General features: G+C 36.0%; 2 protein-coding genes and 1 pseudogene across 3 annotated transcripts; 1 reads left to right on the plus strand and 2 right to left on the minus strand.

Moving 5' to 3' along the window:
- Positions 1–23,991: 23,991 nt before the first annotated feature.
- On the minus strand, positions 23,992–37,639 carry FPGT (fucose-1-phosphate guanylyltransferase). Of its 2 annotated transcripts, none has more exons than XM_037826913.1 (4): positions 37,503–37,639; positions 36,124–36,291; positions 35,245–35,337; positions 23,992–26,054 (listed from the first exon to the last, which is right to left on the minus strand). In XM_037826913.1, exons 1-4 carry the CDS (start codon positions 37,582–37,584, stop codon positions 24,598–24,600), a joined length of 1,800 nt encoding a protein of 599 aa, XP_037682841.1. In that variant the 5' UTR covers positions 37,585–37,639; the 3' UTR covers positions 23,992–24,597. The 2 variants fall into 2 exon arrangements, with proteins under 2 accessions (XP_037682841.1, XP_037682842.1); XM_037826914.1 differs by having other exon boundaries at positions 24,931–25,237.
- A 103-nt stretch (positions 37,640–37,742) lies between these two features.
- On the plus strand, positions 37,743–272,890 carry LRRIQ3 (leucine rich repeats and IQ motif containing 3). The gene is made up of 11 exons (XM_037826915.1): positions 37,743–37,902; positions 49,702–49,797; positions 50,612–50,682; positions 92,203–92,311; positions 102,149–102,397; positions 102,986–103,309; positions 131,412–131,545; positions 170,766–170,922; positions 195,209–195,338; positions 257,948–258,674; positions 272,699–272,890. Exons 5-11 carry the CDS (start codon positions 102,149–102,151, stop codon positions 272,853–272,855), a joined length of 1,878 nt encoding a protein of 625 aa, XP_037682843.1. The 5' UTR covers positions 37,743–37,902; positions 49,702–49,797; positions 50,612–50,682; positions 92,203–92,311; the 3' UTR covers positions 272,856–272,890.
- LOC119527167 lies at positions 92,171–93,856 on the minus strand (annotated as a pseudogene).
- Positions 272,891–576,716: the final 303,826 nt, after the last annotated feature.

A 576,716-nucleotide genomic window follows, 5' to 3' on the forward strand; every position in this document is an offset into this window, starting at 1 on the left:
GGAATAATAGCTGGAGAAGGAAGTAGAGTCAAGAAAGAGTTTCTTTTTCTTTTTTTAAATTGGAAAAATAACAGCAGTTTTGTATACTGATGAAAATAATCCAGTAGAGATGGAAAAGCTGTTGATACAGGAAAGAAAGATGATTTGCTGGAGTGTTGACCTTGTTCATAAGAATGTAAGATTGCAGGGATTAGGAGAGGCAAAGTGTTCTGGTTTGCTAATGCTGCCATGCAAAATACAAGAAATGGATTGGCTCTTATAAAAGGGGTTTATTTGGTTACAAAGTTACAGACCTAAGGCCATGAAAGTATCCAAACACAGGCATCAACAATAGGGTACCTTCACTGAAGAATGGTGAATGACATTTGGAACACCTCTGTCAGTTGTCAGAGCATGTGGCTGGTGTCTTCTTCCTTTGCTCTCAGGTTGTGTTTCAAAATGCCATTCTCCAAAATGTTGCTCTTGGGGCATTTTGTCCTTTCTTGGCTTCTCTGGAGCAAACTCTGGGCTGGCAACTCCAAAGTGTCAGCAAAAGTCTGCTTTCAATGGTCATCTCCAAAATGTCTCTCTCAGTTATAGCAGTTTGAACCTGTGATGCTCTTTTTAAAGGACTCCAGTAAACTAATCAAGATGCATGCTTCATGGATAGGGTGACACCTCCATGGAAATAATCTAATCAAAGGTATTGCCCACACTTGGGTGAGTCACATCTCCATGGAAACACTCAAAATATTCTACCCAACAAGATTGGATTAAAAGATCATGGCTTTGTGGAGGACATAATATATTAAAACCAGCACACAGAGCAAACTTCTTTGCCATGAAAAAAACTAGGTAACAGGCAGAAGGTATCCCAGAACAGCAGTTCTAGGGTGTCACTGACTGGACAGGGACTTCTACAACACATAGAGGGGAATTGGATGAAAAAGTGGAGAATTGTGTCTGAAAGGATGAGGTGAATGTACTTGGCCAGGACTACTGCTGGTGGCTGGAGCTGGCTGCCAAGCAGGGAGAGGGACTGGCTGTCCATTCCCCATGCACTCATCTCAGCAGTTGGCTGGGGAGATAACCCTTAACAGGCCTGAGGCCAGGAGCTCCCATGAGGGAACTTGGGATTCAGCAGACTTGTGGTGACTGCATTAATTCTTCCTCCATGGAAGCCCATATTATGCAGAGGTGAGAGGCATGGAGAGGAAAGGGTGCTGCACAGAACCACCAGGAACCCTCCCCAACTCCAGAAGCTTATGAGCATATGGAGAACAGACTGTGTAGCATTTGAGCTAGAGAGTGACACATAGAGTCCCACAGGCCCAGAGTGGTCCACTCAGATCTCTGAAAGCTGGAGTACCTATAGTGCCCTTGAGTGGACTACCTGACAAACTGCACAGTGCCTGATCCCCAACCACAGGGCTGGCAGTCCCCAGTGCACATAGAGAACTGGTGTGCTGATTAGATTTCTACCTGGTATGGGCCCTGCACAACACAAAGGCAAAGTTGGGGGAAAGCTGACTTGAGGACAAGAGGTGGCAAGAGTGCCATTTTCTGGGAAGACAGAGAAAGTGCACTCTAGCAAGCTATAGCTTGGCCAAATTAAACATAAATGTTCAAATAATCTTGAATATTCCCAAATAACCTTATTAAGATAAGCAATAGCCCTGAAGCCAACTGAAAGGCATAAATCACATGAAGATCCAAGTAGATATGGACAAGACAAGTGACCAAATAAAAAAGCTGGGAAACACAATCTGGAGAAATTATCAAAGAAGAATATACACATCTTCAAAACAACTTCAGTGGGTTGGCTAAAGACATAAAAGACATCAAGAAGAATTTGAAGAGCATAAAGAAGAAATTGAAAGAGTTCATAAAAAATAGCAGATCTTATGGAAATAAAAGGTACTGTAAATCAAATTAAAAATATACTGAAGACACACAACAGCCAATTTTGAAGAGGCAAGAGAAAGAATAAGTGAATGAGAGGACATACAATTGAATGTGAAAGTAGAAAAGAACAAATGGGAAAAAAAACTGAAAAACTTGAAATGGAATTCAGGGAAGTGAAGGACAACATAAAGCACACAAATATAAGAATCACTGGCATCCCAGAAGGAGAGGAGAAGAGTAAAGGGCTAGGAAAAGTATTTGAGGACTTAGTTGGGGAAAACTTCCAATCCTTATAGACAATATGAATATGCAAATCAAAGAAGCCCAATGAACACCAAATAGAATAAATCCAAAAAGACACACTCTGAGACATATACTAATCAGATTGTCAAATGCTGAAGAGAAGGAGAAAGTCCTGAAAGCAGCAAGAGAGAAGCAATTCACCACATACAAGGGAAAACACATAAGACTAAGTACTGATCACACATCAGGCACCATGGAGGTAAGAAGGCAGTGGTATGACATATTTAACATTCTGAAAGAGAAAAATTGCCAGCCAAGAATTCTTTATCCAGAAAAACTCTCTTCCAAAATTGAGGGAGAGTGTTAAATTTTCACAGAGAAACAAATGCTGAGAGAATTTGTTAACAAGACACATGCCCTGTAAGAAATACTAAAGGGAGCAGTACCAGCTGCAAAAGTTAAAAAAGAAATACTAAAGGGAGCAGTACCAGCTGCAAAAGTTAAAAAAAAAAAAAAAAAAAGAAAGGAGAGAGAATTCTGGAGAAGAGCACAGAACTGAAGAGTCTTAGCAAGGGTAACTTAAAGGGAAAAAAAGAGGTGGGAGAAAATATATCTGACAACTAAAAACCAAAGGATAAGATGGCTGGTTTAAGAACTGCCTTCACAGTAATAACTTTGAATGTGAATGGATTAAACTTCCCAATTAAAAGATACAGACTGGCAAAATGAATTAAAGAGTACAACCCAATGAATTGCTGTTTACAAAAGTCTCATCTTAGATCCAAGGACACAAAGAGATTCAAAGCAAAAGGATGGAAAAAAAAAAACATTCCACACAAGCAGCAACCAAAAGAAAGCAGAGGTAGCTATATTAATATCAGAAAAAAATAGACTTTAAAAGCAAAGATGTCACAAGAGACAAAGAAGGACACTGTTTATTAACAGAAGGGACAATTCACCAAGAAGAAATAACAATTATAATTGTTTATGCACCCAAAGAGCTCCAAAGTATATGAGAAAAACCTTGACTAAACTGAAGGGAGCAAAAGACATTTCTACACTAAAAGTGGGAGACTTCAATACAACACCCCCATCTATAGATAGAACAACTAGACAGGGGACCAATAAGAAAATTGAGAACCTAAACAATGTGGTAAGTGAATTGGACTTAACAAACATACATAGATTGTTACATCCCAAATTACCAAGATATGCATTCTTCAGTGCTCATCAGAAATTCTCCAGGATAGATCATATGCTGGTGCACAAAGAAGCCTCAATAAATTTAAATAGATTGAAATTATTTACAGCAAATTCTCTGACCATAATGGAATGCAACTAGAAATCAATAACTACCAAAGAACCAGAACATTCACAAATTTGTGAAAGATATTTTCACAAATATATGGATGCTAAACAACACATTCCTAAACAACCAGTAAGTCAAAGAAATTGCAAGGGAAATTGGTAAGTATATAGAGACAAATGAAATGAGAACTTATCAAAACCTATGGGATGCAGCAAAGGTGGTGCTAGAGGGAAATTTATAGCTCTAAATGCATACATCAAAAGGAAGAAAGGGCTAAAACTAAAGACCTATTTGAACAACTGAAGAGGCCAGAGAATGACCAGCAAACTAACCCTAAGGCAAGTAGAAGAAAAGAAATAACAAAGATTAAAACATAAATAAATGAGTTGAAAAACAAAAAAGCAATAGAGAGAATAAATAAAACTAAATGTTGGTTCTTTGAGAAGATCAACAACATTGAAAAACCCTTAGCAAGACTGAAAAAGTCAAAAAGAGAGAAAATTCAAATAAACAGAATCAGAATTAAGAGTGGGGCCATTACTATAGATCCAGAATAAATTTAAAAAACCATAAGAGGATACTTTGAATAACTCTATGCTAACAAACTAGACAATTTAGAGGAAATGGACAATTTCCTGGAAACACATGAATAAACTAGACTGACCCAAGAAGAAACAAATGACCTCAACAAACCAATCACTAGTAAAGAGATCCAATCAATCATCAAAAAGCTTCTTACAAATAAAAGCCTAGGGCTAGATGGCTTCACAGGGGAATTTTACCAAACTTTCCAAAAATAACTGGCACCATTCCTGCTCAAACTCTTTCAAAAAATGAAGAAAAAGGAGAACTGCCTAATTCATTTTATGAAGATAATATCACTCTAATACCAAAACCAGATAAAGACACTACAAGAAAAGAAAACTACAGGCCAATATCCCCAATGACAATGGATGCAAAAATTCTCAACAAAATACTTGCAGATCAAATCCAAAAGAACATTAAGAGAATTATACACTATGACCAAGTGGGGTTCATTCCTGGTATGCAAGGGTGGTTCAACATAGAAAAATCAATCAATGTAATACAACACATTAACAAATTTAAAGGAGAAAATCAAATGATCATCTCAATAAATGCTGAAAAAACATTCAACAAATTTCAGCATCATTTTTGATAAAAACACTTCAAATGGCAGGAACTGAAGTAAACTTCCTCAATATGATAAAGGGCATATGTGAAAAACCCACAATCAGCATAGTACTCAATGCTGAAAGACTGAAAGCCTTCCACCTAAGATCAGGAATGAAACAAGGATGCATGCTGTCACCACTATATTCAAAATTGTGCTAGAACATCTAGCCAGAGCAAACTAGCAAGACAAAGAAATAAAAGGCATCCAAATTGGAAAGAAAGAAGTAAAATAGTCATTATTTGCTGATGATATGATCAGCAAATTGGAAACTCCTGAGAAATCAATGACAAAGCTACTTGAGCTAACAAATTCAGCGAAGTGGCAAGATACAAGATTAATGTGCAAAAGTCAGTAATGTTCCTATTACACTAGAAATGACCTAAGAGACACTCAAGAAAAAAAAATCCATTCACAATAGCACTAAAAATATCAAGTACTTAGGAATAAACTAAACCAAGGATGTAAAAGACCGCTATGCATAAAGTTACAAAACTTTACTGAGATAAATCAAATACCTAAATGGGTGGAAAGATATTCCATGTTCATTGATAGGAAGGCTAAAAGTCATTAAGATGTAAATTCTACCTAAAAATGATCTACAGATTCAAGGCAATCCAATCAAAATTCCAACAACCTAATTTGCAGACTTGGAAAAGCCAGTTATCAAATTTATTTGGAAGGGAAAGGGGCCTCAAATTGCCAAAAACATTCTGAAAAGAAAAATGAAGTGAGAGAGCTTATACTACCTGACTTTGAAGTCTACTATAAAGTCACAGTGGTCAAAACAGCATGGTACTGGCACAAAGATAGAGATATTGATCAACAGAATTGAATGAACAGTTCAGAAACTGACCCCCAGATCTATGGTTGACTGATTTTTATAAGACCCCCTAAATCCAATGAACTGGGACAGAATAGTCTCTTTAACAAATGGGGCTGAGAGAACCGGATATCCATATCCAAAAGAATGAAAGAGGATCTCTACTTCATACTGTAGACAAAAATTAACTCAAAGTAGATCAAAGACCTCAATAGAAGAGAGAGTAAATAAAACTCCCAGAAAACAATATAGGGAAATATCTTCAAGATCTAATAATAGGAGGTAGCTTCTTAGACCTTACACCCAAAGCAGAGGCAACAAAAGAAAAAATAGACAAATGGGAACTCCTCAAAATTGTAACCTTCTATGCCTCAAAGGACTTTGACAAAAAGGTGAAGGCACAGCCAATTCAATGGGAGAAAATATTTGAAAACTGTATATTGGATAAGAGACTGATATCCAGCATATAAAAAGAAATCCTATAACTCAATGACAATAGAATAAACAGCCCAATTATCAAATGGGCAATAGATACGATAAGGCATTTTTTCCGAAGAGGAAATACAAATGGCTAAAAAATACATGAAAATATATTCCCTTTCACTACCTACTAGGGAAATTCAAATCCAAACCACAAAGAAATATCATCTCACACCAAAAGAATGGCTGCCATTAAGAGGAAACTACAAATGCTGGATAGGATGTGGAGAAATTGGAACTCCTATTCATTGCTGGTGGGAATGTATAATAGTGCAGCCACTGTGGAAGACAACTTGGTGGTTCCTCAGAAAACTAGATATCGAGTTACCCTAGGATCTGGCAATTCCACTTCTCGGTATATACCCAGAAGATTTGAAAGCAGTGACATGAACAGACATTTGCACACTGATGTTCATAGCAGCATTGTTCACAGTTGCCAAGAGATGGAAACAATCCAAAAGTCCTTCAATAGATAAGTGGATAAACAAAATGTGGTATATACAAACGATGGAATACTATGTGGCAGTAGGATGGAATGAGGTCGTGAAACATATGACAACATGGATGAACCCTGAAGACATAATGCTGAGTGAAGTAAGACAGACACAAAAGTAGAGATATTATATGTTACCACTAATGTGAACTCTGTGAAAAATGTAAAATAAGTGTCTTATAATGTAGAATATAGGGGACCTAGAGATTGTCAGAACCTAGTGAAGGGGGAACAATAATCTAATACGTACAGACATGTTAAGGAGGGTGAACTTAAACATATGGGAATGGACAGGGGTGATTGCTAATTAATGGGATAATAAATAACAGTGTCACATTGAAGGCAAACATCATTGAAACTGGTTATTTCAAGGCATGTGTCCCACAGATTAGCACTACAAATACAAATAAGTGTTTGCATGATAAATACGTCTAAGGTATGACACTGGTACCAAGAGTTAACAACAGAGTGGTATATGGGAAAAACTACCCATTGCATATTATAGACTAAATCTAATAAGAATACCTTACCAGTACTACACTAATACTAGGGATAAATAATTAGGGGCTGATAAGAGCTTTGGGATATTTTTTGTTATGATAACTATTTAAAATTGAGATTGATGATGATTGTACAACTAAATGAAGATAATGTGAGATACTGATTGTTTATCTTGGACAGAATATATGTTGTGTGAAATTAGAAACCCCCTACTTAACAAGTCAATCCCTCAATCTTTAGGCTTGCTCTTGCAAAATTTATGCCTGTAAAAGGGAAGCTAAGCCTACCTATAATTATGCCTAACTGGCACCTCCAGAGATCTTCTTTTGTTGCTCAGATGTGGCCTCTCTCTCTTTAAGCCCAACTCTACAAATAAATTCATTAACTTCCTCCTAATTGGGACATGACTCTCAGGGGAGTGAATATTCCTGGCTATGTGGGACATAAATCCCAAAAGTGAGCCTGGCTCTGGCATTGATAGATTGGCCAAAGGGATAAAAGAAAGGTAACAAAATAAATTTATGATAGCTAAGAGATTTCAAATAGAAGTTACTCTTATGCAAACTCCAGCTAGATATCCCAAATGATCACAGTATGCCAAGCGCTAACCAACAGTATTTGCAAAGTACCTAGATCCCTATCTGAGACTCTATAAATTCACTCACTAAGTTTATTTTTCAAAAACTTAAATCCTCCAGAGTGTTCCTATGCCAGATAAGTCCCAAAATCCAGAGGCAACAGCCTCTTTAAGAACATCAGCCAGATGTAATCCCTTCCCCATAATGTCGACACCAATTTTCAATATAAAGAAGTTAGTGTGATCACTGCCTAGACATCCCTGAAGATTGAGAAAATGATTGGAGAGAAAGGAGTAGCAACAGACAAGATAGTATTTAACTAAGGATTATGAATACTGAACCTTTACAGAATATTTGTTCTAGATGTTAAGGTATTAGATAGTTAGAAGGAAATAACTGAAGTGGTGGAACTGTAACCCATAACATTCTTTGAAATTTGCTCTATAGCTGCTCATTAAATTGTATTTTGAAAGTTATCACTTTTCTGTATATGTCATATTTCACAATAAGGAAATACCTGAAACTTTGGAACTGCTACCCATAACATTCTTTGAAATTACCTATATAACTTCTTGTTAAATCATACTTTGAGAGTTATCACTGTTCTGTATATATGTTATCTTTCACAATAAAAACTGCCAAAAAAAAAAAAAAAAAAAGAATGTAAGACTGCAAAGAAATCAACATACTTCAATGACCTTTGTTACCAAATGATGTTGTTTTGGAAAACTCAAAATATATACTCATTTCAAGGTAAGCAACTCCAGGAATCATCTAGTTTACTCCTAGAACCCTTCTCAAAAGTTTTAGCCTCTCTGGTGTCACTAGGCTACTGCAGCAATGTCAGAGACAACACTAGAGTCTTTTGGCATATTCTGACATCATGTAGGTAGGCAATAAAATGCTTAAGCTCAGTTGATAAGAATAAGCCCCCATAGTTTTTATAGACTAAAAAGCTCATCATGATACGTTTGGTTTCTTCCCATCGCCACAGGAATCCTCATCCAATAATAAGTAACAAGGGCTAATTAATTTATAGGGTTTAATAATGAGGTGTGGCCAGTCAGCCACCAATAACAGGGACACTATTCAGTCAAAGTCTCCCTTATGTACAATTTTCAAAGTTAAAGAAAGTATCTGTATATCAGGGGAAATGTCTATTTAAAGTTGCTAAAGTCTTCTGACAAAAGTGGATCATGACAAATGAAAGGCCCTTGTGTTCTGTTGAGTAGCCTAATGTGTCTGGTTATACAAAGATCAGCATAGCATTTGGAATGGGGTCTAGGGAGCAGAACTGGGTGTCCTATTATAGTAAAATGGATTCATTCTGGTTCCCAGAGAATGTGTGTGTGTGTGTGTGTGTGTGTGTGTGTGTGTGTGTGTGTGGTGAGGATGGGGGACTTGGTCAGGCAAAGAGTAAGAGAGTTGTTAAAGAGATAACATTGGATTACAGGAAAATAGCCAGTTAAGAGATTATTGGTGATAAAGATTTCTGAGGACAAGACTAATTATTATTCAATTAGGTGTTTTCATTGCTCTGAAAAATATCCTTCCCCTTCCTCCCACCACCTTCCTTCCTAGCTCCAATTACTCAGAGAAATTTGCTACACATGCAACTTGTGTAAGAGCAGCTCCCCCTACCCCACCCCAAGGGTGGTGGTAGTGAGGCATTAGGTGTGGGAAAAAGGAAAAGTTTGAGACTCACAAGGAGTCACATAGTGAAAAATACATACTTAACACATAGAATTGTGAGAAAATCTCTTATAAGCCCAAACAGAGCATCACCAGAAATAGAAACTTAGAGCTAATGGTTATCAGGAAAATATATGTCCTCAGGAATTTAGATGTTTGGGAGATGTTTTGGACATCTAAGGAGTTTAGTATGGGGGTTGAGCTAACTTTGCCTATATCTAAAGGGAAAGGAAAATCCTCACTGAGACCTGGATTACACAGAATAAATATGGAAAAGGTAAAGAACAACAATGTGGTAAACAGATTACAGTCTATCAACAGACAAAACTCCACAGCTAAAGAAGTGAAGAATGTTGGAAAGTAATGACTCATCATCCTAAAAGTCAGTCTTTGGGAGAGCAAAATGGAATATAAATGCATATCAAATCAGTGAAGCAAGATTGAGATGACCACAGCATTCCTTTTCCTCCCAACACCCAATGCAGCTCAATGCAAATCTTGTAAAATATCTTTCTGATGCATGCCATGTGTTTGTCTGTGTGTCTGTTCTTGCAAGATAGTGAATAAGTTCTTTTCTCCTCCACAACCGGGTGAGCATTTTTAAGGTATAATGCTTGTTTCTAACAACTTTGGGGCTTGTCTGGGATCCAAAACATCAAGGGGGACCCCTGGCATGGAGGAAGGGAAGGCGCACCCTGCTGTTTGAGCAGTCTCAGACTCCATTGCTGGAGGCCCGCCTCTGACTGCTGGTGAGACCCACTATCAGATGCTTAGGTCTGCTGGCTATGGACAAGAAAAGGGGAAGGAAAAATGCACCTCAACAGCAACCAGGTAACTTTATGCATAGACCAAGGAGGACTGGACAGCTCCCCTCCCTAGACATGAAGGATCTTTTCCTTAAGAATTATATACTGGCTTTGTCTTCTACTTTATCATCTCTCAGGCACTGTGGATTGCTGGCTCAGACCCCACCTCTTGAAATTGCTGCCCAACGACATCAGCCCAGCAGCTGGGTTCTGATCCAGTCATGGAGAGAATCCAAACTTCAATCGATCTCGGAGGGACCCTATCAAGTCTTGCTGATGAGTGAGATGGCAGTCCAAATAGCAGAAAGAGGCTGGACTCATAACACACAAGTAAAGGGACCAGTGCCTAAACCAGACAATAAGTATCCAGCAACTCAACCCAAATCCTGGAAAGTGACTCCCACCTCAGATCCCCTAAGGATCACTCTAAAGAGACAACTGTTGAAAAAACATACTAGGAAGGGAGGAAGGGCTGAATTAAACCCTGTGTTTGCATTGTGTTCTGTGTATAGCTTAATGATGAACTTGCTTGTACTGATCACAATGTTCCATACTCAAGGAGTAACAGGTTCTGCTAAACTGGTTATAAGTGTAGTCAAAGGCATAGAGTCCCAAACTGTACAATTTGATGTTTGTCAAGTAATTAGCTGTGGAAATTTAGAACATCAGCAACAACTGAAGGAGGAATATAAGTATTTATGTGAGCAGACTGTTCAAATAGCAAGATTTTTGGGGGGGAACATTTGGGAGTATAACTTATGAGTCACCTAACCCCTGTTATTCTTGGAACACTGGTGAACAATACAGTATAAGGGATGGGTCTCACCCAGGTTGGAGGGAAGACCATTAAGGGAAACTTAGCTGGAGTCTAACTCTCCAGTTCAAATTGACCCCAAGGTCATTAGAATACTTGAAGCCAGAGACTTAAAGCAGACCATAGAAATAGAGACAGGCTATGGAAATACAAATGCCTGGGTAGAATGGGTCAAATATACTATCCAGAGTCTAAACAGAAGCAACTATTAAGCTTGTGCAACTGGCCAACCCACTGCTTAGATTGTGCCCTTCCCCTTGGGGATGGAAAAGCATGAAAAGGAGTTTAAATGTATAACACTCCTCTTTCAAAATGCTACTCCTGGTGAAAGCTGTAGTACATTGTCCTCCCTTTTCCCTCCACTCCAGAAGGGAAGTGTCAAGTTCATACCAGCTTCTCGCCTTGGTCCCGGAAACCACTCTGCCTCTGTCTCCAGATGAGAAGAAGGGCTCCAGGATCTTGGTACCATGGCTTTGTGTACACAAATGTGGAATGTGAGCAAGGATAGTACTGGCAACTTCTCCAGCCTAACTATACCCAGAGCAGACCTCTGGTGGTATTGCAGGAAGGCTGTCCTCTGGCCAACACTACCCGAAAAGTGGAGAAGAACTTGCGCTCTGGTTCAACTGGCTATCTTATTCACACTGGCATTTGAAAGTAAAGAAAAAGTACCAACCCAAGGCAAAGAAAAAAAAAAAAATAGAATTGTACAAAATGTACCTGGTTCCTTCAATGAAAGAATTTATGTAGATAGCATAAGAGTTCCCTGGGAAGTTCCAAATGAGTTTAAAGCTAGAAATCAAGTGGCTGCAGGATTTGAATCATTCTTATTTTGGTGGGTCACCATAAATAAAAATGTGGATAATCAGCAAAGATTTATCAACTATACCAGCAATGTCATAAAGGGAATGGCATAAAAGTTAGATGCCACTAGCTGAATGGCATGGGAAAATAGAATGGTCCTAGACATAATGCTAGCTGAAAAGGGTAGTGTCTGTATTATGGTTGGGGGAAGTTGTTGCACATTCATCCCCAATAATACAGCACCTGATGGAACTATCACCAAAACTCTACAAGGCTTAACAGCCTTATCTCAGGAACTAGCAAAAAATTCTGGCATTAACAACTGACCCACAGGGTGGTTGGAAAATTGGTTCAGGAAATGGAAAGGAATTGCAACATCTATTTTAACTTTCCTTATCATTTCAGCTGGAATGTTTACAGCAGCTGGGGGCTACATCATCTCATGTGCCCAGGGGCTAGCTCAGAGACTCATCAAAACCACCCTAATCAAAAATACCAGCAGAACAATCTATACCTCCCCTTAAGAAGAAAAGTCCCTATGATGAGGAATGTGAAAAAGCTCCTAGCAAATTTGAGAAACTAAAATGTGAAGACTAAAAAGGTTTAAAAAAAAGAAAAAAGAGGGAATCTGTAAGAAAAGGTTAAGTTTAGCTTTCACATAAAGGCAGCATGGAATAGGGAAAATGGTGGCAGAACTGGCTTAAACAGACTCTATGGTAAAGGGAAGACAGGGAGCCATGATATACGCCTAGAATCAGTGCCAGCTCCTTATATGGGAAAAGTAACCAGGGTTACTGGAATGTATGGAATATAATCAGAGGCGGGAACCCCCAGCAGGAAATTTAAACTGAATGAGCTCTCTCAGATAGGCTGTACAATTTAAAATCCAAAAGGCAGGCTAGTTAGCTCTCTTGGATAGACCGTACCCTCTGGAGCATCCAGCCAATGGGAGAAACAGGGGAGAGACTTGTGTTAGGCCTGGAATATAAATTTTTGCTGTGTTCTATTGTACGTCATGCCTGCCATGTGTCTGGCTGTGCGTCTGTTCTTGCAACATCGTGAATAAATTCTTTTCTTCTCCAAAAATAAATAAATAAATAAATAAAAAAATAAATAAAAAAATAAAATATCTTTCCTTTGCAGTTTCCCACAATTTTACCTTCGTGCACATAAATCACATGATAGTTTTCATTACTGCATATGAAAAGGACTGTTAACAAAAAATAAAATGGCTATGATATTCTAAGTAATGGTAGATGGTAATAGTAGATAAGAGTTGGGAGAAGTGGGTGGATATTTATTACATTCTAAATGTATAGACTGGACTTGGTGAAGAATTGGATAAAAGGGATGAGGTAAAGCATGTGAAGAGTCAGAAGGACTTCTTGATTTTTGCCTGGGAGAATTTGATGGATAATTGCATCATTTATCAGTATGGAAAAGTTCAGGATGATAGGAGAAAGATGAGAGCTCTCTAATTGGAGATGCCCATTGAATCTTTTGTGTTGAGGAAGAGATATGAAGCAGGCAAGTGTTAGAGTCCAGGACTGCATATATTATGATGGCAAGTATAGACAACTTCAAAAACATTGTAAATGAACGTTTTAGTTTGCTAACGCTGACAAAAAGCAATCTACAGGAAATGTGTTGACTTTTACAATTGGGATATTTTAGCTTACAAGTTTTCAGTTCTGAGGCCATGAAATTGTCCAAATCAAGGCATCAACAGGATTATGCCTTCTGTATGAATACTGGTTACTGCTAATCCTCAACTCCTCTGTCACATAGCCAAGTACCTGGCAATGTCTGCTAGTCTCTCCCTTCTCTCCTGGGTTTCACTGCTTCCAGCTTCTGGCTTCAGTGGCTTTCTCTCTGAGCTTCTGTCATGTATACTTGTCTCTTAGCATCTCTGACTTTTCTCTGTTTTAGCTTCTCTGTGTGTTTCTCTGAATTTCATCTCTTATTTTCTCTGGGGCTTTTTTGTGTGCGTCTTCTGTCTTTTACCCTCTTATTAAGGACTCCAGTAAGAGGATTAAGACCCACCTTGAATGACGTGGGTTACATCTCAACTTCAGATCCTAGTCACCAAAAGATCCTGATTACAATGGGTACACACACACAGGAATGGATTAGATATAAGAATATGATCTTTTCTGGGGTACATTCAGCCTAAAACCATCACAATGAAACATTAAAATAAACAGACTGTATCATGACAAAAAAGTATGGCTAAGAGAAGTTTTGTTTTTTCATTTTTGTTATGGAAAACTACAACATATTTTTAGCCTGGAGATATGGAGGGGAATAGATTGCAGATACAGGAAACATGAATATTTTCTCAAATTGCTCCTTCTCCCACTGAACTCATGGCAACTATTCTATTCCTTTTGTAATTAAAAATCAGCAATAGTTACTTGTAAATTTTTTTTTGCTTAAAACACTATCCTTTCTCCCTCCATCTCAATATGTTAGTTTCCATATCCAACTCTTGATTTGACTTCATAATAGTTAATTAGAAGCTCTATCAACTTTAACCAATTATAATGAGTGATGATATTTTTTATTAAACTTCATAAATTTTTTTTCCAGAGATATATAAGCCATGAATTTTTAAAGTTAACTGTCAGTGACCTGCACATTTAAAATCTGTACTTGGGACCACTTATTATCATATTATTTCTTTGTCCAGTTCTTGATTTTACTAAAAATGTTTGAAACTTCTCTGAAGAACAGCTTAATGGTGGATATAATTTACTTTTTCAAACCCTGAGGCTAAAAATAATAGGAAAGAAACCAATCATGTAAAACTTCATTGAGCAGTGCAACATTTCTCAACCTGCAAATGAAACAAACACTTGATTTCAAAAGAGTTGTGCTTTAAAAGATTTTTGCCTCAAGATGTAATGCTTTAATTCTTTTCTGGGCAATGCAACACTCCTACAAGGAAGTGGTAAATGAAAACCAACTTGAACCATCTGAATGATCTGCAAAGAGAAAAGACTGTTTACTAGCAAAGAATAGAAAGTTTAAAAAAATCATTCACATTCATAGATTACTTAGCCATAAAGTGTTGACTGTAGAAAAGATTTTAAGAACCTTTAAGGAGGCTGGAGATTCAACAAGCTGATCCTTAACACATCATAAAACAGTGCCCAAAGAACTTAGACATTAGAGTCTAGATTGTTTCAGCAATGCATTGAAGCACAATTGAAAGAATATAATTCTATCACAGATAGCTAGGAAATGACAGTAGCAGATGAATTGCACCAGTCTGCAGCAATCAGAAATGAATTGCTGTTTGAATGGCTGAATTTTACACTTAGGAAGGCTAAGACAGCCCCTACAGCCAGAGGATTCATATAGACTATTTGTCCTACAAGCCCAGAAGGAAACATTAGCTCTGTTAGTTTGAATCACTTACTTGCATGAGTAATAATGTCCTTGGGAAGAAAATCTTATACACAATGTCAACAATCAACTTGCTTTGCAGGTGGATGATAATAATGACTAATTCACAAACAAATTCCCCCTCTTACTTCTGATCCCTGCAAAGATCAATGAAGTAAAAAATCAGCAGATTTCATTATCCCTTTACTACTATTTCTAATCCTGGTCTACTAGACAACAGCCAAATTGGCAAGTTTGAATGATGTGGAAAGTTTGGTTTGCTGTTGGTCATGTGTACAGTTCTGCAAGGGACATGAACTGGTACCCTCCCACCAGAGACTGGTATAATTCATCTCTCCTTATATATGAAAGTATAATAAAAAATTTCTGTGTGCATAGATAAATGGAAGCATGAAGAACACTTGTATGTTATACAAGAGTTTAGCACATCGATAAAGGAGGGAAGGAGAATGTAAAATTATCCCTGACAATGTTCATTGCAAGGAATATTAAGAGTGAGATTTCACTAAATATAAACAATAGAAGTCATGTTACAGCAAGCTCAACTGAAATAGGCTTTCTCTAAAGAAAGTTTTTGAGGCAGAAAAAATTTAGGTTAAATTAAGAAGATAATGGCTGCTTCAATTAATTCTCTTGAGTTAAGTGAATTTAAAAGTTGCCTGCCAAATGAATTTAAAAGGTCTTCCTACTTTCTCTAATAATTTCATTCTTAACATAGGTGAAGACTTGTGTTTTATCCAGCTGAACAACAATAAAGTGCATTTTAAAGTCCTATAGACAGTTTTGGGCAAATTAATAGCAAGGTTTTGTTGTGCATGTTTGTTTTTCTTGCATTTTCTTTTTCTCTCCATGCTCTCCTAATTATTCTCAGCTAGATGAGATTGAGGTGCCTAGATTCTGGTTCTCCAAGTTGCCTAAGTCCAGGGGATACTATTCACATCATGGTGTACATGAATTGCCCACTCTTATGTGGTGCCCAAACTGCCAGCAGTGTGTGACAGCCATACCCAGATTTTATGGCAGGCAAACTTCTGAGTTTGTTTCTATTGCTGAATTTGGTAATCTTTATGTGACATTGGGAGTATTGTTAAGCCACAGAAGATGAATGGATCACCAAAGGATGTGAAAGTTTATCCTAGATCCATGCCATCAAATTTTTGACTTTCAGCATATTTCTTTGAAGCTTTATTTCATGTTAATAGTTAATATACTCTGATACATTATTTCTGCCTTGTGCAGTTTAGAGAATAAATGCCTAAAGTAGAAGCTAGATTATTACTAAATCTTGGATTTTATTTCTATGCCCTTCTTGATCATCGTTAACTATTAACTCATCAATAAATTTATGGAGTATAATTGGTTACAAACAATAGCAGTCTTAAAAAACTTTGAAAGTGTTTGATTTGTGTAGTGATTTTATAAAACAAAAATGATACAATAAGAAGAAAATTTTAATTTCACATTTAAATATGCACATATAAATGTTTTAATGCTGGTAAGATTCAGAAAAGAAAATACAAAACTATGCTTTTTAATTGGGAGGCTAAATAAAATGGCTTATAATTGTAAAAAAAACTGTCATGTCTTATCAGAAATACTGTTTGTTTCTATCATCATGTATACTACACTCTAGGGTGGAATTTGAGTGATTTATTTAGTTTATTGAAGACCTTTTTAAATAAAAAAAATCTAGTAATATCTAAGAAATGCAACTCAAAGAAAGACAATGTCAAATCCTTTGCAACAGATAATATTCCAAAGCAACTAAAATTCATGCATTGTGCAGTATTATTAAAATGCTGAGAAACTTCCTGCTAATTTTGAATAAAAACCGCTTGTGATGGTTAAATTCAGGTGTCAACTTGGCCAGGTTATAGTGTCCAGCTATCTGGTCAACTAAACACTGGTCTGATTGTAACTGTAAGGATATTTCATGAATTTCAATCATCAGTAAGTTGATCACAGCTATGACTGATTACATCTACAACCAACTGAGGAGAATGCCTTCAACAATGAGAGAAGTCCCATTTAACCAGTCGAAGGCCTTAAAAGGAGAAATGATTATTTCAGCAGTCAAAAGACAGAATTTTCATTTCTACTTCAGCCAGCCAGCTTCTGGGGAATCCATCGAAACCTTCATCAGAGTTCCCAGTTTGCCGTGTTCCCTATGGAATTTGGATTTGCCCATCACCACAGTCGCATGAGACAATTCTTATTGAAAAAATCTCATAATATTTACAGATCTCTTCCATTAATTCTTTTTCCCTGAAGAACACTGACTTTGGTACCAGGAGTGGTTCTTGAGAAAAAAATCTTAAGAATGAGATTTCTGAATTGGCTCTGGGGTTTTTGGAATTGGTTCTCTGATCTGATTAGATTCAAAGGCATTGATTCTGTTTCAAACAATCAGTACGGAATGAGTTGGCAAAACAGGTAACACATAATATCACCACTGGATATGACCTCTCAAATGCTTAAAAGAGGCAGGACTCCGCAAGCTTTTTTTTTTCTTAAAAAATTTTTATTGAGATTGTTCACATACCAAACAACTATCCAAAGATCCAAAGTGCACAATCAATTGCCCACAGTACCATCATACAGCTGTGCATCCATCACCACAATTAATTTTTTTTCAGTTTTTAGAACATTTTCATTACTCCAGAAAAGAAATAAAGACAAAAAAGAAAACTCAGTTCCTCCCCTACCCCTAACTGCCCCCCCATTATTGACTCAGTGTATTGGTATAGTACATTTGTTACTGTTGAAAGAATTTTAAAAACTTTTAATTTTAATACATAGTTTGCAATAGGTATATTTGTTCCCTATATACCCCTCTATTATGAGCTTCTAGTTACAGTGTCATACATTTGTTCTAGTTCATGAAAGAGATTTCTAATATTTTATCCTATGAGTTTACATATTATAATTAGTTCATATCAGTGAGACCATGCAGTATTTGTCCTTATGTGTCTGACTTATTTCACACAATGTAGTGCCCTCAAGGTTTCTTCATCAACCCGTTTTTTTTTAAGACAGTTTTGTTCACCCATCATACTTTCCGTCCTAAGTAAGCAATCGATGGTTCCCTGTATAGTTACATATTTATGCATTCACCAGCATCACCACTACCTATATAAGGACATCTCCATTTCTTCCACAAAGAAGGAAGAGGATTCAAAGAAGGTAGAGAGACAAAAGAAAAAGAAAAAAAAATGACAACTAAAAAACAATGAAAGGAAAGGTAGAATTAAACTAAAGTAGAATAAAAGAGTCAAACAACATGACCAATGCCAAGAGTCACATACCCCTCCCTTACGTCCCCCTCTTATAGGCATTTAGCTTTAGTATAGTGCCTTTGTTACATTAAAGGGAGCATAATACAAAGTTTCTGTTAACTATAGTCTCTAGTTTGCATTGATTGTATTTTTCCCCAATATCACCCTATTTTTAACACCTTGCAAGGCTGACATTCATTTGTTCTCCTTCATGTAAAAACACATTTGTACATTTTATCACAATTGTTGAGCACTCTAGGTTTCACTGAATTATAGTCACAGTCTTTATCTTTCCTCTTTCCTTCTGGTGTCCCACATGCTCCTAACCTTCCCCTTCAACCATACACACAGTCATCTTTGTTCAGTTTACTTACTGAGTGAGAGTTTTTGACACCTTAACAGAGTTTTGTGGAGGTAAAATGTATAATGATGTTGGCTAGTTATTCCTAAATACACTGGATACAATTGTAAAAGAAAGGGATGAGCTCAAACTTCAAATTCCCAACTTAAGCACCATATGAAAGACATCAAAGTTTCTAATGTGCCCTGAAAGAAAATCTTATTTCATGTAGCCACAGAATGGAGATTTCTGAAAACCAGACCCAGAGTCTCATTGTGTGAGTGGCTGAATTACAATGTAAATTAAGTTCCCAACCTTGCAGCATGCCTACTGTTAAAGTGAGGGCATTGTTTAGAAACGAATGGGATCTCAAAAATTGGAATGGGGGCATATGGTTTGATAATGATGGCAGTGGGGACACTGAGACCCTAGATTCTGTTGAGTCTGTGCAGATAAACCTGTAATGGTCTGCCCTGAGGAAACATCTAAGGCCTCCAGTCTGCCCTGAGGAATGTACCAGGTGGGTTAACCTACACCTGAAGAGATTAACCAAGCTGTGGCTGATTAATCTGTAACCACCTCCAGTGGTGAAATAGCCCTCACTCCTCTGAATAGATTAATAGTTTAACATATGAAACTGAAATGGAATGCCCTGACAGAGTTCACCTGCAGGACACATTCTTCTCATGATCCAACCACACAACCTCTATTTTCTTCAACATATAACTAGACAGAAGTCCCAACAGGCCCCAAAAGGAAAGTACAAAGAATGATCCATGAGGAGGTGCACTACATTCCAAAAGAACTGCATGATTTCTCCAATTTATATAAACAGAAACCAGGAGAATATGTGTGGGGACAGATATTAAGGGTATGGGATAATGGTGGAAGAATCACAAAGTTGGATCAGGATGAATTATGGGCCCATTAAGCAAAAAATCTAGATTCAATGTTGTAGCTCAAGGGGTTAGAAAGCGTTCTAACAGTTTGTTAGGGTGGTTGGCTGAAGCATTGACTAAAAGGTGACCTACATTGCCTGAGGTTGAAATGCCGGAACTGCCCAGGTATAATGTAGATGAGGGGATCCAAAGGCTTTGAGGGGTTGGAATATTAGAGTGGATTTATCACACTAAGAGCTGCCCACACACCACAGGATTGTCCAGAGGATACACCTTTCATCAGGACCATGAGGAATAAATTTGTAAAACTAACTCCATCTGTTCTGGTTTGTTAATGCTGCCATTATACAAAATAATCAGAAATGGATTGGCTTTTATAAAAGGGGTTTATTTGGTTACAAATAAATACAGTCTAAAGGCCATGCAAATGTCCAAATTAAGGCATCAACACGGGTATACCTTCACTGAAGGAAGGCCAACAGCATCCAGAAAACCTCTGTTAGTTGAGAAGTCATATGGCTGGTGTCTGCTGTTATAGGTTGTGTTCCAGGTCCTCTCTCAGCTCTTGTGCATTTTTCAAAATGTTGCTTTTGGGGGCATTTGTCCTCTCTTAGCTTCTCCAGAGCAAAGTGTCAGCAAAAGTCTGCTTTCAAAGGCCATCTCCAAAATGTCTCTCAGCTGTAGCAGTGAGTGCCTTCTGTCTGAGATTGTATAGGACTCCAGTGATTAAATCAAGACCCAGCCTGTATGGGTGGGGTCCATATCTCCATGGAAATAATTCAAATGTTTCACCAATAGCTGATTAAATCACATCTCCATGGAAACACCTAATCAAAGGATTCCAACCCAATCAACACTAATATGTCTGCATCAAAAGAACATGGCATTTTGGGGGACATAATACATCCAAACCAGCACACCATCATCCCTGAAGAGCTCTGTAGTTGCTCTTCTCAGTAGGCCAGTTATTACTGTGGGAACTTCTGTCATTGAACTTGAATCCTTAAAAAAATGGGGATGACTGGATGCTGGATTCACAGAAACTCAGTGGCAGCACTTAATTTCCAAAGACAACATGGGCATGGCTACTGTAACAGAAGCTGAGTCAAAGCAGTATTCAAAATAGTCTGACTCACAAGAGACCTATGCTGTTGGCTGGTAGATCATAGGGTACCTAGAAGTAAAATAGATGAGCAGTCTACTAAATTCTTACTTTATCTGTATAAGCAGAAGAGTTCTAGGTTAAGTGAACTTGAGTCTAACTTGAATTAAAGAGAGAGAGTCATGGCCCCTTAATCAACCTCAGACTTGAGACAGTTTACAGACCCAGAGCCCCCTTGGGGAAGGACTCTGCAGGTTGATTACATTGGACCACTTCCATCATGGAAGTGGCAGCATTTTGTTCTGGACATACTCCAGAAACGGGCTTGTCTTTTCTGCATGCAGTGCTTCCATCAAAACTACCATTCAGACTTACAGAATGCCTTATTCCACACAGCATTGCTTCTGATCAAGGAGCCCATTTCAATGCAAATGAAGGGCAGGAATGGGCATATGCTCATGGAATTCACTGGTTTACCATGTTCCCCATCATCCTGGAGCACCTGGATTAATAGAATGGTGGAATGGCCTATTAAAGACTCAATTATGGTGCAAACTAGGTGGCAATTCTTTGCAGGGCTGAGGCAATGCTCTTCAGGTGGTTGTATATGCTGTAAATCAGCACCCACTCTATGGTGCTGCTTCTCCCACAGCTAGGATAATGGGTCCAGGAATCAAGGGGTAGAAATGGGAGTGGTACTGTCCCTCACTATTATCCCTAGTGATCCACTAGAAGTTTTTGCTTCCTGTTCTTACAACCTTAAGCTCTTCTGGTCTACAGGTCTTAGTTCCAAAAGGAGGAGAGCTTCCACCAGGAACACAACAATTCCATTGAACTAGAAGTTAAGACTGCCACCTGGCCGCTCTGGGTTCCTCATGCCTCTGAATCAATGAAGGTAATTATTGGACTGGCGACTGGTCCTGAATATCAAAGGGAAATAAGACCACAACTACACAATGGAGGTAAGAGTTTGCCTGGAATATAGATCCCCCTAGGGTGTCTCTTAAGTACCATGCCCTGTACTTAAAGTCAATGGAAAACTACAACAATCCAATATAGGCAGTACTACCAATGGCCCAGAAACCAGGAATAAAGATTTGGGTCACTTCCACACTCCAGAAAAATGGCCAGCTGAGGTGCTGGGTGAGGGTAAAGGGAATATGGAATGGGTAGTGGAAGAAAGTAGTTATAAATATGAGCTGCAACCACATGACCAATTACAGAAATGAGGACTATAATAGTTATGAATATTTCTCCTTTGCTGTTATGAGGATGTTTGTATATATATCAAGAAAGTATCTTTGTTTTCTTCCCTATCTTATCCCCTTATCATATGACATAAGTTGTATTAACTTCACATGATAGTATTTAAGTTATAGGATATGAAGTTTAAGAGTGAATATTACCCAAGGACTTGCACCATATTCTGTGTTAAGTTAGTATGTTTCTGGCTGTATGCAGAACTGTTGAGTATAGTTAGGTGAAAACCTGGATGTTATTGTTTTTATTTAGAGATTAGCTATGGTTTAAGGAGATGTGTATTGGTGCCAAGTTGACAATGGGTGGACTGTGTTGATGGTTAAGTTCATATGTCAACTTGACCAGGTATGGTGTCCAGTTGTCTGGTCAAGCAAGCACTGGCCTGATGGTTACTGTGAGGATATTTCATGGATTTAAACCATTAGTAAGTTTATTGCATCTATGGCTGATTACATCTACAACCAAGTCTCATCCAATTAGTTGAACGCCTTAAAAGAGAAGTGATGATGTCAGCAGATAAAAGAGAGAGTTTCCATTTCCACTTCAGTCAGCTAGCTTCTCCCAGGGAATTCATCGAAAACCTTCATCAGGGTTTCCAGCTTGTGGCTTGCCCTATGGAATTTGGACTTGCCCATCCCCACAGTTGCATAGTGACAATTCTAATAAAAATCTCATAACATTTTAATTATATGTACTATATAAAATGTTTATATACATTCATATCCTGTTGGTTCTGGTTTCCTAGAAAACCCTGACTAATACATCACCTAATCTCTAGGCAAATGTGACTAAATTAAGTCAAAACTGAAACTGAGGTTTAATCAAACAGTAAAGCAGCAGCATCAAAATTTGAAAACAGTTATCTGCAGCTTCAAGGAAAATCCAGACAGTAGCATGGTAGGGCACTCTTTTGATAGCACAGAAAATGGTACTGGGTAGAAACACAGGGATATCAACAACTTGGTTGAAAATTTATTCAGAAGAGTTTGATACTGAATGTGAAGTTTTAAAAATGTCTTGACTATTTCAATATTTAGCTTTTTTGTTCCTCTGTATGTATACGCAAGAGTAAAAAAATGCTAAAACCTCTATGTAAATACATCTAAGAGAGATCTTTAGTAAATATATGAACATTCCAACTAACAAAGAAAGCAGTTTGTCATATTTTATTAGTAGAGTTTTTTCTTTCTTAATGGAACATAAAAGACTGGTGAATCTTATATTTGATGGCACTTTAGGTGAAATAAAGTATCATACATTTAATGAATGACAAACACATGACATCCTCTGAAAGCTCTTCAAATAAGTTATCCATAAATGTTAAACAATAACTACCATACTTTTTAATTTTCTTTGGGAAGAACCCAGAAAATGGGGAAAAAAAAAATATATATATATATATATATATACACACACATATATATATATATAAATACCATAACTGAAGGTTGCAAACAAGTCACTTCTGGCTTACCACTTTTCATACTGACATGTCAATCTACAATTAAAGCAGCACAGACCAGTTCTTATTTCAAGTTATTACTGTTAATATACAACACAAAATGACAAATCCTGTCTCTAATTATTGGACTTTCATAGGACGCCATTTCTCAAATGTGCTTATACCAAAATAGGAGCACAGAACTTGGGATTCCAGCCAATTTCTGTTTTCCTGAAGCTGTCTGTCATCTGTGTATTAATTAAGTCTTTCTATTCTTTTGCTCCCTCCTGCTATCTACTATTGGCCAATTATTGGTTTTCAACATCATCACCAGGACTTCAGCAGAGAATATGAAATGGAAAGTAAAATCAGTCCATCTGGCAATTTAACAGTTCTGTTAAAGGGATTAATAAGAGAGGATAAAAGAAATGGCCAAAATGAAATTATAAGATGATCAATGAATCTCAACTATTCCTACCATCTTCCCCACGAAGATTGTTAAGTTCTGTGTGTGTATATACATGTGTTTTCTAATGGAATGGAAATTTAGGGGACATTTATAAGATATACAAACACATTTTCAAGTTTATAAGCACAAAATAACACACCCATCCTTTTCATTTCATTCTGATAAGATCAATAGATAATTGAGAGACAAAGACTTTTATTCAGAACTGGCTGTATCCAGTTACTTATGCATTTAAATAATCAGATTATTAAGCATTGGTTTAATCTGAAACTGTCAGCTATATATGTTTTCAAAAAATTATTTCTACTGTATTCCTACAACACACTGAAGACCCTATAATATGTCAATTTTATTAGTTCATCTCTAAATATAGCTACATTTGATGAAAGGTGTAAAGAAATACTTAGAACTTTATTGGAACCAAAGTCCAAAAGAAGATGAAAAAATTCTAAGGGTATTTTTAGAAAATTAGATTTAAAAAATTTCTATGGTATTATGGGAACAAAACAATGCTCTACAAATCTATCCTTATTAAAAGGAAAATTAAAATAGTAGTGAACATGGAAAAAAGAAGTATGCCTTTTCTAACTTATAGCCTTGCAATATTGATTCTTTCATTGAAAAATAGTTTATCTGTATTTTGTGGTTAATGTTATGCTACGATAACAATGTTAATACAATTTTCATTAGTTCATTTCAGTGAAACAAGCCAAAAAAAAAAAGTCTACAGAAAACTCCTGTATTTGCAATCTTGTTCAATCAATGAAGGCAAAGGACACAATATTTAAGAGGTCTCTAAATCAGATTGCTTTTTATTTAAACTAATTTCTAGAAAAATTTGCTCTCTGTAAGTGATCATGTCTTCTACATCTTTGTAGATAAGCATTTCTTCAATGGACAATAACTGATAGTTATTCAGGCTGAATGACGACTTGTTCTTTACAGCATGTAACATTTTTAGGGATGTTGTAACTGAATCACTCAAAGAACAACAAACTGGGAAAATGCGAGCAGTCCACAAACTCAGATATGTCTTCTTCCCAGAGAACAGTTCCTCTGTAACTTTAAGATTCCAAATATCTAAACATGACAGGAAACAGACTCCAAAGAATTGAAGTAATTTTATATCTGAAAATGTTCTAACATTCTTTTTCAAGTTGTCATGTACTCCAAATGCCACAGTTGAATACTTTAAATGTCCATTCATCTTTAAGCTTAAGGAACACACACAAGAATATGGGGGCAGGATGGCTTTTGTTATGATATAAGAACCACTGATAATGCAGTTTTCCCCAACTGAAACATTAGACCCCAATCTGGAATATTCAATAACTGAGCCAGGTGCCACAGAACATCTTGAATCCAATATACTTTGAATGACACAGGATGTTTTACCAGAGCATTCTGGTATTGCTGGAGAGATGCTAAAAGCTATGGACTGTAAGCCAAGCTCTGATTTCAAATTGCTATCTGAAGACAAATGAAACAAATACTCTTCAGTTGTTCCAATGTGATAAAATTTGGAGTTATTAAGAACAACAACATTTAGTGGTGTTCCTTTAAGAAGATGAAATATTCTCTGCCTCATGTTTACCAACTCTGACTCTTCCTTAATGACATTTGATGTGTTTCTGGTATACTCCATGGTTGCTCCAGGTCCCAAAGCCTGCAGAAAGTCTCCATATGCATCTATTTCACAGTTCAGTGTGCCTATTTTTTCATAAAAAGCAAGTAACTTTTTTGCTGATTTATAATCTATGTAAAACAGGCTGTCCGTATAGACATACTCAGTACCTAAATTAAGAGAGGGAGTGTCACCTCTAGCAAAGTCCTGTTGAAAAAAATTTCCTTCTTTATACACAGCATCAAATTGATGCATATTTTCTATACTGGGCTTATGAAGGAAACGACGGCAACACCTATATTCGAGATCTCTAAATTCTGGATAATTAAAAGGTTCTAAGACAAATACTCCATGTGTGGTGCCTACAGTCAAACTAGAAGGATGAGCTAAAGCAGTAAAGCCAGGTTTGTCAAATCTGATAAACTCAGATTCTCCAACACTATAAAGTTCAATATCATCTGCACAGGTAATCAGAATCCCAGGATTCATATGTGGGGGGAAATCAATATACATGGCTAATTTTAGTTCCAACATCTGAAAAATGGGGTTACCAAGAGGTAAAGCAGTGAAAATTTTCCCCAGAGCACTTGCATTTGGAAGGCGTTGACTGTAGCCACCTATAAAATTAAACAAACAAAATAAACATTTAAAAATGTATTATAGTTTATTAGATTTTAAAAACCAAGGGGGCATCAACTACAATTCAACACATCTCTAAAGATATTTAATACATACAATGTATCACTGCAACTGAGGATAGAATAATGAATTACAGATTACAAATACAAAAAGCAATTTTCCTGCAGCCATTTGATATAACGCAGTTTAAAGATTCTAGATTAGGACAGAATTCCAATATACTATAAGCCTATGAATTGTTTCAAATCAAATGTTTAGTAAAAAGGATCATGGGCTAAAACATGACCTAGTATCTACATTTTAAGCAATGGTTCAAATAGATGTGGTGTCACATCTGATACCAGGAATATCTGTCATAGGAAAAAAAATTGTTGCAAAAAACTGATTTACCAATTCCAAATTACGATTATCTATTAAACAGTAATTTCAAGATGCAGTATATTTCCTTGAATTACTGCATACACTTAAAGGAAGTAAAAGTACATTTATTTAACAGAGTTTTAAAATTTATACTGATTTATAATTCAAAAAGGCTTTCTTCCTCTAAGATGAACCTTGTAACTTCTTAATTTCTTAAAAAGTGTGTTTTCCTAAGTACATTAGTTATATTACATTATTTTAAATAATTAATTACAGTGAGAGACAGCATTACATAGTAGAAGGAGTCAGACAAAAATGGGTTCAATGACATCATCAACACAGCAGCATAAGACATCCACTGGAAAAGTCTCCCCTCAGAAACAACTAATAAAAGGACAAATTCCACTTGTTTGGAAGCCTGGATGATGATAGAGACTAGAGAAGGACTCCACAAATGTTGAACCACAGAAAAATTAAAAAAAAAAAAACACACCAAAAACGGTAGGAGATCCATGACCTGGACCTGCCAGTCTGGACTCTTCCCGCTTATTCAGTCCTGCGCACTGTACTTTAAGAGTCGCACAGAGGCAGTACAGCCCAGGAACCTCCCGCTGTGGATTCAGACCATATGGCCACTCTGCAGAGACCCAGAGTGGAACACAAGCAGCTGGTAAGTGCTTGCATACAAAAGGGGCCTCAGAAAATAAAAAGAGACTGCAGCAGAACTGTTGGCAAGAGGTGCACACATTCAACTCAATCTGCTGAATCATCAAAACAAAGGGCACCTTTTTAAAACACTGAACTCATCTGGTTCCCTGTGGTGGGATAAACCAATGGGGAAATAATCAGAGGCAGGAAAACCTCAGGGAAATTAAAAGGGAAAAATTGAAGTGCTGTAAGACAGGATGGGTCCCAGACCTGAAAAGTGTAATAAAAATGGGGCATTGAATGAAAGGGAGAAGTAAAACAAATCACAGGAGCTGGGGAGAAAATTCTGCACAAAAATAACCAGAACAGACCAGGATTCCCAGAGAATGAAGAGATGAAAGAAAGCTTTCTCATAGAGGTGAAATAATTGCACATAAAAGGGTAATCTTGAAAGCTGTACCACACGTCAAGGGAAAGAATCAGGTGTAGAAGACCTGAGAAAGTCTGAACAGTTAAACAGAGGCTACTCTAGGTCCAGTATAAGTTGGACCAAGTGTCAAAGAAAAGCCTTATCACATAACCAATCTACAATAGAACCCTGAGCAATGGGGAGAAACTGACCTTTAGAGTTATCACACCAAAATAATCAGATGCCCAGACATCAGCAAAAAATCAAACCACACTAAGACACAGGAAGATATGGCTCAGTCAAGGAAACATACAAACTTCAGAGGAGACAAAGAATTTGGAAAAACTTTTCAAAGAAGATCAAGCAAATCTATTCAATCCAAGGAAAAGAAGGAAAATATGGGTAGAAGTAAACTAATGATAGATATAGAGCTAAAAGATATTAAGAAGAGAATGTGTGAGCAAAAAGAAGAATTTAGGAAGTTTAAAAAGAAGCATAACAAATTATGGGATGAAAGGAATAATAATGGAGATTAAAAATATATTAAGGCATACCATAGCAGTTATAAACAAGTAGAATAAGGAATCAGTGAACTAGAAGACACGACAATCAAAATCATACAGTCAGAAGAACAGATAGAGAAAAGAGTAAAAAAAAATTGAGCGGTGTCTAAGGGACTTGTGTGATAGCACAAAGCATAACAACATATGCATCATGGGAGTCCCAGAAGGAGAAGAGAAGAGAAAAGGAAAAGAATATTTGAGGAAAAGTAATGGTCCTAAATTTCCCACTATTATCAAAGACATAAATATACATGTCAAAGAAGTGCAACATACTCCAAACAGGATAAAGACCCTAACAAACCTATTCTGAGGCACATTAATCAGAATGTCAAATGCCAAAGATAAAGAGAGAATTCTGAAAGCAGCAAGAGAAAAATGATTCATCACATATAAGGGATCCTCAATTAGACTAAGTTCTGATTTCTCAAAAGAAACCATGGAGGTGAGAAGGCAGTGGCATGATATATTTAAAGTACTAAAGAGAAAAACTGCAAGCCCCAAATTCTTTATCAGGCAAAACTGTTCTTCAAAAATGAGGGAGCCTTTAAAACATTCACAGATAAATAAAAATGGAGAATGTATCACCAAAAGATCTGCCCTACAAGAATTGCTAAAGGGAGTTCTTTAGGTTGAAAGGAAAAAAAACAGGAGAGAGTGGCTTGGAGCACTGTGAAGAAGTGAAGTAATTCAGTAAAGGTAAACAAATGTGGAAATGCAAAATCCAATAGTACTGTATCCTCAATATATAACTACTCTTTTATTCCTGTAAGAATTAGAGGACAATTGAATAAGATATAGTCATATTTCCTGATAATGGTCATGCAAAATATAAAAAGGTAATATGGGAAAAAAGCAACATAAAGAACGAAAACAGAGGGAAATAAGAGCAGAGAATGTGTATGCTACGGAAGTTAAGTCGGTATCTTTTCAAATTATTGGTTATAGACTTAGGTTGTATAATACAAACCCCAGGGTAACTACAAAGAAAGTATGTAAAATATATACCAAAATGGAAATGAGAAAAGTATCAGTCAGATACATCACAAAAGATCAACTATACAAAAAGGAGGGTGACATAAAGGAAAAGAGAGACAAAAAAGATAAAAGTTGTAAAAAACCAAAGGCCAAAATGGCTGAACTATTGCTTTAACAGTAATGACACTGAATGTAAATGGATTAAACTTCCCAATCAAAAGACGCAGATTGACAGAATGGATTTTAAAAAAAAAAAAGCAAGATCCAACTATATTTGTTTACAAGAGACTCACCTTGGAACTAAAGACACAAATAGATTGAAAGTGAAAGACAGTCCATGCAAACTGGAACCAAAAGAGAGCTGGGGTAGCTATACCAACATCAGACAAAACAGACTTAAGTCAAAAGCTGTTACAAGAGACAAAGGATACTATATATTAAAAAAAGGGGCAATCTACCAAGAAGAAATAACAATCTTAAATACTTATGTACCTAAACATTGTACCCCCAAATTTATGAGATGAACACTGGCAAAACTGGAGAAATAGCTACCTCTATAATAATGGTTGGAGACTTCCATATACCACTTTTCATCAATAGAAAGACTATGAAGACAGAAGACCAGTAAGGAAACAGAGAACTTGAACAATATGATAAATAAACTAGATCTAACAAACGTAAGATAGAACATTGCAACCTAAAACAACAGATACACATTCTTCTCAAGTGCACATGGATCGTTCTCCAGAATAAGACCATATGTTGGGTCACCAAACGTATATCTCAATAAATTTAAAAAGATTTGAATTATACAAACCATCTTCTCTGAACACAATGGAATGAGGCTGGAAATCAAGAACAAGTAGGGAAATGGAAAATCCACTAATACATGGAAGTTAAATAACACTCTTAATCAATGGGTCAAAAGAAAAAACAAAAGTCACAAGGGAAATCAGTAAATATGAGACAAATGAAAACTAGAATATAACATATCAAAACTGCTGGGATGACATGACTCCCGGGGATGAAACGGACCTGACATCATGGGATTGAGAACATCCTCCTGACAAAAAGGGGGATGCGAAATGAAACGAAATAAACTTTCAGTCGGTGAGAGATTCCAAATGGAGTTGAGAGGACACTCTGGTGGGCATTCTTATGCACTACACAGATAACCCTTTTTAGGTTTTAATGCATTGGAATAGCTAGAAGTAAATATTTGAACTATCAAACTGCAACCCAGTAGCCTTGACTCTTGATGATGATTGTATAGCAACATAGCTTACAATGGGTGACAGTGTGATTGTGAAACCTTGTGGATCACACTCCCTTTACACAGTGTATGGATGGATGAGTAGAAAAATGAGGACAAAAAACCAAATGGAAAAATAGGGTTGGGGGGGATGATTTGGGTGTTCTTTTTTACTTCTATCTTTTTATTCTTATTTTCTCTTTTTCTGGTACTAGGAAAATGTTCAAAAATACATTGGGGTGATGAATGCACAATTATATGATGGTACTGTGAACAACTGATTGTACACCTAGAATGACTGTATGGTATGTGAATACATCTCAATAAAATTGAATTGGAAAAAAAAAAAACTGCTGGGATGCAGCAAAGGTAGTGCTCAGGCGGAAATTTACAGCCCTACATGCCTACATTAAAAAAAGAAGAAAGAACTAAAATCACAGACCTAACTGCTCACCTGGAGGACTCAGAAAAATAACAGCGAACTGAACCTGAAGCAAAAAGAAAGAAGCAAATAATAAATATTAGAGCAGAAATAAATGAAACAGAGAATAAAAAACAAAGAACATTAGCAAAACCAAAAGTTGGTTATTTGAAAAGATCCATAAAATTGACAAATCTTAAACTAGACTGACAAAGAAAAAGAGAGGATACAAATAAAATCAGAAATGAGAGGGAGGATATAACTATTGACCCCATAGAAATAAATAGGATCGTAAGAGGATATTATGGACTTCCAGGGAAGACAGTGAAATAGGGAGCTCCATGACCCAGTCCTTCCATGAAAACAGCTATTAAACAGACAGACACTGTCTAAAGAACTATTTTGAAAACCCAGAGGCCAGAAGAACTCTGTACAGCATCCAGGGAAGAGTGGGAGGAAAAGACTGATAAAGTATGGTACAGAGCTGCAAACTGCTCTGAGTAGCGGCTACTGGCACCCATCCCCCACCCTCATGGCAGGCTGCTGCAGGGTCCAGTTTTGCCTAGCTTGCTAGTGACAGAAAGGGACATAAAATCCTCTTCTACCAAAAGGGGATGGGCACAGTTCATCACCAATCACCGCTTTTGATAAGCAAATTTGGATGGCTGGGTCCTGGCTTTAAGGGCAGCTATTGTTTCAACTTGCCCTGGACAAAGGCAGTGGCAGCCATTGTTTCAATCCTGTCCCAACAAAGGCAGCAGGAGCCACTGTTTCAATCGCCCTCGGACAGGGGTAGAGGTGGTAGTGATTTAAAGACAAAGTGCTTCTTCAGGGTTGTGAGGGACACTTAGCTGCATTTGCTGGGCAGGTCAGGAAAGCTCAGCTTTTCGGAGCCATTAGAGAAGATGTTGCCGCCCTTCCTGACTCCCACCCCTGAGCACTCTGAAGTCAGTCTATAACCTGTGTATGGGTCTCTGACCCAGTATTGGCCGGGAAAGACCAACTGGTAAAAGTCCTCTCTGGGGTGACACTCCTCCCAGAATTTGCCCTCCAGGCAAAAATGTGAGAGGAAAGAAAAGGAATGTAAAATCCAATAGAGACAGACAGCCAGGGACAAAATGGATATGAGAAATGTAAATGTGCATGCTATTGAAGTTAAGGTGGTATCAAATCAAAGATGGCTGTGATATATTAAGGACAATAAATTTCAACCCCATGGTAACCACAAGGAAAACAGATGAAAAATATATCTAGATAGAAATGAGAAGGCACTCAACATGGTACAACACAAAAAAGCAAATAAATATAAAATATATTTTAATGGAAGTGATTGACAAAAACAGTCTAAGACTTTCAAAGGCTAAACAGCAAAATGGTAGAAGCAAGTTCTGTGTTACCAGTAGTGAGTTAAAATGTAAATGGATTAAACTCCCAAGCCAAAATGCAGAAACAACAGAATGGAATAAGAAAAGCATGAACCAAGTATATGCTGCCTGCAAAAACCTCACTTTAAAGTCAAAGATACAAGTAGGCTGAGTGTGAAAGAATGGGAAAAAATATATCATACAATTAGTAACCAAAAGAGAGCTGGGGTGGCTATGCTAATATCAGATAATATAGACTTTAAGTCAAAAAAAGTTACCATTATTATGGTCGGTATATACAGATTAAGGGGATAATTCAGAAGGAAGATGTAACAACTATAAATTTTTATGCAGTTATCTGCAGAGCCCCAATATATATGAAGCAAATACTGACAGATTTTAAGGGAGAAACTGACAGTTCTCTATTAATAATAGGAGACTTTAATACACCACTCTCAATAACGGAGTGAGTATCTAGTCAGAAGATCAGTGAGGAAGTACAGGATGTGAACGACACACTAAACCAAGTAAACCTAATGGACATATATAGAACACTGGACCCAAAGAAAACAGGATACATACTCTTCTCAAGTGCACATGGACATTATCCAGGATAAACCGTTTTTTTTTTTTTTTGGTCACAAAATAAGTCTCAATACATTAGAAAGTATTGAAATCATAAAATGTATATTCTCTGACCACAAGAGAATGAAGCTAGAAATCAATAGCAGAGAGAGAAATGGAAAATTCACAAACATGTGGAAATACTCTTAAACAACCAATGGGTTAAAGAGGAAATCAGAAGTAAAATTAGGAAATATCTTGAGGCAAATGAAAATGAAAATACAACATACCAAAATTTATGGGATGCAGTGAAGGCAGTGCTGAGAGGGCAATTTATAGCTTTAAATCCTTACATTAAAAAAGATGAAGACTTCAAATCAGAGACCTAACCTCAAAACTGGAAGAACTAGAAAAAGAAGAACAAACAAAATTCAAACTAAGCAGAAGGAAAGAAATAACAAAGATCAGAGTGGAGACAAATGAAATAGAAAATAAAAAAACAAACAAACAATAGAATCAACAAAACTAAATGTTGGTTTTTTGAAAAGATCGTAAAATTGACAAACCTTTAGCTAAACTGACCAAGAAAAAAAGAGAATACAAATAAAGAAAATCAGAAATGAAAAGGGGGACATTATTATTAACCCCACTGAAATAAAAAGGACAGTTAAGAGGATACTATGAAGAACGGCATGCCAATAAATTAGATAACCTAGATGATACAGACAAATTCTTAGAAACACACAGAAACTATGTATATTGAGAAAAAGAAGATGTCAACAAACCAGTTGCTAGTAAAGAGATTAACTCAGTAAACAAAACCTCCCAACAAAGAAAGCCCAGGACCAGATGGCCTTAAAGCGGATTTCTAGCAAACATTCTAAGTCTTAACCTCAATTCTTCTCAAACTCTTCCAAAAAATGAAGAGGAGGTAACACTCCCTTACTCATTCTACAAGGCTAACATCACTGTCATACCAAAGTCAGATAAAGATACCACAAGAAAAGCAAACTACAGATCAATAACTTATGAATATATATGCAGAAATCCTCAACAAAATACTAGCAAACTGAATCCAACAGCAAATTAAATTAATTATACACCATCATCAAGTGGGTTTTATTCTGGCATGCAAGGTTGGTTAAACATAAGAAAATCAATTAATGTAATACACCATATTAATAGAATGAAGGACTAAAATCACATGATCATCTCAATTATGAAGAAAAGGCATTTGACAAAACACAGCACCTTTTCTTGATAAAAACACTTAGAACACTGTGAATAGAAAGAAACTTCTTCAACACGATAAAGGGCATATATGATAAAGGACCCACAGCTAACATCCCGCTTAATGGTGAAAGACTGGAAGCTTTCCTTCTAAAATCAGGAAGAAAAGATGTCCATTGTCATCCCTGGGCACAGAAGACAAATAAATGGAAGGACATTCTATGTTCATGGATTACAAGAGTATACATTGTTAAGATGTCAGTACTACCCAAAGCAATTTATACATTCAATGCAATCCCAATCAAAATTACAACAACCTACTTTGCAGAAATGGAAAAGCCAATCATCACATTTATGTGGAGGCACAAGGGGCCCTGATCAGATAAAGCCACCTTGATAAAGAAGAATGAAGTTGGAGGACTCATACTTCCCTACCTTAAACTTATTACAAAGCCACAGTAATCAAAACAGCATGGTACTGGCATAAAGACAGACATATAGACCAATGGAATAGAATTGAGAGCTCAGAATTCAACTCTCATATTTATGGTCAACTAATTTTTGACAAGGGGGCAAAGACCATTCAAACTGGGAAAGAAATGTCTCATCAACAAATGGTTCTGGGAAAACTGGATCTCCATTTGCAAAAAAAAGAAAAAGAAGGACCCCTCCCTCACACCTTATATAAAAATCACCTCATAATGGATCAAAGATCTTAATAAAAGAGCTAGAACTAACAAACTCCTAAAAGAAAACTTAAGGACACATCTTCAGGACCTTGTGTTAGGCAATGGTTTCTTAGACTTTACACTCAAATCACCAGCAACAAAAGAAAAAACAGATAAATGGGACATCATCAAAATCAGAAACTTTTGTGCATGAAAGAACTTTATCACGAAAGTGAAAGGACAACCTTTTTTATTTTTAAATATTTTAAAGATTGTACTTTTGGTCAATCATAATTAGACAAAAAATGTAAAACAGGTTTAGCAACAGTCTTGTAATCCCAGAGCTAAATCAGCCTCTCAGTGATGACAAGAATCCTTTCTAAATAAAGCCTAACAGAGCCATAGTCATATTTTGATGAGTTCTGCCTTAGGAAAATAATTTTCTACATACATATCAAAAGTAATTTCCATGAAAAGTTGATGGTGGATATCATCTAGAATTTTAAGGACATTTAAATTGTGTGAACAATATACTACGCTGCCTACAATACAAAAAATATCAAAGCAAGAGAAGTATGAAATATTTGTGTTCAAAGCAAAATAACTTCAAAGAATAAAGAAAAAAAAAAAAGTATATGCTAAGGAGAAAAAAGTCCCTAGAGTATCAGATGAAATAATCAAAAGGAAATGCAAATTAGCAAAGTATCACTTTACCAGAGTGAATTAATAGGATGGTAAAAGAACTCCATTTATCTCCATACAACTTTTCCAAACATTGCAGGACACAAAGTGTTGATCCTCCATTTCCTTAAAAATAAAGTTAAAAATCACAATTTACTTCATAGAAACCTACTAAAACTTCATAATTATGGTAAATTTATGTTTTATAACATTTACAGATGTTGACTTTTGGCTACTGTTAACTACACAGAAAGATAGCAAAGGTATTGGTAAAATAATCAAATTAAATATACATCTAATAGCAAATGAAAAACCAAGCATTTAGTATAAAACCCAGAGATCACCCCTTAGTAATAAATGATGAGCTACTAATGTTCTCCTGAAAATAGTGATAATAATGATAAATGATAAATCAGACAATCTCAGCACTAGAAGACTGCAAATATAATCATTCACATGGAGTTACAAATCACAAAACCCATTTAAAAAATTCTCCCATATGACATAATTAAACAAGCAAGTTAGACATCTTCTCTAAAAATTTTTTTAGAATTTGATTGCCTAAAATACATCATAATTATAACTACCATTTACTAGTTACCTTGGGCACGTTATTTAATTTTCTGTGCCTCAGTTCACATTTATACAATTCATCATGAGTAAATGTCATTAAAATGAATAAAATTCTTTTTTAAATAACATTATGGAAGATTTCACAGTAAAGTCAGTAAGTAAGAACAGTTGCTATTCCTTTTATCTTTTAAAAAAAATCAATTTACATTAAAATGTAAGAGTACTCAGATGTTATGGGTAGATAATACAACTTATTAACTGTTAAGTCACAGAAAGGCTTTTCTTTAACGATTATTCTGCGAAGAACATATGTTATAAACCTGACTAAAAACTGCATACCAATTTTGGCTCCAACAGGATCAACAAAAACATGATATTGAACTCCAAGGGGCAACGCCTTTCTTTTCAGCTTTTCTGACAGCTGTTGCTTATAGGCAAGTTCCTGTTTTTCATCAGCAGCTGTTATTGCAACAATGTCCCAGAATTCTCCAGCTGCCACAGCTTTGCCTATTTGGAAAGAAGAAAATAAAAAGATAACATTTATTATAATCTTTAAAGATATACCTTCTACTTTTGAGAATGAGGGAATAATTAGTGCTAGTAGGTATGGGTCAAAATAGTTCTCGTGAGGATTGTCCACACGTCCTTTTTTTTTTTTCTTTCAGATTTCTTGCTCCTTTCATGGTCTAAAAAACCCATTCATTTACAAACTCCGAAAGATAGGATGTTTGTTTATTAAGAGGGGTACTCTTGAACTGCCAATTCTCTTACCTCAATTTTTAAATAAGAAGGGGAGATAAAGAAATAAATATATCAATCTCCAGCTTTGAAAATCAATTTCCATATTATCAGGCCCACTTAGTGTTTGTTGGCTAAGAAAGACTCAACCTAAGGATACATTCCGTCAATGCTTCTGAGTACTATTTAATTACCTTGCTTTGAGCCATGCAACGTAACAAAAACTATTAAAGTGTGACATTAAATTCTGAGTGAAAGAAAAATTCCAATTCCCTAATGAATTCATTATAATATACCGCACTTGGTGTACAGTGGAAGGCTTTTGTTTATTGATAAACCAGATAAGGGTTTTTATTATTTAACAAACAAGACTTGGAAGCTAGAATCTAATAGTGTTGAACATTTTTCCTGGTATCCAAGTTATTATTCCCTCTTATTTTTTTAAAGCAGTCATTGCATTAGAGATACAACCAAATTTTATTAGTTAGTTGTACAGGGAATGGCAAGTGGCGTGGCATTTTTATTGACACCAAACTTCCCCTTTTTATTTTTTAATACATAATTCCTGTCTCCTCCCACTCCTTCTTCCCCACCTCACCCCCCATCTCCAACCTAACAGCGTTTACATTACAGAACAAATTGGTAAAGCAGCTGGGGTACTGAGGCTAAAATCAGATCTTTTTGTAGAGGTCAAAATACTGTGCTTCAAGACTTTTACATTTATTTAAAATAACTTTCGTAATGAGCGAATTAATCTGGACTTATAGTTTCACTACTCAGGTTAATGTGTTGTTTTTCCCCTCCTTTCTCTTTCCTCAGTTTATTATGAAGGAATAAAGTTAAAGACAGGAAGCAACGAACATAAGAGGAAGGGACAGCCCTCAGGTGAGAAACAGGAAGTGTCAGTCCAGCAAATCTCCTGGCACATAGGCACCCTCCCTCTCCATAATTCCGCAGAGCTCTGGTTCCTCCTTTGGTACCTCTTAGCTCTGAAAACTTTCGCAATTTTCGGTGCGTGGCTTCTCGCAGAGCTACATCTGGCGGGACCTTGGCAGCTGCCATAACCAACCTTCCCGGAGATCAGTGGAACACTTTCCCTGTAGCCGCCTCCCGGCACACAACGCATGCGCCCTGGAGTGTAAGCCGTCCCTTGATCCGGTTTCGCCTCTGCCCCGCCCCTTCCTTGCGTCACTCACGTAGGCACGCCCCCGAGCCCTTAGGCCTGCCCTGGGGAAGCCATGGGGTGAGCTCAGCGCCTCTCCCCGTTTCCCTAGCAACGGTCTCAAAAGCAGATAGCCAGCTACCTAGTGATTTGTCGAACTGCGCCGGCTCCGGGTCGCTTGTTCCCAAATCGGAAGGCATTGCAGCCCGGGTGACCCGGTGAGTGGTTCAGGCTGTATGACAAGATTGTTAGAACCAACCTGAAGACAGAAACGACAACCTAACTTTTAACTTTCTATCAAAAGGCGACTCGTCTCTAATTGGCGGCTTGTTCAGCTATAGCAGTTTCCAAGGGCTCCTGACAGTTGATTCCTCCCCCTCGTCATGGGAGCCACCCTGTCGAGATACAAGTCTGAATATTTGAAATCTGTATTCTCTTCATGATCCTTAGGCTTGTGGGTTTTTTGCCCTTGCATCTCCGAGAATTAACCTCACCACCTGCTCGGTTTTTAGTTCGCTTCGTAGAGTACACTATATCTGCCTTCAAGATGTTGCCTTTGGAGGATCCGCCAACAGTTGTTCTGTTTGGTTGCCTCTTTGTCATCCTTTTGTATTTGCAGAGTACACTAGAACTTTTTATAACGTTCTTGAGAATGTCAGCCTTATTAGGTGTGTCTTTGGTAGATGTATCTGTATTTTTCTTGTGTAGAGCATGAAGTTTACAATGAGCTTTACAGATTAATCTCTTCTTCTTTACACATAAGGTAGCTATGAATCAGAGAGAATAGTGACCTAAGGCCTCACTATTAGTATATTGTAGAGAGGATTTAAGAAGCCTGTCTTCATTAAAGGCTTCATCGAAACACAGGAATTTAATGCCTGTCTTCATTAAAGGCTTCATCGGAAACACAGGAATTTAATGCCTTATGAGTTCTTATCATAAACTTACCTAGTTTTTTCTTGTAAAGACTTAATCCTGGTCTGTATGTATAGAGAATTCTGTATGTACAGAGAAAACATTTGTGTAAAAAATGCATCTTAAAAGCATACTCTCATGTTCTTATTTAAAACTTTACTTTTTTTGTTAATTAAATGACACATTATTATTGAAGAGAAAATGCAGAAGATTTGAGTGAGGTCCAGAGTGAGCAAAAGGGAAAGTAGCAAGAGAGAAGGTCAGAGAGGTAACAGGGCCATAGTGAAGATTTGGTTTTTACTTGGAGTGTAACAAAGCCATTGCAGGATTTTGATGTGACTTGTCTTATGTTTAAAAGGACCACTTAGAACTGTGAAAACACAGTATAATGGGAGGTGGGGCAAGGATAGAAGCAGGGACTTGTTTGGAGGATACTGCATGTATACAGGTGAGGATTGGTTAAGGCTTGGCCAAGTATGGTAATTGTGGAGATAGTGAGAAGTTGGTCAGATTCTGGATATATTTTGAAGGTACAACCAATAAAATTTGTGGGTGGGAAGTATGTGGAGTGCGAGAGACAGGAGTCAAGGATGACTGCCTGAAGGATGAAGTGGCCATCCTTTGAGATGGGGAGCAATGCAGATGGGCAGGTTGGTGGGTAGTGGGGAAAGTCCAGAATTCAGTTGTCAGTCCAGAATAAACAAATGTATATGTATGCAATGTATATTATAATGAAAGTTTGTTTGTATGTATTCATCTATATATGCATCTGGAATTCAGGAGAGAGGTGTGGCTAGAAATATAATTTTGGGAATTGTCAGCCTATAGATGGAATTAATTTTAAACTATGGAATTAGATAAGGTCCCAAGGGAGTGAACATCAGTAGAGACTATATACTCATAAATTTTACATTCTAATAAAGTGGAGTGGATAATAAAAAGGTAACCAAATAATATTCCAGATAGTGATAAGAACTGTTAAGGAGATAATACAGGGTGACATAATAATTTGATAATATGGAGTATTAAATAGAGCATTTTTTGGATATGAGAAGGATGGTCATGGAAGGTTTCTTTGAAGAGGTGATGTTTGAGCTGAGAGTCAAATGATGAGAAATAGCCAGCCTCATAAATAGATGTGGATAATGGCCAGTAGAGAGCAAAGATGAAAGTAGGAGAAGAAGGAAGTCACTAGAGTACTCTTGGTGAGGAATCTGATGGCTTGGGCATTGTAATCAATTTGTTTAATGTGTTTTCCCAGTTTTTACGTTTGTAAATTCTACTTAAAACTTTTTGCTCTAAGAGACTTTATGCAGTCTGATTTATAATTTTTAAATCCAGGATTATTGCTCTCTACAGGTTTTCCATTTTATTTTAGTTAATGTTGATATTTTTATTTTTTTCTATAAAATTTAAGTTTAAAAATGGATTTTTATGCACAGTTAAAATAGGGCATATATTGTCCTATAATTAAAATTCCAATAAGTGTAAAGAACATCATAATATTTTCTTAAGATTTAAAAAACATTCTCTGAGTTTAACATTAGGCCCTGCTATTACTGATTTTAATTTTTTTCTTGATTAGATTCTCTAGAAGTTTCTCTATTTTATTATTTTTATTCAAAAATAAGCCTTTGAACTTATTTAGCTATTCTACTTTCTTTTCTTTAATTTTTAGTTTAAAGTTGTCCTCTTTCAAGCAATTAGAAAAGCACAGAGAATAGCCTAATAAAGCAGCATTTATCTGCCACCCATAATGAACAAATAGTCACATTTTGTCACATTTATCTCGGATCTCTGCTCTCCATATATATAAATCATTTTTCTTATTCCTTCTCCCTAGAGCTAAGGACTATCCTAAGATATATGCATAAAGCTGTAAGCAATATATAGTATCGATTGTGTGTGTTTTAAAAATGTATAAAAGTGGTATTATATAGGGTATACATGTTTTTGAAACCTTTTTTAATGCACATTATGAATTCAATATTTAGTTATGTTTCAAGATACATAGTATATGCAGTTCATGGATTTTAGGTGCAGTATGGCATAATCTATGAATATATCAAATTTATTTTTTTGTTGGATATTTGAGTTTCCAATTTGAGAATAATCTTTTTTTTCTTCATTTTATTGAGATATATTCACATACCATGCAATCATACAAAATAAATCGTACATTCGATTGTTCACAGTACCATTACATAGTTATACATTCATCACCTAAACCAATCCCTGACACCTTCGTTAGAACACACACAAAAATAACAAGAATAATAATTAAAGTGAAAAAGAGCAATTAAAGTGAAAAAGAACACTGGGTGCCTTTGTCTGTTTGTTTGTTTTGTTCCCCTATTTTTCTACTCATCCATCCATAAACTAGACAAAGGGGAGTGTGGTCCTTATGGCTTTCCCAATCACATTGTCACCCCTCATAAGCTACATTTTTATACAATTGTCTTCGAGATTCATGGGTTCTGGGTTGTAGTTTGATAGTTTCAGGTATCTACCACCAGCTACCCCAATTCATTAGAACCTAAAAAGGGTTGTCTAAATTGTGCGTAAGAGTGCCCACCAGAGTGACCTCTCAGCTCCTTTTGGAATCTCTCTGCCGCTGAAGCTTATTTCATTTCCTTTCACAGAGAATAATCTTTTATGTGAAAATTTCCCCAGATACTAACCCTAGAAGTAGAATTTGGGGGACTTGGTATGTGCATTTTCAGCTTTTTTTAGAAGATTGAAATTGTTCTCCAAAGTTGTTGAACTGATTGTATTATTTTATTCTCTCATTATCAGTGTCTGAGCATTTCCATATCTTCACAGCCTTGGTATTCAAATATTTACCAATCCAAGGCATTTGAAATATCTTATTTTGATTTGCAAAAGATTTTGAGCGTCTTTTCCAAAAAATTTTTTTTGGTCCCTTGGGATTCTTCTGGAACTTCTCTTTGTATCTTTTGTCTACTTTTTTTTTTTTTTATGAATTAAGTTATAGATATTCTACTTAAAAATATTTACAAAGCAAGGTACATTAATATACTTTTCTTGTAAAAATATTCAAAACAATATGGATGTATTTTAGACTAAAAAAATGAACGGTCCCTGTCAACCATTTTGTACCACTCTCCTGTCTTCATCTCCTTTTCACATAGTAACCATGCATATTGGTGTGTTCAATTTGGAGTCCTTTTTCTGTGTATTTTAAATGCATAGGTATATTTAAAATACATATACATAGGTATATTTTTAAATATGACTCAAAATATGTTCATTTATAATTTATCTTTAATAGCACTATATTAATATATATCTTGGAGATTTTTCTATATTGATACATATACATGTACTTCATTTGTTTTGACAACTTACTAATATTTTATTGTATCTTGGCATGTACCATTTTTACTTTGCCAGACATATAAGTATTACCATTTTTAACATTCCAAGCAGTGCTTTAGAGAGTATCTTTGTGCACATGTGAAAATATATATCTATAAGATCAATTCCTAGAGGTATAATTGTTGGTACAAAGAATATGCCTATTTTTAATTTTGATAGGTACTGAAAACTTAACCTTTTTAAAAGATTATTACCATTTTCATTTTTAGCAGCAGTGTATGAGAGGGCTCATCACTCCCTTGCTAACACTGCATATTAGTAATTTAGTATTTTTGCCAATCTGCTGTTTGAAGCATTTTAATTTACATTTCCCTGGTTATTTGTAGTTCGGGCATTTTCTTTTAGGTATTTTGTCTTTGTTATGGATTGGTAGAACTTCTTCCTATATTCTGATCCTTTGTTAATATTTTTAATTGTACAGATTTAAACATATATATTTAAATATAAATATACACATACACACATTTATTGTTCTTTTATAATTTGTGGCTTTTATGTCTTGGTTTAAGAAATTCTTCTTTACCCTGAAGTCATAAATATATTTTTTGATATTCTCTTATGCGAGTTAAAAAATTTTGCTTTTTCAGTAGAATTCTTTAATCCTGCCAGCATTTATCATATTTTTATGTGTGGGAAATGGATATTATCTTTTTCCAACATGATTACATAATTGTCTCAAATACTCCATTTTTTCTCCTATTGATTATATACCTAGTGCAAGTGAATGAACGGTTTATTTTGGTGCTTGCTCCATTCGCTCCATTTGACTATTTCATTCACCCTGTACTAACTTCATATTGTTTCAACTATAGCTTTTTAATAAGTGTTAAATATGGTTTCATGAGTTCTCTCTCCTAACTATTTAAAATTGCCTTTGCTAGTCCAGCTCTTCATTTTTTAAAATTAGCTTGTCAAGTTCACAAAAGTCTCAGTTGGAATTTTGATTGTTTTGTACTTCAGTTGTATTTTATTTAATTAGCTTCCTATGGATGGACATTAGGTTGTTTTCAATCATTTGCTATCACAAATAGTACTGCAATGAACAGGATGGTGCATGCTTCTTTGTATACATACGTTGCAGCCCAAGAGGGCCATGCCAGTCCAGAGGCCAAAGAAGACCACCAGCATTTTCTGATACATGAACTTTTATTCAGGGCTTACTTACTGGGTGAGAAGTTGTGGAGCGATAGTGACGGCTCTCTCAGGCCAGGCAGGCGTCGTGTTTACAGGGAAGGCGACGGAGCCATGCAAAAAAGGCAGAAAGCCTTTTATAAGGGTTTAAGACAAAGGCCTTCCTAAGGGTGGGGGGAACATAGATGGAGGAACATGTTACTTTGACCTGGGGGGTAGTGCAGGAAGGACTAGAATAGCACTTGAATAATTACATTTTGCTCTTTTTATGAGACTAAGAGCCTCTCACTTCCTGCCTGCTTGCATAAAGTTACATTTTAAGGTCAATTAACCCTTTTTCTCTTTACTGGCTTAGAAAGACAATAGGTTAAACATTTAGCTGCCTAGATCATGCAGACTGCTGTGCACCAAAGATCTGCAGGCCTGTTTTGCTCAGGCCACGGGTTGCCACAATCCATCCCTGCACAACAGTTTGCATTGACCATAGGACAGACTTTACATCTATAATTTACAACCATACAATAAACAACATAGTCATAATACATTGGTACACAGAGATAATAAACCTATTAGCAAGTGGTGCTATGGCCAGGTTAATGAGTTTTACCATTTAGCACAAGTACTGCCTGGGATAAAATAGCTAAAGGATAACACTACCAGGCATTTTGCTTTATTTTATATTTAGTTTCTACCATTTTTTCAACCTTGATGACAGAAATAAATTTCCATTTCCACCAACTTTCTGCAACTTTCTATATTCATTCAGGTTTTGTTCCATATCCCCTATTTTTTATTCTGATACAACCGGTCATTTAGGAAAAATGACTTCCTTTTCCTTCAATTAAAAAAAAAAAGACATCCCTCATACCCTCTACATTCAAGTCATCAGAATAATTCTGGAAATTGTTCTTCATTTTACAGCATATTATTACCAATAACATTACACTCGTTAGAAGGCTAAATACTAAAACATTTCGGTCAATGTATTATTGAAATAGTAACACATTTTTTTTAACTAGAATTAACAACACATGTAAGCATTAAATTGGACAGCTGAGTGGTTTAACAATATATATAAACTGAGTCTTCATAGTAGATAAAAGGGTTCCAGGTGAGGGGGTTTTAAATACCATGTTTCCTTCCTCTGCAGGGAGCCCTTCAGTGTCAGAACTACAGTTAGTTTCCTATGTAATTCTACTATCCATGGGCTTAGGATTCTCAACCAGCGTGGTAGCATGGGCCAGAACCAGAGCCAACTGAACTTATTTTCCCCAATTTCTAGTGTTTGTGGCATAGGCAAGAGAAAGTTATTATCATTGCCCCATTGTGGCTTGAAGGCAGCCAGCCCCTTTATCTGGAGTTAATGCTGATACAGTCCTAGAGTCCATTGTTTCTATCATCCTTTAAGTGTTCAGCTATATCCATGGCAGTGAAAGCATATTTTTTTGTTTCTTTGGACAGAGGAAGGGGCAAATATAGTTTACTTGCCACCAGGTGACAGGAATCTGGTGTCCTTGGTGCCCAGTCTTCCGGCACAGCCATTCCGTCACTTCATGCGTTGCTGGTGTTAGGCTGTGGAATTTTGCTAAGGCATCCGCTTCTATGTTACCTGGTAATGAACTGGTGTTATGGGCAGAGACATGAAAAACGGTTACCTTACATTTGTGGCAAGCAGTCCAGATGTTTTCCCACCAGATGGTGTCAATACTGGGCTGGACAGTCACAGCTGTCCAGGTAGTGGATTACCCATGTGCCAGTCCATGCAGAGTCAGGTGTATTTCCTTGTCCGTCAACAGTGGGCATGGGAGGAGCCACCTCGGGGGTATCCACAGGAATCAGGGCATGCTGCTCTTTCACAGAGGAGGCTAGTCCTAAAATTTCCTGCATCTCTGTTTTTAAAGAGCCATTGTCAAAGATGCCATGTCATAGGAGGTAGACTTTCCATTTTGTCAGTGTGCCCACCTGAGCACTCCCCAAATGGGGCTTATTTATAGTGTCCCATATATGCGTATCTATGTGGATATGGTCTTCTGTAAGGTTGCTGGGCACCTGAGTTAGACCTCAACACTTGCAACAGAGGATTACAAACTATGCATAATTGCTCTCTTAAAGGGCTATATCTGAGTTCTATGCCCTTCCATAGTTGGGACCAGAATCTAACAAGTACACATTTAGCTTGTTGCCTTTGCCACAAACCCCACCCAAAGCCAACATTGGCACTGGCCACATCCAAATCACAGGGTTTATTGGGGTCCACTCCCCTTAAAGTCTGTGCTTGCATAATAGTTAGCTTAGTCTTTTTAAACACAACATGCTATGGAAAATCCTATTCCCACATTTTTCCTTTTCTAATTAGGGTATACAAAGGTTTTAAAATTCGTGCTAGAGTATAAACACTTCTCAATAACTTAACAAACCAAGAAAAGCCATCAACTGTTCAGAAGTTGGCAATGTGGGATAACTGCATTTTAACAACAACAGCTGAAGGAATAGCCTTAGTTTTACCCAACCAGACAAAACCCAAGAACTTGATAGAGTAGTCAGGCTCTTCTGGAGGTTTCCACATTTGAAGGTATCCTTGTGGAAGCACAGCAGATGTCCATTGTTGTTTTCCCCACATGAAGCCTAACACAGGTTGACTGGAAAAAATCTAAAAATATTCGAAATAACATATTAGCAAGGTTTAACACAAAGTTAAACAGGAGCAACCAGTTCGCTAATGGTTCCCTAGGTTTTTGTCACTATTAGTTACTAACATCTCCTAATTCCCTTGGGAAAAACTCCCAGGATGAAATGAACACCCTCTGATCAGAAGCTGCTGCCACTGCCCCATCTTCCTCCCACCATGGGGGATCAGGGTTCTGAACTTCCTCTGCTTTAACCCTTTGTTGGAACAGAGGTCGGGTACGCCTACTTTCCTTAGTATCAATTTCCCAGTCAGACAGGGGCTTATCATCTTTTGATGAGGAATCAGCAGGGCCCTACACTTTATGGTTTCAGTCAGGGGAAGCCAGGATACACCTAACTTGCCCTTTGGGCAGCTTATGCCCTCTTTCTCTAGTGGGCTGGTATGCCAATATTTCTAAACATTTATCCAGAGCATCTTTCAATCCCCCTTGTGCTAGCCTCATATCTTTTTTAGCTTTAATTTACCTCCCAGGTGGCTTATGGCCATCTTAGCTGCTAAAGCTTCCTCAGTAGTGGCGAATGTAGCCTCTCACAATGGCCAGCCCACCGCAGCCGCAATCTGGTGGCCCTTTTTTCCTTTCTGAATCTCCAGTGGTCCTGTGGCCAGGGCTTACTTACAGGGTGAGAAGTCGTGGAGAGATCATGATAGCTCTCTCAGGCTGGGCAGGCATCGCGTTCACAGGGAAGACAACCGAGCCATGCAAAAAGGGCAGACAGCCTTTTATAAGGCTTTAAGACAAACGCCTTCCTAAGGGTGGGGGGAGCATAGATGCAGGAACAGGTCACTCTGACCTGGGGGGTGGTGCAGGAAGGAATAGAATAGCACTTGAACAATTACATTTTGCTCTTTTTGTGAGACTAAGAGCCTCTCACTTCCTGCCTGCTTGCATAAAGTTACATTTTAAGGTCAATTTACCCTTATTCTCTTTACTGGCTTAGGAAGACAATAGGTTAAACATTTACCTGCCTAGGTCATGCAGACTGCTGTGCACCAAAGATCTGCAGGCCTGTTTTGCTCAGGCCATGGGTTGCCACAACATACTACTGATATCTTCAGGATAATTCCTAAAAGTGGAATTTGTTGATTGAATTGTTCTTCCTTTGAATTTCTCATAGATGCTGTTCAATTTGTATTCCCACCTTTAATGTGAGTTTTCACATACTCTTGAAAATACAGAGTATTCTGAGCCTTTTTTTGATCATTCCATTCTGACAAGTAAAATATGGTGTTTGTAGCTTTAATTTGTGTTTCTCTTATTATGTGTGTTGAGCACAGAATCAAATATTTAAAAGAATTTGTATTTCCTATATGTTGTACATTTTCATTAGATTGTTGATTTTCCTCTTAATTTGTATTTATATTAAGGAAATTATTCTTTATTCCATAAGACTATGCTTTTTAGTCCATGTCCATAGATAACAGCTTTCTCTATAGATTAAACGTTGTAGATCATTTTGTTGTTTGATGAATCTTCATAGAAATTTTAGTGGAAACTTGAGAGACTATATGTGAGCCAGTTAAAATTCACTTCTATGCCAATCCAGAAGTTTTGCTAATACTAACCTGGAAATATCCTAGTCTTTTCTTGTATTTTACGGGAACTGTGAATTTCCTTCTCTACTAAATGTTTAGCATTAATGTTCTCATATTAAGTGACAACTTCCTTTTCTTCCTTACACCCATTAGACCTAACTAAAAGATCATATGAGCATTTGTTCTTCCTTTTATATACACACTCATCAGGCTGCATATTTCATACTTTGTAACTTATTTTCCTTAGTGTCTTTCCTTAATAATTGAACTTACATTAAAATGTTGGGGGGGGTCTATATTTTACACACACATACATACTAATAGAAGTATACACACATACATGTATACATATATATATTTCTCTCCACTGGGTCCAGTGACAAGTTAATATTGGCCCCCTAAAGCCAATTGTTTGCAACCGCACTTGCAGTGATACCATGTTGATAACTTGCAGTCAGCCATGGAGGGAGTATTTACACCAGGGTCTGCAAATGCTGCAAATCAGGTCTGCCCCCACCCCCATAGAAAACCAGTTAAACTTTACGAGCACACTACTGCCCAACTGCCTTGGTCCCACAACTCCCTTCACATGGTGTATATGTGGAGGTCATTTCAAGAAGGACTCTAAGATTTTAAATGGATATAGAGGTTGAGAATTAAAATAAAAATGAAACAAAAACAGTTTTGAGATTTGGTGTTAGTATAACTTGGGGAATGTTGGTGCTGTTGATAGTATAGGAAAGGGAGAAAGAGATCTAGTTAGGGAAGATTATGGGTTCAGTTTGGATTTGTTAAGTTTGAGTTGTGTCCTGGATGTCAATGTTGATAGATCCTGAAATCAATGAACTGTATGGGGCTAATGTTTTTAAGAGATGTTGGGGTTCATAGTGGATTTGGGAATCATCATGTATCAGAATCAAGTTATCAAGGGTCAAAGTATAGAAAGATGAAGAAGGTGGTAAGGTTTAGGACTTGAGAAATAACTGCAGGTATGAGACAAAGGGGAAAGAGTACCCTAGGAAAGAGTCAGAAGTAGTGTGGTATTCGAGAGAGGTAGATGAAAAATACAAATGTTTGCATTGTGGCGTCTCTACAAGCTCTAGGGGAGGAAAGAGTTTCAATGATAAAGGGAAACACTGGGCCTGAAGAAAGGCTATTGAATATGGTATATAAGAAATCACTGAAGCTATTCAAGAATACTAAAGCTCTATGAGGAGGGTAGAGACACCAACTAGATTTTAGGAAGTTATGTATTTTTTATATGATACTTCCAAAAAGGATTTAGGGATAACTTTCAATATTAGATCACATAGGGTATAATATATTTAAAATAAAAGAGATTGAAGACCAAGTAGAAAAAGCAAAGATAGGTATATTTGAGCTGAATAAGATATTGCAGTTGAATACTAAATTTATATCTGAACTTTTGGAGACCTAGGGTAAAAATAGAAATATACTGAGAAATATCATTGATCAATAAATTCAGGCTCATATAAAGAAGCAGACTTCTTTTCCTGGCACTAATTTTGAATGCTAACTGGAATTTGTCATTTATGAAGAATAATAGATAACAAAATGGATGTTTTCTTCTATGGTTTTGAAAAAAAGCCAACATCATTTTTAGATGTAGACATTGTTTATAATACCCCTCTAAAAAGGCAGGAAATATGTGTTTCTTGTAGTTATGGGTGATAAGTTTACTAAAGCAGGATTCTAACCAGTAAGGAGAAGGGACAGATGTTTAGTGTCAGCCAAGTAGCCTCGAGTTTTATGTAGCATTTCAGTCCCAGTAGGTAACTGGAATGATAAGTAGAATACAGAGGTAGAATCACAATTGTACAGCTGGGTCCAATTCTGACGTTTAGGTGATTGATAATGGGAGGACATCCAGTAGCTCAGGGCTCACCTTGTACCAATAAAATACTAATTCTAAGGTAGCAACATTAATTTCAGTTTCTGTAACTACATGAGAGGAAGGTGGGAATCTAAACATAGGCTTTTAGTTAGGGTTGGTTCAGGAATTGAGATGAATAGCTTTAGATCTTGTATTTGAGTGGAGTTAGAGAAAGCAAGTGCTAATGAAAAATGCTATTTTCAAGGCTGATTTCAATGAATGATGTATTGGTTTTAATTTTTTTAATGCACTGTCAAAATATGTAAGCTCTTAGCTCTCAAAGATTGACTATTCCAGCTCAAACACTTATTCCATTCAAATTGTTTATTTTCTAAAGAAGTCTGATTATTCTAGCCTGTGTGGTTAGATTTGGGTACAAGAGTTATGAATAGGGTCAGGGTAAGTTTAAAGAAAATTGGTCATTTCCATTCATTCTTCAAATATTCATCTTTTTAGGAAGGAGATAAGCAAAGAAGAAATGAATTAACTATTTGAAAAGCAACAGCAGCAGCAACAAAAAAATAAAAACCACCTTTAATCTTGGTTAAAGAGGTAAGTATAAGTCCTGTAAATTTACTTCATAGAATGTTATTTATCACTATTCTACTGTGATTAAAACCAATTGAGTAGGAATATCCTTATTTGATTTGGTTCAGGTAGTTATTTCTTGGGTGATAATGGTAGTAAACATTCACAGTCTGGCTTTTCTGTAGATGAAGTTTTGTCACAACCAATTCTATTTCAGGAAGTCAAATCTTTTAAAATTTTCAGCTAATGGATGCTTAGAGCATATATGCTTTACAACAGTTTTTTAGGAGATTTTATTATAGCATGGTGAATGTTTAGGTTAACTTGGCCAGTGAAAAATGCAGTATAGTAAACTATATAGCATGTTTAGAAAAAAGAAACAAATTTTTCACATAAAATGTGCTGGAAATAAACACACTATATTATCAGATGGTTTTTGTTCTTATTCTTTCCCTTTTCCTTTTTTTTCCAACTTTTCATTAATATTAATTTTTTAAGTATGAAGTAAAAAAAACAGTATGCTACCTGAGTAGGGTTAATTTCCTTGGCAGTTGTTTGTGGGGTGTAAATAAATCTAGAGATTTTATTCAAGTTTATATTCAATATAATCAAACAATGTGATGTGATTATTTAAATTGTCTTAAGGTATTATAACCAGAGTAAAATATACTAATCCAGGTGAGTAGTAAGCACATTAATTCTATACAAGTCAAATCATTTTGGAAATGATGTTTAATTCTGCATGCTACATTTTAAAAGGGACATCAGACAAACTGGACTATTGTGAATTGAAAAATCATTTTCTGTGGAGGCATTTGAGATTTTTCTTCTTTTGAAGGAGAGTGGAGAGTACCTGAAGAGCTGCCACAAAGAAGAGTGGGATCAATTTTTTAAAACAACTTTATTGAGGTATACTTTATATATCTTAAAATTTAAAATAAATTTAATGTACAATTTAATGATTTCTAGTAAAATTACCATGTTGTGCAAATCATTGCTATAACCCAGGTTTAGAACATTTCCATCACCCAATGAGATACCTTGTGCTCATTTACAATTAATGCTAGTTAAGATTATTTTTTATTACTATAAGCAAAACTATCACTGTTTTGTGGAAGTTGTAGTAAAGAAGTGCATTTTAATTCATTTTTCCTTCTTCATAAGAAACAATTGAAGCCAAATGAAGAGGGTCCTGGATTGTGGCTGTGGGAGAAACCAGCACCCTCCTACCCTGACTATGTTGGTCATGGAGCTCATGGTGCATAGGGTGGTCTGGTCATGCTAGGACTCTGCTCCCTTTCATTACATGTGTTGCATCTCTCTGTTAAGCTACTGCTTTCTCCTCTTACTCTTCCTGATCTGCTGCTTAAAGCAAAATCCTCTTTTACTATTCCCTTTATTTGAATACATTTACTCAGCTTGCCTACTCTTAACTTACTTCAAGATTTTTTTTTCCACTGTGCCCTACTGAAGATACCTTTACTCCTCTTACCTCTCTGGAGTGCGGGGCAAAATTCTCATCTGCACCCCGCCCCCCAACTTCTGTTTTCCTTTCTTCCTGTTGTTTTTGTAGATTATTTTAAATGGAATGTCCAGGTAGTAAAATCGTAATCTACTTTGGGTAGATATTTGGAGGAGGTGGCAGGTTGTTGGGGATTATAAACTAGTAGCATCGAGAACTAAAATTTAATTATTGTATTACATGTTTATTACTTTTAATAAAAGTATATTAATGGCCCAACTTAAGCAGATCCAAAATTTGTTTTATGACTGTCAACCAAGGATTGTTTGGGCTGGAAGAAACAAATATTTGCTATGTAAAATTTTCCTTATTAAGAGCTTGTGATTTCTGTATAGATGTTTTTCTGTGGATGTTTTCATTACCTTTGATTTTTCTTCTTATATTCATCTTCTGGCTCATCACCTTTTAATTGTTTTTTGTTTGTTTGTTTTTGATGTTTATAGTCTATAATGTGGAATAAAAATAAAAATTGAAATAATTGTGCTATCACAAAATCCTTTTTTTCTGAACAGAAATGTACCAGCTTCTAAATTAAAAAAAAAAAAAAAAAATCATTAAAAGGGAAAACAAATAAGATGTCTTGATTACAAATGAATCTTGATTCCTTGCTCCAAATGACTTTTATGGCATTTGTCTAAAAACATGTAGGATATGCCATTAAAGTGCAATGTTTCAAACACTTGGGACTATTTATATTAATTTATTAAACCTATTATATCCCATTTTCATTTGCCAGGAGATATTATGTACTTTTATGACTGTCCTATTAAAAAGCTCTCTTTCTGATTTCTACATGTCATCTGTGATATAAAATCATGGCAAGTCTACATCAAAATAGGGTTGACCTCAATAAATCTGTTGATCAAATAAAAAGTATTTTAAAAATATAAATGCTTTATTTTGTTAATAGAGATGTGCTTACATGTATTGGAGACATTTTAAACAAAAAACAAAATATGTATAAAATATTACTAATTATAATGTTTACAGTTATATTTTCTAGAAAATATAACTTTTTCCCCTTATTTCATGATTTTATTTTATGTGCAGAATCTTAACAGTTGCTGTGATAATTCTGGAGTCCAGTATCCAGAATTCCATTTCTTTAATAATATCATAGTTAATTCTTAGAGGGAAAGTTACATGCATGTAGACCCCCAAACCTAATATTATATTTTAATATAATTTTAATTTACATATTAATATATCTGTGTTCCTAGTGTATAAATTTTCCAATGAATGAGTGTGAAGTCTATAGGTAATTGTTAACAGTCAGGAAAGTATTTCTTTAAAATTAAAAAACATATATGGCTTATTGTATTTGAAAAGGAAATAACTATATAGAATAGAGAATTTTTACTTCTCAATATTTAATTTAGATATTCTTTAATTGTAACCTTATATAGGTCCCCTTCATGTATTTGCCAAAACATTTTTTAAATGGAGAAAGTTGGGAGCAGAAGTGAGACTTTTATAATTGATATACATTGTATTTTATAAAGACAATGGTTTTCACAATGAGTTTAAAAAATATTTTCTGAAGAAGACTAGTTTTTAAAACATTTAAAAAATAGTAATCTGTAATTTTTCTTGTAACTTACTGATTGCAGTCAATCTTTACTTTAAACAGCAGTAACTTTGTATTATCTTATGTTTGGGAATATGGGTTTTAATATTAAGTTTTATATAAACTGGCAAATAAATACTGTTGGTGGAGATGAATATTAGTGCAATAAAAACATGATTATAAATCACTGTAATATATGGGAAAGATTACTTGTAAGCTTTTAAAATTTATTTTAGAATTTATATCAACTAGAATAAACAAATTAAAAAATAGAATGGTTTGAAAATTCAAATACACGTAAAACAAAAGTCCTTTAAGAGGAGCCAAGAAATTTGTTTCCTGGCACCTGGGAAAAAACAAATTGGGTATTTGAGAATTAATTTAACTCTGAATGTCCTGACAGATAGGGAAAGGGTATACTTTGGAGTAATATTTCTCATTGTATGCTGAAAGAACGACAGAGAGTATTTTAGAGAGACTTTTATTTTCCTAGCCCTGAAGATCTGAAAGGTTTACAATTGCTGCTTTTTAGTATAAAAGAAACTTTGTATGATCTGGGAAAAGTATTTAATTTTTATAGATCTTTGGATCTTTATAGGGCTCTCTTGGATAATATAACTATAAAATATTCCCCACAGATATCTGAGGCTATAATCTTTTGAAAGTTCATTTATTATTATTTTTTGAAGAATACATTCTATCTTGAATTGTTAGTTGAGCTATATATTTGTATTACTAGCATTTATTCTGTAACACTTGCTATGTGCCAGACACTCTTTGTTCCAACCTAGCTTAGCCCCAAAACCGAAGAACATGCCAGGCATGGAGTTAGATGTGAGTTTAATGGGACTTTCTTACAGGAGATGATTGTTCCACGGTGGTGGCTGGCCTGGAAGGATGGAAGTTAGTGCTCCACAGAAGTGGGGAAAGCCAGTGGGTGGTTTATAAGGGTTAGGACAAGGACATTCCATAGGGTGTGAGAACTGAGTTTTGGCAGGGTCTTGTGACACAGCAGTGTGGAGATTTGTTATCACCAGTGCTCAGGGGAGAGGAGTTTCAATGCTTTGTCTACAATACATTTTTTTTCTTCCCCTGGGAAGGTCTGATGACTTTTAATGTCCACCCTGGTCAAGTAGGTGGCTATGTGACATAACTCATTTTCACTATGGAGGGGAGGGGGCCTGGGCCCTCTGTCTCCACAGTTCACCCCCATGCAGCAGACTTTGTTGCCCATAGAACAAACATTGCATCCATATTCCACAACAACAGTATAAGAGATAACAGAACACTAGAAGTTCCCCACACAGAGATAATAATCCTACAAAGAGATGCCACCATGGCCAAGAAAGGGAGTTAAACCATTTAGATAAGGGGTCTACTGATAATTACTAAATTCTGCCAGCTAGCAGGGTATTCCATGCAGTTCAGTTTGCAAGGTTTATAGACCAAGGAAGGCTGGTAGACCTGAAGATGGGCAAGTCTGTGCAAACCCAACATTGGGTTCAGTTGTGGGCATGAGTTACCACTGAAGCCCACTGTAGGAAGATGTTTGCTATGGCACTGTGGGCGAAAAGAAAGATGTTTATGGGGAACATTAAGGGGTGATTCCTGCTGATCTAACGTATGCTGGAGTTCCATTAGTTGATAGCAAGGTACCAGGCAGAGGAACATTATGGGGAGGTTTTAAATACCAGATATTCTCCCCCTGAAGATTTTGAGAGTCTTCTACCATTACATCAATTGTTAATCTGGGGGTAAAGAGGGTGCTTAAGATTACCATGAGAATAGGCGGTCCTGGATTGGTGATAAAGATTTTAACAGGCATTTAGGTCTTTTTTCAATATTTTGAGTAACTCCTATTACCCAGGGACTAAAGATTTCTAACCAACACAGCTGCATAGGTCAGCCCAAAGGCCAATTTACCTTGTTTTCCCCAATTTTACAGTCTGAGGCACTGGCAACAACAAATTATTACTATTTACCCACTTAGACTGTAAGGTGGCTGGTCATTTAGCTTGGATTCTCGATGCTTGCATTGGTCTCACCATTAGCATTTCAATAGGAGCTAGGGCTGAAGCTCTAGGTATGGAGTTCAGGTGGTTAGGACCTGATAAAGCCTTTTCCTCGAAGAGGCCATTCATATATAAGGTTTGTATCTGTGGGGTTATGTTACATTATAGTCCATAGCCCATGCTTTGGGTCATTTGTTCAGTGAAAGAGGTTTCCTAATCACTGTCTATCAGTGTAGATATGCCATACAGAACACTCATTCTTTCCAAACAGCATATGGTGGTCAGCTGTTTGCCTTTCCAATGGGAAAGCCAACAAAAGTACTGTAGCCATGTCCATGGCAGTAAAAGCATACATAACCCTCTCTGAGAGTGGGAAGGGACTGTGCCAGTTTGAAACTGGCTTTTGTATTGGCAATACAGGATTATTTGAAAAGGCCATGGATGGATATTATTAGCCTCACCTGCTCCACCTCTGATACTGGCTGAGATTTTTGGTGCCCTCCTGGAAGTTTATATTGAACCTTCCAAGGTGAGGGTTCATTTACAGGGGACCATTTTGCCCGCCCCTTTAAGACTGCTTTAATCACTCTACACTGAAGTTGGAATTTCCCTATAGTGGTCTGCAATGTGGCATTCTGTAGAAGATCAATTCCTAAAATGTATTCTGGTATAGGGGAAAAATATGCCATATTAAAAAAAAGGTAATTTCAACAAACATGACCTATTCCACAGCATTTTTTTCTATGCCTATCATTTTTAATTTCCAGGTTTAGTAAAGAATTCTAAACTACACCCCCCCCCCCCCCATCTTTCTGCATCCAGCCCTTTCTTCATAGCTATTTTAGGTGCTTAGGCCCTCAGGGCAGGGATAGGTGAGATAGAAAGAATGTTGCCTATCCTGTTGAACTTGGACTTAAAAGTTTTAAATCAGGGTGATGGGATTTGGGAGTTTTTCTTTTAATTATTTCCAATTATTAAATCTGTTTCACTAAAAGCTGTGACCTAGACAATTGGAAAAGGTCTTTGCCTTGCCTTCTGCTGCCTTAGGGAAACTCCAGGGGGCAATTTCTTTTTAATGTCCAGGTTTGTTTACAGTAGTTATAAAACTAAGGCTTTGAACCCTGTTACCCAGAGTGTTTTTTTTCTTTCTGGGATTCTTGGAGAACACACACACACACACACACACACACACACACACACACACACACACACTTATTTTTTTTTAAGCAATTCAAATAGAGCTCTTTAGTTTTTTTATTACCATCCAGAGGTATGAGAATATACATTGAACAGGCAGGCAAGGCACAAATAGAAATTTAGCCATGAGAAACAGAAACACAGAAATACTTTTGAGAGGGGCAAATACTGAATTGAATATATATATATCTCATCCCATTTCTACCCCTTTATAGAACCATTCTAATTATAATACTGTGTTCTTTCCATAGAACCGTTTCTTTCCTGATTTTAAATCATATTGAGACCAGATTGTGTTACAGAAATGAACTTTTTTTTCTCACAGGCTTGTAACTAAAATCTTTCCAATATTTTAAAACAGTCAAGAAGTTCCCATTCTTCCTCCCCTTTCTTTTCCAAGGAGGAATCTATGTGGGTCCCACACTTTGGGGTCCTATCCTGGTGTAGCTAAAATCCTCCAAACTCAAGCCCAAGGCAACTTATGGTCTTTGATTCATGCATACCTGTATGCCAGAGTCTCTAGCTGATCATCCACTCAGAACAGGTCAGAGTCCTTCATTTCTGCATGGGCAAGATGCATATCTTTTTCTAGTTTCGTTTTCTTTTCTAAATGGCATCCAGTAGCTGTCACTGCTTGTTATGCCTCAGCAGCCACCTGCAAGGCTTCTAACAGGGGCTATGCCATGGCTGCCTCTACTTGGTGGTTCCTTTCCTTCTCACTTAAATCTAGTTGTCCTGTTATCTGTTGCAAAACAGCAACCCTGCTGGAGTTTTCAGCATGTCCTCATACTCTTGCAGCAGTCCCCATTTTTCCAGGAGGGTAGCCACCCCTCCCCACATGGACAATATGGGCCAATTTGGGATTCCCCAAATGGATTCTCCCCTTCCAGAACTCATGACCACTATGGCTGGTAGCTCTTCGGTCACCTGGCTGGCTTGCCAATCGTTACAACCCAGCTTAGGCCCAAGACCAAACAACACACCAGGCATGGAGTTAGACATGAGTCTAATGGACTTTATTTACAAGAGATGATTGTTCCATGGTGGTGGACTTCCAGGAAAGATGGAAGTTAGTGCTCCACAAAAGTAGAGGGTGCCAGGGGGTGGTTTATAAGGGTTAGGGCAAGGACATTCCATAGGGTGTGAGAATAAAGTTTTGGCAGGGTCTTGTGGCACAGAAGTGTGGAGATTTGTTATTAGTGATTGGGGAGGGGAGTTTCAATGCTTTGTTTATGATGCATTTTTTTCCTCCCTTGGGGAGGTCTGATGACTTTTAACGTCCATCCTGGTCAAGTAGGTAGTTATGTGACCTAATTCATTTTCACTATGGAGCGAAAGGGGCCCAGGCCCTGGGTCCCCACACTCTTCTAAAGGCTTTATGTCAATTAACTTCTGTAGCCCTTACAACAGTTCTATGGCTTAAGCACTATTACTATCCCCATTTACAGATGAGGAAATGGAGGCAAAGAGAGGATACATAATTGGCTTATGGTCACTCAGCTCAGAAGAACAACTTATATTTCTGTTCTTTTTCTCTCTTTCTTGCTTATAAGCTGTTTCAAAAATGAAAATATCTTCAAAACACAAAAGGTTATTTCTTTTAAATATAATAGCTTGTTTGCTCTTTGTGATCATGGTTTTGACTTTTTTCACAGCAAATATCCAAATATCTTGTATTTTGTGGCATTAAATATTTGTTGATTTCAAAGGCAAAATGACAAAAAAAAAAAAAAAAGAGAGAGAGAGAGACAATATGAGTGAGTCTTTTCTAGAGGATGAGAACCTAAAAGAAAATACAAGAAAAATCTGAGAAAGTTGAGACATTCTTCTATCTGATTGGAAACAAAGAATTATGATAAAAATAAGCTGGGGGTATACAGCTAAAAGGCTTGGAAGCCATCACTTATGTCCTCATAGCAAGAAAAAAGCTAAACAAATCAAAAGTCAACAACTCTTCTTACATCCATCAGACACTTGAGTTCACAAGACAAACTGTCACGCCTAAAGCTGGAGGGATAGACAAATACAGAGAACCATAGCTTACTGGAAGGAGAAGCTGGATAGTTAAAGCCAACTACTGGAGTGGGCCAGTAGGAAAACTTAAACTGCAGATATCAAATTCCTGGAGGCTCAGTGTGGATTAGCTTGAGATTGAAAATCTCTGGGGAACCTAATGTTGAGGGGGCTCTCACACTTTCATACTCACACAGTCATCTCCAGGAGCCCCACCAGGTTCTCAGGTTGAAGATCAGGGAAAAATCCCCCCATGTCTTCAGCAAGGGGAGGGAAAAATAACCATTTTGAAATATACCCATAGCATTCCATTATCCTTAACAGAAACCTGCCCTCAAGGGCAACTGTTTTACCAGAGTCTAATCAACTTGGGTCTTACCCCTTGGGGGAAGGTAAATACCTAACTCCACCCCCTTCTAGCCTTCTTACCTCAATTAAAGAGGTGGGAGGAAGTTAAGAAGCACTTGGGAAGATCATAGCCCAGGGGCACAGGCTCACTAAAAGACTGATACATAATAAGATTTTAGAATGCTTCCATTCTACTCATATCTTACAACTACATCAATTGGGCTCTTGTATAATAACAGGGATTACAGGTGAAAGAAATGCAAGGCTCAGCCTTATTTAAGAAGGAGTCTTTAAGGAAACCCAAACACAACAGGGGAGACAAAAACAAGGAAGAAATTTTAGTCTCAGACACCTACAGCTGCAGCAAACAGTAAATACAGCTTAATCCCTAGCCAGATAAATGTAAAATCTCATGCCAAAGGCCTGTTTGCCCCAGTTCATTTTACCAATTAATCATGTGCAGCTATCAACAACAAATTCCAAGGCATGCTAAAGGACAAAAAACACAGTCTGAAGAGACAAAGTAAGCATCAGAACCAGACTTAGATGTGATAGAGATGTTGGAATTATTAGAGCAGAAATTTAATGTAACTATGATTAATGTGCTTATGTGCTGTAATGGAAAAGAGTACAACATGCAAAAACAGAAGGATAATGTAAGCAGAGAGATAGAAACTCTAAAAAAAATTTAAAAAAATGCAAAAAATAAAATCCCTGTAACAGAAATGAAGAATATTTTTGATGGGATCAGCAATGTACCTGACATGACCAAGGAAAGAATCAATGAACTTGAAGCTATGTCAATAAAGTCTTCTCAAACTGGAAAGCAAAGAAGAAAAGACTGGAAAAAAAGGAACATAATATCCAAGAACTGTGGGACAACTACATGCATGCAATGGAAATATTAGAAGGTGAAGAATTATAGAAAGGAATAGAAAAAATATTTGAAGTAATATTGACTGAGAATTTTGATAAAGACTTTCTCAAACACATTTTCACAGAATTTGTTGTGAGAAGATCTGCTTTGCGAGAAATGTGAAAAGCAGTTCTTCAGAGAGAAGGAAAATGATATCGGCCAGAAACTCAGATCTACATGAAGAAAGGAAGGGCATTGAAAAGCAATAAATGAAGGTACAATAAAATATTTTATTTTTCTTATTCTTAATTGATCATCTGATAACAGTTTTTTTTTCACTATCATAATGGAAACAGGGTATTTGGTGATTATAGCTTATGGATAAGTGAAGTGAATGGCAGCAATGATATAAGGAATAAGAAGGAGGAATTGAGAATATTCTATTATAAGGTATTTAAAATACCTGTCAAGCAGTATCATGTTATTTGAAAGTGGACTTGGATTTGTTGTAAATGTATGTAGCAAATTCTAGGGCAAACACTAAAACTATTTAAAAATAAGTATACTTGATATGCTTAGGGAGAAGAGGAAATGGAATCATATAAAATGGTCATTTTAAACCAAAGAAGGAAGAAAAAGAGTGAGAAACAAAAGAAGAAACAAAGAACAATAGCAGCCAGTAGAAAACAGCTACAAATACAGTAGTCCAACCATATCAATAATCACTGTCTGAATGGATAAAAAACAAGATTCAGTTACGTGTTGTCTACAAGAAACCCACTGTAGATATAAAGCCACAGATAGATTAAAAGTAAAGGATGGAGAAAGATATGCCATGCTAACACTAATCAAAAGAAAAGTGGGTAGTTACATTAATGTCAGACAAAACAGACTTCAGAGCAAGGAAAATTATCAGGAAAAAAGGACATAATAATAAGTCAGTTCTCCCAAAAGACACAACAATCCTTAATTTGTATGTAACTGATAAAACAGTGACAAAATAAGGCAAAAACTGACACAACTGCAAGGAGAAATAGATGAATTCACTATTAAAGTTAGAGATGTCAGCACCCCTCTGTCAGTAATTGATAGGCAGCAAATCAGTATGGATGTAGTTAAACTGAACAGCATTATCAAAAACTAGATCTAATTGAAATTTGTAGAATACCTCATCCAGTAACAGCCAAATATATGTTCCTCTCAAGCTCACCTGGGACATCCACCAAGATAGACCACATTCTGGGCCAAAAAACATAGCTTAACAAATTTAAAAGTATAGAAATCATACAAATTATCTTTTCAGGTTACAATGGGATTAAATTAGAAACAACTGAAAGATGGCTGTAAAAATCCTAAAATATTTGGTGATTAAACAGTGCATTTCTAAATAACATAGGTTAAAGAAGTCTCAAGAGAAATTAAAATATATTTTGAACTAAATGAAAAGGAAAATACAACATATCAAAATTTGTGGAATATAGCAAATAGAGTGTTTTGGTGGAAATTTATAGCATTGAATTTATATATTAGAAATGAAGAAAGATCTAACACTGGCAGTCTAAGATTCCCCTTAGGTAACTAGAGAAAGAAGAGCAAATTAAATGCAAAAGAAGTAGAAGGAAAAAAAATAGATTAAAAGTGAATGAAATTGACAACAGGAATTCATTAGAGAAAATCAGCAAAACTAAAAGCAGGCATTGTGAAAAGATAAATAAAATTGACAAATTTCTAAACAGGCTTACCAAGAATAAAAGAGGACACAAATTTCTAATATCAGAAATTAAAGAGGGGCTATCACTGCTGATCCCATGAATATTAAATGGATAATAAATATTACGAACAGCTCTATGTCCACAAATTTGATAAAGTGGATGAAATTTCTTTAAGACACAGTGTATCAAGACTCATACAAGGAGAAACAGGTAATCTGAATAACCCCATATCCATTAAAAAAAATTGTATTCGTCATTCAAAGTCTTCCAAAACAGAAAGCACCAGGCCCAAGTTGTTTCACTGGTGAGTTCTACCGAACATTTAAAGAAGAAGTGATACCAAATTTCTACAAATCTCTTTCAAAAAATTCTTCCTAACATATTTTATGAGGCAAGCATTACCCTAATACCAAATCAGACAAAGATATTACAAGAAAGGGAAACTTTAGACCCATATATCTCTTGAACATAGATGCAAAACTGCAACAAAATGTTAGCAGATTGAATCCAACAAGGTATAAAAATAATTATGCACCATGACAAAGTAGTATTTATCCCAGGTATGCAAGTCTGGTTCAATGTTCAAAAATCAATTAATGTAAATTACAATATCAATAGGCTAAAGAATAAAAATCATATGATCATGTCAGTACATGCAGAAAATGCATTTGACAAAATCCAACACCCATTCGTAATAAAAACTCCTACAAACTAGGAATAAAGGGGGACTTCCATCACTTTATAAAGAACATATACCAAAAAATCTCACTGCTAACATACTTAATGGTGAAAAATAGATTCATTCTTCCTAAGATCAGTAACAAGGCAAGGAAATCCCCTCTCACCATTCTTAGCCAACATTGTACTGGAAGTCCTAGCTACTGAATAAGACAAGAAAATAAATTCAAAGGTGTACAGATTGGAAAGTAAGAAATAAAGTTGTCTTTGTTCACAGATTATATGAATGTCTAGGAAAAAAATCACAAGAATTGACAAAAAAATTAAACTTTGGTAACTAATAAGCAGTCATAGTAAGTTTGCAGGATACTAGGTTATTGTCCAGAAGTCAATTGCTTTCATATATGCTAGCAATGAAGAATGGAATTTGAAATAAAAACAGTAACAACACCATTTACAATAGCACCAAAAAAAATTACATACTTAGGTATAAATCCAAGAAATAAGTTCTCTGTGAGAGAAACTGCAAAACCCAGATGAAAGAAATCAAAGAAGATCTAAGTAGAGAGATATTACATGTTCATGGATAAGAAGACTCAATTTTGTAAAGAGGTCAGTTCTTCCCAACTTTACCTATAAATACAATACACTTTCAATAAGAATTCCAGGAAGTTATTTTGTAGATATCAACATACTGAGTTTAAAGTTTATGTGGAAAGAAACAAGACCCAGAATAATAAACACAAAGGTACTTTAGCAGAACCTTTGAGGAAAAACAAAGTCCAAGGTGATGTTGCCTGACTTCAAGAATTACTATATAGCTACAATAATCAAGACAATGTGATATCACCAAAAGAATGGCAAATAGATCAGTGAACCAGAATAAAGAGCCCAGAAATAGACCCACACAAATATAGAGAACAGATCTTGAGAAAAAAACAAATGCCATTCATTATAGAAAGAATAGTCTCTTCAAAAAATGTTAGAACAACTGAATAGCCACATGCAAAAAGTAAATCTACATCAAGACCTCACATCCTTCACAAAAGTTAACTCAAAATGAATCATAATTCTAAAGGTAAAACACAAAACTATAAAACTTCTGAAGATCACATAAAAGAAAATTTAGGTGACTTTGGGATTGGCAATGACTTTTTAGATACAACACCCAAATCACAAGTCATAAAAAAAAAAATGGAATTCATTTAATCTAAATTTGGGAAAACTTCTGGGAAGATGGTAGCATAGGAGAGGCAGAAGTTACTCCTCCACCAAAAGCACCTAGAGAACAAGTAGAAACTGTCCAAAGCAGTGGTTCTGGGGCTCAGGAGACCAGGGAAGGATCATTGCAACATACAAAGAAGAGCTGGATGAAGAAAGGGAGAAACTACAGAAACTGTGGTGAGTGTACTTTACTGAGGCTTCTGGTACCCATCCTCCACCCCAAGACAGGCAACTATGGGTAGGCCTGGCTGCCACCAGGCTGGCAAGATGCAGCACAGTCCTGATCCAACTGTTGACTGGTGAAGTTAAACCTCTGGGTCCTGTAGCCTTGAGCCTTTCTACATAGGAGGTTGGGGTACCCATGGCACCATTATTTCCAGAAAGACTGTGGTGAATAACTGATCTGCACTGCAGCTCCTGGCACCCAGAATAGCAAACACAAAGCTCCAAGGCAGGGAGCTTTGGGTCAGCCTGGACCCTGCCCATCTGGCTGCTGTAGTCTAGGAGAGGCAGAGAAGCCTTCCCCTTGGGAAAAGAGGGGGGTACAGAGCAGTTCTGATCAACTGTTGGCTGACAAATGTGACCCTCTGGGTCCTGCAGCCTTGAACCTTTCCATGCGAGTGCCCAGGATGCTAACAGCTCTACTATTTCTAGAAATGGAGAAGCTGTGGCAAGTGACTAAACTCCACTGTGGCTCCTGGTGCCCATTCCCCACACCCAACACCAGCAGCTTCAGGTCAGTCCAGACCCTGCACAGCTGGCTGCTGCAGTGGGGAAAGTGGGGTAAAGCTTCCCACCCAGGAACAGAGGGGGATGTGGCACAGTTCTGATCTAACTCTTGACAGATGAAATTGGACTATGGGGTCCCACAGTCATGGTCCATTCTGGGCAGTTGCCTGCAGAAGCACAAGGCCATTATTCCCACCCACCTCAGAAACAAAAGGGTCTAAGGGCCAAAAAAGTAACTTTCCTTTGCAGGTCTGAGGGGAATAGGGTGCTGAAGAGTGTCTTCTGCTGGGAAGTCTGGAAAAGTGCAATCTGGGAAGCTGCTTTCCTGACCCTCTCTAGGACCCTTGGGAACAGGTTTGCACCCCTCATGAGACCCTGGCCCTGGTTTGGCTGGGAAATACTGATGAACCAAGTGCCAAAGAAGACCTTTAACATGAACCTAATCAATGACAAAATATTAGAGGGAAACCAACTTTCAAAATAAATGAGATAGTCAGATGCCCAGATATCAGCAAGAAATTTCAAGGCACATTTAGAAACAAGAAGATATTGCCAAGCCAAATGATCAAATTAAAAAGGCAAAGGAGATACAGAATTTGGAACACCTAATTAAAGATATTCAAACAAATCTAAATAATTTCAGTGAGATGGCTAAAGTGATAAAGGAGTATTAAGAAGACATGAGGAGGAGAGGCGGGGCAAGATGGCAGACTGGTGAGCTGTAAGTTTTAGTTACTCCTCCAGGAAAGTAGGTAAAAAGCCAGGAACTGCGTGGACTGGACACCACAGAGCAATCTGTCTTTGGGCATACTTCATACAACACTCATGAAAACGTGGAACTGCTGAGATCAGCGAAATCTGTAAGTTTTTGCGGCCAGGGGACCAGCGCCCCTCCCTGCCAGGCTCAGTCCCGGGGGAGGAGGGGCTGTCAGCTCCGGGAAGGAGCAGGGAGAACTGCAGTGGCTGCTCTTATCGAAAACTCATTCTACTGATTCAAACTCCAACCATAGATAGACTGAGACCAGACACCAGAGACTCTGAGAGCAGCCAGCCCAGCAGAGAGGAGACAGGCATAGAAAAAAAACAACACGAAAAACTCCAAAATAACAGCAGAGGATTTTTGGAGTTCTGGTGAACACAGAAAGGGGAAGGGCGGAGCTCAGGCCTTGAGGCGCATACGCAAATCCCGAAGCAAAGCTGATCTCTCTGCCCTGTGCACCTTTCCTTAATGGCCCTGGTTGCTTTGTCTATTAGCATTTCAATAACCCATTAGATCTCTGAGGAGGGCCGTTTTTTTTTTTTTTTTTTTTTTTAAATCCTTTTTGCTTTTTCTAAAACAATTACTCTAAGAAGCTCAATACAGAAAGCTTCAAAGAATTGCAATTTGGGCACGTCAAGTCAAGAGCAGAACTAAGAGAGCTCTGAGACAAAAGGCAATAATCCAGTGGCTGAGAAAATTCACTAAACAACACAACTTCCCAAGAAAAGGGGGGTGTCCGCTCACAGCCACCATCCTGGTGGACAGGAAACACTCCTGCCCATCGCCAGCCCCATAGCCCAGAGCTGCCCCAGACAACCCAGTGTGACAGAAGTGCTTCAAATAACAGGCACACACCACAAAACTGGGCGTGGACATTAGCCTTCCCTGCAACCTCAGCTGAATGTCCCAGAGCTGGGAAGGTGGAGCAGTGTGAATTAACAAAGCCCCATTCAGCCATCATTTGAGAAGACTGGGAGCCTCCCTACACAGCCCAGCAGCCCAGAACTGCCCTGGGGGGACGGCACTCACCTGTGACATAGCACAGTCATCCCTCAACAGAGGACCCGGGGTGCACGGCCTGGAAGAGGGGCCCACTTGCAAGTCTCAGGAGCCATACGCCAATACCAAGGACTTGTGGGTCAGTGGCAGAGACAAACTGTGGCAGGACTGAACTGAAGGATTAGACTATTGCAGCAGCTTTAAAACTCTAGGATCACCAGGGAGAGTTGATTGTTAGAGCTACCCCCCCCCAACTGACTGCCCAGAAACACGCCCTATATACAGGGCAGGCAACACCAACTACACACGCAAGCTTGGTACACCAATTGGGCCCCACAAGACTCACTCCCCCACTCACCAAAAAGGCTAAGCAGGGGAGAACTGGCTTGTGGAGAACAGGTGGCTCGTGGCCGCCACCTGCTGGTTAGTTAGAGAAAGTGTACTCCACGAAGCTGTAAATCTGATAAATTAGAGATAAGGACTTCAATAGGTCTACAAACCCTAAAAGAACCCTATCAAGTTCAGCAAATGCCACGAGGCCAAAAACAACAGAAAATTATAAAGCATATGAAAAAAACAGACGATATGGATAACCCAAGCCCAAGCACCCAAATCAAAAGACCAGAAGAGACACAGCACCTAGAGCAGCTACTCAAAGAACTAAAGATGAACAATGAGACCATAGTACGGGATATGAAGGAAATCAAGAAGACCCTAGAAGAGCATAAAGAAGACATTGCAAGACTAAATAAAAAAATGGATGATCTTATGGAAATTAAAGAAACTGTTGATCAAATTAAAAAGATTCTGGACACTCATAGTACAAGACTAGAAGAAGTTGAACAACGAATCAGTGACCTGGAAGATGACAGAATGGAAAATGAAAGCATAAAAGAAAGAATGGGGAAAAAAATTGAAAAACTCGAAATGCACCTCAGGGATATGATAGATAATATGAAACGTCCAAATATAAGACTCATTGGTGTCCCAGAAGGGGAAGAAAAGGGTAAAGGTCTAGGAAGAGTATTCAAAGAAATTGTTGGGGAAAACTTCCCAAATCTTCTAAACAACATAAATACACAAATCATAAATGCTCAGCGAACTCCAAATAGAATAAAACCAAAAAAACCCACTCCGAGACATATACTGATCACACTGTCAAACATAGAAGAGAAGGAGCAAGTTCTGAAAGCAGCAAGAGAAAAGCAATTCACCACATACAAAGGAAACAGCATAAGACTAAGTAGTGACTACTCAGCAGCCACCATGGAGGCAAGAAGGCAGTGGCACGATATATTTAAAATTCTGAGTGAGAGGAATTTCCAGACAAGAATACTTTATCCAGCAAAGCTCTCCTTCCAGTTTGAGGGAGAGTTTAAATTTTTCACAGACAAACAAATGCTGAGAGAATTTGCTAACAAGAGACCTGCCCTACTGGAGATACTAAAGGGAGCCCTACAGACAGAGAAACAAAGAGGACAGAGAGACTTGGAGAAAGGTTCAGTACTAAAGAGATTCGGTATGGGTACAATAAAGGATATTAATAGAGAGAGGGAAAAATATGGCAAACATAATCCAAAGGATAAGATGGCCGATTCAAGAAATGCCTTCACGGTTTTAACGTTGAATGTAAATGGATTAAACTCCCCAATTAAAAGATATAGATTCGCAGAATGGATCAAAAAAAATGAACCATCAATATGTTGCATACAAGAGACTCATCTTAGACACAGGGACACAAAGAAACTGAAAGTGAAAGGATGGAAAAAAATATTTCATGCAAGCTACAGCCAAAAGAAAGCAGGTGTAGCAATATTAATCTCAGATAAAATAGACTTCAAATGCAGGGATGTTTTGAGAGACAAAGAAGGCCACTACATACTAATAAAAGGGGCAATTCAGCAAGAAGAAATAACAATCGTAAATGTCTATGCACCCAATCAAGGTGCCACAAAATACATGAGAGAAACACTGGCAAAACTAAAGGAAGCAATTGATGTTTCCACAATAATTGTGGGAGATTTCAACACATCACTCTCTCCTATAGATAGATCAACCAGACAGAAGACCAATAAGGAAATTGAAAACCTAAACAATCTGATAAATGAATTAGATTTAACAGACATATACAGGACATTACATCCCAAATCACCAGGATACACATACTTTTCTAGTGCTCATGGAACTTTCTCCAGAACAGATCATATGCTGGGACATAAAACAAGCCTCAATAAATTTAAAAAGATTGAAATTATTCAAAGCACATTCTCTGACCACAATGGAATACAATTAGAAGTCAATAACCATCAGAGACTTAGAAAATTCACAAATACCTGGAGGTTAAACAACACACTCCTAAACAATCAGTGGGTTAAAGAAGAAATAGCAAGAGAAATTGCTAAATATATAGAGATGAATGAAAATGAGAACACAACATACCAAAACCTATGGGATGCAGCAAAAGCAGTGCTAAGGGGGAAATTTATAGCACTAAACACATATATTAAAAAGGAAGAAAGAGCCAAAATCAAAGAACTAATGGATCAACTGAAGAAGCTAGAAAATGAACAGCAAACCAATCCTAAACCAAGTAGAAGAAAAGAAATAACAAGGATTAAAGCAGAAATAAATTACATAGAGAACAAAAAAACAATAGAGAGGATAAATATCACCAAAAGTTGGTTGAGAAGATCAACAAGATTGACAAGCCCCTAGCTAGACTGACAAAATCAAAAAGAGAGAAGACCCATATAAACAAAATAATGAATGAAAAAGGTGACATAACTGCAGATCCTGAAGAAATTAAAAAAATTATAAGAGGATATTATGAACAACTGTATGGCAACAAACTGGATAATGTAGAAGAAATGGACAATTTCCTGGAAACATATGAACAACCTAGACTGACCAGAGAAGAAATAGAAGACCTCAACCAACCCATCACAAGCAAAGAGATCCAATCAGTCATCAAAAATCTTCCCACAAATAAATGCCCAGGGCCAGATGGCTTCACAGGGGAATTCTACCAAACTTTCCAGAAAGAACTGACACCAATCTTACTCAAACTCTTTCAAAACATTGAAAAAAATGGAACACTACCTAACTCATTTTATGAAGCTAACATCAATCTAATACCAAAACCAGGCAAAGATGCTACAAAAAAGGAAAACTACCGGCCAATCTCCCTAATGAATATAGATGCAAAAATCCTCAACAAAATACTTGCAAATCGAATCCAAAGACACATTAAAAAAATCATACACCATGACCAAGTGGGGTTCATTCCAGGCATGCAAGGATGGTTCAACATAAGAAAAACAATCAATGTATTACAACACATTAAAAACTCGAAAGGGAAAAATCAATTGATCATCTCAATAGATGCTGAAAAAGCATTTGACAAAATCCAACATCCCTTTTTGATAAAAACACTTCAAAAGGTAGGAATTGAAGGAAACTTCCTCAACATGATAAAGAGCATATATGAAAAACCCACAGCCAGCATAGTACTCAATGGTGAGAGACTGAAAGCCTTCCCTCTAAGATCAGGAACAAGACAAGGATGCCCGCTGTCACCACTGTTATTCAACATTGTGCTGGAAGTGCTAGCCAGGGCAATCCGGCAAGACAAAGAAATAAAAGGCATCCAAATTGGAAAAGAAGAAGTAAAACTGTCATTGTTTGCAGATGATATGATCTTATATCTAGAAAACCCTGAGAAATCAACGATACACCTACTAGAGCTAATAAACAAATTTAGCAAAGTAGCGGGATACAAGGTTAATGCACATAAGTCAGTAATGTTTCTATATGCTAGAAATGAACAAACTGAAGAGACACTCAAGAAAAAGATACCATTTTCAATAGCAACTAAAAAAATCAAGTACCTAGGCATAAACTTAACCAAAGATATAAAAGACCTATACAAAGAGAACTACATAACTCTACTAAAAGAAATAGAAGGGGACCTTAAAAGATGGAAAAATATTCCATGTTCATGGATAGGAAGGCTAAATGTCATTAAGATGTCAATTCTACCCAAACTCATCTACAGATTCAATGCAATCCCAATCAAAATTCCAACAACCTACTTTGCAGACTTGGAGAAGCTAGTTATCAAATTTATTTGGAAAGGGAAGATGCCTCGAATTGCTAAAGACACTCTAAAAAAGAAAAACGAAGTGGGAGGACTTACACTCCCTGACTTTGAAGCTTATTATAAAGCCACAGTTGCCAAAACAGCATGGTACTGGCACAAAGATAGACATATAGATCAATGGAATCGAATTGAGAATTCAGAGATAGACCCTCAGATCTATGGCCGACTGATCTTTGATAAGGCCCCCAAAGTCACCGAACTGAGCCATAATGGTCTTTTCAACAAATGGGGCTGGGAGAGTTGGATATCCATATCCAAAAGAATGAAAGAGGACCCCTACCTCACCCCCTACACAAAAATTAACTCAAAATGGACCAAAGATCTCAATATAAAAGAAAGTACCATAAAACTCCTAGAAGATAATGTAGGAAAACATCTTCAAGACCTTGTATTAGGAGGCCACTTCCTAGACTTTACACCCAAAGCACAAGCAACAAAAGAGAAAATAGATAAATGGGAACTCCTCAAGCTTAGAAGTTTCTGCACCTCAAAGGAATTTCTCAAAAAGGTAAAGAGGCAGCCAACTCAATGGGAAAAAATTTTTGGAAACCATGTATCTGACAAAAGACTGATATCTTGCATATACAAAGAAATCCTACAACTCAGTGACAATAGTACAGACAGCCCAATTATAAAATGGGCAAAAGATATGAAAAGACAGTTCTCTGAAGAGGAAATACAAATGGCCAAGAAACACATGAAAAAATGTTCAGCTTCACTAGCTATTAGAGAGATGCAAATTAAGACCACAATGAGATACCATCTAACACCGGTTAGAATGGCTGCCATTAAAGAAACAGGAAACTACAAATGCTGGAGGGGATGTGGAGAAATTGGAATTCTTATTCATTGTTGGTGGGACTGTATAATGTTTCAGCCACTCTGGAAGTCAGTCTGGCAGTTCCGTAGAAAACTAGATATAGAGCTACCATTCGATCCAGCGATTGCACTTCTCGGTATATACCCGGAAGATCGGAAAGCAGTGACACGAACAGATATCTGCACGCCAATGTTCATAGCAGCATTATTCATAATTACCAAGAGATGGAAACAACCGAAATGTCCTTCAACAGATGAGTGGATAAATAAAATGTGGTATATACACACAATGGAATACTACGCGGCAGTAAGAAGGAACGATCTGGTGAAACATATGACAACATGGATGAACCTTGAAGACATAATGCTGAGCGAAATAAGCCAGGCACAAAAAGAGAAATATTATATGCTACCACTAATGTGAACTTTGAAAAATGTAAAACAAATGGTTTATAATGTAGAATGTAGGGGAACTAGCAGTAGAGAGCAATTAAGGAAGGGGGAACAATAATCCAAGAAGAACAGATAAGCTATTTAACGTTCTGGGGATGCCCAGAAATGACTATGGTCTGTTAATTTCTGATGGATGTAGTAGGAACAAGTTCACTGAAATGTTGCTATATTATGTAACTTTCTTGGGGTAAAGTAGGAACATGTTGGAAGTTAAGCAGTTATCTTAGGTTAGTTGTCTTTTTCTTACTCCCTTGTTATGGTCTCTTTGAAATGTTCTTTTATTGTATGTTTGTTTTCTTTTTAACTTTTTTTTTAATACAGTTGATTTAAAAAAGAAGGGAAAGTTAAAAAAAAAAGAAAAGAAAAAAGGCAAACAAGGAAAAAAAAAAAAAAAAGATGTAGTGCCCCCTTGAGGAGCCTGTGGAGAACGCAGGGGTATTCGCCTACCCCACCTCCATGGTTGCTAACATGACCACAGACATAGGGGACTGGTGGTTTGATGGGTTGAGCCCTCTACCGATAAGTTTTACCCTTGGGAAGACGGTTGCTGCAAAGGAGAGGCTAGGCCTCCCTGTATTTGTGCCTAAGAGTCTCCTCCTGAATGCCTCTTTGTTGCTCAGATGTGGCCCTCTCTCTCTGGCTAAGCCAACTTGAAAGGTGAAATCACTGCCCTCCCCCCTACGTGGGATCAGACACCCAGGGAAGTGAATCTCCCTGGCAACGTGGAATATGACTCCCGGGGAGGAATTTAGACCCGGCATCGTGGGATGGAGAACATCTTCTTGACCAAAAGGGGGATGTGAAAGGAAATGAAATAAGCTTCAGTGGCAGAGAGATTCCAAAACGAGCCGAGAGATCACTCTGGTGGGCACTCTTACGCACACTTTAGACAACCTTTTTTAGGTTCTAAAGAATTGGGGTAGCTGGTGGTGGATACCTGAAACTATTAAACTACAACCCGGAACCCATGAATCTCGAAGACAGTTGTATAAAAATGTAGCTTATGAGGGGTGACAGTGGGATTGGGAATGCCATAAGGACCAAACTCCACTTTGTCTAGTTTATGGATGGATGTGTAGAAATGTAGGGGAAGGAAACAAACAGACAAAGGTACCCAGTGTTCTTTTTTACTTCAATTGCTCTTTTTCACTGTAATTATTATTCTTGTTATTTTTGTGTGTGTGCTAATGAAGGTGTCAGGGATTGATTTAGGTGATGAATGTACAACTATGTAATGGTACTATAAACAATCGAAAGTACAATTTGTTTTGTATGACTGCGTGGTATGTGAATATATCTCAATAAAATGATGATTAAAAAAAAAAAAAACTAAAGGACAAATGGGATGGGATGGGGGGGATGGTTTGGGTGTTCTTTTTTCACTTTTATTTTTTATTCTTGTTCTGGTTCTTTCTGATGTAAGGAAAATGTTCAGAGATAGATTGTAGTGATGAACGTATAACTATGTGATCATACTGTGGACAGTTGATTGTATACCATGGATGATTGTATGGTGTGTGACTGTATTTCAATAAAACTGAATTAAAAAAAAAAAAAAAAAGAAGACATGAGGAGAGCCTAAAGAAGAATTTGAAAGAATATGTGGAAAAGTAGCAGATCATACGTAAATGAAAGATACTGTAAATGAAATTAGAAATATATTAGAGACACACAACAGCAGATTTGAAGAGGCAGAAGGATCAATGGACTAAAAGACAGAGTACCAGAATATGAACGCACAGAAGAATGAATGGGGGAAAAACGGAAAAATTTGAGTGGGTATCAAGGAGATCATTGACAACATGAAGTGCATAAATATATTCATCATAATTGTCCCAGAAGGAGAAGAGAAGGGAAAAGGGCCAGGAAGAATATTTGAGGACATAAATAACCCTTATAAAACACATACACACATCAAAGAAGCCAAACATACTCCAAATAGAATAAATTCAAATAGACCCACTCTAAGATATGTAGATACCAGATTACCAAATGCCAAAGTGTAGAGAATTCTAAAAGCAGCTAGCAAAAAGCTATTTACTACATTCAAGGGAAGCCACATAAGGCAAGGTGCTGACTGCCCATCAGACACTGTGGAAGAAAGAAGGCAGTTGTATGATACATTCAAAATACTGAAAGAGAAAAATTGCCGGCCAAGAATTCTTTATCCAGCAAAACCACCCTTCAAAAATGAGGGAGAGAGGCGGGCCAAGATGGCAGACTGGTGAGCTGTATGTTTTAGTTACTCCTACAGGAAAGTAGGTAGAAAGCCAGGAATTGCGTGGACTGCACACCACAGAGCAATCTGACTTTGGGCATACTTCATACAACACTCATGAAAATGTGGAACTGCTGAGATCAGCAAAATCTGTAAGTTTTTGCGGCCAGGGGACCCACGCCCCTCCCTGCCAGGCTCAGTCCCGGGGGAGGAGGGGCTGTCAGCTCCGGGAAGGAGAAGGGAGAACTGCAGTGGCAGCCCTTATCGGAAACTCATTCTACTGATCCAAACTCCAACCATAGATAGGCTGAGACCAGATACCAGAGAATCTGAGAGCAGCCAGCCCAGCAGAGAGGAGACAGGCATAGAAAAAAAACAACACGAAAAACTCCAAAATAAAAGCGGAGGATTTTTGGATTTCTGGTGAACATACAAAGGGGAAGGGCCCTGAGGCGCATATGCAAATCCCGAAGAAAAGCTGATCTCTCTGCCCTGTGGACCTTTCCTTAATGGCCCTGGTTGCTTTGTCTCTTAGCATTTCAATAACCCATTAGATCTCTGAGGAGGGCCCGTTTTTTTTGTTTTTTTTTTTTTTTAATCCTTTTTTCTTTTTCTAAAACAATTACTCTAAGAAGCCCAATACAGAAAGCTTCAAAGACTTGCTATTTGGGCAGGTCAAGTCAAGAGCAGAACTAGGAGAGCTCTGAGACAAAACACAATAATCCAGTGGCTGAGAAAATTCGCTAAACACCACAAATTTCCAAGAAAAGGGGGGTGTCCGCTCACAGCCATCATCCTGGTGGACAGGAAACACTCCTGCCCATCGCCAGCCCCATAGCCCAGAACTGCCCCAGACAACCCAGTGTGACGGAAGTGCTTCAAATAACAGGCACACACCACAAAACTGGGCGTGGACATTAGCCTTCCCAGCAACCTCAGCTGATTGTCCCAGAGTTGGGAAGGTAGAGCAGTGTGAATTAACAAAGCCCCATTCAGCCATCATTTGAGCAGACTGGGAGCCTCCCTACACAGCCCAGCAGCCCAGAACTGCCCTGGGGGGACGGCACTCACCTGTGACATAGCACAGTCATCCCTCAACAGAGGACCCGGGGTGCACGGCCTGGAAGAGGGGCCCACTTGCAAGTCTCAGGAGCCATACGCCAATACCAAGGACTTGTGGGTCAGTGGCAGAGACAAACTGTGGCAGGACTGAACTGAAGGATTAGACTATTGCAGCAGCTTTAAAACTCTAGGATCACCAGGGAGAGTTGATTGTTAGAGCTACCCCCCCCAACTGACTGCCCAGAAACACGCCCCATATACAGGGCAGGCAACACCAACTACACACGCAAGCTTGGTACACCAATTGGACCCCGCAAGACTCACTCCCCCACTCACCAAAAAGGCTAAGCAGGGGAGAACTGGCTTGTGGAGAACAGGTGGCTCGTGGATGCCACCTGCTGGTTAGTTAGAGAAAGTGTACTCCACGAAGCTGTAGATCTGATAAATTAGAGATAAGGACTTCAATTGGTCTACAAATCCTAAAAGAACCCTATCAAGTTCAGCAAATGCCACGAGGCCAAAAACAACAGAAAATTATAAAGCATATGAAAAAACCAGACGATATGGATAACCCAAGCCCAAGCACCCAAATCAAAAGACCAGAAGAGACACAGCACCTAGAGCAGCTACTCAAAGAACTAAAGATGAACAATGAGACCATAGTACGGGAGATAAAGGAAATCAAGAAGACCCTAGAAGAGCATAAAGAAGACATTGCAAGACTAAATAAAAAAATGGATGATCTTATGGAAATTAAAGAAACTGTTGACCAAATTAAAAAGATTCTGGACACTCATAGTACAAGACTAGAGGAAGTTGAACAACGAATCAGTGACCTCGAAGATGACAGAATGGAAAATGAAAGCATAAAAGAAAGAATGGGGAAAAAAATTGAAAAAATCGAAATAGACCTCAGGGATATGATAGATAATATGAAACGTCCAAATATAAGACTCATTGGTGTCCCAGAAGGGGAAGAAAAGGGTAAAGGTCTAGGAAGAGTATTCAAAGAAATTGTTGGGGAAAACTTCCCAAATCTTCTAAACAACATAAATACACAAATCATAAATGCTCAGCGAACTCCAAATAGAATAAATCCAAATAAACCCACTCCGAGACATATACTGATCACACTGTCAAACACAGAAGAGAAGGAGCAAGTTCTGAAAGCAGCAAGAGAAAAGCAATTCACCACATACAAAGGAAACAGCATAAGACTAAGTAGTGACTACTCAGCAGCCACCATGGAGGCAAGAAGGCAGTGGCACGATATATTTAAAATTCTGAGTGAGAAAAATTTCCAGCCAAGAATACTTTATCCAGCAAAGCTCTCCTTCAAATTCGAGGGAGAGCTTCAATTTTTCACAGACAAACAAATGCTGAGAGAATTTGCTAACAAGAGACCTGCCCTACTGGAGATACTAAAGGGAGCCCTACAGACAGAGAAACAAAGACAGGACAGAGAGACTTGGAGAAAGGTTCAGTACTAAAGAGATTCGGTATGGGTACAATAAAGGATATTAATAGACAGAGGGGAAAAATATGACAAACATAAACCAAAGGATAAGATGGCTGATTCAAGAAATGCCTTCACGGTTATAACGTTGAATGTAAATGGATTAAACTCCCCAATTAAAAGATATAGATTCGCAGAATGGATCAAAAAAAATGAACCATCAATATGTTGCATACAAGAGACTCATCTTAGACACAGGGACACAAAGAAACAAAGTGAAAGGATGGAAAAAAATATTTCATGCAAGCTACAGCCAAAAGAAAGCAGGTGTAGCAATATTAATCTCAGATAAAATAGACTTCAAATGCAGGGATGTTTTGAGAGACAAAGAAGGCCACTACGTACTAATAAAAGGGGCAATTCAGCAAGAAGAAATAACAATCGTAAATGTCTATGCACCCAATCAAGGTGCCACAAAATACATGAGAGAAACACTGGCAAAACTAAAGGAAGCAATTGATGTTTCCACAATAATTGTGGGAGATTTCAACACATCACTCTCTCCTATAGATAGATCAACCAGACAGAAGACCAATAAGGAAATTGAAAACCTAAACAATCTGATAAATGAATTAGATTTAACAGACATCTACAGGACATTACATCCCAAATCACCAGGATACACATACTTTTCTAGTGCTCATGGAACTTTCTCCAGAATAGATCATATGCTGGGACATAAAACAAGCCTCAATAAATTTAAAAAGATTGAAATTATTCAAAGCACATTCTCTGACCACAATGGAATACAATTAGAAGTCAATAACCATCAGAGACTTAGAAAATTCACAAATACTTGGAAGTTAAACAACACACTCCTAAACAATCAGTGGGTTAAAGAAGAAATAGCAAGAGAAATTGCTAAATATATAGAGACGAATGAAAATGAGAACACAACATACCAAAACCTATGGGATGCAGCAAAAGCAGTGCTAAGGGGTAAATTTATAGCACTAAACGCATATATTAAAAAGAAAGAAAGAGCCAAAATCAAATAACTAATGGATCAACTGAAGAAGCTAGAAAATGAACAGCAAAGCAATCCTAAACCAAGTAGAGGAAAAGAAATAACAAGGATTAAAGAAGAAATAAATGACATAGAGAACAAAAAAACAATAGAGAGGATAAATATCACCAAAAGTTGGTTCTTTGAGAAGATCAACAAGATTGACAAGCCCCTAGCTAGACTGACAAAATCAAAAAGAGAGAAGACCCATATAAACAAAATAATGAATGAAAAAGGTGACATAACTGCAGATCCTGAAGAAATTAAAAAAAATTATAAGAGGACACTATGAACAACTGTATGGCAACAAACTGGATAATGTAGAGGAAATGGACAATTTCCTGGAAACATATGAACAACCTAGACTGACCAGAGAAGAAATAGAAGATCTCAACCAACCCATCACAAGCAAAGAGATCCAATCAGTCATCGAAAATCTTCCCACAAATAAATGCCCAGGGCCAGATGGCTTCACAGGGGAATTCTACCAAACTTTCCAGAAAGAACTGACACCAATCTTACTCAAACTCTGTCATAACATTGAAGAAAATGGAACACTACCTAACTCATTTTATGTAGCTAACATCAATCTAATACCAAAACCAGGCAAAGATGCTACAAAAAAGGAAAACTACCGGCCAATATCCCTAATGAATATAAATGTAAAAATCATCAACAAAATACTTGCAAATCGAATCCAAAGACACATTAAAAAAATCATACACCATGACCAAGTGGGGTTTATTCCAGGCATGCAAGGATGGTTCAACATAAGAAAATCAATCAATGTATTACAACACATTAACAAGTCAAAAGGGAAAAATCAATTGATCATCTCAATAGATGCTGAAAAAGCATTTGACAAAATCCAACATCCCTTTTTGATAAAACTCTTCAAAAGGTAGGAATTGAAGGAAACTTCCTCAACATGATAAAGAGCATATATGAAAAACCCACTGCCAGCATAGTACTCAATGGTGAGAGACTGAAAGCCTTCCCTCTAAGATCAGGAACAAGACAAGGATGCCCGCTATCACCACTGTTATTCAACATTGTGCTGGAAGTGCTAGCCAGGGCAATCCGGCAAGACAAAGAAATAAAAGGCATCCAAATTGGAAAAGAAGAAGTAAAACTGTCATTGTTTGCAGATGATATGATCTTATATCTAGAAAACCCTGAGTAATCGACGATACAGCTACTAGAGCTAATAAACAAATTTAGCAAAGTAGCGGGATACAAGGTTAATGCACATAATTCAGTAATGTTTCTATATGCTAGAAATGAACAAACTGAAGAGACACTCAAGAAAAAGATACCATTTTCAATAGCAACTAAAAAAATCAAGTACCTAGGAATAAACTTAACCAAAGATGTAAAAGACCTATACAAAGAAAACTACATAACTCTACTAAAAGAAATAGAAGGGGACCTTAAAAGATGGAAAAATATTCCATGTTCATGGATAGGAAGGCTAAATGTCATTAAGATGTCAATTCTACCCATACTCATCTACAGATTCAATGCAATCCCAATCAAAATTCCAACAACCTACTTTGCAGACTTGGAAAAGCTAGTTATCAAATTTATTTGGAAAGGGACGATGCCTCGAATTGCTAAAGACACTCTAAAAAAGAAAAACGAAGTGGGAGTACTTACACTCCGTGACTTTGAAGCTTATTATAAAGCCACAGTTGCCAAAACAGCATGGTACTGGCACAAAAATAGACATATAGATCACTGGAATCGAATTGAGAATTCGGAGATAGACCCTCAGATCTATGGCCGACTGATCTTTGATAAGGCCCCCAAAGTCACTGAATTGAGTCATAATGGTGTTTTCAACAAATGGGGCTGGGAGAGTTGGATATCCATATCCAAAAGAATGAAAGAGGACCCCTACCTCAACCCCTACACAAAAATTAACTCAAAATGGACCAAAGATCTCAATATAAAAGAAAGTACCTTAAAATTCCTAGAAGATAATGTAGGAAAACATCTTCAAGACCTTGTATTAGGCGGCCACTTCCTAGACTTTACACCCAAAGCACAAGCAACAAAAGAGAAAATAGATAAATGGGAACTCCTCAAGCTTAGAAGTTTCTGCACCTCAAAGGAATTTCTCAAAAAGGTAAAGAGGCAGCCAACTCAATGGGAAAAAATTTTTGGAAACCATGTATCTGACAAAAGACTGACATCTTGCATATATAAAGAAATCCTACAACTCAATGACAATAGTACAGTCGGCCAAATTATAAAATGGGCAAAAGATATGAAAAGACAGTTCTCTGAAGAGGAAATACAAATGGCCAAGAAACACATGAAAAAATGTTCAGCTTCACTAGCTATTAGAGAGATGCAAATTAAGACCACAATGAGATACCATCTAACACCAGTTAGAATGGCTGCCATTAAACAAACAGGAAACTACAAATGCTGGAGGGGATGTGGAGAAATTGGAACTCTTATTCACTGTTGGTGGGACTGTATAATGGTTCAGCCACTCTGGAAATCAGTCTGGCAGTTTCTTAGAAAACTAGATATAGAGTTACCATTCGACCCAGCGATTGCACTTCTCGGTATATACCCGGAAGATCGGAAAGCAGTGACACGAACAGATATCTGCACGCCAATGTTCATAGCAGCATTATTCACAATTGCCAAAAGATGGAAACAACCCAAATGTCCGTCAAGAGATGAGTGGATAAATAAAATGTGGTATATACACACAATGGAATACTACGCGGCAGTAAGAAGGAACGATCTTGTGAAACATATGACAACATGGATGAACCTTGAAGACATAATGCTAAGCGAAATAAGCCAGGCACAAAAAGAGAAATATTATATGCTACCACTAATGTGAACTTTGAAAAATGTAAAACAAATGGCTTATAATGTAGAATGTAGGGGAACTAGCAATAGAGAGCAATTAAGGAAGGGGGATCAATAATCCAAGAAGAACAGATAAGCTATTTAACGTTCTGGGGATGCCCAGGAATGACTACGGTCTGTTTATTTCTGATGGATATAGTAGGAGCAAGTTCACAGAAATGTTGCTATATTAGGTAACTTTCTTGGGGTAAAGTAGGAACATGTTGGAAGTTAAGCAGTTATCTTAGGTTAGTTGTCTTTTTCTTACTCCTTTGTTATGGTCTCTTTGAAATGTTCTTTTATTGTATGTCTGTTTTCTTTTTAACTTTTTTTTCATACAGTTGATTTAAAAAAGAAGGGAAAGTTAAAAAAAAAAAAAAAAAACAAGGAAAAAAAAAAAGATGCAGTGCCCCCTTGAGGAGCCTGTGGAGAATGCAGGGGTATTCGCCTACCCCACCTCCATGGTTGCTAACATGACCACAGACATAGGGGACTGGTGGTTTGATGGGTTGAGCCCTCTAACACAGGTTTTACCCTTGGGTAGACGGTTGCTGCAAAGGAGAGGCTAGGCCTCCCTATGGTTGTGCCTAAGAGCCTCCTCCCGAATGCCTCTTTGTTTCTCAGATGTGGCCCTGTCTCTCTAGCTAAGCCAACTTGAAAGGTGAAATCCCTGCCCTCCCCCCTACGCGGGATCAGACACCCAGGGGAGTGAATCTCCCTGGCAACGTGGAATATGACTCCCGGGGAGAAATGTAGACCTGGCATCGTGGGACGGAGAACATCTTCTTGACCAAAAGGGGGATGTGAAAGGAAATGAAATAAGCTTCAGTGGCAGAGAGAATCCAAAAGGAGCCGAGAGGTCACTCTGGTGGGCACTCTTACGCACACTTTAGACAACCCTTTTTAGGTTCTAAAGAATTGGGGTAGCTGGTGGTGGATACCTGAAACTATCAAACTACAACCCAGAACCCATGAATCTCGAAGACAGTTGTATAAAAATGTAGCTTATGAGGGGTGACAATGGGATTGGGAAAGCCATAAGGACCACACTCCACTTTGTCTAGTTTATGGATGGATGAGTGTAAAAATAGGGGAAGGAAACAAACAGACAAAGGTACCCAGTGTTCTTTTTTACTTCAATTGCTCTTTTTCACTCTAATTATTATTCTTGTTATTCTTGTGTGTGTGCTAATGAAGGTTTCAGGGATTGATTGGGTGATGAATGTACAACTATGTAATGGTACTGTGAACAATCGAAAGTACGATTTGTTTTGTATGACTGCGTGGTATATGAATATATCTCAATAAAATGAAGATAAAAAAAAAAAAAAAAAAAAAGACATAATGCTGAGCAAAATAAGCCAGGCACAAAAAGAGAGATATTGTATGTTACCACTAATGTGAATTCTGTGAAAAATGTACAACATTTTATACTGTAGAATGTAGGGGACCTAGAGATTCCAATTAGTGGAGGGGGAATGATAATCTAATAAGAACAGATAAACTATGGAGGGTAATCTCAATGTTATGGGAATGCTCAGGAATGATTATGGTTTGTAAACTTTCTTGGATATAGTAAGATCATGTTGGAAGCAATAGAGTTATTTTAGGTTTTTTTTTTGTCTTATTCCTTTGTTTTCTTAGGGGTTGTTAATTTTCTTGGGGTATGGTAGGAACATTTCGGAAGCAATGTAATTATTTTAGATTATTTGTTTTTCTTACTCCTCTGTTTGGACATGGTTTATTAATTTTCTTTGGGTATGGTAGGAACATATTGGAAGCAAAGTAGTTATTTTAGGTTATTTGTTTTCCTTAATCCATTGCTTTGTTTGAAATGTTGTGGGGTTTTTTTTGGTTGTTGTTTGCCTGTTTGTTTTTAATTTTTTGATAAACAAAGTTAAAAGATTGAAAAAAAATCAGTAGAAAAATGGGAGTAAAAACTAAATGACAAATAGGGTGGGATGGGGGGATGGTTTGGGTATTCTCTTTTCACTTTTATTTTTTATTCTTATTCTGATTCTTTCTGGTGTAAGGAAAATGTTCAGAAATAGATTGTGGTGGTGAACGCATAACTATATGATCATACTGTGAACAGTTGATTGTATACCATGGATGACTGTATGGTTTGTGAATATATTTCAATAAAACTGAATTAAAAAAAATAAAATAAAATAAAATAAAAAAAAATCATTATCTAAAAAAAAAAAAAAAAAAATGAGGGAGAGTTTAAAATATCCATAGATAAATAAAACTGAGAGAGTTTGTTAGCAAGTGACTGGCCCTTCAAGAAATAATACAGGAAGTTTTTCCAGCTGAAAAAAAAAAAAAAATAAGCCAGGAAAGAGAGGCTTGAGGAGAGTATAGAAAGGAAGAAGATTATCAGTAAGGGTAACTAAAAGGATAAAAAGAGAGAAAAAAATACATCTGACAAATAAATGCCAAAGGATAAAAGAGGTGAAGAACCACTTTTATAGTAATAATGTTGAATGTTTAAAGGATTATAATCCCCAATCAAAAGACACAAATTGGCAGAATGGATTAAAAATATTATCCATCTATATGCTGTTTACGACAAACTCATTTTTGACTCAAAGATGCAAATAGGTTGACAGTGAAAGGACAGAAAAAGAGACCTGGAATAGCTATGCTAATAACAGACAAAACAGACCTTAAATGCAAAAATGTTATGAGACAAAAAAGGACACTATGTATTATTGAGGGGCAATTCATCAAGAAAAAATAACAGATATTTAAGCTAATCAAGGTGCTCCAAAGTACAGGAGGCCAACACTGGAAAAATTGAAGGGAGTAATAGATGTCTTTAAAACAATATTGGGAGACTTCAACACACCACTCTCTTCAATAGTTAGGACATCTAAAAAGAGGATCAATAAGGAAACAGAGAACCTAAATAATATAAATGAACTAGACCTAACAGACATATGTAGAACAATGTACCCTAAAACAGCAGGATATACATTCTTCTCAAGGACTCATGGAACTTTCTCCAGGACAGACCACAAGCTGGTGTACAAAGCAGGCCTTAATAAATTTTAAAATACTGAAATTATATAAAACACTTTCTCTGTTCACAATGAAAGGAAGCTGGAAATCAATAGCAGACAGAACTGGAAAATTCACAAATGTATGGGGATTAACATACTCTTAAAAAAATCAGTGGGACAAAGAAGAGTTGCAAGAGCAATCAGTAAATATCTCAAGATGAATCAAAAGTTATGGGATGCATCAAAGCAGTGCTGAGAGAGAAATTTATAGCCCTAAACACCTACATTGAAAAGGCACGAAGAGCTAAAATCAAAGACCTAACTGAACACCTGGAGGAACTAGAGAAAGAACAGCAAACTAATCACAAAGCAGGCAGAAGGAAAGAAATAAGAAAGACTAGAGGGGAAATAAATGAAATTGAGAGCAAAAAAAAAAAAAACAAAAAACAAAAAACAAACAAAAAAGCTAAAGCTAAAACAAAACAAACAAACAAAAAACAAGAGAATCAATAAATCCAAACTTGGTTTTTTGAGAAGATTGATAACATTCACAAACCCTTAGTTAGACTGACAAAGGAAAAAAAAGAGAGGAGATACTAATAAATAAAATCAGAAATGAGAGGGTGGTCATTAACACTGACTGTATAGAAATAAAAGAGATCATAAGAGGGTGGTATGAACAGCTGTATGCCACCATATTAGACAACTTAGATGAAATTGACAAATTCTTAGAAAAACATGAACAACCCATACTGTTTCAAGAATAGAAGACCTCAACAAACCAATCACAAGAGATTGAATCAGTCATCAAAAAACCTCCCGAAAGAGAAAAGCCCATCAACAGATGACTTCACAGGTGAATTCTACCAATTTTTCAAGAAGAGTTAATAACTATCCTGCTAAAATTCTTCCAAAAAATTGAAGAAAGGGGATGTGCCGGTTTGAATGTATTATGTCCCCCAGAAAAAGCCATATTCTTTGATGCAATCTTGTGGGGCAGACATAATAGTGGGGATTAAGTTGGAACGTTTGAATTAGGTTGTTTGCTTCGAGATGTGCCCCACCCAACTGTAGATGATAACTGATGGGATATTTCCATGGAGGCGTGGCCCCACCCATTCGGGGTGGGCCTTGATCAGTGGAGCCATATAAAACATGCTGACTCAAAGAGACTGAACGGAGTACAGCTGTGAGTGACGTTTTGAAGAAGAGCAAGCTCGCTAGAGAGGAATGTCCTGGGAGAAAGCCATTTTGAAACCAGAACTTTGGAGCAGACGCCAGCCACATGCCTTCCCAGCTAACAGAGGTTTTCCGGACACCATTGGCCATCCTCCAGTGAAGGTACCTGATTACTGATGTGTTACCTTGGACACTTTATGGCCTTAAGACTGTAACTGTATAGCCAAATAAACCTCCTTTTTATAAAAGCCAGTCCATCTCTGGTGTTTTGCATTCCGGCAGCATTAGCAAACTAGGACAGGGGAATACTCCCTAACTTCTTCTTTGAAGCCAACATCAGCCTAATATCAAAGCCTGATAAAGACATTATAAGAAAACTACACACTAATCTCTCTGATGAATATAGATGCAAAAATCCTCAACAAAATACTTGCAAATCACATCAAAAATACTTGCAAAAAGCACATAAAATTAACTATATCCATGATCAAGTGGGTTTTGTTCCATAAATGCAAGAGTGGTTCAACACAGAAAATCAATTAATATAATACACCACTTTAACAAAATGAAGGGGAACAATCACTTGATTATCTCAATTGATGCAGAAAAGGCATTTGACAAAATTCAGCACCCTTTCTTGAAAAAAAAATGCATTTTGAATAATAGGGATAGAGGGAATTTTCGTGAACATTGTAAAGGTCATATATGAAAAAACCACAGCTAATATACTCAATGGTGAGAGATTGAAAGCTTTCCCTCTAAAATCTGGAACAAGACAAGTATGCCTACTGTCGCCACTGTTATTCAACATTGTGCTAGAAGTTTTGGCTAGAGCAATTAGATGATGGTGATGATGATGGTGATGATGGTGATAATAAAGCACACAAATAGGAAAGGAAGAAAAAACTTTCACTATTTGCATGTGACATGATCCTAATTTTGAAAGCCCTGAGAAAACTAATGGAACTAATAAATGAGTTCAGCAATGTGGCGGGATACAAGATCAACATGCAAAAATCAATAGTGTTTCTGTACACTAGTAGTGAGCAATCGGAGGAGGTAGGTAATCAAGAAAATATTCCATTCACAATAGCAGCTAAAAGATTCAAGTATTTAGAAATAAACTTAACCAAGGATATAAAGGACCTATACACAGAAATCTACAAAACATTGCTAAAATAATCAAAGAAGACCTAAACAATTGGAAAGACATGTTGAGGTCTTGGGTTGGAAGGGTAAATGTTAAGATGTCGATTCTGCCCAAATTGATATACAGATTCAATGTAATACCAATTAAAACTCAAAGAGCCTACTTTACTGAAATGTAAAAATAATTATCAAATTTATTTGGAAGGGAAAAGGGCTTCAAATAGCCAAAAACTTCTTGAAAAAGAAGAATGAAGTAGGAGGACTCATGCTGCCTTAATTTAAAGCATATTGTAAAGCTACAGCACTCAGAACAGCATTGTACTGCCATAAAGGTAGACATATTGATCAAGGGAATCAAATTGAGAGTTCAGAAATAGACCCTTAGGTCTATGGTCAATTGATTTTTTTCCAGTTTATTTTCTTGAGATATATTCACATACCCTACAATCATCCACAGAGTATAACCAGTTGTTCACAGTACCATCATATAGTTGTGCATTCATCACCAAAATCAATTTATGAACATTTTCATTATTCCAAAAAATATATAAATAAGAATAAAAATACAAGTAAAGAAGAACACCCAAAACAACCCATCCCTCACAACCCCCTAGTATTCATTTAATTTTTGTTCCCATTTTTCTACTCATCTGTCCATATACTGGTTAAAAGGAATGTGAGCCACAAGGTTTTCACAATCAATCACACCATCTAAGCTACATAGTTATACAATTGTCTTCAGGAATCAAAGCTACTAAGTTGCAGTTCAACAGTTTCAGATATTTCCTTCTGGCCATTCCAATACACTAAAATCTAAAAAGTAATATTTATATAATGCATAAGAATAACCTCCAGAATGACCTCTCCACTCCATTTGAAATCTCTCAGCCACTGAAACTTTGCTTTGTTTCATTTCTCTTCCTCCTTTTTGTCAAGAAGACTTTCTCAATCCCAAAATATCAGGTCCAGGCTCATCCCTGGGAGTCATGTCCCACATTGCCAAGGAGATTTATACCCCTGGGAGTCATATCCCATGTAGAGGGGACAGCAGTGAGTTTTCCTGCTGAATGGGCTTAGAAAGGCCACATTGAGCAACAAAAGAGTTTCTCTGGGGGAGACTCTTACGCACAATTGTAAGTAGGCTTAGCCTTTCCTTTTCAGTAACAAGCTTCATAAGGGCAAGTCCCAAGTTTGAGGGCTCAGCCTTCTAAATCTATAGTCCCCAATGCTTGTGAGAATATCACTAACTCTCCAGGTGGGGAAATTTAATATTTCTGTATCTTTCCCAGTCCCTTCTGGGCTTTGCAAAAACATTTTTATTCTCTGCCCAAATTACTTTGGGATGTATCGGGGTTACACACTATCTTGTACAAACCAACCAGATCTCATTCCCTATTCAAAGTTCCATGTAATTATGGTGTTTAAATAAACTGTACAAGTTAAATTATTTAGTGTGTTACAGAAAATATAAATTTTGCACCAAATAAACATCTCTTCCTTTTGTCTAACACAGCCATTGAAGTTTTAAAGCACAATTTTCTCCTTTACTCTTTAGTCTGATTTGCCTTAGTCCTGAACAGATCCACTTCATTCATATCACTAATTGAAGTCTTAAATATTTTTCAGCTTTTTAAACAGTTGCTACATGGGGTAATACTAACTTTCATAGCTGCCAAACTCTGTCTCTGAGTCTCAGGTATCACACAGATACTCAAAGTTCCAGGGATTCATCAGGTTGTACACAAAGAGCTCAGTATCTCAGAATTTAGAGGTAACCATTTCAACTCAGGAATAGATGTGATTGCTGTGAGAGCTTACAACCTAGGGACCTTTACAATAAACCTTATCCTGATAACCTGTGCTCTAAGATTCAATTCTCAGAATTTGCACATTATGGTTAGTCCATATTAGTGAGGTATTATAATGTTTGTCTTTTCATTTCTGGCTTATTTCACTTGATATTCTCTCCTCAGGTTCCATTCACCTAGTTGCATGCCTCACAACCTTATTCCTTCTTGCATCTGCTCAATATTCTATTGTATGCATACACCACAGTTCACCATTCTGTTCATTAGCTGATGCACATTTGGCCACCTCCATCCTTTGCAAATTGTGAATCCTGCCACCATAAACACCTTTGTGCAAATGTCAGTTCATATCCCTGCTCTCAGCTCTTCCAAGTATATACCCAATAATGAAGTTGCAGGACCTTATGGCAACCAGATACTTAGCTTCTTTTGGAACCACCACACTGCCCTTCAGATAGGCTGCACCATTCTGCTACCCCATCAATAGTGAATAGGTGCATCCCCCTCTCCACATTTTCTCCAGCACTTGTAGAGGTATTTCATATACCATATAATCACCCATGGTGTTTGTTGTGCATTCATCACCACAATCAGCCCTTGAACATATTTATTATTCCAAACATATTAAAATAAGAATAAAAGAAAAAATAAAAATACAATAGAGGACAATATAATAAAAATGTCAGTCAACAACACCGCCATGAAGAATCTCGTACCCCTCCTTTACATGCCCCTCTTATAGACATTTAGCTTTGGTATATTGCCTTTGTTATGATTAATGGTAGCATATTTATTACAATATTACTGTTAACTGTAGACCCTAGTTTGCATTGATTATATTTTTCCCCAATACCGTCCTATTCGACACCTTGCAAAGTTGACGTTCATTTGTTCTTCCACATGTAAAAACATTTTTATATTTGTATGTTTAATCACCATCATTGACCACTCTAGGTTTCACTAAGTTATGCAGTCTCAGTCTTTATCTTCTGTCTTTCCTTCTGGTATTATACATGCCCCTAGCCTTCCTCTTTCTACTTTACTCACAGTTCTCTTTGTTCAGTGAACTTACAGTATTGTATTATCATAGCACAGTATTGTGCTATCCATTTTCTGGTTCTAAACAATCAACCCATTGAACATTCTATCTTCCTTTGGCATCAAAAGCCTTCTCTACCCTCTTCCTATCTCCTGATAATCTGTGTTCTCAGATTCAACTCTCAAAGTTTGCTTATTAATGTTAGTTCATATTAGTGAGACCATATAGTATTTGTCTTTTTTGTTTCTGGCTAATGTCACTCAACATAGCATCCTCAACATTCATCCACATTGTTATGTACTCTGTTACTTTATTCTGTCTTACAGCTTCTTAATATTCCATCATATGTATATACCACAGTTTGTTTATCCACTCTTCCATTGATGGACAATTGGGCTATTTCCTTCTCTTGGCAATTGTGAGTAATGTTGCTATAAACTTCTTGTAGTTTTCTGTGTATAGGTCTTTTGTGGCCTTGGTTAACCAGAAGGAAAGACAGAAGATAAAGGCTGAGTTTACAGATGTCCATTAGTGTCTTAGCTTTCAATTCCTCTGAGTAATGGAATTGCTGGATCATATGGCAATTCTGTATGTAACTTCCTGAGGAAACACCACACTGCCTTCCAGAGTGGCTGCTCCAGTTCTCCACATCCAGCATTTGTAATTTTCTTTTTTTATGTTAATGGGCATTCTAGTAGGTGTGAGACATCTCATTGTGGTTTTGATTTGCGCTTCCCTAATAGCCAGTGAAGTTGAGCATCTTTTCATATGTCTTTGAGCCATTTGTATTTCTTCTTTAGAAAAGTGTCTGTCCATGTCTTTTGCCCATTTTTAATTGGGTTGTTTGTCTTTTTGTTGTTGGGTTGTAGGATCTCTTTATATATTCTGGATATTAAACCCTTATCTGATGTGTGGTTCCTAAATATTGTATCCCATTGCATGGGCTGCCTTTTTACTTTTGTGACAAAGTCCTTTTATGTACAAATGTGTTTAATTTTGAGGAGATTCCATTTATCTGTTTCTTCGTTCATCGCACATGCTTTGGGTATAAGGTCTAGGAAACAACCTCCTATCACAAGATCTTTAAGAATTTCCCTACATTTTATTCCAAAAGTTTTGTGTTCTTAGCTCTAATGTTTTGTCTTTAATCCATTTTGAGTTAATTTTTGTATAAAGCGTGATAGGACCTCTTCATTCTTTTGGATATAGATACTCAGTTCTCCAAGCACCATTTATTGAAGAGGCTGCTCTGACCCAGTTCCATTTGCTTGACCACCTTATCAAAGATCAATTGTCTGTAGATGAGTGAGTCTATTTCTGAACACTCAATTTGATTCCATTGGTCAGTATATCAATCTTTATGCCAGTACTGTACTGTTTTGTCCACTGTAAATTTGTAATGTGCTTTAAAGTCAGGTAGTGTGAGAGTTCCCACTTCATTTTTCTTTCACAAGAGATATTTTTGGCTATTTGGGGACCCTACCCTTCCAAATAAATTTGCTTATTGGTTTTTCTATTTCTGCAAAGTAAGTTTTTGGGATTTTAATTGGTATTGCATTGAATCAATAAATCAATTTAGGTAGAATTGACATCTTAACTATATTTAGTCTTCCAACCCATGAGCATGGTATGTTCTTCCTATTTTTTAGGTCCTGTGGTTTCTTTTAACCATTTCTTGTAGTTTTCTGTGTATAGGTCTTTTGTGGCCTTGGTTAAGTTTATTCCTAAAAACTTGATTCTTTTGTTTGCTATTATAAATGGGATTATTTTTATTGATTTCCTCCTCATGTTGTTCATTACTGGTGTATAGGAACACTACTGATTTTTGCATGTTGATCTTGTACCTACTACTTTGCTACATTTATTTATTTATTAGGTCTGTTAGCTTTGCTGTAGATTTTTCTGGATTTTCTACATATAGGATCATGTCATCTGCAAACCGAGCAATTCTTTCTCCTTTCTTTCCAATTTGGATGACTTTTGTTTCTTCTCTTGCCTAATTGCTCTAGCTAGAACTTCCAATACAATGGTGAATAGCAATGTTGACAGTGGGTATCCTTGTCTTATTCTTGATCTTAGATGGAAAACTTTCAGTCTTTCTCCATTGAGTATGATATTGCTGTGGGTTTTTCATATATTGCCATTATCATATTGAGAAAGGCTCCTTCTATTTCTAACCTTTTGAGTGTTTTCTTCAAGAAAGGATGTTAAATTTTGTCAAATGCCTTTTCTGCATTGCTCATCATGATCATGTGGTTTTTCCATTTTGATTTATTGATGTGGTGTTTTACACTAATTGATTTTCTTGCATACTCAGAATAAATGACACTTTGTCATCTCTACATTCATTAAAGAGATTGGTCTATGATTTTCTATTTTGTAGTATCTTTGTCTGACTTGGTATTAGGATGCTGTTGACTTCATAGAATGAGTTAGGTATCATTCCCTCCTCTTCAATTTTTTTTTGAAGAGTTTGAGCAGGATTGGTAGTAATTCTTTCTTGAATGCTTGGTAGAATTCACATGTGAAGCCATATATCTTGTCCTAGATTTCTCTTTTTTGGGAGATTTTTGATGACTGAATCAATATCTTTAATTGTGATTGGTTTATTGAGGTTGTCTGTTTCTTCTTGGGTCAGTGTTTGTTGTTCATTCTTTTCTAGGAACTTAGACATTTTGTCTGAGTTGTCCAGTTTATTAGCATAAAGTTGCTCATAGCATCCTCTTTATTAGCATAAAGTTGCTCATAGCATCCTCTCCTTATCTTCTTTATTTCTATGGGGTCAGTAGTTATGTATGTCCCCTTTCCCATTTCTGATTTTATTTATTTGCATCCATTCTCTCTCTCTCTCTCTCTCTCTCTCTCTCTCTCTCTCTCTTTTTTAATGTTATTCTAGCTAAGGGTCTTCCATTTTTATTGATTTTCTCAAAGAACCAAACTTCTAGTTTTGTTGATTCTCTCTATTGTTTTTATGTTCTCAATTTCATTTATTTCTGCTCTAATCTCTGTTACTTCTTTCCTTCTTTTTGCTTTGTTGTTCTTCCTCTAGTTCCTCCAGGTGAACAGTTAATTCCTTGATTTTTGCTCTTTCTTCTCTTTTAATATAGGCATTTGGGGCAATAAATTTCCCTCTCATTACCACCTTTGCTCCATCACATAAGTTTTATATCTTACATTTTTATTTTCATTTGCCTCAAGATATTTACTAATTTCTCTTGTAATTTCTTCCTTTACCCAGTTTTTTTTTTTGAAACTAAATACATTTTAATAGAAAACAAAAATACAAAATAACTCTTTTCAGAAAACAGAAATATTTAATCCTTTTTTCCACAAATTAGAACTTGCTTTATTCTCAAAGCACAGTTTTATATGTGCACATATGTACTTAGGATTTTTTTCACAAAGTGTTCATTTAAACTGGTATTGCAGTGCAGGAGGTGGGAGCAGATAATCTCAGGAGAAAAAAGAAGTTTGAAGAAGCTATACCTCTGAATAAATGGTCATTTGGAAACTCAAGATTTTCTAAGTCTACCTTGTGACTTATAATTTCAAATTATTTTCATTTCTTTACCACAATCTTTCTTTTCAGGGGAGAGAATTATTGACAGAAGTGCAGCCATAAAAAGAATCTTTCTTTCCCACCATCACTGTAAGAGCCCAAAATTTCCTCAAGCAAATTCACCCACCCACTTCTAGAATCATGTCAGCCAGAGTGATCAGTCTGTTACCCAGAAATTTTCCCTCTCTCCCAATACACTGTGCTACCAAATTCTCTAAATTCCCTGAACCTCAAAATTCCAGGTATCCCAGCCAGTGCCAGGAATCAAACCTGAAAGTTAAAAGCAGAGAAAGTACCCTCTGCCAGTGCTAGATTTCTTCCTCAATAATAATAATTATTATAATTATAATAAAAATTATATAAAAAAATTCTGGTTCTTTGTAATTACAGAAAAGGGAAGACTTTTTTTTTTCTTTGGCCAGGATTATTCCCCTCCCCTTTCCTAGTTCCCACCCCAGCATTCCTAAACAAGTAAGGATTTCCTTTCAACCAAAGTGATTGATAATACTTAGCACTTATAGCACTGCTTATCTTCAAAGTGCTTTGCAATCATCCTCTAATCAAAACCAGCACCCCTGTGAGGTAAGTATTATTATCTCAGCTTTACCAATGGGAGAAATGAGACAGAGACATTAAGGTACTTGCACAAGGTGACAGTGGGATCTTTGTAAGAACTTGCAATCTGACCTCTGAAGCATCTTAATTCTTGATCTCATGTGACTCATCACCACCTTTCTCCCCCCACTTCAGTCCTTGGATATTTGAGGGGGGCTGAAGGAAGGTGTGGGATACTAAGGATGTCTGCCAACAGGAGAAAGGAAGAAAAAGTGGGGAAGTGTTTTTCAGTGAGTTAGTGATTTATTCTCAGTTTGTTCTAAGACTTGCAATCCTGAGGCCTTCTGCCACTGCCCCAATCCTTTAAAACCAAAATAAAAAATTAATGCTCCTGATTTTCTTGTGTAATTCCAGTGACTAGAAGAAGGTTACAGGCCATAAACTGAACACTCAGTACATTACTCGTTTGCCTGGTGTACACACCCACAAGTTCGCTGGAGAAGCCATCGGCCGGAGCACTGCAGTAAGTATTCCTAATATCCCAAAGGAATGAAGTTATCGATGGAGACAGAGGCAATCAAGCTACTGTCCAGATTGAAAGTAAGCCTGGTGATATTGTCTGTGTGAATTCTTAATTCTTTTTAAAGGGTGCCGGATGCCAAGTCCCACAGCTTCAACCTCTGGTCCTCGCCAGCAGATGCCAAGTACTTACCGTTGGGAGAAAATGCAAAAGAAATCACAGGGCCTCAGTGGCCTGTGAAGAGCCTCATGGAATTTCCCTGCTGGGTGTTCCACAGCTGGACAGTCTTGTCTGTAGAGCCTGTAGCTAAGTAGTTTGAATTAGGGTGGAATTTGACACAGTCCACATCTGCCAGGTGTTCTGCATATATTCTCTGTGGGTAAGTCCGGTCAAATAACCAAAGCCTTGCAGTGCGGTCATGGGAACCACTGGCAAAGTATAGGCTATACGGGCTGATGTCCAGGTCCCACACAGGACAGGCATGTCCTTGGTACAACACAGTGTTGGTGAAACTTCCCAGGTCCCAATACTGGATGGACATGTCTTCAGAATAAGACAGCAATCCTGAGCTATCTGATAGGAACCTTGTGCTGTACACAGGCCTGCAATGTCCTTGCAGTATCTTCATCTCTGTGCCTGCGTTATCCTCCTCATCATCCTCTTTCTCCAGAATATCACAAGCCAAGTAGATACAGGACACATCTACTTGATGGGGTTCTGATTTTAACTTCTTGGATCGTAAACTCCAAAGTTTCATACAGGAGTTGTCAAACCCAGCAGCAAGCAGCTTACTATCTGGGGAAATTTCTGCAGTGTTCAACAGCTGCTCTGTGTTATAGAAGGCATAGAAACAGATGGTAGTAAGTGAAGGAGGCCCATCCTTGACTTGCCTAATGCTCTCCTGAAAGACCTCCAGTACAGCCTCATTCTGCAGAATAGGGGTGGGCATGTCAGTGGGCTCTAAGCCGCTGCATTCACTATGTGAGGAACTGCCACTGGCATAAACTTGGTAGTCTGTTCTCTAGGCAGACTGCACATCCAGATGAATATGTAAGATGAGGACTTTGCACAGGGCAGTATTGTTACTTTGGAGGTAGCAGATAAGGTAGCTGTTATCTGTCTTCCTGGAGAAGGACCACATAACTGTTATCTAAGAATGCTCGAAGCTTAAAGTTAGACAGAATGTCCTGGGTGGTTTGAGTAGTCTGTAGCTGCTCAATGACATCCTTCTGGCTAGCGTTCTGCAAAAACATTCTATGGAAGAGGCTATAAAAACTTTCTACTGTGCTCTTCGGACTGCTCACTGAGAAAATTCTGCAGGCATCCAAACTGTACTTCATATTGCTGGGACTCAGCTTGGCAAGGAGCTGCAGACACTATGTTGGCACAACCAGATTCTGATTGGACTGTGAGATTAGCTGCCATCTCTTCAGCAGTCTATGACAGTCGCAATCCTTGTTTTAGGGGACCTTCTGAATCTACATATTGATGGCGTTTGAGGTAGCAGGACACTGCCATCTGAATCTGCTCTGTGCATACTCGTTTCATGACTGAACATCTCAGGCAGCTCCGGCTCCTCCCGCTGCCACCACCTCCAGGATCTGGTTGCTTCTGCCTCTGTCATCTCTGCCACTGGCTCTTCTTCCAACTGCCAGCTCAGCTAGGGCCCCTAGTCCCCCACTGCCTGTTGCTACCACGGTAGCTCTGGGCAACCGCTCTATGACTGACTGACACAAAGCTGGCCAGTGGGGCTGGGCTGCTCAGGCCCTTCAATGTGCAACCCTATCCACTGATTTTTAAAGAAAGTGTTTAGCGTCCATATATTTGTGAATTTTCCAACCTTCTGTATTGGTTTTAAACTTCATTCCATTAAGATCTGAGAAAGTGCTTTGGATAATATCAATATTTTACAATTCGTTGAGACTTGCTTTGTGACCCAACATGTGCTCTCTCCTAGAGAATGATCCATGAGCACTTGAGAAAAATATGTATCCTGGTATTGTGGGGTATAGTATTCTATAAATGTCTGTCAAGTCTTATTCATTTATTGTTCTATTTAGCATCTCTATTTACTTCTTGATCCTCTCTCTAGATGGTGTTTCCATTGATGAAAGTGGTGTATTGAAGTCTCCAACTATTAATGTAGAGATATCTACTTCTCCTTTTAGTGTTGTCAGTTTTTGCCTCATTGTTTTGGAGCTCTCTTGTTTGTTGCATAAATATTTATGATTATTATGTTTTCTTGATGAATTGTCCCTTTTATTAATATATAGTGCCCTTCTTTGTCTCTTTTAATTGTTTTACATTTGAAGTCTAATTTGGCTGATATTAATATAGCTACCCCTGCTGTTTTTTTTTGTATGCAATATCTTTTTCCAACCCGTTTCATGTTTGCATGAAATATCTTTTTCCAACCTTTCACTTTCAATCTATTTTTGTCCTTGTGTCTAAAGTGAGTTTCTTATAGACAGCATATAGATGGGTCCTGTTTTGTAATCCATTATGCCAGTCTATGTCTTTTTATTGGGGAAGTTTAATCCATTAACATTTAGTGTTATTACTGTAAGGGCAGCACTTTCTTCTGCCATTTTGTCTTTTGGATTTTATGTGTCATATCCTATTTTTTTCTCTCTCTCCTTTTACCCTTCCTGATAGTCTTCATTTCTGCACTCTTCTTCAAACATCTCTGTATCTTTTCCAATCAGCCTGTAGCACTCCTTTTAATATTTCTTGTAGAGCAGGTCTCTTATTCACAAACTCCCTCAGAGAGTCTGTCTAAAAATATTTTAAACTTTCCTTCATTTCAAAAGACAGTTTTGCTAGATACAGAACTTTTTGTTGGCACTATTTCTCTTTCAGTATCTTCAATATGTCATACCACTGCCTTCTCATTTGGATGGTTTCTGTGGAGAAATCTGTACATAGTCTTACTGAGCTTCCTTTGTATATGATGGATTGCTTCTCTCTTGCTGTTTTAAGAATTCTCTCTTTGTCTTTGACATTGGACAATCTGATCAGTAAGTGTCTTGGCGTATGTTTATTCAGATCTATTCTCTTTGGGGTACACTGTGTTTCTTGAATCTGTAATTTTATGTCTTTCATATGAGTTGGGAAATTTTCAGTGATTATTTCTTCTATTATTCTTTCTGCCCCTTTTCCTTTGTCTCCTCCTTCTGGTACACTCATAACACATATATTTATGCACGTCATCTTTCATTCAGTTCCTTAAGACCCTGCTTGTATTTTTCCATTCTTTTCCCTATTTGCTCTTTTGTGTGTATAATTTCAGATGTCCTGTCTTCAGGTTCACTGATCCTCTCTCCTGCCTCTTTAAATCTACTCTGTATGTCTCCATTGTGTTTTTCATCTCATCTTTTATGTCTTTCTTCCTATAAGTTCTGCCATTTGATTTTTCAAGCTTATGAATTCTTCCTTATGGTCATCCAGCGTCTTCTTTATATCGTTCGTCACTTTTGCTGCATTTTCCTTCAGCTCATTGATTTGATTTAGATTTGTTTCAACATCTTTAATTAGTTGTTTCAACTCCTATATCTCAGTGGAAGTGTTAGTTTGCTCCTGTGGCTTGTCCATATTTTCATGTTCCCTGGTGTGGCTCATTATATTTAGCTGTATACACATCTGATTTTCTTGATTAGTTATTCTGGAGCTCATTTTCACTCTTTTACCTAGGGTTTTCTTGTTGTTGGCTTTGTTGTCTATCTTTTCTTTGGTGTTCAGTTAAAATTATTCTAGACCTCTAACATAGCTTCCTTTTAGTTGATCAGAATTTTTCAGCTCTTGTTTTTTCTGTTCCTCTATGTAACCTTTCTGTGAGGGTGTCTCCCCAGATATGATTGACCCCAATCATATTTTCTTAGTAAAGACAAGCCCATGTCTCAGGAGGAGGGTGCGATCTGTGTCAAGTTTCCCTGAGAATGAGACTCCAAAGTAGTCAGACCCTCCTGTGAAACCTCTAGACTCTGTGCTTTTCTTATCCTGTCCAGCAGGTGGTGCTTGTCAGCCCACAGCTCTCCACTGGTGCCTAGAGATGTAGTGCCTGTCCCTGCCAGGGGCATGGCTGACTCCAGCTGTTTTCTGTTTTCCAGCCCCACCCTCCCTTTTCTTAGGGAAGTTATGTCCTTTAGGGAATTATCTCCCCCACTAGACTCATTGCTTTGTCTTTCAAACCTATCTTAGCTCCATCCTTGCCTGGGTCCAGCTGCCACTTGAAAATATCTGAGGCATCCTCTACTGAGCTACTTAGAAGTTTTTTAAAAAAGAAAAAAAAATAAGAAATCCCTTTTCAGAGCCTTTCCCCAGCCCCCATGTTTTGCCAGTCAAGAGCCGGAACTAGTAGCTGGCTATTTGCATCCCACTTCATGGGGTTCAGCCTCTTTCCAGCACTCTGAGCACTGCTGACTCCAAAAGCCTCCTTCTTTATTCTTTTTTATTTTATTTCATTTTATTTTTTCCTCTTCCTGTCTGCCAGAATTAAAGCCACGGTTTTAGCTTTGCCTAACTAGTTTCCCTTGCTCCCAGTATAGACTATTTAAAGATATGACCTTTAGTGAATTATCTCTTTCCCCTGACTAGTTGCTCTCAGATAACTTTAATTCCACCCTTGCCCAGTGCAGTGCTGAAACCTGAGGTTCTGGTAACTGTAATGAGATACTGAAAAGATAAAAAAAAAATAAAGAATTGGAGAGAAAGAAATGAAAAGAAAAAAAAGAAAAACCCTTTTCAGAGCTGGACCCCAGCTCCCTGGGTTTGCCAGTCAAGAGCCAGAGTTGGTGCCTGTTTCTGTGTGCCCCTTTTCCTTAGGGCCTAGTTGTTTTTCAGTATGCTGAGCTCCTCCAACTCCAAAAGTCTCTTTTTTTTTTTTGTTGTGTTATCCCTACCTCCTCTCTGCTGGACTGGAACCTCCTGTTTCCTTTCATGTTTGCTTTTGATTTATCTGTGCTTGGAGCTTATATTCAGCAGTTCAAATTTGTTCATTAATTCTGCAGTTGGAGCCTGGTTGACACCCCCTCCTTGCTCCCAGCAGACACTGTTTCTTTTTCCCTTGGGTAACTAACTCCAAGACAGTCTGCCATGCCTATGGTTGATGGTGCACCAGCCCTCTAGCCAGGGAAACTTACAAGTTATTTGCTGCAGTCTCAGCCATTTCACCCATTCCAGACTGGTGTACAGTGTGTGTCCAGACACAGAAGTCCCCCAAACAGTTGTTCCAGATAGTTCCTGGCTATTTTCCAGCTGCCCTAAAGGAGTAACTAAATTCCATACCTTACTACTAATATCTTGCCCTGCCTCTTGGTCAGTTGATTTTTGGCAGGGCTCCCAAGTCCACACAACTGGGACAGAACAGTCTCTTCAATAAATGGTGTTGGGAGAACTGGATATCCATATCCAAAAGAATGAAAGAAGATCCCTATCTCACTCTCTGTATGAAAAGTAACTCAAAATGGATCAAATATCTAAATACGAGACAGAACCATAAGACTCTGAGAAGAAAATTTAGGGAAACATTTTCAAGATCCAGTGATACATGGTAGTTTCTTAGACCTTACACCCAAAGCACGAGTAATGAAAGAAAAGATAGATTCATGGGCCCTCCTTAAAATTGGAATACTTTTGTGCTTTAAAGGATTTTGTCAAAAAGGTGAAAAAAGCAGTCAGATCAATGGGTGAAAATATTTGGAAACTACATATCTGATTAGTGTGTGCTATCCAGAGTAACTAAAGAATTCCTGAAACTCTACAATAAAAAGACAACCTAATTGAAAAATGAGCAGAATGTATGAATAGACAGTTTTCCAAGGGAAATACAAATGGCTAAGAAGCACATGAAAAGATGTTTATCTACACTTGCTTTTAGGGCAATGCAAACCAAAACCACAGTGAGCTATCATTTCATACCTATTAGAATGACCACTGGTAAACAAACAGGAAACAACAGGTGTTGAAGAGGATGTGGAGAAATAGGCTAGGAATACTTATTCACTGCTGCTTGGAATGTAAAATGGTATAGCTGCTGTGGAAGACGGTTTGGCATATCCTCAGAAAGCTAAGTATAGAGTTGCCCTATGATCTGGCAATCTGACTTCTCAGTGTATACCCAGAGGAATTGAAAGCAGGACCACTAACAGACATTTGCATGCAGACGTTCATAGCGGCATTATTCACAATTGCCAAAAGAGCAAAACAATTCAAGTGTTCATCAGCTGATGAATGGATAAACAAAATGTGGTATATACATATGGTGGAATTTTATTTAGCAGTAAAAAGGAATGAAATCCTGAAGTATGCGACAGCATGGATGAATCTTGAGGACATTATACTGAGTGAAATAAGCCAGGTACAAAAGGAAAAATATCACATGATCTCACTAAAATGAACTAATGATACTTTGTAAATGCATGGACATGGAATCCAGAATATAGATTATCAGGAGATAGAATGAGGCTAGTGAATGGGGAGTGGTTGCTTATGATATACAGAATTTTTAACTAGGTTGCAATTAAATGAGTGGAAATGTGTAGAAGTAATGGTAGCATATTTTTGTGAGTGTAATTAACAGTACTGAACTGTGTGTGTGAGTGTGGTTGACAGAGGAAGTTTAGAGTCATATATGTCAACAGAAGGAAAGCCTGAGGTTAAAATTTGGGAATGTATAACTCAGTAAATGTTGTGGTGGATGATGACTGTAATTAACAGTACAAGTATAAAAAATTTCCTCCATGAACTAGAACTAATGTGTGTAACTATTACAAATAATAGAGTGGTATATGGGGAAAAATGCCCCTATTGCAAACTATGGACTATAATTGACATTAATATCTTAATATTCTTTCATCAACAGTAACAAATATCCCACACCAATGCTAGAGGTCAGTAATAGTGAGAGAAAAAGGATATAGATGTTTGGGGTGTTTTTTTTTTTTTTTTTTTTTTTGTTTTTTTTTTGCTTCCTGAGTAGTGAAAGTGTTCTAAAATTGATTCTGGTAATAAATGCACAACTATGTGATAATGCTATGAGTCATTAATTGTATACTTTGTATGGTATGTGACATATCTCAATAAAATTGCATTAAAAAACTGAATATGTCTGCTCTGTGAAAGATATTGTTAATAGAATGAAAAGACAAGCCAGAGTCCAAATACATACATGCAAACATGTACCTGATAAAGGATTTTTATCAAAAATATGCAAAGAACTCTTAAAACTCAATAAGAAAACAATCAAATTAAAAACTGTGTAAAAGATCTGATGAGACACCTCACGAAAGAAGATATACAGATGGCGAATAAGCATATGAAAACATGCTCAATTATATGTCATTAGTGAATTGCAAGTTAAGGCAACAATTATATGGTGGATTGAATTGTGCACCCCAGTTTGAACAAGTTCTTGGTCTTGGTGTGAATTCTGGTGAGTGTGGAGAAATTATAAATAAGATCACTTTGCAATGTTACTTTAGTTAATGTGTGGCCCAAATGAATCAGGTGGGGCTTAAATCTGGATTAAAGTGGAGTTCTTTATAACCAGAGTGAAAGTAGATGGAGAAAGAAGCCATGGGGTGCAGCCATAAGCAGCAAGTCAGTGTGACTGGAAGAGAAAGTAGCTGCTATGTGCATTGCCATGTGACAGAAAAGCCAAGGACCAAGATTCACCAGCAGCTGGCCTTAGAATGCCACAGTCTTCAGGGAAAAAACATCATCTTGCTATTGTTTCAATTTTGGATTTCTCCTAGCTTCAAAACTGTGAGCTAATAAATTCCCATTGTTTAAGCCAACCCGTTATATGGTATTTGTTTTAGCCGCTGGGAAACTAAAACAAATGACACTACACTCCTATTAGAATGGCTAAACTCCAAAACACACCAATTGCTAACAAGGATATGGAGCAACAGAAACTTCTTCACTGATGGTGAAGATTCAGAATGGTACAGCAACTTTGGAAGAAAACTTCTGATGAATTTTCTGATGAGTTTGAGGATTACTGTTTTAGGTCCTGACCAGGATATGAAAATTAGCCAATTTCTTCAAAAAGTAGCAAGGATTTATCTGGATTTTCACATTTTTTCTCTCTGGTATCATGATGTCCTAGTTTCCTGCATATGGCAGAAGCAGATCCTTCCAAATGGAGGAAGTGTTTAATTTTTCCGTAAGTCCAGATAAGCCACTTGAGCTCATATATTCTTCTCTTCCAAATTATTACTAGAATGACTACCTTTTATTAAAGCTGAAGTTGCCTACAGTAAGGGGAACACTTAGAAGACCACTGAGACAGCATGTCGAGACACTCCTATGAACTTTCTTTCTGCAGCAAATATCCTTCTCTAGCTATAAGCATCCTTAGCATATGAATTTCTTGTTTTTAGAACTTACTGCGTTTGTAATTGTTCATTTAACATGTCTTCATTGCTAGACTGGAAGCTCTGGGAAGGCAAGGAGTATTTGTCTAATTTGCTATCCATATGGCATAGACTATACCTCGTACATTGTAGACAGCCTGCAAATATCCTCTTTCCAGAGAACTTGTAGTGTTACAGTTTTGCCTCTGATGGCACAAGGTAAGACAATGTGAAATAAGTGTAGATGAGAGAAAAGATGAAAGTAGATTTGTGATATACTTAAATCAATAAAGGGGAAAATGATATTCATCTGACTTTCATTTCAGTTTGAAGATGAGAATATACATGTTATTCCTTAAAATAGGTGTTCGGTCTTAGATTTTAGAAAAAAGCTGTATCTCTTTATCAGTGTACTTTGTTTTTTGTACAATGGTAACTTTAAAGCTGAAATTTTATCTTGCATTGAATTTTTTTTAAGATGGCAAGGTATCTTCATTTTAAAACTGATTAAAAGTATGATAACTTTTCTGAATCTGGAATGAAATGGATAATGGACTTCTCTTGTGAGAGAATAGGCAGTATGACTTCTCTCTGTGTTTTCCTGCAGTTTTATTTTCAGGCATTTAGGTCATGAATTAACCACAAGGCATTTCAGAAAATTGTTTTGATACTGGTGTGAGAAAGTATTCTTTGTGAATTTATATAGAAGTAATCCAGTGTAATCTGATATTGATAGACATGAAAACAAAGCAAAAGCCTTTTACATAATCTTAAGAAATATATTTCTTGTACTTAAGAAATACCATATGAAATATGTGAAACAGTTTTGCTTTATAAGTTTTATGTACATTTAACTAGTCATACTTTAAATCTATTAGAATTTGGAATCCTAATTGCCTAAGTGCATTGAACATAAAAATAAATAATGAGGTGACCAATTTTCTCTTTAAGAAATAAATACTTACTGATTCATTTGAAGCCCTGTATTGCACCTTAATTGTACCTAGCTGTATTTTTCAGTCCCACAGAGGTGACTACTATCTTGATTTTGGGGTTTATCATTTCTATGTATTTCTTTATTTAACAGTACCCTATAATCAAAATTTTTATAGCAGTTACGCTACGGTGGTATAGTTTTGTTTGTGTGTTTTTGTTTGTCTCACCTAAATATGACATTTTTATCTCAGCTATGGCAATGAATTTGATGTTCTATAAGTAGTCTAAAAAAAAGAATTTATTTTTCCTTTTATTGACTAGCTTCATTGGTGAGTGCAGTGATACTTTTTTGAGTAGTAGTTATATAAATATTAGACACTTAAGATGCTTCAGGATAAAAGGTGCTATGGGAATTAGATATTCTTTTTCCTTATTTTAATGTTTCTGCCCATTTTTATTGTCATCATATATTAGCAAATTTTTTATTATTCAGATTAAATTATTTTCCAAAGTAAACAGCTTTTTAAAGGAATTTTCCTTTTTTTTCTAGATGTTTCATGGAACAATCATAAGAGAGCTAACCAGCCATGAAGAATGGAGTCACTATAATGAGAACATTGTTGAAGATCAAAAAGACTTTGTTTTTATAAAGTTCAATGGTCTTCATTTAAAATCTATGGAAAATTTGCAATCATGTATTTCTCTTAAAGTATGCATCTTCTCAAACAATTTTATTACAGATATTCGTCCACTTCAGAGTTGTTTAAAATTAGTCAAACTAGATCTCCATGGAAATCAGGTGAGCAATAGCCATTCTAGATATCTATGTATAAATCAGAGTTATATATAATAAGCACTTCTGTTGTCTATCTACAGTATTTCTCCCAGAAGTTTTTATACAAATGTAAACAAAATTTAAAAAAATAAATAAAAATTTAAAATGTATATAAACAAAATTTAAAATGTAAACAATAATTGAAAATTAAGAAATATAAACAAGCAGTGCTTTATTTGATATAATTTACTCCTTCAAGTCCTTAGTATGGATTAAGTATACTTTTTGACTCCTTAAGTTCTCCTTAAGAAAACTATTTAAGAATCATTTAGAGTCAGACTATCACAAAGAAGGTTTTACTGAATGGAAGTATATATATTTATTCATTTAATTACTCAAATATTTATAACTTATTCCAAATGCCCAGTGTATCATGCTTTTCCCCAGTCATCATTTGGACAATTACAAATTCTCTTTTTGTCTATTAATTAGAAATTTGTCATTTGAGAAAAATATGAATTTTAGAAGATGTATGATAGATGTTTGTCCCTTTCCCATGCACTTCATAGAATAATATTTGAATTTAAAGTATTATTATTTTTACTATTTCAGATAAAGAGTCTGCCAGACACAAAATTTTGGAGTGGATTGAAGAACCTAAAACTCCTCTATCTTCATGACAATGGTTTTGTGAAGTTAAAGAATGTATGTGCATTATCTGCTTGTCCTAACCTCATTGCCCTCACTATGTTTGATTGTCCAGTGAGCCTTAAAAAAGGATATAGACATGTTCTTGTTAACAGTATATGGTCTCTCAAAGCTCTGGATCATCATGTTATTTCTGATGAAGAAATAATTCAGAACTGGCATCTTCCTGAAAGATTCAGAACATATAACCATCGACTTTTTTTTAATATCTGCCCTGCTTTGAGAAAGGTAATTGGCTTCATTAGGATTTCTTTATAAATAAATTTATGGAAGTAAAGCTTTAGCTTCTAAGTTTTATACTAAATTGTATAAACTTCTTAATTTTTTTTCATTATTTATATAAAATATAAACCAGTGAATATATTATAATGACTTTATATATGGAAATTTTAAAAAGCTTCTATGCCTACTGCATATAAACAGTTGGGCCTAAATATATCACATGGTAGAGAAGCAAGATTTTTAAGAAAAATAAAATGAGATCCATAACTTTTTAAGGTTTTTGGTATTTGGATGATTCCTTTGGGAAATATATTTTTTTTTTTTTTTAATTTCTTAAAGGACAGTTTGGATTATTTATTAAAAGAGGATAAAAATATTCAATTCCTAAACAGTTAATTTGGTGACATGGACACAATCAAACCATAAGTATATGTTGATTTTTAAAATCTTGCAAGAGTTGATTGGTAAAAGTCGATACACAGTTAGAGATTATAGAATACAGAAATCAATAGATAAAAATTAAGAAAGTATGCTTCATGCCATAATGAATGATAGATCAAGTAAATCATGTAAGTGTTCAGACGTGGGGGTTAACTCTGAAGTTGTTAAGTAATCAGCTACAAGATAAAGTAAGTTAGAATACAAGTATGCTGCAGAACAATGTTTATAATATGTTAATATATAAATTCACATGTATATGCATGGAAAATTTGAGGCAAAAGAGCAAATCATTTTGAACAGTGATCATATCTGAAAGGGTAAATAAACACTAAACAGTGATTATGTGTGGAAAGGCTGGAGATTAGAAAGTTGGAAGATTTTTATAACTGCATATTTAAGAGCAAAATAATGATTTTGTAAAAATATATAAAAAAACTTAGGAAAATAAAAAAGGAGACAGTATTTAAGTCTGGATGTTTAAACCTGGGCCCTTTTAAGGACAATAAAAATGACTTGGTTTTATTTAAAGAAGTAATGGCAAGTAGGGTGGGAGGAGTGTTGAGAAGAACCTTGGATGACATACTAAGGAGTTTTGATTTCTTCCTGAATGCATTGAAGATCTGTTGACGTTATTTGAGTAGGAAATTAAAGTGCTTTTCTAATAATAGGTATACTATGAATAAATGGTATTGATGAAGTTTTTAAAAGGTGTGGTTATTCCAGTGTTTTATTAGCAGATTAATGGAGGGTGGGTGGGAGACAAATGACGGCAGGGAAACCAATGACTTTAGGCCAAAGATAATGTGATTGGGTTGATTAAGCAGAAAGCAGTGGCAAAGAAGGAAGAAGACAGTGTAAAGTAGTGGATGACAAATATTCTGTAAAAAAAAATCCTATGGTAGGCATTTAAAATTTTTTTTCATTCATTTTTTTCCATTCATTCATTTACCAAGTATTGAGTATTTAGTATGTGACTGATTATTTTAAGCTTAGGGATTCAGTGATACATAATACTGACAAAGTTTCTGCCCTCAAAAAGTCCAGTAAGAAGAGACAGGAAATAAACACAGAACCTAAAAAACAAAATAACCATAAAATTCAGATAATGTTAATTGCTAAAGAAAACAAAAGAAGGCAATAACATAGGATGAGAGGGGTGGAGATGTAGGCTAATTTAGCTAGGGTGGAATGGGAATGCCTTTCTGAAAAATATCTTATTTTTACTTATTTATTCTTCATCATCTCTCTCTCCTGTTTGCCAGAGCTGCTATAATAGATCCTCTATAGTGGGTTAGTTTAAACAACAGGCATTAATTAAACACACAATTTTGGAGGCTAGATGTCCAAAATGAAGGTGTCAGCAAGACCATGCTTTCTCCCTGAAGTCTGTAGTGTTCTGGTGCTGGCTAGTCTCAATCCTTGAAGATCCTTGGCTTGCATCTCTGCCTCCATCATACATGTAGTAAGCCTTGGAGATATATAGATAACCTAAATTATTTAGGCTATAAGGAATAATGTTTTATTATTTGATTTTTATTTAATCCATAGCAATATAAACAAACTTTTGATAAATATTAAATCAGTATCCATGGGGAGAGATATTTAGTAATGTTGAGATGTATCTGCTGAACATTTAATAGCACTTATTATTAATGAGTTATAAGTATATTATGAAAATAGTAATAAACCTTATAATAGTTCACACAGTTATTTCAATGTGTTCCCATTCATTTATCAGGAAGGCATAACTTTAAAAATTAAAGCAATATACATTCATTCTAGAAGAAACAAATTTAATAGTTAACTAAAATTTATGCCCTATAACACATCAAAAATATCTAGAAGGGTCATTTTCATCCTTAATTATGACATAAAATGATTTCTAGACCTTTGTTTTATTGAGTCTAATTGGACAGCATTTATATTTTGTAGAAAGAGGAAAATGCTTCTTCTTGTTTATGAAATCAAAGTAACTTCAGAAAATTTAAGTGCTTAGCATATATTAGAGGGATATATATCTATATTTTTATCATTATATATATGTAAATGTTTAAAGATGGGTGTGATCTGAGAAAGGAACCAATTTATGTCAATTGGGATTGCATTTTGTTTTCATGTAATAGAAAATCAACTAAAAGGATTTTATGTTTTCATGTAACAAAAAGTTCAGAGATAGGCCTTCCTTCTGTGTAGCTTCTCAAGGAAATCATCAAGGACCAAGATTCTTCCATCCTAGGAAGTGGATAGACAATGAGCTGCTTCATATCCAGGCATGCACTCTAGGCAAGAAGAAAGGGTGTTTGTGAGGGCAGACAGCTCATGCCAGCTAAGTTTGTCATTTTGTGTTAGGAAAACAATGACTCCTCTAGGTGTAAGTAGGTAAGATAGGTCTTTGGAAAGCAGCTAACATTGTCTGTCACACAGTGAAAAAGAAATTGAAAATGCAGTACATGATTGATATTTCAAGGTCAGTATTTTTAGCTTAAGCATTTAGAATCCATTTGTTCTTAACACCACTGTAAATGTCCAAATAAGTATGAAATGTGTATGAATGATATATGATCATCAAAGGAATATTAAAAAATGACTTTAAGATTGACCCAGTAACTAGGATAATATAGATTACAGACTGTGTTTGTAAAATTAAATATGTTTTTGTTTCCTAAAAAACAGAAGAGGATGAAAAAGAAAGTGTAGCCTTTCTGAAACACACACAAAAGTAAGGCAGAGTGCCATAAGAAAGACTATATTTATCAAGGTTAATATTATTTACATTAATGAATGTGATATGAATTATAAATAAATACAAAAACTAAAATAAAGATATTTATTATGAGAAATATTGAGTCCAAAAACCAAAGTAATACAGAAAAAAAAAAGCTAAGAAAATATATAATGAGGAGAATAAAGCAGAGGACTTCACACTAATCTCAACCAATATACAGCACACAAAGATTTAATGTCCATAAATAGGATCTCTTCCAATTGATATAAAAACTAACAACCATGATAAAGATGTTTTAGTTCCAAGTGTTAATGAACAAAATGGTATTTTGCAAAGACATAAAAATAAATACTTTTTGGAAATAAGAGAATAAATTGGTAGAAAATATTACAGTAGAGAGAGAACTTAACATATATACCTCAATAAATTATGTCACTAAAAAGAAAGCACAGAGAATTCTGCTTCTGAGATGAGGTGGATTTACTTTTCCATATTCCTCTTGCAAAATTCAACTAAAGTCCCTGGAGATTATATATAAAACAAATTTAAGAAAGCTCTCAAAGGTAAAGAAAAGAAAGTATGCAGGCTAGGGAACTCAGAACCCAAGGAATGAAACAATGGTGAGTTCCTTTGTTGTTGTTTTATTTACTTCATATTTCTCAAACTTTGAACTTAATAACATAGCAACCTAGAAAGGCTAATCATGCAGATAAAAAAATCCTCAACAGAGGACTCCTCTCTCTATCAAAAGGGCAAGGAAAGGGGCAACCTAACAAGACATAAAACTTTTAGATAATAACTGTGGTACTCCAGTCAAAAAACTGTGGTGTAACCTCCACCTGTGGCAGCAAAGGCTGAGTGGGAGCCTAGGCTTCTACCTTAATGAGGCTGTGATGAGTTGACCTAACACCTGCTGGGGAAATGTCAGAAAGGTCAACTAGGGAGCCAGGGATTTCATCCCTGCTGACCAAGGACAAATCCTGCTGATTCCAGCAGTAATGAGGCATTCATTCCACTCCTTCTCCACTGGGGTGATGTCAGAGGAAAACTTTCACCATTTCTGAGTAATAATGACACCATACCCATTCATTGTCAGTGAAGACCATGTGCAGAGCTGAAACTCCTACCCCCACCCAGAAGTAACAATAAGCACCTCCCCCCACTCCACCCTCACAATAGGGATCAACTTGAAAAGGTGTGGAACCTGGACTTCTACCTCTTTCTGGAAGTAATGAGATGGTGACACCCTAGCTTCCTGATGGAACAGTGTCAGATAAAACCAGCTAAAACAGAAGGTTTAAATAAGATCCGGAGTCTTATAAGATAATATGAAAATTTCTAGATTTTTCAAAATAAACTCATCATACCAAGAACTAGGACTATCTAAAACTGAGTGTTAAAAATTAATCAGAGAGATGGAAGAAGATGGCAGCATAGAGAGGAGTGGGAGCTAGTTTGTCCCCCTGGAACAACTAATAAACAACCAGGAACAACTAGTAAATAATCTGGAATAACTGTGGTGGTGGTGGGGCAAGTGTGGCTGTCCACTCATCATACAACAACCTGAATTGGGAAGAATGCCTGAGATTGCAGCATAAGTTCTGTAAGTAAAAACTGTGGATCCAAGCCAGGAGCTTCCTCCCCCCATGGCCCAAACTACAAAGCCTCATGGTGCAAGAGAGCAGCACTCTCTGAGCAAGCGAATATAGCTCAGCTGAGCTCCAACTGGGGTTTTAATTAGCAAACATGGACTGCTCAATAAAAGATATGAATCCCCAACAAGCAGATGGAGGCTTTTGGTGATGATTGACTTTGGAGAACTAGAGGGTGGATGCGGACAGGCCCTGAAAGGGGCTTTCTGTCCCTTTTTCAGCTCGGTGGAGAAAGCCTCAGCCATTTTCAGTTCCCAGTGCTCTGACCCAGACAAGGGTGAAGATAACACAGGCAGAGAGTCTATTCAAATGTAAATGACCTCTCCCTAGGGTGTTTATTTTCCCTAAGAGGAAGAAGGTGGTGCCAATCTCTACTACCTGTCTTACATTCAGAACCAGACCCCAGAGCCTGGGGGAGAACAGCCATGGGCCACACCTCCTTACACCATTCTGGAGCTACAGTCTGACAGGTGCCACATGCTGGGCAGAAAAGCACAGTGACTTGAGGCCTCACAGAGTGTACCAATCTTCTAAGACAAAACCTCAGGGAGACATGATACTGTTACCTCCCTCTGAGACCTGAGCCTGCTGTGGTCTGGGAAAACCTGATTGTGGTAACCAAGGAAACCAGATGCCTAGACAACAGAAAACTACAACCTACACTAAGAAAAAAGTTATAGCCTAGTCAAAGGAACAAACTTACACTTCAACTGAGATACAGGAATTTAAACAACTAATACTAAATCAGTTCAAAAAGTTTAGGGGAGATATGGCAAAAGAGATGAAGTGTTTAATGAAAACACTAGGTGTCTATAGGGTAGAAATCGAAAATTTGAAAAACAACTGGCAGAATCTATGGAAATGAAAGGCACAACACAAGAGATGAAAGACACAATGGAAACATACAACAGCAGATCTCAAGAGACAGAAGAAAACACTCAGGTACTGGAGAGCAATGCACCTGAAAACCTACACACAAAAGAACAGATAGAGAAAAGAATGGGGAAATATGAGCAACATCTCCAGGAACTTAAGGTCAAAATGAAATGCAGGAATGTATGTGTCATTGGTGTCCGAGAAGGAGAAGAGAAGGGAAAGGGGGCAGAAGCAATAATAGAGGAAATAATCAATGAAAATTTCCCATCTCTTATGAAAGACATGAAATTACAGATCCAAGAAGTGCAGCAAACCCCAAACAGAATAGATCTGAATAGGCCTATGCCCAGACACTTAATAATCGGATTATCATACATCAAAGATAAAGAGAGAATCCTGAAAACAGAAAAAGAAAAGCGATCCATCACATACAAAGGAAGCTTGATAAGACTATGTGCAGATTTCTCAATAGAAACCATGGAGGCAAGAAGGAAGTGGGGTGATATATTTAGGATACTGACAGAGAAAAAACCACCAACCAAGAATCCTATATTTGGCAAAACTGTCCTTCAAATATGAAGAAGAACTTAAAATATTCTCTGACAAACAGACAATGACAGTGTTTGTGAACAAGATACCTACTCTACAGGAAACAATAAAGAAAGCACTGCAGACAGAAAGGAAAAACAGGAGTGAGAGATTTGGAACACAATTTTGGGAGATAGCACAGCAATCTAAGTACACTGAACAAAGATGACTGTGAGTATGGTTGAAAGAGGAAGGTTAGGAGCATGTGGGACACCACAAGGAAAGAGGAAGGATAAATACCGGGACTGCTCAATGATTGTAATAAAAGGCATGAATATGTTTTTACATGAGGTAGAACAAATGAATGTCAACATTGCAAGGTTTTAAAAATAGGGTTGAATTTGGGGCGGAATACAATCAATGCAAACTAGAGACTATAATTAACAGAAACATTGTATTATGCTTCCTTTAATATAACAAAAGCAATATACCAAAGTTAAGTGCATATGGGGGGGGGGAACATAGAGGAAGGGTATGGGACTCCTGGCATTGGTGATGTTGTCCGACTTTTTGTTCTACTTTAGTTTAATGCTATCTTTCCTTTTGTTGCTTTCTAGCTGTCATGTAGTTTTTTCTTTCTCTTTTTTTTTTTCTTTTTCTTTTGTCTCTCTACCTTCTTTGCCTCTTTCTCCTTTGTGGAAGAAATGGAGATGTCCTTATATAATAAGATAGTGGTGATGGTGCTGAATACATAAATACATGACTATATAGGGAATCAATGATTGTTTACTTAGGATGGAATGGATTGTGTGTGAACAAAGCCATCTTATAAAAAATAGGTTGATGAAGAGACCTTGAGGGCACTATATGGAGTGAAATAAGACAGACGCATAAGGACTAATATTGCTGGGTCTCACTGATATGAACTAATTATAATATGTAGACTCATAGACATGAAATATAAATTAACAGGATGTAGAACGAGGCTAAAGAATGGGGAGTGGTTGCTTATTATGAGCAGAATGTTCAACTAGGGTGAACTTAAATGTTTGGAAATGAACAGAGGTTATGATGGTAGCACATTGTGAGAGTAATTAACAGCGCTGAATGGTGCGTGAAGGTGGTGGAAAGAGTAAACTCACAGTCACGTATGTCACCAGAAGAAAAGTTGGAGGTTAAAAGATGGGAATGTATAAAACAGTGAATCTTGTGGTGGACAATGTCTGTGATCAACTGTACAAATATTAGAAATCCCTCTCATGAATAGAACAAATGTATGACACTATAACTAGAAGTTAATCGTAGAGGGGCATATAGGAAAAAATATGTGCCTAGTTCAAGCTATATACTGCAGTTAGTAGGACTTTAACATTTGTTTTTCAACAGTAACAAATGTAGTATACCAAAACTATGATTCAGTAATGGAGGGGGGGTGGTTAGGGGTATGGGAGGATTGGAGTTTCCTTTTTCCATCTTTATTTCTTTTCTGAAGTAATGAAAATGTTCTAAAACTTGAAAAAAATAATTGTGGTGTTGGATGCACAGCTGTCCTCATATGATGGTACGATGGGCAGTTGATTGTACACTTTGGATCTTGGATAGTTGTATGGTATGTGAACAATCTCAATAAAAATTTAAAAAAAATAAAAAAAGAGTCAGTCAAACTGAGATGACTGGATGTTAAATGATCTGATAAAGTTTTAAAGCAGCCATGATAAAAATGTTCAATGAGTAATTGTAAACACTCTTGAAACTTGAAAAAATAGAAAACTTCAGCAAGTAATAGAAAATATAAAGAAGAACCAAATGGTAATTTTTGAATAAAAAAGCATACAATAATCAAATACTCAATATATGAGCTTAAAAGTAGAATGGAATGCTGGAATTTTACTAAAAAACAAACCCCAAATTAATTGATGCTCCATATTATTTCTTTAGAAACAAAATTTTTTATTTTTGTCTTCAAAAACTATATGAAAAGTGAACAACAAAAGTGGGGGCTTCTGATCTCTTTTAAAAGATGTTTCTCTTTTTCATCCCATGTTTACAGTAGAGAAAAAAAATGTGATAGGGAAGGTAAGAGAAAGAGCATATTACCACCATACTGACTTTTACCTTTCTAAATGGTTTAAGGGTAGAAACACCCATAAGTCAGTTACTTCTGATTATACCCACATGAGTGAAAAGCGGGGTATTCAATATGGAATTCCAATCCATGAAACAGCTTCTTTTTTGTCTATATTACTTGGAGCCTTCATGCCCTTATGTACATTCTTATGTATCCCTCATAGTAAGTGATACTGAAAAGTGACACTATGATATTTGGGCCAAATAGTTCTTTGTTATGGGGGGCTGTCCTGTGCATTGCAGAATGTTTACTAGCATCCCTGGTCTCTACCCACTAGATGCCAGTAGTGACAACCAAAAATGTCTCCAAATATTGCCAAGTATATCTTGGGAAACAAAATTGCCTGAGTTAGAACCAGTGATCTAGACTATGGGTCTTGACTCTAGGATCCTTACCCAGGCGGAGAGGTACTGTCTTCTCCATCTTCCTTACTTATGAGAATAGATTGCTGTAAGTAAAAATTATTAAATAGGAAGTTATTTGTATTAGGCAGAATGTGCATGCATGTGTAAGAGAGAAATAGAGAGTAATATCCTTCCCATATTAGTTGTGCTCTGGGCCTCAGGCCTTGATGGTTTTTTTGTTTCATTTTTCCTTAATACTATAGTTTATTTATTTATTTATTTATTTTTAAATTTTCTCCACAGCACCCACGTTTTGCCTTTTTCTGCTATTCTGTTAGGTGAATTGCAGAGGTAAATTAGTTCTCTTTCTCTCTATTTCTCTCTTACACATGCATGCACATTCTGCCTAATACAAATAACTTCCTATTTAATAATTTTTACTTACAGCAATCTATTCTCATAAGCAATATTTCCATAGTACTGCCAAGTTGGATACAGAGTCTGTATAACATATGGGTCAAAACCAGAGGTCTCTTTCCTATGGGTGGAGGATTGGACCCAATCCCTCTCTTCCTTGGATGTGAAAATGTTAATGATAATAGTTAATCTGAGTGGTGGAAGACTGAGTAGGGGCTTTATTATTCTATTTGTGTTCCTCCTTTCCTAAAATTTTATACCATTGTATTATTATGATTCTAAAATGTAGTTTTAAAATTTTAGTAATACTTGATTCAGGTGAATTTTTTAAATAACTTTTGAAATTGACTATAGAGTCTTCCCAACATCTTTACCAAGTGACCCTTAAAAATTCTGATTTAAAATGATACAAAATCTTCCTTCCTGGTATGGGAAGTCTCATACAGGTTCTCATCATTTTCTATGACTATTAAAGTGAACATAATATTAAACATATAATATTCTTTCAGAAGAAATGAAGAGGTAAAACTTGTATGTATTTACATTATTTGAAATAAACACAATCATGGAATGGTTTGTTTTAAACTTTTTGAAGATGATGAGAAAATGTGTGGCAAATCAATATTCTGATGGAAAATTTCACAAATGTAATAGTAAAGCTAGGCCTTAAGGATCAGATACACATAGAAAAACTGAAAACATGGGAATAGGAAGGAAAGAAAAATTAAAATAAGTAGTAAAGTTATTTAGAGTATCAAATTAATGAGGAAGTTCTTTGTGTAATGATATACAGTCTGAATAGAATGTAGTTTCAGAAATTGCTTTTTAAATTACTCTTACTGTTGGAATGCCAAGTACTCTCTTTCATATGTGTCATATTACAGAAATCATTATTCTTTTGCTTCATTATTCTTTATACTTGGATTATCAATAGCCCCAGTTTCATTCTATGCAACTAGTAAGTATAGATATTTAAAATTTTACCATCTATTTTATTGATTTTTGATAGATTTCTGTCTCAGTTTATTTTATTTGCCAAGATTTTAACTATTATTTTTATTGGATTGAAAATATTAATATGAATTTGATTGATTTCATAATTTTGCATTATGTTAATTTGGATGAATTACCTACTATATTCCTCTCTTTTATATTTAGTCTCATTTTTGTGAATATCAAATAAGACAAGGTTTTTGGAAGTCCTTTGTAAACTCTGAAACATTTTATCATTTTAAATATGACCATAAAACTGAGAGATAACATTGCTTGGATGATTAAAATGTTCCAAACACTGTTCTAGGTGCTTTGCAAATATTACCTCAACAAATCAATGAGGTAGTACCATTATCTCCATTTTATAGATGATGAAAACAAGGGACAGATGATGAACAACTAGGGTTATTTCCCTTAGATGACACAGCTGATGGTTTGCCTCCAGAGCCATTACTCCTCTAGTGGAGGCAATGCATTACTTTCCCTTATAAAAAGAATACCTCCATTTTCCCTCATGTATCCAAATGGTTTATCCAATCTAATAGTTTGAATTAATATCTTTATTAGTATTGTTACAAGATAATTGTTTTAGGATATCAGAAGGCTTTTGTTTATTGTCTGGAGTTTGCTTATTCTCTGGCAAGAACACTAACCCTTTTCATAGCTGATGATTATTCTGCTCATCTCCTTAAAGAGAAGGAATTATTCATGCCTCCATAGAAAGCAGCGCTATGCTACATGCAATGCGAGCTTAATGGTTCTCTGCTAGTGGGAACTGAATTATCTGACCAAGACTACTTGTCCCCAGTAATCTAAATTCCCTCCTGTATTCTTTTCTCTCATCCTTCCCTTTTTCATAGTTGCATGCCTCACACTTCACCCCACCCCACTCAGAACACGCACAAACAATGAGCCCAAATGCAATGAAATAAGGGACATATGGATTACAGGAAATCACATTTATTGGAAACCAGAGAAGACTAGCATTTAAATATGTGATTAATACCTAGAGGTCCTTCTAGACATAGTGAAGTTTTTTCCACATTAAATGAAGATGGGAATGAATTGAAGGAACAACACTAGGGCAGCCTGACTTTAAGCCTTTCTTCCTGGTAATTATGACAAAATGCCAGGAATTAGAAGAGATTCTCAAATTCCTTTAATTCTCAAGCAGTAATAGTAGACTAAGTGACAGGGATCCATTGCTACAGATCACAGAGTAAGTTTCATGGAGAGGCCCAAATACAGATAGTTATAGTAAGTAGCAAGCTGGTGTGTGGCGGGATTCTCCCATGACAGGGCAATCCCAGAAAGAGCTGATTCAGCCACATAGTTGGAGTAGGTGACAAGCCAAAGACAGAACTCAATATGAAAAGCTGGCCTTTGACAGAGTGGTTTCCCCAAATGGAGAAGAAAATTCTTGGATGTGAAATTTCTCTGTTAGAATTGCCCCTATCCCCAGTTGATTCACATTCCTTACTGGCACCTCGTTAATATAAACTTATATCAACCTGTTTTCTAGCTTTAGATTTGGACAAAGAAGTCTAGATTTAAACATCGAAAGAATAGAAAAAGAATGTACCCACCTGGCTTTTAGGCAAATACTAGGCTTGTTTAGAATTGCACTTACTCAAAAATGATTCGACATTGCAAACAAACAAGTAAGGACCTTATGGAAAAATCTTGCAGCTCGAAATAAGAAGGTACCCTTTAAATGGAAGATAATTTTTTTTTAAATCCTTGCTTTTTCTTTAATTCAATTTTATTGACATATATTCACATACTATACAATCATCCAAAGTATACAGTTGTTCACAGAATCCTCATATAGTTGTGCATTCATCACCCCAAATCTATTTATTGAATATTTTCCTTGTTCCAGAAAGATTGAAAATAAGAATAAAAAATAGAAGTAAAGAGGAACACCCAAAACACCCACCCTCCCTAGTTTTCATTTAGTTTTTGTCCCCACGTTTCTACTCATCCATGCATACACTGGATAAAGGGAATGTGATCCATAAGACTTTCAAAATCACACTGCCACCTCTTGTAAGCTACGTCGCTATACAATCATCCTCAAGAGTCAAGGCTACTGGGTTGGAGTTTGACAGTTTGAAGTATTTACTTCTAGCTATTCCAATAAATTAAAACTGAAAAGGGTTATCTATATAGTGCATAAGAATACCCAGCAGAGTGACCTCTCAACTCCATTTGAAATCTCTCAGCCAATGAAACTTTATTTTGTTACATTTTGCACCCCCCTTTTGGTCAAGAAGATGTTCTCAATCCCATGATGCCAGGTCCAGATTCATCCCCAGGAGTCATATACTGTGTTGCCAGGGAGATTTCCACCCCTGGGAGTCAGATCCCATGTATGGGGGTGGGCAGTGAGTTTACCCACCAAGTTGGCTTAGCTAGAGAGAGAGAGGGCCACATCTGAACAACAAAGAGGTACTCAGGGGGAGACTCTTAGGCATAAATATAAGCAGGTTTAGTCTCTCCTTTGCAGTAACAAGCTTCATAAGGGCAAGTCCCATGATAGAGGGCTCAGCATATCAAACTGCCAGTCCTGTGTTTGTGAGAATATCAGCAACATCCAGGTGAGGAAGCCCAAAACCTCTGCATTTTCCCCCAGCTCCTCGGGGAGGGGGGGGGGAGGGCTGCATATATATTTTTATTCTTTGACCAAATTACTTTGGGATGTGTCACTATTTCACAGTAAACTATGCAAACCTACCAGGTCTTACTTCCTATTAAAAGTTCCATGTAATTATGGTATTTGAATGAACTGTGGGAGTTCAATTGTTTAGGAAATATAGTTCTTGCACCAACTAAACATCTCTTCCCTTGGTCTCACATGGAATTTGAAGTTTGAAAACATAGTCACTATTGTCCTTTACCCTTTGGCACAATTTTCCCTAGCCCTAACCACCTCTGCTTCATTCATATCTCTAGTTGAAGTCTGGATTCTTTTTCAGCTTTTTTTTTCTGAATTCTACCAAGCATAAATATCTGTCAAGTCTAGTTCTTTTATCATGTGACTCAATATCTCCATTTCCTTATTGATCCTCTGTGTAGTTGTCCTATCCATTGATGAGAGTGCTGTATTGAAGCCTCCAAGTATTATTGTAGAGTTACCTACTTGTTCTTTCAGTGTCCTCAGTGTTTGCCTCATGAATTTTGGGGCACTCTGACTTGATGCATAAATATTTATGATTGTTATATTTTCCTGATGAATTGACCCTTTTATTAATATATGATGGCCTTCTCTGTCTCTTTTAATTGTTTTACTTTTGAAGTCTAATTTGTCTGATATTAATACAGCTACTCCTGCTTTTTTCTGGTTGTTGCTCACATGCAATATCTTTTTCCAACCTTTCACTTTGAGCCTATTTTTGTCCTTGTGTCTAAAATGAGTTTCTTGTAGACAACTTATAGATGGGTCCTGTTTTTTAATCCATTCTTCCAGTCTGTGTCTTTTTATTGGGGAATATAATCCATTAACATTTAGTGTTATTACTGTAAGGGCAGTACTTCTTCTACCATTTTGGCTTTTGGATTTTATATGTCATGTCTCATTTTTTCCCTCTCTCTCCTTTTACACTTCCTGATAATCTTCATTTCTACACTCTTCTCCAAACCTCTCTCTCCTGTCGTATCTTATCAGCATGTAGTACTCCCTTTAGTATTTCTTGTAGTGCCAGTCTCTTATTCATAAACTCTCTTTGTGTCTTTTTGTCTCAAAATATTTTAATCTCTCCCTCATTTTTGAAGGATAGTTATCCTGGATATAGAATTCCTGGTTGGCAGTTCTTCTCTTTCAGTATCTTCAGTATGTCATACTACTGTCTTCTTGTCTCCATGGTTTCTGCGGAGAAATCTGTACATAGTCTTATTGAGCTTCCCGTGTATGTGATGGATTGCTTTTCTCTTGTTGCTTTCAGAATTCTCTTTGTCTTCGAAATTGGGCAATCTGATCAGTAAGTGTCTTGGAGTAGGTCTATTGGGATCTATTCTGTTTGGGGTATGTGGTACTTCTTGAATCTGTAATTTTCTGTCTTTTTTCATAAGAGTTGGGAAATTTGCAGTGAATATTTCATATGTTATTCTTTTTGCCCATTTCCCCTCTCTTCTACCTCTTGGGCACCCATAACATATATATCCATGCACTTCATGTTGTCACTCATGTCCCTAAGACCCTGCTCGTATTTTTCCATTCTTTTTACCATCTGTTCTTTTGTGTGTATGAATTCAAATGTCTGGTCTTCCAGTTCACTGATCCTTTCATTTGCCTGTTCAAGTTTACTGTTGTATCCCTCCATTGTCTCTTTCATCTCCTCCATTATGCCCTTCATTCCCATAAGTTCTGCCATTGGTTTTTTCAAGTTTATGAATTCTTCCCTATGGTCATCCAGTGTCTTCCTTATATCCTTCATCTCCTTTGCTATACCTTTTCTCAGTTCATTGACTTCATTTTTGAATTGACTTAGGAGATTTGTTTGAACATCTGTAAGTAATTCTTCCTTCAGTTCATTGAGTTGATTTAGCATTAGTTCCTTCAACCCCTGTATCTCAGTTGAACTATTAGTTTGTTCCTTTGGCTGTTCCATATTTTCATGTTTCTTGATTAGTTTTTTCTGGAGCTCATTTTCATTCTTTTACTTAGGGTTTTCTTGTTGGTTGGCTTTGTTCTCTAACCATTGATGTTCAGCTCAGCTTATTCTAGGCCTCTAACTTAGGTTCTGTTTAGTTGATTGGAGTTTTTCACCTCTTGTTTTTCTGTTTCTTGCCATGCCTCTATGTAGCCTTTTTGTGTGAGGGTCTCCTCAGGTATGGTCAACCCCAGTCAGGTTTTCCCAGTCCCAAGAGGCCCAGGTCTCAAGAGGAGGGTATGGAGTTTCCTTGAAAATGAGACCCTCCTGTGAGGCCTTTAGACTCTGTGCTTTTCCTATGCTGTCCAGTAGGTGGCACTTGCCAGCCCACAGCTCCCCAATGTGAGGAGATATGGAGTCTTTAGTTCTCCTGGTGACCCTGACCCTGTCAGGGGCTTGGCTGACTGAAGCTGGTTTCTGAATTCCAGCCCCTGGGGTCTGAGTTCCCCAATGGAGTACTGCCCCTGGAGCTGGGCCTTGCCCCCTTTTCTTGGGGAAGTTATGGTCGTTAGTGAATTTTCTCCCCCACTAGACATATTGCTTTTTCTCTTGGAGCTCTCTTAGCTTTGCTGTTGCCTGGGCCCAAATTGCAAGTCTTTGAGGCTTTCTGTAATGGGCTACTTAGATTAGTTATTTAAAAAAATAGAAAGAGAAAAGATGGAAAGAAAAAGAAAGAAAAAGAAGGGCCCATTATAAACTATTTAAGGAAAATCCTTTTAATTCAGTCTTTGCAGTTCTGATGGGCTAGTGAAATGCGTAAAGGCAAGGTGTTGGAGAGCAACTGAGGAATAATCAAGAAACCAGAAAAACCGGCTTTTCAGAGAAGGGCCCTGGACCCTTGGGTTTGCATATGTTCTTGATTCTGTTTGAGCTCAGCCCTTCACCCCCAGCTCTAAAAGTCTCTGTTTTTATTTTTGTTTTTTTTTTTTGTTTTTTTTTTTTGTTTTGTTTTTTTTTGCTGTTTTTGCTAGCCCTGTGTCCTCTCCGCCAGCCTGACTGCTCCCAGATTCTCCAGTGGCTGGTCTCAGTTTATCTATGGTTGGAGTTTTGTTCAGCAATCTGAGTTTGTTAGTTCTGCAATTGCAATTCTCCCTCCTGGTTCCCAGCACTGATGGCCCCTTGTCCCTCGGTATTGTGCCTGGCAGGGAGGGGCATGGGCCCCTGGCTGTGAGAACTTACAGATTTCACTGATCTCAGCTGCTCCATACACTCTTGAGTGTTGTGTGTCTGTGGTGTCTGCTCCACACAGTTCCTGGTTATCTACCAGCTGCTCCAGAGGAGTAACTAAAACCCACATCTCACCACTCTGCCATCTTGCCCCACCCCTCAGATGATCATTTTTGAGAAAGATTTTCTAGAATAAAAATCAGTGAATTTTAGACAATATTTGCTTTATGTATCAAATACAATTCAGCAGAATGTAGACTCTGTAAGACTAAAGCAGATGAAATTTGAGCTAATTGCACTGAATAAAAAATAAGGAAACCAAAATAGACATGATAGAATTAAGAATATATTTATGTATTCAAAAAATAAAATTACTGTATTTGACATAATATCTGCTTAAGAAGCTCTCTCGGAATACAGAGGAAATGACAAATACATGAAAATTATGAGGCAAAAATAAGAGACATGGAGGACTGATCTAGGATATATAATATACATGGAAAGGAATTACAATAGAGAGAAGTAAAGCAAAGAAAGGAGAAGCAATAATCACAGAAATAATGGAAAAATATCATGGATTTGGTAAAAATCCATTAAAGAACATATATTTTCCTAAAAATCTTTGAAGTTTAACTCTTTAGTCAGGAGAAAACAAAAGTGTTAGTATTTATTTCAGATGCATCTTTTGAACATAAAATCACTAGGCAAATATAGGTGTTAGCATGAGTATAGGGCATATGAGGCAGAGTGGAAAGAATTTACAAAGTCACAGAGGTTGGTGCATTGAAGTGACAAGTAGTTTAGTGTTTTTGGTGTTTAGAGGACATGTTTGAGCATGTCAAATGATGCTGAAGACAAAAACAGGATTAAAATAGCAAAGGGTGTTATGTGTAATGTCAAGGAGATAGGACTTTGTTTTGTAAGATCATGGAGAAATATGTAAGGATTTTACGTGACCAGATTTTCATTGCAGAAAAATCATGCTGTATTCTGTAATTTTAGAGTAAAAGGAAATTGAAATTTGTGAAATTGGTGAGAAGTCTTTTGGAATAATTTGGGTGGTAGCTTATAGGAGTTGATTTAATAAATTGGTAGAGGACATAGAGAATACGGAATAGATTGAAGAGACATTTATTTGGCAAAATTTAGTGATTGTTGGGTATAATGGGATGAGAGAGAAAAAGGAATATAAATTTATTATTTGGTTGACAAGATGGAGAATAGTTTTAATGACTGTAGATAACACAACATGAGGTATAGATTGTGTTTTCAAATGGAAGATAATGATTTCAATTTTTGACATATAAGGTGAGAAATGGAATTAGAAGTTCACTTTAAGATCAGTAATTTAAGGTATACTTCTTGACAGAAGATACAGTTATGTGGATAATCTGCATATGTGAGATAGTAAACTGTAGCAAGGAAGGCATTCATTCAAGGAGAATTAGCAAAGAGAGGTGAAAAAGGAAAAAGGAAGGAAACCTAAATTATCCCTATATTTACAATGTTTGTAGAAGAGGAGCCAGCAAAACAGACTGACAAGTAGAAATAAAATAAGGTAGAATAATTTGGAATATGATGTCCTTGCAACCAAATTAGGGTTATAAGAATGGATTGATTTCAAATCAAGCTTAAAAGTCAAATATAATGTGTAAATTACCCTTACTTAGTGATTAGTCAACTGACAATTATTGTATGCCAGCTATAGACCAGATAGCTTAATTAGTCCTAGAGATATAGAATGAAGAAAGAATCGTTGAACTTGATGAGTTTATGTTGAAGTGGGGAAGACAGACAGTAAACCAATAATTTCATTACAGTGTGTGACAAATGAGTTATTGCACAAGAAAATATTACAAAGGGATATTGAACTCAGATCAGTGTTAAGAAAGACTTCTCTTGGAGGACGGAACTGAATCTCCAAAAGACAAAGATAGTGAGAAAAAGAAATGGGAAGGGCAGTCCACAAAACTGGATTAGCATCTGTAAAAAGCATTGAGGTTTGATTATCAGGCAATATTTCAAGAGTTCAGATATTGTTTATATATGTGTTTAGGTAGTGCCAGAATGAGAAGCATTATATTAAGGTTAAGAAAATGAGATTGAGGAGGTAGAAATTGACTAGATCAAGGACTTTGTGTGCCAGGTCAAGAAATGTGTAGTCTCTTTCAACAATGTGCTGGTGAAATCTATTAAGCAAGAATGCTGTACAATCAGATTTGTGTTTTGGAATGCTCACCATAATGACAGTGCACATTATGGTTTGGAGAGAGTGAGGGAATGCAAATGAATTCAGATAACAGTTAGTAGTTTTTTTTCTGTTTTTTGTTTTTTTTTTTTACAACATAGATAGAAGTGATAATGATGTGGTAAAGGAAGGGAAGTGAATAGAAGAGAAAGGAAAGGTCAGACAGACATTTAGTATTTAATATACTGGGTCTACTGATATTTGGAATATGAGGAAGTATAAGAGGAAAGACAATCTGGGATGGTTTCAGGGTTTCTGACTTAGGTAACTGTGGAGGGTAATACCATTCATGAAGATACAGGAGTAAACTGGTTGGGAGGAAGATAATAAATTCATGTTTCATTTGTGTTTAAACAAGTCAAGTTTAAATGAGTTTCAATTTGACCATATTTTTGTGTCACTCAAGAGAGAGGGCAAGCAAGCCTAAAGATAGAAATTGGGGAGTCATAAGAATATAAGTGAAATTATGGATTTAGATAGTCATCTGGAGAGTGCCTACAGGTGGAAGAGACAAATGGAGAGAATTCTTTCAGTGTAATATTTAAGTGGTGATCAGGGTAAAAGTAGATCTTTAAAACTCCAGAAGGAAAGAAGAGTAAGAAGAAAACTAGGACGAGTGGTGTACAGAAGCCAAGAGAAGTGTTTCAAGGAGGGAATGTCCAGTGATAAATCCATAAGAAAAACATCAGCATCACTGGGGGAGAAGCCCAGTGCATTGAGATATAGGAAAAGAGAAGTTGAGGGCAGCAAATATGGAATTCTGTTTCAGGAATTTGGACTCTTAATGAAAATTAGATAAAGATGGTAAAATAAAAAATAAAAAATAAAATAAAAAAAGATGGTTTGTTCTTATTTTTGTATGTGTACACTTTAAAGTTGGGGTAAGATATATCACATTTATTGGTGAAGGAATATGGTGAGTAGAGGGGGAGTAATTGAAAACAGAGGGAGATGAGTCTCATAACAACAATGGATGGCCAATCTTTGACAGGGAAAGAGATACTTCGTGTTTTAAGGTTAAGTAGAAAGCACTGAAAATAGACAGTCATATAGATAAGGCTATAGGGAATGGAGGGGAATTGATGGAGTTCAGAATCGATGACCCTATTTTCTCTGTGAAAAGAGGAGATAAAATGTTTAGGGAGCTCTAGGAAAAGGGCTTCAAGGGCATTGAATAGTATTGAAGGTTTGGAGTAGCTACTGTTGGGAATGGAAGCAGAGACAAGTAAAGAAATTGCTAATCAGCAACGAGTGTTTGAATGCATAAATTTGAAATGGCACTAATCTTCAGGGTTTTGTGATTTTTTTCCTTTACTACGTAGTTGACTGAGTGTTTAGGAGGGAAATGTGTGTGTTTTGAATGTTACGGGGATGGTAATTTAAAGGTAGGTGCCTTACAAACGATATAAATGTCACCTTTTGAATGCATGATTCCCACATTCAAAACATAAATATAAGTGACCTCATTTCTTTTTTTTTTTTTTAGTTTTTCTTTTTTTTTTTTATCTTCATTTTATTGAGATATATTCACATACCACGCAGTCATACAAAACAAATCGTACTTTCGATTGTTTACAGTACCATTACATAGTGGTACATTCATCACCCAAATCAATCTCTGACACCTTCATTAGCACACACACACAAATAACAAGAATAATAATTAGAGTGAAAAAGAGCAATTGAAGTAAAAAAGAACACTGGGTACCTTTGTCTGTTTGTTTCCTTCCCCTATTTTTCTACTCATTCATCCATAAACTAGACAAAGTGGAGTGTGGTCCTTATGGCTTTCCCAATCCCACTGTCACCCCTCATAAGCTACGTTTTTATACAACTGTCTTCGAGATTCATGGGTTCTGGGTTGTAGTTTGATAGTTTCAGGTATCCACCACCAGCTACCCCAAATCTTTAGAACCTAAAAAGGGTTGTCTAAAGTGTGCATAAGAGTATCCACCAGAGTGACCTCTCGGCTCCTTTTGGAATCTCTCTGCCACTGAAGCTTATTTCATTTCCTTTCACATCCCCCTTTTGGTCAAGAAGATGTTCTCTGTCCCACGATGCCAGGTCTACATTCCTCCCCGGGAGTCATATTCCACGTTGCCAGGGAGATTCACTCCCCTGGGTGTCTGATCCCACGTAAGGGGAGGGCAGTGATTTCACCTTTCAAGTTGGCTTAGCCAGAGAGAGAGGCCACATCTGAGCAACAAAGAGGCTTTCAGGAGGAGGCTCTTAGGCACAACCATAGGGAGGCCTAGCCTCTCCTTTGCAGCAACCGTCTTCCCAAGGGTAAAACCTATGGTAGAGGGCTCAACCCATCAAACCACCAGTCCCCTATGTCTGTGGTCATGTTAGCAACCATGGAGGTGGGGTAGGTGAATACCCCTGCATTCTCCACAGGCTCCTCAAGGGGGCACTACATCTTTTTTTTTTTTCCTTGCTTTTCTTTTTTTTTTTTTTAACTTTCCCTTCTTTTTTAAATCAACTGTATGAAAAAAAAGTTAAAAAGAAAACAAACATACAATAAAAGAACATTTCAAAGAGACCATAACAAGGGAGTAAGAAAAAGACAACTAACCTAAGATAACTGCTTAACTTCCAACATGTTCCTACTTTACCCCAAGAAAGTTACATAATATAGCAACATTTCTGTGAACTTGTTCCTACTACATCCATCAGAAATCAACAGACCACAGTCACTCCTGGGCATCCCCAGAACGTTAAATACCTTATCTGTTCTTCCTGGATTATTGTTCCCCCTTCCTTAATTGCTCTCTATTGCTAGTTCCCCTACATTCTACATTATAAGCCATTTGTTTTACATTTTTCAAAGTTCACAAGAGTGGTAGCATATAATATTTCTCTTTTTGTGCCTGGCTTATTTTGCTCAGCATTATGTCTTCAAGGTTCATCCATGTTGTCATATGTTTCACAAGATCGTTCCTTCTTACTGCCGTGTAGTATTCCATCGTGTGTATATACCACATTTTATTTATCCACTCATCTGTTGAAGGATATTTGGGTTGTTTCCATCTCTTGGCAATTGTGAATAATGCTGCTATGAACATTGGCATGCAGATATCTGTTCGTGTCACTGCTTTCCGATCTTCCGGGTATATACCGAGAAGTGCAATCGCTGGATCGAATGGTAACTCTATATCTAGTTTTCTAAGGAACTGCCAGACTGACTTTCAGAGTGGCTGAACCATTATACAGTCCCACCAACAATGAATAAGAGTTCCAATTTCTCCACATCCCCTCCAGCATTTGTAGTTTCCTGTTTGTTTAATGGCAGCCATTCTAATCGGTGTTACATGGTATCTCATTGTGGTCTTAATTTGCATCTCTCTAATAGCTAGTGAAGCTGAACATTTTTTCATGTGTTTCTTGGCCATTTGTATTTCCTCTTCAGAGAACTGTCTTTTCATATCTTTTGCCCATTTTATAATTGGGCTGTCTGTACTATTGTCATTGAGTTGTAGGATTTCTTTATATATGCAAAATATCAGTCTTTTGTCAGATACATGGTTTCCAAAAATTTTTTCCCATTAAGTTGGCTGCCTCTTTACCTTTTTGAGAAATTCCTTTGAGGTGCAGAAACTTCTAAGCTTGAGGAGTTCCCATTTATGTATTTTCTCTTTTGTTGCTTGTGCTTTGGGTGTAAAGTCTAGGAAGTGGCCGCCTAATACAAGGTCTTGAAGATGTTTTCCTACATTATCTTCTAGGAGTTTTATGGTACTTTCTTTTCTATTGAGATCTTTGGTCCATTTTGAGTTAATTTTTGTGTAGGGGTTGAGGTAGGGGTCCTCTTTCATTCTTTTGGCTATGGATATCCAACTCTCCCAGCCCCATTTGTTGAAAAGACCATTATGACTCAGTTCAGTGACTTTGGGGGCCTTATCAAAGATCAGTCGGCCATAGATCTGAGGGTCTATCTCCGAATTCTCAATTCGATTCCATTGATCTATATGTCTATCTTTGTGCCAGTACCATGCTGTTTTGGCAACTGTGGCTTTATAATAAGCTTCAAAGTCAGGGAGTGTAAGTCCTCCCACTTCGTTTTTCTTTTTTAGAGTGTCTTTAGCAATTCGAGGCATCTTCCCTTTCCAAATAAATTTGATAACTAGTTTCTCCAAGTCTGCAAAATAGGTTGTTGGAATTTTGATTGGGATTGCATTGAATCTGTAGATGAGTTTGGGTAGAATTGACATCTTAATGACATTTAGTCTTCCTATCCATGAACATGGAATATTTTTCCATCTTTTAAGGTCCCTTCTATTTCTTTTAGTGGAGTTATGTAGTTTTCTTTGTATAGGTCTTTTACATCTTTGGTTAAGTTGATTCCTAGGTACTTAATTTTTTTAGTTGCTATTGAAAATGGTATCTTTTTCTTGAGTGTCTCTTCAGTTTGTTCATTTCTAGCATATAGAAACATTACTGACTTATGTGCATTAACCTTGTATCCCGCTACTTTGCTAAATTTGTTCATTAGCTCTAGTAGGTGTATCGTTGATTTCTCAGGGTTTTCTAGATATAAGATCATATCATCTGCAAACAATGACAGTTTTACTTCTTCTTTTCCAATTTGAATGCCTTTTATTTCTTTGTCTTGCCGGATTGCCCTGGCTAGCACTTCCAGCACAATGTTGAATAACAGTGGTGACAGCGGGCATCCTTGTCTTGTTCCTGATCTTAGAGGGAAGGCTTTCAGTCTCTCACCATTGAGTACTATGCTGGCTGTGGGTTTTTCATATATGCTCTTTATCATGTTGAGGAAGTTTCCTTCAATTCCTACCTTTTGAAGTGTTTTTATCAAAAAGGGATGTTGGATTTTGTCAAATGCTTTTTCAGCATCTATTGAGATGACCAATTGATTTTTCCCTTTTGACTTGTTAATGTGTTGTAATACATTGATTGATTTTCTTATGTTGAACCATCCTTGCATGCCTGGAATAAACCCCACTTGGTCATGGTGTATGATTTTTTTCATGTGTCTTTGGATTCGATTTGCAAGTATTTTATTGAGGATTTTTGCATCTATATTCATTAGGGAGATTGGCTGGTAGTTTTCCTTTTTTGTAACATCTTTGCCTGGTTTTGGTATTAGATTGATGTTAGCTTCATAAAATGAGTTAGGTAGTGTTCCATTTTCTTCAATGTTTTGAAAGAGTTTGAGTAAGATTGGTGTCAGTTCTTTCTGGAAAGTTTGGTAGAATTCCCCTGTGAAGCCATCTGGCCCTGGGCATTTATTTGTGGGAAGATTTTTGATGACTGATTGGATCTCTTTGCTTGTGATGGGTTGGTTGAGGTCTTCTATTTATTCTCTGGTCAGTCTAGGTTGTTCATATGTTTCCAGGAAAGTGTCCATTTCCTCTACATTATCCAGTTTGTTGCCATACAGTTGTTCATAGTATCCTCTTATAATTTTTTTAATTTCTTCAGGATCTGCAGTTATGTCACCTTTTTCATTCATTATTTTGTTTATATGGGTCTTCTCTCTTTTTGATTTTGTCACTCTAGCTAGGGGCTTGTCAATCTTGTTGATCTTCTCAAAGAAACAACTTTTGGTGATATTTATCCTCTCTATTGTTTTATTGTTCTCTATGTCATTTATTTCTGCTTTAATCCTTGTTATTTCTTTTCTTGTACTTGGTTTAGGATTGGTTTGCTGTTCATTTTCTAGCTTCTTCAATTGATCCATTAGTTCTTTGATTTTGGCTCTTTCTTCCTTTTTAATATATGCGTTTAGTGCTATAAATTTCCCCCTTAGCACTGCTTTTGCTGCATCCCATAGGTTTTGGTATGTTGTGTTCTCATTTTCATTCGTCTCTATATATTTAGCAATTTCTCTTGCTATTTCTTCTTTAACCTACTGATTGTTTAGGAGTGTGTTGTTTAACCTCCAGGTATTTGTGAATTTTCTAAGTCTCTGATGGTTATTGACTTCTAATTGTATTCCATTGTGGTCAGAGAATGTGCTTTGAATAATTTCAATCTTTTTAAATTTATTGAGGCTTGTTTTATGTCCCAGCATATGATCTATTCTGGAGAAAGTTCCATGAGCACTAGAAAAGTATGTGTATCCTGGTGATTTGGAATGTAATGTCCTGTATATGTCTGTTAAATCTAATTCATTTATCAGATTGTTTAGGTTTTCAGTTTCCTTATTGGTCTTCTGTCTGGTTGATCTATCTATAGGAGAGAGTGATGTGTTGAAGTCTCCCACAATTATTGTGGAAACATCAATTGCTTCCTTTAGTTTTGCCAGTGTTTCTCTCATGTATTTTGTGGCACCTTGATTGGGTGCATAGACATTTACAATTGTCATTTCTTCTTGCTGAATTGCCCCTTTTATTAGTATGTAGTGGCCTTCTTTGTCTCTCAAAACATTCCTGCATTTAAAGTCTGTTTTATCTGAGATTAATATTGCTACACCTGCTTTCTTTTGGCTGTAGCTTGCATGAAATATTTTTTTCCATCCTTTCACTTTCAGTTTCTTTGTGTCCCTGTGTCTAAGATGAGTCTCTTGTATGCAACATATTGATGGTTCATTTTTTTTGATCCATTCTGCGAATCTATATCTTTTAATTGGGGAGTTTAATCCATTTACATTCAACGTTATAACCGTGAAGGCATTTCTTGAATCAGCCATCTTATCCTTTGGTTTATGTTTGTCATGTTTTTCCCCTCTGTCTATTAATATCCTTTATTGTACCCATACCGAATCTCTTTAGTACTGAACCTTTCTCCAAATTTCTCTGTCCTTTCTTTGTTTCACTGTCTGTAGGGCTCGCTTTAGTATCTCCAGTAGGGCAGGTCTCTTGTTAGCAAATTCTCTCAGCATTTGTTTGTCTGTGAAAAATTGAAGCTCTCCCTCAAATTTGAAGGAGAGCTTTGCTGGATAAAGTATTCTTGGCTGGAAATTTTTCTCACTCAGAATTTTAAATATGTCGTGTCACTGCCTTCTTGCCTCCATGGTGGCTGCTGAGTAGTCACTACTTAGTCTTATGCTGTTTCCTTTGTATGTGGTGAATTGCTATTCTCTTGCTGGTTTCAGAACTTGCTCCTTCTCTTCTGTGTTTGACAGTGTGATCAGTATATGTCTCGGAGTGGGTTTATTTGGATTTATTCTATTTGGGGTTCGCTGAGCATTTATGATTTGTGTATTTATGTTGTTTAGAAGCTTTGGGAAGTTTTCCCCAACAATTTCTTTGAATACTCTTCCTAGACCTTTACCCTTTTCTTCCCCTTCTGGGACACCAATGAGTCTTATATTTGGACGTTTCATATCATCTATCATATCCCTGACGTCCATTTCAATTTTTTTTAATTTTTTTCCCCATTCTTTCTTTTATGCTTTCATTTTCCATTCTGTCATCTTCGAGGTCACTGATTCGTTGTTCAACTTCCTCTAGTCTTGTACTATGAGTGTCCAGAATCTTTTTAATTTGGTCAACAGTTTCTTTAATTTCCATAAGATCATCCATTTTTTTATTTAGTCGTGCAATGTCTTCTTTATGCTCTTCTAGGGTCTTCTTGATTTCCTTTGTCTCCCGTACTATGGTCTCATTGTTCATCTTTAGTTCTTTGAGTAGCTGCTCTAGGTGCTGTGTCTCTTCTGATCTTTTGATTTGGGTGCTTGGGCTTGGGTTATCCATATCGTCTGGTTTTTTCATATGCTTTAGAATTTTCTGTTGTTTTTGGCCTTGTGGCATTTGCTGAACTTGATAGAGTTCTTTTAGGATTTGTAGACCAACTGAAGTCCTTATCTCTAATTTATCAGATCTACAGCTTCGTGGAGTACACTTTCTCTAACTAACCAGCAGGTGGTGTCCACGAGCCACCTGTTCTCCACAAGCCAGTTCTCCCCTGCTTAGCCTTTTTGGTGAGTGGGGGAGTGAGTCTTGTGGGGTCCAATTGGTGTACCAAGCTTGCATGTGTAGTTGGTGTTGCCTGCCCTGTGTATGGGGCGTGTTTCTGGGCAGTCAGGGAGGGGGGGGGGTGGCTCTAACAATCAAATCTCCCTGGTGATCCTAGAGTTTTAAAGCTGCTGCAATAGTCTAATCCTTCAGTTCAGTCCTGCCACAGTTTGTCTCTGCCACTGACCCACAAGTCCTTGGTATTGGCGTATGGCTCCTGAGACTTGCAAGTGGGCCCCTCTTCCAGGCCGTGCACCCCGGGTCCTCTGTTGAGGGATGACTGTGCTATGTCACAGGTGAGTGCCGTCCCCCCAGGGCAGTTCTGGGCTGCTGGGCTGTGTAGGGAGGCTCCCAGTCTGCTCAAATGATGGCTGAATGGGGCTTTGTTAATTCACACTGCTCTACCTTCCCAACTCTGGGACAATCAGCTGAGGTTGCAGGGAAGGCTAATGTCCATGCCCAGTTTTGTGGTTTGTGCCTGTTATTTGAAGCACTTCCGTCACACTGGGTTGTCTGGGGCAGTTCTGGGCTATGGGGCTGGTGATGGGCAGGAGTGTTTCCTGTCCACCAGGATGATGGCTGTGAGTGGACACCCCCCTTTTCTTGGGAAGTTGTGGCGTTTAGTGAATTTTCTCAGCCACTGGATTATTGTGTTTTGTCTCAGAGCTCTCCTAGTTCTGCTCTTGACTTGACCTGCCCAAATTGCAAGTCTTTGAAGCTTTCTGTATTGGGCTTCTTAGAGTAATTGTTTTAGAAAAAGAAAAAAGGATTAAAAAAAAAAAAAAAAAAAAAAAGGGCCCTCCTCAGAGATCTAATGGGTTATTGAAATGCTAAAAGACAAAGCAACCAGGGCCATTAAGGAAAGGTCCACAGGGCAGAGAGATCAGCTTTTCTTCGGGATTTGCATATGCGCCTCAGGGCCTGAGCTCCGGCCTGAGCTCTGCCCTTCCCCCTTCTATGTTCACCAGAACTCCAAAAATCCTCCGCTTTTATTTTGGAGTTTTTCGTGTTGTTTTTTTTCTATTCCTGTCTCCTCTCTGCTGGGCTGGCTGCTCTCAGATTCTCTGGTGTCTGGTCTCAGTCTATCTGTGGTTGGAATTTGGATCAGCAGAATGAGTTTCCGATAAGGGCTGCCACTGCAGTTCTCCCTTCTCCTTCCCGGAGCTGACAGCCCCTCCTCCCACGGGACTGAGCCTGGCAGGGAGGGGCGCAGGTCCCCTGGCCGCAAAAACTTACAGATTTCGCTGATCTCAGCAGTTCCATGTTTTCATGAGTTTTGTATGAAGTATGCCCAAAGTCAGATTGCTCTGTGGTGTGCAGTCCACGCAGTTCCTGGCTTTCTATCTACTTTCCTGGAGGAGTAACTAAAACATACAGCTTACCAGTCTGCCATCTTGCCGCGCCTCCCTCATTTCTAATCAGACAAATAATATGTGGGGTGCAAGGATCCTAGGATCTCAAACCTAAAATTTGTAAGAAAGGAGATCAGATCTTAAAGACAATTTTTTAAAGGCAATGTAGGATATCTTCCTAGGGGAATGTGCTGTGTACTGATAAAAGTGTCCAATATTCTACTTAAACTGCAATAAAATTTTGAACTACTGTAAATTATTTTATGAATCCATTGTAGGTAAGTTTTATTTAAAAGGATCCATAGAGTTCTTTTAGGGTTTCATTGGACTCCTGCTCATGCTATTGTCTTACAGAGATCAGGATGATTATGGTCAAAATTTTATACATATGTTGTCAGATTGGGAGAATAATTTAGAATGTAGAAAGTTATCATCATGGATCTTTTATTTTGCAGAGCGAATTGAAATTATTTGGTGCTACTAATTCTTGATCTTCTGATCTAATAAAATTGATCTGAAAGTGTATTAGTGTATTATTTAACTGTTATGATTTTAAGATATGTGTGAATGTTTTATTAGCTTATTCATACCATTAGATTACCAAGTTTAAAATGTCTATTGGAAATATTTTCATGAAAAATAAAGATTGAATATATATTCTTCATACAGGGATCAACCTATGAGGATGAACTCGATAATGTTAAATATATTATTTCAAACATTAATGAAATTCTGGCTCATAATTCACCAGTGTTGATTGTTCAAAGATGGATACGTGGCTTCTTAGTTAGGAAGAAATTGAGGTATGTTTTATTTTCTTTATGAATATTTTAATATAAGAAAATCAGTAATAAAAAGTCAATTCTCCAATAATTTGTATTTTTGTATTCTCTAACATTATTTGATTATTTGACCTGGTTTTAAAGAAAATATCACAGAATGTGTAGTAATTTGCGTCATAATATTTCACTCCACCACAATTTGATTCCTTTATTTTTTCTTTTAAATTGACCAGCTAAGTAAAAAATTCAATAAAGGTTGTATTAATCCTTGTTTCAATAATTCTGGCAGTTTTTTATGAACCTTGAAAATGTCAGTCAAAAGCATATGTTGAATTGTATGTATATGAAAAGCATATGTGAATGTAATGGGGATTAATAGAAATATTAGCCATGGACTATATAGTGGGATACAATGAAATATAATTAATATCTATATGAATATTTTATATTCTGTTTGGATATGAAGACAATTTTGCTGAAATATCTGCCATCATGTTATTTTGTTAGCAGTCTTTTCCTCTCTCATTGTTCCCTACATTCCTTTCCAGTGTCTGACTTTTAGAGGAAAACTATTCTTGCTAGAACCTTTCAACATTGTACTGGTGGAGATAAGCTAGGACACTCTGTCTCAATTTATATGTATTAGAATACCAAACATCAAACATATGAGAGAATAAATGAACATTTTCATATTGCATATTTTCAGGGGCTAAGTGATAAAGTTGAGAAGATAGAAATTAAGTTGACCCTGGAATATATGTAAGATTAAAATAGATTTAGAGTAGGACAAAGGACATTCCCTGAGAAAGCAAGATTAGAAAATGTCACTGAAATAAGATTCATTCTATGGTAAGCCAGAGAGAATATCTACTTGCATTGGCCGGCATGTGCAAATCATAGTGGTGATAGCCCTAATAAAGAGAGACAAGTATGAGGCACAAGTAGCAAAAATGGCATTGTATAATGCCTACCATTTCTGAAGAAGGAATTCCATATACTTTTTAAACCAAGGTCAAAGTTTGAGAGAGTGTGAGCTCATAAGTGGGGACAAGTCAAATCATCTAGAGTAAAAGATGTGGCCAAGTATCAGACCATTGCTGACAGATGCATAATTATTTAAAATATTTCTATCTTATATGTTCCATTCAAATTTAGTCTGTGTTTTATATGAAATGAACATTCGATTAAGAGGACATATCTTCAATTTATGCCCCAGGGATTGAGTTTTTCTCTCTTAGAATCAAGGTATCCTCTGATACTTACATAACAGGAGATAAAACCCACATTCATGGGAATGATCTCCAAAGGCTCAGCATGCATGAACAGAATTTGAATGAACTTTATGGGGAGAGATATCAGTCATAATAATATACCACAGTGGTTCAAGGCAACCTGATTTGAATTCTTTCTGTCATTAAAGCTATTTTCCATTAGGCATATTATTTAACTCTCTGAACCTGAGTTTCCTCATCTGTAAAATGGGGATAAACAGAGTAATAGTAGTACTTCTTTCACTGCTTGCTTGTGGTAATCAAGTGAGATTATGAATATGAAGTACATAGCACCTGGAAAAAGTAGATATTACATTCTTATTAGCTGCTGTTTTTTGATGTCATTATTGTTGTTGTTATTTTATCTTGTGCTCTCTGCTTTGTTTGACCCCGTGGGAAACTTATTTTTCCCATGAATTTCTTATAGTTCTTGAAGCTTCATTTCCACAGCATTCACAGAGTGATATTTCAAAAATATCAATCTAATAGTTTTATTTATCAGTTTAAAATCCTCCAATGGCTCCTAATTTCCTTAGGCAAAAGTCTGAGCTATTTGCTGCTACAATACACATCACTTTCTTTCTTTAATGTATGCACTTACCATACTTGATTGTAGCTGTCTATATAATTATCTATCTCTTCAGCTGTACAGTAAACTCTGTGAGGTACAGTATTACAACTTTCTTTGTTCTCCACTGTATCTCAAGCATATGACAGAGTGTCTGACACGTGTTAGGTGCTCAAAATGTATTTGCTGAGTGATGAATACACAATAAATGGAGAAACTATAGAATCTGTAATCAGAAAAGTATTTCTGTATTCATCTAAAAACAAAGGCAGGAAGATTTGGGAAGCAGAAAGCCACATGGAGTGACACCTGTAGATTTTCATAACGTAGGGGCCCAAGTGATTAGTTCTCTCATATATCTACTTCTAGGAATGAGGGATATCTCCTCATCCCCAAATATTTGACACCTTGCTTGAAAATTTTCACTTCACCTGCTTGAAATATTACATACAGCCTAAATTTAGGAAATTATTAAGATTAATGCTACTATCTCTTACAGTAGTAGTATTTCTAATATAGGTGATAGGGTGCAAACAAGCTACAATTTTATTCTTATAATGAAATATTATAATCAGATTGGCAGCCTACTAAGCTTATGTAAAGGCAGCAATCCTGAGGCCATAGGGAGGATTATTGGGTGGAATGATGGGTTGTAAAAATGGAAAAGAATGGGAAAGAAGAAAGGAAACAATTACTTTTTGAATGTGCAGTATGTATAAAGCACCATATTGGGAACTTTAAACCACTTTACATCATTTAATGTAACAGAATGGGTGACTTTGTCCAGTCATTCCTGTTTTACAGATGAAGCCACTAAGAATTGAAACTTAATGGAGAAGTTAGGATATGTGTCCAGTGTCAGACAGCTATTATGTATTGGACAGTTATGGTCAATTGTGAGGAGAGAAAACTACATGCTATCTCTCCAAGTATCAGGTTTCTGCTGTTTAATGTATTCTAAATTCTGTGCTTTTTTTTTTTCAACCTTTCTTTCCACATCCAGGAATCAGCTATTTGCCAAGGAAGGAGCTCTAGTCCTTTTAGTGGAGAAAGGGATTTAGCAGCAAGCATCTGGGTACTAGTTGTGCTCATTGCTACTGGGGTGTTATGGTTTCTAGGCCGTTGCAGCAGACAGAATAGGAAATGGATTGTATTTTCAATCATCAGTTTATAGTGATACCTTTATTCTAAGCCAACAGAGGATTCTTCCCTGCCTTCCCTCATTCCACATTGTACTTCACTACTTCCACTATGAGAATCCTGCTTACCAAGATTATCAATAATTTTACTCATTATCTTAATCCTATACTACATAGAAGAATAGTTTCATAATCACTATACCAAAACTACTACTATAATCAAGAAACATGTTAAATAAAGTTCATGATTTGTTGGAATTCTTTTTATCTTTATCATGGAGATATATAGTTAAAATATTGCATTCAATAGTACTTAGATTTCTTTTTTTACAGTGGCCTTAGTTCTTTTTCTAATGATTTTGTTTCTTTTTAGTTTTGAAAATTTTTAATTTTCATATTTTATTCCTCTTAGAGCATTTCCTATTGTGTTTATTGGTAATTATGCTCCTCTAGTTTAGTCTTTGGTTCTAAAATGATTTTTTTTTTTAAATTCTAATTCATACCTGAGTCCTATCACTATATTTCTGAATATGTCTAATTCTAGTTTATGTTATTCTTGTTTTTCTTTTATCGTTTTCTTGGTATCTTTTAGTTCACTTTGAAATAGTAGATTATAGCTTTCATCTTTTTTTGTGGGCTTCATAGTTTTCATCTTTTTTGTGGCCTTCATTTTATGCTTGCTCTCCTTATCTATAGATATGCCATTCTGCTCCTTATTCCCTTTTTGCTTATGATAACTTGGTATATGAATAGATGGTTATCCTTTTGTATTGCTCTTTTTATAAGAAATTAGTTTTTTTGAACTTTAAGAAGAAGCTTCTCTTAGTTAAGGTCCTGAAGCATCTTCTGTTATTTTTTGTTTAGTGTCCAAAAATACCAGGCTTACTTTCTGAGGTCTCTGACTTTGGTACTTCATCCCCTACCCCTTTTGATCTGGACCCTCTCTTTACTTTTCCCCTCTTGTCCCTTTGCTGCTCAATTTGGACTCTGTCCTCAGAAATTTCTCTTTAGTTTGGGACTTTGATCTAGAGGGGAACATTGGCTTGTTAGTTTTGGGGGTTCACACTGCCCCAAATACTCCAGTACGAGAGAAAGACAAAGAGAAAGGTAGCAATGAAATCTTAGAAACTGGAAAGCAGATGGAGGTGTATAATTGACTTTACAGACCTTAGAAACCTATAGCCCTTGGGTCAGCAAAGGACAGTCTGCAGGATGGCTGTCTGTTTTGGTAAATACAGTTTTATTGGAACACAGCCACACCCATTCTTTTACATATTAGTATGGCTGATTTCAAGCTATAGTGGCAGAATTGAGTAGTTGGAACAGAAACTGTATTTCCAATGAATCTAAAATATGTACTATTTTTACTATTTGATCCTTTAAAAAAAGTCTGTCAACACTTCTATAGCCTACAATGGTCTTATCAGAAGCCCAAGAGTAAAGCTAATTGATATTGCAGAACCCAGAAATGATTAGGAATAGAAGGAGCTAGGAAACTCTGTAAGTAGAGGTGTAAATGGTACTGCAAATAAGATTTATTGAATCTCTGTAAAAGAATTAAATTCACTTACCATACCCTGAACTGCTGGGCCACTGTCTCTTCTTCATTTATTCCCTCTTGCATCCCAACTCTACTCTGTAGAGAAGTTAAACCCCAAAGAAGCCCTTATATTTAGGGACACAACAGATAGCTTGTGGTGAGGGTATACTCCCGTGAAATTAAGGTGCTCAAATCTATTTAATGGGCTTAATCTATTTAAAACATACAGCAAAGGGGGGATTTACTAAAATTCCATGAGATTCCCAGTGACCTTCTCTGCCAAGTAACTAATATTTTTACTGTCCAGTTAGGAGATTAGATAATTCCTTTCTGGAAAAACTGCCGTCTCAAGGGAAAAACCTGAGTTTGGACTCTTCCAATGAAGCAGCAGCCAGATGACCTGCAATGATTAATTTCGCATGTCAAATTGGCTAGGTTATGGTGTTCAATTGTTTGGTCAAACACCGGTCTAGTTGTTGCTGTGGAGGTATATCATAGATGGAATTAGCACCTACAAGCAATTGACTTTAATAAAGGGAATTACCCTCAACCATGTGGTTGGGCCTCATCCACTCAGCTGGAGGTCTTAAAAGCAGGAATTGAAGGTTTCAAGAATCAGAAGGGATTCTGCCTTGAGCCTACACACTCCACTCCTCCCTGGCCTCCCTTGCAGACTTGGACTAAAGCTTGGACTCACTGCTTGGCCTATAGCTTGGACTCACTGCTCTTGGAATCTCCAGCCTCTGACCTGCCATGTAATATTTAGACTTACCAACTCTCAAAATTGTATGAGCAAATTCCTTATAATAAATCTTTGCAATTATGACCTCTATGTATATTATTAGGCAGGCTATCCTAGAGGTCCTATACTAGTGAAGCTTACAAACTAATAGTAGCACCTTTGGCTTGAGGTTTCTTTATTTTGATCCCAAGACCTCATTGGGGAGGATGACAAGGGCACTATTGAGTTTGGGTCTGGATTTATTTTCTAATCTCTTGCTTAGTTTTTTCTATTCTGTATCACCAATAAATTTTTAATAGTCCTCTGAATTGGGGTGATCTTAAATATTGCTTTAATTTTAAAGAACATTGTTAAAGCATGATCTTGTTTCTATTATAATTTACTAGCAATGATTTTTAATTGCATCCCATCCTTATCATCGGCTGTTGCAGAAGGAAATTATTCGGATGCTGTAATAGCCTCCAAGTATGCTACTAAAGAGGCTATTTCAGAGGTCACAGAGCAGATTCACACAAAATTTAAGGTGCTCAAATCTATTTAATGTGCTTAATCTATTTAAAACATACAGCAAAGGAAATAAATGGGGTAGATGAGGGTACAAATAGGGTGAAAGGACCACACGATATGAATCCTGAATTATGCAATATTCATATGTCCTGTCTCTCACTCTGTTGAATGAGGTCTCTCTATTAATGGCAGGTCGCAAGGAGTTCTAAACAGAGTTTAGTGTGAGCAAGGGGTTTGACAGCCAGAAAGTGACTGGAGCCTGTACACTCTTGATTTATTGGAGAGATGATGGAGCAACTATGCCTCACAGAGCTTTAACCTAGCTGATAACCTGTTAAGCAGTTATGAATTTCACTTGTATGAATTGAGCAAAGCATATGTAGAGTCAGAATAGGTCACCAATGAAAGGTCAGTTTGGGGGAGACACAGTTGTCCACATGCAGGTGATGTGATCAATGTTTTATGAATTTTTGGGATTTCATTTGGTCCTCCCACCCCTTTCTATCTATAAGGAATATTATCATTTATTCCTTTTATCATTGTTCAACATATACCTATTGCATTTATTCTATGTAATAAATGTCTTTTAGGTTACTAGTTACTATCTATGCTTGATTTATCCTATGATTTTTGCCTGTACTTCACACTTGTTTACTCAGTATCTGTATTTGGCATTTTATGAGTTTTGCCTTTTGTTTTACTGGTTTTTGTTTTTCTTTGGAGCAGAATTGAATATTCTCAAATACAGCAAATGCAAATTATAATGTCTCTTAATTCTTTCATAATTATTTCTATTCTACATCCTATAAGACATTTCTTCAAATTGATTTTCCAGGTGAATAATTTTCTCTTCGGTGATACCTAATCTGTTCTTTAATTCAGTCACTGAATTTTGAAATTTATCTTTTTTTAATCTGTAGAAGTACTATTTGGTTCTTTATAAAATTTGACTGTTTTCTTAATTTTATTTTTTATTGTGCTAAAATATACACAATCTAAAATTTACCATTTTAATCATTTTTAAATTTATAATTCAGTGGCAATAAATATATTCACAATTTGGTATAACTATCACTACCATTTCTAGAACAATGTCATCATCCCAAACAATTAAGCAATAACTTCCCAATCTCCCCAGCCCCTGGTAACCTCCATTAAACTTTTGTCCCTCGGAATTTATCTATTCTAGATAGCTCATATGAGGAGAATGATGTAATATTTGTCCTTTATGTGTGACTTATTTGATTTAGCATAATGGTTTTTTTGTGTGTGTGCTACCATAACGTTTATCCATTTCCAAACGTTTACAGTCAGTCTAATTTAAAAATTCTGCACAAATTAAGCATCAGGGCCCCATTTTCTATCCTCATTATTATCTTCCAGTAGCCTATATTGTAGATATTAACTCCATGAGTTTTCTTATTATATTTTATTCATATTAATAAGTTCATACCATGTTTGTCCTTTGTGTCTGACTTATTTCACTCAACATAATGTCCTCAAGTTTCATCCATGTTGTGGCATGCATCATGACTTTATTCCTTCTTACAGCTGAATAATATTCCATTGTATGTATATACCACATTTTGTTTATCCATTCATCGGATGACAGACATTTGCGTTGCTTCCATCTTTTGGCAATTGTGAATAAAGCCACTATGAATATTTGTGTGGCCATGTCTGTTTGTGTCCCTGCTTTCAGTTATTCTGAGTATATACCTAGTAGTGGGATAGCTGGATCATATGGCATTCAGTACTTAGTTTCCTGAAGAACCTCCAAACCATCTTCCACAGCGGCTGTACCATTTTACATTCCTACCATCAGAGAATAAGTGTCCCTATTTCTCCACATCCTCTCCAATGCTTCTAGTTTTCTGTTCCATACAGGTCATTCCAGTAGGTGTACAATGATATCTCATGGTTCCATGTAATTATGGTGTTTAAATAAACCATCCAAGTTAAATTAGATAGTGTGCTACAGAAAATATAAATTTTGCCCCAGATAAACATGTCTCCTTTGGTCCCACACAGAAGTTGAAGTTTTAAGACACTGTTAATGTTGTCCTTTACTCTGTAGACTGATTTGCCTTAGTCCTAGCCGGATCAGCTTCACGGATATCTTTAATTGAAGACTTATCTCTTTTTCAGCTTTTTTTTTAACAGTTGCTGCATGGGGTAATACTGACTTTCATAGCTACAGAACTGTAGCTCTGAGTCTCAGGTGTCACACAGATACCTGAAGTTCCAGGGAAAGATCAGATTATACACAAAAAGCACAGCATCTCAGAATTTAGAAATAATCATAACTCAGGAATAGATGTGATGGCTACAAGAGCTTACAATCTAGGAACCTTTAAAATAAGTCTTCCCCTAATAACCTATGCTCTCGAATTCAATTCTCAGTGTTTGCACATTATATTTAGTACATATTAGTGAGGCATTGTGATATTTGTCTTTTCATTTCTGGCTTATTTCACTCAACATACTATGTCCTCAAGGTTCATTCATCCAGTTGCATGCTACACAACTTCATTCCTTCTTGTAGCCACTCTATGCTCCACTGTATGCATGCACCACAATTTGCCCTTCCCTTCCTCAGTCAATGTACCCTTAGGCCACCTCTCCGTCCATTGCAAATCATAAGTACTGCCACTGTAAATACCAGTGTGCAAATTTCTGTTCATGTCCCTGTTTTCAGTTCTTCCAAATATATTCCTAATAATGGGGTTGCAGAATCATATGGCAATCATAAACTTGGCCTCCTATGGAACCACCACACTGTCCTCCAGATGGGCTGCATGATTCTACTTCCCTACCAAGTGAATAGATACACCCCTCTATCCACATTTTCTCCAACACTTGTAACTTTCTGTTTATTTTTCAAACAGAAAACAGAACAGTTTTGTTCATGCAACATACAATCCATCCTAAGTAAACAGATGTGATTATACTAGGTATAATCACATAGTTATGTATTTACCACCACAATCTATATGGGGACATTTTCATTTCTCCTACAATGAAAGAAGAGGAAAAAAATAAAGAATGAAAAATAAAAAAATAAAAAAATTTAAATTAAATTAGTACCAAGAATCCCATACTGCTCCCTTACATCCCACTCTTATTGACATTTTTCTTTTGTATATTGTCTTTTTTACATTTCATGGAAGTATATTATAATGTTACTGTTAACTATGAGCTCTAATTTGCATTAATTGTATTTTTCCACTTACTGTCACATTTTTAACACCTTGCAATGTTGACATTCATTTGTTCTTCATGTAAAAGCATTCTTATATTTGTACATTTAATCACCATCATTGTCCACTCTAGGATTTGCTAAATTATACAGTACCAGTTCTTATGTTCTATCTTTCCTTCTGGTGTTACACATGTCCCTAGCCTTCCTCTTCCAACCCTACTCACACTCAGCTCTGTTCAGTGTACTTACAATATTATCTACTGTTTTGTCTTTTGAATTTTATGTATTCTATCTTATTTTTCTCTCTCTTTATACACTTACTGATTGTTCTCATTTCTATACTCTTCTCCAAACCTCTCTCTCCTGTCTTTTCCTATCTGCTTGTAGTGCTCCCTTTAGTATTTCTTGTAGTGCAGGTATTTTGTTCACAATCTCTCTCAGTGTCTTTTTGTCTGAAAATATTTTAAACTCTCCCCCATTTTTGAAGAACAGTTGTTTTGAAGGATGGAATTCTTGACAGGCAGTTTTTCTCTTTCAGTATCTTAAATATATCATATCACTGCCTTCTCATCTCCATGGTTTCTGCTGAGAAATCTGCACACAGTCTTATTGAGCTTCCCTTGTATGTGATGGATCTCTTTTCTCTTGTTGCTTTCTGAATTCTCTCTTTGTCTTATAACACTTGACAATCTGATTATTAGGTGTCTTGGAGTAGGTCTATTCAGATCTATTCTGTATGGGGTATGCTGCACTTCTTAGATCTGTAACTTTTTGTCTTTCATAAGAGATGGGAAATTTTCAGTAATTATTTCCTCCATTATTCTTTCTTCCCCCTTTCCCTTCTCTTCTCCTTCTGGGACACCCATGGCATATATTCATGCACTTCATGTTGTCATTCAATTACCTGAGACACTGCTAATATTTTTCCATTCCTTTTCTTATGTGTTTTTTTTTTTTTTTGTATAGAATTTCTGATGTCATGTCTTCTCTTTCACTAATCCTTTCTTTTGCTTCTTCAATCTGCTGTTGTATGTCTCCATTTTTTATTCATTTCTTCTATTGTGACTTTCATTCCCATAAGTTCTGCCAATTATTTTTTCAAGATTTTGGTTTCTTCCTTATGTTCGCCCAATGTCTTCTTTATATAATTCATCACTTTTGCCATATCTTCCCTTAACTTGTTGAGTTTTTAAAAATTTATTTGGCATGTTTGGACATTTTAATTAGTTGTTTCAACTACTGTATCTTGTTGAAGTTTTAGTTTGTCCTTTGACTGGGCCATATTTTCATTTTTCCCCATCTGACTTGTGAATTTTTTGTTGGTCATCTGATAACCTTGAGTAATTTATTCTGGAGGTTGTTTTCACTCTTTTACTTAGGGTTTTCTTGTTGGTTGGTTTTGTTCTCTATCTGTTCTTTGTGTTGAATTCAACTTATTCTAGACTTCTAGCACAGCTTCTGTTTAACTGATCATGATATTTCCACACTTTTTATTCTGGTTCTTGCCCTGTCTATATGGAACTTCTTTTTACTTTTTTTTTTTTTTGAGGAGGGTCTACCCAGATATGATTGACCCCAAACAGATTTTCCCAAACCAAACAAGCTCAGATCTCAGGAGGAGGATGTAATCAGTATCAACTTTCCCTGAGGATGAGACCCAGAAGATTGTCAGACTTTCCTGTGAGGCCTCTGTGCTTTTCCTCTCCTACTCAGCCAGTGGTGCTTGTCACCCCACAGCTACCCAATGGGGTAAAGATGTGCAGTGCCTTTAATTCTCAGCAGATACTGTCCTTATCAGTGTTCTGGTTTAGACCAAGGGTGAGTCAATAGCAAGCTTAAGCTGCTTCTGTTTTTTTTTTTTTCCCAGCCCCCTGCGTGTGAACTCTCTGAAGGAGGGCTGCTACTTGACCTAGGCCCCAGCGCCCCTTTCCTTGGGGAAGATAAACCCTTTTGGGAATTATCTCCTTCACTTGACTCCTTACATTGTCTCTCAGACCTACCTTAATTCCACCCTTGCCTGGGTCAGCCCTGACAACTGAAAATGCCTGAGGCTTTCTCTAGTGAGCTACTTAGAATAGTTTTAAAAAAGAGTAAAATGGAAATCCCCTTTTCATAGCCAGTCCCTAACCCCCAGTTTTGCCAGTCAAGAGATGGAGTTGATACCCCTCTCTATGTACCCCTTTACTTGTGGCACAGCCCTTTCCCAGTATTCTGAGCTCAGCCAACTCCAAAAGCCTCTGTTTAAATTAAATTTAATTAAATTTAGTTTAATTTTATTTTTTTTCCCATTAGCCCTGCCTCCACTCTGCTAGGAGAGACCTCAGGGTTCCTTTCCTGCTTGCTATGGGTTTATCTGTGCTCATAGCTTATATCCAGTATTCCAAATTTATTAATTAAAACCATGATTGGAGCTTGGGTGAGCTACCTTCCCTTTCTCCTAGTAGAAACTGCTTCTTTTTCTCCAGGGAAATGTTCCAACTCAGCCTGCTGTGCCAGTGGGGAAGAGGCACCAGCCTCTGCTTATTGGGGGTGGCTTTGGCTTTAGTTACAGTTCTATGCTGTTCTCTTGGCCCTTTCACCCTTTCCAGACTGGTGTCATGTCTGTCTAATCATGGATGTCCCCCAAACAATTGTTCCAGACTATTTACTAGTTGTTCCTGGCTGTTTACTAGCCACTCTAGAGGACTAACTAAGTTCCACACCTCTCTATGCTTCCATCTTGCCTTGGCTCCCTCTTGTAGTATTTTTATCTGGCTTTGGTATTAAGGTGATGCTGGCTTCAAAGAATGAGTTAGGGAGTATTTCCTCTACTTCAATTTTTTTTGGAAGAGTTTGAGCAGGATTGGTATTAATCATTCTTGAAAAAATGGTAGAATTTACCTGTGAAGCCATTTTTTCCTGGGCCTTTCTTTGTTGGAAGGTTTTTGATGATCAGTTCAATCTCTTTACTTGTGATTGATTTGTCAAGGTCTTCTATTTCTTCTTCAGTCATTGTAGGTTGTTCATGTGTTTCTAGAAATTTGTCCATTTCATCTAAGTTGTCTAATATGTTTGCATACAGTTGTTCACAGTATCCTCTTATGATCTTTTTTATTTCTATGCAGTCAGTGGTAATGACCACCCTCTCATTTCTAATTTTATTTGTTTGCATCATCTCTGTTTTTTTCTTTGTCAGACTAGCTAAGGGGGTTTGTCAATTTTATTGATCTTCTTGAAGAACCAATTCTGGTTTTATTAATTCAATTTTGTTTTGGTTCTCCATTTCATTTATTTCTGCCCTAATCTCTGTTATTTCTTTCCTTCTTCTTGCTTTGGGACTGGTTTGCTGTTCTTTCTCTAATTCCTCCAGGTATTCAGTTAAGTCTTTGATTTTAGCTATTTGTTCCTTTTAAATGTAGGCATTTAGGGCCATAAATTTCCCTCTCAGCATTGCCTTCACTGCATCCCATAAGTTTTGTTATTTTGCTTTCTTGGATTTATTCATCTAGAGATATTTACTGATGCAATTTCTTTTTTGACCAACTGATTGTTTAAGAGTGTGTTAACCTCTATACATTTGAATTTTCCAGTTCTCCAATTGTTATGGATTGCCAGCTTCTTTCCATTATGGTCAAAGAAAGTGCTTTGTATAATTTCCATCTTTTTAAGTTTAATACCTCTTTTGTGCACCAGCATTTAGTTATCCTGCAGAATAATCCATGAGCACTTGAGGAGGATGTATATCCTGGTGTTTAGGGATGCAATGCTCTATATATGTCTGTTAGGTCTAGTTCATTTATCATTATTTATGTTCTTTGTTTCCTTATTGATCTCTGTTTAGATGTTTTATCTATTGATGAGAGTGGTGTATTGAAGTCTCCAACTGTTATTGTAGGGATGCCTGTTTCTCCATTCATTGTTGCTAGTGTTTGCCTCATGTACTTTTGGGTACTTTGGTTAGGTGCATAGATATTTATGATTCTTATCTCTTTTTGGCAAATTGCCCTTTTTATTAACATTTAATGTCCTTCTTTGCCTCTTATAACATTTTTGCATTTAAAGTCTATTTTGTCAAATATTAGTATGACTACCCCAGGTCTTTTTTGTTTACTATTTACATGGAATATGTTTTTCCAGACTTTTCTTTCAACCTATTTGTATCTTTGGGTCTAAGATGATTCTCTTGTAGAAGAAAGCATGTATATATGTATGTAATCCATTCTGCCAATCTGTTTTTTTTTTGATTGGGGAGTTTAATCTATTAACATTCAACGTTATTAAAGTCAGTACTTCAATCATTTTATTCTTTCTTTTTATCCTTTTAGTTACCATTACTGATAATCTTCATTTTTACACTTACCTACAATCTTCTCTCTCCTGAGTTTACTTTGCAGCCTGCAAGACTCCCTTTATATTTCTGTACAGCAGATCTCTTGTTATCAGACTCACTCAGCCTCTGTTTTTGAATATTTAAAACTCTCCCTCATTTTTGATGGATGATTTTACCAGATAAAGAATTAAAATTTGGAATTTTTTTTCATAACACTGCTTTCTTGCTTCCATGGTTTCTAATGAGAAGTTGGAAGTTAGTCTTATTGGGTGCCCCTTGTATATGGTGAATCACTTTTCTCTTGTTGCTTTTAGAATTCTTTCTTTAACATTTGGTTCTCCAATTAGTATGTGTCTTGGAGTGGTTCTATTCAGATGCATTATGTTTTTAGTATGCTATGCTTCTTTGATATAGGTATTTAGGACTTTAATATGAGTTGGGAAATTTTTTAGCCCTTACTTACTCAAATATTTTTTCTGCTCCTTTTCCCTTATTTTCTCTATCTAGAACACCCACGATGCATATGTTTGTGCACTTTGTTCTGTCATTCAATTCCTTGTAACTCTGCTCAATTTTTTCCATTTTTCTCTATATATTCTTTTCTTTTGATATCGTACGTTCTGTTTTCTAGCTCATTGATCCTTTCTTCTGCCTGTTCAAATCTTCTATTGTATGCCTGTAGTGTATTTTTAATCTCATCTACTCTGCCTTTCATTCCCATAAGATCTGTCATTTTTCTTTGCATGCTTTCAAATGTTCTTAATATTTTTTATCTCTTTAGCCATATTTTCCTTCATCTCCTTGAATTGACTTTGGAGATTTGTTTGAACATCTTTCATTAGTTGTTCCAAATTCTCCTGTGGCTTTTTAATTTTTTTTCCTTTTGACTGGGCCATATCTTCCTGTTTTCTTAGTATGGCTTGTAAGTTTTTGCTGTTATCTGGGCATCAGATTATCTTGACAGGTTTATTCCAAAGGTCTGTTTCACTCTCTTGTCTAGGATTTTGTTGTTAATTGAGTTTGTATTAAGGTTTTTCTTTGACAGTTGTTTCTTCAGTATTTCCCAACAAAAACAGGGCCAGGTACCTGCTCAGGGGGCACAGAACAGATCCAAAGGGCCCTGGAGAGAGGACTATGAAAGACTCCAAAAAGCCTTTTTTCCCCCTTCTGTATCCCAAGGCTGAACTTTCCTAGCCTTTTAAGCAAATGGCACTCTGTGCCAAAACTCCTTTTTGATGATTTGCTCAGTGTGTGCTTTCCTGATCTGTGCAGCAGATGGCACTCTTCTGCAACCTATTCCTTTCAGCCCTATGAAAGGCTATTTTAGCCTTTTGCTGGCTTTGGCTCTGAAGCAGTGGAAACAGTGGTGCAGTGGCATTTGACTGGGTTAGGCTGGAATAGTGGGATCCAGTGGTCTAAATTCACTGGCCAATAACTGGACCAACTCTTGGCCATGCCCTCCTATGTACTTGAGACAGAGGACTCCCATGGCCATCCCAGTTTGCAGTAGCCTGCCAGGCATGGATTGTACCACCCAATGCTATTTAACTTGAGGGTAGGGGGATGGGCTCTAGGAGCCACAGCCAGAATTACTCAGTTTTCCACCATGATTTCTCAGTCTTTTTGTCCTGCATTTCCCTGGGTGCTGCTGCACAGAATTCCCATAGTCTCTGCAGTCCCAGATCAGCTGATCCAGACAGTTTCTGCCTCTGCACTTGCTGTTTTGGGGAGAGACATGTGTCCTTGTGTCCTGCAGCTCCATCCCTATACTTTCCCAGAAGGCACCTGTTTTTTTTTTTTTAATAGTTTTTTGTTCTTTCCTCATTTTTAATAACCCATTTTATTTTTTTTAAATATATGATGCATTCTTATTTTATTCTGTAACTCATAATTCCCATAGTGACTGCCTTTACAGGTCTGATTCTGCTGTCTGCTTTTACTATTGATTCCATTTACTGTGCCTCATTGTGTTTTTCTGTGGTTTTGATTGTGAACTCATATTCCTTGGTAATTTATCTAACCTCAGTGTTACTTGTCTGAAGGTTGGTTTCCTCATAGAGAATTTTTTGACTAATTTCAAGTGCCCATTGAAGCTACCAACCCAGCAGCACTTAAAATTATCATCTCTAGGTTTTTCACACCACTCAGGTGGTCTGGATTTGGTATGAAAACCCATGTGAAGTCCTGCTAAAATTCTAAGGGAAGATTTTTTTCCCTTTCCCCAAGCAGGGCCAAGGTAGGGCCAAGATGATAATTTTCTTTGCTGTTTTCTAGTATTTTGTGGTGTAACTGAATAGTGATATTGGTGGTGTTGGTGAAATTGGTGATTTACAGTTCACCTTCATATTGAAGGTACATTCCATTGGATTCCAGATTTATGTGAGGGGTTCCATTAGAATCTCCATCCTGACCAGACCCTAGGCTGCTCTCTACTAGTGTACTTAAGGCTATAAATACCACTACCTGAGTGAAGTACATGTCCTCAAAGTTGAAAACTGGCTTCAGGTGTGTGTGGTGTATATATATATATATATATATATATATATATATATATATACTTATGTATACATCTATTTTCCCCACCTATCAATGCATTTGAAGTGATGTTATGAAAATATTTTATAAATAATTTTTCCATGTTTTAGCAGGAAGTCAAAGTATCTAGTCAGCCATACTTTTGGAAATTAAATTTTACCTTGGTTTTTAATAAAGTGAGAAATAATTAGAGTTGATTAAAGAAACTAATGCTGGTTATTGCACTAAAGTATATCATTATAAGAAAGGTAGTTATCACATTTTAACCTCTCTACACTCTAGTTAAAAGAAAAAGGTTCTTACCAAACACCTGCCCTCTTATGTTTCTATTCTTAAATTCTGCTTTAATGTCTCTTAATGGTATTAAAATAAATTTATACAAATAATGAGCAATTGTTAATAATTCCAGCAATGTTAACCACCTATTGTGAAATATTTTACAGTTTACTTAAGGTTAGTGCTGAAAATATACAAACAAAACCAATGGTTCTATATATAATGGACATTTTGCTTGACTCTTCTATATTTAACTGTGATACAGTCTGGGCTGACCACACACCCGTACCCAGATGAGTGCTTTCTGACAGAAAACAGCATGTTTTTAGTATGATTTTGATTATCTTGGTAAAAGAAATAAGAAGATCCAAGACAAACTGTATAAACAACAAAGGGGATATCTTGGTTTACATGACTGAAAATTCCTAAAGAAATTGATTTGAGACCTGAATTAATAATGCCTGAATCCCACCATATCCCTGGCTTTTCCCTTTAATATTTAAACTAGTTTGAACTTTTTGTTGTTTTTATGTTTACAAAGTGAGGTACTCTAAGGAACAGACTTTAAAACCTTTAAAATTGTCTAAATTGACATGGGGAAGAGAATGATGCAGTAGATTCTTTCATCCTGGGCTGGGAAGTCATTCATCATTTTTATTAAAGAAATATTTGGTTAATTTTTTTGTAATAGACAGAGACATTAGCCTGCCAAATGTATGAGGTTAAGGGGGTTAATAGGAAAAGTTCCGGATATTGGAGTAGTTTACTTCTTATGTTCTACAGTAATTTTTTACATAAAAGAGACATACTTAGGTTGAAACTGGTACAACTGAAAACAGTAAGGGAAGAAAATATGACTTTGCTAGGAAGAGTTTATTTTGGCCGTGATCTATAATTCAGTTTGATGAAAAGTTTGTTAATTTGGGAGTCTGTTAAATAGAAAAGCTTATTTATCTATCCCAAGTTAAAGTTAGGACATGGAAAGACAGAAAGGTAAGACACTAGAAGGAAATAGTACCTTCTATTAAGCATATTCTGCTAGACATAGGAAATATTAAACTTCACTGTGAATTCAGAGCCTTTGATTCAGTGATTGGACTATAAAGAAATATTTTTAGAACCCCAAGCAGAGCCCAGATGAAGTTACAAATCATTAAATTGAGTACTAAAGGGAAGGGCAGAGTATAATGGCTTCATGCTTGGAGAAAGACTTCAACATTCAAAAGATTTTGTTTGTTTTAGGGATTGGGCAGAAAAAATACAAATTGTTTACTAAGTATCTAAGGGAGTTGAGTGGCCAAATAAATCTATAGTGTCTCTTAAAATGATGATTTTTAAGGCTTTGGGCACATTCCAGTATTTCAAATTCTCACTAACAAGACACAATCTTTTGCCACAATAACATCCCACAGGCAAGCATCCTTGCAGTTGTTCATCTCAGGGAGAGGACACTATGCATGGGAACCCCTCCAAGAAAATGAGATGGATGATCTCAGGTTTGCTGGCCAGTGTACTCATTCTACTGCCCAGGAGGAAAGTCCTTCCTATTCTTATTTGGCAGGATATTATATGTATATTGTCCAGTGACCACTCTGTGATGCTTTAAATTCATTTTGCTTTTTATCTACAATTATATATTGGGTAGGTAGGTTTGGGAATGAATGGATCCTGAACTTGGATCTGGGTTCAGTGTGAAGTGTTTTTTTGGATTCTCTCCTTTTGTAGGCAGTTGAGTACATTTCACCTAGGCTTTATTAGTTCTGCAGGTATACTATGGAAAGGAAAGTGATATGGATGTTGGTAACCAAAGAGGTGGATTCTAATGGACATTTTTGTTTTACCCCCAATATCTTTTTCACTCCTCCCCAGTGTGAGAGGTTGAATAAGTCAAACACTCAGTTACAAAGGTGAGGCCTGATTGTTCTGAACCACAGCAATCTTATCCTCCTCACTATAGGGTTTGGCAAGCCTGTGTCATCCAGCCCATACTGATTCTCTCACCACAGAAATTAATTTGTGTTTGGTTCAAAGAGCATAAAGTACAGGACTTTTGATAATCCTGTATCATCAATTCTCTTTTCCTGGATGGTTGCTATGCCCATTTTTCCAACATGAGAAACACCTGCCTGGAAAAAGAAATGACACCTGGAAGAAGGGTGAGCCAAGAGAATTTCATAGAAATGGGGCTGGGGCCCCAGTCAAATGAAGCCTACAGCTCTACCCTTGGGTTTTTCAGTTTTGTCAACCAATAAATTCTCATGTATTTTTAAGCTAACTTAAGTTGGGGATTCTCTGTTTTTTGCACCGAAAAGCTACTAATTGATAAGTATGTTTATCAGAAAATGTTTGTTGAATTAATTGCATGGGGCTTAATTTAATAACAGGAAGTGTAAAATCAGCAAAATATATAAAGTACAGCTCTTTTATAGATAATTCCATTCTTTTTTAGTTTATTATGAATGATTTTAAGGGGAAATGAATTGTTGCTCTTTGTACAAATCTTTAGTGATTGGCAGGATATATCACAGATTTTCATTGCTGAAATTACCAAAAGATTAAAAATAAAATGAAGTTAATTGCTGTTGCACAATTTTGAGTAAGTTTTTCATGGGAAAGGCATTTTTATAACTTCAAATTATTTTGAAAATTAAATGTTTTTAAAATTAAAACTGTACTATATGTATTTCATTTGGTCTCTGTCAATCATGCATTTATTTTTGATGAATTTTCTAAGCTTTCTGATACCATCACTTCATTTCACTTTTATTTCCAACATTGACTCTGTTGGATATTGGAAAGCTGTCCTGAAGTGATTAGCATTTTGACATAAAATCACTTATTATCTGCTATGATCGTCATTGTAGCAGTCTGTGTTATTATCAAATATCAAATAATTTGGGTTTAAATAATATCTTAATTTTTATTAATTATCAGTGATTTTAGAATACTTTCATGGTTGATCAAAGACAGTGAGTATATCATAGGAGAAAAACTTTCTTGTATAGAGAATTCTTAAAGAATTTTCTCCTTATTTATTCAGTGGGAAACATAGAAAGCCTTAAAAAGATTAAATGTGCTAAATCAAATTTGATTTTTAATTCTCATTAGCTATGGGCAAATTTATACAAGAGTGTCCCACCCCTTTTTCACTTACTAGAAAGTAATATAGAACCATTTGGATGTAGCCAAGTATCCTTAATTACTGTGGATTTTTTGGTGTTATCCCGTTTCCAGTGGATTAGAGTAGACATGGACTCAAGTTACAGTGTCTTACTTTGCCAGGGATTCTATGACAAATTACCACACACTGGTTGGCTTAAAGAACAGGATTTTATTGTCTCGTGGTTTTGGAGGCTAGATGTTCAAAACTAAGGCATCAGCAAAAGTCTGTATCATTCTGGTGCTGGCTTAGCAAACTTTGGGGTTCCTTAGTTTGTAGGTGCATCTCTGTCTCCATCCCATGGTGATTTTTTTCTCTCGTTCTTTTCTACTTCTGTGCCCAATTTTCTTTACTTATAAGGACTTCAGTCATATTAGGTTAAGGCTCACTCTTACTCTGTTTGTTCACATCTTAACTAATAAAACATACAAGAATCCTGTTTATGAATGGACTCACACCCACAGAACCAGGGATTAGGACTTGACCATGTCTTTTGTGGGAAACATGATTCAGTCCCCAACATATGGCTTGGCATTGCATGCCAGACATTCTATGTAAACTGCCTCATTTAATTCTATAAGCAATCCTATAAGTAACTTACCTGAGATTATAAGTTATATTTTATAGTTATAGGACTTAAATCCATATTTTATAGATCATAATCAAGTAAGATGGTTTTATTATTCTGCTACTGCTTGCTGGAACCTGCCTGGAAAATAATATTCCTTTATGACATTTTGATACCAAATTTATGAAATTATGTAAGTGTATCCTACCTGTATAATAGGCATGCTACAAAGTAGGATGTACAATTATTAAATTTTATTGATTCATTCTACATATATTTATTAGAGTGCCTACTATTGATTTGGCAGTCTGGGTCTCTAAGATACAAAAATAAGCAAAACATTCAAAGTCACTGTCTTCATGGAATTTACTTTCTAATGGAAAGTATATATGGTTCATAAAGGAACATGTTACTAGCTTTGTGTATTACTTTATATCTCCAAAGATAGCTTATTAAAATTACCTTATTCCTAAGAGATTATTTTTACTGAAGTATAATTTTTCATGTTTGAAGTTTTAAATGTACTTTTATATTTATTAGCTCAATCAATTCTCATAGTGGTTCTGTGAGATAGATAGTAAATTACTTCAGAGATATATTAGAGACAAATTAAGATTTGTAAAAATAAAAAAAGAAACTAGATAAAAGAAAAGAAAGCACTACTACTTAGATATTTAATACAGATAAAAGTTAAAAGAAAACTAAGTAATTTTACTGGAATTTCTTACAGAACTCGTCAAGTTTATGTAGAATGTCTAATGGGTAGCATCACTCTCAGATCGAAGTATTTTAAAAAGGGCTTGTGTTTTTGTTTTTTTTTTCTGATTGTGTGTTGATGAGTGGTGTAAGAAGTGTTACTTCTTTCATAAAATTACTAAAACAAGCACTTTTCTCACCCATCCCACAGAAGAGTTTGGAAGATTGGATTTATGTAGCAACTAGGATTCTTAGTTGCAAAACCACAGAAATTAACTCTGATTTAGGCGTTAATATAATTTATAGGATGTTTTTCCAGGAAGCTTACCAACTATTCAGGAAGCCATGATAACTGAGTTTGGGAAATGATCAGGAACCTAGAAAGGTAAGGTAGAGGCAAGACTTCACTAGTGTAAGCGTGCTCAGGGTACTTCAATTTGTCTGTTGCTACCGGTTACTCCCTACCTTTCATTCTTCTTCAGCTCCCATGCATGATCCTTTCATTGTCCTTGTGCTTTTCGATAGTTCCCTAAAAAGTAAAAATTCAGGGGAAAAAGCATCCATTTAACTGAAGCCAGGTCTTATGACTATGCCTTAGTTTTTAGGAAAATGTGGAAAGGAGTATCTGTTCCCTTAAGCCATCCATACATTAGAGATGGCAATGTATCACTACAGGTAGCTAAGATGAAATATGTTAAGAGCTGTGTAGCTCTACTAAATGTACACTAAATTCATTTTTATTTGCATAGACCATATTATCATTATTGGCAAGACTCATACAGGATCTTTAAATTACTTCCGTAGATAAAAATGTCTTACTTTAGTTAGCAATTGTTTGTATATGTATATATGTATCTGTATCTAAATATGTATATATGGGATTTGTTTTCCATTCTTACCACCACCACCACCCCCAAAGGCAGAATGGAGAGAAAACCATATATATATATGCACACACATGTGTATACATATATATATATATATATGTATTAGGATATATTATAGATCAGGGGTTGGCAAACTTATGGCCTGGGGAAAAAATCCAATCTGGCCCTTGAGCTAAGAATGTGTTTTTTTTTTTTTTCTTCTTATTTTTTCTCATTTTTAAAGGGTTTTACAAAGAAAAGAAAACAAAATAAAAGAAGAAGAATATACAACAGTTCACATGAGTACAACAAAGCTTAAATTATTTACTATGTGGCCCTTTGTAGAAAAAGTTTGCTGACCCCTGATATAGAAGATTACAATGAGGACAAGGATAAACTTCTAATTGAATTTATGTGGTGGATAAGTTTGTTTCTGCTTCCTTTTATAATTGTTACAAGTCTCTGAGTTGTTGACTTTGAAGCTTACTTGAAGCGGTATCCAGGAAAACAAAAACAAAAAAAAAATTTTCTAATTTTTCAGTTCATAAAAAAATGTTAATTTAGTTTTTCTGAACTATAAAATTTATAGAAAATATAGGGGTGCATCATGTTAAACAAGATTATGGAAATTTTTTCCAGGTTAGATTCTGATCTGAAAACTAACTTATAAATCTGCATTGTTGATTACTTTGGCAGTGTTTGATATATGGAGATCCTGAGATGGTGCCAAATATAATTGCAAGTAAGACTCCCTGATAAAAAAGGGAAACTGATTATAATCTAGAGGGTTCCTCAAACTTAAGGGCACCTTGTTAGGGGAAAAAGAGAACAACAAGATTTACTAACTGGAAGACCCCCAAATGGGGTAAAGAATGAATGGGTCATAGTTGATTCTGAGGCCAAAACTTTGAACACTAATATCCACTAATGCATCCCTTTTATGTGCATCATGAATGCTTCACTAATATTTAAAGGGATAGAAATTATCAGGGACTTCAACATAGTGATATCTCAATTTATTTGGTTCAGGAAATGATTAGTCTCATTTAAAATTATTCACAGAAAAGATTTAAATACTTTATAATGCACTTAACATGATTGATTCTTTAAGAGCATTATAGGCAACTTGTTAGTAATACATCTATTGTTCAGATGGTAGTTACCTCTGCTATTTGCAGAGTATGTTTTAAAATCTCATTTTGGAATCATGAGATGAAAGTATAATAGTCTGTTATTTTGTTATGTAGTGAATCATGTAATTCTGAATGTTGATTTTTTCATCAATGACTGATTATTTATGTATAATGAAGATCAAGTTAATTCCTACCTTAAAACTAGGTGTAGTGAAAATAGTAGTAGAATAAGTCTCTTAAAGTAAATCATATTTTAAATTATAAATTTAGGTCAACAGTCCAAAAAATAGAATTTGGTAAGGTGAATTTTCCAGGTATGGACAAAGAGTTAAAATGATGTCTAGCTTTATACATGGTGGACATCATCAATTATACTCTGTAAAGCAAGGTACAGATTCGAGTCAATGTTGCCTAAAATTTATAGCTTTAAAATTGACTTTAGTTTAATGCTATCTTAGAACACAGATGTGCTTTCTTCTACTATTTGCTAACAAAAAAATCTTTATTAAAATATTACTAAAAAATAAAGCATGTTTTACGGTTGGGTAATAATTTTAATAATTTAATATTATCAGTAACATAGGTTGTGCTTGGTCTTATGTTCATCTTATTGAGTTGAATAATGGCCCTACTTAAGTTGTCAGAATTAAGCTGAATTATTTCTCCCTTTTATATCAATTTTACAGAGGATAATTTTTATTGTAGTAATACTTTATAAGATGTATTAGAGTGTTTATTCCATTGAAACTCAGAATAAGAAAAATAGACTTTATTTAGTCCATTTAGGAAGTAGATTTTCAGTTCCAGGAGTGGTGCTAGAACAGAAAATTTTTCTTCTATTTTCTTTCAAAATGAGTGAGCTTCTACCTAGAAACACATAGTAGCAAGCTTCATTGCCATCTTCTTGTACACATTAGAGTCAGTGGACTGATGACAGAAAGTTGGGTGAACTCATTCCAACAGTCTGTGAGTTTTCCTGCACTTGGAACAAGAACAGCACATCCATCAGTAGGCTTCAACAGGTACAATGAGAGCAGCATGGTTGGGTGCATGCCCTGATGATTCAAGCTGCTACAGCAGTATGCCTTTTGACTGCTTCCTCTTATATGGAGCAGATGAGTACTCCTGACTCTTTAAGCAAGCATTTCTGCTCATTTGAAAAACCAAAAATTAATCACATACAAAGCATGGCACTTCAATTTAAGTGACTTTATCAGCCAACTTTATAGCTTTATAGTTTGCCAACTTTATAGTCTTTGGTTGCCTACTTTAGGGGACAGTCTGTTTCACAAAATGGGAACGTATCATTAAGAGTATGACATTTCCTTGGAGTGCACCGGGTATGGGCATGATTCACTCTGCTTGTGAAAGATCAGGGGACACCTTTTGTAGGAGATTATGCCTAAACTGAAGCTCTAAGTAATTTCTGAGGAATATGTGGATTTCATTACCTCAGTTGATAGGATAACTAAACAACTTGAGATGCAGTATTTTTAGTAAAATAGAATGAGAATTCTTTTTTTTTAATTTAATAAATTTTATTTTGAAATAAATTCAATCTTACAGAACAGTTGCAAAAGCAGTGCAAACCCCATGCACAGAACTCCATCATACCCCAATCCCCCTCCCCCGATACCCCATCAACCAACTTTAACATCCTGTCACACCAGTTTCTTTCTTTCCCTTCCTCTCTCCCTCCCTCCCTCTCTCACTCTCTATCATCCATCATATATTGCTCTGTCCTCTGAACATATGAAAGCAAGTTGCACATATCTTTGAACAAACAATATAATTCACATATACCTTTCCCATGGACAAGAACATTCTTTTATGGAATCTCACTAAGTGCAGCTAAGAAGTTCAAGAAATTCAACATTGATATAAAGCTTACATTCTGTATTTTTTTTTTTTTCCTTGTGTCCCATCTGTGTCCCTTTGAGCCTCCTCTCCTCAATCCTCAGATCCCATGCAGGATCATCCTTGGCATTTAACTGTCATCTATTTAGACTGTCTTTTTTTTTTTTTTTTTTTTTCAATTGTGGAAACATATATACAGCCTAAATCTTCCCATTCCACCCTGTCCCTAGCATTCCATTAGTGGGATTAATCACATTTAGAATGTTGCAATGCTATCACCTTCCCACCATCCATTTCTAGAAGTTTCCCTTCACCCCAAACAGAAACCCTACTCTCATTTCTTATCTCCCCATTGCCCCTTTCCCCACTTCTTGGAACCCCTACTCTACTTTTCATCTCTATGGTTATATTCAGAATGAAAATTCTTTAAGGGGAAGAAGTAATAATTCTCAGCTTACTCTTTCTGGGATTATGTGCTGAAATTTCTGGTGATTTTATATCCTGCTCATCTGTAATTGTGGAAAACAGTAGTTTACTAGGCAAAGTTCTCATAGAGCAACAAAACATGACCAACATTTTACTGGAATAATATAGTATTATTTGAGATTTATTTCTTAGTTTTTTTTTTTTTTATGTAGCTCATAACTTAGGGTGAAAGTGGCATAGACGTTTTGTAAAAATTGGAAATTGTTTTTTCAAACTAAACATATATAACTAATATATTTTTATAAATAAAAATATTAGGTTGAAATAACAGTACCTTAAAATTACCAAGTGCTCAATACATACTTCTTGAATGAATTAACATCTACTTTGGCACAAAGCATTATACTTAGATATTTAAAAATGTATGGAAAGATTCAGTGAATATCCCTGGCCATTCATATTTCAAGATACTTTTTCTATGGCATTGGGGGAAAACGAAATCTTTTCTTAGGAAGCCATAGGTATACTCTGAATAGAATATTGGCTTAAACTGGGCTTTATAGATGTTTTCAGTGTTGGCATCTATGCATGTTTATCTATAGATTCATTTGTTTGTATGTTCGTGTGTATTTTGAATTGGCAACCTGTTATGTACTATTAAGAAACTGAAGTATCTTACAATAATGTCTATACATACATATACATGTACATATATATATGACCAGAACAATATATTTTAAAACTTTACTATTGAAGATATAAATTAGAAGAGGCAGAAAAATTTGAGCTACATATTTGGTTCTGAACATGTTATCAGTCAAAGGGAGCATTGTTCCATGATGTTCATATAGTAATTTCTTGCTGTGACTTAGGTGCTTTAGGTAGCTTAGGTGCCTGATGTAGGTAAGTTGTGGCTCCTAATCTTAAGGCAGTTATAATGTAGTTGGGAAGACAAACACAATGTTTTATTTATTATGGCAAATGCCATAGTAGATACAAACACTCAGCTGAGTCTGGGGACACAGAATTAATTCTGGTTGGGTTAATGTGTCAAGGAAGACTTCACAGAGGAAGCATTATATGAACTAAATATTTAAAAATTATTAAAATTCCAGCAAACACAGGATGTATATGTGTTTACATGAGATGGTTACTGGTCCCAGGAGAGGTGGAGTCAGGGGTAAAGGGTTTAATTCTAGCCATTGTATAGCATGTTAAAGTTATTGAGGATGGGAACTACATTTAAAGTTTAATGCAATCTTGTGGGGAAAGATTTATTAATCTTTTTGATTAGGGTGTGACCTCTTGATTGAAAGTTTCCATGGAGATTTGACCCTGTCCATTCAGGATAGGTCTTGTTTAGTTTACTGGAGTCCTTTAAATTAAAGGGAGCTCACTCAGAGAGCAGAGAGATGAAAAACCAGGCCACCCAGATGCTTGGGAGCTGACAGAGATGCTTAGAGATGCATGGAGATGTGGACAGAAGGATGTTTGGAGATGCTAAGCTAGGAGATGAAGCCCAGAATTTGCCCCAGAGAAGCTAAGAGATGAACCCCAGATGCTTAGAGAGAAAAGGGGGTGGGGGGCGAGAAAGATGCAAGGACACACAGGAGTTGAGAGAGAGGAGCTGTAACAGAACCCAGCCATGTGCCTTTCCAGCTGATAGAGGTGTTCTGGATGCCATCAGTCATTCTTCAGCGCAGGTATCTTCTTGTTGGTGTCTTCGTTTGGACACTTCTATGGCCTTAGAACTGTGACTTTCTAACCTAATAAATCCCCTTTATAAAAGCCAGTACATTTCTGGTATTTTGCATAATGGCAGCTTTAGCAAACTGGAACATAAGACATATTTTTTACTTTCTATAAATATATTTGATCTTAAAAATTGTTAGAATTTATATTTTGTTTTTTAAAATTGAATATCCTGATTTATATTTTTAATTATTTGTATTAATATTCTGTTTTACATTATATATTTTAAATTGTCAAGATTGTTACCTTCTTCTTGCCTTTTTTATTTTCATTTATTTTGGCTCCTTTACTCTTTTAGATATTTTGGATTCATACCTGCCATTTTCCTGTTTGTTTTCTATGTCTGATATATTTTTTCCCACTCATCCTCCTTTACTACTTTTGTTGCATTTAGTGAATATTTTCTACTGTAACTTTTAAATGACAAACTATTTTTTTACTAGTTTTTAATTATTTTCTTGGTGGTATTTCTAGGGCTTACCATGTACATTTTAATGTATCAGAATCTACTTCATATTTATGCTAACTTAAATCCAGACAGGTAGAAATGTTACTCTTATATATAGCTATATTATTCTTCTTTTTTGCATTATTACTTTTATATGTGTATTACAGTTATGTGTTACAAAACCAGCAGTACATTATTATAATTTTCACTTCATAAAATTTTGTATATTTTTAAAAAGCTAAGAGAATAAAGGAGAGCAATTATATATTCACAGTTTGTTAAACTTCCTATTTACCATTTATAATTCTTTTCATTTATTCCTGTATACATGAGTTACCATCTGTTGTCATGTTATTACTCCAAAACAGCTTTGCTCCCTTCTGTCTCCTTTGTGCTGTTATTATTGGATACATTACATTTCTTTATGTGACAGACCCAACAATACAATTACGTATATATTGTATTTTGAAATTACTTTTAAAATTAGTTAAGAAAAGAGAAGACATGAATTTATACTGTTTTACAACTACATAATTACCTTTCTAGTGCCCCCCCCCCCTTTTTTTTATGTGGATTCAAATTACTGTTGGTGGACATTTGCTTTCAGTCTTAAAATCTTCCTTTAGTATTTCTTGTTAAACATGTCTACTGGCGATGGATTCTCTGTGTTTGTTTATTTGGGAAAGTTTTATTTTACTTTTAGTTTTGAAAGATAGCCTTACTGAAACTTTTTTCTTTCAGCACTTTGAAAATACCATTCCACTGTCTCCTGGCCTCCATTGTTTCAGATGAAAAGTCAGTTACTGGTCATTATTTTCTCTTGCTATTTTCAAGATTTTCTCTTTGTCTTTAGCTATAAACATTTTCACTATGATGTGTCTGGTTGTGGATCACTTTGTGTTTATCCTCTTTGTGCTTTGTTGAGCATCTTGATTGTAGATTAATGGATTTCAACAAATTAGGGGATTTTTTCCCCCTTTATCTTTCTCCACTTGTTTGATACTTTTATTACTCATATGTTGGTGCACTTAGTGTCAGCCCATATTTCTGGGGAATGCTCATTTCTCATTCTTTTTTTCTCTCTGTTTTATCATATTGCATAATATTTGTTAATTTATCTTCAAGTTTGCTGATTTTTCTTCATGTAACTCAAATCTACTGTTGAACCCCTCTAGTGAAATTTTCATTTGTTACTATATTTTTCATTTTCAGCTGAAGAATTTCCATTGGGTTCTTTTTTATAAATTCTATGTCTTTATTGATATATTCTATTTAAAAAGACATTGTCATCATAATCCTTTACATAGTTAAGCTTGATTATTTTAAAAATATTTATAATTACTGCTTTGAAACCTTTTTATGCTAAGTCTGTCATCTGGGGCCTTTCCAAGGACAGTTTCTACTGCCTATTCTTTTTATGTATATGGATTATGCTTCCATGTTTCTTTGACTATATCATACTTTTTGTTGAAAAATGGACATTATAGATAATATATTTTAACAACCCTGGGTAGTAGTATATCCCCACCACCAAATTGTTTTTTTTTTTTAAATTGTTTATTCATTTAGTGCCTTGACTAGACTACTTTAGTGGAGTCTATATCTCCTACAATGTGTAGCCTCTTGTTCCAGTTTGCTAAAGCTGCCATTATGCAAAATACCAGAAATGAATTGGCTTTTTTAAAGGTTATATATTAGGTTACAAATTTACAGTTCTAAGGCCATAAAAATATCCAAACTAAGGCAACAACAAGAGGGCATCTTCACTGAAGAAAGGCCAATGGCATCTGGAACACCTCTGTCAGCAGGGAAGTTATGTGACTGGCATCTGCTGGTCCTTTGCTCCTGGGTTTTTGGTTTCAAAATGGCTTTCTCCAAAATGTCTCTGGGCTTCTGTCTCTCTTTGCTCCTCTCTGTCAGCTCCTGTGCATCCTTTCTTGTCCTCTCAGGCCATTTCTCTCTAAGTCTCTGGGGGTCCTCACTTACCTTCTCCAGGGCAGTCTCTGGATTTCATCTCTTAGCTTCTCTCCCCATTCTGGTTTCAACAGCTGTCTCCAAAATGTCTCTGGGCATTTTCTCTCTAATCCTCTCTCTGAGCTCTCTTCAAAATGTCTGTGCCTTTTATCATCTTGTAGAGGATGCCAGTAAGCTAATTAAGACCTACCTTGAATGGGTGGAGTCACATCTCCATGGGAATAACTAGTCAAAAGCTCCTACTCTCAGTTGAGTGGGCCACATCTCCATGGAAACAACCTAATCAAAAGGTCTCATGCACAATAGGTCTGCCCCCACAAGATTGCATTAAAGAACATGTTTTTTAATGAGGTACATAATAGATTCAAACCAGCACACCTCTGATATTGCTTCTTAGAGTATGCAGATTTGGGCATATGCACAGTTACCAGGGGATAACAGTTATTTTTGCAGTGCTCATTTTTTATTTTATATTTTGTTGATAGCACTTTTTTATAATTGTACTGTTTTAACAGTAGTTACCTTTGTTAAAACTCATGAAAGATTATTAAAATAGTTCTATCTATCATCCATTATTTACATTAGGAGTATTTTTTTCCAATATACCACCCTATTATTACTACCTTGTATCAGTATCATATATTTGCTATAATTCATGAGAGAACATTCTTATGCTTGTACTAATCCATCATCTACAATAGGATTCACTGTGTTGTACAGTCCCATTTCTATCTCTTAAGTTTTATTCTTATAATATATTCATAATAAAGTTTCCTCTTTTAACTATCTTCACCTATGTAGTTCAGTGCTGTTGATTACACTCTCAATAATGTGCTACCATCACCACCATCCATTTACAAGCCTTTATCATCAGAGGTTCTAAATAGAGACATTTTACAAGTTCAGCACCAACTCCCATTCTCTAACCGAAATGCATCTCGTGGTAACCTATATTCTAGCTCTGTGATTTTGCTTATTATAAATAGTTCATTATAGTGAGATCATACAGTATTTGTGCTTTTGTTTCTGGCTTATTTCACTCAACATAATGTTCTCAAGGTTCATCCATGTTGTTGCATGCATCAGAACTTCATTCCTTATTATGGCTGAATAATATTCCATTGTATGTATATACTACATTTTGATTATCCATTCATCAGTCAATGGACAGTTGGGTTGCTTCCATTTTTGGCAACTGTGAATAATACTGCTATGGATATCAGTGTAAAAATATCTATGAGTCCCTGCTTTCAATTCTCCTTGATATATATCTAGTAGCAGGATTGTAAGAGCATATGGTAATTCTATACTTAGCTTCCTGAGGAACTCCCAAACTGTCTCCACAGAGGCTGCATAATTTTACATTCCCACCAGCAAGGAATGAGTGCTCCTATTTCTCCACATCCTTTGTAAAACTTGTAGTTTTCTGTCGTTTAAGAGTGGCGATTCTATTAGGTGTGAAATGATGTCTCATTGTGGTTTTGATTTGTATTTCTCTAACAACTAGTGATGATGAGCAACTTTTCATATGCTTTTTAGCCATTTGTATTTCCTCTTTGTAGAAACATTTATTCATGTCTTTTGGCCGTTTTAAAATTGGTTTGTTTCTTTTTATTGTTGAGTTGTAGGATTTATTTATATATTCTGGATATTCACTCCTTATTGGATATGTGGTTTCCAAATATTTTATCCCATTGAGTAGGTTGGCTTTTCACTTTCTCGACAAAGTCCTTTGATGCACAAAAGTTTTTCTTTTGAGGAGGTGCTGTTTATCTGTTTTTTTCTTTTGTTGCTTGTGTTTTGGGAGTAAAGTCTAAAAAAGGTTGCCTACCACAAGATTTTAAAGATGTTTCCTTACATTTTCTTCTAGGAACTTCATACTCCTAGCTTTTAAATTTATATATTTGATCAATTTTGTGTGTTTTTTTTTTTGTATATTATGTGAGATAGGGGGTTTCTTTCATTCTTTTGCCTATGGATATCCAGGTCTCCCAGCACCATTTGTTGACAGACTCTTCTTTCCTAATTGAGTGGAATTGGCAGCATTGTCAAAAATAAATTGGCCATAGATATGAGGTTCTATTTCTGAACTCTCTGTCGATTCCATTGGTCAATATATCCTTATGCCAGTACCATGCTGCTTTGATAACTGTAGCTTTGCAATATACTTTAAAGTTAGGAAATGTGAGGCCTTCAGCTTTCTTCTTTCTAAGGTGTTTTTGGCTATTTGGGGCCCCTTACCCTTACAGATATATTTGATAATTGTTTTTTTTCCATTTTTGCAAAGTAGGCTATTAGAATTTTTATTGGCACTGTATTGAATCTGAAAATTAATTTGGGTAGAATTGACATCTTAATTATGTTTAATCTTTCAATTCATGAACACAGAATGCCCCTTCCTTTATTTAGGCATTCTTTGATTTCTTTTAACAATGTTTTTTAGTTTCCTATGTACAAGTACTTTACATCTTGGTTAAATTTATTCCTAGATATTTCATTCTTTTAGTTGCTAATGTAAATTGAATTCTTTTCTTGATTTCTTCCTCAGATTGCTGATTACTAGTGTATAGAAAAGCTAATGATTTTTGTATGTTGTTCTTGTATCCCACTACTTTGTTGTTTATTATCTTTAGTAGCTTTGTTCTAGATTTTTCATGACTTTCTATATATAGGATGATGTCATCTGCAAATACTGAAAATTTTACTTCTTCCTTTCTAATTTGGATGCCTTTTATTTCTTTTTCTTACATGGCTGCTCTGGCTAGGACTTCTAGCACAATGTTGAATTGTGTCAGATCCTTGCATTGTTCTAGATCTTAGAGGGAAAGCTTTTAGTCTCTCACCATTTAGTACGATGTTAGGTGTGGGCTTTTCATATATTCCCTTTATCATGTTGAGGAAGCTTCTTTCTATTTCTATTTTTCAAAGTGTTTTTATCAAGAGAGGATGGTGAATTTTGTCAAATGCCTTTTCTGTATCAATTGAGATGATCAAGTGATTTTTCCATCATTTTGTTAATGTGGTTATCCATTACTTGATTTTCTTGTGTTGAACCACCCTTGCATATTTGGAATAAAACCCACATGATAATGGTGTATAATTCTTTTGATGCATTGATGGATTCAATTTGCAACTATTTTATTGAGGATTTTTGCATCCATGTTCATAAGAGAAATTGGTATGTAGATTTTTTTCTTATAGTATCTTTATCTGGGTATGATATTAGGGTGATGTTGGCCTCATAGAGTGAGTTGGGTAGTGCTCCCTTTTCTTTTACTTTTTGGGAGAGTTTGAGCAGGATTAGTATTAATTCTTTTGAATGATTGGTAGAATTCATGGGTGACGCCATCTGCTCCCGGGCTTTTCTTTGTTTGTATTTATTCTAGATTCAGTGTAGGTTGTACATGAGTTTCTGGGAATTTGTCCATTTCATCTAAGTTGTCTAATTTGTTAGTATACTGTCACTAATAGTATCCTCTTATGATCCTTTATATTTTTGAGTGGTCAGTAGTTATGCCCTCCTCTCACTTCTAATTTTTTTTGTTTGCATAATCTGTTTTTTTTTTTTTTCCCTCTGTCTAGGTTTTGTCAAGTTTACTGGTCTCAAAAAAACAACTTTTGTTTTTGTTAATTCTCTCTATTGTTTTTTCACTCTTAATTTCATTTATTTCTGCTCTAATATTTTTCATTTATTTCATTCTGCTTGTTTTGAGAATATTTTGCTGTTCTTTTTCTAGTTCCTCCAAGTGTTCATTTAGGTTTTTGATTTTAACTCTTTCTTCCTTCTTAATGTAGGTATTTAGGGCTATGAATATCCCTCTCAGCACTGCCTTCACTGCATCCCATAAGTTTTGATATATTGTGTTCTTATTTTCATTTGTCTGAAGATATTTCTGATTTCTCTTACAATTTCTTCTTTGACCCACTGAATATTTAAGAACACGTTGTTTATCTTCCATACACTGGGAATTTTCCAGTTCTTCTACCTTTCCATTATGGTCAGAGAAAGTGCTTGTGTAAATTCAGTCTTGTAAATTTATTGAGACTTGTTTTGAAGCCCAACATCTGATCTAACCTGGAGAATGATACATGCACACTTGAGAATAATGTATTTCCTGCTGTTTGGGGTGCAATATTCTGTATGCCTGTTAGTTCTAGTTCATTTATCATATTATTTAGGTTTTCTTTTACCTTATTGATCCTCTGTCTAGATGTTCTGTCTATCAGTGAGAGTGACGTATTGAAGTCTCCAACTATTATTGTGGAGACACCTATTTCTTCCTTCAGTTTCACCAGTGTTTGCCTCATCTATTTTGGTGCAGCATGGTTAGGTGCATAAATGTTTATGATTGTTATTTATTCTTGGTGGATTTTCCTTTTTAGTAATATATAATGTCCTTCTTTGTCTCTTATAAGGGTTTTGCATTTAAAATCTATTTTTTCCAATATTAGAATAGCTACCCCACCTTTTTTTTTGGTTACTGTTTGTGTGGAATATTTTTTCTATCCTTTCACTGCAAACTAATGTGTCTTTTGATCTAAGGTGAGTTTCTTTTAAACAGCATTTAGTTGTTTCATGCTTTCTTTTTTTTTTTTTTTATCAATTCTGCTAAGCTGTAGCTTTTGATTGGGACATTTAATCCATTAACATTCAAGCAGTGTAAAGGCATTAGTTAATTCAGTGACTTTGTCCTTTGTTTTTTTATGTCCTCTATTTCTATTTTTGTTTCTCCTTTACCCTTTCTTTACCCTTACTGATAATCTTCATTTCTTCACACTAATTCCAGCCACTCTCTCCTGTCTTTTCCTTTCAGCCTGCAGAACTCCTTTAATATTTCTTATGGGGCATATCTTTTGTTGACTAACTCTCTCAGTTTCTGTTAATCTGTGAATATTTTAAATGCTCCCTCATTTTTGAAGGACAATTTTGCCCAGATAATTTTTGGCTGGCAGTTTTTTTCTTTCAATACATTAAATATGTCATACCGCTGCCTTCTCACCTCCATAGTTTCTGAATGGAAATTGGCACTTGGTCTTACTGCAGATCCCTTTTAAGTGACCTATCACTTTTCTCTTTCTACTTTCAGAATTCTCTATCTTTGGCATTTTAGATTCTGACTAGTATGTGTCTCAGGGTAAGTCTATTAGGATTTGTTCTGATTGGAGTATGTTGTACTTCTTGTACGTGTAAATTTATGTCTTTCATAAAAGTTGGGAAAGTTTGGTCCATTATTCCCTCAAATATTCTTTCTGCCCCTTTTCCTTCCTCTTCTTCTGGGACCTTAATGATGCATATTTGCATGCTTCTTGCTGTCATTTAAATCTTGGAGACCCTGCTCAATTTTTTTTTCTATTCTTTCCTCTATCTGTTCTGTTTGTAAGATTTCAATTGTCCTGTCTTCTAGTTCCCTGATTGTCCTACCTGTTCAAGTCTGTTGGTATGCGCTTGTAGTGTATTTTAATTTCTTTTCTAATTGTTCCTTCATCCCCATAATTTCTATTATGTTTCTTTTCATACTTTCAAATATTTCTTTATGCTCACACATTGTCTTAATATCATTTGTCTCTTTATCCATATTTTCATTCATCTCCTTGAATTGATTTAGGAGATTTGTTTCAACATCTTTGATTAGTTGTTCCAAATTATGTGTCTCCTCAGAAGTTTTAATTTGTTCCCTGACTGTACCAAAGTCTTAGTGCTTCTTAGTACGGCTTGTAATTTTTTGCTGATGTCCAGGTCTTCTGACTATCTTGAAGAGTTTACTCTGAAGGTCAGTTTCTCTTTCTTGCCTATGGTTTTATTGTTCATTGGCTTTGTGCTAAGATTATTCTTTGAGCTTGGTTCAACTTCCTCTAGACCTTTAGAATTGCCCATGTTTAATTGATCAGATTTTTCAGCTCTTCCTCATCTGATTCTTTCCCTGTACCTGTATATGCAGTATAATTTTTAAAACCAGTTTTTATGCTATTGTTTCACCTCCAGGAGAAAGCTTCCTTTCCTCTTTTCCTTATCCAGGAATCTTGTTCTTTTCTGTTTGTTTTTGTTTTGTCTCTCTATATTTTTATTATCTTTTTGTTGTCTCTATCTGCTTTTGCCTGGAGTGCAAATTCTGGGAGGAGGAGGAGGTTCACCTTGCAGAGGATTTTATGTTAGTATTTCCCAGCCAAAACATAGCTAGGGACCCACAAAGAAGGTGCAGACTGTCTCCAAAATGCCCTGGGGAGGGAATCAGGGAGGACACCAAAAGGCTCTTTAACATCTCCCCAAGACTGTCTTTTCCTGGCCTGCTCAGCAAATGCTGCCCTTCAGCCAACTGTTCCCATTGCCCTGAGTAAGCACTGTCTTTAAATCTCCACTGCCTCTGCCCTTGTCCAGGGTAGGGTTGAAATAATGGATGCCACCACCTTTGTCCGTGGTGGGTTGAAATAGCCCAGAGTCAGGCCCCCTTAATCTGAGTTCACTAATCAAAAATTATGCTTAGTGCTTTGCTATGCCCACCACTGTTATTGGAGATCAGGATTTTTATGTTCCTTTCTGTTGGCAGTGAGCTAACCAGGGACTGGACCTTCAGGTGTCCCACCACAAGAGTGGGGGACGGGTGCTGGCAGCCAACGCTTGGAGAGAGCAACTCACTCTCCTGTGTCATAGTTTATCAGCCTCTTCCTCTTGCTCTTCTCTGGATGATTTACAGTGTTCTGGCCTCTGAAGCCCCAGAATGGTTATTTCAGACAGTTCCTGTCTGTTTAATAGTTGTTTTGTTAGAAGGACTGAGTCCTGGAGTTCACTACTCCACCATCTTCCCCGAAAGTCACCCACCAGGCTCTCCTTAACTGTCTCTTTCTCTAATCTCTTTGTGAGGTTTTCTGCCTGCTTTGGTATCCCACCAGATATTAGCCTCCATCAGTTGCCAGCTGCTTACTCTATTGTTTTCAAATGCTCTGGGACATAAATTGCTCCACATTCTGAACCATTTAAATTTGGGCCCCTTTACAGATTAATCTTAGAGACCAGGCTTTGATCCTTTTTATGATCCCAGAAGGGCTCTCTTCTTAGCTGTTCATTTCTCTGGTTCTCTCTGGTAATCTTGTCACTGGTCTATAGTTTAGCTTTTTGTTCTTATGGGGTGTCCAGCCTCCTCTTAATTGCTTGCCACCACAATCTTCCTTGTTTTCAAGATTGCCCATTTCAGATAAAGTCAGTTCACCTGGGAAGGACTTCAGCATTCTCAGTTCTTTCTGACCTGCTTCTATGTTCTGGACAAAATATCTGTAGAGCTGGAAGAGGGGAACAGTGGCCCACTTTTCTCAGAGTGACATCCTTTCTGCATAAGCAGAGAGCTGAACTGGGGTGGAAGTCTCTGCTGTTCTCAGTTTTTTTTTTTTTTTTCTTGTTATGGAATCTCTGCCTTACAAGTGAACTGGCCCAAGTGAGATCAGTGTTCCAGTATTCTTGACCTCTTACATGTGGGTAAGAACTTCTGACTGTTAGTGGAGGCTCAGTGAAGGAAGAGGGCCCCATACTTATCTGCCTCTGCAACATGGAGCTGGGCTGGGGGCTGAGAAATTCAGTGCCCTGCCCCTCTTGGGGAGAGTTTGTAACCCTCAACTGGAACCTGGAGGGAGAGGGACCCTATGTTCTTGATTTTACCTACTCAGAGTGGAGCTTCCATCATGCTGAACTGGAGTGGGGGGAGGTAGGGAGAGAAGGAAAAGTTGTGGCTTAAAAGTCATTTACTCTCCCTATTTTTACTGAGATTTGATAGATTGTTTTAGTTTCTTGGATGCTAATGAGAGTACTATGCAATGAGTTAGCTTAAATAATTGGAATTTATGGGCTCATGGTTTTGAAACTAGGAGAAGTCTAGAATAAAGTTGTCATTAAAGTGATGCTTTTTCCCAGAAGATTGCTGGTCTAGCTGCCAGTGATCCTTGGACCTTGGCTTTTCTGTCACATGACAGTGCACATAGCAGACTCTCCTGGCTTCTTGGTTCCATTGACTTCCAACTTCTGGCTGTTTCCCATGAGGCTTTCTCTCTGTGTGTCTGAATTTCATTTTGCCTAGAAAGGATACTTGCAATAGGATTAAGGCCCAGGACACACCTTAACTGAATTAACCTCATCAAAATGTTCACACTGACAGGAAAGGATTAAGTTTAAGACATGTTTTTCTCTGGGGTACATAGCTCCAAGCTATTATGTACATTTTCTAGAATAAATGTTTCTTCATTTACTCTATGCCCTTAGGACAATTTCCAAAAATTTTTAAATGGCTATTTTAAAATAATTTCCACCATTTATGGTTATTTCACAAGGGAGAGTGTCCACAGTTCTCCTCATTTCTCCAGTTTGAAAATGTCCCCCCAAAGGAATCCTTTTTAAAAGGCATTTCCAAAAATTCTGCAATGACTGTCCATCTCATGACCTTCCTATTTCTCAAAGGTGGACTTTTGCAGTTGCTGTTTGCTTTGGCTGGAATGCTCTTTTCTGAGACACTAACTATATCTTGTCTATTCTTTAGATGTACTACCCTAAACCATTCTATGTAAAAAGCAATTCACTTATACTTTTTTATTTTTCCATAATAACATAATTCTGCCTGACAGATTATATATTTAGTCTTTCATTTCTGTATTATCTGTCTCTACTTATAGAATGTATGCTCCATGGTATTAAGGACTGTGGTCTCTTCACAGAGGACATATTAGACATTTGCAGACTGCAAATCCATTATTTCATTACTTTTGGCAATTGGCTGACCGCCAGTGATTGTATTATTCAGATTCTCTTGCAGTTTGCATTCATCTGATTGTTTTGTTACATTTGATGTGAACAAAGTAATGGGTACAACTTCTATGTCATGTGCTTAAAAGGAAATTGTGCCCCTTTGATTCCCTGTCTTTCCCTTTATCATGGGTTGTGTGCATTCGTCATACAAGTTATTCACAGTGCCTTTGGGTATGGTGAAGCAAGATTGAATGACTACACAGTAGAGCTTCCCACCAGCCTAGACTGGTCAGCATGAGAAATAAACCTCTCTTAATAAACCATTATAAATAGTATTCTCATAGTATACTTTACACGAACTGATTCGTTGGTTATCAATAAAAATATGTTGAATGAGGGAAAAGAATAGATGGGACACACCAAATCTCTGATAAATGGGAAGACTGTATTCATTGGGGTAATATCAATTTCTTTTATTATTAAATAATAATGGCAGAGGTAAGCTTCCTACCTGGTTCATCATTTTAATTGAAATGTTTTTACTATTTCATCACATAGAATAATTAGTTGTTATTGACTTTTAGTCAAATGTCTCCATGATGTTGATCAAAGTGGTTTCCTTTGTCCTCTCTTACAAAGATTTTTAAATCAAGGTTGGTTGCTGAATTTTTTCTAATGCCCTTTCTTCATCTACTCATATAATTATACTTTTTCTCCATTAATTTGTTGATGTAATGAATTTTGCAGTACTTTATCTTAGCAATATAATTACCTTACGTTGCTGAATTCTTTTCACTAATATTTAGAATTTTTACATCTGTATTCAAAGGTGAGAGTATGTTTTTTTTGTTGTTGTTGTTTTTTGTTTGTTTGTTTTTTTATTGCCTTATTGGTCCAGATAGTATTTCCAGTGCAGTGTTGAATATGTTTGGTGAAAGAGTATATACTTGCCTTGTTTTTGATCTTAGAGAGGAAGCATGTAGTGTTCACCATTTAGTGTGATGTGAGTTTGTGAATGCCATTATTTATTAGATAATGTCTTAGCTATATCAATTTAAATATGACATAGTACTAAAATTAATCTCACCTGTTCTATTTGCTTTTTCTTAAGTCTGGCTAACAGAAAACAAAATACTTTTGTGACTTGCATTATAATTTATTGAATAGCACTTCTCTACAGTATCTTCCTAGGTTAAAATAAAATGTTACTTCTTTACTTGGAGGAAAAAATAATTCACACTAGTTACCTTATATTTCTGTGGATAATTTAGTCATGTTCTCCTTGCTATTATATTTTTAAATGCATAATCAGATATAAATACATAATTGTGGATTTGTAGGAAGAGAGATTTCTCAGCACTCATTCATCTCTTGATGGATATTGAGACCAAACCTTAGTCCCTAAATAGTATTTTATAGTAATTAGGTAAAAGCAAATAATACTACATTAAATCTAGCACCCTGTATTCTAAGATATGTGAATTCATGAATAGTTTCTAATTTTTTATGTCAGAAAACTAAATGACAGTTTCCCCCCTCATATACAGCTACTTGTTTTTGAATAAAAAACAGCAGGAAAAATTTAAGAGTTATTATGAAACAAAGTGGATTTACATACACAAAGGATATAAAGATAAACTCCTTAAAGATCTGTTTTTTAAGCCTGAAACTGGTATAAGAGAACAGCTTTCCCATTGGAAATATGTAAGTATAATCACTTTATTACTTTTCTTTGAAATATATTGTTACTAAAGTTAAAACTTATGTAGCATTAATAAGAATTTCTTCAATCTCTTTTAAATATCTTCTGTTATATTGTTAATATTCTGCTTTAGATTTTCCCGATGTGAGACAAGTCATACAGTAAGGAGTACTACAAATGCAATTTTTTAATTACTTTTACCAAAACCACTTTATAAGTTATGCTTAGTATGCATTGTTATATTTTCACATGTTTAGTTATAGAAAGCACTTATTAATATTAAAGTAAAACCTCTTATCAGTGGTTGAAAAAATATTTAGTGTCTATTAAAGGCTGATAATTCTATATGTAGCATAACATTCACTCAGTATTTTATGCCAAATCACTTATTGCTTGAGGACACAATGGAAATGGAAATTTACCTACATTTATTGAGTGCCTACTATGTGCCAGGCACTGTGCTAGATATTTTGCATGTGGTGTGTAAGTTATTCTTCAACACTCTAAAATAGATATTTTTGTCTCATTTTTAAAATTGGGAAATTAAATCTGAGGGGTTAAATAATTTACTAAAAGTCACACAGATAAGTGATATAACTAGGATTTGATTCCAGGTCTTATTGACTTCAGAATCTGTGCTTTTTCCTACCATTAAGAGATTTGTTTTGACTTGTACATTAGGTAAAAGTAGAAATGAAAACTTGGCATTGTGGTAGAACTAACAAGAGTAGCCTTTTTATAATTTGTAAAGCACTCTGTGATAAACTCCTTCCTATGTGGACCTGCTCCTGAGTAGCCTGAGCTACAAATGTTTTCATTTCGTTAGCATGATTAGAAGAGAGGAAAAGGTCCAGACTGTCATTAGTCTGATTTCAGTATAAATGTGGGCCTTTGTTCTAGACCTACCTCAGGAATGTCCTCAAGCCCTTAAATACCACAAATCTACACACTGAATAAACATATAAGTTTAAAAGGCAAATGTAAACTACTTAAAACATTTTCCTTATCAGCATTAGTTCCAACTGTATTCATTTGCTTCAGAAGATAGGATGCTCTATAAAAGTACAAATTTCATGTGAAGTGTGTTTTAACCTTTGAAATAGAATACAAACTGATTAATTTCAGATCATGCCACCCACTTTCTTTTCAACATCTTTATAACAGAAGACTTTCAGTGAATGCTTTATACTAATAACCAATTTGGACATGAATATACATACAGACATATTCATATTCATATCTATTCATACATAATCACACATATGTATACATTTTGTTATGATTACTGTATGTGCATGAATAGGAATAAAATATATACATATGGAGTTTAATATCTATGGATTTACATAGAATATATCATTGTCAGGGCTTTGGAATTATTGTGAATGTTATGAAATTTTTGGTAAAATATGTTCACTATATGGTGTTTTCTAAAACTCTTTCATATTAGAAATAATTCTGCTAACCACATCTCTATTAAAATCAGGTTTTAAGAACTATTCTTTCATATTCTATGAATAAGTACATTGTCCTATGCTTTTTCATTTTTTATAGCCACCATTTATAGAACATTATAGAAATGTCTTCTGCTCAATTTCTTAAAACAATTGAAAAAGTTTCAATGATTATAAAATTAATTTTTGATATATCTTTACTTCTTTTGTATGAAATCATCCTTCAATCTTCTGCTGGCTCCACTTGTAGTCTCCTTCTTCAGCTGACTTAGTTATATTCCTTTATTATTTTTACCACTTACCTACCTTTTCTGTTGTGATTTGGAGGTTGGTTTCTTAGAAAATATAGTGAAGACAATTAATGCCAGAGAGTATAAGACTCAGGGAGAAGTGAAAGAGTTGGGGGTGAGAAAACATTGTCTTTAATACAGGAAGTTCATTTTAAAAAAAAGATGCTGTGAGCAAGGCAGTGAAAAGGATTAACCAAAAAATGACATTGAAGTTTCAGTAACTTGATGAAATAACCAATATCTGAATTTGTTCCTGTGTTGAGATGAAATGTGTTTGGTCCAAAGGTCTGAAGTTTTCCTATTTCCATAAATAAACTAAAGTGAAAAGAGCCAGAGGGTGAATTCAAGCCATATTCATTTAGGAAATGTCATGCCACAAAGCCAGAAGTCCAAATAAACATTGAAAGTTTATGGAGTAAGAATAAACTGTAAATGAGATACAGAACCAAAAGTCAGGAGCTGTGAGGAAGGAAATCTGGTAAAAACTAGGACTGAATTGAAGAAATTGAGGAACAATTGCTTGGAACATTATTTGTCTTTGGCTTACAGATTTTGATCAGAGAGTGATTGCTAATTCTGTAGGTTAGGCTGACAAATACAGAATTATGGTGGTCAATTAGATCAAGTTTAAAGGAAACTTGGACACTATTATGATGGATTTCAGGGAAATCTGGATACCACTATGATAGATTTTGCTGGGACACGCAAGAATATTTGAAATCGGCTTTGGCATTTTCAATCCTTTTCCTCAGAGGTTACTGAGGAAAATATATGTACAGGGAGTATTAGCCAAGCAAAAGACTTCTTCACTGGACTTTGGCCTCAAATTCTACTGCAAAATTCTAGTAATCTAGGCTGCACTGTGAGATCAGTTCTCTCTCACTTATGCTTTGTTGACTTGAATGATCTTTCATTTAATTCTTATACTTCACACTTGAATCCTAGAAAGGATATCATGTGAGAAAAATTCACACCCATTGAAGCTATTAAAAGGAAAGAGATTCAGAGGGGGAGGAAACAATTTTCTATAATATTTATGTCAGAGGCAACTTATCTCCCTCTTCCCTTTTTCCCCTCTTCCCTCTCACCTCCACATCTGAGGCTTCCTCCAGCTGGATCAGGTGATTTGTTGTTAAGGAGAGGATGCATCTAAGAGTTAAGAAAGAGTTATGGCCATGAACTTTCACTGCTTTAACAACATAGAAGGAAAAGAAAGAAGAAAGAATGTGTAGGTGTTGTGGATCTCTATCTTCTTTGACATCCCCTTCACTTCTTTGACATCCCCTTCTCTTTGAATCATGCCTCAAGAAGGGAGCAATGCCCTCCCTCCTTGAGGCATGAGAAAATCCAATTGATCCAATGGGGTAATCCCCTGGAAGAGATCTCTCACTTGGAACACTCTAATACATTGAATTTTCACATCTTGTATTCCTTCATGGCGTTTTTAGACATAATCTAATGTGGCATTCAACTATACTAAAGTAAGATTTGCTTCAGAACTGCTGATTTTGCTGAATTCTAGAATATTTTCAATGATATTTACCTTGATATCAAAGATTATTTTTCCTATAAATAATATTGATGAAACTATATACATGCCATGTTGAATGCAACTTTTATAAAACAAAATAAAATAAATTTTTTCTCAAATAGAATCCTCCTGGTGAGTCCTTTCCATTAATTATCATTGAATGTATTTTCTTAAAGGTTTATATATGTGTTTTTTAAACCCAAGGAACTGTTTGAATTTTAATATATTATAATTTTTAATAAGGGTTCAAAATATAAATGAATCATCTTTTTAATTATATCACATACATATAAAAATGCATGAAAGCATAGTCATTAAAGTATTTGTGATTATTTAAGTTGGTAGAATTTTAGGTGTTTGTTGCTTTCTTTCTGACAGTTTTATCTATTTTTTTAACAAAAAAGGAGTGATTTATTTACATAATAAAAAGTTTAAAAAAAGACTTTTCATTGTGGATAAAAAGATTTTACGTATATTTTCCTATATGATAAATACAGAAATATTACCTTAAGGACCCTCTATTTTGTATTACACTCCACATTATTGGTTCTGTTTTTTAAAATGAGATGATTTCTCATATGGCCTATGTGCATAAGAGAGGAGTCACTTTACTCAGAGCTACTGAATTGCACAACACAGATGCATTCGCATCACAGTCTATGTGGACGGCTTTACTCAGAATTCTGCAGCGTGCATGGCAGGGCAGGGGGTGAGAGTGCCCTGACTGCAACAAATTGTATTGTATTGTTTTTGGTATTTTGTACCTATTATGAATTCTGACAGATATAGGGAAGGGAAATAATAATTAGTGGCATAATATTACAAGTTAATAAATATTGAATCCATTTCTTGCCCCTCAGTTTTGTTGAGTTTAACAGTAAGTAATACTAAGAAACTATTGAAAGGGATGATTCTACATTAGATTCAGGAAATGTGGAATGGGTCACTTCAGTTTATTATATGAGATATTAAAAAACATTATGTGTATTTTCTTTTTTGAGCAATTTATTTCAGTTTTTGTGAACTATGTGTGTTTCCTCATACTGAATGTTACCTTTATTATCTGTGCACTTCTGGGATGTTGTTCTAGCTTATACAATTCTAAGAAAGAGGCTTTGTAATGCTATTCTTATATCTTCTCAAAAATTTGTCCTTAGTTGTTGTCTAACAGTCATTTTGGGACCCTGCCAGCAATACAGTTCATTTCAAATTGGTATTTATTGTCCCTAACACTGTCACAAACAGTAGTGCCTTAAAAATGGGGAATGAGCAAGTTCTGTGATGGGATTTGAGGAGGGAAGAGCTAGGAAAAACTCACTGGGCAAGAAATGATTATGTAAAGTGTGACTGACAAATTCAAGTCACATTTAGTAAGTTGCCTGCATTTAATGAGTTGGATGTAAAGAATTGGGGTTGTTTTAAGTATTAAAATTTCTAGGAAGTAGTGGATTTTAGCAACAGATAGAGCTATGAATCATTGTGAGAAGAATCTATATAAGGGCAGGTATATGGCTACCAGAGACCAAAGGTAATTTAATTCAAGTTTGATTCAGTCTTCTTTTTGAGTGCAGGGAAATAATAAGGATGGCTTAGAAGGGAGATTACAGCTCAGTGATACCATCAGCATATCAGGGGCTAAATTCAGCAATTTAATAAAGTTTTGCAAATATTTGTTCCATGCTTTCTAGGTATCAGATACTGTGCTAGTCACCTGTGATAAAAAGAAAATAAGTAAGACATGCTCACTTCCTCAATAATTTTCTAAGCCTAAAGAGGAGAGACTTTGAGGATACCTGAATAAGGCTAGGATAGACAAAGAAGCTTTCACAAACTTCTGCTTACACATGGTTGGTCACAAATTATGTATATGGCTATACCTTGCTGCTAGGAGGCTAAGAAATATAGTCTTCATGCAGATCAGCCTTCATACCCATCTAAAATTTGGGGTTCTTCCACTTTATACGAAGGGTAGAATGGATACTGAAAGACAATTTCAAGCATTTGTGTACACCCTTTCCACACACAGGACTCAAACTCTATCAAAGGAGACAAACCTAAAATCTTATGCCACCACAGTATTCATCAAAAATCCAGCATATCTGGATGTGGCAGTGAATGATGATTGTTCCCTGTCTTAGGTTACCAGAACTGCTAAGACAATACCACACAACGGGTTGTCTTAAACAAGAAGCATATATTATTTCATGGTTTTGAAGGCTAGAAGCCCAAAATCAGGATGTCAGCAAGGCCATGCTTTCTCCCAGGGTGGGTCAGTAGCATTTTGGGAATGGCAGTCCTGTCACATGGTTATCCCTCTCTCTCCTTGGATCTGCCTTTCTGGTTTCCATCAACTTCTGAATTCTGGCTTCTTCCTGTCACTTTCTCTGATTGTGTCCAGTTTCCTCTTTTTGTAATGCCTTCAGTCATATGATTTAAGGCCCACCCTGATTCAGTTTGGCCATATCTAGATAGGATCTTTGAAGATCGTATTCACAAATGAATCTACACCTTAACTGATAATAACATCTTCAAAAGTCCTATTTACAAATGGATTTACATCCACAGGAATGCAGATTAAGACCCAAACATGTCTTTTGATTCAATCTCCAACCCTAATCGATGTCTGTTCTCTCTTTCTTCCTCAGAAATGGAACTCTGAAATTTTAACTGCCTAACATAATCATTTCCCAGCTTCTCTTGCAGCTGGTTATTGCCATATATATTAGTATCTTATTTCTGCAATAACAAATTACTACAAATGTGGTAAACACATGAATTTCTTCTTTTATTTTTTAAAATTCTATAATTCTGGAGACAAGAATTGCAACATTGGTTTTATCAGTTTCACTCATCTAAAGTTGAGGTGTTGGCAAAGCTGGTTCCTTCTGGGGGCTCTAGAGGATAATCTGTTTCTTTGCTTTTTCTAGCTTCTGGGGCTGCCTGCATTCCATGGCTCATGACCCATTCCTCACATAACACCAACCTCTTGCTTCCATCTCCTACTTTCTGTTTGATAGCCTGCCCTCCTATGTAATAAGGACCCCTGTGCTCACATTGGCCTACCCAGATAATTTTCTCATCTCAAGATCCTTAACTTAATCACATCTGCAAAGTCCCTTTTGCCATATAAGATAACATTCACAGGTTCCAGGGATTAGAATGTAGACATTTTTGTAGGTCAATATTTAGTTTACCACACTGTGTCATGAGTAGAAATATTGTGTGACTGATACTGGGAAATTTCCTTAAAAGATAGATGGTAATGTCTTTTATCTCTTCTTTCTACCTTCCTCCATCCTGTTGTTTGTCATATGTGTATCATGTATGGAAATCAATCTTAGACTAGGAAAATGAAAGCCACACATAAGGTTAGAGGAGTGAAAAGCTGGAAGAGTAGCCTAGATTACAGAAAACAGTGGAGCCATCATACTAGCCCTGGATTTCCTAAAATTGGATATTCACATGAGATAGAGATAAACTTCTATCTTGTATAAGTCATGATTCACAGCCAAACCTAATTCTAATTGATATACTCATGGACATCCAGTCTTCTTCATTTAGACCAGATCTGATACCTCATGGTCTAGTGACCTACAAGATAAAATATAAAGTAGAATCTGCCCTCTGCCCACCCAATATATAAGGTGGAATTGAAGCAGGGTAACCATAATAAAACACCCATTTGGGAAAGGATAGATTGGGAAATACAGCTGTCACTACGTGCGTAGCATTTACCAAATCCTTCTGATAGGAATAGTGAACTTTCCCTTTTCTAGCCATAGAGTAAGCACATCTGGAAAATCTCCTATATCTTCCCTATAAAAAGATTTTACCTGTCCTTATCATTTATGGCCACATCAGAATTGGACACTAGAGAGTTTTTCCTTTTTGGGTGTTACAGTTTTAATAGCTTTAGTAAGTTTCTGGCATGTGGGTTGTTTTAGAGATTTAAGAATCACCAGTATTTTCAGGTCAGGCTTTAATTTCTTCGGCAATACATTGTTTTACAAAAGCTTAGAAGCTTTCTGATTTATTTGTTTTCAGTGAGCTCTATGTTTCACATCTTGTCTAGATATAGTTCATATTCCTGAAGACTCTGGTTTTTCTTTTTGTTGTTGTTGTTGTTTACTTTCTGGGCCTTTGTTCTCTATTCATTTCCCTCTGTTTCAAATTAATAATAGCTACCATGGGACTCTTTTGTAACAATGGGCTTTGGAGGGAAGGCAACATACTTAATCTTGTCTTTGCCTACAGACATTTACAACTCAGTATATCAGTCTTATTCCACTTTGAAGTGCTCTATTTAATTGCTTCAGTTTGAGGAACTGTTGTCTTTTTCATCCATGCAAGGACAGTTTACTGGAATCTCAAACTTAAATAGCAGGTTGCAGACAAAAAGTGCCTGCCTTATCAAAGTTGTAGTATTTTTCCTTCTCTGATTTCAGGCTTGCTAGCTATAGCCCAGATTTATCTCTCTCATAAGACTTAAATAAAATCAACAAATATCATCTAATACAGACTAACATACAGAATTTATTCTACAAGTTTCCCTAATACCACAGCCTAAGTCAGCATATGGTCAGCCTTCCAAACTGAAAATGTTTTAAGGCCATATCAGGGGTCCACCAGCTCTTCAGCCAGCAATATCTTGAGTCCTCACCAACTGTCACACAATATTCTATACTAAGGCATACTACAAATTTTACTTTCTTTCATAGGTAGCAACCTCTTCCAGCTACCAAATGGTGTCAGTTTAGATCAGATACAAGTACAAGTCAGATATAAATTGACACTAACTTAAGATAAAAATTTGTTCATCCCTCATGTAAAATTCCATTGATACAAATGTCCAGAACTGATACGGTGGCTTTACATCATGAGGTCCTTAGTGATTCAGACTCCTTTTATTTTATGCTTCTCTTTGCACGGCATCTACTTAAAAGTAATACTATGATCCACAGTAGCTATTCTTGCTTCAGCCATCACATGTATCACATCACAAACAACAGGAAGGAATAAGGATGAAGAAGAAGGGGACAAGGGCACTGGTAGCTGTCTTGTAAGTGTGTTTCCCATATAGTGCCACAAATATATCTTTGGACAGAAATTAGTCATTTTGGCACATTCAACTTCAAGGGAGTCTAGGGTGTGTACTTTTTATTTGGGGCAGGAATGTACCCAGAAAAAAATCAGGGATTCTATTAGGAAAGAGAAGGAGAACATATTGGGGAACAAATAGCTATCTTTTCTAAAGAGCAGATATGAAAAGCAATTGGAAAAGAAGATAGAAAATAACCAAAAAGAAAAGATTTAATAGAAATATATTATTTTGATACAATATTATGAAATAAAACTCAATTTTCCACCTGAATTATAAAGATATTTACCTGATATTATAAAAATAATTTGTATTGAAGCCAAAATCTTGCCATAGGATGTTTATTATTTATCATTAATGAGCTTAGAATTTTTTGTTAAATTACTGTAAAGGCTTAGAATCTGTTTGTTCTAGTTTGCTAATGCTGCCGGAATGCAAAACACCAGAGATGGGTTGGCTTTTATAAAAGGGGTTTATTTGGTTACAAAATTACAGCCTTAAGGCCATAAAGTGTCCAAGGTAAGTAATCAACAACAGGGTACCTTCACTGGAGTTTGGCCAATAGTGTCTGGAGAACCTCTGTTAGCTGGGAAGTCATGTGGCTGGCGTCTGCTCCAGAGTTCTGGTTTCAAAATGGCTTTCTCCCAGGACGTTCCTCTCTAGGCTTCAGCTTCTCTCCAAAATGTCACTCTCAGTTGCCGTTGGGGCATTTGTCCTCTGTTGGCTTCTCTGGAGCAAAAGTCTGCTTTCAAAGGCCATCTCCAAAATGTCTCTGTAAACTGCAGTTCCTCTGTCAGCTCCTGTGGGTTCTTCAAAGTGTCCCTGTTGGCTGTAGCTTCTGGGATTCCACCCCTTGGAAGCCTGTAATTTTCTAAGCCATCAGCTTCTGGTTTCTTTGAACCCAAGAGTTCAGTTCTAAGTTTATCTCTCTCTGCTCACATTTTACTATAAGCTGCAAGGAGAAGCCAGGGTATATCCTCCACACATAGTCTGGAGATCTCCTCAGCTAAGTATTCCAGGTTGTTGCTTTCAAATTATTCCTTCCATCTGACACCAGGACTCAATTTTGCCAAATTCTCTGCCACTTTAAAACAAGGATAACCTTTCTTCCAGTTTGCAACATCACATTCATCATGTCTGCTCAAGGCCTCATCAGAAGTCTCTTTAGAGTCCATATTTCCATAAACAGTCTCTTCAAAGAAGTTTAGGCCTTTTCTATCAATCTCCCCACAATTCTTCCAGAATCTTCCCCTTATCCATTTAAAAAGCCATTCCAACATGTTTGGTATTTGCAAACTCAGCAGCACCCCACTTCTCTGGTCCCAAAATCTGTTCTAGTCTGCTAATGCTGCCGGAATGTAAAACACTAGAGATAGACTGGCTTTTATAAAAGGGGGTTTATTTGGTTACACAGTTACAGTCTTAAGGCCATAAAGTGTCCAAGGTAACACATCAGCAATCGGGTACCTTCACTGGAGGATGGCCAATGGTGTCCGGAAAACCTCTGTTAGCTGGGAAGGCATGTGGCTGGCGTCTGCTCCAAAGTTCTGGTTTCAAAATGGCTTTCTCCCAGGATGTTCCTCTCTAGGGTGCAATTCCTCAAAAATGTCACTCTTAATTGCACTTGGGATATTTGTCCTCTCTTAGCTTCTCTGGAGCAAGAGTCTGTTTTCAACGGCCGTCTTCAAACTGTCTCTCATCTGCAGCTCCTGTGCTTTCTTCTAAGTATCCCTTTTGGCTGTAGCTCCTCTTCAAAATGTAACTCACAGCTGCACTGAGTTCCTTCTGTTTGTCAGCTCATTTATATGGCTCCACTGATCAAGACCCACCCTCAATGGGTGGGGCCATACCTCCATGGAAATACCTCATCAGAGTTATAACCTACAGTTGGGTGGGGCTCATTGGGGGCCACATCTCCATGGAAATATCTCATCAGAGTTATCACCTAGACTTGGTTGGGGTGCATTTCCATGCAAACCACCTAATCCAAAGTTTCCAACTTAATCCCCACTAATATGTCTGCCCCACAAGATTGCATCAAAGAATATAGCTTTTTCTGGGGGACATAATGCATTCAAACCAGCACACTGTTGCTTCTGTCTTCCTGAGATATTTGCAGGAGCACATCTGATAATTGAAATGTGTTTATTATGTCCAGTTCATAGTGTAATAAATATGAAATAAATGTTTTCATATAAACTTATGCAAAACCTCTTGTAGCATGCTACTATTTATGTTTTATAGACAGTGGCATAAATCTAATTTCTATTTTTATTTTATATCTATCTTTATAATATAATATGCAATAATCAAATGTATTAATATCAAAAAGTAAGATAGCATATATATTAATGAGAATAATAGAAAATAAATGATCAACTTTTGATGTATGTTTGCTGGTATTTCCTTTTCTTTTTTCATTTTCAACTTTTTGTTTTATGTGTATTTTTGGAGATAACATATTTGGATTTTTTGGAATTAATTGTAAATCTCTACCTTTTAATTGGTGAGATGAACCCATTCATATTTTTATTTATTGAACTTTCATTTTGTTACCTTTTCCCTCCATTGTTACATTCCATTAGAAAGACACAGTTTTTGTTTCCTTATACGAAAGTTATATATACTAATTTTGCTTTTATTATGATTGACCTCCAGAACCATTCTAATTATCTTTATTCCCCACTTAATTTCTTAAACTTATCATTGTATATCTTTCTTTAATAAAATGAGTACATCATTGTTCCTTTAATCTCATTCCATACTCCATCATATGTCTAGATTAGGGTTTCTCATCCTTGGCACTATTGACATATATGTCCAGGTAATTCTTTGTTATGGGAAGACTGTCCTGTGCATTGTCTAATGTTTAGCAGCATCTTGGCCTCTGTGCATTAGATGCCAGAAGCACCCTTCCCCACAGTCTACCCTACCCCTACATATTTCTGACAACCAGAATTGTCTCCTAACATTGCTAACTGTCCCATGAGGGGCAAACTCACCCCCAGTTGCGAGCCACTGGTGTGGATATTTTTTTCATAGAATATTACTTATACATGTTTTTCTTTTCTTGTCTTTCTTTCTCACTTCTTTTAAAGACAATGTTTGATTACCCTTACTTCCCATATCTTTAGTACTGTCCTATCAGATTTGTTTCTTTTCTTATCTGATTAGTTCCTCCAAGAATTTTTGCACTGTGGGTCCTGGTGTGGCAAACTTCTAAGGTCATGTATGCCTCGACATTGGAATAATAATTAGGCAGGATATAAAATATTAGCTTCAAAGTGCTTTTCCTTCAAATATTATAAACAATGCTTATTTGTTTTGCTGCATCCAGTGTTGCTGTTGAGAATTATAATGTTAATCCTATTCTAGGTCCATGTTCTTTTTCTCTCAGAGCTTTTAGAATTTTCTAATGATGTTTTAAATATTATTATAAATTTTTAAATACTTAAATTAAAAGAAATCAAAGTGAATAGATGAGAGTTTTTCTTCTCTCCAGTTTGGCACTCAGTGAGCCCTTTTCATTTGAAGTCCTACATGTTTTTTAATATAGGAACATTATTTTCATGAAAATTATGTAATTTAATTAGGTATTCTGTAAACTAATGAAGTATCAGTGGAAAAAAAAGAGTTGTTAAATCTTTGAAATTTAATTTGATTTCTTTGGAAAGACTCATAATGATGCTGCCAAGTTTTGGGTGATAGCTTCCATTGGCTTTTAGTTCTCTACTCTCTGTCATACAAAATACCAGATTGTTGGATTATAATCTAGGAAATTTCCTCATCTTCATGATGTTCTTCCTTCCTAGGAGTTTAAATGTACAACTGTAAAAGAGAAATTGCCCAGTGGAAGGACCACATATAACAGTGGTTTTGTGATGAATGATTTACTCCATTCTAGGAACTATCCCTTCCTTTCTCCTTAAATTCACCTAGAAGAATGTCACTTCTAGCTTTTGACCATTCCCTAATACACATCACAAAACAGGCTAACTAATTCCTCAAGAGGCCATTAAACTCAGAAGCTAAAATAACCAGAAAACTGAGGAAAAAACTATTGCAAAAGAAGGGCGATAATCCTTCCCCAATCCTGCTTCCTTTCCTTTTTTTTTTTTCACAAGCATTCAAGCATTACCCATCACTCAATAAAACTCTTATATTCTTAACTCCATCTCAGCATGTGCCCTGCTGGGGACTTCAACTAATACACTGGGATTCTTGGTGAGTGCTGTAAATTAAAACAAAATTGTTTAGGCTAGAAAGGAATTTGGACTTGGTCACAGGGGCAGACCAGGAGAGAGAATGTTTGTAGTGTTAGTAGCTACTAGAAGAGGGTCAGTCTAGTAGGTAACATCAGCTCCAATGAGTACTGTATATTCTGCTCATCGGCCAGGTGGCTAGTAACAGAAAAGCAAGTTGACAAACTGGTATGAAAAATTAGCAACATTGAAACTGGATCAGGTTGAGATAGTTAACCAGCATTAATGAAGTCTATCATCAGGTATCAAAGCTAAGACACTATGCTAATGGACTGTCAATAAGACAGAAGAACTTTAATTTTAAAAAGAAAACTGGGACTAAAGACTGGAGTGCTAGAACTGAGGTGTTATGGATAGAATCGTGTCCCCCAGAAACATATGTTCAAGTCCTAAGCTCCAATTCTGTGGATGTGAACCCTTTGTAAGTAGGCTCTTTGAAGATGTTATTGGTTAAGATGAGACAAAACTGAATCAGGGAGGGCCTTAATCCAGTATGACTGGACTCCCTATGAGCAGAGGAAATTTGGACACAGGAGGAGACAGATCAGGGGAGAAATAGCCATGTGATAGAGGCAGAGATTGAATTGTTGCCTGCAAGCCACCCCCAGAATGCTACAGACTTCAAAAAAAGCATGGTCCTGCTGACATTTTGATTTTGGACTTCTAACTTCCAAAACTCTGAGAGAATAAATTCCTGTTGTGGTACTCTGCTACAGCAGTGTTGGCCAACTAAGACAGAAGGTTTTGGAAATGGTCCAAAATAGATATCAAGTTAAAAAAAAAAAAATCAGAAACATTGCAAAGGTAGAAAGGGCTCCAGAATGAGATGGAAACTTAATTCTTTGATAGACTATGAGTAAAGGTAAATTAATATGGAGAACTAACTATTGTTCTGGAGAGGCTTGTCTCCTGCCATAGGTTCGAGAATTGGAAGGAAAGTGAGGTCTGTATGTTGGATATTTAGTAGCTCCAAAAACGAAAAAGGGTTACAGAAATAGATCATCATTTCTACCAGCATCTTTTCCCTCAGAAGCTTTTCTTCTCTCTGTATAATTTAAGAGATTGTAAGAGACTTATGGTTGGTAGAATTAACTATATTTGAACTTAGTTAATATGAATCAGTCTGCCAATTATTGAGAATAAAGTCTCTTCTTTTTCATAGATAGACTAAAGTATATAAAAACATTGCTGCATGTCCTCTCCATGCCTCCATTCCAGCACAATAGCCTCCTATCTACAACTATGCTCACCAGTCTCCATTTCAATGTAGGCATTAAAATGCCTTTGTTCATTCACCTTAAATTAAACTCTTTGCTCCCAAGCCAAAGCCTCCTTCTTGGCACCTTGTCTTTATTTCCTTTGTTTAAGAATGAAAGTATTTACAGGATTTTACCTTTTTAGCTATTTCCCTCTTCTCTTCATCTTGCAGCATTAAATAAAATAATAAAGTTTCTAATGTAATCCATAACAATTTCTTTGCTTTTAATAAGATCATCTTTACTATAAGGGGAAATTAGTTCTTCAGATTTAATTGGAATTTTGTTATTCAGATTTTTCTTGTGTATGTCTCTTGCTCAAGTTATTTATAACTGATCTTCTTTCAAAGTGACTGTTTCACATGAATGTCTTTACTCTCCAATAAAAATATACACCACTTAATGGCAGGTTGTATTTTGTTTTTGCCACCTTTTACCTAGCACAGTGATACACACATAGGAGGCACTCAACAAATATTTTCTTTAAATATTATCTGTTGCATTTAAAAGAAATATAATCCAAACTCTACTTATATTATTTGTTGTTTCAACGTATTATTCATGGGGTCATTTTATTTTATTTTCTGAAAATATCAATCCACTATGCTACTATGAAGGAGTAGCTAACAGAATGCTCTTTGTAACTGAGAGCTTTGTATATGGGTGGGAGAAATGAAGGGTACCACTGAAAGAAAACGGATTAAACTTTTAATATGCAAGTCAAAAAATAAAACATAGAGTGCAGAAGAATTCTATAAAGTTAGGGGTTACTACAAACTGGCCATTGCAATAAAATTCATTTTTCAGATGTAAAAATTATTCTCCAATTTCAAAATACTGGAATAGGTATACATTCTCAACTACTATTTATCAAAGGAAATTCATGCACTCATTTCACAGGAAAAAATCTTAATGGAGGGTAGAGATAGAAGAAAATATTTTAAAAGCATGCTTTTCCTTTTGAGTTTTAACTACTGAGCTCATTGGGTTGTGAAAAACATTCACAATTTTAGGTTTCTTGCTATCATGTAGAGAGCCAAGATGATGAGAATTCATGAGCACTTAAAGCAAATCTGGTGCTCACTATCCTCAAGGCAAAATGTAATGCTTGCTATCATTAACTAATGGTGCACCTCAAGAGTTTAAATGTATTTTTTTTTTACCATCTTTAAACTTTATTACTGTATTTTTCTTCAGGGTAAAAAAAAAAATATTGGTCAATTTTCACTGAAGTGGGCTGGATTTATGTATTCACCTCTCATCAGTGTCAAAAGGAATTGTGCACATCATTCCCTGGACAACAGGATGAAAACTTTTCTCTGATTGGACAGTAGGGATATCAGCTGTACACACAAGATAAGTGTAAAGTTGAAAAGAGAAATATGCTTATTAATTCATCCAAGCTAGCATATTTTAACAATTTGAAATTTGCAAAAAACTGCTCATAAAATTATTTACTTCCTCATAGAAGAAATTTAATATTAGCATTTTAAAATAGAGTGAAAATACCATCATAAAAATTGCTTTGCAAAGATTGCTAATGCAAAACTTTTTAAGCTGTCCACTCTTTTCTAATAAAAATATAGCAAAATCAATAAAATGACCATTCTTTACCACTTACTTGGAATGAATTTTTGTTTGTCCAAGGTAAAAGAGAGTGGCTATTTCAGTGTACTTCAATATTGGTCAAATCCTTGAATGACAAATATTTGTGTCTTATGACTCATCTAGAAATCAACAGTATTGAATTTTCTCAAGAGAAATTTAGACACCATCACTTGGAGGGAGAATATTAACTAGAAATATTAACAAGAAAGTTGTGTGAAATACATGGTGGAGTTGGGCAGACTGAGATTTGCAGTGGGGCTTTGCAGTCTGGTCACCCAGGGTCAGTGATATTGCTTTGCTACACCTCAGGATATATGTATATGTGTATGTATATGTATATGTATATGTATATGTATATGTATATGTATATGTATATACAGATACACATATATTTTTATAAACAAAATGTGTACTGTGTGTGTGTGTGTGTATACACACATTTTGTTTGAAAGAGCCCCTGCAGTTCTTGGTATATGATATGGATCACTGGAGAAGGGGAAAATACAATTATTCTGCATTCAGAACTTTGAATTTAGGCACTTATATTGTAATAAAAGCTTATGTGAAGCAACATTGACTAATATCCTGAGCTCCCAAAGTAATTATATTACTCCCAATTGCAAGAGGCTAAAACCTCAATGTCAGAAAGTATTATTCAAGTATTTTTAATGAGTCATTTTAATAGTTTATTGATATGCATTTATAAAGCATATCTAAGTAGATTACACTATGTTTTACTTTAGAAACATAACTATCTTTATGGATGGCATTGTTAATTTATGAAGAAGTTTGCTTTACGGTCAATAGAAATCTCCTCCTCAGATTCTAAACCACAATTTAAAACATATAAACTCTCTAAAATGCTGTATTTGCTTAAAGTGCTTAGGGCAAAGAACAACTTAAGCATCAGTAAAATTTTGGCAGCCCCTATCTGTTGCTCTTTTATTTCTTTTCGTAAATATAGACATTGCTAAAATATATCTAGACATGTAGACTTTTGAGCTTTATATTTTACCAGTAAGAAAAAAGGCATTTCTTTTTTTACCCCCTGAAAATTCTGTTTTATTGCTCATCATTAAATTTTATACCACCATATTAAATAATTTCATTTGGGTATTATTTATGCAGTGTTAACTCATATTACTCATATATGTTATGTCTCTTTCATTTCAAAGGATTACATTTACTAATTGAAAAAGATTATTCTAACCAACTGAGCTAAAACATAAGTGTTCATAAAATGTAGATTTTTATTAGGAGACTTTTTAGCATTCAGCCTATGATTTCTACCATATTTTTCTCACTCTCAATGCCTCTATTTTGCTTCTCATATTTTCAATCTACCTAAAGGATTAATCATTAAATTATGAAATATTTTAAGAAGGGTAGAATTTAAATGTTCACAAAGAAATATCTTTGAATTTTTGCCTAGCACAGTACCGTGGATATAGCTGGCACTCAGTACATGTTTGTTGAATAAACTAATCAACAATCCTTTTTTGTTATTTATGACTTGACACTGCTACAAAGGTTGAAGAATCCAATCAAGTGGTACAGGGATATAAAGATAAGTAAACCAGACCCCAGTCCTCAAAATAATTCCTACTAGGGGTGATAAATGTAAATAAGTATGATACAAGGCAACATGCAATAAGTGCTTTGAAAGTTATATACAAACTGGGACTGAATAGGTATAGGAGGAAGAGTTATACTCTGTTTAAAATGTGATATTTAGGCAAACCATACACAAAATTATGTTCAGTTATTACTGTATAATACTTTCTATTAGACAATGTAATCAATGTGTTAGAAAAATTGGCTTGTGAATAGAATTGCATTGCCCTATAAATAAAAATTAAATACATTTCTGGGGATAATTTTTAAAGAAACAGAAACCTATGCACTCTGAAAATTCCCATGCCTTTTCCTTTACTTATGCTGCCTACTCTCAATTATTATTGTTCACATACTTGCTTTGTGTTCTCTCAACTTGAGATTATAACCTACTCTAAAATCTCTTAGAAGTTTTCAGCATCTTTCACTGGGTTCTACATCTGCTAATATTAAGTATCCACTGTAGTGCACCTGACAAAGAATGGGCCTCAGTAGTTTGCACATTGCTGCCACTACCTTGGTAATGATAGACCTTAGGCCTTAATCATTCTTGAACTGGGGGAACATAAACTTTCTATGATAATTTTTTTTCATCTATTCATAAACTGCACATTTGTGGCAAAATATAATATCCAGGCACCCTCATTTCCCTTGGCTACTTTTTGTCCTCTAATGTAACATTTTGTTTAGAAAGAAATATAGCATTTCTTTCTCTATCTACTATGTCTCTCTTGTATTTGTTTATCCAGGTCATCCTTTGTGAATTCTCTTTCCTGTGTATCAAGGGTATTATCACTCTGATTCCTCTTTGTTGAGATGAGGATCAAATGCAGGTAGTAACAGTTTTTCTAATAGTGGGTAAACCTGCCATTCACTTAAAGGAGACATTCTTAAAAGTAACTTTTTCTTGTAAAACAATACTTTAAATCATATAGAACAAGTAGAAACAATTTTTGTGTAGATATGTATGTTTTTGTTCCAAGCATATCTACATATTACCTTATGTTTTACATATAAATTGCAGTTAAAATCACAAAAGGGAATTTGTTCATTCAAGAATATTTATTAATGGCCTACTCTATGTCTAGTACTTTTATAGGCACTGATTTAAACAAAGAGACCTAAATCCCTACTCTCATGAAGTTTACATTCTAATGGGTCAGAAAGAGACAGCAAGTTAAGCAAAGAAAGAAAGAAAAAAAAATATATATATATGTATATTATGACCCTATGCTATTATAGGTTAGATGATGAGAAGTGCTATAGAGAAAATAATGCAAGGAAAGGGAATTGAAATATGTGTATGAGGCCATTTCAAATAGGATGGTCAATGAAGTCCTTACTAAGATTAGCTTGAGTCAAGTCCAAAAAAAGTTGAAGAAGAAAGTCCCTGTTCCTTCTAATCTGGTACAGGGGAGAGTATATATGAAGGACTTGGAGAGGAATATGACTTGCATGTTTGAAGAGCAGTTAGATTAGTGCAGATGAAGCAGGGTCAGTAGGGAAAAGTTTTAATACATGAGGTCAGAGAGGTAAACGCAAGACGGTGTGAGAGTGATCATAAAGGGCCATGTAGAGCTTTGGGATTTACCATGAGTGACATGGTAGTCCATTACATAGTTTTGAGAGAGAAACTCAATTTGGCTTATATTTGAACAGTATTTCTCTGACTCTCAAGAATTGGCTGGATGGTAAGAGATGCAGAATGTAGATGGGAAGACCAGTTAGAATACTATTTCAATAATCCAGTGAGAAATGCTTGTGGCTTGGACAAGGGTAGTAGTAGTGATGGAGATAAAAAGTGGTCAAATTCTGATTGTAGTTTGAATGTAGAGCAAAAATGATTTATTAATGGACTGGATGTAGGTAAAATAGAAAGTAAATGTCAGGGAAACTGGAAAAACAAATTAAATTAAAATTGGAAAGCCTGTGGGAAAAACAAGAGGGTAGATCAAAGTTCAAATTTTAGTTGCATTAAATTTGAGAAGTCTATTAGGCATCCATGTGGAGATGTTGAGTAGGTGGTACAATAAGAGCCTGGAACTCGGGGGTCTCAGATGCAGATATAACTTTGGGAGTTATCTGGGGTTAGATGGTATTCAATGCCATGAGACTAAAAGAGATTATTAAGGGAGTGACTCAAAATAGCAATAGTCCAAGTACTGGATCCCAGCACTTCCAACAATAAAACTTTGGGAAGATGAAAGGAATCAGCTTGGGTGTCAGATGGAAAAAGTCAGTGAAGTAGGAGAAAACCATTAAGTGTAGTAGAGTATGGCAATCCAGAAGCCAAATGAAGATGCTGTTTCGAGGAAAAGAATGATCAATACTGAATGCTGAAATGAGTTACTAAGGAAGAATAACAACAGAAGACTAGAAAATTAGCAAAGGGTCATAAAATTGTCAGAGGAAATGTTAAAAAGAATCTTAAAAAGAGAGGTAAAAGAAGACTATAGGATCAAAGTCGAAGGGGATTATAAAGTCAGTCTACTTTGATTCACTTCAAGAACCTGGAAAGTAGCTTCAAAACCTTATAGGCCCCTGACCACCATATCAGCCTTTGTAGAAGGCCTAGATAAATCCTGAAAAACCAGTATACATTAATCAAGAGAGATAATGCTAAACTCTGTCACCTCCCTCCTCAGACAGAAATCCCTGGATATAATTGTCCCACTTATGATTGCCAAGTATCAGAACCTATCATTCCAGCATGTCTCCCACCATTTTATGAACTTAATCAAAATTATTATAATCTACTCTAAGAATATGAGGTTTCAGGTACACTAGGCCTTCCAACACCAGGAGTCTAGACACTGATAAGAATTAAGCAAGAACTTCAGGACCACTGAATTTATTCAGAAGTGCTTAACTGGCAGTGATTTATATACGAGGAGGGTAGAACATATATCAGTAACATTTATGTTTTCTTGAAAGATTAGAGTACAAAGTCAAGCAGAAAACCACCATGTATCAGAAGATGCCTGTTACAATAGATGAGGCACACTCTGTGGTAGTTTTTGATTACTTGACCCAGCTGATATTCACTCTGCTCCATGGGCAGGAAAACCTTTATTAGATTAGGCCTTCTGATATCTCTCCCTTCTTCATGGTTTCAAAGATCAACCAATAAGTAGGCATATCCTTTCTTTTCCTCCTTTCATCATATGTAACAGAAAAGCCCATTTTTCTTTATCTTGGCAGCTTAAGCCTCAGTTCTTTTAGAACTTTAGATTTTCGATCATCTTCCTTAGATTTGTGCCACTGTCTCATATGCACCTGTTCTGGTTTGCTAATGCTGCTGAAATGCAAAATACCAGAGATGGATCAGCTTTTATAAAGGGGGTTTATTTGGTTACACAGTTACAGTCTTAAGGCCATAAAGTGTCCATCAAGAAAGGGTACTGTGCCGGTTTGAATGTATTGTGTCCCCCAAATGCCATTATCTTTGTAGTTTTGTGTGGCAGAAGTTTTGATGCTGGTTAGATTTGCTTGGAATGTGCCCCACCCAGCTGTGGGTGATAATTTTGATGAGATGTTCCCATGGAGGCATGGCCCCACCCATTCAGGATGGGCCTTGATCGGTGGAGCTATATAAATGAGCTGACTCGGGGGGAGGAAAGTGAGTGCAGCTGGGAGTGATGTTTTGAGGAGGAGCAAGCTTGCTAGAGAGGAACGTCCTGGGAGAAAGCCGTTTTGAGGCCGGAGCTTTGGAGCAGACGCCAGCTGCCTTCCCAGCTAACAGAGGTTTTCCGGATGTCATTGGCCATCCTCCCGTGAAGGTACCTGATTGCTGAGGTGTTACCTTGGATGCTTTGTGGCCTTAAGACTATAACTGTGTAGTGAAATAAACCTCCGTTTTATAAAAGCCTATCCATCTCTGGTGTTTTGCATTCTGCAGCATTAGCAAACTAGAACAGGTACCTTCACTGGAGAAAGGCCATTGGCAACTGGAAAACCTCTGTTAGCTGAGAAGGCATGTGGCTGGCGTCTGCTTGCTTCCAGGTTGCGTTTCAAAATGGCGTTCTCCAAAATGTCTGCATCAGCTTCCAATGGCCATCTTCAAAATGTCTGTCTCAGCTCCAGCTCGCTATATGCTCTTTCTATCTGAACCTATATAGTGCTCCAGTAAACTAAACAAGGTCCACACTGAATGGGCAGGATGAAGCCTCCATTGAAATCATCCAATCAGAGTTATCACCTACAGTTGGGTGGGTCACATCTCCATGGACACTGAGCCAATAGGTTCCAACCCAATCTACACTAATATGTCTGCCCCCACAAGAATGCATTAAAGAATATGGCTTTTTCTGGGGGACATAAATATACAAACTGACACAGCTCTTAGTCATGGATCCTTCTTTTATAAAAACCGAGGAAGGGAAAATAATTTTAAATTGTGACAATGACATGTGGATATATGAAAAACAGGATATGTAGACTAACTGAAGAAAAGGTAATTATGAAAAAAACTGACCAGCTATCTATTTAATTTCTGGCTTTATAAATTTTGTGAGTGTATACATTCACTTAGTGTGTGACAGAGATTAGATATTTCAGAATTGGCAAATAGATATATTTTTTGTCTCATTCTTTCAGGGAAAGATAAAGGAATACATATTGGTGGAAACAAAATTGTTGAACATACCCTTACATTCCACTTTCATTATTTTCTTGAGGGCAGGCTATGAGTGTGGTATCTAGAACAAAGAAAAAGTCTTTCTGTGGTTTAAATGAAATTTGAGGTGATTTTTAATCTGTGATGAACTACATTATTAAGAGGAAGAGAAGTTATCAAAATAAAGCAAAATTCATAGAAATAGGAAGATATAAGAATAGTGATGGAAGAAGATAGAAAAAGTTGACATTGAAAAAGCATTTGGAGTTGTTACAAATTTGATTGCAAAACAATGTTCTACATTAATTTTTGTCATAATTTGTTTAATAGAAATAATTGGACCTAAGTAAAAATAGAAGAAATGTTGCTTAATTAATTGCACCATTCGTTAAAATCATGTTATACTTTGATATGTTTCAATATCATGTTATTATATTACAATTATTTTTGGCAAACTTAAAAAATTCTAAATATAAAGAGACTATATGAGCTCAAAATTACTTACATTTTTGTCTTCCTGGAAAAATGTAGAGTGTTTTTGACATGTAGATACTGGACAGAAATTGTGCTGTATAAGAGTTGATGAGTGAAGGATTTTTTAATGACATTAAAAAAAAACCCTAATATTTATTCCAGGAACAGATAATACCTAATTAACTGTAAGGAGCATTAATAAATTCTTACAGAATGAGTCACTGAGTAAAGGCAAATTGTTTCCAATAGGAAAATTAGAGAACATCATATATAAAATTAAAACATAGAAAGAACTCCAGGCATACTTAATTAAATATATAGATTGTGTGGTATAGAAATTTGGGCAGAAAATTGTAAATATAGGGACCAGGACACATACATAAGTGCCTCTTTTAAACTGCAGAATAAAGGAGGCTTCAACAAGTGGATAGATCAAGGTAACAGGGAAATTTGAGATTGAATTCTCTATTTCAAAATTTTCTCAGCAAGACAAATTAAAGAGTTTATATGACTTCCTCTCCTTAAATGAAGGTTGTGCCATTCACCAAAACTAGGAATACAGCATGAGGAGGTTTGAGAGGAAAGATATGACTTCAGTTCTCTTGAGTATAAAATGTCTGTGAGATTTTCTAGGATGAGGAAAGTTATGACTTCAATTCTCTTGATTATAAAATGTCTGTGAGATTTGCCAGGATGAAGGAGCACAGCTCATGGTTATTGTAAGTGTTAAATGAGTTAATAGCTGTGAAGAGTGTAAAACAGTGGGGCATAGTTTGCACTATGTAAGTGTTCCATAAACAAAGCAAATGTCTCAGATCGGAGATCTCTCTGAAGATACGTATGTATGAGTCTTCAGAATTCAGATCAGTTCTTCTCACAAGGGAAAATAAAATCTCCTGGGAAAGTTTTTCAAAATAAAAATGTATGCTCCCTCGAAGGTTCTGATTTTCCCATGTGATAGTAACTGCTGGTGGCCTCCCAATATCTATCCTTTTCTTCTGTCTTGGTAACAGACCCCCTAAATTATTCCAGGCAGCAAAGTACCTAGTAAAAAGGCTGCAGTACTACTTTCCCCTTTTCTGCACTGGATGGCCAATGAGATGTAAACAAGTTATTTGAAGCACTGCTGGGAAAGCTCCTAAGACATGTGACAAATGTCCTTTTGTTATTTCCCTTTTCCTCTGTCTTCCTGATTGGAATGTAAACATGATGTTTGGAACCCTACGTGCTCTCTGACTCATGAGAAAATCCTAAGGATTGAAGCCAGGTAGATGCAATAAGATAGTGATAAAGAAAGTTGTAAGAAGCCTGAGTACCTGATGACCTAGAGAAATCTCCAAACAGTCCTGGATAGATTGCCTACCTCCAGATATTTTGCATATAATAAGAAAGATATAAATTGTATCCTTAAGCTTATTTATTTTGGATTTGAATTATATTCTGAGGAAACAATTCCTTAAACCAGCCCTGCTTATCCCCCCATTCAGAACCATTGATTAGAAGATAATTGAAGCCTTAGTGAGAGTGTTGAATGTAAGGATAGAACATTGGAGCACATCTATATTTAAGGAATAGGCAAAGTTAGAGGCAAATTAAATGTAAAGAACTAGAAACAAATGTTGAAATTGAAGTGAGTGAGTGGTATTAAGGAAGAAGAAAATTTCAAGGAAGCAAGGTGGAACAGTGGTAAAAATAATCCAGAAAGATCAAATAAGATATGGATCAAACAAAATCTATTGAATTGAACTAGTTGCATGTTATTGGCAGAACTATTTAGGGGGATGTTATGGGTATAGTGGGTTGAATATAGTGTGGAAAGTAAGAATAATAGGGATTGCTATCATTTTGGCTGAACTTTTTTATATTTAAGGTACTGTATTGCAACTGTCTAGAAAATTATACCCTATTTTCACAAGTAAGAAAACTGAGACATGGAAAGGTATAAGCATACAAAACTGAATAGTTTAGTCTTGATCCTAGAAATGGCATTTGCAAACATCTTCAATGCATAAGTCATATGGTAGCTCTTTGGGGACTCTTAAATATACGAGATATCATTGTCATTGCTTTTATTTTGTTTCCACAGAATATGGATTCTCCAGTTGATATTAAAAGTGCTAGTGAACAGAGAAAATATGTTTCCTCTATTTTATCTGAATTAGAAACAAAAGATATTGGCATAAAATCCAAAAAATCAAGGCAACTCATTCTAAAAGGTTAGTTGTATGAATTTTTTAATTGTATTTTGATGAAGAGTAAATAAAGGCATTAGAAATTAGGTATATTAATTTAGACCTCCAAATACTGGGATCCACGAAATACTTATTGAGAATTCCAGACAAATTATCCATATCTCATGTAATATCTTATAAGTATACATATTCAGAGAGTTATCTGATGGGTATCAAGGATGTGATTTTTGGTAGAACTTTGGAATTAGGAGAAATTAGTGTTAGGAAGAACCATACTGACCTGATAGCTTTGTTACTGTATGGCTATGTTAGCATAGTACCTTTTTCAAGAAATTTGCCAAAGGTGATAGAAAATCAATCTTATTAAATAATAATATTAAATTCCCTTCAGACTTTGAACATAATTATTTTATTATTTTGTAAAATAGAAATACATTCTATTTTATCTTATTGTTAATAAAATTTTGGTTATCAACTTGTGCACTTGTTTTATTTTTCTTTTTATGGAATTTTTTTGATAAAATTTTCTATGACCAGATGACATTCTTTTCTTTACCTCTGGCATTAACAGAAGAATCATGAAGTAATTTTTGTAAAATCATTTGAAAGTCTTATCAGTTATCTCAAGGCCTTCTCTTAATTCTCATATACTCAAATCCTTCTCTTTATAAAAACCTATGGTAGTGTCTTTATCCTTGGTGATTTTCCCTTCTTTGCATATGAATTGGTCGAACTCTGCCAGATCCTTATTTGTCAGTGACTTTGTTTGCTATTTTATCAGTTCTCCATCATTTTCACATACTTCATAAAGCCCTGCATCTTTTATTTAAATATAATTTAATTTTTACCCAATTATTTGACTCATGGGCTTATAAAACAAAATGAAATAAAGGAAAAATAGTAGTCCCATGTCCCATACCTCTCCACTCTTTTCCTGGTACCCAAAAGCAATTTCATTCAATAATTTTAACTAACTCTTCTGTTATTTACTTTTATATTTCCAAATTACATGCTTATTCCACTAAACTTCTTTTTAATTTTAGATATTATCTATAAATTTCCACTGTGAAAGATGAAGATTTCATTATAATTATAAAATATCCCCTACATACATACACACACACACACACACACACATACTTACACATCCTCTCTCTATTGTCCTAATAGAACTATATCATCACTATTTGGAGTTCAATTAATATTTAATATTTTAATTATGTAAATACTTCTCACAGCTGAGGCAACTAATGTATTAAGAATATGTTTCCTTATACTGCTTTTTCTTGAAAATTTGTATGAAAATCTCTCATACAATTCAAACCACCACTATACCCAAACACATCCACAAAGTTTTTTCTAAAGATACAAATGTACCTCAGAAATATTCTGGGTTCTGTTCCAGACCATCACAATAAAGCAAATATTGCAATGAAGCAAGTCGTGTGAATTTTTTGTTTTTCCAGTGCATATAAAAGTTATGTTTACACTATGCTATAGTCTATTTAGTGAGCAATAGCATTATACCTAAAAAGCAATATGCATACCTTAATTTAAAAATACTATTGCTATAAAGTGCTAACCATCATTTGAACCTTCAGAGAGTTGTAATCTTGGTGGAAAGTCTTGCCTCAATGTTCATGTCTGCTGACTGATCAGGATGGTGGTTGCTGAAGATTGACTATGGCAATTTCTTAAAATAAGAAAACAATGACATTTGCCACATTGATGGCCTCTTCCTTTTGTGAAAGATTTCCCTATAGCAAATGATACTGTGCAATAGCATTTTTTCCCATAGTAGAACTTTTTTCAAAATTGGAGTCAATCCTCTCAAAGCTTGCCACTGCTTTGTCAACTAAGTTTATGCAATATTCTAAATCCTTTGTTGTCATTTCGACAATGTTTACAGCATCTTCACCAGGAGTAGACTGCATCTCAAGAAACCACTTTCTTTGCTCATCCATAAGAAACAACTCCTCATCTGTTCAAGTTTTATCATGAGATTGTATAGTTCAGTCACATCTTCAGGCTCTATTTCTAACTCTACTTCTCTTGCTTTTTCTACTACATCTGCAGTTACTTCCTCCGGTGGAGTTTTGAACCTCTCAAAGTCATCCAGCAGAGTTGTCAATTTCTTCCAAACTCTTGTTAATGTTTGACCTCCTCCCACAAATCACCAGTGTTCTTAATGGCATCCAAAATGGTCAAGCCATTCCACAAGATTTTCATTTGACTTTGCCCAGATCCATCAGAGGAATTATTATCTATGACAGCTATAGCCTTGTGAAATGTGTTTCATTCCGTTTCATAGTAAGACTTGGAAGTTGAAATTACTCCTTGATACTTGGGCAGCAGAATGGATGTTGTGTTAGCAAGCATGAAAACAGCTTTATATCTCATTGTACATCTCCATCAGTGCTCTGGGATGACCAGGTGCATTGTCAATGAGCAGTAATATTTTGAAAGAAATCTCAATGGTGGGCTTAAAATGTTCATCAAACCATGTCATAAACAGATGTATTGTCATCCAGGCTTTGTTGTTCCATTTATAGTGCAAAGGCAGAGTAAATTCAGCAAAATTCTTAACAGTCCTAGGATTTTGGGAATGGTAAATGAGCATTGGCTTCAACTTAAATTCACAAGCTGCGTTAGCTCCAACAAGAGAGTCAGCCTGTCCTTTGAAGCTTTGAAGCCAGCATTGACTTCTCTTTAGCTTTGAAAATCCTAGATGCTATCTTCCAACATAAGCTGTTTCATCTACATTGTAGATCTATTGTTTAGTGTAGCAAACTTCATTAATTATCTTAGCTATATTTTCTGGTTAACTTGCTGTAGCTTCTACATCAACACTTCATCAATCTGCATCAATCACTTCATAGAATAGAAGAAAGTTAGGGCCTTGCTTTGGATTAGCCTTTGGCTTAAGGGAATGTTGTGACTGATTTGATTGTCCATCCAAACCATTAAAACTTTCTCCATACCATAAATAAGGCTGTTTTGTTGTCCTATCATTCATGTGTTCACTGGAGTGCACTTTTAATTTCCTTCAAGAACTTTTTTTTCTTTCACAACTGGACTAATTGATGTGGGAGGCCTAGCCTTTGGCCTATCTCAGCTTTCTACTTGCCTTCCTCACTAAGGTTAATTATTTCTAGCTTTTAATTTAAAATGGGAGATGTGACTCTTCCTTTCACTTAAACACTTAGAGGCCATTATAGGGCTATTAATTGGCCTCGTGTTTTTCCTCAGGGAACAGGGAGGTCTGAGTAGAGGGAGAGAGATAGGAGAATGGCCTATCAGTGGAGCAGTAAGCACACATACATTTATTAAGTTTGTTGGCAGAAGTTCATGGCACCTCAAAACAATTACAATATAACATCAATGTTCACTGATCACACATCATGATAACAGATACAATAATGAAAAAGTTTGGAATATTGTGAGAATTAACAAAATGTGATAAAGACACACAAAGTGAGCACATGCTGTTGGAAAAATGGTGCTGATAGAATTGCTTGACACAGGGTTGCCACAAGCCTTCAATTTGTCAAAAAACACAATATCTGCAAAAAACAATAACCCAATATACAATAAAATTAGGTATGCCTGTATTCCTCCTTGAGCCATTCATCCTGCTATTTTAATCTAGACTGGTTGCTCTCTAAACCTGCTTTTACAGCTGTAAATTTGATCTTGAAAATTCATCTATCTATTATGTTGGAACCCTGGTTTCCAGGATTCTATATCTTCTTTCTTGGTTTCTTTTCCAATTTTTTTCTTTATTTTCTCCATTAGTGTATATTCTCCATTAGTTTACTGAGAAATTATATAAGGCAGGCATTTTTTTTTTTTTTAGATCCTTGAATGCCTAAACATGTCTTTATGCTACACTCATATTTGTTTGACAGTTTGACTGTGTGTAGCCCTTCAGAATTCTATCAGAATTACTTCATTATGTTGTAGCTTTTAGTGTTAACTTTGAGCAGTCCATTGCCACTTAGTTCTCAGTCTAGTGTATATTAACTTTTTGTGTTGTTATTTTTTTCTAACCCTGGAAACTTAGCTTCTTCTCTTTATATCAGGTCTTCTGCAGTTTCAAAGCGATTTGTCTCATAGGTTTTTGTTTTTTGTTTGTCTTCCTATTAAATTTATTGGTCCTTTTCAATGTGTATTATAAATTCATGCACACATAGTTTATATCTCTCGGTTTAGGGTATTTTTTCTTGTATTATTCATTTTTATATTGTCATCCTTCAATTTTCTCTTTCTAGAACACCTGCTCCATAGATGAAACTTTTGGACTGATTCTCTTATTTTCCTGCTTTTTAACACTCATCTCTCCATCTCTTTTTATGTTTGTCTCTTTTCTGGGAGATTTATTAAATCCTATTTTCTAATTCTTCTATTTTTTATTTCTGTAATTATGTTTCTAAAATTCAATTTTTTTTTCTCATTGTCCCTTCCTTTTACATCCACACACACTCTATACTTTTTTTTTGGTTCATAGATGCAATATCTTCTTTATATCTGTGATAATATTAATACTATATGAATTTGTTTAGATTTTTGGATGTGGCTCTTCTGCATCCTGTATTCTCCTATTCTTCCAATTCTGCTAATCCTTGTTTATTCACTCATATTTAAGAATGAGTTTCTGAAATGCAAGCCATTTAATCCTTTTCAACCTTCTCTCTATGTTGATATTTGAAATTCAGCTAACTTGTGTCCACATTATATTAAATATGTGAGAGGAAGGAGAGAAGTGGGAAAGAGGGAGGAAAGAAGCAGGGGAGAGTCAGGAATATTTGGGATGCATGCCTATCCTGCTCCAAGCAAGAGATATCTAAACCCTTACAAAACATCACTCATAAATCAAACCCGGTACCTCTCAAGTGAGTGCTTAATGCATCCATAACCAATGGATCATGAAAATGGAAATGTCTGCCATCCCAGTGCTAGATAATGTCACAATGTAACATTTAATTTATTTTATTATTTCTGTTTTACAGATGAAGAAAGTGAGGTTAGAGAGCTAAGATAATTTGCTCAAGGTCAATAGTCCAAAAGTACTAGAGCTGGCACTATTCCAACCTGCATTTCCTGACTGAAAGTCTAGCCCTTTCTCTTTTACTGTGCTGCCTTCTGAGGACTATAACTGAAACATTATATAATAATTTCAGCATATGTATGGAGATATGACTGAATTAGATTAAGCTATTTGAATAAAAGATCCATGAAATCTAAAAAAAACTGTCATTCATTAACAGTCAAATATTGTAGAACCACTCCCTTTTATATAGAATTATAGCACATTCAAAGAAAAATATGATTCTCTGACTTATTTCCTAAATTTATTTCTTTAAATTTCTGATGTTTAAAAAACATGAGAACTGAAAAGAATCTTACTTATCTAAAACCATTATAATTAGAAGGTCTACAGTAAAAATAACATTTCATTTTCCATATTTCCTTAATAAAAATGGTTAATTTAAAAAGCAACCAGAAATTGTACTGGTGTTGTTTAAACATATAGTTTGTGGGTATTTATGCATGTGTTTTATCAATTCAGTATTGAAAGCTACTTTTATTTATTTATTTATTTATTTATTTATTTATTTATTAATTATTGAGCAATATCTCCTGTTTCTTTACAATTATCTCATTTTTCTATTTAAGACTATTTTAATTCCTTTTCCAATTTTTATGTAGCAGCATATGTTTCATCCAAAGTCATATAGAAGAAGAAATACCTTTTCCTCTTGGCAGTGTTTCTCCTTCTTTCAACAAAATGTTTCTTTTCAGAATGATAAGTATAATTTTTTTTTCTCTGACCACACTTAAACATGGACTTAACAAACCTTAGTTTGGGGAATGAGGATGTTTGGCAGTCTCCTTCTTCTCCCATTTAATTGTTATTACCAAATAATAGCATTGTGTTAGAGATACAAGACCTTTCTGGACTCCTTACTCATTTCCCTTAAATTCAAAGATGAACAATGCCAGGAGTCCTGAGTGGGAAGAGTGCTGTCACAGTCCCATATGCAGCAGCCTCTTTTAGCTTCCATAATTTTTTTAATTCATTTTATTGAGATATATTCACATACCATGCAGTCATACAAAAAAAATTGTACATTCGATTGCTCACAGTACCATTACATAGTTGTGCATTTGTCACCAAAATCAATCCCTGACACCTTCATTACCACACACACAAAAATAACAAGAATAATAATTAAAGTGAAAAAGAGCAATTAAAGTGAAAAAGAGCAATTAAAGTAAAAAAGAACACTGGGTGCCTTTGTTTGTTTGTTTTTTTCCTTCTCCCATTTTTCTACTCATCCATCCATAAACTAGACAAAGGGGAGTGTGGTCCATATGGCTTTCCCAATCCCATTGTCACCCCTCATAAGCTACATTTTTATACAATAATCTTCAAGATTCATGGATTCTGGGTTGTAGTTTGATAGTTTCAGGTATCTACCGCCAGCTGCCCCAATTCATTAGAACCTAAAAAGGGTTGTCTATATTGTGCGTAAGAGTGCCCACTGGAGTGACCTCTTGGCTCCTTTTAGCTTCCATAATTTTTATATGAGAAACCCTTTTCAGTTCTAGCTTTTACCTACTTTTTAGTGTTTATTAAAACATAGTCATGATAAATTTTCATAAATGTTCCATGTCTACTTGAAAATTGTGTGGATTCTTTAATTAATGAATGTACAAGTCCAATAAATCAAACTTTAAAATTGTTACTCAAATTTTGTTTCTTCACTATTTTTTTTTTAAATTTTAGTCTGCTTAACTGAGAAAATATGAATTTATCTGCTTCTCACTAATTCAAGCAAATTTTGGTTTTTACATTTTGAGGTGATTTTATTAATGGCTTACAAGATGAATATAAATGGTACATATTTTTGGTGAATTGAACCCTTTATCATTATGTATTTACCCTCTTTTTCTCTAGTAATGCTTTTTACCTTATACTCTGTTTTGCCTGATATTAGTACAACTACACCAGCTTTATTTTTTGATTTTCTTTTGTTATGGCTTTTTGACTTTAAGTGTGTTTCCTGTAAATAATATGTAACTGGGCTGGCTTGTTTACTCCATCTACAGTGTTACGTTTATTGAGAAAAGTGGGCTTATTTCTATTCCCTACTTTCTTTTTCAGTTGGTTCTGCTTTTTCTGTTTCTTTTTTCTTCTTTCTTGTTTTTTCGTAATTGATACCCACAGTATTACCCCTCCCTGTTTCCCACATTCCCAATTAAGTTGATAATGTTTAGAAACTGTCTTTTTATTTTGAAATAATTTCAAGTGACAAAGAAGGTACAATAATATCACAACATATCCCAGAATATCCTTCACCCATCTCTTCCAAATGTTAATATCTTATTTGATGTAATACAATTATTGAAACTAGGAACTTAGCATTGAAACAATACTACTAACCTAGCTATAGACCATATTCATGTTTTGCCAATTGTCCCACTAATGTCCTTTTTTCTAGTCCATGATCCTATCCAACCCTCATCTAGAAAAACCTAGATTGTGACATCAAAATATATTTTCTCTGTTGTGTTTATTTGGTCTTTTATTTCTTTTAAATTTTTTTTTTAAGCAAAACCAAACCTTACCAAATTGTCTGATCAACCTTACTTTGTATATCACTTGCAACACCTACTAGATTTATTTCTCATCTTACTTTCCTTCAAAAGTGTTTTCAATGTGAGGCTATATAGGGAAAATTCTCTTTCACCTGTTATTCCAGAGACAATTTTTATTTGCCTTCACATTTAAACAAGTTGGTTAGATAGTAAAGTATTGGTTCAAAATTATTTTAGTTCAGTACTCTAAAAGTAATACAGCAATGTCTTCTTTCATTCAGCATTGCTGCTGAGAAATTTGTTGTCATTTGATTTTTGTTCCTTTAGAAGCTTTAAAAATTTGTCCATTTGTCCTTAATATCCTTAAATTTTCTCTCTCTCTCTCTCTCTCTCTCTCTCTCTATCTCATTTGGCATATTTTCCATTGTTTCTTCACATATTTCCTCCTCTCTATTTTTATTTATCTCTCCTTTTGGAACTCCAGTTACCTAAGTACATTTACTTCTATCCCCATTTCTTGCCAACATTTCTTTTATAATTCCTGTCTCTTTATCCTTGCCTTATTTCTCTTAGAAGAATTCCTCAGTCTGGTCTTAAAACTCACTGATTTTTCTTCATCAGCATTCATCTTACTATTTATATCATCTATTTTAACTTTTATTTCAGCTTTTATATTTTTCCTACCTAATATTTCCACAGAGGTTTTTTTTCATTACTAATGTTTCTTGTTATTGTTTCATAATGCTTTTTTTGTTTCCTTTATTTTTTTTAGTACATTCAATATACCTATTTTATATTCATATTCTGTTTAATTTTGTTTCTAATAATCTATTTTTCAGGTTTCTTTCTTTATTGATGCAGTTTTATTTTCACTTTTGGGTCACATTGCCTAGGAATATTGCCTTCTCATTTGATAATGTATATTGGGGCATTGCCAAAAGCCAGACGACCCTAGTCTGTGTTCGTCTAGATAAGTTCAAGGAGAGAAGAAAGAATGAGCCATAGGACAGAGATCTCCAGGCTCCACAAATAACTTACTCCCATTTGGTGTTATCACACCAATCAATTTTTCAGGTCTCCTACTCTATTCTTCAAACCCTTAGATTGTAGTCCACCAGCCATAGGCCATATCCACACACTGATTGTTTTTTCTTGCCTGAATTATTCTGTTAAACTCCCCAATGATCTTCTGCTACTTATACATCCTTTCAAACATGTATATCAGATTTTATCACTTCTTTATTCCAAAACTTATTTTTTAAAAAACAGAAACAAAACAAAGCAAAACAAAAACCAAACCCCAGATCGTTGCCTATAAAATATACATTTTTTTGGTGTGTCCTTCAAGTACCTACATAATCTGACTTCTCAGTATTTCTCCTTCTTTTTTAAGGCTATATTCTAGTTATACAGTGCCACTTATTCCAAGAATACACCACTGTGCATGTGTTCATGCACCTGGAAGTGCATCCATTTTTGCCTGTTGTAAATACACATATTCTTCAATATCAGAATTACATTAATTTTCTGCATTTAGCTTTTCCTGTCCTCCATATGCAAAATTAATGCCTTGGTTTTATGCATCCCATAACACTCTATTTGTACTTTTTGTTATGGTTATTTTTTGGCAAGTTTCTCCTTGCCAAAATATGAATTCCTTGAGAATAATAACTGGGTTTTATTTCTCATCTATCTTCCATAACATCTGTTAGTGTATTTTGCCCACACAAAGTATTCTTAAATGGTCTTCAGTCAGTGTATAATGAACTCTCCTTTCATCTAAGAGGGATAAATGGCATAGCAACAAATAAACATCAGAACAGTAGTAATGCCTTCTTCTACCTTCTTAAATACAACTTTGATTGCTTGCTCAGAGTCAACAAGGATTCAATAAAATCTCCCTGTATCTTATAATATCTAATTATATGTTTATTCTTTTAGTTATTAATTTATGAAAGTATTTATTGAGCACTTACATGCACTGGAGATTTGTTAGTGAACAAGACCAAAAACTGTTCTTCATGCCTATAGAGCAGTATTTCTCAACCTGTCTCAAATCATGGCACTAGCTGACAATGATAAAATTAGTATGACACACTATATGAGATGGGGCAAAAAAGTCCATTATATTTCCTTTATATTATATAAATAGAAATAGAAAAATAAAATATAGTATAGGAGGGAATATATATATGAAATACAAATAAAATATTTGCAATATTTTAATAAGAAATTGAGATTTTTTTCTGTGAATGTGACTTTCTATTTCTGATAGATTTCTGATCAAGATTTTATAACGTTGGCCTCATTTTGTAGTCATTATTAGTGAGAAATTTTTTCATGTAAGTACATGGTAGCAAATGATAGAAGGATATTTGTCCTTTTTTCTTCATTTTATGTAAACACTTTTGTTGCCATTAGTCATAATCATGATAATTCCATGTCTTTAAATTGTACTTTTAATATGAGATAATTCCTTAAATTGAACAGCTCTTCCTTTTCTAAAAAATTGAAAATCATAATGTGAAATTTCTTATGTTAATACAAATTTCCAAAAAAGTTTACTATATCATGTTTCAAAATAATGATATAGATTTTTATTGTGTATACATAGATGCCCCTCTACTTGTCTTTGAATTTTTAGGATTCTCAATAGAGTAGAATTTTTTTTTACCTCACTGTCCCAGAGTAGAGTTGTGTTGAATACATTCGCTTTGTCAGTGCTCATTAAAATACCTTCATACAATCAATTAAGTTACTTTAGGTGCTCCAAAATATCAAATTTGGCTAGTTTTTGAATTCTAACTATCCTTCACCAAATCTGTATGGTGAGAATTGTTGACACATGCACAAACAAAAGTTCAATTCTTTTTTTAACTCATAAACACATTGAAATTTTTCCTTTGGACAACCAAAACATTGTAATAGCAGAGTGGTATTCTGATCCCTTTTCTTTACATAGAGATGAAAATACATCTGACAAAGTAGCTTGGAATTTGTTTGTTTCGCCATTTGGAAAATACTGTTTAAATTTAAATGAATGTGTTCAGGAGCACAGTGCTAGATTATGATGATGATGAAACAACAACAATCATATGATATATCTCTTTAGCAAATAGTATTTTCCAAAGATGTCCAACATAATGTCTCCCTTATCACATGCTTTTTTTGAAATGTGACCCTGCCACTTCCCAATCAAGAAGTATAATCTAATTCCCTTCACTTTGAATCTGGGTTGTCTTTAGTGACCCACTTGTAACTAGCAGAATTGTGAGAAGTGACTCTGTGACTTTTGAAGCTAGCCAGATGAAACCTTGCAGCTTCTGCCTTGGTGTCTTGGAATAGTCCTTCTGGATGCTTCCTTTTGGGATGCTCCACTTTGGAACCCAGCTTCTATGCTCTGAAAAAACCTGAGAAACATAGGCCACATGTTAAACACTCAAGTCAACAGTCCCAAATGAGTCCAGCATTTGATTAAATTCTAGTCCACTCAGTACATGTGAGTGAAGATGCCTCTAGGTGATTCTTGTGCCCAGTCTTCTGAATTATCCCCAGACATTTGAGTCTTCCCAGGATAGGTCTCAGATATCATGGAGCAAAACCATCCCATCCCAGCTGTGCTGTATATGAATTCCTGACCCACAGAAACTGTGAGCATGATGAAATGGTTGTTGTACCTTGCCATTCTGTTTTGGGTGGTTTGCTTTGCAGCAATAGGTAACTGGAAGATAATTCAGCTAATGTCCTAGATTCTTCTGAAATGAAGGTTTGGAGCTCCACCAGGTAAATAACTCTAACCAGCTGAAATAGTAACAAAAGACAAACTAATATGGAATAGTTAATGGAAGAATCAAGTCATAAACTCCAGGTACAACTATATGACCAGTTGCAGAAATAGGGACTGTAATATTTATGAGTATTTCTTCTAAATAGTATATGAAAGTATTTATTATTATATTAACCATTTTTTCTCCTCTCCTGTTTATACTAACACATACATGTTAATAATAGTTAACTTTATAGTTCAGTATTTAAAGTACAAAATATCAAAGGAAGAGTGTGACTCAGCTAGTAGAGGAATTATCACCCAGAAATGGATAAGAGACTTGTATACTCTTCTGTATAGAGAGGGTTAGTCTGTTTTTAATTATATAATAGACACTTGCATCGTATTAGATATAGTGTCTCTGGAAGTTAGGTGTGGTTAAAAGAGGTATATGTTGATGTCACGTTGACAAATGACCTGCGTTAGATTTTTTACTTAGCTAAGCAGTAACTGTGCTTCCTAGAATTCTGTTCCTTGTGGGATTCTGGGTTCAGGTTGATCATAAGAGTAATTTGCACAGTATTTGCAAGGTGAAATTATGTAGCCATTTACGCTTTGAAAATTGGCACAGGACACCAGTCACTGTGACAGCTGCTACATATTGTCATTAATCTGATGGATCACCTTGTTGACATGGAGCAGCGCCCAGGTCTTCAGCTTCTCCAGCTCCTATTGGATCTACTCTGAGAGCTTTGTTGAGTCCTGAGCTATGTGCATTTGTATAGCTCCACTGCAAATGGTGCTAGGTTCTTCTATAGGTCACCCACATCACTGAGGTTGGAGATGGTGAAAGATAGGCATGGGTCTCAGTTTTTCCTAATGGGTTCCATATTCTTTCTTTCTTTTGGCTCTCCTACATTTTGTGTTCAGATTTCATACCTGACTTCTGGTCCAGTTGCTCTATATAGTAACCCAACACCAGAAACAGAGGCATTAGCCTTCCTTAGATTTCTCTATCAGCTTCAATATTCATTATAGGTCTAAATCTATAATAAGTTCTTTAAATTTATATCACTCATAGTATTTATATTTCTCTGATCAAACCCTTGTTGATGGATTTTGTGTTAGAAAAAAGTTAAAAGTAAGAAAAGTAAGACTAATAAAGACTAAATATTAAATAAGACATGAACTAGATTAAAAATTATTGAACTGAAAAATTTTAGTAGGAAAATTTATGAAAAATAAAACCAAATTATATCAAAAGAAAATTATTTCACACACTTAGGCAAAATAAGAATGTCATTGAAGATAAACAAATTGTGATTAAAGTAGCACACAAATAAATGGGATCATTCAATAAGATCAGTAAGAGACTTTATGGGGAATAGCACTCTTTCATCACCTGTGAGACACATAAAATGTCACATGTCAAAATAATGAAGTCAATACATTTATGGAGGAAGCAATAAAAACATCATTCAAATATAATATCAACTGTCATAAATGTTTGTCAATGTAAAAAATAAAAGCTTAAAATTGTTAGCACTATAAAATATTTACAACCAACACTATCTTGTGACATATCATTAACCCATTAGGAGCACATCATATGGGAAACCCTAATATAAAGTAGCTTGTGTAGAATAGGATAGGAAGTATGGTAATTTGAACCCCAGAAAAGATCATATTCTTTTAATCCATTCCTGTGGGTGCAGACCTATTTCGGTGGTACCTATTGGTTAGGTTATTTCAATTGAGATGTGACCCAGGCCATTCAAGGTGGGTCTTAATCCTTTTACTGGGGTCCTTTGTGAGAGGATAAGAGTTCAGAAAAAGCCCCTGGAGGAGCTGAGAGAGAAAGCCACTGAGGCCAGAAGCTGAAAGCAACAAAACCCAGGAGAGAAGGACCAGCAGTCACTAGCCATTTACCTTCCAATGTGACTGAGGTGTCCCAGATGCTGGCAGCCTTTCTCCAAAGAGGGTATTGTCCTATAGATTCCTTAATTTGGACATTTTCATGACCTTAGAACTGTAAATTTGTAAGCTAATAAATCTCCATCGTAAAAGACAACCCATTTCTATTATATTGCATTCTGGCAGCTTTAGCAAACCACAAGAGGTCTGAGAGTATAGGAGTAGTATATCCAAGACAACATAAAATGGATACATTATCTCATATGTTTGAATGAATTTGGAGGAGCTTTTCATTTCTGCCTTAGTTTTTAGTGATGAATTAATGATACCTTCACTGAAAACTAAACAGATGGAAAACACAAAGTATTTTTTAACTCCAAGGAAAACAAAAGCTTTGTACAAGAAGGAAATGTGATCATAGTGTGCTATGTGGTTCCACTGTTAATAATATTTACATAGTCAAAATAATGAAACTAATATTGATTAAACCAAAATTGTGATGAAACTCTCTATATAGAGAAATGTATATTGGGGTATAAAAGTAATAAATAATAATTACTTGTGGAATAAATTTAATAAATAATATCTAAAATGTTGAAAAATTGAGAAATTGCAGTATAAACATGATATGAGACATATTAAAATAAAAGAAGAAATTAGAAAAAATTCAAAGCATTTAGCTCAATGGAGTGGTAACAGAGGTCAGGAGTGGTAGAGTGAGGATTCCTGTTTTTCATTTTATGCTTGATGATGCTGCTTGACTTAAAATTACGTACATGTTCTAATCTAATAAAATAATTTAATTTAAATAAGAAAAATAAATGGTTCAGCTGTATTACTACTGGCTGAAAGGTTTTGGAATATGGGAACAGAAGAGAGTATTTATTGAATTTGGAACATACAAGTGAATGGTGGCTTAACAAGAGCAAATTCAGCAAAATATTGTAGACAGGAGCCATGATGGATAGAATGAAGAATGAATGGAAGTTAAGAAGTAAAGACAATGCCAATAGTGAATTCTTTTGAGGAGTTTTACAGTCTATAATCTTCATGTTCACAGTAAACTTAAGGCACTGGAGGAAAAAAAAATCAATCTTCTGAATAACAGAGAAATCATAAATTATGATACAAAGACATTTTTAGAGTTAAAAATATTGTATTATATTTACAATTTGATATTTAGTAATTATATCTATTAAGTCTATATGAACACTATGATCAGAATATTTGAATAATCAAAATATATTCACAGTTAATTCTGGATATCAGAGAGTTTATAATATATAGGTTGGTAAATAGGGGAGGGAGAGTCTGGTAAAGGAAGGGAGTCCCTCCCTTCCTCTAAGGTAAAGGGAATTTGAGTGAATGGCTAAGGGTTAATATTTTTCAAAGTGGTAATATCACCTAGTTCTAAAGGCTAAAAACTCATCAATCAGAACATGGATGTAAGCAAGAATTGCCTCAAAAAATGGGTCATCTCTCAGAGGACCTATCGTCTAGATAATATTCTTCTTGAGCAATGGTTATTAAACTTTTTTTTTGTCCACAAACCCAAATCTGAGGGAATTTAAGAATTTGATAAAAAAACAAAACTAAACACTAATCTCTTCCCATTCTCAAAAAATGCATATATGAACAGACACTCATTTTGTTTCCAATTCCAAGGAGTACATGAGTCCTCTGAAGCCCCATCCATGGACCTTAAATTAGTTCATAAAAACACTAATCACACAATTTAGCTCACATAACAGGTTTCATGCTCCCACTAAAATCTTGAGATAAAGTCCTCACCAGTGTGAATGGTTCTGGTATCAATCAGTTCATATCTTTTATGCTTTTGTATCTTCACACCTTGAGGAAATCATAAAAATTATTCATTATATAAAATTCTCTTGAGACATGAGAATGCTTAGTGATTCTGACAAAATAAAAATCTGAATGATATTTATATCATCTGTTTACCATAATTCCAACTTTAAGATAAGCAAACTCTCCAGAAGAGTAATACGAAATTTCTTAATGTTTAATTCAAAATAACATAAAATCATGTTATATTGTACGTTTTATGTCCTATATTTGTAATATAAGTTCAGCCAGAATAATTCAGATATTGCTTGTATTGTACTTTCTTACTGAGAGATTCAAAATTGGAAAACTTTAAAAATATTTATTTGTCAAATAAACAGATACACTAAAGGCTGTAGGGCCCATGGCTATTTGTACCATGACCATATGCCCCAGTTTTGCCTTGGAAATTCACAGTAAGTGCTTACTGTACTGGTGTAATCATTAATAACAGTGTCTTTCACTCTCAAGTCTGTTCCAAATTGGATGAAATATATGGCTTTACAGTTATGTTCCATCCTCACTTTCTCTTATTCATAGGACAGTTCAACATGACTGGATTGTCAAATTAGGCTTACATAAATCAGAGATCTTACCCTGGTATCAAAGTTCACTAATAACTTCCAGGACACAGATAATGGAGTGACTCAGTTGAAGGGAGAAGAGATCTAGGATATCAAGGATGGCACTTCAGATCCTTCCTTCCCCCAAATAACTTGTATATCTGGCCCAGAAACATATGTGAAGTCTCTAGTAAGATTCATGGGTTTACCTCAAACAGAGGCAAGTTTTTGATTATTAAATATTTCCATTTTCTTTTCCAGAAAGTTGTATAGTTTATATGACACTCTCCAAGATGTGTACTTCATAGATTCTGGGTTTACTTAATATAAACAATACTTTAGTGAGGGACCATTTTGCAAAAGACATCTGATAGATAAAGTGTCTTCTTCCTAGCAAATATCATCTGTTTATTTTCCTAGATTTCCAGTTGACAAGGAGAATCGATTAGATCTTCTGCTTTCTTTCCTTTCCCTGAGAGGATCCACTCTATAGAAAGAATGAATGGATCACAGGCCAGCTGCTTTAACTCCTTTCCATTCCACCAAAGGATTTTTCCATTTAGATAGAATTTTATTATACTTTGATTTCTTTTTATTACATTTTAGTCAAAATCAAAAATTTAATCAGTTCTAGGCATTCAATACCCACCCAGAAACAAACCATATAAAACCCTACCCTCATGGAGATTTTGCATTACTAGCAGGAATGATACTACAGGTTTCTTTAGAACTTCTGTAAGAATATGAAGTTGAAAAGCCCCAATAACATGTGAATAAGGATAAGTATTATATCTTCTCATTTATCTTATCAAATATGTCAGTTAATTAAATATATATGACATGTTAGCTGCTCTTGGCTTTTGTTATAAATATTACCTAAAATTCATGTTTTACTAGTTAACTTGTAATAAATAGATGCTTTTATCATCTTTAACTTAAGGCTATTATATCTTTTAATTTTTATTTTATATTGCCTAACCAAATATTTTAAAATTTTTTTATAAAAATGATCTATCACTGCTGGTCAGATGTTTCAAAGGAACATAATATTTCATGTATGTCTACTGTCTCTTATGAAAAGCCTTTTTCAGTTTAGTTAATTAAGCATACAAATTCTTTGATTTCTACTGAAAGAATATGGCATACTGGACAGATATTGTAACCATAAATGTTTGTGTTACTTTAGTGATTTTTAGCCCTTGATAATGTATAATGGGAGAGTGGGCCAATCCTCCACAGTTATTTTAGAATAGCATTTATATTTGAGATATACTTAAGGAGAAACAAATTCAAAGTCTTTACAAAGAGTTTTAGCCATTATAGAAACGATTTTAATGAGAACAAAACTGCTACTTCCTATTCAGAATATAAGATCCAAGGGGTAATTATTTGAGGAACATTATATCAAAGTGCCTGTCATCAGATTTGTATAATCTTTAGTTATTTTACTTTCATTGCATACTTTGTCTTGCCCCAAATCCACTTATGGGTCTGAAATGAAGACCCTAAAGGAGATTTTATGGTTTCCATTGAAGCACATTAATTTTTCTGCCTCCAACATTTTCTTCCAAATTCATCCAATGTATCATATCTTGCGGGTTTCAATCCACTTGTGCTTTAGGAAATTTTAACAGTACCTTCTTGTTTTTCTTATTCTCCTAAAATGTTTGTGAAAATGACTAGATTTTAGTCCAGGATATAAAATAGTATCTACTAAATTTCTCCAGATGAGCAATTAAAGCCTACTTGTGCATATAAAACTAGAAATCTTTGTTGCCTGATTTAAAATTAAAAACAAGCAAACAAAAATATATTTTGTTTTTATATCTGTATAATAGTTCAAATTGTCTTTTGAAATATGTTTAATATCCTTACTACCAAGAATAGAGAGGGAGAAGGCTAAATTCAAACAAAAGTACATATAACTTGGTGCAAGGAAAAGGATTTTGAGTCTGATATATTTCTAAGCACCAATTCTAAGCATCAGTGCTACAAATTTCTTGTGTTCCCCTGCATTGCCAAAGTTCTGATATCATTAGTTAGAAATTATGTGATCAGTTCTACCCACTTGACTGTGAACAAGAGTGTAACCCTTCCCAGTGAAAGCAATTAAGAGCTTTATTCTCTTCCTGTTCCATGGAAATCTTGGAGGCCATTAGTTCCACTAACATAGCTACCAGAAGATGAAGATACTCCTGATAGAAGTTGGTTTTAGATGAGAATTAGATAAACCTTTATTGTGATAAACTATTGAAATTTCAGTGTTTATCTGTTATGGAATTTAGATTAATTATGCTGATAAATATGGAAATTGGTACTATAACAAAAACCTAAAATATGGTCTCAGCTCAGTGATCAGGTATACTGTATGAGGGGAGAAAACTGCTATCAGTGGCTGGAAAGATGGCAATCCAAGTTTTGTAATGGCAAAGCATTTTCCTGTGATAACTTGGAAGGCAAACTATATGCCTACTAACTTATGTCTCCAGGGGAAGAAGTTGAAAAACACAATATTTATACTTCATGTTGGTTGTACTCTGCTGTGTCTGGCATGGTAGAAAAAAAGCAGAGCTAAGGAAAGTACCAGGTTTGCAAAACTAAATAAAAGGGAATGGAGAATTTAGGGCCTTGTTGTACTGGAAAGTTATCTTCTTCTAAATCCTGAATAGCAAAACATGAAATTTAGCAAGGCTTTCAGACAAAGGCCCTAATCTAGTTGGAAAAAATGACTCAGGGCAAAGTTTGGTTTAGGTATATAGGCTTCCCACCTATTGTTCCAAATAACTTCATAGTAATTCCATAAATTGGTAGAGACAGAGAATTATGGGGGAAAAGTAAAGAGATAAGCTGACTTGAGAACTATTTATGACTCTAAAATAATTTTGGGTGTGATTACTGACATGGAAATCTCAGAAGAAAACAGATCAAAAGTCTACAATTTTAAGGGAAGGATATTACCAGAGAATTGTAGTCTAAAATACAATTTGACTATTCAAGACTTTTTTTTTGCAACCTTCTGCAAACAGTAAGTGCACTGAGAAGAATTTGTAGCGTTCAAGGTGAGTGATTCCCCAACTCACCCACCTGAGATATGCCAAGGAGGATAATGAAAAGGAAAGAATGTCCAGAAGTCAGAGAATCTCCTCTTAAGAGAGCAGAATCATGAACTAATCCATGAACCACCTGCACCTGAAGGTAGGAGAACTTCACAGATTGAACCAGTGACTACTGTGTGCCTCTTGTTTTTCCCATTTGGATGAGTGGAACAGGAGGCAGATGACTTGCCTTTTCAATTCACTAGTCTCTGGACTAAAAGGAACCTTATGCAGAGTTGAAAGTACTGTCCACAATGAGGATTCTTGACTTCAGGGGAATTTGAGTTGTCTCCCTTCAGGAAAATGTTCTGTGTTTGTTCTATGTTTAGGTTCAAAGGATTTTTGGTAATCTATGGCAGACAGTGTGCATTTATGAAATATTCCACTTGTTTCTCTACATTTCCCAGCTCCCCTCAAAGTTTGATTAGGGTCATGTAGCTTAGTTTTGGCCAGTGCATTGTCACTGGAAGTAAGTGTGTCAGTTCTGGGCTAAGATAGTTAAGTGCCCCATTTCCTCGTTTTGCATTGCTTCAGAGTTCTTGGAGATCTTATGTTTCAGATGGTCCAGCTACAATATGGAGGAAGACTACCCAATTCACTTTACAGGTTTATGTGAACAAGAAATCAACCTTTGTTATATTAAGCTATTGTGATTTTAGGTTTTGTCTATTGTGACAGCTAGTGTTAATTATCCTGACAAATATATAAGTCATGTTGACTGCAGTTTCTTATGGTTAAAAGGGTATAATAAAGGAATGTATTCTACAGGGTTGCTGTGAAAATTAAATGAGAAAATGCATTTACAGCACTTTGCATAAAGCCTAGCATATGGTATATACTCACTCACCCAGTAGATGTCTGGGAAACATAGTAGCTATTTAGTAAATGTTAGCTGGTGCTGTGGTTGCTAGTGTTGTATTGTTGCTTTTAAACCTCACATACCTGTAAACCTGAAATTTATCCATGAGAATTTGCTTTTGGTTGTAATGATAAATTTATTCGTTGCATATATTTTGTGACTTTAGAAAGGGAAGCTGTAAGTAATAGAATCCCATAGGGAATTATTAAGTACATATTATATCAAATAAATCTAACTTCTATTACTATTTGTGTTCAAATAATAATTTACTAACTGTATTTTAAAACTTCAAATTCCATGTGAGTCCAAGGGAAGAGATGTTTAGCTGGTGAAAGATCTATATTTCATAAACAATTTAACTTATACCATAACTGCATGGAACTTTTAAAAGGAAGTGAGACCTGGTAGGTTTGCATAGGTTAATGTGAAATAGTGACACATCTCAAAGTAATTTGGACAGAGAATAAAAATATATATGCAAAGCCCCTCCCCCCCCAGGAACTGGGGGAAAATGCAGAGGTGTTGGGTTTCCTCACCTGGATTGTTGTTGATGTTCTCACAGACATTGAGGACTGGCGATTTGATGTGCTGAGCCCTCTATCATGGGACTTGCCCTTATGAAGCTTGTTACTGCAAAGGAGAGGCTAAACCTGCTTGTAATTGTGCCTAAGAGTTTCTCACTGAGTACCTCTTTGTTGCTCAGATGTGGCACTCTCTCTCCAGCTAAGCCAACTCAGCAGGTGAACTCACTGTCCTCCCCTCTATGTGGGATCTGATTCCCAGGGGTGTAAATCTCCCTGACTACGCAGAATATGACTCCCAGGGATGAATCTGGACCTGAACATTATGAGATTGAGAGCATCTTCTTGACCAAAAGGGGGTTGCGAAATGAAATGAAATCAAGTTTCAGTGGCTGAGAGATTCCAAATGGAGTCAAGAGGTCACTTTGGTGGGCATTCTTATGCACTATGTAGATAACCCTTTTTAGGTTTTAATTTATTGGAATAGCTAGAAGTAAATACCTGAAACTATTGAACTGCAACTCAGTAGCCTAGACTCTTGAGGACGATTGTATAGCAATGTAGCTTACAAGGGGTGACAGTGTGATTGTGAAAGCCTTGTGGATCACACTCCCTTTATCCAGTGTATGGATGGATGAGTAGAAAAATGGGGACAAAAAACTAAATGAAAAATAGGGTGAGAGGAGGGTAATGATTTGGGTGTTCTTTTTTATGTTTATTTTTTATTCTTATTTTCACTTTTTCTGGTACAAGGAAAATGTTCAAAAAAATAGATTGGGGTGATGAATGCACAACTATATGATGGTACTGTGAACAATTTATTGTATACTTTGGATGATTGTATGGTATGTGAATATAACTCAATAAAATTGAATTAAAAATATAACAGCTTAGGAAGATACTGACTATACAGTCTCTTTTGACTTCAAGAATATCTTTGAATTTTTAAAATTCTTATACTTTTTAGGACAAAATGGAAAATATTTAGATATGGGTACAGTTAGTTTTCTAACTTGTTAAATGACCACACAACAATTATCAATGAATCACTGTCAACCTGGAGTTAGTTTTTAATGGAATATCTCGGGATCACCCTCTATATTTCAATATTTTAGCAAATACTTAGAATAAAGTACAAACATGATTATCTATTTCATGAAACTTGGACAGTTAGCAAATATTCAATGAAAAAATAGGATTACAGATATTTAAACTGAAACAATGAGTTAAATCCAAGGAGAAAACATTTTCTTTTTAGGAATGAGTGTAAGTCCAGCACTTAAAAATCTATTTAAACACAGACTAATGAATACATGACTTAAAAAAAAAATTAATCAGAAACCATGCAGGTGAGAAGTCAGTATTATGATATATTTAAGGTACTGATAGAGAAAAACTGCCTGCCAAAAATTATTTATCTGAAAAAACTGTCCTTCAAAAAAGAGAGAGCGTTTAAGACATTCACAGATAAACAAAAACAGAGCGCTCTTCACCAAAAGACCTGCCCTACAAGAAATGCTAATGAGAATTCTTAGGTTGAAAGGAAAATACAAGACATGAGCTTTAAAGAAGTGAAGCTCTCAGTAAAGGTAATTACAAGTTTAAGTGGAAAACCCAATAGAACTATATCCTCAATATATATCTCTACTGTTTATTTCCTATAAGATTTAGAATGCAATTGAATAAGACAAAACATCATATTTCCCTGTAATGGACATGCAAAATATAAAGACAAAACAAGAAAAGGGGAGCAACAGAGGGAAAATAGGAGCAGAGATTTGTGTATGCTAGTAAATTAACTCCATGTCTTTTCAATCTAATAGGTTAAATGCTTAGGATGTTTAATACAATCCCCAGGGTTATCACAAAGAAAGTATTTAAAATATATACAGAAGCAGAAGTGAGAAAGGAATCAATTACATCCCCAAATTTCAATTGTACAAAAGGAAGCTACAATAAAGGAAAAGATGGACAAAAAAGATTTGATTACAAAAACAAACAAACAAACAAAAACAACAACAAAAAAACCCTAAAGGACAGCATGGCTTAAATCTTGCCTTAATAGTAATAATGTTGAATGTACATGTTTAAACTCCTCAATCAAAAGACAGAGATTTGCAGAATGGATAAAAAAATCATGATCCAACTATATGTTGTTTACAAGAGACCCAAAGACACAAATAGGTTGGAAGTGAAAGGATAGAAAAAATATTCCATGCAAATAGTAGCCAAAAGAGATCTGGGGTAGCTATATTAATATTGTATAAAATTGATTTTAAGTAGAAACTACTAAAAGAGACAAAGAAGTTCAGCACTATACATTCATAATAGGGTCAATGCACCAAGAATAAATAATAGTCATAAACAGTTTTTTACCTAACCATAGCGCCCCAAAATTCATAAGGTGAGCATTGACAAAGTGAAGGGAGAAATACACATCTCTACAATAATAGTTGGAGACTTCAATACACTATGTTCATCAATGGTTAGAACATCTAGACAATAAGAAGATCAATAAGGAAATGGGGGACATTATCAATATGATATGTGAACTAGACTGAAGAGAAATGTACAGAGCACTGCACAATAAAACAGAGGAATACACATTCTTCTCAAGTGAATACGGATCATTCTCCAGGATAGACCACATGTTATATCACAAAAAAGTCTCCATAAATTTTAAAAGATTGAAATTATACAAGGCAATAACAGAGAACTAGAAGAGCCACAAATATATGGAAGTTATACAATAAACTTTTAAACAATCAATGGGTCAAAGGAGAAATCACAAAGGATATGAAGAAATATCTTTAGATGAATGAAGATGAGAACACAACATATCCTAACTTATGAGACACAGTAAAGGCAGTGCTCAGAGGGAAACATATAGCCCAAAATGCTTACATTTAAAAAGAAGAAACATTGGTTGGTATATCTATCCTTATGCCAGTACCATGCTGTTTTGACCACTGTAACTTTGTAATATGCTTTAAAATCAGACTTGTGAGACTTCCAACATCATTTTTTTTTTTCCTCAGGATGTTTTTAGCTATTTGGGGCACCACGCCCTTCCAATAAATTTGATTATTGGTTTTTCTATTTACACAAAGTAAGCTGTTAGGATTTTGATTGATATTACATTGAATCTGTAAATCACTTTTAGGTAGAATTGACATCTTAACTATATTTAATCTTCCAATCCATGGACATGGTATTAGGTATTCCTTGATTTGTTTCAGTAATGGTTTATAGTTTTCTGTGTAGGGATCCTTTACATCCTTGGTTAAGTTTATTCCTAGATGTTTGGTTCTTTTCGTTGCTATTGTAAATGGAATTTTTTCTTTGATTTCCTCCAAAGATTGCTTTTTACTAGTGTATAGAAATACTACTGAGTTTTGCAAGTTGGTATTGTATCCTGCTATTTTGCAGAACTTGTTTATTATCTTCAGTAACTTTGTTGTAGATTTTTCAGGAATTTCTATATATAGGATCATGTCATCTGCAAACAGTGAAAGTTTTAGTTCTTCCTTTCCAATTTGGATACCTTTTATTTCTTTTTCTTGCCAAATTGCTCTAGCTAGAACTTCCAGCACAATGCTGAATAACAGTGGTGGCAGTGGGCATCCTTGTCTTATTCCAGATCTTACAGGGAATGCTTTCATTCTTTCCCCATTGAATATGATGTTAGCTGTGGGTTTTTCATATATACCCTTTATCATGTTTAGGAAGTTTCCTTTTATTCTTATCTTTTGGAGTGTTTTTATCAAGAAAGTACTACAAATGCTGGTGAGAATGTGGAGAAATAGGTACATTCATTCACTGTTGGTGGGAATGTAGAGTGGTGTAGCCACCTTGGAAGGCAATTTGGTGGTTCCTCAGAAATATAAGTATAAAATTGCCACATGATCCTGTAATCCCATTATTAGGTATACACTCAGAAGAACTGAAAGCAAGGAAATGAATAGACATTTGTACACCAATGTTTGTGGTGGCATTATTCATGATTGCCAGTGGATGGAGGCAGCCCAAGCATCCATTGATGGTGAATGGATAGGCAATTGTGGTATACACATATGATGGAATATTGTGCAGCTATAGGAAGGCATGAAGTTGTGATGCATGCCCCAGTGTGGATGAGCCTTGAGGACATGATGTTGAGGAAGATAAGTCAGAAACAAAAGGAAAAACATTGTATGGTCTCACAAATATGAAATAACTATAATGAGCAAACTCTGGGAGTTAAATTTGAGAACACAGTTTATCAGGAGATAGAAAGAGGGTAGAGATTGGACAATTGATGCTTATGGAGTACAGAGTATTTAATAATGTTGATTGTAGAGGTTCAGAAATGGATATCAGAGTACTATGTTATGGTAGCACAATACTGTAAATGTAGGTAACAAAGCTGAGTGTGAATATGCTTGAAAGAGGAAGGCTGGGGTTGTGTGTGTCACCAGAAGGAAAGCTAAAAGATAAAAACTGGCACTATATAACACAGCAAAACCTAGAATGGATGATGGCAGTGGTTAATTGTACAAACATAAGCAAGTTCTTACATGAACTTGAACAAACATAAATCACTATTACAAGGTGTTAATAATTGGGTGATATATGGGAAAAACACAATTAAGGCAAACTAAAGTCTATGTTTAACAGTAACATTGTAATATTCTTTCATTAATTGTAACAAAAGCACTCTATCAAAGGTAAATGTCAATAATAAGGGGCTATAAGGGGAATTGGATTTTTTTTTCCAGAAGAAATGAGAATGCTCTCATATTGAGTGCAGTGGCAAATGCGTATCTATGTGATTGTACCAAGAGCCATTGATTGTACTCTTAGGATGGTGTGCCAGTTTGGATGTATTATGTTCCCCCAAAATGACATGTTCTTTGATACAATCTTATGGGGGTAGATGTATTAGTGTTGATTAGGTTGTTATCCTTTGTTTCCATGGAGATGTGACACAATGAATCTTGGGCAAGACCTTTGATTGGATAATTTCCATGGAGGTGTTACCCTACCCATTCTGGGTGGGTCTGAATTAAATCACTGGAGCCATATAAAACAGCTGACAAACAGAAGGAACTCAGAGCAGCTAAGAGTGACATTTTGGAGAGCAACTTAAAGTGACAATTTGAAGAGGAGCTACAGCTAAGAGAGGACAAAACGCCCCAAGAGCAACATTTTGGAGAACGCCATTTTGAAATGCAACCTGGGAACAAGTAGATGCCAACCATGTGCCTTCTGAACTAACAGAGGTTTTCTGGATGCCAATGACCATCCTTCAGTGAAGGTACCCTATTTTTGTGCCTTATCTATGGCCTTAAGACTGCAACTTTGTAACCAAATAAACCCCCTGTATAAAAGCCAATCCATTTCTGGTGTTTTGCAAAATAGCACATTAGCAGATTGGAACAGGTGGATTGCATGGTGTGGAAATAAAATTGTTTAAATAAATTTAAAAAATAAAAAAGGAAGAAGAAGCAGCTCAACTCAGAGACCTAATTGCACACCTGCAGGGACTAGAAAAATAACAGAAAATTAAACCTACAGCTAGCAGAAGGAAGAAAATCACAAATATAAGAGCAGTAATAAATGAAATAGAGAATAAAAAAGATAATAAAGAGAATTAACAAAAACAAAATTTGGTTCTTTGAAATGATCAGTAAAATTGACAAACCTTTAGCCAGATTGACAAAGAAAATAAGAGAGAAGATGCAAATAATTAAAATAAGAAATGAAAGGGGGGACATTACCACCAACCCTACAGAAATGAAAATGATCATAACAGGATACTATGGACAACTCTGTGTCAAAAATTAGACAACCTGTCTGAAATGGACAAATTCTAAAAACACATAGGCTGCCTATACTGTAGAAGAAATATAAAATCTCAAGAGACCAAGAGAACAAGTGAAGAAATTGAATCAGTAATCAAAATCCTCCCAACCAAGAAAAGTGTAGGACTAGATGGCTTCTCTGGCAAATTTTACAAAATATTCATAAAAGAATTAACACCAATAGTGTTTGATTTCCAAAAAATTGTAGAGGAGGGACCATTCCCATTTCAAGTTATGAGACCAGCATCACCCTAATACGAAAGCCAGATCAAGATACTGCAAGAAAAGAAAATTGAATCAATATTCCTCATGCGTTTACATACAAAAATTCTCAACAAAATATTAGCAAACTGAATCTAACACCACTTTAAAAGGATTATACAGCATGATCAAGTGAGATTTATCACAGTTATGCAAGGGTGGCTCAACAGAAGAAAATTAATTAATGTAATTCACTGCATTATTTGAAAGAAGGAAAAATACATAATCATTTCAATTGAGACAGAAAAAGCATTTGACAAAATTCACCACCCCATCCTGATAAAAACACTCAGATAACCAGGAATAGATGGAACATCCTTAACATGATAAAGGATCTATATGGAAAGATACATAGCTAACATCATACTCAGTGGTGAAAGAGTGAAACCTTTCCCCCTAAGATCAGGAACAAGACAAGAATGCCCACTGTCAGAGATCTTATTCAACATTGCACTGAAATTTCCAGCCAGAGTGTTTATGCAAGAAAAAGAAATAAAAGGCATTGAAATAGGAAAGGAAGAAGCAAACCTTTCCCTATTTGCAGATGACATTATCCTAGAGAATCTTGAGAAATCCACAAAAAAGCTGCTAGAGCTAGTAAATGAATTCAGCATAGTTACGGGGTACAATATCAACATGAAAAAAATCATTAATAATGAACAATCTGAAGAGGAAATCAAGAAAAATAATCCACTTACAGTAGCAACTAAAAGAATCAAATATCTAGGAATAAATTTAACCAAAGAAGTAAAGGGATTGTACATGGAAAACTACAAAATATTACTGAAAGAAGTTAAAGAGGACTTAAATAACTGGGAGAATATTCTGTGTTCATGGATTGGGAAAACAAATATGTTAAGATGACAGTTCTACCCAAAGCAATATACAGATTCAATACAATTCCAATCAAATTCCAAAAGATTTCATAGTAATGGAAAAAACAATCATCAAATTCATATGGAAGGATAAGCAGCTCCAAATAACCAAAACCATCATAAAAAAGAACAAAGTTGGGGAACTCACACTTCCTGATTTTAAAACTTATTACAAAGCTCTAATAGTCAAAACAGCATAGTACTGCCACAAAGACAGATACATAGAACAATGGAATCAAACTGAGAGTTCAGACATAAGCTCTCATACCTTTGTTCAACTTATCTTTGACAAAGGCACCAAGTGCAGTCAGTGAGGGAAGAATAGTCTCTTCAACAAATGATGCTTGGAGAAGTGGGTAGCCATATGCTGAAGTTTGAAGGTGGACCCCTACCTTACATCTATAAAAAATTAACTCAAAATAGATCAAAGATGGAAACATAAGAACTAAAATTATAAAACTCTTAGCAGAAAACATAGGGAAACATCTTAAGGACCTGTGTTAGGAAGTGGTTTCTTGGGCTTTGCACCAAAAGCCCAAGTAACAACAATAACAAAAATAGATAAATGGGACTACATTAAAATAAAAACCTTTGTGCATCAAGGGACTTCATCAAGAAAATAAAACGATAACATACAAAATGGGAGAAAAATTTTGGAAACCATATGTCTGACAAGGGTGTAATGTCCACAATTTATAAAGAATTTCTACAAATTTACAAGAAAAAGACATGGCACAATTAAATAATAGGAACAAGACTTGAATACACATTTTTCCAAAGAAGGTATACAAATGGCTAATAAGCCCATGAAAAGATGCTCAAAGTCATTATCCATCTGGGAAATGAAAAAAAAAAATCAAAATCACAGAGAGATACCATCTTACATGCACTAGAATGGCTAGTATTTAAAAAAAAAAATGGAAAATAACAAGTACTACAAAGGATATGGAGAAATAGGAACCTTTGTCTATTGTTGGTAGGTTGTAAAATGGTGCAGCCACAGTGGAAAACAGTATGGTGAGTCTTCAGAAAATTAAGTGTAGAATTACCATATGACCCAGCAATCCCGTTACTAGGTATATACCCAAAAGAATTGAAAGCAGGGACTCAAGCAGACATTTGTAGACTGTTGTTCACAGCAGCATTATTCACAACTACCAAAGGTGGAAGCAATCCAAGTGTCCATAGCAGATGAATGGATAAAAAATGTGGTATATTCTTACAATGGAATATTATTGACTATAAAAATGAAGTTCTGATACATACTAAAACATGGTTGGATCTTGAAAACATCAGATTGAGTGAAATAAGCCAGACACAAGGGACAAATACTGTATGAACTCACTTACATGAAATAAGTAGAATAAGTTATTCATCAAGTCAGAAACTAGAATACAGGTTATCAAGGTCCAAGGGGAATAGGGAAGGAAAGTTTATATTTACTTTGTGCCAGTAATAGCCACTGAAATGTATATTAAAAATTAAAAAAAGGGAAATTTTAGGTTGTATTTAAGTTACCGCACACACAGACACACACACAAACCCAAAGAACTGTACAACACAATGTAAGCAGTACACTAAAGTTAATAGCATAATTATGATAATATTGTTTCATGAATTTTAACAAATGTACCATACTAATGCAAAATCTTAATAGGGAAAACTGTGTGTGAGTGAGTGTGTATAGAAACTCTGTACTTCCTTCATGATGCTCTCTTAAAAACAATCAAGAACAAAAAACCCTGCAAACAAATATCCCTTATGAATATAGACACAGAAATCCTCAACAAAATACTAGTGAACCAGAAACTTCTGGGGAAGATGATGGAGTAGGGAGTTCCAGGTCTCAGTCCTTCCACCAAAACAACTGTTAAATAGGCAGAAACTGTCTGAAACAATTATTTTGAAACTTTGGAGGTCAGAGGTGCACTGTATAGCATACAGGGTAGAGTGGAGGAAGAGGCTGATAAACTATGTTAAAGAACAATAAATTGCTCTCTCTACTTGGCAGTTACTGGCGCCCATCCCCCACTCTCATGGCAGACCACCTTGGGATCCAGTCCCTGGCTAGCTCACTGATGACAGAAAGGGACATAAAAATCTTTTCCCCAAAAACAAGGATATGCAAGGCCAATCACTGATCACAGCTTTTGATTAGGATGGTTGGAGTCCTGGCTCTGAGGGCAGCTATTGTATCAACCCTCCCAAGGCAAAGCCAGCGGCAGCCATTGTTTCAACCCTCCCTGGATAGAGGTGGAGGCAAGGGAGATTTAGAGATGCAGTGCTCCCTCAGGGCTGTGGGGGACAGTGAGCTGAAGGGCTGCATTTGCAGGACAGACTGGGAAAGCTCGGTTTTGGGGAGCCATCAGAAAAGCTTTAGGAGCCAATACTGATCCCCTCCCAGGGCATTTTGGAACTGATCTGTGCCCCTTCCTAGATCCCTGGCCCTGTTTTTGCTGGGAAAGATTAACTTGGGAAAGTCCTGACCTACCTCCCAGAATTTGCCCTCCAGCAAAAACAGCTAGGAACAACAAAAGTAGTGTGAGAAGCATAGTATACCACAGTCTGGGACAAAGGCATGCTGGTTTGAAATACTCAGAAGAGGGAGGTCTGTCTCCTGAGAAACAAAGGGGACAACCAAACTCCTGTAAACAAGGGAACTCCAAAACAACTAACAAGCAAAAGCCCAGGACAAGACACAGGCCCAGAAAGGCAGGAAAAATCCTGCATACTGCATTCATCTTGGTAAGACCTTCCTGATAGGACTGAAACACACAAAAAAATCTCTGTTTCTCACCAATTTGTTGCAAAATCAAGAAACAGTTATCTCAGTGAATAAATCCCAGCATTAACATTTAAAAATATTAAAATATACAGTGCTCAACAAAGAGTAAAAGACAAAGAAACAGGAAATGATGGCCTATCCAAAGGAAGAGGATAAAAAATCCAGGGAACACCAGTAAAGACTAGACTGTGGGCATATGACATAAACAAAGCTATTAAAATGATCTTAAAAATTCTCAAGAAGATGAAGGTAATTACAGAGAAAGAACTAAAGGATAACAATGAATGAACAATATGATACTCTTAGTAAAGAGACAGAGATTTTAAAGAGAAACCAAATAGAATTACTGGAGTGAAGACCACAATAAATGAAATTTAAAAAAAAAAAAAAAATACCAGGAGGGTTTCAAGAGCAGATTGGAGATGGCAGAAGAAAATCATTGAACTCAAAGACAAGAGACTTGATATGAGTCAGGTTGAAGAGTAGAAAGAAAAAGAGAAATACTAAAAGCGAAAATAGCCTAAGACAGCTATGGGACATTATTAAGTACACCAATATATGCATTATGGGAGTCCCAGAAGGAGAAGAAAGAGAGAAATGGGCAGAAGGAATAGTCAAAGAAATCATGACAGAAAACTTTCCAAACTTAGCAAAAGCCATGAATATGCACATCCAAGAAGTTCAGAGAACATCAAACAGGATAAACATGAAGAAAAATACACACTGTCATGTATTGATTACACTATTGATTGCAAAGGACAAAGAGAGAGTTCTGAAAGCTACAAGAGAAAAGCAACATGTTACACACAAGGAAATCTTAATTAGATTGAGTACTGATTTCTTATCAGAAACCAAGGATGCAAGTAGGCACTTGGTTGAAATATTTAAAGTACTGAAGAAAAATAACTGCCAGACAAGAATTATATAACTGGCTGAGACTCTCTTTCAAAAATGAAGGCGAGTTTAAACATTCTCAAGTTAACAAATGCTGAGGGAGTTCATCATCACTAGACCTGCCCTACAGGCAGTGCTGAAAGGAGTTCTTCACACTCATAAGAAAGGACACTAGATAGTGGTTCAAAGCAGCATAAAGAAATAAAGACCTGTGGTTAAGGTAGCTATTTGAGTAATTATAAATACCAGCATCATGTTATTGTTTGTTTGGTATGTGACTCCACTTTTTACTTCCTAGATGTTCTAAAATGCAAATACATAGAAAGTAGTGATAAATCTAGGTTTTTGAATATACAATGTAGAAAGATATAAGTGGTAACAAGTACAAAAAAAAATGGTAGGGGAATGGAGGGGTATAGGAAAAACATATGTGCATGCTACTGAAGTTAAGTTGGTATTAAAGCAAACATGACTGTTACATGTTAAGGATGATAAATTTCAACCCCTTGGTAACCACAAGGAAAATAGATGTAAAAGATAGAATATAGAGACAGAAATATATTTATTTATATAGTCTATGAGAAGTCATTCAATGTAGTACAACATGCACACACAAAACAAATAAATATAAAAGTAGTCATCAACAGAAGTGAGGGACAAAAAGGTATAGCACTTAGAAAGGCTAAATAGCAAAATGGCTAAACCAAGTCCTGTGTTATCAGTAGTGACATTCAATGTAAATGGATTAAACTCTTCTGTCAAAAGGTAGAGATTGGCAGAATGGCTAAAGAAGCATGACATAACTATATGCTGTCTGTAAGTGAGAGACTCACCTTTAATTCAAAGACACAAGTAGGTTGAGGGTGAAAGGATGGAAAAAATATACTATGCAAGTAGTAACCAAAAGAGAGCTGGTATGGCTATGCTAATATCAGGTAAAATAGACTTTAAGTAAGAAACAGTTATGAAGGACAAAGATGATCATTATATACTGATAAAGGGGAAGGTGTAACAATTTTAAATATATATGCAACTAATAGCTGAGCCCCAATATGTATGAAGCAAACACTGGCAGATTTGAAGGGAAAAATTGACAGCTCTCTTAATAGTAGGAGATGTAACACACCACTTTCAATAATAGATAGAACATCTAGTCAGAAGATCAATAAGGAAATACAGGACTCAAATGATAAACTAAACCAACTAGACCTAACAGACATATATAATATAGAACATGGCACCCAACAGAAACAGAATATGCATTCTTCTCATGTGCACATGGATCATTTTCCAGGAGAGATCATACTTTAAGTCACAAAACAAGTCTCAATAAATTAAAGCATATAGAATTCATGCAATGTATGTACTCCAACCACAATGTTATGAATTTAGAAATCAATAACAGAGGGAGACAGGTAAAATTCGCAATATGTGGAAATTAAGCCAACATACACTTAAACAACCAATGGGTTAAAGAGGAAATCAGAATCAAAATTAGGAAATATCTTGAGGTGAGTTAAAATTAAAATATAACAAAGTTAGTGCTGAGACCTTGTGTTAGGCAATGGTTTTTTAGAATTTGCACCCAAAGCACAAGCAACAAAAGAAAAAAAATAGATAAATTAAAAATTTTGTTCCTCAAAGGACTTTATCATGAGAGTAAAATGATACCTATGCAATGGGAGAAAATATTTGGAAACCACATATCAAATAAAAGATCTATTTCTAGAATATATAAAGAAATCCTTCAATTTAACCACAAAAAGACAAACAACCCAATTTAAAAATGGGCAAAAGACTTGAACAGACATGTCTCCAAAGAAGATACTCAGATGGCCAGAAAGCACATGAAAAGATGCTCAACATCATTAGAGATCAGAGAAATGCAAATCAAAACTACAATGAGATATCATTTCATACCTGTTAGAATGGCTGCTATTAAAATGACAGAAAATAACAAGTGTTGGAGAGGATGCAGAGAAAAAGGAATACTCATTCATTGCTGGTGGCAATATAAAAGGTGCAGCTGCTATAAAAAACAGTTTGGTGGTTCCTTAACAAAGTATGGATCTATTATATGACTTAGAAATCCCACTACTCAGTATATTCTGAAAAGAATTGAAAGCAGGTACTCAAATAGATATTTGTACACCGATGTTCACAGCAGCATTACACACAGTTGTTGAAAGATGACATCAACCCAACTGTCCATCAACTGATGAATGGATAAATAAAATGTGGTAAATACACACAATGGCATATTATTCAGCCATAAAAAGGAACGAAGTTCTGATACTTTCAATGACATGGATGAACCTTGCAAATATCATGTTGAGTGAAATAAGCCAATCACAAAAGGACAAATGTTGTATGATTTCTCTGATTTGAAATAATTAGAATAAGCAAACTCATAGAATCTAGAATGCAGGTTACCAGGAGATGGAGTGGGGATAGGGAATGGGAAGTTATTCCTGTTTTAGTTTGCTAATGCTGTCAGAATGCAAAACAACAGAAATGGATTGGCTTTTATAAAAGGGGTTTATTTGGTTACAGAGTTACAGTCTTAAGGCCATAAAGTGTCCAAGGTAAGTCATCAACAATTGTGTACCTTCACTGGAGGATGGCCAGTGGTGTTCAGAAAACCTCTGTTAGCTGGGAAGGCATGTGGCTGGTGTCTGCTCCAATGTTCTGGTTTCAAAATGGCTTTCTCTTAGGACATTCCTCTCTAGGCTTCAGCACCTCAAAAATGTCACTCTTAGTTGCTCTTGGAGCATTTGTCTTCTCTTAGCTTCTCCAGAGCAAAAGTCATCACCCACAGCTGGGTGGGTCACATCTCCATGGAAATACTCAAAGAATTACAATCTAATCAACACTGATAAGTCTGCCCACACAAGATTACATCAAAGATAATGGTGTTTTGGGGGACATAACACATTCAAACCAGAACAGTTCCTATTTGGAATGTTGGAATGGTTTGGAAATGGATAATGGTTATGGTAGCAGCACATTATGAATGCAATTAGCAGCATCTGAATATGATTAAAAGGGGAAATGTTAAAATTGTATATATATGGTAACAGAATAAAAATGTTTTAAAAAACCATGAAAAGAAACCACACAAATAGTGAACCCTAAGTTAAACCATGGATTTTAACTAAGAGTACAATTAAAAAATGTGCTATCATCAATTGTAAGAAATGTTACACAACTGCTAGTTGTCATTGGTGGGGTGGTATATGGGAATCCTGCATTTCATGCATGATTGTTCTGTAAACATGAAACTTCTCTAATAAAAAAATACTAGTGAACCAAATCCAGCAATATATTAAAATATACATCATGACTTGTTTGGATTTATCATAGAAATTCAAGGTTACCTTAACATCAGTAAATTAATATAATACACCATATCCATATAATAAAGGACAACATGATCATCTCAGAAAACACAGAAAAAGTTGAAAAATTCTAGCACATTTTCATGATCAGCATCAGAACAGAAGAAACTGCCTTAATGTGTTAAAGGATATCTACAGATAAAACATCATATTTTCATCACAAGTAATGGTGAAAGACTGAGTGCTTTCTCCCTAAGATTCGGAGCAAGACAAAGGTGTCCAATTTTGCCACTTGTATTTAACATTGTACTGAAGTTTCTGTCAACACACTTAGGCAAATAAATGAAATAAAAGGAAACCTAACTGGTAAGGAAAAAGTAAAACTATCTCTATTCAAAGATGACATGATATTTGTGCTGGTTTGAATCTATTAAGTACCCCAGAAAAGCCTATGTTCTTTTAACCCAATCTTGTGGGGGCAGACCTATTGTTGGTGGGACGTTTTGATTAGATTTCTTCCATGGAGATGTGACCCTGCCCATTCAAGGTGGGTCTTATTCCCCTTGCTGGAGCCCTCTATGAGAAGCTAAAAGGCAGAGACATCTTAAAGATAGCTCAGAGGTGCTTAGAAAGAAAACATCCTGGGAGAAGCAAGAAGGTCCCACAGAGAAGCTGAGATGTAATCCCAGAGACATTTTGGAGAAAGCCACTGAAACCGGAAGCTAACCCAGGAGAGAAGGATCAGCAGAGCCAGCCATGTGCCTTCCCATATGACAGAGGATCCTCGGACACCACTGGCCTTTTTTCAAAGAAGGTATCATCCTGTTGATGCCTTAGTTGGGATATTTTTGTGACCTTAGAACTGTAAATTTGTGAACTAACAAACCTCCAATGTGAAAGCCAATCCATTTTTGGTATATTGCATTCCAGCAGCTTTAGTAAACTGAAACAATATTCTACACAGAAAATCCTATGGAAACCATTAAAAAAAACCTACTATTAGAACTCATAAATGCGTTCAGCAGTGTTCAGGATAGATCAATATTGAAAATTTCTTTACACTATCAATGAAAAATTCACATAAAATTAAGGAAACAATTCCACATTTATAATAGCATCAAAAATATTAAAATGCTGAGGAATAAATTGAATAAAAGAAGTGCAATACTTGTATGCTGAAACTAAAGATCATTATTTTAAAAATTAAAGATCTAAATAAATGGAACGATGTCCACATTTTTGGATTGTAAGACAACATTGTTAAGATGGCATGGCAATACTATGCAGAACAAGCTACAGATTTAATGCAACCTCTTTCAAAATTCTGATGACTTTTTTTTTTTTTTAACCTAATTGAGAAAGCTGATCCTTAATTTCATATTGAATTGCAAGGGACCCTGAATAGCCAAAAAAAATCTTGAAACAAACAGACAATAAAAATCACCCCCCAAAATGTTGGAAGATTCAAACTTCCCAATTTCAAACTTACTACAAAACTACAATAATTAAGACAATGTCATGAGCCTAGGGATGCCTATAGATCAATGTAAAAGAATTGATAACCCAGAAATAAACCCATTTGTGGGCAGTTGATTTTAACAAGAGCATCAAGATAATTAAATCGGGAAAGAATAGTCTTTTCAACAAATTTGATGGTAGAACAACTAGATATCTGCATTTGAAAGAAAGGCATTGGACCCCTATATCAAGCCATACAAAAAATCAACTAAAAATGGTTCACAGACCTAAATGTAAGAACTGATATTATAAATCTCTTTGAATAAACAGAAGTAAATCTTCATAACCTTGGCTTAGGCAATAGGTTCTTAGATATGACACCAAAAGCACAAGCCTACATGAAGGAATGAATGGAAGAATGAATGAATGAATGGAGAAATTGGACTATATCAAAATTAAAATCTTTTGTGTTTCAAAGGACATCATCAAGAAAGTGAAGCGATAACCTACAGAATGGGAGAAAATATTTTCAAATCACATATCTGATAAGGTACTTATATCCAGAATACATAAAGTTTCAATTCAATTCTTACAATTTAATAATAAAAAGACAAATATCCCAGTTATATAGTTGGGAAATATTTGAATAGAAATTCCTCCAATGAAGATACACAAACGGCCATTAAGTACACAAAAAGATGTTCAAAATTTCTAGACATTAGGGGAGTGCAAATCAAAACCTCAATGAGATTCCATTTCAAACCCACTAGGATGGTTATAATCAAAAGGACAGATAATAACATGTTAGGGGATGAGGAGATATTGGAACCCTTAAACACTGCTGATTCACATACATTCCTGGGTGTAAAATGACATGGCCACTTTTGAAAACAGTTTGCCAGTTCTTCAAAATGATAGCAGAGAGTTGCTTTATGACTTACCAACTCCTAAGTATAAAAATTTGTCCATGGAAGCAGCATTATTTATGTCCACATAAACTTGTACACAAAAGAAGCACTATTTATAATAGATAAAAATGGAAACAAGTCAAATGTCCTTTAACTGATGAATGTATAAATAAAATGCATGTCCGTTCAAAGGGATATTATTCTGCCATAAAAAAGAATGAGGTATTATACATGCCACAAACATTACTAAACCTTGCAAACATTATGCTAAGTGAAAGGAGCTGGGCACAATAGGTCACATGGTTTATTATTCAATTTATATGAAATGTCCAGAACAAGCAAATCCATAGAAACAGAAAATAGATTTGTGGGTGCCAGGGACTGGGAAGATGGTAATGGGAAGTGACTGCTAATCATATGGGCTTTGTTTTTGGAGTGATGGAAATGTTCTGGAATTAGATAGTCATGATCATTGCATAATTCTGTGACTCAAAAAAACCTATTTTGTAGTGATGATTCTACAACTCTGTGAATACATTAAAACCATTGAATTGTAAAATTTAAAAGGTTAATTTTATGGTATGTTAAGTATATATCAGTAGAGATGTTTTTAAAATCACATATAGACATTTTCAAAACATACTGTATATCAACAATGGGGATGTTTGAGATGTTGCTGTCATGAAGAGGAGTCATATCATATGTGAGACAACTATTTGTAAAAAACCTTATTAATTGATGATCAAGGAGCAATGTTTTCAGTATTTTATATGTTAAATATAATGGTTATAAATAGGCATTTTAGTGTATTTTTATTTTATTTTTTAATATTGGATAAGGTTTTGTGGTTAACATGTAATGTACTAAAATTTTTCCCCCTACAGAACATATAGAAATAGGTTCCTCAGTAGCATTTCACACAGGATACCTAATTTTCAGAAATGTAGTAATGGTGTTAAGAGGACAACTACCTTCTCTGCAACTCTGTAACTTTCTGTCCCTATTTCAGTCAATCCTCAGTATAGTTCAGTTGCATGTGAGATGTAGAATTGAGTGTTACAAACTTTGATTCTTACTAAGATGATACATGGGTAGTATCTTAGATAAGCCATTTATACCATAGTATACGTGTAATGGGGTGGAACCAGGGGAAGAAACCATACTCAGACCCTTCTATATTGTTACTATATTTATTAAAATAAATAACATATGTCCCAAAACCCAGAGGAAATAGCCTCTTCAAGTACATCAACTAGATGAGTCCCCTTTGCTCATAAAGTTGACACCCATGAACAGGTTAGGGTAGTCATTGCCTAGGCATCCCTGAAGTTTGGGAAAGTGATTAAACTAAAGGAAGGGGTAACAACAGACAAGATGGAATTTAACAAAGGATTATGAATAGTGAATCTTTATACAATTTTCTTTTTCTTTGTTGCTGGGGTATTAGAATAGCCAGAAGGAAAGAATTGAATTGGTCAAACTGTAAAACATAGCATGTTTTGAAATTTGTTCTATAGCTACTTGGAAAAAAAAAAAAAAAAAACAAGGAAGAAAATGGCAACTGTGTCACCATAATTTCGGTGTTTATGCTCCCTAACAAATTGGAAAATTCAGTACCTGACAGAGGTTGATGTTACTGCCCTTTTTTTTTCTTATATTTCCTTTCTTTTTCATTTCCCTCCCATTCTTTTTTGTTTTACCTGAACTTAAAGCTGCCTTAACTTCTATGTACCATATAAGGGCATCTACTTTTGCTAAGACGTTAGACTGGTTTGCTGAAGAGAGCTACTGCTTCAATCCCATTTGTACATTCAGAACATAGCAACACTGATTTTTAAATAGTTTTAGACCATTTGTTTCTTCACAGATGGTTCATGAATCTGTAATACATTTAGAACCAAACAAGCTCTGCTAACCACAAATGGTACTGGCTTCTATGTTCCTGTGAGTTTTAAAAGAACCATGTGACAATTAAAACTATTTTTTGAGACAACTTGAAATAAATTAACTTTAATGTGGTCCAGTTGTTTTGCTCTTATGTAGAGCAGTACATATTAAGTACAAACACAAGGATAATTGCTTTTTCGCAAACATTTCTTTTAAATAAGGAAATCCTAGCTGAAAAAAAAATTGTGTTGCCATTGTATCTAATAATTCAGTTTTTAGAAATTATGGCTGGAGAAATGACGACCTGTCTCTTCAAAAGTTATCTGACATTATTAATGAAAAGTATACAAATGTGACATTTTCCTCAACATTTACTTGAGAATTACTTGAAATAATGTAATAGTATTAGTATAAATGCTAAATAACTAAAATAGTATTAGTTTAAAATGATTATCTTATTTTAAGGATAAAATATTTTAAAATTGCATGATGTGAATGAAAATTTAAAATAATTTTAAATTATTTAAATATGACACTGTTTTAATGAACTATTAGCTTATGTATTTGAAAATTAAAATTATTAACTGCAAAATTAATAATACATTTAAGAATATTTAATCTAGTTTATCAAATCGGCTTCTTCTCCAGTTTTCCCATCTCAACAAATGGCATCACCAACATCTGGTCCCTTAACCCAAAATGCTAGCAGACATTCTTGGTAGTTCTTTTTTCACCCCTGTGATCAAGTTCATCAACAAGTCCTATTTTCTCTACCTGTAAACATATCCTGGATCTTTCTACTTATCTGAAGTTTCATGTCTTTTACCTTGGTTCTACCTATGATCACATCTTGCCTGGGTTGCTATACTAGCTATCTTAGTTTCCCAATGCTTTGACAAATAACACACACTGGGTTGGCTTAAACAACAGGAATTTATCATGTCACAGTTTCACAGACTAGAAAGCTTGCTTCCTCTTAGAGTTGTTAGTATTCTTGCTGGCCAGCAATCTTTGGGTTCCTTGGCTTTCTTGTCATATGGTAATGGCCTCTCCTTTCTCTTAAGATTTACATTGACTTGCAGCTTCCCCTTCACATGGCTTTCTCTTCATAAAGCCTCCAGTTATTGGAATAACCTCATTTGGTTGGGCCTTACTTTAACTAAAAATAACATTTTCAAAAGGCTTCTTTTCAATGAGTCCACACTAGCAGGAATGGGATTAAGATTAAGAACATTTTTCCCCCTCTGGGGCACATAATTCAACCTACCACACTAGCCTTTCATCATTCTCCCTCCCTATACTCCTTAGGCCCACATTCAAATTCATTTTCTTCAAGGGAAAACCGCATAACAGATCACTCCCACTGTTAAATGGCTCCACGTCTCAGTATAAAATCCAGACTTCTTTCTGTGACCTACAGTGTCCCACATAATCTGCCCCCACTTCTGCTTTAGAAATCCAACCATGTCTCACACCACTCTCCTCTTGGTCACTGGGTTCCAGCGAAATGGTTTTCTCTCTGTATCTCAGTAGGCCAAATATGTCCCCACCTTTTCACTAGCTTATCTCTCCTCCTGAATTTGTCTTTTGTTCTTATTTTTTGATCCAGCATTAAATAGAATTTCCTTTAAAATGTCTATCTTTCCTGTTACCCCAACCTAATTACTAAACTCTCTTGCTATAATCTTACCCAGATTTGTCTTCATCAGGGCACTTATCCCTATTTGATATTTTCTTGTTTATATGTTTGTTATATGTCATCCCTCACTAGAATATATTCCAAGGGAGCTGAGATTGTGCCTTTCCTAGTCAATGCCACATCTCCCTTCCCTAGAAAAGTGTCTTACACATAGCAAATGCTCAATGTTATGTGGACATTTTCTACATGTATTTTATTTGTTATCTGATCACTGTATTTAGCAAAGAAAACATTTTTTGATTAAAGAAGGGTTGTTTGTAACCATAGAAAACAAATAATTCTCAAACAACATGGAAAACAAAGTTTAGAAAACAAAAATTAAAAAGTTAAGGGGGTTTGAATAAGAAATTTCATATTGTGTGATTCATGAATTTCAACTGAATTTTCACACCACTAAAATATGAATGTATGGATAGAATGGTGGATAGATGGATGAATTAATAGATGAATGAATCAAAAGTTTATAGGAAGCCAGAAGCTATTTAATTCTTCATGAGACCATATATAATTTTAAGTAGCTGTCATCAGGAGAAATGGTGTCTGTTACATTAATAAAACACTGAAATTAAGATTTGCGACTCAAGAATTTTGGACATACTAGGTACATTATCTAAAAAGAAATTGAAATAGAAAAATCATCAAAATATCAGGATGAATTACAATTGAAATCAAATAGAATTGAATACTTTAGTAGTGAGAAAAAGAAAAATAAAGGACTATAATATGACCACAAGTAGTGATTAAAAATCTTAAGTATCTATTTTATAGTTGACTGTTTATAGTCCCTAAAAGTTCTGTGAGACTTCTGCTATTTCTATTTGTGGATTTCTACTTTGAAACTTTTATCATTGGGACCTGTCATAAAACGGGGCCATTTAAATGTTTATATTCTAAATATTATTTAAAGGGACTTATTTATACCACTTAGGGTTTAAAGGGACTTATTTATACCACTTAGGGTCTAGATGTTCAGGCTACTGCAATTGGTAAAACCGAATCTTCATAATAACTTTTGGCCTCTGCAATAGCTCAACTGAAGAAAAAAGTACAAAAGAAAGTGGGAGAGAAGGAATGTATTTCTCACTATGCTTTACATTTTAGACACTTGATAAATTCAGGCAAGGGATCCTTCCTGTGGCTAGGCCTGTCTTTGTACTTTTAAAATAAGTACTAATGAGTTAGAACTTTCAAGACACTAAGACAGAGACCCATCAAAAGTCATTTTACTGTCTGTTTATAACCTCTCCAAACAGTGTTAAACAATATTTCATCATTTTGTTTTTACCTACACTATTTTCAGTCCTCTGCTTAAGAAACAAAAGAAACAGAAACAAACAAACAGAGTGTATATGGACCCTGCACCATTTGATGGCAAGAGGCTGTGTTAGACACAAAGGCTCTCTTTGCAATAGAATTTCTGTTTCCAAGCAATGAGGTCTTCAGACAGTTTTATAACTTATTTTGGGACAGAAATCATCAGCAGGTATGATATCTAGTCAAAGCTCTTCTGTTTTACTCCAGCAGAGTTTAAAGGGCAGATCCCTTTCTATTTTGGGCTATCGACAATAAAAAACAAACTAGAATATATTTTTCATGGAATGGTTTCTGATTTTTCATGTTATTTGCTTAATGGTTATGTTTTATCAATTTTTTATAGTAAAAAATAGTCATTAATTTTATGGTGTTTGTGGGCTTACGGTCTATTAAGAATTCCACCAGGAGACTCTGAGAACACTTTTTTGTATCCCTAATTCTCCTTCATGTTTCTGGTACCCTACTCTGGTCTTTCAGCCTAAATGTGCAGCTAGGAGCTACTTTAATACCTTCTTTACATATAATGTCATGTCTATTCTTTAAATCAGTGGCCAAGTAATTGCTATTTCTAAGCCTACAATTTAAGTAGCCAAATCCAATTTTTTTCTGAAAATAATAATAATAAAAAGCCTGCACCAAAGAATAGTGTTTAAATAGAATTATATAAATCTTTTCCTCCTGTGACTTAACAATTTAGGTAAGGATTAATTCTATACCAGTGTCAAGTAATATCTGGAAAATATGCATCATTTTATTTCTAGACATTTTCTGGCGGTATACTTGGGTCAGAGATTCAGTAACAAAACTACCTCATGTCACTTTTTTCCTTTTCTATTTGAACTGTGACTTCACACTGCATTATTTTATGCCAGTGCCTTCCATATCCAAAGGTGATGCCGCTTAGAGTATTGCTTGACTTTTGTATATAGGCAAAGTGACCTTCATCCCTTTTCATGTGGATTATATATATATATATATATATATATATATATATATATATATATAGTCAATTCCCTAATTCTAAAATATGAATACCATTTTACAGCCTATTTTTATTGAAAAGTTTTTACTGGATATGGAGTTACTCCAGATCAGACAGATGCTGCTTATAAATCAGATCACTTATCTACCTCACAGATTTGAATTTATGTATGTGTGACTTTGCCACCACTCACCTCACCCTTGAGATTTTTATTCTTGACTTGTATGTAATATAAAAGAAGCAAGAATACTGTCACCAATATAGAGCTGCTACACATGTGGACTTTAAACTTGTTTGTATAGAAAGCTCATTTTGCAATCTCCTAGCTTAATAATACAGAGTCACAGTTTTAGCCCTAAGTGCTCCCAGTAGGACTCAGACATAGGCAAGGTCGCAAAATGACTTTGAGAAAAGGTAATATCTTTGAAAATACAACATTTATTTTTAAAATTAAAATTTTGGATAGAAGTATTAATATGCAATAAAAAGTTGAATATTTTTAATTGAATACTAGAAGTGCAGTATGCTATGTTAGCTGTAGTAGAGGATACAAATATATATATGACAAATTCCCTATCCTCTTCAAACTTAAATTTGCCTGAGGGGTTTAGACAGCTACAGTAAAAGGAAAGTTCTCTACAAATTATATGAGTATTATCCCACTGCTATAGGAAAGTGCTCCCAAACATTTCCAGTCATGGCACTAATAAATAATAATATTTGTAAATTATCTTGGGTTCAAATGGGAGGGAGTTTGTAATTAGTAAGGTATATATATATATTTTTAAATTTTACTTATATTACATAATTACAGTAATAAAAATAGACCATAAGTTATTAGAGAAGATATTAAATATCAAATTTATATACAACTTCTAAATAAAGTCTTTGCAACTGTCTCACTGATGAACATGAACTTGATTTCCATGAACATGAAATGTTTATATCAGTTACAGTGGTTTTAAAATGTGACCAAAAATCCTTTGACATTTCCTCCCTTCAAAAGGCAGAGTCTAATTTTCCTCCTCTTGAATGTGGGCTGGACTTACTGATTCATGTCTAAGCAATAGAATATGGCAGAAGAGATGGTATGTGACTTCCAGGACTAGAATATAAAAGGCAAATGTCTTGCTCTAGGTTCTCTCTGTTAGACCATGTCAAAATAACTACACTGGACAAGGTTAAACAGGCAAGGATGACTTTATTCTGGGACTGCCTTAGAGAGAGAGAGTAGAACTCAACTCCATCGAAACAAAAGGCAGCAAGCTTTTTAAGGGCTGGGAGTGGGTTAGAAGAAAAGTACTGAAGATGATGGGGGTGGGATTGATCACTAGCATGGGTGCATGATATACCGAGGTGGCGATAAGGACAGTTTGGTTCCACCAAGATGGGTAAGGAATTTACTGAGGTTGGGATTAAGGCTACTTGGTTCAGAATGTTTTCCTTTGCATTAATTAGGTCACATGGATTCTGTAAGGGCTGAGAGAGAGGAAAAAGAAGGTAAGGAGTTGCCTAATAAGGAGACCCACTGGTGCCTGGGTAGTATAAGGGCACGGGTGAAAGGAAAAGGAGAGTGGGTCTTGGGGTGAGATTGATATTTATAGAATAGCTATGGTCTGACGTTGTCTTTTTTCCTTTTATTTTTTTTCCCCTGCAGTCTGAATTATTTTCTGTGCAGTTCTGTAGCTGCAAGACTAGTTTCAAGGTAGTCAGGAAAGGGAAGGGAATAGAGAGGGGTGTGTAAGTAAAGTGATAGCAGCACATACTGTAACTCACTACTTCAGTACATTTTCAAGTGATAGAATGCCTCCCTAGTCCCCTTCTTTGCTATGACTGCAGACACTTTGTCAGATCCCACTTGCACATGAAACTTTCTAGATGAAGTTTCAGGAAAGGGGGAGCTATCAGCCTAGGAGCCATGGCAACCCCACTCCACCAAATTAATAGCATCGTCAAATGGTGCTGGATATGAATAATAGCTTTGCCCACTATGTGCTGTAAAAACTTGAGCCATTTACTTAACATCTTATATAAGCACTTAAGGCTATATTTTCTCCTCTAATCACTTCTTTCTTTGCGTCTCTCAAATTTTGTTAGGCCATATTTTCATTATTACTCAATTTCAAATATTTTTAAATTTCCCTTGTAATTTCTTCTTTGACTCATGGATTATTTTGAATTGTGTGAATTTCCAAGTATTTGGAAGATATCTTACTGTTATTGAGTTGTGACACAATTCTGATGTGGCCCAATAACCTACTCTGTATTATTTAATTTCTTTTACCTTTACTGAGATTTTTTTTATATCCTTGCATTTGGTATCTTAGTATACATAGCAGGTGTGCTTGAAAATAATGTGCATTATTCAGTTATAGGGTGTAGTGCTCTATAAACATCAATTAGGTGAATGTGGTTGATAGTGTTGGTGAGATAATCTATGCCATTACTGAAGTTTTTGAATAGTTCTATCTATTGCTGAAAAAGAAGATTTAATATATCCTACTATGATTTAGAGGATTTGTATATTTATCTATTTCTGTACTTTAAAAATTTCCGCTTTATTAGAGAAGTTTTGGATTTATAGAGCAATCATACATAAAGTACAGGATTCCTGTATACCACCCCACTAACAACAACTTCCATTGGTGTCAAATATTTGTTACAATTGATGTTAGCACATACAATTGTATTATTAACTAATGTGCATAGTTTAACTAAGGGTACACTGTTTGCAAAGTGTAGTTCCATGGATTTAAAAAAAAATTATTCTGTTACATGTTGTTGTGCTAAGCAAATTGTGAGAGGAAGGAAGAGACACAAACTGATATAGTATAACTTTACAGACGAAAATTTATTGAATTACAAGACTACAAGCATTTATCATTAATGAGGCGATAGTTGAAAGTAAAGCAGTCTGTCAAGCAGACAAAGGAAAAGAAAAGAAAGAAAAAGTCACCAAATGAGATAGCTGAAAGTAAAGTGTTCTCTCCAGCAAACAAAGGAAAGGAAAAGAAAAACTCACCAAATGCAATAATTGAAAGTAAAGCGGTCTGTCCAACAGACAAAAGAAAGGAAAAGAAAACCTCACCAAACCAGGGAAAGCCCCCACATCTGATACTACTGGTTGGGGAGGTCCTGGGTCTTTAGCTGATCAGAGTCCCGGTTCACACATGGTCCCAGGCAGAGTGTCCCCTCCTGGGTGGAATCTCCAACTTTTTCTGGAACTCAGGCCAGTATTTATGGCATTTTGTCCAGGAGTAGAAGTGCTTTGCTACATGTCTCAAGGAAGGGCTAATTCCTTTGAACAATTACAGACTTCCTTATCTTAGTTTCACCAGCACATCTGCAGAGGCGGAGCCTACCCCTCAGTGGAGGTATAGGTGATCTATTAACTGTTATCAAAACTCCTGGGGAAACTCCATTAGGCTTCAATGACTTCCTTTGTTATATGTATCTTGGTCCTCACTCCCTTGTAGACAGACCGGCACCTGCTAACATGCAGGGCAGCTATCTGCTTATGGTTCATGTTGGTTTGATCCACACATTACAGTTTTTTACAATTTTTAACACACATATATCCAATCTAACATTTTCCCTTTTAATTATGTTCACAATGTTGTGCCACCATCAACACCATCCATTACCCAAATATTTCCATCATTCTGAATGGGAAACTTGTACATTTTAAGCATTAACTTCCCATGCCCTATTCCCATCCCATCCCCCGATAACCTGTATTCTAGACTGTAGATTTTGATGCTGTTGGTTTGCTTATTCTAATTGTTTCAAAACAGTGAGAACACACAATATTTGTCCTTTTCTACCTGGCTTATTTCACTCCAAATGATGTCTTCAAGGTTCATCCATGTTGTCAAATGTATCAGAACTTCATTCCTTTTTACAGCTGAATAATATTCCATTGTGTGTGTGTGTGTGTGTGTGTGTGTGTGTGTGTGAGTGTACCACATTTTATTTAACCTTTCATCACTTGATGGGCACTTGGGTTGCTTCTATCTTATTGGCAATTGTGAATAGTGAATAGAGCTGTTAGAACAATGGTGTGCAGATAACTATTTGAGTCTCTGCTTTTGATTATTTTGTGTTTAGACTGAGTAGTAGGAGTTCCAGGTCTTATGGTGGTTCTATAGTTAGCTTTCTGAGGAACCACCAGACTGTCTTGCACAGCAGCTGCACCACTTTACATTGCCATTGCCACCAGCAATGAATGAGTGATCCTATTTCTCTGCATCCTTTTGAACACTTGTTACATTCTATTTTTTTAAATAGCAGCCATTCTAATGAGTGTGAAATGGTATCTCAGTGTGGTTTTGATTTTCATTTCCCTGATGGCTACTGATATTGTCCTTTTTGGCCATTTACATATTTTCTTTGGAGAGATGTCTTTTCAAGTCTTTTGCCAATTTTTAATTGGGTTGTTTGTCATTTGTTGTTAAATTGGATGATTTCTTTATATATTCTGAATATTAAACATTTATCAGATATGTGGTTTCCAAATACTTTCTCCCATTTTGTCGGTTGTCATTTTACTCTGAAGGTAAATCCATTGATGCACAAATTTTTAAAATTTTGGTGAGGTCCCATTTACCTATTTTTTTTCTTTTGTTGCTTATGCTTTGGGTGTAAAATCTAAAAAACCATTGGCCAACACAAGATCCTGAAGATGCTTCCCTAAGCTTTCTTTTATGTATTTTATAGTTCTAGCTCTTTTATCAAGGTCTTTGATCCATTTTGAGTTGATTTTTGCATACACTCTGAGGTAGGGATCCTCCTTTTTGTTGAAAATGGAGATCCAGTTTTCCCTATACAATTTGTTGAAGAGACTATTCTTTCCCAATTGAGTGAACTTTGCTCCTTTGTCAAAAATCAGTTGGCCTTAAATATGAGGGTTGTTTTCTGAGCTCTCAATTCAATTCTGTTGATCTATATGACTGCCCCTGTGCCAGTACCATGCTGTTTTGATTACTGTGGCTTTGTAGTAAGTTTTGAGTTTGGGATATGTGAGTCTTCCAACTTCAGTCTTTTTCAATATGACTTCAGCTATTCAGGGACCCTTAGACTTCCCCTAAATTTGATGATTTGATTTTCCTCTTCTGCAAAGAAAGTTTTAGGATTTTTATTGGGATTTCAATGAACGTATAATTTGCTTTGGATTAGATTGATATCTTAACAATATTCAGTCTTCCAATCCATGAACATGGACTGTCCTTCCATTTATTTAAGTCTTCTTTGATTCCATTTAGCAATGTTTTGTAGATTGCTGTGTACAAGTCCTTCACATCCTTGGTTAGAATTACTCCTGTATATTTGATTATTTTGGTTGCTATTGTGAATGGAACTTTTTCCTTGATTTCTTCTTCTGATTGTTCATTGCTTGTGCATAGGACAATACTGATTTTTGGATGTAGATCTTGCACTCAGCCAGTTTGCTGAATTCATTTATTAGCTCTGGAAGCTTTGATGAAGACTTTTCAGGATTTTCAATATATGGGATCATATTATCTGAAAATAGGGAAATAATTGATTCTTCCTTTCCAATTTGGATACTCTTTACTTCTATTACTTGTCTAATTGCTCTGGTAAGAACTTAGAGTACATTGTTGAATAACAATGGTGACAGTGGGCATCCTTTTCTTGTTCCTGAACTTAGATAGAAAACTTTCAGTATTTCACCATTAAGTAGAATGCTATGGGTGGGCTTTTCATATATATGACTTTTTAAATTTTTTTTTTTTTTAAATTTTATTAGAGAAGTTGTGGGTTCATAGAACAATCATAAGTAAAATACAGGATTCCCATACAAGACTCCACCACCAACAACCTTGTATTAATGTGGAACGTTTGTTACAATTGATGATAGCACTATTTTGGAATTGTATTATTATTTTTAATAGTAGTATCTTTGTTACAATTTATGAAAGATTATTAAAATAGTAGTATTAACTATTGTCCATAGTTTACAATAGCTGTATTTTCCCCATATACCACCCTATAATTAAAACTGTATATTAGTGTCATACCTTTGTTATAATCCATGAAAGAACATTCTTAGACTTGTAGTATTAACAATAGTTCATCATCTACAATAAGATTCACTGTGTTATACAGTCCTGTGTTTTATCATTTAACTTTTATTCTGGTAACATAGAAGATCCAAAGTTTCCCACTTTAACCACATTCACCTATATAATTCAGTGCTGTGAATTACATTCACAATAATGTGCTATCATCACCACTATCCATTTCTAACCCTTTACAATCAACCTAATTAGAAATTCTGTACACACTAAGCATAAACTTCCCATTCTCTTACCTCAATCTATCCACTGGTAACCTATATTCTAGATTGTAACTCTATGAGTTTGCTTATTCTGATTATTTCATGTCAGTGAGATCATACAATATTTGTCCTTTTGTGTCTGGCTTATTGCACTCATCACATATGACTTTTATCATGTTGAGGAAGTTTCCTTTTTTCCCTAATGTTGTAAGTGTTTTTTTTTTTTTTTTTTCTTAATCAGGAAGGTATGCTGGGTTTTGTCAAGTGCCTTTTCTGCATTGTAGGGATAAATTCCAGTTGACTGTGGTGTGTAATTCCTTCATTATGCAGTTGGATTTGGTTTGCTAATATTTTGTTGAGGAATTTTGCATCTAAGGGGTATCTTTATCTGTCTTTAGTGATGTTGGCTTCATAGAATGAATTAGGCTGTGTTCCCTCCTGTTCTAGTTTGCTAATGCTGTGGAATGCAAAACACCAGAGATGGATTGGCTTTTATAAAAAGGGGGTTTATCTGGCTATACAGTTATAGTCTTAAGGCCATAAAGTGTCCAAGGTAACACATCAGTAATCAGGTACCTTCACTGGAGGATGGCAAATGGCGTCCGGAAAACCTCTGTTAGCTGGGAAGGCATGTGGCTGGTGTCTGCTCCAAAGTTCTGGTTTCAAAATGGCTTTCTCCCAGGACGTTCCTCTCTAGCAAGCTTGCTCCTCTTCAAAACGTCACTCACAGCTGCACTGAGTTCCGTCTCTGAGTCAGCACGTTTATATGGCTCCACTAATCAAGGCCCACCCTGAATGGGTGGGGCCACACCTCCATGGGAGTATCCCACCAGAGTCACCACCCACAGCTGGGTGGGGCACATCTCCATGCAAACAACCTAATTCAAACGTTCCAACTTAATCCCCACTATTCTGTCTGCCCCACAAGATTGCATCAAAGAATATGGCTTTTTCTGGGGGACATAATACATTCAAACTGGCACACCTCCTCTTCAATTTTCTGGAAAGTTTGAGCAGATTGGAGTTAAGTCTTCTTGGAATGTTTGGTAGAATTCTCCTATGAAGCCATCTGGTCCTGGGTTATAATTTTTGGGGAGGTTTTTGATGACTGATTCAATCTCTACTAGTAATTGGTTTATTGAGATCTTCTCTCCCTTCTTGAGTCAATGTAGGTAATTTGTGTGTTTCTAAGAATTTGTTCATTTCATTTAAATTATAGTGCCAGTTTGGATATACTATGCCCCCCAGAAAAGCCATATTCTTTAAAGCAATCTTGTGGGGACAGACTGATTAGTCTGCTAATTAGGGTGGAGCCTCTGATTAACTTATTTCCATGGAGGTGTGGACCTCATTCTTTCAGAGTGGGGCTTCATTAGTTCACTGGAGTATTTAACAGAGCTATGAGCTGATACAGATGCTCCCTGACCCTTGGAGATGCTTGGAGATGCAGACAGAAAGACATTTGGAGATGCTAAGCTAAGAGATGAAGCCCAGAGTTTGCCCCAGAGAAGCTAAGAGAGGACCCCCCAATGTTTAGAGAGAAATGCTCTGGAAGAAAGAAGCAAGGATGCACAGGAGCTGAGAGAGAAGAGGTAAGACAGATGCCCAGAGACATTTTGCAGAAAGCCATTTGGAAATGCAACCCAGGAGCAAAGGGCCAACAGATGCCAGCCACATGCTTCCTAGCTGACAGAGGTGTTCCAGATGCTATTGACTGTTCTTCAGTGAAAGTATCCTCTTGGTGCCTTATTTTGGACACACCTGTGGCCATAGGACTGTAAATTTGTAAGCAAATAAACCCCCTTTAAAAAATCCAACCCATTTCTGGCATTTTGTATTCTGGCAGCATTAGCAAACTGGAACAGTTACCTAATTTATTGTGATATAGTTGTTCATAGTATCCTCATATTATTTTTTATTTCAGCAGAGTCAGTAAGAATGTCCCCCTATAATTTTCTCTCTTTTTTTCTTTGTCAGTCTAGTTAAAGGTTTGTCTATTTTATTGAGCTCTTCAATGAATCAAATTTGGCTTTGTTGATTCTATTGTTTTTTGTTTGTTTGTTTTCTATTTCACTTATCTCTACTCTAGTGCTTTTTAGTTCCTTTCTTCTGCTTGCTTCAGGTTTAGTTTGCTCTTCTGTTTCTAGTTCTTCCAGTTTTGAGGTTAGGTCTCTGATGTGAATTCTTTCTTCTTTTTAATTTAATTATTTAGTGCTATGAATTTCCCTCTCAAGACCGCCTTCACTGCATGCCATATGTTTTGGTATGTCATAATTTCATTTTCATTTGCCTCAAGATATTTCCTAATTTTGCTTGTGATTTCTTTTTAAGCCTTTGATTGTTTAAAAGTATACTGTTTAGTTTCCACATGTTTATGAATTTTCCCTTTCTCCCTCTGTTATTGATTTCTAGCTACATTCCATTGTGATTGGAGAATATACGTTGTATGATTTCAACATATTTGAATTCACTGGGACTTGTTTTCTGACCTAACATGTGTCTGTCCTGGAGAATTATCCATGTGCATTTGAGAAGAATATGTATTCTGTTTGTTAGATGAAGTGATATATCTATATCTATGTATCTATCTATATCTATGTATCTATCTATGTATCTATCTATCTATCTATCTATCTATCTATCTATCTATCTATATACATGTGTATGTGTATATATATATTGCCCTTTATCAGTATATAATGACCAGTGGCCACCAGAGTTTCAAAATAATTGTTTCAGACAATTCCTGCCTGTTTTATAGTTGTTTTGTGGAAGGACTAAGTCCTGGAGCTCCCTACCCTACCATCTTTCCTGGAACTCCCTATTTTCACTTTTCGTAATATTGTTTGTTTTTTCCTGCTCTGCAGCCTGTCTTATCTCAAGTGTCTTGTCTTAGACTTCACTGATTCTTTCTTTTACTGGCTTCAATCTGCCCTTGAAACCCTCCTGGGCATTTATCATTTCAGTTATTGTGGTCTTCAACTTCAGTAGCTCTGTTTGGTTCCTTTTTAAAAATCTCTATCAATGCGCTTAGACTCTCATATTGCGCATTCATTGTTTTCCCGTTATTCTTTAGTTCTTTGTCTGTATTTTCCTCCAACTCTAAGATTTTAAGGATCATTCTTGTAAAGACTTTTTTTGGATATGTTCACATTCTCCTCTTTTTCATTGCTGTTTTCTGTATTATCCTCTTCCTTTGGATGGAACATGATTGTCTGTTTCTTTGTTTTCTTGTACTCTTTTGTTCCACAATGTACATTTTAATATTTTAAAATGTTAACTCTGTGACTTATTCACTGGGATGTCTGTTTCTTGTTTTTGTAGCTAGCTGGTAAGAACAAGAAGAGCTTCAGCCCTCCTATCAGGATGTTCTGCTCAAAGTGAATGCAGTGTGCAGGGTTTTCTCTGTCTCTCTTGGCTTCGTTCTTGTCCTGGGCTTTTGCCTCTTAGTTGTTTTTTAGTTCCCCTGTTTGCAGGAGTTTGAGTATCCCTTCTGTTTCCCAGGAATAGACCTCCTTCTCTTGGGTGTTTGAAGCTGGCAGACATTTGTCCCAGACTGTCTGCCTCTATAGTTTCTTACACTTTTTTCTTTGTTTCAAGCTCCTTTTACCTGGAGGGCAAATTCTGGGAGGAAGGGCATGTTGGAGTTGACTTTCCCAAGTCAGTCTTTTCCAGCAAAAGTAGTGCCATGAAGAGAATGTTGACTGGCTCCAAAGTGCCCTTGGGGTGGGATCAGGAAGGATGCGATGAGGTTTTCTGATGGCTCCCCAAAGCTGAGCTTTCCTGACCTGTCCAGCAAATGCAGCCCTTCAGCATACTGTCCCCCTCAGCCCTGAGGAAGTGCAGCATCTTTAACTCTCCATTACAACTGCCCCTGTCCAGGCAGGGTTGAAACAATGCCTGCAGCTGCCCTTGTCTAGGGTGGGTTGTAACATTGGCTGTCACGGCTTTTGTCTTGGGCAGATTGAAACAATAGCTGCCTCAGAGCTGGGACCCAGTGATCTGAATTCAATAATGAAAAACCATGATTAGTGATTGCCTGTGCCCACCCCTGATATTGGGGAAGAGGGTTTTTGTGATCTTTACTGTTATCAGCTAGCTAGCCAGGGTCTGAGCTCCAGGATATCCTGCAATGAGAGTGGGGGATCAGTGTTGGTAGCTGCTGAATGGAGAGAGCAATTTACTTTAACATAGCTTTTCAGCCTCTTTTCCTGGATGCTGTACAGTGTTCTTCTGGCTTCTGGGGTTTCAAAAAGTTGCTTCAGACAGTTTCTTCCTATTTAATAGTTGTTTTGGTGGAAGGACTGAGTCTTGGAATTCCCTGCTCTGCCATCTTCCCACATACTTCCTCTGAATTCTTACTGTTTCTGTACATTTTTGTTTCATGTATTTTGAATTTCCATTATTAGGTACATACACTTTTATGATTGTTATTTCTTCTTGATGATTTGGCCCTTTATCATTATGAAATCTTCCTCTTTATCTCCACTGGTATTCTTTTTCATATTCTCTAAACTGATATGAATATAGCCTTCTTGTGCTTACTATTTTCATGGTATATATTTTACATCAATCAACTTTCTAGATATCTATCTTTACATTTGAAGTGCTTCTCTTTAGGCAGTTTTCAGTTGGATTTTGCTCTTTTATCCATTCTGAAAATTTCTTCCTATATATTGGAGTTTTAATCCATTTAAAATTTAATGTAATTGTTGATTAATGATATTAATTATCATAATTTAGATCCTACCATTTTACTTTTTATTTTCTGCCCTCTGCTTTGTCATCTGCTCTTTGTTTTTTTGTTCCTCTGTTTACTTGTTTCCTGTGGGTTTTTTTTTTTTATTATTTGAAGATATTTTTAAAATTCCATTATAATTTATCTATTTTATTTTTATTTTAAACTATTTGCATTACATTTTTAGTTGTTGCTCTAGGGATTACAATATGCATCATTATATTTTAACACTCTACTGAATGTTAATATTGTACCACTTCACATAAAATGATGAAATCATGCATCCATACTGGTCAATTTAGCCTGTTAACCTTGCCATCCTTAATGATATAATTGTCACTTGTATTACATGCATTGTATTGTATTGTAAGCATTACAGATATTTTGTTGTGTATATCCTGGACTCTAAAATATTGAAGCTTTGGTTTTAATAGACAAAATCTAACTGGTCTTGTTTTTCATTCTCCAGAGTCTTCAGGTATTTGAATTTTACATTTCATCTAGAGTCAGTCTGTTGGAATCTTACTCCAGCATACTGGTTACCTAACTTCTTTAAGCCTTAGTTTCTTGGCAGGCACAAAGTAGTGGAGTAAAACTTTTGCAAATAGCTGTCTCCAATAGAAAAATGAAAGAGCTGGAAAAAGAGATGGGAATTAGCTAGGTAGTACCCTGGAGCCAGAAAGGACATTTAGAACAACCATAGGAGTGCCAGGGGAAGCAAGATTTGCCTAAAGTTCAGCTTTTTAAAGTGAAAGTGTGAACCAGTGACCAGCCCCTGTTCCTCAGCCCTGCAGAAGCAGGTGTGGAAATGTCTCCAACTGTTGCAACTCTACCAAGGCACTGAGTTAAAGAAGTTAAAAGGGAAATTATAAAATATTTAGAAATGAATGAAAGCAAAGGTACAACACACCAAAACTTATGGACTGTGATGGAGGCAGTGCTCAGCAGCAAATTTATAGCTATGATTGTCTATATTTAAAAAAAAAGAAGAAAGATCTCAAATTAATAACCTAATTTTACATTTTGAGCAACTACAAAAGGAAGAGTAAAGTAAACAAAGTTAGCAGAAGAAAAGAAATAATTAGAGTGGAGATAAATGAAATAGAGAATAGAAAAGCAATTGAGAGAATAAATAAAACAAACCTTGGTTCTTTGAAAAATTTCCAAACGTTTAGCTAGACTGACAAAGAAAAAAGTGAAAAGATCAAATAACTAAAATCACAAAGGACAATAGTGTATCACTACTGACTTTACAGAAATAAAAGGAATCATAAGAGAATATGTGAACAATTGTACACTAACAACTAGATTAATCTAGAGAAAATGTTAAAATTCCTAGAAATGCATGAATTACCCAAATTGACTCAAGAAGAAATAAACAATAAACCTATAAGAAATACATAAATTCAATCAGTAATCAAAAACATTCCACCAAAGAAAAGTCTAGGATCAGATGGCTTCACTGATAAATCCTACCAAATATTTATTGAAGAATTAATACCAGTCTTTCTCAAACTCTTAAAGAATTAAAGTGCAAGGAACACCTCCTAATTCATTCTTTGAGGTCAGCATTACTCTGACAACAAGCCTGGTAAAGACATCACACACAAAAATATTGCAGACCAATTTCCCTCATGAATATAGATGAAAAAATCCTTAACAAAATACCAACAAGCTGAATCCAACAGCACATAAAAGAATTCTACATCATGACTAAGTGGGATTTATCCCAGGAATGCAAGGGTGGTTCAACATATGAAAATCAATCAACATGGTATACTACATAAAAAGAATGAAGGAAAGAAAACACCCTTATGATTACTCCAAAGATGCAAAAAAGGCATCCAACAAAACCCAGCAACCTTTCTTGATACTCAAAAGGTAAGAATAGATGGGAACTTTCTTAACATGATGAATGCCATCTATGAAAAACCTACAGCTAACAACATACTCAAGAGTGAAAGACTTTCCCAGAAGATCAGAAACAAGATAAGGATGTCTGCTTTCACATTGCTATTCAGTATTGTACCAGAAGTTTTAGGCAGAGCAATAAGGAAGAAAAAGAAATAAAATTATTTAGGTTTGAAAGGAAGAGGTAAAATAATCTCTGTTTGCATGATAAGATCTTATACATAGAAAGGCCATAGGAACCCACAAGAAAAATTGTAGGGCTTATAAGTGAGTTCAGCAAGGTGGTAGGGTACAAGATCAACCCACAAAAAACAATTGTGATGCTATATATTAGCAATGAACAATCTGAAGAGAAAATTAAAACAATTCAATTTACAATAGCATCTAAATAAAATATCTAGGAATGAATTTAACCAAGGATACAAAAAAATTGTATATGGAAAACTATAAGATACTGCTGAAAGAAATTATACAAGCCCCAAATAAATGACAAGACATCCAATGTTCATTGATTGAAAGAGTTAATTTTGTTAATATGTCAATATTACCCAAAGAAATATACAAAGTCAATGCACTCCCTATTAAAATTCCAGCAGCCATTTTTGCAGAAATGGAAAAACTGATCTCAGATTCATATGGCACTGTAAGTTGCCCTGAATAGCCAAAACAATCTTGAAAAGGAAGAACAAGGTTGGAGGACTTATACTTCCTGATTTCAAATTGTACTGCAAAGCAACAGTAATCAAAATTGTGTGGTTATGGCACAAAGATTGACAAATAGATCAGTGGAACAGAATTGAAATTCCAGAAATAGACCCACACATCTATCACCAATTGATTTTTGACAAGGGTGCCAAGTGCTTGCAATACGGAAATAATATTTTCTTTAACAAATGGTGTTGGGAAAACTGAGTATCTACATGTTGAAGAAAGAATTTAGATCCCTACCTCACACTATATACAAAAATCAACTCAAAATGGATCAAGAACTTCATATAAGAACTAAAATTATAAAACTCTAAGAAAATAACATAGGTGCAAATCTTTATGATCTGGAATTCAGCAGTGGCTTCTTAGATATGACATCAAAAGCATAAACACACAAAAAAAGAAACAATATATACATGTGAATTCATCAAAATTAAAAACTTTCATGCATCAAAGGAAATTGTCAGGAGAATGAAAAGATAACCTGGGGAGAAAATTGTGTCAAAACATATATTTGATAAGGGCTGGATATCCAGAATATATAAAGATCTTTTACAATGCAACATCAAAGAGACAAATAAAAACAAACAAACAAACAAACAAACAAACAAACAAACAACTGGGCAAAATACTTGAATAAACATTTCTCCAAAGAAGATATACAAATGACCAATAAACACATTAAAAGATGCTTAACATCATTAGCCATTACAGAAATGCAAATCAAAACCTAATGAGATACCATTTCACACCCACTAGCATGGCTACTATTAAAAAATGGAAAATTACAACTATTGGAGAGAATGTGGAGAAATAGGAACACTCATTCATCATTGGTGGGAATGTAAAATGATACAGCCACTGTGAAAAGCAATATGGCAGTTCCTCAAAGGTTAACTATAGAATTAGCATATGACCTGGGAATTCCATTTCTAGGTATATACTAAAAGAAAGAGCAAACGAGATTGCAAATAGATAGCTGTACAACAATGTTTATAGCAGTATTTTTCACAATAGCCAAAACCTGGTAACAACCCAAGTGTCATCAACAAATGAGTGGATAAACAAAATGTGATACATACATACAATGGAAAACTATTCAGTCATAAGGAAGAATGAAGTTCTGAGACATCCATCAACATGGGAGAATCTTGAAAACATTATGCTCAGTCAAGTAAGAAAGGCACATAAGGACAAAACTTGTATGGTATCATTTATAAGAGATGACTAGATACAGCAAATTTGCAGAGATAGAAAGCATATAAGAAGTTACCAGAAGAGGAAACAGGTGGGGGAAGAAGGAAAACGAGAGGAGTGTTTGTAAGAGCAACAGTAATTAAATAAAATAAAGAACCTGTTTATTTAACTGAAAAGGGGGCTAATAATAGTGCAATACTTATAAGACTGTAAAGGACTTAGCACAATTTGACATGTAGCAAACAGTAAATAGTAGCTGTGTTGTTACAATTAGTGATCAATATCTACCTAATAAGGTTGTTATTATTAAAATGAATGATAATATACATGAAAAAAAAATTAGCCCAGTGCCTGCAACATGGTAAGGACTCATTAAATGAGGACATGAGGACATTTATGTTATTAAAGATTAATAATCTTTTTTCAGTTGGTGATACAAATGGGGGCTTTCAAATAAGCAACAGCATGAGCCAAAAATATGAAGTACAGATGTGTAAGTACTGTTCACAAGTTATGACTATCATATTTTGAAGTATAGGATTTTTAAAGGGAATAATGGGAGATATGAGGAACACAGAAAGAAAAATGAGAGAACACAAGATGAATTCTTATACTCAAGTATAAGTTTATTATTAGCAGTCCAGCACCTACCCAAACTGAAGAGTATTCCTGAATTGGCCTAGATTTTTTTGGAAAAGATATTCATTAGACACGTATTTATTGAAAAACTACCATGCACCAGATATTCTTTAAAGTGCTTAGTACAGAGTGGTGAACAAAACAGACATAGCTTCACCTCTCATAGAGCTTTGGAGATCATTTTTAACAACAGAATTTATTATATGTCTATTAAGTCTCAGACATAACACTAGGATCTTTATTTAACTTAATGCAAGGGGCACATTGTATTAATTCTACTTTGAGGCTATTTATTGGACAGTGTCCTTATAGTTAAGGTGACTATATGATTTATTTTTGAAACTGCATCACTTCTGAGAGTTAAAGGAGTCACTGTAAATAAACTTTGCCAAGACAATAGGCATACACTGGACATTTCCATGGCAAACCAGTTCTTTTTACATATAAGAATTTCTTTAGTTTCATTCATGCCAAAGACTATAGCTGCAGATTTTTCTTTTCCTCCTTAATATTTGATTTACCTAATATGAATAAAATATATAATAAATATATCAAATATTGATTATCACCAATATCTATCCTTAGCTCTCTTGTCTTCTCTTAGCTATGTTTGTAGTTTTACCTAAAATCCTCTGTTTTATATACTCCCAAATTTATGTCTCAGATGTGTTCTCTCTTCTAACGTTTAGACTTGGCTCATTTATCTCTCTGCTTGCTGGGCATCTCTACCTGGATATCTCAAATTGATACTAACTTCATATTTTATAAAACTAAATTTCACATACTTCTCTTTTTCTTACATCTGTATCTTTGATTATGAAATTTCTTTAGCCTGGAATGGCCTTGTTTCCTCTTCTCTCTCTTATACCTTTTGCAAATTTACTTAATTTTCCCACATACACAAAACAGGAGACTTTTAGTAATGCAAAGTAAAACAAAGACCCTCCTGAAGAATCAACTCAGTTGTTACCGTCTTCAGAACATTTTTTTTCCCGGCAACTCCTACCCTGACATAAATGGGGTAAATGTCTTTCTTTTATGATTCCTTGGTTTCCCTGTGTATACTTCTATCTTAACTTTTGCTGTAGTATTTTAAAGTTACCTGTTTTAGACATTTGCCTTTCTTGCCAGACTATAAGATTTTGGAGGGGCAGGGTACTACTTATTTGTGAAGACTCTTGTTCATAGTAGGCATTCACATATTTGCTGGGGAAGTCAGGACACATGCTCAGAAGCCATCTTTCAGCCCTTGCCTTTCCCCACTTCCTCTTCTATTGCACAATGATGTTTCAGTCTATTTTCAACCTAAAACTTAGAGGATATGTTAGGTCTAATGAAAAGGCCCCACCAAATCTTAAACCTGGAAACTGGGAACAAATTGATCTTTTCACTCACAAAACTGTAATCAGAGGAACTGACCTTACTTTGTCATTTATATTCTTGGCATACAATAATAATGCCTAAGTATTACCCCACAGCTAACTCATTACTTGGCTAGAGCATGGTAAATTTGTTACAAGTTGCTCAATATTATATCGGGTAAGTAAACAAGGGTAAAATCATACACAACTTTGTAAGCCATGGCAAGAAATTTGGATTTTATCATAAAGGCATATATGAGCCATAGACCTTTAAGGACACATTTTTCTGAGATCACTCTAGCTTGATAACTGTGTGTCAATGAATTGTTTGTGTGTTGGAAAATACAGAGACTACTTAAAATGAAATTGCGATGTAATTATACCTAAGGTCACCCCCAGACTTTTTTTGCTCAGATGCAGCCTCTCTCTTTAAGCCAACCCTGCAAATAAACTCACTACACTCCAACCTATGTGGGGCATGACTCCCAGAGTGTTAAGTCTTCCTGGCAAATTGGGACATGACACCCACAGAGGAGGATGAGCCTGGCCCTGGCGTTGTGGGATTGAAAATGCCTTCTGGACCAAAAGGGGGAATAGAAATGGAACAAAGTAAAGTTTCAGTGGCTAAGAGATTTAAAAAGAGTTGAGAGGTCATTCTGGAGGTTACACTTACGCAAGCTTCAGCCAGATATTTCAAACTACCACAGTATGCTTACCAAAAATGTTCTGCATGTTCTATACTTCACTGTCTGGTGAAATTGAGGGACATGACCAAAGAGGTTTGTTATATTTCTCCTATTCAGTTCTAAATCATGTGGCTATTTTAACATTACACAATTGATGGAATTAAAGAGATAAGATAAGCCTTTATTATTTTTTCTACAGAAAATAATAACATATACAACTTACTCTTTACCAGGCACTGTTCTAATACTTTTATTATACAGCACACTTTGTCAGGTATTTTACATTGTATTAGTTCATTTATTCCTATTAATTGAGTATTATCTCCACATTATGGTAAAGAAACTGAGGTCAAGAAACTTAAAATACTTGCCCACACCACACAGTAAGTGGCAGAACTAGGATCTCAATCCATCCAAGGTGGCTCCAAATTTTAGACTTTCAATCACTATACAGGGGATATTGTTCTTGAGCAATTAGTTAATTAATTCACTAGTTAATTCACTCCTTGATTCATCTACTCAGTCATCTAAAAACTATACACTTATTGTGTATCTACTAGTTAGTTAATCCTATCTACCAACCTCTTCAGCACTACTCCATACCAAATTCTAGGTGAGGAACTAGTAATGCAGGATGATCCTTACTTTGAAGGAGCTTGTGTTTAAGGAATGATTCCTACTTTTAAAGAGCTTGTGTTTAAGGAATGATCCCTACTTTTAAGGAGCTTGTGTTTAAGGAATAAAGAGGTGACATTCAAAGAGGACTTGAATAATGGATAGATATGAATTGCTATATATAGGGAAAACAATATACTGGGAAAAATATATCCAAAATTGATATGATGTTTTACATGTATAGGGAATAAAATTAAGCTGTTTTCCTGTAACATAGGACCCTAGACTAAAAGTTGAACCTATCCTTGATCCTATAGTTGGAGAACCATGAATGTTTTGTTTTACTCTGTGTGGAACCATGAATGTTTTGTTTTACTCTGTGTGGAAGTCAATGACATGATTAGAATCCTAGTTTAGGAAGAGAAATCTTATAGCAGTGAGTGACATCTTGAAGCAGAGATTTTGAAAGGAAGGTAAGAAATTAGAAGACTTTTGTGAGTGTTAATAGGATTATATACATTCACTCAACCAAAGAGATACATCTCAGTCATCAGCTACAAGTAAGTGTAGTTATTATACATAATAAAGTACAGCCCCTGTCCTCAAAAAGTTTTATTTTACTAGGGAGGCAAGATCTACATACATTAAAATCTTCAGGAACAAATATATATATACTGGTAAATTATTGGTGTTGTGTTTTCTGTTCTTGTTCTTTTATCCTTGGCCAGATTTCCCAAACCAAGGTTTACATATAAAATAAATTTACCCAAAAATGTACTTTTCCTTCCTAGGTAGTTGCCCTCAGACTACTCTCTATCTACTGTAACCCTGAAACTCTGGCTTTTGTCCTTCTGGCTCTCCAATGCTTTGCTTTGGACTCAAACTCTTACAACTTACTTCTCACCATTTTATCTTTGGTATCCTGGTGGATTACCTTTTTTGTTTACTAGACTGTATTTCCTATTTAGCTCTAGATTCTGTTTACTTACCTAATGTTGATGTTCATGTGTCTTTAGTGAAAAACCCATCCATTCATTTCTTTCCTACTGCCTGCCTGAAACACAGACCCTGCCATTCTTCATAACCACCACATATTCCATAAAATCTCCACCATCGAATTTGGCATTTTGGTATATAAAGACATTAAGGGGATGTACTGTTAGAGGAGATAAAATCCTCGTAGACTAGAGTTATCAAGAATGTAATTTTCATAGTTAGGGAGGATCAGTCAAACATGGTATACTGAATTTATCAGTAGGTTTTTCAAGAAGTAAATATGTGAGCAACAATATAATTCAAGTCATTATATTATGGTAGCAGATTGACCCGGAAATATATATTGAGTCGAACATAATTGCCGTTTATTTCCAGTTTCCATAAGAAGCCAAGGTAGTTAAGCCTGGTCACTGAGTAAGCAGTGATCCTGGGAGACAGGTCCTTCTGGCCTTGTGGTTCTACCATCTTCTAGGGCATCTTCCTAATTTCTGTGCAGCCAAGCAAAGAAAGAAGAGAGCACATTTGTTTCCAAAGCCTTGCACCCAAAATAACATATCTCACTTCCATTCATACACCACTAGACAGAGCCTAGTCACATGCTATTGCAAAGGAAGATGAGAGATTTAGTTCTTTGTGTATTCGAAGAAGGGAGAGGCAATTTTGACAGCAGCTATTAGTTTACACTAGAGTTAAGAAATGTATGTTAAAAGTCATCCTTTATAAAGATGAGAACTTAACTATATGCAAAAGTAATGTATATGAAGTAAGTACCAAGTATGAGATAAGATACTGTTGAGTCAGAGCAAGTTAAATAATTGAGAGAAATAATGCAGGGAATCTAGGAATCAGATTCAGTGCATTTCTGTGTTTAAATGTTTTAATAGTGATTTTTTTTTCCTGCCAAATCACCATTAAACCACAAACTGAAAAGGAACATCAGTTGAGAAAAATTCTTCTTAAAGTAAATAACAGGTTCTTATCAACTTTATTAAGGCAGCTTTCAAAACATTTGGAGCAGAAATATAAACTGTTCTTATCTCTTGTATAATGCATATTTGTTTTATGTATAATCTAGGTCAGAGGAAATCTGAAGATAAAATTGAGGGTGAAGAAATGGATACCGGTTTCAAGATATCAGGATTCAGGCTACCTGTACGAACTTCAGGTCCATTGACGTATGCTGCAGTATTGAAAAAGCAAAAGCAAATTCCTTTTCCTATACATACCCAGATATTTTCTGCCATTCATCAAAAACCAATAATTAAAAGAGATACACTGTTGGAAAGGAATGTAAGAAAAGAGTTTTTTGCAACACACAGAACTGGTATAAAACTCCAAACACTTTGTGATATTGATATATATTACTCAGAACAAAAGAAGCAGGAAAGCCATAAAAAAAAAGTCACATCTGTAGCCAAGGCACAAGTTGCTGAAGGAAGAGTTAAACAAACTGTTCAAGAATCTTTAAATAATAAAAAATATGTGGCACAAAAACTAATTGAAAAAGATAAGGAAACAATTCAGAAGGGTTTACAACAACTTCATCAAGACAGATTAAACTACATTGAAAAAGTTAGAGAGAGAAGGGCTTTCTTTCTAGAAGAAAAAAAAAGAAAGGCTGCAGGTCGTTTATTAATTCAAGACTTGAGTAATGAGCGCAATTTTTTGGTACAAGGAATGATTAAAATCAACAGATGGAGGGGGAATATGGCTATTTTAAAAGAGAAAAAACGGATTGTTCAGCAAAAACGAGAAGCAGAAAACTATCAAAAGGAATTACTTAAACGAACAAAGGAAATTAGGTAGGTAGATCTGATGGAAGCTTTAAAATTAATTACATGTGATATTGCATACGAAATGTTAAGCTTGAATACACTGTATTTTGGTTACAATATGATATGTTCAAGTTTGGAAAATGGATACATAGGAGGGAAAAAAGGACAAATATGTACTAATATATTACCAATGCTTAGTAATAAAACAACTTCATCTTCCACCATCCCCCACTCTTATCCAACTAAACCTGCTTCTTCTTAATGTTGTTCTATTTTAGTAAATGGCATTTTCATCACCCTCTTGACTAGTATTAGAAACTTCAGTCTTTTACATCTCAATCTTCCTCATGGCTAACATCTAAAATATTTCCCTATTCTGTTCATTTTATTCTAAATGGAATCTTAACATGGATCTCTCCTTTTCAATCCCACCTATTCTGATTTTCATAATCTCTCACTCCAGTTTTCCAACTGAGATCTCCATCTCCATTCTCCATCCTTTCTGTAACCCATAGTCAGTTCTTTGGCCTATAAACCTCAACTGTTTTTTAAAATAAAGTCCTGATCATGTCATTTCCTACTTAAATATATTAATAGCAATGGCCCACTGAACAAAATAGACTTTCCTCTGAATGGCATTTCAGTTATTATGTTCTGTTCCAGTCAATATTTCTAGACTCATCTCACACTAAATTTTCTGCTATAACTGCATCCCTCTTTCCCTAACATCACTGTCTCTTTGCTCCAGCAGACAAAATTATTCACCACTCCCCACTGACTTTGCCCTTTGACTTTACTGACACCACCACTTTTTCCTCAAATTGTGCTCTGTGAGGGCACTGCAAGTCTATACTGTTGCTGTTATTATCCACATATTTTTATGCAATATAAGCCTCTCTGTTACTATGCAAATTTGAATGACTTTGGGTATTCAAAGTGGTGAGAGGTGGATGCTTTTATGTCAAGGAAAAGGTATTCCATTCTCCTGAGAGACACAGCTAGGTCCTGCTCCTTGACTGGGTGTGGTTGGGTTTCACCCCTCTTTGCCCCCATCATGCAGTGCACGAACTGTGCAACTACTGGCAAAATCTTATTATCCATCCTATAGTAACCAACTAAAATGTCACCTCCACTTTTAATCTCTTCCACCTGCTCTTCCAATCTGAATTATTCCTTTTCATTTGGAAAGGTTCCCATAGCATTTTAAACCTCAATTCTAGAAGTTATCACAAGAAGACCTTTGTCATGGTTAGCTTGTGAGATCCTTTATAATTCAATTTGGTTCTTCTTTCTAGTTCATATCCTAGTATAGTATGTAGTTAAAATACTTAATCATAAGTATTTATTGAAGAAAATAGGTAAAAATCTCAGTTTTTAAAATTAGTAATCATTCTATATAAGCCCATTTAAATCATATAACAGCTTTATCAGGGGGGTGAGTGCTTTTTATATATTTATAGTCAATACTTAAGCCATTGAAATGAGGAATAATGCATGTTTTTCTAGGTTTTTATAATGAAGTTATGTAATCAGAATTATTAAATACATAGAAAAATATAATCAATCAAGCTATGAAAGTAGCCTCATCAGTCATTAGAATAGATATCTATCTTAAACAAGTGCTTAATTCATACCAATTTGTCCTGCATATTTTTTTCCGCTGTCTCTCTGCAATCATTGGTACTTTTACTAAGTACTTACCTTCAGCTCAAATCATTCAGATAGTAATTCACTTCCAGCTATTAAAGATTCCTTTGCTAAAGGATGCATGGTATAAAGACCATTTGACTTCAAGAAACTGAAAAATCTACTAAAAAGATAAGGTATTGGGGCAATAAGACTACCAGAGTTAAATAAAAATACAAGCTATAATAAAGAACTATCAAAAGAAAGAATTGAAACTTCCAATTAAAAGATTAGATAATACATATGTGAGAGAAATTTAGGAAAGCTTCAAAAAGAAGGCTTAACTAAATACCAAAATGATAATTAATTGCGTTTATCTTCTGTCCCACATAAAAAGATGAATGAGATATTCTTGATCCTCTAAAAACCCACAGTCCAATGGTAAGGATAAACATGCATTTGAATTTTTACAAAAAGTAGCAGTAGAAACAGTGCAATTGTTGATTAAAATTTAGAGAAGTAGAGAGATGGGGTAATGGCATTGTAGGCAGGGAAAAGAGGATAAACAAAACTGCAAAGTTCAGAGTAGGCAAAAGTGGAGGGGGGAGGAGATAGTGAATATTATTTGAGCTATAGGAGGAGGTTTTTGAAGGAGAGTAGATGAAGATGTAATTACTTGAGAAGTATAAAATTGTACTGATGAGGACCTTTTAAGTCTCAGTGGACAATCATATGGTAAAGATGATTAGGAATTTTACCACTAAGAAATGTTGAAACTTTAACATGTGTTTTACCACAGAAACTCCTTTCCAAGAAAGATCTTAGAAAAAAAGCGATATTCCTCAGAACAAACTTTGATCAAAGCTGTCTCAAACAAGTGTGAAAATTATAAAATTGTTCCATGATGAAGATTTCTCAATTTTAAACTAAACTTAGTGAGGAGGTGGGAGCTCTGAAAATTAATATTGACTCTTAGAATATTTTTACCCACTGTTAGTAAATTTAAATTTCAATAGTTGTCAAAGGATCATTTAAAATTAAAACTATGACTCACACAAATATGAAATGAACATGTCAAGATTTTTATTTAGTTATTTTAATGAGGGAACCAGTAAAATGTTTCAGCAATTCAAATGAGAATTCAAAGAGAATGTATATATAGGCAATCAGGAATGCTGAAATAAATTTACAAATAGATGCAGAAGTAGTCAATATCCACAGGACAAAAATCAATTGTAACTCCACTGGACAAAATTCATTTAAATTTCTGTAGACAAGAATCATTGCATTTCTCATAGTTTTCCTCAACTTCAGAGTTGTGAAATACTCAAAGAAACTGGAAGACCCAGATAACTGAAGGATGCACTAGACAGGACTACTAGTAACTTTTTTTGTCCCTTTCATACTTTTTCATACTATCTTTCTCAGTATTAGATCAAAGCTTATCAACCAGTTTGAAAGATTATACAGAAATACTTAGAGATCCTTATAGCTGCTTGTTTCATTTAAATTCTTAAATATTTTCATTAAAAAATAGTTTGTACTAGAAAAGACTTTAAATTAATGAGAAGAAAACATCTTTCTTTTTATAATTACAAGCAATTTTTAAACTATTTACTAAGGTACTTTACATAATACCTTCTTAAGTTTGGAAAATATTTTATATTTTCTCTCCCCAAAATTTAAAAATATTTTCCTTAATGTATACTTCATGTGTATGTGTGTATCTGTGTAATTCTTTTTATTTTTTTTTATAGTTTATTTTAAATATAAAATATACTTTGGAAAAGGGAATGAAAGCTAGTCTAGTATATCAAAATACAAATCTAGTGCAAATCAAAGTTATAGAATTTTAGTTAGCTTAGGTTTTATCACAACAAATTGGAAATCTGGCTATCATTAATTTGTAGAGGAGACAAAGTCAAGTGAGCTTCCTATTGGATCTTACCTGAATTATTTTCTAAGCTGCTGCAAAGGTATTATCCTTGAAAGCACACATGAATAAGGCAATATTTTGGTTATGTTAGTAGCCTGTACTAAAAAGCATTATTTACTTTTACTAATTTTTTTTAAAAATACTGAGTAACTATCAACATGCAAAAAGGAGCTCAGACTTAAAAAAAGTCAAGTATCTAGAGACTTCAGAAGTTTCTTGATTCTGTAACTTGTTGAGTTGTTAGTTCTTCATTAATGTATTAATCACTTGACCTAAAAGTTTTAAAATGAATCTCAATAATTAGTCATTACTGAGAATACAGCTCCCCGATCCTGCTTATGTGGAATGATGAAGAATAAAAGAAGAAAGAAGAAGTATGAAGCCCCAGTTTAGGTATTTGATAACCAGAGGGATTTGTAATATCCTCTAAGCATGGATTAAAGAGTCTTTTAAATGAAAGAATCTCTATGTCGGACAAAAGCTGGTTTTCAGTTTCCCAAAATATTCTTGTTCATACTTTACTCTTAGAAACTGATGATACAGGTGCTGATACTGCTTAGGGTAGAACAGCAGAGTGTTCATTTTGAGGGTGAGTATCAGTTAGCATGGGAGTTCTGACACATAAGGTGGTTATCCAATTACATCACCCTCTCCTTGTCCTTAATTTGGTCAATGACTGACCTCCTGCACTACCCTCTTCATTTATTGTGGTCTTTGTAACCTGGTTTATAAAGCCTTTTTCCACACGACTTCTGCCATAATCACAGTTTAACATCCAAATTTATAAGAACAATCCTCCCAATTGCCTAAGGTGAATGTTTTGAACCTCAACAATATTATACCTAACTTTAATAAACACATTTCCAAAGACATAGAAAGTCCCCATCATCACTTGAAACTGCCCCAATTCTTGATTCTTAAACTCTTGTATATTTATTTATGGCTAAAACTTTCCATCTTTCCAAGTCTTCCTTTAGTTTCCACACTTATTCTTCAAACATATTGTGACAGCCATCCCTCAAATAACCTTCCTTATAAACTTATTTTATTTTATTTTTCTTGTGTAAAGTCCAGAGTCCTCTTTTGAAAATTCAGTTTTATTGAGATATATTCACATACCGTACAATCATCCACAATGTACAATCAACTGTTCACAGTTGTGCATTCATCACCCCAATCAATTTTTGAACATTTTCTTTACTCTAAAAAGAAAAAAAAAAAAAAAAGAATAAAAATGAAAGTAAAAAAGAACACCCAAATCATTCCATCCCCCCATCCCACCTTATTTTTCATTTAGTTTTTGTCCCCATTTTTCTACTCATCTGTCCATATACTGGATAAGGGGAATGTGAGCCACAAGGTTTTCACAATCAGACAGAAACACCATTTAAGCTACATGGTTATGCAATCATGTTCAAGAATCAAGACTACTGGGTTGCAGTTTGACAGTTTCAGGTATTTCCTTCTAGCTATTCCAATACACTAAAAACTAAAAACTAAAAAGGGATTGTGCTGGTTTGAATGTATTGTGTCCCCCAAATGCCATTATGTTTGTAGTCTTGTGTGGGGCAGAAGTTCCGGTGCTGGTTAGATTTGCTTGGAATGTGCCCCACCCAGCTGTGGGTGATAATTCTGATGAGATGTTCCCATGGAGGCATGGCCCCACCCATTCAGGGTGGGCCTTGATCAGTGGAGCTATATAAATGAGCTGACTCAGAGAGAGGGAAGGGAGTGCAGCTGGGAGTGATGTTTTGAAGAGGAGCAAGCTTGCTAGAGAGGAATGTCCTGGGAGAAAGCCGTTTTGAGGCCAGAGCTTTGGAGCAGATGCCACCTGCCTTCCTAGCTAGCAGAGGTTTTCCGGACGCCATTGGCCATTCTCCGGTGAAGGTACCCGATTGCTGAGGTGTTACCTTGGTCGTTTTGTGGCCTTAAGACTGTAAGTGTGTAGCGAAATAAACCCCCATTTTATAAAAGCCTATCCATCTCTGGTGTTTTGCATTCTGCAGCATTAGCAAACTAGAACAGATTTTGTTACTGAAAGTGGGTGCTTTGCTGCTGAGTTTGCAATACCAAACATGTTGGAACCGCTTTTTAAATGGATAAGGGGAAGATTCTGGAAGATTGTGAGGAGCTTGATAGAAAAGGCCTAAACTGCTTTGAAGAGACTGTTTGTAGAAATATGGACTCTAAAGATACTTCTGACGAGGCCTTGAACAGAAACGATGAATGTGTTGTTGTGAATTGGAAGAAAGGCGATCCTTGTTTTAAGGTGGCAGAGAATTTGGCAAAATTGAGGCCTGGTGTCGGATGGAAGGAAGAATTTGAAAGCGACAACCTGGAATACTTAGCTGAAGAGATCTCCAGACTACGTGTGGAGGATATACCCTGGCTTCTCCTTGCAGCTTATAGTAAAATGCGAGCGGAGAGAGATAAACTTAGAACTGAACTCTTGGGTTCAGAGAGACCAGAAGCTGATTGCTTGGAAAATTATGAGCTTCCAGGGGGTGGAATCCCAGAAGCTACAGCCCAGTGTGAGGATATAACCAAACACAGAACCCAGCCACCATTTCAGTACAAGCCAAGATTGGAGATGGAATTATCCAGAAAGGATTTGTGGAAAGTCCTATTGTCTAATGGCCTTGACCACTGTGTGCTTCATGCAAAGCCAACAGAATTTTTGCGAGATCTTTATAGACAGAGCCATTGCCGGTCTGGACTGGAGGAGACAGACAAGGAAAAAATTAAAGGAAAAATCTCTTCAAAGACAGAGCCATGGAGGTTGAGGTCTGGAGTCAGGAGGTCTCTGGCTGGGAGAGCAGAGCAGCCCACATGCATGGAAAGGGTGAGTTTGCCCTGGAGGTCGAGGGCGGGCTTTCCACCTCGATGCTCTGGAAGAGTTTTGCCACCCAAGGTCCCAAAGAGGGTGGAGCACATTTCCAGGGAATTGGGGAGAGCCTGGCTGCCACCACACTGTTCTGAAGGGGTTGAGCATGTGCCCCGGAGATGGAAGGGAATCCGGGAGCTGCCCCGATGTTTGAGGAGGGTGGGGCCAAGAAGGTGGTCTCCCCAATGTGTGGATATGTTGGAGCACTCACCCAAGCATTTGGAGAGGAAACAGCTGCCGAAAAGGCTCTTGGGAAGGGTTAGGCTCCTGCTCTCTCAAGCCCCAACGATGCAACATTGTTCTGTAAATGACTCTCGGACTTTGAAATCTAATGGAGTTTGTCCTTCGGGTTTTAGGAACTGTTTTGCTCCTGTTAACCCTGTTTTCCTTACTGTTTCTCCTTATGGCAATGGAAATGTTTATCCTATGAATGTCCGTCCTTTGTATATTGGAAGCACATAACTTGTTCTAAGTCCACAGATGCAAAGCTAAAGAGAATTATGCCTTAGGACCCACCATGCCTGTAATTGATTTTGATGGGATTTTGTACTTAACTTTTGTTACTGAAATGATTTGAGTTTTTGTGGTATTGTGATGGAATGAATGTATTTTGTATTGGAAAGATAATGTCATTTGGGGTCCAGGGGGGTGGAATGTGCCGGTTTGAATGTATTGTGTCCCCCAAATGCCATTATGTTTGTAGTCTTGTGTGGGGCAGAAGTTCCGGTGCTGGTTAGATTTGCTTGGAATGTGCCCCACCCAGCTGTGGGTGATAATTCTGATGAGATGTTCCCATGGAGGCATGGCCCCACCCATTCAGGGTGGGCCTTGATTAGTGGAGCCATATAAATGAGCTGACTCAGAGAGAGGGAAGGGAGTGCAGCTGGGAGTGATGTTTTGAAGAGGAGCAAGCTTGCTAGAGAGGAATGTCCTGGGAGAAAGCCGTTTTGAGGCCAGAGCTTTGGAGCAGATGCCACCTGCCTTCCTAGCTAGCAGAGGTTTTCCGGACGCCATTGGCCATTCTCTGGTGAAGGTGCCCGATTGCTGGGGTGTTACCTTGGACGCTTTGTGGCCTTAAGACTGTAACTGTGTAGTGAAATAAACCCCCGTTTTATAAAAGCCTATCCATCTCTGGTGTTTTGCATTCTGCAGCATTAGCAAACTAGAACAGGGATGTCTATACAGTGCGTAAGAATGCCCTCCAGAGTGACCTCTTAACTCCATTTGAAAACTCTCAGCCACTGAGACTTTATTTTGTTTCGTTTTGCTTCCCCCTTTTGGTCAAGAAGATTTTCTCAATCCCACAATGACTGGTCCAGGCTCATTCCCAGAAGTCATGTCCTGTGTTGCCAGGGAGATTTACACCCCTGGGAGTCATGATAGAGGGGAGGGCAGTGACTTCAACTGCCAGATGGGCTTAGAGAGAGAGAGGCTACATCTGAGCAACAAAGAGGTTCTCTGGGGGAGACTCTTAGGCACAATTATAAGTAGGCTTAGTGTCTCTTTTGCAGTAAGAAACTTCATAAGGGCAACCCCCAAGATTGAGTGCTTGGCCTACTAAATTGTTAGCCCTCAATGCTTGTGAGAATAGCAGTAATAACCCAGGTGGGGAGGTCCAACATTTCTGCATTTTTTCCCCAGTTCCTCAGGGGGGCCCTGAAAATATATTTTTGTTCTCTGCCCAAATTACTTTGGGATGTATCAGGATTTTGCACCAAACTGTACAAACCTATCAGATCTAACTTGCCATTCAAAGTTCTATGTAATTATTGTGTTTGAATAAACTGACCATACAAGTTAAATTATTTAGTGTGCTGCAGAAAATATAGATCCTGCACCAAATAAATATCTCTTTCCTTGGTCTCATATAGAAGTTGAAGTTTTAAAACACAATCAATATTGTCCTTTACCCTTTTGCCTGTTTTGACTTAGTCCTAACCAGAGCCGCTTCATTCATATCTCTAACTGAAGTCTGAACTCCTTTTCAGCTTTTTTAACAGCTGCGGTGTGAGGTAATACTGACATTCATAACTGCCGAGCTCTAGCTCTTGTGTTTCAGGTGTCACACAGACAGATACCCGAAGTTCCAGAGACTGACCAAGTAAAACACAAAGAGCTCCACATCTCAGAATTTGGAGATAACCATTACAACTCAGAAATAGATATGACTGCTGTAAGAGTTTACAATCTAGCATGCCCCTGATAAGCCAGTGCTCTAAGATTCAATTCTCAGAATTTATACATTACAGTTAGTCCATATTAGTAAGGCATTATAATGTTTGTATTTTTGTTTCTGGAGTACTTCACTCAAAATATTGTTCTCAAGATCCATTCACCTAGTTGCATGTCTCACAGCTTCATTCCTTCTTGCAGCTGCTCAAGATTCTATTGTATGCATACACCACTGTTCACCATTCTGTTCATCAGTCGATGTACCCATAGGTCACCTCCATCCATTGCAAATCATTGCTGCCATTAACACCAATGTGCAAATGTCCATTCATGTCCCTCCTCTTAGATCTTCCAAGTATATACCCCATGATAAGGTTGCAGGACCTTATGGAACCCACAAACTTAGCTTCTTGGGAACCACCACACTGTCTTCCAGAGAGGCTACACCATTCTACTTCCCCATCAACAGTAAATAGGTACATCCCTGTCTCCGTGTTTTCTCCAGCATTTGTATCCCTCTGCTTATATTTTTCTCTGCAATTTTATAGAGATATATTCACATACCATACAATAATCCACAGTGTACAATCAACTGTTCACAGTATCATCATATAGTTGTGCATTCATCACCACAATCAGCACTTGAACATATTCATTACTCCAAAATTTTTTTTAAAGGAATAATAGCAAGATAAAAAATTACAATACAATACAATACAATACAATACAATACAATACAATAATAAGGTCAGACAGTAACACCACTATCAAGAATCCCATATCCCTCCCTTATATACCCCTCTCACAGACATTTAGCTTTGGTATATTGCTTTTGTTACATATAATGGAAGGATATTACATTGTTACTGTTAACCGTAGACTCCAGTTTGCATTGATTATTTTTTTTCCACAATGCCATCCCTTTTTCAAAATCTTGCAAGGTTGATATTCATTTGTTCTCTCACATGTAAAAACATTTTTACACTTGTATGTTTAGTCACAATCATTGACCACTCTAAGATTTCACTAAGTTATACAGTCCCAGTCTTTATCGTCTATCTTTCCTTCTGGTGTCATATATGAACCTAGCCCCCCTCTTTCAGTTTGCTTACAGACATCTTTGTTCAGTGTACTTATAATATTGTGCCACCATCACACAGTATTATGCTATCCATTTCCAGATCTATATAATCAATCCTGTTGAACATTCTATACTCCTTCAGCATCAAATGCTTGATCTCTTCCCTCTTTCTATCTCCTGATAGCCTGTGTTTTAAGCTTTAACTCTAAAAGTTTGCTCATTAATGTTAGTTCCTATTAGTGAGACCATACAGTATTTGTCCTTTTATTTCTGGCTAACTTCACTCAACATAATGTCCTCATGTTTCATAGACATTGTTATATATTCTGTGACTTTGTTCTATCTTACAGCGGTGTAACATTCCATCATACATTTATACCACAGTTTGTTTATCCACTCATCCATTGATGGATATTTGGGCTGTTTCCATCTCTTGGCAATTGTGAATAATGCTGCTTATAGTGGTTTACAAATGTCCATTCGTGTCTTAGCTTCCAATTCCTCTGTGTCATGGAATTACTGGATCATATGGCAATTCTATACTTAGCTTCCTGGGGAACTGCCACACTGCCTTTCAGAGTGGCTGCACCATTCTACATTCCCAAGAACAGTGAATAAGTGTGACTCTTTCTCTACATCCTCTCTGGCACTGGTAATTTTCTGTTTTTTTGGATAATGGCCATTCTGGTAGGTGTGAGATGATATTTCATCATGGTTTTGATTTGCATTTCCCTAGTAGCCAGTAAAGTTGAGCATCTTTTCATATCTTTTTGAGTCATTTGTATTTCTTCTTCAGAAAAGTGTCTATCCATGTCTTTTGCCCATTTTAAAATTGGGTTGTTTGTCTTTCTGTTGTTGAGTTGTAGGATCTTTTTATATATTCTGGGTATTAGCCCTTATGTGATATATGGTTTCCGAATATTGTCTTCCATTGCGTAGGCTGCCTTTTTACTTTTCTGGCAAAGTCCTTTGATATACAAAAATGTTTAATTTTCAGGAGATCCCATTCATCTATTTCTTCTTTGATTGCTTGTACTTTGGGTTTAAGGTTTAGGGAACCAGCTCCTATCACAAGATCTTTAAGATATTTCCCTACATTTTCTTCTGAAAGTCTTATGATCTTAGCACTAATGTTTATGTCTTTGATCCATTTTGAGCTGATTTTTGTATAAGGTGTGAGGTGGGATTCCTCTTTAATTTTTTTGGATATACATATCCAGTTCTCCAAAGACCATTTATTGAAGGCTGCTCTGTTCCAGTTGCATTGGCTTGACTACCTTTTCAAAGATCAATTGTCCATGGATGAGAAGGTCTATTTCTGAACACTCAATTCAATTCCATTGGTCAGTGTATCTGTCTTTATGCTATTACCATGTTGGCACTGTCACTTTGTAGTGTGCTTTAAAGTCAGGTAATGTGAGACCTCCCACTTAGTTCCTCTTTCTCAAGATACTTTTGGCTGTTCAGGATACCCTGCCCTTCCAAGTAAACTTGGTTATTGAATTTTCTATTTCTGCAAAGTAAGTTGTTGGGATTTTAATTGGTATTGCATTGAATCTATAAATCAGCTTAGGTAGAATTGACATCTTAACTATATTTAGTCTTCCAACCCATGAACACAGTATGTTCTTCCATTTTTTTTAGGTTGTTTAATTTGTTTTAGCAGTTTCTTATAGTTTCTGTGTATAGGTCCTTTGTGGCTTTGGTTAAATTTGTTCCTAAATACTTCATTTTTTTGGTTGCTCTTGTAAATGGAATTTTTTTCTTGGTTTCCTCCTCCCATTGTTCATTACTTGTATATAGGAACATTACTGATTTTTGCATGTTGATCTTGTAGATTGCTTCTTTGCTGTATTCATTGATTAGCTCTAGTAGTTCTGCCATAGATTTTTCTGGATTTTCTACATATAGGATCATGTCATCTGCAAACAGTGAAAATTTTACTTTTTTCTCTCCAATTTGGATGCCTTTTATTTCTTTTTCTTGCCTAATTGCTTTAGCTAGAAATTCCAGCACAATGTTGAATAACAATGCTGATCCATGGTTCTTTAACACAACAATTCTTTTTTTCTGTCTGTTCAATGTCTCTGAAAATCTTTCTTTTCATTTTCTCCACCATGCTTACCACCCCATCCCTACATTAGTACAATCCGACTATCTTTCTTCACTTCTTTTATTCAGGTAAAAGTGGCAAAAAGAAATCATCAGTCTCTAGATTTATGCCAATATTAATTTAATTTTACATCTCAACCTTTAGCTATTCCCTCAGTTGCTCTTTCTCCCATTACCCACAAAAGTGATTTCAAACCTTCATCAACTGTAGAACTTTATATCAAAACATCACCACTGGCCTCCCCTTCTCAGCAAATGATCTTATCTAATTCTCATAGAAATTTTAGGCCTTCAAGCTTAATTATTTCAACTATGTGTATCCATGTCTGTAAACATGTACATACTTACAGTCACTCTCACTTCCTTTTCTATTGTCTCGGGATTATGTTTCCATTTTCCTGTTAAAAGCTAATAATTCCCCTAATTTATTCTTTTACTAATCTTTGAAATTAGGTAATGCAAGGCCTCTGTGTTAGGCAGAATTATGGCCCCCAATAAGGTCCTATGCCCTAATCCCTAGACTATGAATATGATGAGATACCACATCTATGAATAGGTTACCTTACATGGCAAAAGAGACTTTGAGGATGTAATTAAGGGTACCAATAAACAACCTTAAAAGAGATGATCCTGAATTACCCAGGTGGGTCCAATATAATCACATGAGCCTGTAAAAGCAGAGGCAGAAGAGGAAGTCAGAGAGAGTCAATACATGAGAAGGATTCTATATGACATTGCTGACTTGAGGATAGAGGTGGCCGCAGTGAAAGCTTGAGAAGGAAGTTAATTCTGTCAACAACCAGAGAGCTTGGAAAAGGACCCCTAAGCCTTAGATGCAGCCTTGTGCTAACCTAAGCAGAAAACCCAGTTGACTGACCCTGTGCTTGGATTTCTATGCCATGGAAATAGTAACATAAAAAATGTTTGTTGTTTTAAGTCGGTAAGTTTTTGGTAATAGTAATAGGAAGCCAGTACAGACTCCAATTTTATTCTTCTTTTCCAACATTGTTTTGTTTATTCTAGTCCTTTGCATTTCCATATAAATTTAAATTTTAATAAATTCAAAACAAATTTATTTAATACATTTAAAAATAAATCTAAATTTAAATTTAAGATATTTAAAATAAATTCAACTGTGAATTACTACCAAAAAGGCTCTAGGCTATTAATTGAGGTTGTATTGAATCTATAGATCAATTTGAAGAAAATGATATCTTAATAATATCATCTTCCAATACTTGAGCATGGTACAGCTCTCCATTTACTTAAGTCTTCCTTAATTTCTTTCAGCAATATTTTTCATTTTCAGATATAGGCCTTACATGACTTTTGTTAAATTTATGCCAAAGTATTTTATCTGGTCTAAGTCCATTTCTCTAGCTTTATCTGCTCCTCTATTCTCTTTCCCAGAACTGTATGACCCAAGCAATTAGAGTGTTGTCAGTTGTCACAGGATCTCTGCTTTTGTTTTGGCTGTTTATGCTATATCAAAAGCCCTCCACCCCTCACTTTCAGCCTAAGAAACACTCATCTTTCAAGACTCAGCTCAGTGGTTATTTCAACACAGAAGCCCTTCTTATTCTGTCTTTCCCTGTTCTCCAGGTCATATTTGCCATTTTTTTTCTGCATTCCTCATGCTGTGTTGTTACATAATGCTTTTATTATGGTACTGTAATACCTTAAATTATATAATTTGTGTATTCATATGACTTTCTCTTTACTTTCTATAAGCATCTCATAGTTACAGACCATGTCGTATTTATCTTTATGTTTCCAGCAACTAGGGATAGTGCTAAGATTACAATATATAATTTTTGAATGAATGTATGATGATGGATGAATGAATTCTTCTAAGGCTCATGGCATTTCTCAGTTTGGCAGAGCAACCTTGTGCATTTTTCTTCTCTGAGGAGGAGCTTGGACTTAGGGAGATTTAAGTAGAAATTGGGCAAATCATGACATAGATAAACAGTTTTAGATATTTCTTTGAGATTCTAAGCCAGAGTTTGTGAGAATTCTCAATTCTATCCAATAGAAATCTTAGAAATATTAGTCTACTATAAATATTATTGAATTACATAAGAAAATTATATGTAATAAATGAACTTATATCTTTTTCCCATCTGTATATGTCTATTTTGAAGACGTCTAAATATCATCATTAACAATCCGTTTGATTGCTGTGGTTTTAATCATATAAAAGTATCTCATTTCTTTACCCTTTCTTTTTTTCCTCTTAGGTGTCAAGAAATATATAAAAGGCACTGTGAAGAAAAATTTGTTAATGAGATGATTGCCTTTCAAAATGCTTATGAAAGATTTCAAGATGCTAAAACAAAGGTTGCAATCGTGAAAACAAATATTGCCTCTGATGTTCTCAGTGGAATGAGAAAATGAACCAAGGCCAGATCAAAACCTATGATCATCTTGCATTATGGCCATTCATTTTCTCTGAAGGACTTTGAAATAATATTCTAAAAGAAGAAATATTCTACACTATAAGAGGGATTTGTATGTAAATCTTCTAAAAATGTAAATAATAGTTAAAATATTTCTCTGTTGATCATAATGTAACTTAAACTAAGTTGGCTTGGTGCCCCAGAATGTTCCTGTATATCCAGCTGTCCAAAGGACAACTAAAACTGATTTATTTCAGGCAATAAATGAATAAAGGCATTGCTAATATTCTCTTTCAGATACTCTCTGAGTATAGCAATTCATATGCTATTTTCAGTTTCTCTGGCAACTGCAGTGTAATGATTTCTGCCCCAGCTGTCTACTTTTATTAAGATACTATGCACTTTGATTAGTTTCATTACTTGCTGCACTAGTCAGGGTTCTCCAGAGAAACAGAATGACAGAATGAACTGGATATCTATCTATCTTTCTGTCTGTTGGTCTATAATCTATCATTTCTAAATATATGATTTATTATAAGGACTTGGCTCGCGCAACCATGGGGGTTTGCATATCTGAACTCTGTAGGGAGGCTGCAAGCTGGAATCTCTAGTGAAGGTGATGCTGAACTCCTTAGTCCAAAATCCCCAGGGGAACATAGATGATTGGAATTTCCAGCAAGAGCCAATACTGAAGTTGAGGCAGAAATTCTTCTTACTTCAGAATACCTCAGTTCTGGCTTTTCAGACATCCAATTGATTAGATGAGGAGCTAATTACATTACTGAGGGCAAACTCTTTTGTTAGCTGTGGATGCAACCAAGTGATTGCATATGTGCTCAACTAATTATTTATACAAATGTCATCAACAAAATACCCTTACAGTAATAAGCAGGTCAGTGCTTGACCAAAGAACTGGACACCATAACCTAATCAAGTTGACACATGAAATTAACCATCACAGTCTACCCTCAGCCACTTTGCACACCTATACATCTCCTTAAACCATATTTATTTCCCAAATATAGTCATGCTACCTCCTAACTTCATTCAACTGTCCTGCATACAACCAAAAACACACTAACCCTTTCCCCAGAAAAGGATGCAAGTCTTTGGGTAATATTCATTCATCTTTGATATCCCATAGCTTAAATACTATAAATTAATAAAATTTGTGTTACATGACAAGGGGATTAGAGAGGGAAGAAAACAAAGATATGTATCAAATTAAATTACATACCCCAGAAAAACATGTTCTTCATCTGTGGTATGAAGCTATTAACATAGGCCCTTTTCAAGATGTTATTTTTAGTTGATGTGTGGCCAACAGAATCAGGATGTTTATTAATCCTATTTCTGGAGGTCTTAAAGAGAAGGATACAGGGAGAAGCCACGTGGAGGGAAGAAACCAGAATTCAGTGGAACCTGGAGGAGAAAGGAGATAACACCCAAAGTGGCTGGGTGGCAGTCTTAACTTCCAGTTCAATAGAATCATTGTTATTTTTTCCTGCTGAAAGAATTTGTCCCTTTGGAACTAAGACCTTTAGTTTAGCAGAGCATAAGATTACAGGGACAGGAAGCAAATATTTTACTAGTGGATTGCTAGGGATAATAAGGGACACTGATTTAGAGCATGTATAGCTTCCTGGAGATCATTGCCCCAGCCATTCAAGGAATTGCCGTCCAGTGTCACCATAGCTGAGTATTCAAAAGCCATCCTACCGTTAGATCAATCCACCTGCTTCAGGATGATAGGGAACATGGTAAGACCGGTGAATTCTAGGAGCATGGGTCCACTGCCATACCTCATTTGTTATGAAGTGAGTTCCAGATCAGGAGCATGCTCTGTAGCATACCATGATGGTGGATAAGGCATTCTATAAGTATACTGATGTTTGTTTTGGTAGAAACATTTCATGTAAGAAAGGAAGATCCATATCTGGAGTAAGTATCTAGTCCACAAAGAACAAAATGCTCCCGTTCCATGATGAAAGTGGTCCAATGTAGTCAACCTGCCTGCAGGTAGCTGGATGATCACCTCAGGGAATGGTGCCGTATCAGCGACTGAGTGTTGGTCTCTGCTTTTGATAGATTAGGGACTCAGCAGTGGCTGTAGCCAGATTGATCTTGATGAGTGGAAGTCCATGTTGTTGAGCCTATGCAAAACCTCCATCCCTACCCTATGACCACGTTGTTCATGAGCCCATTTGGCAAAATGACAGGAGTGGCTAGGGAAAGAGGATGGCTAGTATCCATAGAAAGGGTTATCTACCTGATTATTAAAGTTCTTTGCTGAGTTCTCCCTCTGGTGAGTATCCACATGGGACACAAATATCTTCGTTTTCACTCACTCAGAAAGGTCTATCCACAACTCTCTCCCCAGACCTCTTTGTTACCACTTTCCAATCATGTTCCTTCCTAGTTCTAGTCCCTGACCATCCAGTCAAAGCATTGATCACAGCCATGTACCTCTGCTCATTTCTCTTTCCAAAAACAATGAACAACCAGTTGCACTGCTTAAAGTTCTGCCCACTGGGAGGATTTCCATTCATCACTGTCCTTAAGGGATCTCCCAGAAAGGGGCTATAGTGCTACAGCTATCCACTTTTGGGTGGTACCTGCATATTCTGCAGAGCCATCTGTAAATCAAGCCTGAGTTTTCTCTTCTTCAGTCAACTGATCGTAGGGAACTCCTCAAGAGGACATAACGGTGAGCTGGGAGAGAGAAGGTAATGTAGCAGGCATAGAGGCCATGGGCGTTTGGTCCCTTATTCACGTAAATTATTTGTGCCTTCAGGGTGTTCTCAAACCTGATCTCACATATACTACTTCCATTTAGTGATGGAGTACTTCTGTGCACTCCATATATGGCTTGGCAGGTCAGACAATACACAGTTCATGATGGGCATCTCAGGTCTCATGGTAATTTAGTAGACCATGTTTAAGTACTTGGTCTCTACTATGATCCAGTAGCAGGGCAAAAACTGTTTCTCAAAAGGAGAGTAGTTATCTGCAGAAGATGGCAAGGTTTTGCTCCAAAATCCTAAGATTCTGCACTGTGATTCTCTTACAGGGGCCTGACAAAGGTTCTAAACAGTATCTCTATCTGTCACTGACACTTCCCGCACCATTGGATCTGCTAGATCATATGGCCTAAGAGGTAGCACAGCTTGCACAGCAACCTGGACCTGTTGCAGAGCTTTATTTTGTTCCTGTCTCCTCTCAAAAGTAGCAGCTTTTCAGGTCACTCAGAAAACAGGCAAGAGTAGCACACACAAATGAGTATTACGTTGCTTCCAAGATACAAAGAGGTCTATTTGACAATGTCCTTCTGTTTTGGTTGAAAGAGAGTCAGATATGACAACTTAGAAGGGATATCTTGAAATACCCCATACCACTGGATGTCTAGAAATTTCATTGAAGTTGAAGGTGTCTAAATTTTTTTTGGATTTATTTTCTAATCTCTGACATGCAAATGTCTTACCAATAAGTCTAGAGTATTTCTTGTTCACTAGATCTAATCAGCATAATATCATCAATATAATGGACCAGTCTTTTGTCTTATAGAAAGGAAAGACAGTCAAGGTTCCTACAGACTAAACCATGAGATAGAACTGGAGAGTTGATATATCCCTAAAGTAGGACAGTGAAAGTGTAATTGCTAGTCTTACCAACAGAAAGCAAACTATTTCTGGGGGCTTTTACTAACAAGTATTGAGAAAAAAAGCATTTGCGAGCTCAATAGTTGTATACCAGATACCGGAGTTGTGTTAATTAGTTCAAGTAATGATACCATACCTGGAACAGCAGCTGCAATTCGAATCAATGCCTGGTTAAGTTTACAATAATCCACTGTCATCCTCTAAAATCCATCACTTCTCTGCTCAGACCAAATAGAAGAGATGAATGGGAATGAGGTGGGAATCACCACCCATGCACCCTTTACCTCCCTGATAGTGGCAGTAGGCTCAGAAATTCTTCCAGGAATGTGCTATTGCTTTTGATTTACTATTTTGCTAGGTAAATGTAGTTCTAGTGGCTTCCACCTGGTCTTTCCTGCCATAATAGACTTCACCTCACAGGGAACTAATGTGGGGATTCTGCTATTTTCTGGGTATAACTATTTCAATTATGCATTCAGGAACTGGAGAAAATACCACAGGATGGCTAAGGGCACAGGACACATTATGAGATGGATCCAAGGTAAAAATACATTGATCACTTCACCTCCATAAGTCTTTCTCTGAGTAGTGGACCACATAGTGACATTTTGGATGTCCTTGAATTAGTGTCATTTCAGAGCCAGTGGCTAGGATCCCCCCAAATTTGAATTATTTCCTTTGTCCCAATGCACAATTACCTTTTTAAAAGGCCATGTATCCCTTTAAAGAGGGCTGGGAAGAAGACTAATGGTAAAAATTTTTGATTGTGGAGCAGAGTTCTTGCTCATGGGGATTTGGCCTTTCCTTCATTAAAAGGGTTCTGGGTCTATAAACAATCTCAAGTCTGGGAATTGATTGAAGGGCCATGACTTTCTGTTTTTTTTGTTTTGTTTTTGTTTTTGTTTTTGTGATTCAAGTTAGACTATTGTTTATTTGATTTAGAACTTCCCTGCTTCTACAGATCAAGTAAGAATTTAATAACCTGCCCATCTATTTCACTTTTAGGTTCCCCATGATCAACCACCCAATATCATAGGTCTCTGTGAGTCAGTCTATTCTGATTACCTTATGACTCTGTTGTCCATTATGTTAACAATGTCCACCTTGTCTTTGGCAGTTAAGTGCCACCACTTGGATCCTGCTAACTCCATATCTTATCGTCCTCATTACATTTAAAGATTCCAGTTCAGTGACAGCAGTTCCCACAGCAATATCTGACTTACAGAGAAGAGCTACCACAACACTCTTCAATTATGCTGGAACTGGAGCTCCCTTTGCAAATTTATTTCTCACAGTTGGGGTGAAAGTTGTATCCTCCTATCATCCCTGGGCTGAATGAGCAGCTCTTACATAATAAATGCACTCTAACTTCCCTATCACCCTAAGCCTTTGGATACCTTCTATACTATACCAAGGCAGTTCTGGTATATCAACTTCATGTACAGCTGGCTACCTTTTGTTTTTGTTTTTTTTTTCCCTTACCTCTGAAACCTTCAGATCCTGCTTTTAAGACATGTAACAGGTTGGATGAAGACAATGTGTTTTGTTGATTGTAAATGCAGTCAACTGAGTATAGATACAAATTGTCTACAAAAATGGCCTCACAGTAATGAGCAGGCCAGTGCTTGAGGAAATATGTGGACACAATATCCTTAACAAGTTGACACATGAATTAACCATTACACCTTCTTTCATATATTTAATTATATGGCCTATATATTTTGTTAAAAAATTGAGTTTCTTTTATTCAAAGTAAAGGTTTTCACCATTATATCAGTGATTCATGCTCATTATAAAAATTCAGAAAATATAAAATACAGGAAGGCATTTAAATGTTCCCATAATCCTTCCAATTGGAGATCGCAAGATTTTTTTATATTTTCTTTTGATCTTTTTGCCTTTATTGCATGTGTGTGTATGTGTGTGTTTGAGCACATATATAATTACATAATTGAGACCATAAAGTATGCAAAAATAGTATTTATTTTAAGTCTAACACATACTTATGGTAGAAAATTTAAAAATATAGAACAGTATTAAAAAGACAGTAAAATCCTTTATAAAATGAGTAAATTTTCAATAGTGCTCTCATTTATTGAGAAAGATCTGTTTCACTACAATTATGACATTGTTCACTTAATACAATGTTGCTAATGCCATTCAAAATTTCTCTTTAATGCATATCAGTTATATATACAAGTTTTAAAAAATGTGTTCTTTTTAAAAATTCTCTAATTTTATTAATCTATGGTAAATTTCCAAAAATTAATATTTTAACAACAGTGATAATACAGTTGTGTTTCTGTGCCTGACTGCCAACAAATGTTAGTAGTATTAATTTTCTGTAAAATAATAGCTGTCTCTTTAAATCCATGCCACCAGCTCTCACTTTGCTGTCAGTGTAGCCCAGGGGTCAGCAAACTTTTTCTGTAAGCATTAGATAGTAAATATTTTAAGCTTTGTGGAACATACAATCTTGGTTGCAACTGCTCAACTCTGCTGCTATAGCACAAAAGCAACCATACATAACACATAAACAAATGAATGTGGCTATGTTGCAATAAAAGTTTATATACAAAAACAGGTGGCAGGATAGATATGGCCTGAGGGCCATAGTTTGCTGATCCCTGGCATAAATAGTTGGACTTGCAATTTTTTTACAACTTATGCATGCAAAAATGTTAGGTTCTGTCTTCTAAACTAATATAAATCTTAAAACACAACAACACGTTCATTAAATAAATACTTTTAACCCTCCTTATGCTAATCAAACTAAAGTGTTATTCCAGATTAAAATACTTTTGTTTACACACTTGAATAATAATGAAGTATTTCAAAATAAATCACCATAAAATATTTATAAATATGAGAACAAGATGGGTTTAAAAGTGTCATCCAGAAGCCAAGGTTAATGGGAAACAATAACAGTAGGTTAGACTAAGAAAGAATGGAATCAAGAAAAGAATGAGAGCTTAGAGCCAAAGAGATGTCATACTGTGACCTCTTTCTTCTTTGAATAGTGAGATACTGATAAAAGAAAAGTTTCCTTTTACTTCTTTATACAGTGTCTTTGAAGAAGCCATAGCCACTTCAGTCCTGAAGTAGCATCCAGAGATTACAGCAGCAATATCATCTTGGAGGGAAACTAAAACAGGTTAATCATCACATCAACATTCTCTTCTTTTTAATTCCTTTGAACTAAAAGTAAATCTGTATTTTGTGTCTGATGATCAATGAACTAGTTTGAACTGTGTGATAGTAGAGTGCAATGGGTAAGAGTGCAGGTTTTGGAATTAGAAAGACCTGAGTTTGAATCCTTTGCCATTTTACTAACTGTATGACCTAGACAATATTATGTATAATAATGTATTTAAAGCATTTGGCACATTACTGTGTGGTACTGAAACTGTGTACAAAGGTAGTAGAGATTTCAAGATCTCTTGAGAAATCATCTCCTGGAAATTCAACTAGTAGATATTGGATAACTTTGGCCTCATATTGGACCTGGGAGAAAATGTTTCCTTAAATTAACAAAGTTATATGTGAACAGGAATGAGTCTGGGAATTGCTGAAGATAATAAGGTCCATAAGGATTCATTGGAGGGAGTGTGTGGACAACAGCAAGAGAAAGGAGGTCATTTTGCAAATATTGTCAATCAGACAATCATGCAAGGAAAAGCTTAGACAGTTGCCAGATAAAAGTTTTCTGACTATTATTTGACTATTTATTATTTACCATCAGATCTCACTGTTTATAATTTCTCCACAGAATGGATCACCCCACCCCAGACCCAAATCTCTTCCCCAGGTAAAATTTATTTTCTCTAAAAGATGTTTTTATCAGTCTTTAAAAATCTACTTTCCATGATCTTCAGAAACATCTGGGGTCAATTCCAATTTTGGTTAGAATGTAGAAGACATATTGTCTCCATAACAATTAGCCAAAAAATGGATAAAATCTATCCGTTTATCTGTCTCTATCTATCTATCTATCTATCTATCTATCTATCTATCTATCTATGTGACAACTAGAGAGCTATAGATGTAAACAAATCTAAGATAGCTAAATTCTTGAGAGGAAGAGCCCTTCCTATATGAGCAGAGATGCCAAATCTGAACATGGGTAGGCTAAGGCTTGGGCCTGTAAGACAGAGATTTTTCTGAGTTAATTTATAAATTTATACTTTTATAATTTATAAATATTACTTGGACTGATAGGATGAATTAGAATCTGTAAAAAACCCAGATTCAGTTTTCCTCACTGAATCTCTCCAGTAGAATTTTTGCTAAGTTTGCTGTGATGCAGAAAGCTGGGAAGCAGACAGGGAAAGATCTTTGTAATCTCTCAGAGCTTAGACTCCCAGGTCGTGCTAGAGGGAAGCACTGGAAATCTATACAGGACTGATATCACCTTCAAAGCACTTTAAACCTTAGGTAAACAGAAACCTACTGAAGCCACAATGGAGCCCCAATCCAGCTCAACCCCTGGTTGGATAGAAACGATCAGTACTTTAACAAGCAAGGGCTTGCCCTCTCCAAGGGAAAACAAGATTTACTCCACTCTCTGTTATGGAAGTCACAGCCATTCCAGACCGCATCTATCCACCTACCTTCCTTCTTTGGGGAAGTCACAGACACATGGAAGTCTAGGACAAACTAGAGCACACAAAGCAAAACAAAATAATAAAAGAAACAGTTTGGATTTTCTCACCAGAGGTAATTCAAGATGAAAGAATGTTGAGAAATGGAGGATTTATGACAAATATCTCTTTCACATTTGTCATACAATTTGTCATAAAAATAATTACTGTGTCATGTAAGATTTTAAATGTTACTGTTGTTATCCCCTCTAACTGTCTTGAACTTCAGTATTTTTAGAATGCTTATCTCTAAAATCAGCAAAAACTTATTTTCAATTAAATGGAAAAAGTAAAATGTATGCTGTTGATTAATTTATTTTCCCTACTTTTACCCTTTTGCCAGCTCATTTTCAAAGGATTCTTAGAATTCTGTTGCACTGTTTCATAGAATAACATTTGCTGTCAATGCAGATTCTAGATTCAAGTAGAACAGTTTTTTTTTTTATTTCACAACCCTTATAGATACAGTTCACACAAGCATGCATGCATACACACATTAAAACATGTCTAAAGAGCAATACCAGTTCTCCACTAGACTTCTCTCTTTAGAAGAGCTACCATCTTCCTTGATTTGTTTCCAGTATTTCTCTTTTACTAGTATTCCGCTACCTGTGACCCAATTAAAATGGATTATCAATGGTTTCTTGAAAGCACCATAATTTTCCTGCTTCCCTCCTTGACTCCAATATTTCTACCTCCTAGTTAGTACATTGCATATCACAAATTTCACCTGAGTAATTTTTCAAGATACCAAATACACCAACCATGTAGTCCATGAAAATTTGACTCATCTGTCCAACTAGATGTATTCTAGGCCTTCTTCTGAACCATTAAGGCACTTTAAAATAATGTGTTTCAATCATTACAGCAACATCTTTTTTGAAAAGTAGAAATTACATTAAAATTTATAAAATGAAATTAACAGCATATAGAACCCTATGACTCATAGATAACCACTGTTAACACTTTGGAGATTTTCTTTTCAGATTTAGGGGTGTATATGTATGTACGTTTGTCCTATTCACCAATATCCCTTCCCTACTTCCAACCCACTCCCTCAATCCCAGCCCTATCACTTTAAGGGTTCTCCTACCCTTACAGAATTGTTAGTTGAGCTTTTCCTGTTTGTGACTCTACCTAGACCCTATGGCAACTCTTAACATATAAAACAAAATGGGTTAATACCAGAATCAACCTGCACATCCAAACATATACCCTTCCTGACCGACTGTTTTATTGCAATGAATGTATCAAAATGGATGAACAAATACAGAATGATTCAGCAGAATTCTATCTAGCATAAATAGAGGCAGTCACATATATTGGGAAATAGATGTCACATACTGGGAAAGAAATAATATGGATTCTGGGTTTCAATCAGGAGGCAGCAGTGGAAGAGGAGTAATCAGCCATCCTAGTTTACATTAGCAAGTGAGGTTGTTCTGTTTCATGAAGCAAAGTACTGATAGACTAGAGAATGTTTTTCTTGATTTAGGGAGGTTTTGCCCCTTTTTATATCAATATCTCAATGTCTCTCCTATATTTGTAGAACCCCTACCCACTTTGTGACTTTGATGGAAGAAAGAGGCCCATCTTCCACAATGAGAGCTAAAGCTGTCAGATATCCCTTCTTCTTGCTCTATCAGCTACTGTGGGGGCACTTGACAATTTTTTGTTCCTACACAGGACTCTGGACCTTGAGGATAGGCTGCTAAAACAGAGATGGTTGATAAATTATTCACTGCCATTATAGCATCAAGGTTCCAGAAGATGCAGTGTCTTACTCTGCCAGGCTGCTATGACGAATACCACAAAATGGGTTGGTTCAAGCAGCAGGAATTTAATGGCTTAAGGTTTCAGAGGTCTGAAGTCCAAAATCAAGGTGTCAATAAGACCATGCTTTCTCCCCAAAGTCTGTAGCATTCTGGTGCTGGATTGCCACAACCCTTGGCGTTCCTTGACTTACATCTGCCTCTCTTTGAGTCTGTTCTGGTTTCTGCTGACTTCTGGCTCCTCTGGCTGCATCTGAAATTCCTTTCTTAATAAGGCCTCCAGTAATATAGATTAAAGCCCACTCTGATTCAGTTTGGCAATGTAAATAGAATCTTAGAATATCCTGTTTATGAATGAGTCCACTCCTTAAATGGTGATACATCTTCAAAGGGTCCTATTTAACAAATAGGTTCACATATACAGCAAGCTTAATTAAGATTAAGAACTTGTATTTGATAGGGGGGTACATATTTAATCTACCACATGCAGCTACTTGCTTCCTCTGACAACGCTCCCAGAAGTTCTTATGAGACTATTCCTGTGGTATGACCTCACACAGTTTCATGCCACCTAGATTCTTATGATTGCTATTTATATCCCAAATTGGGATTTTCTAGGCTTCCATTTTCCAATAAGCTTCTGAAATAAAGCAGTTGATATACAACAGAGGTGTGTGAATAGGGCTTTAGTTATCCTTTGGAACATCTCCATGTACTTCCATGTCCAGAGGTAAAGTTAATGGAAGACTGTTGGAACACTTTACAATCAAGAGCTTTATGCGTCTCAGGAGTTAATGTTAGGGTGAACCTAACTGGCAGTGCCTGCTGACCTAGTGAAGTGCTGGCTGAAGGCAACCTCTATTTATAGTGTCTTCATTGCTGTATCATGAATATATTTGTATAGTTTAATATATTTATTCCTTCATCAACATTTCCTGTAGTCATAATAGAACTAAAGAGTAATGGGCATTCCACAGTGATCTTGGACTCTTAAGCTGGGTGCAGTAACTGACAAGACATTGAGTTACTTCCCTTAGGGAAGTGGACATCTACTATTTGGGTTGTATAAAGAACATTTATAGTAGGATTGAGCCACTTGTTGTGGGGGGTGAACTTTGTCAGATTCTTTTGCTGTTGTTGTGTTTGTCTCGAAATCATCTGAATATCCTTGTTAGGGAAGTGCCTAGTCACTTTTGTGGCATAATTCAGCTTGGGCTCTGGCTGCCTAGACATTCTTGATGTCTTCCCATTTCCTTAACTTGGTCCTCAGATTTCTTTCTGTGAATTCTAAGAGTTATCCATTATCTTTCCAGTGAATACCTTTATTGTTCTCAATAGCAATTGGTATTAGTTGCTTTCAAGAAGAATGCTAATAAACTTAGTCATCTCAATAAATACTAACTTTTTGGTTGCAAATGATGATTCTGAAAGTCACACATTAGACTTTTTGTATTAAATCATCTGTCAAATGGGTATAATAATATCTTCATATCACGAAAAATTTAAATGTTAGTGAATGTAAGCCACAAAGAATAGTGCCAAAGCAAGTGCCAGATAAGTGTTTGCTATTATTGTTAGTCCATTTTCAGTGTGGTAAATTTTCAATTTGGGGTGAAATTGGAAGGGAATGCATCAGAGGCTGCTAATCAGAAGCCACATTAAATCGAGTCATGGTGCTTTGAGTGGCACTCACCTTACCCTACCTTGCATTCTGGCCATCTGTCTACTTGTTTAATTGTCCCAACTAAGTTATAAAATCCTTGAGGTCAGAAATGTGTTACCATCTTTCTGTCACCAGCAGTCTTTGACAGTGTCCTTTATACCACAGATGGTACTCAATGATCATTCCTTGTTTTCTTTTTCAGCTATGATTTAGTGATTGCTCCCTGGGGTAAATAAATTAAAAGATCGACCTTAGTGCCTACATCCAAAAAGAACATAAAAATGATTTCTGTTGGATCATTTTTTGCCATTTTTAGTATAAATGTGTGTTTCTAAATAACTGAATAATCATTGCCTATTTGCTCTAGTTTTCCATTTGTCCCTTGTGTCCCCTTTACTGATACTTTATCTGCTAAATATGAATCTTAAATCATCTCAGGCCATTCAATTTTCTTTAAATATGCAACGTTCTGTTTGTCTTATGCTTTACAAATCAGTCTTGTAAAATCAGACTTCCATTCCCTCCTAGGGCACTCTGATGAAAATACCTTCAACAAAATCACTGATAATTTCCTATTTAGCAAATAAAATCAATATCTTTCAGTGCTGATATTTCTGGACTTTGCTGAAGATTTGGATACTATTGATTTCTCTCTCTTTGACACATCTCTTCCCACCTTGGCTTCCATGACACCATACTACATATTCTTCCTTATCCTTCTGACTTTTTTTTTCTGATTTCTGTTCCTCTTCTCTTAAATATTGCTGTTATTTGTGCTTCCACCAACAGTCTTCTCAATCTGTATATGTTTCCTGGCTGGTACTATGCAGGACCATGGTTATTTACATCAACTATATTATAATGGGACTAAGCATCTCTCCTGGGCTCAAGATATATTTTTGACCATGCAAAGCATCCATTCACTTGGATGCCTCCCACAGTCCTCAAACTCAACATGTTGTAAACTAAAATCACTATCTTTCTTTCAGAACCTATCTTGTGGGTCATTCCTAACATTCTCTCTTTTTAACAGCTTACATAACCAAATCTTGTCCATCCTCTTAGTTCATTGTTCTCAAAAGTGTCTTCTGCTCTGACTCTCTGATGGCAATAGTAAATTTAGTTCTTGCTATTTATTTCCTCTATCCTGCATGTCTTTCTAAAATGCAACTGTACTCTTTGGTTGTGTCTGCACTGCTATATGATAAAGACAAACCCTACTCACTTAGTAGAAAAGAAATCCTTAATAATGTTGCCAGTGCCTACCTTTCCAGCTTGCTCTTACCATTAGAAATCTATAGCCCAATGTTCCAACAATTGGACTATTTACAATCATCAAATTCCTTTGCTTGTCTATTGGGAGAATTTCTGATTGACCTTCTAGAGGCAAGGTGCATTCTCTGTAAAAGTTTTCTGACTTCCTCTGTTCATTCTGCCAAAATAGTAATTGTTACATGGCATCACAACAAATCGATTAATCTGTTATGTCTGTTTCACTCATTTGACTGTGGGTTCCCTGTTTTTTTTGTATCCCCAGTGCTAAATATATCAAGAAAGAGTATTATTATCTTATTATTTGTACACCCTATTTAGCCCTGGAATAGTTTCAAGAACAAAGGATTATCCTTTAAAATATTTAATTGCTTTTATTAAAATCTTCTAACATGCATAGGGACCAACAGATTGTTGAATATATTTTAAGGACTGATAAAAGCAAGATACAGGCATTCAGTACCTCTATAATTTCAAGAAAAAAAAAACACTCCTTTGCCTTATTCTTTGAATTAACTATCAACTGTTCTGCTGAGAAATCAACTTTTTGGTTAAAAGCCCCATTTATAGTAATTTCAAAAACCTCCTACTCTCCCTGCTTTCTCACATTTAGAGGAAGAAAAAAAAAACAAACTTGAAAGCTATCTTTTTTTTTTTTTTTTAAAGAATTTTGCTTCTTCTAAAAATGTGGTTCTTTAGATAAAGAAGAAGAGTGATTATGAGAGTTAAATAAAGAATGAAGTACTTTATCATAGCTTTGGAAAGAGTTCCTAACACACTACCTGCATGCATAATTGTTAGCCATACTTTTCCTGGCTTCCTCTCTCCTCCCGCAGCAAACCGCTTGGCCAGAATACAGAGTACAGTCAGGCTTCCTGTGAAAATGTCAGTTACTCTTGTGGCACAATCCTCATGATTCCCAAAGTGAAGTGCTTTGGAGAAGAGGAAAGCTACCTAGTTTTTACAAACGTAAATTTTCTTCCATTTGAAGGTCCAGGGAGTGCTAACTCCAAAAAAATCCATCAGTATGGATTTTAAATTATCCCCTGAGCACAACATCTGAGTACATGTGGTCACTGAGATGACCTGGGTGGCAGAAATCTGGAGACACAGGCTTTGTTCACCTGACATTGACATGGTGTAGAGTTATCTATTACAAAGTCATCTTAATATTTGGGAAAAATTGAACCACTATCAAACAACTGCTATGTGTGCTTATAAGTCTGTGGGTACACACACGTTTCCATGTGTACACGAATACACAAGTGTCACTTTGTATGTGCAGATGAGAGGTATCAAAAATGCTGAAGCTAATGAAAGCAGTGGCTAAAGCACACAGCTAAAGAAAATATCTCTTGGATCTAATAGACTACAGGGGAAAATATACATGATCATTGCCCAGGCCAAGAGGAGATAAGGCTTTATTCAGTTTACTTTTGATGAGTGAGATAATTAACTTGTTAAAAACTGAAAAATAAGGCCTAGTACCAAAAGTGATAATAATATAAAAGGCCAGGTAGGGCTGGATCTAGGTTGTATTTTTGGGGGGAGGGGAAAGGGGGGTGGCTGGGTGCAGAAGCTTATACAATTTCCTGGGCAGAGGATCCTCCTTCTAAAAATTAAATGAAATTACAAACATGAAGTTAGGTCAAGGTCCAAGGTAGGGACCCATACAAATGTGGCTACTGAAACTAAGCCTCATTTTCTTCACTAGAAGTGTGCCTATCTGGAAAGAGAAATATCTAGAAGAAAAGGAAGGAAAGAATCCATGAGAAAATGTGGCTATCAGAGCAATAGAATCCTCTTTCATCTTTTTATGCATGGAGGTGCTCACAGGATTAGGCAAGAACTGAATGGTTATATTTGTACAGTATGTAATACTTCTGAATTGATATACATGGACTCTTGAAGTCAAGGAATGTTTGAATTGATATATTATAAAACCTACTCTCCATATCAAAACTTGTTCCACCATTTTAGGACAATTTCATCATTTTTAACAGTCCAAAATAGTCAGGCTGGAATAAAAAATAAAACCCCAAATCTCAGGGGCTTAGCCCAAAGTAAAGTTAATTTCTTGCATGTCTAATGTGACCAAGGAATGCTCCAGCATCTTACAGCTTCAGTGACTGTTACACATGGCCTCCAAAGTGGCTGTAGCAAGAGAAGATAGTATGTGGAGGTGCCCCAACTGCCTTTAAATATCTTGGCTCAAAAATGACATATGATATCTTGCTCATAGCCTATTACCAGAACTATTCACATGGTCTTGCCTAACAGCAAGGGCTATGAGAAATGCAGCAGAGCACATGAAATGCTATAGGCACAGGCAAAGCCAAACTCAACTCTAGTGTAGAGAAAATTTTGGAAATTCTCTTTAACAAGTGACCACGAGACTTCATTTGCAATCTTTATATATGGGAACTTAAGATGTGTCATCTATATTTAGTAATTAGCATAGTGAGAACCCACAAATGATTGTTAAATAAATGGGTGAATGAAGGAATAAATGAATGGAGACCATTCACAGTATTCTGATTCCTGGAGGGAGTAAAAAGGAAGTATGTGTTCCTAAAGTATCCAGCAAGAAAGACTTGATACTACAAACTGAGTCAACGCTTTTGTTTCTATATCTTTTTTCAGGTCTGATCCTGTGGTTATCACTAAACAAAATAATTTGCTTTTCACGGTACTTATGAGTCTGTCAAGTGAGCCAGGTTTAACAAAGAATTTGAACTCAGAATTCTTTCTAGGATTGATATTTTTTACTAAAAAATAAATTGACTTTCAGAAATAAAATGTAAACAATATGAAAATTAGGTCCAGGGAAAATTTGACTGTTAACTACAGCTCTATATGGCATTCCTTTGTTTTAGGTTCCTAGGCCACCCAGGAAAATACCATGGCTTAAACAATGGGAGTTTATGAGCTTACGGTGTTTAGGCTAAAAGAAAGTCCAAATCAAGCCTCATCAAGGCGATGCTTTCTCTCTGAAGACTGTGGCATTCTGGGGCTGGTCACCAGCAGTCTTTGGCTCCTCTGTCACATGACAAGGCACATGGCAGCATCTCCTAGCTTCTCCCTTCTCTTCCAGGTTCCACAGATATCTGGCTTCTTGCTTCCTGTGACTTTTTCCTCTCCCACTGTCTGAATTTCACTCTGCTTATAAAAGACTCCAAAAATAGAATTAAGATCCATCTTATTGAAGTGGGCTACACTTTCTTAACTGAAGTAACCAAATCAAAAGTTCCTACTTACAATGGGTTCATACCCGCAGGAATGGATTAAATTTAAGAACATGTTTTTATGGGGTACATACAACTGCAAACCACCATACTCTACCCTCTGGACCCCTAAAACACTCTTTCTATATACAAAATAATTTCTATATACAAAATAATTTCATTCCCTTACAATATCCAAAAGCCTTAAGTAATTTCAGAAAAAAATTCTTAGAAGAAAATCTCATCAAAATTGGTTATAGAGGTGGTCTGTCCTGGGCACAATTCTCTTCTGTCTGTGGACCTATGAAACCTAGAGAACAAGTTATCCGATTCCAACAGACAATGGAGGGACAGGCATAGGATAAACATTCCCATTGCCATAGGGAGAAATTGGAAGGAAAACAGGAGTCATGGGTCCCAAACAATTCCAAAATCCAGCAGGGCATACTCCTAGATTTCAAGGTCTGAGAGAACAATGTTTTGTCTTCTGGGGCTGAGAAGCAGCCCTACCCCTTCCAAGTGCTTGTGTGGTGGCCATGTTCTCTGCAAACACCAAGGCACAGGCTCCACACTCTCCAAGCACTGGGGTGGCAGCACACTTCCTGAACAATGGGGTAGAAGGTCCGCCTTCTCCAAGCAATGGAGCATTCTCACACTCTCCACACACATGGGTGAACCTGCTCTCTTGGCCTGAGAAGATGTCTTTGGTCCATATCTCAGTTTTCAAGTTTCTGCCCTTGAAGTGATTTTTCCCTCAGTTTGTTCCTTCTCTGTCCCTTTTAGCAAGGCTAGCAGTGATTCCATTCATATAAATCTCACCAAAAAATACTTGTCAGTTTTGCATGTGGTTCATAGGGATCTAAACCATCAGATGAAAGAATGTCTCACAGATTCTTTTTGGATAACTACCTTTCCAATCCCAACTTCCATGGAAATTGCTGATTGGTTCCATGTTCAGTTAAACCCTCACATGGATCACTTTTCTCTGGAGACTTGCTTTCCAGAAATTCAGAATTTTCCAAACCATCAATTTCTGGTTTCTTTGTACTCAGGAGCTCACTTCTCAGCTTATCCCTTTCCTCTCACATTTTGCTATCAGTTGTAAGGAGAAATCAGGCTACACTTTCCACATTTAGCTTGGAAATCAACTCAGCTAAATATATAAGTTCATCACTCTCAAGTTCTGCCTTCCACCAATATCAGAACTCAATTTCACTAAATTCTCTGCCACTTTAGTTTCTAATAACACATTCATCATTTTCATTAAGGCCTTATTGGAAGTACCTATAGCATCCATATTTCTACCAACAGCCTCTTCAAAGCAATCTAGGCTTTTTCTGTCAAGCACCTCACAATTCTTCCTGTGTTGGCACATTACCTGATTCCAAAACCATTTCCACAGTTCTGGTGTTTGCAATAGCAGCACCCCACTCTCCTGGTACCAACATCTCCCTTATTGTCTTAGCTGCTCAAGCAAATGCCATGAGGTGGGGTGGCTTAAAAACAGAAATTTATTAGGTTATAATTTGGAAGCGGAAAGAAAGTCCAAATCAAGGCATCGACAAAGTGACATTTTCTCCCCAAAGACTGTGAAATTCTGGGGCTGGCTGCTGGCAATCCTTGGCTCCTCTGACACTGAAGTAACCTCATCTAAAGGTCCTACTTACAGTGGGTTTACACACACAGGAAGAGGTCAAATTTAAGGACATGTTTTTCTGGGGTACACACAGCTTCATACCACCACACCCTGGGAAGAAGGTGATAAGAAGAGCTAAGCAAATAGGATCAAACAACCTAAACTTTTCCTTAGATAAGGGAATTATCTAATTCCAATGAGTAAATTTCCATGATTACTTTATTAATGACATTTGTTTTGGAAGATTATATGTTTATGCATTTCTTATGATTGCTTTAAAATAATGTTCTCATTTTTATTTATAATATTACCACTATCTTTTCTCTCTATGAGTTATCACCATTTAAAATGAATTTATTTCAATTAGAATGATGTTTTACTGGTGCATTGCAGAATATAGCTAATTGAATTACAGGAAAGTTTTGAGGAACTTTTATCTACCTCCCCTGGCTGAAATCCCGTACTGTGACTGAAATGCTGTGTTTGTGGTTTTTTTTCCCTTCCATTTTCATTACTGCTTTCCAAAGAACTGCAAGATCCACCAGAGTTCACCTGATTTTGCCTTTCTCCTTCTCCTGTAAATTTCAGGCAAGATGACTGCTTGGAAGTACTGGATTTTCTCTGAAAAGACTAGCTTGCACCCTTATTTCATGGTATCTGAGCCTATCACCAAATAAGAGCTTTGGGGAACCATTCCCACTAATGGACTCTGCATTCCCCAGTGCGATTAATTTCACCCTTGTGGTCAGAAAGAGTTAATGTCCTTTGTTACCAGGGTTTAACACAGACACTGGGGAGAAGATGATACCCTGTGTTTTTCCAAAATGGACGTCTTTACAGGTTATTAACAATTTTATCTCACCAAAGTTTTCTCTTAGTCCCCCCTTACCACTTCCCGAAACTTTAAACTTATGCAACATGCAACCATCACTCTTTGGCCTTTGAAAAGAGCATTTCAACAGATTTTATTTTCTTGTACATTTTTGCCTTTCAAATAACTTAATGAGTTTCTTCATTACTCTCTTAGTCTCTCTGCCTCTTCTCCATCTGGTATCACAAGCAGATGGAGGTGGAATTGTTCAAATATAAAGGAACAGAATCCAACTACAAATATTATCACAAAGATAGCAAATAACAATACTCTTTTATTATTGGACAGTAAAAAATTTGTAAACTCCATCTATTATTTCATGTAGCTATTATTAAATATGGGCTTTCATGGTTTGATTTGGTATGTAAATTATGATCTAGTGATTGTGGTTCATTGAGCAAATATTTGTAGAGCACTTACTATATGCTAGGCACTATGAAAGTATCTAGGAATAAAATAAAATGCATAGTCAGCTATAATCTTTGTTCTCAATAAATATATACATAATAGTTTCCAAGACACAGAGTATTTAGTGTACACCACCCTATATGGAAAAACAAAAGTATTTTTCATAAATGCACTATGCTGCTGACGTCCGAAACTTCACACAAAACCTTCATGGAGCTTTCTCAGGCAAACTTTATCCATCTTTATTCAGTATGCATTTAGTCAATCAATAATCAATCCATTTGTCAAGAAACAATTTGCTTACTGAAGTCCCACTATAATCAAGATAATGTGCTGGGCCTGTGATGGATGCACAGGTTTATAAGACAACTCCTCTCCCCTTCTTCTCTTAAAGAATTAAAATAACAAACAAACAAACAAAAAACAGTGGTCAGATTAAAAATACACATAAAGGAAAATGACAATAAAAGAGAATATATGAAACATACCAATTGACTCATACAAAAAAATCTGTGGGCATCTTGGTTTGAGTAGGCTCCTCATGCTATAACTTAGTGCACCCTCATCTTCTCCTCCACCCTACCAAGGTTGCTCTCTCCCAGGGTCCTCCCATCTAAGCAGACACCGAGCATCACCCTGGACTCCACTGCTCCACTCCTCCTCTTTTTTCCCATCATCTAAACAATCTGTATTCCCTATGTATTTCTTAAACCAAAATACTTTTTCCATCACTAGTTCAAACTCTCATCATCTTTCACCTAGATGGACTACAATGTGGCCTTTATCCCAGAGTTTTTGTCTCCATACCTTAGACAGAGTGAAATTCCTAAAATACAAATCTGGACCATCCAATTCTTTGCTAAAAAGTAACCGTTAATGCCTCTTCATTGCCTTCAAATTCCAAGCAACTTGGCCTGACACATAGTCTTCAAGATTTAGTTTCCCTTCCTGCCTCCAACCTCAGCTCTTGCTCCTTTCCGCCTGGCATTTGCTCCACTGTGTTCCAATTGCATGGAGCCACGCTGAACATAGTGCCCCTTTAGCTTGGAGTGTTCTTCCCCTAATTAAGAGACTGTCCCCAAATACCTTCTTCAGAAAAATCTTCTCTAATCCTCACTACACTCTTCCCATTTCCACTCTAGTTCTGGTGTCCCTCCCATATTTGCAAATGGCGCAATATACACCTGTCATTACTTTTATCACCAAGTGATATATTTACCCATTAACATTCTTCCCCATAGACTGTAAGGTTCTTGAAATTAGAGATCCTGCCTTTTTATCATTTTCTCATCACTAATCCACAGTGCCTGATATATAATGAGAACTTGATAAACATCTGTTGAATTGAGTGAGTAAATACCAGAAGAGCTTAGGAGAGTGACAGATGACCTTAAATATAAACTCGCTGGAAATACAACCAGTTAAGATGCAAAGAATCTAGCATACATTATCTGTCAGGTACAGAAGCTGCTCAGTAAATGCTAGCCTCCTTTCCTTTGAATTGTCTCTTAAAAATTGGTTTCCACTGGGAGAATAAAGATGAGAAAGCAGAGTTTTACAGATTGGGAAGTGTGTCAGTCTTAGCTTGGTAAGTTATTTTGGAAATAAAGGGAGTTCATTATAGGATTTAGGCTTTAAGGAATGTGTGAGGAGTTGGAGGAGGGAAGGCTGAAAGGCACAGGTGGAGGCTTGGGCAACCTGTCACTGACTACTTCAGCCAGAAGCACCTGCAGAGGTTTGCTCATGGAGGTGAAGGAAGGTGCCTTGTCTGAGCATCTGTGAATAAAAGGGAGTCTGGCTTTATTTCTGCCTTTTGGGAAATGCCTTTCTGAGTCCTCAGGGTTGGTGGTGTGCAAAGGCAAGGAGAGGGGATAATAGTCTGTGGAGGCCAGGGTGTAGATATAGGCACACATAGCAGGGAGAAGTCAGTTCAGAAGATAGGTCAGGTGGACCATTTTAGGAAACTGCCTGGGGAGATGGGAAAAGCCTGGACTTTGGAATCAGAATAATTTGTGTTTAAATCCCAAGTCTGCCCTTATCAGGTAAGTGTCATGACTAAATACTCATGCAGAAAATGAGGATAAAAACACCTTTCTGTAGACAGGGTTGTCATGAAGATTAAGTGAGAGAAAGTATGTAAAACTCCAGAATTTTACATTTATTAGGCACTGGATAACAATTTAACTACTATTTAACCATTATATATGTCTGGGTCTTCCACAGCGCTTTTGAAATCTATTGTTCCTAATAGTATTAGCAGTGAAATCCCATTGAACATTGTGTGAACAAAGAAATAGAATAGAAGTGTTTTCCTATGACACTTAATCTAGCACTCGTGATAATTGCCCTTTAAATATTTTGTAATGTATTTCTTTAGTGTATGGTATGTTTCCATGAATATACTCTATGACCTTCATAAGACTGCATGTTCATTGAGGGCAGGAGCAGTGTGTCTGTCTCCTTATATCTTTCCACAGTGCCAAACGCAATCCATACTGTGCATGCAGTTGGCAATTGATAAACATTTTTAACAGAAGCAACTGCATCAGTTACTGTCTCAGACCAGCTCTAATAAGTTTCCCAAGCTGGAAATGAGAAGGAAAAACAAACAAAGAGAGGAAAGCATTCTGTATTTGAAATGAATTGACCATCTATGAAAACTGGCTAAAACAAGTAAACAATATGAAGTAAATTTTATCAATTCAAGTGTGAAAAGGCAGCACTTGAATAAACATAAAAATAACTTGGTGCTGTTCACTTTTAACCTCAGTTAAATATCTAGGCTAGCAATTGTCTCCAGAACATTTTTTTCAGATGACCTTGTCCTACTTGAAATTGTAAACGTATCTATGGAAATGTTCGTTTTCAGAAGTTTACAGTAGCAAATTTTTCATACAGTTAAAAAAAAAAATACTCATTGTTAAAAGTAACTCTGTAAGATAATGATCTGTCTTCTGATCAGTTGTTTTCTCTCCATTGCTAGGTTTCTCATTCGTCTTGAGCTTTTGGCATAATTGCCCAAATCTCCACAGAGGCTTCATCCCAGAAATCCAAGTGATTTTCTTGAGCTTTTGGCATAATTGCCCAAATCTCCATGGAGGCTACATCCCAGAAATCCAAGTGATTTCTGAATGAAAATGTAAAGGCTTGTTTTAAGTAGAAAAACAGCAGTACAATGATACATATGTTCAAAATTTTTCTGTGAAAAAAAAAACCTTTTTCTATGAATAAAGAATTCCTTTGTTTGAAAACTGTAAAAATAGAGAAAGAAAAAGATAGAACTTTTGTAGCTATCAATCCCAGCTGTGATTAAAATAAGATTAGTCACTTTTATGATGTACTGCATCATAGAAATAATATCTATGCGTTTCTTCATTAAGTCAGTAAATATGGACATTTACCAATGATTCTGCTTTGTTCGTTTTTGGTATCTTGAACCATAGTGAGTTTACTTTAACCCTGCCATGCCATCCTTGAACCAGTAGAGTTGTAGCTCTTACAGATTTGATTGACCCATGTAGGGGATAAGACCATCTATATCAGAGGCAAGAAAATAAAGAAGGCATAGAATTACTTGCCAGGAGAACAAAGAAGAACCATAATATGAAAATATTAATAAATACCCATTGCATCAGATCAATGGGTTAAAAATATATATTTAAAAAGTGTTTTTTAATCTGACTTAATATTTAGTCACTTAAAAATCCTGTTTAAAATAAGATGAAACAACACATGCAGACCATAGCTTCCATGGGATCTGAGCTGCACAGCGGGTAATGGATAAAGGGGAACTAGTGAAGCAGATGAGGTTCTCTGTAGCTTTAAGGGATGTGATTTGGAAAAGAACATCTTTCTCCTTAACAGACCCCTCCTTTCTTCCTTTCCTCTCTGGCCTTTGAAATTCAGAGTTTAATAAAAAATGAAATGTTATTAAGTCTCTGAAGAATACCCCATTAATGGTAGGAGGATAATAGTATGGTAGATAAAATCATGGGTTCAAATGCTAGGTCCACCACTTGCTGAGTGCAGCCTCCAGCAATTTACAGAAGCCTTTCCTGTACATCAGGAGTATAGAAAATGTGCCTGACAAAAATATGCATATTTTTTGAAACAGATGAATGAACATCCTCATTTTAAGTTGACTACTGCATCCCCATAGATTTGTTGGGAGAACTAAATGGAATAATATATATCAAATGCTTTACTCAGGGTCTGCCACATAGTAAGCAGTTAATAAATGGTAGCTGTTATTGATTTCAGATGTCTTCTTAAAAGAAAAGAGTAGTAATAACCTGTTCATTTAGATTCACTTGATGAATTAAAAGTGCTGCTTTGCATGAATACCTATTTCCAGTTGACCCATTCATTGAAATTTTATATACATAATATCATTGGATTTATGGAGTTTGGGATTCCTACTGATATAAAGTTTAATAAAAACCTGACAGATTTCTACTGTTTTTCTGAAAGGAGTGCGTATGTCCAAAGATGCTATTAATTCAGCCTGTTGAATTAGGACACATAAAATGGAAACTTTTGGATCCAATAGAACTTGAGAACCAAATCCCCCATTAATAGCTCTATGTACATCCATGGTCCACTAGAAAGCCCAGCTCTAAAGTTTTGCTGTGGCCATTGTTTTCATTTCATTGTAGGCTCTGGTCCTAGATGTGCTGTGACTTTACCCCCTGACCTTTCTCTCTTTCTCTCTAGGAGGGGTATTATTGTATACAGGTTGTAAACTGTTCCCTCAGGCTTTGTTGCCCTTGATTAATCCTGGGAACCAGTTAGTGATATGCCTTATACCCTTGTTGTTCAGATGATCTGATAAGTGTCTACCTTCAATTTCAATTTTGTTTAACTATTCTTACCAAGAAAATGAAGCAGTAGTAATTTCACCTCTTCTGATATTCCTGTAATTTAGTAGTTAGGTGGCAGCACTTTCTACTTCTTACTAAAGTTATTTGTATATGACTATTGCTCCTTCATTGTATGAACATATCTTATTATCAAAAAGTGTAGCACTATACAAATGCCGAAGTATATACATGTGGTATAGTATCTTAAACACAGCATATACTCCATAAATGTTTAAATTGAATTTCCCCCTAGTGATCTTTAAATTTTACTTCCTCAGAGATTGCTTCCTCTTAGACTTAGTCAGGTCCTTGCTTTGTGTTCTCATAGCACTCTTTATTTTCTCACTGACTGTTCGCAATCTTAACTAATTACTTAATTTGTTGTAATTATATATTTGATATCCTTTTTTCCTAATAAATCCATGATGGCAGGGACTATATCTGTCTTATTCATCACTTTTTTAGCACCTAATATGGTGCCTAATAGGTACTCAGGAAATGGTTAAAAAATGCCTAAATGGTTGAATAAAATGCCTAACCAATTGCTGCCTCCTACCACAGTTACAAGAATTAATTGTTTATTCCACTAGCACACAAGGTGTATTCCTTTATTTTATATTTATATCTCAAACTATATTAGACCTCTGTGTATGTATTACTTACACTCAGCCATATAAACTGCGGCATTTTATTCAATGTAATAATCCTCTATTTCTCCCCCTCTACTTCATAAAGGGAGTATTTTTGAGAGTTAATCATGCAGTTAAAACATTTTCCAAGTTCCTTGTTTCTGTTTCTATTCTCTTTTGCTACTCACCTTTTGGTCATTTTCCTGCTCATTAACACTTCAACCTGAGGTGAAGTGACTTTGTGAAATTTGTTAGAAGAGGTTTGGGCAAGGGAGTAATTTCTGGATTTAGTTATCTTTGCTATTTCCTACAGTCTGCTATCTTAGTTAATCAAGAACTGAGTGTACATCTGGGAGAACCATTCCAAATGAATCTCATGAGTTTTCCTAATGGCATACTCAGATTAAATTAAAAAGCTGGTAAATGCAGCCATAAGAGATATTTGATACATTTAGTTAGATCAATATTTTTCTGACAGTAATCGTCGCATCTCTAAATTGGAAACCAAAATCTAACAAACATTTATTTTGAGGGGAAAAAAAACCCATTTAACTTTACTAGTGTATAAAGTGGAGATATTAGGAAACAAATTATTTGGAATACTACTGAAATGTACATATAGTTTATTCATAAAATGCAAATGCATTACATTAATTATAGGAATGAACTCTGTCCTCCTCCATCCCACCTGAAATGGAAGAACATGATATTTCTTTCTTCCTATTTACTGTGGACAGTCAAAAATAGGAATGCATCTCCTTATAAAGCTGAGTTTCTACAAAGAGAAATTTATTTATCTTTGTTATTTCTTTACTACTGATACAAACATTTGGCTTGTCCCTAAGCAGTCATGTTGCAATTAGTCAATAATGACAGAAAAACACAATAATGACAGCAAACAAGGGTCCCTCTCCCCCTCTAATTCTTCACTCCTCCAACAAAGTGATTTGCAGAGTTAGTTTAATGGAGTGCTGTCACCAGATTAATAGCCTTGCTTTGAAACTGTGTCAACCCCTGACTGGACATGTTTTTGATAGGTGTCTTGGCATATAGCTACCAGGAGGAACCCATTAGCTTATAATGATGTTGTATATCTCTGAAGCATTCAAATGTGCACTATGTTTGCAGTAATACACCAAGTTATCATATTCGTGCTTCTTTATTTTACAAAAATGTGCTAGCTTTTTTTTTTTTTTTCATTCTTGAAAGGTGACAAAGTGTTCTGGAGAGCTATGTAGTTTCGAGGTATAGAAATAAGATCCTTTAAAGTATAGTATTTACTCTGTCTCTTTTTTAATTTTTCACACTTTTCAAGTGGGTATAGAATATTCATGCGTGTGAACACAGCTTGATTTGCAAAATGACAGACCTCTTTTTATTAAAATCTCTCTTCTATAATTTTAAAAAATATTTCTCCAAATACCTGTTGTACTTCATAAATTATCCTTGCATGTCAAGATTTTCTATATTCTGAAGCAAAGCACAGAAGAGTTCTTGTGCCAGAAGGCTTACCCTCTGAGAGAGGCATCTGTTTCATTTGTGCTTCTTTGGCATCCAAGCCTTTTAAGTCTGGCCACCCTATAATGAAGTGCTTTGGGGATAGGGGAATCAGAAACTAAGCCTATCTGGATGGAGTCCAACACAAGCTTATCTTTCATATAATGTTAATTCTTTGTGTCTGATTACTTTATACCAATATTTCAGTAATTTAAGATGAAGCATTCTATATAAATGAGTTTGGAGACAGTCCCATTCACAGAAAAAAAAATTGTCATACACCAAACACATATTTTAAAATAATTTGGTTATTTTATTAATTCATGCATTCAGAAAAACTTTACTGAATAATACTAGGCATTAAGAATAGAACAGTGATCAAGTTAACATATAATGCTGATCCTAAGGAGATTTAGAGAGTAGTAAGGGAAAGAGAGGGGTCCTCAGTAATTGTAATTGGGTAATTAGTGCTATAATAGAGGTCAAATACTTAGTACTGTGGCAGCACTTGATGGCAGTGGTCACTGGCACCAAATCTGGTCTTTGGAGACTCAGGAAAGTTTAAGGGAGACTAAGGGCTCAGCTGAGTTAGCCACATGAAATGAGGTGATGGAAAAGGAACATTTGAGACAGAAACCACAGCAAGAGCAGTAACCTGATGAACAGAAAAAGCAGAGAGAACTCAAAGAATTGAAATCCATCTAAATGAGGGCCTGAAAAGCATGACTTCAACCTAGAACAGCTGCAAGCCAATATAGGGTTTTGAGGAGGAAAGGGATGCTTTGGAAAGTTCATTTTGGGTCCAAAGTGAAGAACAGATTTGAGGAGAGCCAGACTGGAGGCAGGAAAGGCATTTTAGGAGGTTGCTGAAATAATGTAGGCAGAAGATGGTGATGTTTGAATTTAGGTAACAAAGGGAAATTTATTTATCTTTGTTATTTCTCAGCTACTGATACAAACATTCGGCTTGTCCCTAAGCAATCATGTTGCAATTAGTCAATAATGACAGTAAACACAATAATGATGGTAAACAAGGTGAAGAATTCAGAAGATGGTACACATGCCAATTTTTATCTCTGTCTCCCATTGTGTAATTTGGATTAGCAAGAAGTTTTGCCTAGGTCTACACTATGATGGAATTCTTGGACTTCTTGATGTCCTATGACCCTTAAATACTGAGAAGTGACTCTTTGCTAGGAATTTCAGCAGTGATTGCTGAAACAATGGCCAGCTGCCTTAAGAGAAGAATGGACAGAAGACTTATTTTTGGATATGAAAGGTATAATTTCAGTCTTACCACAAAAGGGAGCACAAAGGAAATCCTAAGGGAGGAGAACTTGGTCTTGGACACTAAAGTAAGATAAAAGTTTGTGTACATTGCAGCATTAACATTGAGATAGAGGATTTTGGAGTCTAAAACATGGAAGACTCCAACTGTATACAGAAGGGAATTTTCTACATGTCAGAGTTCTGGAAATGAAGGTTACACTGGTCTTCCAGGCAGCTGTTTCCCAACTGGACCTTTCTACCCATGAGGGGAGTCCGGAGTTCTAGTACTAACTATGCCTGTCAATTTGCAGAGGATCTTTCCCACATCACTTCACTGATTTACAGATGCAGAACGTTGCTTTGATAGCTCTAGCTCTCTTTCCCACTACTCCTGCAGGCAGCATTACCTCTTCCTTTTATGCCTTATTCACCTCCCACCCCCTTTGTTTTATCCCTCTTTCTCCACCTAGGCACTGAGATGTCTTTGCTTGCCTATCAACTTGTGTTTGAAATGTCAGTGTCCCTCCTTTTTTTCTGTGCTCAATTTTTGTTCCCCATACATCTTGTCTAACAGTTCCACTTCTGTCAGTGAGTTGAAACTGGATGATGCAGGTTAATGAGTGAAACTGGAATGTGAGGTTGCCTTGGGAGCAAATAGTTTTCTACAGCCTTATGGTTTTATTATTATTTTATTAAGGCATAACTTACATATGGTAAGTGTGCAAGTCTTAATTGTACAGTTGGATGAATTTTTACACATGTAGTCATTTGTGCATTGTGCTGTGTAACCATATGTCCTGTGTAGCCACAAGCCAGATCAAGATGCAGAAGTTTTCTAATAACTTGAAAGATTTCCTCATGTCACTTCCCAATTGGTATTTCCCTCCATGGAGAACTATTATTTTGACTTCTGTCACCACAGATTAGTTTATTATTATTATTATTATTATTAAAGAAGCCATGGATTTACAGAAAAATCATGAATAAAATAAAGGATTCCCATATACCACACTACCACCGACATCTTGCATAGGTGTGGAATATTTGTTACAATTATGATAGCACCACTTATGTAATTAATTAAAGTCCACAGTTTAACTTAGGGTTTCCTGTATAGTGTAGTTCCATATATTTTTGTTAAATTTTTGTTCTGCTGCCCTATATACAGTCCAATCTTTTCAATCACATTCAGATATGTAGCTCTGTGCTGTTAACTGTGTTCACAATGTTGTGCTACAATCATCACCATCCACTACCAAACCATTTCCATCATTCCAAATAGGGACCCTATACATTTTAAGCCTTAACTTCCCATTTCCTATCCCCATTCCATCTCCTGGTAACCTACATTGTAGATTCTATGGCTTTGCTTATTCTAATTGTTTCAAATCAGTGAGATCACACAGTATTTGTCCTTTTGTGTCTGGCTTATTTCACTCAACATGATGTCTTCAAGGTTCATCCATGTTGTGGAATGTATCAGAACTTCTTTCCTTTTTATGGCTGAATAGTATTCCACTATATGTATATACCATATTTTATTTAACCAATCATCAGTTGATGGGCACTTGGGTTGCTTCCATCTTTTTGGCAATTATGAATAATGCTGCTATGAATATCAGTGTGCAAATATTGCTTAAAGTTCCTGCTGTCAGTTCTTTTGGGTATATAACCAATAGTGGGATCTCCAGGTCATATGGTAGGTTTATACTTAGCTTTCTGAGGAACAGCGAAACTGTCTTCCATAGCAGCTGCACCATTTTATATTGCCACCAGCAGTGAATGAGTGTTCCTATTTCTACATATCCTCTCCAAACTTGTTATTTTCCATTGTTTTCATAGCAGCCATTCTAATGGGTATGAAATGGTATCTTATTGTGGTTTTGATTTGCATTTTCCTGATGATTGATAATGTTGAGCACCTTTTCATGTGCTTTTGGCCATTTATATATCTTCTTTGGAGGCTGTCTTTTGCCCATTTTTTAATTGTGTTATTTGTCTTTTTGTGTTTAAGTTGAAGGGTTACTTTATATATCCTGGATAGTAATCAATTATTGGATGTGTGGTTTCCAAAAATTTTCTCCTATTATGTAGGTTGTCATTTTACTTTCATGATAAAGTCCTTTGAGGAATAAAAGTTTTTAATTTTGGTGAGTTTCCACTTATCTGTTTTTTCTTTCATTGCTTGTGCCTTAGGTGTAAAGTTCAAGAAATCATTTTGTAACACAAGGTCCTAAAAATGCTTTCCTGTGTTTATTCTAGGAGTTTTAAAGTTCTAGCTCTTATATTAAGGTTTTTGATTCATTTTGAGTTGATTAATGTAAATGTTGTGATGTAGGGGTCCTCTTTTTTTTGTTGTGCAAATAGAAATTCAGTTTTCCCAGCACCACTTGTTGAAGAGACTGTTCTTTCCCAATTGAGTGATCTTGCCACCTTGTCAAAAATTAGTTGCCCATAATTATGAGGGCTAATTTCTGAACTCTAAATTCTGGTCCATTGGTCTATATGTGTGTCCTTCTGCCAGTACCATGCTGTTTTGTTTACTGTAGCTTTGAAATAAGTTTTAAGATCAGGAAGTGTAAGTCTTCCAATTTCATTCTTCTTTTTTCAAGATACCTTTGGCTATTTGGGGCCCCTTACCCTTCCATATAAACTTAATGATTGGAACTTTGATTGGGATTCCATTGAATCTGTAAATTGCTTTACTTAGTATTGATATCTTAACACTATTTAGTCTTCCAAACCATGAACACAGAATATCCTTCCATTTATTCAGTTCTTCTTTATTTTTTTTTTACCAATGTTTTGTAGTTTTCTGTGTTTAAGTCCTTTACATCCTTGGTGAGATTTATTCCTAGATGTTTGATTCTTTTAGCTCCTATTTTGAATGGAAGTTTTGTCTTGATTTTTTCTTCTTGTTGTTCATTGCTACCATAGATTAGTTTTGCTTTTTATTGAGTTTTTATATTAAGAAGCATCATACAAGATTTGCTCTCTTATGTTTGACTTCTTTCCCTCAGAGTTATTTTATAATATTCATCCATTTTGTTGTATCATTAGCTTGTTCTTTTTCATTGCTGTGAAAGATATCTCATTTCAACTGTTGATGGATGTTGGGCTTTTCCTAGTTTCTTTGCAATTATGAATAAAGCTGCTGTGAACTTCCATGTATATATCTTTTGTTGCCCATGTATGTTGAGTATATACCCAGAAACAGAATTTTTTGGACCTGGGTATGCATATATGTAGTTTAAATACATATTGCCAGACATTTTCCAAAGCAACTGACCCAATTCTCACCAGTAATTTAAGAAAGTTCAAGTTGTGCCAGGTACTCATTACTCTTAGGTATTGTTAATCTTTTTAATTTTGCCCCTCTGGTGGTTGTTTAGTGGTATCTCATTGTGATTTTAATTTGTATTTATCTGATGATATATTCACATGTTTTATGTTTGTCTCTTTTAAATAGCATGTATTTGACTGATTTTATTCCAATGTGACAAATTTTGTTTGTTACTACTGAGTTTCATCTGTTTATATTTATTGCAATTATTGAAATATTTGGGCTTTTCTACCACCTTATTTTAAGATTTCTAGGCAAATCTTAACCAAAAGAAATTTAGGGTAGTCATATTAGTATGAAAGTTAGGGTAGTCATATTAGTATGATACATAATGAGAATTATTAAGTATGATGGTCACCAGATAATAGTAAAATAAGAAATTTACTAGTAAAATATAAATAGCCTGGTAAAATAGCCTTAAATATAATAAGCAGAAGCTGGTAGAACAAGACAAAATTATAAAATTTATCATCATAATGGAAGATATTAATGTACTTTCATTAATTGATAGGTCAAGTAAAGAAAAATATTGGCAAGGACATAGAAGATATGAACCACATAATCAACAAGTCTGATCTATCTATCTTCTATTTATCTCTCTCTATATATTTACTTAGCATCTAACAATTAGGAAATACACATTCTCAAGCCTACGTTAAATCTATTAAAAAATTGACCATATACTAAATCGTGAAGAAAGTCTCAAAAATTTCAAAATATACAACTTTTAAAAATTAGAGACTATGCCCTCTATTCTGCTGAATACAGATCTTCATCTGTGTTCCCTTTTCAAGTAAGAGGCACCTGATAGACTGAATGAAATTGCTCCTAATATAGATGATTTTGGGATCTCTGGAGGACCAGTGATCTATTATAGTTTAGCTCCTGTGCCCTGTCAATTTGATATTGGGTATCACCTTCTGTGTGTACGTGTGTGTGTTCCCATCTATGTATGATGTGTGTGCATGTGCATCTGATTTACCATGGTAAACTGACCTTACTCTCAGCTCTCACTCCTTAGTTTTTATCTTTCCCCTGACTCTCCCCTGACATTCTTGGGAGGCTGCTGTCATAACTGTCTCAGTAATTAATCTTATGGAATGTCTCATCAATGAGGCTGAACAGAGAAATGAATCTCAATATGCATAAATGTATAATATTAATGTATAGCCTGAGGGTATTGTTCTATAATTGTCTTTCTTTAACAGAAGTATAATTTGTTTCAAGATGGCTTCAATTGATCTTACAGTGATTCAAAAATGTTTAATTGTGGGAATAAAGTCCATTCTGAAGATTGCAAAAAGAAAAATGATTCTAGGCCCATGACAACAATCCTAAGATCTTCCCTTTCTTTGCTAGTTTGCTGCTATTGTTGTTGTCTCAGTTCACTGACAGGCATTTTTTTTTTTTTTTTTTTTTTTTGCTTGTACAATGTTATACAATACTTTGTACCAGTGCATCCCAAACTTTAATGTGCTTACATACCACGTCAGGATTTTGTTAAAATGCAGATTCTGTTTAAGTGTGTCTGGGGAGGTGCCTAAGTTTCTGTATTTATAACTAGCTTCTGGATGACACTGGTACTGCTTGTCTTCAAAGCACACTTTGTGCAGCAAAGCTGTATACTATACTGAATTGTGCTATCCTATTCAACAATTCTGGTGACTAGAATTGTCCAGGTTTTTAACCCTGGATTAGTTAAAAATATTTTAGCAACTAAAAAATGTTCTTGAGAAAATATGAGACAAAAAGATATTTAAACATGGTGGGTCAATAATTGAATTAAGAATATACAATATAAATGTTAGCTTTTAAATCGGTTATGTATTTGAAAAGACTATCTTTTCAACGAATATATTCACATACTTGTGTAGAAGGGTGAATTATTTTAGCTTGATTTTGCGCTACTTACCAGTAGATGGCAGTACATATTCAATCTTATGGGAAAGGAGTTTGCATAATAAAAACAGAGTTGGGGCTAACATTCAGGAAGGAAGTCTTTCTGTTAAGTGTTCCCCAAACCCCAAAACAAAGTCTAGAACTCTTATTTGTAAAACCTCCTTTATATGATATTAGTTCTAAACATTCGCCTTTATTCAACTAGAATGTTAATAGATATTTTCATTTCTGGGCATCAAAAAACCACACCCTAGGAGTGCAAGGGAAAATTAATGTTAGGATTACGATAGACAGAGATTTAGTTTGCATTTATACATTGATTTTTGGAGATTTAATTCTCTTTTACAGTAGATGTCAACTAAAAAACAAATCTGAACTTAGCTAAGAAAAGCGTGTATTTGGAAAGATTATTTATTGCAAGAGGGGAGAATCAACAATTGCAATGGGTTGGGGAGACTGTTGCATTAGGGAGGCCACTTAGACCATGAGATCAGCCAGGATTTCAAGGGTTAGGAAAAAAGGGTTTTTCTTTTATAGACCAGAGGAAAAAAGGCTAGAAAGAATCTCTGTGTAGGGAAGAAGGAGAACAGGGTGCTGTGATTGGATATTAGATCAGAGAACGTTTTACCGTGAGGTCAGCCTATTCTCAGGAGGAGCTCTTGAAGTTTAGGGCCTGGGAAGAAGGAAAGTTACCAAAATTGGTTAACAAGCATTTTGTTCCCATTGATCAATATTTGTCATTCCCATGGATCAGTGGAGACAAGTAGTTTAACTAATCATTTATGAGGCAATGAGTGGAAATTTGGAGGGTCTGTGTCCAGCCTTGTCATGAGAAACAAAGAGAGTGTTTCTTTGCAGTAAGCTGTTTCTCAGAACACAAAAGCCTGGCAGAATTTCTTTAACCATTTCTGCTTTCCAGGATCACAGGGCTCAGGCAAACTCAACGTTTTTATAAATAAAAAGCTTTGAAGGCCTGATAAAGGAATAAAAAAAAAAAAAACTGAAAGGGCATTTTTGTTGTTGTTGTCGTTGTGTTTACTGCAGTTATTTCTGTAAACATTTACTGGAAATTTGAACAATGGGTAGAGTTGGGTTCTTGTCCATAAAGAGCCCACGTCAGAGTTAAAAATTGCCCCCCAAGTATCTTGCTGCATATCCAGTGCAGGGGAAGCTACAATTTTTCAGGTAATTTAGGAAGATGGTTTGATTTTTCCCTGAATAATATAAGTGGATCACCTAAGTAGGTGGTTAATAAATGTTTGTTGGGTAAATGAATGAATGTGTGGTCTGAATTAAACAGATAATTACATATTTACATATTTGGTTGGGACCAAATAAAACTTGACCCAAGAGTTAATTTTCTCAAAATATTTTATTGTTCTTCATGGACAAAATTTTCTTAGGCATTTTCTATATAGTCTGACTGCTGCTTTTCAGGATGCATGTGTGTCTTTAAAAAAAATTACACAGTTGAGTTATATTCTGTGTTTCTAGAAGTATTGTGATAGCTTATACTTTTATGATTTAAAACTCCCAAGAATTATGAACATAAATTGAGGGAATGAAGGACTATATCAAGTTCTGTTCTTAAGATCAGGATTTCATAAAGATCCTTTCCCTCCATCTACTTATGAAGCAGCTGTGGTCTCAGGTAGAGAATGAGAGCCTGGGATTCACCATTTATATCTAGACATTTAACATATGTTTTCTAATGTAATGACCTCAACATCTTTGCAGGGTATATGCTATGACAAGGCTGTTACACATCAGGATATTTTCCTAAGTTTATATAACTAGAAAGCAAAAACACGGAAGTGGCAGAGAGGGTTTTGAGTAAAATTATTTAGTTTTTACACATTGAGTAAAATCAAAATTTTTGCTGAATAATTGCTTTGTCCCAGGTACTGGACCATTATTTGCTGGGAGGTAAACAGTTGAATAAAAAGTAGTCCCTGCCCATGAAGGTTTACACTTAAATGAACCAAGTAATGTGAGTGCTATAATAGCATTCTGAGTACATGGGGAGCAATAAAGAGGAGTGGTTGAATCTACAATGGAGAAACTTGGCTGTCAAGAAAGACTTAAGAAAGTGTGGGGAAAGGGCTAGATATTCACTTAAAATTTGAGTCTTCACTTCCGCAGTATGAGTTGAATCTCCAGCCAGGGACTACATTACCCAGACGCCCTTGCATTCAAATGGGTCAAGGGTTCTCACCAACGAAAAGTTCCTTCAAAAGAAGGTGAGCAAAAGTGACATCTGCCATTTCTGGGCTGGGCTTCTCCACTCTCCTTCCTTTTTCTGTCTGTGAGCAGGGGATTCTGAGGCCTAGAGTATGACAAAGCCATGAGATGGCAGAAGCTTAAGTCTGAATTACAACCTGGAAAAAAGCCATCTGCCAAATAGGAATATTGCAATGTGGGTGAAAAATAAAATTCTATAATTTCATGCCAATGAAAATTTGAAGTATACTTGCTACAGCAGTTACTGTTCCCATAATTAATATAAATTATAAGCTGGCCTAAGCTAAATTACGGTAAGTTCATTTAATGAAATCACATCATTTTGTTTCAAGGACCTTATACAGCTATACCATTTTTTTTTTTTTTTTTCCATTTTATATACCATGGGATATGCCTACAGAAAAAAAGGTTACTTACCCAGGGGAAAAATAGTGATGAGCTTAGGCCTAAATCCTGTGCTTTTCCACTCAATGTCCTTTTTTTTTTAATTTTTTTTATTTTTGGTTTGCCTTTCTGCTTTTATAGTGCTTACAAAAACCACCCAATATAATTTAACTTTTCATTGACCTTAAGCCTATTTTTCTATAGACAATGATCTGAAAACAACTAGTTAGGGGTTTCCCTAGGATCGTCTCTGTGGTAGAAGACAAATCTGTTGGTTTTAAGCTAAGATATATATTTCTTTGAACAGTTTCACTCTTATTTTATCTGAATTGTCTCCAAATATATCCCACATCTTTTGTATTTTTTTCTGAAATGTGGAGACCTCAGATTGGGTTAGAAATGAAAATTATATTCAACATAAACATTTGTGATATGTAAGCCCCTGTACTAGATTTGACCATTTGCATTTTTATAGTTGTTCAACAAATATTACCTAAAGTACCTCCCTATTCTAGGAACATGATAGGATTACATTTCCTGATCTCCTTGTTGTTGAATGGAGGCCATGTGACTACTTTTGACCAGTGAGTGGTGAGTAGAAAGCAACATGTCACTTCCAGATCACAGCTATTAATTGACGGGAGATATCCTCCAGAACACTGCTTTTCCTCTGGTACAGAGACTGATAATATGCAAGACTGTGGCTGCTTTATTGCTTTGTGTCTGAATGACAATTTCCTTACCCATGAATGACATATTTCCTAACCCATGGTGAACTTGTAACTGGAGCAATAAATGAATCTGTTATTTTGGGTCATTGAAATTTTGATATTATTACACAGCATAACCTAGCCTACCCTGACTGAAAAAGTGGCATTATCAGCATGACTTTGAAAAATTCATTAAATTTCTTGGTTTTGATTTCTGCAATTTGAAAATTAACTGTTACTTGGAGACTAAATTAGATAACGATTGTGGAAAATGTTAGCCTAGGAGTCAGAAAGTCTGAGTTATGCTATCTTCTCTGTGACTGATTAATAAAAACTTGGGGCAGTTTTTCCTTCTCCCATTTATTCACAAAATATTTTTGAGCACCTACTATGAGTAAGTACTAGGAGCCAAAGATGAAGAAAACATAGTTCTTATATGACATTGTGCAAAAGGCAAAACTATATAGACAGCAAAATGATCAGTGGTTGCCATGGGTTCATGGAGGGTTGGAGAGAGAGATGAATAGGTGGAACATAGGGCATTTTTATGGCAGGAAACCTATTTTCTATGATACTGGATTGGTGGATACATGGCAGTATGCATTTGTCAAAACCCATAGAACTGTACAGACCAAGAGTGAGCCCTAATGTAAATCATGGACTTTAATTACTAAAAAAGCATCAATATTGGTTCATTAATTGCAGCAAATGTACTACACCAATGCAAGATGTTAAGAAAAGGGAAACCACATGAATGTGTAAGATTATATGGGAATTCTGTACTTTTGCTGCAATTTTTCTGTAAACCTAAAATGATCTAAAATAAATTTTACTAGAACAAACATAGTTCTTACCCTCACAAGAGCTCACAGGCTACATGGAAAGTCAGATAGATGTGAATACATGAAATGAAAAGTATTAAGAGTTATATTAGAAGTAAGTGCAGGTTATTATGTAAAGATCAAAGGAAAGTATCAACCAACTCTACAGGGGAGTAAGAGAAGGCATCATAGAGAAGAAATTTCAACTTGACTCTTTGGAAGAGGCATTTTTAGCAGAAGAAAGAATATGTGAAAAAATATTTTAAATAAAAAGATAATTCTCTTTCTTTCTTTTCTAATGCCCATTTCTCTAACACCTGGAAGTTAGTTCTGGAAAGGAGCAAGCAATGGATGGTTCTGATGTTTGTCAAGGCATAACACCTTTTAAAAATCCCTTAACTCTTTCTACATTGTCTGGAATCTAGAAAGAGAAGGTAAATTTACGCTTTTTACTTTTTGTTAAAATATTCATACATTATAGCAGGAAAAATAGTGCAGGTTTTTTGTGTATGGAAAAAATGCATTTAGGTAGTTTTAAACTATTAATTTCAAATGTACTTATGAAAGGTTTCTGTGTATGTGTGTTGTGTGTGTTTCCATGTATGTGTTTATGTGTTTTATTATGGTTATCCAATCAAAAACTACAGGAAGAATTAGGAGGTATATTGGTCCTCACACTGTCATGGAGATCTTATAGAAGTATATGCATGAAGTTCAAACCGTTCCTTGGAGTTTTCTGATGCATGTCCTGGACTGCACTGCTGAAGCCTTGTGGTACTAAAGCTAGAAAAATATCAATGGTTAGGGATGAGTTGAAGTTTCCTGGGTGGGAGGAGGGGAAGAGGATTCTCACCTGGGAAGGGTTAAAGAGTGGAGCTTCTTTAGAGGGAGAGAGAAATTCTTCAGATTGGAAAAGCAAGGCTAGGAATTAATTGAACTTTGTCCCCCCTGCCCCAAATGACATGCTCAAGTCCTAACCCCCAGTTCTGTGAATTTGATCTTATTTGGAAATAGTGACTTTGGAGATGCTATTTTATTAAGGAGGCCAAACTGGACTAGAGTGGTCCCTTAATCCAATACAACTGGTATACTTGTAAGAAGAGGAAATTTGGATACAGATTGAAGTCCGAGGATTGCTAACAACTCACCAAAAACCAGGAGAATGGCTTGAAGCAGAGTATTCTCTAGAGATGTTAGAGAAACATGGCCCTGCTAACACCTTGATTTCAGGCATTTGTCCTCCATAACTGTGAGGCTATAAATTTCTGTTGTTTGAAGCCATCTGGTTTGTAGTGCTTAATTATGGCAGCCCGAGGAAACTAAGACAGGTATTAAGGATTCTTTTTTCTTGGACACTAGAAACATTCAGATATAGCATCTCGATTTGTTTTACTTCCATTGTAATTCTTCAGGTTATCAACCCTGCAAACAGTCTGTTGTATTCATAAGACCTGGCATTGATGGTTGTTGTGGAGGATTAAAGGATGAGTCCATAAAAGTAAGAATGGTCATCCCCATATCACCTTCCGTTGAGGCTAGCACTGCAGTGGCAGCACTATACAGGGAAGCAGAGCATCCCCAAGTAAAGGTGGTGCCCAGTGCTAGAGTGATGGTAGTCACTCTTGGAGCTGACAGCAGTAGGGAGGATCACAGCTCATGCAGCAGCAACAATCAAGGGGATGGCGTAAGATCAGATTGAGACATACCCACTGTCCCCAAAATGTGCTAGAGAAAGGGAGGCTAACATTCTATGCCATAATATGAAAGTACATGTCATATTTGGTCAAAGGTTAGTACTTGTGTGTGACTATAGCACAAGGTCTGTAAGTCAGTAGATCAAAAACATGTACACAAGCAAGAAAAGGGGCCAAAATATAGGGAGGGATCACACTGAGAGGAGCTAAGTGGTTTGATGGTAATTCCACATGGTGATGGAAACCAACTAAGGAATTTTAAGTAAGGGAAGTCATAATAAGATTTGTGTTTTATAAAATTGTCTTTGATAAATGTAATGAGGATGGATTAAAATAAGAAGTAACTGGTAAGTGGGAACCTAAAGCAGACACAAACAGTAATTTTCTGCTATCTTTGCAGCATCTGTGTAGTGCCTGACTGACAGAAGCTGCTCAGGAATGTCTGTGGAATGAGAGTGTAGGCAATCGTGAGAACACAAACTACTTCAGTGTCCATGGGTTAGTGAGATGTTTATGCCATAAAAATAATGGCACTGGGATTACTGATCGGTTACGGAATGAAAAGCAAAAGAATTTTAAGATGACTCAGATTTCTGGCTTGAATGAATTCTGATGCCTATAATTAAAGAAGGAAAATCACAGGGAAAATAATTTCATCTAATTAAAGCATAACTTTTTCATTTTTTGAATGAAGACAAACCAGGAAGTCTAAGTTTTTACCAGTTCCAACAATTTATGATTTGATGACCTAATGCATTTGGTAAAAGAAAATTAACGGCTGTGCTAGAAAAGTTATTATTATTGGTGTAAATACTGGCTTCCAACAATTCACTATTATAACAAGGCCCAGTTAGTGTTGAATAAAGAGAGATGATTACTTACAGGGCCTTGCCTGACCTTTCTTTTTAAACACAATCGAATGTCTTGCCCACTGTTTGTTTGTTTTCAGAGTATTATATAGTTTACACACTTGTTAGCTCATGAACTACTATAATCCTAGTCCATTTTGTCTTCTTTAGTCTTTTCTTATAAGGTCTTTCCTCAAACTCTCCTTTATTTTTAATCATTAAGTGCACACTGGTGTTTTGATCCTGATTTTATTTCTCTCTACTTTTTAACTCTGAATTCACCTATTCTTGAGATGTTAACAATTCTACATGGTTTAGCATAATCTGAAAATACAGTGTTTTTGCTCTTAATTTTATCCTTGAAATCATTTATAAAGATAAGAAATGCTTATCCCACTCAAAGTAAACATAAACAATCGGAAAAGAAAATAATAATAACAAAAATACCTTTCACAGTAGCAACCAAAGTAAACACTTAGGAATAGCTTTAATAAGAAATGCATGGGATAGTTTACTGAGGGGCATAAAATAAATTCTGATACCATACATAGCATACATATTTCTGAATGAGAATATGAATATTATTAAAATATCAATTTGTCTAAACTTATAATACAGGTTTAATGTAATTTAAATCAAATTCCCCAAATTTTAGAATTTTTTACTTTGACAAAACCATTTTTAAATTCTTGCAGAACAATGCTCAAAAATAAATAGCAAAGGCAGTTTAAAAAAAGAAAGAACTTATATTACAATGATTAAACAGTGTGTAACTAGACAAGAATATAAGGTGTCTTAGGTTGGGTTCTCTAGAGGCAAGGCCTGTGTGATGAGGATTCATGTGCAAGATATTTATTGAGTGCTCTCAAGAGAAACCTATAAGAGAGGAGAGAAGCAGGATAAGAAAGGGAAAAATTAAGCAAGGATGTAGCTTTAAATCATGCATTCTCAATGGGGTGATATTGCTCTCCCAGGGAGTGAAAATGAGTTCTCAGGCAGTGAAAAAAATCTTAGATATTACTATGGTTAGCACTCGAAGGACCACAGTACATAAACAAATATACAGTCTATCTGGAGTATCATTATTTCATGGGAGTGGGTGATTAGGGAAAAAAACTGTCTATAAAAGCTCCATGGGGGTGGGGGTGGGGTGATTATCTGATCCTGGGAGGAGTTCTGGAGTGCAAATTGCTCCCAAGTTTGTTCCTTCTTAAGGCAAGGAAACCTCACACATTCAGTCACCCTCAGAGTAAGGGAGCCAAGATCTCTGGCATCTTCTGGTGAGGCAGCTCCAACCACGGAAGAGCCATCCTATGGAGGAGGTCGTCTGTGTGAGCTACCAGCAGTGGCATCCATAGTACCTGAGGGGTAGGCACATTAAGCATCATCTACAACAGAAGGAAGATATGGAGCAAGTTTTTGCTAGAAGAAGGCATCTTGGGAACACAGATTCAGGTCCAAACAGAAACTTACAGCAAATGATCTCTTTATTACTTGTACAGCATAAAGAGTCCAGAAGGGCAAATAACCTCTGTTACTTACCTAGCACAAAGAGTCCAAAAGTGTAGGGGAAGTCCCATCATGGCAGGTCTCTGGGAAAGGCCAAAAACTGGGATTCATGAACAGAAGCTCTGCATACCCCCACTTTGCTTTAGAGAAGAGAGACAAATCTATACTGCTTGAGTATGGGTTTTAACCACCTCAGGGGTAGGGAGCCCTGCCACTGAGAATTACTGCCTTGATTAGCATCTGGGGCTGCCTGTTCCCAGTTTCTGATTTATGATCAGGCTGGCCTTCTCACAAGACTTAACGTCTCCCCCAGGTTGTAGAATGGAAGCAGATCGAGACATCATCACACAATAGAGGAGTAGGTGGGGGTAGCTGAGGTGGGGGTTGGTGAGGTCTGAGTGATGGCCACTTAACAGGTGTCTGTGACTTCCCTAACAGAAGACAGTAAAGAGTCATTATCTGCACATCATACAACATTTTACATAGAAACCCATGGAATTCAACAAACTATTAAAATCAAGAAGACTGTACCTCAGGGCTGCTGGATTTAAGATTAACATACAGAAATAATAATGTTCCTCCATACTAGCAAAAAAAACAACTAGAAAATCTAACAGAATATAAGAATCTATTTTTAAAAAGCAACAAAAATTCTAAAGTATGTAGAAATAAATTTAACAAAAAATGTACAGAGTATATATGGGGGAAAACTTAAAGCCTTATGAAAGGACATAAAAAGAAGACCTAGATAAAAGATATTCATGGGGGGTATGATTTAACATTGTTAATGTTTCAGTTCTCATGAAATAAGTCAATATGTTCAATGCAACTCCAGTCAAAATCCTGGTAGGGCATGTTTGTGAAAGAATTAACAACTTGATTTTGATAGAAATATTTGTCCAAATACTCAAAGAGTACATTTCCAAATGTCCATTTTAGCACTTTTTAAAGTAGTTGAAAATTGAGAAACACCTAAATGATAGAAAAAAGCTTGAAATAGAATGGAATTTGCCTGGTTGAATTTTGAAATTCCTTCAGATCAGAGGTGTGCTGGTTTGAATCTATTATGTTCCCCACAAAAGCCATGTTATTTAATGCAATCTTTTTGGGGTAGTCTTATTAGTCTTTTGATTACAGTGTGACCTTTTGAGTAGGTTGTTTCCATGGAGATGTGACCCACCCAACTGTGGGTGAGACCTTTTGATTAGATCATTTCCATGGAGGTGTGACCCTGCCCATTCCAGTAGGTCTTCATTAGATCACTGGAGTCCTTTAAGAGAGCTCAGGGAGAGCAAGAGCTCAGAGAAACTGAGAGAGACATTTTGGAGAGAAGCTGTTCCAGTTTGCTAATGCTGCTGTTATGCAAAATACCAGAAATACATTGGCTTTTATAAAGGGCGGTTATTTGGTTACAAAGTTACAGTCCAAAAGCCAAAAAAGTGTCCAAACTAAGGCATCAACAACAGGGTACCTTTGCTAAAGGATGGCGGATGGCATCTGGAAAACCTCTGTAAGCTGGTAAGGAACATGGCTGGTGTCTGCTCCAGGGTTCTGGTTTCAAAATGGTGTTCTCCCAGGACATTTCTCTCTAAGCATCTGGGGATGTTCTCTAAGTTTATCCTGGGGCAAACTCTGGGCTTCATCACTTAGCTAAACGTCCTTCTGTCTGCTCTCCAAGCACATCTAAGCACCAGTGTTTGCAAAAGTCTGCTTTCAATGGCTGTCTCCAAAATGTCACTTTCAGCTGCAGCACTGATCTCCTTCTGTCTCAGCTCTTATAGGGCTCTAGTAAACTAATCAAGACCCATGCTGAATGGGTGGGGCCAAATCTCCATAGAAATAATCTAATCAAAGATATTACCCAGTTGAGTGGGCCACATCTCCATTGAAACAACGTAATCCAGAGCTTCCAACCTAACCAACACTAATATGTCTGACCCCACAAGATTGCATTAAAAAACATGGCTTTTTCTGGGGGACATAATATATCCAAACTGGCATGGAAGCTAAGAGCCAATACAGACCCAGACACTTGGAGACATTTGGAATTGCAGATAGAAGGACATTTGGATATGCTAAGCTAAGAGATGGAGTTTAGAGTTTGCCCTGGAGAAACTAAGAGAGTACCCCAGATGATTGGAGAGAAACACACTGGGGGAACAAACAAGAATGCACAGAGGCTGAGAGAGAGAAGCTAAGAGAGCCAGAAGCCCAGAGACATTTTGGAGAAAGCCATTTTGAAACCAGAACCCAGGAGCAAAGGACCAGCATATGCCAACCACCCGTCTTTCCAGCTGACAGAGGTGTTCCGGATGCCATCAGCCTTTCTTTAGTGAAGGTATCCTCTTGTTGATGCATTAGTTGGGACAACTTTATGGCCTTAGAACTGTAAATTTGTAGCCTAATAAATCCTCTTTTTAAAAGCCAATCCATTTCTGGTATTTTTCATAATGGCAGCTTTAGCAAACCGGAACAAGTGATTTTTATTCCTTTCATTTTTCACCCCTTTTTGAATAGGAATGCCTATTATTGTTTTTCTAGGTCTGTCCTACCATTATATTTTGGGAGTATATAACATATTTTCTGGGAACTTGTAAGTGATAAACTTGGATATTTAGCTGAGAAGTTTTCCAAGCAAAGTGTTGAAAGTGCAACCTGGTTTCTTCTTGCTGCTTATTATAAAATGAGAGATGAGAAGGTGATGTGATGACAGAATAGAGAAATTTGAAGATGCTCTACTTTGGAAATAGAAGAAGCAGCCACAAGCCAAGGAATAAGGAGAGCCTCTAGAAGCTGAAAATAGAAACAAAATTGATTCTTTCCTCAGTAACTCCAGAAATAACCAGCCCTGTCAACACCTTGACTTCAGTCCAGTGAGACTGATTTTGGATTTCTGACCTCCAAAATTTATTCCAAGAGAATAAATTTGTGTGGTTTTGTGAGTATGTGTGTGTGTGAACTTGGTGTTTTAAGTCACTAAGTTTATGGTTATTTGTCATATTAGTAATAGGAAATATATACACACAGAGTAATATTGCTTAAGTGAAAATACATGTATATGCTGATATGCTATATACAAGCACTATACTAAACATTTTGTGTGAGTGTTATTATTTGATCCCAACCAAAACCTTATTTGATTTGTATTATTATACTCTACATTTCACAAACAGAGGTGTTCTGGATGCCATTAGCCTTCCTTTAGTGAAGGTATCAATACCTCTTGTTGATGAAATCTAAATTGAATAACTCGCTGATGGTTAAATAGACAGGATTTCACCTAGATGGTACTTCTAGGAAACTATATGCTTTTCACCTTAAGGTAAATATGTGATACAGATATTTTATAAAAATATAGAGAAAAGGCAGACTGGAAGTAAATAAACAAAATGTTAAACAGTGTTGTTTTAGATTTTGGAATCAACAGACACATACTTTCTTATTATTACCTCTGTATTTCTTTCTGTATCAAGCATATATTACTTTGATCATGAGAAAATAAACACAATACCAAATTTTACTTCCATGTATGAGTGTATTTTATAGACTTTAAAAAGCTGTAATTGTTCTTTATATGGTAGCTTAAATGAGCCCTTTGAAGTCATTTTCCACATGAATAAAAGGTGTGGTTAGTGATAATTTTCCAGAATAGCAAAGGATTAGGAACTGATGACTAAGATTCTTTGAATCAGATTGTAAAGGATGATGTACCTAGCGTGATATGGTAATACCTTGGTCCACAAAGAGATCTTGATGGATTAAAAATATCACTCCTTCCTGACTCTGAGAATAAGATTATTCTGCTTCAAAATGAGTTTAGAGATATGGTGGGCAGAATCTCTGAGATTACCTCCACAATTTCCATCTCCTGGTAGCCAAGTCTTATATAATCTCATCTCTTTAAATATGGGCAGAACCTGAAAATATGACGGAAATTGTTCTCTTGTATAAGCTATGTTACATAAAACTCTCCCTTAGCAATCTGGAAAGAGAGATTCTTATTTGCTTTGAAGAAGTGGCAACTTTGTAGCAGTTTAGCTATTACAACCTTTGCAGTTTCAGATACTGGAGACTGGTAATGAATTTTTACCCATGGAACATCCCCCTGTCTAAATATTTTCCTTTCCACTTTCTCCCCAACAAATTTTGAGTGTGGGGAGGGAGTAAGAGGAAACCATTATTGGGTGCTTACTATGATGTGTCAAGAACAATAATAATAGGCACTTTCTACCTTTGTTTCATTTCATCCTTGAAAACCTTGGAGAGGTCTGTACTTTCATCTCCATGCCTTAGATTAGGAAACAGGGTCAGAGATGTTAAGTAACTTTGCAAAAGGCAATTTTGGTAGCAAATGGCTCATCTCCCAGAGTGTCTATTTGTCCTGCTGTCTTTTATTGTCTTCTCTCTATTTGTTAACATTACTTCCACCTCTCCTAGGTACTCCCCTCTCTAGGACAAATAAATATTTATCTATGGCAGATAAAATTATCATCCAACTTATCTAAAATTACTATTATTTTTTTTTGAGAATCAAGTGAAAAAATAACACCTTTATTAACATATGGAAATAAATTATGTAATTACACAATTTAAAACACCTGATAGATTTTTAGTGGGGCAGGGGTTGGGTTGGTGTCACCCTATTAGTAGATTCACAAGTGCTTCTAAATGTCAAGGTAAAAACCTAACATGGAGCAACTCACAACACCATTTCCCAACCAGCATCTGCATTCCAAGTTGCTTTGGGATATTGTACTATTTAAGTTTTCTTAGATTGCACTCTATGAACTTTTGTGTTTCTTGAAGGTTAATATTTTAAAATTTAAATAATGCCTAAAAACCAGTACTTAACATTGCAGGGAGGCTTAGAGTCATGGAAGGAAAGAGGCTATCACTCTTGAAATCAAGATAGAAGTTATGAGCCAGAATGAAAAGGGAAAAGAGGCTACAGACCGGCTGCATTTTCTCCTTAGAAAGGGCTTCATCAGAACAATATCCACACTGCTGCCTAGATTAATGAAGTTGCTACATCTGGAACATGACAAAGACATTGAATGCAATTTGATGAAGAAGGTGGAGAAAAAGACAGCTATTGGATATAGGCAAATGCTATCTATTGCTTGATTGGGCATTGTCAGTAACTTTTTTATTTCATGACCACAGACTTTTATTCACTTTATTTTTCTATAAACTAGTTACTCTTCATATTAATATAGTAAGTAAAATGGACATGCCTGGCATTTTTAAAATCTAGAACATATCTTTTGCTTTTATTTTATTATGATGCATTTTATTTTGCTTTAGAATTATCCATCACTTTTTAGGAATTCATATAAATAATGAACACATTTTTACTTACTGATTTCTTATATAAAGGGACATAAGGTATTACATAAGCCAGTCTTACCCAACCACCACTCACTCATTATTACTAACACTGACAATGCCTTTGCAAACTCAGAAGGGGTCTGTCATCTCTCCCCAATCTCAGACCCTTATGGAAATTTTGGAGAATGTGAAAAATAATTTGTGTTTAAGAAAATGATCTGACATTGCACACATTAGTTCCCTATTTATATCCAATTGGTTAAAACCTAGTTATATCCTACTGTTCTCCCACTTGACAGCTGCCCAAGGGGTACCGTTTGCATTGCTTTTAGTATGGACAATGCTCCCTGGAGTATGCAAAGTGGCAGCTCTGGCATGGCTGTTTCTACTGCAAGTAAAATATGATAGAAAAATGTTGTCATTCCCCCACCCCCTACCCCCCGCCAAACCTTTGCTCCCGATGGTACTCCAGGGAATATATTTCATTACTCTGCAAAAGGGACTTTGCAGGTGTCATTAAGGTTACTAATCAGTTCAATTAAAAATAGGTAGATTATCCTGGATTATCTGGTTAGGCCTTGTATAACCACATGAACCTTTAAAAGCAGAGATCTTTCTCTGGATTGTAGCCGAAGGGAAAGCCAGAGAGTCAAATAATGGCAAAGATTCAACTTGCCATTGTTGGCTGAAAAATGAAGTGGCCATGTGTCAAGGTAACAGGGATCTCAGTTTTACAACCCAAGGAACTGAATTCTGCTGAAAATTTGGGTAAGTTTAGAAGCAGATACTTCCTAAGTGCCTACAGATATGAACCCAGCCCAGCTAACACTTTGATTTTGGCCTTGTGAGATCCTGCTCAGAGAATTTAGCTGAATCTGCCTGGGAATCTGATCTACAGAACTGTAAGATAATAAATGGATATTCCATTAAGCTGCTAAATTTGTGGTAATCTGTTATAGGAGCAATGGAAAACTAATACAGGAGATTTCGAAATGTAGTTTCCCAATTTCAGGGAATTCTATTAATAAAAAGGTGTAGAAAAGAATGTATCGTGGAATGGGTAATGAGTGGACTATTTGCATGATTGTGGCCTCATTTTACTCATCTGGTGGAGATTTGACTTAATCAGAGGATGACTACAAATACTTTTGCTGCATTATTGTTGCTGAGCAGTGGGTTCACTGTCTGACACACACAGAGGCCGATTCTAGGACATTGGGATTTTGAGAAAAGAGTTTTATTGCAAAGTCGACCAGCAATCCAAGTTCTCCTAATCTGAGAATTAAGGAAGACTTACTGAATGGAGATAAAGGGAAGAGGGGACAATGATGGGGATTCAGGTTGGCATTTTCTGATTGGTTATTTATAGGACTGTCAAAATATAGTTGAAACATGCCAATGGGCTGCATCTTACATCCTTTTCAAGGGGCCACTCACATTTTTATTTACTTCTGACAACTCCCCATTTCCATAATCTTGGTTCTGAGGAGGGTGATATTGTTCCTAGTGTCTCAGGGGTCATTCAAGGGGAGGGTACAATTGTCTGCTCTTGTTCCATCGTCGACTGAGTTTTGACTGCAGCTAAGTTTAAATGTGTGTAAGACAAACTCAGAAAGGAATTTTAATAACGGGAGGGGAAGGAATTCTCATAAGCAGCAGGTTTTGGCAAGAATCTGTTTTTCTTTAGTTAGGACTTCTTTTGTGCTGGTGGCCCCAATATAAAATTATGGTTATGCTAAGGATATACTAGAGTCCTTCCTTCTATTCAGATTGCCCAGCACGGAATATCTGAGCACTCATCTCACCTTTCATTTGCTCTGTGCTCCCCATCAACAAGCCTGCTCACTCTGAGCACCTTGATTGCTCAGTCTTTGCTTCACTGTTCCACAGATCTGCTTAAGTGAAAAGGCAAAAAAAAATGAACAGAATGATGATATCAATAATGATAACTAAAATCACAGGATGCTTTTCCTGAGCTGAGTGAGTTGGCATCATTTTTATGTACTTAAGGGTAATCCATCTGCACAGGTGAGGGAAGAATTCAGGGTGATATTTTAAATATGAAGTTGATTCCACATAAGCATAGTCTTTGTGACTATTGCCAGTTCCTGCAGCCCTATCACTAGATGCAGTAGTGGAAGAGGAAGGCAAAGCCAGAGGGGGAAGCAGGAAAGGAAGGAGAAAGAGAAGCCACTTTAATCTTTCAGAAAATTGTTCCTTCACAAATACATGGGGAAAACAAAAATATTTTGTATGCATAGAGAAGAGTAGAATTATAGTTGTCAAAAGGAAAAATGGTTTTGGTTCAGCCTCTTTCCTTCTTTCTACTCCTCCCTTCAAACACAGACTACAGTGTTCATCTCCACTGAAGGAACAAAAAAAAGGAGGCTAAACTAAGAGTGAAAGAATACAGTAAATTTCTCATTAGATCTAATGCAGATTAATATTTGACTGAAAGACATATGAGTCATTGTTTATTTTCAGACCTGAATGGATCTGCTGTCAATGGCTGCAATTGGAGAATAAGGAATCTCCAGCATATGGTAACAAATGAGTAAATTATTATCTCTCAAATTATGACCTTCACCATCAGTTGCTTTTGTTTTTGTTTTTGTTTTTGTTCCATTTAAAATCTTATAACATCTTAATTTTCACCAATAAAGGTTTACTTAAGAAATAAAACTCATTAAACTCTCAAAGGACTCATAAAAATTCAGGTCTTCTTCACCCTGAATTGATTACCAAATTTCAAATAATGCAATAAAGTAAAATTAAAATTTTTATTTTTTTTGTTTAAAAATTTTTTTTTTTATTTTCAAATATCTTGGTAGCTGACGGGTTTGGAGTTTTAGTTTGTTTGTTTAATTTCTTTCTCCCAAGAATCTGATGAGTCAGAAAGTTCTTTAAGAAAATGTGGTCCTCTATAGTTTTAAGTTGAACTCATCATTTAAGAATTGTGAAGAGCTTCGGGCTTAGGAATGTTTAATTTTCAATTATTTTTAATGTATCTCCTAAAAAATCACAGGGGATTTAGTTAATAGGTGGTAGAGTTAGAAAAGGAAAAAGAAATCACTCTCCATATTTTTATTACCTTTGGGACTGGGTGTTTGTGTAAGAACACTGCAGAGGCCCAAGGCAACGCAACTTCCTTACAGTGCAGTTGTCTGTCAGCCTTTGCACATTTAATTTTTGAATTGTGGAAGTGCCTTATTCTTTATGACCCAGTGTTTCTTTTTTGATCTGAGAACACCAGAAGGCACCCTCCCATAGCTTTTGAAGGTGATATGAGCTCCATTGTTGGTATTCAAATAGAGCCTATTGTGACAGTGACTGGCTCCCCTGGCCCTTCTTTCCTTACTCTCTCCTTCCTCTACTGCCTTCCCAGTTCTGCTCCACTTACATGCACAAAACATCAGCATGGGACCTGGATCAGGTTTCATCAGAAGAAGATGGTACTTTTACCTGTCTCCTCATGTGGTGTTGACAACTCAGCTGTGTTTTCTCTCTGTCTTTTATTCTGGGAAGAAATCTATGGTAAGTAGTAAGGGATCCACCTTACCTGAATGGATACTTTCCTTTGTTCAATTCTAAATAGTCCATAAAGGAAAGAACTAATACATCCTTGAAATAGGTATACTTGAAGTCAAAAAGACATTAATTATCCCCAAGTTAATTCTTAAATATGCCGCAGGTTTTAAATTTCTGGAATTATATAGAAATTGATTGTAAAAGTTCATATGAAAAAAAAAAAAATTAAGCAAGGAAGTAATATCCAGGGAAACTTTGAAAAAGAAAAGCAGTGAAGTAGCATTAGCTTTACTGGGTATTTTAACATAGTTCTATTAAAATTCATACAATTATATTTTAATTCATTAATTAAATTAAATATAATTTAAATTATTTTAAAATTCATGCTACTTGTGCATGAGTAGAGAGCATACCAATGGACCAGAATAGAAAGTCAAGAAACACACACATATACCTAGGAATTTAGCATTTGATAACGATGGCAACTCAAATCAGAGCATAAAAGTTGGGTATTTTAATAAATGGTGTTAGAATAACTGGGTAGAACCCATAAACTCCAAATAGATCAGGATCTAAATGTAATGAAATAAAATAATAAAAGTACTAAAGAAAACTTTGGACTGGGAGAGATTTTTGCAACTACAATTCAAAATCCAGAAGCCTAAAAGAAAAGATTAATAAATTTGATTTTCTAAAATTCAAATACTTCAGGCATGGCAAAGCACATCATAATCAAAGTCAAAATAAAAAGACAAGCTGGGAAAAATATTTGCAACTCTTACCAAAGATGGAGAGCTAATCTCCCTAATATACAAAAATGTTCCGGAAATCTCTATGAAAAAGACCAAAAACTAACTTGAAAGATGGACAAAGGGCATGAACAGATAGTTCATGGAAAAATAAATAAGAATGGCCCATAATGAGTGATAAACTAAAACTACAATGGCACACCATTTTAATCTATCATATGTAGACAGGTATCTCAGAGTTTGTAGGGCACTATGAGTCTATGGAGCAACAGGAATTCTCATACACTGTTAGTAGGATGCAAAGATATTACTGCCCGATGGAGGATAAATTGACAATTAAAGTATAATTTCATGTGCATTTACTATTTTTCCAAAATGCCACTTCTTGGAATTTATGCTACAGATATGTCTGCACAGTGAAAATGTATAAGCATGTATTCATTTTCTATGGTCGTGTGTTTTAGTTTGCCAAAGCTGATGAAATGCAATATACCAGAAATGGGTTGGATTTTACAATGGGAATTTATTAACGTACAAGTTTATAATTCTAAGGTTATGAAAATGTCCAAATCAAGGCATCAAAAGGCAATGTTTTCTCCCTGGAAACTGGCTACATGCAATCCTCAGCTCCTCTGTCACATGGCATCTGCTGGTCCTTCTCTCCTAGGTTTCATAGCCTTCAGTTTCCCTGGAGCTAATTTCTGTGTTTTCTCTCTGTCTTTTATCTTCTTATAAAGGACTCCAGTAAGAGGATTAAGGCCCACCTGGGGCATGCATCAACTTAAATAACCTGATCAAAATCTCCCACCCACAACCTGCATAGATGTGGATTTAATGAGTCCTCATAGGCAGGTGTCTTTCTAGAAAAGATTCTGTATCTTTTCCTTACACCTGCCAAAGGGGCCTTTACCAGCATCTTCCAAAGGCATAAAATCATAGATCTTGGGGATCAAGATGTCGTATCCTACCTAAAGTAAGGGCTCCTGCTTTTCTGGGACACTGAGGGCAGCAGGCCTGTGGAGCCAGTTTCCAGAATGGTACATCGTATCAACAAATCCTTGTGCATGTGACTGCTGGTGCCACAGCCACCTGGTTAGATGAGAGTTCTTGATGCCCCAGGGTCAGTTAGGACAAGTCCATGGCTAGACCCAAGTGGTTCATCAGCAGCTCCCAAGCATCACCACAGTGCTGTGTGCTAGAGGGCCTGAGAAGGGACAACAGTCAGTATAGCTTCTACATGTGTGAGAATGAGTCAGAAAAACTGGGCCCAAAGCAAAATATGAGCTAATGGGAAAGCAGGGCCCTGGACTGGGGTGAGGAAAAAGAGATCTTTAGTAGTGCCAGAGGGGTTTACCCAACCCATTAAGTCCCAGCAGACCCACCTGGGAGTGACTTTGCCTTAAACCAAACTCAGCTCATGCGAGGACACAGTAGTGCACACAGACTGAATTCACAGCTGGCTTCCTGGTTTGATGGGGGCTCCTTTTGCTCCTGGAATGGGTTAGCTGATCTTTTCTGAACGTGATCTTTTTTGGGGTACATACAGCTTCAAACCATCACACCATGTAATAAATTATCACAAATGTAATTGTTTAAAACAACACAAATTTTTTATCTCACAGTTTTTGTGGTTCAGAAGTCCATGCATGGCATAGCTGGGTTCTTTTCTAAGGGTCTCACAGGGTCTCATATGGAGTTTGGGGTCCTCTTGCAAACTCATTCAGCTTGTTGACCGAATTCAGCTTCCTGCAGTTGTAGGTATAAGGCTTTCATTTCCTTGGTGGTTGTGGGCCAGGGCTGCGCTTAGCATCTAGAGGTCTACCACATTCCTTGACATGTCACTCCCCTCCATCCTCAAAGACACTATTGAGAATCTTCTCCTGCTTTGAATTCCTTTCTTCAGGAAGATCCCAGTCTGTTTTGAGGGTTCACCTGATTAGGATAATTTCTCTTTCCTAAAGTCCACTATGCCATATAATGCAATTTAATTATGGGAGTCATATCTCATCATATTCACAGGTCCATCCCACATTCAAGAGGGACAGGGTTATATGAAAGTGTGGGCCATTGGTCATCTCAGAATTCTGTGTAATACAAACCACAGTACAGTTCAGGATGGCAGAAGTTACAGCCACACAATAGAATGCTATCCAGCTACAACAAAAAGGATAAAGAATTCTCTGTGTTTTGTTATGGAAATATACATTATGAAATTTAAAAAAAGTCAGAGTAATGTTTATCTTATTGTAAAAATTGTAGAAAACAAGGATTTAAAGTTATTTATTTATATTTACTTATATTTGCATACACATTGAATGTATGTCCAAGAAAGTGTTTAACTGCTGGGCATCAGATTGGAGGGGGTGTGAGCAGTGGGTGGGTGGAGACAGGAGTGGGAGTAAGAGTTCTCAGTGTATACTAGTTATATATCCAATATATCATCTGGTAAAAAGAGATTTTTATGAAAATTAAATTTATGTTACATCTAATATGTGTAGGTCCATACTGAGTGGGAAGTAAAAGAATGATTAAAGCTCAGCCCCTACTCTAAAGAAGCAGACAGTGTGGCAGTGGTCAAAAGTCAAATCCAGAATTGACTATAATTCTAATAAGCAAAATATCATAACATAACGATAAGCACAATATTTTGAGGATTTTAAAGGAGTAAGCAATTGCACTAAATACCTGTATAATCTAGTTCTTCAGTTGTATATACCTTCCTGCTGCCTGACAGAAAGGGCAGTTTGGATCATTGTCTATTGATCCATGTAATTCAAACTTTTGCATTTAGAGAACTAGAAGCATTACATCCCTCAAATCTCATTAGACATCACTGGATCATTGATTTCCATGTATTGATTGGAAGGAGATATATAGTTGACATGATTAAAAAAACTTCTTATAAACTATTAGTCTGTGTGCAAGAAAGAAAATTGTAAATGCATTTCCTTCATTTTTGTTCAAGATCACTATGCAAAGAAGGGTTGTTGGTAATGTAAACAAGACACACTTATCAGATAGATGATCCAAACTCTCCATTCCCACTTTAGACTATCCTTATTGTAACCTGAATTTCTTCTTTATTTTAAAGTCTCTGTATTCATTCCTATTTTGAGAATTAGAAAAACAGTTTCCTTGAATTTTCTTGTGGCATTCATTCATATTTTTTACTCAAATCTCTATTCAGTTATCAGCTCCACAGTGAGGCCTTTTCTAAAATTAACCCAACTCCCTACCTTGACTCTCTGTCCTATTATTCTGCTTTTTTTTTTTCTTTATGGCACTTACTGCTGAAGCTGTGATATATATTTATTTGTTGTATACTGTCTGTCTCCTCCATCAGAGTATAAAATCCATGAACAAAAGTTTTGGAATTCTCCATAGGCTTCTGCTTGAATAAGTTGGTCAGGCAGGATGGTTGTTTGGAGATGATAGTTGGATAAGTCCTAGAGTCATGTTTGTGGTGAATTTCTTTTGAGCAAGCTTTGAGGTTTTAGTTGCAATTCCAAGGCAACTCCATCCTGAAATGAATAAATGGCTATTTAAACTTCTCATTGTGTATATTTGTTTGATTTTAACTTTTGGGAGTCTGAAAGGACATTTACTCAGGATTTACTTAGAGTCAACAAATTTTTTCTTTTCCAAGAACATCTAGTTCTTTAATCCCTGATGAGAATTATGTATCCAAAAATTTCAAAATCTAACCTAGGACCAACTAGATTTCTGAATATATCTGAAATACCAGCTCTTAGATTCTATAATTACCATCATTGGAATTCTTAGAACTGACTGTAGATTAGAATTAACTCACAATGAAATTCAAATATACATTCTTAAAAAATAATTACAAAACTAAATCCATTCACAGGGTAGAGATATAACTTAACCTTGGGATTATATAGTTACTCTAATTGAATACTAAATTGAGCTCTTACATTTTGGAAGCAAATGGAAAAATGAATAAGCATAACATGTTACTTAAATAATTTTTGCTTAATAATAAAAAGCCTGCCTTGCTTCACCAGACTTGATAAATATGTTAATGGAACTTTCAGGCTAGTTCCTTTTAGAACACTAGAGATAATGATGAAAAGATTAATATATTCCTGGCATCATGCAGGGCACTTTACATATGTGATTAAATTTGATATCCATAGAAACCCTATGGGGTAGTGGTTATTAATCACATTATATGGATGAGATATCTCATTTTACAAAAGTTCACAAAACCTATGTATTTTTGCCCAAGATCACATGGTTGATATTTGACAGAGCCTGAATTCAGAGCCATGTCTCTTTGATTCCCTATGTTCATACCCTATACCAGTAACTGTCAAAAACACTGGTCAGTGGCACTGTGCTGGTCCATGGACAACTTTTCAATTCTTAATAATAGAATAAGGAAAAAAGGATGAAATTGTAAATTTTCCAGAAAGTTAAAACTATTTTAATGAAATTTATTTAAAAGACTCTCCTTCATTCTGAGGTTGTGTCCTTTCTACTCTTTGGTCTTTGTTTAGTGGCATGAAATGATGCCAATAATAAATGGAAGCTTATGTTGTGTGTTTGTTTTAATTTTTTTACTTGGAAAGAGAAAAGTCAGAACCTTCTGTGAGTTTCCAATTCTATAAAAAACTGTTAAATCCAAATATCTAGAAATTAAAGCTCTACATATTTTCTTGTCAATGAAAATTCTTACATATTATATTGACCCTCCAAAAAAGTTTGCTCCCTTGCAAACATCTTCAATGCTCCTATGTGACCCTCTCACACTTGTTTAGCAAAAGTCCAGCTCTGGTTAAGTCATCTGTCTGCTTGCTGAGTGATCCAGAGGAACTGAACTTTACTGAAAAACAAACATACAAGAAAACAAAACAAAAAACTATAAGCATTTTACCATAAATTCATGTTTGCAAAATTCAAATGTACTCTCATTATTGCTAGCTAGCTCTAAGGTATTTCCTTTTTCTCTTCCCAAAAGATTCTTTTACAGCTTCAACTCTTTCCTCAAACATCCCTCACCCTTCCTTCACGCTCAGTCTTAAGGTATGACTCTGCTTCACACTTCATGGAAAAAAACAAAACAAAACAAAAGTGATAAGGTGGAATCTCCCTCCTATTCTCAATACCAATTCAGTCAAACTTTCATGACTACTGCTCTAACAATTCATGGTTCTGGTCTTCAGTGAACATATTTTGCCAAAATCAGTGCCCCACCCCTCTGTCATCACTTCACTAGACATCAACAACATTTGGTATTGTAAATGACTCCCTCCTTCTTGAAACTTTTTCTTCTTTTGGCTTCTATGACACTGAATTCTGCTGGCTTTCCTTTTCCCTAATTAATTACTTCTGCTTCTTCCTTACTGTGCTGTCTTTAATGCCTTTGCTAAATTTTGATGAGCCGTATATCTTGATTCTGGAATACTTATTTTATTTTTGTTTTTCCAGCTCTACTCTTTTCTCAGGTAATTTCATCCATTCTTATGACTTTAGACTCAATTTCCCTGCTCATGAATCCAAACCTTATTATTTTCACCTAAATGTCTTCTCTGAGCTCCAGTCTCACGGACCCAAATCTACATGATTTATCGATTTGGTTATTTAATAAATAGCTCAATTATTAAGTATTCAAAACAGAGATCTTGATTCTCTCTCCTAACTTATTTGCTCTCCAGTCTTTCTCATCTGAATGAATACCATTATCATTTAATAGTTCAATCCAAAAAACATAGGAGTCCATCTTTATTCCTCTCTCCACCCCCCCTCCTAAATACATCATTAAATTCTATAGGCTTTTCCTTTACAATGTCCTAAAACTATCTACTCCTTTCTATCTTCAATGCTACCACCTGTTTTCATGTTGAAAACTAAAATAACTTCTTAACTGCTTCCCTCTTCCCATTCTGTGCCCTGCTAAACAATTCTCTATGTAGTATGTGTAGGGACTAATGAAAAAGATTTCTATTTCTCACTTCCTTAAAATTCTCTGATGACACACAATTATCCTCACAATAAAAACCAAACTCCTTAGTTCACAAAGAATACAGAATCAAATCCCTGCCAATCTCCCTGACATCATCTAATTAATGCTCCTCTGTTCTCACTACCTAGGGCCTTGGATTAGCTATTTTCTCTACCTAGACTGCTTTTCCTAGACATTTGAATGGCTGACTCCTCCTTAAAACTTAGTGGTTTAAATGTCTCCTCCTTGATAAGCCATTTTCTAGACATTCATTTCTGAAATAGCCTCATGGTCAACCCATATCATATCACACTCTTATTTTCATCATTACGCTTGTCACTTATTCATTTCATCCCGTGAATTTGCTTGATTTCTGTGTCTTCAGTGGAATGTAAGCTCCATGAGAAGAAGAGAAGAATCATGTCAGTTTGTCCTTGCCATATTCGCAATGCTAACAGGACTTAGAAAATTCTAGTTTCTTAATAAATGCTCATTAAATGAATGAATGAATGAATAGCTGAGTGATTCTAATTCAAGTGTGTTGGGGTAAAAGATTGAAACCTGCTTAAAATAGAAGGAATGATAGTTAGAATTAATTAAAAGTTAAAATTATACTTTTTAAAGAAAACAGAGGGCAATGAATTTCAATTTTACTATTGATTGCTTTATGTAGATAAATATTTCTAATGAACTTTAAGTAATTCTTTTAAATCAGGTAAATATTTCTCCTTTAATCCCTTTTCATACTATTCATTGACTTGGCTTTTTTTTCTTTGAAATTCACAAAATATATTTCACCCTAGCTGATGACCAAATAATTTACATTTTTAGTGGAGTTTGAAATAATGTGATTCATGTAATGAAGCTGAAATTTCAAAATTCTTGAAATGTTGATTTCCTGGCTGCTAATACAAATACTATAAAATGGGTTAGCTTAAATAATAGGAATTTATTGGCTCACAGTTTTGAGGCTAGGAGAAGTCCAAAATTGAAGCATCAGAAAAGTGATGATTTCTCCTGAAGACTAATGTTCTGGAGCTGGTTGCTAGTGATCCCTGGTCCTTGGATTTTTTTGTTACACGGCAATGCATGTGTGACGTCTTCTTTCTCTTCTGGGTTCTGTTGAATTCCAGTTTCTTTCTCTTTATAGCTGAATTTCAATTCTGCTTGTAAAGGATTCCAGTAATCTGGATTAAAGCCCAATCTGATTCATTTGGGCTACATTTTGGCTGAAGTAACATCTTTAAGAGATCCTATTTACCATTCGTCCACACTTACCAGAATGTGGCTCAAGACCAAGAACATTTGCAAACTAGGGTATACAGTTCAGTCCACAACACTTGGTGTATAAAAGTTCTCTGAGTATTTTAAAATCTCATTTTCTAGTATGTTTCTTTAAAAGTTTTAAATATATTAGCCATGGAATGATAAAAAAAGATTTTATGAAGGTAAATAGCTATTGAATTTGAAATATGGCAAGTCTATAGGATTCAGGTTATGGAATCTAGTACTGTATTTTGGTACTAATGTGGCATTCTTTAGTTTACAATCTGCTGGTGATACTATAATTCTCCTATACTTAGAAAAGATTAATTCAAATCCTCTCAGTGTCTTTCTTCATGTTTCCCTTCCATAAATATGTATTGATCACATATTATGTGCCAGGCACTGTTTGGTGCCATATGTACAATGATGATCTAGACAGACTTACTGAGCTTAACGATTAAAGAGCAGGTGCTCTGGTTGGGGCAGGAGTTAAGTAAGCAGGCAGTACCAATGAAAGCTATAAAAGGCCTAAATAAATGGGCTATAAAAAGGGCTTCAACTCTTAAGAGAGAGAGAATATAGACATCTTCTTAGATGAAATGACAACTATTTTGAGACTTGAAGGCTGTTGAATAAGTGTTTCCAGGTAATATGGAGAGGAGAGAATATTTTTGATAGTTCAAAGCTCAAAGGCTTAGACTTCAGAGAGAATGAGAGAATGTGCAACATTTGGGAAACAAGGAAGTTTACCATGATTACAGTTTAGAATATCAGTGGGTGTTAGCAATAGATGAGGCTGCAGATCTGAACAGAGGTCAAATCATCAAGACCTTAGATGTACCACGGGGCTGGATATATAGCATTAAAATAAGGGACTGTAGTTCCAACCCTGACTCTGTCATCTGCTGGCTGTAACATTTTGAAACTTATTTAATCAGCTGAGGCATTTTCATCCTCTGTATCATGTTAATAATATAGTAAATGTCTCTTAAAAAGTTAGCTGAAGTTGCAATTATAAAAAGTGATATATACGTATTTTAAGCATTTGATTATAACTTAAACACATACTTGTTTGCCAATATTTTGATGAAGGGTGAAGAATATTTCTTTGAATATATATCTGCTGAATAGACTTCCAGGTGGTCATACATAAACCATGCCCATTATGTTTCATCTATGATTTTCCACCTTAGTTACTTTAAAATGGATATGAATTTAGACAATCATGAAGCAATCTGCACAATCTTTCTAGATTTTTATTATTGTTCCCTACACTTTATAATTGCCCCACAAACATATAATGCAATAGCAATTCTTTTTATTGAGCCACCTTTATTAAGTTCCCCAAGTATTATACTTAATGCTTGTAAAAAAAACTTTCTTCCTTTATTGAACTTCCATTTTCTTGGTTTGCAAGTTTTAATCATTCAGAAATTTTTTTTTTTTTTTTAATGGGATTCACTCACACAATTTTCAGGGCTGACAAATCAGAAATCTGTAGGGCAGGCCAGAAGGCTGGAGACTCAGGCAGGATTTTATCTGCAGTCTTGAGGCAGAGTTTTTTCTTCTCTAGGATACCTTGGCCTTTTTTCTCAAAGCTTCCACTGATTGAATTAGGCCCACCCATATTTTCAAGGCAATTTCCTTTATTTAAAGTCAACTGATTACAGATATTAACCACAGCCAGAAAATACCATAAAACTGGGCCCCATAGTTTAGCCAATTTGAAGCAGAAAACTAACCATCACATGAGTTATTATAATAATTTACATAATTTCAAAACAATCATAACTGACTTTTAAAGATTTGGGACCCAACTCAACTGATTCTTGGCAACATAAAAGTCAACGTTTGGATGGAGAAATGAAGACTCAAACTTAAAAGTAGCCTAATGACCAAAAGTGTGCAGTGTTTGGTGAACATTGCTCAGTATGTTTCACTGAGGGGGTAGAGAAAGTCAATTGATAAAAGCAGTCCTTTCGGTGAAAGATGTTTAAGAGGACTCTTCGTAAGTGCATGTATCTGAGAAAGTTTTTGGAAGATTTTAATGAGATTGCATGAAAATGACTAATGGAATGCCTGGCACATAATAAATGTTTAAGACATTACATTGTTTTCAATTTATATTCAGTATCATTTTACACCTTAATAAAAAAGATTATCACTTTTCTATACTATTTGTTTCTATACCTACAGTAGCCCATACCATGTCTCTGTGGGAATGAGTAAAAACACCTCATAGGAGCAGGTATGGCCCTTCATGCCCATGGTTTATGAGAGAAGGATGCATTTTTTGTGAGTTGGAAATAGTGTTCCTTATTCCAGAAGCCTGTCCTGGCATCTGGCCTGTGGGCTGGATGTTAGCCCTCTTGTCCTCTTTGTTGGATGCCTTTTGTGTGGTGAATGACCAGCAAGACCATCCATTGCAGGTCTGATCACAGTCAGGTGTGCGGAAGTGAAAGTATTCATGTTCCAGGGCATCTCAGGGTTTGTGAACTGACCTGTTGAGGTCAGGGTGATCTGGCCCCTCCAAATTCCAGAGAGAGAAAATCTTCCTTCCTTCAGGTGATCTTTGCTGGAGAAGTCACAACACATGCTCAGCCCTAGCCTACTCCTTGCCTCTATTTCTGCTGTGCTAATGTTTCAGTCTCTCTCCGTTTCATAACCTGAGGGAGATGCCAGGTCTAATGAAAAGGCCTGACCTGACCTTCAACCCTGGGAACAAGCAGCCTAGCTGCTTATCAGGGCAGGAACTCTCAGGGGCAGAGCCCTCTCTCCCTGCTTCATCTAAATAACCCCATCCTTGGCGCCAAAGATTTTTCTCTCTCCTCAGACTTGGAGCGGGCTGTGAAGCTGCCTTCCACCTAACTCTGACCAAGGAGTTTGCCTCCCAGGAGACAGGTCAGGATAGGATCTCTCCTCCTTTGCTCTTTTGGACCTGTTGTGCCAGGTAGGTAATAAAGTGGCCATTTGCTGAAAGTTTCTGTTGTGCCTGACCTGTGTTCCCCCAACACTCCACAATCATATCTATTCTTCTCCTTTCATATCTGTGCATCAAGTGTGCAAATTTCCATCAGCACATCCACTGGAAGTGCACATTGATGAGGGAAGTTCTTAAATTTCTGCCTGGGATGGAAGGGGTAGAGATTAGGTGTATATGAAGGAAGACTCCAGTACACAAAAAAAATACACCCATAATGCATGATGTTTCTCCTTCAAACAGGGACACAGAAGAAAAGAAAAATGTGGAGTAAATATCAGTTTCCCATATTTCTCTTACTTGGGAAAAGAATCAAATAACTTAATCCAACAATGTCTGTTATAGGAGTTTACATAAAAACCAAGGTAGAATTTTCTTCAGCCTAGAGGGAGCTATCTACATTCTTGGTCACTTTCAAATGTTGAAATCTTCATGAGGTAAGAGATATTTAATTTCCCATTACTTAAACTTGGGAATTAAGCAATCCTGAACCTTGGATGTATTCAATACAAACCTGTGGCATATCAAGTTGGATATTTTTATGAGCTGGAAATAACATACACATGAAATGACAGGTTAGTTGAATTTTACTTAAATTCATTTTTTTGTGAAGTTAAATTTCATCTAAATGCTTAAATATTTTTTTCTAGTACTTGGGTTATAAATAAATGTTCTTCAAGGGAAGACATGCATTCCTTCCCTGAGTCATTTCTTTGCTTAATACATTTTAGTTCATAATGGTATTCTGTTCACTGGGACTTATTCATAACCCAGGAAAATTCAGAGTAGGCAGTTGTTACTTTGCAAAAGTTTTAAGGAGATGGAAGTCTTAGTAACATGTCCTACAAGTACCGGTAAAGGGATGACATATGTAGACTCTGAAGGGACTACATTGTCTTGTCACTGACTGCGGAAAGACTTTTAATTAGATTAAGGAAGGTATGGGCAAAGGTGAAAATATCACAGTATTTGCTGATAAATGCAGTATTACTGAAAGAACTGAAGCAATAAGTAATTAGCAATTAGCTGGAGTTAAAAGGAAATAGCTATTATTTCAATAAAAAGGTACCAAGAAAATAAATGCCCTGCATTGCAATTTTTACCTTCCATTTTCACTTTTTACCTTTATCTTGTTTAATGTGATTCCAATTTCATCCTTTCTCAAACATTTCCTAATCTGCTTCTCCAGAAGTTATAGTAGCTTGGTCTTCTGAATGCTGCTTCTTAAGGTTTTATAGCTTATAATAACTTACTTTGTGTTCATCTCTTAGCCCTCCTACTAAGTTTGTAAGATTATTGAAGGCAGAACCTGTGCCTCATAAAATATGGGGCTTTGGAGAATGGTCAGTAGAATTTGGAGTATAAATTAATGAATGTCTGTCTCTATTATGGAATACTGTCTCAGCATTTTCAATGCCAGCTCTTGCTTGAGTGCTGTGATGATAAAATGCTCCAGGGCAAGTATGTCATGTCTGACATAAAATTTTAGCAAACTTTTAAAAATATCACTAAAGAAAGCAATGATAAATAGAACCTAAGGTTTATACTATAGCAAAAACATGATGACAACTAAACTCATTAAGCTCAATGTCAATGTGCAATGACAGAACTTGGGATGAAACTGTTTAACCAATCCTTTGTTAAGGTTTTTTAGATAGTGTAGCTTCTGGCAGGAGGTAGAATAAAGTAGGTAGATTGCAGGAAGGAACATAGAAATATTTGCAGGCACATAGCAAGAAACTGTACTTGCAGTGTACAAAAATAAAGTACAGACACTGAGTTTATTAATGTTTTATAAGAAGTATACATTTTCAATGAAAATAGGTGGTAGTCAAAGAGCTTGTCAATTTGGTCATTTATGATGATAATAATCTGATTCTTCAGGTAATTAAGATAGTACAGTCCAGTCATCTATATATCACCATTGCTAGTCAGATAACTTCTATAAGATGTCAAAGAAATTGTTTCCTGCCAACCTCATGGTAGCAATTCAACTCTCTTTCTCAGGGAATTAACAATGGCAGAAGGACCAATTGAGTCTTTTTTCTTAGTGAAGGCTAGTTAGTTGCAAAAGCAGAAATAAATCAAGCTATCATTAAAGGGGTGTGCTTGTTACCTGGACACATGCGTGTCCCATGTAACCCAAGGGCAGAAAGTATTCTTGAGACTCTAGAACTACAGACATGAATCAGATGGCTACCTTGGAGTGCTTCTTTCTTTTGTGGAATTCATGGTCTGTCATCTCTGCTTCTCCTTTTAAGGCTACTTGACTTTTCACTTTCTGTCTCTCTAAGCATATGATGGAAGATGGTTTCCTTACAGGTCCCAAGTTTAGATATTCTCAAACTGATTAGCAAAAATCAGCTTCTTTCTCTTTCATGCGCTCAAAATTCCATGAGAGAGAACATGAGTTGCACTTGGTGCACACCTTGACCAATCAAATATGGTCAGGGGGTTAGTACCAGGCATTTCAAATTTGGTTGGTGTGGCTCATAGCTTTGGAGAGAAGGGAGGTCCTTAGTGAGGGGTGGGGGTGGGGGGGTTTGTTTGTTGGAGAAAGACCTTAGCAAATACTTTCCACTCCAATTCATCTTCAGATGAGGGTAAGTAGGGGAATCTTTCTCAAGTGCATCAGTGGAGCTGAAGGTTGGCTCTCTAGCCTAAAGGCACAGTAAACTATTCAGGAGTGTGTAAGAATTGAGTGTGTGTGGCATTTATAATGCCTCCTGACTGCCTATACACATAAATTTCAGAAATGTGTTGGAATATTGCCTAGTTTGTGAAGATCTACCAGTCTCATTGGCCTATCTTTACTCAGGTGAAAACCACTCCAAAAAAAGTTGTTAGTGATATTAAGACTCATGTATAAATGTGGTCCTGTCAGAGACAGCAAGAGGATAGATGACTTTTTAGGTAGGTAATGATTTTCCTTCTTCACCCACTAAACTGCTATCAACTTATCCAATCTTAACATAGTCTCTACTTTTTATTTTCTCAGTGTTTACTGAATCGGTCTCAATGAACCACTTCCTCACTACAGTGCCTCCAAAATAGAACCTTGTACACTTGCCATGGCCTCTCTTTGATAGAAGAATCAATGCTCAGTTATCACCAACAGCATGATCAATTAGTTCACATTTTAACTAGTTAATGAAGAGCTGAACTTCTTGATTCCGTTGAAACTTCTGAAAACAAATATAAAATATAATGTTATGTGTAGATGATGAAAGATAGGCAATCTTGAATTGTTAAAGAATGGCTTTCCTTTTATTCAACTCACATTTCAATTAAGTTATTATTTTCTTCATATTTTTAGGCAAATAATAGTAAAAATGCATCTGTACACATGCACATATACACACATATTCATGTTAAGTTATTAAAGAAAACAGTTATCACTTAGTAGACTCTAACTAGATACCAGGTACTGTACTAAGTAGATCAGTTTATTATCTCATTGGATCTTCAAAGACAATTTTGAAGATGAAGTGACTGTGATTTAGAAAGATTGAATAACTTGCCCAGGCTCACATAGCAGAGTTGTGATTACAAGTGTAATGGATGGAGAAAAAAATGCTATTTAAAACCATAGTCACATTACATGGATTGGGGGGAAGGTATAATTTGTACTCTTATTGCTGTCACCACTCTAGCTACTATAATCTACTAGAGGAAAGACCATAATCTGAGTCATTGATGGCTTTGTGTGATCATTTGTTAGATGCATATCTTGAAGGGTGGCTTTGGCATAGCACAAAGACAGGGATTTAGTACAGGGAGGGCAATCTGGGAGAAAGGAATGAGAAAAGAAGATGAGAGATTGAAGGGAGAGAAATGAACCAGCAAGATGCTAAAAGTTGAGGCAATTTGAGATGAGGGAGCAAAGCTGACAAGAGGGAGCTAGTGACAGTTTTGAGAAGAGAGTGTCTAATATGTGGTATAAATTTGTTTATTCTCTGGTGTGGTTGGTATAACCTCTAACCCATGATTCACAAACCTCCATTTAAAAAATTCGACTGCAGATAATAGGCTTTTATTTGTGGTTTATTTTGTGTGGAAGAGGAGAGTTGGCAATTTTGGCACATGTCAGAAGTAAGGTGAGGGAATATTTTCAAGAAAGAGGGCAGAGAATCAAAGGCAGCTGTGAAGCTGAGCTTGAAGCTCACCATGTAAGTCCTCAGGAGGTTACATATATTTTGCAGAGCATATGATCTTCTACAAAATGTTGAATGGGGATTTGTGATAATTGTTACAAGATGTTAAGTAGCTGGCATTTGGGTTACACAGTCCAGATCTGCCTTTCTCCTTATGTCTGGGCTTGTAACCACTATGGAACTGGCTCAAGTTTAGAGATGGATTAACTTTGGAAACTTAACCAGGGCATCAATTATGTTAAAGCCCTTTCTCTGTTTCGGCTCTTCTAACCTGGGTTGTAGATATCTCTCCACTATCATAGCATGCACTACATTGTATAGTAATTCTTGTGTATAGGTGTATTTTTTATTTAAGCCATGAGTAAATTAAGGGATGAACCATGACAATTTATATTAAGAACTCCACCACCTAACCTAGTGCTGAAGAGGAAGCAGGGTAAATAAATCCTTAGATTTTTCTTGGTTGCATCAAGTCCTTATTCAAATGATCTCTTAAAAAAGGATCATTTGTTGGGAATTTAATGAGTGTAGTGATTAAGAGCTCAAGTTCTGGAGTCAGGAAGATCTGGATTTGAGTCCTAGTTATACAACCTTGGACAAATTTCTTAAGCTCAGAATGTCCATTTCTTTGTAAAATGTGGATGACACTAGATCCTATCTTACAGTGTTATGAGTATTAAATCAAACTTGTACATGATGCCACTTGCATAGTGTCCAGCACATAGTATCATATTAATAAATAATGGCAATAGTAGAAATTACAGTATTTACACAAACTTGAAAGTATTAGTAAGGGCTGTGATGAATTATACCACCTGCAGAGTAGAGGATAGAATAGGATCTAGCATGATAGAACAGGCCTTATAAAGAACAGGAGTCCTTATATAACGTAAAACATCCTGGGGAGTCTTTCTCTAACTGCCTTCCATGACTGTTCCTTTTGTTTCCAGAAAGAGCCCCTTTGCCTTGATCCCCAAGAGCATATCATTTACCCACAGGCTGCCACGGAGCCTTCGATTCTACTGAGCACCCTGCCACCCACATATAAGGAGGGCAGCACAGTCCTATTAGAAGGTCCTGGCTAATGTAATAGTGCTGTTATCATAACATTTTCCCAAGGTGAGTGTGCTTTATGGACCCCAGAAAAAGTATATTCTTAAATTTAATCCATTTCTGTGGGGTGTGGACCTATTGTAAATCAGATCTTTTCGTGAGTAGGATCTTACGTTAAGATGTGATCCACCTTATTCAGGGTGGGTCCTAATCCTCTTACTGAGACATTTATAAGAGAATGAAATTCAGACAGAGAGAGAGCCACAGAAGCAAGAACCTGGAGCAATGAAACTCAGAAGAGAAGGGAGAGAACAGCAGATGCCATGTGCCTTCCCATGTGACAGAAGAGTCCAGGATCACTGGCAGCCAGGGAGAAAGCATTGCCTTGTGATGCCTTGATTTGGTCATTTTCATGGCCTTAAAACTGCAAGCTTGTAAACTAGTAAATTCCCATTGTTGAAAGCTAAACCATTTCTGGTATATTGCATTTTGGCAGCCTAGCAGACTAATGGTGAGCTTCAGTCTAAATGACATTTTTTCATTCATTCATTCATTCATTCACTCAAGAAACATCTTATAACTGCCTACTGTGTGTCAATCACAAAGTTCTAGGCACTGAAAATACATCAGTGAATAAACTGATAGGGATCCCATACTCATGGAGCTTACATTCCAATGAAATAGTCTGAAAATAAATACATTAACAAGATAAATAAGGTTAGAGTAATTGGTAGGGATGACTGTGGTGACCCTAGTAGGATACAGGGAAGTTCTCTCTTAGGAGATAAGTTTTGAACTAGGATCTGAAAGACAAGAAGAAGCACACATACTGTGTATAAAAGCAATCCAGACGGTGGGAGCACTGAGAGCAATGCCTTGGAGGGTAATCAGGTTGGAGTGTTTCAGGGACAGAATGAATTAGTGTTGCCAGAGTTTAGTGAATAAGGGGGAGAGTATAGGAGTTGAATTCAAAGAAATGGATGGAAAACAAATTATGGAGGACTTTCTAGGCTATGATAGTGTTTTATTTTACTTTAATCGCAATGGAAAACCACTGAAAGAAAGTGAAGAGATAGAACTTGATTTTAAAAACACTTTGGTTTAGTTTGTGGACTGTGGGGATAAGGGTGATGAGATAACATGGAATGAGCAAACCTTAGGGGAAGTTATTACAAAAATCCAGGAGACTGGAGATGATGACTTGGGTTAGCGTTATAGCAGTGAGGATGATATGCAGTTGGATACACAATATATTTTAAAGATAAAGCTAATAGACTTGCTGATGGAATGGATCAGGAATTGAGAGAAATTATGGGTAAAGGGTATGGACATGAAAAAGACATTTAATAGATGCTATCAGAGTGGGCGTGCAGGAAGCTAACAGCAAATGGTCTTGTGTCTGGGAAACCCCAAAGAGTCAGTCTAAGCAGCCTGAAATCAGGTCACGGATCCTGAATGAAAGGAGTACAATGTAAGTTACTACAGAAATCATTTTTCAGAGTATATGCAATATTATTTGACTCCAAATACATCCTTTTATCTGATTATCACATAGAACATGGGCTGAGAGTGTGGGTCAGAATTCTGTTTGGCTCTTAGCAATTTAAAATAGTTGTGTAATGTTTTGGTGTTATTCAGTTATATGTGGCTCATCTAACTGTTGATGGGCAACTTACAAGTCTGTATAGTGCTTGTTAGAATGGATGACTCTGACTAAAGTCCTTCTTCAGGTTATACTTGTTAGTCTTATCTCTCCTGTAAATTAAACTCCTTACGGGATAATTATCACTACGAGATAGAAATGTTTCCTTCAGCCTTTCTAGTGTTCCAAAAGCTTCAAGAGTGTTAATGAACTTTAGGACTGAGCCTTCCCAGGGTGAAGAGACCTATAACTCTCTCAAGCCTGGGGAATGAGAATTCTTTTTTTTTTTTTTTTTCCTTTTTAATGTTCCACATGCTTGATTACCAAAATATCTGTACTGAATTTTAAGTTCAAGCTGATAAAAATTTTCTGTCTTCTTGATTTATCTTTCCCTTTTCTTCTAAACTATTTCTTTGCCTTCTTTCCCCCTTCTCCTTTTCTTCCTTTTCTTCTTCTTCCTCATCTCCTCTTCTTCTACTTCCTCCTCTTTCTTCTTCTAAGCTATCCTCACTGCTGATGTGCTAGATGGCGTAGTTCTCACTGTGGGGCACAGTAGTTAAATTGATCACACATCCTACTGGTCTCTTTTACTTTCCCAGTGAGCAATTTATGCATTTCTGTCCTAAATAGAGCTGCTGATACCCTGCACATTCTACATCTCTCAGGCTCTGAGATATGCTGTTGAAACTTCTTAGCTTCACTTCTATGTACACCTGGTCAGTTGGGCTTTTGCTTGTATGAGTCATGATGTGCTAGCAGGCCTGGAGGGATAGGAAGGTTTACATGTGGAAACCTATTGTGGCAGCCCAGGGGTCATCATCCACCCCTCCTTTAGGGAAAAGGATGGAGCCTTGAGCAATCAGTGGGTGATGTGACCAGGACACAGACATTGAATGTCATTAAGCCTAATCATTGTTGGTTATCAGCTTCCAGGAGACTCAGCAGAGGCTCCTTTGTAGCCAAATCTAGTGAGGCTCTGCTGAGCTATATAAGTTGCTCCTCTCCCTCTTGTTTGCAGGGATCATTGACTTCTGTTTCCCAACTGGCTGCCGTTGGAAAAAATCCTCCTGTAAGTAAGACCCTAACTAAAATTCATGGGGAAATTTTTCCCTGGCATGTTCTTTTGTCTTGGAGTTGAGATGGGCTGGCACACCTACGTTCAAGGCCTTAGTCCTAAAAGGTACCTCACTGATTAGCAGACACTTAATGTCTTCAAGAGAGCACCACCTGTAGTCTCCAGCAGGCACTACTAATCCTTAATGGTGACATTTTCCAAAGTATGCAGCATGCTCATCAGGACTTAAATAAGAAAGAATTCCATGGTCAATGTATTTGTAAAAGGCTGGGCTAAATGAGTTTCTTTACTCTATGAATTGTGAAAACTTTCAACAGATTAAAGCACTAATTGTTTTTAGCATTCACATATCATAAGAAAGATGACCATGAAATCTCTCTAAGAAACATAGCATAGGCTAAGTATTCTATTCTCTGCTGTTCCACAACTATGAATCCTCCTTGCCTTGTGAGATAGCTAATTTTTTTAGGGTGCTCAAAGGAGTAGTAATGAGGCCAAAAGAGTAGTAATTAGGCCAATAGAAGCAACTTATCCAATTGATTACTGTCTTCACTGAGGGTAGGCATATTAGGTTCAAAACCAAAATTTTAGAGTTTTTTTTTTTTTTTAACTTAAGTCAGTTTTTGCAAGAGGCATAAGAAGGGGTTCTTTAAATGTAGATGTTTGACCTTGAATGAGAACAAGGTTTCTGGGCAGTTAGTGACTACCCAATCTTTGACTTCTGACTATGGTGCACTTTGGTTCTAGCCCTGCTATTTTCATATTGCAGGGGAAAATCATTTAATTTCTTTAGGGTCTTTGCATCCCTAAAAATCTGCTGTGAGGATAGTAAGAATAGTTGTCTCTTTAGGACATGTTGAGAATTAAATTGTGACATCACAAGTTATCCAGAAGAAAAAAAAAAAAACAACTGTTTCAGTTTTCTAATGCTGCCATTTTGCAAAACACCAGAAATGGATTGGCTTTTATAAAGGGGGTTTATTTGGTTACAAAGTTAAAGCCTGAAGGCCATGAAAATATTCAAATGAAGGCATCAGTACACGTATATCTTCACCGAAGGGAGGTCAATGGCATCCGAAAAACCTGTGTTAGCTGGGGAGGCATGTGGCTGGCGTCTGCTTGCTCCTGGGTTGTGTTTCAAAATGGCATTCTCCAAAATGGCATTTTTAATGGCCATCTTCAAAATGTCTCTCAGCTGCAGCTCCTCTTCAAAATGTCACTCTCAGTTGCTCTGAGCTCCTTCTGTCTGTGAACTCTTTTTATAGGACTCTAGTGATTTAACAAAGACCGAACCTGAATGGGTGGGGTATCAGCTCCATGGAAATTATCCAATCAAATGTCTCACCCAGTTGATTTCACATCTCCATGGAAACACTCAATCAAAGATTCCAACCTAATCAACACTAATATGTCTGCCCTCACAAAATTGAATCAAAGAACATGGTGTTTTGGGAGATATAATACATCCAAACTGGCACACCAACACTTTTTAAGTTTGTACTGGTTGTGCTGTATAGGCCCTGACTTTTTCTGGTCACTATTTATTAAGTGTTATTTTACAAAAGTTCTTTTTCCTGAGGGCTGACTGCTAATAAAGTACAGGAATGAAGTCAAATACATACTACAGCCATATAAAATAAGTGACTAGAACTAATACTCTCATTGGATTTTCAAAAAGAAGGCTTTCTATAATAAAGCCTTAAGCCAAGGAAATATAATAACAAGGGACAAAAACTGCCATGCAATTGACTTTATAATGATTGCTTGCTCTACAGAGCAATAACTTAGCCTTTGACTCATGGATTCTACTGATCTTAGAAGATACCCTGACTTCCCCTGATTTGATGCACTTTCTCATCCAGGAACACTTAGATCCCTAGACACTCATGAGATTTTTTGGTTTTGTGGCAGCCACTGTGAGGCTGTCTTGAGATGGTTGTATTCACTTCCTGTAATGTCAAGTAAGAAAGGTTGCTGTGTTCTAGAAATCTCTGGAAGTTATAATTACCAGAGAAAGCATTTCTTCATTTTAAAAATTTATCCAACAAATATTTATTAAGTGCCTTTTGTGCACGCACTCTTCTTGGTTCTTGGAATCTATAAAATCCAGGTATCCCTCAATGCCATTGTCTAACCTCCTAATGCAATCACACAGATAGTGTGAACTTATATCATAAACTTGCTTTATTCAGTGAGTCACTAAAGCAAACATGGAACTCAAAAGTGCAAGTGGAGAAGGGAAATCTTCCTGTTTAATTTCAGTTTTCTGGGAAGTGCTGTGCTTATACATAAACATTTCTTTTGCGTGGTTTTGAGGACAGATTTGGCATCTGCATGTCACAAAATGTTACTTTCATATCTGTATTCAATCACTGTTAGAAAATAAGAAGCCACCTCTTGGGTAACTTAGCCCACACTGATTCTCCCTCTACTGGATCACGTGACTCTGACCTTCTGGCCATAATTGATTGATACAGGGGTAACCACTTGACCCTGGGGCTATGTCAAGGTAATGTAGTTCCCTAGAATAAAGATCCATGAGTCCTTCCTACCATGGTCTCTGGACCTTCCTGCTGCCTCTTCACGCTGAATCTTGGCATTCAGTTCGTCCTTGGATTACATCAGTTACTCCAACATTCTTTTAATAAATTCTAACTTTTGCTTTATAATGATAGTCTTTGTTTGTTGAAACAAGAAAAATCTTAACCAGATCAATAAATGTTTCACAAAGTGGTCCAACCAAATTCTCTAACATTTAACCAGTTCAATACATTCTTTGATAACAAGCAAAGTGTTAACAACTTTTCAGTTCCATTCAAGATAGTCCAGAATTGTTCTTCTGTGGCTTCTAACGTCTTTTCTTTCTTATTACAAGTTGAAGCTTACTGTTATCTTAGTCTTGAGCCTGATCTTTGGACTTGTTGAGTGATCATGGTTTTCTGTCCTGGCCCTCATGCTCTGTGGGGACTTAGGTCAAACTTACTACTCTGACTTTCCTCACTCCTGTCCATCTCGCTTATGATCAGTTCTCCTGCTTTGACTACTGACAGTCTAATCTCTAGTTTTGGTCAGTGCAATGAATATACCCATCCTAGTTCCCTACAGGTAGTGTTTGCAGGGGATAGTCCAGGTAGTAATGAAGGAGCAATAGCTAATTATTATGATTTGTGATTTGGAATCTTGATATAGCTTTTCCAGTTTCTTTCAATATAGTCAAACCAGTTTAAAATATTAATAAGTTCAAATTTGCAAGTATTTTTTTTAATACAACAAAGTAACTGGACTTGGATGATGAGGCATTCTGCATTCCAAGAACTGAGATCTTTATGAAATCCTATTAATTATACAAGTCAAAATTAACTACTTTTATGAAACAGGACTATTAATAGTTAGTCCTATTTCCCCTAGAGTTTAAAATTTTTAAAGGATGAACATCAGTTCATCTTTTAAGACTATTCCTTTGTTACTTGTCTATGAAGCTCTGACTGCTCAGGTAGAATCGTCCATCCCATCTCTGGCCCCACTGTACCTGGAATATTTTTCTACCTCATCACCTCTGACACTCTACTGCACATGTTTGTTAACATGTCTGTCACTCATCCAGCACAAGGCATTATGGTCCTTGAGGCTGTGGCCATATCTGATGTGTTTCTTTATATATGAGCTTTATACAAGAAAAGAGACAGCCAATTTTGAAAAATAGATTTTTGAACATGTTAGAAGACAAGTTAGGAAAAAAATTTCAGATTAAATTTATCTTGAACTGTCCACCAATCACACCCTAATTAATCATTAACTTAGCTCCCTTTTATGAAATTTCTGAATCCACTATGGTTCTTCCATTCTTACCTATTATATAGCGATGCTCCTTTTGGTCTGATAAATTTGGCAATCTATATTAAATCTATTAATTAATTATGGAAATTAAATCTGTAGAGCAGGTTTAAGTCAGTTAATACGTATCATTTTTAGAAAATCTTGGCATTTTGAGACTAATCATGAAGAAGATGGTGCTAGAGTTAGAACTGAGGTTAAAAGTGGTTGAAGTTTTTGCTTTGAGGCTTGAAAGAACTTTGAATTGATTTGATTCAGAAGAATCATTTCCTTTCTAGCAAGTTTTAAGAAATGCACTCCTTATGTACAAATTAATACACTCAAAGATGGAAATATAATTCATATAATAGATAATATATTTGGTAGGTTAAAATTAGTGGTGCAAAAAGAACAAGAAAAGGAATAAGTATAGTCTTATTTTTATAATGAAGAAATGATTTCATATCTGTCTAAGAAATATGAAAGTTTTTGTTAATATAAAACAGTTTCAAAACTGATAGAATGTCAGACATGATCCTAGGCTGGACTTACATCACTCTGTTAATGGAATATATTTTCAATTTTGTACCAAGCATTTAATTGCCAAAGAGAGACCCTCCATATTTCTCTTTCTGTCTTCTGAAATGACCAGCCCTGTCCCAAATAGTGGTTGCTCTGTTAGTCTTATTCCCAAAGTGAGGATGATGTGGAGCCGAGTTGCTTCTGATCTTTTATGCTCATGTATTATGAGCACAAAATAAACTTTTACTGCTTAAGACACTGGAATATGTGGGTTGTTTGTTATTGCAGCATAGCTTATCATGACTGATACTGCAAGAGTGAGGCAGAGGCAAGTTCTGTGGGTGGAAACGAGGAGTTTTGTTTTGAAAAAGTAGTCTAAATTATTTATTTATGGACATCTGGCCAAGGCATATTTCTTTAGTAAAAGTGGTATTAATAGTAAATGTAATGGGTTTCATCCATTTTAGTTTTAGAGTCTTGGATTTACTAGGAAAGGTATGAAATTGCTTATCCATTTAAATGTAAAATGGAAGACTCTCAGATTTGGTATTGATAGTGAGCATTTCAATTTATATTCTAACTGCATAAATCCATTTTATAATTTAACTATGCACATGGACTCAATCGCATGTGTGAAGTCATATTCCCCTTTTAAGAAATTTCCAAGAAATCTTTCATTGGCTTTTAGGCAGTAGGTTTTTAGAAATTGTTTTCAAATTCAGGTCTTTTGTTTTCTCTTCAAGAGTAACTTTTTGGTTGATACTTATTTGCTTTGTTGGATGACAGGGCATGAGGGAACCTTTCATTGAGCTCCATGGTAGTTTGATCAAAGTAATATCTAATTTGGATGCACTGTCTCTGAAAATTTTGTAGAAAGTGGAAAAGTGCCAGACATTCCAGAGCTGTTCAGATGTAAAGTTTGATCAATAGGATTTAATGTGGAAAGACTGGACCCTAAAATTTGAATATCTGGACCAAAGTATTGGCCTTTTTCTGGGCTGACTAGCAAGTGCATACAGCCAAGTGTTTTGGAGTCACCAGTCTCACCTTTGTGTACTGAATTTGTCCCTGCATTTCCCCTTGCATCCAAGGTTTCATCATTTCTCCTACTTTGTCTCCCAGGATACTATACACTTACACCTTTATCCCCTCCTTTATGCTGTTACCTTATCTAGTTTGTTTTTTCTCTACTCCTCAAGTTTTTATTCATCCTTCAGACCCTGCTCAAAAATTCTTCTCAATCTTTTGCTAATGTATCAGAGAATCTGTGTACCATTCCAGGTGCACAGTGTTTCTTTCTGTCCTTTAGTTTTTAAGCTTCTTTGAATATAAAATGTCCACTAGTCATTTTTGTATTCTCTGTTCCCTGTACAAGCTATCATAATGCTCTGTACATACATATACAGGCTCTCAATAAATGTTTATTACATTTAAATGGAGCCATGAGAAATTTGAAATCTCTTCTGCCTCAAAAGTATCCCCTATCTAAGGAACCGGGACCACAGCTACCCTTATACATCCTTTGTCTGCAATGTCATTCATTAATTCATGTGACGGGATGGAAACCAAAAATTAAGTTTTTGACGTCTTATAGTATTTTACACTTTTCAACATGCCCTCATGTGCACGATCCCTTTGAAAGTTCAGAGCAGACCTTTGAAGTGGGAAAGGCAAGTGTTCAGGATCTTACTGCCAGTCAACTGCTAGTCTGCTGACTACTGGAGTACTCTTTGCTCTTTCCTTAATCACACTTCATCCCCCTACAAGAATCCCTTGTAGTTCCAACACATTTCCCAGGCTAGGGAAGGTTCTCACTAGCCCATATAGATGGACTAGGCAGAGTGATTGTTCTTTGGTGACTTTTCATTGCAGAAGTAGATTCTTACTCTTCTGCTTGGATAACATGTTCTTGCTTTTGAAAAGCATAGATTTGTTGTTTTGTTTTGCATGTTGATGCCAGGAGTTGCCAAGTACATAGTTTAGCTTGATTGACAGCTCACTTCAGTGAAATCACCAAAGCCATTTGAATCTTTTTCAGGAAAAGACCACTTCTTTGACTGATTCAGCTGCCTCAAATAGATGGAGGATATGTTGAAGAACCTGCTGAACTAGGAGTATCATAAAATAGTATCTGGGGAAGAGCAGTTCAGCTAACCTAACACTTAGCAAATTAAAATACAAATGTTGTAACTTCAAAAGAGATAATTAGTAGAAATAGTTTGAAATTAGAAATGTAGTTAATAGAATACAAAGCTGTTGGAGTATCCTGAAAATTAGCACACATTAGTAAAATCTACAATAATTTTACCCTTATAAAACTAAATAATAAGAAGAGATGAACTTTAATACAAAAAAGTTACAATTATCTCACATAATTTATAGACCAGTGCATTATATTACTCCAGTACCTATATTAAACAAATGCAGATTAGAGAGAATCATAAGAGCATCCCATTCACTATGTAAACATTTCATTTAATTAAGCATGCAGTGGCACTGCTGAATCTTTAATTAGCATTACATAGGCCAGGGTTGAACTCTTTTGAAATTTCTTTGATCAAGATTTACATTTTACTGCTGGAAAGCACAAGTTCTGAATTATCTAAATTTTGCTTGAGCTCTTGGAAGATGTTTTAACTGGACAATTACTCTGAATTGGTCTGAAATGGGTGGGGTAGAGGGAGTCATAAGTTTACTGTATAAATTAAACAATTGAATTTTTGTTCATATTAGGATACCAGTTTTGATGTGGTATAAATTATGTATGAATCAGTGTATTGATGTGTGGATTATCTTCAACAAATGCCTGAACTGTTGAACATTTAAAGAAGCTATGAAAATTGAGGAAAAGAATGGCACAGGATTCACCACAACTGAAGAAACGAACACTCAGCCAGATAAGTACAAAGTATTCCACTATAAAAAAAAGAAGCCTCTACCTTATATTCAAGAATCATTTAAAAATAACATCATTTACCTATGAGTTTCACTTTGATTTATAGTGCAATTACACATATTTTGTTTCATTAGATCCTCAGAAATGAGTAGCATAGTTAACATATTTTCCCACTTAAAAATATGGAAATTGAAGTTTATAAAGGTTGACTAACACTCAACTTACTCAATTATTGAGTCCAGTTTTTCCTGTTTCCCTCTCAATGCTTGTTGCACCATAATATATAGCCTTAAGTGAGTGCCCATTTTATGATGTAGACTGAAATACCGGGAATATCATTCTTCTATGACTAAAGAATTTATCTTTTAATTAGGTCGACAGGCAGAAGGCTTGGCAAATGCATATGTTTACAAAAGTCTTGGTTCATAGGAGGCACTCAATAAATGTGTGAGTGAAGGAAAGAGCTAAGTGTCTAATTAAAAAAAGCAATACATGCTAAAAGAATTCAGGAAAAAGAATAATCACCAAGGGAAAGGGCATCAGAAAATTTTTGAGGGAAAGGAAGGAGAAAGGAGGATATTAACAGTCTGTGTACGTACTGGGGTTGGCAAGAGGTTCTCTTAGACAAAGAGTCTAACATGAATTGAAGTGTGGGACATCTTTTTGATGTAGGAAATGACTACTTGAGTAGCTTGGCTGTAGCAGGAAGTTCATATAAAAGAGTAATGGGGGTGGAAATAAGGAGTAGAAATCAATGGAAGGATTAAAGTTAGACTGGAAAAGTAATATGGGACTGGATTGTGAAGAACTTTTAAGTTTACATTTAATACTGTAGAAAATATAGAAATATGAGTTTGTTTGTTTTTTAATTTTGTTTCATTTTGTTTTTGGTTAAACGCAAAGTAGAAGATAACAGATTTTAATCCAAGTAGTTTCAGATCAAGCACCAAAAAAAAAAAAGATCAATTTTTAAAAGTTAACTTCATTGAACTATAACTTATATCTGACAGAAAGCACCTATAAAAGTATACAATTAGATGAGTTTTGAAAGAAGTACACTCCTGTGAAGCCACTGCCAAGATTGAGATACAGAATTTTTCCACCACCCCTCTGTGCCACCTCTTTCTCACATTATGAGATGCACACAAATGAAAGGCGTTATTTTAAGTTATATACAATTATAAGAAGACTAATAGGACAGTAGACTGTAGAATGGGCTCAAAGATTGAATTGGAACCAGGAAGAATATCAGCAAAAGTACTGTATTATTACAGATGGGATGTGATTTAGACAGGTATTAATACTGGAGGCATAGCTTACATCATGTGAGGATGCAGAGTTGAGCCAGATCCCCTCATGGACTGCAGGCTTTCCAACTAGCTGCTTCTATTTGAGCCTGCCTTAGTTTACCAGGGTTGCTATAACAAATACCATAAACTGGTTGGCTTAGACAGCTAGGAGTCCCAAAACCAAGGTGTCAGCAGGCCATGGTCTCTCCAAAGGCTATAGTGTTCTGGTAGCAGCTTGCTGGCAATCAACTTCTGCCTCTGTTACATAGTGATCTGTCTCCTTCAGTCATCTGTGGTTTCCACTTCCATGTTCAAATTTCCCTTGCTGTAAGGACTCCAGTCATATTGGATCAAGGCCCACCCTAATTTGATTTGGCCTCATTTTAATAGGCTCTTAAAGCTCCTATTTATAAATGAGTTCATACCCCAGGACTGGGTATTAGAACCTGAGCGTGTCTTCTTGGGGAACATGATTCAATCTCCAACAATCTGCCCTCTGGACCTCAAAAAGACATGCTTTTCCCTATTCAAAATACATTCACCCCATCTCAACATCCCAAAAGATTTAAGCCATTCCAGTTAGAACTCTAAGTCCAAAATCTCATCAAAATCAGTTATGGGTGTGGTATATCCTGGAGAAAAATTCCTCTCCACCTGTGAAACTTAGAAAACAAGCTATCTGCTTCTAAGATACAATGCTGGGACCAGGCATAGAATAGACGTTCACATTCCAGAAGGAATAAATTGGAAGGTAAACAAAGGTCACAGGTCCTAAGCAAGTCCAAAACTCAGCAGGGCAAACTCCATCAGATTCCAATGTCTGAGATCCATCTGTGGTCCATGCGTTGTCCTCTGGGCCTGCTGGAGAAGCAGCCCCATCCTTTTAAAGCACCAGGACAGCACTCTCCCCAAATACCAGGGCACAAGCCCCACCCTCTCTGAGCACTGGCATGGTGTTGCCTCTCACATTGCAAATGCTGTGGAGACAGTTGTCTATTGGTCTGAGAAGATCTCTTCTGCCTAGACCTGTACTCCTATGATCCCACCTTTGAAGTCACTCTTCTTTTATTTCAACCCATTTCTGTCCCTTTTAGTCCAGGCTGACAGTATTTCTGCTCATTTAAAATTCCTAAGAACCCTGTCTGTTTTCCATGCAATTCAATGACACTCAAGCCATCAGACAAAAGGGTCTTCCACGGATCCTTCCTGAATAATTGCATCTCTAATCCAAAATTCCTGAGATGATTGATTGTATCCATGGATCATTGTTTCAGTTTGCTAAAGTTGCTAAAATGCAATATACCAGAAATAGGTTGGCTTTTAACAATGGGAATTTATTAAGTTACAACTCACAATTCAAAGTCCAAGAAAATGTCCAAATTAAGGCATCAACAAAAGGATACCTTCTCTAAAGAAAGGCTGCTGGCATCTGGTGTTCCTTTGTTAGATAGCAAGGCACATAGCCAGCATCTGCTGGTCCTTTGCTCCTGGGTTTCATTGCTTTCAGCTTCTGATTCCAGTGGCTTTCTCTCTGAGAGTCTGTGGGTTCTCTCTAAACATCTCTGAGGCATTTCTCTCTCTAAGCTCTCTCCAAATGTCTCTGCCATTTGTCCTTTCATAAATGACTCTAGTAAAGGATTAAGACCCACCTTGAATGGGCTGGGTCACATCTCAATTGAAACAACTGAATCAAAAGGTCCCACACACAATAAGTCTGCACCCACAAGAATGGATTAAAAGAACACCACCTTTTCTGGGGTACATAACAGCTCCAAATCAGCACAGTCATATACCTAATTGCTTTAGGAAAGGGCTATTCAATGACACCCTAGTGCAGAATCCTGTTCTCTGGGGACTCACCTCCCAGGAACTCAGGGAGAGACCTCTAAGAGCTACTTCTGGCCCTAGTCTCAGAGCATACAGTATGGAGAGACAGAATTTTCCAAATCAAGAGCTAATTCCTCAGGAAGCTCCTGGTTTGTCATTTGGTTTCCCTGTTGCTAAAGGTTAAGAAAAGGCTGGTGCTCATGCTATGATGCATGTAGGTAGCATGATAGTGTGGAAAGTCAAGTATCATACTGCTACAATTACAGGGCCTGCATCCTACCCCTTCTTCATGACAGAAAAGGAAGTGGTTTTTATCCAGTCATGCATCTTAAAATCCCCACAGCCCAATGACCAGAGTCCCTTGACCAGAGTCTGATGCCAGGCATGTTTGGATCCCTATCCTTTAAGAATACATCGTACATTCATCCAATTTAGATGCCCTTTTAATTGTATTTAACACAAGAAGATTGAGTTTGCATTGTCCATCTTCCCCTAGATCCCAATTTTCAAAGAACTATGTACTTTCCCGTTTATAACATCCGTTCTGAATCCTGAAATTTATGCTGTGTCCTCTGCCACTCACAGTAATTTTCAGAGAAATCCCTTCTGTTCTCACTCTTGTTTTATCTGAAATATACCTCTCACCTAAGGACATTGCTTCCCCTGAAGCCATTTCTAGTGGTAGCTGTTTTCTTTCTCGTTCTCCTTTTATCACTTGGCCTAGAGGAGAGCAAAGTGTGTGCTTGTCCTCCTTTTTGTCCTAGCTGCTTCCAGACTATTCTCCCTCCCTCTTACCTAAATCCTCCAGCTTTGAAACTTGTGTCATAGGACTATACCAACCACTACCCCTCCTTGTGGTAGTCATCTAACTCCCTTCCTTGAGGATGTTGGCTACTGGCTCAGTTACTCTTTTCAACAACACCACTGTCAAAATTTTCTGGGGGATATCATTATCTATGTAGTTTACCATTTTGTTACTTTGGACTTTAATTTCTTTGTATGTTCCTCCTCTAATTATCATAATCTCCACTTACCTCAGCTACTCACTCCCATGGCAGATCCTAGAGCTTGTTACAACGTGATCTCAATTTTAAGCATTCAACTCTCTTTTTGTCTTCTCCATCTTTTCAACTAATTCTTCTATTACCCCAATTCCAGCAATCATTTTATATCACCAGGACCTCCAATTCATTGCTTTTGTCAACTTTTCTTTTGCTAGCCACTCATGTCTTTCCATGTTTCAATTCTATGAACAATTATTTCTATCATTCTCTTGCTTATACTCCTAAATCCCTTGCCTCTTTCTTGCTTCACTGTATTCATATATCAAAATTATAGTCTTCCTTAATTGCAAATAACCACCCTATAAGTGAATATAGCTGGAGAAAAATATGCAACTGTGCTGAATAGCTTCACTTTAAGTTCAGGATCACTAACCTAAAGCTAACCCTTAATGCTGCCTAACAATTATACCAGATTTTTCTAGTTCATTCACCGTTGAGCTCTCTTGGATAATTATTTCATATCATTTCCTCTCTTTTCAAACTAACACACACTCCTTCCTCCTCAATCTCAGCTTAAGATCGTGCTTCCTATTTCATTGAGAAAATTGAAACAATCAGAAGATAACTTTAACAAGCTCCCAAGACCATATCTAACCATCCAGCTGTATCAATCATCTAGTACTATGGCTGAACTGTGTTCTGAGGAAACGCCAATCCCTTCTCTTATGGGGTGGATCTTATCTTATCCCCTTTGGTCTAATTAAGGTTGTTGCTCTAGCATTTCTCCCCTCTATCTTGATTATTACTCCTTCCTCCCCATTACTGGATCTTTCTCATCAGCACAACTAGTCTGTTATTTCTACAATCTTTAAAACTCTCTTTTAATCCTATTTTCATCCCCAACTATTTTCCCACTTTTCTTCTTCCCTTACTAGGAGGATTGTTCATAAGAGTTGTGTGTACTTACTCTCTCAGATTACTTTCCACCCATTATCCCTTGTACCCATTCCATAAGGCTTTTCTTCCTGTCCCTCCACTGAAACTATTCTTATCAAAGGTCGCGAATGTCCACATTGCTAAATCCGGTGGTCAGTACTCAGCATTTGGCACAACTGTTCACTCTCTCTTCCATTGAAATCACTTTCCTCCATTGAAATCACTTTCTTCATTTGGCTTCTGAGATCTCACACTTTTGCCTTCTACCTCATTGTGTTTCTTTTTAGCTTTCTTTGCTATATGCTTCTCATCTCCTTTTCCTTTTTTAACGTGGGAGTACCCCAGGGCTCAGCCTTTGAATCCTTTTTCAGTCTATACAGTGGTTGGTGATATGGCTTAAGTGCCAATTGTATGCTGATGAGTGCTATATTGGCATTGTAGGGCCTTATTAGGTCTTGTCCCAGTTCGCTGTATTTACAGCAGCCAGAGAAGTCCTACTGAACTCTAAGTGAGATCATGTTACCTCTCTATTCAACAAGCCAATTAATTGGCTTCCCATCTCACTCAGAGTAAATGCTAATGTCCTACAAGGTCAGACATTATTTTGCTCTCTCATTACTTATCTAATCTTTGCCTCCTATGTTTCTATCTCTCCTTAATTCCTCTCCAGTTTACTGCCTATTGGTTGTCCCTCAAACACTCCAGGGGGCTCGCCTCAGGGTATTTGCATTTGTTTTTCCCTCTGCCTGGAGCCATAGGGTTCCCCCTTTACCTCCTTCAGCTCTTTACCCAAATGTAGCCTCCATAATGAGGCAACTCCCTCAATATTTCTTACATCCATTTCTATTTAGTACAAAAACATTTAACTGATTTGTATTATTTTTTTTTCCTTCACTAGAATGTAGGGATAAAAAGGGCAGGAGTATTTGTTTTCTCACAGTTATATCCTCAGCACCTCTACAAATGTTTGATGAATGAATGAACAAATAGGCTAGATATAAACCAGATACTGGTGACTAAATAAGGATATCCTTGAAGTTCTCATTATGTTTATCTCTATCAGTTCAAGGTAAACTGGAGAATGATTTACATTTAATTTTTATTGAGATGAACTTGTTTTAGATTTAGAGAGCAACTTGTCCTGTTCCTCAGGTTGATGGAAATTGTAGAATTGTCAAGGCATTAACTTTACCAAAAATTGTTACTGGCATTACATGGAGAGCTCAGAGTAGAGGAATCTGAAAAGAAATTGGAAGTTTCTGTGGAAGCCAATGGGCAAAAAAGACTTAAAGATTCTGTAATTGGGTATATGAATGGATTTATAACAGTTTTGGGAGCAGTTCCCTGGGCCTGGTGTCATCACAATCATAGATGCTGTAACTTTTATGGGTCCCAATGACATCATTGTGCTAGGTTCAGGAGGGGAGGTAAGATCTTCCCTCCTCTTCTTGAAGGGAGAAGTATGCAAGGATAGCTGCTAATGCCCAGACTGTAGCTTACCAGGGGCTTATGAGCAATCAGGGATCCTTGAGGCACATTAGCTCACATAAGTCCCTGAGATGACCCAGGGTCTGGGGCCCCAACCCCTCCTCCATTACTGAGATACAGGCAGTAACCTACATGACCAAGCAACAGGCTCCTCTTCCCCAGAGGGGAAAGAATTAAAACTTCCCTCCCTTAATCACTGTTAGTAACCAAATCTCTGGAGACCTTGTTATAACCAAATCTCATGAGATCCTGTTGTAACCAAATCTCATGAGAAACTCTATTTTTACAAACCTTTATAAGCACCCCCCACACCTGGCACTCCCCTTTTCTCTCCCTGCGGAATGATGGAACACTGACTTCACTGTCCCTACATACTGCCATTGGGAAATTGTCTCCTGTTTTTTTAAGTCCCTAATTAAACTCATGTATATCTCTATGCCAGGTGTGTTCTTTGGTCTTGGGGCTAATCTGAGTTGGAATAGTCTTTTTCTCTCTTCTACTTTTAGCATCACTCTTTCCTCCAAAAGTCTGAACAAATTCTGCCCATATTTCAGGCACTTGCTTGGAAACTTTCTGTTAGCCTTCTCTTCTTTTGGCGTGAAGATTCCCCCTTGTCTGTGCTCCAGTAGCAACCTGTTTGTATTTCATTGATTTCACACTCTAATAGTATGTTTACTTGTCTGTATCTCCCCAGAAGCATGGACTTGTTCATCTTTGGGTACCTAGAGACAAACATAATACCTAGATCCCTGTAGAGAGAACACATATCCTCCTTTTACTGGGTGTCAGGCACTAGGCTAAGTGTTTTACATACAATACATTATTTTATTCTCTCAATAACCTTGTAAGGGAACTATTACTACCATGGCCTTTTTTTTTTTAACTAGAGAAGTTGTATGTTACAGAAAAATCATGGATAAAATACCTAGTTCCCATATACTGCCATATATTGGTGTTAAGGCATGGATTTTTTTTTTTATAAAAATTGTTCTAGTAACATATACAACCTAAAATTTCTCCTTTCAACCACATTCATAAATACTTAAGTGCTATAAATTACATTTGCAGTGTTGTGCTACTATCACCAAATCCATTAACAAAACTTTTCCATCATCTCAAATAAAAACTCTATACAATTTAAGCATTAACTCCCATGGTACCCTATATTCTAGTTTCTGACTATGAATTTGTTTTTAATTATTTCATATCAGTGAAGTCATACAATATTTGTCCCTTTGTGTCTGGCTTATTTCACTCAACATGTTGTCTTCAGGGTTCATCCATGTTACCTGTATCACAACTTCATTCTTTTTTATGGCTGAATAATATTCCTGTTTTTCCACATCCACTCCAATAGTAATAATTTTCATTTCTTTAACAGTAGCCATTTTATTGGATGTGAATGGTATCTCATTGTGGTTTTGATTTGTGTTTCCCTAATGACTAATGATGTTGGGATCTTTTCATGAGCTTTTTCACCATTTGTATATCCTCTTTGGAGAAACGTTTATTCAAGTCTCTTGCCCTTTCTTTAATTGGGCTGTTTGTCTTTTTGTTGTTCAGTTGCAGGACTTTTTACATAGAAGTCCCTTTTATCTATATTTTTCCTCATTTTTGCTGTCCTTTGGGTGTAAAGTATAAGAAATCATTGCCTGACATAAGGTCCTGAAGATGTGTCCCTATGTTTTCTTCTAGGAGTTTCATACTTCTGGTTCTTATATTTGGGTCTTTGATTCATTTTTGTGTATTGCGCGATGTATGGTTGAGCCTTCTTTTTTTTTTTTTTCCATATGGACATCCAGTTTTCCCAGCAGTATGTTGAAGAAACTTTTTTTTCCCCTAATTTAGTGGACTTAGCACCCTTGTCAATAATCAGTTGGCTGTAAATATAAGGGATAATTTCTCAACTCTAAATTTGATTCCATTGTTCTATATGTCTCTCCTTGTGCCAGTACCATGCTTATTTGATTACTGTGGGTTTGTAATAAGTTTTAAGATCAGGAAGTGTGAGTCTTCCATCTTTGTTCTTCCTTTTCAAGATAGCTTTGGCTATTTGGAGTCTCTGACCTTTCAAACTGAGTTTGATGGTTGGCCTTTCCAATTCTGCAAAGAAGGCCATTGGAATTTTGATTGGGATTATATTAAATCCATAAACTTCTTTGGGTAGAATTGATGTCTTAATCCATGAATACAGAATGTTCTATTTATTTAGGTTTTTGTGCTCGTTTGAAGCTGTTATATACTCCAGAAATGGCCCTGCTCTTTTAATTCATCCCGATGGGTGCAGACCTGTTGGGGGTGGGAACTTTTTGTTAGATTGTTTCAATTTAGATATGACCCACCCCATTCAAGGTGTGTCTTAATCCTTTCACTGGAATTCTTTATGAGAGAATAAAGGAGGGAAAAAGTGGAGAGAGCTTAGGGAGAAAAAGTCCTGGAGAAATTTAAAAATGACCAACAGAGGCTGAGAGAGAGAGCCACTGAAGCCAGAAGCTGAAAGCAACAAAAACCAGGAGAGAAGGACCAACAGACACTGAGCAAGTGCCTTCCCATGTAATGGAGGCCCCAGATACCAGCAGCCTTTCTTCAGAGAAGGTATCCTCCTGTTGATGCCTTAATGGGGATATTTTCATGGCCTTAGAACTGTAAATTTGCTTACTAATAAATCCCCATTGTAAAAGACAATCCATTTCTGGTATATTGCATTCTGCCAGCTTTAGCAAACTGAAACAATCTTTTAAATATTTCTTTCAGGAATGTTTTTTAGTTTTCTGTGTACAGGCCCTGTACAGCCTTGGCTAGATTTATTCCTAGATATTTGATTATTTTGGTTGCTATTGTAAATGGAATTTTTTTTCTTGATGTCTTCTTCCAATTGATCATTACTAGTGTATAGAAACTACTGATATTTGAATGTTGATCTTGTGCCCTGCCACATTTCTGAATTCATTTATTATCTCTAGGAGCTTTGATGTGGATTTTTCATGATTTTCTGTATATTGGATCATGTACAGCCTGCTGTTTTGGGGTGTGAGCTTCTGTATATGTCTGTTTAGTCTAGCTTATTTATCATAATGTACAAGTTCTCTATTTCCTTATTGATCATCTCTCTAGAAGTTCTATCTTTTGATGAGAGTGGTGTATTTAAGTATCCAGCTATTATTTTGTGGTGTCTATTTCTCCCTTCAGTTTTGACAGTTTTGCCTCATGTATTTTGGTGCACTATAGTTAGGTGCATAAATATATATGACTGTTATTTCTTGTTAGAGGATTGATCCTTTTATCAATATATAGTGTACTTCTTTGTCTTTTGTAACAGCTTTTGACTTAGAGTCTATTGTGTACAATATTAGTATAGCTACCCAAGTCATCTTTTGGTTACTATTTGCATGGATTATCTTTTTCCACCCTTTCATTTTCAACCTATTTGTGTCTTTGGGTTTAAGGTGAGTCTCTTGTAAATAACATAGTTAGACTGCGCTTTTTAAACCCAGTTTTCCAACCTTTGTCTTTTGATTGGGGAGTTTAATCCATTAACCTTCAGTGTTATTACTATAAAGACAGTACTTACTTCAGCCATTTTGTCCTTTGGTTTTTATATGTCATATCTTTTTTTGTCTCTCTTTTCCTTTACTGTAGTCTACTTTTCTGTATAGTTGATCTTTTGTGATCTATCTGAGTGATCCCTTTCTCATTTCTGTTTCTGTATATCTTTTTGAATATTTTCTTTCTGTTTAACCTGGCTTTGTATTACACAAACTATATCTATAAACTATTAATTTGAAAAGATATCAATTTAACATCAATGACATACATTGTCTTTGCTCCCATATCCCACTGTTTCCCTTCTTCATGTTGTTTTGCTCCCACATTGCCAGTTTATACTTTGCATGTCCATTATCAAGAGATTTGCCTTATTCTTGTCCAATTGTCTTCTGACTCTTATAGGAATTAAAAAGTAGAGTTATATATTGAGGACACAATATTATTACGATTTTCATTTGTGCTTTTAGTTACCTTTACTAGATCTTCACTACTTGACACTTCTTTACAGTACTCCAAACCACTTTCTCCTGTATTTTCTTTCCAACCTGAAGAACTTCTTTTAATAATTCTTGTAGAGCAGATCTTTTGTTGACAAACTCTGTGTTTCTGTTTAACTGTGGTTATTTTAAACTTTCCCTAATTTTTGAAGGACAATTTGCTGGATAAAGAATTGTTGGCTGACAGTTTTTCTCTTTCTGTAACTTAAATATATCATACTACTGCATTCTTCCCTACATGGTTTCTGATGAGAAATCAGCACTTAGGTTTTTTGAGGATCACTTGGATGTGATGAATTGCTTTTTTCTTGCTGCCTTCAGAATTCTTTTTATCTGTGACATTTGGCATTCTTATTAGTATAAGTCTTGAATTAGGTCTGTTAGCATTTATTTTGTTCAGAGTACATTGCACTTTTTGGGCATGTATGTTTACATCTTTCATAAGAGTTGGGAAAATTTTGGCCTTTAATTCCTGAAATATTCATTCTTCCCTTTTTCCCTTCCCTTCTTCTGGAACTCCCATGGTGCATATGTTTGTATGCTTCATGCTGTCACTTCAGTCCACCAGATACTGTTCATTTTTTTTTTCCTATTCTTTCTCTATCTGTACTTCTGACTGTATGATTTTCATTGTCCTGTGATCTACAGAACTGATTCTTTCTTCTGCCTGGTCAAATCTTCATTTTTGATCTCTATTATTGTGCCTTTCATCCCTTTAATATCTGTTATGTTTCTTTTTAAACTTTTGATTCTTCTTTATGCTCGCACATTGTCTTATTAATATCCTTTAGCTATACATCCACCATTGGTTTATTGGTTTATTTCTATCCATATTTTCCTTCATCTCTTTGACTTTAATAGGAGATTGTTTATAATTTTTTGATTAGTTGTTCCAAACTCTGTCTTCTCTGAAGTTTAATTTGTTCTCTTGACTGGGGCATATCTTTATGTTTCTTAGTATGGCTTTGCTTTTTGGTTGATGTATGATTATTTGTGTTAACTCTGAAGTTCACTTTCTCCCTATTATGTAGGGTTTTTTTTTTTTTTTTTTTTCTCATTGGCTTTTCTGTTAAGGCTCTTCTTTGATGCTTGATCCAACTCATTCTGGACCTTTAGGGTAGCCCATATTTAACAGCTCACATTTTCCTCCACTCTTCTGTGCCTCATTCTTGCTTGGATATGCAGTACAATTATTCAGATTGCTTTTTTGTGAGAATTTGTTTCACCTCCAGGAGATCACTTCCTTTTCTTTGTTCTTTCTCTGGGAATCTTGATCTGTTCTGTTTGATGTATGCAGAATTTCCTCCACAGCTCCTATGATTTGTTTTACTTCTCTCCCTCAATCAGTGCCTCCTTTTCATTACACTTTTCTTTTCTGGGACCTACCTGTCTTACAGCAGTTCAGTTTCCCACTTTTTTTCTGTAAAGATTTTCTGCCTCTGATTTCTTCCCTGTTATCCTGCCCTGAGGAGACAGATGGGGTCAACACACAATGGTCTGTTTTGTACTTAGGTGATCCAGCAAACAGAGACTGGATTGAGTGTGTGCACCTCTTGCCAAAAGTTCTACAGTTTTTTTTTTGTTTGTTTGTTTGTTTTATCCCTGGGAGCACTTTTGAATTTGACATTCCTCAGCTGCTTATGTTCCACCCTAGGTCTCTGCAGACTTGGTCCCTGTGCCTGGATATGCATGGGGCTCTAACTCAGTGCTGTGAGTGGCTCTATGTTCTGCATATGCAGCAGGAAAGAACTGAGCTGTGCTGCCTCTATGTGACATTTAAGCTTTGAAGGTTCAAGTGAGGGGAAACATTCAGCCTGGTGGGTCAGGGTCATAAATCTACCTTATTTTGGTGTTTTCTTTTTCTTCAAGTCAGCATTTGTGGAATCCTTCTCCATTCTCTTTCATGCTCCCAAGTTCTAAGCAAGTGGGATTTGTCCTTTAATTAGTCAATTCTTAGGGGACACTTTTCCAGGGGATGTCTTATATGCCATGTTGATGTCATCCTTGCCCAGTGATTCTTTTTTCTGTCAGTTCCAATTTTGCTGTTGAAACCCTCCTGGAAATTTTTATTTTCAGTTATTGTGGTCTTCAAGCCCAATAATTCTGTTTAGTTCCTTTTAAAAATTTATATCTTTATTTAGATTCTCATATTGTTCATTCATTGTTTTCCTGATACCGTTTTGTTCTTTCTCTGTATTTGCCTTTGTCTCCTTTAGCATACTGAAAATCATTATTTTAAAGTCTTTGTATGATATTTCTCCTATGTTGTCTTTTTCATTGTTGCTTACTGGATTTTTATCCTCTTTCTTTGCAGAAGCCATCTGTTCCAGTTTGCTAAAGCTGCCACTATGCAAAATACCAGATATGAATTGGCTTTTATAAAGGGGATTTATTAGGTTACAAATTTACAGTTCTTAGGCCATAAAAGTGTCCAAACTAAGTCACCAACAAGAGGATACCTTCACTCAAGAAAGGTCGATGGCATCTGGAACACCCGTCAGTTGTGAAGGCACATGGCTGGTGTTCGCTGGTCCTTTGCTCCTGGGTTCTGGTTACAAAATAGCTTTCTCCAAAATGTCTCTGGGCTTCTGTCTCCCTTAGCTTCTCTCTCTCAGCCTCTGTGCGTTCTTGCTTGTTCTCCCAGGGTGTTTTTGTCTAAGCATCTGGGTGTTCTCTCTTAACTTCTTCAGGGAAAACTTGGTATTACATATTTTAACTTCCCTCCAAAATGTCTCTCTCAGCTTCTCCAAACTCCTCCTCTCTGTCACCCCTCTTAAAGGACTCCAGTGATCTAATTAAGACCCATCTAGAATGGGTGGGGTCACATCTCCATGGAAATGATCTACTCAAAGGTCTCACCTACAGTTGGGTGGGTCACATCTCCATGGAACAACCAAATTGAAAGTCCTAATCAAGGAGACTAATCAAAAGACTAATAAGTCTGCCCCCATAAGATTGCGCTAAAGAACATGGCTTTTGTTAGGGTCATAATAGATTCCAACCAGCACACCATCATTTCCTGTTTGTCTTGTAATCTTTTGTTGCACAATGCACATTTTAATATTTTAAAATGTTTGTATTCAGCTAATTATATCATGGAGATTTTCTTGACTGCTAAGAGCTAACAAACCATAGAAAACAATGCAAGAAACACTTTTCAAAGTCTTTGCAAATTGGCTTTGCCTTGGCCAGTGCTCTCCTTTAGAGTTCAGTGCTCCTATCAAGAAAGTCTGCCCAAGTTGACTGCAAAGTGAAGGATCCTCCCTGTATTTCTGGGCCTGTGTCTTGTTCTGGGCTTGTGCTTGCTACTGACCTTAGGAGTCCCCTGTTTATAGGAATTTGAATGTTCCTTCTACTCCCTAAGTAAGAGACTCTCTCTTCTGGATGCTCTACCACATACTTATGGCAGGTAAGCCTTTGTCCCAGGCCACCTGACTCAATTGTTTCTTACACTGCTTTTTGCTGTCTTAAGTTGGTTTTGCCTTGAGGGCAAATTCTTGGAGGGGTAGGGAGCTGGAGAGGAGTTTGCCAGGTCAATCTTTCCCAGAGCGAAGGAGGCCAGGAACCCAGAAAGAGAGCATAGGATGGTTTTACTCTGTTCTTGGGAGGGTTTGAGAGAGGGGCCAAGTAGGGTGTCAGGATCTTCTGCTATGTATCTTTGAACCTGCATTTTCTTGAGTTTCACATGCCCAGTAAATGCAGCCCTTTAACTGTTTTCTGTAGTTTTGAGGAGGGTTACTGTATTTAAGTTTCCTCTGCCTCTCTTGCCTAGTTCAGGTTGAAACAATGGCTGCCTTCAGAGCTGGGACCCCAGCGATCTGCAGTAGTTAATAAAAACGGTGAACAGCCTTCATGCTGCACATCTCCAGAACATGGGGACCTAGGTCTTCATATCCCACCCTGGCACTGTCAAGCTGCGCCAGCAGCCAGGGTTGTGCACCTCATTGCTGCCTGCTGCAAGACTGTGGAATGGGCAATGGTAGCTGCCGCACAGAGAATGAAATTCACCAGTATTTATCACAACTTACCTGCCTCTTCCTCTGCATCTTCCTTGGATCCTACACAGTTTTCTACTGGACAGGATTTTAAAATAGTTGATTCAGACAGTCCCTGCCTATTTAATAGTTGTTCTGGTGGAGGAGATGATTCCTAAAACTTCCGACTCTGCCATCTTCCCACAATTCTCAGTTCATGTCCATTTTAAAGAGAAGGAAACTGAGGCTTAAAGAGATTGAGTGACTTGCCCACTGTCACAAACATAAAGAGCAACAAAATCAGCACTAGTTCTCAAGTCTTTCAGAAAGTCTTAGAATATTATCAACCACTTTGCTATACTCAAATGCCTGTTGAATGAATCAGTCACCTCTGAAGTTGGGAAAGAGTTGAGACCCATAGACTATAGAGATCATTTCCCTGTACCCCCAAACATAAAGTTTCCACTTCGCAAGATTATATTTAAAGTTGTGCATTTAATGGGGTACGGCGGGAGTGTTCTTAGTAACTAAAAAGTCATCAGTCAGGTTCCCTTCTAGCTCTAGATTCTGGGTCCAGAACAAAGAGAGAGGACTCTTAGTAAAGTTATCTAATCTGTAGCATTCTGAATAAAAATCTGTTTTCCCTTTTGAAATAAAGGAATTTGTTACAGAGCAAGAAGGAACACAGAATTATACCTATAAGGGTTTGCATTTCATCTTCCAAACTCTACTATTTTATATAAAGAAGAACAAAAGATAAAGCTGTATCTCATGTGCTCATGTCATGTTTAATAAAAGTCAAATGGAACTCTGATAAATGGCTGAGTGGAATCAGATGTATATGGAATTTTTCCATTTAGAGATCAAATGGCTGACATGAAATTGGTCTTCCCAAATATGATCTATTGCCTCATGGAAAGCTGTCAATTGTTTTTCACTATGGAATTTAAAGGAATATATATTTTTAAAGTAAATGCTCTAACTCATTTAACAATCTGACACAAATTTAGAGAAAGTGAGAAATGAATAAAGTATTGTAAATCATAGTTAGTGCAAGTTGTACCTCTGACTGTATGCAGATGTTTGGTTTCCTTTAGGTTTGATGCCAGATATGAGTGGTTCCTAAGGTTTTTCCTTTAAGACCTCTCCCAATAATGACTTATAATAAAAGGATGATGATAGTCATGTGACAAATGACATTTTATATGAAAACACAGGATATTTGAGTTTGCCCTTTCATGCATCTGAGGAAAAAAAGGTGTGTGTGTGTGGGGGGGGATCATCAGCCAGAGCAGATGAAAATCCAGCATTACCTTTAAATACCATACCATACAGACAGCTTATTCTGTTAGGAAAAGGTAAATAACATTTCAATTACAGGAAAAAAAACGTTTGCGCAAATACTCCTTTCTACTCTGAAGCCCAAAACAGATTCTATTTTATAAGATTATACCTATAGTAATGATTGTGATTAATTAGATTTCATTAAATAGCTATTCTCAAAATCAATGTACTAAAAATAAGTAAAGAATATTAAACGCCATACTTGTTTGTGGCATTTTCTATGCAGAACTTTTTAAAAAGGAGAAGACCTGCATGAATGCAGTGAACGGTTATTTCTTCTATCAAAGTGACAGGTTGCAATTGATCTTTTTCAGTGTGGTCAATGAACAAAAGCAGTTCCCTTGAGCATTATATGGGAGAAACAGTTCTTTTGTTTGAAATCATATTTGGATGATTGAAATTTTCTGTTTTTCTTCATATTTAACAAAGCACATAAGCACTACTTTATTCTGAAGATGCTTACTGATCTTTATTGTTCACTGTTTTCCTAAGTGAAATCTGACTGTAATCTTGTACTCTGGGTTAATATCCCCTGGCTCAGTAGGTGGTACTAATCCAAAGAAATGGTAAATGAATCCCCCTTTGCTAAAGGGTATTTTTAGGCTTGAGGATGAACTTAATTCTTGTCTTCCTAGAGTCATGAAGACTCTCTCCCCTCTTTTTCAAGGAATGGTGCTACCCTAGGGTACTAATGTAAGAAGAACTTGGCCTCCCTTTGAGTTTTCAACTGGGAAAGGGTTAGTTCTTCTGTTTCATGACTAATGCAGAATTACTGCACGCTGAGCACATTTGCTACAGTTCTCTCTCTTGAGGTCAATAGTGGTTGAAGAGATCTCAGGGCAGAACTTAAAACCCAATTTGAGCATGGAGGTCTTTGGTTGTCTTCAAATTGATGGGTTTTGTAAAAGGGGTAGGTCATTCCCTCCACTACGCAACAATTATTAGTGGTTTCATGGGGGCAGTTCACGTGGCTCTGCTCCCTGCATCTAGCCTCTGGATAAAGGAAAGATAACAAACTACAATTAAATGGAATGTGGGATTGGGAATTGATATATACCTCATTTTTGCCATTGACATGCTTAGCCCACCACTTTACTTAGACTGCAAACATTCAGAGTTTCTTATGCAAGGAAACATGCATGTTTAAAATTTTCTTTTTGGGATGATTATGACTTCATATTCATACCCTTCCTATTTCTTCAGTAATCTTAACATTCATGTGGAAGTAAGTGTAAGATTGTATTAAATTAAAAGCTATTATTGCACCCTTAGTCTTATGTAAAGGCCCAAGAATAATTTAAAGCTGTAGCTTATCTTTTGTAGTCAAAGGAGCATATATTTGGTTCATATTTAATGACCATAATCATCAAAATAATAACAATAGCAGCAATAATAAAAGCAACAGCAATGATCAGTTGGGAGTTCAATACAAGTATTAGCTACAAATGGACTATCCTACCCAGGCAATTTTGAAAATCCAAGATCCTTGGCACAATATTTGGAGTTGTGACACAGTTGCAAAAAAGTTAATTTCTTTTGACTTCTGCCAGTTAGTATTAAACTTATGAGGCATGAAATCATCTAATTCTCGATAATAGGTTTTCTATAGAGTTCCCAGTAGAAAACATTTATGCTTGAAACATATGTGCCTAGATCTCACAAACCACAGGCACATTTATTTACAAAAATGCAGACAGTCTTCTCCTTTTAGTGCTCAGAAAAGAAATAATTTTTTAGAAAGATGGGAGAAAATGGGCCATAAATTTGCCCATATCTTTTGCGAAGTCTCAACAAATCAACTGAGTTAAAGCCTTAAAGCCTGGGATATATTACATTTGCATATTTATATATCCAAAATTTTGGCAATTGCTGCTTTTTCCTCATCTACATTTTATTCTAGTTTTATTCATTTTTTTTTTTTCTATTGGAGTGGTGTGTTTTATTTTTGTCATCAAGCAAAAGGTACAGGATGCTGGATAAGATCAAACTGAGATGAAATATTATCCCATTTCATGGTATGAAAGGATCAATTTTAACATATCAAGTTTCATGAAAGGCAGGGGAGATAAATACGTATTGGACACTGAACTGTCACTAACCTATTCTCAATCTCGTTTTCACTCGATATTTCAGAATATAGTCAGACCCTTGGGATACTATTCTGGGTTAAAATCTTGAAATTGTTTAGATTCAAAGGAAGGTATATCATTACATTTTAGCCCACCTCATGATCTTTTAGAACATGCTGATCATTTATAGAAAATAGTTAGTTGGCTCTCAGTTTTCTCTCTTGCTTGAAGTTTCCAAAACACATCGTTTTCACCTTCATTTAGAAGACAATTCTCTATTTCTGTGACTCTCTAATATCTTGCAGTTTCTAGTCTGGCTATCTAATTTTCTCTGACATTTTTATTCAGTCATATTTACTTATTGTCTCTGATTTTAGAAGTGTATTTTGCTGCCAAGAATTTAGAAAATACAGAAAGATATGAAGAGTAAAACAAAAAGCATTTACAGTCCTATCAGCCAGAGATGACCATGGTGTTTGTGTCCATATCTCCTCCTTTTGATGGAGGTATTTATACATGCATATTACCACACACACATGAAGTTGGATTTCTACTGTAAACTGACACTGGCTATTCATATTTTTCTTTAATATCCCCTGAAAAGTCATTTTTGTGAAACCTTCCCTGTACATTAGAATCACCTGAAAAGCTTTAAAAAAAAAAAAAAATTTGAATTTCAGCCTCACCCCATCTGATCGGGGTGGGTTTCATGCATAGGTATTTTTAAATGCCACCCACAGATGTTTATATTTTTCTACAAAACAGAGTACTGAACCATTTCTCTAGGGAATTCTGATTTTCCCCAAATCTTTGTTCTTGGAAATTTGTCAATAGCTAGACATAAAGTAATCTCTTCTCAGTGTAACTCTTCTCCTACCTGACCTCTCTGACATTCACAGATTAGATTGGATTATAGTTATAAATTCCTCACTCTGTTTGTATTATGGAATTATAAGTCTATGCTCTTTTCCAGGTGACTTTGCAAAACCTCCATTATAGAACAGGTGCAATATATATATCTGATTCTTTTACATATGACTCTATTTGGCCAATAGAAGTCAGTGGACATTGAGGTGAGAAAGGGCTTGAAATATGTTTAGCTTCTCATACTTCTTTCATAAACTATGAGAAAAACATGCCCATGTAGTGTTGATAGAGGGGACACATGGAGGATACTGGAACTCAACCTGTAGCTGAAGCCAAGCCCAGCTTGCCCAGACCATGCAGCAGAGCTTCTTCTGCTTCTCTTGACCCACAGACCAGCAGAAAGGAAAAACAAATGCATTGTTGTACGCACTGATATTTTGTGGGTTTGCAGCAAGCATCAGTGCAGAAAAACCTGACTGGTTCACCTTTCTTTTGATTTTTTGGTTTCTATGACACCACATTCTGTTTGTCTTTATACTGACCATTCCTACTTAGGGTACTTTTGACCTCTCTCCTTCTTCTGGTCAGTTATATAGAAATGTTGCCACAGACCTCCATTCTCAACCCTTTGTATATTCTTATTCAATAAATCCCCTCTGGCTAGCTTTTTCTCTCCCATTATTTAAGCTATATTGATTGCACCTAGATCATTATTTCCAGAATTTGGACAGCAAGTTCTTGGATTTTAAACTTGAAAGTGCCATTAAGCCTCAAATTCAGTCATGTACAAATTGGACTCACTACTTTCTCTTCTCAACCTGCTACTTTATATGAATTACCAATACTGGTTAATGCTACTATCTATACTGTCACTTCAACTAAAATTAAAAAAAGGATATTTTATACCCTTCTTTTTTCTTGAACTCCCATAGACAATTGGTTACCTGGCAAACTACTTGAAACATATCTGTCATGATGCATTTTATGAAGACTTCCCAGGATACTCCTAATCTCCAGAAAATTTGGTTATTCTGAACTGAGTTTTACCACTTTATTTTTACAACTTACATTTATAGTTTTTTTTCTCACTGCCTTCTCTAAACCTATTTATGTCAGCGCTTATGTCATCTTCATGTTTGATTTTATTGGGACCAATACAGTGCTGATACATGATAGGTATCCAGTAAATATTTGTTGATTAATACATATCAGAGTCTTGATAAATAATAAGGCTTTTTTAGAAATTGGCAGTATGACCAAGGATAAATTACTTGGTGTTTATTTTCAGTTTTCATGTCTATAAATTGGGAATGTGTTATACTATTCATCTTCACCAAAGAGATGTTGAAGGATTAACAAATAGAGTCATTTAAAACAAAACTGAAGGGCTAGAAATGATAATGAGTTATATTAGATTATGGAGCTTGGCTCATTGTGTTATTAGTATTCTCTCTGTCTATTGAATTTGTATTGCCAAATGATGACCTAATTATATCCTATTTGCCAGATGGTTAATTGTGGCAAGCAAAAAAAGATTTGCAGTTATTGTAAATATTGTCTTTTGAAGTAAAACATTTTCCAGAATTACTAAATTACCTTTAAAAATGATAATTTTCACCTTGCAAATTTGGAAACCTATTTCTGACTTTAATGACATTTTTTGTAAAAATGAGGAGAGGGTGATGTTTCAAAAAGGCCTAAGCTCTAATAAAATGACAGTGCAATTAAATTTAAAACAGTTTGGTTTTCTTTACAATGTAGGGCAGATTTTGTTCCAAGGAGCAGGATGATATAATATGATACATCAGGCACATAATATGACCCATCAGACCCTCTAAATGTGCCTGCTATTTTTTTATTCCTAAGAAGGCCCCAGGCTCTAAGTTGGAAGCCGTGTATATCCAAGTAGCAAAAACATTTCTATCAAACTTGTGAAACAAAAAAAAAAGACTAATATTTCAGGTACCATGTCACCATTCCAATTTGTAGAGTTTTATTTTAGACTTCAGAATCCAAGGCAACTCTTTGTCCTTATCTAAAGGAAGGCAGGGCTTGTTAAGACTTTTAAAGCACCAAATAACTTATAATATCTACCAGCCCCTACCTACCTCGGTATAAATCAAAACAAAATCAATGCAAAATCATCAAATAACTTTGACAGTCCAACACAGTTTTGATATTTCTTGTAATAACTTCTATGCCTTTTATAAAATATGAAATCTTTCAAAATTTGATTTTGGTGCTCCCATACTTAGCTATTTTCCTTAAGAGGTAGCTTATCTGCCAACTGGGAAATCAAGGTGTGATCCAAAGTTTCTCTGATATGTCATTATCCATTTGCTTCATTCTTATATCTGCTATTGTTATTTTGTCTCTTCCAAGCCAAATGTAAAAATAAAAGCAGAGCTCAGACTTTACAAAACTGACAAAATGTATTTTAGAAAGCCTATTCATCTATCAAAGTATTTATTGCTACAAGAAAAACTTTTAAAAAGAACAGTAGAAAAACAAACAAAATTAACTTCGTAAAATTAGCGTACATTCACTGAATCCACACCATGTGCAATGCACTAGGCTTTATATATTTTTTTTTAATTGAGATTGTTCACATACCATACAATTATCCAAAGAGCCAAAGTGTACAATCAATTGCCCATGGTACCATCATACAGGTGTGCAACCATCACCACAATTAATTTTTTTTCAATTTTTAGAACATTTTCATTACTCCAGAAAAGAAATAAAGACAAAAAAAGGAAACTCAAATCCTCCCATACCCCTAACCACCCCCTCTCCATTATTGATTCATAGTTTTAGTATAGTATATTTGCTACTGTTGATGAAAGAATGTTAAAGTACTATTAACTATAGTATATAGTTTGCAATAGATATGTATTTTTTTCCTATATGCCCCTCTATTATTAACTTCTAGTTATAGTGTCATACATTTGTTCTAGTTCATGAGAGAGACTTCTAACATTTGTATAGTTAATCATGGACATTGTCGATCACAAGATTCCCTGTTTTATACATTCCTATATTTTAACTGGCCAACTTTCCTTCTAGTGACAGACATGACTCTGAACTTCCCCTTTCCATGAACTTCACACACCATTCAGCACTGTTAGTTATTCTTACAACATGCTATCATCGCCTCTGTCCATTTGCAAAGGTTTACGTTCACTCTAGTTGAACATTCTGCTCATAATAAGCAACCGCTCCTCATTCTTGAGCCTTGTTCTATTTCCTGGTAACTTATATTTCATATCTATGGGTTTACATATTATAATTAGTTCATATCAGTGAGACCCTGCATTATTAGTCCTTATGTGTCTGACTTATTTCACGCAATATAGTGCCCTCAAGGCCTCTCCATCAACCCATTTTTTAAAGATGGTTTTGTTCATACACCATACAATCCATCCTAAGTAAACAGTTGTTGGTTCCCTTTACAGTCATGTATTTATGTATTCAGCACCATCATCACTATCAATATAAGGACATCTCCATTTCTTCCACAAACAAAGAGGAAGAGTCAAAGAAGGTAGAGGCACAAAAGAAAGAGTAAAAAGAAAGAGAGAGAGAGAGGAAAAAAAAAAAACAACGTGACAGCTAGAAAGCAGCAAAAGGAAAGATAGCATTAAACTAAGATAGAATAAAGTGTCAGACAACATCCCCAATGCCAGGAGTCCCATACCCTTCCCCTACGCCCCTGCCCCATATGCATTTGGCTTTTGTATATTGCCTTTGTTATATTAAAGGAAGCATAATACAATGTTTCTGTTAATTATAGCCTCCAGTTTGCATTGATTGTATTTTCCCCCCAATCCCACCCTATTTTTAATAACTTGCAATGCTGACATTCATTTGTTCTACCTCATATAAAAACATATTTGTACTTTTTATTATGATCATTGAGTACCCTAGGTTTCCCTGAGTTATACAGTCCCAGTCTTTATCTTTCCTCTTTCGGTTGGTGTCCCACATGGTCCTAAACTTCCTCTTTCAACCATGCTCACAGTCATCTTTGCTCAGTGTGCTTACGTTGCTGTGCTACTATCTCCCAAAATTGTTTTCCAAACCTCTCACTCCTGTCTTTTCCTTTCAGTCTACAGTGCTTCCTTTAGTGTTTCCTGCACAGCAGTTATCTTGTTCACAAACTCTGTCATTGTCTGTTTGTCAGAGAATATTTTAAGTTCTCCCTCATACTTGAAGGACAGTTTTGCCAGATACAGGATTCTTGGTTGGTGGTTTTTCTCTTTCAGTAACTTAAATATATCACCACATTTCCTTCTTGCCTCCATGGTTTCTATTGAGAAATCTGCACATAGTCTTATGAAACTTCCTTTGTGTGTGATGGGTTGGTTTTCTCTTGCTGCTTTCAGGATTCTCTCTTCATCTTTGACATTTGATAATCTGGTTATTAAGTGTCTTGGTGTAGGGCTATTCAGATCTATTCTGTTTGGGGTATGCTGCACTTGTTGGATCCGTAATTTTATGTCTTTCCTAAAAGATGGGAAATTTTCATTGATTACTTCCTCCTTTATTACTTCTGCCCCTTTTCCCTTCTCTTCTCCTTCTGGGACACCAATGATGAGTACATTCATTTTGTCCTTAAGTTCCTGGAGATGTTGCTTGTATTTTTCCATTCTTTTCTCTATCTTTTCTTTTGTGTGTAGGATTTCAGGTGCCTTGTTCTCCAGTTCCTGAGTGTTTTCTTCTGCCTCTTGAGAGCTGCTGTTGTATGTTTCCATTGTCTTTCATCTGTTGTGTTCTGCCTTTCATTTCCATAGATATTGCCAGTTGTTTTTCTGAACTTTCAATTTCTACCATATGTACGCACATTATTTTCATTATATGCTTCATCTATTTTGTGATATCTTCCTTAAACTTTTTGAATTGATTTAGTAATAGGTGTTTCAATTCCTGTATTTCAGTTGAAGTGTAAGTTTCTTCCTTTGACTGGGCCATTACTTCATTTTTCTTAGTGTAGGTTGTAGTTTTCTGTTGTCTAGGCATCTGGTTTCCTTGGTTACCTCAATCAGATTTTCCCAGACCAGAATGGGCTCAGGTCTTGGAAGGAGGGAATAGTATCCTGTTTCCCTGAGAATGTCTTAGAAGATTGGTACACCCTGTGAGGCCTCAAGTCACTGTGCTTTTCTGCCCAGCAGGTGGCGCCTGTCAGCCTGTAGCTCCAGACTGGTGTAAGGAGGTGTGGCCTGTGGCTGTTTTCTCCCAGGCTCTGGGGTTTGGTTCTGAATGGAAGGTGGGTAGTAGAGCTGGGCACCACCTCTTTCCTCTTAGGGAAGATACCCTCACTAAACAGAGGTCATTAGCATTTGAATAGTCTCTGCCTGTGTTATCTCCACCCTTGTCTGGGTCAGAGAAATGGGAACTGAAAATGGCTGAGGCTTTCTCTACCAAGCTGAAAAAGGGAGAAAAGCCCCCTTCAGAGCCAGTCCATGGCCACCCTCTGGCTCTTCAAGGTCAGTCGTCACCAAAAGCCTCTGTCTGCTTTTTGGGGATTCGTATCTTATATTGAGCAGTCCATGTTTGTTAATTAAAATCCCAGTTGGAGCTCAGCTGAGCTATATTTGCTTGCTTGGAGACTTCTGCTCTCTAGCACCATGAGGCTTTGCAGTTTGGGCCATTGGGGGAGGGGTATCCTGGCTTGGATCCTCAGTTTTACTGACAGATTTTATGCTGCTATCTCAGGCATTCCTCCCAATTCATGTTGGTGTATAATTAGTGGACAGTCACATTTGTCCCCCTACAGTTATTCCAGATTATTTACTAGTTGTTCCTGGTTGTTTATAGTTGTTCCAGGGGGACAAACTAGCTTCCACTCCTCTCTATGCCACCATCTTCTTCCATCTCCTATAATTTTGTTTTCTGAAAAAGTTATCTGATACTTTATATTGTTATCTATTTGTCAGTCTTAAGCAAATGTAGTGGCAATCAAGTCACAGAACACAAATACTGATGTTACATGATATTGCTTATTCCATCACAGTTCAATAAGTGAAGAAAAATAAAAGTATTACTCTTTTTTAAAAATAGCATTCATTAGAGCCCAACATTGATCTCATCTGTACTGTAATCATAGTGTTTGCTACCAATCACCTTATTTGCAAAATGAATTGCTTAGACACATATTTAATATTGAATGGAACTGGCCTTCATAACTACTTCTTTATTGTTATCAATCAGCTATTTACATAGTCACAGGAGAAACCATATCATTATTCACTGGTAAACAGAGTAACAAAATTGAATTTAATCCCTACTAGGCTCTGAAGTCATAATCTTTGCACAACACTTAATGTTTTCACTACTTATTAATTCATTTATAATTGTGCTACACTCACAAAAGTTAAGCAGCTAGCAAACAGTAGATCTTTCACTGCTGTTTATGTGGAGATAAACAAATAGGTGCAAAATGTGTTGGAGTGAATCTGTTAACTCAAATGATTATATAGGGTGTTAGTGGTTCCGGTTAACTTTACTAATCCATTCCTTACACATTTTTAAAAGTAATTTCTAGGAACAAGTCACTGTGCTAGATTTTGGGAATCTAGAGATGATTAAGAGCAACAGTTCAAGATATGATAGTGCCTAAAGTCTTGCAGGTATGTACAAGAAAACTCTGGATTATATAGTTTATGCTTTCTGAAATATCCTGATTAAAGAGAGAATGGGGAACTGACAACCTAGCCTGAATGCTTGGTATTTTTTTTTTTTAATCATTTTTAATCATTTTAAAAATAGTAGAATATAACATATATACGTAAAAGTGATAGCTTTCCGAGTGCAATTTAACAAATAATTAGCAAATTTCAAAGAATATTATAGGTTACAATTCCACAGTTTGTTATGTCCTTATTAGGAAATACAACATATATACAAAAAGGTACTATCTTTCAAAGTATGTTTTAACAAGTAGATATATAGGAAATTTCTAAAGTTATTATGAGTTATAGTATCATAGTTTTAGTTATTTCCTTATAGTGAAATATAACATACATAGAAAAAGGTATTGCTTTCAAATTACAATTTAAGAAGTAGCTATAGAACAAATTTAAAAGGATGCTATGGGTTCAGTGCCACCATTTCAATTCTTTCCTTCTAAGTGTTCTAATACCCTTGCAACTAAGAAAAAGAAAATTATATAGAGAGTCAGTATTCATAGTCCTTTTTTAAATTCCATCTTGTCTGTTGCTGCCCCTTCCTGTAGTTAATCACTTTCCCAATCTTCAGGGGTGTCTAGGCAGTGACCACCCTAACCTGTTCATGTTGAAAAGGGGTGTTGACATTAAGGGAAAAGGGGACACATCTGGTTAATGTTCTTGAAAACACTATTGCCTCTAGGTTTTAGGACTTAGCTGGCATAGGAGCACTCTAAAGGATTTAAGTTTCTGAAGAATAAATTTAGTGAGTGAAACTTTTAGAGAGTCTCAGATAGGCATCCGGGTATTCTTTAACCTTTTCGGGACTACTGTTGACTTGGGCTCATTGTACTGTGGTCCTTTGGGATATCTAGCTGAAGCTTACATAGGAGTAACCTCCAGGACAACCTCCTGCCTCTATTTGAAATCTCTTAGCCACTAAAACCTTATTTTGTTGCCCTTCTTTTCCCCCTTTTGGTCAAAAAGGCATTCGCAATCCCTCGATGCCCAGGTCAGGCTCATTCCCAGAATCCATGTCCCATATCACAAGGAAGGCTTATTCATCTTGGGGGTCCTGTCCCACATAGGAGGGAGGGTGATGAATTTAGTTGCAGAGTTGGGCTTAGAGAAAGTCCATGTTTGAGCAACAAAACCAGGGAGCCATCTTGGCACCCCTGCCCGTGTGTGCTCCCCAGGCCCAGGCCCACCCCCTTGGCCCTTTGCTGATACCTTCTCCTCAGTCCCTGGGGCTGGTGTAAGGTCCAGCTACTCTGCCCATTCTGAGATGCGGATACTATGGGTCTGGGCCAGGGCCCAGCACCTCACTCTGGTTGGTGACCCCTCCTGTGCTCCTCATGATCCTGACACACTCTGGGTGCCACTGTGGAACGGGGTCCTCGGTGGGTTTGGCTGGCTTTCTGTGGCCTCTGAACCACCAGCAGTACCACAACCACCCCCCTTTTCCTTTTTTTTTTTTCAATCTTCATTTTATTGAGATATATTCATATACCACGCAGTCATACAAAACAAATCATACTTTCGATTGTTCACAGTACCATTACATAGCTGTACATTCATCACCCAAATCAATCCCTGACACCTTCATTAGCACACACACAAGAATAGCAAGAATAATAATTAGAGTGAAAAAGAGCAATTGAAGTAAAAAAGAACACTGGGTACCTTTGTCTGTTTGTTTCCTTCCCCTATTTTTCTACTCATCCATCCATAAACTAGACGAAGTGGAGTGTGGTCCTTATGGCTTTCCCAATCCCCTTGTCACCCCTCATAAGCTACATTTTTATACAACTGTCTTCGAGATTCATGGGTTCTGGGTTGTAGTTTGATAGTTTCAGGTATCCACCACCAGCTACCCCAATTCTTTAGAACCTAAAAAGGGTTGTCTAAAGTGTGCGTAAGAGTGCCCACCAGAGTGACCTCTCGGCTCCTTTTGGATTCTCTCTGCCACTGAAGCTTATTTCATTTCCTTTCACATCCCCCTTTTGGTCAAGAAGATGTTCTCCATCCCACGATGCCAGGTCTAAATTCCTCCCCGGGAGTCATATTCCACGTTGCCAGGGAGATTCACTCCCCTGGGTGTCTGATCCCACGTAGGGGGGAAGGCAGTGATTTCACCTTTCAAGTTGGTTTAGCCAGAGAGAGAGGGCCACATCTGAGCAACAAAGAGGCATTCGGGAGGAGGCTCTTAGGCACAACCATAGGGAGGCCTAGCCTCTTCTTTGCAGCAACCGTCTTCCCAAGGGTAAAATCTGTGGTAGAGGGCCCAACCCATCAAACCACCAGTCCCCTATGTCTGTGGTCATGTTAGCAACCATGGAGGTGGGGTAGGCGAATACCCCTGCATTCTCCACAGGCTCCTCAAGGGGGCACTACATCTTTTTTTTTTTCCTTGTTTTTTTTTTTTTTTTTTTAACTTTCCCTTCTTTTTTAAATCAACTGTATGAAAAAAAAGTTAAAAAGAAAACAAACATACAATAAAAGAACATTTCAAAGAGACCATAACAAGGGAGTAAGAAAAAGACAACTAACCTAAGATAACTGCTTAACTTCCAACATGTTCCTACTTTACCCCAAGAAAGTTACCTAATATAGCAACATTTCTGTGAACTTGCTCCTACTATATCCATCAGAAATTAACAGACCATAGTCATTCCTGGGCATCCCCAGAACGTTAAATAGCTTATCTGTTCTTCTTGGATTATTGTTCCCCCTTCCTTAATTGCTCTCTATTGCTAGTTCCCCTACATTCTACATTATAAGCCATTTGTTTTACATTTTTCAAAGTTCACATTAGTGGTAGCATATAATATTTCTCTTTTTGTGCCTGGCTTATTTCGCTTAGCATTATGTCCTCAAGGTTCATCCATGTTGTCATATGTTTCACGAGATCGTTCCTTCTTACTGCCGCGTAGTATTCCATCGTGTGTATATACCACATTTTATTTATCCACTCATCTGTTGAAGGACATTTGGGTTGTTTCCATCTCTTGGTAATTATGAATAATGCTGCTATGAACATTGGCGTGCAGATATCTGTTCGTGTCACTGCTTTCCGATCTTCCGGGTATATACCGAGAAGTGCAATCGCTGGATCGAATGGTAGCTCTATATCTAGTTTTCTAAGGAGCTGCCAGACTGACTTCCAGAGTGGCTGAACCATTATACAGTCCCACCAACAGTGAATAAGAGTTCCAATTTCTCCACATCCCCTCCAGCATTTGTAGTTTCCTGTTTGTTTAATGGCAGCCATTCTAACCGGTGTTAGATGGTATCTCATTGTGGTCTTAATTTGCATCTCTCTAATAGCTAGTGAAGCTGAACATTTTTTCATGTGTTTCTTGGCCATTTGTATTTCCTCTTCAGAGAACTGTCTTTTCATATCTTTTGCCCTTTTTATAATTGGGCCAACTGTACTGTTGTCATTGAGTTGTAGGATTTCTTTATATATGCAAGATATCAGTCTTTTGTCAGATACATGGTTTCCAAAAATTTTTTCCCATTGAGTTGGCTGCCTCTTTACCTTTTTGAGAAATTCCTTTGAGGTGCAGAAACTTCTAAGCTTGAGGAGTTCCCATTTATCTTTTTTCTCTTTTGTTGCTTGTGCTTTGGGTGTAAAGTCTAGGAAGTGGCCGCCTAATACAAGGTCTTGAAGATGTTTTCCTACATTATCTTCTAGGAGTTTTATGGTACTTTCTTTTATATTGAGATCTTTGGTCCATTTTGAGTTAATTTTTGTGTAGGGGGTGAGGTAGGGGTCTTCTTTCATTCTTTTGGATATGGATATCCAACTCTCCCAGCCCCATTTGTTGAAAAGACCATTATGACTCAGTTCAGTGACTTTGGGGGCCTTATCAAAGATCATTCGGCCATAGAGCTGAGGGTCTGTCTCCGAATTCTCAATTCGATTCTATTGATCTATATGTCTATCTTTGTGCCAGTACCATGCTGTTTTGGCAACTGTGGCTTTATAATAAGCTTCAAAGTCAGGGAGTGTAAGGCCTCCCACTTCGTTTTTCTTTTTTAGAGTGTCTTTAGCAATTCGAGGCATCTTCCCTTTCCAAATAAATTTGATAACTAGCTTTTCCAAGTCTGCAAAGTAGGTTGTTGGAATTTTGATTGGGATTGCATTGAATCTGTAGATGAGTTTGGGTAGAATTGACATCTTAATGACATTTAGTCTTCCTATCCATGAACATGGAATATTTTTCCATCTTTTAAGGTCCCCTTCTATTTCTTTTAGTAGAGTTATGTAGTTTTCTTTGTATAGGTCTTTTACATCTTTGCTTAAGTTTATTCCTAGGTACTTGATTTTTTTAGTTGCTATTGAAAATGGTATCTTTTTCTTGAGTGCCTCTTCAGTTTGTTCATTTCTAGCATATAGAAACATTACTGACTTATGTGCATTAACCTTGTATCCCGCTACTTTGCTAAATTTGTTTATTAGCTCTAGTAGCTGTATCGTCGATTTCTCAGGGTTTTCTAGATATAAGATCATATCATCTGCAAACAATGACAGTTTTACTTCTTCTTTTCCAATTTGGATGCCTTTTACTTCTTTGTCTTGCCAGATTGCCCTGGCTAGCACTTCCAGCACAATGTTGAATAACAGTGGTGATAGCGGGCATCCTTGTCTTGTTCCTGATCATAGAGGGAAAGCTTTCAGTCTCTCACTATTGAGTACTATGCTGGCTGTGGGTTTTTCATATATGCTCTTTATCATGTTGAGGAAGTTTCCTTCAATTCCTACCTTTTGAAGTGTTTTTATCAAAAAGGGATGTTGGATTTTGTCAAATGCTTTTTCAGCATCTATTGAGATGATCAATTGATTTTTCCCTTTTGACTTGTTAATGTGTTGTAATACATTGATTGATTTTCTTATGTTGAACCATCCTTGCATGCCTGGAATAAACCCCAGTTGGTCATGGTGTATGATTTTTTTAATGTGTCTTTGGATTCGATTTGCAAGTATTTTGATGAGGATTTTTGCATCTATATTCATTAGGGAGATTGGCCGGTAGTTTTCTTTTTTTGTAGCATCTTTGCCTGGTTTTGGTATTAGATTGATGTTAGCTTCATAAAATGAGTTAAGTAGTGTTCCATTTTCTTCAATGTTTTGAAAGAGTTTGAGTAAGATTGGTGTCAGTTCTTTCTGGAAAGTTTGGTAGAATTCCCCTGTGAAGCCATCTGGCCCTGGGCATTTATTTGTGGGAAGATTTTTGATGACTGATTGGATCTCTTTGCTTGTGATGGGTTGGTTGAGGTCTTCTATTTCTTCTCTGGTCAGTCTAGGTTGTTCATATGTTCCCAGGAAATTGTCCATTTCTTCGACATTGTCCAGTTTGTTGCCATACAGTTGTTCATAGTATCCTCTTATAATTTTTTTAATTTCTTCAGGATCTGCAGTTATGTCACCTTTTTCATTCATTATTTTGTTTATATGGGTCTTCTCTCTTTTTGATTTTGTCAGTCTAGCTAGGGGCTTGTCAATCTTGTTGATCTTCTCAAAGAACCAACTTTTGGTGATATTTATCCTCTCTATTGTTTTTTTGTTCTCTATGTCATTTATTTCTGCTTTAATCCTTGTTATTTCTTTTCTTCTACTTGGTTTAGGATTGGTTTGCTGTTCATTTTCTAGCTTCTTCAGTTGATCCATTAGTTCTTTGATTTTGGCTCTTTCTTCCTTTTTAATATATGTGTTTAGTGCTATAAATTTCCCCCTTAGCACTGCTTTTGCTGCATCCCATAGGTTTTGGTATGTTGTGTTCTCATTTTCATTCGTCTCTATATATTTAGCAATTTCTCTTGCTATTTCTTCTTTAACCCACTGATTGTTTAGGAGTGTGTTGTTTAAACTCCAGGTATTTGTGAATTTTCTAAGTCTCTGATGGTTATTGACTTCTAATTGTATTCCATTGTGGTCAGAGAATGTGCTTTGAATAATTTCAATCTTTTTAAATTTATTGAGGCTTGTTTTATGTCCCAGCATATGATCTATTCTGGAGAAAGTTCCATGAGCACTAGAAAAGTATGTGTAACCTGGTGATTTGGGATGTAATGTCCTGTATATGTCTGTTAAATCTAATTTATTTATCAGATTGTTTAGGTTTTCAATTTCCTTATTGGTCTTCTGTCTGGTTGATCTATCTATAGGAGAGAGTGATGTGTTGAAGTCTCCCACAATTATTGTGGAAACATCAATTGCTTCCTTTAGTTTTGCCAGTGTTTCTCTCTTGTATTTTGTGGCACCTTGGTAGGGTGCATAGACATTTACGATTGTTTTTTCTTCTTGCTGAATTGCCCCTTTTATTAGTACGTAGTGGCCATCTTTGTCTCTCAAACCATCCCTGCATTTGAAGTCTATTTTATCTGAGATTAATATTGCTACACCTGCTTTCTTTTGGCTGTAGCTTGCATGAAATATTTTTTTCCATCCTTTCACTTTCAGTTTCTTTGTGTCCCTGTGTCTAAGATGAGTCTCTTGTATGCAACTTATTGATGGTTCATTTTTTTTGATCCATTCTGCGAATCTATATCTTTTAATTGGGGAGTTTAATCCATTTACATTCAACGTTATAACCGTGAAGGCATTTCTTGAATCAGCCATCTTATCCTTTGGTTTATGTTTGTCATATTTTTCCCCTCTGTCTATTAATATCCTGTATTGTACCCATACCGAATCTCTTTAGTACTGAACCTTTCTCCAAGTCTCTCTGTCCTTTCTTTGTTTCTCTGTCTGTAGGGCTCCCTTGAGTATCTCCAGTAGGGCCGGTCTCTTGTTAGCAAATTCTCTCAGCATTTGTTTGTCTGTGAAAAATTTAAGCTCTCCCTCAAATTTGAAGGAGAGCTTTGCTGGATAAAGTATTCTTGGCTGGAAATTTTTCTCACTCAGAATTTTAAATATATCGTGCCACTGCCTTCTCGCCTCCATGGTGGCTGCTAGGTAGTCACTACTTAGTCTTATGCTGTTTCCTTTGTATGTGGTGAATTGCTTTTCTCTTGCTGCTTTCAGAACTTGCTCCTTCTTTCTGTGTTTGACATTGTGATCAGTATATGTCTTGGAGTGGGTTTATTTGGATTTATTCTATTTGGAGTTCGCTGAGCATTTATGATTTGTGTATTTATGTTGTTTAGAAAATTTGGGAAGTTTTCCCCAACAATTTCTTTGAATACTCTTCCTAGACCTTTACCCTTTTCTTCCCCTTCTGGGACACCAATGAGTCTTATATTTGGACGTTTCATATTATCTATCATATCCCTGAGGTCCATTTCGATTTTTTCAATTTTTTTCCCCATTCTTTCTTTTATGCTTTCATTTTCCATTCTGTCATCTTCGAGGTCACTGATTCGTTGTTCAACTTCCTCTAGTCTTGTACTATGAGTGTCCAGAATCTTTTTAATTTGGTCAACAGTTTCTTTAATTTCCATAAGATCATCCATTTTTTTATTTAGTCTTGCAATGTCTTCTTTATGTTCTTCTAGGGTCTTCTTGATTTCCTTTATCTCCCATACTATGGTCTCATTGTTCATCTTTAGTTCTTTGAGTAGCTGCTCTAGGTGCTGTGTCTCTTCTGGTCTTTTGATTTGGGTGCTTGGGCTTGGGTTATCCATATCGTCTGGTTTTTTCATATGCTTTATAATTTTCTGTTGTTTTTGGCCTCGTGGCATTTGCTGAACTTGATAGGGTTCTTTTAGGGTTTGTAGACCAATTGAAGTCCTTATCTCTAATTTATCAGATCTACAGCTTCGTGGAGTACACTTTCTCTAACTAACCAGCAGGTGGCGTCCACGAGCCACCTGTTCTCCACAAGCCAGTTCTCCCCTGCTTAGCCTTTTTGGTGAGTGGGGGAGTGAGTCATGTGGGGTCCAATTAGTGTACCAAGCTTGCGTGTGTAGTTGGTGTTGCCTGCCCTGTATATGGGGTGTGTTTCTGGGCAGTCAGGGAGGGGGGGGGGTGGCTCTAACAATCAAATCTCCCTGGTGATCCTAGAGTTTTAAAGCTGCTGCAATAGTCTAATCCTTCAGTTCATTCCTGCCACAGTTTGTCTCTGCCACTGACCCACAAGTCCTTGGTATTGGCGTATGGCTCCTGAGACTTGCAAGTGGGCCCCTCTTCCAGGCCGTGCACCCCGGGTCCTCTGTTGAGGGATGACTGTGCTATGTCACAGGTGAGTGCTGTCCCCCCAGGGCAGTTCTGGGCTGCTGGGCTGTGTATGGAGGCTCCCAGTCTGCTCAAATGATGGCTGAATGGGGCTTTGTTAATTCACACTGCTCTACCTTCCCAACTCTGGGACAATCAGCTGAGGTTGCAGGGAAGGCTAATGTCCACGCCCAGTTTTGTGGTGTGTGCCTGTTATTTGAAGCACTTCCGTCACACTGGGTTGTCTGGGGCAGTTCTGGGCTATGGGGCTGGCTATGGGCAGGAGTGTTTCCTGTCCACCAGGATGATGGCTGTGAGCGGACACCCCCCTTTTCTTGGGAAGTTGTGGTGTTTAGTGAATTTTCTCAGCCACTGGATTATTGCGTTTTGTCTCAGAGCTCTCCTAGTTCTGCTCTTGACTTGACCTGCCCAAATAGAAAGTCTTTGAAGCTTTCTGTATTGGGCTTCTTAGAGTAATTGTTTTAGAAAAAGAAAAAAGGATTAAAAAAAAAAAAAAAAAACAAAAAAACGGGCCCTCCTCAGAGATCTAATGGGTTATTGAAATGCTAAGAGACAAAGCAACCAGGGCCATTAAGGAAAGGTCCACAGGGCAGAGAGATCAGCTTTTCTTCAGGATTTGCATATGCGCCTCATGGCCCTTCCCCTTTCTATGTTCACCAGAACTCCAAAAATCCTCCGCTTTTATTTTGGAGTTTTTCGTGTTGTTTTTTTTCTATGCCTGTCTCCTCTCTGCTGGGCTGGCTGCTCTCAGATTCTCTGGTGTCTGGTCTCAGTCTATCTATGGTTGGAGTTTGGATCAGTAGAATGAGTTTCCGATAAGGGCTGCCACTGCAGTTCTCCCTTCTCCTTCCCGGCGTTGACAGCCCCTCCTCTCCCGGGACTGAGCCTGGCAGGGAGGGGCGCGGGTCCCCTGGCCGCAAAAACTTACAGATTTCGCTGATCTCAGCAGTTCCATGTTTTCATGAGTGTTGTATGAAGTATGCCCAAAGTCAGATTGCTCTGAGGTGTCCAGTCCATGCAGTTCCTGGCTTTCTACCTACTTTCCTGGAGGAGTAACTAAAACATACAGCTCACCAGTCTGCCATCTTGCCCTGCCTCCCTGAATGCTTGGTATTTGTTTCATATTTTAGTTTTAAAAGATGCAGATTTTACATTCTATTTTGGTAACTTTCAAATCCCTTTTACTCACTAAGCCCATTTTGCAAAAGAAAATGCAATGCCTAGTCAGCATGTAAAATTTATAAAAGGCATGGGAATATGTACCTCCACTCCCTGCTGTATTTCTTGAATACCATGACTTTACTCTTGTGTTTGTTAGGTATAAAAGTGTTACAAATTATATATCAGGTAAATTGTTTAACTTTGTTTTGTAGTTCTTTTCCTCAATGTTCCTAGAAGTTGGGCTACATTTAAATCATGGTGTTGTTTACCCATGCAGTAGAACCAAAAATGCCTGTAGGTCAGTGTCTTGATTTGAGAAGAATCTGGTTTTGGTGTATTAAGAACTATAAGGTATTTAAGTACAGAATACTGAGAAGTGTAGAAAGATGTTGAAATCATGGTGGGAAGAAATAAGGAAGAACATATAGCAAAGTCTTCCCAGAAAAATTGCTGATAAATTGTTAAATAAATATCAGACACCAGGCACTATTATGGGCGCTGGAATATAATGAGGATTTTTCTTGGTACAAAGCAGACATAGATCTTGCTATCATGAAGGTTATAATCTATAAGAGAAAACCAGAGAAAATGGCCAAGATTTTCTGAAATTGATGAAACACAACAAGTCACTGATTCAAGACGCTCTAAGAACTTCAAAAGGGTTAATGAAATTAAATCCTAACCTGGGTAAACCACAGTTAATTAGCTGAAAACAAAAAGCAAAGAGAAAAAATTAAAACAGAGATTTAAAAAAAATTTTATCTTGATAAAAGCAACAATTAGGCTAAGAGTTGATTTGACAACCAGAACAAAAGAAACTAGAAAACATGTATATCATTTATACAGTGCTGACAGATAATAGTTGCCAACCAAAAACTCTATACCTGCTGGAGATACCCTCAAAGAATAAGGATGAAGTAAAGATGTTTTGAAATGATCAAAAGCTGGGAGAATTTATTGCCATCAAACTCACACTAAAGGAAATAGTGGAGAATATGACTCAGATGGGAAAATTGTTCTAGATTGAAGGTCAGAAATGCAGAAAAGAATGTGTAATGCATAATATTGAAAAACTAATGTGTAAAAATAATATACTTAGCTAAAATATTTTAGAAAAATTTTTAATAAAATGTATCACTTGATTATGATTAGCAAGCTAGATCTAGAAGGAAACTTTCTTAACTGGATCAAAGGTATCTAAAAAATTCTGCAGCAAACATCATAGTTAATTTTGAAACAATAAAAGCTTCTTTTTTGAGATTGGGAATGAAATGCAGATGTCCAATATTTTCCTATCTAGCCACATTGTATTGATGTCCTAGCCATAGTAATAAAGCAGGGAAATAAAGATAGAAGTTAAAATATTGAAAGGAAGAAATAAAACTATGATTATCTTAACACAACATTATTGTGTATGTAGAACATTCAAAAAAATCTACCAAAACTATTACAATTAATAACTGAATTTATTAATGATACAAAGCAATACACAAAATTAGTTATATTTCTATTTTACAGTAGCATTACAAAACCCACCTGGAAATAAATCTAAAAAGAAATGTGCAAATCCTCTATATTGAAAACAGCAAAACCTTGTGATAAATTAAAGAAGAGCTAAACCATTGGAGGAATATATCAAATACACGGATTGGAAAAGTTAATATTGTCAAGATTTCAATTCTTCCCAAATTGATCACTAGATTCAATGAAATCTCAAAATTTTAGGGGGGGAAGGAATTGAAAACCTCATTCTAAAATTTATATGGAAATGCAAACAATCAAAAATTGTGAAGGAAATTTTGAGTAAAAATAGAAAGATGAAACACCTACACTGTTAATATCAAGACACAAAGAATTACTGTATGATTCCATTTCTATAATAAAAAAAAAAAACAGAAAAAATAGGCAATTTTATACCCTTGCCTTTAGGGATGCATTCTTAGCTTGCATTACTCTTTATAGTTTTCATTAGAGAAGTAATATCAGTGCTTCCCTCTGAAGAGGTGGTGGTAGTATAGTGATTGGAAAGGGGCTTGAATTGCAGCATGCAAAATTCTACCTCTTCTGGGGTGGGTAGATGAGTAGTCTGCTTGTCACATAACATTGAGCTGTACATTTTTATCTTATTCATTTTTCTATATTGTTTTATATTTCATGATAAAAGAATTTAAAAAGATATAAGCAGACAAAAGCATGCATAATTATACTCTGAAATTGGTGCTTTAGAACTGCTGTATGACAGAATTTAACAACTAGAGGAAGTGAAGTTTGAACTGAATTTTGTAGGACAAGTAATAAAAGATGGGAACAATGGGAAGAGCATTCCAGAATGAGCTATTCGGAGGCCCTGGAGTGAAAGAGAGCATGGAATATTCAAGGAATTGAACAAAGCCTAGTGTGTTTGGAGCATGGCAAGGTGCAAGACTAATACAAGTTAAGATTTGAATAGTAGACCAGACAATAGAGATGCTAATGGGTCAGGTTAATTTATGAGTAATGGGTAGCTGTTGAAAGGTTTTGAGTGGGGTTTATTGAGAGTGACACAATCAGATTTGCATTTGAAAAAAAAAGTTAATTATGGCTGCAGTGTGATGAATGGATCTAAAGGCCATAGAGCATGTTCCAAGAGCCTAGTTAGTAGGCTATTAAAACATGTAGGTGACCATTGATTGGCTATTAGTCTGAGATAGTGGCAGTGGAGATGGCCAGCAATGAATAGACACGTGGTAGTTCTATTAAGTATGGAAACAAATAAAAAGGTATTGAAACTTGGTTGTTTTCTTGGCAAAATGACTGGTATAATACCAATTGCTAAATCCATTTCCTTTCAGAGGATTGCAAGCTTCAGTGAAGGAAATAATAACAATCCTGCCAATAGCCAGATGCATTTCTATCACTAAGAAAAAACAGTATTGTATAGTACACATATATGTCTCCAGTCTAGTTCAAATTAGAACATAAGAGGATTTACTTCCTAGGCTCTATCAAGCAGCAGTTTCTTGTTGGGTAGATGCAGGGTGGTCATTCCCCCAATATGATTGTGTGTAAGCAGACATTTTTGTTGCATGTCTTAGAACATTTAAACATGCTTGAAGCCTTACACAGCGTGCTTGCACTGACTCCCACCTTCTTACTCACGTCCTTCCTAAGTCACAAACATCTAGCTTTCCACTGCTGAATACTTAAGGGTCTGCTTATTCAAGAGCTCCTTACACTGCACAATGAGTGAGACCACCTACTCCTTACATAGTGAAATTTCACTTGAAAAATCATTACCTTTGGGTGAGAGTTGGCTCAGCAGTTCTTTGGGAATAAAACTTGGTGTTCTACTCTCAGCAACACAGTTCTCCTATTCAGGAGAAACGGGGGGATTCATTTCACTCCACTTTGACTCAGTTTTTCTTATCATTTACATCATACAGTGATGAAGATCTCAGAAAGGAAATGTGCTATTGAGATTGTCACTAATCATAATATTTGACTACTATAAATCCCAGATATCTGGGACAGCATGCTTTTGCTGTGCAAGTGGAAAGAATGAGGCATAGAATTCTTGATCACTGGGCAGGGAATATCAAGTCAGTAAAGGTTTTCCTAGATTTTTAATTCCGAATTGCAGAGTTTTCATCACAGAATTATCCTAATCATTTGCATGAAAAGGCTTTTGCTTGTTGTGCATGGTAAAAGGAATCAGATTAAAGTGGTTAGATTAAGGTAATTTAGCACTGCAAACATACTCCTTAAGAGGGAATAAAATCCTGCTGGTATGATACCCACTCATCATTTTTTGAACTGAAACTAGCTATTTGTTTTTAAGATGTACACTAATGTGTGAAGCACTGAACAATTTATTGAACTCTGACTCTTCCTTTTAAGTTATTTCCTAATCATTTTTCACTATATGAACAAATAAGAAAATGTTAAATAATTCATAAATAATATTTAAAGAGGTGCATTGTTCAAAAAGATCAGAGTTAACTTTTTCATTTCATGTAAGGGATTTCTGAAGTATATTCCTTAAAGAAAATAAAATATTAACAAGAAATATAGCAAGTTACTGAATACTTTTATCTTGGATTCTCTGATATTTCTCTCTGGAACTATTTAAAGGTTATTTTTACCGCTGAAACCTTTGTTCTTCTAGTTTATTAACCATTCTTTCTGAGCAATAGCTTTTCTGGTCAAATTGAAAAATGTCCTCCTCACCTTATTTCTCCTAGTGCTGCTAATTCATATAGACTCTTGGCTTGTTTCCCCTTTTCTTTTCTACTCAAGATGTCATAAATGCATTTTCAGAAATATTTTGCTACTTTGGTTGACTGCATACAGCCTACCTGATCAAGGCAAAGATTCACTCCTGGTAAGAGGCATGGCATTTAGTTCAGTCTTTCCTTTCCAACACTATATGTTATCACAAAAATTCATGTCAATAAATTGTCCATTATTGGTTACACAGGGTTATGCAATCTGTTGTGATCTGGACATTTCTTCCCATAGGACACATTAAAATCCACATTGCATTGTTAAGGTGATCCAAATCTATCCTTTAGTTAAATACTTTTTTCTTTATATTTTTGTTGCATATTTACTGGTCTGTTGTCATTTTAGCAGTGTTGGGTGCCTACTAAACTTATAGCAAAAGTGCTCACCAAAGCTGAATCTCACATGCAAGTTTGTTTACTCTATTCATTTAGACTCCAATGTATTTATGTATTTTTAATACAAGTTCTAACATCAAATTGTCAGTACACTTATGATGCAATAAAACTATAACAAATTATCAACCTCGTTTACTCTATGGCAGTTTGTTTTGTAATTATAAAATCATGATAGAGGCTTGTTTGTGGGTAATCCATTTCCATCTGGGGAATTTTAAGTACCATTAAATTGAAATTTAAAATTCAGTCATTCAAAAAATATGAAACATGGTTTTATGTTTTGTTACAAACTCACAATTGGGCATAAAATTGCTGTTTTCTTTTTCTTCCTTTTCTTCCTTTGGCTACTGCTACTCAATTTTTAAAATATAAATTTATATCATGTGTAACTCTTCCATACCCATCTTTGTGCTCCTTGATTGAAAGGCTGAGTAATCAGTCTTATAAATGTATATGAAGATAACACAATTTGTAAACAACAATGCACAATGAGCTGGACTAAACTGCATCAGTGTTATAATGAAACTCCAGATTTTCCAAAAGATTTTTTTTTTTTAATTTCAGCCTTGAATTTAGACAGAATTTGGGGCTATTGAGTTCAAATTTTAGTTAAAAAGAGGAAATGTACAAAGGATGAAAATCATTATTACCCCCACTGTCAGTAACTGTGATTTTAAATAGTTCATTTTCAAATCACAGTAATCTGAGTATTTTGAGTTTCAAGAGTTAGAACCTTGAGCATCTCTTCCATGGAACAAATATATTCCTCAATAATGATTTTGTTCACTTATTTAAAATCTCTTCTCTTATTCAACTTAAAAAACAAAACAAACAAACAAAAAAAACTGCAAGAGCAATGACTCCTCTCCTTTTCCTGACCAGTCAGAGAGGCCAAAGAAATATTGGGCATGGGATGGAGTGGTTGCAGGCAAGCAGTGACACAACATGCACTTTCTTCACAGATGAATTTCATCAAAGTTAGGTTTGTGTCTACCTGCTCCAATATCAGTCCTCATCCTGAAGTCAGTGACTGCTTAATGCTCTCAGCACTTTTGATTTTTATCTTCCTTAAATGGAAGATGCATGGAAAAGGACACTATGTATGGATGATTTATTATGTCCCACAAAAGGTCACTTTGGGAATAAATTACTAAAAATTTTTATTCCTGAGCATGCACCATTTAAGCAGTTTCAACTAATGTTCAGATAACCATTCAAGAATCCGATTTTGGCAGCCATTTAAGAAGTCCTTTTTTCAAAAGAACATGCTTTAATTTGTGCCATTTGCATACAAATGTTTTGGTATTCAAGAATTCTGATTTTGTTTCCTAGTGTGAATACTACTTCTCTTCTTTTGGTTTGACAAAACTCCTTTTTTGTTTTTTTCTTGGACTTGAACTTTTCAGAAGCCAAGTACATGTGTCTGCTGCCTCTTCTGGCTTTCATTTTGCTCCTTCCCTAATTTGTTTTGCCATAAAGTTCTGGATTCAGCCATGTCCACTCCTAGAATTTCCCTGATCTGCCAGTTCCCATCCTCATTGGGGATTGATTGCTAATATAAATGGATGCATAGGGAATATCACATATGAAAAAAAACTGGCAAAGAGGTAAATTCCTACCTTACTTACAATTACCATTTCCACATCTTGTGCAATTGTACTTTTTTGCCCAAATTGACTTCAGTTGCCTCCAAGATTCTTAATTACAGTATTCTTTTGCCCTCCAATTGCCAATCATATAGTAACTATCACACAAATTGAATTTGGTGTGAAACTCCTTGTTTTAAGTATCATTTTGATGTACCAATGCATCAAAGCACAAACAGAAATAGTATAACTATTTTTAGGGAAAATGTGAGTGGCAAATAGGGGTATTATAAAGGATCTGCATGTGAAATCAAAAATCATCTTAAAATAGCATCTTCCAGAGTTGAGATAGCTTTTAGGGTTAAAAAAAGAAAGAAAGAAAGAAAGAAAAACAACAGGTAACATACACGCACATTTTAATTGTTAAAGTGCTTTTGAGCCCCACATATTAGGCAGTTGTTCAAGTAGTGTTCCTTACTCCCCAAATCTTGATCTGAGAACCAGAGATAGTTGAGGTCATCTGTCACTCATACTGGACTCACCCAGCTGGTACTTTTCTGATTTTTCTTCTGCTTTTTAAATCACAAATCATCATTCTTAGTACTACCAGTTCTGTGTTTATATACATCTGACCCAATAAGGGAGAAGACTTCCCATATGTCCTGGATAATATATCTTAATTTCATTACAGGTAACTGGAGAAGCATTGAACATATTTCCCTGCATCTCAAATAACAATTTGAGGCTACCGTGCTCTGACGTGACTGTGAAGAGAGCCCTTTATCCAGATATAAACCACAGACAAGATGGTCTTGGGCCCCTGCAGTCAAGTAAAAGCAGAATCTCTGTCAACGTGAATCAGACTCACTTCTCAGCAATATAGCAGCCTGTAGTCCTTACTGACGGGCTCATTCTAAACTGCGCAGGGGCACCCATGCAGAAAAGCAAAATTCCACCTTCAGCTAAGGAGTTTGTGAATGTAACACAGTCAATCTCTGTGCATTCATATGGATGAAATAAACCAGGAGACAGCGCTTGCTTTTAGGTGTCTTGCTTTTTCTGTGCTAATCTTCACAGAGCATGAAGCCAGGCTTCCTCTGGATGCAAATGATTTATGAAGGTTAATTTTTTGGAGGAGGGCTAATTCCACAGTGTGTTTTGTGCGAGGTCACCCAACATCCTTTGGATTCTATGTGTGTGTTAATTGCAGCAATTTGAATTATTTTATTTAAATTGCCAATGAAATTGTAGCAATTATAACAGCATGAACTATTTCTGTTTGCTTTTTTTCTCTGCTGCATATGCCATTTTGGACTCTACCAGGTTAACTTTATTAGTGCTATAATTTACTCAACTTTTATATCTGCAGGTTTTGCAGAGGATTAGTGTCAGCAACATGAGACTGACTTATTTTGCACATAACATACTCAGTGTTACATAAAGCCACAGCTGTCTCCAAATGGCACAGCTTCCTTTCAGTGATCATATGTTAAAATCCCTATGTTTTATATTTTAAATGTTATTGCCTTGCATGAGACTTAGGTGGTTTATCCACAGATTACATATCTGATTCTTCATCAAGGACAGCTTGATGCCCCTGCTCTAAGTGCTGTGTACAAAGTTAAATAGAAGGAGGTCTTTAGGAGAGCATAATTTTGATACAAAAAATCATAGATAATATAGCCTATAGGCTTTTTCCTAATAACATGTATCAGGAAACAGAAGTTAATACAACTATATCTCCCACCCTCCAACCCTTCCCATAGATATTAAACTCCCTACCCATAGATTTGCGTGTAAACCACATTTCTGCAGCTTTATGTAGCTATATGAGGAGAGAAGAGGTAAGAATGACCTCCTTCACACATTTCTCCCTTGCTATTTAAAGGACTCATTTCTCTTCTTCAAATATAAAAGTTTTCTTTTTGGCCTAAGGAATACCCAATACAATCTCATGCCTAATATCTTGTTCTTCATATTAGTAGAGAAAAATCCGAATACACTTCAAATAAGTAATAGGAGGGCTAGTCATACAAGGTCAAAAATACAAACTGGGAACATTTGTAAGAGATGCTTTGTATGATACTGGATGGGAAGTTAATTTGCTTAGAAAAAAAGGGGCATCACTAGGTTTGCTGTTATAACATCTCTTGCCTTGATTCACCCATGTATCTTTCATAATATCTTAAGTCTTCATACTTTTCATAACACTTTTTGGTGAAGAATATTCTTAGAAAAATGTGTTGCATTTAAGAACATTTTAAGAATATTCAGAATATTTGATAGTTAAACCTAACAGACCAAGGACCTTTCCTTACATTATGACCATTCAAAAACTACCTTAAAAGTGTAAGTGTGTTTAATTTACAAACATGTTGTGATGGTTAAAATCATGTGTCAACTTGACTAGATTATGGTGTTCAGTTTCGTTAAGCAAGTACTGGCCTGATTGTTACTGTGAGGGTAGTTTGTGGATTTAAATCATTAGACAGTTGATTGCATCTGCAGCTGATTACATCTACAACCAACAAAGGAAGATTGCCTTCAGCAATGAGAGAAATCTCATCCAACCCATTGAAGGCCTTAAAGGGAGAACTAATGATTTCTGCAGTCAGAAGAAGAATTTCCATCTACCTCTGTCAGCCAGCTTCTCCTGGGAAGTCTATTAAAACCTTCATCAGAGTTCAAAACTTACAGCCTGAATTTGGACTTGACAATCTCCACAGTCTTGTGAGCCAATTCCTGTAATAAATCTCATAATATTTATATATCTTTATTTATACACATATATTTACATCACATATATATTTACATATATCCTGTCAGTTTGGTTTCTCTAGAGAATTCTGACTACTTCATATACAAATATGTTAACCTGTTAGGCAGAAGAGGTTTCTCCTACCTCATGAACTTGTAGGTCCTATTACAATCTATTTAATTATATAGGTTATTTTCAAGCGTTCAGTTATTCTAGATGTGAAATATTGGTCAAATCTTGTTTTGTAAGAAGATACATATTTAATTTTTATGCCAGTTTTTGTAAAGTGAAGATTATTATCACCAAGATTTCTACCAAACTTTCTCTAGCAACAGGTTAGGCGCAGCTCCGAGGACACGATCTGTAAAATGTGTCACTGTCGCTAATCGCAGTCTGACACTCTAAAGATTAGTTTACTATGAAAATGAATCTCAGGAGACTAGCCCAGACAGAGAATGATTCATGGTTGTAAAATGAAATGCCACATTGTTTCAGGGATTGTAATTAACTTTTCCATGGTGCCGACTATCTACAGCATTTGAGGTCACGTGGAACGTGGCTGTATTCTTGATCTAATTGATTACAGTAAGAGGAGGAGGAAGTCTCTAAAGTTTCTCATAGCCCATGCATGTGATTAATCCAGAAGACTCTTGGGGGAACTTCTTGTGAACGTGAAAGTCTGGAACTGTCTTATCTGAATAAACAGACTTTCTGGATGCAATGTTGAATCCAATAAAACAAATCTTTGGGCCAAAGAAATGCCTACCTTTGTTTCTTGTTTAGAGCTACCTTTGTTTACAGCCGTGCTCATTTCTTTGCTATCTAAGGGAAAACTGGTTGCACACTTGATATTGAAGCAGAGAGGAAATGGACCCCTGTGAGATACTTTTGTTCCTGCAGATCTCCAAGTAATTAAGGTGGGTAATTAAGTATGCTGTGGCCATTTTTCATATGGTGTTCTTGCTAGATTTGATGCAGTGTGAGCACAGATTAGCAGAGCTATTGCTTTTTTTCTTTTTGTTTTTTAATTCTAATAAAGGCAACTGTTGTTTCTATATTTTAATTTGCAACTTACCACTTATTTTAACAGGCTCATCGCAATGATATGCTCTTTTTTTTCAAATTTTCTCACTGCTGAAAATTTTGCTGTCCTTAAAGTGAGAAATTCCAGTGCACCCTGGAAAATAATAAGTTTTCACAGTACACCTATTCAGATAACTACATCTGACAGAATACTCTGCCTCCTTACCTTTGTACTGGTAAAGCTTGGTCCTTAACCACTCCTCTAAATTCCTATATGTTTTATAATGCATACTATACTTTTCACTACTTGATTATAAATTGCATGTTTAATAACAGTTCACTGCTTGATTATAAATTGCATTTTTAATAGTTTAGGGGGTGATACTTTAAACAGGGATAGGCCAGGGGTTCCTTTCCAATACTCCATAGTACTTGGATTTCTGCATGGGCATCTGGTATACATTTAAGTAATTTTTGATGATTTGTAACCTAAATTCTTCTTTATTTTTCCAGTTGTGATATTAATCCAGAAAACAGTAACAGGACTTATTATTGTTGTTGTTGTAATTGTGGTTGTTACTGTTGTTATTAAAGTAACACTCAGAGATATAGTGAAAAGAAAGTTGCCTAGAAGTATTTTATTTTGTAGTAAGCATATAAATTATAATACATATAAGTATCTGATAATGATCTATCCTTAGACAAATTACGTAGCCTATTAAATGGGAAAGGGAAAGAATAATGCCATTTTTCATTTAGAAGATGCTTCTGACAGCAGAGTTTCCATTTCTGCCATATAGAAGTACTATTTTCAATACCTACTTGAAAAACCAGTCAACCAAAGGACTAATCCTTAAATAATAGGTTTTGAAGTTAGGCAGAAGTGTGTTTAAGTCACTGATCAGTTGCTTACTATCTTTGTGATTTTGAGAAAGTGGTTTGTTTATTCTTTGGTTGAGCCTCTCTTTTCGTGTAAGGAGAAGAAAATGTCCCTTCTTTGGGTTGCTAAGCAGGTTTAGTGAATACATTTATGTGAATATGTCTTGCACAGTACATAGTACATAACTTCCTTACTGGCTAGAGAAATCTCAGAGACATAAAGAGAGGATCTCATCTACTACATACATTTCATTGTTTTGTACACCTATTGGGAGACTTCACAATTTTGACATTGTCTGCTTTATTCGCACTGTGATATTCTTTTTATTTCTTAATTTCCTTGACACATGCATACAGAAAAAAGCTAGGACTGCATGTGAAATTTCACATAAAAGAGTTGTTAGGATAACTTTTAATTAAACAAAAGATAGTAATTTTGAACAGTGCACTTTCTGGAAAAAAAAAGAAAAATAAAAAAGATAAAAAAGAAAGATACACAAATTACCCTCTTATCACTCTACTTTTAGACTTACTCATATGAATTTAATATACTAAAGTTTCAGTGTTTAATTATTTTCAAAACTGTATAAATTACTGGCATATTAATGCATAAAAATATTTAATGGTTAGTTACAAGATTTCACAATTCATAATCTACTAAATTTCTGAACACAATAACTATTTTCTCATAAAATAAATTAGTAAATTATTTCTCACGAAAAGATCCTTGGCCTTATTTTTGTCTTATTGTCCATATTTGTTTTTCTGTCTGCTGAAAGACAGTGGAGGAATTTCATAACAGTGTCGATGGCCATATGTTTTAAAGGGAGATGTAGAAATTAAGTGATTTAACAACAATCCTCTTCTTTTATCCTGTAGACCCAGAAAATGTAGTGGATACATTATGATAGAGTTATGGTTGGGTACATAATTCCTCACATTAAAAAGATCTTAAATACTAACTTACTCTTCTCCTTCCTTTTCCGCAGGGTACCTCATTACTGTCATCTCTGAAATGATCTAGCCTCACATTCGACTAGAACTGCAAAGAAGTAGTATATTGACATAAAACAGTGGCCAAATAAAAGTATAATTTCTATATTTATATGGGAAGGTATAAACATAGGTTTAAATAAATGTATAATTATTTTATTTCTATATTTATCAATATATCTGTTGTTTTGTTCAACCAGTTTTTAACACCTGCTAAAATTGAAGTTATTCTGATTGTTCTGGTTGGGAGGAAGAGGTTCCGAAATGGTATGATAAAATATTCCATCATTTAAAAATGTGGTTGTGTTTTGGAAAGGAAAAAACAAACTAACTGCACACAAATAAACCCTGGTCATGAAATTTCAGTAAGTGGAGCTGAACCATTTGTTTCTCTAGTTTTAAATGTTTATATATGTAAATATTCTGCTTTGATTATACTCCCTAAGTAAATAGGCAATCTCTTATCAGAAGTTATTTTTAGTTAACCTGCATGTTTTCCCTATTAATTGATTTAGCACTGATTTTTATATAAGAAATGTATTATAAATTAAAAAACTTTTTCCATGCCCCCCAAAGCCTCTGCAGAAATAAGTAAATAAATATATAAGAGAAGAAGAAAGAAAAAGAGAAATTTAGATAACTTCATATTCCAGGCAACACTAATGGTATGTCTTGAATTCCATAAAAATACTCTGAAAATTTTCAGCTTCACAGTTTAAAGATTTTGAGGATTTTGAAAATAGTGTAAAATACATTGTTTCAGATACATAGTTCTTTCAAGAACTTCCAGTTGCTGGGTGTACATTCTTTTAGTCATTCATTTAAGAACATTTACTGAATACTAAACTGCAGATGAAATATAGAAAGCTTATTAAGACAGAATCCCTGACTTTGAAGTATTCACAGTTCAGAGGGAGGGAAAGACATGAAAACAAAGGCAATACAGAGGAATCTTTTGATTTCAAGTGACCTCAGCCCAACTCAAATAGGCTAAGCATCAAAGGAAATGAGTTGGCTCACATAATGAATAATAGTCCAGCTCCAGCTTCAAGGAGTTCTGATGCCTCAGTTATGTATTTAGGAATCTTTCTCCAAATCTTGTCTTCAGTTACCCTTGTGCTGGCTTGCTTATCTGATTTGGGCAATTCCAACTTCACAGAGGTGAGATGGCCACCAGACGTTTCAGATTTACCAGCAAAAAGAGGGCTCCCCTTTGCACAAAGCTCTAAGAAATATCCCAGAAATTATTGTTACTTTCCTGGCCTTGGGCCACATATGCATGCTGGGAAACCGAGGAGATTAACATCACTAAAACCTACAGGCAAAGAGAGGCAGAGGGTGATTGTTCAGAGGAAAATTGGGGTGATAGTCTGGCAGGAGGGGATTCTCAGTGCCAAGTAGGCAAAAATCACAGATTCAAATATTCCAGTAACAGCAATGCAGATAGCATGTTTACCCTGTCTCTGTGACTAGGGAAATAGTCCTGGTTCCTTGTCAAAAATCTTAGTGTGGTGTCTTAGCCATAATGTAAAGGACAGCTCTTTATTTTTCTAACAACTACCCTGCTCTGGCTCATGGCTCTGGACCCATCTGCAGTTTCAAGTAGCCAAACCAGGGATGTCCAGCTGTCTGAAGGCCATCCGATCTCCTGTTAGCGTTTGGTAGAACAATCACGGTACAAGTACGAATGTGTTTCTTGCGATTATTAAGAACCACAAAGTGCTAGCATTTCCCTTCCTGTCAACTTGACTATCTCATATTCATCATTATAATGAAGTCTCAAAGGATATCTGCAACAAGATTTAGTTCCTGACCCCTCACTCTGTGGGTATAACAGAACTTTCCTTTCCCTCTGAGTTTGTGGGGACATGGAGATTACTTTGCTTTGGAGGAATTGAAAAGGAATTATGGAGATGGAGATATTATAGAGAGGTAGAGAGAGAAGTGAATGGGGACAATATGAACAAAATTAAGGATGGAGTTTTGAAATATTGGGCTGTCATTTTATACCAGCAGCATTAATAATTCTCTCTATTTTTTCCTATTTTATAGTCTATGTTGTCATGAAGTGGGAGAATGTCACAAATATGTGGGTAGATAATATAAGATTTGACTGCTTGATACTGAACTGCTGGAGTTAAAGTCTCTATCATGTAAACTGAAGAAAATACACACTGATTATATACAGAGGTACAAAAACAAATCATAACAAACAAGCATCTTATGTGTATAGAGACCATCTGAATAATTAGGTTTCCCTGATAGCAGTAGTAGAGTTTTTTTTAAATCACTTTAAGCACCAACAGCATTTATTTTGACTTTTTAAAATGGAAACGTTACTAAATCAATGTTATAATACCTTTTACCTTCTTAAATAGAAATAAGGAATACCTTAAAAACTTTCATCCCCTGTCAAGGATCATCTACATCTTGTTGTGATGAACTGAGACTATGAAGTTACATACTGCTCATTGCTCACCCTCTCTACTTTCTGAATCTCAGTCACAGCTTGTTTCTGCCATTACTGTCAGCCTGTCAGCTGTCCCTCTGTCTTACTGCCCCTGTTCTTGTGTAAGGTAATTCTGTATTCAAAGCAAATAGTAAATAGAGAATAAATATAATTGATTGTGAATGTCACAGAAAATTAAACAACTCTTACTTATTCCAGTTTGCCGCTTTTACAATGCTAAAGACATAAAAATCAGATAAGCAGGTTTGTTACGGCTGTTTGTAAATTAAAATGAATAGTCTTTGTGTAAGGCTCACAGGATCCCGAGGACTCTCTCCGGTGCATAGGGCACTGGCTTTATATATGGGTTGTTTGTGTGCCGTGTGACATTTTACAAAGGATGTCTGTGTACATTGCATTATTTGGATTCTCAAAAAATCTGTAAGGTGGCCAGGATAAGAATAGTATCACCATTTTACAAGAGAGGAAACTGAGGCTTAGTTAAATGAATTGTCCAAAGTCAGTCAAATAGATGGTCATTGGCATAGCTGAAACTGAAATCCCTGTCTTCTTACTCCATGTCTGGTGTTACTGCCATTTCTAGCTTTTGTGGACAGTGGGGATCTGAAGTACCACATTTGGATTCTAGTTATACCATTGGTTTGCTATTCTAATATGGAAAGCCCAAAACCAAGGGCTATTCAATTTGAGGAGAATTTCACTCAATTTTTGCCTCTATTTCTATTGTGTTTTTATGGAAATCATAAAACATTTATGGAAATCTCTCCAAGGGCAAAAGTGTGCATTTGCTTCCTTTACTAACATCTATTTAGCTCACTATCTGAAAGAAAGTACTCAAAGGAGAAACTGAGACTATAGTTTCCCAGAAGAAATTATCGATATGTGACAAAAAGGCTTCAAACTCATCATAACCTCCTAGAGTAACCTGGGTCCTATTCCAACCCCTTTAGTCTTGGGTGGGACAGGACTTGGCTTTGGAAAATAGGGAATGAGAGGTCAGTCACAATCTCCAGTTGTCAGTAATCACATTAGAATTCTCTGTTATCCTATTGACAATTTTTAATGCTATGACCATTCCACTGGGATGATGGGGCTTCCAACCCCAAATTTGCTTTGGCTGTTGAGACTGGTGATGTCACCTGCATGATGGTATGGAAAGCTTTACATAATGAGGCTTTTTGGGGAAAGTACGGTACTCTTCTGGTTTGCTAATGCTGCTTTTATGCAAAATACCAGAAATGATTGGCTTTTATAAAGGTGGTTTATTTGTTACAAATTCAGAGTTCTGTGGCCATAAAAGTGTTCAAACTAAGGCATCAACAAAAGGATACTTTCACTGAAGAAAGGCCAATGGCGTCCAGAAAACTTCTGTTAGCTGGGAAGGCATGTGGCTGGCATCTGCTAATCCTTTGCTTCCGGGTTCTGGTTTCAAAATGGCTTTCTCCAAAATGTCTCTGGGCTTGTCTCTCTTAGCTTCTTCAGCTTCTATGCATCAAAGCATCTGGAGGTACTCTTTTAGCTCCTCTGGAGCAAACTCTGGGCTAGCATCTCCGAATGTCTCCAAGCAAGTCCAAGCATCAGTTCCCAAGTTTCTCTCCAAAAGTCTCTCAGCTGCTCTTGGGGTGTTTTGTCCTCTCTGCTCTCTGTGTAAGCTTTCTTTAAAGGACTCCAGTGATCTAATTAAGACCATTCTGAATGAGTGGGATCTACATCTCCATGGAAATAATTTAGACAATCGTTTCCAGCCTAGTCAACAGACTTATCAGTCTGCCCCCAAAAGACTGCATTAAAGAATATGGCTTTTTCTGGGGGACATAATAGATCCAAACTGGCAGAGGTAGTCCAAAATATCTTTAGAGAGCAAGAAATAACAAATAGCTTGGGGTTTTATGCAGGTTCAGAGGTAGTACTGGAGCGAAGATTCCTTCATATGGGCAAGAGCGTGCATGGTTTGAACTTGCCTTTGGGGTTTGAAATCCCTTTGGGATTTCTTATCAGCTTGCCCAGATGTGAGGCAGAAGATAGAGGTGGGGGAGGGGGTGGGTTTTGAAAGCTGTCAGTAATCAAACATCAAAAATGGAGTCCAATTTCTTTTACATTTGATAAATATTTAAGCAGTTCATTGAAAGAAACACTTGCTCTAGACATAAAGCTTTATTTGTAAGTCTTCTTTACAAGAGGCCCACTCCTCTACTGATGAGCAGTTCAGACTCCTGGGGTACTGGTGATCCTCAAATGGGAATAATTACTTTCCCCAGTTCTCCTTATGAGTAAAATAAAGATAACCAACAAACAAAACAAATGGTTGGACAAATATGATCATAATGCCCAGGAAGAGTTCCTCCCATCGTGCATCTCCTCACATATCCAGTTTTTCACAAAGGCCTTGTCTGCTCGGGGCCCTGAAAACTACACTGCATGCTATTGATGCACCATGAAAATTAAACAATAGTAGTAAATTGGTGATCAATGGGGAAGGCACACAGCAGAGCAGGCTGGCCGCTTCTGAATGACCATCAACAGGATTTGCTTCCTTTTATCTCATTCCGCTGTGTAACTGAGTGCTTGAAGTCCCCCCAGGAAGTTCTTTTATACTTGGCAGAAGGGGTTTGCGAATTTTGATTTCAATGTCCTTTTATGCTATACAGGGATGCTGTGCAGGAGTGAATCTGACAGAAATGACTGCCATGAGAGCCTCATGGAGCTAGCATCAAAAATATTAGTGCACAATTTAGTAGGCCATCAAGCATATGAATAGCCTGGGCTTTTTGCCATGTCCCATCCATCTAGGTGGGAAAATACTGCAGCAGAATAAGAAGGAGGAGGTAGGGTATGATGGCAAGCTTATTGAAGTTGGAGGAAACTTTCTGTTTAATCAAAAGGCTGATCATCCCTGGGCCTGACAGGAGGTCACTTTTCTCTAAAAACCTGCTAGGGGCCCCACAGGGAGCTCCAAGGGATTATTCATCTAAACCCTATTGCAGATTTTCCCACAAATTGTACCAAATTAGATGTATAATCTCAGCTCATTTTAATTCTGAACATCCGTTTATGTCCCTGTTTTTAATATTAGGCTTGTTTATTATAATGGGGTTTAGTCATGTTTTATATTATAAGAGTTCAGTTCTGATTTCTAGCTCCCACTTTTCTTTCAAAGATAGATAATTTTTTCTTGACAGATGCATATTCTTACCTTTGCTTGCCAGCTAGATGTTTGAAAGAGTGTGTATCGTATGCTCTATACTAGTGTTATCACTCTCTGCATGTTTCTGTGTGTATGTGAGTGTGTATGCTGTGTTATTTTATCCATCAATATTCTTTCAGTTCATCGATATTAACTAACTCTTGGATGATGAAAGAATTAGATTGTGTCAAGTACCTGGCTAGATCATAAACTCCCTGAGAGCAGAAACCCCTTCTGTTTTACTCACCAGCTTTGAGACTTAGCATAGAATTGATTTTAGCATAGTGCTCAGTAAATATTTATTGAATGAGTAAATAAAATAATGCTACCAAACTGTTCTTCTTTGACATCATCTTGCAAAGTTGTCTGGATTGTTGGTTGTTCTTTTGCTTTTTAGTTCTTTTAACTTCTTTATTTTTTGACTTTTTCTTTTATTTTAGTACTTAAAAATAGGCATCAAGCACAATGTAGATATGTTTGAGGAAGACATGATATGCCCTGATCATCCTGCAGGTGCTAAACTTATCTCCATTCTTGCTCATTTTGGGGGCATGCTTAGGCCACCAAACACTGATCAATATTTATATCTGGACCTATATATCATCAGTCAGTAAAAACTTTGTGCTTTCTACAGTTCTTTCTAGAAATGTCTCATATTGTGGTGTTTTTCCCCAACCATCCTAACTGATAATGTACCCTGGTACTAAGAGCTCCAAGTTATTTTGCAGAGGCTCTGCCTTTTAAGCTAGAAGTCTTGATTTCACTGAAAGATTATTTAGTCTATTGCTTATTTAGAGTCTAATTAACACCTAACTTAGCTATTCCATATAAATTGCTGTCTAATTTTTTTATAATTTTATTGTTTTTTGCTTTTTATTCTGATAGCATCTACATAACCTAGACTTAATCATTTAACCACTTCCAAGTATACAATTCAGTGGTGCTACTTACATTCAGAATGTTAAGCTACCTTCACCACCATACATTACCAAAACCTTTCCAACACCCCAAACAGAAACTCTGTTCCAATTATGCATTAACTCCCCTTTCCCCATCTCCAACCCTGCCCCTGGTAACCTGTATTCTAATTTGACTCTATGAATTTGCGTATTCTAATTGTTTCATGAAAGTGAAATCATATAATATTTGTCCTTTTGTGTCTGGCTTATTTCACTCGACATGATGTCTTCAAGGTTCATCCATGTTGTTGTGTGCATAAGAACTTCATTCCTTTTAACTGCTGAATAATACAGCATTGTGTATATACCACATATTGTTTATCCATTCATCTCTTGATGGACATGTGGGTTGCTTCCACCTTTTGGCAATTGTGAATAATGCCACTATGAACATTGACATGCAAATCACTGTTCAAATCCCTGCTTTCAATTCTTTTGGATATATACCTAGAAGTGGGATTTCTAGGTCATATAGTAATTTAATATATAGTTTTCTGAGGAACCACCGAACTGTTTTCAACAGTGGCTGCACCTTTTTATATTCCCACCAACAGAGTGCAAGCATTCCTATTTCTCTGCATTCTTGCAACACCTGTTGTTTTCCGTTTATTTTATTAGTAGTAGCCATTTTAGTGGGTGCGAAATAGTATCTCATTGTCATTTTAATTTGCATTTCACTAATGGCTAATGATACTGAGCATCTTTTCATATGCTTATTGGCCATTTGTACATCTTCTTTGGAGAAAAGTCTACTTAAGACCTTTGCCCATTTTTTATTTGGGTTGCTTGTCTTTCGTTGAGCTGTGGGAGTTCTTTACATATTCTGGGTATTAAATTCTTATTGGACATGTGGTTTCCTAATATTATCTCCCATTCTATAGCTTTTCTTTTCATTTTCTTGATAATGGCCTTCACTTTTTTTCCTTTTGAAGAAAGTCAAATTTATTTATTTATTTATTTGTTGTTGCTCATGCTTTGTTGTAAAGTCTAAGAAACCATTGCTTAACTATTGCGTAAAATTCTGAAGGTGTTTAACTATGGTTTCATACAGGAGTTTTATAGTTTTTCTTATAATATTTAGGTCTTTGATTCATTTTGAGTTAATTTCTATATATGGCATGAGATAGGGATCCAATTTCATTCTTTTGCATGTGGATATCCAATTTCCCAGCACTGTTTGCTGAAGAGAATATTCTTTCCCCAATGAGTAGACTTGAGGCACACATGTCAAAAATCAATTGCCATAGATGTAAGGGTTTATTTCTGAACTCCCAATTTGATTCCATAAGATTATACATCTGTCCTTGTACAATACCATGCTGATTTAAATACTGTAGCTTTGTCATAAGTTGTAAAATCATGAAGTGTGAATCCTTTAACATTGTTCTTCTTTTTTAAAGATAATTTTGGCTATTTGGTGCCCCTTACCTTTCAATATCAATTGAAGGGCTTTTCCATTTCTGCAAAAAAGTTGTAATGTTGATCAGGGATTGTGTTGAATCTATATATTGTTTTGTGTAGAATTGATGTCTTAAAAATATTTAGTCTTCCATTCCCTGAATATGGAATGTGTGCCAGTTTGAATGTATTATGTCCCCCAAAATGCTATTACCTTTGATGCAATCTTGTGTGGGCAGACATATTAGTGTTGATTAGATTATAATTCTTTGATTTAGTGTTTCCATGGAGATGGGACCCACCCAACTGTGGGTGATAACTCTGATTGGATAATTTTCATGGAGGTGTGGTCCTGCCCATCTGGCGTACTATATAAGTTCAGACAGAAGGAGTGAGCCTGCTACAGCCAAGAGGACACTTTGAAGAATGCACAGGAGCTGAGAAAGGAACTGCAGCTTACAGAGACATTTTGGAGCCAGCCTTGGAAAGCAGACTTTTGCTCTGGAGAAGCTAGGAGAGGAATGTCCCAGGAGAAAGCCATTTTGAAACCAGAACTCTGGAGCAGATGGCAGCCACATGCCTTCCCAGCTAACCGAGGTTTACCAGACACCACTGACCATCCTCCAGTGAAGGTAACTGATTATTGACACCTTCTCTTGGACATCTTATGGCCTTATAATTATAACTTTGTAACCAAATAAACTGCTTTATAAAAGCCAATCCATTTCTGGTGTTTTGTGAAAGGGCAGCATTAGCAAACCAGAACAGAATGTTCTTCCATTTATTTAGGTTTTCTTTAATTTCTTTCTACAATTTATTTTTCATTTTCTTTGTACAAGTACTTTACATCCTTGGTTAAATTTATTCCTAGATATATGGTTCCTTTAGCTGTCATTGTAAATGGAATTTTTTTTTCTTGGTTTCTTTTTCAGATTTTTCATTACTTTTATATGGGAACAGTAACTGATTTTTGACTGTTAGTCTTGTACCCTGCCACTTGCTGAATTTGTTTATTAGCTTTGGTAGCTTCGTTGTGGATTTTTCAGGATTTTCTGTATACAGGATCATGTTCCCTACAAATGGGAAAAGTTTTACTTCTTCCTTTTGATTGTGGATGCCTTTTATTTCTTTTTATTGCCTAAATTGTTCTGTCTAGAACTTCTAGAACAATGTTAAATAGCATTGGTGGAGGTGGGCATCCTTGTCTTTTTCCCTGATCTTAGGGGGAAAGCTTACAGTCTTTCACCAATGAGTATGATGTTAGCTGTGGATCTTTCATTTATGCCTTTTACCATTAGGAAGTGTCCTTCTATTCCTAGTTTTCTGAGTGTAACTGTTAATAAGAGATGCTTGATTTTGTCACATGCCTTTCCTGCATCAATTGAGATGACCCTTTTCTCCCCTGTGTTCTATTAATATGATATACTACTGATTTTCTTATGTTGACTATCCTTGCATTCCTGGAACAAATCCCACTTGATCATGTCATATATTTCTTTTAATGTGCTGATGGCATTGGTTCGCTAGTTGCTATGTAATTTGCCTAAACTTAGAGTGCTATTTGACCTTAGTTTCATTTTCTTCCTAACACATTTGGAAGTCACTGAGCATCCCACTGCTATGCTCAGGCTTTGCAGACCCTGGTCAATGATATTTGGAACTTCCTGCAGCATTGAGAATAATCACAAACAGAGAAAATTCCCCTTCCTTTTCCCTGAAAAAAAAAAAGTAATATGGAGCAGACATTGAACACTCAAAAATCTGTCAGTGGAGGCATGCAATATGCATGTGTGAATTAAGTCTGTTTTATGAAAATAGGGCATGTTGAGTGCTATGGTAAAAGAAAAAGTGCATGCCCTGACTAGAGGCTATCAAATTCTATTTTTGTAAAAACTACAAACAAAGCAAAATGCATTTCTGAGCCATATTCTGACCATAGGTCCTACTTTGGATCCACTGATCCTCACACTCCTTGAAGGCTTATTTACTCTTTTCATTCAAATTTGGAAATTGGTGTTTGAACTTGGCACAGACAAATATGGTTAGGCACTCTTAGCTTCTTCATTTTTTTACTTCAGTGTTAGAAGTTTGAATGCTCATCCCCTTCTTTACAAATGTCCAATTAAATCATCACTTACACATTTCTTTGAGGCCCATAAAATTTGGCTTTTCCACAATCTCCTTTTCAGCTTCACTGCCATATTCTAACTACTGATTACTCTGCATCCATGAAAGACTTTACACTCAGTACATAGGCTTTTTTTTTTTCCTGGCTCCAAAGTCCTGTGACTATCTCAGGTGACTTTAACAAATGTGTTGGGAAGCCCACTTTTGGACCCTCTAGTCTCTCAGTCTCCTGACTTCCCCATTTCTAGACATTCTTACTTCCACACCATTTCAGCCACTCATTCACAGGCTCACACTCTGGAGTTGCCATCATCTGAAAATGTTATTCTTTTGAAATCCTAAATTCAAGCATACCATTCTCCATCTCAATTTCCTTACCTTCATTCAGCCTAACTCTGTTATAGCTGATCTTTTTTCTCAAGTAGTTATTTTTATTAACTCTTTCTCTGTTAGCTTCCTCTCCCCTCATCGCAACATTATTTCATTTCTTATCTAGATTCGGCTTCCAGATCCCTTTCCTTTAATGACTCTCTTAGCAATGTCTTCAATTCTGCTACCCTGTCATTCTGCTGTTGAACTTGCATAGGGAAAATATTTTGATAAAGAATCTTGCCTTTACATCTGGGGTGCTTAACACGGATGAAGAATTCATAGAATTGTGCAGTTTTGTTCAATATAAATTCATGTCTTCAGCTTCAACTGTGGATTTAAAGCTGCATCCCAGTCTTCCCATGTTTTTGTAACTATTCTTTTTTCTCATTCTACACTACCCAAGACACTTGTTTTACAAATATTTTCCTCTCTTACATGCCTTCATCTCTGCCTTCCTGCTTGATCCTTTCCATAAACTGTTGAAAGTGCTCTTTTCACTGCATGATAAACTAGACAGGGCCCCTCCTAAAAAAACTTCTGCCTGCTCCTATCTCCTCTAGGTCCCACATTTTCTTAATTCTTTTATTCACAAATTTTTTGCTATAAACTACTGCATTTTTTCTACTTCCTTATCTTTCATTCCTCCCCCAAAATTTCACTGACTACTCTTGTCAAGTTTATCATTATTGATAAACATCAAACCATTTCAGCCCTTGTCTTCTTGTACCTTTTAGCCACATTTTTCACTGGCCACCTCCCTGTTTTTGAATCATATTTCTCTTGTTTTTTTGACATCAAGTCTCTTGAGTTTTCTCTTACAATTGTGGCTGCTGCTTCTCAGCAACTCTCTTTTCAATCTTTTTCCTATTCCTGTTCCTTAAATGCTTGCTTCAGTGTTATTCTGTAGGCCCTCTTTTCTTCTTTCTCTACAGAATTTCCTTTAGAGATCTCACTCACTCACGATTCATTTATCTTCTATCTGTATCCTAAACCTACATCCAAATCTATGTCCATTCTATGTCTTATATTTCAGCTCCACACCTTATATACTACTGCCACTAGACGTCTTCATTTAAAGGTCCCTGAGACACTTAGATCTACACATACCCCAAATGAAATTCATTCCCTTAATTCTGTTCTACTGCTGTTCCCTATCTCTGTTGATGACACCATCCTCCATCCAGTTACCCATTCATTTTACTACTAAACACCCATCCATTAACTCCATCTACAGTTTTGTAAAAAGTTTACAAAAGAGATGGTGCAATGAAAGAGTATTGTAAGGCAATCTAATTTTATAGTCTGGAATTCTTAGAACGGAATGGCATATGAGTTGATGCAATGGCTGAGAGTTATCCAGGTGAGGTGTATGAGAGTGGAAATGGGATTGAGAACTCTCCAGAAGGAAAAAACACCATGTACAAATAATTTGGAGTCTAGGAAGATGAAGGCACAGTTGAGGAATAGAGAGATGAGTAGAGCTAAAGCATGTTAAAGGAGAGAATGGGGGAAGATAAATTTGGGAGGGAAAGTCAAGGCTTATTCATGCAGAACTTTGTGTCTCCTACCAAGACTTTTAAACTTGAAAGAACAAGGGAAAGCTATTGATGGGTTCTAAACAGGAGGGTGGTATGACCTGATGCGTAATATAATATCTATGCAATGAGAAGTGATATGTATATATAACAAAATAATTCATAACTTGAATTTCTTCTCACTTCTCTTATATTCTTCCCTTTATATTCCACCATGTTACGTTAATATACTGCCTGCTCCACTGCAGAGCAGAACCTTGGTGAAAGGAATGTTCCTAGCAACGCCATCAGTTCTTTCTTAGAAAGATAATGTTGATTTATGCCATAACACACTTTATTCTGAAGGTTATTATTTATATCATAGATGTAGCAGAATTCTTTCCACAGGACCACTTTTTTTTTTTTTTTTTCACTCATCCTATGTAGTGCAAATAATGACTGTTTAAAATCTTTCATCTCCAATTAAAAGGTCATTAGAAAAATTCTTGTTAGTGGTTTAGGGACTTTATCCTGATTTTTCAAATAATGAATAGTTTTCTATGATAGCCCTTTTTAGATGCAGCTGGGTGAAACACCAACCACAAAGGGAGCTCAATTTTATTTATCATTAATTTTGACATATTTCCACAGATGTTTTCTGGGAACCATTGTACCTGCTTAATTTGTCTCTGTATAATGGCAAGCAGATAGCCTCAATTATTGTACTGATTAGTAAGTTCTTTAATGAGTTTCAGTAGTTTTACTTATTATTGCTGATACAGTACACTGAATCCTGGAAGCTGGGATTTGAGCATTATTAGAACATAAAAACCTGAACCATTGCAGAATTGCTTTTCTATGGCATATTTGTTGTTTACTGGTTACTTCTCTCTTGTGTGTATGTATAAGTAGGGAAGATGTTGAAACCACATGGAAGTGATGAAACTACATGGAAATGAATTTATAGACTTGGGGAGTTTGAAAAACTGTTGATGAGTGCTGGTAAGCCACATATAATGGGGAAGTGACAGTGGCAACCCCTTGGTGACTACAGAATTGCAATTCATTCTAAAGACTTGACTGATACCAAGAACTAAAGCAGGCTGCAATTTGATTACATAGTTTAGATAAATATACGGATATTTTGCAGTACCGTATAATTCAGTGGGGTTCTCATTCCTGCAAGTAGGAAATAAGATACCTCAACCTTGGGACCTGAATTAACTCTTTCAGGAGCCAGCTGAAACACTGAAAAAACAGTTTGTAGAAAGACTTTAGAAAGTTACCTTTGCTCTGAATGGGGCATAGTAATCATCCACTGTTTACGTATTACTAAGAAAATGGACGGACCCTCTTCTCTGGCTTGGTTTCTTAAGTCTTCTCAACAAGAGGATTTAAGACCTGTGAGATCTCCTAAATAGCACAGGGACTTGGATAGTAATGGCCTTTTTTGTTGGAACAGGCATATAGAAACTGTGGTCAAAGCATCAGACTATCTCCTATAAAAGTTAATGGCCGATTTTTCTTCTATTAGGGGCATTTATTGTTATAGCTGCAATGTGCCAATCCAAGTAAAGAACAGAGTATCCTGCAAATGCCTGTTAAAGAACTTCCCCTCCACAAAAAGGTTCTTCCTTGTTGCCGCATTTTATGGTAGTATAAAGTTTCATGACATTTATGGAAGTGTTTGTCACAAAGCAGATGGCTTGTTAGCCTGTTTTAGTAAGCTCATTCATATCCATACAATATTAAAACTTTTCCAAGTTCATGAATTATAAAAGAATGCTAGATGCTGTGTAGTCCAAAGAGTCCTTTAATTATTAAAATTAGATATGCCAAAAGATTCAAACCTGGGTGGAAATTGAAAATAGGGTTTGAATCAAGATGAGGATTTGATTTGTGCAAAATTACTTCTCTTCAGGAGGTACTGGATTTCTACTAGTATTAAAAATACTAATTCAGTTTTATCTCTTATTACTTCCTGACATGAAGCCTGTTAGAGCTAAACTTGTATTTACAAGAACTGTTCCCCTCCCTAGGAACAATAAACATGTTTCTCCTAACTCAGTCTTTTTGCACATGTTTCCTTATGTCTGAAAAATATTTCCTTAACTCTCAGGTTTTAAAAAGTCCAACTTTTAAATCCTACCTTGATACCAAGGGCCTTCACAAGCACAGCCTCCTTTAAGAGCACTTCTATAGTCCCAGTGACAGATGTGATTCCCTCTTCCTCTGAATCACATTATACTCCTCTATGTTAAATTACACCTTGCTTTGTTCATGTATCTTTTTGTTCTGTGCCATCCATTAGGTAATCTCTTTAAGGCTGGTGACTCTATTTTCTTTAACTCTGTGTTGATTTGGATATATTATGCCCCCCAGAAAAAGCCATGTTCTTTAATGCAGTCTTGAGGGGGCAGAAATATTAGTGTTGTTTCGGTTGGTATGTTTTGCTTGAGTGTTTCCATGGAGATGTGACTCAATCAACTATGGATAAAACATTTGATTAAATTATTTCCATGGAGGTGTGGCCCTGCCCATTCAGTATGGGTCTTGATTAGTTTACTGGAGTTCTTGAAAATGGGCTGACAGGCCCAGATGTTTACTGACACTGATGCTTAGAAGTGCTTGGAGATGCAGACAGAAGGACATTTAGCTAAGAGATGAAGCCCAGAGTTTGCCCTGGGATATGCTAAAACAGGACCCCCAGGTGCTTAGAAACATCCTGGGGGAAAGAACCAAGAATGCACTGCAGCTGAGAGAGACATTTTGGAGATGGCTGTTGAAAGCAGACTTTTGCTAGCCCAGAGTTTGCCTGAGAAAAACTAAGTGAACACCCCCAGATGCTTAGAAAGAAACATTCTGGGAGAAAGCCATTTTCAAACCAGAACCCTGGAGTAGACCCCAGCCACATGATTTCCCAGCTGACAAGAGATTTTCCATATGCCATTGGTGTTCTTCAGTGAAAGTATACTTATGTTGATGCCTTAATTTGGACACTTTTATGGCCTTCAGACCACAAATTTGTAACCAAGTAAACCCGCTTTATAAAAACCAATCCATTTCTGGTATTTTGCATAACGGCAGCATTAGCAAACTGAAACACTCTGCATAGCCCCACATTGCCTAATGGAGTGGATTATATGTAGTAGGTGCTTAATAAATTTTTATCAAATTTTATTTTTAAAAATATCTTATGAGAAGAATATCCTAAGATATTCTTTTTGTATTTATTATTTCCCTCCCTATTTAGGCATTGAGAACTTATGATGGATTGAGCTTCCCTTTTTACTTTGGCTTTCAGGAAGTACTCGGCTATTTCCCATCCATTTGCAATACCAACTCTTACTCCTTGCTTCTCTTCGAATTTTTCTCTTGCAGTTCTTTCAGCATCTGACCCCTATTTTTTACTCTTATTTCCACAGTTATGGATTTTCTTATAACTACTAGATACTCCAGATCCTCATTCATTCACATATCAGCTATTTATTGAGTGTCTCTTATATAGCAGACTACGCTACACATTAATAAGATAAAGATTAGTAAGATAAAACTAACACTCTCAAGAATCTCATAGTCTAATGAATGTGTATTTAGAGTGCTTAAATAATTACAAAAAGAAACTTAGAAACAAAACTGTAGCTCTCCATTCTTCATTTTTTCTTAGAGTTGGTAAGAGAGGATACCATTTCATATTCTGGGCAAGCTAGGGCTTTTTATGGCTTGTTCTTCTGAGTTCTATGAAAGATAAGGTATTTCCTTCTTTTCCTTTTTCTTACTCAGTTATCTCTTTTTGAAGCAAATGTTATTAATTACTGACTCTATGTCTTCATCCAGAGGGAATGCCAGGAAAAACCCCAGATAACTGAAAGCCTACTAACATTTCTGATGTTGCTAAAATTTTACTTCTCTTGGTAGATATGAATAATTTATTTTAACCCATTTCTAATGCAATCATGGGTCAGATTCCCAGAAAACATTGCTTTAGTTTCAAACTCAAAGGGCAGCCATTAGTTCTAACAGTGAGCATCCTAATTGTGAATTTTTCTTCCTTGACTCTTATCTGCAGTGTTTTATAGTTGAAGGGCGGAAGGCAGAATATGAAAATATTATTTTTCATTATATCTTACTACTCAGAGTTCTTAGCTCCACAAACTTGGTCATAGCACAAAATCTCTCTCAGCCTTAATTTTATCATTTACGAAAAGAAAACACTGAACTAGAATAGTGTCTAGGATCCCTGTCAACTTAACATTTTATATTTTTGCAGTTTTGATTCAAGAGGGACTGCAAAACACAACAAAAAAAAAAATAGAAAATAAATATAAATAATTTTATTTAATTAAATACTTTCCTATATGCTCATTCTTTCCCTCATCCAATTTAAAATGCAATCTTAACTTCATTAAAAAAAAAGAGAGATTCCAGGTATAAACATCCTGTTTCTACAAACCTTTGGATGATAAAAAAGAGAAAACTACTTTTGATCTCTGTATCATGACAGGCAGTAATTGGACAGATCACTTTGAAACTTCACTGCTGGTCAATTAGCTATAGCCATTTGATTTAAAACATGCAGATTTAGTGTCTAATTTTACATAAAATTACATACAAAAATCAGGTAATTATAATCAGATCCCCATTTGTTTGCAAAAGGATTTTTTCCCAATTAAAAGCAAACAGAGTGAAGCATAAGATTTTCCTCTCGAGCCATTTCTAAAACCATTATCTTGTTATAAATCAGCAAACGTAGGTAGTTTAAAAACAAAAAAAACACAAGAGTGAAATAATACATGGATGTATAGTATTTAGGGTCTCTCGTGAGTTCCTCTCATTTCCATCATTACTGAATCCCCATTTCTACCTGTCAAAGTGTATACAACTCCTAGGTGATCTCTCTTAATTAGCAATCATGAAGATTATCATGGCACATTTATGAATTTTTTTAAGTACCCTTCTGAATCTTGATGGGGGTTGACCACATTTTTCTTTACTATAAAATCAAAAGGTTCTGCAGTCCCCTTCACATCATGACCTCTCTGAGTCAAACCAATTACCAGCCAATTTTTGATAATGAGTAATCATATAAGTGTAAGATTGGAAGAGACCTTGAAAGAGCATCAGGTTCGCCCTCATATCCCTGTTTGGATGCCAATGAAATAATCTTGGAGGATAATTCTATATCCTTTTCATTGATGTTGTTAAAACAAAATATCTGTTGTCTCTAAGAAATGCAAGGCCGTCATTTCTTCAATACACTTTTATTAATTTTCTCCCTGGTACTAGGTTAGGCAATGGAGATATAATGGTGGGCAAAAATGGATGTGGTTTCTGTCCTTGTGGAACTTAGCATCTAACTCATCAGAATTATCTGGGTTAGTTCTTAAAAACAGAGATCTCAACCTTATCAACTGAATCAGAATATTTGAGGATGAAGTCCTAGAAATTGCATTTTAAACAAATTTCCTTGGTGTTACTTATACAAACAAAGTTTCAATTTCATTTACTGTTGTAACTTCTTATAACATCTTCTCACAGGTAATGCTCAGTGTGCATCCTATACCCGTGGTATGGTAGAAATTACATGAGATTTGGAGATCTGAGTTGAAATCTTGGCTCTTCTGCCTTAAGGCTGCATGATACTCAACAAGCTACTAACTCTTTTCATCCTTTTATTAACTAAGAAAAGAATGCTCATCTACTTGTGTTATTGGGAGATAATGAATGCTGTATTTTTTTTGCCAAAAGTAGAATGTCATAAGTGTTATATATCCATTAAGCTGTAAATTCCTCAAAGCAAGGGTCCATGCCTGATTTGTGTTTATAATCCTTGGCCACCTAACACTGGATTTGGTACGAAGTGTTGCTCAACAAATCATTATTAAAGAAAAAAACATCCCCCCATCAATTCCCAGCAAAAACTAGTTGCCCTCTACCACTGTCAATTTATTTTTCATGATATATTCTTTAATTCATATTTTATACATTTTATAACATAACAATGGAGCCAGAAATATCCAAAAATGGTTAAAGGAAAGAATATATTTAGTTCTCATTTATTAATTGAATGTCATGATAGCAGACCAAAACTTAGTGCTCATTAACTATTTGATGCTTTTTACCAAGATTACCAAATAAACTCCCTTCCACTTTCATTTTAAAAAACTTAAACTAACTTAAAGATAGGGTAACCTGACTTTATTGTGGTGAATGCATTGGTAATATTCAGTTAGTAATTCTCCTTGAGCTGTTTTGGGAAAAGGAAAAGTAGATAGGGAAGGACATACTGGAAGACTTTGTGTTCTTATCAAATATGGACTTAATTACCTGATAGTTGCAGTCTTCCTTGGAAATCTCAGCAATCAAAATGTTTTTTGACAAGATCAAATATTAAATTGCACCTATGTTAACTGATTCTTCCAAAGACAGATTAGTCACATAAATATATTTGCATGTGCTTGGAGTTTCAGACACTAATGAGGCTCTGTCCACATTCCCTCTGCACACCTCTCTACACAATGAAGGCTGCTTATGGCAAACATCTGAGACTGTCTGCCTAGGGATTTTTTCCTGGTGAAGTATGGGGCAATCTGGAAGGGCTAGAGAGTTGATGGCCCCAGTAATAGTCTTCAACAATGATGACAAAATTGGCGAGGAAATATTCTAGCTTCTTCACAAATCTGTTGGGATAATGCTAAGGTGTTTTCTAGACTGTTTTCCACAGCTCCCCAATGGGATTGAGCTCTATTTATCCACAGCAGTAACTTCTTTGATAATGCACCTGTTCCAGTTTGCTAATGCTGTCTTTTTGCAAAACACCAGAAATGGATCAGCTTTTATAAGGCCATAAAGTGTCCAAGGTAAGTCATCAACAATTGGGTGCCTTCACTGGAGGATGGCCAATGGCATCCGGAAAACCTCTGTTAGCTGGGAAGGCACATGGCTGGCGACTGCTCCAGAGTTCTGGTTTCAAAACAGCTTTCTCCCAGGGCATTCCTCTCTAGGCTGCAGCTCCTCAAAAATGTCACTTTTAGTTTCTCTTGGGGTATTTGTCCTCTCTTAGCTTCTCAGGAGCAAAAGACTGCTTTCAAAGACCATTTTCAAAATGTCTCTGTAGGCGTCAGCTCCTCTCTCAGCTCCTGTGCATTCTTCAAAGTGTCCCTCTTGGCTGTTGCAAGCTCGCTTCTTCTGTCTGAGCTTATATGGTGCCCTAGTAAACTAATCAAGGCCCATGCTGAATTGGCAGGGCCACATGTCCATGGAAACTATCCAGTCAGAGTTATCACCCACAGCTGGGTGGGTTGTATCTCCATGGAAACACTCTATCAAAGAATTACAGTCTAATCAACACCAGTATGTCTGCCCACACAAGATTACATCAAAGAATATGGCTTTTGGTGGGACATAATATATCCAAACTAGCACAGCACCCTGTACTGGCTTTCCTTTCTTCCCTGCCTCACTTCCCCATCCTCTTGCTGATGTTTCCTGGGATCAGCTCCCAAATAAATGACTTGTGCTCAAATCCTTGTCTAAGGGCCTGCTTCAGGAGAACTCAATTAAGACTCTCTGCTTATAGCTCTTAATGAGGTTAGAAGTCATCAATTAAACAAATAAAACATTATTTTTATTACCATAATGTTAACCCAAACAGAATCTCCTGATTTGTGTACTTGTACAAAAAATCAGGTGCCAATATATCCTTATAATAAAAATAGCTTTTTCTGTATTACTTACTATGTTTCTTTTAAATCCTGATCCAATTATTGTTTAGCTTTCATAATGACAATAGAGGTATATACAAATCAATGATTATGCAATTTAAATATCATCTACAATGCAGCTACTACATCCAGGATTAGGTGGAATCTAAAAGCTTTTAAGGGAACATTTTAATATATCTGTCAAAAAAGAGTTTGGAGTCTCATCCTACTCAGATTTTTCACAGATGTAGATAAATATGGGTTGGAAAAAATCATCCTGGCTAAATTTGTTAGAGCAGCAGCAGCATGAGCAAGTAAAGCATACAGAGGTCTAAAAGGTCAGTTTCATGGTTTAGTTGATCCAAATTAACTTAGATCTAGTGTTGGTAGTTCAAATGTCACTTAGAAATAGAAAAGCAAGGTTGAATAAACTTGTACGTGGCATAACTAGCGGGCCACACATACCAAGCCTACATCCCCACTATCCACTCCATATTCCAAGGTATTTATGGAGGCTATCCCATAGCTGTTAAAAGCTGAAGGAGTCATCATAAGTAGTTCTAAAGAGTCTAAAGAGTCACCATAAGTAATTCTCTGTCACCATCTTCTTAAGGAAAAGAGGATGAATATTTAGGGAAAGGCATATAAAAACAATTACATTCTATAATTTTCTCCTTTAATTTCATTTTCCTTTTCATGTTTGTATGGGAAGAGTGCATACATAATAAAATTGAAGTTCCCTTCCCTTATTTTTCTCTCCATTTTGAATTTTAAGGTCCACCTAGATGTACCACTGTCTTGGGAGGTCTCCCTTGGTTCTGACAGCTCAATTTTGGTTGGAGTAAGAAAAAAGCAAGTTCCTGAAGGGCACTCTCTCTGTTCCAGTTCTAGGTTGGACATCAGGAAGCTTCTCCGTATCAGAGTACTAGGTGTGGCATTAGCCTTGTTGTTAAACCTACTGGATAACACAGCCTTCCTTTCAAACCTTTGCTATGAATTAAAAATAGTCATTTGGACTTCGTGTACTGCTTATGTTCTTCTTCTCCAATGGGAAAGAAAACTTGTTCTGAATTCAGTCTGTTTGGCTGTGCTAGGTTAGCTGCTTTTCTTGGGGGTGGGGGTCAGTTAGATGTTGTCCCTATTATCCTTCTCACTGTTTCAGATCCTGTTTTAGTTTCCTGGCTGCTAAAACAAATACCAGGCAATGGGGTTGCTTAACCAAAGGAATTTATTGGCTACAGTTTTGAGGCTAGGAGAAGTCCAAAATCAAGGAGACATCAAGGTGATGCTTTCTCCCAGAAGGCTGTTGAGCTCTGGTCCTGGCTTTTGGTGATCCTTGGTCCCTGGCTTTTCTGTCACATGGCAATGCACATGGCAGCCCCTCCTAGATTCTCCTTTTCTCTTCCATGTTCTTGTTGACTTCCAGCTTCTGATTGTTTCCTGTGGCTTTCTCTTTCTCTGTAACCTTCCCTTTAAGGCCTTCAGTAATAGGATTAAGACACATTCTGATTCAGCTGGGCCGCATCTTCATTGAATGGGTTCATACTCACGGCAATGGAGGTAATGAATTAAGTTTAAGAACAGTAAACTTAATAGCTCCAAGCCTCTAAAGGTCCTCAATAGGATTATCCTCATTACCTGGAGAGCTTTCTCTTTGTTTCAACTACCCAGTCAGGTCTTTGGAGTATAATTACCAGTTAGGACTAACCTTGGGTTTACCATATTTCTTGTATCATCATGAACTCTGTGATTCTTTTTCAGGCAGGTTGAGCCTCAAAATGTAATTTTTTCCCAGCCTTATCCCTGAAAATTCCTGTCCTCCTGAGGCCTCACCATACATTATAACTGGTTTTGAAATCTTCTATGCCAGATAGATCAATGATCCCTAAGAATCATTTTAAAATCAGAGTCTCCATATCAGCCCTACCTCAATTTCTAAAGGCATTGAAAGTGATATGGTGAAAGATGCTGCTATTGATTTATTATTAAGTTTCAGACACTTTGCTGAGTTCTTTACACACTTGTTCTCAGTTAATCCTCACAACCACATTTTGGAGATGAGGAAAATGAGGCTCAGTGATCCTAGGCAATGTCCCTTGATCCAGCAGCTAAGTAATGGCAAAGTAGGCATTTAAATCAGAATCTATCTTGTTCCAAGAATTTCTATACCCATTATAAAACTCATAAAAGTTTAAGGGATGTGATTAATCATTTCAAAATTTCCAGATGAAGACTATATGTGAATAGGGATTTGGAAAAGTTTGACACTTATTCAGAAACCTCTAGCCTTGACCAAGACAAGTGCCCAGGGCTTTGCCCCTGAATGTCCTGTCAGCATTAGGCCTGTTTTGGCAGCTGTCATCTCATAGGATAACACCTATGGTGCAAGGCAGAGAGTAAGCATCCTGGGGAGACTGATTTTAGTGTGAGAAGGAGGCTGTTAATGTGAGAGTAACATCTTTGAGCAAGGAGGGCAGTGGAAATTAAAACGAAGCTACTGGAGTTGCAGATTACTGGGAACAATGCCATTGGCTGGAGAGTAGAAAGGATGTGCTTGTAATGGCAGTGAGATGTTTTAAGTCCTGTGGGAAATTACACCAATCATTTATAGAGTTAAGTGATAATATCTCCTCCTCCCTTACTTTTGTGGCTAATACAATTAAATAAATAGCAGTTTGATTCTCATAAGGGTTATAATTTGTATCTTGCCTTTCTTCTGCAAGTCAACTTCATGTGAAGAAAAAAGAAGGCAGACTGATTTTTCTGAAGGATTTATGACTTTGGCATCATGATCTGGGAGGAAACACGGTACCCTGTAGGCAATAGAGTAATGGAAATTTTCCATGCTCAGGGTTGATTTGAGTTTGCCTATCTGGTCAGTGCCAACTTGTTCTGTGGGCAGCATGTGTGAATCCCAAGATATTTTAGTTTTGTTAATCTGATCAGTGCCAGTCCATTTCTGGCTTTCCTGTCCACCTGCTGACTCCCTGGTGTTGGCTTCCTGCTGCTCTGTCCATCTGTTAAGAATTTATTTACAAAACGCACTAAAATGCAAACTGCACTAGAGTGGGACTTAGCTTCCCCATGCCCAGAAAGTGGTGTGATGCCAGAGCACAATTTCCAATTGTTACTAAGCTTGAGTACAAGAAATTAGAAGATTAAAGGGACTCTTACTTCCAGTTGAAATCCCTCAGGCAAAAACAACAATGACAATAATCTTTATCTCCATCCAAGGTGGGCAATGCTTATACTACATAGAGATGTAGAGTTTAATTTCAAAGCTGTTTGTAGAAAGACCATTAAATTGATAACCAGAAATCCGTCATTATAATAATAGTCTATTATATTATTATCAATAATAGTTCATATGACTTTAGTCAGACTCTAACTTTTGGAAAAAGATAAGGTAGTCACAGTAAAATGTTTGAAGTTCTCTCCAGCACAAAATTATTATTTTTCTCATTTGCATGTAGATATGCACATGTGTGCACATAAAACACATGGATATAACATATATCAGAATAGATACAAAACAGCTAGAGATTATTCTGATTTGGCTGCTGTCACCCATTGAGGGTAGGATACTGTCAGCGAGATACGGGTTACCTTGGAGGCAGGGGTGGGACAAGATCTTGATTTATGTGTCCTCCAATCCTCCAAAGGAACAAAAACTAAAAGTAAACAAACAAGTATTACTAATTCAAGAACTATGAATAGACAGAGCAAAATATTCATGGAGGTGAAAGGAAAGCAACAGAGGAGAAAGAATCTGTGCGTTTTCAATTTTTGTCTTAAGACTATGTGTGCTGTGAGTGGCAAAACAGGTATTAATCATAGCTGAAATGGAACTGATGATTGGATCAGTATTTTATGAAACAAAGACTTAAAGGAAATTTTCACAGGTATGGTCCTGGGGTGAGTGAGAAAAGCATGTTAGAAGTCAGAGCCCAGCTGCTGGACTAAGAATACTCTCCATCTCTTCAGCCATCAACCATAAGATGAATAAAATCAGAGCTTAGTAATTTATAAAACCTTCAGCTTCCATTAGCCATACACCGAAGTAATGATCACAACACTTCATTTGCTATCTTTACTGATTAGCTTGTGATAAGACTGTAAAAAAAGTTTGGCCAGATTATATCTTTCTGCACATTAGGTATTCCCAGGAAGACTTGATAATGGGAAGGGTAAACATCCCAGTGAAGGTAATATGATATTAACTGTTACTTGTGGTTTCACGGACAGGTTAAATGATACTGATATTACATTTTGGATTTTTATTTACCTATTTAGCAGTTTTTTATTGAGCAACTATTGAGTTATGATCCTTATGGAGCTTATGATCTGGAATGGAAGAGTTATTAAACAATTTAAAAATAAGTGAAAAGATAGAACATGCTGTGCACCTGGGATCTGAAATTAGCATAGTATAGAATCTCTCATACATTTTTAAATTGTGGTTTAATCATACCAGCTTGAAGCTAATAGAGATATTAGGCAGAGTGTGGTAGATTGAATTATTGGTCTCTTTTCTTCACTCTCCTGTAATAGCATTATCGTGCTTGTTGATTTCTTGATAGATGGTATTGAGAGTCAATTCTCCATGGATTTTTTGTGTTTTTGCACCGTCTGGGCCTTCTGCTCTGTTTGAATAGCAAGCAGCCTTAGAAGCTAGAGACCTCCCCAGAGATATTTCAGAGTAGTGAAAATAAGACTTATGAGCAGCAGATGTGAATAACTTAAAGTTAACCAGTTTTAGTAAATATGCATTTTAAGGGAAACATTTATATATTTCTTCAAACCTAATGAATTTCTAGTTAGTGGAATTTTAGGCAATATAGAAAAGGAAATGGAAAACATTCAGAAAACTCAGGGTCCAGAGCCTCTACTAGCACATAGAGCACCCTTGGACACACAAACACCCATTCCTCAAGACACTACTCCCATCTGTTGGAAAATTGCTGTGATATACTGATATTGTTGGAACAAGGCCCTACCATCTGCTAGGGAATTGTTCTCATATAAAAACAAATGGATGAGGTCTACAATATAAATGGCTCCCTTTAGGATATGGTATTGTCTACAGGGATCAAAGTGTACAACCATGTGGAGCAGCCTTGAGTGGAAGAAGACTTCTCTCAGAAAACTCACCCTGTAGAAAGGGATCCTAGACTGTGTCTGCACCAAGATTTAGCTTTCTTAGTTCTACTAGAGCTGTACAAAGCAGACTGCTAATACACCAATTTTCACATGAGGAAAACCAGGCACCTACTAGATACAGCACCCAACACTTTATAATGTTTCATTTAATCCTCAAGCTAAGGCTTTGAGTTACGCTAAATGATACATGTGATATGGATGAGGAAACTGAGTCTTGGCAGAATAAAAGATATCTCAAGCTAGTTGGTGGTAGACCTATATAAGCCCCAGGTTCTTGATTTCAAGACTGAAGCTTTTCAAAGACAATATTCTGTCTTCACACATGAGTTCTTATCATAGTGTTGGTACAAGAAGGTTGAGAAGAAGTAGTTCTATACAAGTTTGAATTCTATGCCTACACCTCACCATCTGGGAAGTACAAATTACCACATTTTTAATTATGTTAGAATCTCCTAGCACTGGTTAGTACCGATTCAGTTACATCAGAATCTCCTTTTCCTGGCTTTGCTCATCACCACTATCATCCACAGGACCTACGAAGTGGTAGGGTCTACAGGACATGCCAATTACATACCCGGCAACTCTAGGGATTTGGGAAACATTGAGAATTGTGGTAGAAACTACAACTTTAGCATCTTTCACTGTGTTGGATGTGTGGCATTATCATTGTGTTTCATGTTTTTGTTTGTTTAAAAACTTAGAAGTTTGCAGGCTGCATCTCAGAACTTAGGATACTTGATATTAAATCATTAAAATTTTCTGTCCATGGATTTTCTCAAGTGAAAAATATGTGTAATAAAAATGGCATGAATGAAGGATGATTAAGGAAACTAAAATTCCCTGGTCTTTGTTGTCTTCAGAGCAATGGCAGTGGAGACTACATCTTTAAGGTGACTGTCTAAAGCAGAACTAATTTATAGAACATTTTTCTGAATTTCAAATGATAACCACTAGTCAATCAGCTCCTTCCTTCTTCTAGTTATTCTCTGTTGGTGAGATTAATGCCTTCTACCTGTATATTGAGTGTAACTCAGTTTCTGATCACCCATGACCATGATAAGCTACCTCTTAGGATCATCTGCACCTCAATCTGTGGGATGTGAAACTATTTTTGCTGCCTTTGACCTAATTTTGTCCTAGGCACCCATGTACTCTTCAAATTGCAGCATGCTCTTTGTTTCTGTCTGCACTTGGGGAGAATCCACTTTGCCAAAATCATTTAACCTCACACCTGTTTGCCTACTGTTCAATTTGCATAATGAACAGTTTGCTTAAAATTTAACATTTTGCCATTCTCTCTTGCCCTTTTCTATCTGGTTTCTCTTCTTTATCTAGGTGACATCATTGAGCTTCTGGCTTGGTTTTGGACCATTGTAATTAAACTCACCACAGGTATTGAAGCCCCTTTTTTGACCTCATTTCACTTGGTGGGGTTGGAAGCCTCCAGAGCATTTTCTAGCCTGGAGCCTATCTCCTGTGTTCCCTCCTAGCTTTTGGCTGGTAGTCTCTGAATGTACTGGGAACTTGAAATCTGGCCAGTACTGCACATCTGATGTTAATGTCACCTATGACCCGGACTTAATCTGCTAAGAGTTACCTATGGCCATGAAATCAGAATTGGACTTTTCTGAATCAAGACTGCATTTGCCACATCTCTTATAACTGCACACAGTAGTTTAGACTGCCAGTTGCCCTCTGGAGCCAGCCTGGTAGGTAGGCAGATCCCTTTGCCAGCGTGTGCCCTTCTTGAGAGGTCTTATGATTCATGCTGGAGCCCACATGAAGTGTTCACACTAATGACTTAAGTCCCAGAATCCCTATTTCTCTATATTTTCTTGTATCTTATATTCGGTTCATCTCCATTTTTTGCTCTCTTATGATGAAATGAGGTGAGTAAGAGACTCTGTGAAATTAGGTTGAGTAGTTAGTCAAATGCCTACAACTGCCAGAGGCCAGCCTGCCTCTCCAGCACATACTGTTAAATAATGCCAAGCAGCTTTGCATTTCAGCCAGAGTTCAACAAAAATAATTTGTCAGAAATCTCCATCAGTAAAGGGGTGAGCAATCACACAAAGAGGGATGGACTTATGGAAAAGCAGAACAATTGTAAAGAGAAAGTGATAAACTTTACTGTCTTTTCAACTCCTTGACATATGCAGCTACAACTACAGACAAAAAAAAAAAGCCTCTAAGCATGTTGCTTTGAAGAATTAAACATTTTATTTGGAATCAGCTCTGACTGAATCACACTTTAAGGGTTTGTTCAATTTGATCTCTGGAGGCACAGCATTAAAGTGCTCTATTCCGGAATAAAAAGTCAGTCAGATCCTCATTAGCTGGGACAAAGAATGCTAGCATCCAAGCTCAAGAATGGAAGGAAAATCCCTATCTCTAAATGACAGATGTGGGTGTTAGTAGTATTGTTGCATAACCCTGTGGATTCATTAAAAGTGTAAGGCTGTGTCAGAGGGGCAAGCTGCATTGACAGCTCTAGTGGAAAAAAAACTGTGATAATTGCTTTCATTCCTCACTTACCTTTTACCTTAGCAAGGAAATATGATTATAAATAAATAACCTGATGCTGACACAAGCTTCTGTGCAGGAAGGTGCGCTGTGAAATGTGCATTTCAAGGACTGTGAGACAAGTTTCATAAGAGAGCTAATATATTTCATTCTGCTGGTTTTACTTATGTGAGCACTGAATTCCCTCATTCTTAATTTAAACCAGCTTTATTTAATAACTCTTGGCTACTTGAGACAAAATTAGAATGAATAATGGTGAATAGCAAAATATAGTAAAAATAAAGAAGAAAAGAAAGAAGGAAAGGAAAGAAGGAAGGAAGGAAGGAAGGAAGGAGGGATGGAAGGAAGGAAAACAATCATGTGGTTTGGAGACAGACCTGCATGGACTGAAAAATCTATACCAATACTCGCATTGGTGGAAGGGTGTTATGATGCTATTTACCATTAAACACTCTTATTAGCTGGCAAAGCACACACAAGGAATGCAAAAGCATGTACAGGGCAGTCCTTTCTCTGGTTTGGGATATATCTATCTGTTTGTAAGGAATCCTCTGGGAGCTCAGAATTCCAAGGTGGCTTTTCTATTCTATTCAATTTTTCAATCTTTCCAGCTCCTCACGAGTCCCTCAGTCTTGAAGTTCGGTATCATTCCCTTGGCAGCCTGATCCATTAGACCTTATCTTGCTCTTTCCTTTAATTAACCTGTACTCCTCCTCTGCTATTGGCCTCAACCTCTAGCTCCAGTTCATTTCCAGCTGCTGCCAGTCTCTTTGAGCCCTAAATTGGGGGTAGAGATGAGGTTATTTAGAATATCTTTTGTTTCTATAGGTAGCTCATTTGCAAGGTAATATGACCTTTAACCCTGCAAGATGCATCTTCTTTTAACCTATAACCTATGCATTAAGTATACACTATTATGTCTTTCAGTACTGAAAGTGAGTTAATCTCTTTTTTCTTCGGGCCTGAGTCTTGGTGCCAACTACTTCCTTTTAATTTTAGCATTGTTAGAAACTATATTTTAGTAAGAGGCAATGTGTTCATACCAGGTTTTGTAAAGGAGTGGGAAAAGAAAAAAAAAAAATCCTTAACTCTCTTAATTTTATAAAAAAATTCATATCATGCCTACTTTTTTGAAAAAAATGAAGACAAAGTAGAAAAATGCTCTAAAAATATTTGGATTTTAGTGAACATTTAATAAATGGTGACTACTACCATTAAGAACCAAACTGCTGCAGAAGCTCTGATTATTGTCAGGTGTAGCTTGGACAAATTACACTCCTTTGTCCTTATTATTATCAAACGTTTTTATTGAAGAAGACGTTTGCATCAATCGGATTATCTGGCAAGTGAGTTCTAGAACAAAAGCTATGACATATTTGTATCTGGTACCTAATGCAATTTCAGGATCATGAGAATAGCAGACAGAACTAAATTTTGGTCTTGGCCTCTTGACCACAGTCATACAAAATGAACTGGACAATTAAAGAGATGATTTTTATATGGGCTATTGCAAGAGGGGCAATCTTCATTAGTGAGAAACATGTTAAAGAAATGGAGTTGAGCTTGAGGTTTTATGGAGGTAAGTAAACAAAGAAATCTTGAAGAAAAATGGTAACAAGTCTTATTTGGGTCACTGAGGAACAGTGGCAATGGGTGTATCTTGGAATATTTGAGAATAAGGTGGTCCCTTACAGTTTGCTGGCTAGTCAGTATTTCCTGGAATAAAAAGATGGGGGAGATTTCTCAACAGTCCCTGGTTTTCAGAATACAGGGCTCAGAAGAAGTTCAAGGATGTCTGCCAGTCTCCCCTCTTATTGAGAAGGAATATCATTCATTGCTCAACATGTCAGAGGTGATCAGAAACCTCCAAGTGGGGTGAACAGGGTCTAAGAAATTGTCTCTGGAAGACTTGCTAAAGTTGTTCTCATAAAATCAGTTGAACCATTTGTTGAGAGGTGGTGACAAAGATCAGTTGTTTTAGAGTCCTGGAGTTCAGCTGTCTTTAAAAAGGATGTCTAAAATGAAAAACAGAAATGTTAATATAAAAAGTCATATTAAAGTAGAGAGCCAAGAGTTGAACCCTAGGGATAACCGGTTCAGATAATTCCATGAAATTGGTAAAGGAAAATTTTTCAGTTCCTCTGTACAAATTATTGAGTTTCTTCAAGCTTTTGAGCAAAGTTTCAACCAATGCTGTGGTTGAAGTTGACCACAGTCTTGGTTATCTCTTACATAAGGACATACATGACCTGAGCGTTTTGCCAGAATTCCTTAGTGGCTCAGACAGTGTCTTGTCCAGGGAGAAAACCATCTAATAGACAGTCTGAGGCAGTGGGGAGCCCTTTGAGGTTTGTAAGTCTGGTAAGGATTAATAATTTAGTCAAGATAACAGAGACAATTTGGAGGTAGGTACCAAAATTAATTTTACCATTGGGGGGTGAAGGGTTAGGGGTAGAATTCTATTAAATCTCCAACGGACAAGCCAAGACTGTGTAGTTTTTAACTAAAACACAATTTCTTCTACAGTTGGAGTGTTGTGATCTATCCAGTTAGGCTGGCCTGTCTTTCAGCAAATGGCCTTTGTAATGCCATATGTTAATATAGAATCTATATCTCAACAGCCTTTCCTGGACAATGAAATTTAGATATCTGGAAATATCTATTTCATATCTTTATATTTTTTGAAATTATTTACTATTATTATTTATATGAAACATGTTTAAAATAACTAAAGTACACTGTTTTGTTATTGTAATAGTTGTTGAGTGGCTGGATTAAATTTTTAGGGAATTTGGCACAACACTAAATGTACCTGGAAAGAGTCACATATTTGCCTAACACCGTCTTTGAAAGTTATAGAAATGAAGCCTAAAGAGGAGAGAAAATAACAGCATGTAGAGTTTAAACTTACTTTTGAAAAAAAATCTATAATTTTACAAATATATACTCATATACATATGGAGTACATTTATATATATATATACACACACATGCATATATCATAATATTAATAGTGGTTTCTCTTTAGGTGTATTATCAGTGATTTATTCATATTTTTCTATTTTTGTACTATCACATTTTCTATAAAAAAAGTATTAGTTATGTAAAAAGGAAATAAAAACTTCCATTAGAGAGGAAAATAATTGAATGCCTAGGACAAATAGGTCTCACTCATGATGGCAATTTGCTAAATACAAATAGACACATGAAGACCATAACCACAAAAAGAAATAGTCCAAATACTAAAATGTAAGATATGCTGGCATGTTAAATCCTCCCTACTGCTATTTAGTTAAAAATAGGTGAGGATGACATTTAGTTAATTTTCAAGGTAAGAAACAGCAGTGTAAGAATAGAAATTTCTTAAAATAAATATTAAAGGATATCATTTTCAATTCTTATTAAATAATGGATACAAATTAGTTTCTAGAATTCACTTTTTATTTTTAAAACTATCCTTATGCTAATCTACTGACAAATTGCCACGAATCAGAATACTGACTTTTGATTTTCTAAAAGCATTGCTGCTTTTTACTTTTTGGATTAAATGCCAGACTCTATATTCTTTTAAGGATGGACATGTCAAAACAAGTTATTTGAAATTGCCTTTATTGTATCTGTAAATTTCATGTTCTTATAAAGTCACTTTTATTAAAGGAGAATAAAGCCTCTTTTAATAATAATAAAAAGAAAGACTAATGGAAATTCTTTAGAATTGAGAATAAACTAATTCCAGAAAACAACATAGTAACTAATAGAATATATCTTATATATTGAAATGTCAAGGTGAAGCAAAATTGGATTAAATACGTAATGAGAATTAGCTTAAAAAATCATCAGAAACATCAAAATGTACTGTCAGGTCCTCATTGGCACAAAATATTTGGCTTCAAACTGGAAAGCTTATTCAAAGGAATCATTTGGCATCAAGGAAAGATTTTGTGTGAAGTCAAACAATAGAGTCCTGTATTTGGAATACAGTCTGAAAGGAAAATCCATTTCAGTATAAGGACTACTATATTATCTTAGAAAGCAAAATAGTAAGAATGTAGTATGTCCACAAGGGTGAGAATGGTGGCAAGTAGAATACCACTGGTCTGCCCCACCCAAGTCCCGAGGGCTTTATCTTTCCCCTTCTGTCTTGCCTGTGAAGCTCAATTCTTTCCACTACATTGTGGAGAACTTAGAACTGAAGACCATGCATTGCAGTATTTCGTTGGGGCTTTTTTCAGAGACACACAGCAAATCTTGGGGACAGTCAACTCCCCTGGATCTTCTCCAGGAGGAACAGGTAGCTGTTGACAGACGCCTTCTTGGACAAGAATAAGAAGGACAGCCCTCTGACTGAGAACAAGAATGGGATTAGAAATTTAGTTTGATTCCCTTTCCAATCTATCACTTTGTTATGGCATAAACTCCATCCTTGACTTCCATGGGCCATCCTTACTGATTTCCAATAACCTGTTTTGGAAATTAAAAAAAATGAATATTGACTTTTTTTGTAATTCTGTGTACAAAAATCATAATGGTTCTTGAGGTGACATGAATTGGTTTCTGATTAGAAGTCTGTTCACATTTAAAGGACAAAAACAAATCAAAGATTTATGTTTTAAGAGATTAGTTTGCCACATTGATGATAGTTTTGCCTTTTGTTGAATGCCTCCTACATGTTAGGTATTCAGATGCTTTATATGTATATCTTCATGGCAAAGCTGCAAGATTAGTATTTCATCGATGAGAAAATGTTGTTCATGAGAGTTAAGGAACTGGTCCCTGTGATAAATTCTAACAAGGATCTCTGGTCTTCAAAGAACACCCTCTTTGCCAAATTCAACAGCAGGAGGATGACAGAATGAATTCTCAGCAAAAGGAGGATGATAGAATGATGATGATCAAATATGAAGCCTCCAAAATGTATTTTTCTCTCAGTTCTACTATTAGATGCATTTTTACCCTCAGTCCAGTTCCATGAGCTCAAACCTTTTCTTCAAATTAGAAAAGATCCCACTCACTCATTTTATTTCTGTGTTTCTTTTCAGTGGAAGTCAATTTACCCAAATACTCTGAATTATAAATCTATTTAAGAGCCATATACATGCATGTGTCTCCACTCCTTTTTCCTACAAAAAAACATTGTGTCTTTGATAACCTCAATAAAAATAATAAGGTACTTTCAGGAACTCCTCCAATGATGAAAATCTACTCTGATACCCATGAAAAGGTCTCATATCTTATACAAATTGATTTAGACTTGTGACCTCACTGAATATATTTCACAACATTTCTACAACATCACTGGCATCTGGTCATCCTGATTTTACTTAACATTTTCCAGCACAAATCTTTTACCCTGGTCATATGGACTTGGGTTCAGACAAAATGGTTCAATTATCAGCACTGTTACTCACTGAGCATACATATTTGCGGCAAGTCATTTGAACCCCCTGAGCCTCAATTTGTTTATAAAAAAAGAGTCTAATAATATTTTCCTCATAGGACAATTATGAAGATTAAACAACTTAAAGGGGAAAGTAAATTTTAAGCATTTTAATTGTGTTCTAGCTTGTAGATGGCATGTGTAAAAGTATGCAGTATATAATCAGTACCGACAAAGGTTGAATTCCTTTAAAAACATGTTAGTGCAAGTACTTTGAGAGTCCAACCCAGGAAACAGTGGTAAGGGAGTGAAGAAGTAAAACAGGAAAGGGAAGAAGTTCAAAAATTATGCTATTGAGTAGGTCATTGCTTTGGGCAATTGATATTCAATCCTGCTAGGGAACTCTGGGAGACAGTACAGAATACTCCTTAGTGATGCTACATTCAGTCAGTGAAGAAGTTAACGTCTGTCTTCCATTGCCTAAGGACTGCTCCAGGACTTTAACTCCCTGGTATTTTCAGCCTGCCCTGTGCACGCATGAGAGCAGCAGTATCTGGTGATAAGATGTTGTTGGTGTGTACGTACAGCATCTACTACAGATGGTTAATAAAAATAAGTTGTATTCATACAAAGAAACAATGGTGGATTTTCAAAGCCAAAAAGACACAAACAATGATAAATAATTATACTTTAAATATCAAAGCTATGATGTTCATAGAATCTCATACAAAAGAAACAGTATGGCTTGCCCCCCCCCCCCATATACTTTTTGGAATGAGTATTGCTGTTGTCACGTGTGCATGCTGCCCCTGTGGGATTGAAATCTGCATACCTTCTCCTTTCAAAATGGAGTTGAGACTGGCCTCATTTATTTTGAGCATTGTGATAGTGATATAATAGGAGGTGCTTAAAAATAACTATTGATTGATTGGCAGATCATAGGCATTGTAATAGGATATTAAGATGAAAGTAGTATTGACTACTTTTTTGGCTAAGACCTTAAAAGTCTGAGGACAAAACAATGGTGTCAAGTGTTTCCATGTTCTTTAGTGAGGTGCTAGGCAACCTTTTCAGAACTTGCATAGGAGGTTGTGAAAACTCATAAGGTGCCACAGAATGTCTATAAATGGGGAGTAAGTGTTAGGAATACTCCTTTTTCTGGTGGCATCCTATGATTTTCACCCAGTCCACCTTATGTTAATGTATGATATCTCTCCAGTGTCATCGTCAAGTAGAAAGAAACATTTTGAGACATGGAGCCAACAAGCAATCCCAATCCCTAGGGTGCCAAGAGCTCTTTGAATCCATATTTGGTAGCTATTTAGGCCTTGCTGGCAAAACTCTTTTAAGTTTGTTAATACAGAAACAGCCATAGGAATATAAGAGAATATCTGTACATAGGCCAGACTCTATACCACCTCTCTGTTCCACTGTCTTTGAGTCATACTGTTCAGTCTTCCTACTTACCGAATTGTTAGAATAATCATAAAGAACAAATAAATTATAGGCACAATAGCTACATTTGTAGCCTCTTCCCAGACACTGAGCTCTGTGCTTTGTAAACATTGTTTGGAGCTCTGTGCTTTGTAAACATTTTTATCATTCTTGTTTCCTTGTGGAGGGAGATCACTAGAATATTCCCGGATTCTCCTTCTTCCGCTTTGGCCAGTAGGCCTGCTGGATGATGGGGCAAAGAGGACATCCTCTCACTTGCTCTTGGCCAGATGGTAAGCTGGCTGGGAAGACTACCCTGCTAACTTGATTTTCTGTCAAAAGCTGCCAGCAATCCAGTTGGTTTAGATGTGGGAGAAAGTGTGGCCACCAATGTAGCTTAATCAGAAACAAAGATACTATACATATACCTCTTCTCTGAATTTTAATTTGTTCTGAACTTAGGCTGAATAAAAGAGGGTTCTTTATAAACACCTTCAAACATCAACACACAATTTAATTTAATCCCTTAAGCATCCCTATTAGTCACATGTTATTGCCTTCATTTGACAGATATGGAGCTAATGATTTAAAGGTTAATAACTTGCAAATTTCCTAAATAGTAATCATAAATATTATAGCAGTAAGATTCCTCAGTGCATATCACTATTCAAAGAAGACTCATGCCATCATTCTAATCTGTACTACCTTTTCTCATTCTTATAATGTGTTTGTTAAAAAAGACAAATTTTCTAACAATGCTTAGTAACTGACTCATCATAATTTGTGAGTGATGCTACTGTAACCTAAGAACTAAGGCTAAATGGATTATTTTGTTGTATATCCATTGAACCGGAACGTAAGGGCCCCCAGACATAGATAAACAGAGGTTTATATTTCATATAGTAGATAACATACATAGAATACATGTACTGCTTATAATACATTTGTAGAATTTATCACAGGGACACCAAGTCTGTTAAGACCTACTAAATATAACTTTAAAGTAATGCTAATTTAGAAGGGAAAAAAAAGTATGCATCATCTGTGGACAATTTGATAACCTGTGATATGTGTAACCAATTCTTCTTATTTACATTAATTTGCATTGTGAAAAGCAATTTTACAGTTTCAGTCAGACTTAATAGGCAATTTGCAGCTGAGTGCCTAATGGCATAGTTACTTAAGCCTGCCCCAGGGGGGCTTTCTAGAACTGATATGAGACTAAACCTTTTAAATGTTCAATTGAACATCTTAAAAAGTCAAGAAGTCTTTAGTTATTAGACCCAGATTTTATTTGCTTTGTCACATTGATTGCTGCCGTTGAAGACTTACCTCGTATTCAAAGACTATTTCTGTAGGCTAGAGATTAGATTCTACAAAATATTGTTGCATCTATCAGATGAACTTTTCTTCAAGACAAAATTTAAAGCAACACAAACTCCCGGTAGGTCGTAAGTGTAGGTAACATACCTTTGGTTCATAAGACTGAAAACAATTTTTTTCCTGGAATAAATAATATATTAATATGCATGAAATTATTTTTCCTTTCAGGTTTAGGAAAAAAATATATAGTTTTACTACCTCTTTTGTTCTTACTAAGCCTAGTATATATCCTGATACATAGTAGCCAAGTATTTAATGAATTTTCCAATTGCTGAGAGTTAGAACATGTATTATACCAAGATGGTATGTAGAAGAATAGAAAATTCAGTTGAGTATTGACTGTTGTACAACATGACATTAAGACAATTTAATTGGTGTTTCATATGCAATGGGAAAGCTTGCCTTCATGTGAAGAGAAAATACGTTCCACTCCTTTGCAGCTGACCACACCAGGATAACTCAAACATTGAAGGGCACAGGGTTCACATGAAGACGGGTCTTTCTGTGCTCAGCTCTTTTGTAAAGAGCAAAAGGGAGGATTGGAGAGATAAAGCTTGCATTTTATTTTTGAAGGTTGTACAAATTATCTTTCAGAAATCTACATAATATTTTCTGAAAATTGTCATAAACTGACTAGCCAACTTGTATTGGTTTGCTGTGCTCTACACTGTTTAATACACAGCACTTATATGGGAGAGAGGAAAGAATCACAGATTTGAGTGGTGTTCAATAGCAAAGAGCTTGACGGTCTGCTTCAAAGAGTGGATACTACCTTCTCTGAAAAGTATTCCTGTATGTTTTATGGAGAATGGGGAGAACACAAACTCCCTGGACTTTTCTTTGGTTGCATAACTCAAAGAAAAAGCCGGCGGCTTCAACCTAGCACATGTCTTATTTTGCCAGGGCTGCTGTAACAAATCCACAGGCCTGTTGACTTAAACAATAGCAATTTGTTTTCTCACAGCTTTGGAGGATAGATGTCCAAAATCAATTTCAGCAGGATCATGCCTTCTCTGAAGTTTAAAATGTTCCAGTGGTGGCTTGTGGGCAATCTGTACCTCAATTTCTGCTTCTGTCACACAGCCATCTGTCGCCTTCTGTTTCATAATCCTATCTTTTTATACTACTGGGTCCAAATGCCCTTTGTTTATAAGAAATCCAGTTATATAGGATTAAGGTACACCCTGATTCAGTCTGGTCACATCTTAACTGATGGGATCTTCAAAGATCCTATATACAAAGGTTTGAGTTTAAGTCTTCAGGACTAGAGGTTAGGCCTTGAAATGTCTGTTGTAGACATGATTCAATCCATAAAAACATGTGTCTTGGAATTCTCAGACACTTTCCTGTGCACCTCTAGAGGTAACACAGAAAAACATGTTTGCCAAAAGTTGTCATAAATGCCATAATTCTCCCAAATCAGGGAATTGAATGCATGAAGTAGTAAGGATATGGGGTTTAAGGATAAAAATTGTCTGGTTTAGACAATTTGAGTAAGGATTTACACTCTGCCACAGTGGAATGGGGGATTTTTAGAAAGACACTTACCTTAATAAACCTGCATCTCATCTGCCAAATGAGGATATTAATATCCATAGCATAAATATATATGAGGATTAAATGAGATGCGTGCTAAACAATAAGTATGATGTGCGTTTTCTAGCACCTAGCACAGTGTTTGGTATATAAACAGTGCTTATATTTGTTAATTGATTGAATACATGAATGGACAGAAAAAGAAGGTGTTTTCTCCTTCTGTGCTTTACTTTATTTAACTACACACGGTTCACTGACTTCAGAAAGTTTGAGACATGTCAGTGTAAGGGATGAGGCTGATAACAATAAGGATAGAATGAGAATCTGAAGAGAATATAGGAGTTAGATTAGTAATACAAAGTAGTGCTGGAGTTATGAGATGGTAGTTGGAGTTTAACTACTAAAGAAGAAATGGCTGTGTTTGCTTAATAAAAGATCCATTATATGCTTTTATAGTTGCATCTCATATTCAGTTAGAAGATACTTAGGAATCCTTATGTATATATATATATTTATATATATACACATATATATATATTTATATAGAGAGAATTTTAAAGTGGGGTCTGTTAATTCATCAAGAGAACTACAACTAAAGAGCTCCATTTTTTTTTCCCCAAATAATATTTATGGAAATAAGATCTAGTGGGCACATGGAAAAAGCAGTTGTGTAGTTGTTAAAAGTGGTCAGAGCTAAACAGATAGGTGAGGCAGAGAGTGACTTGACCTTGTGTTTATAAGAATCTGGGGTGCAGTCTGGGTGGGCCTACATCTAGTTACCAGCATTACCAGTCTCCCAGAGAGGCTCTTTCTTCTAAGTCCTAAATGTCCATAGCCCACCAAGGCATTTCTGCTTCTATTTCTGAGTAAGATGGCTGCTCTAGTTCTTCAGAAAATAGCAACAGAACAATTGGTGTTTGCATGAAAGCAGCTTCACTGGTGTCCCCTTGTTCATTCTTTTAGGTAGAGGTCCTGAGAAGTATCACTATTAGAAGACTTGCATTTGAATCCAGTCTTCACTTGCTTGCTTTGATAGCAGTTTCATTATCTATAGAATAGAAGAGAGGTAAGCACATGGTGCATGATGTTCAATACACAGTACTTTTATTCTTTCTTAAAGGTAAAAGAGTTTTAGAAAGAGAGAGGAATAATTCAATACTAAGGTCAATTAAATATCCCAAAGAACACAGTGAAAAAGTGAATTTCTCTCAGTAGTAATATTGGAAAAATTTTCCTTTTTTTTATTTTCATAAGTCATTTTGAAATTAATTGGGTTTCATGAAATCAAAGAATTTTTGTGATTCTCTCCCAAACTATTCAGATGTGGTTCCCAGATCAGCAGGATCTGCATCACCCAGACACTTTTGAGAAATGCAGGATTTTGGGCCCTACCACAGATCTGTTCATTCAAAAACTGCATTTTGGGAGACAGAAGAAGATGGCAGCATAGAGGAGTGGAAGTTAGTTAGTCCCCCCAGAGCAAGTAATAAACAACCAGGAACAAATAGTGAGTGATCTGGTATAACTGCTGAGGGACAACCATGACTGTCCACACATTATGCACCAACCTGGATTGGGAGGAATGCCTGATATCACAGCATGGATTGCGTGAGTAGAAACTGCAGACCTAAGCCAAGAGCTCCCTCCCCCCATGGCAGCCCGAACTGCAAAGTCTTGCTAGATAGAGAGCAGCACTCCCTGAACAACCAGATATACCTCAATCCAGCTTCAATTGAGGTTTTAATTGGCAAACGTGGACTGCTCAATGGAAGCTACAAATCCCCAACAAGCAGACAGAGGCTTTTAGTGATGACTGACCTTGAAGAGCCAGGGGACTTCTCTTTCCCGGGAGGGGGAGCACAGAGGACCAGGTGCTATCTCTGGCTGATGGGTGAAACTGGGGGCTGTGAACTGGCCCTTAAAGGGGGTTTTCTGTTCCTTTTTCTATCTCTCAACCTGAGCAGCTCAGAGGAGAAAGCCTCGGTCATTTTCAATTTGCAACACTCTGCAGTGGAGCAAGAATCAGTCATTTTCAGTTCCCAGCTCTCTCAGACAAGGGCAAAGATAGCAGAGTCAGAGAGACAAAGACCCTCTTTGAATGCAAATGATAACACCCTAGGGGGTATATCTTCCCCAAGAGGAAGGAGGTGGTGCCCAGCTCTACTACCTGCCTTCCATTCAGAACCAGACCCTAGAGCCTGGGGAAAACAGCCAAAAGAGAAACTAAGGAGGCCACTCCTCTTTATACCATTCAGGAGCTACAGGCTGACAGGTGCCACCTGCTGGGCAGGTTAGGAAAAGTAAACTGGCTTGAGACCTCACAGGGTGTGTCAATCTTCTAAGACACACCCTCAGGGAAACCTGATACTGAATATTGCCCCCTTTTGGGACCTGAGCCCATTCTGGTCTGGGAAAATCTGATTGGGGTAACTAAGGAAACCAGATGCCTAGACAACACAAAACTAAAGCCTACACTGAGAAAAATGAAATTATGGCCCAGTCAAAGGAACAAACTTACACTTCAACTGAGATACAGGAATTGAAACAACTAATGCTAAATCAATTCAAAAGTTTAGGGAAGATCTGGCAAAAGAGATGAAGCATGTAATGAAAACACTGGGTGTACATAAGGTAGAAATAGGAAGTTGGAAAAAACAACTGGCAGAATCTATGGAAATGAAAGGCACAGCACAAGAGATGAAAGACACAATGGAAACATACAACAGTGGATCTCAAGAGGCAGAAGAAAACACTCAGGAACTGGAGAACAAGACACCTGAAATCCTACACACAAAAGAACAGATAGGGAAAAGAATGGAAAAATATGAGCAACATCTCAGGGAATTGAATGACAACATGAAGTGCACAAATGTACATGTCATGGGTGTCCCAGAAAGAAAAGAGAAGGGAAAAGGAGCAGAAGCAATAATAGAGGAAATAATCAATGAAAATTTCCCATCTCTTCTGAAAGACATAAAATTACAGACCTAAGAAGTGCAGCATACCCCAAACAGAATAGATCTGAATAGGCCTATGGCAAGACTATTAATAATCAGATTATCAAACATCAAGGACAAAGAGAGACTCCCGAATGCAGCAAGAGAAAAGCGATCCATCACATACAAAGGAAGCTTGATAATATTATATGCGGATTTCTCAGCAGAAACCATGGAGGCAAGAAGGCAGCGGTGTGATATATTTAAGATACTGAAAGAGAAAAACCATCAACCAAGAATCCTGTATCTGGCAAAACTGTCCTTTAAATATGAGGGAGAGTTTAAAATATTCTCTGCCAAACAGACAATGACAGAGTTTGTGAACAAGATAACTGCTCTACAGGAAACACTAAAGGAAGCACTGTAGACAGAAAGGAAAAGACAGGAGTGAGAGGTTTGGAAAACAATTTTGGGTGATGGTAGGCCATGTAAGTACACTGAACAAAGATGACTGTGCATATGGTTGAAAGAGTAAGGTTAGGAGCATGTAGGACACCAGAAGGAAAGAGGAAAGATAAAGAATGAGACTGTATAACTCAGTGAAACCCTGAGTGCTCAACAATTGTGACACAAAGTACCAATATGTTTTTTCATGAGGGGGAACAAATGAATGTCAACCTTGAAAGGTGGTAAAAATATGGAGGCACTGGGAGAAAAATGCAGTCAGGGCCAACTAGAGACTATAATTAGCAGAAACATTGTATTATGCTTCCTTGAATGTAACGAAGGCAATATACCAAAGCTAAATGCATGTAAGAAGGGGACATAAGGAAGGGGTATGGGACTCTTGGCATCAGTAATGTTGTCTGACTCTTTATTCTACTTTAGTTTAATGCTATCTTTCCTTTAATTGCTTCCTAGCTGTCATGTTTGTTTGTGGTTGTTCTTTTTTTCTCTTTCTTTTTTCTTCTTCTTTTGTCTCTCTACCTTCTTTGACCCTTCCTTCTGCTTTGTGGAAGAAATGGAGATGTTCTTATATAGATAGTGGTAGTGGTGAATACATAAATATGTGACTATACAGGGAACCATCGATTATTTACTTAGGATGGAATGTATGGTGGGTGAATAAAACCATCATTAAAAAAACAACAAAAAAGAACAGGTTGATGAAGAAACCTTGAGGGCACTATGTTGAGTGAAATAAGACAGACACATAAGGACAAATATTGCAGGGTCTCACTGATAGGAACTAATTATAATGTGTAAACTCATAGACATGAAATATAAGTTACCAGGATATAGAAAGAGGCTAAAGAATAGGGAGCGGCTGCTTATTATTAGCAGAATGTTCAACTAGGTTGAACTTAAGTGTTTGTAAATGGATAAGTTGATGGTAGCACATTGTGAGAATAACTAGCAGTGCTGAATGTTGTGTGAATGTGGTGAAGAGTAAGATCAGAGTCATGTATGTCACCAGAAGGAAAGTTGGAGGTTAAAAGATGGGAGTATATAAAACAGTGAACCTTGTGGTGGGCAATGTCCGTGATTAACTGTACAAATATTAGAAATCTCTTTCATGAACCAGAACAAATGTATGATTATAACTAGAAGGTAATAATAGAGGGTCATGAAGGGAAAAAAATATACCTATTGAAAACTATTTACTACAGTTAGTAGTATTTTAATGTTCTTTCATTAACAGTAACAAATGTACTATACCAATACTATGAGTCAATAATGGAAGGGGTGTGGTTAGGGGTATGGGAGGATTTGAGTTTTGTTTTTTTGTCTTTTTTTCTTTTCTGGGGTAAAGATAATGTTCTAAAAACTGAAAAAAATTAATTGTGATGATGGATGCACAGCTGTATGATGGTACTGGGGGCAATTGATGGTGCTCTTTGGATCCTTGGATAATTGTATGGAACGTGAACAATCTCAATAAAAAAAATTAATTAATTTAAAAAAAAGGACCAAAAAACCTCCCTGCATTTTAACAAGATTCCCAGGGAATTTTCAAGCAAGTTAAATTTGTAGACTTTTGCTCTGACCACTTTACAAGTGGGGAACCTGAGACCTAGAGAATGTAAGCCACAGGCTGAAGGTCATGTTCAGTTAGTGAAAGAGGTTGAATGCATAGGCCAATATATTATTTCCTCTATACTGGTTAACTATGCAGTGGGTGTGCCCTTTCTCTCTGTTGTGTCCCATAGGCCTATATTGGAAGTCATTTTACAGGACAATGACTAGGACAACTGAGATAAGTTAATTCTCAGAAACAGAAGAGAGGGTTTTGCTATTGCGATCAGCCAAGATGCATTGCTCTGGAGGGAACGAGTTGTGAGTGCAAACAATATGAAATGGGAAGATTTAAGGCAAGCATGGGTTGTTGTCAGATAAAACTGCCCTGTATATGGAGCTCAGTGCAGAGTTCCCTTAGTTCATGAAGAAATAGCAAATCTCTCAAAGAGGCTTGCAGTGGTTGGCAATGCTTGGCCTGCTGAATTTCTATTTGCAGTGCCATTCAGTAAGGGAGACAAGGGATTTCAGTCTGTGCCTGGCACAGTTAAATTCTCTTCTCTTCTGAGTGATTAGAGAGCAGTGTGGGACTGCTTACTTTAAATGCCTTAATAGAATGAAATCAGGGATGTCATTCCTCTTTTTAAAATGCTGATATCCACAGAGAGATGTAAATCTAATATTTTGACATATTGAAATTAACAGCTACAATAGTTATTCACTGGTTATTTGCATATGACTATTTCATGTCCTGGGACCTTTTTTAAAGCTCAGAACATTTCCTGCAGAAAATTGGAAATCTGAGGAAACTGAATTTAGGAGATAGACGAGTTTGCCTCTGTGCTTTAGTGTCTCTCATTATGGAATGAGAGAATTGATTTATAGAAATTGAGTTCTGCATTTAATATTAATGTGTTTTTTTCTATTTATTCAGTTATTTTTCATCTCACAGTTTTCCTCCAAAGAATTTTAAGTAATTGCATTGCAAGATAATAAATAAAATAAGGAATTGGGGTCACAAGGAAATTGAAGGCAGCAAAATAAAGGCAGGGATGAGGCAATCCACAAAATGATTAATATAAAAATACTGTACATTCAATAGTAGTGAGATGTAAATGTGTCTTTCAGCTCCAAATAGACATGAAAAAAGAATAGATGAATAGAGGAGTTATGGTGTCAGCATAAACAAGCTGCATTGAACTCGAAACAGCTTTTCCTGATCCTTTGGCAAGAGAAAATGTTCTGTGATTTTTTTCTTTACTTAAAAGTAGCACTTTGAGTTCAGGTGTTTTGTCCCATTTCATGAAGCTCTTTGAATAGGCAGGTTATATAATTAATTATCATTTTGAAATTCACTCAAAATGAAATTTAGATATGAAGTTGATGTATAAGATGACTTATGTTTAAGAGAGAACAATATAATTTTTTTCTGAGGTGCTAAGAATATTGATTGGTGTAGGTAGGACATTAACAACTGAATATAACAAATATGTTAATTCAAAAGTAAGCTTAGAGAAGCTACAGACACAATGGTTAGCCTTCTAAATACTATAAAAAGAGAAGATATGCTGAAGACACACATGATAAAGAGAAAAGCAAGTAAAAAACTAATGTGTCACACCTAACTACCTAAGAATTGTGAACATATATTCTTCAGGGCACTTAGGTGACATGCAGCTATTAATTGGCTAGTTGGCTTTCACATGCTGTCAATTAATCTTTAAAACCATTAAGGCCTGGCATGGCACTGGAGGAAAGCAATCACAGTAATCTTTCAAACTGGGAAACACAGATTATTCTACTAATTAGTACCTTTTTGCTGAAAGCAGTGGCATAAGCATAAACTTTTAGCAATTCTCCAAGGTTTTCTCTTTTTTACTTTATTGCATTTTCATTTTCTTTTACACTTTCCTATTCTTTGATCTTCACATAAACCCCAAATATGGTCCTTTGTTCTAATTCCTAGTGCAAAACATGGCATATTTTTCTGCTGAAAAGGAATTTACTGATCACCAGGAATTCTTATCAAAAGTATGCAGGTGCTGATAATGCTGTAAATCTCCTGAAATTGTATATAAAATTCTTTGGTTTATATATATGTGTTACTTCATTCAGTAAATATTTATTACACATCTATGATGTGTAAAGCATGAGGGTGAATGTAGACAGTTGTGGCTACTGCTCTCAGCTTAATTTATAGCTAAGGAGGTCAACAGGTATCAGGGGTTTGTTTAACTGCAACTATAAGGGTAATGCAGGTGAAGTTTAAGGTGCTATGAGGTCAGGGAAATCCTTCCTGAAAAAGTGGTTTTTGAGATGAGTTTTGAAGAAGATGAGGGACCAACTGTGGGAAGGGCTAGGTGAGGGAGTAGGGATAGAGAAGAGTTTGGGGAGAATGCTAGGGCAGGAGAAGCAGCATCTCCAAAGGCTCTGAGCAGGGAGGAGAATTTTATGTTGAAAGATCTGGTGGAAGGCTAATTAGGCTGACCCACACTGTCCATAGAGCAATTACTTAGGGGAGAGAATTTAGACTTATTTTGCTTAAAAAAAGAGAAAAGCCAAAGCTGTCAGCCCACTGAACCTGACCCAATTCATTACAGATTTTCAGTAAAGTGATAAGTACTTAGCTGGGACTCACATTGCTAGACGCTGCCTGACAAGGCCAGAGTCCAGGATTTGCAATGCCTACACTGTGTGTTTGCCCTCTTCTATACTGTCTACCCATTAGCTGCTCCTTGAATTTCCCAAAACCACTTTCTTCCCTCCCTTCTCACTATACACAGTACATCATTAGTAAGTGTAAAATTATAATTAGAGAAACGGTACCTGCCTCAAGGAACATGAAACATTCTTGGCTCAGTAAGAAGTATGTGAAGAGAGAAGTGTCCCACTTACTGCAGCATGTTCTATGAATATAGTAATTTGGGGGGAGGAAGAGGGACTAAATGCTTAGGGCTCCGTCCTGCTTTTACTGATGATAGCCAATGTGATAACCTGAAAAATTGCAATTAACACAACGAGGCAGATAGAAATGCTAATCAATTTCATTAAAGGGCCTAGTGGGACCTTGTTTTGTATCCAAGATGATCAAGATTCACTCTCCAGCTTTAAAGAGCTGGAATCCTGTGCAGTCAGTCCACTAAATCACACTGTCCACTGGCACATAAGGTATTCTGGAACTGGTCCTGAACTGGCAGAATGTTAGTACAGCTCTTCAGTGTCTGTCATTTCAGGAATAGCAACTCATAGCTGCATACTTATAAATACAGTGCCTACAAATTATCAGGCTTTCATAGACTGGGCTCCCATTAAAAAGAAAAAAAAAACTATCTGATTATTTAAACTTGAATGCACATTTCAGGAAGTAGAGATTGCTAATGTAACGTCTTCTTTTTCTAACAAAAGACAACCTAATAGTAAAATCACTGAACAGCTTAGAAATTGATTTATTTTGCCTCTTTTTTGTTGTTATTAATGAATCAGAGACATGAAGAACAACTTCTTTCCACCTGAGCTTTTATGGCGGTATGTTTGTGAAGAGAGAATAACAGTCAGTCTTTCCCACATCATCATTGAGGGGAACAGGTAGTATTTGGTTAAAAGAGCTTATCCCAGGATGTGTTTAACATTGAAATTCTGTAATTGCTAAGGATGATTTAAAGGTTATAATAATAATTTTAGGGGGAATGTGTCAAAAATATATACAAAAAGGAAGTCAAGTCTCACGTTGGAATATTATACAGTAGTTGAACTGAATGAATTACAGTGATTTGCAACCATACGGATGAATATTAGTGACATAGTAAATGAAAAAATTCTGAAAGAGGACATACCGCAAGACAATGCCTAAAAATAAAAAAAACAACCCCAAAGTAATTTTTAAAATATAAAAATAAAAGTTAGGGAATGATGAACATAGGATCCATGATGATGTTAACTTTGCTTTGGAGAGAAAGAGCTGTGGGAAGATGAGAACACAGTATTGTAAGACATAGGTTGTTGCCAAAATCTCAGTTTTCTTTCAGATGTTGGCTGTCAAGTGCATATCTCATTTTAAAAAATAATCAAATGAACTGTTTTAGATTGATTTAAAAAATGGTTTCTGTTCCAGTTTGCTAATGCTGCCATTATGCAAAATACCAGAAATAGATTAGCTTTTATAAAGGGGGTTTATTTGGGTACAAATTTACAGTCTGAAGGCCATGAAAATGTCCAAATTAAGTCGTCAATACGAGCATACCTTCACTGGAAGAATGACGTGTGGAACACTTCTGTTGTCTGGGAAGGCACGTGACTGGCATCTTCTTCTTTTGCTCCCTGGTTGTGTTTCTCAATGGCTTTCTCCCAGGACTTTTCTCTCTAGGCATCTGGGGGTATTCTCTTTATTTCTCCCAGGCAAATGCTGGAGTAGCAAAAGTCTACTTTCAATGGCCATCTTCAAAATGTCTCTCTTGGCTGCAGCAGTGAGCACATTCTTGTCTGAGCTCTTATAGGCTTCCAGTGATTTAATTAAGACCCATGCTGAATGGGCTTGGCCACACCTCCATGGAAATAATCTAATCAAAGGTATTACCCACAATTGAGTGGGTCACTCTGTAGAAACAACCTAATCCAAAGATTCCAACCTAATCAACTCTAATGCATCTGCCCCCACAAGATTACATTAAAGAACATGGCATTTTGGGGGCATAATACATCCAAACTGGCACAGCTTCCATTCCCCACCCCCCATATTCATGATCTTTGTACTCAAACTTCAACGTTTCTCCCATTGGAAGATGGAGTCTATTTACCAAACCATTGTGAATCTAGATTGGCTTTGAGACTTGTTTTGGACAATAAAATGCAGCAATAGTAATGGTATTCAAATTCTGACGTTAGGCCTTAATAAGGCTTGTGTGTGTCTAGTTGCTTATTTTTATGAGAATTTGTGGGTTTACAGAAAAATCATGCAAAAAATACAGGGTTCTCATATACCACCCTATTATTAACACCTTGCATTAATGTAGTATATTTGTTACAACTGATGAAAGCACATTTTTACAATTGTCCAATGAGCTATAGTCCATGGTTTACTTAAAGTTCACTTCTTGTCTTGTACAGTCCTATGGATTTTTAAAAATTTTATTCTAGTAACATGTATAACCTAAAATTTCCCCTTTAAATATGTTCAAATATATAATTCAGTGCTGTTAATTATGTTCACAATGTGCTACCATCATCACCATCCATTCCCAAAACTTTTCCATCATCCCAAATCGAAACTCTAGAATTTAAGCATTAAGTCACTATTCTTTATCCCTACTCTGTCCCCTGGTAACCTGTATTCCAGATTCTGATCTGTGAGTTTGTTTATTCTAATTATTTCATACCAGAGTGCTCATGAAATATTTGTCCTTTCGTGTCTGCCTTATTTTACTTGAAATGATGTCTTCAAGCTTCATCCATGTTGTTGTATGTATCAGAACTTCATTGATTTTTACAGCAGAATAATATTCTGTCATGTGTGTATACCACATTTTGTTTATCTCTTCCTCAGTTAACAGACACACGGTTCACTTCCATCTTTTGGCAATTGTAAATAACACCACTATGAACAATGATGTGTCAAAATCTGTTTGAGTCCCTGCTTACAATTCTTTTGGGTATATACATACAATTGGGATTGCTGAGTCATATAGTAATTCTATATATAACTTTTTGAGGAACTGCCAAACTATCTTCCATAGCAGCTACACCATTTTACATTCCACTAACAATGAATGAATACTTCTATTTCTCCACATATTCTACAACTCTTATAATTCCATTTTTTTTAAGTGTACACATACTGGTGTGTGTGTGAAACACTATCTCATTGTGATTTTGATTTCTATTTCCCTAACGGCTACTGATGTGGAGCATGTTTTCATGTACTTTTTGGCCACATGTATATCTTCCTTGGAGAAATGTCTATTCAAGTATTTTGCCCAATTTTTAATTGGGTTTCTTGTCTTTTCATTGATGAGCTGTAGGATTTCTTTGTATATCCTGGATATTAAATCCTCATCATCTATGTGGTTCCCAAATATTTTCTCTCATTTTGTAGGTTGTCATTTTATTTTCATGATAAGTTCCTTTAAGGCTCAAACATTTTTATTTTTGATGAGGTACCATTTATTTATTTTTCCATTTGTTGCCTGTGCTTTGGGTATAAAGTTTAAGAAACCATTGCCTAACACAAAGTCCTGAACATGCTTCTCTGTTTTCTTCCAGGAGATTTGCGGTTCTGGTTCTTATATTTAGGTGTTTGATCCATTTTGAGTTGTATATGGTTTGAGGTATGGATCCAGTTTTCCCAGCACCATTTGTTGAAGAAACTATTCTTTCACAGTTGAGTAGACCTGGAAACCTTGCCAAGAATCAGTTGACCATAAATGTGAAGGTTGATTTCTGAACTCTCAGTTTTATTCTATTGGTCTATATGTCTGTTCTTCTGCCAGTACCATGCTGATTTGATTTCTGTGGTGGTGTAAGAAGTTTTAAGATTGGAAAGTGTGAGTCCTCCAACTTTGTTCTTCCTTTTCAAGATGGCTTTGACTACTCAGGGCCTCTTACCTTTCCATATAAATTTGATGATTGACTTTTCCATTTCTGCAAAGAAGGTTTTTTGGAATTCTGATTGGGATTGCATTGAATCTGTAATTTGCTTTATGTAGATTTAACATCTTAACAATTCATGAACACAGAATATTCTTCCATTTATTTAGGTCTTTTAAAAATTTTTTAGCATTGTTTTGTAGTTCTTTGTGTAGAATCCTTTATATTCTTGGTTAGATTTATTCCAAGATATTTGATTCTATTAGTTGCAATTGTGAATGGAATTTTTTTCTTGATTTCTTTTTCCAGTTGTTCATTACTAGGGTACACACACACAACTCCTATTTTTGGGTGTTGATTTTGTACCCCACCACTTTGCTGAACTTATTTATTATCTCTAGGAGCTTTGTTGTGGACATTTTAGGATCTTCTGTATATAGGATCATATCTCTGGAAAATTCTTCCCTAAGAATTTGGATGCCTTTTGTTTACTTTTCTTGCTTGATTGCTCTGGGTGGAATTTCCAGTGCAATGTTGGATAACATTGATGATAGTGGGCATCCTTGTCTTGTTCATGATCTTAGAGGGAAAGCTGTCAGACTTTCATCATTGAGTATATTAGCTGTGGATTTTTCATAGATGCGTTTTATCATGTTGAGGAAATTTCCCTCTCTTTCTAGTTTTCTAAGAGTATTTATCAAGAATCTTTTCTGGATTTTGTCATATGCCTCTTCTGCATCAATTCTTCTTCTTTCATATTGTAATTTGATGTATTACATTAACTGATTTTCTTAAGTTGAACTACCCTTGCATACCTAGGATAAATCCCACTTGATCAAGATGTATAATTATTTTGATATACTGCTGGATGTGGTTTGCTAATATTTTGTTAATTTTTTTATCCATATTCATAACAGGTATCAGTCTGTAATTTTCTTTACTTGTGGTATCTTTAGCTGGCTTTGCTTTGAGGATGAATGTTGGCATTGTAGAATAAAATAGGAAATGTTCCCTCCAATTTGTATGGAAGAGTTTGAGCAGTATTGGTGTTAATTCTTCAAATGCTCACTAAAATTCTCCCATTAAAGCCATGTGTTTCTTGTCTTTTATTTCTTGGGAGATTTTGATTATGGATTTAATCTTTTTATTCATTATTGGTTTGCTGAGATCTTCTATTTCTTCTTGAGTCAATGTAGGTAGCTTGTGTGTTTATACGAATTTACCCATTTCATCTAGGTTATCTAATTTGTTGGCATACAATTGCTCATAGTATTCTTCTGTGGTCATTTTTATTTCTGTGGGGTTGGCAGTAATGTCTTCATTTACATTTCTGAATTTATCTACTTGCATCCTCTTTTTTTTCCTTTGTCAATCTAGCTAAGGTTTGTCAATTTTATTGATGTATTCAAAGAATCAACTTTTGATTTTGTTAATTCTGTTTTTTTAAAGTTCTCTTTCGTCTCTTTCATTTATCTCCACTTTAATCTAGTTATTTCCTTCATTTTATTCACTTTGTGTTTAGTTTGCTCTTTTTTTTCTGTTTCCTTGAGTTTTGATGTTGGGGCCCACATTTGAGAACTTTCTTTTTTTTAATGTGAGCATTTAGAGATATAACCTTTTCTCTCAGCACTGACTTTTCTGCATCCCATATGTTTTGCCATGTTGTGTTTTCATTTTCAGTCACCTCAAGAAATTCCCTAATTCCCCTCGTGATTTCCTCTTTAATCCATTGGTTGTTTTAGAGTATGTTGTTAATTTCACCACATATTTGTGAAGTTTGTATTTCTCCCTCTGCTATTCATTTCTAGCTTCATTCTAGTGTAGTCAGAGAATATACATTGCATGATCTCATTATTATTATTCTTTTTTAATTTATTGAGACTTGTTTTGTAGCCCAACATATGATCTACCCTGGAGAATGATCCATGTACACTTGGAAAGAATGTGCATTCTGCTTTCATTGGTTGAATGTTGTATGTATATGTTTGTGTGTATATATATATATATATATATATATATATATATATATATATGTTCTAATTGGTTTAGTTTATCATTCAAGTCTTATATTTCCTTATTGATCTTCTGACTAGATGTTCTATCCATTATTTTGAGGATCTGATGTTAGGTGCATAGATATACAATTGTTACATCTTTCTGTTGAATTGTTCCCTTTATCAGCATATATTAACCATCTTTGACCCTCATAAGTGTTTTTGACATAAAATGTATTTTACCTGATATTCATAAATAACTTGAGTTCCCTTTTTGTTACTACTTGCATAGTATGTATGTATGTATGTGTGTGTGTGTGTGTGTATATATATATATATATATATATATATATATATATATATATCGTCCATCTTTGACTTTAAGTTGAGTCTCTTGCAGACAGTATATGTTAGGTCATGCTTTTTTATCCATTCTGCCAACCTCTGCCTTTTGACTGGAGAGTTTAATCCGTTTACATTTAATGCCACTACTGATAATATGGAACTTTCTTCTGCCATTTTGCTATATAGTTTTTATAAATCATACATCTTTTTGCTCCTTAATTTTCTTTTAATCCCTATTATATTTATTTGATTATTTGTATTGCACCATATTGAGTCACTTTTCATTCCCTTCTGGATATATTTTTCACATATTTTCTTTGTGGTTACCATTGGGTTAAAATTTAACATCCTAAATATGTTACAATCATATTTGGCTTGATACCAACTTGATTTCAATAGCATACACATTCACTGTTCCTATACACCTCCATGCACCCACTTTTTTTGCACTTGTTAAAAATTATATCTTTGTACATTGCATGTCCAAAACCTTAGTTTATGATTACTTTTTATGCATTGGCATTTTAGCCCCTATAAATAAGAAAAAAAAATAGAGTTACATAACAAAAAAATTCAATACAAAAGTACTGGCATTTATAACAAACCATAAGGTTACCTTACTGGAGGTCATTATTTCTTTAAGCTGCTTTGAATATCTGTCTAGTGTTCTTTAATTTGAGTCTGAATAACTCCCTTTAGCATTGCTTGTGGGGCAGAGCTAGTGGTTATGAAAGCCCTCTGCTTAGTTTACCTGGAAATGTCTTAAACCATCCCTCATGCTTGTAAGAAAGTCTCGCTGGGTATAAAATTCCTGACTGGCAATTATTTTCTTTCACCATTGAGTATTTTAACCTACAGCCTTCTTGCCTCCATTCTTTCTGATGAGTAGTTGGTACTTACTCTAATTGGTATTCCCCTGTACTTAACATGTATCTTCTCTCTTTCAGCTTTCATTACTCTTTCCTTACCCTTTGCATTTGACAGTATGACCTATATGTATCAGGTCATATTCCTCTTAAAATTTATTCTGTTTGGTGTTATCTCAGCCTCTTAGATGTGCATATTTATGATTTTTGCTGTTGCGGAAGTTTTCTGTAATTATATCTTTAAATATTCCTCTGTCCCTTTCTCTCTTTCTTCTCCTTCTGGAACCCCTACAATGCATATACTGGTATGTTTGATGGTGTCCCATAGGTCTCTGTTCCAGTTTGCTAATGCCGCCCTTTTTCAAAGCACCAGAAATGGAATGTCTTTTATAAAGGGGGTTTATTTGGCTGCAAAGTTATAGTCTTAAGGTCATAAAGTGTCCAAGGTAAGGCATAACCAATAGGGTGCTTTCATTCAAGAAAGGACATTGGCATCTGGAAAACTTCTGTTACCTGGAAAGGCATGTGGCTGGCATCTGCTTGCTCCCAGATTGCATGTCAAAATGTCAGTGTCAGCTTCCAATGGCTGTCTTCAAAATGTGTCTCTCCGCTGAAGCTAGCTATGAGCTCTTTCCTTCTGAGTTCTTATAGGGTTTCAGTGAACTAATCAAGGCCCATGCCAAATGGGTGGAGCCACACCTCCTTGGAAATTCTCTAATCAGAGCCATCACCTACAGTTGGGTGGGTCACATCTCCATGGAAACAACATAACCCAAAGGTTCCAACTTAATCAACACTAATACATCTGCCCCCACATGATTGCATTAAAGAATATGGCTTTTTTGGTGGGACATTATATACACAACCTGGTACATTACACCCTCTGGACCCCAGAAAAACATGTTCTTTTCAAATACAAAACAGATTAATCCCATCACAATATCACAAAAACTTAAATCATTTCAGTAACAATAGATAAGTACAAGTTCCTATCAAAATCAGTTACAGGCATGGTCTGTCCTAAAGCAAAATTCCCCTCTGGCTTTGGACCTGTGAAACTCAGAACAAGCTATCTGCTTCCAATATACATAAAAGGTACAGTAATAGGATAAACATTCCCATTGCCATAAGGAGAAACAGTAGGAATACAGGGTTTAAGGGACCAAAACCATCTGTAAAACCTGAGGGCAAACTCCATTAGATTTCAAAGTCTGAGAGTCATTTATAGAACACCATTGTATCCTTGAGGCTTGAGAGAGTGTGAGTCCAAACCTTTTCAAGGGCCTTTATGGCAACCCTCTTATCTCCAAATGTTGGGGTGAGTGCGCCAACATATCCACACATTGGACAGACCACCTTTTTCTTGGCTTCACCCTCCTCAAACAGGCTGCCACCCAGCCTCTACCTCTCCAAGGCAAAGGCTTTCTCCTCTCTGAACAGTGGGGTGGTGGCCAGGCTTCCCCCAATTCCTGGGGAATGTGCTCCACCCTCTCTGGGGTCTAGGGTAGCAGCACTCTTCCTGAGCATCAAGAATGAAGGCCTATGCTCTGCCTCCAGGGCAAACTCACCCTTTGCATGTGCTTGGGCTGTTCCACTCTTCCAGCCCAAGACCTCTTGACTCCAGACCTCAACCTCCATGGTTCTGTCTTTGGAGAAGTTTTTCCTTCAATTTGTTCCTTCTTCATTTCCTCCAGTCCAAACCGGCAATGACTGTCTATACAGATATCACAAAAATCTTGTTAGCTTGGCATGAAGCACACAGGGATAGAAACCATCAGACAATAGGACTTTCCACAAATCCTTTCTGGATAACTCCATCTCCAATCCTGGCTTTTACTGAAATGGCAGTCAGGTTTCATGCCTGGTTAAGTACTCACATGAGCTGTAGCTTCTGGGGTCTCACTTTTTGGAAGCCCAGAATTTTCCAAACTATCAGTTTCTGTTTTCTTTGTACTCAAGAGTTCATTTCTCAGCTTATCTCCGTCTTGTCACATTTTACTATAAACTACAAGGAGAAGCCAGTCCACACTCTCGATAGTTAGCGTTGAAAACTCTTCAGCTAACTATCAGAGGTTGTTGTTTTCAAATTCTGCCTTCCATCTGATAAAACAGGACACAATTTTGCCAAATTCTCTGCCACTTTTAAACAAGGATCACCTTTCTTCCAGTTTGCAACAACACATTCATCATTTCTGCTGAAGCCCTCATCAGAAGAATCTTTAGAATCCATAGTTCTACCAACAGTCACTTCAAAGCAATCTAGGCCTTTTCTATCAAGCTTCTCACAATTATTCCACAATCTTCCCCTTATCCATTAAAAAGCCACTCCAACATGTTTGGCATTTGCAAACTCAGCAGCGCCCCACTTCTGGTACCAAAATCTGTTCCAGTTTGCTAATGCTGCCATCTTGCAAAACACTAGACATGGATTGGCTTTTATAAAGGGGGTTTATTTGGTTGCAAAGTTATAGTCTTAAGGCCATAAAGTGTCCAAGGTAAGGCATAAGCAATAGGGAACCTTCACTTTAGAAAGGCCATTGGCATCTGGAAAACCTCTGTTAGCTGTGAAGGCATGTGGCTGGCACCTCCTTGCTCCCAGTTTGCATTTCAAAATGGTGTTCTCCAAAAAGTCAGTGTCAGCTTTCAGCAGCCATTTTCAAAATGTGTCTCTCAATATACAAACTGGTACTGTCCCTTAGGCTATTTTCATTTTTTATAATTAATTTTTTCTTTCCACTTCTAAGTCTGACTTAATTGTCTTGTCTTCAAATTCACTGATTCTTTATTTTCCCAGCTCCAATCTGCTGTTGAAACTTGTCTGAATTGTTCACTTCAATTAGTCTGGTCCTCAAGTCCAATAGTTCTGTTTGGTTCCTTTGTAAAATTTCTAATTTCTATCTCATTATTGAGATTCTCATATTGTTCATACATTGTTTTCCTGATTTCCTTTAGTTCTTTCTTTATATTTTCCTTTATCCCCTTAAGCCTATTGAAGATCATTTTTAAAATGTCTTTGTCCAGCATGTCCACAGTCTGGTCTTCTTCCTTGATGTTTTCTGTATTTTTACCCTCTTTGTATGTATGGACCATCATTTCCTGTTTGTCTTATAAACTATTGTTTCACATGACACATTTTAATATTTCAAAATATTATCCCTGGGATTTATTCCTCAAGGTGTCTGTTTTTTTCAGTTTGTATCCAGCTAGAGATATGACAGAAATTTTCTTGAGTGTTAGGAGCTAACAAAACCACACAAGTCTAAACAAAAACAAAAGCAAAACACACCATCTTTCCTCATCTTTCGTCATCTTTGCAAATTGTCTTTGCCTTGGCTGGTGCTTTCCTTCAGGGTTCAGCCTAAGGTGAATGCTGCAAGGACCTTCCTGTTCTGGGTCTGTTCTTACCTGGGTTTGTGTTTTCTAGTGGGCTTTGGAGTTTTCCTTTTAGAGGAATTTGAATGCCCTTTCTACTCCCCAAGCAACAGATGTTGTCCTCCTGAGGGTTCCACAGAGTACTTAGGGCAGGAAAGCCTTTGCTAAAGCTGCATGACTCAATTATTTCTTACTCTGCTTTTGCTGTCTCAAGCTGCTTTTTCTTGGAGTTCAAATTCTGGCAGAGGGAGCAGACTGGAAAGGTGATGTCCAAGTCCCAAGCAGAAGATGGCCACAGACCTACAAATTATTAACAGGCTGGCTCGAAGTTGCCCTGGGCAGGGGATTTTGGAGGGGCCTTCTGCCAGGAGCTTCTCCCATGGCTCCTCAAAGCTGTGCCTTACTTGGATTAATATCTGCTCAGCAAATGCAGCCCTTCAACTGTCCTCTGTAGCTCTGAGGAAACAAACCACTTTAAGTCTCCTCTACAACTTTTGTCTGGGGTGGGTTGGAACAATGACTGCCCTCAGAACCAGGCCCCTAGGGATATGGAGTAGTCTATAAAAAACAGCGATTGGTGATTGGTCTGTACACTCCAAGTTCTTGAGGAACTAGGTCTTTATGCCTCACTCTCACAACAACACACTGCACCAGGGACTAGGTTTGAGTATCTCACTGCTACCAGCCATGAGATTTGGAGATGGATATCAGTTGCCACAATGTGGAGAGTACAGTTCACTGGTATTTATTGCAATTTAAAAGTCTCTCCCACCCATTCTTCCCTTGATGCTGCACAGTGTTCTCCTAGACTCTGGATATTCAAATGTTGGTTTAGACAGTTCCTTCCTGCTTAATAGCTGTTCTGGTAGAAGGACTGGTTCCTGAAGCTTCCTACTTCACCTTCTTCCAACCATCCTTCTTGCCTTTTTGATCCCTGCTACACACACAAAAACAAGCCTAGGATAGAACAATCATATAAGGAAGCCAGCTACCCACTATCAGCTGATTATGAGGAAGCCCAGCCAAGACCATATTCTTGAATAAAAATAAACCATTATTGCATTTAGTTACTGAGTGCAAGTTAGTTGATTATGCAGTGATAGGTTACTGATGTAATGAATAGCTAAATAATTCAAGAACATCATATATGGAACCTTCCAAACAACAACAGAAAAGGGAAAAAAGAAGGAAGGTAGGAAGGAAGGAAAGAAGAAAAAGAGGTTAAGAAGGAAGGATAGAATAACAATATCAGGAAATATCAATTTCTACATACATGAGATCTCTACAGCAATAATAGTATAAGTAGAAATGAGTAATTTTAAAGAGTCAGTGAAAATCTATGTTCAGAGGGTTGATTCTTCTAATGGCTAAACTGTCTCCTTAAAACCAATCACCAGTTCTTGATTCATTTCATTGCACTTCCTCTGGCTTCACTTTTTGAAAATATATTCTGAAATGATAGAACATGGGTATGAGATAGTTGGAGATTCAGTTGAATTTTGGAACAAAAAGATACTTGGAGTTAATAGAGATGTTTGAGGTTATTAAATTCATGGCCCTTACTGAGTTGTAAACTGATTTTAGAGAAATTAAGTAATTTGTTCAAAGTCAATCCAAATTCAAATTCAAGGATGCATACTTCTCAGGTTTCCATGGGCTCTTTAACAAGGACATATGAACTGGCAGCCTGGATATTTAAATGTTCCCTCTACTCTCTGCAACCCCCCAACCTCCTTGGGTATTTAAGGAAGTCTGGAGAAAAGAAGAAAGAGGAAGTTGAAGAGAAGAATTTGTGGTTAAGAAAGAATAGCCTGTAGTTCTCTTCCTCCTGGCTGGATAAGTCTCAAGTAAAGAGGAGAAAAACAGGATCCTCCTAGGAATTGGGGAGAAAGTCTTCATCTCAGTGGTGACACTGACATATCATCTGGAGCATGCCGAGCAGTAGAATGCTTAGACTTCTCTGACTCTGCAGGAACATAGGTCTCTGATTCTAGAGGAAAAAATACCCAAGAGGAACAGTAGAGTGTGATTGCTTAGTGGTCATTTTAATGGTGCCTTTGGAGGGAAAGAAAATGGTTAAGCATTATCTGTCTGCCATATTGAACTGTAAGGTCTGTGTGTAACATTTTGCTAGAGGTACAGGGTCTTAGTACTTACTGTTAGTTTCTAGTTAGACAAATGTCACTACAGTGTGGGTTTAAAGAAAGCATAGGCCTTCCCAAATTATGAATTTCATCAAATTATTTACTTTACCTTTCAAAGGTATGTGGCATTTTAAAAATTCGGGTTTATTGCATGGAAGTACTGTAATTTATGACTGTGTTAGAAAGAGTCAATCAGATCATCTGGCTTTAAGAGAGAACTTTCACCAAAGGCATGATTTTAAGTGGCTAGTATGCATATGATATTCTAGGTCTTCAATCAGTTTCTCCTGATCCCCCAGTTGATATTGTATTCTTTCTTGATGATCTCTAACCCTAACTTTACAATTGAATCAAATGGGGAGCTTTGGAGGGGAAAAAATATTTGTAGCCATATCACTGATCTATCAGAATAGAACAAAAGAGGGTGATGCTTGGTGATTTGTATCCTTGAAAAGCTCTCTGTTTCCCCAGTTATTTCATTCTAGCTAGTCTCAAGTCCTTTGAGCACTGTATCAGTCAGTGGTTTTTACCATTAGTTTTCTTCTTCAGCAGTGGTCATAACATTCTAAGGTTTGGGGATTCCTATTTTAAAATAATACTCTTCCCAAGGATATGTGTATTTTAATAAAAATAGCCCTGGAAAAATGACCCTAGTCAACTCCCTTTTTAACAATGAAAATGAAAGAGACATCTGGTAGATATGAAAGGATATGGTTGGAACTGGTATCTACCCAGTGTCCCTTAAATTATCCCACTTGTGGTTATATGCTCTATTAATGGCTGAAGTCAACATATAAACTGACTTGGGGTGTAACGTTCCAGTTGGGGTTCTTAAAAATCATACTACTGCTGTTAGTATTCATAAAGCATTATGAAGACGGACAAACACTTCATTCCCACAGGAACCATGGAGGAGGTACCCACAGCTCTGGTAGTACTCCAGATGTGTCCACCATTTGTGGCATCCTTCTCCAGTCTATACATTTCCCCAGAGTTCTGAACAAGTTACAGGATTGATGACATTATCAACTACATCAAATCAGAGTCCTCTATGAAAAGGGTCCTTTTTCTAGAGTGAGAAAGATGCTCTGAGCTCTGCTTTGTTCACCTAGTGCTTATCTGGTTGTAAGTGAAAACCCAGAGGAAGACAGTTGTTGCTGAGCTATTGACAATGCAGACACTGGAGTTAGTGAACTTGAAAGATGTAGTTATAGACTTCACCCAAGAAGAGTGGCTCCTGCTGGACACATCCCAGAGAAAGCTGTTCAGAGACATGATGCTAGAGAATATTAGTCATCTGGTCTTAGTAAGACTTCTGGTCTGCAAATCAAATGTAGGTTCCGCAGTTAGAGCAAGAAGTGGAACCATGGAGAGAAGGATTTAGATTTTGTCAATCCCAGAATTCAGGCAGAGAATGCAGTTTTAAAAATAAGAAATGCTATCTGTGCTGGTTTGAATGTATTGTGTCCCCCAAAATGCCATTATCTTTGATGTAATCTTGTGTGGACAGATGTTTCAGTGTTGATTGGTTGTAATTCTTTGAGTGTTTCCATGGAGATGCACCCCACACCACTGTGGGTGGTGACTCTGATTGAATAATTTCCATGGAAGTGTTACCCCACCCATTCAGAGTGGGTCTAAATTAAATCACTGGGAGCCATATAAATGAGCTGTCAAACAGAAGGAATGCAGTGCAGCTGAGAGTGACATTTTGAAGAGGAGCTACAGCCAAGAGGAACACTTTGAAGAATGCACAGGAGCTGAGAGAGTAGCTGCAGCTGAGAGACAGTTTGAAGATGGTTGTTGAAAGCAGACTTTTGCTGCAGAGAAGCCAAGAGAAGAAAAATGCCCTAAGAGCAACTAAGAGTGACATTTTGGAGGAACTGCAGCCTAGAGAGAAATGTCCTGGGAGAAAGCCATTTTGAAACCAGAACTTTGGAGCAGACAACAGCCATGTGCCTTCCCAGCTAACAGAGGTTTTCTGATACCATTGACCATCCTCCACTGAAGGTACCTGATTACTGATGTGTTACCTTGGACACTTTATGGCCTTAAGACTGTAACTGTGTAACCAAATAAACCCCCTTTTTTAAAAGCCAATCCATCTCTGGTGGTTTGCATTCTGGCATCATTAGCAAACTAGAACATTATCCATGCAGCAAATCTGCAGTAAATATCCATCTGACATCATGCTGTTGGCAAGCTTCATGGGTATGAATGCTGGCTTTCCAAAGATATAACTGGGAGTGGGATAAATTTGGAATTTAATACAATCACTCCACTATAAGTTGGTTGAAGTGCTAATCCAAAAAAAAGTCTATGATGTTTTGAATTCAGTGAAAAAATAATTTGAACACAAAAGTATCACCTGAATTTCTATAAAAAAGATAATTTGATAAGCATTACTGTAATATATCATGTTTGAATCTGTACCTAATCTTTGAAACATTATAGAGTCTTCAAAATTGATGTGAAGGATCTGCAGTTGGGTTGCTGCAAAAGAAAAGATGTCTGTGTATTCAGGAGAATAACAAGGTATGCAACTAACATGGCAAAGATTTTTAATTGGAGACTATCACTGAATGATTAGTCTAGAATTCATATGTATATGCTTGGATTTTTTAGAGACAAGTATTTTATGATCTCTTATCTATTTCCCAAAAGCAAAAATTAAATACTGAAGAGAATGGCATTACATGTAGTGAATTGCCAGAAGATTTCCTTAACAGTTCCAGAGTGACTAAACATGTGTTAACTCACAAGGAAAAGAAACCCTACTTCAGTAATCTATTTGGAAAAGCTCTCAGTGGCTAGGCATCTTTTAATCAACAAAAGCAAATTCATACTAGAAGAAAATCATATGACTGTCACCTAATTGGTAAATCCTTTATTCAAAGCTCTGGTCTTATGCATTACAATGGACCTCACATTGGAGAGAAATCTTATGAATACTATCTATGTAGGAACACTTTTACCCATTGTTATTCCCTGAGGAAACGTTAGAGAATTCATCCTGGAGAGAAATTTTATGAATGCCATACATGTGAGAAAGCTTTCACTTGATGTTCTGCCCTGAGAGAACATGAGGGAACTCACACTGGAGAGAAATCTTATGAATGTCATCTATGTGGGAAAGTCTTCACCCATTATTCTAGCCTTAGACAAAATGAGATAAGTATGTGGGAAAGTCTTCACCCATTATTCTAGCCTTAGACAAAATGAGATAAGTCACAGAAGAGAGAAACCTTTTGAATGCCATCTATGTGGGAAAACCTTCACCTCATGTTCTAATCTGAGAGAACATAAGGTAACTCACACTGGAGAGAGAACTTATGAATGTCAAACCTGTTGTAAAGCCTTCACTTGGTGTCCTACCATGAGAGAACATGAGGGGACTCACACTGGAGAGAAACCTTATGAATGCCATCTATGTGGGAATGTCTTCACCCATTATTCTGGCCTTAGACATCATGAGAGAACACACTGGAAAGATACTATAAGAATATCATCTATATGGAGAAACCTTAGTTTAATTTTGTAAACTTAGATAACATGAGAGAAGTCAAACTGCAGAGAAACCCCATAAATGCCATCTATGTGTGAAAGCCTTCAATAGAATTTCTAATCTTAGTCTATACGAGAGAATTCGCAATGGAGAGACACCATGTGAATGTCACTTATGTGGTTAAGCAATCACCCATTATTATAGCCTTAGACAACATGAGAGAACTCAATCTGGAGAGTACCCTGTGAATATCATCTATGTGAGAAAGCCTTCACTCAATGTTCTACCCTGAGACAACATGAGAGAACTCACAGTGGAAAGAAAACTTATGAGTGTCATTTATGTCAAAAAGTTTTCACTCCATTATTCTAGCCTTAGACAACATGAAAGGAGTCACACTGAAGAGGAAACTTATGAATGTCATCTATATGGTAAAGCCTTCACCCATTGTCTGGCTTTAGAAAACATGAGCAAACTCACACTGGAGAAGTACCATCAGAATACCGTCTACGTGGGGAAACTAGTTTAATTTTTGTATACTTAGAAAATATTAGGGAAGTCAAACTGGAGACAAACCCTGTGAATGACATATATTTGAAAGATTTCAATGTTCGGACATTAGACTACATGAGACAACTCATACTATAAGTATTTTTAATATGGAAGATATTTCACCCCTTGTGTTAACCTTTAAACATACTAGAGAACTCACACACCAAAGAAACACAGTTTGTAATCAGTCTGGTAGATCCTTTTAGTCATGCTTCATCAATCTAAGCCAGTTCCTACTGGAGAGAATCAATATCAATGTCTCCTATGTAGCAAATTTTTTAGTAAGATAGTCTGATGGTATATAACATAAGAGAACTCATGATATTCATGTAAGGAAAGTGGAAGAATTTTCATCCTCTGCTCCATCTGATAAACACACCTTTACCAGAGGATGAAGCCCCTTGAGGGAGTACAGATAATTCATGCTGGAGATATTATTTATGAAAAATGACACAAAACCATTTCTTCATACAGCAACATTTGTAGGGCAAGTGAGAATTCATGCTGTTTACAACTCATCTGTGTCATGAATGAAAGCATGTCTTCACTGAGCATTCATTTATTTAACATTAATATTCTTATGCTGATGCAACAATCCAAAACTCAATTTAGGATACTCTTCAGCTGGATTTCACATCAGAAAATTCATAGTGGAAAGTGAAATACTTTATATGGACACTTTAGTACATAACTCAGCAAACAGTCAAGATTTTGAACAAGATTTACTATTGAAATTACATAGTATGATGATGTGGATGTGTTAATATTGTTATACTGAATGATAAATTTTGTAAGAATATGAAGTGAGATTAATTGAGTAGATCAGTACTTGCATATATGTAAGCAACAGATATTGCTGAAAATCTAATATATTGGCCACAACTAGTTTTGTTTTTATGTAGTCCTAAACCCAAAGAGTTGATTCAATCAGAAAATAACTTTGAATGTTAATTCAAACATTTAGAACAGAAAATTATGGTTCTTAACTATTATCTTAGTATTGTAATATATGTGTTCATAGCAAGGATGAACACAAACATGCATAAACATACTTTAGAGGTAGGGTCTTATGAATCATAAATACTCCTTTTAAAACTCTGTTTAATATGGCCATAAAAATTTAGCAAGGAACTAAAAACAATACTATTTAAATAAAATAAAACATGTTGATGGCTATTTAAAAAAGCATTATGGGTGTCATGTCCAAAATAAAATAGGAAATTTTGAATTCATTATCCAAAATAGCCTCAGAGCTGCATTGTTCAATAGCATTACAGGGGAAGAGCTCATTGTTTTGGTAAGCATCCAGAGAGACCCTGAGCCACAACAACTAGCTATGCTGCTTATGTATGCCTGCCTGTAAGAAAGTGTGAGATTATAAATGTTTGTTGGTTTAAGTCATTGAATTTGGGGTAATTTGTTGTAGGTTAGGTCCTTATTGCTGGTTCAAACAAACTTGGTCCTTATTGCTGGTTCAAATAAACTAGAAGTCAGCCCAGTTATCTATGGTGATGGAGGGGAAAAGTGACTTAAATGACAGAAAACCAGGAAAAAAATGAATGGGTTGCCTTCATGATACTGAGCAAAACATTTTTAAAGAAAATTTTTAGAATTACCCTACTCAGCTTTTTCAGAATTAAACCATTTTCCTCCCTTTTTAACAATATTATCATGGCAAACTAGTTGGATAGGAAGCTAAGGGTCACTTTGTATAAGGCAAAATGTATAATATTAGTGTAAAGATATTACTAATAATTAGCAACTATTGAACATGTACTTTACATCAAATATATAGCCAGAAAGATTAAATTATTTCTACTTTATTTCTTAAAGTGTATGTGTGTATGGGTGTGAATTTCTCCTTCTCTCTTTCAAAATTTAAACATAATCATTTAGTGAAAAGCTTTTTTTAAAAAAATAAATGAATGTATCCATTTACAACTGCACTATGCAAATAGTATTTTTTTTAAATCAAATAACACTGAAATATTATAATAATAGGCTGTAAAGAAAGGATTAGAATAAGAAAATCAGTGCTGCTTCCCCTGTTTTCACAAATATAGAGCCTGCTCCATAGAGGAAACCATTTTATTACCTTTTAGATGTTTCCTTATCCATTTACACTAAATTTTTTTAAATAGAAAAAAATGAAGGTTACACTGCACTTTCTTTGATTTCTATTATGGAAGATGAGGATTTTGTACTTTTGCCTTTTATGTTAGTGATTACTCTACAACAAATTACCCCAAATTCAATGACTTAAACCAACAAACATTTATAATCTCACACTTTCTTATGGACAGGCATACAAAAGCAGCATAGCTAGTTGCTGTGGCTCAGGGTCTCTCAGGTTTGCTGGAGGCTGGGGTCTTCTGAAGCTTTGAGTGGGAGTGGAGGATATGCTCCAAGAAGACTCACTAATGTGGCTTTTGGTCAGAGGCCTCAGCTTCTTGCCACAGGGCTGATTGAATGCCCTTGAGGCATGGCAGCTGGAAACCTTTAGAGCAAACAAATGTGCTCACAGCAGACATGCTGATGGATTTCAGAGGGCAGTGAGGAAGCTTTGGTCAATTTCACCACATGCAGTAGAATATCTGAGAGGTGCATTTTTAAGGTCATCACGCTGCAACTCTTCCATTCTCTCTATCCTGTAGTTCATAGCTATTATTATCATTATTATTTTACTGTCCTTTTAATGAAATTTCAGGAGATAATGTAAATGTATACACATATTCTATCTACTGTGTTTAAAGACATCCTGTTCTAATTGCTTTTGCCCTATAGAATTTAATTTTTATAGGACAAATAAGGCAATTACTATTGTTATCCCCACTTTGGTGAGGAAATTGAGATGTGTAGAAATTTGTCAGATTTCTCCATCAGAGAGAGTTACTGGTGGAGATAGAATTTGAATCTAGTTTTATTTTCCCCATTTTTCTGGCATAGTTTTTGTTATATGGCAACTTTGTTCACCCAGATTGAAAGCTAGGGTTTGATTAATGAATTAGAGACATTCTGGAAGCATCTGAACACCTAATATTTCCATGATTAGAATGTATTTGTGGGAAATTATATTTATTCAGAAACTTAGTAACAAATAATTACTCATTATCTCTTACTGTTTCTGTAAGTCAGAAATTCAGACAGGACACAGGGGTAGGCTGTTACTCATCTATGATATCAGAGCCTCAGCTGGATGGATCAAAGGTTGGGATCCAGAATCATCTGAAGGCTTATTCTCTCACATGTCTAATGGTAGATGTTGGCTTTTGGCTGATGGCCTGGCTGGAAGTGTGGCTTAGACACAGGGGGCCTTTTATGTGGCCTGGGATATGTGCATTTCATATTTATATTTAGGAATAGTTCTAAGCATACTCTGTACTTGCTTTTCAGTGTTGATAAATTTTGCTATGATCAGTGTCTTATTACTCCCTCTTTGTTCCTTACTTTGGTAAAATTTCTTTTGGTTTGGGTTATACAAAAAAGAGTTAAGCACTACTCATGGGCTATTACTAGGTGAATCAACAACTGCGTTCTGCAAAATTACTTACTTTCCACATCCATATATTTACCATTCCTAAGTGTATTGTTGTCAAAGCAGAGACTTGAAAATGATAACTCCACTTTAATTTAAAAAAAAAAAAAACAGATTTAGTTTTGCACTAGTTTTTTTTTTTTTTTTTTTTTTGAAATGAAGGAATAATCAACAATTTTCATTAATTTTTGTCTTTTTAAATGGTATGTAAATGATTCGAAAATTTTCTGGATTGTGTTTTAGCTTAAATGCCCACATCAACAGTTCTGAAGTCAGTCTCTGTGAAGAAGAACAAGAAAGAGGAGGAGGAGGAGGAGAGGAGGAGAGGAGGAGGAGGAGGAGTAAGAAAAGGGGCAAGAAAGAGAACAACAAAACAGACAGGGTGTTATAGACCTAGTATCAGTGGCTGCTTTATCTAATTACTACCTAAGTGATATTAGGTGGGTTACTTAACCTTTCTTTTACCTTAGATTTCTAATCTGTAAAATCAAGGGTTGCTGTGAATAAAAAGAATAATATGCCTGGCATACAGTAGGTGGTCATACAAAGTTAGTTCACCATTTTTCCTTGCTTCTCATCACTTTGATTGTATCACACTGATAGAATTCAAACTGTCTGAATAGGCTAAAAGACGGTACATTAAACTAATTTTTTTTGCTACAAATAGTTTTCTTTAAGTAGACTGATAGATTTGATGTGTATGTTAAAACAGTTACTCCAAAGAGAACATTCAGGTTATTTGTTTAAAATATTTATTGAGTATTACAGCATGCAAGGCATCACGAAGGGTCTCCTGAAATTACAGAAATGAGTATATCACAGAGAAATAAAGGCAAGTAGAGTGTGACCACAGGGGAACAAATGGTCATAACATAAGTCAGGATAAATTAAGTAGTGTGAGAGAGATGCACACTGCCAAAGGGGGCTCAGAGAAAGGAAAGAATATGTTAAATTGGGAAGAGTTAAAGCTGAAGTTGCATTTTATTGAGGCATTAAAGACTTAAATTGGTGCAGATGGAGTGCTCTTCAAGGCAAAAAGGACAGCATGAATAATGGCCAGAAGCTAATAAATGTGGAGCAGTTTCACACAACAATAAATTGTTTTATATGTGAGATTTGTGAAATATAAGCTTGGAAATGTGTTCCATTCATTTTCTTAACTTACATTCAAACATCTCCCTGGCAACATGGGACACTATGCGCAGGAATGAGCTGGGCCCTGGCAGTGAGGGATTTAAAATGCCTACTTGAGCAAAAGGTGTGTGTGGGGTGGGGGGAGGGGAGTCACAAGCTGAGGTCACAGTGTCTGGGAGGTCCCAAATAGAGTTGAGAGTCTATTCTGGAGGTTTCTCTTATGTAAGCTCCAGTTAGACATTCCAAATGGCCACGGTATGTCATGCCTTTACCAAAAGTAGTCCCCAAATACCTAAGTCCCTACCTGAGATTCTATAAAAGATTCACTCACTAAGTTTTATTTCTCAGAAACTTAAATCCACCAAAGTGTTCCTAGGCCAGACAAGTCCTAAAACCCAGAGGCAACAGCCTCTTCAAGAACAACAATTAGATGAAGCCCCCTTCCCCATACTGTTGACACCCCCTTTCAATATGAACAAGTTACAGTGTTCACTGTCTAGATGCCCCTGAAGATGGAGAAAGAGATTAGGTGAGAGGAAGGGGTAGCAACAAACAAGATAAGATGTAACAAAGGTCTATGAATATTGAAACATATATAAATATATATATATAGATGTTGAGGTGTTGGAATAGCTGAAAGGAGATAAATGACCTGGTGGAACTGCAACCTATAACATCCTTTGAAATTTGCTCTATAGGTATTCATTGAATTGTGCTTTGAAAGTCTTTACCTTTCTGTATATACCCTAAATTGCATAATAAGAAAGAACTGAAACTGTGAAACAGTAACCCATAACAATTTTTGAAATTACCTATATAATTTCTTGTTGAGCTATACACTGAAATTTAACACCTTTCTGTATGCATGCTATATTTTACAATAATGGATATAGCTGAAGTTGTGAAAAAAAATTTAACATCCTAAATATATAACAATTGATAAAAGAATTGTTAAAATTTGCTGAATTTATATATAGAATAAGATTTTTATATTTGAATTAAAAATCATAGGGAAAGATTAGGCTTTTAAATTTTTAAATTTTATAAAATATTAATTCTATAAACCACAGTAGCCTCTGACTAATCTTTACTTTTTAAAACAGCTACAGTCAAAGACAACAAAACATCTTAATGAAAGTTTTCTCTGTGACTCAGGAAATTTAAACAATGAGGTACAGAGGAAAATTTTTCCCTGTTTTTATTAGTTGTTTTAAATATATATTACTTAATCTGAATATCTGATTTGTGTAATTCTCAAACACATATACTTAATAAAGAGGTTCTCATGTGCCTTTAAAAGTCAGTAAGCCAACTTTTGTATAGGTTACTTAATTCATTTTTCTGTGATTTCTCAATACGTTTCTGTCAATTTCACAAAAAGAACACTTTCCAATGGTCAGTTAAATAAATTACTTGAGTTTACACTCAGAAACTATACATATGAGTAAATAATTTCTCTTTAGTAGTTTATAAATTTTATTGTGATTCTGTTATTATTAATTTTAGGCATATCTTTTCCTCTCCAACCACTCTTTGATTAATTTTATGAATACATTTTAAGCTAAGACAATAAGACAATAAAGGGAAATTCAAACAACTACAAAGCATTGGATTAAGAAAGGACATCCGTGGAAAGTGTTGGAGATAATCTCCCAGATTTCTAGATAATACCTAGTAACGAAGGTATACTCAAAAGCAAAAGTACTGCACTCATAAGTCATTCTGTAATTCAAACATTTATCCTTAGACTTTTTGTCAAAATCAAACACTCCAAGTTGTCCAATCTGAAAGGTCCACTGCATTGATTCTGCACACACTGAAAGCAAAGTCAAATTCCAGATTCTGAGGCTCTTCCAGGAAGATTTCAGTTATCTCAATAGTTCTGTTAAGGAACAGGAAGCTAACCTTGCTAACGCATATGTGTCCATAAGGAAATAACAGTGATTAAAACAATACAACAATTTTATTGAAATATAATTCATGTGACATGCCACCATCACCACAATCAAATCCAGGACATTTTCAGCACCCCAAAAATGAACGCAGGTCCATTTAGCAGTCACTCATCATTTCCCCCAACCTCTCAGCCCCATTTGTAAGCAACCACTAATCTACTGTCTCTGTAGATTTGCCTATTCTGGATATTTCATACAAATGTAATTACACATTATGTGGTCTTTTGTGACTGTCTTCTTTCACTAAGCTTATCACTTTCAATGCTCATCCATGTTGTAGCATATATCAAAATTTCATTCTCTTTATTGCCAAATAATATTCCATGGTAATATTTATTTACCCATTCATCAATTGATGAACAGACATTTGCATTTGTTTCAGTTTGTTAAAGCTATCAGAATTCAATATACCAGTAATGGGTTGACTTTTCAATGGGGTTTTATTAGTTCACAAATTTCTTGGGTCCAAATTAAAGCATCAAAAGGAAGACAGGAAGATACTTTCTCTGAAGAAAGGCTGCTGGTATTTGGATTTTCTCTGTCACATGAAAAGGCAAATGGTGATGTTTGCTGGTCCTTCTCTCCTGGTTCTGGTTTCCATAGCTGTCCCCAAATGTCTCTGGGCATTTCTCTCTCTCTCTGCCTTCTCTCTGTGTGTTTCTGCCTTTTATCCTCTCATAAAGGGTTCCAGTAAAGGATTAAGACCAACCTTGAATTGGGGGGGGTCACATCCCAATTGAAACAACCTAACCAAAACCCAAATACATCTGCACCCACAAGAATGGATTTAAAAAACATGGAATTTTCTGGAGTACATAACAATTCCAAACCAGCACAGAGTTGGTTCCACTTTTTGGCTAATATGAATAATTCTGCTATGAATATTCATATGCACATTTTTGTGTGGATATACAATTTAAAGTCTCAGTTCCATATCTAGTAGTAGAATTACTAGGTCACATAGTAAATCTATGTGTAACTTTGAGGAACTTCAAGACTGTATTCCAAAGCAGCTGCACCAGTTTACATTCCCACAAGCAACATTTGAGGGTTCCAGGTGCTCCACATCCTCAAGGACACATTATTGTCTGTCTTTTTTATTATAGCCATTCTAGTGAGTGTGAAACGGTATTTCATTGTGGTTTGATTTGCATTTCTCTGATGTCTAATATTGCTGAAGATTTTTTCATCTACTTAGTCATTTTTATATCTTCTCTGGAGAAATGTCTATTCAGATCCTTTGCTAATTTTTGTAATTGGGTTGTCAGTTGTAAACATTCTTTATATGTTCTAGATACAAGTTTCTTATCAGATATGATTTGTAAACATTTTCCCTCATTCTGTGGATTGTCTTTTCACTTTCTTTATAGTATCCTTTGATGCAAAATTATTTTTAATTTTGATGAAGGACAATTTATCTATGTTTTCTTTACTTGCTTGTGCTATTGGTGTCATATCTAAGTGCTATTTCCCAATCTAAAGTCACAACGTTTTACACCTAAGTATTCTTCTAAGAGTTTGTTGTTGTTGTTGCTGTTTGTTTTAGCACTAACATTCAGATCTTGGATCCATTTTGAGTGAGGATCAAAGTGAGGATTTATTTCTGGATTCTTAATTCTCTTCCCTTAGCCTATATGTCCATCCTTATTCCAGTAACACACTTTCTCGATTACTGTAGCTTTGTAGCAAGTTCTGAAATCAGGAAGTATGTGTCTTCCAACTTTGTTCTTCTTTTTCAGTGTTCTTTTAGCTATTCCAAGTCCCTTGAATTTCTACAGGATTTTAGGGTTAGCTTGACAATTTCTTCAAAGTATCAGTTGGGATATTGCTAGGCATTGGATTGCATCTGAAGATCAATATGAGAATTTTTTTTTTCTTTTATTTCTTAAATTGGTGTTGTCTTACACTGTGTTGCACTTCACAACTTTAGGGAGTGCCGTTAACATCATACTCAACCTAGATTGCACAAATCATCTGTCAGAGGGTAATACAGTGTTTGAAGAAAGAAGCCTTTTCCTAAATTTTCCAAAAGTATCATATGGGCCAGCATATTCCCCATGACCATGGAATCCGACTGTGCTGATCCATTTGCCTGAGTGCTCTTACCTCGCTCCTTTTTGTCCAGTTCACGCACATGTTTTGCCTTCTTGCCATATTAAACCTTGTGATCTGTGAATATAGTATGTCTTTTGATTTATTTATGTCTTCTTTAATTTTTTCAACAAACTTGTAGTTTTCAAAGAATAAATTTTGCAGTTCTCTTTTTAAATTTATTCCTAATATTTTGTTATTTTTGATAGTATGGTAAATGGAATTGTTTTCCTAATTTAATTTTTGGATTGTTCATTGTTGTTATTGCATAGAAGTAAATTGAATTTTGTAAACTGATCTTACAATTTGCAAACTCACTAAACTTGATTATTAGTTCTAGTGGGTTTTTGTGTGTGGGGATTCCACAGGATTTTCTGCATGCACAACATGTCTTCTGCAAATAAAGAAGTTTTACTTCTTTTCCATTCTGGATACCTTTGATTCAATTTTCAGCCTAAACGTTGAATAGAAGTGTCAGGAGAGGACATTCTTACTTTTTTGTAATATTAGAGGAAACTTTCAGTCTTTCTTCATTAAGTGTGATATTATCTGTGGGTTTTCCATAGATGCCCTTTCTCAGGTGGAGGAAGTTTTCTTTTATTTCTAGTTTGTTGGGTGTTTTAAATTTTATTTTATCATGAATGGTTGTTGGAATTTATCAAAAGTTTTTTCAGTGACTACTGAGAAGATTATGTGGTTTTGTCTTTATTATATTAATATATATTATTGTGTTATTTGAATTTTAGATATTAAACTAATGTTGCATATGTGGAATAAATCCTACTTGGTTGTGATATATAATTATCTTGATATATTTCAGGATTTTGTTTGCTAGTTTCTTGTTGAGGATGTTTGTGCCTATATTCATAATAGATATTGGTCTGTAGTACTCTTGTCTTGCAATGTCTATGGCTGGTTTTTGTGTCAAAGCAATAATGGCCTCATAAAATGAGTTGAGAATTGTTCTTTCTTGTTCTATTTTTGTAAGAATTTGTGAAAAATTGCTATTAAATATTCTTTAAATATTTGGTAGAATTTACCAATGAAGGTTTATGAACCTAGGCTTTTCTTTGTGAGAAGTTTTTAAATTATTATTCAATCTCTAGGCCTATTTAGATTTTCTATTTCTTATTGTTTTCATGGTTTGCATTTTTCCAGGAAATTGTGCATTTCATCTAAATTATCTAATTCGTTGCCATACAATTTTTTTTATTAAATTTTAATTATTATATCAATATTATATTATATAATATGTATTTATAATCATTATTGCTCTGTTTATTTCCTTAAGGTTGATGTTAATATCCCCTCTTTCATTGTGATTTTAGTAATTTCAGACATCTTTCTCTTTTTTTTCTTGGCCAGGCTAAATAAAGCTTTTTTTTTTTTCCCATTCTCATTGCTATTTCTAAACTCAATTTTTTGATATGTTGATTTTTCTCTATTTCTTTAATTTCTACTATAATCTTTATTATTTCCATCCTTCTGCTTGTTGTAATTTCAGTTTGCTTCTCCCCGCCCCCTCCAGTGTCTTAAGGGGGAAAATGGAGTCATTGATTTGAAATATTTCTTCTTTTAAAATACAGATATTTTTGGTTATATTTTCCCCTTTTTACACTGCTGCTGCTGCACTCTATAATTTTTGGTATGCCATGACTTCATTTTGATTCTTTTAAAAGTATTTCATTATCTATCTTGTGATTTTTTTCTTTGACCTATTAGCTATTTAAGAGTGTATTGACTACTTACCACATATTTATGGATTTCCAGAATTTTCTTCTATCAATTTATAAATTCATTGCATTACAGTCAGAAAACATACTTTGTATGATTTCAATCCTTTTAAATTTGCTGAAACTTGGAGGCTTAGCAAATGGTCTATCACGGAGAATGTTCTCTGTGCATGTGAGAAGAATTTGTGTTCAGTTGTTTTGTATGGAGTATTCTATAGATGTTGATTAGGTCTAGTTGGTTTATATTTTTAAAATATTTTCTTTTTTTTTTTGTCTTCTGCCTAGTTATTCAATCCATTCTTAAAACTGGGTATGGAAATCTTCAATTATATTGTTAAATTATCTGTTTTTCCCTTTAATTCTGTCCATTTTTTTCTTCATGTTTTGGGTCTCTGTTGTTAAGTGTTTATAATTGCTATATCTTCATGATGGATTGAACTTTATAATTATAAAATTATAAAAATGTCCCTCTTTATCTCTAGTAACACTTTTTAAAAACTTTTTTGTCTGATATTAGCAAAGCCACACAAACTTTCTTATGGTTGCATTGACATATCTTTTTCTACCACTTTTCTTTCAACCTAACTGTACCTTTGAGTCTAAGGTATGTCTCCTGCGGGCAGCATTTAAGTGTGTTTTGTTTGTTTTCCAGTCTTACAATCACTTAGATTGTATTTTAATCCATTCATGTTTAATGTTATTATTGATATAGTTGGATTTATGTCTTCCATTTTCCTGTTTTTTGTATATTTCATATCTTTTTGTTTCCATATTTCTTGTTATTGCTTTCATTTGCATTAAGTCCATCTTCTCTAGTGTTATATTTCGTTTACTTTAATATTTTTTCTCTATGTTTTTGAATTATTTTCTTAGTGGTTGCTCAATTACATCTTAATGCATTAAAATCTACATCCAATTTACCCTAACTAATTCCAATGAGAAAAGAAAATTTTTCCTATATAACTCTGTTCTGTCTTCCCAATTTTTGTGTTATTATTGTTATACATTTTATCTCTATATATGTTACAAAGCCAACAACACATTGATATAACTGTTACTTTATATAATTTAATTTTTTAAAAGAAGTTGAGAAAAAAATGAAAAAGAACTATATGTTTTTAGAGTTTGCTGTATTAAATTTTTTAAATTTATCATTTCTGGTTTTCTTCACTTGTTCCTGTGGATACAGCTACTGTCATTTCCTTACTCCAATACAACTTTGCTCTCTCCCAAATGCTTTCTGCTTTTAGTACCAAATTTATTACATTTCTATATATTATAAATCCTACAATACAGTTACAAACAAATTGTTTTATAAAATTTCTTTTCACATAAATTAAGAGAAGACAAGTGAAGAAATACGCATTTATATTGTCTTTAAATTTCATACTTACCTTTACCCATGCCTCTCTGTGTGTGTATGTGTTAAAAACTGTCTTGGTCACTTCCACCTTTATAATCTTCCTTTAGTATTTCTTTTACTATTCAGTGTTTTTTTTTTTTTTTTAATCTATTTTACTTTTATTTTTGAAAGATAACTATTAGATATGAGTCTTAGTCAACTTTTTCCCCTTTTGCTTTCAGTTCTCTGAATATGCCATTACGCTGCCATCTGGTTTCCACTATTCCTGTGACAAATTAGCCATTAACTTTGTTGTATTTACCTTATACATACCAAGTTCTTCTCTTTCTGCTTTTAAGATTTTCTTCTTGTTTTTGACTTTCTATGTATTTACTATGATGTGTTTGGACATGAATCTCTCTCTGTTTATTTTCCTTGGAGTTCATTTAGCTTCCTGAATGTGTAAACCTTTTCACTAAATTTGAGAAGTATCCAGCCATTATTTATTTGAATGTTTTCCTGCCCTTTTCTATTTCTTTTTATGTTGGGCATGTTGGTGCACTTAATAGTGTACCATATTTCTCTGAGAGTCTATTCATTTTTCCTCATTCTTTTTTCTTTCTGGTCTTCAATTGCACAATTTATATCAATCTGTATTCAAATTTACTGATTTCTTTTTCTTCTGCAAGGTCACATATAATGTTGGGTCCCCCTAATGAATTTTTTTATTTCAGTTATTGTACTGTTTAAGGTCACAATTTCTATTTGGCTCTTTTTAAACAATTTCTGTCTTTCATTGAAATTATCTATTAATTAAGAGACATTGTTGTCATGCCTTCTGTATTAAGTGTGGTTTCCTTTAGTTCTTTGGCTATATTTTAAATGGCTACTTTGAAGTTTTTGTCTGTTACATCGAATATCTGGGAGCCCTCTCATAGGCAGTTTCCATTGCCTGCTTTTTTCCCTGTATATGTGTCACCCTTTTTCTTTGCATGTTTCATAAGTTTTTATTGAATACTGGACACTTTAGATACTATATTATAATAATTCTGAGTACTAATTCTCCTCTCCATTCCAGGACCTGTTATTGTTTGCTTGTTTATTTATTTAGAAACTGGCTGGATTGTTTTAGTGATGTCTATGTCTCCACAATATTAGGCTTCTGATGTTGCTTACCAGAGGTTGAATCCTTCATACTGTGATAATGGGCTTTTTTAGCAGGGTTCTCTTTGCCTTTTTCCTTATTCAATCTCTTAAACTACCTCCCTCTTTGGGTATTTGTTCTAATTTGCTAATGCTGCCGGGATGCAGAACACCAGAAATGGATTGGTTTTTATAAAAGGGGGTTTATTTGGTTACACCATTACAATATTAAGGCCATAAAGTGTCCAAGGTAATGCATCAACAATCAGGTACCTTCATTGGAGGATGGCCAGTGGCATCTGGAGAACCTCTGTTAGCTGGGAAGGCATGTGGCTGGCATCTGCTCCATAGTTCTGGTTTCAAAATGGCTTTCTCCGAGGACATTCCTCTCTAGGTTGTAGTTTCTCAAAAATATCACTCCTGGTTGCTCTTGGGGTGTTTGTCCTCTCTTAGCTTCTCCAGAGCAAAAGTTCGCTTTCAAAGTCTGTCTCAAAATGTCTCTGTAAGCTGCAGCTTCTCTCTCAGTTCCTGTGTGTTCTTCCAAGTGTCCCTCTCGGCTGTAGCAAGCTCGATTCTTCTGTCTGAGATTTTATAGGGCTCCAGTGAACTGGGCTGAATGGGCAGGGCCGTGTCTCCATGGAAATTATCTAATCAGAGTTATCACCTACAGTTGGGTGAGTCACATCTCCATGGAAACATCCAATCAAAAGGTCACACCCTAATCAAAAAGATTAATCAATCTGTCCCACAAGATTGCATCAAAGATAATGGCATTTTGGGGGACATAATACATTCAAACTGGCACAGTATTACACCCAGATTTTAGGCTCCACTAATTAGCATCTCATTGTTGCATTGTTTGTGACAATGCCCTGAAGCATAAATTTCTTCACAGTCTAATTCAGTTAAATTCAGACACCTTTGAGGTTATAGTTTTTGAGCCCTGTCTCAGATTTGTTCTGACTGCAGAAAGATTCTTCCTATCTGCCTATTTACCTGGTTCTCTTGTAAACTAACTGGTCTATAGTTTAACTTTTTGCTCTCAAGAAACTACCAGAATCCTGATTACCACCAAAATCTCCATTTTTTTTTTTTGAAAGCACATTTAGGCTTTATCTTTCTCAATCTCTGTTTCCAATAAGGTCAGTCCTTTTGAGGAGACCCTCAGAGCTCAGGAGACAATATTATGGCCTTTGTATCCCCCAGGAAAAATCTCTGAGCCACTATTCCAGATCTGAGAGGGATATCCTGCCTCATTTCTCTCAGAATTATACCCCTGTTTTACAAAGAGTACATTGGGCACAGTTTGTACACCCTGGTCTTAGCTTGCTTTTCCTGTCATTGAACCCTGTCCTACTTTCTAGATGGAGTAAGCATGATTGGGGTCCTAGTATTCTCTGCTACTCTGGAGAGAGACTCTCAGTCCCATGAGTGATGACTATACAGAAAGGAACTCTTAATCTCTCTTGATTGCATTTGCCTAGAATTTACTCTCAGCAACAAGGAGCTGGGTGGTATAAGAAAAACTCGTGGCTTGCCCATTTTGGAGAGATACTATAGCCTCTCAGTAGGGGGAGAAGGAGTACCATCTTCTTGGTCACACAGTGGTGTTCAAACATGCTGAGTGAACAGGAGGAAGGGAAAGAGCAGGTGATGACTCAAGTGCCATCATTTATTGCTGTTCTTACTAAGATTTAGTATATTTTTCTTGAATAAATATTTCTTCATTTGCTCTATGCTCTGAAGACCATTTTTACAGATTTAAATGATTGGCTTATAAACAGTTTTCACCAATTATGATTGTTTCACTGTGGAGCATGACTACTGACCTGCTAATACCATCATTCCAGAAGTGACCTATAATAGTGATTTTACATTTCTCTGAAGAATTTATGCTCAATCACAAAGTCATTGACAATAGGGTGGTCAGAAAGCTCTTCCTTTAGAATGTGTACTTATATAATTTCAGCACATGACAAGTTGTCTGTCTATTCTGGATTTTTTAATGACCATTCCATGGTGGTTTCTTCTAGCCAACACTTGACAAATTTACTGCAACTTTAAATCTTGCAAGCAAAGATCATTTAAATGAACCAAATTGTCTAAGAAAGCAAAATCTTGATAGATCCCTTGAAACAAAAATTTTTCTTTTGAATGGGGGTGGGGGGGCTTTATTCATTTATTCATTATATGACCTAAGCTGATTATTGGAGATTGTGTATGGATTCTTTAGAGGAAATCTGGGGTTTTGTGTGGGTGAGAGGAAGAGAAGTAAAGAAGGGAAGGGGAGCATGACTAACCATAGGAAAAGCAAAGGTAAGGGTATATATAAGAGAGCACGTGTGTTTGAGGATTTGCGAGACACTTAGTGTGGCTTAAGCATAAGATGGTAGGTGAAATGTGGCAAGATATTTTGTTATAGGTTTAAGAAGGACTAGAACATGTAGCCCATTTGTGTCAGGTTAAGTAATTTGGATTAAACAGAAAAGTGATATTGTGCTCAGGTACTAGAAGAGTTGGAATGAAGCACATTTTTAAAAACCTTTCCTCTGTTGGCTACCCTTTGGTTTTATGTGAGTAAAGCTTCCTCTGTTCTTCAAGACACATTCTTAGTCAGGACTTGGGTGAAATGGAATACGGTATTTCTGAGAGTGATAAAGAGCATCTAAAACAGAGCTGGAGGGTATGATTGGCTCTCAAAAGCATTTTATTCCCTTGACATCATAAAAACAGAGTGAATTATTACTAAACCATGGAGAACTCCACATCCAGATAATAGACGGAACTGCATAACTGGAATCTATCAGAGAAATTCACTGTCAAAACACAGATACAGCTCTATTATACTGTCCACTTTAGCCAGGTCACACACACAATTGGATTAGTAAAGCTCTAGGCTGGCCTGAGCAAAATTTGATAGAACCAAAACAGATTCATAAGGCTTTGGGTCTTCTGGATATGACAGCAAGTCACCCTAGGGAAATGATGATAGCTGCAGTTTATTCACCACTGGATTAGTCATTGTCAGAGTAAAGGGGATTTGGAAAATTGTTTATTCATGTTTAATTTTGTGAATTGTTCCATTGGCTCTTAACTTTCACAGTTGCATTTACATAATTACAATTACAACACAGCTATTTCTGATAATTTCAAGCAAATGAAAGAAATTTCCACCCATGTCCATGTCAGGGACATAATTAGGGCTCAGTAGGTATTTCTTGACTTGTTTGGAACTGAAGGAAGATAAGTATATTGCAGTCCTTCCTTATGGTCCCTCTTAAAGCATTTGAAGGCTGGCAGAATTTCAATCACATAAAAAGACTAAAAAACTATTATTTTCAAATCACATTCAACCTAGTTGACATTTTGGCCCTCCCTGTTCTGTAGCTGGTGTGTTTCTTGAATAGAAAACGTCAAATAGGCAAAGACATTCCCAGTCTCTTCATCTCTCCCTTTCATCTCCTCAGAGTTGGTAACTTACCCCTAGGGACCAGGTGATGTCCTTAATCCCTCACTTATCCTGAGGTAAGTTTATGGTTTTCAACAAATGGAAAGGCTAACTGATTCTCTTAGAAATAATTGAGAAACCTAGGAAACTCTGGAATTCCTTTACATGGAGAAGGGTATCTAATAGTATGGACACACCCAGATTAGAGAAGATTTGGTAAGATTACGTCTTCATGTGGGGAAAGAGAAATTTCTAGGGAGTTTCTTTTAGGGTTATGAAGATTTTAAAGTTTTAAAAATGTATCTCATTACAAAGTAGTTTTTTAGAGAATTTGGAAAGTATGGAAAGGTATAGAGAACAAAATCTTAATTACATTCTCATAATTTGATATAACTTCTATTAATTTGAAGTACTTCCCAACAATTTTTCCTCCTTGAGTTTTTAAAAAAATTAGATCATAACCCATTTTTTTCTCTTAACATTATCTTGTGCATTTTCACATGATTAAATAATCTTTAAAAACATGATTTTAGCTGTTCTCCTTTTATTAACATTTACATGATTGTTTCTATTTTTCTCTACACTGAATAAGGGTGAAATAAACATCTTTTTGTATTGATAAAATAAAATCTAGTAGGCCTAATATGGGAGGTACTCATTCCAAGGCCCATGTCAGCTAAACAATAAAACCTAAGCAAGTTTCTATTTCCTGTAAATGCCCAACTCACCCAGAAGATCAAATTTAAATGCAGCCAGATCTTTATCAATTATGGCCAGCAAATTTCCTCATTCTTAAGCCAAATAACTTCTTCATTCTGAAGCAACCACCTGCTCCCCACTTTGTAAGATTCCCGTAAGTAAAATGGAAATTTACCATCAACCAATGAGAACATTTCCTCACTTGCTTCCACATTTGTCCTATATGAGTTTCTTTTTTCCACCTCTTTGGTAGAGTTTCCTTGTATTTTTGAATGGAATGCTGCCCAATTCATGGATTAGTCAATAAAGCTGTGAGATCCTAAGTTGCATGAACATGTTTTTTCTTTTATTAGTTTCGGTGACCACAAAAGGTACTAAAGGCAACTGCTGAGGCTCTAGAGACAAAAAGACAAGTGAAGGCGCAATGAACTCTTTGGATTCTCTTCCTTACCATTTCCAAGGGTCATGGGTGAGTGCCTCTCAGAATCAAGTTCCACTCTCTTTGTGTTCAGGCTCTCCCATCTCAGTAGCTTTTAATCCAAAAGTTAGCTTGTCAACCTGATTGATGAGAAGGCTCAAATTTTGAGTCCAAGCCCCTAGCCTTTGGTTGGTTCCGCAGTTTCATTTTTGCTACTGCTGGTTTCTTTGTCCTGTGCACAAGGTGAAAACTGAAATGATAAAAACGGACTCCTCAAACTCTAAAAGTTTGACTCTACCCTCTGGCACATCAGCATATTACATATTCAAAAGTTGTGGGTTGCAAGCTATGCCTATCTAACCAAACAGCAAAATCTCACCAAAGACAACCTAGAGTTGCAGTGGCCATTATGGGAAGTGTTTCAATTAGACAAATTTTTCAGAGGTGCACTTGAGAAAAAGGGCCCCTGAATGAAGCTGAATGGGATATCTATGTCTATTTTAATTGGTACTCAGTGTCTACTAAGAAATTACAAGACTCTAAATATAGCTTATGTAAATTAGTGAGCTTTGTATTTATATATTTTCTGTATTTCTGTATTTTTATGTCTGACTCAGCTGAAAATTTTAAATTAAAGTTAGAAATTAAATTTAAATTAAAGTTTTGTCTTTCTATATGTTTGATGTATGATATTTTCTACCTCCAGATGGTGTTACCAAATTAGCTTGTAAAACTCCTTAAAAGAACTCTATTCAAATTGAGTTGAAAATAAATAAGTGCTTATATAAATTAATTCTCCTAATATCCTAGAAATTAAGGAAATGAGACTTCTTAATATTTCCAATCAGACAGGTATTTGTAGAACTAAAACCAAATGTTTTTTTTAAAAAGTCAAGTTCACATAATTCAGATAAACGTTTGACAAATGCGACTTGCTTAACATTGTTAGTGAAATAAAAACAGCTATGCCTTCTGAATTATCAATGTTAAGTACAATACATTCAAAATTTTATTCTACTTGTGTATGTCCTTTCTAATTTATGCAGGTTTATTGATAGAATAAGCTAGCAGCATATCTACTAGATCTTTAAGATGATGAAAATGTAAATTTATGTTTAAACAAATTGAGTGATTATTTTGTCAAATTTTATTTTAAGAATAATTTTGTTTGTAGGATGTTTGTTTGAAAACAGCACTGTTAACAAAGTATGTAGGTATGTAGAGTATGCAGGATGAGTTATATTAAGGAAAAGAGAATAGTTTTGCCCTAAAGTAAAATGACTGGTTGTCACATAATGAGAAGCAGGAATGAATGTACAGAACAAAGCCTGAGTGGATATAGAATGTTGTAAAAGTCTTGTGGAAAAGGAATTTTATTTGTCATGATCAGGGTTTTGAGGCTTATGAAATTTTTAAGAGTTTTCTTATCAGATGATATCCTCATGTAAAACTAGAATTTGCTTTTCTTTCTGTTAAAATGACAATATTTTTTTCTTGGATTATTGGTCTGCTCTTAGTAAGACATTGTGAAGGTTTTTCCTAACCTTCTGAGGAATCTGCCTAGAAGGCAAATATTCTATGTCTTATCAGAATAATATCCATATTGATATTTATATTGACTATATCATTTATTGTTTTAGAAAACAAGTTTTTTTTTTCACTTTTGAAAGCACTTTTTCTTTTTCTTAACAGTTATATTAACTTCCATTTACCCTTTTATTGTCACTTTGGTTAAATAGGAAATCAAATGTTATTTTACAGTGACCCATTTTCTTATTTAACAATATGTTCAAACCTGACAACTTTTTGGACATTTTGCCTTTCCAGAATCAAGCCCTAAATCACATCATACTAATCTCAAACTGTCTTTGGGATTTTCCAGAGGATCCCTGGAAAATCACAAAGGATTTTTCCTTTTCTCATGTTAAAAGAGATGTGCTAGAAATATATCTGATATGTTATAAGTTGCATGGGAAGTGTTGTCAAATTAGATAGGATTTTCTAATATTTGATTAAATTTTTATGGATAGAATGCAATTAATGTAGACATTTCAGGAATTGTATAAAGTTCCCAGAGATTTGTCAATGTCTTCACTGTCCATGAGACGTGCTAATATTGATCTGTCTGGTATTAGACAACAGTAATATTATTAGTCATAAGTTATTCTTTAAAAATCTTATGTCTCAGAAACAACCAATTTTTTTTCTCAATTGCATTATTTTTGTAATGAAGTTTCATCAGAACTTTCATTTTTGAAAAGCAGTAATAAGTTAACCATAGCCATTTTAAATCTTTTGTCCTTTACAGGCAATTTTTATTCTGATGCTTCCATGAAAATATGTACCATCAGCTACAGGATAGGTGCTCTGTTTTCAACAAAAAGAACTTTCTCAGAAGCCGATGGAAAGGACTATGCCAGGTACTCTACTGACATTGCTTAAATAACTTTGAGACCATACTACTGGACTGAATCAGTATTCCAGAATTCTAGTGAAGAATCTGACGGGTTATGAGATTTTTAACATAAGACTGAGTGGAACAAGGACTAGTTACCTAGGACTGAATGAACTGATAAAGAGTGATTATAAGTTTGTTTGGATATGGCTGATGTTTTAATGTTCTATTTTCTAGATACAAAGAATCTTTACTTTTTCCCTTAAGCAATCTATAATTCATATAGCATTAATAGTTTTCTCCCTGCCTGAACCCTCAGTAATTTGAACACTCTTATTGAATAGCCTTTTATAGCAAAATTTTTATTTGTGGAAGTTCAATCAAAATCTGTTCTCCTAACATAGCCTAACGTGGACATGATTATTATAATGGTCCCTAGATTGTAAGCTCTTACAGCAGTCAACTGTATTCCTGAATTGTAATGCCTATCTTTAAACTTTGAGATGCTGATCCCTTAGTGTATAACCTGACTGGTCTCTGGAATGATGCATATCTCTGAGACACCTGAAACTCAGAGCTAAAACTCGGCAGATATGAATGTCAGTATTAGTGCATACGGCAACTGTTTAAAAAAAAGCTGAAAAAGAGCCCAGACTTCAATTAGTGATATGAACGAAGCAGATCTGGTTAAGACCAGGGCAAACCAGGCCAAAGGGTAAAGGTTGAAACTGACTGTGTTTTAAAACTTCAACTTCCATTTGCGATCAAGGGAAGAGATGTCTATTTGGTGCAGGATATATATTTTCTAAACAGTAGAACTCTACAGTTGGTTTGTTCAAACACCACAATTACATGGAACTTTGAATAGGAAGTGAGATACTGTAGGTTAGTATAGGTTAGAGTGAAATAGTGACACATCCCAAAGTAATTTGGGGAGAGAATAAAAAATATATTTACAGCACCCCCCCCACCCCCCAAGGAGCTGGGGGAAGGTGCAGAAGTGTTGGACTTCCTCACTTGGACTGGTGTTGATTTTGTCGCAAACATTGAGATTGGCAGTTTGATGTGCCGAGCCCTCTATCATGGGACTTGCCCTTATGAAACTCGTTACTGCAAAGGAGAGGCTAAACTTGCATATAATTGTGCCTAAGAGTCTCCCCCTGAGTACCTCTTTGTTGCTCAGATGTGGCCCTCTCTCTCTCTAACTGAGCCACCTTGGCAGGTGAACTCACTGCCCTCCCCTCTACATGGAACCCGACTCCCAGGGGTGTAAATCTCCCTGGCAATGCAGGATATGACTCCCGGGGATGAACCTGGACCCAGCATCATGGGATTGAGAATAACTTCTTGACCAAAAGGGGGATGCAAAATGAAATGAAATACTTTCAGCGGCTGAGAGATTTCAAGTGGAGTCGAGAGGTCACTCTGGTGGACATTCTTATGCACTATAGAGATAACACCTCTTAGGTTTCAATGTATTGGAATAGCTAGAAGTAAATACCTGAAACTACCAAACTCCAACCCAGTAGTCTGGACTCCTGAAGACAATTGTATAATAATGTAGATTACAAGGGGTGACAGTGTGATTGTGAAAACCCTGTAGATCACACTTCTTTTATCTAGTGTATGGATGGATAAGTAGAAAAATGGGGACAAAAACTAAATGACAAATAGAGTGGGATGGAGGGATGGTTTGGGTGTTCTTTTTTTATTCTTATTCTGACTCTTTCTGAGGTAAGGAAAATGTTCAGAAATGGACTGTGGTGATGAATGCATACCTACATGATCGTACTGTGAACAGTTGATTGTGCACCATGGATGATTGTATGGCATGTGAATATATTTCAATAAAACTGAATTAAAAAAAAAATCTGTTCCCCTTGTTAACAGGACATAATTGGAGATTCTGGTTATATAATGCAGGCTTTGTGGCAATGTAATATTTGAGAATGATGCTCATTTAATAAGATGTGACCAGACACTTTTAAGGAACTAAGTTTGTCCTTATGGAGCCAATGCTTATAAAATCCTCTTGGAAAACTGGTCTGGTACCTGGCTCTAGTGTCCCCAGCCTCACAGTTTGGTAAGGAAAGCTACTTTCTGGACTGCAGGTGAAATCTGGTGTCAAGTTCTTGACTTGACCTCCTAGCCTTGAGAAGCTTTTAAAAGTCCAATTGGAGGTTCCTTATGAAAAATACCAGCAAAGCAAACTTAAAAAAAAAAAAAGACTGTATGGTTAATTGCCATTCTTGCTGCACCTATGCAAATAGCCAGGCCAAATCTAATGAAACCAGCCTTATTATTTTTTGTTAAGAATAATCTTTTTGATGTTATCTTTGATCAAAAGGAGGGTGACTATAGAGAAACTTTGTTTCAATAGAAACAAAACAGCACAGTCCTATCGGTTATCAGTTTCTGTTTCTGTTCATTGTCTGAGCTATTTTGCATCCCTTTTATAAACTGCAGATAACTGCATGGTTTTGTTACCTATCTGTAAATTGGACTGGATCCTGTAATCTTGCATATATTGTCTACTATAAATGTCAGTCAGCAAGCTGGCAATATTTTTTGTATACCAGGCCTCAAACTGGCAAAAGATGGTTAATACCCCCAATACATTGACCTACTGTAATAGGGGGTTCCACTCTTTCATGCACATTATTACACTTTCCTTAAGAACACATGACCAGTTATGAACACATGAGTTAAGAACATGTGAGAAGTTATGAATATATCGAAGGTTCTGAAACAGAACTTTAGTAACACCCTAAATGGTCTTCAGGCCCTCCAGGCTGAAGTTAACAGTTTAGTTTCAGTGTTCTTGCAAAAAAGGCATAGTACCCTGACTGCCCATGAACAATCTTGCATTTATTTTAATAAGTGTGGCACAGTGATAAATAACCTGAATATTTTTGAGAGCCAAATTAAGGTGATTTATGGTATCAATTAAGCTTAAACATTGCAATGTATACATAGATGGTTGGCAGTATGTCAGGATGATGCGGATTGGGACTCTTAATAGTTCCCTTTGAAATTTATAACAAATTTGAAGCTTCACGCTGGGCTACTTCTCTTAATTTACACGGGGTTGTCACTGATGTTGGATGGGTCTCTTTCATTAAACTGTTATTTCCCTGGGTAGGAGTTAACATAAATGGAAATATTAGAAACTTATCTATAACAGTAGGAGAAATTGCTGAATCCACTCCAAAAGCTCTTGCTCTACAGCAAAAATCTTTAAATTCTTTAGCTAAAATTATTTTAAATTTATAGAGTTACGCTTGACTACTAGCTGAATGAGTAAGGAGGAATTTGTGCTGTTATTAGTATCACTTGCTATACCTGGATAAACACTTTTGGGAAGGTCAAAATGTGTTTACCTGACATAGTCAAACAAGCCACATGGGTCAGGCAAGTAAGTTCTTCAAGATCATTTGTTGATCTCTTTGACTTCAATTGGTTTTGGGTCCTTTGGTTCTTGGTGCAGAAATATACTCCAAACATTGTGCATTTTACTACTCATAGTAAATGAGATGGTTGTACCCTGCCTCTCACCAGATGGTGTCTGTCCACCTAGAACTGCAGAAGCATGAAGAGAACAAAAACAACCAACCCCTCAAAATCCATAACCTAGAGTTAATCACCTATGAGAACCATCTAGAGCTAGCAGATGGTAACTGAGTGTGGCACTAGTGCCTTAAATTTTGATCTGATTCCTTGGCTTGGTCAAGGGCCAATTCAAAAAAGGGGAATTGATAAATAAAATCTAGGAGGCCTAAGATGGAAGTACCATGCTATGACTCATGTCAGCTAAATCAAAAAACAAGTTTTCATGTCCCATAAATGCCAGAAATGCCCAGAAGACCAAATTTAAATTCAGCCATATCTGTATCAGTTATTGCCAACCATTCCTAAACAGCAACCTGCTCCTGACTTTGTAAGACACCCCTAAGTAAAATAGAAACTTAATGTCAGTCAGTTAGACATTTCCTCACTTGCTTCAGCATTTGCCTTCTGTAATTTCCCCTTTCTACTTCCTTGGATGAGCAACCTTCTACTTTATGAATGGAATGCTGCCCAATTCATGAATTGTTCAGTAAAATTGTGAGATCCTAAATTGCCTGAGAAGTCTTTTATCAGTTTTCATGTTGATCTGTTTTATTATTATTTCCTTATGACACATTATTAAAAAGCAATCATCCAGTCATGAAGAAGTCTGAAGTACACCAAATATTAAAAAGCAATCATCCAGTCATGAAGAAGTCTGAAGTATACCAAATATACAGCACTCATATTGCCTTATATTATTGATTGATCATGAGCTTTTATTTCATACTGAGTCATCAATCTCTCAAAATACTTTTCATTTTTGAATGCATCTATATATCTGTGAACAAGAAGTCCCTTCATTTTGAAACCTTTTTTCATCTGGAAACATCTATGATTTTAACCACTTCAATCTCACTTTCCAAATTATGCCTGTTACAATTACTAGACAAGTAATCTGATTTATTAGTCTAACTTTATAACTAGTTTTTAAATCACCCTCACTACCTCCTCTAGGTTTTCACCACTCTATGGATGCCTTATTCTATTTCTGAATTAGTCTTCTTTTTCATATTAATCCCATTTTGTTCATCAACTTTCAGTGTACCTCATTACCAGTAGAATTAAATACCAGTTCATTAGTACAGCACTGCATTCTCCATCCTTATTAAGCCCTAACTCCTTAAATTATATCACTCCACTTAACTCCAAATAAAACCAGGTTATTTGCTGATCCTGGCCCTTCCTTGCATAGAAATATCTGCCTGGATGTCTTTCCTCCCTCGTCTACCTGCCAAATCCTTATTCTTCAAGTTCCATCTCCCACTGAATGACCATTTTGATTCACTTATCCATATGTGATTTTCTCTCATATAAAATTTCATAGCATTTTACATCTTAATAATGTTATTCATTATATTTTGGCATTGTATTATAGCCAGTTGCGTATTTTCTTTAAACTTCTTCTGTCATACAGTGCTTTGAGAAAAGGTATCTGTAAATATTCAGATTATCTCTTGTTCAGTGACTTGCATGGGACTCAACATATATTCTTTGAATAAACTTGACCCATTGAGGTCAGAAATTCCTTTAAATTTAATATAAAATAGGATTTATCTTTGAACCTTCTCCTTTGATAGGCTTTGTAATGTGATGATTCCTTGAGCTCTTTGGATTTAGTGATTAGTGACAGTGATAAGTAGGTTCTCAATGATAGAGTGAGCAGTTTCTTAAATTATAAATATCTAGGAAAATTGGACAAAAAAGAAATGTATGGGGTAAGAGCAGTGAAGTTTTTTTTTTGTTATGTACAGCTTAGTTTCATTCCCCAACTTCAAAGTAAACAGTACTTTCCATTCAACAAAATATTTAAATATCTTTTCACTTACTTAGGAAACATAAAATCTAACCCTCAAGAAATTCAATGATACATCAGGGGTTTGGATTTTATATGAGGATAGAGATTGTGTGTTTATTTGCAATGGTCTTCTTTAAAATCAGTGCTTCAGTTTTAACATTTAATTTCCTATACATTATTAGTTAGTGTTACTACTTCATCAATGACAATATGTAGTGATTTAAACATCTAAATTTAATAGCATCTTTTCAAGGAAATCAGTGGCTAGTTACAATGCTATTTTATTTTGCCTTGTATGTAGCATTCATGTTTTATGTTACTGCACATATTTACTACCTGTTTTATATACAGAACAGTACTAAAACTGAAACTGGATATTTAGTGGTTGTGCTTCCAAAATAAATTGGAAAATGCTGCTATAATTAGGATTATCAGAGTGTGATAGGAATAGGCCATTTCTTTAGCAATCAAAAGTGCTTGTCAGGAGCTTAAAGAAATCAGCTCTTTTACAGAACAATGGACATGGGTCTCTTGAGTTTATGATATATTATGAGAAAAAGCTTGATGGAAAAATTCCCTTATGTAGACCTTCATCTGCACATCAACTGCAGTATTGTCACTTACAATGCTTTATGGCCTTCAAATTATACTGCAAAGATCAGTGCTTCCTTTTAATACCATCATTATTAGCTCATGTGCTCTTGGAATCTTCTGTTTAAAGTTCTCCAGTAGCTTTAGCTGTTCAATTAGTCAATGCCATACTCTAATGTTCACATGTTGCTATATTTATGTGGGATAATTAGAGCAGTTCCGAGATTATTTTTAGTCCTTTCAAAGGAGTTGAGAATGCAATAAATTTGTACCATGCTGTTATTTATGGGGAAAAAATGACTTGTGTTTGATGATAGTTTACTCTGATGGTATTTGGGGAAAATTGGCAAAGTTTTGACTTTTTTTTTTGATCAATGGGCTTCCTTTGCTGGCACTTTGCTTTTAAAAAGCACTGTGCCTGCTGCTGTACATAATAAATTCATCACACCATGATCCAGTGCCAAGTCAACCTGGTTAAAAATAGCCTGGGTTCTGTGTCTGGGCTATGCATTCTGTAAATAACGGACTTCTGAATCTTAAACCTGAAGTCTCATTATAGGAACTGCAAGATCCATATGGCCTAAAAACCATGAGGAAAACGGAGAGAGAAGTGCATCTGGCCCTTTTGGCATCTACCACCACATTCTGGTCTTAGTCGCTGTGGAAATGTGAATAGATCCTCTGGAGTGAGGGAGTGATTTGGTGTTTCAAGCTAGGTTAACAGGCTGTCATTTTAGTTTGGGATTAATGTTTGCTTTCAGAAAATGGAGTTGTTTCCAGTTAGTTCAACCAGCCCCTAGTGAGTGCCTTTTACATATCAGGAATTGTACATGGCTGCTGGTGAATGCAGTTCCTAACCCTGGAGAAGTTTGCAGTTCAGTGGGCATAAGTGCAATATTATGTAGTAAATGCTATCTATGACATAGACAGTATGAGCTGGAAGAAGTGTAAGTATGAAGATCTGAGCAGCACCTAGGTTGGATTCACCATCCTGTTTCAGGGCAGGGAATGAGAGCTGGGGGCTCTGTTTTGTTTCTGAGGATGCTGCATGTCTATTTGCCTCTCAGCCTCATCCATGGATATCAGGGTCTCTTACTGGGGAACATTTGTCAAAAAGTATGGCAGTTTCCCCTCGCGTAATTTTCCTATCTTTCTCCCATTCACCCAAAACACCACGTAACTTTTAAGAGAGGTTCTAGCTATGTGCCCAGTATTGGTTTTAGCTTGACACTTTAGTGATTAGTAAATGGATCTTGAGGATATATGAATCAGTAGGATTAAAGCATAGAAAAAAATTGTGTCTGATATGCATGATACATTATGCATTATGTCACATTTCTCATGTGCACTTTGATTTGTCTGTTAAACTCTTAGTTAAACTTCAAATGATTCTTGCTCAGGTGTCACCTCTTTTTGACTTTGTGAGGAATTTAGCCACTCTTTACTCAGTGACCTTATTTGTAAAATAGAAATAATGATCCCTGTCTCATAACTTTGCTGTGAGGGTTAATTAACTTTTCAAGTGAAGTGTCTAACCCAATATCAATGATTAACATTGCTGTCTTTGAATCCCCAACAAGACTGTGTGCTTCTTGATGTCAGGAATGGCATGTTGCATATAGCACTATATCAATAAATCATGGTTTAATTTTATTAGGCCTCTGTGCCAGGTCTCTATATCTTTTACTTTAAAATGCAATTTTATTGAGATACATATTCACATACCATACAATCATCCAAAGTGTACAATCAATTGTTAACAGTAACATCATATAGTTGTCCATTCATCACCACAATTTTTTGAACATTTTCATTACTCTAAGAAATAAAAATGTGTGCCAGTTTGAATGTATTGTGTCCCCCAAATGCCATTATCTTTGATGTAGTCTTGTGGGGCAGACATTTTGGTGCTGATTAGATTTGCTTGGCATTTGCCCCACCCAGCTGTGGGTGATGACTCTGATGAGATGTTCCCATGGAGGCGTGGCCCCACCCATTCAGGGTGGGCCTTGATCAGTGGAGCCATATAAATGAGCTGACACAAAGAGAAGGAACTCAGTGCAGCTGTGAGTGACATTTTGAAGAGGAGCAAGCTTGCTAGAGAGGAACATCCTGGGAGAAAGCCATTTTGAAACCAGAACTTTGGAGCAGACGCCAGCCACGTGCCTTCCCAGCTAACAGAGGTTTTCCAGACGCCATTGGCCATCCTCCAGTGAAGGTAACTGATTACCAATGTGTTACTTTGGACACTTTATGGCCTTAAGACTGTAACTGTGTAGCCAAATAAAACCCCTTTTTATAAAGCCAATCCATCTCTGGTGTTTTGCATTCTGCAGCATTAGCAAACTAGAACAGATTTTGGTACCAGAGAAGTGGGGTGCTTTTGCTGCTGAGTTTGCAAATACTAAACATGTTGGAACAGCTTTTCAAATGGATAAGGGGAAGATTCTGGAAGAATTGTGAGGAGCTTGATAGAAAAGGCCAAAACTTCTTTAAAGAGACTGTTTATGGAAATATGGACTCTAAAGATACTTCTGATGAATGTGTTGTTGCAAACTGGAAGAAAGGCGATCCTTGTTTTAAAGTGGCAGAGAATTTGGCAAAATTGAGTCCTGGTGTCAGATGGAAAGAAGAATTTGACAGTGACAACCTGGAATACTTAGCTGGGAGATCTCCTGACTACATGTGGAGGATGTACCCTGGCTTCTTCTTGCAGCTTATAGTAAAATGCGAGCAGAGAGAGATGAACTTAGAACTGAACTCTTGGGTTCAAAGAAACCAGAAGCTGATGGCTTGGAAAATTACAAGCTTCCAGGGGGTGGAATTCCAGAAGCTATAGCCCAATGTGAGGATGTAACCAAACATGGAACCCAGCCACGATTTCAGTACAAGCCAAGATTGGAGATGGAATTATCCAGAAAGGATTTGTGGAAAGTCTTATTGTCTGATGGCTTTGACCCCTGCATGCTTCATTCGAAGCCAACAGAATTCTTGCGAGATCTTTACAGACAGAGCCATTGCCGGTCTGGACTGGAGAAGACAGACAAGGAACAAAATGAAGGAAAAATTTCTTCAAAGACAGAGCCATGGAGGTTGAGGTCTGGAGTCAAGAGGTCTTGGGCTGGGAGAGCGGAGTGGCCCACATGCATGGAAAGGGTGAGTTTGCCCTGGAGGTCGAGGTTGGGCCTTCCGCCTTGATGCTCAGGAAAATGTCTTCCCACCCCAAGCCCCAAAGAGGGTGGAGCACATTCCCAGGGAATTGGGGAGAGCCTGGATGCCACCACACTGTTCTGAAGGGGTTGAGCATGTGCCCTGGAGATGGAAGGGAATCTGGGAGCTGCCCCAATGTTTGAGGAGGGTGGGGCCGAGAAGGTGGTCTCCCCAATGTGTGGGTATGTTGGAGCACTCACCCAAGTGTTTGGAGAGGAAAGGGCTGCCACAAAGGCCCTTAGGAAGGGTTAGACTACCGCTCTCTCAAGCCCCAAGGATGCAATGTTGTTCTGTTAATGACCCTCAGACTTTGAAATCTAATGGAGTTTGTCCTGCGGGTTTTAGCAACTGTTTTGGTCCTGTTAACCCTGTTTTCCTTACTCTTTCTCCTTATGGCAATGGGAAAGTTTATCCTATGAATGTCCCTCCTTTGTATATTGGAAGCATATAACTTGTTCTAAGTCCACAGATCCAAAGCTAAAGGAGAATTATGCCTTAGGACCCACCACGCCTGTAATTGATTTTGATAGGAACTTGTACTTAACTTTTGTTACTGAAATGATTTTAGTTTTTGTGATATTGTGATGGAATGAATGTATTTTGTACTTGGAAAGAGAATGTCATTTTGGGGTCCAGGGGGTGGAATGTGCCAGTTTGAATATATTGTGTCCCCCAAATGCCATTATCTTTGATGTAGTCTTGTGGGGCAGATGTTTTGGTGCTGATTAGATTTGCTTGGAATGTGCCCCACCCAGCTGTGGGTGATGACTCTGATGGGATATTTCCATGGAGGCATGGCCCCACCCATTCAGGGTGGGCCTTGATCAGTGGAGCCATATAAATGAGCTGACTCAAAGAGAAGGAACTCAGTGCAGCTGTGAGTGACATTTTGAAGAGGAGCAAGCTTGCTAGAGAGGAACATCCTGGGAGAAAGCCATTTTGAAACCAGAACTTTGGACAGATGCCAGCCACGTGCCTTCCCAGGTAACAGAGGTTTTCCAGACGCCATTGGCCATCCTCCAGTGAAGGTACCCGATTACCAATGTGTTACTTTGGACACTTTATGGCCTTAAGACTGTAACTGTATAGCCAAATAAACCCCCTTTTTATAAAAGCCAATCCATCTCTGGTGTTTTGCATTCCTCAGCATTAGCAAACTAGAACAAAATGAAAATAAGAATAAAAGTAAAAATAAAAGAACAAAAGAACACCCCAAACACCTCATACTCCTCATCCTCCCCATTATTCATTTACTTTTTGTCCAACTTTTTTCTACTTATCTGTTCATACATCAGATAAAGGGAGTGTGAGTCACAATATTTCACAAGCACACAGTCACACCATATAAGCTACAAAGTTATACAATCATCTTCAAGAATCAACTATATCAGCTCCACAGGTTGGGGACTTGTACTTACAGTTCTTATACTGTGATCTCAGTTGTTCCTCCTATTCCAGACTGGTGTATGATGTTTGTCTGGTCACAGATGTCCCCCAACAGTTGTTCCAGACTATTTACTTGTTGCTCCTGGCTATATGCTTTTTGTTCCAGAGGACTAACTAAATTCCACACCTCCCTTATGCCCCCATCTTCTCAATATCTTTTAAGTAAAAGTAGTGATTAAATGTTCTATTGTTTAAACTTAATCTGTCAAGATAAGAATCTCCCGTAAAGTCGTGAAAATTCTTTAACTTAATGATCCTTAAAGAGTGATGTTAAAGTAAGAAATTTTAAGATTCTGATCCAGGGCAAAGGAGGTTTTTGGAACTTGGGAACTTAGGCAACTCAAAACTCATATCTTGCCCTCAACTCATAGCCACTTATAATTCTGGGGGCAGGGATGTCAGCAGATGACTTGACAGAACACAGTGCCCTTTTCAGAGAGAATATCCAAAGGAAGTATTCTCATAAATTGTGTAGCCTATTCAAAGATAGAAAGAGAACAACAAACAATATGCATTATGGGCCTCATTAAGTGAGATAAATTCAACATTAAATCAGGAGTTGGTTTGAATTCAGCTTCACTACCCAGCTGATTGGGCAAACTATTTACTTTAAGGTTCAAGTTTACCGTCAAATATGTTAATACTTTTTGCACTAAGGAATAGTATGAAAAGTAAATATATTATACATGAAAGTATATTATACAATACTTTCTTGAAGTTAGAGATTTCGAATGCTGCTAGCCAGTTTGCCCAAGGCAGTGGTTCTCAACCTTGGCCACACATTAGAATCTCCCAGAAACGCTTAAAGATCCTAAGGCCCACCAGCTTGGCTGGAGTTATTTATCTTTCAGAAATTCTGATTGTGACTCATTTATATTCTTGATGCAGACGGTTTTCCATTGTAGACTTTGCTGCTTTCCCTGCCATGGCCACTCTTCCTATGAGCTCCCCACCCAGATTTCTCCAAACTCTTCAGTTTAACTTTTGGGGATAAGCATGAAAGTCTGTTATGCTTATGCCATCCAAGACCCAAGGAGGTCCCAGGAAAACTGAACTCAGACTCTGTCTGTCTAACCATGGTGCACTGTTCTGTTTGCTTAGATATTGCCTCCTTCAGTCTTGGGAAGGGCAACAGCCCTCCTAGAGTCTGACTGGAAGCATAGCTCAAGTGACCCCTCAATATCTACCCCCATCCTCTCCAACATATAAGTTTGCACAACCACCTGGCCACCTGCTTCCCCTCCTCTGTCTCCTGTCCTCTCCTTCTCTCCCTCTCTCTCCCCCTCCCTGTCCCCCACTATTACTAAGAATGCTTCTGGAAATATTCTTGTAGAGATGTTTTTGTTAATTTGTATGAGACATACATCTGTTGGATGTGCATTCTTTTAGAGGTAGAAAATTAGCTAAAACTGGCCTCTAAAACTGTGGAACAATCTTATTTGGTCCCCGTGAGAACTCTGGTAGTTATTTTGTGGGCTATTCATTGAAATCTATTACAAAGGCATGTATGAGCATGAGCAGTGATGAAATCTTGGGAATATTACAACCATTCTGTTGTCCTGTAGTTAATTTTTCTGCTGAACAAACTATTTCCCATTTCCTCTTTCAGCTCAATTTGCCTGTTACTTGGGGTTATTTCAGGGTCTTTCTATGGAAACACAATATTTGGTTTAGTTTCTTTCACCTGTACTATGTTGAGGCTATGTCATTTCTTTTGGGATTTCTCACCACTTACAATATAACAAACCACCCCAAAGTGTGGTGGCTTAAAACAACTATTTACTATTTATTGTAACTCTAGGTTCAGAAGAGGGGTTCTCATGGTCTGGAGCAGGCCTGGCTGGGCTTACTCGTGTCAGCAGTCAGCTGCTTCATTGGCTGAAGGATGGCTGGGCTCTGATGGCTCAGCTGAGACTGCTTCTCTCTGCTCCATGTTCTCTCTCATTCTTTAGCAGGCTAGTCCAGACCTCTTCACAATCAGTAGAGACAGGATCCTAAAAGCAAGAACAGAAACATGTAAAACCTATTGAGACCAGGCTTGGAAATCACACATATCCATCACATTTGATTGGCTAGGGCAAGTTTTAAGGCCAGTACATATTCAAGGGGTGGGGAAATAGAGCCACTGTTGATGAGAAGAGTTTCAAAAAATTGAAGCCGGTTTGCAATTTACTGCAGAGCCCATCTGTATTATAACTTCCAGAGAACTTCTCAATGATTTAGTCTGATTTCTAGTTTTCCTATGGTGCAATGGATTTATTATATACATATATTTACTTTGTTATATATTGTGTGTGTGTGTGTTTGTGTATGTGTGTATAATTCATCCAAAATTTGGGAAGAGAGAGAAAAAATATATGTGTTCAGTCAAAATGTACTAGTTGGTTATTTTTCATTTTAGTTCAATTAAAAAGTAAATGAAAATAATTTAAATTTTAAAAATTAAAAAAATGGGAAGTCTTTAAATAGCTTGAAACAAAAAAAAAAAATATAAAACCACTTTCCCTTAATGGAAACTTAAAAAAATTTAAGGAAGACCTATACTACATATAAGGATGTGCTTGATATACTTTTAAGTTAAAAAAAAAAAAGCCATGAAATTGATAATCTATAGAATAGAACATAATGGAGTCCCTTAATCCTGACTCCATCTTCTCATTTCTCAGAGGTGAGCACTATAAATTCTTCCAGCTATTTATTCTAATTTTACATATATTTCTAAAATCTCTTAATCCATTGACTTAAAATATCATGTATTGCCTGCCTATTGTTACAGATGAGGATTTTACATCATTTTTAACTCCCTCATTCTCTCTATATTGTCCTAAGATATTATTTAAAGTTTTGTTAAATACATATCTAGTGTTTTCATTATGATTATGCAAATGTCCACAAGTAAATCAAGATATATGCTCTGATTATATTTCTTTATAGCATAAAATTTTGTTTTTCAAGGTTTAGTAATTGCTTCCTGTCCTTTTTTTTTTCTCATTTGTTGAGTGTTCTTAGAACATCTGATCAATGTTCCCCATACTTATTAACAGTTTCATAAATTACCTCTAAATATATGATCAAAAGAGTCAGATAATTTATAAATTCATTTTTTTTTTATCTCCTGACACCCCTGTTTTTCAGCCCTGCTGCTGTCTGACTCTTCCTCTGTTATGCTGGGAATTCTCTTCCCATCTCTTCTCTGTTGGTTTTCATGTCAACTGGATTCTATTTCTTCTTCTTTCCTGGATTGCTTTGTCATCTTCTAGTAGTTTCCATAAAACAAGTACATGAAAATAAGTTTTTTTTGAGATATCAGTGGTCTGAAACTGTCTTCATTCTATCCTCACAGTTTTGCTCTTCTGGCTGATTGTATGATGCTACTTTGAAAATAAATTTTCTTGTTTTCAACATTTCTGTGGGAAATCTGAAGTCATTCTGCTTTTCAATCCTTAATATGCAACTTATTTTCCTCTTAGGATGTTATAGTTTTTACTTTTTTCCATTGGTGTCATGAAATTCATTGTGGTTTGCATTCATATAGGTCTTTCAAAATTTATTGTTTTGAATGCTTGATGGGCCCTTTCAATCTGGATTTTCTTGTCTATGAAATATTCTTGCATTGTTACTTGACAATTTCCTTTCCATTATTTTTGATGGTATCTCATTATTTAACTCATATTAGTAAGATGTTGAACCTCTTAGATTAGTCCTCTTTCTTTCTTTCTGTCTTCTTTTCTCTCCTTTGTTTTCTTTTACTCTTGGGCTTATTTTCCAATTACTTTTGATTAAAATATTGACTATTAGTTTTAATTTTTAATTTTTTTTCTTTTTTTCTGCTTCATCTTTATGGAATCTTCTTTTAATGGGGGCATTATCTTGTCTTTGAGAATATGTAAGAATTTAGGAATGTTTTACTCTTTCTTTATACTCTGAGTTCTTTTGTCATATGCATATATTTGACCTTCTTTGTTTTATGCTGTAGATCTTCTTCAAACAGAAGACCACATGTTGTACCCTTTAGTCCATTGCTTCATACTTAAGAATGAGGCAGTATTGTGCTCATTGGAATCTCTGTGCATTGGCAGGGTTGGTAGCCTGGTTAGAGTCACTACATAGAAGGCAGCCACTTGAGTTTTGACTAGGAGTCATTAAATTTCAGTATCTAAGTGTCTTTTCTCTAGGGATCCTGTTTTCTCAACAAAGGCCTTCCAATATTCTACAGGGAGATTATAAACTTGACTGCTGGCACTTCCAGTAGTCTACCTGGGGTTTGTAAACCTGGCTGTTGACATTCTGGAGATGGTGGAAAAGGGGGCTGATGTTTCAGAAGCTGGAGTCCAGAAAGTCTGTGGTTTAATGTCTCTGGTAGCTTTAAAGTTGTGTTAGGGATAATTCCCTAATTGCTGGATGTTAGGATAGAAGCCAAGAAGTTTCATTTTCCATGTACAGATGTTCGAATTTCCTCCTGTGTTCAGTCCTCATCTCATCCCCCTTTTGATGATACTTTTTCTTCTGATTCCCAAAATCTTTCACAGTTCTGATTGCCTTGTTTCTTGTTGAGGTCAATTTTATTTTCCACCCACACGCATGATTCCACAATTGTACTAAGACTTGACTTTCCTTTTCTTTGCTAAGCTATTTACTAGTCCTCTCTTTTCAGCCTGCATGCACTATATTTCAGATTTACAAATGTTTCTTTGTAAATGTAGAGTAAAATAGAGTTTTTACTTCTATTTGTCATCCACTTAGGTGAAGAAAGTAAAGATAATCATCTTCCCTCTATTATCCTGAAATTGAAAGGGTGCCAGAAGTTCTTAACACTACTGAAATAGTAAGTCCTCACTCCTTCTTTTAACTGCACTCTATTTGAAAAGCAATTTGAGATCAGAACAGGGCTTTCCTTGAAAACAGAATTTTAAACAGACTTCTCCAAACCTTTTTGCTCCTTATGTCATCTTTCCACATAATATTGAGATAGAGTATCTAAAGCAGCTGGATGAAGCAAATTATCTCACAACTTTATGTTATAGCTTTCATGGTCTCAGTCTTTTATTATTTTGGAAGAGCAAAAGAAGAAATCCTTAATTACATATGTCACATTTAGGGTAAGATTAGGCTACTATAACAAAAACTTCCCAAATACTAGGAATAACCATTTAAGTAGATTCTCATAATAATCTAAGTAAAGCATATTTTGGATTCCTACTGGTTTCCTACTCTGTTGCATCTCTAATTTCTCCAATGGTATCATTTTTATTTCATGGTTGAAAATGGGTCATGAGTATAGACCAGTTTACTGCAAGACAGATCTGAAGATGCACACATCACCTACTTCATTGTCTAGAACTCAGTCACATGGTCCCCTGAAGTTGCAAGGTTGGCTATGAAATATAGAGACAACTGGACAACCATGTCTGATGAATGAATGTCTTGCTCATCATAAGGCAGTATTTTTAAGATGATGATAGAGTATGAACCATCTCTGAGGTTAGAAAATAAAGAAAAAATCAAGTACTCATTTAAAAATATTAATGATATTAAAATGTTTATATTTCTATGATCTGAAACTCTTCCTCCAGAAAACTAACATCTGTTTTCTCTTAGATTCCCTTTTTTCTTTCATGGATTTCTCTTGCTGTCACACATGCAAAGACACACATGCACTCTGTTCCTTCTGCCCAGTTTTTCTACTTAACACATTAAAAAAAAAAATGACTTCTTCAGTCACAGATCTGGAACCTAGACAAGGATGACTCAGAGGCTGGTATCCCATGGGACTGTGACTACAGCCTCTTCATGTGATGTGTCCATGTCACTTGGGTTTCTCACAGTGTGTTGACTGGGTTCTGAGAAGCGTGTGTTCTGAGAGTGATCATTCTAAGAGAACCAGGCAGAAGCTGCATGGCTTTTTTATGAAGAAGTTTCAGAATTCATATACAGCATTGCTTTCATCACATTCTATTAGTGCAATTCTATTTCAAGTCAGAAGGCCAGCCCAGATTCAACAGGAGGAAAATCAGAACTATGACACTTGTTGGAGGTCTGGCAATGCCACACTGTAGAAGAGAATGTACAATGAAGTATAATGTTGTGGCCATCCTTAGGGGAAAATAAAAGTACCATAGGGGAGAATAGATTTTGATGAATAACTAGCAAAAGTAACCATATTATATATTTAATGACATGTAAGCAAAATATGTTACACATAGTTAATTGAAAGTAATCAGTTAACACATCAGAAGCTCAAACAAGTGGGAGCATATTATTTTCCCTTTGAATCTACATTCTATTTGGAAAACTTACTCCTTCCAGTTTTCCGAAAATAACCCACACTTTCAAAGTTCCATGCCTTTACTTATGCAGTCCCTCAAACTGAGGGAGACAAATGCCATCTACTTAGAAAATTGTCACTGACACTGAGCCCTCCAATTGCAATTAATCAAGCAGTCTCTGCTACAGTACAGTATTTCAGTTTCTACTTAACACTTACACTATTTTGATTTATTGTAATTAGTTATTTATAGGTACAATTTCTCCACTAACATATATGTTCCTATGGAGAAAGATACCTTAACCATGTACAAATTTGTATTCTCACAGCACCTGGGGCAAGGCTTTGTATAAAACAGACTATTAGTCACTGTGCAATTGAGATTAAAATGGTTTTATGTTAAAGAAAGCATATATTTTACTTATTAATCCATTAGTAGTTCTAGTTTTGATTTATATGTGCTCTCCTGTATGACTGGAGATTGCTAGAGGTGGAGAAAATAAAACAAACTGGAGGGAGATTTCGGAAAATGGAAGAGCTTGTTTTAACATATTTTAAGTGTGTGTACAATCAGTCCCAATATGCAGTGAGTATCATATTCTATGAAAGCATCCTTAGTAGTCCTATTCAGTCTTGGCTTTTTAGTGATTAGCAATCTAACAGCTTCTTAGGTATATATAAAAATGCTGAAAGAACTAAACCTTCATGCCCATTAGACTTTCATGTTCCCAGGTGCTATGGTGTTTCCTGATATTTTTGCTTCTGGCTTTAAATGCAAAAATCACATGACAGGCCAAGGTCTCTGTTAACATCATTTCCTCCTGGATCCTCCACTGAGGCTTTACTTTGCCAGGTAAATCATAACTCAAATATTCATTCTTTGCTTCAGATCGATTTAAAATGCCTTACCCAGTTGCTACCTGTCAAGATGTGGCTACAACTAGCTAAAGCAGAACTGAACAATTTCTGGTTAATGTCACCCTATAGTTGGGAGGAATCGAACTCAAATATAAGCTACAAGGCTTGCTTTTTATTTTATCTCTACTACTCTCTATCTGTGGTCCCCTGAAAATAGCTTTATTGAATCTATTCTTTCCATATAAGGCAGAGATAAATGCATTCATTCGTCTCTTAAGCATGTTGAATGGTTGAAGTAGAACTATAAAGGTTATCAAAAATGTAATTTGATGCCTTGTTAGGTGATATTAAAAACATATTACTAATTCCATGAGTCATCATATTCCACCACACATCTTAGATATTTTTTGCCTTAATGATTCTTTTTTCCATGTCCACTTGAAGTTTGATTTTAGACTCTTCATGTCAGTTCACTATTCCCAAGCCAAGAGTGATTGTGTGTTATGTTTTTTTTTTCAGTTTTTAAAGACAGATAATTCCCTTAAAATAGATTACTTTAATAATTATTCATCCTGGGTATGCTGGAAAATAGTTTTTCAACCAAACTTTTGACAAAAGGAATTGCTGATTTTAGGAAAAGAAAGATCCATAGAACTACTATATTTTTGACAAAAAGAAATATCTCTGACAAGGTATAAATTATAAACACCTAATATTTAGTGAAATATTGGAAATATATTCTGTTTTGATATAAATACTTACATAGGTGCCATTATTTTCTATATATTAAAAATAGATCTTTATCTATGGCAAATTCTCTACTTGACTCTTCTTTAATTTCTGTTCCTTTTTCCCCCATTATCTGACCTCGGACCTGAGTTTATATCGCCATGTTTTAGCAATTCTGAGAATCACATTCATCATCTCTGAAATTGGGATGCATTTTACAATCTCTGTCATCTTAGAAAAACTGTTGACCAGAAATAGCTGTGACACTGATGTATGAACTTGATCATATTTGTTCCTATTGTCATTAAGTAAGTTGAGTTTTTGCCCTTTTAACAGTACATTGTTTGTTTAATTATTTTAAATACAAGAAGTTTACCCCATGATTCAACATTTTAATAAAACTTATTTTGTACACAGTAAGGTCCAAAAAGAGTATAGTGTAGCATTAATTTAATATGGTAAGGCATATAAAATTCTATGTTTTCTACGCGATTGTATGAGTTTTTTTTTTTCCAAAGCAACACAAAAATGCTTTACAGGACCCAAGGAAAGAAGAATCTTGTAAATTCATGAGTCTGTGTCTCATTTCATTACTGAGATACATGCAAATATATTGTCTACCATAAATTAAGCAAAGCAAGTAAAGGCAGGAAAAACTGACAAACCCCATGGAGCAGATGAAAAGTTTCAAGGCATTGAGAGGGTGGTATGATCCATTCATACATTATACAGGACTATGTTGATAAGACATCAAATATGAATTTGTCAGAAACTTCCTGCTGACTTGCAACAGAAGCTGCTTAACTTCCAGTGACATGCAGTTCAAATAAGGAAAAAAATTAAATATTGTTATGTCATAGTTTGAGTGTTTTTGTTTCTTAAAGGTGCATAAAATAATGGTATGTCTTACAATAAAGACAGATTTAATAAATAATGATAAAATCATACTGTTAAATATAGAAAAATGCTTATTAAAACAGATTTTATAAGGCACTTTAAGTTGCCTCTTTCATTGTTGTTTTTCCTCTAATTTCTAGTAATATTATGAGCCATCATTATTGTGTGCTGTCAGTGGAGACATTGTGCTAATCTCTTTACATTCACTATTTTTTTTATTTTTTGTACCTGTCAAGTAAGGTGAATATTACTCTCCACAATTTATAGATTAAAAATTTGAGACTTAAGACACAAAGGAACAAATATATGATTCTACATATATGTAATGTCTAGAATAAGCAACTTCATAGACACTGAAAGTAGACTAGAGATTTCCAGGGGCTGGGGGAGAGGGTGGGGTTGGGAAGTTATTGTTTAATAGGCAAAGAATTTTTGTTTGAGGTGAGATCAAAGTTTTGGTAATGAATGAACAACATTGTGAATGTTAATTAATATCCCTGAATTGTATTTAAAAAAAAAAAAGATTAAATCTGGACCCGGCATCATGGGATTGAGAATATCTTCTTGACCAAAAGGGGGATGCAAAATGAGACAAAATACTTTCAGTGGCTGAGAGATTTCAAATGAAGTCGAAAGGTCGCTCTGGTGGGCATTCTTATGCACTATATAGATAACACCTCTTAGGTTTTAATGTATTAGAATAGCTAGAAGTAAATACCTGAAACTACCGAACTCCAACGTAGTAGTATGGACTTCTGAAGACGATTGTAGAATAATGTAGATTACAAGGGGTGACAGTGTGATTGTGAAAACCCTGCGGATCACACTCCCTTTATCTAGTGTATGGATGGATGAGTAGAAAAATAGGGACAAAAACTAAATGACAAATAGGGTGGGATGGGGGGGAGGTTTGGGTGTTCTTTTTTTACTTTTATTTTTTGTTCATGTTCTGATTCTTTCTGATGTAAGGAAAATGTTCAGAAATCGATTGTGGTGATGATTGCATAACTATCTGATCGTACTGTGGACAACTGATTGTATACCATGGATGATTGTATGGTATATGAATATATTTCAATAAAACTGAATTTAAATAAAAAAAGATTAAAATGGCAAATTTATGTTATATATATGTTACCATAATAGTAGTAGTAGTAATAATAATAATATTAATAAAGAAGCTTAGAAAAAGGCATGTAGCAATGGAAGAGGCAGAGCCAGAGGGGAAACCAGATCCCTTTGACACCTAAAATCTGTGTTGTTGTTGTATAATCAAATCATTAATGGTTTTAAGAAGGTATTGCTGTTCCTGCCTGCCTGGATGCCTACTAACAGTGGACATATTTAGAGACATCTGGCTTTTAGACTTTACTGCATTTGTTTCTTTAAGTCTTTAATCTTTAGAGTCTAAAATAGATTATTATGTCAGTCAACTTCCTGTTTGCTCTCAGATCCATGGTTCATACCTATTTTCCTTTAGATCACATGAAAAATGTATTTCCAGTCACTTTTCTTTGATTTCCAGGTGGGTTCACCCAACGAGAGGCAATGGCAGGAGCCTGGAGACAGGAGGAGTGGAGAAGTCCAGGTTATTTCCTTCCCTCTCTGCTTCTTATGGCAGCAGGTTTGTCTCCACGGTTGCAACACCAGCTGGACGGCCTGGCTCTGGGCTCTGGGCTCTGGGCTCTGATAACATCACTTCCTTCCACTGTCTTTTGGTACTGCTTGTAGTGTTTCCTGAAACAGTTTCTCAGCTTTTTCATCATTTGTATAACCAATTTCTTGTATTAGATTCTCTGTTGGAAAGACTTTGAGTTATTTATTTCCCTGGTTGGATCTTAACTAATACAAGGATGAAACAAATAAATTAATTGAGGTAACAAATTTACTCAAGGACTTTGTTTAAAAGAGAGCATGTGCTCTTAAATTGCTGGATCTACTTGGTCTGGATTACTACTGGATATATACACTAAAAGCCAAAAAAAAAAAAACAACAAAAAAAAACGGTATCTTTAGCTTCCCATCTCCATAAGTAATTGCTCAGTCATGGGAATCCCCTTCTCTTTCTCCCTCTCTCTCTCCCCTTCCTTGCTTCCTTCCTTCGTTTGTGTTTTTCTTCCCCTTTCCCTTCCCTCTTTTGCATTCTTCCTTTCATTCTTGTTTCTCTGACTTCTTTATTTTGTTCTATCTTCTTTTCCCCCTCCCTCCCTCATTTCTCTTTCTTTCTTTCTTTCTTTCTTTCTTTCTCTTTCTTTCTTTCCTTCCTTCCTTCTTTCTCTTTCTATTTTTCTTCCCCTTTCCCTTCCCTTTCTTGCTTTCTTCCTTTCTTTCATGTCTCTCTTTCTTCTCTTTCTTTTGTTTTATCTTCTTTTCACCCTCCCTCCCTCCCTTCCTCCCTTCCTTCATTCCTTCCTTCCTGCCTGCCTGCCTTCATCTTTCTCTCTTTATCACTCTCTTTCTTCCTTTTCTTCTTTCTTTCTTTTCTGTCTCTTTTCCTTCTTTTTTGTTCTTTCTTTCTTCTTTCTTCCCTGCCTTCCTTTTCCCTCCCCTCCTTCCTTTCTTCTGCTCCTCTTCCCTTTCTTGCTCTCTTTTAACTAACATACAGAAAAGTGCATGATTCATAAATGTAAAGGTTAGTACATCTTCAGAAGGTAAATACCTCCATGTAACTAGCACCTCGATGAAGACATAAGACATTCTAGCAACCTACCAGATAGTGTCCTAGCACAAATTTCTCCTGTCTTCTAAAACTGCATGTTAGCTTTGAAGGCTCGTGGCTTTATATAAATGGAATCATACAGTCTGTACTCCATTGCCTTTTTTCAATTAATGTTATGGTTCTGGAATCCAGTCAGTTATTACTGTGGCAATAATTTTTTCATAGTTGTTGCTAGGTAAAATTCTATTGTATGACTATATTGTTATATATTTATTCATTCTACTAATAATAGACATCTTGGGTTATTTACATTTTGGAGCTGCTAAATGGTGCTTTGACATTCTTGTACATATTCTTGTACATATCTTGTGATGTGGATATATACTTATTTTTGTTATATATATACCTAGGTATGAATTGCTGCATCATTAGCTATGTGTATGTTGATCTTTAGTGAATATTATCAAATAGTTTACCATAATACATTTTTCCATTCTACTGTTGATGGACATTTGGGGTTATTTCTAGTGTGACTATTACATAGTGTTACAATTCTTGTATGTGCCTATCGTACACATTTGTGTTCATTTTTGCTGTAGATACACCAAAGGTGATTTGATAGGTCATAGGGTATGTCTATGTTTAGTTTTAGTGACTATTGTCAAACAATTTTCCTAAGTAGCTCTACAAATTTACACTTTCTTGAGCTGTGTATGAGAACTTCAATTATCCCACAGAATCTCAACTTTTGATATTTTCTGTCTTTTTAAAAAATTTAACCTGTTTAATGGGTATATAGTAACACTCTTTATGGTTTAAATTGCATTCCCTTAATGACTAAGAAGTTTGATACCTTTTCATATATTTAATGACGATTTGAATATCATCTTTTGTAAAGTGTTTTTTTTCTTAACTTTTTTTCCCATTTTTAATTAGGTTGCCTGCCTTTGTCTTATTAATTGTAAAATTTGTTTATTTTTAAATATATTCTGAATATGGGTCCTTTATAAAAAAATATTTAATACAAGCATACTTTCTCACTTTGTGGTTATTTTCCTCTCTTAATTGTGCCTTAGTTGTGTAGTATCTTACTTTTTTCTTTATAGAAAGTATCTTATTTAAGAAACTTATCAATCCTAAATACATAGAGATATTTTCTTATGTCTTCTTCTTACACATCGTAATTTTATAATTTACATTTAGATCTAAAAATCAATCTAAAATTGCTTTTTTTCTTGCAAATGGGCAAAACTTATTTTTTTCCCATGTGGCAATCCAAGTGTCCCATTATTTATTGAATGATCCTTTTCTCACTCCAGTGCAGCATAACCATTGTCCTAAACTACGTATCCATAAACTGCTTTTGAACTCTGTTCTGTTCCATTGATCTATATGTCTATCTTCACCAACACTGCAGTATCTTAAGTTTTCAAGCTTCTAATTTTTCTTGTTATCTGGTGGTATAAAGTTCTCCAGCTTTTTCAAGTTTGTCATTTTTATTCTGAGCTTTTTGGTTTTCTATATAAACTTTAAAATCTGAGTGTGAATTTCCACACACAAAATACCCCATACTGTAGTTTTAATTGAGTTTGCGTTGATTCTATAGAATACCTTGGAGGAGAATTGACATCTTTACAAGATTGTTTTCTAATCAATTGATGTGAAATATCTTATTTGTTTAGGTCTTCTTTAATTTCTCCCAATAACATTCTGCAGTTTTCAGCCTTGCTTTCTTCCCCATATGCTGTTAGTTCTGAAATTTGTAATATTTTCATTGGTGCTGAAAGTGGTATAATTTTTATTATTTTATTTCTCTAATGACTTGTTTAATATAGAAATCACTGAATTTTATATACTGATAATTTATTGAACAATCTTGACAAATTCATTTGTTGTTTATAGTTTTTCTATGGGCTTTAAAAAAATTCTGTTTTCCCAAATATGTTGATATTTGCCATAAATAATAAAGGTTTTTTTTTCCTTCACAAATTATATGCCTTTTAGTACTCTTGATATTTCCTTATCTCATAGTTTTTAACAATGTTTAATTAATAGTGGTGACAGCAGACACCACTTGTTTTATTTGAAACTTCAAGGTTTTAATATTTCATCAAGTATCATGTTTGATGTAGGTTTTTGATATATGTTTTCTAAGTGATCATGAAACTTCCCTTTCATTTTCAGTTGGCTAAATTTTTAAAAATCCTGACTACTAATTCATTGTTAATGTGGTTTCTGTATCTTTTGAGATGACCATATTGTTTTTATCTTATTTTTATATTATATGGAGAATTTCTAATAAATTTTGGAATTTTGAACAATAAATCAAAGTTGTATTCCTGGAATAAACTTTGGTTTGATGTGTATTATCCTTCTTACCTTTTGCAGAATGTTTTCCAATGTTTTATTTGTCTTTGCATTTTTTTTTTTTTTTTTGGTGAGAGAATGATCTGTAATTAATCCTTCTTATGACATTCTTGTCAGGTTTTGCTATTATGATGGTATAGTGGCACCAAAATTAACAAGTTGGGGAGAGTTTCCTCTTTTTTATTTTTTTTGGTATTCTCTCAAAGAATTTATGTGGCATCAGTGTTCTTTCTTCTATCAATATTTGTAAGGATTTACATATAAAATTATCTTAGGCTGGAGATTTTTGCATAGGATTAAATCATAAATTCAATATTTTGAATATGATTAGTAATATTTTTATGTCTTATTTAATTTAGGTAAGATGTAGATTTTAAGGAAGCAGTCCATTTTATTTACATTTTCAAATGTATTGGCAGAACATTGACATAATAATATCATGCTCTGTTTTTACGACCTGTAGGATCTGTAGTGACTCACACTTTATTTCTGAAACCGGTAATTTGTTCCTGTTCTCTTGTCTCTTAAATGTATTGTTTAATTTGCAAATAGTTGTGGACTTTCTAGTTACCTTTTTGTTACTAGTTTCTGTCATAGTATTACTTGATCAGAAAATCCTGTGAAATTTATTGTCTTTATTATCTAGTATGTTTTAATTTTGTTAATATTTTGCTTGCACTTGAAAATAATGTATGTCCTTTCACTTTGTATATTCACTTCTTTTTTCTGTATATGTAAATTATTTCAAATTTGCTAGACAATTATTGGTTTTTCATATCTCCTCTATGCCTTTAATTTCATTCAGCTGCTTATGAGAGAGGTGTATTAAAATATCCCATTATATTTATGAGTTTGTTTATTTCTCCTTTTAATTATGATGTTTTGCTTTATAATATTTTAGAGTGTTGGTGTTGGTTCTACACCGATCTAGAATCATCATATCTTCCTATGTTACTTCCACTTCTTATATCTGTTCTCCGTATTGAATTTGTTATAATACTAATCTATCAAGTGACCTCTGTTCATTATTAAATATTATTGCATTTGCCTCATAGGGCCTCAAGAGCCTGCATTCTGTTTCCTCTGCTGACCGCTACAGTTTCATCACACCAATCTCTATAGTGTTTCTGTGTAGCCGTATGCCTTACCTTTTGCACTTCATAATCATCAGTTTCTACTGCTGTTCATGGCCATTGTGCCTACTGACTTGTTGTAATTGGACCACTTTGATTTACCTGCCTCCTTTGGGGGAAACTCCTTCTCATACTTCACATCTCATTTTAAATATCAGTACCTCAGAGAATCTCTCTTCCCCCCTCCCTCACCTCACCCATGGCTCATACTAAGTCAATGTCCCTGTTTTGGGAACTCATAGCTCTCTGTAGCTTTCCACTATGATGGTATCAAAGTATTAACTTTATAGTTGTTTGATTATTTGACTGTAAAGTCCTTGAGAATATATGTGTTTTGCTTACCAGCACCCATTTTAGTTCTTGATAGTTAATAATAATGGTAGTGGACATGATGATGATGATGATGAGGATGATTATAGTTTACTTATCATATATTCCAGGTACTGTAATAAGTATTTTGCCTGTGTTACCTTAATTTATCTTCACAATAATCCCATAAGGTAAGGGATTATTAGCCTTATAACTTTACAGATGAGGAAATTAAGGCATAGAGAGATAAGTAATTTTTCCAATGTTAAAAAATAGCAAGTGGTGGAGCTAGGATATGATCTTACTGTGTTTGACACCAGAGTGTGAGCTTGTTTTGCCCTGCATAAGAAATTAATAAATAGGAAAAGGCATCAATAGTTCTGTTGACATACATAATTTAGCATCTTCCCTATCCAATATCATTCACTAATGTTAACAACATACCATCTTCTAGGAAGACAATCATAAATTAGCATTTGTATCATGCTTTTCTACTTACTGTGTCTTTGCATTCTTTTTGTCTCATTTGGTTCCCAAAATTCCTGAGAGGAAAGGTTTATCTCATACTACAATTGAGGACATTGAAGTGCAGGGGTCACAGAGATATCCTAATACAAATGTAAATAGGAGATAGCAGAATAGAGGCTCTCTTCCCATGTCAACTTATTTTGAATTTCAGCACTTCTGCATTACCTTAGGGATCTAGGTACAGGTCAGTAGATCTCTTGTACCAAAGTACCTGAAGTGCTTGATTAAAATGTTTTCTCAGACCCCACTCTAGAGCTATTAAACCAAAACCTCAGGATGAAATACTGGATACTTTATTTTTTCTAACAGTGCTCAATTGAATCTGCCCCAACTTGGAAACCATAGCTAAACCTATCTGTCCTCAGAACCACAAAAGTGTTCACACATTGGTACAGACAGCTGGTATTCTTAGCACTTAAAACATCATGTGCCTTAGACAGTATTCTATAAAGGAGGAACATTTTGTTGTGCTATTAAACCTTACTTTTTAAAAATAAATAAATTGACAAAAACATGGTTTTGTTCCTTATTTTGCATATCAATTTCCATACAATTTCATAAAGTTGTATTATTTGGACAAAAATTTATGACTCCTTTCTTTAGATGTATTCTCATAATAACAGTTTATATCTCATAAATTTCTTGGTAGTTACAGTCAAGGAAAAATGCAATATTACAGATGTGGAAGTTACTTTGAATTTTCTTCATTAAGACTTGAGGATGTTTGTCAGTTGGGTTTTTCCCCTAGACTCTGTGAAGTTTTATTTTAAAGTTTTCGTAAAGGAGAACTTCTGGAGTCTAACACTTTAAAAATGGTATCAAGTTGCTCTTCTAGAAGCACTGTCCTTTTCTGTTGCATTTTGCTGACATTAAAATCTGCTGAATGTATATGTTGATAGGATAATTCTAAGGCATTAAAAGACAAAAATATATCCATTTGTTTAAAAAATAGAAGCAAATCTATACAGAGTAATTATTTGGTAAAGACAAACAAAATTTGTTGTATCTTTAAAACTAAGTAGGCTGTGAGTACTTAAGTGATTTTTGCTACCTTGACATTGAAGAGTGATACAAATGAAGAAATAATGGAGAGCAAGAAAGATTTGACTTTCTATGTTAAATGTTTATGATATATACATATTTCAGGAATGTCTTCCCACATATAACATCAAATACATATAAATTAAAATTTTAAGATATTAAGAACCAGAAAGATGCATTAAAGATCCAATACATACCATGTGCTAATATTAGCACTTGGATAACTTGTAAGATATACATTTATAGACTTCAGGAAAAAAAAAATCAAGACTACTATAATGAATTCATTATCCTAGTCAGTATCACATGTCCTATAGCAGGAAAGACCATTTTAACAAAGGCTTTCAGGATTTAAAATTGCATATAAATGATAATTATTTTCATGGTCACGCTAATCAAGACTAGATTAGCATGGTCATTATAGTAAAATGTGGCCGGAACAGAAAATTATCCTAAAAGTCATTGTTTGGACTTAGGTACGTTGTTCTTTTCTCTTAGTTCTTGTCATCTCCCAGGTGAAGGATTGTGCTAATTGCACCCTGGAGATCATTTATCCCTGAAGTCTGAGCAACATGGGTGGCTATTTTTTTTTCTACCTAAAGTACTTTATTTTTAGCAGAACATGAAGGATAATAAGAAGCCTTTCCCAAGATTAGAATCAATAATAGATATGATGAGAAAACTGATTTCTGGAAATGTAGCTGTTCCATATAAAAGGACCTTTTTACTGCTCTTGTGATAGTTCTCCAGTCTTCTAAAAGAACTCTGTAAATAAAGAAATACATAACCTATTGGCCTAGGGATGAAGAGCTCTGGCCTTTCCATGATCTGTAACTTGAGCAAAATGTGGAGGTTGGAATGGATGATTTTGAAGGTTCCTTCTAGCTTTTGAGTAACTGATTCTGTCAAAGTGCCACAGATAACTCCAGGACAAACCTCAGAGGTAAACTTTGAGAGTAGGGCTGTCCTATAAGTTCCTCCAAGAGAGACTGGGAAATTGAAATAAGATGAATAGCCTCTTGGGCACATATTGACTTTTATACTACAGCAGATTCCCTTTGGGGTTGCATGTTTCCTTCATGGAATATGGAACAATATGTTTTTCACTAGCTAGAATAGTTATACAATAGTCAGCTGCTCCTTCCCTCCATCATTCTTCCCTCCTGGCTTTCCCCCTTCATTCCATCCTTCCTCTCTCTCTAATTGCAACCAATAGCTGCCATATCATTCACTGCAAAAACACGTGATTTCTCTTAGATGCAGACATGATTTAAATCCTTTCTCTCCAGATCTTTTGGTCATTTCTCCTAGTATACAAAAGGTTACTGACATATAGCATTCAACTAAGAAGGCACAAAACACTTGCCAGTTAAATATACTATCCTTTGTCCGTAGGGTGGATGGCAAAGCCAAGCCTCCTAATTCACTTAGATATATTGTGCCTCCCGCTTTGGCCATAATAAGCTCTTTTTGGTTCCAATGCTGCGTTTCCAACAAATGCCAGACCTGCAGGATTGTACTTACCTGGCATTTGGTCTATTCCCTTTTCTTTGAAACTGTAGATTTTCTCATCTTACTGGGCCAGTGGGAGCTTTGAAAAACTTCTTGGCAGCACCGCCTGTCTCATATTTTGATGTTTTTCATGTTACTAGATGTTTTTGATCCATGTTTTGGATTTATCAGTTTAATTAATCTAATCTTGACAGCAACATCCATGCTAACTGAAATGATTTCTAACAATGTTTTGTTGATCCCCATAATTGCTGAATGAGAATAAAGATGCTATAGCGTATGGCAGCATTCCTTATCTGTGAGGCCGATGTTTGAGTCTGAGATCTACCCTCCACCCTGTTCAGTTTTAATTGGAGCTGTATTACACTTCTGATAAGGTCAGTTTTGCATGTTCACTTCTTGACAAGACCAATTTTAAGAGATTCAGAAAAATCATTCTTTGTTATCATGGACTGCTACAGGATACAGTGTTGCCTTTTAAAACTGGATGAGGCTCATAATACTTGAAACTGACCAGGCTGAACTTGGTCCAAGTGAATCACTCTCTGGAAGTTCAGATGACCTTGCAGCAAAGGTAGAGAGGCACATAGCCCAAAATGTCAATGATTAGAGATGTATATATACATGTAATGATATGTTAATGTGATGTGATATAGTACTGAAGTTCAGGAAACAAGCATAATGGTCCCCTTAAAAGCTTCATACCTCTTGTTTTCTGTGCAAGACTTCCAATTATCTAGACAGGAAAATGAATTTCTCCACAGTATTTTTTTTTCCTCTTTTCAATAAAAAAAAAGTGACCTTCCTTTTGTGTGACCTGCTTGATTTTACTATAGTGCTTGAAAATATCACTACTTCCTTTCCAAAGAAAAGGTCAATTACTCACAACATCCCTCTTTCTTTAAAATGTCTTTCAGACTATATTTATACAGCAAAAAGTCAAGTGGAGATTCAGTTTACCTGGTTTATTGAATTGATATTCAAGCAGTCAAAAACATAATTCGCATCCTAAATTTGCTTATCAATTTCACCTGTCACCTGTCACATGTTTGTCTGCTTGTTTGTTTGTTTGTTTATTCATTCATTCTTTTACTATTTAACATGAATTTTGAGAATTCCGGTCACAGCTTAAATGATAGACTTTCTTGTCCTTTTCCACTGTATCAAGTTTCTGTGTATATGTGGGTCTGTTTCTGAGTTAACTCTTTCATTCCAGTGATATATTTGTTGTCTTTATGCTGACACCACAATTTATAATAGCTTAATAACAAGTCTTCATAACATATAGAGAAAAATCCTCCATTCTGTCTTTTTTTTTAGCAGTGCCTTGGCTGTTCTTGGCCCTTTGCTCTTCAATGTACAATTTTTAGTCAACCTATCAAGTTCCCCAAACCTTCCATTGGGAAATTGATTGGTATTATATTCAGTTTCATAGCTATAACATTTTGAAAAAATTGAGATATTTTTAATAGTGAGTCATTTCATTAAGGAGGATGTTATAGTCATTCAGCTGTTTAGATCTTCCTTTACAACATTGATTTAATTTGAACATTTTTCTCTATAATGGTCTTGTATATCATCTTTTACATTTATCACTCAGTGACTCAGTATAACTACTGTAAATGTCATCTTTGCATTGTCATATTTGGCTCCTTAGTATTTTATTTTGACCTCTATATTCATAAGTCATAAGTCTTTTTATACTGTCTTATTCTGAAAATAATAATTATATGTTAAGTTTATAAAACTTCATAAAATGAAAAAGGAATGCTTCTTATTTTTCTTTTCTTTGGAGCAGTTCATATAGATCAGAATTATTGATATCTTGAATGTTTGGCAAAAATTGCATATAAAACTGCTTGAGTGTTGTAAATTTTAATTGACTACATCTAATTCCTTAATAGTTATAGATGTCTTCTATTTCTTGGTGAGTTGTGTTCTTTTAGGTTATTGCAATTTCTTTAAATTTTTAAATTTACTCTCCTAAATTTGTTTGTATTTGTCACAGGACATGGCCATACTCATAGTAAACTTGAAATGAAATAAAAATATAACACAGGTGTATACAGGTGTGGCACAGCAAGCAGTCTCTTACATTGTCGTAGGTTGACTCTTAAGCACTGATTTGGTCATTCCCCCAGTCTAATGATATAAAAGGCAGCTGATTTCTGGATTTGGGCTTCTCAAGCTTGGTAGGTTTCTCACTCAATGCAGCTACATTGCTCATGTTCTGGGGGAACTAGAGAGCCTAGATGGAGCTGCATCCACTTCTATCCTTATCTCTCTTATGCATTTTGTGTTTGCTAATTTGGTAATAAAATAAAGTAAATGTAACTTTATATAGCTCTTTGTTGCCATTCTCATCAGTTGTCTAATCTGGAAATGAAACATGTAGTTTGGCTTAACTCTAACTTTTTAAATTAAAATTTCACCTCATTATTTTTCAACCTTTTTTTAATATAAGGATTTAAGATTTTAAATTTCTTTCTAAGGAATGCTTGGCACATTCTCAAGTTTTAATGCTTTAGAAATTATTAGCTTCTAAGTATTTATGTTTTCCATTATTACTTCTTCTGTGACTTAAAATTCATTAAAATGTATTTTTAAAAATTTCCTAAGGTTCCATTTTTCAGATAAATGATGTGGTCAGAGAAAGTGCTCTATGTGATATCATTTTGAAATTTATTTCAACTTTCTTTAAGGTTTAATATAGTGTGTGTGTGTGTGTGTGTGTGTGTGTGTGTGTGTGCATGCTGCACAACAGTATTTCAGGCCATCTGTACCAGGAAGAATTTCTTATACCTTTGTTTCACAGTATTTCTGGATACCACTCTCCAAATTTAACTGATAATACAAGGATATTGAAATGATTTCAATGAAGGAATGACTTATTTTTCAGCCTCTAAAATTATTTAGGAATACAATGATATTTCATGATAGAAAAAAATGAAAGAAAATTAAAACTGAAATTGGACACTTACTCAGTAATTTTGAGCTGAAAATTATTGATTCTGACTTAAAAATGGTCATTCAGTCTTATCTTTTTACCTTTAAACATTGAAATAAATTTAAGAAGAGAAAGGATTGCAAGAGAAGGGTGAAATCTGTAGGTTAGTCACAGGGAATAGAACATTCACTAATGTTAAGAAAGAAAAGTTAAATATTTTTTTATGCAGTGGTTTAGCACCACACATAACCCTGAGGAGTGGATTGGAAATAGCAGAGGCTCAGGCTGTACCTGAGATAGTGTCATTGCCCCCATCGTTTCCATCATTACCATCCCTAATCACTCAATGCTAAGTAGCTTGAACCAATAATCTCGAATTTGGCTGATTCCTACTTATCTCACATTTTCAGCACTCTCTAGATGACTGAACAAAATATAAAACAACCTATCAATTCTCAAATGAACAACAAAAACAACAACAACAACAAAAAAGCAAAAAACATGGGTGATAAGCTGCCTAGTCAGTACCAGAATATCTCAGCAATCCTGGCTGGAGAAATATTTCTTTTAGGTTTCCAGAAGAGTCAATACCATGCAAGACTCCCAGTAAAGGACTAATACATTTTTTTTTAAAACAGTTTTATTCACATACCATATAATCCATCCTAAGTAAACAATCACATAGTTATGCATTTACCACCACAATCTATATGAGAACATTTCCATTTTTTCTGAAAAAAAAGGAGAGAAAAAAAATCTCATATCCCTCCCTTATATCCCCCTCTTATTGATATTTAGCTTTGGTTTATTGCCTTGTTACAGTTAATGGAAGAAATTACAATGTTACTGTTAACTATAGACCTTAGTTTGTATTAATTATATCTTTTCCATACACCACCCCATTTTTAACACCTTGTAATAGTGACATATGATTGTTCGCATTCATATAAAAACTTTTTATATTTGTACAATAAACCACCATCATTATCCACTGTAACTTTTGCTAAGTTATACAGTCCCAATTTTTATCCTTTATCTTTCCTTCTGGTGCCATACATGCCCCTAGCCTTCCTCTTTCAACCATATTCACACTCAGCTTTGTTCATTATACTTATAATATTGTGCTAGCATCACACAGTTTTATGCTTTCCATTTCTGAACCTTTACAATAAATCTTGGTTGACAGTCTGTACTCCTTAAGCATTAAATGTCCATTCTCAACCCTCTTTCTATCTCCTGATAACCTCTGTTCTCAAATTTAAGTCTCAGAGTTTGTTCATTATAGTTAGTTCATATTAGTTAAGACCATACAGTATTTGTCCTTTTGTTTCTGGTGTATTTTACTCAACCATAATGTTCTCAATGTCCATCCATGTTTTTGCATGTGTCATGACTTTATTCTATCTTACAACTGCATAATATACCATCATAATACCTTTTTAACTATGGAGACTTTGGGTCTCCTGAGCCAATTCAGGGACAGAGTCAGAGGGCCTAGTTGAATTATTGTTGATAGACACACACACAGAGACACATCTATGTTGCTTGCAATATGTCAGGTGGTGTTCTAAGTACTTTAGCTCATTTGATCTTCACAACACCTCTATAAAGTATTATCATCTTCATTTCATTTTATCATCTTCATTTTGCTGATGAGAAAATTGAGGCAGAGATAAGATAGAAGTTTGTTCAGGGTCACCCAGCTGGCATGTAGTGGAGCCAAGACTTCAACCCAGGCAATACAGCTCCAGAGTCTTCTTGATCTTAGGTTACACAGAAAGAGCTATTCGTACCATGGCTGATAAGGATAAATTTCTATTTGGTAATCCATAAGTTACTCAGTTAGGTTTACCTTCTTGGAAAAATGAATCTTATTTAAGACTCCCAATATCTTGGTAATAAATTCCAGTCACACCAGTCTTCACTCACAGGTAAGGAAAAAGTTAACACAGGTATAATGACTAGAAAATAAAATCACCTATTTTGTCCTGAACTTTAAAAGTTCATGAAAGGGCAAATATGTAAATAAATTTGACTTTAAATTAAATAAACTTTATTTATAGGGTTGTGTATTATTTCTTGAATGTTGATTAAGTCCTTCCACCGAGACTAGCTCTCTGATGCAGCCATGACTGATTTGACCTTTGAAATTTCTCCAGTCTTCACAAATTGGTGTTAAAAACACCTAGTGAGTGAGTTTTCAGTACCATCCCTGGAAATCAAGTCCTTTTAACCTAGACAAACTCCATCTAGAGAAAGGGCCTATTGCTAGAGCTAATAGATTGATTGTTAGCTGGCTGTCAGAACTGATATCCTGGATGGCAACCACTGAAGTTCTAAAACACTTGACAGAAAGCCACAGGACAAGCCATCCACTCACTGGGTGTCAGATATCAAATATCTGCTATCTGAAAAAAAAAAAAAAGACAGCTTTATTTTCATTTGTTTGATGAATGGTCACTTTACCAATATATTTGTAAAAGCTTTATTTTTATGAAAGGTATATATATGGACACCACATCTCAAAAGGGGTTCAGCTCTTTTAATGGTTTATGTGATCCCAGTACCCTCCTTCCGAACATACGTGGCTCTGACTGTCACATATTTATTTTTCTAAACTTTGAAAAGTTGAAGAAAAAAAGGCCAACTGCAGTTTAAGTACACATGGCTCGGGTACTTGTAGAAAATCTGTGGTTGCTTGGCAACCAGAGGGTGCCTATTTGAAGAGCTCAGAGAAGTACATAATATGACTTCAGGATGGATGAATGGCAGCAGTAGGCCCTGAGTCCAATGGAAATGATTCAGAACATAGAAACAATATTCAAATATTATACATCTTTGTATGTGATTATTCCCAAACTATAACGTTGCTGCAGAGCTCTTTTCTGCAGATATAATAAGAACCAGAGGGCTTCAGAGACAATATAATCTTAGTTTCCTGAATTTTACTTCTATTAATATGCCTTCTGCAGTCAGGATGCTGTAGTGACAATATGAAAATAGTGTGTTAATAACCAGAGTAGTTAGCACTGCTTCCTTGGTCAATCAACATATCAGTTAAAGAGATTTGATTTTGAAAAGTCTCACCATCCCTAATAAAGATCAGCAATCATTAAAATTAACCACATGCTGATTTAATCAACATATAGGTTTGTTAATTACTAGTTCTTTCTTCATGCCCATCTGTTTTTAAGATTTTTTGTGAACCTGTGCCAGATGTTCATGTAAATATAATGAGTTGTTTGCCATGTAAATATAACATTGTCGAGTGTGAGTGTAATAGCCTTTCAATTTATGCATACTGTTGTCTGTGTTTTGTCTTTAGCAGCTTAAATACAAAACTGATACCTTTGTTAAAAGCCCAATTAGGCACGGTTTCTACTTGAAGCTGTGTGAGTATGAGTGTGTGTCTGTGAGTGGGTGGGGTGTATATCTGAGTGTGGTTGTTGCTACTTACTTACTGTGTATTGCGCTAGGTGTTCAATTATGAAATATGTAGCAAAGCATTTGTCAGGGTTATCCTGGGAATGGCAGCATAAAAGTGAGATAGAACTATTCCCTTCTTACTCAGTTCAATAGTATAAAAAAGTAACCACCAAGTTCACAGCAAATAGGATCTATTCATCTTGCAAGGTAAAATTGTAAAACGGTTCATGCATGCAGATGCTTCAGCTTTTGACTGTCATTACTTTCTCAGCCTTCAGTCTATTCAGGAAGCTCACTTGAAGAATTGGAGGGCATTTCCACATTTTTACATAAGGATTTGCTGGAACTGATCAGACTGTATAGTGATTGAATTGGTCAGTAGAATGATTTTAAGAATCAAATTGGTACAAATTTGAGCCTTTTGAAGACAAAAGTAGATTTTAAAATACTGCTCTGTAAAATAGGCTTTAAAGAATGTTTAGTTTAGTAACTAAAATGTTTGAACCCAGGTGGTTATGGATATTGCAATCAAGTGGAATCTAAATCACAATGCAGCACTGAAAAGGAAATCGATTTTAAGAGCTTTAGATCAAAGGCAAATTGTAAAATGAGTATTAATCCTTAAATCTGTTGACTTTCTCCTGAATTTAAGAATCAGTAAATTAAATTCACTAACAAAGTTTAGTGGTAGCATATTTGCTGGACAATCAAAGAAAATAGGCCTATGGAATTTTTTAAAAAGAAAACCAGTTTGAATAAAACAAAAAATCAATTTAAAAGGGAAATAAGATATTCTGGGTAAAAAGAGAGAAGCTATGCCTTTGTGACATTACAAGGAACAATTCAGATCACTCTGAGTTTCTTGCATATATCCCTATAACAAACTATAAGAGAATTCCTAAAATCATGTGTCTAGAATGAGAATTTGATTATACAGATTTAGTAAGAAACAGTGAAAACTTTAATAAATGTGTGCTTAGATATTTTTCTCCATTTCATTGTATCTTCCTTTACATTTTCTTTAATTTTTAAATGGGTAATATGATCACATGCTTCTAAAGATAAATGAAAAGATATGTAATGAAAACCCTCTCATCGCACATCTCTTTTCCTCCCACCCACCCAGTTTCCAGCAGCTCCTCACAAGTAACCACTATTCTTAGTTTCCCAAGAATCTTTCCAGTTTTGTTGTAACAACAAATTTGTAGTGAACAAATTTGAATATATATTCCCTATGGTCCTCAAAGACACCAACTACCAAATCCCTGGAACATGTGAATATGCTACCTTACATGGCTACAAGGACTTTGTATATGTAATTGAGGCTACAGACCATGAAATTGGGAGATTATCATGGATTATCCTGGAGGGCATGATGTAATCAATGGGCCCTTAGAAGTAGAAGAGGGAAGCAGAAGAGATGGTCAGAGAGATGCAACAAGGGAAAGGAGGCAACAGAGATTCGAAAAGTGAGAGGGACTTGACCCACTGTTGCTGACTTTGAAGGTGGAAGAAGCCGGCCACCAGCCAAGGAATCCAACAGCTTCTAGAAGCTGGGAATGGCTCTCAGCTGACAGCCAGCAAGGAAGCATTCCTTCAGCTGCAAGGAACTGAATTTGCTAAAAACCTGAATGAGCAAGGGAATGGATTCTTCTTTAGAGAATTTCTTCTTTAGAGCTTCCAGAAAGGAATTTCTACATCCTGCATGACATTTCGTTTTAGACCAGTGAGACCCATGTCAGATTTCTGACCTACAGCCTTGTAAGATTATAAATTTGCATTGTGTTAAACTGATAAATTTGTAGTAATTTGTCACGGCAGCAGTAGAAAACTAAGCGTACCTCCCTTTCTTGCGTGAATGTTACGTGTTATAAATACTGATCTTTTCCTTGCTTTTTTCACTCAAAAATATATTTTCAAGATCTTCCCATATCAGTGCACACACAATTCCTCAATTCCTCATTCTATTTGTTTGTTTGTGTGTGTGTGTGTGTGTGTGTGTTTCTTTTCCCAATTTAACAGCATCATATTTCATTTTTGGTATCTATCTTACTTTATTTAACCACCTGCATTTTTTGATAGATATTGGTGCTGTTTCGAAACTTTTGCTATTACAGACAGTGCTGCAACAAATAACATGATCTTCTTAGGGTAATTCCCAAAAGTCAAATTGCTGGGTTAAAGAATACACCTATTATAATTTTCTTAGATATTCATGATATTCACAAATTATACTCCATAAGGGTTATATCAATGATATTTGAACTCTCACCAATGATATTTGAAAACACTAATTATCAAACTTAAATGGTTTTGCCACTATGGAAAGTTAATAATGGTCTCTCATGTACTTTTAATTTGTATTTCTCCTGTAACAAGTGAATTTATTCATTTATTCTGGCTTGGGTGATTAACTATATGGTCATCCTAATTTCTGCTGTCATCTCTACATCCCTTACCACTTTCTTCACTTCTCCTAGCTATTTCCTCCCTTGTAATTTTTGGAAGATCACAGCTAATTTTGGTAGACCTTACACTTATTTTGGAGTATATGGATTGTATCTGTCTTCCAGTTTCATAGAAAATGGAAGTTACAGGAAATTGCAGTGTTTTATTTGGTTATATTTTATTTCTGATCTCCTTATTGCTTTTATAAAATTTTTAAAAGGAAGGGAAAGATGCCGGTTGTCGACTGTGGTAGGCAGCCTCTAAAATGGTCCCCAGTGATCCCTGTCTCCTGATATTCCTGCCTCTAATGTAATAACTCCTCTTCGATGCAGGCTGGACTTACTGACTTTCTTCTAACAAAGAGAACATTGCAGATATGATGAGATGTCACTTCCAAAATTAGGTTGTACAAAATTATGGCTTCTCTCTCTCACTCGCTCTCCGTCTCTTTCTGTCTCATCACTCACACTGGGGAAGCCAGCTACCATGTTGTGAGGCAGTCCTGTGAAGAGTCCCACATGAGTGAGTTTGGAATTGGATCTTCTGAGTCCTGCCAAAAGCAGGCTCTGTGAGTGAGCTTGGAGGCAGCTCCTCCCTCAGATGAGCCTTAAGATGAAAAGTCACCCTGGCTGACAGTTTGATTGCAGCCTCATGAGAGATCCTGAGCCAGAATGACCCAGCTGTGCTACCTCTGGATTCCTGACCCACAGATACTCCCAGATAATAAATGTTAGTTGATTTAAACTGCTGCATTTAGGTAATGTGTAATGTGGCAATAGACAACATCAATCAATACATTTCATTAATTAACATTCGAGAGATTAAGAATAAATTCTATTCTGATTCAGAATTAAAAACAAAATAACATACAAACTACTAGAGAGACTGAAGCTGTAGTAGATTAAATTGAGAAAATAAAGTTGTAACATCATTTCCAAGTTACCTAAGCTGCACTAAAAACCTTTTTACTTGTAGAAATTTCCTATTCCTTTTATGAGCAAAATTGTGTCACTGAATTTGTTTGTTTATGCTAAATCCAATTTAGGAAAGCAAATGGAGGGGAAAATGACTGGGATTAAACTCATTCATTTTCCTCTTCTCATTTTTGTAGACTTACCTTATTCATGACAGCTTAAATGAAGGGATGTAGGTGGAGAGTCAATTTTTCCAACTTTTATAACCAGAAAACTCTATGAGCTAATTTAAAGAAATGACAATCACTTAAATTATGGTCTATCAAGTTATCAAATTGTCTCTGGGCAACCAAGAGACATTTTTTCCAGTGTCCCCATTCCTTACCAGTAGCTACCTGGAGGCAATGACCATATATAAAAACCTTATATTTTAGAACAATTTAAGATTTGCAGAAAAGTTGTGAAGATAGTTCAGAGAATACACACATATCCACACCCAGTTTGACTTCTTATTACCATCTAACATTAGTACATTATATTTGTCAAAATTAATGAATCGATAGGAAGATAATTATTAACTAAAAATGATACTTTATTCAGATTTCCTTAATTTTTTGCCTAGTGCCCTGTCTTTCTGCTCCAGGATCCCATCCAGGACACCACATTGCATTTAGTCATCGTATCTCCTTAGGTTCCTCTTGGCTATGACAGTCTCCTTATGTTTTCCTTGGCTTAGATTTTCCTTGTTTTTTATGGCCTTGGCAGTTTTGAGGAGTATTGGTCCTGTATATTATGGGATGTCCCTCAGCTGAGGTTTGTCTCATGTTTTTTTCTTGCTTAGACTAGGGTTATGTGTTCTTGAGAGGATGACCACAGGAGTACAGTGCCGTCTTCATCACATCATATCAAAAGCACATATTATTAACAACTTTTCACTGTTGATGTTAAACTTGACCACCTGGCTGAGGTAATGTTTGTCCAGTTTCTCCACTGTAAAGTTACTCTTTTCCAGCCTTCGGATACTGTACTCTTTGGAAGGAAGTCACTACATGTATATCACATTAGTAGTATGTTGTCATGTTCCACATCCTTGAGGGTGGAGTATATACATAAATTTTTTGGAATTCTTCTGTGGGGAGATTTGTCTATTCTTGCCCACTTTTTACTTTTTTTTCATTATTTATATTAGTATGGACTTATGGATATATACTTCATGTGTTTTTCATTAATATTCCCTCTATATCTCTCACAGTATCTTGGAATTTGATAAAGTTAGATGGAACTAAAATACTCTGTGATCCCTCTTTCCATCTTGTTTCTTCAGCCACCTCCACTTGATCCATTTGAGAAGCCATTCTGGCATACTCAGTAGGATAGGGTTTGAAAGATCTTTCTTTTACTTTTGCTCATATATAAAAATGAATTATAAAGTTTTTATTTATAAAACAACTCCTATCTCACTAAAAATCTCAATAAAATTTTAGGAGAAATATGATGCTGTGTTAGTTCTTGCATTGCTATGTAGATATGGATAGTGCCTTAAACCTAGTGGGTCATTTAACAATTATTTCTAAATGCTTTATGTGGCTATGAATTGGGCCATTTTGGAGAAGTGTTATAAATAAAATTGGAGTATAGTCCAATATTCACTCTTGAACCACAGAGACCGAGACAATTGAGAGCCAAGGTAAATTTTAGTGATGTGGGAGTTTGAATGGGCTGTATGTTACTTGCAAGGGGCTTTGAAGATAATTCCAGCAGGACACAGTACAGAGCCTTGTGAGACAGGTTTGGAATGGAGACTGGGGAGAGGAATCAAAGGGGCTCACTTCTAGCTTTCAGTGTCAAATCTGGTAAGTCGACATCTACAATTTTGGTAACATTCTATAAAATGTACTTAAACCTGACTGAATTCAACTCTAGACAAATTTTAAATGTCTTTCCATTTCAATGTGATTACTTTGTTTAAAATCCTGATCTCATTATTATTCTTTTTTGATAACCACCCTTTAAATAGTTGTGTACCTTGACTATTAAAACAATAACAGCATGAACAATGACAACAAAAAGTAGAGAAAAAATAACAATAGCAAAAGACTTCCTTAAAAAAAAGAACAGATTAAGAAGCAAAAACTTGAGTACCACAGGATGAGGAAGATCATATTGGCTGATTTTTTTCCAAAGCTGATACTAAACTGTTAGAATATATACTTTCACATGCACTTTTACTGAAGAATTAAAAAAAAATCCCCAAAACACTTTGGCAGTAAAGTCAACATGGTATGGAGGAATGAGATGGTGGTGGTGGTGTTTTTCTTTCAATAAGGAGTTTTATTTTTTTAAGTACAGGAAAGGGAAATGCTGCAATCTCTGGAACTTATAGTCTTCTCTTATCATATTTGGTGAAGAGGGACAGAGCACTAAAAATTGAAACACTTTACTAACTTCATCATAGATCTTTTAAAATGCCTGCTTTGAAGAGACTTTAAGTAGTTTTAATTAAATAATTTTGGATAAAAGCAAATGTCTATTTTCTCTGTCTCTTTTTCACTTCTAGAACCATAGGTTTTCTGGATGTTGTGTTCTTTTTGGTGAGAAAGAGTTGAATCGTTCATTCTTAGAACATATTTTTTTTTTCCAAAAAAATGATCCCATTCCACTGTATTTTATATTGAGTTGAGCTGGCCAAAAAAATGAAAACGCAATTTCATAAATACATGGCATCTACTCTCTGGCCATGCTTGTAGTAAACACAGAGATTGGTTTTTATTTTTTATTTCTAGAGTTTATGCTTCAAGGAAGGAGTGTTTGGGGTGTGATTTGCCCATCTGTAGAGCAGGGAAACAATCCTAAATTAGTCAAATCTCTGTGTGTAACTATTGAGCATGACAAGCTCACATGAGTGAAGCAGGCACCTGTTTGCAAGGTAAGAACACAAACAGAGTTGAAATAAAATCCTAAACAAGAATCACTCTTTTAAAATTTAGTTATATTGGAATCCTTGAAAAGAAACTAATCCTCTGAGAACTCTATCTAACCAGTTATGAGAACATAACTTATTTTGCCAAGATCTATACCCTCTTCTCCAGCTATTTGGGTAATTTATGATAAAGCACATTAAGGAGGCTTGCACAAATCAATGAGCAGGTAAGGCAGATTTTGACATCCTGGGAAAGAACTTGGAAGTCTGTGAGTTGACAGTATGCTGAGAGATCACTTTAAATGGATGAAAGTCATATATTTTACTTTTCTATTGCTAGAAATGTGAAAGCACATTTGTCTGAACTATTGTGTCCTAGGTAAGTAAGGGTTTTAACATGTGATTTTCTGATTGCACTGTGTTTTCCCACAGTGGGTTCAACTAGGATTTGTCCAGTAGCTCTGAAAGACTTAGAGGTATCTCTGGGGCAGACATCTTGATGAAACTATGAACTCCAGGATTTTCTGAGGCCACAGAATAATCTTCTGGAATTCAGTGACAATCAGGAAAGTATGACTGCTCCACCTACAATTCAGAGGCTGGTGTGAGAATGCCATCATTTTATTTAAAATGAGTTTACTTTATGTCTTTACTGGTCTGTGTTTTCCTCACCATTTGACACACATTGCCTTTGCTTAGGCTTGGAGGAGCTTTAAGAAATGACCAGGAGAAAAATCCCCACAGCTGTGACTGAACTTCATAGTCTTTGCTGGTCATAATCACTCCAGAATTTGTGCTCATTCTGTAATTTTGTACTTAGAAAATAATGTAGACCAGGGGTCAAAAACAGATGTTTTAAGGAGATTTATCCATTGGAGTTTTTAATATATACTTAATTTGAATGCTTTTACAAAGATCCTGACCTCTCATATTCATAATAGTGGCCTCTGTTCTGAATCCTACATTTACTTTTTATGCTGGCACCTGAAGTTATTTGAGTTTACTAACACTTCATCAGAAAACCAGAAACCAAAGCTTATGTGTGGTATGTATAATGAACCACCTATTGAAATAATAAATGCATAGCTTTCAGGGTTTCTCCACCCTGATATAACAAAGAGTTTATTTTGGGGGCATGTCTCCATGGTAGCAGGTCCTTTAAGGTCTGACAGATGCCAAAGGAAGTGAAATGTGGGTTCTCTGGCCTGTACTTTTCTTCCTGGACTTTGACTTTATTTTGTTTTCATTTGTTCATGTACACAAAGTTATTTATTCAAGACAAGAGGAAGACAAGTTTTCAAAAAAAGCTGAATTGAAATCAGTATCCCAAATTTTCTTTTATATTTCCTAGCCTTCACTCCTTCTTTTATCATTATGTAGTGTGAATACAGATTAGATGTGCTAAATTAAAACAAATAATAATATATTCACTGTAATTTAATCATCAACATTCAACTTCTATCAACAAGATTATAAGAATTTGGTATTTTCAGTAGTATATTTGTGCTCTTAGTGAGGAGGGACACTGAGGTCAGCTTCAATCACAGCCCTTTTAGTGCTGGTAAATTATCTGGAATTGAAAAATTAAATATTAATTGATAATATATGATTTATCTGAAGCAACATTCTTTGATTATATATACAGAGCTGTATCTTAAAAATATCTAGCAAACTGCATGCATTATATTAACATTTATTTTGAATAAATTCTTCCCTCAAATATAAATGTGTTGAGCACTAGCAACGGTGCCATTTTTTGCTGTCACATTGAGATGAAGCTTGCTGCGATGAATTATTAGGACAATGAAAATTAAGCAAGAGTGAAGGCTATAATTTGAGAAGGAAATAAATCTACAACTTGCAGAAAAAATAGTAGCTTGGAAGATTTATTCTCTCTTTTAAAGTCCCCTGTCACCATATGGTAACACTAGAGATAAGGATTTGAAAGATGGCTTCAAAAATCTCCTCATTGACAACATTTATAAGTGGTCAACTTTTCATGTCACTGTGGGAGGCCTTATGTCTCTCTTTATATCTTTGTCATTCTTTGAAGAAGCCACCCATGGCAATCATAGAGTGGGAAGATAGGAATAGGCTGCTTTACCAACCATATGACTGTACTGTTAGGTAAGAAAAGTGAAATAAATATGCCCATACTGTTGGGCCCTGGTATTGGCATATGGGGCAATGATGGGAGGAAATTCCAGGCACTAAAATGAGACACTTAGTGCACTATTCCTGATCTATCCCTAAGAAAATTAACTAACAGCCTATTCTCATATCTCAGATCAGGGTTAAGTCAGTAATTCCCAAATGGGATATAGTCAATAAAATTTTAAATTTCAAAATAAAATGAAATAAACACAAGCATGCATGTTTTCATTGATGCTTCCCTACATTTATTCTTTATCAGTTTTGTGATATATCATCTTGTAGTTATGAGCGTACTGCCATATATTTTACAAATACAAAGCCATATGAAACTAACACTCAGTCTCTATATAAAAGGAAGAGAAAGGCCATATCATTTATTGGATATCTAGTAAGTGCTCAATAATATCTTAGGAATTATTTGTAATGTAAGTATTTTTATCCCAATTTTATACATGAGAAACATAGGCTCTGAGAACCTAGATCATAGGATAAAGGTAGGGCAACTAGTAAAATGTGGTGTAGGATTCAAACCCAGGTCTATCTAACTAATTTTCCTTCTAATGCTGCATATCATTCTGTCTTTCAGCAAATAAACGTCTATTTTGGGAATTCATGAGCATCAGAATGCCTAAGTTCAAATGCTGGCTCCTTCACATGGGCCAGTTCATAAGCCTCTCTGAGTCTCATTTTTTCTCATGTTATTTGCTGTGGATCTGTGTATAGAAAGTTCATCCAGTGTGACAGGACGACATATAGAAGATAAGGTTAAAGAGGCAGGTTATTTGGTAAATTGGGGGGGGGGGGGTGGCAATTGGAAATCATCAGTGAAATACGAAGCCAGATCATCTTTTCAGAATTGTAGGGGGGATTTGTGGTTATGAATTTAAATTAAAAGAGCTCTGCACAGAGGAGTGTTTTTCTGTGGCCACATTCACCAGACCAGATGGAGCGGTAGAATAGGTGAGCTGTTTTTAACCAGGTTGGCATTTTGCCAGACATGTAAAATGGAGTGAGTTGAGGATATTTAAAAAGGAGGAAGTTTAAAGATGAATCATCAGTGAGGGAAATGAGAGCATTGCAGAGGAGGAGGAAGTACGTGAACAAGCGGTAGTGTCAATTAATGAAGGTTTCAGTGAGGACATAAGAAATGCTGGAGTAAGGCAAAAGAGAGAGTGAGTTAGAAAAACACCTATGAGATAGGAATTGTTCTACATGCTAGGGATAGAGCAGTAGACAAAACAGTGAGGCAGAGATTCCTAGTATTTTTGATATTGGAAAGAGATCCCTACTTGCCTAAATGTTTTTTACCACTGGTCTAGACGGGATAATACAATTCTTAATTTAATTTACAATTTAGTCAAGGGGCAGTAAATAAAACAATCCACTGTGGCTCTGTATCTGGACTCCAGGGGGAGAAAAAAGGAATTGTTTCCAGAGATTTTGTGTCCCTTGGAGGCAATCTCAAATGAAAGGAAAGTTCATTAGAAATTATTTATTAAGTGCCCATATTCATGAGCGGTACCCCATAATTTGTTTTCTGCTGGGAATAATTGTGAAGTTGGGGAGTAATATAATGCAATAGTAAGAGTCAAACAAATATTTTAATTTTTTTCTGTGCATTTTGTGCAGAATACTTGGAATTAAATTCAGTTCAACCCATGTTTACTGAGCTGTTTTCCCTTACCTAAGTGATTTTACAATCTAATGGGGAAGAAAAGTTCATTCAAAAATTACCATAACATCATGCATGAAGTGACAAGTGTCAAAAGTTAAGTAAAACACAATGCTAGAGGAACCCCAAGGAGAGTGTGATTAATTCCGACTTGTGGTGACTGAAGACTTCAGAGGCAAGATACCATTTTAGCTATGTTTTGAAGAATGGGTAGCATTTATGAAGGCCAGACTGAGATGCAGGAAAAAAAGGGTATTTGGAAAATATTCCAGGCTGAGGAAAGGCAGAGTCAAAGGTCAAAGCCAGTAAGTGCAGGATACATTCATGGATTTACTCATAGATCATGTCGTTGGACCTTAGCAATCTTTGGAAGAGGAGTGAGCCTATAAAGCAGTGCCCTGGACATAGATTTTCTTTGGTTAGTGTATATATTGTTGGGAGATGAGAGATATGGCTAGCATAGAAAAGTTAAGCATTTTTTTTGCATAATTGAAAGAAAGTGATAATATTATTTTCTTAATGAATATGTCCTCTGGGCATTTGAGTCTCTAATATTAGAAACCTTTGTTTTGACATAAACATGGGGTAACTCAGTAAAAGAATGTCTTTTTAATTTTTTAAAAATATTTTTTGGTCTAAACCTCACAATATATCCTACTTTTGATTGATACTTTTGGAAAATGTTGTGAGACTTTATGGAGAGAAATTCAAGATGCTTACTCTAAATATAGATAGCTTTAAAAATGTATTATCAATTGTTTTCCAATCTTCATCAAAGCCCTTATGAATTTGCCAGAGTGAAATAAATTAGGCTTTGAATATTTTATGGTAAAAGTGAGGGATATACACTAACTTGATTAAATGTATATATTATCAGAATACTTATCTCTAGCATCTTTCATAAATAGCTAATATTTTAATCACTTAAATATTTTTCTAACCTATTTCAAATAAACAAAAATCTTTATTTTAAAGATCTTCATGTGTGTTGCATGTTATATTTATTGTACTCATAAAATCTATTCTTGCTTTTTTTTTTTACTTAGTAGTTTGTTTTAGTTTTAATTTTGAAATATAGAGAAATGTGTGGCTTTGTTGTTTATGATTGTGGGAATAGAGCCAGAAATGTGAACTTCAAATGTGTCCAATAAAATGAATACACCACTGACTCTATTAATATATATTTTCAATACTGCCTATTGACTAATATTAAATTTTAAAACAGTTGCAAAATAATATTTTGTTAAAACCTTCTCATTGAAAATATGCAAAATATTTGACCCTCAGTAAATCTCCGTAAAAGGAGCAATCAAGAATATTTTTATTCGTTTCACAGTGGGACCCAGAGTCTCAAAGTTTATAATGTTAAGATTTGCACTGGTTAATATATGCATTAACTAACTGGTTAGATAATGAGCAATTCTGTGAAGCTCAACAGTATTTTCATTTTCTGATGGAGAACTATATATATATATATGAGAATTATACACACACACACACACGCAGACACACACAGACACACACACACACACACACACACACACACACATGTATATATATGAAACCAGTTTTTTTCTGGTTATCTTAGCTGCTGTGTAGCTTTCAGAATTACCAAGGATATAAAGGGAATAACATATAGAACTCACAACTTCCTCTGCCCCCAGAGACTTTCTCTTGCTTGAAAGTGTTTGGTGTGTATTTAACCAGAGTAGAAAATTGGTGAGATAGACGTGGAAGATTTTGTCCTCTAATAATACACTGTGGTATGTTATTATATATTATCAGTTCAAATGCATTTGTGTGTGTGTACATATGTAATTTAACATTGGTTGAAATTGCAGTTTATGAAACTCCTACTTCTATTCTCTAATGTGGCTATTAAAAAAGGATTTTTTCTGAAGTCAGAACTTTCAGATTGGTACACTCTACCCTCTGTACTGTACCATTCTGACTGATGAAGGATTGTGATTTTGTTAGTCCCAGATGGAGAAATTTTCCCCAGAGAATTAGCTGTGCTTTCTGACATTTATTATTGTAGAGTAATCCTCTTTTGACTTTTATCAATAATGAGTGCTCACTCTAGTGGATAAAACCCAGACACTCTTGAAATAAACCAAATGGAAACAGATATGAAGAACTGAAAAATGGTACAAACAGTAAAATCAAGGTATTTGTATAGCCTTACTCTCCTTTGATTCAAGTTCCACAGAAACCTACTTGCATGAAAGAGACTAAATTACTATAATTAATGCTGAGCTCCATTAAGCAATTTTACCTGACTAAACTAAGAACTATAAGTCCTTAAGAGAGTGTAATGTGTGTGTGTGTGTGTGTTTCTTACTTGTGGAAAAGATATTTATTGGTTCGCAGTTTCCCTTTTCTAACTATGACAAGTTATTTTGTGGGTTAGAGCAGGGTATGCTTAAACTCAGGAAATATATTGGAATTTATACAGCCTATGTAGACTTGCTCTGTTCCATGGCCTAAATCTTACCCTAGACGCAAGTTGCCTCTTGTACATGTAATCAGCAAAATCATGGGCTTGAGTAAGAGAACGCAGATGGTAGGTTTCATTGTTCACTGCCAGGACTAGAAGGACAATGGCATTTTCTCCGAAAGTAGATCTGTGAAGCACAAGATGTTCTAGCTCTCATGGGCCAAAGCAAGAGGCCAGATTTCACCTATTTACTGAGCTACTATTTAATGGATACCTATTACGTGCCATTTGTTTTGTATTATTCCTAATCTTCAAAGCAACTCTGCAAGATAGTATTATTGCCATTTTTATACATGAGAAAATGGAGACTCAGCAAGATCAAATAATTTGCCCAGAATTGAACTCTGACAAATTTAGACTTTTATTTTGGATATCCGGCTCTATCTTGCCACTTCAGAAAAAAATTTTATTAGGAGAATTATCCGGCTAAACTGCAATCAACTGAGGTGCTGTCCTAGTTTTCTACTGCCATATAAAAAGTTATCACAATCTTAGTGACATAAAACAACACACATTTGTTACTTCACAGTTCCCAGGGGATAATTAATAAATATGTAAATTTATGATTTATAATATAATTTGTTATATTTATAATTTTCTATTTTATAATTGCATACATATATGTGTGTTTGCACATGCACACAGATACAAACATATATATGTAAAAAACCTAATCATGGAAGTGGAATCCTATCACCTTTGCCATATTCATAGTCTTTTGGTTAGAGGTGAGCGGCAGTCCTGTCTGTACTCAAGGGAAAGGGATCCTACAGAGACATGGACTATCCAGGGTCACCCTGGAGTCTGTCTGCCGCAGGGGCCTATAATTAGAGTATAGCATAGCTATTAGGACATTTTTCCATACTTTGAACCCTTTCTTTACTTCAGTTTTTTTAGATAATTTATGATTAATCCTGTTCTATCCAAATGTTCATGAAGGCTTTGCTGCTTGTAAAAGACATTTAATAAAAGTTAGAGTAATGTTGGTGTTCTTGCTTTTATCTTGATTTTCTGAATGATTTCCAAAGAGTAAGTTTTACAATTTCATTGGTATGTGGCTGTTGGTGTAAAATATTGAAAAAAAAATAGGATTCTAGCACAAAATCATTCTAGAAAATTGAAATAAAAGCCAAAGAGAGGCAGAAGATTATGAGTGCCCCACCATGGAAACTGTAGCTGTGTGTTCTTTGTCTTAGTAAAACTGATGAGAAAAAGTTTTATTCCAAATGTTTAAGCCCAGAATTCTGTCTTTTTTTCTTTGTCTTTCTTTCACTCTCCCACCCCTCATTCACCCAGGCCATGTTGCAATTGAAAAGAACAAGGCTGAGAAACTTCTGCTTTTTTTCTGACTCTTCTACTAACTGGCTTTACACCAACTTAGCTTTATTTTCTTCACATATAAAATGATGAAGTTAATTGAATTAAAGATTCTACTGAAAGGAAACATAAACAGAGAGGGCAACCTAGATGCTTCAGCTAGCGTTTCATAGGTGTTAGTCATTTGTTAGAATTGCAGTAAAATGTCTGTTTATCATGTACAAAAAACAATAGGTTCCATTCTCACAGAACACATCTATCACTGATAAACTGACTAAATCTAATTACACATGCATATAATGTCTATAAATCAGAATGCAAATAAACTCACTTGTCACTGGAGCAATATATGACTAATCAAAACTTGAGTAGTGACTTCTGGTGAGTAAATGTATTCAGTTAGTTTTGAAAGAGCCAGAATTAAAAGAAAATGAGATATTCAGAAGGGCTCTTTCCATCAGCCTGGGGAAGCTTGATGCAGCAACTACCAACAGGCTAGAACACAGTAACTGTATATTGGAATCTAGGTGCCTTTCCTCTGAATTAACACCAACAGATCCTTGTCTTCTGGCATGTGCTTTCTATGCTTCATGTGGAACACTTCTGCCAGAATGGCATATTTATTGCATGTTAGGCTGATAGATTTTTTGTTTTCTTTTGTTTTGAGAAACACCCCATTCTTGCTTGGATTCAGAAGACCCTGTGTTTATATCATTACGATAGGTAATATCATATCATGTAACTATACCGTATCAATGATGTCACACCAGTATAACATTATGATATGTAATGTGTTTAGCCCATATATAATCTCATAGCTTCAGGATTTTCTGGGAAATTGTTTTGATTTGTGATCAGTTCAGTTGTTAAGGGAAAAGGATGGCTTTTACCTGAGCTTATTACCAGACTTTGAAGATAATTACCTATACCTCCTACATGTACCCTCAACTTTTCATTTTGAAATGTGTATGATTCATTTTTATGGATTGCCCTACTCTTATTTGGTGAGAGTTCATTCCCATCAGGCAAAAAGTACAGACTCTCACCTCATGCCTTTTTGGTGTGTATTCCCTCTTTGCCTCTGTTATTATATTATTTTGTCTCTGTTATTAAGAAGGTAATTAAGGTAAGATCAGGGATCAGCCTCTTTGTTTAGTTTTAAGACTTCACTATAATAATCATCATACCATAACTAGAACAATCACTATAACAAAATACTAGTTTTCAATGGTATTTTGCAGAAGTTCTGTATAATCTCATTTGACCCCAAGAGCACTCTAGAAATGAAAACATAGACTATTAAGATTATTATTTGTGACTTATAGATAAAATAATTGCCCTTTAGACAGATTCAGCAACTTTTAAAATAATAACTAATATTTTGTGAATGCTTAATGTGTTTCAGACACTGCTAAGCATTTTACTAGCATAAAATTATGTGTTACACACACATGTGCACTTGTATGCATGCACACACACACACCCCTGATATTCCTATTTTATAGATGAGAGAAAATGAGGCTTATGGAAATTAAATGTTGTGCCTAGAGTCATAGACCTAGAATGCAAACTCTGTCCATCTGACTCCAGAGTCATGCTCTTCCCCAACACTGATCCCTGGTGGTCAGTAAGCAGGACCCTGTGACTCCAACCAAAACTTTCAGGATCATGTCATACATTAACTTTAAAGTATGGCCTTCATAAAAAATCCTAGCAAACCCTTTGGTGAAAAGAAACTTGGCATTTTGTTTAACAGTAATGTAAGTCCCTTTGGAGTTCTAACATTTAGAGCTATGTGTCTATATGTTCAATTGGGAACAATGTGCTATTTTCTCACACCGCCTTTGCTCCTGGCCAGTGTTCTCTTGTTAGCATGAAGATGAAAATATGGTTCAGCTCAAAGAGTGCTCTGCTAGGAATAAATTGTTGGTCTCCAGGAATGGTGATAACTATAGAGTTGCTTGGCATATTCAGAAAACCCTTGATATTTTAAACACAAGAGGAAAAATGGGATGCTTTGTAGGAAACTGAAATTAGCCTTACATTTGAAAAACAATTTAATATGATCAGTCTGCCTTTCCAACAATAATCACCAAGACACAATGCCTTCTTTGATGGTCTTACAAACTGTACAATTAGCATGCATTAACAGAATGGTGTTGCTGGGATTCAAATAGAGAAAAACAAGTGGTTATGCTGGGACTCTACTTTGGATTTCTGACTCTGCTTGTCAAGCACCTTCTGTAATTGCTTCTTCCTTTGGCTAATGGAAATTGTCAATGGAAGTGCTTCATTAGAGTTTATTCTATGGTTTTGTAACTTTCTTACTGAGTATTAGAGGAGTATTTTCTTTCAGCAGAACAATTCGACTCGGAAGCAGAAAACATATGGATTCAGGCCAATAGTTCTTCCAACACTAGTGAAGTTTTGGGAGAGCTCTTTCATATTTCTTTATGTCAGAACGCTGCCATGATAACACATGAACAAAGCACAGGTAGCCTAGCCAGGTAGAGAGACGCTGAAATGAAGAAAGATCCTACAAGTGATATTTTTACCTGGTTTATCCACAGGTAAACTGTAAAATGTTGACTGCAATAGTCAGTGGTATATACCAAGTCAGAGAGAGAAAAATGCCTGGAGGAAGGCGTTTGACATGTGACTTTATAAAATTAGTAAGAATTGTTAAAGAATGAATTTTTAATGTTTTCACCAAGTAACCAGTTTTTTTTTTTCCTTCTTTCTCTCTTTTTTCTTGCCAAGAGAATCATTCTGCTCCAGTTCAGACTAGATTTCTTAAAGTATTCAGGTTTTGTTTGTTTTTTCTACGTGTCTCAATCTGTACTGAGGAATGTTGTAGACATTTGTTGGCTTGCTTTTTAAATATCCTTCCCTCTTTCTACTAATAAGAGGAGAGTGATTTTGCTTTAGGGGACCTATGCCATTGGATATAATGTGATAGGACCATTAGTCAAGTGGTCTGCCCAACTCCAGCCAAAGGGCCGATGACCTAAGTCAAGCCATCTAGATTCTCTCTCCTTAGAATCTGAATCTTTAGGTAAGAATCAAAAAGAATAAACATGGTCGAAACCAGATGATCTTGCTACTAGTTCCCCAGAGACTGCTCATCAGTTCTTACTGGCAGATTCTTATAGATGCTTTTCCTGAACTATTTGAGCTCATATATTTTAAAAAGTGTTCTACCCCATATCCATCCTATATTTGCTCTTAGCCATCTTGGTTTCAGATGCCTGTCAAAGTTTCAAACTGACGTAAGAACACAGTCTAATTGTTTATCAATATTTCACCTACAGTTTTTAGGCCCTAAATGTAGATGACGTAATTCTCGTTCCATGCTGATGTTCGTATGTCCCTGTCCTTGTGCTTGTCATTCAGACACTTTTTGTTCACTCCGTACTGCTACTTTTGTACAGAAGAGTTTATCAAATTGTTGTTGGGTCTGTGTTGAAAATGGTATAGAAAGAAAGGAGACAATTTATTTTCTATTGATCATTTTTCCTTATAACTCATCCAAGTTGATTGTCTCTTTGTTTCTCTCCTGCAGTTGTTTAAGCTGCAAAGTACTTAGCACGGTACAAGTTGGACCATCTTAAATGTGCATCAACTCTTAATCACTTTGAAAGTTCTGATAACTTATTAAGGCATTTACACCAACTCTAAAAAACAACGAAGTGTCTCCTAAATGGGTGGCAGAGTGACCTTAAGCTGTTCGATACTTTGAGGAGTTCTGAGGCCGTTTTATCCTTGTTGCTGTTGGACAAATAGTACTGGATGAAAAGATGAGCTCAGCAACAATAGCAGTACTCTGCACAGAATGCCCAAACATGATAAATTAAAATGAGGAAATTCTTCCCAGAAGGAATAAGATGTTGGTATACTGAGGAGCAACTTGTTAAAACATTTAAGTCAGGGTTGATTAGAGTATTGGAGATCAAAAAACAGCATTTCCAATTTCAAAGAGAATGTTAAAACTGATAGCAGAAGTGTTATGGAAATGACTACCATTAAAACATTTTTTTCAGCCAGTCACTCACCTGGAAAACCTCAATAGTCTTGGACAAACACTTAAGCCTTAATAACATGGCTTTAAGCACCCAAATATATGAAATGATTTCTGTGAGTATACATGAATAGTTAATATTTAAACAGTCTAATGTTAAAACTCAAAACCTCAGGAATTGCCATATCTTCCCCATTAACTCCAAAATGCACCTCATGATTAGCATATAAGGTAATAAAGGTAATGGCATTACTTATATTTACAAGTTTCTTAGCATTCTTCACACATTAGGAGGCTTAGGAAAGAAAATGTTTTAGGAACACACATTTCTTTAAAACAGAACAGCTTTTGTTCTGATAGGAAATGAATGAACTTTGTGTTTTTCTATTTTCAAACATTACTGGATTCTCTGGAAATTGAATACTAGATAAATCCCTGGTTGTTGAATTTCTGAATCCCTCTAGCATCTTGTGGAAAAAACCCTCTTGTGTTCAGAAATAAATGTAAAATCAGGACTATAACCAGAAAACTTAACATACTACATCACATTTAATCTGTGCGCGCGCACACACACACACACACACACAAATGATGTTCTTGTTATAGAAGGAAAATCAGTATAAAATGAAAGACAAAAGTGAACCTCCTAAAATAAGAAAGAAATGTCATAGTGAATGCTGGGAGTGAGAGGGGAAAGATTTTATGGAATCTTTACCTTAAAAAATAAAAAAAAAATGAAAATAATTTTGTCTTACATTTAGCAAAATCTTGACTACAGTTAGAATTAATCATTAGTTCTTAAAATATAGAATGTCTTAAGCACTGCTTTTTTTTACATTTAGACCAAACAATAGTATAACATCACATGATACACTAAATTTACCATTGACTTTTGCAGCAATGTCATGGAAAGGGTTTTTGCTAAACAAACTAGAGCTTTATCAACTTTTTCCAAGAGCCTCTTTGCATGCTTTAAATCTCAAATCATTCTCATGTAAAGCACCTTGTTGATATCCTCTTCCTCAATTGTTAACTGGTTTAAATCAGCCTAACCTTCATATGTCAGTGATTTTGCCTGTGATTCCAGCAGTTGGTCCAAGTTCACTTTGATCAATGTCATGAAATTTTGTTCAGCAATTTTTCTTGTTTACAAATCTTTTAGCAAGATTTGAAAATTTGCATATATTTTTGTTATATATTTAGATGGTTTCCATTTTTTACAATTAGTCAAATGGACCAGGCCAAAACAGACAAGACTTGTGCTAGTATTAAGAGGGATGGAAGTCTGAATGTTTTGCTTTTCTGTGGGAACTAGAAACTAGAGAGATACAGATAAAAAATAGAAGATACTTCACTTAACATACCCAAAAGGCACTCAGAACTTAAATTGGAATTACTTTGAAATTTTGACTGATTGATTGCTGAAATTAATCAAAAGAGATACATATTTTGAGCTGAAACTTCTTGAAATAGCTTCAAACAACTTGAAAGCTCTTGAAACAACGGAAATAGATCTTGAACTGAAAATTTCAGTCATCTTTGCCGTCTTTAATAAGTCTACTGTTAGTAAAAGCACAGATACCTAGAGCATCCTTAGCACACCTGGAACTTAAAAATGAAATAGCCAAAATCTTCCCAATTCTGCTTCCAAACTTCCAGTAGTATCTCTACATTACTGGATGATTTTTATTCAGGTGCCTCAGCTGTCACTGAACACCTCTGGCTATTGAACTTCACTATCAAGCTTTTCTCCCTGTGGAGATCTACAGCATGGATTGATTTCTCACCATTATCTTTGGTAGGATGAAAGAAGAAAATAAATGAACAATCTTTCAAAATGTGTGACACAGCTCAGAAACGGTAGCTTTCCTTTATGTTGACTGTTAGCCAAATCCTGTGTCTAGTAATCACCTTTAAATAGTCTGCCTGACTGCTGGGGAAAGGGTGATTTATCTTATACTTTGGGTGTTAGTGGTCAGTTACATAATGAATTGTATTATGCATTAGTTCAATAACTCTATTGGATTTTTGCTTAATTAGAGTTTTGTATCTAAAGTGCTATGTAGTCATTATTTGCCTATATAAATCCTAAAGGACAGTGAAGACTGGAGAACTGGATGAGTGCTATATATCACTGATATTGCCATCACATTTTTCTTTCTTGGAAAGAATGTTATCTTTTTGTTTTGCTCTTTTCCTTATTCCATCCACCTAAGCCTCAAGTCCATCTTCTCCCTTTCTGTTTTCTCCCTTTCTACCATCTGCTCCCCTTTCCTTTGTCTCCTCTACATTTGAGTCCCCATTTCTTTAGTTATTATTGTCGAGTTCATAAATATTAATATTTTCTCCATAGTGGGGCCATGCAGTAAAATGGTTGGCCATTTTTAGTAAGGACTCACACTGTCAGTCAATATGCTAAGTACCTTGATATGTATTCCTTCCATCAACTATAGGAGGTGGGTGCTGTTGCCAGCATTCCCATTTTATGGGCACAGAGAACTAGGTAGGAAGTGTCAGAGCCAGAATTTGAACCCAGGCAACATTGCTGTGGAGTCTATGATATTAACAACTTTACTATGGAGTCTTTCATTGAAGAAGAAAAAAATTATGGTTGCTCAACCCAAAGATCTTGCAATTTAATGAATTTTAATGATCAGATGTGAGTACAACCTTGGGAAATGTTATTTTCCATAAATTTTAGATGATTAGAAAAGAATATAAATTGGTGTTTTTTGTTTGTTTGTTTGTTTTCTGGCTTACTTTGTACATTGAGAATAACAGCAGAGGTGTTTATTTATTTAGTTATTTTTTAATATTAAGAGTCCATATAATCCTCTTACGGGAATCTTGAAACTTTCATTTATGCAGACAAAAAATGCAGCTGAGAAATCTAAATATGTATTTCAATGTAGTATAAAATTATTATTCATTTTCCCTAAGTAAGCCTTCTATTATTCCTCTGGAATTTTCTTTTTTCCTTGTAATAGCTCTTTTGTTGGTGAGATTTTCCTGAGTTATTCATTGACAGCTGCAAAACTGCTTTGCCAAGTTAAAAATGAAATCTGTATTTTGAAAGATACTTATTTGTTAAACATGAGGATTTATTTAGTTGCCTGTTTATAACTGTTCTAGAGAAATCCAACTTTAGGAATATATATTTTTATCTGAATCACTATTAAGGGTTCATTATATTTTCCTTTAGGATTTTATTCTCATATTTCTGTAATATCCTCTGCAATTAAACCCTTATAAAATGGACTCATTTCTTTCTCTTTTTTTTTTTTTTTTGTTTACTTTCCTCATAACTTTCTTTCTCAATATCCTCCTAAACTCTAAAAGATGCATAATCAAATGGTAATTGTCTGTGGAGCATCATTTAGGAGCTTAACACAGCAGTTGAACCTCTCAAACCCAGCATTTACCAAGCTCAGCAGCCTTGCTCCATCTTGACTTCCTGACTTTACCTTCTACTCCTTCTCAGAATAAGTCTTTTTATTCCAGTATTCATCATTGCCTTCTCAGTTCTTAACTTAGCCTAGGGTGGGCAAAAGGAAATTTAATAAATGCTTATTTAATATAGGATGAATATATTTATGATCAAAGGAATTCATGAATAGAATGCTCAAGTGTTGGCCTCACTGCTTTCTACAAATACATTAATCCCTTTAAATGCATTTTTTTTTGTTGAAGCTATTTCCTTATCAGGAATTTCTTTCCTATTTTCTCACTCTCATTTTTCAGGTTGTATCTTACATGCAAATTGAATATATTTAATTGTTATCAGTAAACATTAACATGTTCTGTTCATTTTCTATACTTAAAATTTTTTTTTTTCTATTTCTTTTTCTTCCTATTTTTTTCTTCTCTATATTTCTACAAGTCCTTGTGTCGAGGGCTGACTTACAATAGATCGCAGTGAGGGAGATGCTCTGCTACATAGGGAACTCTGACTCAGAAGCAGGTCGTCTGCAAATGGTTTAACACCAGTTTCCCCATGAATGTGCAGTGTGTGACAGGCAAGGGGATGTACACTTTTTATTAAAGAAGTTGTAAATCTACAGACAAATCATGCATAAAATACAGGGCTCCCATATATGCCCCTCAGACATGCAGTTTTCCTTTCTATTAACAATGTACATCAGTGTAACGACTTTGTTGCAGTTGATGAAACAATATTATGATCATTATACTATTACCCAGAGACCTATAGGTTTATATTAGGGTTCACTGTTTGTGTAGAGTCATATGTTAATTTTATTTTTATTCTACTAACACAGATACCAAAATATTGTGAATGGAATGGGACCACTAAATTATATGTTTGAATGTAGTTAATAAGGAAAATTTAAGGTTCCATGTATTTTTAAATGTTCAGACAGAATTTAATGAATATAATGGTGACACTCTTGAGAAAGCAACATATATTTGATGGAGATAAAGACAGTTTAGGTAAGATCTAAGAAGATTTGGTCAAACATATGTCCCTATGGCAGGCTCAGAGGTGTGTACAACACTAAGAGGTATATAGAATATCAAAAATAGTTATCACCTCCTTGCTCCATGACTTTGTCATGATTTATGGTAGTTTCACAGATGCATTTGTGTTTATAGCCTAAAATATTTATAGGAAAACCACACTGTTTGCTAATGCTGCCATCATGCAAAATACCAGAAATGGACTAGCTTTTATAACGGGGGTTTATGTGGTTACAAATTTACAGTCTGAAGGCCATGAAAATGTCCAAATTAAGGTAACAGCAGGCGTCCAGAAAACCTCTGTTAGCTGGGAAGGCACATGGCTGGCATCTGCTAATCTGGGGTTATGTTCCAGCTCCTCTCTCAGTTCCTGTGTGTTAGTCAAAATGTTGCTCTTGTGGTATTTTGTCCTCTGTTAGCTTCTCTGGAGCAAACTCTGGGCTACCATCTCCAAAGCATCAGCAAAAGTCTTTCAATGGCTGTCTCCAAAAGTGTCAGCTGCAGCTGCTCTCCAAAATGTCACTCTCAGCTGCTCTAAGTTCCTTGTGAGCTCTTTTATAGGACTCCAGTGATTAAACCAAACTACCCTGAGTGGGTGGGGTCTATATCTCCATGGAAACACTCAGTCAAAAGATTCCAACCTAGTCAGCACTAATACATCTGCCCCCACAAGATTGCGTCAAAGAACATGACATTTTCGGGGGCATAATACATCCAAACTGACACACCCACCAAACAGAAATTTAGGAAAAGTTTGGTCCTGAGTTAGGATCACAGAGAAATTTCAGCTTTTTCTGCCCTCTTTTTACCCCTAAATTCAGCCAAATGAAAGTTTGGACAGATGGTTGCCAGGGTAAGGGTTAGGGAAGGGAGTAGGGAACAGCAGGTCCAGAATGGTGGCACAGTGTGATTTATATGTTTTGGGTCGTTGATCTAGATGGCCAGGGTGTCTGCAGTAATCAGACTTAACTGCTTCATGTGTGTGCATTAATATTTGTTGACCTAGTCAGGCTTTGCAGATGTCTATGCCATCATTGTAAACAGAAATATTGGTCTCTTTGAGCCTTCCATAAGTCTGGTCAGGTTAGTAGATCCTTGCAAAACTGCATGCCTGGATCTACAGTATGAAAATTTTGTTGAGTCTATCCATAAAGGTTGTCAGACTGTAAAGGCCATTGGTACTTCCAGTGTGGCCAGTCTTTCTGAGCTGATATCAGAGGATTGGCCACACCAAGATTTCTCTTGAATTTTTCCTGAGACCTGGCTGAAATCCTGCTCTTCTGGTTGGAATGATTCTTTAGGACAATCACGGCCTGGGTGAAGGTAGAATGGTCTACGTATGGGAGGAGATCCAGGCATGCTTTTGTTTGGTTGAGGCTTCTGAATTTCCTGACATATCCTTCCTGCAGGACCACGTAACCCTTTAAAGTAGCCCTTCCCAAATTGTAGTGGGAGGAATATGACCCCCACACATTGTACTCTTGCAGGTATGTTTGGAGACAGGAAATAGGTCCAGGCAAAGGTGAAATTATTAGCCATGCACAGGTTATCTGTGTAATAGTCCCTCCCTTCATCTTTCTCAAACTCTTTTTCCCATCTTTTGCCCATTGTAGATATGACAACCATATCTACAATGTAATCCCCTTGACTTTATGATCCCATTAGCTACCCTCTTCCACATTCCTACCTTTAATAGTGAAAATGATGTGAGGCAATAAAACCTGCTAGATAACTTGGAAGCTGGAGCCTGCTGATGATGGTTCTAAGCCATATTTTGTGTTTTATTTGCTAAATAGACCTAGTATAAAAAATGTAAAATGTTTTAAGCTGAGTTTTCTTTTCTGAAAGTGGGGAGAGGGGATATTCTGGAAATGTGGTGGTTTAGATGCCTCCTAGATCCCCTGTACTCCTAGATACCTTTATGATGCTGAGCAGTTGGCAGTGGATATTATGAGACAAGTAACATGAGTGAGGCCAGTCTCTGTGTTGGTTCAGCAATTTATTTACCCCTGGACCAGAGAAGAGCCTGAAGACAGCACCCAAGAACCTTGGGAGTGAGGACTGGAACATGGAAAATTCTGCAGATAGTCCGGCATACAGAGACCTCGAAGTATCTAGATGGTTGGGTGGAGTTTAACATTAATGTGTTTCAATGTTTCTAATTCTTACACTACATGAAAAAGTATGCAGAAGCTGAAAAGCTGAACTAGGCTCAATCTTTCTTTGAGGCAGAGGGACTGGGAGAAACTGAAAGCCTGTCTGGTGACTGAAATGGAGACTGGCTTCCTGTCAGCTTATCCCTGACTGCTCACAGACCTTTGCACTTCCATAATTCTTTGGAGAGCCACTATGTCAGGGATCGCAAAAGCTGACCCAAGTCACAATAAGCAAATAAATGCAAATAACAGGCCATCTCAGAGGGACCCATTAGCCAATGAAAAGAACAAGCAGAACACCCAAAGAGGTGGCCTCTATTGCATTTGAGCTATTGTAGGAGAAACACAGAAACTTGAACCAAACAAAAAATATGATAATTATGAGATCACTTAGGGAGGTGAAGGCAGAGCTCTGTAAATATCCCTGTGTTTTTAAATTTAGCTAGTTCTGTTCAATGAATCATGAACAGATCATAGCTCCAGATGGCAAAGCAGATGAGATGGAGGAGGGTCACCTGGTTTATATTGAGTTGTGGCATGCATGAGAAAAAACAAAAGCAAAAACCTTTTGTTGTATTAAACCACTGAGATTTCAGTTTATCTTTTATCATGGCATAGCCTAGTGCTGCCTTGGCAAATGCTGACATTCCCTCTTTGTATGTGGGCAGTCTTACTACATGGTCTATCACTTACTGGATTTGCAATAGTTTTAAAGGGACTTAATATTTAGGATGATACCCAGGTTCTCTTGCCCTGGTAAGCAGGACTTAATACTTCTCAAAATTTAATGAATCTAGGGATCTTGTTAAAAGTCAGATTATGAGTCAGTATATTTGAGGTACCCTTAGACATTCTGCATTTCTAACAATCTCTGGAGTGATGTTAATGCTGCTGGATGGTGGGCTGAACTTTGAGTATCAAAGTCCTAATAGGTATGCAGAAAGGTGCTTTCATCTATCTTCTCAAAAGCTTGAGAAGTAATCAAGACTCTAAAATACCCTAATAGGACTCCAGGTGGCAAGATCTGGGCTTTTCCCACTGAATTGATCTATCTGTGTTTGATTGCCCTCATTGTGGAGGTGACCAATCACTTCCTCCTCCTCCTTCTTTTTCTTCTCTCCCCCATCGTCCAACTTCAGTAGTTGGGCTTAGGGTGGAGTGCAGTCTGACTGAGCTTGGAGAAGAGCATGTCACTCAACTTGCCTTTGTCCACAGTTTTTAATGGACTAGAGACATACTTCCTGAGTATGAAGACCTTCAAGGCAACACTCATTGAATAATTTATTTCACCTGAAGTATTAGTTATTTTTTAGCAAGTACAGTAACCAATTCCAATATACTCACCTCCTATTCAGCCACAGTCTAAGAAGTATGGTCTATCAGAGTGAATGCCACAAAATTTGGAAAAATTAGACACTCTATTGGTAAATACCATTTCCTAGCCTCAGAGAGTCACTTTCATTCCAAAAATCCATCACTATTTTCTGGTTATTAGTCACTTTTTTTTAATAGGCAAAAAAACTTGGTGGTAAGTCCAGAACTAGGGAAACAGGAAATTTTTTTTCACTAGAAAGGTGTTAAGACTACATATTGTAGTCTTTTTATTATATTCAGAGGAGTCAAGTTGTTTAGATCCATAGTCTAAAACAGCAATGTGAGAGATCACTTTTGAATTCTGGCTTTATAGGGAATTGCACAGAAATTAAACTTGTCAAAAACTCTAACGAGGAAGCATTCACACTCTTTTCCTTTCTGAACATTTCCCCCCTTGTCACCCTGCATCTTCTCCAGGGTTTTAAAGCATTTTGGCATATTCTTGCAAACTCAGATTCATTACAGTCTACTGATATTCAGCTAACCACCTGTGACTTTTGAGATTTTCACACTTACCTTCATGCACTAGTTCTCTCTTAGATCTTGACTGTTGTTTTAAATCAGTTAGCTAAAATTCTAGGGCTTTTAATCAGTGTTTTGGTTTGCTAAAGCTGCCAGAATGCAGTATACCAGAAATGGATTGGCTTTTACAATGGGGGTTTATTTGTTCACAAATTTACAGTTCCAAGGCCATGTAAATGTCCCACTTAAGGCATCAACAGGACGATACCTTCTCTGATGAAAGGCCATTGGCATCCAGGAGTCCTGTCAGGTGGGAAGGCACATGGCAACGTCTTCTGGTCCTTCTCCAGGGTTCCGGTTACAAAATGGCTTTCTCCAGGGGTGTTTTCTTTCTTAGCTTCTTTCGGCCCTAAGCTCTTTCCAAAATATCTCTGCCTTTTATCATCTCATAAAGGACTCCAGTAAGGGTATTAAGACCCACCTTGAATGGGCTGGGTCACATCTCCATGGAAACAATCTAAGCAAAAAGTCCCAACCACAATAGGTCTGCTCCCACAAGATTGGATTAAAAGAACAAAGGCTTTTCTGGGGTACGTAATAGATTTGAACCAGCACAATCAGTCTGAAGTATCATTATGTGATGTATAAAAATTGTTAACAATCGGGTACAATCTATGTACCAGATACGAATTTTCAATTACTACATCTAATTTCAGGACACGTGACATTAGTTTATTTTCTCTAAATCAAATTAAATCTTACTGTGAAATACCACCGGTGAGTATGGTGACAATTTCAAACTTGGATTTGGAGTGGCCCCACCTTCTCCCTAGAGTCATATAAAAATCCAGAACACTTTACGAATTGGCCAGAAAAATGGGAGAAGAATCATTAATTTCCAGTTTCTCATAGTTGCTGTTGTGATGCTGAAACCATGCAATAATTTGAAGGCAGGGACTTCAAAATGCCCATGACCATCTCAGGTATGGATATTCTTGGGTAGTTTAGAGCCTTGGTACAGCCACTATACAGAAATTACCCTTTGAATTATGCAAACTATACAAAGTTCTCTGAATTATGATGCTGTACATTTTATTTAGGAATTCTAATCTCAGAAAGACATATCCTGGTTTTAGTCTTGGGGAATCTTTTCTTCCCTAAGAATAAGTAGCCTCTTCCCCTATCTCTTTAAGCAGTTCCTTTTATTGTCTTTCCTGAGCAGGTGGAAGAGAAGTTAAGAGAGGGGAAAGATGATGGGATATGGTGCCAAAATGGAGATATTGGATTTTTGTAGGAGTATGGTCCTATATGTGTTCTCAGGTGAGGAGGCAGATTACACACACACACACACACAGACACACACACACACACACACATTTATACACACATGGGTGAGGAGTTCTTGGGTCTTGTAGTTTGCGGCCAAAGAATTTCTTTCGTTATTTTAATTTCTAAATAATATTGGAAGCAAAGTCCTTAGCTTAGAGAGAAGACAGAAAATGGTGTGCAGAAAGAAATGAAGGCTGTAAATAATCATTTAGAAGAGCGGGAGAGTAATTAGACTAGCAATGTACTGAATGTTTTCCTGGCAGTGCTTGAGGTTTGCCATCATGGCTTCATAATGAGACTAATCATTGTAACTGTATTTTTTCCCTTTTACATTCAACTTTAAAGAAGAGATACTGAGAAAGTACTAAGCCAGATTCAGAATGGGATGAAAAGAGGAGCAAGAGGACTCAAGGGAGTAATTATGGTAACTGACCCTGAAATATAGGAAGGATACCCTGAAAAAAATTAGTAGGATTAGTGGATTTAAGGGGACAGAGGATAGTTGGGATCATAGTACTTGAAGAAATGACCTGGAGGAAAGAGATGATGGTCAGAATAGGATGTATATTACTGAGATATAGGGGGCTGCAGTTATTGGTAATGATAGGACTCAGGAAGGATAATAGGTTTTATCTAAGTAAAACTGCAGGACAAATTAATGATATAGCACCACACTATCCAATATGGTAGCCATTCATCACATATGGCCATTTCAAATTGTTCAATAAATTATTGTTCAATAAATTAGATGAAATTATACCTACTGCCTGATTCTTATTTCTAAATGCCAATCTCCATTAAAAGGAACTGGGGCTCCTGGAATAAATGACTTGTTCTGAAGCTGGGGCAGGAAGAAAATAAGATGTGTCTGGGGCATAATGTGGTGCCAGAATGTAAGGAAGTACACACACACACTCACACACACACAGTTACACAAAAGGATGGGGCATATCAAAAGACCCTGGCAGCCAACTTGAAAAAATTCACAATAGCCAAATTTAGAGCACTTTAAGCAACAAAATTAATAGTGATGTAGTATAGAAAAGAAATAAAATAAATACACACAAGTCCATACTGATAAAAATAAATGATTGAGCAAATAAGCAAATGGGAGAAGGGACAAATCTTCCTTAGAGAATTCCTCTTAATAATTGTAGATGAAATGAGGAAAATTGAAAGTCACCATTAGTATACCACAGTAATAGTTGTTAACAAATAGGCAAGATCTACTGATGAACGCTAAAATTAGTGGATGAAATTTTAAGGAGAGACAGGAGAGTTGCATACCTTGAATGTATTACCCCAAAATATTTATTGATTACAGTGTTAGTTTAACATATACCCAAAAATTCTTTGATATCCCTGTTAATGAGGGTAGGACTCTAACAAATAGAGAATGGACAGGCAAATATCATAAATTTACAGTGGAAAAACCTGGCACATATCACATTGGCCAAGTAATTGGTAATATTACATATAACCCTAGATATAATGCATTGGAAAGGGCACAACACCTCCATGAGATTCTTCCCACTAATCCATACCAACACTCCAATTATGAAAAAACATCATACACACTCAAGGGGAGTAACATTCTGCAAGATATCTGACCACTTTTCTTCAAAAGTGTCAAGATCATGAAAGACAAGGAAATAGTGAGACGAGAAACTCTACAAATTGGAAATATGATGACTAATGCAACGTGGTTTCCTGGATTGAATCCTGCAACAGAAAAAAGACAGTAGTAGAAATATGGGTGAAATCTAAATAAAGTTTTAGTTAATAGTATTTCACCTCTGTTAGTATCTTAGTTTTGACAAACGAATTATGGTTATATAAGATGATAGTATTAGGGTAAGCTGAGTGGAGGATACATAGAAACTTTCTATATTATCTTTGAATTCTTCTGTAAATCTAAATATTTCAAAATACAATGTTTTAAAATAAATAAAATTAAAACTTCAGCTAGCAACACTTCAAGTGTCCACAGTCAAATGTGGTTAGTAGCTACTGTAATGGACAATGCAGCTATAGAACATTTTGATCATCACAGATAGTTCTATTGGACAGAGCTGATCCAAAAGATAGGGCCTGGAAAAAACAAAACTATCCAGAAGAAATCACAGACACAGATAAAGAAGGAAAATATAGAAGAGAAAATCTCACAACAAGATCTAGCATAGATTTATTTGGAATTCCAGCTGAGAAGAGAGGGAAAATGAGGAAGACATAATGGGAGAAATTCCCAGAATTGATTATAGAATTTGGAAGTCCAAGGAATACCTACCAGAGCAATTACAATGAAATCCACATCCATCCACATAGTAGTGGATTATTATTTTTAGTATTTTATTACTATTATTTTTTCCTGATTTATTGTTTGATGACTGTGCAGTTCCCCTCATCTCTGCTGCTCACAGGTCCACTGCTCTGGGGTCAGGGTCTTCTGCTCAAAGACGTGGCTGTGTGGGGAGCTCCTCCACTAGGTTCGTGTTCACCAGTCTGCGTTTCTGAAGCAGGGCTTCCCTTGGACCAATGAAAAAGAAAATTTAAAGAGCAGTCGGGGAAAAATAAATAAATAAATAAAAAGGGATCAACTGATTATTCAACAACTACAAAGAAAGCAGAAGCTAGTGGGAAATTTTCTCTTATACCTTGAAAGAAAATAAATGTAAACCTAAAATTCTACAACCAGCAAAGATATCCATCAAGAATGAAGGCAAAATAAAGACTTTTTTTTTTAGAATAACAAATCCGAGAAAATGTATCACCAGCAGACCCCGAATATAAGAAATTCTAAAATGTATTCTTCAATTAGAAGGAAAATTATCCCAAATGGGAAGTATAAGAAACAGGAAAGAAAAGCAATTAATGTGATAAATATGTAGGATAATCTGAATGAATGAGTGTACACAACAATAGCTTCTAGTATCTTGCAAGGGTTATTACCATATATAGGGATAAAAAACACGGCTGTATAAAAGCATAAGCTGGAAAGGAGATAAATGGAGTTAAAAAAAATGACCATATGAAGAGCTATTAAGCAAATCCTAACACATTTCAAAGGATTCAATTCATACAGAATATGTTCTCTGCTAGAAATCAATAACCAAAAGATAACTAGAAAAGTCTTATATGTTTGAGAATTTAAAATATTTCAGATATTAAAAATACATTTTGACACTTGGATAATAAGCTCTTTTACCTATATTCTTTTGAGTTGACAGATGAGGGAAAGAGTGCATAGAGTGATAAGAAAAAATGATTAAATATGTATTATTTATTATAATTCAGTTAAAATTAATTAATTGTGCAATCAATTCTCATTCCAGTGGTAGAAGTATATCTTAAGAAGGATTTTGCTTCATCAGGTCTAATTCATTTTTTAGTATAATTATTAATATGTTATCAAACAGTCCTGTGCAAGTTCTAGGACATACTGATTTATAATGGCTTTTACACTGATTAGAAAATACTGAACTAACATCTCCAAAAGGACATAACATAGCAAGGTTTTAAGAAAAAAAAAAGTTCAAAGGTATGTGAGTGTGTTTGTGTGTGTATGTGTGTGTGTGTGTGTGCTTAAGGAAGACCCCAGAATTTCTAAGATTAATATTTTAAACTACCAGAATTTTCTAATTGAAACATTCTAAACATCCAGAAAATACTTGTTTTCATTCTTCAAAATTTTGAGAATCACAGCTTAATCTGTAATTTCATTATACTAAAATATTTACATCATTTTTGCACTCATATGAACATTCTATATGCACATTTCTTTTACTTCTACAATTCTGTCTCACTCATCCTATTTTTACATAATACTAGGTTGAACCATATGAATTTATAATATTTAAAGATTTAATGATATAGTGGCAATTTCATAGGGTCCAACCTAAATTACAGTGCATTGTAATTGATTGTGATTCTCATCTTCTGTTAGTTTGTAACCTTTTCAGGGCAGGTACCCCTATCTTCACATTTGAAATCATAGCATCAAGCACCATAATTGAAGAAAATCATCTTCATGAAGTTAGGAAGTAAAATTGAATGATTATATTTTTTATTTGGTAGGGAAAAGTCAGACAGTAAAAGGTTTAAGAAATAGGAAAGTAGAATGGTCGCTTTCTGAACAAAGACTATTAGAGCTTAATCCCAATTTAGTGTGATTCTCCCAGTTCACTGTCCCTAGAATCTCTGCCCCACATTGATTAAAACATTGGGAGAGGGGATCTCTTTTTTACCTAAGTAAGTTTCATTCAAAATGCTAGCATTTAAAGTGCATACATCTCTTAGTACATAAAAACAAACAAAAACTAAACATTATAATTTTTTAACCTTCCAAATACTTTACTTTTAAATTGCACACTGAATTAATTTAGAATTGCAGTATAATGAAAGAATACATACATTTTCTTTAAGGGAAAGAGCATTTTTGCTGACTGCTTCCCAGAAGGAACTTTTCATAAATAGATAATATTAAAAGGCCCGCATAGATTTCCATGCCATCTAGAGGTTGCCACCAAAATCAAGCTGAAAAAAATATGTGGACTCCAGCTAAAGTTTGGACTTTAAAGCAAGGACTCCATTGCCATAAAAAATGAAAAATACCATTTTTTTCTTACCCAAGACCATTCAGAAAAATTTCAACTCTTTTATTTTATAAGAAAAATCATATTCATATTATTTCTAGTATATTTTCAGTTGTACCAAACTGTTCAAATTATCTGCTTGCTTGTCAAAATCATTCATTTTATTTTGTTGGTTTCTGGCAAATTAAACTGAAATGTTAATCATCTCAACTTTGTCTGGTCATTCTTTCTAATTTACTAACTTGTCCATAAATTTCAAGCTGTATGTTACTGTAAAGGATTATTTTTAATTCCATATTTAATAATAATGGAATAAAAGCTTTGAAGATGAACATCTGCCCTAGAAATGGATGCAGAATGTTCAAAGAGGCTGGAGAAACAAGTGCATTAAAATGTTATGAGAGAACATTCAATTTATAAGAAGACAAAAGGTGATTTTTAGAAAGGGCAGTTAAATCATAGCCTGCTAGGAAAACTAATAAACATTTATTATTCTTATAGTATGAGCATTTAAAATGTAGCTTCTCTCATCATCAAAGCCCCACTTTTCTTTATTTATATGATTTCAATTCAAGAAAACACTACTATGTTAGAACATAAATAGAACTTGCCAATATGCTTACTTATTCATCTTGACTGATTAATAGATAATTTAAATTAAAAATTTTAATATTCATATACCCAGTAAAAGGAATATATAATTTTGCTACTGTTTTCAGGGCATACATTAACTTATATAAAACAGCAAGCACATTATTTGGTACAACACTGCTACTTAACATCGTAATTTCCTCTCTCCTTTTTGGGGTCAACAGATCTGAGCTCCATTAGCTATACACAGAAAGTACACTTGTATGAGGACAGAATTAACCTGTAAAGTGTTTCACAAATGAATGATTCTACACCAAAGAACAAGGAATGGAAATATTTATATGGTTTAGTCATGCTAAATCAAGGGCAGCATATTTTATTTTCTATGTTAGAATCCCTAGGAATTATTGTTTTGTCACATTAGACCTGAAAAACAGTCTGAAAAAAATATGAAAATGTACTCCAAGTAGGAGAACTTGTGTTCTGCCTTGATCTAAGGACACAGTGTCCACCTTATAACTTTGTTTTTCTAAGTGGCTATCTGTGATATTCCCAATATCCTTGCTCTGTCTTGGTAGCTGTTTCAGAACAAGACTGATTTATGATAGCCTTTACTTTTGAACCATCAGTTGACAGGGGAAGGCTATCCAATTAAGCTAGGTGGCACATACCTTGGAGAATCTTTGACTTGCCCAAGCTGGGGTGTACAGTAGCATAAAAAGCAAGGGATCTGAGCACCTAATCCCCCTCCTGCTAGCATACCTTTGGATGCATACAGGCATCCTTGTGTCGTCTAGTTTAGCTAGACTTATAATGTCTACTCTTGACCATTCTGGGGATCTTGTTTTTATTTTTGGCACCATTCAACATTTCTCAGCCCAAGCTTTTGGATCTTCTTCTTGGTCCTCAGACCATAAGTCCTATTAATTTTTTGTCTGTGTCCAAGGTTTACTCATTCTTCCAAGAGGTATTTTCAATAGCAAAAATGTCCCCTTCCAACCCATGAATTTCTTAAATAGCTGTGGGGGTGGGTTGGAGACACCTTTCATATTGTCAGGGGCTGGATTTGAAAGGGATTGGGAATCTGGTTGTAATAACTAATTTCTACTTCATTATTTTTAGACAAGGGCCAAGTACTGGTTCTATCAATCCTTTACTTTCAAATTTGGAGTCATGCCCTAAATATGAGCACAAAAGCTTAGGCTCTGATATCAGTTTCTCTGATGTCAGCCAAATGCCTTTTTTACAGTTTTCCTGTCCAGACTGCCATATTCTCATAGTCTGTTGTCCTGTAGGGAAATCTCAGTTTCTTCCTGTTCTTTGAAATAACTGCTCTCCCATGTCACCACTTGGTATATGTCAACATTTCCATTTGATGAACTGTTCTGCTTTCACACAGAACTTTCCCAGCTGCTGGCTTGCTCTGTTCCCCAGAATCTGTCTCCTGGGAGATCTAATTCATGACACCAAGTGAAAAAGTTATTGGAAACTTCTATGATTCTGTATTAAAATAAGACATAGTTTCTAGAAGAATACAATATTTTTAAATTAATGCCCTCACAGCATTATTTCCTGTATTAGTCAGGGTTTCCCATAAAAACAGAGCTGACAGGACATATATATTTATTATAGGAATCGGCTCATGAAACCATGGGGTTGGGCAAGTCCAAATTCCATAGGGTAGGCCACAAGTTGGGAACTCAATAGTGAATTTGAATAACCCAGGAGAAGATAGTTAGCTGAAGTTGAGATAGAAATTCTTTGTTACTGCTAAAACCATTAGTTCTCCTGTAAAGGCCTCCAACTCATTTTATGGGGAAATTCCTGTCATGGCTGAAGGCAATCTGTTGTTAATTATAGATGTAGTCAGCCATAGATACAATCAACTGGCTAATGATTTAAATCCACGAAATATCCTCACAGTAACAATCAGACCACTGCTTGCTTGACCAAAGAACAGGACACCGTAACACTGATATACAAAATTAACCACCACACTTCCTAAGTCAAAACCCAGAAAAATTGAGTAAAACACAACAACCTGGTCTTAAATGAGCTATGCAAAATGCTGAAACCTAACCTTTATGACTTTATTTTCCACTATTATCTTTTATTCCACTTAATTTCTGTATACCCAGGTAACTTTGTATAGTGTTTTCTTTCTTCGTCTCCTGTCCCTAATCTTTGCCTGTCCAAAAATAAGTGATAATTCAAGGTCTAATTCAAATGACACTTCCTCCTTAAAATTTTCTTGTTCTATTATTTGAGAAGTTATTTTCCCTTTCTTTTCTCATATTCTAGTAATACTTTGAGTCTCTCTTATGATTAAAATTCATTAATATATCCTACATATAGACTGAGTAATAAACTCAATAATCATTTCCTCACTGTATACATTTTCCCAATTCATTTTCATACTGAGTTTAAAAAGAAAACTGAGTAGAGTAGCAAGAATGTTTTCAATATTAGTTTGACATAGTCCATATCAGTTTCTGCCTTGTATTTTGTCCTGGACCAATTCAATTTAAAGAAATTTTTGCATTAAATGATTTGGCATTTTTGAAAAATAAACTTTTCAGTTTGTAATAATTTTTTAATCATAGAAAAGTTGCAAATATTGTACAGAGAATTTCTGTATATATCCCATACCCAGTTTCAATTCACCCTAATTTTATCACTTTCATTACTGTGGTATGTTTTTCAAACCTAGGAAACCAACATTGGTATAATTCTATTAACTAAGATTAGATTTTATTCAGAATTCATCAGATTTTCCACAAATGTTGTGTTTCTGTTCCAGAATCAAACCAAGGATTATGTGGAATTTTGAATTCCCCATTAAACAGGAGGCGACATAGCAAACTCATCAGGAATATTATGGCTTCACACTTACTCAAGATTGGTAAACACACACAAGAGAGGCTGGGTTATCAGTACATCATCTTTAGTCTTCTCAGCAACTATAGAGAGCTTTGTGTAGAATAGAGTATTGAAATCCTAAGAGTAAAAAGTAGAACCATTTTCATTTATTTATTTCAAATATGATTCTCCCATGTTCTGTTGCATATGAATCTTGAGAATTTATTGGATTTTCCTGTCAGAGTAGCACAGCTCCTTTTACTTTTTAAACTTTGACCAAAAATAATAAAAAATGTTAATATTTATCAAGCACTTAAGCGCCATGCACTTTATTAGGCACTTAGAGAAAGTATGAAACTCTGTTCAAAATATTGGTGTGCAAGAAACATGGTATGACTTCATTTCCTGTATATCAACTGTATCTTACATCTGAGCCTCCATTCCATTGAATTCATTTGGAATTCTAGGTCTGTCATTCTCATACTTCCTTCTGGTTGTAGATGTCAAGGACACACTCAGCAGCTACCTCCCAGCCCTCACCTATCTACCTCCTTTCCCCCTCTTGCTTGTTTGCATAGGTGTTTGTTATGTTTCCCTTTGTGCTTGTTACCATGCAGGTGTTCGGTGTGTTTCTATTTTGCAAGAGACTGGAGGCAGCTGCGGAAGAAGTTAAATCTTAACCAGTCCCAGATGCTTGCCAGGGCATATAGGTGGCTTATTGGCAGAGTCCCCTCTGCCCCATAGTGTATCAAAGCTCATCATTCAGCCAGTGCAAGGGTCCCTCATCTCCAATGCAGAGAGCTATACAAAGTTGCCAAGCAATTGGTCTACCTGGGAGAACAGCCACAATTGGTCCCTGATCACCGATGCAAAGAGAGGCACGTAGAGCTGCCATTCATTGACACTGACCCAAGTAAATGTTTTCCTCAGGGGACTAGCCAAGATGAAATCTTTTCCCCTGCTCTTTTGGACCCTTTGTATGGTGCAAGTAATAAAGTGGTCATTTACTGTGAGCCTCTGTTGTGCCTGAGCCTGTGTTACCATGTTGCATACATAGTATAGCAAATCGTTCCACAACTTCTCCTTCTGGAATAGAGCACAGGGTTTTGTCTCCTGAGAAATGTCACTTGGCCATTCTTCTCCAGAGTATTTCAACCTCCTGGGGTTTATCCAGGAATCACAGATTCATTTCTCTCTCTCTCTGTCCCTCCCCCTCCTCCTGCCCCCAACTCCACCTGCAGCCAGCCCAGGGAAACCATTTTTCCTTTTAACTGGGAGAAAACGCTTCTCTTGCTTGTAAGTTTTCCAGGCCCCATTTTTCCTTCCTGCTCTGCAAACCCTAGTTCTTATGAACATTAATGAACTACTGTTGCTTCCTCTACCCTTCCCATTACATACCTTCCTGAGATAATGAAGCAAAAATCCTGTTGCTTCTTGAGTAGGGAGCCAGTTGGTAAATATACTTAAAACAATGTGATGAAGTATGTCATTTTTCTCATTTTTACAAATGATAAAACTGGTGCAAAATCTAACATATTTATGCATTACATACATGACACAGTGAAAATGAGTAGTCGCCAACACAATGAAGTGCACAAGGCAATATCCAAAATTTGTGAAATAAATTGAATTAGGCCATGTTTGAAATAAAAGATGATATCACGTGCAGCAAACATACTTTAACACTTAAATTACAATAACAATTTAGAGAAAAATTAGTTTCCAAAGCATGGGGTTTCAACCACACTGGATTTTGAAATTTGTGCTGAACACATGCCTTCACTTGAACAGAATGTGTAACAGATGCCTTTAGTTACTTCCGGTGGGAATTGAGAACTTTGATTCATAAATACAAGGCTACTTGCCAGTATACCAAATGAGATTTCATATTCTCCCACTCTGATACTTTTAGTGATCAAGCTGGATCGTCTTATTTTATCACCTTCCAAACCATGAACCAGACTATTTACTAAGCTTCAAATGAGTATATGATTGCATGGGTTGGTGGTCATTTCTTTCATAAAATATAAAGGAAAAGAGCAAAAAAATGTATTGTTAGAAGAAACACAGACAATACAAGTGAAGTTAGGACTGAATTTATACTCATGCCACAGGAAAGTAAATTATATTGTAACTTCTTCATTTATTGATCATGTACATGCCTTAATTGTTACCACTGATCATTTTTTGGATCCAAAGCTCTTTGCCTTCATTTCAACTATGAGTGCTTATGACAGACTTCAAAGTAGTCTGACTTTCTTAAATGCATAATGTTCTATTAGTTAAAACTTTACTGTTTTTGAATTTGTGACCATTTACCCAGATTTGTAAGGCAAAATAAAAAAAAATGTTTTAAGCAAAAGAGGATGGTAAAGGAAATATTTTGCTAAAATAATATTCAAGTTCTGTTATACAAAATAAAATCATTCTTATTTATTCCTTCTCTATCTATTTCTTTAAATAATTTTCTATTGGCCTGATTGTAGCTATTCTACATAACCAACATTCATAATATTAGATTTAATTTTTAAATCAAGAGATAGCTATGATCCATATGCTATTTCAAACACAAATTTATTAATTTATACTGATCTTAATTTAATTGTATGGGTTCATTTTAAATTATGCTATAGTAGGTTTTCAAATTGACTTTTTGCTTATTATTTTATCCTATTTGTTGTGAAGTATTGAAATTACTACAACTAAGTTACAGTATGAATATACATGTAGAAATTTAAATTTTAAATCTAGTTGTGGAGTGAAGCAAATTAGAGTCCGCTTTAGGATTAAGATTAGGACTAAAATTAGGGATTTTCAAATTATTTTAATTTTAGTAAGTCTTGCATTTAGCTCTGAGCTTCCTGTCATCCAAAGCAAAAAGGCAAACAATCAGTTAAAAACTCATGTCTGCTGAAAAGAAGCACACATTTTCTGTGCTACAATATAAAACATTTCTCTAGCAGTTAAAATATTTTCTTACCATAGAAAATCCCTAAACAGAGATTTTCTCTTGAGCTTACAAGAGACATTAAATAGATAACCACCGTGGTTTTACAAAGATACAAAAGCATATGTCTTAAGGTAATTTTTTCCATTAATGAGAGATGAAGGTAGATCTGTAGAGGATGCAAGGACACATGAATCCTATTGGGATGGAACGACTGGGATTAAGCTGGAGTGCTCTGAATTTTACACTTAGGATTTACAGCTATGTACGTGCAGTATTCTTCAATTTTTCTACATTGCTTCAACTGAGATAATGCTAAAAGGAAATAGCATGAGAAGTCTGATTAGTTCAACATAATGAGTAGCAGCCATTTAGTAGCTAAGTAGAAAGATGAGTGACAATTATGGTCAGGGCTGGGGGCTGGAGGAAGGGAAGTATATTAATAATTTTGCTGAATGTGCAAATACAAATGTATAGCAAGATGTGGGGTGAGTAAGGGCCTCTGAGGGCTAAATCAGACCATGTAAAATTACCAATATTTTATGATTTTTGACCTACTAAAATGGCAATGTGATATGATTCAAATTAATAATTAAGCATATATGGTGAGAGAAGGTTACTGGGATCACAGTAGGGAGAGGACAACATTGGCAGTGATGTCAGAAAGAGAGAGAAATATTGGAGGAAAGTACAAATAGGAAACAGCATTAATGCAAGAGATTAGCTGAATTCCTTGGGGTTCTTCCAGAGTAGATTCTGAGTTAGATTGGATGTGTCTCTGGTTTCTTTATTTACAATTAAACCAAATGTCAATAAACAATTTTTTTGAGATAGTAAATTTATGATCTCTAATATTTCTAATATTCCTGGAACAGAGACAGAACACCCCCTTGGGCTGATGGTAATGTACAATGGATGTTTGAGCAAAGAGGTTTGTATATGGGGTGTGTATGGCAGACTTCTGTGTAATATTAAAAGCTGGAACTGAACTAATTGATATGGAAAGGTGTAGAACAAGACATAGAGGATTGCACCGCTTGTCCAAGCAAGAGATAAGCACATGTGCATATGTGCAGAGAAGATTATTTTTGGAAGGACACATGAATCTCTTTTATATTTGTAGAGTGAGTCAGGAGTACAGTTGGGAAAGAAAGACTTTTACTTTTCCTCATATTCAATTTTTATGCTTAATCTTTTGCCATGAATTGGTTTACTTTTGAAGTGGGATATTAACTTAAATTTTTAAAAATGCAATAATATGGTATATTTTAAATCATGTATAAGTACAGAAAAAAACACATATATTACAACATATGAACACAAATCAGAGAAAGAAACTGGATTATATGTCCATATATATTATGAAGCATTAGCGTAGATATTGAAGCAGTTACAGCAAGATCACACTTTAGAATCTTTCTACCTTGAATTATAGGTCTTTGTTCTAACTACAGATGTGAAGATTAGGAAGGCAGGAATCCTGATTTGGCAGACAAGCCTCATCAAAACAAAGAAATAGCAGTGAAGCTGGGACTTAAGGAGACTGGATCCAAAGCAACTCTAGCAATTGGGTGATCTGTTTGGTCCACTTCGCAGGTGGAGTGTATGAAATTTCTGTTTGCCATTATTGAGATTTATCTACTCACTCCATTATAGAGAAGATATGATTGGTTGGTGCTACTTCATGATATGTGTATAACATGTAGTTTGCCCCTTTCCTGTGGTCAAAAAGTTATGCCAGGGCGATGGAATCACAAGACCCCAGACCAACATAGAGACATGTATTAAAGGAATCCCTAGAAAGAGCGTATGAGCTTGTCAAATTCTATGACTTGACTGCCCATGGAGTACAATTATGGAAAAGTAGAATTTTCCAAATATTTCAAGGCCATTCAATGAATGGAAACTTATGAAGTCTTAATATCTTGTATGAATTTTGAATGCTTAGTTAATTTTTTCCTATGTTCAGAACATACACAACCAAGAGACTGTACTTTTTTTAAGACAAATTATTATATAAGATTTGATATATACATATGACTAAGAATTTTATAGACATGCACATATAGCTATAAAAATAAATGATTATGTAATGATTTTTCTCTTTATGAGAACTTTATATGCAAGTAATGGGTAGGATATCTCTAACAACATGTATTTCAGTTTTGGCTGTTTTTGAACTGAATAAAAACAAGATCACAAGTGTAGCCTTTTGTGATTTCCTTTTTTCTTCACACAATGTTATCACTCTCTAAAATTCATCCATGTTGATGAATAAAATTCTAATTCCTTAATTTTTCATCTTTATACATTCTTTTATTGTGTGATTCTATCCTAACTCATTCATCCAATTTTATTCTGATGGATATTTGGATTGATTCTGGGATTTTTCTCTTTTGAGTAATGCTATTATGAACATTCTAGTGGTTGTCTATTTTGAAATTCAAAATTTTCTCTAGGATATATTTTTAGAAGTGGAATCACTGGTTATAACATATGTCATAGAAACAAAATATGCCAAACTGTTTTCAAAAGTTGTTTAACCAACTTATATTCTTACCAGTAGTGTTCCTTTTTTGTGTGAAAATAGTTTGCCAATCTAGTAGGTATAAAAGGTGTGTTATTGTAGTCTTAGCTTTCATTTTCCTGATGCACACAACATTGAACACGTTGTCAAATATTTTCATTATCTATTTATGTATCCTTTTCCATAAAGTATTAGGTCTTTTCCCTACTCTTGTTGTATTAGTCATCTTTTTCTTATGTATCCTTTACAGTTAATAGTTTCTAATACTTTATCAAGTTTCACATGTTGCAAATATTTTTCCAGTATTTGGCTTATCTTTACACTTTATTTTTAGTATTTTGATAAACTGATGCTAATAGAATTCTTTATAAAACATACCAACCTTTCCAAAGTTGCAATAGATATTTCTATTTGATTTGTGCTATTGAATTTTGTCTTAATTCCAATCATTGTGGTAGCTACATTTGGAACAATTTGCTTATGATTCTACAATAGTAAGTATAATGGAATGTAGAAATTAGATTTTTTAATATACGTGACAAAAATAAAAATATATTCTCCAAAGTGGGGTTACTTATTTTTGTTTTTTTGTTTTGTTTTGTTTTGTTTTTGGATCATCAATAAATATTTTGGGCAAAGTGGTTGGGAAGAAATATGTTTTTGTTTATGGATCCTTTAATATAGCATGAAAAAATAAATGCTTATCATTAGCTTGTTTAGATAAATGCTATCACATCTATCAAATGATTTTCACATATTACTTGTTAAAATAAAAATGGTATTGATCCTATGAAAGAGTCGACTTGTCCATCATTGCTATTCGGTGAGGGCAAAACTGACACAACATTAGTTCACTGTCTGATGTGAGTAAAGTAAAAATAGTCACCCTGGAAATATCCTATAAACTGGCCAAAATATATGTTTATAAAAAGCATAAAACACAATTTCAGCACATAAAATATGGCAAGAAATATAATGTTTAAAGGACACTTTTAAAGGATAATGCCAGGAATAAATACATATCTCTATTTATGGAGACAACAGTAACATATAGTGGGAAAGAGCAGAAAAGTGCTTAAAAAATCAACTCCTGATTCCCCTGAAATGGAGGCCTAAGAACTAGCAAGGAGAACAGGACAGTTGAAAAACAAAGATTGGACTCTTTGAAGTTCCATTCACTCCCTCTCTTGCTGATAAATAGATCCCCCAAGGCTAGAACTGAAAGAGGTGCCCAGCAATGCCTTGTTTTCTCAAGTCTGGAGCAAAGTGATGGAGACAGGAATAATCTCCTCTGAACAGTTACATTGGCCAAAAATGACAGTGGCAAACAAAGGCAGCTGGATTAGAAAACAAAAGCAGAGAACCTTAGCATAACAAAATCCCTAAGAACCAGGGAAAACATGCCACTAAAATGGCAGGCCTGTTTCCGAATAAAGTAGAACAAACCAATGCTGAAGGACCTCGCTTTTGTGGGGAAAGATACCCCTCTTTTCCATAACACTGCAGTCCTGGCCGTTGTGCAAGTATATCTACAAACGTATACGGAAGGAAGGCAAAGAGAGCATAAACTAAAGCCTCCTCTACTACCCTCAGATGGTTAATGGCCAGAGAGTGTCTCAGTAGGATGGATAAGAGTAGGGAGCAGCAAGTCCAGTGCAGTGAGCAGGAGGATCGTTTGGGAGGTACTGTGCAGAGCTGGGTTTTAAGGCTTTCTCTGCGGCTATTACAGGGGCAGCTTATCTACTTGCAGGTCCTTTGAGGACAGCAACATGCTCTTGTGTTGGTTGTTTTTTAGAAATGACCGATATTGTATTTTACCAGACACTAAGTAAAATCCTTATTGAAACTGGAATGATCACTTACAATCATGGATACCACCTCTCAAACTGAGATTTGTGAGAAAACCTGCCTCCTTGACAGGTTTGTGGATTCTTACAGCTCAGACACTGATGCCTTCTAGAATCTATAAGACTTTTCTGAACATTTTTAGAAAATGTTTGTTTTCTAAACTTACCTAATAACTCTAAGAGCTGGTTTATTTCCCAGACCTATTAGCCCTAAATTCTTCCTTCATTACAAATAAATAATTATGGCTAATATTTATAGAGCACTTCCTTATTTCTAGAAGCTGTTCTAATAACCTTACATATATTATTAATTCATTTATTCCTACCAAAAAAACCTTATGGTGTAGTCCTCACTGTTGGTAGTTATTTCAAAGTAATCTACTTTCATTCCTTCCTTCACTTATTGCTTCCTCCCTTCAGTCATTCATTTATTGAGCACTTTATGTCAGGCATGTGCAAGATGCTAGCATACAGGATTGAACAGAAAGGGTATGATAACTTCTATTGGGGAATTTTAGTCTAGAAGAGGTCCTGGAAGATCTCACTTGGATGTGTCCATATATCATCCAGCCAATTATGATGGATCAGTGTTGATTTTACCTATGTTAGCTCTAAATGACAAAGGACTGTCTATTTCTAAGTTTGAGAAAAATTCTGGGCCAAACAGAAATGAAACAGTTTACCAAGCTCAGGACTTTCTGAAATCTTTAATACCCTGAGAATACTGAATGTCCGTGGACTATCCTGAGTGTACTACCTCCATGTTAACGGAGGTCTCCGTGTTAATGATAGTCTCAACATGTCAGCATCTATTTAGTTAATATAAAACTAAACAAACTCTGATTCCTTTACATCTTACTTTCCCCTTCCTTTAAGGACCCATTCCCTGTAAGTTGTCCAAATCTCTGTCCCATCTCTATTTTTTTTAAATCTTGTCAAATTGGAATGGTGAATAGCTTTACTAATCATCTTGATTTGCTTGAACTCCCATTTTACCCAGGAAATTACAGAGACAAAACAGAAAGCAACTGAGGTAGGCTGACATGTCAAAGATCCCTTGCGGTGCTGATAGAGACCTCTGTCCTTGCTGTAATAAAACAAGTCAAACTGATACAAGCAAGTCTGTTAATCTTCACCAGATAGCCACAAACCTTGCATAAATAATTCTGCTTGTGCAGGTTGCTGGTTAATGGACTACGACCCCAAAACACCCTGCTCCAGACAACTCAAGTCCCCCTTGTAGCTCACGTGACCCATGCTTCCCTCGTAACTCAGGTCTCCCTCTTCCCTCTCCATCCTCCCACATCCTCCCTTTTTCACAAACAGTTCACCCTCCCGGAACCCAGGTACTATGAGAAATAACTTTTGTTCTTGCTTCACATGCGTGATGCTTGAGCTCAATAAACTTCTTCTGTACTTTGGTTTTCAGAGTCTTTACATTCTGTTTTCAGTGTGACAATCTAAATCCACCCCTTTTCTGCTCCTCCTCTGTTGACTGTTATACCCATTGCATTTGGGTTTCTTTCATTTTTATCTTATTATCCTTTCTAATAGGGTTTTGTCTCCCAGCTCAGACTCACCGAGTTTCTTAGTTAACTTTTTCATTGCATTCTATTTTAGAGCTTTCTTCATACCTCTATTTTTCTGCATAACCAAGGTCTCAAGTGGTTTTATTTGCTCTTGATTAAAGTTGCTTCCTTTTGGGAGAACTATTTGACTGACAACCAGGCCTTCACTTATGCCTCTCTCCATATAAAGCCATTCTAAAAGTGTTAGAGTTGTAACTTGATCCAACTTTCTAATTCCAAATGACCTCAGGCAAACTGTGATGGTCCCTCTTTCTTAGAAGGCTGAAAAGTTACAATGCCAACATAATATATACATATAAAATATAAAGTAAAATATCTCAAGAAAGCTTAAAGTGTATATATAGCCATCAATGAAACGGGTAAAACAGGGAGACCTTAAAGGGCTTGAAGATTCTTTATGTACAAAAAGAATATTACTAAAGTTTTATGTCTAGGTAAGCGCTAATAAAGAGGATACACAAACAATCTTTTAGAAAAGGTGGCTTGTCTGTTTTTAATCTTTAATTTCTCTGTTAGAAACCAGTATGCACTGCTATATCTGGAGTTTTCACCAACTTTCCCCGAGTTCATAGAAATATATAGATTAAATTGCAACGTAATAAATCACAATCGATCCACTTGGATTCCTTGCTCCTTAGTACTGGGTGCTTTGTGCACGAGTGAGTATGCCTTCTGCCAAGATGAAAATATGTCCAGAATCGCAGCTGTGCAGCGCTGCATTGAATTGCTCTGTCTCTTTGTGTACATGTCCTTTTGTGGTTACAGCCAAAAGCAAATCTCTGTCTACTTTTCCCTTGCTTCTAAGTTTCACCAACATTTAAACATGATCTTTTGCTAATTTAAGGGTAAACGAACTAGCAATCTTTGTATTAAATTCCTCTTCAAAAAATGCACACAATAAAAAGTGAACAAAAATGGGGTATAGAAGATTAAATTTGAAAAGTATGGTCAAAGGACATGACAAAATGGGTCATAGAGCTTATTGCATCAATTCATAATAATTACAATGCCTTAAACTCATAGAACACTTTTGTCTATTGAACTCAGAGTGCCCTACATCTATTTAATCATTTCTGTACAAACAGTTTTGTTTGATGCATTTGGTGATATTATTCCAGCAATAGGGAAGGGAAATAAAAGGGAATATTGAGAATAATCGGTTAGAGAGTGAGATCATTGAATAAAGAGACTTTGACTTATTTATCCTTCTTTTAACAGCACCTGGTAAAGTGTAGCAGATAGTTAAGTGCTTAAAAATATTTATGTTATTAAAGAAGATGTTTTGGAAAAAAAAGTTATTGGAAGACATAATGTGTTTAGTGGAAAGAACATGTATTTTGAGACTAGACAGAACTAGGTTTGAAACTTAATCTAGGTACTTACTGTGACTTGGTTATCTTACTTAAACTCCCCAAGCTCTGATTTATTTGTTTGTGAAAGGAGGTAGCATTATCTTAGGATATTTGTGAAGATTATATTAAATGATACATGCAAAGATTCTAACATCTCCTAGCATACAAAATCCACTATTATTTATTATTGCAAAATATGCCATTGGTTTAAAGGTAATAAGCAGCCTCTTTTGCCCAAATATACTTTGCTCAGTTCTACTTCATATTACCCTCATTTTGAGATCATTTCTTCTTTCTCTCAATAGTGTTGGGCTATTTGAATAGGCACAATAATTAGTTTCCATTTTCCCTTCCTGAGTATTGAACAAATTGGAAGTTAAAACAAGCACGAGCTGTTACAGGTCAAATTACCACTCTTATTGCTGATACTGAGATTTAGAGCCTACTGTGAAAAAATTGTGGATTGCACCGCCACAGGCCTTTCTGTGTGTGGTGGGGATAGTCAGTGAGCCTGTGCACAATCCTTCTCCCAACAAGTTTAAGGCATATGCTGCTCTCACTGTCTTACCAATGATGTAAGTTACTCTGGAGCTTACTTATATTATCTCTCATATACTGATGTATTATCCTTTTCTGTTTACCCATCTATCTTCCTTTTGAGATCCTTGAGGTCAGAGACTGCATTTTACATTTCATTTTTCAGGACTTACCAAAAACAGTAGAGACTGGGAACTCAGCAATATTCAGAGAAATGAGTAAGTGAATGTTGAGAATTCTGACTAAAAGCCAACAGGCATCTCTCCTGTGAACTCAGATGGCACATATAATTTGTGCTTATGCACTTGTACTTTGATCATTTCGTATCATTTTAGTAGCTTTAAATACCTTTATTTCTGTCTTAGCTACAGTGACTGCTCTTTAATTACAGGAAATACGTCAAACTTTGCTTACCCCCCACCATTTGGTACAGCGCAAAGTATGGGATGGAATTCAACATTTTGATTGATAATATTACATTCATTTAAAAAATGAAAATGGCTTTTTAATTTTAAGATTGCAAAATAGTTTTCTAATCCAGAAATAACCCCATTGTCAGTATTTCTTCCACCTTTTTATTCTGTGCAAACACATAGCTATTACAAAAAACAATCATTCATTACATAGTTTTTTGAAGCCCATGTTTTCTATTAATAATGCATCTTTGATGTCTTTCCACATCTTTCTCCCCTCTCTCTAGATATGCGGATAGACAGATAGACAGCTAGATAGAACTAAGCAGCTTTAACAACTGCAGAGTATTATAGCATGGATGTTAACAATTTTAAATTATGGACTCAAAACTGAGCTTCCATTGTTGTTGAAACTTCATTTTTACATTTATTGGACATTTATAATTATTTTTTGTGAATTGGCTGTTTATATCTTTTGCTCATTTTTCAATTGGTGTTTTCATCTTTTTTATGAATTTATAAGAACTAAGAAGTAAAGACATACTGAGTTTTTAAAAATTGTGTTTTTAACATGTATTCCAAATATTTCTCATATTCGTATTTGTCTTCACAAAATGTGGCTCTGATTATGCCAATCCTCCCAACATAAAATTTTCAGTAGCTTCCCATTGCTCCAGGCATACAGACTTATACTCTTAAAACATGGCCATCCCCTTGGCCCTAATTTCCACTGCACATATTTCAGTTTTCCCAGCTGGAGTTATTTTGCCTCTGCCTAATCAGTCACTGCTTCTCCATCAAATTTCTGTCTCCTTGTGTCTTCTTTACCATTCTCTTTGTTATTGTGGTTTTATATTTTTATTGTTCCTTTACTATCCTTTTAAAAATTTTCATGAAGCAGAGAAGAGAGCATTCTGTTCTTTAGAGTCAGATAAGGAACCTGTGTCTCAAGACTGTGAAATCTTAGAGCATCTCAATTTTTTTTTTTCTCAGCATAGGATAGGGATAAAATCATTTATTATATTTTCATAGTTTTTTAGCATCCACCTTGTGGCAAAGGATTTAAGGATAAAAATGCACAGTCTTTTCTCTCAAAAGTTCAATGTCAAATGAGGAAGGAAGTTGCCTCTGTTTTGGGAAAACAGGGAAGCTTCATGGGAAAGTAGCATTTGGTTTATCTTTAAATATGGGTAATATTCGAATGCTGAAAATAGGAAGGAGGGCATTCCTGTTTGAAGCAGCATAGGCAACAACACAAAGAAGAGGAAATAAGGAGCCTGTTGCCATATACAAAAGGATATAATGTGTCTATCTATCTATCTGTCTATCTATCTATAATCAATATATGTATATCTATATGTATATGCCTTTTTTCCCCTTAAGTAGCAGTGATGGATTTGAATCAAGTGATATACATTTTAGTTCTTTATGGAAATAATAGCAATCCTTATTCCTTCAGCTTTCAAGTGAATGTGTTTATAAGTATATACACTTTTCAAGGTACAGAACATAGACCACTAGTTTGGATAGTGGTCGACACCAGTGCCTTGGTCAGTGACCTTGGGTTTCATGAATGCCATCAAGATGCTAACTGAACTAGCTACAGTATAAAAGCTTGTGTCAGCTGCAAACTTCTAAAAGTGCAGCTATTTTATAAATACTGGCTTGATTATTTATTACATACACAAAAGAAACCCAAAACATCTGCTACTTATAAATAAAACCTTCAAATATTTCAAATTGAGTTCCAATGGGGTATGCTTTGAAAAAAAGAGAAATGAATACTATGATCCCCTGTAGACTCTAACACAGTATTGTAGGAAAGATATGCTTAAACTACCATTTCTGCCCACCTGTGAATTTCCTGATCAGTTATTTCATTTCTCTAATATAACTGCATGACAGAACAAACACAAATTAATGCTACTGGGCCCCTGTGGAATTGATTTTGAAGTGTTAACATGCACTATTGAACTAAAATAAATAAGTAAATGTAGCAGATGCTTCTATCAAAGAAGAAGTGGCGATGTATTGTTCTGTTTCTGTGAGCACACACATAGTGAAAGTGCTTGTCAGTCATGAAAAACTTGGACTTAGACTTCAATGAGATGGCTATAAGCTGCTTCTGAAACTACAGATCCAAATAGTACAGCTGGAGAACAAGTGTTTGACGCTTAAAAATATTATGCCTCTAGGACTAATTACGCTTTTGCAAACTTAGTAAAACATTGCTGTTTATTTAAAATTCGGCAGTACAAGATCTCCCTCAAATGAATAGTAGCTATTCTGAAGTCTGCACATAAACATCTATTTTGTGGAGAAACTGGCAATTAAGGACTTGTAATGAATTCTAGTCTTTTTCAATCCCTTTAAAAGAACACCATGGAATCAGAGAAAATAAGATATGAAGGATTCTTTAAAATCCTGCCCTGGATTTTTCTAATCACTTTAAGATAACAGAACAATAACTTATTTTTCTGTGTTCTGTACATTTATATCTTCATTTCCTGCTGCATATCCAAAACAAGTTATAATTCATGAGTCTCCAGAAATACTCCACATATAATTAGAATTTTAAAGTCTTTATAAGACTATTCTGGGTAGGTGCGATTTTAGAAATATTTCTTTATTTTGATACTCCAGCTCCATGACAAGAGATTTGTTTTATAGGTCCATTGGTTCTATGGTTATTTTAAACTCTTTAAAATAATCAGGACATATCATAAGCATGTGTGAAGATATTTAAAAAAATTGATTTATTTTATTATTTATAAATGAATACTTATGAGTATAAACTCCTATATATTTAGAGCTTTTTAGGAGCAGAACTGATGATAAAACCCTGCTGAGGTTTTAGGGATGCTATTATCCCATAGCTCCTTTGGCAAAGTCAAAGAGTATATGATTATTTAGATTTTAAGGTTCATATTTTATAAGTAACAAAAATCATAGCAAAATACAAAGTGAAAAGAGAAATATTTTAGATAGATAGAAGCTTGATAATTGCATCAAAGTTTTACCTTGAGAGGGTCAGATATTTCAGAGGCAAGGGGTGTTGTGATGATACTGAAATCCTTGCCTCCTCAATGGAGTGAATGTGTTGGGAAAGGTCAGGCTGCTCCCTTGGTCTCCAATGGCATTCTCCGCATGGATTGCACATGGTGGAGGATCTTTTGTCTACTGCAACTGTTGGTGCATTTTTGATATCCTGGATCATAAAGAATTCATAGGGCAAAGAAAAGCAAACAATTGCAAAACTAGAGAGGGCTACAATCTAAGTGTTGCCTCATGCTAGATTCTCCTGCTTTGAATTTCACGAGCATTCATAGTCATTGGAATTGGAATGCCATGCAACTTGCAAGGCAATTATGTGGATTTCACCTGCATCAACCCATGCCCACAGTGCTTCTCTTTCTATAAAAACAAAACCAATAAATAAACAAAAGCAACAACAAAAGGAAAATTATTTTTCTTAGAAAGCAACACAAACAACAGCAGCAAAAACACACACTGCCCATATAGAATCAATGATGGAATTGTTCCATATGGACAGTGTGTTATTATTAGTGAATATGCATGACTTTTTAAATTTGGCTAAGATAACAATGAATTAATGGCATTACATTCAGTCCTGTCTTACATAAGTAGGGCACTTGGTGGGATTTGTGTTATTTTTTCCCGTTGTCATGGCCAAGTTCTTAGGTGCTATGGGATTAATTTATAAGATAACTTTGTTCTCTCACCCGTAAAATAGGAAGTTGTAGGAAGCATTAAATGCCATTTTGAAAACCTTAAGCCTAGTACCTGTCACACAGTCAATGCTCCATAAATGTTTGTTGAATCCAAACATGATTCCCTTTGGAATATTTTCAGTTCTGATAGGGTCACTTGCCCCATCTCTGCTTTTAGCACTTGGAAGTAATACCACTGACGCATTAATGAAAGAAATAAAATGTCCCCAAAATAGAACTTACCTTTCTTCTCTCATGGTAGCAATATGGTTTTGTTTCCTTTTAGATGATGTTAAGATTGTTCCTAAGTAGATGCTGGGTGGGTACCTATGGTATGTGACTGAGGATCTGCAAGAGCCAAGTTCTCTCACTCCTTCCAAAATAATTTCCTCTGTCTACTGTAGCACTTACGTTACTGTGATTATGTTCTCAGTCTTTGTGTCTCCAAAAGATTATGCTCTTGGTCAAAGAGCATTTCCTATATATATTTATCTCAGTATTGCTATCATGTACCTTAGTACCTGGCACATAAGAGTCATTCTGTAATTTGCCTTTGAAAGGGATTATTATTATTATTGAAGGTAAGAGTAATATACTGTGGGAGGAAAAAAAATCAATTATACTAACTGAGGCATTGGGCAGAGGAGAAATTTTTATGAAGTATATGCAATTGAACCTGGTTTTGAGGGGCTAGTGACAGGGAAGGAGACTCCAGGCTGAGAGAATAAAATGAGAGAGGGAACCTCATTCACCTGAGAACACAAGAAGAGAGACTAATGAAAGGGGTATAAAGAGATGCCAACAATAAGTTTCACCTCCACAGATTTGCCAAGAGTTAAGTGCTGACTGGTGAGGTTGTCTTCCTTCAGTGGGGTGCCTGTATGTCAGTGCCAGTCCTTGGGTTTGCTCTCTTAGAAGGCATCCAGTTCTGCTAAGTACCTGTGAGGGCTGACAGCTGAAGAAAGAAACTGTGGTAATGAAAGAAACCCTGCAGCTCTATGGGGTCCTTGCCCCGTGTAGCAAAATTGTCTCCTCACACGGGTTTGGTTGGAAAGGAAAGTGATGGAAAGTGATTTAATAGTCGGGGGAGGCAGGGACCTCACTGTCTAAGATCTGCCTCCCCAATGACTGACTGCAAGGACCAAGTTTATATGCATCATTTGGATGAAAGGGAATTGGGGAGGAACAAACAAAAATCGGGGAGAAGACATTTATGAATTTTTCCGGAAATGAGAAGATTTGGGGGGTATAATAGAAAATTTAGAGGGGGAGGAACAAGGGTTTCCTAAAACGTAGCTAAGATGCATAGGGGTAAACATTTGGTCAGGGAACCTTTGAGCAAGACCTGGAAGTCTGTTTACTGTTCAAGTTGAGGGATCCCGCCTTTTGTCAGAAAGGTCAGCGCAGCTGGGAGAGGTTAGAGATAACAGTATAATGTTATTACTTCTGCTGGGAACTAAGAAATTTAATTACGGGGGCTTTTAAAAAAGTTAACACAGTGTTCCTATTATCAAAGCTAGGAGCAAGAGACCTAGTCATAGGGGCTTTTTCATAAACAAAGTCCCGAGGAACAGGTCCAAAAGGCTGAGATCCATTCAGAAGGGAAGTAGATGACAGGGTCAAAGCTAAGGTGGCAAACTTTCAGGCCAGTTGTGGGAAATGAGTGCGAGGTCATGAGTTGAGATTGAACAAGTTAAAGAAATATCTATGTCAGACAATTATAATGAAATTAAGTGCTGGGTCCTGAGCAGATCACCAGGGACATCAGAGGTGGAGAGACAATTGCCAAAGAAGCCTGAGTTAAACTTGACCATGTTTTAACAGGGAAATTGTCCTTTGAACTTCTGAAGCAGCTTTGTAACCATATTTCTGTGAATCTCCTTCTTAAAGATCTCTATTGCATGAAAATATTAAAGTCCTTAGTAGCAGTGTGACACTGAACACATAACAGTGGTAGGCTGGAGATGACTAGTTCCACATCACAAGAGCAGACTGATAAATTTTTAGAAACTTTGCAAGCTGAGTGCTAAATATTCACTATTAAAAATTAAATTATACAACAAAATTAAAACATAATATCAAAAGCAAAGTAATAAATACTAAAAACTCTTCACCTTTTATTTATTTTCCCCATTTTACTATTATCTATGCTCTTAAAGTTACTTATGTCTATTTTATAGTGGGTGCCTTGTGCACCTCTTCCTGATCCACCATTCAATGAAAGCACGCTGATAGCTTGAAATCTTCCATGGTAGGAGTATTTGCACCTCAGAACCTGACCAATACCAATAAAACCAACCTGACAAACACCAATAAAACCAAGCTTTATTGTGTGGTTGATTAAGAAACTTATGGAGAAGATGTTAAAAACACAGATAAAGCTTATTTTGTGTCTGTAGTTGCTACACTGTTAATAGCACAAAAATTTGAAGACCATCTTCCAGTATTTGAAAACTGTCATCTGATTTGGCACTCACGTCAATGTGTGAAATTTTGACACATACCTTCTTTTTCACTTTCATCTTATTAATTTTAACGTAAATGACTATATCAACCAATATTCACATCAGAACTATCCTAACTCATCAATTGTAACCAGGAAAGTGCTCCAGAAAAAATCAATGAAATTATTCTATGAGAATATATTAACTATTTGGAATTTACAGTAAAGAATATTGTAGATTTTATTATTTTTAAAAAGTATGTGCCCCATATATAGTTTTTTTCAGAGCTGATTGTTAAATGTTTACCAACATGCCACTGAACTAACCCCTGTAAACTTTAGTTTTCCCATCTGATAAATGGAAAAGTAGTGCTGCGTATGTCTTAATTATTGAAAAAAGATAACTGAGATAATGATATCCTTAGTAAATGGTAGATGTTATCATTATCAATTATTTTTTAAGTAAAAGCTTAATTTTTCATAAATGTGTAGCTAACTTAAATGTATAATAAAATTTTTTTTATGTTTTAAATACTTAAGCTACTTAAATTTTCTAATAAAAAACGTTTCACATATTTTTTAGGAAGAGCTTTTGGCTTTGTTAGAAAACCTGTCTGAAGACTCTCCAGAAAAGGCACGTTTGAGACTTGCAGTCTATTGAATTGTTGCTAAGGCAACCACTGCTTGCTAATAATGTAGTGATAGAAAACAAAAGGCAATTTAAAGAACAATGCTTCTCAAAATTCAGGGGAGAAATATAGCTGAACAAACCCCAAAATGAAAACAGGACTGGCCATTGGCAACTTCCTTCTTGAATTAGTTACCAGAGGGAGAGATTAGATAGCATTGGCAAGATGGAGAGTCTTGGAGGACAGAACACGTTTTGACCCTTCTTTCAATCCCATTTCTTTGATTTCTCATCATTCGCTTCTCATAATTTTAAAAGTGATGTAATTAGAGACCTACAACAATAATCTTAAAGCTTGAGTCTAGCATTTTGATAATGATATTGATGCTGGAGAGCCCCCAGGAGTTCTCAGAGAGGTCAAGATCTCAACCAGGGGCTGACTGGCAAGGGTTCTTGACTCAGTTGCAGGAACGAATTCAAGTACTAGTCAATGTGCACAGCCAAAAAGTTTAATGAATAGTAAAAGTACACGCTCAAAAAGGGTGAGCACTAGCATTCTCCAATGAAGCAGCAGCACTCACTGGGGCTGGGATTTCTGTATCTTAAGGACTTGGAGGGAACTCCTCCCCTTTTGGTTATGTTAATGAGGAATGGCAACCTGCACCTTTCATTGGCTATTTTGGGGTGCCGGCCTGAGAAAGGACTAGGTATGTGTGCGCGACAAAAGCAACTTCCTATTATGGGTCCTAGGGGCAACTCCCTTTCCCTCTTTTCCTATCTAATTGCCTCAATATGAAAGCATCCATTGTCATGTGATTGCAGTGTACCCGAATGATCAATTTCTTTCTTTTAAGAAGTCAGTAAACATCTTAGAGTTTGGATTTGAAAACCTTAGCTGGTACCCTGACCATAGCAAATGTCACACATTCACATGATAACAGCACCCTCAGAGGCGTAAGAGTTAATTCTGTTTACTGATTTTCACATTCTATCAATTCAAAAAGAGTTGGGTTATTAATTTGTATGTTCAATGGAAGCTGTTAGTAAAAGAAAGGCATTAAATTCACGAACACTTTCATTTCATATATAATTACTCTTAATCCTTTCATTAGATGAATTAGGTAATACTATCACTCTTTTAATGATGAGACAGTTGTTTCTAGAGATTAAATTCTACAATTTGGTAAGTGCCAAAAGCTGGATCTTATTCTAAGCTAATCAGAATCTTAAGCTCTGTTTTTTTTTCTTCCTCATCGGGCTTATTTCTAATGGCTAACTACAGACATATATTTAAAACAATGCAAATTATTCTTTTTCAGTCTTATTCTTATAAGATCAGTTCTACATAGGTTTGCTATGCTAATCTGTTCATAGCTTTAAGATTATTCACACTTTAGGTATCTCTGTAAATACATTGTTTTCCTGATAGAGAAGATCTCATTATTCAAGTTGAATCTGATAAAAAGAGCCAAAAGAGCCATTGATTTTCCTTAAACCCATTTTTTTTTAAATTTTAGCTGTTGCTCTGCTGCAAATAACCTGGAAAGCAAGTAGGAATTGTTTGTTGATGCTTTGGTTTAGATCAAATTGGTATGTTCCATATGCATTCCTTAATTGTAAGGGTTGCATCTGGAAATCTTGGGAACAACAATGAGCAAGAGAAAAAGGCTTCTATTTATGAATTCACCAGTATTACATTATGATTTGACATGGACACAGATTGAGGTTGCAAACAGCATTAAGGCAGCAGCTGCAAACAATGCTTACAATATCTTTAAATCAAATCTGGAAAATAATCACCGCAGAGAAAGAAATTTAAAATATTTAAGTAACAGATTGGCAATATAAGACTTCATTTTATCCAGCCTTTTACTTTTCTATCTTGTTCGCTATTTATTCTACATGTAATCCTCTCTGAGTCGTAATCTTCACTTATTATATTTGCAAGTTTGCAATTGCCAAGATATTCATTTTTACAATAATAAATATATTTTAAAATGCATACACACATAAATGGTCCATGTGAAAAATCCATGCTTCTTTGCCATTTCATAAAAAACAAATAGGAATTAATGGGTACAATGATATCAGTGTTCTTTGGGACTGTTTAAATTAGAAAGATGTTTAAAGGGCAAAAAAAATTGATTAAAAAAAAAAACCCGTAGTTCCTGGAGACTTCACTGAATAATGAGCTCTAACTAGCCATGGAAATTTGCTCACATATTATGCAGCTAATTTAGGAGAGAATGAAGAATGGACTGTTTTAAAAGACCCACATTATTTCCTTTGGAAAAGCATTAAACATTTTGCAAAGTCAAATTTAAAATGCTTTTAATTGCAGTCTTTTATTGTTGCCATGTAAAAATGTGGTTGAAGTCTGTTGAGCAGATTGGATCTTAGAGGAGATGAATGCCAGTTAATACAAAAAGGGCCCCTTGAACTTACATTTTTTAATGCATACATTTCCTCAGTAAATCCTTTGTCTGTGGTTGTAAGACAACCCCTTGTAAATGAGTCTGTGTTTCTTCTGTGCCTGTATTATTACATATCAAATAGACAGAGACAAATAATCCCAATGGGAAGTTACCCATCAAAGCACTGCTACCTACTTTTCTTATTTCTGAATGTTTATTACTATCTCAAAATTACCATCCTGTTTACTCATGTAAAACATTAATAGTCACGTTTTTTCTCTGTAAGTTTCACATAATAATAATTAAATTTCATGTTTTTCAGCGAACATGCTTTTTCAACATTTTTACCAAGTCAGCATTCTATTTGTGTACTTCAATTTATTTCAAAAGAGGAAGAAGGATGGATCTGTTATTTAACTAGGCTCTTTGGTTTACATCATGCAATTTAAAAGCTCTGAACTCTTTCATTTGTAGTGTACAGGGCTTTCCATCTATGTCAAATCCCTGCAAACTGTCTCTACATTTCTTAGGGATAATTTCCTTTTGAGAAATAAGGCATGCAAACCTAATCCATATCACTCAAAAATACATGTATACTACACCATAAGATAGAAAACAGAAAGCTTTGTATTACCTGAATTTGCTAAATTTTTGAGCTGTGCTTTAAATGTCCTTTGGTATTCTATTAGTTGTTGCAGTTCACATTTGGAGATTTGAACAATTTAGGCACAGTCAGGCTATTAAACCTGACACTAAGAATTTGTTTTTCCTGCTTAAGAAAGGTTGCCAAGGTGATGCCTTGCATATTAGTTTGTTTATTTAACCATATGACCTGTTTTACCAAAATGTGACACAAACATGGCCATGTATACCCTTCTCATTTTTCCATCCTCCCAGGAAACTTGCTAGCACAGTACTTTATTATCAAAAAGCTTTGTGTCTTTTTTTTAAAGTACCCCCAACACCAATATCACTGCTACTTCAGGTCCAGTATTCTTTCTACTACATCAGTTTTAATTTGTTAGAAAATAGAATGAAGTTTGTGATTCAGGCTACGTCACGATGGAGAGTCAGGCATATGTTACTCATACAATTCTGGAACTTTAAATATCATCGATTTCTGGAGCTCCTACTTATTTTCTGAGCTCCAGATCCAACTTCTTAGTTATTTACTGGATATCTCTACCAGAATACTTGAAGGGACTCTCAAGTAAGTAAATATATTCCAATCTATACTTAAAATCTTCCCCCCAACCAGACTTTCCTCTCAAATTCTATTTAAATGTTGAATATTTATATAGTTCCTTAAATTACCCATCCTAATTATCTTGTTTAGTATTCCTTGTCTCTGGCTTTGTAGGTTTAACTAAAGGGATGTCTCTAATACCCATCCATTCTTCTCCCTTTTCCTTTTGTCATAGTTCAAGCTGTCATCTTTTATCTGACATTCCATCACATCCCACTCTCAATGTAATGCAGTTTAAACTCCATGCTGTGGTCAGAGATATCTTTATAAAAGACATCTACAACCATTCAATTCCCTTTATTTAAAAAAACTTTATTCATTCCATACGGCCTATAGAATAAAGTGCCAAATCTTTAGCATATTATTCATGATTGTATTGGATAATATAAGTGCTCTGTTATATCCATGGGGTCTTGCCATTTCAGTGTGCTCTGTCTGCTAACACTCGTTTCTCTGTGAGTGAGAAATTTTTCCCTGGTACAATAGGAGAGGCATGTTGACTCATATAGTAGACTGGTAGAGCCAGAGAATTAACTAACACTTCCTGGGAACAGACCTCAAATAATGCCACTTGGGAGTTGGTGAATTAATATTGCGAATCTCACCTACACTTTGGGTGGATTAATTCCCACTGCTGGTGGATATATAAAATGGTACAGCCACTGTGGAAGACAGTTTGGTGGTTCCTCAGGAAACTAATATTAAGGTGCCCTATGACCTGGCAATTCTGCTACTCGGTACGTACCCAGACAATCTGAAGGCAGGGACACGAACAGATATTTGCACACTGATGTTCATAGCAGCACTATTCACAATTGCCAAAAGATAGAAACAACCCATGTATCCATGAGCCAGTGGATGGATAAACAAAATGTGGTATATATATACAATGGAATATAACTCAGCAGTTGGAGGGAATGTAGTCCTGAAGCACATGGCAACATGATTGAAACTTGAGGACATAATGCTGAGTGAAATAAGTCAATCACAAAAGGATGGAAATTATAAGATTTTACTAATATGAACTAACTAAAATATCTAAACTGATAGTCATAAAACATAGAATATAGGTTACCAAGAGATAGATTGTAGTCAGAGAATGGGGAGCAGTTTGTTAATATGTACAGAATTTTTAATGAGGTTGTAGTTAAATGTTTGGAAATGGATAGTGGTGAGGGTAGCTTGTTGTTGGGGTTAAAAGTAATAGCGCTGAATTTTAGGTGAATTTGGTTGACAGGGATTAAGTCATGTATGGCACCAAAAGGAAAGCTAGAGGTTAAAATATGGGATTGAGTAATACAGGGAACTTTGAGGTGGATGTTGTTTAAGATTAACAAGACAAATGTAAGTAAGTTATTTCATGAACTGGTACAATGTACGGCACTTGTGCGAAGTGTTAATAAGTGGTATATGGGGAAAAGTACCTATGCAAGCTATGGGCTACAGTTACACTAATATCTTAGTATTCTTTCATCAACAGTAAGAAGTGTACCACACCAATATTAGGGGTCAATAATAGGAGGAGATAAGGGGTATGGGGTATTTTGGGTTTTAATGTCTAGCAGTTATTTTTCTTTCCAGAGTAATGAAAATGGTCTAAAATTGAGTGTGATGATTGTGAGACATTGATTGTAAACTTTGGATGGATTATATGGTATATGAATATATCTCAACAAAATTTGCTGTTAAAAAAAGTAAAACAAAACAAAACAAACAAAAAATTATGTGATTTTCTTACAACTGTCTTTTTCCTTTCTAGCCCATAACAGACTGTCAGATGACCTAGGTGACTTTTCTTGCTAAACCAGATAGATATGAGGTTCATAATGTTTCTCTATACAGGACTTCAGATAATGCATATCAGAGCCTCTATGTATGACTGTGTCATTTGCAACTACAGGAGTGGCAATTAATTAACTTGGAATGTGAATTGAGGTAGGCCTTGGGTTTTTCCATGGTTTCTCTTACCTTTTGTTTCTGTCATTCCAGGCAATCTATACTTTTCCTTACATGCCCTCTTCTGAACTCATATAAGACTATATGAGACTTTATGCCCAAATACCTAAGTATGGCTTTTGAAACTAGGTTTCACTTACCAAATTTGAAGTATATTATTTAGTCTCTTCAAATTTTGGTGTTTCCCCCCCTTCAAATATATCTCATGGAAAGCTGTCTCAGTTGTTTTGTATAGCTCTAATACATTCTTTTTTTTTTTTTTAATTTTATTTTGAAATAAATTCAAACTTACAGGAACAGTTGCAAAAACAACACAAACCCCATACACAGAACTCCAGCATACCCCGACCCCCCTACCCTGATACCCTGATCCACCAACTTTAACATTCTGTCACACTACCATTTCTTCTCTCCCTCCCTCCCTATTGTCCATCATCTATTGCTCTGTCTTCTGAACATCTGAGAGCAAGCTACACACATCCTTGAACAAACAATATAATTCACATATACATTTCCCATGAACAAGAACACTCTTTTATGCATTCCCATTAAGCGCAGCTAAGAAGTTCAAGAAATTCAACATTGATACAAAGCTTATATTCTGTATATCCTTTTTTTTTTCTTATGTCCCAACTGTGTTCCTTTGAGCCTCCTCTCCTCCATCCTCAGATCCCATCCAGGATCATCCTCGGCATTTAATTGTCATTATCTAATTAGACTGTCTTTTTTTTTTTTTTTTCACTTGTGGAAACATATATACAACCTTAATCTTCCCATTCCAACCCCTCCTGAGCATTCCATTAGTGGGATTAATCACATTTAGAATGTTGCAATGCTATCACCTTCCCACCATCCAGTACTAGGAATTTCCCTTCACCCCAAACAGAAACCCTACATTCATTTCTTAACTCCTCATTGCCCCCTCCTCCACTTCTCATAACCCATACTCCACTTTTCATCTCTGTGGTCATATTCTCTGATACCTTCTTTGTGTTTACCATGGGGCTTAAATTTAACCTCTTAAGTCTATAACAATCTTGTTTTTCTTTTATACCAACTTAACTTCAATAGGACACATAAACTATGTTCCTTTACTCCTCCATTCCCCCACCTTTATGTAGTTCTTGTCAAAAATTATGTATTTTACATTGAGTCCAAAAACACTGATTTATCATTACAGTTTATGTATTTTAGATCCTGTAGGAAGTAAATAGTGGAGTTACAAATCAAAAATACAGAAGTATTGGTATTTATATTTACCATGGGATCTTTACTGGAAATCTTTATTTCTTCATGTGATTTCAGTCAATTGTTTAGTGTCCCTTCCTTTCAGCCTGCTCAATTCCCTTTAGCATTTCTTATGGGACTGATCTACTAGTGATGAAGTCCCTCAGCTTTTGATTATCTGGGAATGTTTTCATCTCCCCCTCATTTTTAACCTCCAGTTGTTTGTTAATTTTCTAAGTCTCTGATGGTTATTGACTTCTATTTGTATTCCATTGTGGTCAGAGAATGTGCTTTGAATATATTCAATTTTTTAAAAAAAATTATTGAGGCATTTTTTATGTCCCAGCATATGGTCTATTCTGGAGAAAGATCCATGATCACTAGAGAAGAATGCATGTCCTGGTGATTTGAGATGTAATGTTCTATATATGTCTGTTAAATTTCTCTATATCTCTCTCTCCTTTCTTTGTTTCTCTTTCAGTAGGGCTCTCTTTAGTATCTGAAGGAGGGCAGGTCTTTTATTAGCAAAATCTCTCAGCATTTGTTTGTCTGTGAAAATTTAAGCTCTCCCTCAAATTTGAAGGAGAGTTTTACTGGATAAAGTATTCTTGGTTGGAAATTTTTCTCTCTCAGAATTTTAAATATGTCATGCCAGTGCTTTCTTGCCTCCATGGTGACCACTGAGTAGTCACTACTTAGTCTTATGTTGTTTCCTTTGTATGTGGTGAATTCCTTTTCTCTTGCTGCTTCCAGAACTTCCTCCTCCTCTTTGGTATTTGACAGTCTGATCAGAATATGTCTTGGAGTGGGTTTATTTGGATTTATTCTGTATGGAGTTTGCTGGGCATTTATGCTTTGTGTGTTTATTTTGTGTAGAAGGTTTGGGAAGTTTTCCCCAACAATTTCTTTGAATACTCTTTCTAGACCTTTACCCTTTTTTTCCCCTTCTGGGACACCAATAAGTCTTAAATTTGGGTGTTTTATTTTATCTATCATATCCCTGAGATCCATTTTGATTTTTTCAATTTTTTCCCCATTCTTTCTTTTGTTCTTTCATTTTCTATTCTGTGGTCCTCAAGAATGCTGAGTCATTGTTCAACTTCCTCTAATCTTGTATTATGAGTATCCAGTGTCTTTTTAATTTGGCCAACAGTTTCTTTAATTTCCATAAGTTCTTCTATTTTTTATTTACTCTTGAAATTTCTTCTTTATGCTCTTCTAGGGTCTTCTTTATGTCCTATATATCCTGTGCCATGCTTTCATTGTTTATCTTTAGTTCTTTGATTAATTGCACCAAGTACTGTGTCTCTTCTGATCTTTTGATTTGGGTTTTTGGGTTTGGGTTCTCCATATTGTCTGGTTTTATCATATGTTTTAAGATTTTCTGTTGTTTTCGGCCTCTTGGCATTTGCTTTACTTGATAGGGTTCTTTCAGGGTCTAAAAAATACCAATCTCTAATTTGTCAGATCTACAGCTTGGTGGCGTACACTTTCTCTAACTAACCAGCAGATGGCATCTGCGACTCCCCTATTCCCCTCAAGTCAGTTCTCCCCAACTTTGTCTTTGTGGTGTGTGGGGATCTGATTCTTGTGGGGTTCAATTGGTGCACTAAGTTTGGGTGCATTGTTGATGCTGTCCACCCTGAATGTGGGGAGTGTCTGAGCTGTTAGGGAGGCAGGTCAGCTTTAATAATCAAACCTCCTAGGTGTTCCTGGAGATTAAAGGCTGTTGCAAGAGTACAAACCTTCACCTCAGTCCTGCCACAGATCATCTCTGCCACTGACCCACAAGTCCCTGGCACTGGCGTAGGGTCCCTGGGATTTCTGAGCGGGTATCCCTTCTCAGCCATGCTCTTCCAGGACCCCTGCTGAGGGAAGGCTGCACCACATCACAAGTGCACACCGGACCTCCAGGGAGGCCCTGGGCCACCAGGCTGTGCAGGGGCATTCCCAGCCTGTTGTAAAGATGGCTGAATGGGACATGTTAATTTCCCCCTCTTTGCACAGCTCCGCCTTCCCGGCTCTGGGACAATTAGCTGTGGGTGCACTAAAGGCCACTGTCCACCGCCAATATTGTGGCGTGTGCGCAGCACTGTGGGAAACACTCCCTGTCACACTGGGACCTTTGGCACGGCTCTGGGCTACGGGTCTGGCCCTGGGCAGGAGCATTCCCAGCCTGCCAGGGAGATGGGTGCAAGTGGTGTGTTTTATTCTCCTTTTGGCTCCCCTCTGCCCCCCTGGTCCTGAGACAATCAGCAGCAGGTGTGGGAAGGGCTATCCTCTGTGTCAGACACCGAGGCGTTGGGACAGCCCACTCTTGCCTTGCTTCACCGTGAAGTTCTCACTTGTTTTATCCACAGTCGGTCCCAGGTTTTTTTTTTTTTAAAGAACTAGTCCATCTCCAAATGCCAATCCACGGTTTCCCCACACTGCAGAGCGGCTGCCAGACTTTCAGCTGGCTCACGCACTCATTTCAGAATGCAGAGTCCCAGTTTCACCAAATTCACAGTCCCTGTGGATTTAGCAGACTTTGTCCGGATGGTACATCGCTGAAACTGGTGTTCTGGGTCACTTCCTGGCTTTTATCTAGTATTTTTCACAGAGGTGTTTTTTGCCCTGTCTTACCTAGCTGCCATCTTGAGTTCTCCCTACATTCTTTTTTAATAGCTACATAATAGTTCATGATGTGACTGCCATGTTTTATTCAACAATTAATGGCCATTTATTTGGTTTCTAGTTTTTGTCCCCACAATGCTTCAATAAATATCTTTCTACCTATATCCTTACATGGATTCTTTCTTTCTATGGGATAGATTCCCAGAAATAGTATCACTGAATTAAATGGTACATCTGTTTTTAACTTTATAGAAGTTGAAAGATTGCTACCCCAAAACTGTTTTTAACTTTATAGAAGTTGAAAGATTGCTACCCCAAAAGTCCAAACAATTTACTTTTCTACCCTCAATGTATGAGAGGATCCTTTTCCCCATATCCCTGCCAGCAATAAATCTTAAAAATCTTTTCAATTTTTTTGTCAGAATAATGGGAGTAAAATAATTTCTCATTGTTAATTTAATTTTCATTTTTATGACTACTGGTGAATTTCATATGTCCTCATATTTTTTGTCCATTTGGATTTATTTTGCTCTGAAATGTCTATTCCTATACTTTTCCCATTGTTTTCTCCTGTTTTTCTTTTTTCTGGTCATTTAGTCTGATCTATCCTCTGCATTACAAATATTTTCTAGATCTATTTTACTTCCATTGATATTTTTGAGACCTTTTATCTTGTGTTAATGTAAAATCTTTATGTATCATAATATGCCTGCATTTAAGTATCCCATATCTTTAGATTACACATGTAGCATCTTAGATTTTTTTTTTTTGCAAGATTGTAGTATTTTTCCATTTGTCCTTATTCAATTTGAATTGTTCTATTTTGGATAAGAGAATAATATATTTTCTTTTTCTTCCAGATACAAAGTCAGTTGTGGCAGTACCATATATTAAGTAATTCATGCTTTTCCCAATGTATTCAACTACTAGCTTTGTCAATATGAAATCCCCATATATTTCTTCATTTCTTGTTTTTTTTTCTGATTCCCTAAAAAGAAGGATACTGAATTCATTAATCTTTCTCTTTTTTTTAATAATGGAAATTCAGATTATACTTATCCTCTAAATACTGCTCTTGCTTAGTCCCTTAAATTAGTTGCAAAGTGTTCTCCTTTTTGTTTTTTACTAGATGATTTAGGATTTTCATTTAAATTTTCCCTTAACCCAAGTATTACCTAGGAATTATTTATAAATTTTCAGTTAAGTGATAGTCTTTTTGGTAATTGAAAAAATATTTTTATGTGAATTGGCTTAACATTATTAGAGAATGTGGCCTGTGAAATCTCCACAATTTTTAAACACCACATATTCATAAGTTGTGCCTTTTTTCATCACATCACTCCTTACCCTATTTAGTATCTTCAAACTTAAATTTCACCTT

Source organism: Choloepus didactylus, chromosome 2, assembly GCF_015220235.1.
Source record: "Choloepus didactylus isolate mChoDid1 chromosome 2, mChoDid1.pri, whole genome shotgun sequence".
Classification (NCBI taxonomy): Eukaryota; Metazoa; Chordata; class Mammalia; order Pilosa; family Megalonychidae; genus Choloepus; species Choloepus didactylus.

Excerpts from the sequence above, each read along its gene's own strand:
- FPGT (XM_037826913.1), bottom strand. The coding sequence starts at position 37,584 with ATGGCAGCTGCCAAGGTCCCGCCAGATGTAGCTCTGCGAGAAGCCACG. Across the intron at positions 35,338-36,123 it reads TCCTGTTGGAGCCAAAATTG|GAAATGGAGGATCAACACTT; the intron begins GTATGCAGTTTT and ends TTTATTTTTAAG. Across the intron at positions 26,055-35,244 it reads CATCCTATTAATTCACTCTG|GTGGCTACAGTCAACGCCTT; the intron begins GTAAAGTGATAC and ends TTAATTTTATAG.
- LRRIQ3 (XM_037826915.1), top strand. The coding sequence starts at position 102,149 with ATGTTTCATGGAACAATCATAAGAGAGCTAACCAGCCATGAAGAATGG. Across the intron at positions 170,923-195,208 it reads AGCTTTCCCATTGGAAATAT|AATATGGATTCTCCAGTTGA; the intron begins GTAAGTATAATC and ends TTGTTTCCACAG. Across the intron at positions 258,675-272,698 it reads AAACGAACAAAGGAAATTAG|GTGTCAAGAAATATATAAAA; the intron begins GTAGGTAGATCT and ends TTTTCCTCTTAG.